The 576,716-nt window shown below is 40.4% G+C and overlaps 1 protein-coding gene across 4 annotated transcripts; it reads left to right on the top strand.

Annotated features, from left to right (window-relative positions):
• The first annotated feature begins 202,011 nt into the window (after positions 1-202,011).
• daam1a (dishevelled associated activator of morphogenesis 1a) lies at positions 202,012-556,313 on the top strand. Of its 4 annotated transcripts, none has more exons than XM_051919792.1 (26): positions 202,012-202,141; positions 372,149-372,350; positions 407,435-407,524; positions 444,484-444,555; positions 459,719-459,813; positions 461,352-461,685; positions 462,307-462,417; positions 462,515-462,618; positions 462,710-462,776; positions 462,875-462,992; positions 464,789-464,927; positions 470,409-470,467; positions 470,622-470,809; positions 472,555-472,848; positions 477,093-477,200; positions 478,396-478,425; positions 481,465-481,565; positions 511,468-511,552; positions 522,331-522,437; positions 523,022-523,110; positions 524,427-524,595; positions 527,800-527,907; positions 532,018-532,078; positions 537,035-537,166; positions 546,428-546,598; positions 555,094-556,313. In XM_051919792.1, exons 2-26 carry the CDS (start codon positions 372,168-372,170, stop codon positions 555,301-555,303), a joined length of 3,225 nt encoding a protein of 1,074 aa, XP_051775752.1. In that variant the 5' UTR covers positions 202,012-202,141; positions 372,149-372,167; the 3' UTR covers positions 555,304-556,313. The 4 variants fall into 4 exon arrangements, with proteins under 4 accessions (XP_051775752.1, XP_028677795.1, XP_028677794.1 ...); XM_028821962.2 differs by having other exon boundaries at positions 202,016-202,120; positions 372,129-372,350; XM_028821961.2 differs by lacking the exon at positions 202,012-202,141 and adding an exon at positions 286,555-286,780 and having other exon boundaries at positions 372,129-372,350.
• Positions 556,314-576,716: the final 20,403 nt, after the last annotated feature.

Below are 576,716 nucleotides of genomic sequence, written 5' to 3'. Positions count from 1 at the left end.
AAAGGAGACATGGCCACAGAGTAACTAGAAGAGAGTGTGCCTGCAGCCAGTGGCAGGATGCTGTGATGAGGCAAGCGGAGTAACAGCAGGCTACACGTAGGCGAGGCACATTGGCCTTATATCAGCCGCAGCCTTTCACTCATTTTTCAAAGCACTGTTGTTCTTTTAACTTTATTTAGGATGTATTCCAACTCTTCCTAAGTCATCTGACTTTTTTGGTTACTATTATTAGTTAGCTATATGAATACTGAATGAACTAGCTGTCAGGATGGCTTTTAGCTCTACTTAACTTTATTACCCTTCTCTCAGTTTACTTCTCTGTCAAGATTCTAATGTAACCTGTGTGTGTGTGTGTGTGTGTGTGTGTGTGTGTGTGTGTGTGTGTGTGTGTGTGAGACCATCAATTAAGTGTCTGTTAGGCTTTCTTTCTCTAAATTCACTGTCGTAATCTTCTTTATTTATTTATCTGGTTTGTACAACGCTATATACTCTATACCCTTTCGTTCTTTCTTATATTCTGTAATGTCTTGAGCATGGGAAAGGCGCTATATAAATAAAATGAATTATTATTATTAGTACCCTGTGGCTTTGCCCACATAGTAATGAAACAGGACAAACTTTAAAAAGCAATGGACATTGGCACTATATCTGATCGTGTTCAGCTTTGACGGGAAAGTGTTCCCCATGTGGGGAGAAAAGCACATGGCCATGGCAATCAGCAGCTACCCTCTAAAACACATGGAGCTCTGATCTCTCTCTCAAAAACGTCAAACGTTACTCCTTAACAATCTGTAGATGATAATGTCTGTTGAACAAACTGGTATCACTAGCTAAGCGGAGGTAAGGTACGCTCCAACATGTGGCGAGACGTAGACCAACTCGAACAGAGACTGGCGAGTGAATGAGGAAGGCCCCACCCCCCTGCTCTCGGCCCACAGCCACTCTGTTGGATTTTCTTAATTACATCGGTACCGCAAGCGAACTATGGTACTTAGTGTGATGAGAGAAGTCACAAAATCAACCGGAAAGTTCAAGCAAACTATAGAAAACAACCAGATCTAAATCCGTTAAGTAATTCTCTTGTGAAAAGCGGACAGACATAAAGTGGACAGACATACAGACAGAACGCACTTGGACCACAAAATTTTTAAAACCATTTCTTAGTGAGCACCTATGAGCCAAGGGTAACCTGCATTCCAAATTTCAAGTCCCAAGTCCTCATGGTTCGTGAGATTTCGTGATGAATGAGTCAGTGGTATTTGGCTTTTATATATACAGTGCATCCAGAAAGTATTCACAGCGCATCACTTTTTCCACATTTTGTTATGTTACAGCCTTATTCCAAAATGGATTAAATTCATTTTTTTCTTCAGAATTCTACACACAACACCCCATAATGACAACGTGAAAAAAGTTTACTTGAGGTTTTTGCAAATTTATTAAAAATAAAAAAATAGAAAGCACATGTACATAAGTATTCACAGCCTTTGCCGTGAAGCTCAAAATTGAGCTCAAGTGCATCCTGTTTCCCCTGATCATCCTTGAGATGTTTCTGCAGCTTCATTGGAGTCCACCTGTGGTAAATTCAGTTGACTGGACATGATTTGGAAAGGCACACACCTGTCTATATAAGGTCCCACAGTTGACAGTTCATGTCAGAGCACAAACCAGGCATGAAGTCAAATGAATTGTCTGTAGACCTCCGAGACAGGATTGTCTCGAGGCACAAATCTGGGGAAGGTTACAGAAAAATTTCTGCTGCTTTGAAGGTCCCAATGAGCACAGTGGCCTCCATCATCCATACGTGGAAGAAGTTCGAAACCACCAGGACTCTTCCTAGAGCTGGCCGGCCATCTAAACTGAGCGATCGGGGGAGAAGGGCCTTAGCCAGGGAGGTGACCAAGAACCTGATGGTCACTCTGTCAGAGCTCCAGAGGTCCTCTGTGGAGAGAGGAGAACCTTCCAGAAGGACAACCATCTCTGCAGCAATCCACCAATCAGGCCTGTATGGTAGAGTGGCCAGACGGAAGTCACTCCTTAGTAAAAGGCACATGGCAGCCCACCTGGAGTTTGCCAAAAGTCACCTGAAGGACTCTCAGACCATGAGAAAGAAAATTCTCTGGTCTGATGAGACAAAGATTGAACTCTTTGGTGTGAATGCCAGGTGTCACGTTTGGAGGAAACCAGGCATCGCTCATCACCAGGCCAATACCATCCCTACAGTGAAGCATAGTGGTGGCAGCATCATGCTGTAGGGATGTTTTTCAGCGGTAGGGACTGGGAGACTAGTCAGGATAAAGGGAAAGATGACTGCAGCAATGTACAGAGACATCCTGGATGAGAACCTGCTCCAGAGCACTCTTGACCTCAGACTGGGGCGACGGTTCATCTTTCAGCAGGACAACGACCCCAAGCACACAGCCAAGATATCAAAGGAGTGGCTTCAGGACAACTCTGTGAATGTCCTTGAGTGGCCCGGCCAGAGCCCAGACTTGAATCCGATTGAACATCTCTGGAGAGATCTTAAAATGGCTGTGCACCGACGCTTCCCATCCAACCTGATGGAGCTTGAGAGGTGCTGCAAAGAGGAATGGGCGAAACTGGCCAAGGATAGGTGTGCCAAGCTTGTGGCATCATATTCAAAAAGACTTGAGGCTGTAATTGCTGCCAAAGGTGCATCGACAAAGTATTGAGCAAAGGCTGTGAATACTTATGGACATGGGATTACTCAGTTTTTTTATGTTTAATAAATTTGCAAAAACGTCAAACTTTTTTCACGTTGTCATTATGGGGTGTTGTGTGTAGAATCTGAGGAAAAAAATGAATTTATTCCGTTTTGGAATAAGGCTGTAACATAACAAAATGTGGAAAAAGTGATGCGCTGTGAATGCTTTCTGGATGCACTGTATAGATCAGGGGTAGGCAACGTCGGTCCTGGAGAGCCACAGTATGTGCAGGTTTTTGTTCCAACCCAGTTCCTTAACGAGAACTCAATTATTGCTGATGAAGCACATATTGCTTAAGTGACATTTTGATGCTTCATTTTAGTGGTCTCGCTTGTTATGGTTCTCCAACCTTAATTGCTTATTTCAATCTTAAACTGCTGCATTCAGTGTTTTAATTGCTCCTTATTAGCAATAAGATGTAAAACAGGGGTAGGCAATGTCGGTCCTGGTGAGCCACAGTGGCTACAGATTTTCATTCCAACCCAATTGCTTAATTAGAAACCAATCATTGCCAATCTCAGACCTTATTTAATTTTATGGCTTGTTAGTCTGTGCAATGTAAGGCTTTTATATCGTAGATTTTTTTCCTTTCCAAGAATATCATCCAAATGATTTGAAGCCTAAAACAGATCATTTTCAGTCTGTCACAGTTTTTCTATTAAGTGTTTTATTAAATCAAACCGTGCATGATGAACACACACAGATGTAATGGAAAAAAGCTAGCTGGAGAACTGCTGGCTGCTTTGTCTTTTACATCTTATTGCTAATAAGGAGCAATTAAAACACTGAATGCAGCAGTTTAAGATTGAAATAAGCAATTAAGGTTGGAGAACCTTAACAAGCGAGACCACTAAAATGAAGCATTAAAATGTCACTTAAGCAATATGTGCTTCATCAGCAATAATTGAGTTCTCATTAAGGAACTGGGTTGGAACAAAAACCTGCACATACTGTGGCACTCCAGGACCGACGTTGCCTACCCCTGGTATAGATTATTTATTTAGGTGTTGTGAGGTGATATTTATATAAGGATGGGATGGGGTGTGTTAATAATTTGTATTTTTCCTTTGTGCTTTTTAATTTATAATATATGTATTGTCACACATGTGCACTTGGAGGTCACTTTTAGGGCTTAACTAATGTAAGCGATTCCACCCCAGTCCAAAAGGAGGTGCTGTTGCTAACAATTCTCTCTCTTCCATCTGCAGAAACCGAGAAGACGGCAGTTCTTTTTGTTTGAAATGCTGGACTGGCTGACTTTTCTTTCTTCTCTGGCAAGCCACAATACCTTTGTTTTCCTTTCATTAAATAGTGTTGGCCCGGCTGGCACTCCAACTTTTACTGTGGGCTCCTCTAGCATTCTTTGCTATGCCAGTATTTTTGTTTATTTTATAAATGTCTTCTTCTTCTTCTTTCGGCTGCTCCTGCATTAATTTAACTTTGAATTAGACATGACTGTTCTTCCAAAGCAAAATGTGGCAAGCTATGGGAGCTGTTAGAAGGGACCAGGTCATGAAATCAAAAGTCAGACGAGAACACAAGCTTATAATGTTGAGAGATCAAAATATTCAGAGGCACCAAATCCTAATCAATGGATTGAAACAAAGTAGCTAAAACTTGTAGGTAATCAGAAGAAATGCGAGGCAGTCTCTGTTAAAAATATCCACAGTCTTGGATGGCAATGAACATTTGATGCTGATGTATAAAGTGTCATACAGATGACGTCACCACATGCAAATTCTGGAGCCATGCCACTAGGCCGACATCCACACTACTACACTCTCATTTAAAAACAGCATTTTTATGTGCCTCCATTCTTAGGGTACCCATCTACAAGTGAACGAAGCAAAGTGAGGGAAGTTCTGGAACTGCTATAGAGACATATTCACTAAACCCTAATTCCGTCAAGCATATATTAGGAATAAGACGGAAAGAGCCAATTTATTACAACTGTAGGAAACTAAGTATTCAGCATGGCACATTTTTTAAAGAATAAGTTTCGTAATTTTCAAGTCAAATTTATTTCTTCACAAACATGGTACACATGCATTTGTCATGCAAAATTGTGTTCAAAAGTTAAACACTTTCTATAAATTTAAAGAAATAAAAAAAGATCTTTCCAGCACTGATGCTTTACAATGGAGGGTATGGAGGAGTCAATTTTTCAACAATGCTGGAGTGGCTTTGGGACAAAGTCTCTGACTATCCTTTTGTGGACCAGCCAAAGCCCAAACTTAAACTACACTGAACATCTGTGGAGAGACCTGAAAATGACAGTTTACACACTCTGCCATCCATCCATCCATCCATTTTCCAACCCGCTGAATCCGAACACAGGCTCACGGGGGTCTGCTGGAGCCAATCCCAGCCAACACAGGGCACACGGCAGGAACCAATCCCGGGCAGGGTGCCAACCCACTGCAGCACACTCTGCCCATTCAGTCTAAAGGAGCTTGAGAGGATTTGCTGGTAAGAATGGGATAAGATGCCCAAATCCAGATGTACAAAGCTTGTAGAGTCTTACGCAAGGATAGATAGATAGATAGATAGATAGATAGATAGATAGATAGATAGATAGATAGATAGATAGATAGATAGATAGGCCTAACCTTATGGACACATTGACTTTTATAGGGGTGTCCAACATACATTCAAATTTTGTAAGCTAAATTCAGCGGGTTGGTAAATGGATGGATGGATGGATGAAAAGGTGTCCAACTTTGTTTTATGACGCCCCTATCAAATAAACATGACAGAGGTTTAAAAATCAAAAAAGAAAAGCACACTAGAGTGGAATGGGAGAACTTTTGCAAAGATTCCTAAATCAGACACTTTCATAATGAAAGGGGCTACATGAAACAAAGCGTTTGGTTTTGCTACATGTAATATTTAATCAGTCACATTTCAGTACAGTCTTCCCCTTCTCTAAAGCAGGGGTGTCAAACTCACATTGTAGAAGGCAGCAGACTTATTTATAGTTGACTTGCTTAATTATTTCTGAACCGGCATCCAAACAAAGAGATGCAACATGAGCCAACAGATAACCAGGGGTCTCGGACATTCCTGGAGGGCCATCACTTTCAGACAAACCAGTGGCTATTTAGATGTTAAGGAAACCCTTTGTTTAATTCTGTGGCTTATTAGAAGTGTAAAAATAAAATTGAAACAAAATTCAAGTCAATAAAAATCAAGGCAACATATTATGTTCATTAGTATTAGTTAGTACTGGAGAAATTGGCTTGAACAAAAAACCTGCAGTCCCTGCAGCCCTCCAGGAGCCAAGCTTGACATCCCTGCTCTGAAGGATACTGCCATCTTTCACATGCATTCTGCAAACCACCCTGCAGAGGGAGCTCTTGCAACATTGAAATCCTGATGAGAACAGTCACATTTTCTAACATGAACCATCTTTAGCAAGAGTCATTTGCCTGAGAATTCCTTTAGCTGGCCACAGGTTCAGACAGTTCTGATGTAGGAAGGTCAAAGCCCAGTGAGTCACCATGTGAAGAAGAGCCAAGCCAAAGTGAGTCATATTGGACGGGGCTGAAAGGCTATTATTAGTAGCAACTGGAATATATCAGCGGATGTTACAAAGCTCTGGTGTATTTTTTGAAGACTAAGATTTATCAATATTGGACATCCATATTTAACATTTCTTTCCAATTAAGATCATAAGCTTAACATGCTATTTGTGTACATAGGCATTTAACAACTAAATCTCTTACAATAAAAGCATTAATACATCATAATGATAAACGGTTGCATTTGCTAATTGATACAGGAGGCCACCTGTAGTCAAAGCGAACTCCTGTTTGTATTTCCGTAACCTCACAGAAGACACACAAGTATCTGAATCTGGACCTCCAGCTCTGTCTGTGTCACACTGTCTCCCTGGTTTAATTATCTGTGTGGGTGTTGTCTCCGTCCATAGCACTGAAGCACTTCTTCTCCTCCTTTGATTAGCTCAGACCAGTGTATGCTGTCATACCAGCTGTTTGTCCTTCTGACTTTTCAGCAGGTCATCTTCATCGGTGTGACTCTGGTGTGTGACTTAAGAGCAAGCTGACTCCAGCAGTCAGGATTCAGTTCCTGGTCAGTATCTGAGTGGTGTTGTACCTTTTAAATGCTTTGATTTGAGTTGGGCCTCCTAATGACAGTGATCAACCTACTGATCTGCAATTTACGTAGCTCATCACTAGAGGGTGCTATAGTGACATAAGAAAAGACATTAGCTCTGCTGCTTGAGAATGGCAGTGGAGGGCAGTGTTTCAAAACTCTAGTTGTTCTCTTAGTTTAATGTAATAAAAGCAAGAAGCTACACATTGGACTGGGGTTATACATTCTCTGTTAAATCCACACAAATTTATATAAAAGAAACATAGCTTAAGGTCACAGTCCGAATGAACTTACTAGCACAGAGAGATACTCACTCAGAGTGTTATATGGTATAATTTTTAAGTAAAGTAAACCGTAGCTGATTTTATATGAGATTATATATATACAATATATGGTATATATTCATTGCATTCGTAGTCTGAGTCCTGACCTGAATTGTGTGGGTTGTTACCTACCAGGTAACGCTTGTGGTTGGTCTGCCATTCGGCAAACATCCTCCACAGTGTCCTCTTCAGTTGCGAGAAGCAGATCATGGAATGTGGCAGATCAACCACAATATATATAGTGGAAGATAGGTGGCGCTATAATGCACTAACCCAACACTTACAGACACTAGAGGCACAAGTCCACAAAGCACACATGAATTTATTTATATACAGTGCCCCCAACAGCCCAATCACACACTTTCCTTTCTTTTCTTTACTTTCTTATTCTCTTTCTTTATCTCTCAGTCCTTTTCTTTTCTCCTCCACTCCTCCTCAGCAAGCTTCATCCTCCTCCTCCCGACTCTGACTCCTGAATAGCGTTTGCTGGCCCCTTTTATAACACCCCCAGAAGTGCTCCAGGTGTTTGATGGTGTATTTCCGGCAGCACTTCCGGGTGTGGAGGAAGAACCATTCTCCAGGGCTCAGCTGCTGTTGTAGCACCCCCTGGCAGTACCACTGGATCCCAACAGGGCTGCACCAAACTCCAACTCCCATGAAGTCCTGTGGGAGTCTGAAGCACCACTGCAACCCAGGGGGGCTGCCATCTAGCGTTCCAGGGGAGGTAACGTTCCGGCCACACTTGCTCCCCGGTTTTCCCAGCGTGGTTGAAATAGTTTACTGTCAAAGAAATGCAAAGAGTACACGACACGTGTTTCGCCCTCATTCTGGGCTCATCAGGTGTACACACTCCACTGCACTCCCTCTCGGGAATCGGGCATCAGCGGCGATGCCCCTAACGTTGCGCCACGGCGTGTGGTTCGTTTAGTTGACAGCATGTAGATCGGGGTAATTACATTCACGGCATTCGTAGTCTGTGTCACTGGAGTGTGTACACCTGATGAGCCCAGAATGAGGGCGAAACACGTGTCGTGTACTCTTTGCATTTATTTGACAGTAAACTATTTCAACCGTTCTATGATCTGCTCCTCACAAACTGAGGGCACCGTGGCGGATGTTAGCAGATTGCTGGCCAACCACAAGCGTTACCTGGTAGGTAACCACCCATACAATCAGATTGTGACACAGACTATGAATGCCGTGAATATATATATATATATATATATATATATATATATGTGTGTATGTACATACGTACCAGTAAAGGAACTTGTGGATGGATGGGTGACCTGGCCAGGATGGTTGGTAGTATTTTTCATGGATGGGAGGCCCATACAATGGATAAGCAGCGGAAGACTGTGTACATACGTAATATGCCAGGTGGCAACATTCCTCTGGATTCCACAGGGCTGCATGACAAATGAATTTGGAGCTTGCTGCCCCATCAAGGACCTCTGGGGCTACTGGAGGGAGCTCTTGGGGGCCAGCTTACCTGCCTTCATCTGTCTGACACAGAAGTGCTTCCATAGTACACTGGTGATATACCGAAAGTACTTCTGGGTCCCATGTTTAAAAACCTGCTGTGTTAGAGTAGGGAGCGGAGTGAGATGAAGCTCACCAGGAGAGGAGGCAAAGGAACAAAAGAAAAAAGAAAAGAACAGAAAAGGTAGTGAATTGTATCTTATTATATTGCAGCAAAGAAGCTAGTTTAAAACAAAGAAAAAAGAAGAAGACCTGTGGTTTGGGAGACTGAGACGTCACCTGCAGGCCACAATAATTATATTGTGGCGGGTGAGTCTCTCTCTTGCACCCCAAAGACGAGGCTGAGTCTCAGTACTTTAGCAAAACCAGCTTTATTAATCTCAAAACAGGAACAGCAAAGTAATTTATTGTAGTGGAAGTGCTTTTCCTTTGCACCACACTACACAGCTCAGTACAAGCACTGACAAGCAACAAAGCCCAGTCCTTTTCTTCTCTCTTTCTCCACCTCCTCTCCTCTCCCGACAAGCTTTTTCCACCACCTCCCAACTCTGGCTCCTCAAGTAGTGGTGGCTGGCTCCTTCTATAGGACACCCAGAAACACCCCAGATGTCCAATGGGCTTCTTCCGGCAGCACTTCTGGGTGTGGGGGAAGTGCTGCCAAACAGGGCTTTGCAAATGTCCAGGTGCCCCCTGGCAGTGGCCATGGGCCCCAGAAGGTTGAGTTTCTATGCTCCAAAACTGTGACCCCGCTGCAAGCCAGGGGGGCTGCCCTCTAGCATTTCGGGGTAGATAGTGTCCAATATAAGCTCTCTACCCCAGTCATATGTGTTTTACTCAAGAGTAGCTTCCATCTAAACACTATTAACACTCAGTGCTGCTGAGATGGTTGTCTTTCTGACAGGTTCTCCCAAGTCAGCAGAGGACTGAAGCTCTGCTAGAGTGACCATTTCATTCTTGGTCATCTCCATGACCAAGGCCCTTTATAATAATAATACATTTTATTTATATAGCATCTTTCAAAGCACTTTCTTTCCATTTTACTCAGTTTGGCCAGATGGCCAACTCTAGGAAGAGTCCTGGGGCTTCATGTATAAACAGTGCGTTTGCACAAAAATGTTGCATACACCCGTTTCCACGCTCACATCGCGATGTATAAAAATGAAACTTGGTGTAAAGCCATGCACATTCTCGCCAGCTCAAACCATTGCATATGCAAGTTTTCCTCCCAATTTTGCAAACTGGCAGTACCCAGCATCAAAGCAGTGCTATGGTTCCTGTGTGGTTTCCCTTTATTTTTTTAGATTCACATCCCTGACACGGCTTTATCAAATACACTGAAATTAACTGCATATCATTAATTAGTTTAAGGCATCTCATGCAATCAACCTGTAACCATATAATGGTGCATGGAATGGTCAAACTATTCCAAATACCATAGCTGCTTTTGCGTTGTTACTCTCAGTGCACCACTCAGAGTATTTTAATCCAGTGTGTCTGAGTGTGGAATCACAGCTGTACAGCAGCTGATCGGAAAAAGAGGATTATCAGGATACAGCATCAAGCACATGCTGCCTCAGCCATGCGCAGAGTCTATTTGAACTGCTCCCATATGGCAAACACTTCAGAGCCTTTCCTATAGGGACCTTGTGGTTCAGAAACAGTTTCATCCCAAGAGCTCTAAATGCACTCAATCAGTCCATCAAGTGCTCCTGGTAGAATTGTTTGTATTTATAAGTACAGTCACCTCACTGTAAACCTGCACTACAGTTATAATATTGCACAACCTGAGTCACTTTATAAAGCGCTAATTTTCATATGATGACGACTGGCTTCTAAGTCAATTTGGATTTCCAGGCGCTATCTTCTTGAAGCTCTTGATATCATTTTTCAGATGAAATGCAGTAAAGTATGTATATTACATTATACAGATAGGTTTTTAACTTAATTAAAATAATGTATATTGTTAATAGTTAAACATGTCATCACGGTGGCACAGTGGTAGCAATGAGCTGGTGCCCCATTCACTAATTGTTCCTGCCTCGCGCTGTATGCTTACTGGGACTGGTGTGACCCTGGATGGATAGATCAATGGAATAATTAAACATGTGCTACTGATATTTCAATGTTCCATAAAAGTTTTGAAGAATCGGTATTCTAAGCTTAGAGATGGTTTTGCATCTATTACAGAGGTGATTGTGTGATGATTGGATACTTAGAGAAAGAAAAGGAAGGACAGGAATTGAGGGTTAGTACGTTTGAAAGAGACAGTACTGCTGCAATAAACTATTTCATCAAAGGTCACACACGGAGCAGCAAGCATCTTGCGTGAGGCAGGAACAATCTCTGGACAAGGCGCCAGCTCGTCACTATCACTGTGCCACCATGCCCCCTTGTTTAACACATGCTTTTATTCCTATCATCATGAAAATGATATCAAGTATACATTTTAGTATTTAAATTGTTCAGAGAGCTGTAATATCATGAATGTAATGGATTCTGTTTCCTGTTGGAGGAAGAGAAAGCCCGTTTAAGAAGCACATAGTGATTCACACACATAGAGCACATAGAAGAACACATACAATACAAAGCATTTAATTTGATACTTTAGTTACGATGGGATCTGAGAAAGTAGTAAATTAAAAGATTTTGAGATGAATTTCTGATATTCTACTTTAATGACAAAATAAACAATGTGATTAAAGTGGAAATTTTGAGATTAAAGTTGACATTTCAAGCTTTTTTCCACTATACCCTATTTTTTTTTTCTTTTCTCTGTACCCTAATAAGCTATCATATGACACTCAGATGGTGGGCAAGACTCACCTTTTCACGGCGACTTTGATGTCTGACAACTTCTTTTTTTATTTTGGGCACTGTGCGACTTCGTGAACTTGAGCTTTCGAGTTTCTCCGATTCTATGTCACTCGATCAACTTCCTTTTGTTGTTTATACCACTGTTTAAACCAACAAATAGTACGTTTTTTCTTGCCTCCACTTGGTATTCTCTGAAATTCTTCTATTTTTCCCATGCTTTTGCCATTGTCTTTTCACAGAAAGCTGAACTTAAGGGCTATTTATATTGATGTGCATATTCAAAGAAGTGTAATTTTGCAAGGAGTCGGGGTGGAGTGGCAGGTGTGTGCATGTGCGTTACTTTTCACATTGACTGGGGTTTATGTAGTGGAAGAACATGGAAGTTGTCGTATGGAGAAATTTATGCATCTGGATTTTTTGTGCATATGCACATTTCCAGTTTTGTCCGTATGCCATGTTTTAGTGTGAATTCTACGCCCAGTGTTATACATGAGGCCCCTGGTGATTCCAACTTTCTTTCATTTCACAATAATTGAGGCCACTGTGTTCCTGGGAACACACAAAGCTTTAGAAATGGCGTTATGCCCTTGGTGTGATGTATGCATCACCACAGTTTGATCGAGAAGGACTACAGAGAGTTCCTTGGACTTCATGGCTTGTCTTGAGATGCAATGTGAACTGTTGGACCTTCTATACACAGATGTGTGTCTTTCTAAGTGATGTTTATTTTGCCACAAGTGGACTCCAGTCAAGTTCTGGACACATCTCAAGAAGAATTGAAGCAAATGGGATGTATCTGCCCACAATTTGGGGTGCCAACTCAAAGGGTCTGAATACATACATGAATGATAGATTTTGGTTTTTGATTTTTAATAAATTTGCAAACCTTTCTCTAAACATGTTTTCACTTTGTTATTAATGGGTTATTGAATATAGATTGAAAATGGCAAATGTATCCATTTCCAATTACATTTCCAATACAACAGAGTGTGCAGAACATAAGGAGGTCTGAATACTTTCTGAATCCACTGTACAGCATGTGATATGTTATAAGTGACAATCAGATCTGCCCAGTGTGGGTGTGTGAGTGTCCTTGCCCAGCTATGAACTGGCACTCTGACCGGGTTGGTTTCTACTTTGCACCTGACATGGTAGACTCCACCCAACTGCAAACCTTTATTGGAATAAACAAAGAATAAAGAATTAACGAAGCTTGTGTGGAACAGTGGCCAAAGACGTGAGATCTAAAACCACAAGACTGAAAGTTTACAGGTCTCACTGCTAGAAACAAGCCACTTGAGTTGTCTTGTAATTCTGTGAGTTGTGTGATTATACTCTGCAAGTAATGAGCTGTGTAGTGAGGTTCATTGCAGAATGAATGCCTGATTAACATCTTGGGGAAGGACACTTCAAAAGACATTATCATTTCTATTTTTAGGCAGACAGAGATAATAATTCAAAATGTCATTATGAATTTCTCAACAGTGTAAAATACGAGAGCATAATAGGCTGGTATTAAAAATTAATGCATGTAATTAGTTGAATTTAAATATGTCTTTAAATACCCATCTTATCCTGAAAAAAACATTAGAGGGAGACAGCCATTACCAGTAGCACTGGGTACAATGGATAAACCAACCTGGATAAGTAAACCTGTGTTTGGACTGAGGAAGACAACCACAGGCCTTCAAGAATATACACTAAAAAACATGAGGAGGGTGATAAAGTTCATAATGCAAAATGCCAAAACCTGTGTAAACCAATTTAGGGTTTGCATCTATCCAAGTGGCACAGGGCACAGGGAATATCAGAACCAAACCGGATAGCATGCCAGTTTATTAAGTTTAATACATGGAAAGCCCATTGTTAACCATAATGGTCAAAGCCATCTCTTCTGGGGATCAATTTCAAGGGTACATCAAGTGGGGATGAGTTGGGAATGAAGCCGACATGTACTCGTCGTCCTTTTCACAGTTAGCCTGGAGGGAAGAGTTAGACTGTAGCACTCTGCGATACAGGAAAACACAGCAAAAATTCAGAGATGGGCCTAGCTGCAGTCCGCCGCTGTCATGATCTGGGGAGTCCCAAAAGCACAGTTGCAAAATACTTTCAAAAGGTTTGCACTAGTGGGGGAGAAAACACAGTCAAAAACCCCAACTAGAAACCAAATAGTTCTTTATAAAATAAAGGTTAATTGTGCAAGCACAAAGATCTGAAGGGCACAAAGGAGATGCTTAAAGAGGCAAGACAGACACCGCAGTCCTAATACAGTATCCAAACACAGTTGTCGAAACAGAGTAGAGGTTCAAAAATATAACACAATATAACAATATACAGTATATGATATAACAATATAACACAAAATATGAAATCCACAGGTAAGGTCAAAAACAGAGAATATGGCTTCTAAAATCCAGAAAATCGAAGCAATAACAAAAGCACAGATACTCACAAAAAACTCTCCACTTCCTAGAACATTCAATGAACCACAAGGAATTATGGGAGGCCCTCCCTTAAATAGCATGGAGGGATGTTCCTGACGGTGATTGACAGGTAACTCCACCCTTTGTGGAGCCAGCCACAAAACACAGGGGACATAATGAAGGCAATTCCCCTTTACCAACCCACACATAGAAAAATAGATATAATAAATAAACATTACTATGAATAAATGGTATAAAATGAAATAGATCAAACAAGGGACACAACTTTAGACACCAGCCAGGAGGAAATTGCTGGCTGAACCATAACAGCCGTGCTACACCACTCTCCTATTTCATGACACCCCTACTACAACACTCGCCTACTTGATGTTGATCATTACTCCTGAGTAAAATAACTCTCCTAACAGCCCTAATCCTAACTGTTGTGCGGTGATGTTTTATGAGAAGGACTCATGAGCTACACCTTGAAATTGATGTGTTAGGAAGGATCCAAATTACTGGTGTGGCATGTGACATGTCTGATGCCTAATGCAAAGGCAGCTAAATGTTATCAGATCTGTGCAATTTGATTGGCTCATCAATGGAGTAGAGTGCTGGAGGTCTGCAGTTTGACTCTAATGAGCAAAGAAGATCACAAAAGAATAGTGACCCCTGCCTTTATCTCCTCATCTTCTGGTATATTAAGCACAAAAATCCATAAGAACAGGAAGTGATCATCATTTACAAGACATCAGTCAGAGAGGAAGGATCTCTCTATACTAGATCACATTTGAACCACCCAACTTTATTTTATTTTGTTTATTTATTTATTAAATGGGGTCATCATCCTAAAACTAAGCTCCTTTGTCATCTGATCTTGTGTTTTATCTTATTAATACCATATAGACGATGTTGTGAATAAGTACACACAAAGTAACAAAAGGGTGATAGGTCTCCAAAAAGACCCACAGACCAGGCCAGGACCATCACTAGCCTGTCGAGAAATTTGCAGTCAGCATGAACCCAAACTCCATAGATAGGCTTCGGCCTGCAAGGGCCCAAAATGGGGAACTAGCTTCTAAAGTTCAACTAATACCTTAAATGTACAAAAATACACAAGATTGCCCTCTTCATGTGAGAGGGAACTGTAAAACCTCTGGCTTGAGAGACCAAAAATGAACAAAAATGGCAAAAGGCAATTTGATGCCATGGGTACCAACCTCTTTTAGGACATCTAGTAGTTCATGAACCACGATGGACTAGAGCAAGTGAGGAGGCAACAACAAGTTTCTAGTAAAAGTGCAAAAGGATAAGTTTATTAACATCACAAATCTCCAAATTCAGTCATAATTAAATACTTTCAATAATATCAGAATATCAGAATATCTTTATTGTCATTGTAACAAATACAACGAAATTAGGTGCAGTCCCTGTGGTGTCAAAATATAATAAATAAAATATAATTAAAAAAAGGATAAGAAGAAATAAGGTAGAACACAAACATTCAACATAAGACCTTTATTGCACATGAACACTATTGCACATGATGTCATTGCTGCATTGGAGGAGATTAGGTGCCATTCAGTGCCCTGATAGCAACAGGGTAGAAACTGCTATTCAGTCTATTAGTCTTTGTTTTGATGCTCCTATATCATGAGCGGGGTGTGAGGAGTCCTTTAAGATGTTTTCTGCTTTCCTGAGGCAGCGAGAGCTGTGCAGTTCATCCAGAGAGGGTAAAGAGCAGCTGGGCAGTCTTTATGATCCACCAAAGTGTTTTTTCTCGGCGCTGTTGTGCAGCTGGAAAACCACACGCAGAGGCAGTAGCACAGGATACACTCAATAGAGCAGCGATAGAAGGACACCAGCAGTTTTGGGGGGATGTTATTTTTCCTGAGGATTCTCGGGAAATAAAGTCTCTGCTGAGCCTTCTTCACCAGCTCAGTTGTGTTCACATCCCAGGACAGGTCTTCCATGATGTGGACTCCCAGGAAGCGGAAGTCTGACACCCTCTCCACACAGTCCCATCCGATGTAGAGTGGTTTGATGTCCGTTTTCTTTTTCCTGAAGTCCACAACGAGCTCTTTGGTCTTACTTGTGTTCAGGAGCAGGTTGTTGTCAGTGCACCATGCTGTCAGCTGCTCCACCTCGTCCCTGTAGGAGGATTCATCCTCCCCAGAGATGAGCCCCACCACAGTGGTGTCGTCTGCAAATGTGATGATGGTGTTGCTGTGGTGGGCGGGGGTGCAATCATGTGTGTACAGCTTGAAGAGCAGAGGGCTCAGCACACACCACTGAGGAGAGCCAGTGCTGATGGCTGAGGAGATGTGAGGGCCCACCCTAACCCTTTGTGTGCGGCCTGTCAGGAAGTCTTTAATCTTTAAATACTTTCAATAAAAGTAATGCATTGGCTGTTCTATAAATAGTTAAAACAGAATTAAAAATTAGTTCATCATCATACAGATTCTCACCAATGTACGTCCGTTTTTCATGATGCTCAGCAGATTTGGTACTCCCCAGAATGTCTATCTCTCTTCATGCCACTTCCATTTGGTACCCACAATAAGTAATGTCGAGCCTGGCTCACCTTCTCTGCCACCCCCATCGGTACCCCCAGATTCAACTCTAGGTCTCGATCTCCTCTGCTCTTTCTATTACTCAGCAGGCTTGACCCTTCTTCTTAACAGCACTCCCTGCCCCCTGGAGACTCATACACGGCCACTCCACACATTTGGGAGCTCTTCCACCCTCTCTGGTTCTTTCTACAGATCTCTCTGTTTTGTGCTCTTTTTAGAATCAATTTTCTCAAAACATACTTTAATTCTGACTCCGTTTACTCAGTCTGTAGTGTGGGCACTGCTCTACCTGCCATATGGAGCTGTTCATGCAGGGTGGCTGTGCTGATCTCTCAATTTCCCCATTAAGAATTCTGTGACCGCACGCCTTAGTCATTGCCTAACCTTCACTACCACCATGAGTCACACCTAGCACCAAAAAACAAATACACTGGCCATGTTGTCTGCGGCTGTGTGACATGGAGTGTCATGGGAAAAAACGAGGAGTTTGTCTTATCAAGCAACCCACATCTAGCAAGTCCTAAACTATTATTCTAAAATATAAAAGCTGGTGGCCCTGCCTCCTGGGGTTCCAACCACAAAACACAAGGAATTAACACATCAAATGTAACACAAATGATAATAAAACAAAAAATTATTAAAGAATGTCATGATTTTACATTTCAGCCCAACAGCCCGGTTTATTTCTGCTGCTTGTACTTGTGATCTCATTCTTTCAATCATTACCCACAGCTCATGACCAAAGGTGAGGACAGGGCTGGTAAACCAAAATCTTTACCTTTAGGCCCAGCTCCTTTTCACCACTATGGACATTTACAACACCTGCAGAACAGCGGCAGCCCCTCCAATCCTCTTGTTAATCTCACATTCCCTTCTTCCATCTTGTGAATAAGATCCCAAGGTACTTGCACTCCTGCCTTAAGGCCAGTTGTTTTCCCCTTAAACTCAAGATAGCAATCTATTCTGTTCCAAAGGAGAGTGAACCATAACCTCAAACTTGAAGGTGCCAAAACTCATTTCTGCGAATTCACACTCAGCAGTGAATCACTCAGGTGTGTGCTGAAGGACACAGTCAGATAAGCAGAAGAGCACAACATCACTTGTATAAAGCAACAAAGCTACACCCAGCATCCCCAACCAGACACCCTCACACCCTATGCCTTGATATCCTGTCCAGGAAAACCACAAGTAGGAGTGGGTGACAAGACACGGCCATGACTGAATGTGACACCCACAGTGAAGAACAATTAACTTAACATCAAGTATTCGGATACATCTATCATTGCATTCATGTAGGGAATGAATGGCACGTGATGGCTGCCCTGTTGCCCCATATTCCTGCAGTGCATCTCCAACAATACACCCTGTTCTCACCTATGGTCATGAACTGTGGGTACTGACCCAAAGAATGAGATTGTGAGTCTAAGCAGCAAACATTAGGTTCTCAGGGCTGTTGGGGTGACACTCCTTTGTGAATTTCCCCTTGGGATTAATAAAGTATCTATCTATCTATCTATCTATCTATCTATCTATCTATCTATCTATCTATCTATCTATCTATCTATCTATCTATCTATCTATCTCCATGATATGGTGAGAGGTTCAGCAACTAGGGTAACCTCACAGTAGAGTTACTGCTCCTCCAGAAGTCTCCCGGGTGCGTCCAACTGTGCTGAGACCCTGTAGTAGACCCAGTAAATACTTGAGGGATTGCATTCCTTGGTTGGCTTGGGAGTGCCTGGAAAATCCCCAGACAATGCAGGGAACAGGCAGTGCGGCATAGTGGTTAATTCTTTGGACTGCAAACCCTGAGGTTGTGGTTTCAGATCGTGCTATTAACACCGTGTGATCAGCAAGTCACTTCACCTGCCTGTGGACAAATTGGAACACAAAAGAAATGTATCCAAATCCATCTCAATAATATCATAAGTCTCCATGAATAAAGGAATCAGCCAAATAACAATATAGGGAAGTCTCCGCTTGGTCTGCTGCTGCCAAAGCCCTCACCAGGAAAATTGGTGTGAGAAGATCAGATGATTTTTCATAAAGGCAATCCAAAAACAAACTTTAAAACAGCAAGAATATCAAGCAAATGAAATGAAGAGAACTGAAGTATAACAGACGGAGAAGAATGTGCAAACTTCACTGTGCCCTGAGCCGCCGTTCTGTGTTAGAAGCCTCCACTTGCCGTCTATTTCAGTCTCTAGCATCTTTCAAAACATTTTTGAGATTGTTTTACGCCGCAGAGCTGTAGGAGTCATCTGTACTCATAATCCTGTTCATTCACTGAAGTATGTGAACGTCTCACAGGTCTGTTGTAGAGCAGCTCGGAACGTTTTCTTTTATTTAAAGAGCATTAGAGCTTAAGCCCAGCTGCACCATTACACCTAAGCTCTAGATTACATTTCAAATTCTCATTTCTACTTCTGACTTGTTTTTGATTTAAAGTTAATTTAAATTTAGAGCCTGAAATATTTTTAATGTTTGCTGCCTTGTACAAATATGGTACCAAGCACCCTTAGGGAAACCAAATAGACACAAAAGAGGAAGCAGCCAGGCACATGGAGGTTTTAAAAAAAGATTGCTCATTGAGTGCCCGCAGTGTTTTAAAGGAGGCGCATAGTAGAAGCCGCACATGTGGAGAGTGTGCACTAGCTGTTACAAAAATATTAAAAAATTAAAATATTGTGTGATTCTTCAGACAGGAGGAGTTTACATTGAAGTCCAACAATCTCTGTAATTGACTTAAAGCTACATGCCAACAGAAAGTAACTGGCATTTTAAGTACAATGGTGGCTCTGCCAACAGTCTTCTCCAGCATCCCATGCCAAGGAGCAGATTGCTGATGCCCACATTATTAACAAGAGGGGTCATTTACATCTTGATGCACCATTATGATGAGCAGATAATCCTTGGGAATGCACCTTTAGACAAGCTACCTGAAGTGATACCTTTCATGACGTTAAGAAGAAAGCAGCGGGCAGATGTGCACCAAATCTACAGCAACCCTCAGCCTTTATGGGCTGCCTGTGTTTATTGTGTTCTTTTTAAGGCAGGCATAGACGTTCATCCTTTGTCGATTTTACACTACTTTAATTACATTTTTTTATTTTATTGTTTTTCCTTGCTTTATTTTTTCAGTCTGAAGAACCACTGATGGCACAGAGTTGTTTCAGAATCTCATCTGAGAAAAGAGCAAATCTCTCACAAAATGTAGACTAGACAACTGGCCTTCACAGGATAATGCTGACAACTGCCTCTGACTATACAGAATTTATGTAAATGAAGGATTTAAATCTTAAACCACCAGAACCAGCTATAGTTGGTTCCCAATGCAATTTGCCAGCATGCTGGAGCCGAGTATATTCTGTGACGTACATTCATTGAACACCGCAACCGGCTATATAGTCGGTTCCCAGGGGTGCATTAACCCCCCCCCCCCAAAACTATGTGGCAGTTTAAGGGTTAAGTGAAAATCACTGGAAAACTGTGACAGGACCTTACATCACAATAATAAACACAATGTGGCTGATCGATGTAAGTATTATAATTATTTCATATGAAAAAATTTGGGAACCCCTCTCAGCCTGAATAATAATGTACTCTCCTTTCAACAAAAAAGATAACAGTGGTATGTCTTTCATTTTCTAGGTACATCTGAGTACTGCGATGTTTTACAAACAAAGACTTTTAGTGAAGCAGTATTTAGCTGTATGAAATTAAATCAAATGTGAAAAACTGGCTGTGGAAAAATTTGTGTCCCCTTGTAATTGTGCTGATTTGAATGCCTGTCGCTGCTCAATGCTGATTACTTGCAACACCAAATTGGTGTGATGAGCTCGTTAAGCCTTGAACTTCATAGACAGGTGTGTCCAATCATGAGATATAAAGGTATTTAAGGTGGTCAATTGCAAGTTGTTCTTCCCTTTGACTCTCCTCTGAAGAGTGACAGCATGGGATCCTCAAAGCAACTCTCAAAAGATCTGAAAACAAAGATTGTTGAGTCTCCAGGTTTAGGGGAAGGCTACAAAAAGGAATCTCAGAGGTTTAAACTGTCAGTTTCAACTGTAAGGAATGGAATCAGGAAATGGAAGGCCACAGGCACAGTTGCTGTTAAACCCAGCAGGTCTGGCAGGCCAAGAAAAATACAGGAATGGCATATGAGCAGGATTGTGAAAATGGTTACAGACAACCCACAGATCACCTCCAAAGACCTGCAAGAACATCTTGCTGCAGATGGTGTATCTGTACATCGTTATACAATTCAGCACAATTTGCACAAAGAACATCTGTATGGCAGGGTGATGAGAAAGAAGCCCTTTCTGCACTCACTCCACAAACAGAGTCACTTGTTGTATGCAAATACTCATTTAGACAAGCCAGATTCATTTTGGAACAAAGTGCTTTGGACTGATGAGACAAAAATTGAGTTATTTGGTCAGAACAAAAAGTGATTTGCATGGTGGAAGAAGAACACCGCATTCCAAGAAAAACACCTGCTACCTACTGTCAAATTTGGTGGAGGTTCCATCATGCTGTGGGGCTGTGGGGCTAGTTCAGGGACTGGGGCCCTTGTTAAAGTCGAGGGTCAGATGAATTCAACCCAATATCAACAAATTCTTCAGGATAATGTTCAAGCATCAGTCACAAAGTTGAAGTTACACAGGGGTTGGATATTCCAACAAGACAATGACCCAAAACACAGTTCGAAATCTACAAAGGCATTCATGCAGAGGGAGAAGTACAATGTTCTGGAATGGCCGTCACAGTCCCCTGACTTGAATATCATTGAAACTCTGTAGGATGATTTGAAGCAGGCTGTCCATGCTCGGTAGCCATCAAATTGAACTGAACTGGAGAGATTTTGTATGGAAGAATGGTCAACAATACCTCCATCCAGAATCCAGACACTCATCAAAGGCTATAGGAGGACAGCGTCTAGAGGCTGTTAGATTTACAAAAGGAGGCTCAACTAAGTATTGATGTCATATCTCTGTTGGGGTGCCAAAATGTATGCACCTGTCTAATTTTGTTATGATGCGTATTGCATATTTTCTGTTAATCCAATAAACTTAATGTCACTGCTGAAATCCTACTGTTTCCATAAGGCATGTCAGATATTAAAAGGAAGTTGCTGCTTTGAAAGCTCAGCCAATGAGAAACAAAAGTGGTGATAAACAGAGTGGTGGCTCTGAGGTTAGGGATCTGCATTGGCAATCGGAAGGTTGCCGGTTCGAATCCTGTAAAATGCCAAAAGGGACTCTGCTCTGTTGGGCCCTTAACCTGCAATTGCTAAGTGCTTTGAGTAGTGAGAAAAGTGCTATATAAATGCAAAAAAAAAAAAAATTAAAAATCCAAAGAATTAAGAGGGGTTCCCAAACTTTTTCATATGACTGTATTTTATAAAGAAATAAAGTAAATGATTTCCAGTGAAAGAACGTCTCTGTAGATGCAAGTCTGAGACTAGACTACCCAGGATGGTGACACTTCTGGTAAATACAGGCCAGGCAGAAAGATACAGGTCCAGGGGGACAGACATCAGAAGTGACCAGAAGTGGTAAGGACAGAACTGGTAAGGTTGTGAATAATCCATTCTGCAGAGGGAGGAAGAGCAACATTCTGAGGATCTGTGAGAAATTACCACCACCAGAGCCTTTAAGCTGTCCCTAAAGTGCACATGTGTGACACTGGATAGATGAGCAGTTCCAAACACGCATGAGTAGGAGACATCTTGTAGGCTCTGGATAGGTAAGCAATACCACCCCGGAGACGAGAGGAAATGCCGTTGCTAACGCATCCTTCTTATCCATTGGAAGTTCAGAGGAAGATCGGCCAATAGAAGAGTGACTGGTCAGCTGTGTCCAAGCCCCGCCCCTTCCAGGAATCAACGCCAGTAGGAGGCAGTCAGTGGAATGACTCACAGTGACTAATTAGAACTCTTAGGAGAACTACTTTTTTTATTATTATTTTAGCTCCTTCGTGTTCTTGTTATTTTCCAACTTTTTCCTCAAGCTAAATGGGTTCCCCACCCCTTTCTGTTGCATCCTGTGGCTTCTTAATTCAAATCAGTGACTCAGATATTTTCTTGTCTCCATCTCCTGACTTGACCTTCTCAATCCCTTTATCACGGAGTTGCTTGGAGTTGTTCCTGTCTTCTCTTTGTGTAGATACTGACTCACCACAAGCCGGACCCTCCAGATACAGGAACTTTTACATGACAATCAATTGGAATAGACAGGTGATCCCCATTAAACAAAGCTGTTGACTTCTAAAACCAGCTGGCTGCACTGGTGTCTTTGTCAAAAAAGCCTAAATTAAATCCACTGTGATATAATCCTGGTAGGGCCACCCAAGGCAAACTGGTCCTAGGTGAGGGATGAGACAAAGAGCGGTTAAACAAACCTCCTATGAAGAAAAACCATTTTGGACGGCGTTTTCCCTTGCCCGGATGCGGGTCACCGGGGCCCCACTCTGGAGCCAGGCCTGGAGGTGGGGCTCGATGGCGAGCGCCTGGTGGCCGGGCCTGCACCCATGAGGCTCGGCCGGGCACAGCCCGAAGAGGCAACGTGGGTCCCCCTTCCCATGGGTTCACCACCTATGGGAGGGGCCAAGGAGGTCAGGTGCAGTGTGAGTTGGGTGGTGGCCGAAGGCGGGGACCTTGGCGGTCCGATCCTCGGCTACAGAAACTGGCTCTTGGGACGTGGAATGTCACCTCTCTGAAAGGGAAGGAGCCTGAGCTAGTGCGCGAAGTTGAGAGGTTCCGGCTAGATATAGTCGGGCTCACCTCGACGCACAGCTTGGACTCTGGAACCAATCTCCTTGAAAGGGGCTGGACTCTCTACCACTCTGGAGTTGCCCCCGGTGAGAGGCGCCGAGCAGGTGTGGGTATACTTATTGCCCCCCAACTTGGAGCCTGTACATTGGGGTTTACCCCGGTGGACGAGAGGGTAGCCTCCCTTCGCCTTCGGGTGGGGGGACGGGTCCTAACTGTTGTTTGTGCGTATGCACCGAACAGCAGTTCGGAGTACCCACCCTTTTTGGAGTCCCTGGAGGGGGTGCTAGAGGGCATACCTTCTGGGGACTCCCTCGTTCTGCTGGGAGACTTCAATGCTCACGTGGGCAATGACAGTGAGACCTGGAAGGGCGTGATTGGGAGGAATGGCCCCCCTGATCTGAACCCGAGCGGTGTTTTGTTATTGGACTTCTGTGCTCGTCACGGATTGTCCATAATGAACACCATGTTCAAGCATAGGGGTGTTCATATGTGCACTTGGCACCAGGACACCCTAGGCCTCAGTTCGATGATCGACTTTGTGGTCGTGTCGTCGGACTTGCGGCCACATGTCTTGGACACTCGGGTGAAGAGAGGGGCGGAGCTGTCAACTGATCACCACCTGGTGGTGAGTTGGCTTCGATGGTGGGGGAGGATGCCGGACAGGCGTGGTAGGCCCAAACGTGTTGTGAGGGTCTGCTGGGAACGTCTGGTAGAGCCCCCTGTCAGAAGTAGCTTCAACTCCCACCTCCGGCAGAACTTCGACCACATCCCGAGGGAGGTGGGGGACATTGAGTCCGAATGGGCCATGTTCCGTGCCTCTATTGTTGAGGCAGCTGACCGGAGCTGTGGCCGTAAGGTGGTCGGTGCCTGTCGTGGCGGCAATCCCCGAACCCGCTGGTGGACACCGGCGGTGAAGGATGCCGTCAAGCTGAAGAAGGAGTCCTACAGGACCCTTTTGTCCTGTGGGACCCCGGAGGCAGCTGATAGGTACCGGCAGGCCAAGCGGAATGCGGCTTTGGTGGTTGCTGAGGCAAAAACTCGGGCGTGGGAGGAGTTTGGGGAGGCCATAGAGAATGACTTTCGGACGGCTTCGAGGAGATTCTGGTCCACCATCCGGCGTCTCAGGAAGGGGAAGCAGTGCAGTGTCAACACTGTATATGGTGGGGATGGTGCGCTGCTGACCTCGACTCGGGACGTTGTGGGTCGGTGGGGGGAATACTTCGAAGACCTCCTCAATCCCATTAACATGCCTTCCAATGAGGAAGCAGAGCCTGGGGACTCAGAGGTGGGCTCCCCCATCTCTGGGACTGAGGTCACCGAGGTGGTCAAAAAACTCCTTGGTGGCAGGGCCCCGGGGGTGGATGAGATACGCCCGGAGTTCCTCAAGGCTCTGGATGTTGTAGGACTGTCTTGGCTGACACGCCTCTGCAACATCGCATGGACATCAGGGACAGTGCCTCTGGATTGGCAGACCGGGGTGGTGGTCCCCCTCTTTAAGAAGGGGGATCGGAGGGTGTGTTCCAAGTACAGAGGGATCACACTCCTCAGCCTCCCTGGAAAAGTCTATTCAGGGGTCCTGGAGAGGAGGGTCCGTCGGATAGTCGAGCCTCGGATTCAGGAGGAACAGTGTGGTTTTCGTCCTGGTCGCGGAACAGTGGACCAGCTCTATACCCTTAGCAGGGTCCTGGAGGGTGCATGGGAGTTTGCCCAACCAGTCTACATGTGTTTTGTGGACTTAGAAAAGGCATTCGACCATGTCCCTCGGGGAATCCTGTGGGGGGTACTCCGAGAGTATGGGGTACCGGCCCCCCTGATAAGGGCTGTTCAGTCCCTGTACGATCAGTGCCAGAGCTTGGTCCGCATTGCCGGCAGTAAGTCGAACCCGTTTCCAGTGAGAGTTGGACTCCGCCAGGGCTGCCCTTTGTCACCGATTCTGTTCATAACTTTTATGGACAGAATTTCTAGGCGCAGCCAGGGCGTTGAGGGGGTCCGGTTTGGTGGGCTCAGGATTGGGTCACTGCTTTTTGCAGATGATGTTGTCCTGTTTGCTTCATCAGGCCGTAATCTTCAGCTCTCTCTGGATCGGTTCGCAGCCGAGTGTGAAGCGGCTGGGATGAGAATCAGCACCTCCAAATCCGAGACCATGGTCCTCAACCGGAAAAGGGTGGAGTGCCCTCTCAGGGTTGGTAGCGAGATTCTGCCCCAAGTGGAGGAGTTCAAGTATCTCGGGGTCTTGTTCACGAGTGAGGGAAGAATGGAGCGTGAGATCAACAGGCGGATCGGTGCGGCATCCGCAGTAATGCGGGCGTTGCATCGGTCTGTCGTGGTGAAAAAGGAGCTGAGCCGCAAGGCAAAGCTCTCAATTTACCAGTCGATCTATGTTCCTACCCTCACCTATGGTCATGAGCTATGGGTAGTGACCGAAAGAACGAGATCGCGAATACAAGCGGCTGAAATGAGTTTCCTCCGCAGGGTGTCTGGGCTTTCCCTTAAAGATAGGGTGAGAAGCTCAGTCATCCGGGAGGGGCTCAGAGTAGAGCCGCTGCTCCTCCGCATCGAGAGGAATCAGATGAGGTGGCTCGGGCATCTGATCAGGATGCCTCCTGGACGCCTCCCTGGTGAGGTGTTCCAGGCACGTCCAACCGGGAGGAGGCCCCGGGGAAGACCCAGGACACGCTGGAGGGACTATGTCTCTCGACTGGCCTGGGAACGCCTTGGGATTCTCCCGGAAGAGCTAGAAGAAGTGGCCGGGGAGAGGGAAGTCTGGTCATCTCTGCTCAAGCTGCTGCCCCCGCGACCCGACCTCGGATAAGCGGGAGACAATGGATGGATGGATGGATATAATGCTACATAACAATAAAATCTGAAAACTTCCAAGGCGGTGCATACTTTTTATAGGCAGTGAGTCTATCCCAGCTCCGACCACCCGTGTCATTCGGCAGGCTAAATGATCAAGTAAACTGAGCAAGCAGACACTGAATCCTTTACAAAAATGAAGTCATACTGATGACGTGCGTACACCTGTGAACCCCAGCTGCCGTCATTAATAACCATGATGTACATTTCACACAGAGGATGGAAAATGGGGACTTTCCAAAGAGACATCAAAGAGAGTATAACATGACACAGTGGCTGTTTAGACTTCACTAAACCAGAAGGCCCATTTTGTCTGTCCCCAGAGATGGAGAAAAGGCTCTCCGGCCCCTTCAGGATGAGATTGATAAATGTAGCACTTTTTGCACCACGCTGATCAATAGAGCCAGGAGGCCCATCTGCTCTCTGCAACAGAAGCTTGGCATTTAGGTCCCTCTGGGGCTCATTTCACTCTCTTTTTTTGACAGCTGCTCATCCAGCATTATCAAGTAAGTGCAGCCGACTTTGATTCAACTGTCATCCTGCTTCCCGATTCACTTATCAGATTGGGATTGCACATTCTCCCCAGGCAGCTGGAGACATTAGAAAGACATTTAAAGAAGGAGCAGCCAAAGTTAGGCAGGGGCTTATTATAAAATGTGGTCTTTGTTCTAATTATAGAGCAGACCCCAGAGGCATCAACCTTTTCATATAGCGCTTTGCAGTATCCACAAACTACACAAGATCAGCAGCTCACAACAAATTAAAGTAAGCATTTTAAAACACATGCGCCACTTTATCCAAAAGTCAAACTCAGTGAGGGGACAACAGAGCAAGGAAAAATGTGAGTCTGTATTAAAATTATTGAGAAAGAAGTGATCAGGGGACCAGAAAGTCTGAATTAGTGTAAACCCCCATAAATCAGGGTGTTCATAGGAAATGTAATGATTTACTTCAAGAGGCAGAAGTACATGATAATCAAGAACAGTTGCATCAAATGTTTGAAATGCTGAAATGCGTGCTTCAGTTTAAATGTTTGAAGTGTAAATATTCTCTGTTTTAATAGAAATTTGTCATCTTGACCCTGTGATTGAGGTCAAGAGAGGGTTGCATTCCTACAAAAAGATTAAAAATCAAAACATCAGATTCGTAATTACTGTACTTACCTTGAAACAGTCTAAAATGATACCTCACGTTCTCATGTTTGAAATATGCAATTTTTAACCTTTTGTGAGTGGCTTTTAGAGGTCTAGGCCTAGAATCAAATCTCAAAAATATGATATTTGTGATCATCAACCCTGAAATAGCATAAATTGACACTCCACGTGCTTATTTTACTGATCCCCATTATTTGAAAGTTTTGTGAAAAGGAGTAACTTTGACCCCTCGTATCCCATTACGATTAGCAGGTAAGCCTGTAGGTGTTGGTTGATGTGGAAAGCACAAAGTCACGTCCTTCTGAACATTTTTGCTGAAGACACCTGCTGGTTTACTCTTTATCATGAGGACATCATTTCCAGCACAAAATGTGGTCCAAAAATTGCCTAAAAAAGCGGATGTGGCGCAGTGGTAGTGCTGCTGCTTTGCAGTAAGGAGACTGTGGAAGATTGTGGGTTCGCCTCCCAGTTCCTCCCTGTGTGGATAGCGCTTTGAGTACTGAGAAAAGCGCTATATAAATGTAATGAATTATTATTATTATTTAGAAGGACAAAAATTGGGGGGTCGATGACACAAAAAGGTTGATAACTAAACATCAAGTGGAGTCGAGCGGTACATCATATGTTGGGGGGGTTTTCTCATACTAATAACTCAGGAGGTGCCGAACAACAAACTGAAGTGATTTCAAAGAATTCATACTGTAAGTAATTCTTATGAACATAAAAATGGCTTTCAGAAGTAGTAGCAAGCTTACAGTCATTAACAGGCAGAAGTCAAAACCAGAAAGACTAACAAGATCAAAGCACTACATTATTTAGAGGCAAAGAATGGATCATAGTCAAAAGATCAGAGCAAAATTCAGCAATCAGACTAATCAAAAATAATTCACTAATTAATGAAAACTCGAGCACACCACAAAGATTTGATTAGAAAATCTCAAAGCCAGGAGACAGTGCATCCTGTTATGTTACTCACCTTAGCTGCTACGTAGTGACGTCACTCAGAATGGAGTTTAATGTTGTATAAAGCCTTAAATAATCTTGCTCCTTCTTATATTTTGGAATGCTTGTCCCCTTACACTCCAAGTCATAACCTAAGGTCTTCTAATGGTGGTCTGCTTAGAATTCCAAGAGCCAAGATTAAAAGAAGTGCTAAGATGGCCTTTTGCTGTTATGCACGTAAAAACTGGAATATTTTACCAATATACATTTGCTGGGCTAATACTGTGAAACATTTTTAAAACTGCTAAAAAACTTTGTAGTGTTTTGGCTTTTTCGTAGCTACATGTGAATTTCCCCTTGGGATTAATAATCTATCTATCTATCTATCTATCTATCTATCTATCTATCTATCTATCTATCTATCTATCTATCTATCTATCTATCTATCTATCTATCTATCTATCTATCTACATTTCAGTTGTACTCCTAATGGACTGTATGAGCATAGAATTATCAATCTTTACTAATCTCTATGTTTCTCTGCTGTGTTTTCCGTTTCTTCTGTGGTGCCGATCTGCGCCCCACCGGCTGATCAAGTCACCGTGCAGTCACCTGTGATGATGACATGAAGGCGGGTGCCTCAGCTGTCCACGAGACCACAATCATTGTATTCTGTGATATGAAGCCTGAAAACATATAGGAATGAATTAAAAACATTTATGTTAGGTAGAATGCCCAGTGGGGATTGGGTGGTCTTTTGGCCTTGGAACCCCTGCAGATTTTGTTTTTTTGTTTGTTTGTTTTTTCCGTCTTCCTGACCTTATCACCAGACTCATCCTTAGAGACTTCATCATGACACATTATATAAGGATGCTACTCTTCTACTTGATATTTATCTGTTTTTAAGATTGTTTAGATTCATTTTCTTTCTTTCTTTTTTACTTATTCTTTAATATTATTGCCTTATCTTATCAAGACGGTCTCTGGCAAAGACGGTTTTTGTTGGTGCTTAGGGAACTTCTTTTTGGTGAGCCATAAAAAGTTGGTTAGGTTATCTAGAAAACTATGTGCATTTGGGTGATGAAGGGCTGAGAGAGGACAAGAAGACCTGTTCAACCTGAGGTCACTTGGCACTATACTACACTAGTAGTGAGCACTGGCGAGAGGGCCTACATAAATAATAAAACACTGCCTAGTAAATCCCAATTAAGGTTGATGATTGTCTTCCCTGAATCTTTCTTGGCATTTTTCAAATAAGTCCTAAATTTAAACATTTGTCATCTGGTTCTCCAGGGGGACGTGCTGATCCAGTGCAGTTATTGTAAATAAATCATTACCTTACAGGATGAATAATTACTGTACTAATAGCTTGAACTGCCCTGGTCATTGCCATTACAACGAAAAGACAAAGAGAGAGAGAGAGATTTAGCGTTTTGGTAATTCTGTAATACTCTGCCTTTATAGAGTTAACATTTGTTACATGTGGGGATTTCCTGATGATGCATGCTGTTACAAAATTTTGCTTTGTGTGTTACTCCAGGAAAGTGGAAAAACTTCATAAGCTTCAAAAGAGATTCAGAGTGATATTTTTAATTAGATGGAGACGCGGAGGTGTGGATTAAATTAGAGCCTCATGGTTAGTCATCCTGGCAGGGAGTTGACAAGCAAGAAAAAGTGACATTGGACAGAGAGACCTGGCCGAGAAAGAATGAGAAGTGCATGATGGCAATAGCAAAGCACATCTGTATTCCAGTGAGAGAGAACAGGCACTGGTAATGGGCAAGATGCCCTTCCAGTGTTCTGGAATTCCCGATAAGGCAATTGGCATGGGCAGTTGGGGCTGGCAGATGGTTAAAAACATCTTGGGAGACCTAGGGCAGCACATGGCCAAGACCGTTCAGGGGCAACTGGACGACAGACAACTCAGCGAAAAGACAACTTGGCAAAAAGACAACTCAGCGACATCCTTTACCAGTTAGGTAATGGTTAGGTTCAAAGAGATTTTTTAATGATATTTAAATGACAACGTAGAGCGCTGGAAAATCCACAGAATCACCTGCTTTATGAGAGTTCCAATACGTTGAGAGTAAAGATATTCCTTAAACCGTAATCTCAGGTCACCTTTCGTATTCTAAATAACGTTATCATACGATTACAATCAATACAATTTACTGTACAGTGCATACTGTTATGTTACTCACCTTAGCTGCTACGTAGTGACGTCACTCAGAATGGAGTTTAATGTTGTATAAAGCCTTAAATAATCTTGCTCCTTCTTATATTTTGGAATGCTTGTCCCCTTACACTCCAAGTCATAACCTAAGGTCTTCTAATGGTGTTCTGCTTAGAATTCCAAGAGCCAAGATTAAAACAAGTGCTCAGATGGCCTTTTGCTGTTATGCACGTAAAAACTGGAATATTTTACCAATATACATTTGCTGGGCTAATACTGTGAAACATTTTTAAAACTGCTAAAAAACTTTGTAGTGTTTTGGCTTTTTCGTAGCTATATGTGAATTTCCCCTTGGGATTAATAATCTATCTATCTATCTATCTATCTATCTATCTATCTATCTATCTATCTATCTATCTATCTATCTATCTATCTATCTATCTATCTATCTAGAGTTCCAATACATTGAGAGTAAAGATATTCCTTAAACCGTAATCTCAGGTCACCTTTCGTATTCTAAATAACGTTATCATACGATTACAATCAATACAATTTACTGTATATAAAGGATTAGAAATTTTGGTTGCAGAAGATAATGTAAGATAGAGTTTGTTCCATCTGCAGAATAAATATATAAATTTATTTTCAACATTTTAAATCACGTTGTCATTTAAATATAATTAAAAAATCTCTTTGAACCTAACTATTACCTAACTGGTAAAGGATGTCACCGAGCTGCATTTTGCCAAGTTGTTTCTTCACCGGGTTGTCTTTTCGCCGAGTTGACTGTCGCCCAATTGCCACCGAACCGGCCAAGACTTGAGAGTTGGGACTATGTTCCCCTTTAAAAGGAAGGGCCGGAGATGGGATGGTGAGCTTGCTAAAGGCAGGCTTGTGGAAGGTCAGAGTAAGGTGCACACTCTGGATGAGATACTTGTTAGTGAGACTAATTCTTAGTCAGATTCTTCATTGAAAATTCTACTTGCAGATGTAGGTAGATAGAAACATGATCAAAATGTTAGTGGCGATTTGTGTGCTGACTGCAAGCAGGTCCTCCAACTTGTAGGGAAAACTCAGGGGTTGGTGGCACTCCAGCCGCTGTAAAAAAACCTCACACTGTTCCAATCCATTCCAACTAGTGTGGTGTTGATGTGTCACCAATGCACAGCTTCACTCGGGGCCTAATTGGGAATCCTGAGATGGTTTGTCATGTGGTGGGTGCAGCAACGTGTTGTATCAGTGCATGCTCCCAAGTTTTGTGCAGACTGCATCCAAAATGTGCACAGTTCCTCTTCATTGAACTCAGCCTTCATCACATTGCTGTTCTGTCACTGAATCATCAGTACTAGGCAACACCATCTTAGATATGATTAGGTATGTGCAAGAAAAGGGCTTCAGACAAAAGGCATCAAACCGTATCTTCAGATTCTCAATAAGACTTATAAGCGATGCCTCCACCGTAGAAAGGGACATCTTATTCATAGAATCAGCTCAAACACACATAGTAGAGAAGTGCTATCTTCCGTCTTTTAGATCAGTCAAAAATATGTCCATGTGTGTGCAAAATGTAGTCACTTTTTCAAGTAGTTTTCTAATATCCCAGCAGTTCCTGGAATAGCAAACATGGTTATCTGAATCTTTAGTTCGGTAGAAATCTAGAACATTTTGAAAAACCTTTAGCCATTCAGGCCAAGAAGGCTCGCCAATCCTATCCACTTAATTCCTTCAAAACAAGTAGGGGCAGATCTACCATCAGGATGTTGTGGCTGTGCACCCAAGGGCTTGTGATGGCAAAGGGCCTTTTCACCAATTCCCACCACTTCTCAAAGGAACAATGTAGTATCAAGGAAGCAATCAAGCCTCATTCCAAAATCAAGAGTGAGAAATATCGCATTACAATAAATGACCTGGTGCCCTTTTGCTTTATTGTTAAAAGTATGATCATCTCTCTGTTACGTGATGGAGCGTTCGATCAGAAGAAAATATGAAGCTGGTTTTAAATTAAACGTTGTTGAAGTAGCAAAAGAAATTGGTAACTGTACTGCTGCAACAAAATTCAACGTGTCTGAGAAACTGGTGCGAGATTGAAGGAAGCAAGAAGACGTAAAAAAAAAAAATTAAGTGTCGCATTTTTGAATGGACGTATAAGTCAGCTTTCATTTTATGATAGATTTTTCGGGTTTCAAGATCTTACTTATAGGTGAGTATATATGGTAAATTAATGATACTCACGGAGTATTTCACTTTGCACATTCGCTTCACTCTCTCACCTGACATCAATGCCATTGTAGACATTGTTTACGCTACTCAGGTACATGCAGGGATTTGATGTCAACCCAACAAGTCTAACAATCCTCCTAGCAAACAGGGTGTACCTATAACATAACAGTGAGTTTTATCAACATTCACAGTTTTTATTGCCCTCTGCCCCTCAACCCCTTGTGTCAACAGACATTGATATCCCCCTAAAAGAGTTAAAACTGAGAAAATGAACAGGCTGTGCCTGTTGGAACTAACTCTGATTATTGTAAAAGTCTGAAGAAGGGAGAAAACAGAAATAAACATTGTTCTACCAAAACTGAAGTGAACTGGGGCGGAGTGGTGGCTCTGAGGCTCAGGATCTGTGCTGGTATCCAGAAGGTTGCCGGTTCAAATCCCCGTTACTGCCAAAAGAGATCCTACTCTGCTGGGCCCTTGAGCAAGACCCTTAACCTGTAATTGCTCCAGGGGAGCTGTACAATGGCTGACCCTGCGCTCTGACCCCAAGGGGTATGCGAAAACTAACAAATTCCTAATACAAGAAATTGTATAAGGTGAAATAAAGACCAAAAAACTGAACTGGAAAGCTATTACCAATCCTCCTCTTATGAGTTGGATATGAAGCATTTGAAAAATACACAAATTGCCTAAAGGCACAGTTGCAATTTCATTCTTCATTTAACCAAATACACAGGTTGAAGTACTGAAATAATTTGGTTTAGCAGATCCGCTATCAGAAAAACTTTCTCCTCCTAAACACCTTCTGTGTAAGTGGTGCTCTTAATATGGATTAGTGCACAGACCCGGCATCACACCCACACTTCCGCCTGCAGGGGTGCTACTGGCAACCAAGTCACTTATAAAAATCACCACAAGCAGATTCATGTTTGTACTGACTCAAGGAGAGAATGTTTGAATGAAAAGGACTGAGAGCGGAGGCGGAGTAGAAAATCAAGCAGAGTTCATTAACTGGAGAGTAAATCAACTTGCCATCGGTCTCAATACTAAAAAATTGTTTTAACGCAAGAAACAATTTAAAGAAGTAATTTGTACACTAACACACAGTTAGTGCCGGCCACCTCCATTTGAACTGCTGACTAGTTTAAGAAGAGTGTGAAGACTTGGTGCTGTGTTGTCCTTACTTTTTTTCTAAACTGTATATTTTCATTAGAATCATTGAAGGATGTATTGGGCACAAAGTATAAATCAACCCTAGGTAAGACAAGATAAGATCAGACAGAATAAGATAAGGCAAGATAAGATACAACAAGTTAAGACAAGACGAGGCAAGGCACAATAGGCTAAGGAAAGGGGAAAGACAAGACAAGACAAGGCAAGGCAAGATAAGGAAAGATAAGATAAGATAAGATAAGATGTGCTGTGATGTGATGTGATAAGACACGATAAGACAATACAGGATAAAAGATACAATATGACAAGGTAAGCTAAGATCAGATAAGATGCAACACTTTTTTCAACCCAAGAAGGAATTCAGATGCATACAGCAGCAGAGACATAAAAAACAAGGATGCAGACTCACAGGATGGATAATACAGTCAATCAATCAATCAATCGCTAAACAAATAAATAAATAAATGAATAAATAAGAATAAACTTAACGAGTACATCGGGAGGAAGCATTGAATTACTTAATAGCAGTGGGCAGAATAGGCCCCCAGAGGCGCTTCTTAGCACATCATTGGTGGCATAATGTTTGGCTAAACATACTCCCAGAGAGTGCCTCCTGGAGAGAATTTTTCATGATGGTGTCCAGTTTTGCCAAAATCCTCTGTTCCACAACAGTTTCCAGTGTGTCCAGGGCCCACCCTGTGGTGAACCAGGTTTTCCTGATAAGGTTGTTCAGGTATTGTGCATCTTCTGAGCTCAGGTTGCTTTCCAAGGAGACCACAGCCTAGAACACCACACTGGCTACAATGGACTGATAGAACACTTCCAGCAGCTTGCTGCACACATCATAAGATCTGAGTCTCCTCAGCAGGTTTAGTCTACTCTGGCCCTTCTTGTACAGTGCCATCGAGTTGTCAGACCAGTCCAGTTTGTTGTTATATGTGCACCCCTAGGTACCTGTAGCTTTGCATCACTTCTACATCCTCCCTCTGAATGGTGACTGGTCTCAGAGACTCCATGTCATGCTAGAGTCACCAGTCTTTGTCTTGTTGATGTTGAGTTGCAGGTTATTGTCCCTGCACCACAAGATGAAGCCTCCCACAACCTTCCTGTACTCTGATTTGTCTCCATTATTAATGTAGCCTATGATGGACAAGTCATCTGAAGATTTCTGTAGTTGGCAAGCACTGGTATTGTGCTGGAAGTCTATTGTGTAGAAGAGAGACAGCACAGTTCCCTGAGGTGCTCCAATATTATACACCACCATTTCTAACACACAGTCCCTCAGCCTCACAAACTGCAGTCTTTTGCTTAGGTAGTCCATGATTCTGGAGATTATGAGGGCCTCAAGATTCAAAGCCTTGAGCTTTTTCCACAGTTGATTAGACAGAATGGTGTTAAAATAACTGGAAAAATCAAAGAACATTATCCTGAGTGTCCAAGTGGGCTTTGTGGAGAATGTAGATCAGAGCATCCTCCACTCTTATATGTATCTGAAAGGCAAACTGCAGAGGATCTAAATGTCCTGAAACAAGGGGCCGTAGCTGTTTTAGGACCAGCCTCTCAAAGGTCTTCATTATGTATGAAGCAAGAGCAACTGGTCTGAAGTCTTTGTGATCACTGGAATGCCCTTTCTTTGATACTGTCACCACACAGAATGTTTTCCACAGCTGATGATCCTTCTGCTAATTCAGGGAAAGGGAGAACAAGTGCTAAAGGACCCTACAGAGTTGGCTGGCACATGTTTTCAGCACCCTGAGACTGATTCCATCCAGCCCTGAAGCCTTGTTCATTTCCGAGTTTTGTGCAACCTTTCTGTCTAAGTGCCCACTGGAATTGCACTGACTTAAAGTTTCATTCTGTTTTATCTGCTCATCCTTTGCAAAGGAAAAGAAACCAGAATTTCCACTGACGATCCATCCACAAACAGTGAGTGCATACAAACTATCCACCAATAACCCCTGGGCTGGGATTTCAACTGAGGCCCTTGACATCCCTGTGCACTCTCCTCGCCATGTTGTGGACTCCCCCACCACCAAATTATAACATTTCAGATGCAACCTGCTTGGGTCATAAATTACGTTTTTCTGTTAAAGAATGTCCAATTGCTGAGAAAACTAAAACCTTACTTTTCACACCACGGCTTCTTCCATACATTTCATTCCTGCTTCTGGCAAACGTTCAGTAAAAATAACTTATTTGGCTTTCCCTTTGAGCTGATCTGTATTTGAGCTATGAAATTAGTGTATTCAGCCAGCATCCCATCATAAGTGACTCTGATGGGTCCCTATATATACAAGATACGGCTGTTAATGATGAATGGGCTACAAATAGTCATGCCGTCTAGAAGCATCAGAATGAAAATAATAATCAGCTGTATTTTGTAACCTTTTCCCAAATTTAGCTATCAGAGGAATTAATCAGGCAGTTAACGTGACACTCATTTGTTTTCTATGGAGCATTTAAGTCATTGCTTCCTTTTTCAGGGACAATTTAGCTCAAGGGCAAGATTAGCTACAGGCACAGCACAGATATCAGGTTAGCTGAGACTTATGGGAGCGGTGGGCCCTGTTAATGATGTCTATTAGATGATGTCTTCTTTGTAATGATGTGATGAGTGCACACATGGGGCACCAGACTGTCGCTCTACCAGTTACAGTGGGGTTAGCACTGAGTGGCCGCCTGGGATCTAAGCAATTACCAGTTCAGTTTCGCCTGAGTGGGCCAGTGCCACTCATTTACAAAGGATTCATGCTTGCATGCATGTGGTCCAGACTCAGCTAATTTATAAGGTTCCGGTGCTTCATTCTGCTGTTTTGCAAAAGAAAATGAGGACTTTGAGCTGGAAGCAAATTAACAAAAAGAAAGGCTGACGCTGGCGGCCTCGTGTAGCTGATGCACACTCACTTAATTAAACATTTCTTAGCTGAATAAAGACACTGCTCTGATTTTTTTAATCTGATTTTTTCCTACAGGAAGTGTTTTCAAGATGAAACATTGGCAGCGCCCTTATTTTGCCAGCCTTCACACGGGTATTTTTGTTTCTGGCTAATTTGTAAAATCGCTGTCTGAAGTAAACCAGAAATTGCTTTGCTCTCTTTGAATACAAAGTGTATGTCTTTAGAAGGTTTGGATTATGGATTGGACAGTCTAGAAATAAATCATTTATTTTTTTCTTTTATCAATAATGCTATAGTAGCCATTTTTAATTTCATTCCATTTCTGTCATTTTTTTTTTTATCTTCAGCTATAAAGTCTGATGTCATCATATTTCAAGAGCCAAGTAAAGCTGGACTTGGCCTGCACTGGGATTGCAAATGTCATGGAAAACAAAAGTCTGCCAAAGGGGAAGTCGAGGGCAGACAAGAAGACAGAAGACATCATCAGGTGCATGGTGGGTTACCGTGAGAAGAAAAATTTTAAAAAGCCAAAATATGGGCATCTTTGTAGGCACATCAAATCTCAAGTAAATAACTATAACTCTTCTAATCGTCCAGAAGTGGACCACCACGTAATGTGTATGGTGGAATGGGCTTGAAGCACCATGGGAGACATGCATTCTAGGAGTGACAGAGATTGTGAAGGTCTTTCATTTTGGAGTCACCATGTGAACGGCCTTTTTCTTCTTCTTTTGGCTACTCCCGTTAGTGGTTGCCACAGCGGATCATATTGTACGCATATTAATTTGGCAAAATTTTACACCGGATGCCCTTCCTGACGTAACCCTCCCCATTTACCCGGGCTTGGAACCGACATGAAGAAACACACTGACAGTATCATCAACAAATTCACTTAGCGGAATTTCTCATAGATCTTCATTCACATTATTAGGAGTGAACCAAAATCAAAGGCGCAAAACAGAGTCAAAAAAGACATTTTTATTTTCCTAAAAGATCTTTCTCTTTGGTGGTTGCTGGAGGTGCTGTTGCTTGAGTCTTTAAAATGTCTTTGTTTTCATTAATTCAACTTTGCATGCTTTGCTGTTTGTGCTGCCTTCTTTTATTGTGTCGGTACAGCGGCACTGGCAGTGCATCGTGTCTGTGGTCACAAAAGGGCAAAACTCATAGAATTTTATAAAAAAAAACAATAAAAACAAGAAATAAAAAGCAATAATACATGGAGTCTGCAAGTTTTCCTGTTGTCTGCATGGGTGTCCTCTGGCAGCTCCAGTTTCCTTCCACAGTCCAAAGACATGCAGGTTAGATGGACTGGTGAGACTAAACTGGCCATAGTGTATGGTTTATGTATGGGATGTTCACCCTGTGATGAATTGGCACCCTGTCCAGGTTTTGCTGGCATAGGCTCCGGCGTCTCCCATAACCCTGTTCAGGACTATGCGGGTTAGAAAATGACTGACTTGACTGTTCTTCTGTAACATGTTATGTCATGGCTCACTGCTCTCAGTGCCCATATTTTAGATTAAAATACAAACTGTGGAGATGAAGAATTGAGATTATAATAGTAAGTGAAGGGCATCTTAATTCTGGTTAGACTTTGGCTATACTTCCTGTCTCTCATTTTGGTTTTTCTTTGACAATCTTTTAATTTCAGTCCTTACTTGTTCCTTATGCTCTCCTCCAGGAGTTAACCAAATGATGCCCTGATTACAGCACAGTCTACCTTAGTCCCAAATGGTACAGCGTCTGAAACTGCACTGGAGGAATCCAGCACCACTCTTCTGCAAGAAATTCCATAATTTTCTTGTTTTGTTAAAGGGATAGAAAAAAAATTAACACCAGGCCGAGATCAGCTGACTGAGGTGACCATTCCATATTGATGTACATGGATACACTGACCACTCATGTCCTGTGGATGACAGCATTATCCAAGTCCATCTAGAAAGGTATGCTCCAAAATTCCCATGAATATGACGACTGTGAATTAATGCAACATTCTCAAAGGCACTCACAGTCCAACTCAGGATCGTGGAGCCCAACCTCAGACCAGAAACCAAACCCCGAGCAGGCCAGCAGCCTATCATGGGATATCTCATGCATACATCCAGTGTCACACTCTGACTGCGTCAATTTAGAGTCACCAATTTACCAAATGTGAGACGTGAAAGGGAAAGTCATGTTACTCATAATGAGCCCCTAAGCAACTACCAGGTAGAAGAGTTCCACCCAAGATGCTGAGTCAGTGAGACGCCAGCACTAACCACCATGCCACCGTGGAACCCATTAATGGGAAATGATTTATATTCATTTTCGTTTACTTTGGGATTCAGTACAATTAAAATAAAAAGTGGAACTAAACCAGCCTACAGGCCCAAATGTTTGCTGCTCACACTTAATAAATATTTAATTTGTGTAACATGGCCGAGAATGTGGACTATTGTAGATAGGCAAAAGGCTGGAGCATCAGCCGGGCTGCCCCATTTATTTATGACAATAACACAATATTCTCTGTATGACTATGGTTGGATATGGAGTTGGAACTCTGTTCTCCTCTTAACCGAGTCAAAAAGTGACACCATGTTCTGTGGTCGGCAGCCTTTTATACAGTAATCCCTCCTCCATCGCGGGGGTTGCGTTCCAGAGCCACCCGCGAAATAAGAAAATCCGCAAAGTAGAAACCATATGTTTATATGGTTATTTTTATATTGTCATGCTTGGGTCACAGATTTGTGCAGAAACACAGGAGGTTGTAGAGAGTGGAACGTTATTCAAACACTGCAAACAAACATTTGTCTCTTTTTCAAAAGTTTAAACTGTGCTCCATGACAAGACAGAGATGACAGTTCTGTCTCACAATTAAAAGAATGCAAACATATCTTCCTCTTCAAAGGAGTGCGCGTCAGGAGCAGAGAATGTTAGAGAGATAGAGAGAAAAGCAAACAAATCAATAGGGCTGTTTCGCTTTTAAGTATGCAAAGCACCACGGCACAAAGCTGTTGAAGGCGGCAGCTCACACCCCCTCCGTCAGGAGCAGGGAGAGAGAGAGAGAGAAAGAGAGAGAGAGAGACAGAGAAAAACAAACAGTGAAAAATCAATACGTGCCCTTCGAGCTTTTAAGTATGCGAAGCACCGTGCAGCATGTCGCTTCACGAAGCAGCTGCACACAGAAGGTAGCAACGTGAAGATAATCTTTCAGCATTTTTAGACGAGCGTCCGTATCGTCTAGGTGTGCAAACAGCCCCCCTGCTCAATCCTCCTACGTCAGGATCAGAGAAAGTCAGCGCAAGAGAGAGAGAAAAGTAAGTTGGGTAGCTTCTCAGCCATCTGCCAATAGCGTCCCTTGTATGAAATCAACTGGGCAAACCAACTGAGGAAGTATGTACCAGAAATTAAAAGACCCATTGTCCGCAGAAATCCGCGAACCAGCAAAAAATCCGCGATATATATTTAAATATGCTTACATATAAAATCCGCGATGGAGTGAAGCCGCGAAAGGCGAAGCGCGATATAGCGAGGGATTACTGTATATTGTTGGTGGAAGAAGGGGTGGAGTCTTCTCAGAGCTCCATGGGCGGAGCTAGGCATTGTTCTTGGGCAGGGGTAAAGACAAGATACTGTTAGCAACAGCACCCCCTCTCGGCCCGGGGTGGAACTGCTTACCTCACCAGGGCCAGGAAGGTGGTCCCCAGGAACACATGCATGACATTTTACAATTGATTATTTAAGTTTGGGTCGGTCCTTTAAAGAATGGGCATTGACTATAAAGACAGGCTATGAAAATTCACCATCTTATTGAACATTCTTTGCCATTATTTTTATATCGTTTTTATAGCTGCTTGTTTTTCTTCCTTTCTATGTGACCCCATCATTTTTTTAATCCACCTGCTGATTACTTTGCAGAGATCCTTGGGAAATCTGACCTCCTATAAAAACTGCCTGCCAGCTGTAATGAGTCACCCAATTCTCCCAGTGCTTCAGCCATCAACATTTTAATAGAAATATTTACACACAACAAAAATAAACTGAGACCTGAGAATTTGTCTGTCGATACAAGACATCAAATTCTAGTGAAATGCCTAGGAGCAAAGGTTTTGGATCATAAAACAGGAATTAGAAAAATAAAACAGGCACTTTTATTATATAAAAAGCAACTAGCAGTGCTATAAAATGGAGTAAACTGATTCTAGGATTGAGAAGTGTAAGTCATAACGAAAGACTGGAGGAGCTGAACATTCACAGTTTAAGTAAATGTGGAGTGAGAGGTGATGTAACTGAAGTGTTTGAAATTATGAAGGGAATTAGTGCAGTGGATCATAGCTGTCACTTAAAAATAAAAATACCTACAAGAACACAGGAGGACACATGAGAAGGACTGTTCTTCACAAACAATATACAGGTACAGTGAATCACAGACACATGGCAGGCATAAGTAGTGTGGTGGATGACGTGGCGAAAAATTGTCACCAGATGGCTTTTCACCTGAAATGAAGGCTATTAGGAGTCTCGGGATAGGCAAACAGAGTCTATAGTTTTATTGCAATAAAATAACCATAATAATAACACGGACTCAACCCAATATGGCCAAACTGAGCTGAGCCCCGAACAGTTCAGGACTCCAAACTTATATAGTCATTTCTTATCACTCCGACCTCACTCAGATTAGCTCATTTGCTGTTTGCTCGGACTCCCCTCTGCACCTGTCCGGCCAATACCTTGAGTTCTCATGGGAGCCATTATTATCTCCTGACTTCCCTGCAGTTGGCCCCTGGTATTTCTACTGTCTATTATTCATCTCTAGTTTCTGTATTTGCTTATTTCTTTCACTTTCTTCCATATATGGATTTCCTCTCATCATTTTCCCTTCCTAGTCTATTTGGTGGTCAGAGCTAAGCTTTAATTTAAAAAGAAATATGGCATGTGCTTTTATTTAATTATTTACTTGGCAATCCTGACTTGCATTAGTATCTACACTAAGGTTAATGTTTATATATTTGTCTATATTTATTTATGATAAAACATGAATACACTAATTTTACTTTCCATACATTACATCATCTTCCTTTTTCTGTTTCTGCTGACTCACGGTTCCAGATGGCTTCTTACGTGCCTACCAGAACCATTTTTTCTATATTAAGTCAGTGGTATCGTTCCTCAGCTTCCTAACCTTCGAACACAGGTGTCCTGGTCCCCCCTTCTTCTGTCCTCGGATAGTTTCTGTGCATCATTCTTGTCCTGTTCTATTCTTCCTCTCTTAATACTGGTAATTTTCCTTTTTTACTAGAAAATGCAATATGACTGATTTTTTAGTTAGCCATTTGCTTGACCTATCTTATTTTCTTAACATTCTAATTTATGCTTAATCTAATATTTCAGAAGCTTTTAATTACTTTTATGGCTATTTATGCTAATATGCTATTCATGCCTAATGTATACATTTTTTACCTTCCATATGGACAGCAGGACTTTGGGACCTTCAAGAACTCCACTTGATGTTATTTTGGACTAATTAGGTGAATAATTATTAATAATAATTATATAATAATAAATAAATAATTATAATAATAATTGTGAATTTCCCCCTTGGGATTAATAAAGTATCTATCTATCTATCTATCTATCTATCTATCTATCTATCTATCTATCTATCTATTGTGATATGTGGCCGGCCTTTCATCCCGGCTAATACCCCCAGGCCGCCAGGGGGAACCCTCCCTACAGCATGGAGGTGCCCCGAATGCCAGCAGGGAATTATGGACATTGGAGTTTTCCTTTACAGCCCTGCTGGATACCACGGGGGCCGCTAGAAGGCGCTGCAGGGAGGAGCAGCAACTATTTGCCTTACGCCCCGGAAGTTCGTCCAAGTCACATGGACAAGAGGAATGACGTGCTTCCGGGGTGAAGAAGAAGAGTTTTCATATGACCCGGAAGTGTTCCTAGTCACGTGGACAGAGAGGGCGAAACACTTCCGGGTCAAGGACTGTAAAAGGACTATGGGAAATCCCAGACGTGGAGCTGAGCTGGGTGGAAGGGTGGCAACGCGTCTGGGAGTGTGGAGGATTAAATTAATTGATTATTGGTAATTTATGATTATTGTGGAGTGGAGGGTGCTTTGTGCACTTTATTGTCTAAATAAAATTAATATTTGGACTTTTACCTGGTGTTTGGCGTATTGTCCAAGAGTTCAAGAGGACGACAGCGACTTCTATCTGTCACACTATCTATATGAATGGCAAGCTTTGGTGGGCTGAATAGCCTGCTCCCTTCAACGGCTTTCTAATGTTCTGAACGTCAAATAATCAGGGATCTAACATAAATCTTAAAGTTGAGGACAAACCGGAAATTCTTAACTCTGCAATTTTAATTTTTGATTTGCTATTCTGCTGTCTTACAAAAGTGCCATGATAAGAAAGCAATAGCAAAGAGCCCCTGGAAAGAAACATGACACTCAAAGAAAAAAATGTCATTAAAATCCGATTTTCATGGATGAATGTCTTTCCTGACAATAAGACAATAAGAATATAAATCCCTGTTTAAAACAAATTAAACAGAAAAAAATACAAAAAAACAGACCAAAACAATATTAAAGCACAGCAGAACCTGACATAAATGACTCAATACACTTGACCCCAATTGTCTGATTTTAATGCTTTCTGACTGTATCAATGAAATGCCTACCATCCATCACAATATATATATAAATGCACATACATACTTGTATATGTGTACTTTTACCGCATCCATTTATTAACTATTCTCACACACGTGCACATGGGAGGCAACTAAAGGGCTTGAATGAAAGTCATACCGTGCCAGACCGGGTGGAGGCAATGTGCACTGACCGTTTCTCTCACTTCTCTGCAGACCAGTTACGGAAAATTCTGCCGGGCCCTGATGACGTCACTTCCTGTTCCGACTCCAATTATGTCATTTCCTCTGGTCTGCCTTAAAACCGCCATCTTTTCCACAGCTAATCAGTTCTATTTTGGACTCGACCCTGTACACATCAATGTGATTACCAATCCATTTGCAGCCAGGAATAAAATACGGGTGGCTGCCCAAAACCTTTTTTTTTGTGACTCCTTGTCTTGTCTTTGACACTATATATACTTGTAGCTGCGTTTAACCAAAATTACCAAAGTTCTGCAGCTTGAGTTTGTTTCATGGGATTCTGGTAGTAGTGTGACACGTTGAAATGATTCCATGGACAAATATCTTTGTTTTTAAAAGCTTTGGTAAAAATTCAAAGTATAATGGTTCACACAAAATTAGAGAAAAAGTTGGAATTGCAAAGTAGGGAAAAGTCCTTGGTTAAAGAAGATTTAGTTTAAGGCTTTTATCTTGTTTGTTTCTTTAAATTTGCTCATACAGTCGAACCATGTGCGAATGTTCAGAATACTGTATGCCTATCCCATTTACAAACAGGTCTATCAGTCCCTGCTAGAGAAAGAGAGGGGTTGGGAGCGTGCGCTGATTACACCCACTACATGATAAACCACCGGGTGACACCTCAGCACCACACTGGAACAGTATGAGGTTTTTTTTACAGTGGCTGGAGTGCCCATCATGCCACCAACCCCCAAATTTTCCCTGTAAGTTGGAGGACCTGCCTGCAGGGTTGGATGCAGATTAACGTCATACTCAGGATGCAGTAATTGCAGGTTTAGGGCTTTGCTCAGGGGCCCAATGGAGTAGAGTCACTTCTGGTGTTTAGGGGCAACCTTCTGATTGCCAGCACAGATCCCTAACCTCAGAGCCACCACTCCCTGCTAGCAGTGGGACTTATTCCAAACTGACTCAATTGACACTCTGTATTACAAATATTGCCAGGAAGGTTTTATCTCAGGGGGTAGAGGCCATACCATAATCTATAGCTATGAAAGAAAATTATTCTATTCAAATTAAGAAAATGCTAATATGACTTTAACTTAAAGCATTAACTTTCTAAGACTGGCTCGTACAATAGTGGATTCAGAAAGTTTTCAGATTCCTTCATGTTCTACACACTTCACTGTGTTGAAGATTTCATTATAAATGAATAAATTTGCCATTTTTGCTCATCAATCTATATTAATTAACTCATAATGACAGACCTATTCAGAAAGGTTTAAAAATGTATTAAAAATCAAAAATTGACTCTCTCTTTCATAGAAGTATTCAGACCCTTATCTCAGTACTTTGTAGAAGCCTCTTTGGCATCAGTTATAACTTCAGGTCTCAAGGACTGTCAGAGACTTGTCTCGAAATCACTCCGGATTGTCCTAGCTGTGTGCTTTGGGTCATCGTTGTGCTGAAAGATGAAGCGTCACCTTAGTCTGAGGCCACATGCACTCTGGAGCAGGTTTTCATCATGACCACTCTGTATTTGGCTGCAGTCATCCTTCCTCTAGTTCAGACTAGTCTCCCTGTCTTGCCTTTACAAAGATTTCTTCCATTTGTTTTCTTTGCCTACAAAGATTTTTTTGGGAGTTTTGTTCTTGTCTTCTTAGGGAGTCAAAGCTTGGGGGGGATGTCAAAGTCCATTGAGACATTCCTTGTGTCATTTTGGGTTACACAAGAAGTAAATTGGCGTTATTGTTGTTGAACTGTCACCCCCAGTATGTGAGGTTGTGTGCACGCTGCAGTGGGGCTTCATCAAGGACCTCTCTGTATTTGGCTACAGTCATCCTTCCTTCAATTCTGGCCAGTCTCCCTGTCCCTGTCATTGACAAACATCCCCAGAGCGTGATGCCACCACCATCATACTTCCTCCATAGGGTGGAATTCTGCATAAAGAGTTCAATTGATGTCTCATCAGACCAGACAATCCTTTCCTCATGCACCATTTGGTAAACTCCATGACCAAAGATCTTCTTGCCCTGTTAATCAGTTTGGAATGTTGACCAACTTTAAGATTAGCCCTAGAGTCCTTCTAGTTTCAATTATTGAGGGAGCATTCAAACCTTTAGAAATGGTTATATCCCCTTGCCCTAATCTCTACCTCCCCATTATTTCATCACGGAGGTCTCCAGAGAGTTCCTTGGACTTCACGGCTTGGTTTTTGTCCTGACATGCAGTGTGACTTGTGAGACCTATCTAACAGATGTCCGGTCAGTTAATTTTGCCACAAACGGACTCCAATCAAGTTCTACTTACATCTCAAGGGTATGTCAACGCAAACTGAATGTACCTCAGCTCAATTCAGAGTGCCACAGCAAAGGGTCTGAATACTTACATGAACGAGACATTTCAGTTTTAGATTTTTAATAAATTTGCAAACTGCTCAGAAAACAGGTTTTTCATTATGGGTTGTTAATTGCAGATTGATGGGAAAGAAGGTCAATTGGTTCATTAAAAATTAATTCTGCAACACAATAAAGTGTGAAGAAAGTGAAGGGTTCTGAATACTTTGTGAATCCACCATATATCTATACATTCTGTCACATTGTGATCAGTGGGGGTACCACTGAAACCAAAACTACATGGCACCATCCAGGGTTCAACCAGAAGATGTTTTTATTTTAGAATACCTTCACAAACCTCCAAATCCTTTTCCACAACAGTATACAGTATACATGTTCTCTTGTCTCCTTCCATGCCTCCCATGTACTCTCATCCCCCCAACTCTGACTACTCATGCAGGAAGCTCAGCTTCTTTTATGCCAGACTCAGGAGTACTTGAGGTGCCACAGCATTGCACCCTGGAATCATTTCCAGGTCAGGCAGAAGCCCTTCAAAGAGGGTATAACAATCCCCTGCAGCTACCCCTGGTGGCACCCAAGATCCCCGACAGGGCCGTTCCATAGGCCTGCAATCCCAGCCTGCCCTGCGGCTATCCATATTGGAGTACCACCGGGGCGATGCTGCCATGTGCACAGTGGCTTTGGAGACATAACTTCCGAGAGCAGCCACCTTCTGTCCTACCAAGGAGGTATCCCATCCTGACAAGTAACTGGCACCCATCCTGGCAAGAAGCCTGCCTCCATCTAGGTTGGGATGCCAATCATCTAACATAACACTCACAATATTCTTGTCTTGTTCATACATTAGAACAGAGTCACTCCTAAATTCCTGTTCTTCTAGTCCTCTGCGATTGTCTTGAGGATTTCCATCAGCTTAACCCACTTTGTTCCATCAAAAACATTTTCATAATCAGAAACAAAACATCTGAACAATGTACTGTCGTCCAGCTGCTTCTCTGCTACCCTTCATAAAGATGAACTGTGTTTTTCCAATGAACTGTTTTCTTTACCTTGTAACCCTTTTCTCAGAAATAAAGGACTCTTACCTAAATATACAATACGTCTGCTGCTTGTACAGGTGCAAATATTTTAACAAGCCTGGTGAAATCCCACCATGCACATCCAAGTTTCAAACCCAAAGAGCAGAAAAAGTGAACTTCAGACAGCATCTCATCTCAAATTTATAAAAAAATGTATTTTGAAATTTACATTTTTATTTTTCATTGAACTGATGAAGTCAACCATTAGCAGATACAAAGTATTTTAATTATAGGATTACACGAGATGCTGTGTTTAAATAGGACACAAAATGGGACTTTCAGCAATACGTCATTTTTCATTTTTTTGCTAGGACGCAGTATACAGTATACCCATTACTGATTTGTTCCATTTTGCACTTTATGACCAGAGATGTCTTTGTTTTAGGGGGCATTGCTTTGTTTTGGCCATTTTAACGATGTTTTTGGAATGCAGTTTTTAATCACTGTGTGCATCTGACTTCGTGTCATTAGCGTGAATCATGCCTGCATTAAGCCACATATGGAGGCAATGTGTTTCAGGGTTCTGCCCTGTAATTAGCATCGAAATTTGAAGCTCTGCTTGTTATTGGAAAACATGGAAAATATACAGTAGTTATGGCTTAAAAAAATAAATAGAATCTGCCATCTAACGTGGGTGCCTCGTCTTTAAGATCTCTAATCAATAAAAAGTCACAGCACTTTAGGATGCAGTTGTCTTATTTTGGCATACATTTAAATCTCAAGTTTCGAGCCATTTATAGAGTAGGTTATTGTTTAAGGATATGATTTTTTTTTTAGTTTCAACACTTAAAGTAATGTGTTAACAACATTCAAGCATATCCAGCTTTTCCCCACAAAGGTCAAAGAATTTTGTGTTAATGTACTGTAAATGAGAATTCTAAATTGGGCATGGGCACAAAAACAGTACAGTGCCAAATCCAGTGAGGAGCATGCACTGATACAGCGTATTGCCGCACCCACCACACAATGAACCACCTCAGGATCCCAAATTAGGACCTGAGCACAGCCATATGCAGTGACAAAATTACCAGAGCACAGTATTGAAAAGAGTGCAGGTGTGAGGTAACTTATAGAGAACACTGATTAATGACCACTACCTCTCTTGGGAAACATTGTTTTTGTGCCTTGTTGTCCGGGATTTTATTATTTGAAGGCGCTTACCCTCAGGGCCGTCTTAACAGCATTATGGGCTCCCAGGAAAAACAGTGTACTGAGGTCCCTACCTACACAACTACTCACAGGAATAAAAATGTAAATGGTTGATAAATTTAAACATGTTTATTGTATTGGTACTTCCAACAAAATCAGTGTTTAAACGTTAAAAAACATGCTCTACAGCAAAGATTAATCAATAAGTCACAATATACGTAGATTAGCATGGGGCCCCTATGCTTGTGGCAACTGGCCAGCATGCCCATGTGTTAAGACGGTCCTGCTTACCATGAAGAAGGCGAAGGGCAAGATGTGAGGGATCCATGATGATCTCATCTGCCTAATGATTAGCCTGGCTTGAGAACAAGTCTTGAAAAGGAGGGAAGATGCAGCCAACGATCTTCTCTGCTGATCTGACAATACGCCGGAGATGTTCCCAGATATTGTCAGAAACTTCACCAGACCACACCGTCATGCATGACAATAAAATGGATTGGATGATAGCGGTGTAGAATTGCACCAACATGTCCTGAGGAAGTCTGAGTTTCCTCAGCTGCCACAGGAAGTGATGTTAATCTCCCACTTCAGATCCTCAGACAGGAAGGTACCCAGATACTTGAATGACACAGAAGTACAAACAACTGAGCCATCAATGTACAGTGAGGAATGAGATGGTCTTTGCTTTCTGAAGTCAATGATTATCTCTTGCGTTATTTGATGGATGAGGACCAAATTATTTTGATCACACCAATGAGCCAAATGCCGCACTTCCTGGTGGTAAAAGACCTCATTGTTGAATATGCGGCTCAATGATACGAGAGCAGCTGCACGCTTGGGTAAAATGTGTCCGCTTCTGAAGTTCTCGTCTCGTCTTAATAGGGACTCCAAAGTTGGGCAAAAAATAGATAGATAGATTTTTATTTGCAGTGACTACCCTAGGATATATGGGATGTCTAGTAACCTCTATCAAAGTACAAAAAAAGTATATAGAGGGGACACAGGGGTAAAATATGGAAAAATAACAAAAAACAACAAAGACAAAAATAAAATCTAAACCTTTTTTTTAGTTGTCTTGTGTCACACATCAAGTAAGTTTAGAAACTTGGCAGCAAAAGGAAGACATCATTTCAAAAAGGGCTGTTCATTTGAAACATCATGTTAGCAAAGTGCATCACTTTACCCGGTCTCTGTGAATTTTCACATCTTTCTGAAAAGCTGCTAAAAATTATTTCAAAACTATCCAAACATTTTTCTAGCAGATGTTTAAGTTATCCGTCATTCTTTTGAGTCTGACTGTAAGCAGCATACTTTTGAAATTCACAAGGCAGCACTTGTTCAAGATCATTTCATTCTGATGTGTTTTACGCGCCAATAGCAACAATCTATCAATCTTTATTTTATTGTGTTATCAATGGAATGTGCAAAGCAAAGATGATAACAATGAATTACCAAACCGAAAAGACTTCGACTGTTTATATTTTTTAAATTCATTTTTACATTCCATTCTTTCAAACATGAATCAAACCTCCTCTTTCTTTGAGGTTGTTTTTATATTACTTGTAACATTTTAAAATGTTTTGTAAAAAGCAAACAATTATCTTATGGATGCGTTAGAACTAGTATAAGGCCCACAAGTGCCTTCATTTTAGGTCCAAGTTTCCGGATTTTATAAGCAGTACGTGCAGTCAGTGTGTTTTTTTGTTCAGGAGAACTACTGTCAGTCTTTTGCCTGTTATTCTGACTTGGAGTTTTGGTTTTGATTTGATTTTGATTTCTGGCTTTGGGCCCCAACATGTTATTAACACTTTGATTTTTTGCTTAATTTCCTGGTTTTTGTCTCCTCCGTCTCCTGCCCTGTATTCTGTGTCTATTTTGCCACAGGCCACCTAGATTTTTTTATGTTGTGACAAATGCTGCATGGTTGCCACTTGGCTTGGCTAAGCCATCTGTTAGGATTCCATGCTACTTGGTGACACATTATACAATGCCACCATGGCATGACATAAACAGCCTCTGGTACGATTAGACATGTCTGCTCATATAAACCCCAATTCATTTACTGTACTTGACTCAGTTTAGTTCTTGTTCTGTAATTCACACTAGCCGTTATCCTCACGTTGCACTTAAACAAAGTAAGTAATCTTCTCCTGATTTGATAGAAAGCAAAGGCTAGGAGCGTGCAAATGTTTTAACTCTCCAGTTAGTCTGGTTGGTTTTCACACCGCAAACTTTCAAGCAAACCAGAAGTAACAATAGACACCCCAAGAGTAATCATCATTAAGTGTTGACACATACTGTGCTTTCCACCACCGTATTTGCAATAACTGTGTGATTTCTTTTCCAAACATGACATCTGTAAGCAGAAAGTATTCAACGAAAGTGATGCGCTACTTTGCCTGCTGCAGAAAGAACATGTTTCAACTTGGCGAATGTATAGAAGAAGGCATACAGGGATGTGCTTCAATTTATGAAATTGCATGAAATTTCACTGCATGATGCCTGAAATTATATGTTAATAATGTTCACTTTGGAACGTCTGATTAACGTTTACTACATAGGATCAAAGTTAATGAGTCTTCGGTGTCCACATCATGCCTGATATGCGATTGCATTGAGAGGATGCCCACCCGCACTCATCACTGTTGCAATGTAGATTAGGGGGTTTAATCGTAGGTCACACAGGGTATTCATTTCTCACCAACTCTGTATGTGAGTTGTTCTATCCAATCACAAATGAATTTAACCCTTTTGTTATTTTTTTTAAATGGTCAACCGCTAGCCAATCATGAGAGACTCTGAGGCTGAATCAGATTGATCTGATTGACGAGTACTTGTATGATATGTTCTATGTGAACTTTTATGCATGCATGGATTCATTTTTACACTGAGATTTCCTAATTACTAGCTGAAATGCATCCCATAATGCATGGTACTTCCTGTAGTTAGATCAGTCCTTTCTTAGATCATATTCATAATTCATGTAAACTGCTCCATGGTTCGCTTTATACCAATCTGAGGCCACTTTTTCCCAAAGGGTCTTAGTCCAGTTGTTTTGTTCAGACTTAAATTCCGATTGTTGTGTTCACATCTACATGAAAGCACCGGTCTGTGGGGGCAATCATTTCAGATTTAAGTAAAAATACTCCAAATGAACTACATAGGTGTGAAAGCATCTTTAGAATTGTTCAGATGCTTTTAGTTCAGAGCTGAGCAGAAGAGAATAAGCTTCATTTGAAAGTTACAATTCGAAAGTATCGTCAGGAAACAGGAATAGGTCAAGACATTAATCAAGAGTCACTAATGAACCAAAACCAAGATATTGACCAAATCCTGGGATCAGAAAGCTAATAGGCAGCTATTCTTAGATTTTTGAAATGCCAAATCAGTACACTTAAAGAGGTCCTTTTTTATGTTTTATCCAAAGTTTGGTCAAATTCCTAAATACACTTCCAAATTTCTGAATACACTGCCATCTTCTATAGGTGCAGTACAATGGCATCAAAAGTTAGAAACCACATGACTAGCAACAGGGTTGTTCTAATAATTAATCTAGAAGCACTTGTGCAACCAACACACAAAATGGTAGCTCCCACAGAAAAACAACAAACAATATGACGATGTGAGGATGTCACAGTACTATGAGTTAGAACAATTAATATCAGAGGCATTTTGTGAATTTTATATGTACAAATATTAGATTTGTTTCTCATAGAACAATTCTAGCCAACTATATATAGTGGAAAGATATATTTATATTTTATTATTTCCCTTACGTTCCATGACTATGTGTGCCTTTGTCATTTCATGAGCTCCATTGCTAGGAAACTCCTCCTGTTTGCCATTAGGGGGCGCAACTTCATCAGCTGCAATATCTGACATCACATACAGACATGACACTTCATTCACCATCCATGATTTAGATAAACACAACCTCATTACTCTTAGCTTTGCTGGTTTCTAGCAATCCTTTAGTCTACGATTCTGATTAGTGTTTTGATCTTTGGTGTAAGAGTTCTTTGTCTTTTTGGTATTGACCCTTTCTTGGCCTTGACCTTAATTCATTTTCCAGTTCTGTGCATTCATACTTTTTGTGCTTCTTGTCTTATGGAAACAGTAGTATTTCAGCAGTGACATTAAGTTTATTGGATTAAAAGAAAATATGCAATATGCATCATAACAAACTTAGACATGTTCTTAAATTTTGGCACCCCAACAGAGATATGACATCAATACTTAGTTGAGCCTCCTTTTGCAAATATAACAGCCTCTAGACGCTGTCCTCCTGTAGCCTTTGATGAGTGTCTGGATTCTGGATGGAGGTACTTTTGACCATTCTTCCATACAAAAGATGGCTGCCGAGCATGGACATCCTGCTTCAAATCATCCCATAGATTTTCGATGATATTCAAGTCAGGGGACTGTGATGGCCATTCCAGAACATTGTACTTCTCCCTCTGCATGAACGCCTTTGTAAATTTTGAGCTGTGTTTTGGGTCATTGTCTTGTTGGAATATCCAAACCCTGCATAACTTTAACTTTGTGACTGATGCTTGAACATTATCCTGAAGAATTTAACAAGAGCCCCAGTCCCTGAACTAGTCACACAGCCCCACAGCATGATGGAACCTCCACCACATTTGACAGTAGGTAGCAGGTGTTTTTCTTGGATCTTCTTCCGCCATGCAAAGCGCTTTTTGTTATGACCAAATAACTCCATTTTTGTCTCATCAGTCCAAAGCATGTTGTTCCAAAATGAATCTGGCTTGTCTAAATGAGCATTTGCATACAACAAGTGACTCTGTTTGTGGCGTGAGTGCAGAAAGGGCTTCTTTCTCATCACCCTGCCATACAGATGTTCTTTGTGCAAATTGTGCTGAATTGTAGAACGATGTACAGATACACCATCTGCAGCAAGACGTTCTTGCGGGTCTTTGGAGGTGATCTGTGGATTGTCTGTCACCATTCTCACAATCCTGCACATATGCCGCTCCTGTATTTTTCTTGGCCTGCCCGACCTGCTGGGTTTAACAGCGACTGTGCCTGTGGCCTTCCATTTCCTGATTCCATTCCTTACAGCTGAAACTGACAGTTTAAACCTCTGAGATGGCTTTTTGTAGCCTTCCCCTAAACCATGAGACTGAACAATCTTTGTTCTCAGATCTTTTGAGAGTTACTTTGAGGATCCCATGCTGTTACTCTTCAGAGGAGAGTCAAAGGGAAGCACAACTTGCAATTGACCACCTTAAATACCTTTATATCTCATGATTGGACACACCTGTCTATGAAGTTCAAGGCTTAACGAGCTCATCCAACCAATTTGATGTTGCAAGTAATCAGTATTGAGCAGTTACATACATTGCATGCAAGGGGACCCAAATTTTTGCACAGTCAGTTTTTCACATTTAATTTAATTTCATACAACTAAATACTGCTTCACTAAAAATCTTTGTTTGGAAAACACTGCAGTACTCAGATGTTCTTAGGAAATGAATGACATACCACTGTTATCTTTTTTGTTGAAAGTAGAGTTAATTATTATGCAGGCTGAGAGGGGTTCCCAAACTTTTTCATATGAAATAATAATATCCTCACAGGTGGTGCAGTGGTAGTGCTGCTGCTTTGCAGTAAGGAGACTGTGGATGATTGTGGGTTCGCTTCCCGGTTCCTCCCTGTGTGGATAGCGCTTTGAGTACTGAGAAAAGCGCTATATAAATGTAATGAATTATTATTTATTATTATTAATACTTACATCAATCAGCCACAACATTTAAATCACCTGCCTAATATTGTGTAGGTCCTGCTTTAGCAGCCAAAACAGTTCTGACCTGTCTAGGATGGACTTCACAAGACCTCTGAAGGTGTTCTGTGGTATCTGGCAAGTTGAGGAGTGGGGCCTCCATGTATCAGACTTGTTTTCCCAGTACATCCCACTGATGCTCGGTCAGATTGAAATCTGTGAAATTTGTAGGCCAAGTCAACACCTTGAACTCTTTGTCATGTTCCTGAAACCATCCCTGAACATATTTTTCAGTATGGAAGGATTCATTACCCTGCTGAAAGAGGCCTCCACTATGAAGGAATACTGTTGCCATGAAGGGGTGTATGTGTTCTGCAACAGTCTTCAGGAAGATGATACATGTCAGACTAACATCCACATGAATGCCAGGACCAAAGATTTCACAGTAGAACATTGCCCAGAGCATCACAAACCCTCCACCAGTTTGCGTTCTTCCCATAATGCATCCTGCTGCCATGTCTTCCCCTGGTAAGCAATGTACACACATCCAGTTGTACATATATCAAACAGAAAATGTAATTCATCAGACCAGGCCACCTTCTTCCATAGCTCCAAGGTCCAATTCTAACACTCACGTACCAATTTTAGGCACTTTCAGTAGTGGACAGGGTTCAGAATTGGGCACTTTGACCAGTCTGCAGCTACGCAGCCCAATACGCAGCAAGCTATGACGTATTGTGTGTTTTGACATGTGTTTCTCTCATGGCCAGAATCAAGTTTTTCAGAAATTTGTTCTACAGTAGCTCTTCTGGGTATCAGACCAGATGGGCTAGCCTTTACTGCTCACACGCATCAATGAGCCTTGGTTGTCCATGACCCTATCACTCGTTGCCCTTCCTTGGACAACTTTTGGTAGATACTAAACACAAGATCCCACAAGACCTGCTGTTCTGGAAATTCTCTGACCAATATGACCTTTGTCAAAGTTGCTCAGGTCCTTATGCTTGGCCATGTCTCCTTCTTTCAACACATCACCTTCAGGAACTGACTGTTCACTTGCTGCCTAATGTATCCCACCTCTTGGCAGGTTGCATTGTAATGACCTAATCGATGTTATTCATTTCACCTCTATGTGGTTTTAATGCTGTGGCTGATTAGTGTATAAACAACATGAATGACAATAAATGTTCATATTCAAAATGTTAAAGAAAAAAGCAATACAGTAATTACCTGATTCCTGACATCAACTATGACGTACAATCAGTTATTAAACATGATCATTCAGATTCTAATTTGCTTCTGCAAGGCTTGTAGGCCTGACTGCCTTTAGCTGCAAGTTAAAGTTGACTAAAGTTATGTCACTAATAGTTACATTAAGGATGCAATGCCTTATGGGATTGCTTACTGCTAAGAAGTGCCTGCACCAGCATTCCAGCAAAATCAGATAGGTCAATAGTGGATGAGAATGTTCCAGCTAAATCAGATAGGTCAGTGCTGGGTTAGAAGATAAACAAATGGTTCCTTATTTTATTTGAACCATGGGTGAGGTAATGTCTGGTAAATTCCAGTTTGATTTGGGGAAGTTAAGCTTTTTAAATCTTGCTTTTGATTTTTTCATGCATGAAAAGCTTGCCCTTTGATTGATCGAGTAATTAGAAATGCTCTCTGACTGTCATGGTGTCTGAGAGATTTTCTCCAATAAAGCTGATGTATTAATCTACCTTATATTGACATTGGTTCTTTTCCTGCACAATTATATGCATTCCTTATGGACAGCATATAGACCTCCATACATGAGAGCTCCCAGGAGTGGGGAGTTTGGAGTTTGCATGTTCACCCTGTAACTGTATGGGTTTTCTCCAGGTACCCCAATTTCCCTCTCCCACCTAAAACATACATGTTAGGCTAATTAGCGATTCTAAATTTGGCCTGTGTGTCCGTGAGAAGGCCCTACTATTGACACACACCACATCCAGAGTTAATTAGTTCCTGCCTTGTACCCGATGTCACTATGGGTGTTCTCAGAACCCATAAGACAATCCATTGAAATAAGGGGTTTGGAGCCGTGGTGTTCTACTATGAGACAAATGAAGCTTAAGCTTCAGGGCCCCAGAAGTGACTTTATTCCGCATTGCTTAAAAATTTTGGGTGTCTACTGTATAAGAAGAGTTTTTTAATAAAATATTCAAATTAAGGATGTTTCAATCTAAATATATTTAATACAAAATACTTTGAAATAATTTAAAATACTATTAACATTTATGACAGAAATTAATTTTTTATTGAAACTAGCTTGTGGTGATTGTTAAGGACAACATTTTGGTAACTTTTTATTTATTTCTCATAGGTGTCTAAAATAAAAGAGTATATTGACTGTGGTCTTTTCTGTTTTATATCATCATTCCATGATGCATCATGCATTTATATACTGTATTTCCATAATTTCCATCCGCCCATAATTCAAGAACTATAAGACAGAGGAAATCTTTATTCACACCGGTGACTTTGGCAAGTGAGATAATCCAGTTACAGCAATTATAATCAAAATTTGAGATGTAATGGTGTGATAAGAAGTCACAAGAACAAATATAAAGAGTTGGGGATTGGCCCTGTGTATTGCTGTGATTGCTAGCAATTTGGTCAAAATGTAGAAAAAATTCAAACAGTTGACAAATTACAGAGGATTGAGGTTTTGCTTTTATACAAGAACATGGCTGCTACTAATGATCAAGAGGGAAGTGAGATCATCAATGGAGGACTGGATATAACGTCATCATCGGAAGCCAGAAGTGACGTCATCAGAGGGGAACCGGAAGTGACGTCATCATCGGGAGCCGGAAGTGGTGTCATCAATGGGTGACCGGAAGTGATGTCATCAAGAAAAGCCAGATGTGATGGGGAAAATGAAGTAGTAGATGGATAGCCATTTTCTGGAATGTGAACTGTTGTTTGGTGAGTGATTATTTGTCTTCTTTGTTTCTGGAAATTCAGAGAGAGAGGCATCAATACCATCAACCAACCCTTCACCTGTTATAATTTCACTCACCTCTGGGCTTGTTGGCAGTCTCCTAAGCGCACGTGTGTGACAATGGTTACATTAAAAAAATTGTGGTGATCTGTCATGGAGCAAGCTCATTGAAGAAGATAACACTGGTTACCTACACCTCACTGCTGGTTTTGAAGGGGTCACATAATAGTTCAAGCTTCAGAGCCCCAAAAATGTAGTTCTACCAATGGTTTGGTGAATGTTATGTTATGTAAAATTCTTTACAGTCATCAAACATTCATTTAAACAGTCTCACTTACTTTATATTTGTCTTCAGTAATGAACTACTTGAACTAATTGTCTAATGTCAAAAAATTGTCAGCAGCCATACCACTTGCGCTTCAGAACAGGTAACCCACCCATGTTCAGGCCCACCCAGTATTTGAGTGGGAGTCCAATCAGGAAAAAGCTTGCGTTGCTGCTGGAAGAGGTGCTGGCGAGACCAGAAGGGGGCACTAACCTTGTGTCTGAATGTGGATCCCACTGTCCCAGTTCAGAGATGGGAACACTGTGCTGTTAACATGGTGCCATCCTTCAGATGTGACGTAAAGCCAAGGTCCTGACTCTCTGTGGTCCTGAAAGACCTCTGGGCATCCTTCGTAAAGAGTAGGGTGTATATCATTGTCCAGGCTATACTGCCTTTCATGATCTTGTCCATTCTGCCCCCTAGTCATCCCCTGTCTCTTTCACCCCTTTACCACCTAATAGCTAATGTGTGGTGAGCCTACTGGCCCAATAATGGCTGCATTTGTATCATCCAGGTAGTTGCTACACATTGGTGGTGGTTAAAGTGGTTCCCCTCTGTCTATGTAAATCGCTTTAAGTAGCAAGAAAAAAGTGCTATAATGTAAATAATAATGATAATAATAATAAATAAAAAAGAAATCAGCAAGACATGTCCAATACCATTTTGAACAGCATTGGCCCCCCTTAAAGCCTAGTATGCCGAAAACATTTTTTGACCAATAATAATGTGAGATAAATATTACAACAAGGGATAGGTAACATAATAATTTTTAGTTGTAGTATTCCTCTAAAAGATGGACTTGAGCCCTAAAAAATTAATTGGTTTATTAACAAACAGGTAAGGTACTAGAAAGAATTAACAAATTAATATCCTTTTAATATGATAAAATCATTTAGCAAATTGTCCAAAATATAATTAAGGCAGGCGGCACGGTGGCGCAGTGGTAGCACTGCTGCCTCGCAGTAAGGAGACCTGGGTTCGCTTCCTGGGTCCTCCCTGCGTGGAGTTTGCATGTTCTCCTCGTGTCTGTGTGGGTTTCCTCCGGGTGCTCCGGTTTCCTCCCACAGTCCAAAGACATGCAAGTTAGGTGGATTGGCGATTCTAAATTGGCCCTAGTATGTGCTTGGTGTGTGGGTGTGTTTGTGTGTGTCCTGCGGTGGGTTGGCACCCTACCCAGGATTGGTTCCTGCCTTGTGCCCTGTGTTGGCTGGGATTGGCTCCAGCAGACCCCCGTGACCCTGTGTTTGGATTCAGCGGGTTGGAAAATGGATGGATGGATAATTAAGGCAGAAAATCAAGCAACCCTTAGGGTAAAGATAAAACAAAATTACTATAATGAGGAAAAGACCAACCAATGCAGCAGGTTAAGACCCAAAATAGGCCAAGTAATACAAGAACAAAGCACCTCAAAAGTAACCTTAGCCGATTCAATCCAAATTTTTTGATAAGCAAGCAAAGCAGAGTTGGTCAAACTAAGAGCAACAGTCTTAACCTTGGGGCTTGCAAAACTCTTAAATAGGAGGCCCCAGGCAACTATTCTGTTAGTAGCCCACCTGCATAATTGAGAGTTCCCACCCCCTTAGGCTCAACATTGAAAGGGAATGGCAATTAGCAAAATACAGTGCATCAAAGGAAACTAGGAAACCAAAGAAAGAAAAGTAAAAAGCGTTTTACAAAAACAATAAAATAACAGGAGAAAGTAATGATTGCAAATAATATCGTTTATAGAAATAGCAGAAGTATTTACAAAGAAACGCATAAAAAACAGACAAAAACAGACAAATCTTAAAACCAGGGTGGAGCACTGGCAAAACCACGACAGCTCGAGTATATCTTGGTGTTTTGTCGTGAACTCACACACACCAAGAAGATTTGCACTGTGGTAACTGCTGGTGGCCAGCCGTAAACACACAATGTCTGGATTACAATGGCCCTCAGAAGAAGTTTCTTATTAGCCTGAGCTGAAGGAGGCTCCTCGACCTTGGCTGAGAAGATACCGCTTCTGAACACAGTGAGAGGAGTGCTTCCTGGTGACGTCAGCTGAGCCTCCTCTCTCTATCTCACTCACTCACCCCACACGTGGTGTGCCTTGAGGTTTCATTGCAGCTATCTGAGTCTGACGTGGCTTGTTCAGCATGTCTGCTGCATCCTCTTGATACCAGTGAGCATCAGTTCAAATCTGGCGTTCTCTTAGTTTGTTACAATCATCATACCACAGCTCCACAGGGCCTGATTCATGCTGCTAGATAATTCCCCTTGTACCACTTAATTTAATTGTTTGGTAGGTGTTTGAATTCTTTTACAATACTTTGCATGAAGGTGATATGTAACAGCAGACATGGGTGTGAGTAACACTGAAGCCATCAGTGACATTTAAACCTGTGTGCCATTTAGCAAGTAAACACCAACCAAATACTCTAAGAAGTGATCCTTTGGTGTGAATTATATATATATATATATATATATATATATATATATATATATATATATATATATATTTATATATATAAATATTCCAAAGAAAACAACAGCAATGTTGTCAAATATTTCTAAACTGACGCAGTACATAATGAAAGTGAGAATTAGAGGAGTAAGTCTTTAATTAAGAAATTGGTTAAAACCAGAACACCCACAATGGTCCTCTGGGAACAAATGCATATTTCGAAAAAAGAAATAGCTAGACAATTATCATAAAATGTTCTCCAAAACATTTGTGACTTATTTTGCTCAGAACAATTGCCTTAATAGCAACCAAAAATTTCCACAGCTAAGATGTCATTCAGCTTCGCCTGTCCAAGAGCATATTAATTTAGCAGAGGTGTCCAGCTTGAGACCCCCTTGGATCACCCTTCCTTATCTTTCCAAAGTAATTTTTTTTTGGCCAACATACAATGGACATGGTGTTTGAGCCAGAGTAGGATTCTGGATTCTAGACAGAAGAATATCCACCAGGGCAAGGTAAGGAACCACCAGCAATCTGGCCATGTTTGTTGAAATACAACTTGACAGTTGTAGCTTCACTATACTTTATGTAGCAGGAGATGTAACTTCATGATGTGCTTATATCGATAAATGATATATGACCTCATATGTTTATATTCCAGAAATCTCAGATTTTAATTCCATTCAATTTATTATTATATAGAGACTTTCCTATAATAATGCTGGACTGGATTAAGTGTGTTAGAAAATGACAAGGTGGGTAGTGTGTGCATTTTAAATGAATAAGCAATTAGTAGGCTCAAGATTTTGGGTGGGATGTAAGTAGCGTGGCGGAACTGCTGCAGAGGCGAATGTGAGAGTGGGTGATCCCAAATTCATGTGTCCCACGGGGTATTAAAATGAAGTCAAAGCATGAGAAAGAGGAGGAACAAGAATGATGAGAACAACGGCAGGAAGATACAAGAGATCGAAGGTTTAAAACAACAGTAAAGAAGGGCTGGATCGTGGAGGTTAGGGATCTGCACTGGCAATCGGAAGGTTGCCGGTTCAAATCCTGTAAATGCTAATAGGGACTCTACTCTATTCGGCCCTTGAGCAAGGCCCTTAACCTGAAATTGCTGAGTGCCTTAAGTAGTGAGAAAAGCACTATGTAAATGTAAAGAATTATTATTATTAGATAGATAGATAGATAGATAGATAGATAGATAGATAGATAGATAGATAGATAGATAGATAGATAGATAGATAGATACTTTATTAATCCCAAGGGGAAATTCACATACTCCAGCAGCAGCATACTGATACAAAAAAGAATATTAAATTAAAGAGTAATAATAATGCAGGTAAAAACAGACAATAACTTTGAATAATGTTAACGTTTACCCCCCCGGGTGGAATTGAAGAGTTGCATAGTTTGGGGGAGGAACGATCTTCTCAGATCGTTATTGGATATTCCACAATCCCAAGTGCCAATTGAAGAGATTGGTGATCAGCTTTGAAGGCTCAATACTGTTAAATGCTGAGCTGTTGTCTATAAATAAGACTCTGGCATAGCAGTTATTATTATCCAGATATGCTGGTATGGTACGAAGTGCAATGGATATGGCATCCTATTTGGACCAGTTGTGATGATATGCAAAGAAGAAGTGTCCCAAATTATCTGGAATATCCTGTGTAATGTGTCCCAACACTTGTGTTTCAAAGCTTTTCATCACAGGTGGGGTGGATGCCATTGAGAAAATCCACCTTTGTTTTATAAGGCACAGAGTTAATTGCTGTCTTTTTGAAGCATACATGGGCCACAAATTCTCACGGCAAAACTTCAAAGACATCACTGAAGGCATCAGCTAATTAGTCTCCGTAGATTTTTAAAAACACCCTGATATTCGATCTGCAATGGATACCCTATGGACATCGACTCATTTAAAAGATCTCGTTACACCATGCACCCAAATGAACAAGGATGAATCAGGTGGTGCTGCAGGCAATCGAGTGGCAAACTAATTGTTATTGTGATCAAAGCAGGCGTAGAAGCAATTAAGTACATCGGAGACAGAAAATTTGGATGGTGCTGGATTACTTTTTAATTTCTAAGCATCTTTAAACCCTTCAAAAGTTTACATCAGTCACTACTGCTACAATACTTGGTGTCCAGCTTCTCCATGAATTGAGATTTGGCCCTTTTCACTTTTTTCAGGGCATAGACCAGCATTTCTTGTATGCCTCCATATCATTATTCCTGAAGTGCCTTGCTGCAGGCTCTCAGTACATTTCTGATGTCACAATTGATCCACAGTTCCTTAAGAAATGATATGTGCAGTCCCGTACAGTATATTTTTTGACGAATCTCGTTAACATTTTTGCATAGTAGTCTAGAACTGTATAGGGTCTTCAAAGTATGTCCTAATTTATGCAATCAAAGCAGTCCTGCAGCTTTTTCACTCCCTCTTGGGTTTAGTACTGATGGCTGATCAGATGTCTGAGGTTAGTACGAGGTATTGGGGTGTATAAGTGATCTGGAATATTTGCTCCCCTCACAGTACAGGCAACATGATGGTGATATTTAGAGAAAACACTGCTTGAACATGCATCATTGAAGTCCTCAACAACAATAAATAATCCCGCAGGACGTATATGTTCATATTGTTTATTAATGTTGTCCATTTTTGTGGTAATATTCTATTAGATTATTTTTTTTTCGCTAGCTTAACTGGACTTTTATTTTTATTTTCCTGTCCACCCTGGCCATCTGACCTTATCATCGGAGCCACATTTAGAGACTTAAACAATTCCATATTCCCTTAATTATTTACCTATCTTGTATAAGTATGCATGATTTGTTTTGCTGTAGTATTCATTCATTCTTATTCTTATCTTTGACATCGTGTAAAGCCTTTGTATGAGAATGTGCTATAGAAATAAATGCAGTTCTTCTGTACTGTTATTGTGTATCATGTTGCTGGTGACCTTCAGTGGTGCGGAATCCTGGACAGGATGCCAGTCCATCACAGAGAGCACTTACACACACATCCTGTCACGTTTCAGCCAGGGTTCTGCCACCTGCCGGGGTTTTCGAGAATCTCATTTATGTCTATTGTGTTATTTTTTTTATATGTTAACATCGTTAGTTTCTGTGTGTACAAGGATCGTCTGTTATGTTCCTTGTGTTTTTGCCAGTCACTACATGGGACTGCCCTCAGCCCTATGAAGGCTGAGGAAAACCCACAGTCCCTTGCAGTTCATTGTAAATGCACTTGTGGTGGTGGTGAGTTCTTCTGTGTCTATCACTCTTTTTGATTATTCTGAATTACAGATTTTTCTTATCTTTCACTCTGTCTTTTGACCATTCATTGGATTTCATATTGGGACTTTGATTGTTTTTGCGATTGACTATTTTGAAGACATTGCCTACTGTATTTTATGTGCTCTTCGGAGCCTCACTGTTTCAAGCTTTTTTGTAATACATCTTTTATTTATAAAGATACCACATTTGCCTTTTATCTGACTAGCCTGGGTTTGATTGTTTTCTCCTGTCAAGTGGGCATTTTAATTTTGGGGCTCTATGTGATTAGGAACACTTGAGTTCATAACATATCCCTATACTCTCATATTAGGCCAATCTAGATGTGGGAGGAACATCCAAGCTGCCCTGTGAGAAATATGTAAATTCTACACAGACAGCATTCAGACATGGGGTTCAAACTCAGGTTACTGTATTTGTGAGGTGGCAGTGCTACCTACGTAATGTCATGCAATCCTGGAAAAATAAAAATGCTTAATAGATTTAAATGATTTTAGTGGCCCATCAGGCTTTCAATACTGCCAAAATTAACAGTCTGAGATTAAATGTTGTACCTTTGGACTAGCAGACTGCTGCAAGTTTCAAGCAAACTCTTTTGGTGAAAGAATAATTTGCATGAGCAGCCATGAAAATAATTTCTATCACATACATAATTTATCTTCTATTTTCTTTCATACAAAGCTAATATTCAGTTCAGTTCCACTTGATTTATCGCCCTTATACCTTACAGTACTGTAATATGTATTGATTGCTGGTCCTGCTGGTGCCCAAACATTGAATATGTAGTGACACTTCCGTATGCAGGACAAAGACACACTGCAACAAACAAGTCAATAAGCATAATGATGACAAAAAACAATCTCAGGAAATATTGTATTGTGAATAAATATACAACAGTCTCAGATTAAAACTATAAACATACAACATGACCTAAATAAAACAGGTGACACCTACATCAAGCAAGTAACCACCAGTAATGCTGAATCATCCGTGTAAACCAATTGGAAGTTTTGGTGATACCATAATCTGTAAGTTTAACATTTGCAATATTGTGGTCTCTACATGGTAATGACAAGCTCTTCTGGAGGTCAAAGTGAGATGCAGCACCCCAAACCCCAGACGCAACCTCACCAACACTAGTCCTGGTTTAGAAAAAAGGTTTATTAGGACAAATACCTTACAAAAAAGGCAAAAATGACATAAACACAAGCATAATTCTTTTTCCACTCCTCCAGGCAAGCTTTGTCCTCATCCACCAAACTCTGACTCACCTGGTTATCACAGAGCCGGCAGTACTTCGGCTTCTAGGTAATAGCCTATTGGAGGCACATCCACGTGAAACGGAAGCCACACAAAGTAGCAATTACTAATTACGGTAGCTCCCACTGGTGGCCCCCACAGAACTCAATGGGGCTGCTCCAAAGGACTACAGATGCTCCTACTATGCTCTTTAGGGACAAGCTGACAGAGATGGGAGTAGATTCATACCTAGTGGCATGGATCGTGGACTATCTTAAGGACAGACCTCAGTATGTGCGTCTCAGGAACTGCAGGTCTGACATTGTGGTCAGCAACACAGGAGCGCCACAGGGGACTGTACTTTCTCCAGTCCTGTTCAGCCTATATACATCAGACTTGCAATACAACTCGGAGTCCTGCCACGTGCAAAAGTTCGCTGACGACACTGCTATCGTGGACTGCATCAGGAGTGGGCAGGAGAAGGAGCATAGGAACCTAATCAAGGACTTTGTTAAATGGTGCGACTCAAACCACCTACACCTGAACACCAGCAAAACCAAGGAGCTGGTGGTGGATTTTAGGAGGACCAGGCCCCTCATGGACCCCGTGATCATCAGAGGTGACTGTGTGCAGAGGGTGCAGACCTATAAATACCTGGGAGTGCAGCTGGATGATAAATTGGACTGGACTGCCAATACTGATGCTCTGTGCAAGAGAAGATAGAGCCGACTATACTTCCTTAGAAGGCTGGCGTCCTTCAACATCTGCAATAAGATGCTGCAGATGTTCTATCAGACGGTTGTGGCGAGCGCCCTCTTCTACACGGTGGTGTGCTAGGGAAGCAGCATAAAGAAGAGGGACACCTCACGCCTGGACAAACTGGTGAGGAAGGCAGGCTCTATTGTAGGCACAGAGCTGGACAGTTTTACATCCGTGATGGAGCGACGGGCACTGAGCAGGCTCGTGTCAATGATGGAGAATCTACTGCATCCACTGAACAGGATCATCTCCAGACAGAGGAGCAGCTTCAGTGACAGACTGCTGTCACCGTCCTGCTCCACTGACAGACTGAGGAGATCGTTCCTCCCCCACACTTTGCAACTCTTCAATTCCACCCAGGGGAGTAAACGTTAACATTATAAAAAGTTATTGTCTGTTATACCTGCATTGTTATCACTCTTTAATTTAATATTGTTCTTTATCAGCATGCGCCTGGAATATGTGAATTTCCCATTGGGATTAATAAAGAATCTATCTATCTATCTATCTATCTATCTATCTATCTATCTATCTATCTATCTATCTATCTACAGGTCCCTCCATGTCCTCCGGGTGTCCTTGTGGAAATCCTACCCTGGGGATGCTCCCATCTCATGTATCAGGGGGAGCACGTAGTCCTGAAGGTTGTCTCCCCCTGTCCTTGCATCACACTGGCCTCCCAGTCGAGTATTGTTCCTTGTTCCATCCCAGCCAGGATGCCCACCCATGTGCACCATCCATCAAAAGGGGTTGTTTTTGCCTGTGTTGTTAGCTTTTTTCATCCATGGAAGGTTAAAAGAGGGGTTCAGTTGGAGTGTTGTCCATGCTCAGATTCTAATTAAACTTCGAAAATATCAGTTCCAGATCTACTACATAACCTAAATACAGTGGGCTGCTTTACAACAGCACTAAAAGGCCATTTGGAGCCCAGATGAACTATAACAATCTGCCCGCATGTCATAATAATTACAGTAATCCCTCGCTACTTCGCGGTTCACTTTTCGCGGATTCACGAGTTCGCGGATTTTATATGTAAGCATATCTAAATACATAACGCAGATTTTTCGCTGCTTCGCGGGTTTCTGCGGACAATGAGTCTTTTTACTTGCTTCCTCAGTTGGTTTGCCCAGTTGATTTCATACAAGAGATGCTATTGGCGGATGGCTGAGAAGCTACCCAATCAGAGCACGCAGTTAAGTTCCTGTGTGCTGCTGATTGGCTCAGCGACGGAGTGTTGCATTAACCAGGAAGTCTCATCTCACTCATTCATCATTAACGTGCTAATGCTTCAGGTGCCGTGTCCAAGCACCAACAGAAGATGCAAATGATTGCAGAAAAGGTAAAAGTTTTGGATATGTTGAAGGAAGGGAACAGCTACACCGCTGCAGGACATCGATTCTTTTTATTTAAAAAGGAGGAAAAGCATATAAGATCTACGGCCGCAGTGTCCTTTAACCAGGGTGCAAAATGAGTTGCAAGTGGACGTGATAAGGCAGTAGTCTGGATGGAATCTGCTTTAGGAATCTTTGCAACAAGGTCGACGACGTCATGACCGCCTACAAGCTGCTACGTGTACTTCGCTATACAGTAAGTGTAAACTTATCTACCGATTTCATATTGCTTAGCAGTTGTCCCTGTTTTTAATAGAGTAAATGGTGGGTTGTAAACAATACAGGGAGGGTTTAAAAACGTCCAAATACACGTGAAATAATTAAATAAATATGGTGTCCCTACTTCGCGGAAATTCAGTTATCGCGGTCGGCCTTGGAACCTATCTCCCGCGATAAGTGAGGGATTACTGTATACTGTATTATCAGGAAGAGGAAAAGTTTTTTTCCATTTTTGTAAAAGAACAAAATAATAACAAGAAAAGCTTTGCAAATGAAAGAATATATTAAAGCAGTGACAGATGATCCAGCAGGGATAATAACAGAGCTTCATTTTATAAGTAACTGACAAAGAACACATAACAAAATGAGTGACACAATGTGATCAGTTAATTAACCATTTAACAGCCCATCATGCTTCAGGTCATGTCTAGAAATACTGGGAGGACAAAGTTGCTCTGTATTTTGGTAATCATAAGTAACAAAACAGATCTCATGGAGCTGAGATGAGGCGGAGTAGTGGCTCTGAGGCTAGGGATCTGCACTGGCAATCAGAAGGTTGTTGGTTCGAATCCCGTAAATGGCAATAGGGACTCTGCTCTCTTGGACCCTTGAGCCAGGCCCTTAACCTGCAATTGCTGAGCGCTTTGAGTAGTGAGAAAAGCGATATATAAATGCACAGAATTATGATTATTAAGCCGTGTTCAGAAGCAGCTTCAGTGAAGAAGCCATCCAGTTGTGTCATTGGTGTCAGAGAAACAGACATCATCAGCTGGGATGATAGGAGATTTAAGTGCAAACGCCTTGACTGTGATGTCCATGCACTGATTTGAGATGTAAAGAGAAAAAGACAAGCAATTTTTAATATATTTAAATGATTTAGATAGGAATATAAGTAACAAGCTGGTTGAGTTAGCAGATGACACCAAGATAGATGGATTGGCAGATAACCTGGAATCTGTTAAATCATCACAGAAGGACTTGGACAGCATACAGACTTGGGCAGATTTATGGCAGATGAAATTTAATGTCAGTAAATGTAAAATATTACATGTAGGAAGTAAACATGTTAGGTTTCAATATGCAATTGGAGGTCTGAAAATGAAGACTACACCTATGAGAAGGATTTAGGAGTCTTAGTGGAATCTATGCTATCAACCACCAGACAGTGTTCAGAAGTCATTAAGAAGGTGTGACAGATAGGGGGCGCTGTCGTCACCTTGAACCCTCAGACCACTCGTCAGACACCAGATAAAAGTCCAAATATTGACTTTATTATAATAAATAAGTGCACAAAGCACCCTCCACTCCACAATACTCAATAATTAATCAATACAATAAATCAAACCACAATTCCTCCACTCCACCCAGCAGCTCAGTCACCCTTCCTTCCAACTCGGCTCGCTGCTGGGATTTTTCAGAGTCCTTTTAAAGTCCTTGACCCGGAAGTATTTCTGTCCCTTAGTCCATGTGACTTTATAACACTTCCGGGTCGGGTAAAAACTCCTTTTCTTCAGCCCGGAAGTACGTCATTTCCTCTGTCCCTGTGACTAGGACGTACTTCCGGGTTAAAGTGAAAACGCAAGTCCTTGAGCCTCCCTGCAGCATCCCCTGGTGGCCCCCACAGAATCCAGCAGGGCTGAGATGAAAGACTCCAAGTTCCATGATGCCCTGCTGGAATTGGGGGCCTCTCCATGTTGCAGGGATGGCTCCATCTGGTGGCTTGGGGGTAATGGCCGGGATAAACTGCCAGCCATATATCACAAAGGCTAACACAATGTCAGGTTATATAGCACCTTGATGTGTGGAGTACAAGTCCAAGGAGGTTCTGCTCAAGCTTTATAACACACTGGTGAGGCCTCATCTGGAGTACTGGGTGTAGTTTTGGTCTCCAGGACATAGCAGCGCTAGAAAAGGTCCAGAGAAGAGTGACGAGGCTTATTCAGGGCTACAGGGGATGAGTTATGAGGAAAGATTAAAAGAGCTGAGACTTTACAGTTTAAGAAAAAGAAGATTAAGAGGAGACCTGACTGAAGTGTTTAAAATTATGAAGGGAATTACTCCTGTGGATCAAGACTGTTACTTTAAAATGAATTCATCAAGAACAAGGGGACACCATTGGAAACTTGTTAAAGATAAATTTTGCCCAAAAATCTGGAAGTTTTTCTTTACACTGAGAACAACAGACACATGGAATAAGCTACCAAAAAGCATGGTAGACAGTAAGACTTTAGGGACTTTCAAAACTCGACTTGATGTTTTTTTACAAGAATTAAGTGGATAGGACTGGCGAGTTTGTTGGGCTGTTCTTGTCCAGATTGTTCTAACATTCTAATATCACTGACAGCTGGCACTTATCTCCACAGCACTTGGTACAAAGTGAGAACCAATCCAGAGGTTAGAGCCATGAGGCACTACTGTGCCAACCAATCCATTCCACTACAAATGCCAATCTAAGGTTGAGGTAGGAAGTTTAATCAAGAACAACAGTCATCGGTGTAAAAAGTGAAAAAGTCATATTTATTCCAAAGAAACACAATAGTGTCAATTGTCCTGTGCAGTTAAGTTTCATCCGTAAATAAATGTCCATAAAAACAGTGCTGGAGAGTGCTCCATAAATAATTAAAATCCATAAAAGCAATAGAAACTCCTATATCCTTTTCACAGTGCAACAGTCTTTAAATCGTTCCTCCTGTACTCCGTTACATCCCTCGCCTTTGTATAAATGTGGAAGCTCAGTGACTCCACGCTTGCTGTGTAAACTTCGCCTTCACACCAACGCTTGAATTTCATCTGTCTGCAGTTCCCCTGCAGACGAGCACCATGTCGATTCTGCCTCCTGTCAGCAGATACCCCCTTCGTCGTGGAACTAAGCCAATTCCAGTCGTTATTCGCAGATTACAACGTCCCTCCTAGTGGCATGGAAGGGTTGATAATACTATCCATGAAGTTATGTTTCTATTACAAGGAGACACCCTTAGTACTCCCAGGTTGAACTCTTCTAGCCTTTGCTTTGCTTGCATTCACCTCTCCCTCCTCGGCTTTTACTCAGTCTTTTATTATCTTGTAGTGTAGGTGCTCTGCTGAATGACTGAACTGCTAATGAGGGATGGCTGCACAAATCACTCACCCGCACCAGCATAATTGATTAATCTCTTTTTCCCATTAGCGCTCCGTGTTCATACAGCTCTCCTATGCACCTACACTCCTGCTGTTGAGTATCACTGTCTGCAAAATCAAAAAAATAATACCCTGCCTTTCTGCAACACACCTAAGACAACAACATCTATTTCCATGGCACATTTTCATACACAGGATGTAAGTCAAAGTACTTTACAAGATGTCACAGAAATAGAACAAATTAAAATTAGATAAGAATAAAATGAGTACTGCGGTGGGCTGGTGCCCTTGCCCGGGGTTTGTTTCCTACCTTGCACCCTGTGTTGGCTGGGTTTGGCTCCAGCAGTCCCCCGTGACCCTGTAGTTAGGATATAGCGGGTTGCATAATGGATGGATGGATAAAATGAGTAAACAGCATGCAAAAAATCAATACACAGACACACACATGAAATTGATCTACACTGCTCAAAAAAATGAAGGGAACATTTAACTCTTTGAGGGCTGAATATTTTTTCCCAAAGACAGTTTCTGAAAAGCAATGTTTTCACATGGAAATCAGCATAAAACATCTGTTGCTGCATGCTGTGGCTGCCAGTTTGCCAAGAATGTGCAGCAGGCGTGCTGTCTTCGCGTGGCTGGAGCAGCAGCAGCAGCAGCGGTCACGGTCGCAGTGCATTGCAATCTGGCTTCTACCTCTTATCGTTGTTAAGTGGCAGTCCTACCAGGCGAACGTTGTCAGTACCACGATTAGCTGGGGACCAGTCAGCTGAAGCTGGAACCTCCCATTCGTTTTCAATCACTTGTATCAAAAATCAGAATCTGACAAGTCATAGTCCAGTTCAGAGATAATAATAGGCAAAAACCTCATCCGCGGAATATTTTGCTTTATGCATTCACTTTGATCTCTCGCCAGATGTCAGTCCCATTTTGGCTGTTGTTTGCGCCTTGCTATTCACGCGAGCACAGGAAATCTCTGTCAAACCAATGAATCTAACTTCTTCCTTCTAGCAACGAGAGTCCAACTAAAACATAACAGTTGGTTTTGTCACCGTTTACAGTCGATTACCATCGTCAACTCCTCTTTTTGACAAAAGTCGACATCAGCCCTGACAGAGTTAATCACCACAGTGTAACACCAGGTCACTTGAGCTTCAGGGATATCAGTCTGTCCAGTTAGGAAGTACAAGCGAAGGTGAATCAACTTCACCTGCTTTGGTGCAAATGAAAGTGACAACAAGTGCACTGGAGAGGCAACAGCAAGACGCCCTCTAAAAAGAGAACGGCTACAGACAGTTGTTCTCTCCTTGTCCTTCTTGACTGATTCTTCTCAAGTTACAAAATATACACATTGCATTACAGTAAGGGGCGTTCAAGGATTTAAACATGTTTTTAAGTTTTTTCCGTTTTTGTCAGTTTCAATAAAAAGAGAGAGACATTACATTTTTGTGTCTTAAATATTTTAAAACAATGAGACATATTGAAAATGGCAGTAATGATGGAATACATAACAAATGACATCTTTGTGGCATCCTATTAAATGATGTAATTCAAAGCTGAGCACAAATAGAATCTGATAGTTTTAAATTTTTAATTTTGAAGATACATGATTTGTATTCTGTATGTTCTTTTTCAACCCAAGCAGGATAAAAAGCTCAGATAAGAAATGTACAACATGCAAGTAGTGACACTTTTCTTGACCCCTTGCAAGGTCCCAACTGAATCTGTTATTTTAAATATCTGCATGTATGCCAAGTTTGTGTGTATGTATTTTTATGAATATGATTATAATAACCATCCATTGTCCAACCCACTGAATCCGAACACAGGGTCACAGGGGTCTGCTGGAGCCAATCCCAGCCAACACAGGGCACGAACCAATCCTGGGCAGGGTGCCAACCCACCGCAGGACACACACAAACACACCAAGCACACACTGAGGCCAATTTAGAATCGCCAATCCACATAACCTGCATGTCTTTGGACTGTGGGAGGAAACTGGAGCGCCCGGAGGAAACCCACGCAGACACGGGGAGAACATGCAAACTCCACACAGGAGGACCCGGGAAGCGAACCTGGGTCCCCAGGTCTCCCAACTGCGAGGCAGCAGCGCTACCACTGCGCCACCATGCCGCCCGATTATAATAACCTTTTGCATTTATGCCTTTACTTATGCCTTTCCAGTGTATGCCCTTTTTACATTATAAATCATTTGAAAATGTGGATGCCATTTTTGTGGTCATGCCTTTTGTGAATGTGATTTAATGAAAAATTTGGATGTACTCCTTTTTTTTCTTATAAAAAGATGCTCTTCATATTATTTGATTATTTGTTGGTACAGTTATTTAATTACTTACTTGAGACCGACTGCCCGGTCAGGAACCAATGCTATCCAGTAATCAAAGTTTTATGGGGAAACACTGAGTTTGGTAAGGTAAAGGGTGGCTAAGACTGCTGACGTAACAGCAGAATATTGTCATTGCTGTTTTTGTTTCCCTGGCTGGTATTTATGTACTTAATGTTTGATTGTTTTTGTTTGAGTTATTATTTTTCACATTTTTAGGTTATTTCCATCAGTTTCATTTTTCATTTGTGTTATTTCTGTTCTGTCTCCTTAAATGAGCTGAAATTCCTTGCACTGTGTGGGTGGAGCCCTAGGAGGCGGGGCCACCCTGACGACACTCCCTCTGGCTATTTAAGTCTCCCAGCGAAACAACTCAGCAGCAGTTCACTGAGTTTCTGTTTGTAATTACTGCTTTTTCTTTGGATTTCCTAGTTTATTGTGGAGTTTTTGCACTGTTTTCTGGATCTCAAATATTAGATTGTGTATTGGGAATTTTCTTTTGCCCGTGTTCTTCTATTTTGTGCTTCCTTTTGCTTTTCTTTAAACAAATTCTCAGTTGTGTAATTATTCCAGTTTTGAGTTGTCCAAACAATTTAGAGATTCATGGTTTCCTTTTGCCTTGTAAGGCATTTTTGTACATTATATCTTTTTGAGTTTTCAAAGTCACTTTAATAATAATAATAATAATACATTTTATTTATATAGCGCCTTTCCCATGCTCAAGGCACTTACAGAATATAATAAAGAACGGCAGCGTATACAGTATATAGCATTGTACAAACCAGATACATAAATAAAGAAGATTAAGACAGTGAATTCTGAAAAAATAACAGACAACATAATTGATGGTCTCGCACACACATACAGGTTACATTAGCATCTTGACAGAGAAGTAAACTGAGAGAAGGGTAATAAAGTCAAGTAGAGCTAAAAGCCTTCCTGAACAGATGAGTTTTGAGTTGTTTATTAAAACAATTCATGGAGTCAGCTGACCTGATTAATTTCGGTAGGTCATTCCAGAGTCGGGGCGCTATACAGCTGAAGGCCCTGTCACCCATGGAGTGTAGATTAGTGTGGGGTACAACAAGATTGGCAGAATCAGAGAGGACCTTAGTGGGCAGACAGGCACATAGTGATGGAAGAAGGTCACTGATGTAGTTTGGCGTGAGGTTATTTAAGGCTTTATAGGTTATTAGTAGGATTTTATATTCGATTCTGTAAGACACAGGGAGCAGGATGGGTGTAATGTGCTCCTGCTGTTCTTCTTTTTGGGCCTGCTTATGATGAAGCCTGCAGGTAGCAATTGAAGGGCTGGCTGACTTGATGTGACCCTATTCTGGGCTAGCTAGTGAATGTCCTGACCTGCTTTTATAGGTCTTTTAGGAGGCTTCATACAATATTTACCATGTTCAAAACTCCTTTTCACAGCAGTCATAAAGATTCTTGGTTTGAGTTGTCTGAATAAGCCAGAGATTTATGTCTTCTCTCTCTTTTCTAAGACTTTTTTTTTGTAAATTGTGGGACCTTTACAGTTTTTTAAACTGCCCAAGCCAGCTTCCCATTTGGGGGCCTGTTTAGGCTGAAGCCTGCAGGTAGCAGTAGGAGAACTGGCTGATTTTTGGCCAGCTTATTCTTGGCTGGCCAGTGAATGTCCCATCCCTCTTTAAATATGCCTTTTAGGAGGCCTTCACACAATTTTTGCCATGTTTGAGACTTCTTTTCACAGCAGTCATAAAGATTCTTGCGTTGATTTCTCTAAGCATGCCTGAGATTCATGGTTCCCCTCTTCCTTCTTAACCATTTTTGCATTTTTTGGGAATTTCCAAAACCAGCTTCCCATTTTGAGGGCCTGCTAAAGCATTATCCATCTGGTAGCAGTAGTAGAACTGGCTGAATATTTGCATCTTCTTCTTCTTGGTTGGTCATTGAAGGTTCTGGCCTGCTTTTATGGGTCTTGTAGAAGGCCTCACACTATTATGTTTAAGTCTCATTTTCACAACAGTCATAAAGACAATCCACAGCTCATAAGTAGTACTCTCATTCACAGAACAGGTCACCCTCAGAGAGATCAAAATTTCAACTCTCATTCTTCAAAAATGTTTAAAATGAAAGGAACAAACAGATAAACATAACATTTCCATTCATTTTGTGAGTTAGTGAGACTTACAGAACTCCAGGGTTACCTTAGATTCCATTCATGTGGTGCTGACTAGAAATCAGAAGTTATTTTGTTTTATGGTTTTCTAACACAGTGAGTCCATTCATCCTGTTTAAACATTGTGCTCAATGGGAACTCGGAGGCACCTGGAATCTATTCCAACAACAAAGGGTTATTTTGCTGTTAAGAGGAAAACAATGAGACAAGTGTCAAATTATGTGAGCTAACGTCAACAGGATATGTTTGTGGCTTAAAAGAACACAAAGCAGACTTCTTCACAGTAATGGAATTCGTTTGCTAGGATACTGTGCAGTCTGTACGCTTTTAGCTCTCGACAGGCAGATGCCATTTTTGACTTTGATGCCAGGCTTTTTATACATTCTTTTTATTTAGAGGGCCATGCTTTGAGTACATTAGTGTTTTTTCTTCTGCCAGTTATCTTAATGAACTCCACCCAAGTCTTTTGAGCTACTTTCTTGAAGTTTACCAGTTTTTTTTAAAGCATTGGACAAATTATTAACAATACACCATGATCAGAAGAATAGTTCTCTCAGTGTAGATGGTTTAAGTTGTTATGGTAGCTTACATGGTGTCTCTGTGTATGTGTATCCATCTGACAGCTGGATTTGCTCTATTGACGTTCAGCGTGTGTAAAATGATTATGGAATTTAATTTTGGATTCACGGTGGCACAGTGGTAGCACTGCTGCCTTGCAGTTCGGAGACCCGGGTTCGCTTCTCGGGTCCTCCCTGCGTTGAGTCTGCATGTTCTCCCCGTGTCTGCATGGGTTTCCTCCCACAGTCCAAAGACATGCAGGTGAGGTGGATTGGCGATTCTAAATTGGCCCTAGTGTGTGCTTGGTGTGTGGGTGTGTGTCTTGCGGTGGGTTGGCACCCTGCCCGGGATTGGTTCCTGCCTTGTGCCCTGTGCTGGCTGGGATTGGCTCCAACAGACCCCCATGACCCTGTGTTCGGATTCAGCGGGTTGGAAAATGGATGGATGGATGGAATTTTGGATTCTTTAGTCTCTTTCAGCTATGCCCAGTGTGACCTGCAGAGGGTGCCACAGAGACCCCCAACACTTCAATACACCAGTACCTGCAGATGGTGCAGACCTATAAATACCTGGGAGTGCAGCTGGATAATAAATTGGACTGGACTGCCAATACTGATGCTCTGTGTAAGAAAGGACAGACCTGACTATACTTCCTTAGAAGGCTGGCGTCCTTCAACATCTGCAATAAGATACTGCAGATGTTCTATCAGACGGTTGTGGCGAGTGCCCTCTTCTACGCGGTGGTGTGCTGGGGAGGCAGCATAAAGAAGAAGGATGCCTCACGCCTGGACAAACTGGTGAGGAAGGCAGGCTCTATTGTGGGCACAGAGCTGGACAGTATGACATCCGTGGCAGAGTGATGGGCGCTGAGCAGACTCCTGTCAATCATGGAGAATCCACTGCATCCACTGAACAGGATCATCTCCAGACAGAGGAGCAGCTTCAGTGACACACTGCTGTCACCGTCCTGCTCCACTGACAGACTGAGGAGATCGTTCCTCCACCACACTATGCGACTCTTCAATTCCACCCGGGGAGGTAAACGTTAACATTATATAAAGTTATTGTCTGACTGTATACCTGCATTGTTATTACTCTTTAATTTAATATTGCTTTTTATTAGTACGCTGCTGCTGGAGTATGTGAATTTCCCCTTGGGATTAATAAAGTATCTATCTATCTATCTATCTATCTATCTATCTATCTATCTATCTATCTATCTATCTATCTATCTATCTATCTATCTATCTATGTAATTAACGAAAAAGAAACAACTAAGGGGCCTGAGTCAAGTTAATTAAAAGAAATAATTAGCAGCAAAAACTGGTCACTAATTAAGATGATTGTTAGAATGAAAACCTGCAGCCACTGCGGCCCTCCAGGACTGGAGTTCGACACCCCTGCATTAGGCCATAAGGAATCCTCTTCCACCCTGGACCCATCTGCCCTTTGGGTCACCTACACTCTCTAATAAATGATTTCTGGTAGTTGGCTTGCTCAGACTTTCTTTATTATTAATTTTTCAGATGCAGTGTGGTGTCAGAGACACTGTACACGTGATGCGGATCGAAGGTTTACTTACCGTATAATAATCGTCTGTAGTTGCCATCAGTTAAATACTTTTTCTTTATTTCTTTTGTTGCATTCAGCATCTTTAAATCTTGAGAGCTGAAATATTATACAATTGTTGAAATGAAATTGTCTGCATCTTTCTCACATTATTTTTTTGGATTATCACCAGCAAATGTCAATTGTAGCACTTGGTAACAAAGTACATGAGGCAACCTGAAGTGTAAATAATAAGATGTTACATATTCTTATGATTAGCAACCAAAGATATTATCTACTGAAATAACAGGCCCTAGCTTGAAGGGGGGAATACATTTTAGTTTCCCACAACTTGAAATGGGTGGGTTTTGAAAAAGGAGAGATGGATGGATCGATGCTTTTATTGAAAAATGTTGAAGCAATGCTATTAAAGGAATAATTACCATGTTGACCTAGTTGGGAAGCTGTTTGTTATTACCAGGAATCATGGAATACTTACATCTAGAGAGCAATGGTAGATGAGGCGATGCTAAAGCTTTAATTAATATAATGCAAAGCATATGTTTTCTTAAAGTATATTCATTCATTCAGTTTTAGACCTGCACATTCCTGCTCAGGGTTGTGAGAAATGTCTGTGAGGTAGGAGCTCAGTCTGGAACAGACGCACTCATTCACAACTGGATAAATTTAGAGATGTCAATCAGCCTAATGGCACATCTTTGAATTGTGGGAAAAAAAGCAGAGTCTCAGACTGAAACACACGAGATCACCCGGAGTAAAAGCAGAATCTCCCCAGAGTTCCCCCCTGGCATCCAAGCACTGTGTATGCGGGTCGGTCCTATGCTACCGGATCCTTCCGGGGAGCCTCTTGAACCCGCCTCCACTGATAACGTACCCGAGAGATGAGCTAGCAGATGAGGACACAACACAAAAAGAATGGGGTTGGTGTAAATGTGCTCCAGTGCTTTTATTAAAAACAATCAAAAATTCGAAACAGTATTCAATAAGTGCAGTGCTCTAAACTCTTCGTTAAATAATTAATCCAATAAAAAGATGGTGTTTGGTGGAGGTTAAAATCAATCAAATAAATAATCCTTTAAAATCAAGGTTAGAAACCTGGCAGGAATCTAGCTTTTAAAAATGAAGTCTCCAGTGCATCCCCTTGAAAGCGTACATCTCCTCAGCTAACCCTAAGCGGGTCATTGCAGCAGAGGAGATGCCTAACTGGCAGTTCAGCCCACCTTCTCCATCTGCTCCTAGGCTCGGACCCCTGTAGCCTTCTGTGGCTCCAGCAGGGCACTGAGCCGAGCCTCCGACTCCTGCTGCCAGGTTTGTGTCCCTGCGACCCATGGCTCCACCTGCAGGATGCCTCACTGAGCCTTCCAATGCAGCCACACTGCCTCTCTCCAGTCTTATGAGGCGAGTGGCTCCAATTCCCAGATTGCTCCGCCACAATGATCTCCTTCAGCCCCTGAGCGCCGGCCGCATGCTCCACAAGGGACTTCCACCCGGCTGCCTGTCTTATGTCTCTCTCGTTCGCCTATACCGGTTTCCTCCACCTCCTTTCTTCCGATCTTTCTTTCTTTCTTTTTTCCTCTGTTCGGTCTTCCTTTTTTTATAATTCTCTTCTCATTCCTCATGCCAGCTGTCTCTTATATGCCTTTATGGGTACACTGCAGAAAGCCGATGAAGCAATTTAGACAGAGCGCACCCTCACATGCAGGTGCATCCTGCCTCAACTACCTCCCCGGCCTTCTGCAGCTACATGAGCACGCACTCCCACAGAGCTCAAGCCGGCCGTTAAGTTATTTATTTATTTAAAAATCGGCCACCTTTTTCTGAGCCGTGGACCTGCTGTACCACACAGAGAAATCCCCTAGCCAGTGCACAGTCATGCTGCCATTGAATAAACCCACTAAGAAAAATCATCGACATTGTTATAATTGCCATTTAGTTTTATAATGTTTGATATAAAAGATGTACTTATTTTGCGCTTCTTAATAAGGATTTTGGGCTTAAGGAATTCATATCTAACGTTTGGTTTTGTAATTATGTATGGATACACTTTTGCAACTTATTTTAGGCCCTTTTTGACCATATTTTATGTGTTATGATCATCGCCTGTTGTTAGGATGCTTTGCCTGGCAATTGTCTTCAGAGGTCTTTTTCACAATATTGCGATGAAGCATTTTTAAATGTTGGCCATTTCAATGTCAAGACATTTTTAATTACCTCAGTATTTTATTTTAGTCTTTGGCCACTGGTGCCAGGGGAGAGAGGGGCTTTAGAGGTGTAAGTCCCTTATCTATTGTGCCAAGCTCATTATCTTTTCGTTCTTTTATTATTTACTCCCCCTACCCTCCATGTCATATATGTATTATAATGTGCTCCAAACCCCATGGAAGGACCACCTTCCCTACAGTTCATTTATACCTAGACACCCATATAGAGGACTAAAACCCCTGATCCAATCAAAACCCAAAAATGCCATTGCTTTTAACTCAGACATTGATCTCTTGACTTAGATTTTTGGTTGCCACCATTCTGAGCTTGCTACTTGTTTCAGTCCACATCTTCTCTCCCCGTCTATCTGGTCCTTACTGCTACCTCTGCAGCAAAACAGACATCTTATTGCACTCTGAAGCTGAATGATCATTTGGCTATGGAGAGATGGACTCTGTGTGGACTGTGTCAGGCCTGTGCCAGCTCTCTGCACACACACAGTGGTGGAGCCATTTGCAGCACACCTCCCAGCCTCAGATCTCTGGCAGGAAAGAGTCGGCCTTTGTGTACCATGCTGTCCAACGAAGGAAAGCTTGCCATTCACACTGTTAACACTGGTTTGCCTTTTAAATGTTTCCACTATTTATTATGTGTCATTGTCAGACTTTTTTCATGTCTAATGGTGTTTTGAGATACACAGAATTCATTTCTGCAATGCCATTTTGGTTTTTCTACTTTTGGAGTAAGTGTCTTGCGGTCGTTACAATTACTAACCGAGAATATGCGAGATGTGGTGTTACTGAGCCAGTGTGCTTTAAAAGGAAAGTGCTGTGTATTCCCAGGTCACCCGAGATTGGAATAAAACCCTTTTAACAAGTGTGTGTGCTTTGTGTTATGTATTAACATTTGGTAAAAAGACTTCTCGCTAAAATTAACTATAATAAATATTTGGTTTCTGATTTGGCTAAGGATATTACAGATTTTTCGGGTTACCACATCTAAACTTAATAACATCAAAGCATTTGTGGAAAGAAAAATACATAAAATAAATGTGATTTATTTAAACAAGTCTGTAATGGAAAATATAATTTAAAAAATAAAAAGGCAGGAGTTCAAAAATGATAGAAAGCCTAGGAACACAGCAAACATATCCAAAATGCAAAATGCAAAATGTCAAAGAAATTGGAAATACAAAGAGAGCGAGAGAGAGAGAGAGAGAGATTACAGCCCATAGCTGCACCCCACCATATGACGGACCACCCGGATTGGGACCCGAGTATGGCCGTACAACAGATGACGCCTGAGCACCACACTGGAACAGTGACAGTAGAGAAATTCGAAACAGCAATTAGAACTCAAAAATCAAAAGGCTAAAAACACTAAACCCCTGAAAAAACAGCAGAAATTTGATTCAATTCAATGAGAGCTCAAGGCGGACTGTATGATGTATTAACTTGTGATGACGTGTTTTACTTTTATTTTTGATGTTTGTGAATGATTGCTTTTCATATTTTTTAGGTATTTTCTGTAATGTTTGTAATTTCATACCATTCCTTTAAATATCCTAATATTCCTATGTGAGTGGAGCCCCAGGAGGCACTCCCGAGTCCTCCTTCTAGCCATTTAAGTAAGGCAGAGCAGGCTCAGCAGTGGGAGAACATTGTTTGGAATTTTACTTTCCTTTTGTCGTGTATGAAAATAAAGTTATGTGTATTTTATATTTCATTATTATTTTGGTTTATTTGGAGTTATTATTTTTCATGTCTTTATGTTATTTTTATTGCTTTCACATGTGGTTATGTATTGGTGTTCTGTCTTTTTAAATGTGTGCATGTCCCATGTTCTTTGTACATGGAACCCCAAGAGGCGGGACCACCTGTCAGTCTCTGTTTGGGAACCACCCCCCTGCCCTATTAACACTAGAATTACCAAAGCCTACGAAAAAACTTGTAAACCTGGCCCACCTTAAATCCGTTCTCACCTTTCTGTTAGCGTCTTTTGTGTTGTAAATGTGTCGATAAGCGCAAGCAGCAAGCAGTCTGCTATCCAATCCCACCACCAACAAAGACAGGGCAGATAGTTCTCTCAGCTCAAGTCTCTTTACCTGCGTGTGAGTTACCTAGAGTTGTATAGGGTAAATAATATATCACTATTTGGAATACATGCATTTCAAGTGTGTTCCATGTCTTCAACAACCTATGTCTATCTAATCGCTCCCAGCTCAAGCCTTGTTTACCTGGGAGTGAGCTGTAAAGTGTAAATAATATATTGTTATTTGGAACACATGCATTTCATGTGTTTTCCGTGTCTACACATGTAGTTTGTCAGCATGGCTGTGTCGATCAAACACAGGAAGCTCTGCAGGCTACTTGTAACTTTACGCTGTAGGAAGATACGTAAATAAATCAAGGTTTGGAGAGGTGTGAACGGATTTAAGGTGGACCAGGTTTACGAGTTTTTTCGTAGGCTTTGGTAATTCTAGTGTTAAGGTGATGGACACCTGCAGCTCAGTGAGAATCAGTTGTGGTTGTGAGTTGAAATTGTAAGTACTTTAGTTCTTGGTTTGATTTCCTGGTTTTCTGGTTAAATTTTGTTTTGTTTAAGGATTCTGATTTCTAGATTATGTTTTTTGTGACTTGTTCACTGAGGATTGTCTGTTAGGCAAATCCTTTAAGGCACCTTTGTGGAGGTTTTTCTGCATTTTTTTTGGTATTTTAAAAATAAATGTAATTTTTTATAAAGATTTGATTCACAGTCTGTCTTTCCAAGCCAAGGTTTTATGGTTTCTCCTTCTCTTAGAATACACTTAGATATTCTGAAATATTTAGGTTATTAAGAGGCTAAAATCTTTTTTGGGTCTGCAAGGCCAGATGTAGGCCTGTGGGGTAATGAGTTCAACCCCTTTGGAGTGATGCCTAACCCAGGCAGGCATAGGAGGCCTGGCCTGGCTTGTGAAGGCTTTTGGAGGCCTCACACCATTTGGATTTCATGGAGGTTCAAATTCATGATACCTTTTATTATTGACATCCAATTTTCATTTTATTATCAATAGATAGGCGCATTAAGAATCTGATTCGTTTAAAGTTTATAGATATATTCTGCGTTAAAGTTTTTTGTATTTTTCTACAAAATGTCCACTACTTTATATTGTGTTTTAGGCTGCCATAATAACTGCAGGCAATTTTGAATAACTTCACCCAAGACTATAATTAAACCTTTTCGATGCCCCACACCCCTAGAAAATGTTGGATTTATGTTTGCACCCCCAACAATAGTAAAATCACATCTGAAGAGCAAGGAGTCAAACTTCTCATTTCTGAACCACAAATTGTAACACATACATTGTTGTGGGTGAACAAACTGAACTCAGAAAAATAAGCTTTTAACTTATAAATACTAATATACTAATATAAATTGAGCAATTTACCTTTATAAATCTCAATAATCTTGTAAAATGTGTCATCTGTGAAGCTTAGACGCTCGATAGATAGTCAGAGTCAGAGATAATCAAGCGCTGCAAGGAAATGACATGCAATTAACAATTGAGAGGTTTGGGGGACTGGAGACTCCTGTGAAGCAATGCCGCCTTTTTTAATCAGCCTGGTTCATATGTCAGAGCACTATTTTTGGATTTTTCTTCAGCGTTCAATACTATACAGCCTCATACAGTGCATCTGGAAAGCATTCGCAGCGCATCACTTTTTCCACATTTTGTTATGTTACAGCCTTATTCCAAAATGGATTAAATTCATTTTTTTCCTCAGAATTCTACACACAACACCCCATAATGGCAACGTGAAAAAAGTTTACTTGAGATTTTTGCAAATTTATTAAAAATAAAAAAATTGAGAAAGCACATGTACATAAGTATTCACAGCCTTTGCCGTGAAGCTCGAAATTGAGCTCAGGTGCATCCTGTTTCCCCTGATCATCCTTGAGATGTTTCTGCAGCTTAATTGGAGTCCACCTGTGGTAAATTCAGTTGGTTGGACATGATTTGGAAAGGCACACACCTGTCTATATAAGGTCCCACAGTTGACAGTTCATGTCAGAGCACAAACCAAGCATGAAGTCAAAGGAATCGTCTGTAGACCTCCAAGACAGGATTGTCTCGAGGCACAAATCTGGGGAAGGTTATAGAAAAATTTCTGCTGCTTTGAAGGTCTCAATGAGCACAGTGGCCTCCATCATCCGTAAGTGGAAGAAGTTCGAAACCACCAGGACTCTTCCTAGAGCTGGCCGGCCATCTAAACTGAGCGATCGGGGGAGAAGGGCCTTAGTCAGGGAGGTGACCAAGAACCCGATGGTCACTCTGTCAGAGCTCCAGACGTCCTCTGTGGAGAGAGAAGAACCTTCAAGAAGGACAACCGTTTCTGCAGCAATCCACCAATCAGGCCTGTATGGTAGAGTGCCCAGATGGAGGCCACTCCTTAGTAAAAGGCACATGGCAGCCCGCCTGGAGTTTGCCAAAAGGCACCTGAAGGACTCTCAGACCATGAGAAAGAAAATGCTCTGGTCTGATGAGACAAAGATTGAACTCTTTGTTGTGAATGCCAGGCATCATGTTTGGAGGAAACCTGGCACCACTCATCACCAGGCCAATACCATCCCTACAGTGAAGCATGGTGGTGGCAGCATCATGCTGTGGGGATGTTTTTCAGTGGCAGGAACTGGGAGACTAGTCAGGATAAAGGGAAAGATGACTGCAGCAATGTACAGAGACATCCTGGATGAAAACCTGCTCCAGAGCACTCTTGACCTCAGACTGGGGCAACGGTTCATCTGTCAGCAGGACAACGACCCTAAGCACACAGCCAAGATATCAAAGGAGTGGCTTCAGGACAACTCTGTGAATGTCCTTGAGTGGCCCAGCCAGAGCCCAGACTTGAATCTGATTGAACATCTCTGGAGAGATCTTAAAATGGCTGTGCACCGAAGCTTCCCATCCAACCTGATGGAGCTTGAGAGGTGCTGCAAAGAGGAATGGGCGAAACTGGCCAAGGATAGGTGTGCCAAGCTTGTGGCATCATATTCAACAAGACTTGAGGCTGTAATTGCTGCCAAAGGGGCATCGACAAAGTATTGAGCAAAGGCTGTGAATACTTATGTACATGGGATTTCTCAGTTTTTTTATTTTTAATAAATTTGCAAAAACCTCGAGTAAACTTTTTTCACGTTGTCATTATGGGGTGTTGTGTGTAGAATTCTGAGGAAAAAAATGAATTTAATCCATTTTGGAATAAGGCTGAAACATAACAAAATGTGGAAAAAGTGATGCGCTGTGAATACTTTCCGGATGCACTGTATACTGATTGGGAAATTGAACAGTATGAATGTAAACCCATTTATTACACTATGGATTCAGAACTTTCTTTTAAACCGTTCACAGACAGTTAAAGTTCAGGACACTTTTTTAATAGTCATTAATTCAAACACAGGAAGTCCACAGGAGTGTGTCTTATCACCATTGTTTACTCTGTACACAAGTGACCTGAGACAGAACAATGACCACTGCTCTATTATCAAGTATGCGGATGACACCATGATCATAGGATGCATATCTGGGGAGGATGAAAGCCACTATCTAAATCAAGTGGACTGGATGGTAAACTGGTGCAATAAAAACTCTCTCACTCTGAATGTAAAAAAGACCAAAGAAATATTTGATTTTAAGAGACAGAAATCTGTATGTTCACCTATTGTAGTTCTAGGAGAGGAGGTAGAAATAATGACTGAATATAAATACTTAGGAACTTACCTAGATAACAATCTTAACTGGAATACAGATACAAAAAAATTATTTTCTAAATGCAACCAGCTCTTATTTCTCCTCCGTAAACTCAAACTATTTAAAGTAGACAAGGACCTCATGTTGTCCTTCTATCGTAGTATGATCCAGTCCGTGATCACTTTCAGTTTCATTGCCTGGTTTAATAGTCTGACAAACCAAAACTCAAAAAAGCTCCAGCAGATTACAAAGTATGCAGCTAAAGTTATTGGGGCTGATGTAGATGATTTGACTAGAGTGTGTTAAAGAAACTGGAAATCATCTCAACAGATGACAGTAGAGATGTAGAACTAAAGTTCAGTAAATCAGGAAGGATAGTTGCTTTGAAAACCCACACAAATTGCTCCAGAAACTCTTTTCTTCCTAGTGCCATACGACTTTTTAATAAGAAATATCGGAGATAATGATTAAGGTTTTGATATATATCCTGTAACCTTTTTTTTTTTTTTTTTGGTGTAAATATGTATTATCTAACTGCCTTACCTTAACCTTTCTTGTTTCTATTTGTCTGTTTTATTTCATTCTGTCTGTTATTAGATGCAACTGAGAAGGCAAATTTCATGTTTTCTTGTGTAAACATGACTAAATAAAGAAACCTTAAACCTTAAACCTAGCAATGAAACACAGTCGACAAGCTTTCTCCCCAGATATCAGATCAAAAACAGATGAGACACACAGTTAAAATTGATGCACTACTGCCAAGACCACCAGCAGAAGAGATGGGCTGAGTGTAAGCAGCAGGTGTTGCATCCAATTCAGTTCCCCCGTCCCCCTCTGGCAAACCTCACAATCGGGGATGTTTCACCATCAGGGCTTGTCGAGAAATCAATGCTACACCTCTCCCTTCTCTGTGGATTATTGTAAGGCACAAATTCCAATACTCTGAAAGAAAGTTATTTGCTTTTCCGAGTGCTCTACCCACAGCAAAGAACCTTCAAGAATGCACATTTCAGCCTTCCTCTTTGTTACACCCCCTGAAATGCCATCTCACACAACCAGGGGGTCCCGGGCACTCCATGTTGGGAACCCCTGCTTTAATGACAGGATATGGCTGCAGAACACTTTTTGATCATCACCAACTTTGGAAAAATAAGAAGGGCTATCAAATGTTGGGTCATTATACTTTTCAAGACTGAAAAGCATGTTGTTCTAAACTGGTGAGGGTGAGTTCAGGTGTATGGATGTCCAGAGTTGTCCAGTGCTGCCAGAACAGACATCTACTCCCCGTGACCCTAATGTGGATTAGCAGGTTGGAAGGTTTAGAGATGGAGGAGACCTCTCAGACATGTAGTAAGCTGCTGTTTTGAATTCAAATCTAGTGAGCCAGGCACGAGCAGCCACCACTAAGGTTTACCATTTCATTAGTCACAACTGCAAATTTGTTTTAATCATTTGGTCTAAAGTGACGTGATGATCTTCTAAAAATCCTTGTCCAAACATATTTTAATTATTGAATTTAATTTCATTAAATAAAATCATGAGTTTAAGTAAATGAATATCCCAAAATATGGAAATTATCATTTCAAATTCTCCACACACGTCTGCATGGGAGGCAGCTAAAGGGCTCGAAGGAAGGTAACGGAGTGGTTGTGGAAATTGTGGAGTGGTGGCTCTAAGGCTAAGGATCTACGCGGGTATCCCAAAGGTTGCCAGTTCGAATCCCCGTCACTGCCAAAAGAGATCCTACTCTGCTGGGCCCTTGAGCAAGACCCTTAACCTGTAATTGATCCAGGGGTGCTATACAATGGCTGACCCTACGCTCTGACCCCAAGGGGTATGCAAAAACGAACAAATTCCTAATACAAGAAATTGTATAAGGCGAAATAAAGAAAAAAAAAATTCCACACCAGACCAGGGGGTGGCGAGGCGCACTGACACTTTCTCTTTTTCCACTGCAGACCCATTATGGGAAATTCCGCCTGGCCTCCATGACACCACTTCCAGTCAGGAGCTCGATGATGTCACTTCTGGGTCTTGTCATAATGACCTCACTTCCTCTGCCGCACTTTAAAAGCCCACCATCTCAACCTCACCATTTAGTTCTGTTTTGGACTTCAAGCTGTACATACTTGTACACAAAATTCAATCATTTTGCACCCAGGATCAATTATACGGTAGCAGGGCTGTCTTAACAGCATTATAGGCCCCCCGGCAAATAGTACACTGGGGCTCCTATCTACACAACCATTCACAGGAATAAAAATGTAAATGGTCGATAAAATTAGACATATATTTATTGCATTGGTGCTACCAACAAAATCAGTGTTTAAATATTAAAAAACATGCTGTACAATAAGATTAATCAACACAAACGTTTGAACAATGTAACATGAGCCTTGAAAAACACCAAAATTTCAACATATAAATGATACTCAATTGGTAAACCATACAGACGGAGATGACACAGTATGAAATTATCCATCCATCCATTTTCCAACCCGCTGAATCCGAACACAGGGTCACGGGGGTCTGCTGGAGCCAATCCCTGCCAACACAGGGCACAAGGCAGGAACCAATCCCGGGCAGGGTGCCGACCCACCGTACAGTATGAAATTACTATGAATTATTTATTATTAATCAAGTGTTCAACACAAACATTTGCGAAATTTCTTTGCAGAGAATTGAGTTGAAGTGACGTTAACAGTTACGCTTTTCCGTTATGTAGTGTGTGAGATCCGTACACATTCATACATGTGAGGTTGCAGAGGTGACCATGATACTAAATCAGAGGTGAATGCCAATGTCCACTTGTAACACAATAATAAATATTTATAGTTTAGTATAGTATAGGATTTATTTATTGACAGCAAGTCACAACATGCATAGATTAGCATGGGGCCCCAATTCTCGTGGGGTTCTCCGGGCCACTGGCCAGTGTGCCCATGCGTTAAGAAAGCCTCGTACGGGAGGCTGCCCCAGACCTTTTTGGCCTCTCTTGTCTCATCTTTGACAACTTCCAAACAGCAATTAAATAATTATTCCACAAAATGGTCCATAAAATTCAAAATCCTGTTCAAAGACTGCATGTTATGTCAACACAGAAAACCATTGCTTGACATGAGGAAAAGGATCAAGAGACAGGCAAAGATCATAGCCGGGAGATTACAAAATACGAGTGTCAAAACCGTTTTCACGAGTATCAAAAATCAAAGCTGAAAGTAGAGACAAAATTTGTGACCAAAGTAAAAAAGCAAAATGTGTGGCAAACCTCAATGGTTGTTATCTGTAATCTTGGACGAGAGATGTGAGATAAAAGGTTACCTTTTATTGTAATGATGTCACGGGCCACGCATCTCTGCGTCGTTAGAAAGGAAACCCATAAAGAGCAATCAGTACCCGATTCTAATTGGTACGCCAGGTAATCAAGGGGCAGGGGGGCACACACATTGATTGAGCCAATTCTGAGTCACCAGTCAACTTAACCTGCACATCTGTGAGGCGTCGTAAGAGCCCAGAGCACTAGGAGAGCGTGGACATGTCGTATGGACAGCAACTGCACTGGGATTTCAACCCAGGACTCTACAGCTTTGACGCAGCTGCACGGTCCACTGTTTCCCAAATAAAACATTCAGTGAAACCTTTTTATATCTTCTAAGAACTGGCATTATATGATATTTCTTTATTCCAGCAAGCAGTTTTTCATCAGTATGTGAATCAAGAAAAATATTTTATTTGTGATGACTTGAGTTAAACTGTTTACATTCTCTATTCTTTATTTTCTCTTGCCACTTTCATATTGGGTTTTATAATAAATTGCCTTCCAAAGCCTACAGTGTAAAGGCTGACATTTACTTTAGCACGTTTTATAAACAGGTAATTAATCTTAAAGTTAAATAGCGCTGTTCACGTAACAAATCACTTAAAAATAGTTTCTGGTTTAGCATTTGAAAATGTTGCCAGCCACTGCGTTTTATTTGCCAGACTGATATTCTGTATGCATGCTTTTCAGCTTGTTGATTAGTATTTAGGTGTATTAAGAGCTTTTTTTTATTATAATGTCTATAAGGACTGTAAGTGTACATTTGATTATTTTTACTGTATGTGCATACTGCCTGGTATTCTTTAGCTATGTCTTGTGTGGTTTGTGCCATGTTGTGGGTTTTGTTTTTAACTAAGTGGCACAAGTAAATGAGTGCAGCATTTTTGTTAGGCATGTCATTGTCTAGCCCGCATAATCCAGGGTCGCATGGGGGGGGCGCGGTGGGTGATCTATCCCAGCTAGTATAGGGCACAAGGCAGGAACAAACCCCTGGACATGGCGCCAGTCCATCGCAGGACAAACAAACACAGCCCCACACACTGACCACGCAGTTGGGCCAATGAAGCATCGCCAATCTAGCTAACCTGCATGTCTTTGGATTGTGGTAAGAATCCCACACGGACACGGGCAGAATACACAAATTACACCCAAGGAGGACCCGGGACACAAACGCTGGTCTCTTTACTGCAAGGCAGCAGTGCTACCACTGCACCTCCCACTCTTGTTAGTGAAAGTATAAATAAGACTGCAAGACTAAATTCAGTCAAAATGTGCAGTTTAGGATAATGACTTTCATATTGAACCTAAATGTCAAAGTATCGGCCATATCACCATGTAGGGACTACCAAGAGAGAGAGAGAAAAAAAAGAGAAAGACTACAGGGACATGACACTATAAAATGAGGATCATCTGATCTTTGTGATCGAAAAATTGAAACCAACTTAATGAAGTGTATTTATTTTTTTAAACATTTGATCAATTTGTTTAAAACTAGGGTGCAGCGGTCCGGTGCTGCTAAGATTCACACTGTCAAGAAGACGGTGATTTATTTATTTTTATGGAGGAGATCCCAGGGATGCTCCCAGCCTTGGCTCGACCCGTACACACTCACACAGACAAAATAATGCACACTGGAATGAAACAACAAATAAAGAATATAATGAAATTAAATGAAATCAATACCACCCCTATACCCCTACGGCGATATTACACTAAACACACAAACACAAACAACCCCCCACAGCAAAGTCCATAGAAAACAGCACCGGATGTAATGAAATGATGAAGATAATAAGTTCAGAGATCTGTACGTTGAAAGGGAATGAAAAAACAGTCCTACCGGTAGACACTGTAAAGGTGAAGATGGGTGGATGGTTCAAGAGCGCTCCTTTTCTTGCTGGAAGGCCATGACCCCACTATCAGTCCTCAGCACACAGGTAGACAGAAGACAATCCTGACCCCAACAACGAAACAATCCAGGACACAACGACTAGGTTAATCCGACAGAGGGCAGACAGTTAGGTACACGGAACACAGAATACAACAAAAAACATTCCTCCTCTTTGGACACCGGCCCTCCTTTTAAGAGCCACTCTAACCACCTTTGACCCCAACAGCCCCTGCACCCCAGACAGAAGACCAATCAGAACCTCTGCAGGGACTGCTGGGAGATGTGGCTTTAATTAATAGTAGCACTGCTACAAGGGGGCTTTGCCCCCTGCTTGCTTTGCTCGCCAACCTCCCGTCCTGCACTACACGCCAGCCACTTCACGTCTCTGCCGCTCGTGTTTGTGGATTTCACTTTCACCAAACAACAAATCTTTTAAATTCTCACGGATACGTCTCTTCATTGGGAGGAAACACTACTTTTCCCTGATAGCAACACGAAGTAGACGATCTACAGGTCTCCGACTTAAAGTTTAAATCTGAACAATAATTACGATCTCTTTTCGCTGTTCCGTTATTTCATTGAGGTATAATTTCCTTTTGTTTGCGCTAATGCAATCTTTACTGTCATTTTTTGAGACTTTCGAATTTTTTTTAATTTTTTAAAATTTTTTTATTGATTTTATTGAAATCACACAACATTCCATACAAATACATCAGTTTTACAAGAATAGGATTGAAAACAAATCAACCCCCACCCCTGAGAAAGAGAGCATGGGGCGCAGAATAAAACTTAAACCTAGTAAAAATAAGCAAATAGATAAAGTAATAAGTGAATATAGATAAATGGAGAAGACAAAAAAAAAGAGAATAGGGAGAGAATCTGCTTCCTCAGTGCTTTAAGAGCTTATTCTAAAATGTTATTGCCAAGTTTGGAAAAAGTTCTGCACAGATCCTTTATGTGAGAATTTAATTTTTTCCAATTTCAAATAATATATAACATCAGTAGCGCTGCTGCCTCGCAGTTAGGAGACCCAGGTTCGCTTCCCAGGTCCTCCCTGTGTGAAGTCTGCACGTTCTCCCCATGTCTGTGTGGATTTCCTCCGGGTGCTCCGGTTCCCTCCTACAGTCCAAAGATATGCAGGTTAGGTGGACTGGCGATTCTAAATTGTCCCTAGTATGTACTTGGTGTATGTGTGTGTGTGTGCGCCCTGCGGAGGGCTGGCGCCCTGCCCGAGGGTTTGCTCCTGCCTTGCACCCTGTGTTGGTCTGGAATTGGCTCCAGCAGACCCCCGTGACCCTGTAGTTAGGATATAGCGGGTTGGATAATGGATGGATAGATGGATGGATATAACATCAGTTACCCATTGACTTAAAAGGGGAGAGTTAGGATTCTTCCAGTTGAGCAAGATAAGTCTACGTGCCAATAGTGTAGTAAAGGCAATCACAGTTTGTTTGCCCTTCTCCACTTTAAGCCCATCTGGAACAACACCAAACACAGCTGTTAGTGGATTAGGAGGGATTATGACACCAAGGCTATCTGAAAGGCATTTAAAAATCTTGGTCCAAAATGATGTTAGTTTGGTGCAGGCCCAAAACATGTGACACAGTGAGGCTGGAACTTGATTGCAGCGTTCGCAGGTTGGATCTTGTCCTGGAAAAATTTTGGACAATTTTAAGTGAGACAGATGTGCTCGATATATAATTTTGAGTTGAATAATTGTATGCTTTGCACATATGGAGCTCGAGTGAAATCTGTGCATTGCTACCTTCCACTCCTTTTCTGATATATTGAGGGAGAGATCCTTTTCCCATTGTCCTCTTGGATCTTTGAAAGGGAGGGACTGTAAAATGGTTTTATATATTGCAGAGGTACTGTTTAAGTCCTTGAAACTGATGATATTTTCCAGCATAGAGGGAGGTGGGAGATGAGGGAAATTGGGCAGGTTCTGTTTATCAAAGTTTCTAATTTGAAGATAGTGAAAGAAATGTGTTGCTGGAAAGTTAAATTTAGAATGTAACTGTTCATAGGATGCAAAGACGTTGTCTATGTACAGATTTCTAAGTGATGTTTTCCAGACATTAAAAACTTATGTTTGCGATGGTTCTCGTGCAGTGGTGCCACCGATAAAAGATTCTCTATCTTAAAATGTTTCCTACAATGGTTCCATATTCTGAGAGAGAGAAGCACTATTGGGTTATTAGTATATTGCCGATAATTTGCCTTTATTGGGGCGCAAAGCAAGGAATATAAAGATGAACTGCAGGATTCTATTTCTATTGCAGACCAAGTCTGCATATGTTCATCTATTTGTGTCAATGTCCAGATTTTTATATGTTGTATGTTTGCTGCCCAGTAATAAAATTGAAAGTTAGGTAGAGCCATGCCACCTTCTGCCTTAGGTCTTTGTAGGTTCGCTTTTTGGATACGTGGATGTTTTGAATTCCAAACAAATGTGTGTTATGGTTGAATCTAATTTCTTAAAGAACGATTTATTGATGTATATTGGAATATTTTGAAATAAAAAGAGAAGCTTAGGGAGGATATTCATCTTAACAATGTTAATTCTTCCAGCTAAAGTGAGATGAAGGGTTGACCATCTATGCAAGTCTTGCTTGATTTTTTCCATACAGACAGCAAAATTTTGTTGATAAAGAGCTTTATGTTTACTTGTGATTTTTACCCCTAGATATTTGAACTGATCTGCGATGATAGAAGGGAAGGTGTCCAATCTAATATTGTGTGCTTGAGAATTCACTGGGAAGAGCACACTCTTAGACAAATAAATTCTGAGACCAGAAATCTTTTGGAATTCTGTTAGTGCTGTTAGGACTGTAGGCACAGTATTTTGTGAGTCTGATATATACAGTACCATATCATCTGCATATAAAGAAATGTTCTGTTCAAGTCCTTCTCTGATAATCCCCTTTATCTCATAAGCATTTTGAAAGTGAACTGCTAGTGGCTCAATGGCGATTGCAAAAAGTAGTGGTGACAAGGGGCATCCTTGTCTGGTACCACGTTCTAGTTTAAAGTAGTCTGAATTAATGTTGTTAATACAAACTGAAGCTTCTGGATTGGTATAAAGTAGTTTAATCCATGCACAAATGTTCGGGCCAAACCCAAATTTCTCCAATGTAGTGAAAAGGTAGTTCCATTCAGTCATATCAAATGCTTTTTCTGCATCCAAGGATAATAAAATCTCTGGGATGTTTGACTTTGTGGGTGAGTATATTACATTAAAAAGGCATCTAAAATTGGACGCTAAATGTCGGCCTTTAATAAATTCAGTTTGATTTTGTGATATTACTGAAGGCAGCACTTTCTCCATCCTTCTAGCTAGGACTTTGGCGAGTATTTTAACATCATTATTCAGAAGTGAAATTGGTCTGTATGATGCACATTGTAATACGTCCTTATTTTGTTTAGGAAAGATGGTGATTGATACTTGACGAAAAGTTTGAGGTAGAATTTTATTGTCACTAGCTTCTGTAAATGTTGCTAATAGGAGGGGAGCTAGCTGAGTGGAGAACTTCTTATAAAATTTGGCAGGGTAGCCATCGGGAACTGCTGTTTTCCCACTCTGAAGTGACTTTATAGCATCTAGTAATTCTGGTAGCGCTAGAGGTTTATCCAATTCCTCTGCACTAAGAGTATCTATTTGTGGTATCTGTAATGCATCCAGAAATGCATTAGATTGTGTGTTGTCTTCTTTAAACTCAGTAGAATATAAGGATTTATAATAGTCTCTAAATGTGTGCATTATATTTTTATGGTCAATGATTATGTCTCTGTTTGTGTTGGTAATTGCTGGGATTGCACCGCAAACTTCTTGTTTGTGGAATTGTTGAGGTAAAAACTTATTAGCTTTCCCTCCATGTTCATAGTAATGATGTCTTGATTTAAAAATGTGTTGTTCAGTTTTTTTAGTTGTTAAGAGGTTGAGCTCTGAATGCAGAGCCTGCCTTTTCCTATGAAGAGCCTCACTTGGACACCTGGCGTGTTCTTCATCTATTCTAGTAATTTCATTGGTTAGCTTTGATACCTGCTTACTTTCCAGTTTATTTCTGTGGGAAGATATGAGATAATCTGTCCTCTTAAGAAGGCCTTCAGGGTTTCTCAGAGTGTCTCTAGAAAAAAACTGATTTGTTTTGATATAAATTCTGTAAAGTTCTCGTCTGCTAATAAAAGTGGGTTAAGATGCCATCTGCGAGGTGTGTATGTGGGGCATAATGATTGTATCTCCAGGATCAGAGGGGCATAGTCGGAAAAAACAATAGCGTCGTACTTGCAGGATTTAATCGTAGGCAAGAAATGATTATCTACAAAAAATAATCAATTATTGAGTATCAATGAGCTGCACTGATGAGTAGAAGGAATATGTTCTTGAATTTGTGTTTAGAAATCTCCAGGGGTCTGATAAGTTGTGGTCAGTTACAAACTGTGTAATTGTCTTTGCAGTGTTAGATGTCATCGTCCCTGTGGCAGGAGACCTATCTAGGTCTGGATTTAAAACACAATTAAAATCCCCAGCCATTATAATTTTATGAGTGTTCACATTGGAAATGGATGCAAATAAATTTTGGATGAATTCCTTATCGTCCGCATTGGGTGCATAAACATTTATCAAAATCACTTTATAATTAAATAAATTACCCATAACAATGATGTATCTCCCTTCAGGATTTAGTACAACATCTGATACTACAAATGAGACTGTTCTATGTATGAGAATTCCAACACCTCTAGTTTTTTTTGTAAAGCTGGAATGGACTTTCGAATTTTAGTACTTTCATTATCTCTAACCTGCTATCGTGCCAACGTTTTTGAATTCTTTACGACGTTCTACTTTGTCATCTACTCTTTGTCTTTTATTTCCGGCCCTGGGCATGGTTAAATCTCTTGGCACAAAGTCTCGTCTCGCGGGACATGAATGTATCTCTCTGAAAAAGTCACGTCTCATCCCAGAATTTTTTAATATAATAGAGAGATGTCCAGAATGTGTGGTCTTAAAACTACCACGCGTACATATGAATTTTTTGTTTATGTTGGCCTTATTTTTTCAAATTGTATTTTTAATTATTGTTTAGAGTGGATAACTCCTTAGTGAAAATACATAGTAAGAATAAATTGAATTTAATTAAACATCTGAAAATTACATACACTTAATTTTTGACACCTTCTAACTCCAGATCCTGAATTCTTTCTTCTTATTTCTTTCAGCTATTCAGCAAATTTCAGGATGTTGCCTAATAGAAAAATAGATTGTGCTTTCCACGGTGAAATCAAAATGAGCCCATTCATTCTATACCGATAGAAATCCACCAGGCTAATGCAGTGGAGCACTTTAAAACACTGCTGAAAACACATTACTTTAACATGGCTTTCTCATAGCTTCATCTTAATTAAATCCTGATGCTCTGTATATTCAATTAATTATCATTATTATTCATGGTGGCTCCAAAATCCGTACTAATCCCTACTTTATCTTCTATTCTTTCTCTGGTTTTCTGTGGTGGCGATCTGCACCACCACCACCACCTAATCAAAGCACTGTGATGTTCCTACATTGATGGATTTAAGGCCCGAAGTCCACATGACCGTCATCATCAAGTTCTTCCATGTGAACCCTGAATACAATGAGGACTGATTGAGGTCATTTATGTTAGGTACAATACCTAGAGGGGGCTGGGTGGTCTTATGGCCTGGGACCTCCTGGAAAAATTTTATTTGTTTTCTCCAGGCATCTGGAGTTTTTTTTTTGTTTTTTCTGTCTTCCCTGGCCATCGTACCTTACTTTTATTCTATGTTAATTAGTGTTCCCTAATTTTAATTATTTATTTTGTCTTTTTCTCTTTTCTTCATCATGTAAAGCACATTGAGCTACATCATTTGCATGAAAATGTGCTATTTATATAAATGTTGTTGTTGTTGTTATAATAGATAGATAGATAGATAGGAAAGGTGCTATATAATAGATAGATAGATAGAATGATGTCAAGCTCACATAGATAGACATTCTTATTATTTGGATAAAGAAGTGCTACAAAGGCCCCTGAAACCAGCTTCAGATCTCCAGCAGCTATCTTTGAATGGGTTTTGCCCAGGAGATGTCTGTTCCTTCTGATGCATAAAAATCAGAATTCGGAGCACTTGCTATTCTGCACATGTACGCGCTGTCTGTGAGAAGCATGTGAAATTTGGGCAGAGCAGAATTTGAAACGCACTGTAGATGTCAGAATCTCTGCTTTTTACGATAAGATTGCAACCACATGACACACAGGACATGAAGTGAATGTCAATGTAGCAAATTGTTTAGCTAAAGATGATAGAGGTGGGTTTTGTTTATGCTTGTTTTAATTTGCTATACACAGTCTTATAAAAGCTTGATTAAATCCATCCATTTTCTAACCCGCTGAATCCGAACACAGGGGTCACGGGGGTCTGCTGGAACCAATCCCAGCCAACACAGGGCACAAGGCAGGAACCAATCCCGGGCAGGGTGCCAACCCACCGCAGTTGATTAAATTCAAATGATTATTATTTTTGACTATTTCTTTCATTTCGAGAGGCACACATAGCAAAATCACCAGTGTTCCACTCAGGCTAATAGATTTAAACAAACTCTTAAAAGTGTATATGTGGTATCATAGACAGCTGGATAGATGACGGGTCCTTAGCTGGCCAGGACGCCATCATAATGGATTGACTGTGGGAGACATGTGTTTCTCCTTTACCCTAAGTGGCAGTATCCCAGTGGTGGAGCTCCCACTTGTGCACCCACTGAGCACCATGAGGGCTGTTGTCCTCATGGATGGCCCTGTTGAGATATTTTGTTGCTGCCAGGGTGAACTTCCACAAGGAAGTCCCCTTGTCCAAGAGAAGTTTTGCCTGACCCAGACGGGCATCTTGGAGGTAATGTTGTTGCATTAGATGTTTTTCCATGTCCAGGTTGAAAAGGAGCTGCTCAGAGGTTAGTCAGAGTTGGAAGAGGAGGAGGATAAAGCTCACCTGGGAGGAGTGGAGAAGAAAGAAAGAAAGAAAGAAAGAAAGAAAGAAAGAAAGAAAGAAAGAAAGAAAGAAAGAAAGAAAGAAAGAAAAAGAAGAAGCCTTGTGTTTATTGTGGAGAAATCTGTATGAAGATATTTCTTAAAATAAAAGGGATTTGTGCATCTGAAGTTGTGTCAAGGGTGTGGGGTTTTGAGATGCCCCCTAGTGGCCACAATGAAAAGAGTGTTTTCATACATTCATTTTGTTAATTTCATACCAGCACTTTTGCTTGAGTTGAGTAGTCTTAGTACTATTGCCTCACAGATTTGGTATGCTAGGTTTGAATCCCTACCTGTCTGTAGTTTGCATGTTCTTCCCGTGTCAGTGTAGATTTTTCTCAGATGTCTGCAGTTGTCCTCCTACATCCCCAAAGACATGTCACTTACTCTGATGGTGATTTTAAATTGTCTCTGTGCGAGTGTGGAGGCAAGATAGTGGGCCCTACCATGGACTTCCAGCTTGTCCAGAGTTGGTCTTTGCCAGTGCTGCCAGGGTATGATCCCAGTCCACCACAATCCTGATTTGGGTGTAATGGAATTGACCAAGTGTGTATGGAAGGAAATGCATCGGTCCTGCTAAGGACTGGCACTTTGCTATTGGCTGTTTCCTGCCGAGTGCAGCCATGATGGGATCCAGCCCAGTGGGACCCCCAATTGTATAAAGTGGACCTGAGAATGTAATGTTATTATATTTTTGTAAAATGTGATTTTTTTTCTTATTATTGTTGGCCCAGTCACCTGTTCTTAAGGTTCCACCCCTCTACTTTATCTCTTTACTGTTTGTGTAGGCATTTTTTTGTTGATATTGTCACAGGTGGCAGACCACGTGGGGGCGACCACCCTGGTGGCTATGGGGACCACGGGTACAGAGCTTTGAAGCCCAACCCTGCAGGGGCCCGTGGTCACCGCCAGGTAACGAGACTTGGACTGCAGCACTTCCGCCACACCCGGAAGTGCTGGGGGGAGGAGGATCGGGGACACCCAGTGTAGCGTAAGTGCCGGCAGAAGATTGTCAGGAGGCACCTGGAGCACATCCGGGTGATTATAAAAGGGGCCGCCTTCCCTCTATTCGAGGGCTGGAGTCGGGAGAGAAGGAAGGACAAGGTCTTGGAGGAGGCAAGGAAGCAGCCTGAAGGAAAAGGCATTTGAAGAGTTGGCCTGGACTTTGGGGTTTGTGGTGCACTTATGTAAATAGTAGGATGTATAATAAACATGTTGTGGGTGATTTGAACGTGTCAGCCTGTCTGTGTCCGGGTCAGCTTCCACAATATCTACACAAACTGTACATATATAGTGCATAGGACAAGTCCTCAGTCACAAGTGTGCTGTCAGCCAATCAAAACATAGGATACTGATTCGATGCAGTGGGCGGGCTTCTGATAACCAAGGCTTTGTGACATTGGCTGCTCTGTCAGCGCCATCATTTGCCTACTGCACGGACATAAGGTTTGTTTTTCCTGCATTCAAAGATCTTATGTGTTGTCATGCACCTCAAACATTTTAAAACATGTACTTTGGAACGTAATAGGGAACTTCTTGCTGTTTGTCACCTGCTGGGTTATCAACTTTATGGCTTCATTTCATTTTGCTTGCATATTTTATCACATCTATCCTAGCAGACTGCCTGCCTTTTTGGCAGCCATCTGCTACATAATAAGATGCTACTGTCCGTCTGAGCAATTTGATTGGTAAGTTTGGCTTTGATGGCTTAGAGGTAGATATGATGATGCGATATATTAGGGGGGTGAAGTTCAGTTCCTGATTTGTGATTATTTTTTTTTTCGACTAGGGGGCTTGGCTCGCCAGTTCCTTCCAAAAGTGCTACACACTGTTGTGAAGAGGGGGGCTGAACGCACCCCAAGGAGATGTGGCCGCTCCTCCGAAACCACTCTTAAATGGTTATACAATGGGAAACAAATACATTTTTTTACCTCCTCTTTGCTTGATCAGCTGCTGGCTTGCTGCTGCTGTCGTGCCGTGTGATCTGCTCTTCACTCAGCCTACCCCTCCCCCAAGCGCTACGCGCCATTGTGAAGAAAGAGGCTGAACGCACCCCAAGGAGACGCAGTCGCTCCTCCAAAACCCCTCCTAAATGGTGATACAATGGGAAACTAATACAGTATTTTTTTAACCTCCTCTTTGCTCGATCAGCTGCTGGCTTGCTGCTGCTCCTGTGCAGCGTGATTTGCATTTCGTGCGCCGCTTCGAAATTTTTAAGTCACTGCCTTGTCTCTCTTCTCCACCAGACATCCTCAAACACTATTCAATCTCTTTTCGCTGTTCCGTTATTTCACCGAGTAATATTTTCCATTTGTTTGCACTAATGTGAGCTTTACTTTCATTTTCTTGATACTTTCAAATTTTCCTACTTCCATTATTATTCCATTACCTGCTCTGCATGTGTATCACGGGACTTGCTTCCAAAGATTGTAAGTATGATGTGACTTGCCCGTCTCGCAGGACGTGAAAGTGTCTCTGTCTCTCAAAAATCTCTCTTCAAAAGATCACGTCTCGTCGCAGTCTCGTCCCAAGTTTTTTTTTTTATAATAGAGAGATTTTCACAAAAAAGGAGTTAAAAATGGAGCATTTCAATAATAACAAATCAAATAACTGTATAACAGCCGACCCTTTACCCAGCCGGCAGCTACACTACCAAGACCTGTGGCCTGGATAAACTGAGGCTAACCTACATATACCAAGCCGTACCTCTAACAAATAATATTTTCCCCTCAATCCACGGTGAATCACGAGCACACAAAAGCAGGTATGTCAAATAAGTGAATAAATATATTAAATGAAACACAATAACAAAACAATACTGCACATTCTCCACTTAAAAAATATATATATAGATATGTATATCCCTCCACCAAAGCAACAACGTGAAAACACCATATATACACCATATATACAATAACAAACCCTCCTGTGCCCTTGTAACGTATAACACACACAACACAAATAACAATAATGGATGAATACGGAAATGACAATGATCGTGAACTTAAGTCCGGGTATATTACTGTCCCGAATACGGATGACTGGTCAACAAAGAATGGATGTGTTTGAATCTCCCGGAAAAATGGAACAATCTCACCGTGTTTCCTCGGTGTGTGGTGGATAATGAAGTCCAACCCCGGGGTCTCTGCCGATGATTGAACTGAAGTAAATCCAGCGGAATGAAAAACAAACTGGATACAAAGCGCGATGTGAAAAATAGCAGGTAATGGTGGTTCGTTGTCGTTAATTGAAATCTCTGTCTTTTTCCTTCCTCCTCTCTTTTCCTACTGATCATTTAAATAGTAAAGAGCTGGATGTAATTGATTGTGAACAGGTGCTTTCCATCTTGGGGCTGCGGTCTCTGTCCCTCATCTATCCACTCTGTATTTACGGGGACAACATTCACTGACGCACACATTATAAACAGCAAACGGGACAATGGAAACAAAATGCACTCAGCACATACATTGAAAACACTATTACTATGTAGCCTCACTACAACTGCAACCAGAGTCACCTTCAACAATGGGGAGTATTCATGAGAATACAAGTGATGCTTTCACAGTGGGGAATGGTGGCCTGACTACCTTTGGAGGAAGTCAGACAGCAGCACCATACAAGAGAGGCAGAGATGCACAAGTAAACAGAGGAAAGGCATATTGTTATGAACTCGAGAGTTCCCAAGCATGTAAGTCTCTACATATATTCAAAATGACCACTAGAGGTTAAATTACTGTGAAACCCTGGCTATAAACAAAAAGTCAACAAAGAATCTTTATAAATAAAAATATTTATTCTAATGAAAGTTCTTTAGGACAGAAATAAGCTCTGAGGAATACAAAGGCACAAATGACAATTCCTTCAAAAGCAAACAAAGTTACAAAAATCCAAGAGGTGAAATAAAAAAGGCAGAAGTTCAAAAACTCTCTTAAGTCACAAAAAGCTCACGAATAATAACCACAAGAGAAAATCATCACCCAACACCAATATGGGCGCATTCAGAATGAACCGCAAGGGACTCTGGGTTATCATCAGCTTTTATGGGGCAGAGGGCAGTGGCTTGATGGTGATGTATTGTATTGTATGGTATTGTATTATTGATGGGCACCTCTTAGGGGACTCCCCCTAAAACAAGAAAGATGCTTGAACTTAAAGAAAGTAAATAACCAACAATGTTAACATAAACAAAGGAATTAATAATGAACAAGAAAGATATAAAAATGCCATTTGAACCCCAGCCAGTAGAGGAATCCTGGCAGAAATATAACACTTAGGAGGAATGCTGAGGGTACACTAAGGTAAGAGATATCAAACATTTTAAAATTTATTCTGCAAAGCTGGTTTATAATAATTTGTTAACTGCTTAATATCACGTTATAGAATGTGTGTAAGTCTACATTGTTCAAGAGTTTTATAAAACATTTTTGCAAATTATTGATGTTTTTATGTAAGTAAAGGTATTTCGAAGGTACACTCAAAACTGACATGATCAGTCCTTCCATGGGTAACAAGCTACCAAAAAGAGCAATGAAATGAACAAACATCCATTGGGGTGCTCAGAACTATATTAGTACTAGAAGTGGGATAAGTAGACGACTACGATGTGACTGTAAAAGCACTGATTACTGCAGAGACCCAAGAGTGGACCCTTCCACTGGGCACTTACTGGGTTCTTCTGAGTTGTTGATGTAGAGTCTCAAAGCTGAAATGCCACTTCAGGATGGAAGACAGCCAAGGCATCACTTTCTCTGCAGCTCCCAACCAGGCTGTTCGTCTGCCTACTTATAATGATCTGTAGTGATCCACTCACGTGAAATGACCAAAGTGGTATGAGACCTCAAAAAATTCAGCAAAGAGAGCAGGCCAAAATCTCCACCGGTGTGTCCAGAGGGCTTGCACACAAAAGCAGCCTGAGATTCATCAAGAACGACTGGCTCCAGCCTACACCAGGGGAAAAATATATATTCTTAAATGTCTACATATTTTTAAAATGCCCAACTAGAAAGCAGATGACCATAAACCCTTGACTAGGAGATGAAAAGGTCAAACTAAGAATCCAGTAGCAGAATCCCAAAACACAGTACGAATAGAAGGGTCAAAAACAGAGCAATGAAGGTCATAATCCGGTAAATCAAAATAAGTAATATTAATGACAAAAAGAGACCTCACCAACACCCTCTACATACAATTTACTGCATTTAACTGGGGGAGGTCCCTAGAGGGAGATGAATAGGTGGCCCTACCTCTTGGGGAACAACCCACAAATACAAGGAACTTGGTAGAACATATTTTCACATGTAGACACTAAAAAATAAACCAAATTGACAAAAATATATAATTATATTGTAAGGATTCTAAACTCTTTTGGGACTCCCCCCAACAGGATGACATGCCGAAGAACGTCCCGAATCACGATTGCCACATCTGTGAAAGATAGCTTATCCATTGCCGGGGCAACCGCAGTCTCCCAGAGCTGCAGCATCTCTCCCGGAAAACAAATCTGAAAAGATTGCAGTCTCACGATAAGCGCCATTGTTGATGGGTGATGCAAGGAACATTATAAATGCAGGGAACAGTATTACTTGGCTGTGTCTGTGTATAGGAGAGTGGTAGGTCCCACTACAGTAAATAACCGTGCTTTCCTGTTTCAAGCTGAATAAAACTATAATAGATAGATAGATAGATAGATAGATAGATAGATAGATAGATAGATAGATAGATAGATAGATAGATAGATAGATAGATAGATAGATAGATAGATAGATAGATAGATAGATACTTTATTAATCTCAAAGGGAAATTCACATACTCCAGCAGCAGCATACTGATAAAGAACAATATTAAATTAAAGAGTGATAACAATGCAGGTATACAAACAGACAATAACCTTGAATAATGTTAACGTTTACCCCTCCGGATGGAATTGAAGAGTCACATAGTGTGGGGGAGGAACAATCTCCTCAGTCTGTCAGTGGAGCAGGACGGTGACAGCAGTCTGTCGCTGAAGCTGCTCCTCTGTCTGGAGATGATCCTGTTCAGTGGATGCAGTGGATTCTCCATGATTGACAGGAGTCTGCTCAGCGCCCGTCGCTCTGCCACAGATGTCAGACTGTCCAGCTCCCTGCCTACAATAGAGCCTGCCTTCCTCACCAGTTTGTCCAGGCGTGAGGTGTCCCTCTTCTTTATGCTGCCTCCCCACACCACCGCGTAGAAGAGGGCACTCGCCTCAACCGTCTGATAGAACATCTGCAGCATCTTATTGCAGATGTTGAAGGATGCCAGTCTTCTAAGGAAGTATAGCCAGCTCTGTCCTTTCTTACACAGAGCATCAGTATTGGCAGTCCAGTCTAATTTATCATCCAGCTGCAATCCCAGGTGTTTAGAGGTCTGCACCCTCTGCACACAGTCACCTCTGATGATCACGGGGTCCATGAGGGGCCTGGTCCTCCTAAAATCCACCACCAGCTCCTTGGTTTTGCTGGTGTTCAGGTGTAGGTGGTTCGAGTCGCACCATTTAACAAAGTCCTTGATTAGGTTCCTATACTCATCCTCCTGCCCACACCTGATGCAGCCCACGATAGCAGTGTCGTCAGCGAACTTTTGCACGTAGCAGGACTCCGAGTTGTATTGCAAGTCTGATGTATATAGGCTGAACAGGACCGGAGAAAGTACAGTCCCCTGTGGCGCTCCTGTGTTGCTGACCACAATGTTAGACCTGCAGTTCCCGAGACGCACATACTGAGGTCTGTCTGTAAGATAGTCCACAATCCATGCCACCAGGTATGAATCTACGCCCATCTCTGTCAGCTTGTTCCTAAGGAGCAAAGGTTAGATGCTAAAGTACTGAGGCTCAGCCTTGTGTTTTGGGGTGTAAGACAGGGACTCACACGTCACAATATAAAGAATAAATATAAATAAATGCTAAACAATAATAAAGAATTCTGATTTAAAATAAATGCAAAAGACATAAAAAAAGGAATTTAAACATAATCTTAGGGGGACCCTGGCTTAAACATAACATGGTCAGATTACTGCCCACTACCTGACTGCACAGTGTCCCTGATGTTTGCCTATACCACTGGCCAAACAACTGAAGACCACCCCACCATTTCAAAGAGTTTGTGCGGAGTTGCAAGAAGTGCTCACTGGAACAGCCGACATCTCAAAGGGAGGGCTCTGTAATGGGATGACTTCAGTGCTGACTGAGCAGCCGTATGAGCTGGCATTCCATATTGAAATGAGCAGCTTGGGAAGCCCGCCACTGTCACATGATCACTACGCTAGTGTGGCTAAAACGAGTGGTCCATCTAAAGACACATATTTACTTTCCTCTTTACTGTGTTGGGAGTTGTTTTTGAGGGGTTATACAAGGAGGCTGAGGCCACATTCACACTTGCATCACAGCTCAGATTGTATTTCTGTGTTGTATGACACTGACTACCCACTTTGGGCTCACACAGGGCACAGGGGTCAGCCCTGTGGGTGCAGCTCTGGGATTATTTAAAACAGAAAGCAGCACTACATGGAAGTGTCACTTCCCTAAGAATATACATATTTCTTTATGCAATAGTTATTTGCATCTCCTGAGGGTGATGACAACTGGTAAATGCACTGACAACAAGTGGCAAATGTTCACTTAAAATCCCATGACATTTCTTGATGAGTCGTGTGCTTACACATGTTTCGGGAACCTGTTGTGTGCTCCTCTTACTTAATGTAAAGAAACAGTAAAATAAGCGACCCACCCAATATGTATACAGCTGTCATAGAGAAGTCTGCCTTTCGTTCTTTTTGTTTTTCATTCATATAGAAGCACATGAGAGCTCACCTTTGCCGGACGTTACTGAAGTGGTGGAGAAAAGCAGGCCAAATAAGAAGTTAAAGTTGTTGGAATCCGCAGCTAACTGCCACAATTGAAGGGAGCCTAATGTAACAAAGATGATCTGATCATCGACTGCTGCAAGATTTAGGCATCTAGCCAGTTCCAACATTGAGTATAAGCAAGTGATACGGACTATCCTTAAGTGCATTTAGTAGCTTGGAACAGGGAGACACACAGTTTAAGAAAACATGAAACCAATACAAAATAAATTTCATGTGTAAAAACATTTAATTTGAAATCAAATATGTCTGAAGAAATATTGTTTACCACATTTTTCAAACCAGAGTGGCATGTAGTTGCAGGGTTTAATGCTGTATTTTCACTCTTTCAGGGATCACAATGCAAATTCCAGTCCGGTCAATGACTATGCAGAGTCTGAATGTCCTTCCTAGGTGGGTTTAGGTGTCTAGGTGGGTTTCCTCCATGTATTTCACTTTTCTATTACATCCTAAAGGTGTGCAGGTCAACTGGTGACTTTAAATATGTTTGAAAAGAATGAACTGAGTGAGTGAGTGGCACCTCATCCAGAGCTGATTCCTGCCTGGCACCACATTTGATCAGGAAAGGCCCTTCCTTCTCCCATAAGCAAGTTTGGCAAATGGTGAAGAACATATCTTGTGGTCTATGGCCTAGGGAGTGGGATAGATAGATAGATAGATAGATAGATAGATAGATAGATAGATAGATAGATAGATAGATAGATAGATAGATAGATAGATAGATAGATAGATAGATAGATAGATAGATAGATAGATACTTTATTAATCCCAAGGGGAAATTCACATTCTCCAGCAGCAGCATACTGATAAAAAAAAAAATATATTAAATTAAAGATTGATAATAATGCAGGAAAAAACAGACAATAACTTTGTATAATGTTAACGTTTACCCCCCAGGTGGAATTGAAGAGTCGCATAGTTTGGGGGAGGAACGATCTCCTCAATCTGTCAGTGGAGCAGGACGGTGACAGCAGTGTGTCGCTGAAGCTGCTCCTCTGTCTGGAGATGACACTGTTTAGTGGATGCAGTGGATTCTCCATAATTGACAGGAGCCTGCTTAGTGCCCGTCGCTCTGCCACAGATGTTAAACTGTCCAGCTCCATGCCAACAATAGAGCCTGCCTTCCTCACCAGTTTGTCCAGGCATGAGGCGTCTTTCTTCTTAATGCTGCCTCCCCAGCACACCACCGCATAGAAGAGGGCGCTTGCCACAACCGTCTGATAGAACATCTGCAGCATCTTATTGCAGATGTTGAAGGATGTCAGCCTTCTAAGGTAGTATAACCGGCTCTGTCCTCTCTTGCACAGAGCATCAGTATTGGCAGTCCAGTCTAATTTATCATCCAGCTGCACTCCCAGGTATTTATAGGTCTGCACCCTCTGCACACAGTCACCTCTGATGATCACGGGGGTCCATGAGGGGTCTGGGCCTCCTAAAATCCACCACCAGCTCCTTGGTTTTGCTGGTGTTCAGTTGTAGGTGGTTTGAGTCGCACCATTTAACAAAGTCCTTGATTAGGTCCCTATACTCCTCCTCCTGCCCACTCCTGATGCAGCCCATGATAGCAGTGTCATCAGCGAACTTTTGCACGTGGCAGGACTCTTGAGTTGTATTGCATTGGAACTATACGACTCTTCAATTCCACCCGGGGGGGTAAACGTTAACATTATACAAAGTTATTGTCTGTTTTTACCTACATTTTTATTACTCTTTAATATTGTTATTATCAGTATGCTGCTGCTGGAGTATGTGAATTTCCCCTTTGGATTAATAAAGTATCTATCTATCTGTCTATCTACTACGAAAATTGCTGTTGGTTTGAGGGACGTGACAAAGAGTTCAAGGTATTGACTTGGCCTCCAAATTCCAAAGATCTTGATCTGATGGAGCATCTGTGGGATGTGCTGGAAAAACAAATTCAAATTGTGGAAGACCCACCTCACAACTTACAGAACTTACAAAGTATCTGCTGCTAATGTCTTGGTGTCACATACCACAGGGCATCTCTTGGGGGTGCTGCTGAGTTCATGTCTCAATGGGTCAAAGCTGTTTTGGTGTCATAAGGTAACCCATACAACATGAGGCAGATGGTTTTAATGTTGTGGCTGATTGGTGCCTGTTACACACATAATATCACGGGTGATGTCATGCATGTTTCCCATTGCCTTCCAGTAGCCTGGACTTACATTGGTGCCCCGGAGTCACTTTGTTCTATACACAATATTAGGATATATTGCCCCCTATTAGTTGTTGTCCTATTGCCATTACTGATGACAAAATTGAAAGTATACTTACCACTTTGGCATCTTACAGCCTATTTCCTGTGGTGCACTACAGCAGCACCATTGCTGGACCCCTTTCACAATGTATACATGGTGTATGTTTATGTTACAGTAGATACAATATTCAGATCCCTTCACATTCTGTACACTTTTTTGTGTTGTAAATATCTCTCTATTATAAAAATAATCTTGGAAGGAAACGAGATGTGATTTTCTTGGAGAGACACTTATACATCCCGCAAGATGAGTCCACACCTGGGGACGGAAATAAAGGACAAAGAGTAGATGACAAAGTAGAATGTCGTAAAGAATTCAAAAATGTTGGCACAGTACACATGCAGAGCAGGTTAGAGATAATGGAAGTACGAAAATTCGAAAATCTCAAAAAAAGGATAGTAAAGATCGCATTAGCGCAAACAAATGGAAATTATTACTCAGTGAAATAACGGAACAGCGAAAAGAGATCAAATATATTGTTTGGATTTAAACTTTAAGTCGGAGACTTGTAGATCATCTAATTCGTGTTGCCAGCGAGAATTAAAAGATTCCAAAAACGTTGGCGTGGTATGGAGTCCCATGAGACGGAGACTTTTAACATGAGACTCTTTCAAGTCACGCCTTACTTACAACTATTTTCAAACAAAACCACGGTCATCTAACCTCAGTCGTGTGAATGCTTTAGGCAGACACACTTCCTGCACTTTCAGCTCTTATAAATTTTATCATGACAATAATTTAATACGTTCTAGATGAAGAAGAACAAACATTTGAAAAAGTTGTTTTATTTAGAGAGAAAGAAACGATATTCACTCACGGGCAGTTATACGTTGCATTGTTACGATGTAAGTCCAAACATGTAATCAAAAGTCAATGCGATCTTGAAGAAAAGTTAATTCCAAATATTGTTTCTACTAAAGTTTTAAAGTAATAGTGAAAATAATGCTTACGTAACAATTCCCATGAAAATAACAATCTCTTAAAGTTCTATATCCGGTTAACCAAACCTGGGGGTGGGTGAGCAAAGTAAGCAGGGGGCGTAGCCCCCTAGTAATTTTAAATGGATAAGTTTGCCATTTTTGCCGTCCAATCAGATGTTATTCTCATGGAGATGTGTACAGAATTGAATCGGAGTGCATATGTGGCAAATTAAATTGATTAGACATCATTTAGAAAGGCATACACACCTGTATATATAAGACCCCACAATTCACACTGCATGTCAGGACAAAAACTGAGCCATGAACTCTCTGTAGACCTCCATGATCAAATTCTGAGATAAAGCCATTTCTGAAGCTTTGAGCACTCCCAGGAGCAAAGTAATTTCAATAATTGGAAATAGAAGACGCTAGAAACCACACAGCACTCCATCAATCAGGTGTTTATGGTAGAGTGGCTAACTCCCACTTAGAGTTTGCCAAGTGGACTCTGGGAGCATGAGGATAAGGATCCTCTGGTCTGATGAGACAAAAATTGCATTCTTTGGGCAGAACTCTAAGCACTATGTCTAGCAAAGACCAGGCACTGCTTATCACCTGCCTAATGCCATCCCTACAGCAAAGCGAGGTGGTGACAGCAACATGCTATGTGTTGCTTCTTAATGGCAGGGACAAGGAGGCTGGTCAGAATTGAAGCAAGGAAGAGTGCACCCAAATGCAGAAAGGTCCTTGAAGAAAACCTGCTCCTGTGTTTATATGGTGATGGTTCACCTCTCAGCACAACAATGACCTGGAGTATACAGGCAAGACAGTGCTGAAGTGGCTTCAGGACAAGTCTCTGATTGTCCTTGAGTGGCCCAGACGTGATACTGGTTGATACTGTTCACTCTCAGACTGCATCAGGCTAAGGGGAAGCCAACACTTTTACAATATGCTGTATAGTGGTCAGTCACCAGAAATCAACTGCTTAAGATTACAGTTGGCCGTTACGCTTTGTGGGTTTGCGACTCACAGATCCGTATATTTGCGGGTTTGTCATCAATATTTAAATTAAATTCATTTTACAAGTAGTAAACTGGAAAGATATTATTCCCACAATGTTGTGCATGTGAATTAAAGACAGGACTCTCAACCAATGAATGACAGGGAGGGGCAGATGTTCAAGTGAAATGCATAGCATTGTGGGAATAATATCTTTCCTGTTTATTATGGACCACACCTTTCCAGGAAGTAACTGTTAATAATATTTAAGCAAAAAATGTACACATTTTGTATGTTTTGCCCGTACAATCGGATGTAGATTATGCAACATGAGTTATGTAAATATTTTTTTTCTTTTTTCCATTGATCTTTTTCACATCATTTAATGTTGTCCAGAATTAGTCACCCTTTTATTTTTTTCAGCCACCACTACAAACTATACCGGGTAAGCAATATTTAAAAAAATATCATTTTTGTGTGGAGTAAGTTATATGATTATGTACAGTGCATCCGGAAAGTATGCATTTTGTTATGTTACAGCCTTATTCCAAAATGGAGCCTGAACAACGTTTAGCCTATTATCAGTGCCGAGAGAGCGATTTTTTTGTGTTACATTTTACTAAAAAAATTAAAATCACGGAACAATGCTGCTCCATGACCAGTGAAATCCCCAATTTTTGACAAATTTACTATTTCTTGATGCGCCCTGTGCTGGATGGGATTGGCTCCAGAAGACCCCCATGACCCTGTGTTAGGATATAGAGGGTGGGAAAATGACTGACTGACTGACTGACTATTTCTTGACATTTACTTTAGTCCATTTTATAGTTAGGTACTTATAATTTTAAGCTTTGATGTGAATACATTATTTTGATTTGTAGCAAAAACAAGAAGAAAAAAGAATGCAGCATTGTGATTTGTAGCAATTTTCAATCATTTCAGCTTTTAATCATTTTCAGTATTATCGAATACCACTACTGGTGCTGTCCCCTGAAAAAATACAGAGACCTGTAGCAATGTTTGTGAACCCCCTATACTATACTGTTGACGCGTTTCATGGTCATCAGTTCAGTTTGGAAAACGTTTTCAAAGCAATTTGTTCTTTAATGTCATTATAGTGGGGATGGAAGGCCAAAACGCAAAAGAAAAGATGCACCCACAAATGTCTTCATGATAATGTGGATTAGATCTATGATAAGCAAATGTAAAAGGCATTATATAATAGATACATGCTGTACATAGTGTCACACGCTAGACTGGTCTGTCCCTTCTGGAGTTCGATGTTAAAGATACACGGGGAAGGAGTTGAGGGTTCCACAGTTTAAATGTTCTTTACTTTCACCATTTGTCAGGAAGAACTCAACCAATCCTGAAAGATTTTTTTGTGGTCTCATAAATTATGATGCCATCCATGCCCTTCTTTGATGGCCTTGTGGTCCTGCCAACATGTAAATGACATGTGTTCAGACCTGCAGTGTCAGTAGACCAGCACTGGAGCAAAACATCGTAGTGTCACATCAGCATTCACTTTATTCTTAACAAATGAACAAAAGAAGAGTGCCCACATTAAATAGCGTAGCCTGTGGCACTGCAGACCTTTGTGTCATCTTTATGTCTTTTATTTTCCAGGCCTTTACAATCGATAGAAAAATGTGAAAACCACTGTATGATAGACAGATAGAAAACATACTAAGGGAAAGACTGAAGTGTACATAATACAATGATACACAAATAGATGAACGTAAAGGATATGTTACATAGATAGATAGATAGATAGATAGATAGATAGATAGATAGATAGATAGATAGATAGATAGATAGATAGATAGATAGATAGATAGATAGATAGATAGATAGATAGATAGATAAGGCACTATATAATAGATAGATAGATAGATAGATAGATAGATAGATAGATAGATAGATAGATAGATAGATAGATAGATAGATAGATAGATAGATAGATAGATAGATAGATAGATAAGGCACTATATAATAGATAGATAGATAGATAGATAGATAGATAGATAGATAGATAGATAGATAGATAGATAGATAGATAGATAGATAGATAGATAGATAGATAGATAAGGAACTATATAATAGATAGATAGATAGATAGATAGATAGATAGATAGATAGATAGATAGATAGATAGATAGATAGATAGATAGATATGAAAGGCACTATATAATAGATAGATAGATAGATAGATAGATAGATAGATAGATAGATAGATAGATAGATAGATAGATAGATAGATAGATAGATAGATAGATAAGGCACTATATAATAGATAGATAGATAGATAGATAGATAGATAGATAGATAGATAGATAGATAGATAGATAGATAGATAGATAGATAGATAGATAGATAGATAGATAAGGCACTATATAATAGATAGATAGATAGATAGATAGATAGATAGATAGATAGATAGATAGATAGATAGATAGATAGATAGATAGATAGATAGATAAGGCACTATATAATAGATAGATAGATAGATAGATAGATAGATAGATAGATAGATAGATAGATAGATAGATAGATAGATAGATAGATAGATAGATAGATAGATAGATAAGGCACTATATAATAGATAGATAGATAGATAGATAGATAGATAGATAGATAGATAGATAGATAGATAGATAGATAGATAGATAGATAGATAGATAAGGCACTATATAATAGATAGATAGATAGATAGATAGATAGATAGATAGATAGATAGATAGATAGATAGATAGATAGATAGATAAGGCACTATATAATAGATAGATAGATAGATAGATAGATAGATAGATAGATAGATAGATAGATAGATAGATAGATAGATAGATAGATATGAAAGGCACTATATAATAGATAGATAGATAGATAGATAGATAGATAGATAGATAGATAGATAGATAGATAGATAGATAGATAGATAGATAGATAAGGCACTATATAATAGATAGATAGATAGATAGATAGATAGATAGATAGATAGATAGATAGATAGATAGATAGATAGATAGATAGATAGATAAGGCACTATATATAATAGATAGATAGATAGATAGATAGATAGATAGATAGATAGATAGATAGATAGATAGATAGATAGATAGATAGATAAGGCACTATATAATAGATAGATAGATAGATAGATAGATAGATAGATAGATAGATAGATAGATAGATAGATAGATAGATAGATAGATAGATATGAAAGGCACTATATAATAGATAAATAGATATATTCTTTTAAGTGCCATTTTGCCAACTTCAAGTGGACTTTCAAGTGTCGTCTGTCCACTTTGCCATTAAACCCCAGCCAGATGGAGAGTTGCAGTGGTGGTTATTCTTCTGGACATTGTCCCATCTCCACATAGGTTCTTTGGAGCTCAGTCAGAGTGACTATCAGGTTCTTGTTCACCCCTCTTATCAAAGCCTTTATCCTCTGATTGCTCAGTTTGTCCAGGGAAACCAGCTCTGGTTGCTCCAAATGTATCCCATTTGAGAATAATGGAGGCCACCGTGCTCATGTGCTCATTTTTTGTAGCCCACACCAGATCTGTGCCTCGACACATTCCTGTCTTTAAGCTCCACAAACAATTCCTTTAACCTCATGATTTGGCTTTTGCTGATATGTGGGACTTTCTAAAGAAAGGTGTGTGCCTTTCCTAATGATGTCCAATCAACTGTATTTATTACTATAAGCAAGGGCAAGAAACATCTCAATGAAGATCAATACAATGGGATGTTCCTGGGCCAAATTACAAGTGGCATAACAAAGCGTCTGAACACCTGTGTTCTATTTTTAATGTTTAATAAATTTTCAAAAATCCCTAAAACCCTGGTTTTTTTTGGTATGTTATTCTGGGATTTTAAGCAGATGTGAGAGATAAATAATTTAAACAGTTTTAGCACAAGGCTGCAACATAACAAAATGTGAAAAAGTACACACTTTCTGAAAGCACAGCATGAGAGATCGATTGGGAGAGAGAGAGAGAGAGATAAGGCACTATATAATAGATAAGCAGATAGACATAAAAATGTAGGGCTAAACAAAAGAAATTGCAGACTATTATGCAAGTTCCATACCCAGTGATATACACACAACATACTTAAAAAGATGGATGAGAAATTCAACAGCCTGATGGCCCTAACAGTCCACCTTAGAATGCCCTGATGAAATGAGGCAGTGGCTAAAGGTCCTCCCAGGCAACATGTTATGGTGATGGTCGGCCATATTAATTGGACTTCATTGTCTTCTCTTCTGCTCTGCCTCCAGTGACTCCAGGGTCAGTCCTGGGATGCCACTCGCTTTTCTACGCAGTAACCATAATGCCAAAATCCAAAATTTTCTGGAAAAGCTTTTCTATGTTATACAATATAATTGGCACGCCCTCTTAACTTGATTTCACTTTTTGTTGACCCCTTTGTGAATCCCATTAGCCCCAGGAAACCAAAAAAGTTGGAGTTGGGCCTGTGTATATATTTTCAAAGATTCATTTTCTTTCATCCACAGAAAAGCTGCTTTTGGCAAACAGCGTTTCCTCTGATGAATCGTTAATGTTTATTTATTAGAGACTGACTTCTTCAAGTGCCTTTTTCATAATGGAGGTATCAGATGGTGTGTTTTGTTACATGGTAATTCTAAAAAAAGGACTTGCTCTGAACTTACGACCATCAGCACGCTGTAAGGTTTTCACTAATTTAATTATAAGAAGGCCTGTGGTGCATGTTACTTAATCACTGGGGGCATCACTGTGGGTAGACCACAATGAGGGGCCGCATAGAGCCTATATGCTGTACTGATAGCTCACTGCTAATCTAACTAAAATGCTCTCACTGAGGAGATCCCCAGGTCAGGCAATGCAGTAATTTTAGTATCAGTGAGAAAGAAGTGAGCTTGAGGGTCAGCTCTGTGGACCTGGAGAAGAAAGTGGCCCTGCCTGGACGTTCATTGGATTTTTCATAACTTTACAGATTACTTGGTTTTCAAACTTCCAACTGCAAATTGATAAAAACCTTTCAATGTGTAAAAAAACGGAACTCCTGTTGTGATAATTTTTCAGAATTTGCCTCATTTATATGATCCACTTTCAGATTTCAAAGTTAAAAGCAGACAACGTGTGTCTTTTTGTTAAACACTTTGGGCCACAATGATCACGTCACATGAGGTGATGCTGAATATTTACTTCCTTTGTTGCAAACTCCCAAGAAAATGAAGACAATTCATTTCCAAGCCAGAAAAAATGGTGGATCTATATTGCAGAATTTTCAATGAGTGTGTTTGCATGCGCTTTAATAACCTGGTAATTTCTAAAATGCCATGTAGAGAAAAGCCAAGTAAAATGACACCTTTTATTGGCTAACTAAAAAGATTACAATATGCAAGGTTTCAAGGCAACTCAGGCCCCTTCTTCAAGCAAGATGTAATCTTGTAATCATGTAAATCCTTATTCCAATTAGACAAATCTCGATATTGGTCTCTGGAAGATTGGCTTACCACACGTATATTTCTTCACGATTAACTTGATTATGTGGCCATGTAAACCCTTAACCGGGTTACCCAACACCAACCACATCATCAAGTTTGCGGATGATACAACGGTGCTGGGACTGATAAGCAGGGATGATGAAACAGCATACAGAGATGAGGTGGAACGGCTGCCTGCATGGTGTGAAGACAACAATCTATCTCTCAATGTCGACAAGACAAAAGAGATAATCGTGGACTTCAGAAAATCACGTCCTGCCCACATCCCACTCAGCATCAATGGTTTAGCTGTGGAGACTGTTAGGAGTACCAAGTTCCTTGGTGTGCACATAACTGAGGAACTTACGTGGACGCATAACACCTCATCACTAATCAAGAAAGCCCAGCAGAGACTACACTTTCTGAAGTGGCTGAAGCGAGCAAGTCTTCCCCCTTCCATCCTCACCATGTTCTCCAGAGGCACCATTGAGAGTGTTCTGACCAGCTGCATCACTGTCTGGTATGGCAACTGCAACATATCCGATCACAAGCGCCTGCAAAGGATAGTGAAGACAGCAGAGAACATTATTGGGGTGCCTCTCCCTTCACTACAGGACATATTTTACAAACGCAGCATCCGCAAGGCCTGCAGCATTGTGCAGGACCCCTTACACCCCTCACATGGACTTTTCACACTTCTGCCATCCAAGAGAAGATACTGCAGCATCAGAGCCAGATCTGCCAGGCGGCAGGAGAGTTTTTACCCCCAAGCTGTTAGAGTCCTTAACACCAGGCTGCCCCCTGGGACCTTCCACACGTCCTCAACCACCTCTAAAAACAGAACTTTTATACATGTGAGCCACTGTCCTGTAAAGACGAGTGTGCATGGAGAAAGAACTGAAAATCTCCTACTGACCTTTAAGGATTTTGACACTCTTGATATCCTTCTGCTGTGAAACATTCTGACCTGTCATTGTTTACATATGTCTTAAACAACTATTAGCATACACTGATCATTTCTGTATTATCAATACAGTGGAACCTCGGTTAGCGAGTAACTTGGTTTACGAGTGTTTTACAAGACGAGCAAAAATTTTTAATAAATTTTGACTTGAAAAATGAGCGAGGTCTTGCAGTACGCGTAGTACATATACTCTTTGTCTGCTGAGCGTCATGTGATCACAACTGAGCTGATGGTTCTTCTCTCTCTCGCTGTGGGATTGTGGGAAATCGTCTCCTATTCTCTGTCTGAATCGGCACGCCTCACTCATAGTAAACATCTGTACAAGCATATACTGTTTACTACAGCATTAGCATTGTGACTGTTGCTTGTGTGTGCATATGTGTGTGCTCGCGCGCGCACGTGTGTGTGTGTGTGCTGTGACGTGCGAGTCCCCATCTTGCACACTAAAACACAAAGCTGAGACTCAGTACTTTAGCAACACCAGCTTTATTCAGCTTGAAACAGACACAGCAGTCAGGCAGGGCCCTGCTTATTTATAATGTTCCTTGTTCCTTGTATCAACCATCGACGGCAGGCGCTTATAGCATGTCCGTGATCTTTTCGGGTTCGCTTTTATGGCGAACTGCTACAACGCTGGGAGACTGCGATTGCTTTGGGACGCTCTTCCGCGTGTCGTCCTGTTGGGTGCAATCCCACAAGAGTTTAGAAACTCCCTCACACCAGCCATGATTCTTTTTAAAGGTAAAGTGCAGGTTAATTTGTTTTATGTATTTTTACTTTATATTTTGTATTAATCATTTTTATATGAATAGTTTTGGGTTGTGGAACAAATCATCTGAGTTTCCATTATTTCTTATGGGGAAATTCACTTTGATATACGAGTGCTTTGGACTACGAGCACGTTTCCGGAACGAATTATGCTCGCAAACCGAGGTTCCACTGTATCTATTATTTATTATTTATTTATTATATTACATATTTTACACATCAATATTGCTGCTACTTCTTTGTCTTGTCTTTGCACAATGTCTTGTCTTGTTTGTGTTTTAATTATTAATTTATTATTTGCACTTCATGTTGTTACACTGTGGACCCTGAGCTTTGCAATTTCATCTATCTGTATACTTGTATATGGTTGAGATGACAATAAAGTTCACTTTGACTTTGACTTTGATTTTATTGTCAATGAGTATGTCTGTTGCATTTCGTTAGCCTGTGCATGTGTGTAACCAGCAACCACAGGCAGAGGCAGCCTTAGGGGTGTGTGGGGCCGAGGGATAACCACCCCTACACGGGGCCAATTACGTCAAACACTGTTACTGGTATGTGTGGACTGTATAAACTTGCACGCGAATTTAATAAAAATAAAACGGGTGTGTTTGTGTGTGTCCTGCGGTGGGTTGGCACCCTGCCCAGGATTGGTTCCCTGCCTTGTGCCCTGTGTTGGCTGGGATTGGCTCCAGCAGATCCCCGTGACCCTGTGTTCAGATTCAGCGGGTTGGAAAATGGATGGATGGATGGATGTCAACATACACTGGATTTTCTCATTACAGTATTCGGCTAAATTTTTGCAAGATAACACACGGACTTTATCAAAATATAACAATACAGTGATCCCTCGCTATATCGCGCTTCGTCTTTCGCGGCTTCACTCCATCGCGGATTTTAAATGTAAGCATATGTGAATATATATCGCGGATTTTTCACTGCTTCACGGATGTCTGCAGTCTACAGTATGTGTGCCTCCTCAGTTGATTTGCCCATTTGAATTGAAACAAGGGACGCATTTGAATTGAAACAAGGGACGCTATTGGCGGATGGCTGAGAAGCTACCCAATCAGAGCATGCGGTTAAGTTCCTGTGTGCTGCTGATTGGCTCAGCGACGTAGTGCTGCATTAACCAGGAAGTCTAATCTAACTCATTCAACATTAACGTGCACAAGCGCCAACAGAAGATGCAAATGATTGCAGAAAAGGTAAAAGTTTTGGATATGTTGAAGGAAGGAAACAGCTACACCGCTGCAGGACACCATTACAGCATAAATGAGTCCACGATTCTTTTTATTTAAAAAGGAGGAAAAGCATATAAGATCTACGGCCGCAGTGTCTTTTAACTAGGGTGCAAAATGAGTTGCAAGTGGACGTTGTAAGGCAGTAGCCTGGATGGAATCTGCTTTAGGGATTTGGATTGAAGAGTGATGGAAGAAGAACAACGGCGGTGCTAAACAGTCGCCTGAAGAGGCTCCTTTAGAAGAGCTGTAACGCTCTCCTTTGTTGTGCAGTAAAATTAAACTCATTGTTATCAGACAAGTCGTCGTGTCATTGTTGGTGAGTAACCATAATTAATTATTTACGTACAGTACTTATTACATGTACATAGTTTAGTGTCACTGTACACACATTTTACTGTATACAATTTTTCTTGCATTATACGTATTTATTGATGGTGGCCTGTCTGTCGTAATGGCTGTAACATATGTGATATCGGAGACGCTCGATATCTTTAAAATAATATTTAGGTTTTACTGTATGTAAACTGTGTTTACATACATAATTTCAACGAATCTTACCTAATATCTAAGAGAATACAAAGGGTTTATGCTGTATAATTGTGCGTGAAATGTTTATAATAGTGTGGAAAAATTTATAAGGGCTTAAAATATATAAAAATAACCATATAAACATATGGTTTCTACTTCACGGTGGCTCTGGAACGCAACCCCCGCGATGGAGGAGGGATTACTGTATAATCTATTAAAAAAGTGCGTCACGATCTCTTCCACTCATTGTGTCGAACGGCTAAACCAGTAATCAAAAGTTGGTGCGTGCTCCACTACCAAACACTTCCCGCCCTGTTTCAACTAGGCCTACTGTAGCAAACTGAACCAAAGACTTGACTAAGAAATGATGGGAGGCTCTCTGGACACGAAGGAGTCATAAGCAACAAGCCATCAGTTGTTCCCAAGTCAAAACAGAAGCCAACCCAGCAACTAATGGGCTATACCTTTTTAGGAAGGAATTATACTGGCGACCCTTTTCGAGCGATGAAGGTGGACTATGGAATGTTTTCAAAGATTTACATGTATGGAACTTGACCATGAAGAGGGATTTTAAAAGGGTTCCTCTTAGAAGCATCTCAGATATACTGGAGAATATAACTTGACAAATGCACTCGAACAGGACACGCAAACCTGAAAAGCAGGACCCCCGTAGGCGCGGGGCCTGGGGCAGTCATCACACTTGCCACCCCCAAACGCTGCTCTTGACCACAGCTACAGAACGGTGGAAACATCCACAAAGATACCTTTCCTGAGGCAGAAGCTCGGGCGATCACATTATTCTTTCTCCTGGTGGAAATAATCTGTCTTAATATTTCAGAAAACAATACATTTTTGTTAATGAGATGAATGTACAGTGCTAAGATTAGAACCAGTCTTAGGAGCAATAGTGGGATACGTAGTCTGATTACTTTGTAAAGTAACCTAACACAAAACTAATTTTATTGAAGTAAAAATTCCTGTGTTATTATTATCCCAGAAGCACTGGGTGTAAGGCAAGAAGCACACGCAGAAAATAATAATAATTCTTTACGTTAATACAGTAAAGTGCTTTTTTCACTATTCAAGGTGTTTTACATAGAGAGAGAGAGGAGTCACTTCAATGACCACCAATGTGCTGCATTCAACTAGAAGATGCAATGGCGGCCATTTATCACTAGTACCCTTACCACACATTTACTATTAGGTGGTTAAGGGGTGAGAGAAATAGTCAGAAAATTAATGACAGGGGATGATGCATAGACTCCAGTAACAGAAACCTATTATTAAAGTGTTGGCTTAGTTTGCATCCAGCTAATAGCTATAGATATGTTAAAGCTGTGTGATCAGCTGTCCATACTTTGAATTTTCAGGGGCCCAGGATGAATATTATTACTTATATGTGTAAAAAGCAAGAACATGACCACAGACTCCATGCTTGTTTTTGGATTCTCAATATCCGATAAGGGTTGTGTACTGGGTCCTCTGCTTTACTCCCTCTTCACAAACAACTGCAAATCTACCCATGATACTAACATCATAATAAAGTTTGCAGATGACACTGCAGTGATAGGCCCAATCTCCAATAATGACGAAGCAGTCTATAGAGAAGAGGTCCAGAATCTGGAGATTTGGAGCCACAACAACAATAACTTTGCACTCAATTCCAAGAAAACAGTCGAACTGAGTCTTGACTTCAGGAGACTGAACTGCACAGGTCACCATCCCATAAGCATTAATGATGAAGGGGAGGAGACAGTCTAGAGTTTCAGATTCTTGGGAGACCACATCAGCCGAGACCCATCCTGGACAACAAACACGACTGCAATGGCCAATAAAGGTCTTCACTTTCTGAGGAGCCTGAAGAAAGCACAACTCCCACAACAACTGCAGGTTAACTTCTACAGGTTCATCATATAGTCTGTCTTCATGTACTGCATTACAGAGTGGTACAGTAATCCCTCCTCAATCGCGGGGGTTGCGTTCCAGAACCCCCCGCGAAAGGTGAAAATCCGCGAAGTAAAAACCATATGTTCATATGGTTATTTTTATATATTTTAAGCCCTTATAAACTCTCCCACACTCTTATAAACATTTCCACACAATTATACAGCATAAACCCTTTGTATTCTCTTAGATATTAGGTAAGATTTAATTAAATTATGTATGTAAACACACTGTTTATATACAGTAAAACCTAAATATTATTTTAAAGATATTGAGCGTCTCCAATATCACATATGTTACAGCCATTACAACAGCAATAAATATGTACAATGCAAGAAAAATTGTATACAGTAAAATGTGTGTACAGTGATACTAAACTATGTACATATAATAAGTACTGTACGTAGAAAATTAATTATGGTTACTCACCAACAATGACATGACGACTTGTCTGATAACGCTGAGTTTAATTTTACTGCACAACAAAAGAGAGCGTTAGAGCTCTTCTAAAGGAGCCTCTTCAAGCGACTGTGTAGCACCGCCGTTGTTCTTCTTCCATCAGTCTTCAATCCAAATCCCTACAGCAGATTCCATCCAGACTACCGCCTTATTACATCCACTTACAACTCGTTTTGCGCCCTGGTTAAAGGACATTGTGGCCTTATAGCTTATATTCTTTTCCTTCTTTTTAAATAAAAAAGAATTGTGGACTCATTGATGCCGTAATTGCGTCCTGCAGTGGTGTAGCTGTTCCCTGCCGTCAACATATCCAAAACTTTTACCTTTTCGGAAATCGTTAGCATCTTCCGTTGGCGCTTGGGCACGGCCCCTAAAGCAGTAGCAGGAGCACGTTGATGCTGAATGAACGAGACGAGACTTCCTGGTTAACGCAGCAGAATCGAATTCTGTGCTCCGTCGCTGAGCCAATCAGCACACAGGAACTTAACTGTGTGCTCTGATTGGGTAGTTTCTCAGCCATCCACCAATAGCGTCCCTTGTATGAAATCAACTGGGCAAACCAATTGATGAAGCATGTATCAGAAGTAAAAAGACCCATTGTCCACAGAATCCCGCGAAGCAGTGAAAAATCTGCGTTATATATTTAGATATGCTTACATATAAAATCCGCGATAGAGTGAAGCCGCGAAAGTCGAAGCGCAATATAGCGAGGGATTACTGTACTCTGGTTGCACTTCTGAGAACAAGAAGATCCTCCAGCGTATCATCAAAATGGCTTAGAGAATTACTGGTTCTCAGCTACCATCACTGGAAGAAATCGTTACTACCTTCTGCAGCAGAAAAGCAAAGAACATTTGTAAAGATCCAACCCATGCCGGCCATAGCTTTGTTACTCCTCTGCCCTCTGGCAGGCACTTCAGAGCCCTGCATGCCCGCACTACCAGGGTGATAAACAGCTTTTACCCCAAAGCAATCTGCCTATTAAATGCACGGCAATCACTGTCCCTTTCTTTAATAGAAACGACCACTGATTGAACTGAACATCCGCATCAACCACACACAGTCATACACTTCTACATGACCCATGTGGAACTCATGACCATTACATTGACTGTAATATTCACTGTGACTTCATTTATTATTTATGTATACCTTTACTTTTACTCTGTGCATATCTGGAACTGTTAACAGTAAGCTGTGCTTGTCATAGTTTAATGTTTACTTAGTTTATTATCTACTCATATATTTTTACCTAAAAAAATAAGCAAAAATCATTTCATAGAAAGAACTGAAGCTTCACAAAATATAAAGTTAGGTGAGCGTTAATGCCTAAAATCCACACGCAAGTGGTATAAAACTGCATTATTTGGACATTTCACTGCATCAGTTCATGGTCTGAATGTTTGTGATAGTCAGCTATGTATGCTGGTTTGTACAATGCTATATACTGTATATGCTGCCGTTCTTTATTATATTTTGTAAGTGCCTTGAGCATGGGAAAGGCGCTATATAAATAAAATGTATAATTATTATTATTATTATTAAATACACTGGTGCTGTATATGTAGAGTATATTTATATTTTGCAGCCCTTCACTGCAAGTTAGTTTCACTTGTCCAGTCTCTATAACTAATATTCAGCATACCAGACAAAACAAAATTGACTTTTATCGTCAAACGTGTAGACTTTGTATGACTTTTATGGGAACTGATATCAAGGAAACACTGGAGAAAGAATCTGATTGGTGAGTAACTACTTTAATACTCTATACTCTATAATCTCTATATATTTTTGCAAGGTATCTTCCACTAAGGGCGGCACGGTGGCGCAGTGGTAGTACTGCTGCCTCAGATTAAGGAGACCTGGGTTCGCTTCCCGGGTCCTCCCTGTGTGGAGTTTACATGTTATCCCCGTGTCGGCGTGGGTTTCCTTCGGGTGCTCCGGTTTCCTCCCACAGTCCAAAGACTTGCAGGATAGTTGGACTGGTGATCCTATATTGTGCTTGGTGTGGCTTTGGCTGGCACCCTGCCTGGGATTTGTTCCTGCCTTGCACCCTGTGCTGGCTGGGATTGGCTCCAGCAGACCCCTGTGTTAGGATATAGCGGGTTTGAAAATGACTGACTGATCTTCCACTAAGACACTAAAAAATGAAGACAGAATCGCAGAAGAAGAGTCAAACCTCACATCTCTTCCAATTGATCCTCTTGGATTGCCTTTGTCCTTTCAGGCATCCCCTACTGTGCCTTTTGTGGTCTTTGGAGCTTCACTGCTTTAAGAACATTTTTTGTTAATTAATCTTTTAGCAAAACAAACTCCTAATTCCTGAGTCTGCGGGCCCTGTAGCTAAGGCTCTGCCACCTACTGTAGTTTCGTGAATTCCTGGAATTTTAAACAGGCCTGCTTTTCATGATTACTGAGTGTGCCCTGGAAAATATGAGATAAGTACCGTACGGTGGTAGTGGGAAAACCCATTTATGATTTACATGTCCAAAGGAGAATTTTAAACTGACTAGTTAATAGGAAGCCAGTGCAGTGAACTTATATGGATAAAAGTATTAACCTTGCTGCACTGTTTTGAATTAACTATGGGTAGTAACTATCGAAAAGCAAATAAACCTGCTTTTTAAGGTCCTACAGCTTAAAGGATTGTGCCATCCGAAAATAATAACTTTTAATTTTTTACTTCATGTTGTTTGTAGTGATGGCTGAGTAAAAAACTTAATCGCATGATTTCATGCAGAACAGAAATAATACAAGTTATAATACAAGCCAATGGTGACCAATACTATAAAATGACAAACAATGTGAAAAAATCTCCATAGGAAAAAGAAAAAAAATCTCATATTTTCGAATCTCGCAATCTGAACGTCCGTTATCCAGGTGAATGCTCACAGCATGCAAAACACATGCATTTTATTTGCTAAAATGTTGTTAAATGGACACTTCTGGGAAAATCAGCACACTTCATAAACAGGAAACTCAAGTCGCATGGGACGGAGTTTTTGAGCTGAAGATCCGCCTCTTCCCGTCACTCATTGGTCAGAAGTCCTTTCTGTCTGTCAATTCTAAAACTCAGAAGGTTTCCTCTTTTCAAACTTTTCAAAAGTAAATCCTTTTTTGATTACTTTGTTAAAACTGCATTATCTCTGTTTATTAAATTCTCAGTGCTTCTCCTTGTTATTGACATGAATTAATTATTGTTCACTCTTTTTTGTTAATTTACTTCTTCAACTTATCTATTTTGTTTTAAGTTTCCTGTGAATTGTTTTAAATAATTCGCCTTTCCTGCTTCTTGTTAATTCCTCCCCATGATGATAGTTCAACTAATTTAATTATTACTTAGCAAATAAATTTCCTTGTAAATATTCTTTGATAGCTCTTGTCTTGGGGGGGCTTATTCTGCATGGGTCTTCCCTTTGTCCAGAAATCAGAACAAGCCCCGGAGCCTGAGAGAGCCCGGGTTTAGCTGTAGACTGGACTGGTAGAGGCCTGTGTTCAAAGATGGATAAGTATGAACTGAACTGGCCGAGGGCCGCACCTGATAAGATGGCTAAATCGTCAAGCCTGTGTAGTGAAATGTAAAGTGTTAAAAGTAACACTTCATTCTAAAAGCTTAATAATGACAGCATTTCCCGTACAGAGGGACGTTATCATTTAGCAGTTGCCACTTGAGCTAAAGCAGGTTCTACTGTATAAGCAGGGTAAACGCCACACTGTAATATCTCACGAAGACTGTAGTTTTTAAGATAAAATTTAAATTCCGAGATTACAATTTGAAAAAGAAAAGATACACTTGAAGCTGCTCCGGAAACACTTGGATCTCTACAAAGTCCTAGATATAATTGCAAATCAGTAATCCATACATCAACACCGAATTGTGCTTTGAACTGCTTTGCAGAAAAAATGTTTTCATTTTTAAATGTAAATATAGCTTTCATTTATATACTAATATAAAAGTATTTTGCTTGTACTACAGGAAGCACTTGATTACAAATGAAATATGAGAATGATTTTAAACAACCATGTGGCGAAAATGCATGAGAAATTCAAGGTCCCTTTCAAGTGCTGACACCCAAACAAAGACAGTGCAGTAAGAAAGGTAAGCATTAAAGTCATGATAAGATTGTTCAGTATACATTTACAGCATACATACAGTCGATTCAGAACGTGTTCAAGCCCATTCATTTTTTTCTCATTTCTGTATTGCAGTCTTGTGCTAAAATCAGTTAAAATTCATTTTTCCCTCATCAACAACAACAACAACAACAACATTTATTTATATAGCACATTTTCCTACAAAAAGTAGCTCAAAGTGCTTTACATAATGAAGAAAAGAAGAATAAAAGACAAAATAAGAAATTAAAATAAGGCAACATTAGTTAACATAGAAAAGGAGTAAGGTCCGATGGCCAGGGTGGACAGAAAAAAACAAAAAAAAAAACCTCCAGAAAGCTGGAGAAAAAAATTAAATCTGTAGGGGTTCCAGGCCACGAGACCGCCCAGTCCCCTCTGGGCATCCTACCTAACATAAATAAAATAGTCCTCTTTGTAATTAGGGTTCTCACGGAAGGACTTGATGATGATGGTCATACAGACTTCTGGCTTTTAATCCATCAATCATTTTTGGAACATCACGGTACTTTGAGTAGATGGTGGTGGCACAAGCCACCACCAAAAGGACACCGGAAAAGGAAACAGAAGAGAGAGTAGGAGTTAGTACAGATTTTAGAGCCACCATGAATGGTTATTATAATGACTTGGATATACAGAGTATCAGGATTAAATTACAGTGAAGTTATGAGAAGGCCATATTAAAGTAATGTGTTTTCAGCAGTTTTTTAAAGTGTTCCACTGTATTAGCCTGGCGAATTCCTACTGGTAAGCTATTCCAGATTTTAGGTGCATAACAGCAGAAGGCCGCCTCACCACTTCTTTTAAGTTATGCTCTTGGAATTCTAAGGAGACACTCAGTTGAGGATCTGAGGTTACGATTTGGAATATAAGGTGTCAGACATTCCAATATATAGTGGGCAGGAGGAGGAGTATAGAAACCTCATCAAGGACTTTGTTAAATGGTGCGACTTAAACCACCTACAACTGAACACCAGCAAAACCAAGGAACTGGTTGTGGATTTTAGGAGACCCAGGCCCCTCATGGACCCCGTGATCATCAGAGGTGACTGTGTGCAGAGAGTGCAGACCTATAAATACCTGGGAGTGCAGCTGGGCGATAAATTGGACTGGACTGCCAATACTGATTCTCTGTACAAGAAAGGACAGAGCCGCCTGTACTTCCTTAGAAGACTGGCATCCTTCAACATCTGCAGTAAGATGCTGCAGATGTTCTATCAGATGGTTGTGGCGAGTGCCCTCTTCTACGCAGTGGTGTGCTGGGGAGGCAGCATTAAGAAGAAGGATGCCTCACGCCTGGACAAACTGGTGAGGAAGGCAGGCTATATTGTTGGCATAGAGCTGGACGGTTTGACATCCGTAGCAGAGCAATGAGCACTCAGCAGGCTCCTATCAATTATGGAGAATCCACTACATCCATTAAACAGTGTCATCTCCAGACAGAGGAGCTGTTTCAGCAACAGACTGCTGTCACTGTCCTGCTCCACTGACAGACTGAGAAGATCATTCCTCCCCCAAACTATGCGACTCTTCAATTCCACCAGAGGGGGTAAACGTTGAACATTATTCAAGTTATTGTCTGTTTTTTACCTGCATTTTTTTATTACTCTTTAATTTAATATTTTTTGCTGCTGGAGTATGTGAATTTCCCCCTGGGATTAATAAAGTATCTATCTATCTATCTATCTATCTATCTATCTATCTATCTATCTATCTATCTATCTATCTATCTATCTATCTATCTATCTATCTATAAGATGGGGCGAGATTATTTAAGGCTTTATAAACCATAAGCAGAATTTTAAAGTCAATCCTGAATGGCACAGGTAACCAGTGTAGTGATATCAAAACTGGAGAAATGTGCTCGGATTTTCTTTTCCTGGTTAGGATTCTAGCAGCTGCATTCTGCACTAGTTGCAAACGATTTATGTCTTTTTTGGGTAGTCCTGAGAGGAGTGCGTTACAGTAATCTAGTCCAGTGCTCCGCAACCTTTTCTCACCTACGACACACCAAAGTTCTTCCTAGAATTCCGCGGCACGTCAAAAGCTAAAATATATAGCTGTGGCGTCGCTATAGCTGGGGGGGGGGGGGGGGGTCCGCTCCAAGCGTCAGCTATTTAGGGGCGTCCAAACTACGGTACTTTCTTTTTTTTTTTGTTCCTTAAGGAGGCGCAAAAAAAAAAATTTCTTTCAGCTTTGGGGCGTCAAATTTTTCACCGCCCCGGGCAACATGATCTCCAGCTACGCCACTGATATATAGATATGAATTTAATACACAAATTTTACAATAAATTTTCATTTTTTATTATAAGTATACATTTATTATAAGTATACATACATAAAAACTATACTATATTAACTTTTATGCAATCTTAATAATTATTATAACATAATGACTGATTAATGTGATACCTGCGCTTGTTTCAATGAACACAAAAGTTTTATATTCGGCTCAATATTTGACAGCGCAACCCGAAGTTCTTGGTCAAGATCTTTTAAGCATGACCGCTTATCATTTTTAATTAACACAAGAGTTGTTTGTCTTTTTTGGCGTAACTGGGATGGTTTGAATTTAGATGGCGATTTAGTTTACTGGGTGCCATTGCCTCGTTTGATAGCTGATCGCCGCAAATGATGCATTGTGGCTTTGGAGCCGTTTCGTCACCACATCACGAGAATCCGTATCGAATGTAGTCCTCGTTGTACTTCCTTTTCACAATCTTCTTTGGTTTTTTTTTGCAACACTTGTGCTGGGTTCTTCATCATCTGTACGTGAAGACGAATCTTTTCCACGTAAAAATTTATCCATATTTAAAGGGGTATAAAACTAAATATGAATCACACGAAGAACGTTAACCATACACAATTCAGCAACACAACTAATAGTAATGAATGATAACTACTGTCGCAAGACGAGTGAATGCGACGTAGCACGACTAATACGTCGGCTTGAATTGAATCTAGGTGAGGGCACGGAGCGATCTGCCTATCAAAGCATACTACGGAGTTGTCTGGCGACTACGTAGGGCCTACGTCGTAGGCTACAGGCGCCAGGCGATGGGATTTATTATTTCAGAGAAATCACACATAAAATTATGAAACCTTTAAAAGGCTATTTACGCGAATATTTCATTGCACGTATTCTCGTTATTGTGTTTCTAAGGAGGACCGTTGAAATATTATTTAGTTAGAAAATTGTCTTATTTGACCGCGTCACACCTGAATCGGCTCAAGGCACACCAGTGTGCCGCGGCACACCGGTTGCGGAGCACTGATCTAGTCGACTGAAAACAAATGCATGAACTAATTTCTCAGCATCTTTCAATGATATAAGAGGTCTAAGTTTTGCTATGTTTCTTAAGTGAAAAAATGCTGTCCTAATGGTCTGATTAATATGCGATTTAAAATTCAGATTACAGTCAACAGTTACCCCTAAGTTTTTTACCTCCATTTTGACTTTTAATCCTAATGCTTCCAGTTTATTTCTAATAGCCTCATTGTATCCATTATTGCCAATTACCAAGATTTCAGTTTTCTCTTTATTTAACTTGAGAAAGTTACTATTCATCCATTCTGAATACAAGTCAGACATTGTGATAGTGAATCAAGAGTTTCGGGGTCATCAGGCGCTATTGATAAATACAGCTGTGTGTCATCAGCATAGTTGTGGTAGCTTACGTTGTGCCCTGAGATAATCTGACATAATGGAGGCATGTAGATTGAGAAGAGCAGCGGACCCAGGATAGAGCCTTGTGGAACACCATATAGAATATCATGTGTCTTTGAGTTGTAATTACCACAACTAACAAGTAATTTTCTCCCTGCCAGGTAGGATTCAAACCAATTTAAGACACTGCCAGAGAGGCCCACCCACTGACTAAGGCGATTCTTAAGAATATTATGATCAATGGTGTCAAATGCGGCACTCAGATCTAAGAGGATGAAAACAGATAAATGGCCTCTGTCTGCATTTACCCGCAAGTCATTTACTACTTTAACGAGTGTAGTTTCTGTGCTGTGATTTGTTCTAAAACCTGACTGAAATTTATCAAGAATAGCATGTTTATTAAGGTGCTCATTTAACTGCATAATGACTGCCTTCTCTAGAATTTTACTTAAGAAAGGCAGGTTAGAGATGGGTCTAAAATTTTCAAGAGCAGAGGGGTCAAGGTTATTTTTCTTATGTAGGGGTTTCAGACAACACTTACTGTAGTGGGTTGGCACCCTGCCCGGGATTGGTTCCTGCCTTGTGCCCTGTGTTGGCTGGGATTGGCTCCAGCAGACCCTCGTGACCCTGTGTTCGGATTCAGCGGGTTGGAAAATGGATGGATGGACAACACTTAATACCCCAAAATGACATAGCAAAATCAGAACTTTAATCAATGCTGCAAATGTATTAAACTAAAAACTGAAATATCTCATTGACACATGTTTTCAGAACCTTTACTGAGTTCTTCATTGAAGCCCCTTTGGCAGAGATTCCAGCCTGGAGTCTTCTTGAGTTTGACATGACATGTTTCACACACCCAGATTTGGAGATTTTCTGCAAATTCTTCTCTGTAGATCCTCTCAAGCTCTGTTAGGTTGGATGGAAACCATCAGTGGGCAGCTCTTTTCAGGCGTCTCCAAGTCTGCGCTGTTAAGAGGATTCCCAAAGCCACTCCTGTCTTGTTTTTACTTTGTGCTTACAGTCATTGTCCTGTTGGAAGATGAACCTTTGGCCCAGTCTGAGGTCCATAGCACTCAGAAGCAAGTCTTCATTGAGGATATTTCTGTATTTTGCCCTGTTCAGGTTTTCCACAAGCCTGTCTAGTCTCCCAATTCCTTTCACTAATAGACAAACTCACAGCACGATTCTGCCACCACCAGGCTTCACCATTGTAATGATGAACAGTGCCTGGTGACCTCCAGACATGACACTAATCTTGATTCCATCTGACCAGACAATCTTGTTTATCACAATCCAAAAGGTGTTTAGGTGCCATTTTTTACAAACTCCAAGGGGATTTCTATGTGTCTTTTAACTGAGGTGAGGCTTCTGTTTCGCCACTCTGTCATAAAGGCCAAAATCAGTGGAGTGTTGCAGTTATGGCTGTCTTCCTGGAAGCTTCTTCCTTCTCTACCCAGGTTCTCTAGAGCTCAGGAAGCATTACCATCAGGTTCTTGGTCAGCAGCTTGGCCAGAAGGGTAACTCAATGAAGAGTCAGGGCTTGTAGATTAATTACAACATTAATTGGACATTTTGTAAATAGTTGTGATGATTTTTTATCATTTCCCATGTTCAGCTTTGCTGTTTGTGGACATGCTTTTTAGTTATTCAGTTGTTTGATATGGCCAATTCCATTTGGTGTTAGATTTGCTCAGCCACTTCCATATTGGTTATATTGTAAGTATGATGCTCATTGCTGGCCATGTGATCATTGGCGTCACTGCATGTGACATCATCACATGAGTCTTTCCAAAAACACTGGCCTGGTAATTCAAGTATCTGAGTATTAGATCTCTTTCAAAATCGCTTTGTCTTTCCATAGTGTATTTGAAGCTTCCAAGAAGCTCTTACTGTTAGGGCCCATTGCATTGTTTCTTTTGATTTTATTTCTCACTATTTGTGCATTGGTTTTATTTATTTATTTTTTGCATTTTATTGATTTTACTAAAATCAAATAACATTACATACAAACAAGTCAAGTTTTATAAAACTAGGTTTGAAACAAATCAACCCCCACCCATGAGAAAGAGAGCTAGGCCAGCAGAGTAAAAGTTTAAACTAGTAAAAATAATAGATAAATTAATAAATTAATAAAAATACATAAAAAAGAGGAGAGAGAATCTGCTTCCTCAATTAAAATGCTTATTCTAAAATGTTATTTATTAGATCCTGCCAGGTTCTGAAAAAGTTTTGTACAGATGCTCTAAGTGCAAATTTGATTTTTTCCAATTTCAAATAGTATATAACATCAGTTACAACCCAGCCACAGGGGATCCACAAACCAGTGTGTTTCTTTGTGCCGGTCCCAAGCCCGGATAAATGGGGAGGGTTACATCAGAAAGGGCATCCGGTATAAAATTTTGCCAAATCAATATGCGGACAACAATACAAATTTCCATACCGGATCGGTCGAGCCCCGGGTTAACAACGACCGCCACCAGTACTGTTAGCCAACAGGGTGCTGGCAGAAATTGGGCTACTGTTGGCCGTAGAAGAAGAAGAAAGAGAAGAAGAGTGGGGAGACGTGTCCAGAGGCAGGAGGAGAGGAGGACAGTAAAGTGAGTGGAACTGAGGCTAGGAACTTTGAATGTTGGCAGTATGACTGGTAAGGGGAGAGAGTTAGCAGATATGATGGAGAGAAGGAAGGTTGATATATGGTGCGTGCAAGAGACTAAATGGAAGGGGAGTAAGGCCAGGTGGATTGGAGGTGGATTCAAATTGTTCTATCATGGTGTGGATAGGAGGAGAAATGGAGTAGGAGTTATTCTGAAGGAACAGTATGTCAAGAGTGTTCTGGAGGTGAAAAGAGTGTCAGACAGAGTAATCATTATGAAGCTGGAAATTGGAGGTGTGATGATGAATGTTGTTAATGCATATGCACCGCAAGTTGGGTGTGTGATGGAGGAGAAAGAAGATTTTTGGAGTGAGTTGGATGAAGTGATGAACAGTGTATCCAAGGGACAGAAAGTGGTGATTGGAGCGGATTTCAATGGACATGTTGGTGAAGGGAACAGAAGAGACGAGGAGGTGATGGGTAGGTATGGTGTAAAGGAGAAGAATGAAGAAGTTCAGATGATAGTGGATTTTGCCAAAAGGATGGACATGGCTGTGGTGAATACATATTTTAAGAAGAGGGAGGGACATAGGGTTACGTACAAGAGTGGAGGAAGATGCACACAGGTAGATTACATCCTATGCAGAAGAGTCAATCTAAAGGAGATTGAAGACTGCAAAGTGGTGGCAGGGGAAGGTGTAGTTAAGCAGCATAGGATGGTAGTCTGTAGGATGACTTTGGAGATCAAGAAGAGGAAGAGAGTGAGGGCAGAGCCAAGGATCAAATGGTGGAAGCTGAAAAAGGAAGACTGCAAAGGTTAAGTTTAGAGAGAAGGTGAGACAGGCACTGGGTGATAGTGAAGAGTTACCAGACAGTTGGGAAACTACAGCAGATGTAGTAAGGATGACAGCAAGAAGGGTGCTTGGCGTGACAACTGGACAGAGGAAGGAGGAAAAGGAAACCTGGTGGTGGAATGAGGAAATACAGGAGAGTATAAAGAGGAAGAGGATGGCAAAGAAGAAGTGGGATAGTCAGAGAGATGCAGAAAGTAGACAAGAGTACAAGGAGATAAGACGCAAGGTGAAGAGCGAGGTGGCGAAGGCTAAAGAAAAGGCGTATGATGAGTTGTATGAGGGGTTGGACACTAAGGAGGGAGAAAAGGACCTGTAACGATTGGCTAGACAGAGGGACTGAGCTGGGAAAGATGTGCAGCAGGTTAGGGTGATAAAGGATAAAGATGGAATGTACTCACAAGCGAGAAGAGTGTGTTGAACAGATGGAAAGAGTACTTTGAGAGGCTGATGAATGAAGAGAACGAGAGAGAGAAGAGGTTGGATGATGTGGAGATAGTGAAACAGGAAGTGCAATGGATTAGGAAGGAGGAAGTAAGGACAGCTATGAAGAGGATGAAGAATTGAATAGCCGTTGGTCCAGATGACATACCTATGGAAGCATGGAGGTGTTTAGGAGAGATGGAAGTGGAGTTCTTAACCAGATTGTTTAATGGAATCTTGGAAAGTGAGAGGATGCCTGAGGAGTGAAGAAGAAGTGTATTGGTGCCAATATTTAAGAATAAGGGGGATGTGCAGGACTGTAGTAACTACAGGGGGATAAAATTGATGAGCCACAGCATGAAGTTATGGGAAAGAGTAGTGGAAGCTCAGTTAAAAAGTGAGGTGATGATTAGTGAGCAGCAGTATGGTTTCATACCAAGAAAGAGCACCACAGATGTGATGTTTTCTCTGAGTATGTTGATGCAGAAGTTTAGAGAAGGCCAGAAGGAGTTGCATTGCGTGTTTGTGAACCTGGAGAAAGCACATGACAGGGTGCCACAAGAGGAGCTGTGGTATTGTATGAGGAAGTCGGGAGTGGCAGAGAAGTATGTAAGGATATGTATGAGGGAAGTGAGACCGTGGTGAGGTCTGCGGTAGGAGTGACGAATGCATTCAAGGTGGAGATGGGATTACTTATTTGCAATGGTGATGGACAGGTTGACAGACGAGATTAGACAGGAGTCCCTGTGGACTATGATGTTTCCTGATGACATTGTGATCTGTAGCGATAGTAGGGAGCAGGTTGAGGAGACCCTGGAGAGGTAGATATATGCTCTAGAGTGGAGAGGAATGAAAGTCAGTAGGAACAAGACAGAATACATGTATGTAAAAGAGAGGGAGGTCAGTGGAATGGTGAGGATGTAAGGAGTAGAGTTGACGAAGGTGGATGAGTTTAAATACTTGGGATCAACAGTACAGAGTAATGGGGATTGTGGCAGAGAGGTGAAAAAGAGAGTGCAGGCAGAGTGGAATGGGTGGAGAAGAGTGTCAGGAGTAATTTGTGACAGATGGATATCAGCAAGAATGAAAGGGAAGGTCTACAGGACGGTAGTGAGACCAGCTATGTTATATGGGTTGGAGACGGTAGTACTGACCAGAAAGCAGGAGACAGAGCTGGAGGTGGCAGAGTTAAAGATGCTAAGATTTGCATTGGGTGTGACGAGGATGGATAGGATTAGAAATGAGGACATTAGAGGGTCAGCACAAGTTGAACAGTTGGGAGACAAAGTCAGAGAGGAGAGATTGCATTGGTTTGGACATGTGCAGAGGAGAGATGCTGAGCATATTGGTAAAAGGATGCTAAGGATAGAGCTGCCAGGGAAGAGGAAAAGAGGAAGGCCTAAGAGAAGGTGTATGGATGTGGTGAGAGAGGACATGCAGGTGATGGGTGTAACACAACAAGATGCAGAGGACAGAAAGATATGAAAGAAGATGATCCGCTGTGGCGACCCCTTACAGGAGTAGCTGGAAGAGGAAGATATAACATCAGTTACCCACTGACTTAAAAGAGGTGGGTTAGGATTCTTCCAGTTGATCAAGATAAGTCTATGCGCTAATAGTGTAGTAAAGGCAATTACAGTTTGTTTGTCCTTCTCCACTTTAAGCCCCTCTGTGAGCCCACCAAACACAGCTGTTAGTGGATTATGAGGGATTGTGATGCCCAGGCTGTCTGATAAGCATGTAAAGATTTTGGTCCAGAATGATGTTAATTTGGTGCACACCCAAAACATGTGGCCCAGTGAAGTTGGAGCTTGATTGCAATGTTCGCAGGTTGGATTTTGCCCTGAAAACATTTTGGACAATTTTAAAGGGGACAGATGTGCTCGATATATGATTTTAAGTTGAATAACTGTATGCTTTGCACATATAATTCTGTGCATTGCTACTTTCCACTCCTTTTCTGAGTTGTTGACAAAACATCTTCTTTTCCCACTGTACTCTGGGATCTTTGAAAGGGAGAGACTTTAAAATGTTTTTATATATTATGGTGGAGATGGTGTCTGAGTGCATTGGTTTTAGATGATCATTTTTCTGACTAGCTCTTTGAGTTTTAATTTCCATTTACAGTTCTGACTATTTTCCCAAAACTAGCACAAGACTTTCTAACTTTCATAAACATAGTATTAGAATAAGAGGAGAGACAGAGAAGCAACCATAGCAAACCATACCTGGTGTTGTCTGTCTGTCACTGTGGTTCAGCATCTGGTTGCCATCTTGCTGAAATTCACAGAGCCATCCAGGCTTTGGCCCTTTCTGTTCCCAAAACAAGACATCTGGCAGTAGTTGGGATGTCTGAAAGTGGGCCTTAGTGCTCCTGGAAATTAATACAGTGCATTGAAGTGCTGCCTTCCTGTGCCTTAACAACTATTTTGTCAGACTAAGTTTTATTTTTCTTTGATGTTCAAGTGTTTTGTCCTTGGCTGCGTTAAAAGAAAAAAGGATAATGTTGTTCCTTGGTAATGAGGTCATAATGAACAACGTGGGCTGTGCAGTTACTGTGAGCTCTTCTACGAGCTGTTTGGAATTGGGTGTAAAAGATATTTCACAGATTTCATTTTAGTAAGCAGAAAGGGAACACCTTTCACGTCTTTATGTGTCAAAAAGAGAATTTTAAGATGAAGTTAAAAGGAGCCATGGTAGTGGACTTGATTTATGCAGTTCTACTTCTTACTCCTGGTTACGATCCTTGCTGTCATGTTGTGAATTAGTTGTAGTGTCCACATCAACAATTTGTATGGCAATCAACTGATCTCTGCCCATGAGATGGCTTTAAAACCCCATCACCTGTCACTTGCAGCCTTCCATAGTTAATGGCAGCTTTCCATTTCCTCCGTCAATACTCATAGTACACATGGGTACCAAAAAATAAATTCAAAATAGCAAATTGTGATGTGAGAGTAGGTGTCTTACACCCCAAAGATGAGGCTGAGTCTCAGTACTTTAGCAAAACCAGCTTTAGTCAACTTGAAACAGGAACAGCAAGTTTATTTATTGTAGCGGGTGTGAAACACAGACAGAGGTGGACTCAGAATGTCCCAAAACACACACGTTTATTTTGACAGTTCTTCCTGCACACAGAACAGTGCACCAAACAGCCCAAACTCACAGTCCTTTCTTTTCCTTCTCTTTTCTTCTGCCGCCTCCACTCCTCTCCTCACAAGCTCTCTCCTCTGCCACCCGACTCCGGCTTGCCGAATGGAGTGAGGCGGCCTCCTTTATACTGCACCTGGAAGTACTCCAGGTGCTCTACGATCACCTTCTGGCAGCACTACCGGGTGTGGTGGAAGTGCTGCATGCAAATCCAGCTGCTTTTCTGGCAGCACTTCCTTGTGTGGAGGAACTGCTGCAGATCATGTTTCCAGAGCTGTCCAGGTACCCCCTGGGGGGCTTCCCTCTCAGGTTCCTGACACTGACACAGAGCAGGGACGTTCAACCCTGCTGTGGTTCACGAACACCATCGGGGGCGTATGGGGAACGGCTGAGCCCTCCTGTGCAGGACTGCTGTCTCACCCAGCTGTTCCCTGATTAGCTTCTGGCTGCACTTCTGGGCCCTCTACTGTATAAAAGGAGACAGTTGTCACAACTCAGAAGTGGAGTCGGGTGGCAGTTGACTGAGCTAGGAGGAGAGCACAGGAGTGGAGCTTGTTGGAGCAAAGGAAGAAAGGACTGAGTACTGTAAGGGTATTGTCAGTACTGTGTGCTGTGCCAGTACGTCGAATAAAGTATGTTGTGTGACAACAGTGTGGTGTCTGTCTGTGGTCCGGGCTATCTGTTACACCTTCAAATGACTTATTTTCTTCTATAATACATTACCGTGGCTGTTTGTTTGTCTGTCCAGGATTTTAAATCACCTGTAGCTCGCAAACCGTTTCACCTATTGACTTGAAATTTGGTACACATATACTACGTGACGTCTACTATCCGCTTTTGGGGTGATGATTTTATTATTCTTTTTATTTTTATTTTATTTTATTGTAGAATCAACTCGGCAGTGCGCAGCAGGGTGGCCGTGTGGCGCATGCGTACGGGCGCCGTTCTCATTCCCTACCACCTTGAGGCAGATTGAAGACTTAAATGGCAGCTTAAGTGAAAGATTAAAGAAAACGTACTAAGTAATTGCAACACAAAAACTAACTTAATCAGTTTTAACGCGAAAAAATGCAGACGAAAGAAGAGAAGCAGTGGGCCGCTAGGGTGGAGTAAAGAAGAGCTGCTCAGGAAGCAGCAAGCACATCAACCTCTGAGCAAACGAACGATAAACGTACAGTGAAAGAGGATGAAAACTAGAAATGCTCAAGTCAAGGGTATTCACTTCACGTTATCGTGCAGTGCGCTGTTACTGGTATGAAATGAAAGTCTTCTTATATGATACTCTACCATGGCTGTCCCTTTGTCTGGCCAGGATTTTAAATCTCCTGTAGCTCATAAACCATTTGAATTATTAACCTGAAATTTGGTACACATGTACATCTACTATCCCCTTTCGGGTTGATGATTGACCTCCAAGGTTATTCCTGATTTAATTTTTATTTTATTTTATAGTAGAATCAACTCTCGGCAGCGGCCAGCAGGGTGGCGCATGTGTACGGGTGCCGTTCTCATCCCTACCACTTTCGCCGTCACTTCCCCTACCTCTTCATATCTTAAATCATTCTTGAGGCAGATTGAAGACTTAAGTGCCAGCTTAAGTGAAAAATTAAGGAAAACATACTAAGTAACTGCAACACAAAAACTGACTTAATCAGTTTTAATGCGAAAAGATGCAGACGAAAGAAGAGAAGAAGCGGGCCGCTAGGGTGGAGAAAAGAAGAGCTGCTCAGGAAGCAGCAAGCGCATCAACCTCTGAGCTAACGAATGCTAAATGTACAGAGAAAGAGGATGAAAACTAGGAATGCTCAAGTCAAGTGTATTCACTACACATGATCGTACAGTGCGCCGTTACTGGTTATATTATATTCTGGTTCTTCTTTATATTCTTTAGTTGAGCCACCAGGAAATTTCTGTGCATATAACAACCATCCATTCTGGTAGTTTACAGGACGTCTGCTGACTTCTTAGTCATCTATTAGTCATCTTTCAGTTCATTTTGTTGTTCACTTTACCTTTATCTGATTTCCTGGTGTGCCTGAACAGGATGCTGACATTCATTAACCCCTTATGCTATTTCTATAAGATATAAGCTATGCTACCCTAAGATTATTCTTCCACAGTTTCCACCTTGATTAACATTTTGGAAGACTGACAACTGAAAATATATTTCAAATAATATTCTGCACATGAAAAATACTTATGCCATAAAACAAACATAACTTATTCCTACAAATGAACAGTTTCTTTTTTATCACCCAATCCAATATCTTGCAGAAGCTGTTTGTGGTAGAGAAACTACAATTTCAGAAATGGATTCAGCACACCTAGATCTGGTGCAATTCTTGATGTGCTGGTGCAGATCCGTGTTATTAAAGTCACTCCCTGACAACAGAGCAGACCGCTAGGTAGGAAAAGTGGTCAGAACTGAGAGTGAAAGTGGAAGGTGTGATGTTGGAGGAATAGAGTTGGCCACCCTATAGATGTTAGGGTGATGCTGTGTGCAACGTGAGCTGAGCGTGGCAACCAGCTATGTTTTGTACTCTAAATATGTTTGAAAGATACAAATAATGTGAAATAACTAATGTTGTGGAGGATGTCCCAGACAGGTCCAGAACTGCAAGCCATTTCAGCTGGTGCAGAATAGAAATCAAGCTGTAAGAGATACCAAAGGCACTCTGTATACAATGGAAGGATTGTCAAGGTGTTTCAGCTCTCTAAGTCTAGAATTGCAGGCACACCAAAGAGCCAATAGGGGGAGCTCATTTCTGGTCCAAATGGAGGTCAGCTCCAGACCCAGATGTAGGACACCAGAAATGATCCCAAACTGGCCACATCTGGACACATGAAAAGTGCTTTAGACATTCCACTTGATATACAGAGGTGTAGATTGTACCTGTGAGTAAGAACTAAAAAGATCAGTATGTTTATTTATTTTTTGATTTGTTATTATTTGTTGCAGACATTGGACTAGTTTTTGTCTTTTATCTACTTGACCTTAGTCTTTTTAACCCACACAAACAGACTTTTGAAAACTCTCTTCAGAGCCGTATATTTCTGAAAACACTGGCTCAGCACTGGAGCATGGCTGAGTGAAAACATGAAGATTTGAAAATGCAGACTCTGATTGGTTCATGCTTATTACAGAGCCCTTCCCTTATTGGATCCTCCTCATTACAACGTCTCATTCTCTGATTGGTCACCCTTCATGGAAGAAAGCCATATTCCAACATAGCAGACACAGAGGAGTTGCTTTTCAATTTAAATTGTGTTTTGTGCAATTTGAGTGTTGCACACATACACAAAAGACAAAATAATTTAACAGTCGCTACCGTTTTGTAATAAATCCTACAGCCCGTGGTATAACCACCCCTCCAAGAAGGACACTACCTGTTCCTGTTTCCGCCAATGAGCTTGTGCAGGCAAATATCTACGTCATATGCATTTTTGGTCATTTCAGTGTCAGTGGTGATACTTTCATATATCTTGGCAGCTTTAACTTATTTATAGGCCTTTAGAAAGTTCTTCCAAGGTGGCCTGGAAACACTTGCTAGGCTCTGGTTATCTGTGCAATCCACTCGCATCTCATTTTTCTCCTTCACACTCCAATAAGTGATGCCATAGCAGCCACACATGACTGCTACATGGCCTTAGAAATATGAAGGTTTGCGTTTTGATTAGTTGCTGAATAAGTGAGTTTAAAATCTGGCCCTGCTCACTCTCTCTGTGACGAGTTGTTCACTTGAGTATTTACTCACCAAATTCCAAAAAAGCATTTGTCTTAGGTGAATTAGTGACTCTAAATATTCTACTTGCAGTAATTACGCCTTATTTTTGCTTTGCGCCCTCCCCCACCAGAACCTATTGTCTATGAGGGAGGAGTGAAAGCTTTAGATTCGTCAAAAATTTTGATCTCTGGTTTTCAACGGATCTCGACATTTTAGGTTCCCCTGATACCAAATACATTGATATGTTGATGATGGGTGTGTGTATGTCTCTGTGTGTCACAGTTTCTTGAGGAAGGTCTAGAGCACAGGTGTCGAACTCCTGGGGCCTCATGTATAAACGGTGCATACGCACAGAAATGTTGCGTACAAACGTTTCCATGCTCAAATTGCGATGTATAAAACCTAAACTTGGCGTAAAGCCATGCACATTTCCATGGTACCTCATACCTTGGCGTACACAATTTCTCCGCTCGGTTTTGCAGACTGGCGGCACCCAGCGTCAAAGCAGTGCTACTGTTCCTGTGTGGTCACCCTTTCTTTCTTAGACCCACATTCCTGATGCGGCTTCATAAATACATTGAAATTAACTGCATATTGTTTATTAGTGTAATGCATCTGATTGTAATTAACCTGTAGCAATTTAATGGTCCAGGGAATAGCCATAGTATTCCAAATACCATAACTGCTTTAGCATTGTTACACTCACTGCATCTTCTTCTTCTTTCAGCTGCTCCCGTTAAGGGTTGCCACAGCGGATCATCTTTTTCCATATTACTCTCACTGCACCACTCAGAGTATTTATATCACTGTATCTGAGTGGGGAATCACAGCAGCAGCTGATCGGAAAGAGAATTATCGGTATACAGTTTCAAGTACACACTACCTCAACCACAATGCGTCAAAGCCTTTCCTGTACGGACCTCGCATTTCAGAAACAGTTTCATCCCAAGAACTATAAACGCACTCAATCAGTCCATCAAGTGCTCCTTGTAGAACTGTTTGTACTTATAAGTACAATTACCCCACTGTAAACTTGCACTACAGTTATAATATTGCACAACCTGCGCCACTTTATAAAGCGCGTATGATGACAATATCATTTTTAAGATGAAATGCAGCAAAGTATGTTGCTTATAGTATACAGATAAAACTTTAACTTCATTTAAATAATCTGTATTGTTAATAAATTAAACATGTGAGGACACGGTGCCGCAGCGCTAGCTAGTTCACGAATAGCTCCTGCCTTGCGCTGTATTACTGCTGGTGCTGATGCAACACTACGAAGATATTTCAATGTTCCTTAAAAGTTTTGAAGAATCGGCGTTCTAAGCTTACAGATGGCTTAACGTCTATTACAGAGCTGATTGTGTGGCGATTGAGTATCTGGAGAAAGAAAAGTAAGGACAGGAATTGGAGGTTAGTATGTTTGAAAGAGACAGTACTTCTGTAATAAATTATTTCATCAAAGGTCGCACATGGCTCAGCAAGCCTCTTGCGTGAGATATGAACAATCACTGCGCCACCGTGTTCCCATGTTTAATAACATGCTTTCATTCCTGTCATCATGAAAAAGATATCACGTATATATCTCAGTATTTTAATTATTCAGAGAGCTGTAATATCACGAATGTAATGGATTCTGTGTCCTGTCGGAGAAAGAGAAAGAACGGAAGCACGTAGTGATGCACACACATAGAGCACATAGAAGATCAAACACAGAACAAAGCATTTAACATGCTACTTGAGAAACTAGTAAAATAAAAGATTTTAAGATGAAGTTTATGATGTTCTACTTTAATGACAAAATAAACTATGTGATTAAAGTGGAAATTTCGAGATTAAAGTTGACATTTCGTGCTTTTTTCCCCACTGTGTGCCTATTTTTTTTCTCTGTACCCTAATAAGCTTTCATATGACACTCAGACGGTGGGCTACGACTCGCCTTTGCACGGTGACTTTGATATGTGATTTCTTTTTTATTTCGGGCACTGTGCGACTTTGTGAACTTGAGCTTTCGAGTTTCTCTGACACTCTGTCACTCGATCAACTTCCTTTTGTTGATTATACCACTGTTTAAACCAACAAATAGTACGTTTTTCCTTTGCCTCCACTTGGTATTCACTGAAATTCTTATATTTTCCCCTGTGCTTTTCCCATTGTCTTTTCACAGAAGGCTATTTATATCGATTTGCATATTCAAAGAGGCATAATTCTGGGAGGAGTTGGGGCGGGACAGAAGGCGCGTGCACGTGCGTTACTTTTCACGCTGATCGGGATTTATGTAGTGGAAGAATGTGAAAGTTTGCGTACGCACAGATTCCTGCATCTGGATTTTTCTGTGCGTACGCACATTCCCGCTTTTGTGCTTACGCTATGCTATAGTGTGAGTTCTACGTACGGCGTTATACATGAGGCCCCAGGCCTGGAGGATCGCAGTGGCTGCAGGTTTTCTTTCTAACCCTTTTCCTAATCAGTGTCCAGTTTTCACTGCTAATTAACTTCTTTTCCCTCTATTTTAATAGCCCTGTTTTTAATGATTAAGTCTTCTGAATTGATTCTTTTCTCCATTAAATGACAGCTAAACAGAAATGAGATGTGAAACAAGCCAACAAATGACCAGCTAAATTGGGGCTTCAAACTCCAATTAATTTCACTCCAACCAATTCCTTAATGAGTAGCTGGTTGTTGCTGTTAATTAAACCCGTTATTCAATCCCATGGCTTGTTGCTGCTCTCATTCTGTCACAGTAGACATTTCCAAAACTGTTGCTAGTCTACTATTTTCTTGGTGACCTGAGAGATCAGCCTTACTGAGACCTTCACCTTTCTTTATTTTCACATTTTGTTTGATGGGTACAGGTGAACTGGTCATGTGGAGGCTTGTTTTGTGTCTCATTACTGTCCGGCTGCTAATTATGGAAAAACAAAACAACTAAGGGGGCTAAGTCAAGCTAATTAAAACTAAGGCTAGCATCAAAAACTGGTTACTAATTAAGAAGATGGTTAGACTGAAAACCTGCAGCCACTGTGGCCCTCCAGGATCGCAGTTCGACACCCCTGGTCTAGAGCTAAAATGACTGGATGGAAAACTTCCAAACTCAAAACTTAAGCCTGTTATGAGATGACGATGTGCTGATTAGTTTTTGAGCCAAATCGTGCAAGAGAAAGAGGCTCTCTAGAGGAACCATCAAATGCCGTAACTCTGCAATTAATTATGATTTCTTCTTGTCAATTACTTTCGTAGTGACCTATTTTATGATCAGAAAGATCAGCATCAGAGTGATAAATAATTATTGAAATGTTAGAGAATAGTCAGGTAACTTGACTCCTAGGGTGCAAAGATTACTGACACTTACTTCTGAATTTTTTTGATCCATGTGGCAGATTATAGCTTTTTACCACAGGGAATCTACTTTTACGGCTTTTTATTTATTTTTTGCAAAGTTTACTATTTTTTCATTTTGTTTGTCTTTTTCCACTTAAACAAGGACCACAAGCATAAAGCCAAAGCTACACTGGAATGGCTTACAAACATCACTGATAATATCCTCGAGTCTCTTTCTCAAAACTCTGTCTGGATTCGAGTGTGCAAATATGCACACAACAAAAAAAAAAACCAGGAGAATACATACCCTCAAAAAATTCAGTTTTATAAAACCTGGCATGCACCCATTTCTACATAATTTACTGTTTATAAATCACAATCACCTTGTAAATATGCTTATGGGAATGTGCGTCAAGCAGCATCCTGGAACCTCCATATTTGGAACATGCTAATCAACATCATGCCCATGCAGTCATGATGCTGGACAACTTCATTGGCTGGTAGAGCAGCCTCCTTCCTGGCATGTCGAGACCCTGACACCTGCATTCATGAGTATCAGGCTGTGCTCCGCAACTGAGAGTGCAAGATCATGTGCGTCAGCACTATAGCGCCTTTGCACTCTGAGGGTGAGGGAAAAGCGTAAGGCACCAGCATCTGAGCGGGTGGCCACTATCACCTGACACAGGTAATGACATGGTTGCTGTTACAATGTATGGCACAAGCCATATGAAAAACTGAGGGTCCAACCAGTTACTTTACCAACACTTCAGCAATCATGTATAGCACCATCATGTCTGCTAAAGCTACCGTATTTTTCGCACCATAAGACGCACTTTTTTTTCCCCAAAAGAAGGTTGGAAATGTCTGTGCGTCTTATGGAGTGAATATTGCGTCACAGACCATGATGTGTTTTACCTGACAAAAGTTGACATCCGGGGTAGAGGGCGACAAAACTCACTGTTACGTTACAGGCATTCCTTCTGTGCTTGGAGGAATGTTAGACTCATTGACTCGGTATCTAATCCTTGCATGTGCGTGAGTTGCGAAATGTAAACAAATGTAAACAAAGGCAAGATGGCATCGACATCTCACGAGGGAGCGAAGCGAGTGCAGAAAACAAATGTTTTGTGCATTATCACTGAGTCGGACTTTTGTTGAGAGTGATCAGGAGATCGAACAAGAGAGTGAGGAACTGGCATTAGCTGATCGGGACACCAGCCGATGCCGTCCCAGCTGAGCGCATTCGTGCACCTATGGCAAGGTTCGTGTGGGAGGAATACCTAGACATTGATCCGTGGGAGCCAAACTGGCTACTGGACTTCACAAGACAGTATGGCTTGCTGTTGGACTTGACAGATTACCAGCCGCTGGACTACTTCAGGCTGTTCTTTCCTGAAGCTGCCTTTCAGCTACTGTCAGACGAGACAAACAGGTATGCAGAGCAATTTTTTGAATCGAGGGCTGTGCTTGCACCGCATTCTCGTTTTTCAAACTGGAAACCCACAACAAAACACGAGATGAAGGGCTTTGTGGCATTACAGATATAGATGGGACTAGACTGGCGATATAACTGGCGATATGTGAATTTCCCCTTGGGATTAATAAAGTATCTATCTATCTATCTATCTATCTATCTATCTATCTATCTATCTATCTATCTATCTATCTATCTATCTATCTATCTATCTATCTATCTATCTATCTATCTATCTATCTATCTATCTATCTACTTACCTACGGGAGCATTGGTCCAAACGTGCGTGATGATAGGTACGTGCTCCTGCAAAGTGATTGTGAGCAACTGAGCTTCATAATTTCAAACACTAGCGATGAGGAGTTCTTGGGGTTTCCATAAAACTAGAAGAGTGCTTGAACCTTAAAGTCTCTCCTTATTTGTTAATGACAGTGATGATGTTTCTTAATACCGCTGTTGAATTTACATGGTTGAAATATTATTCTGCTATATTTTATTAAACATATTAGTACACCATTTGGTTCAGAATATTTTTTTTCTTGTTTTCCTCCTCTAAACCTAGGTGCGTCTAATGGTCAGGTGCGTCTTATGGTGCAAAAAATATGGTACTTTTTGTTAAAATAAATGAATCACAGGCTGACTCAAGCCATGGAGACTCAGCATTTCTCAGGCACATCACAGATGACTTGTACATTAATGAAATGTCACTGCTTACAGTTTGTAAAAGCAGCTTCATTCTCACTAGGTGCCCTTATTGTATTATAAGTGCATTAAAGCACTTTGATTACATTACGAAAATAAAGCACTGCTGCAAATTGCCTTTTTATGTTGGCAAAAACTTGTTAAGGTTTATGTATTGTGAGGGACGGCTGGCAGCTCAACCTGGCCGGGATGCCCAAAGGAGGGATGGATGGGGGAAGGCAGATATTTTTGGACACTGTCTCCCCCAAAACATTAGATGGCAGCTCCCCTGGTGTGCAGCAGTGCCTCTGATTCCCGCAAGGCATTCTGGGATTTGGAGTTCGTAGTCACAGCCTTGTTGGGTGTCATTTGTATCGCCAGGGGGATCTGTCAAAGGACCTGGGGACTCATCCTTTCCCTATAGCCTAGAAGTATAAGGTAGTCACGAGGACAGAAGCCCCAAAGTACTTCTGGGCTGAAGAAAAAAGCCATTTTTTCATTAGACCTGGAAGGGCTAGCCCGTCACAGTGTAGGAAGGACAGAAGCACTTCCGGGTTGAAGACTATATAAAGGACTGATGGGAACCCAGCAAGCAAGCCACAGTTGGGAGGTAGAAGACAGAGCTTGCTGGGAGGTGTGGAGGAGAGAATAGTATTCATTTATCATCTATTTGTATTCTTCTTATTATTGTATTGCCTGTATAGTGGTGGCTGTGGTGCTTAAGGCACTATTCCGAGAAGAAAATTATTAAAAGTCTTCTGGTTGCTTTCACTTTGTGTCCTAAGCGTCTGTCTGTTGGGGTTAAAGGGGTAACAGCGGCCCCTGGCGTTCACAGTATGTACAGCCACACCATACGAAAACTGAATGCAGTCAGTTAATGGCTTCCAGCACAGCACGCACGACGAAGTGAAGCTTGGCAGAGATATTCCTGACCTTTCAGTCAGTTCCCTGAGAAGTGACAACTGGTAGTCGATATAAATTGATGAATAACCAAAAAAGTTCTTCAGTATAAACATGCAGCATTGGCCTCTTAAAAGAGGAACTTAAATGCAGTCTGTGTATCATAGTGAACACTTTTGAAATGTAATTTGTTTGTCAAGTTAACACACATTATAATAATGGCTTGGTGATATGAATTATGCGTGCAAGTCATCATTTAGCTGGTTTGGCTGCATCTCACTACTTTATCGAGGGTGTTGTCATTTCCCAGCTTCTCCAAAATGTTGCGTATGTATGGGTCAGAGTTGCTGTAAATATGCGCGTGTGGAAAGTTGCGTATGCATTGTAATAATCAGACAAAGAGAGATTATAAATCTTTGGGACACCACAAGTGCCAACCCCGTAGATTCAAAATAAAAATCATGGTATAGTCCAATTAGGAAAGAAAAAACATCAAAACAACACAAGTCTTCATAAGACTAATCAAGATGGTGTTGTTTCTGGTGATAAAGGTCCTGGACAGGAAGAGGCGGGTCAAGATGAGTGGAAACCGGAAGTGACATTAGAAGTGTCATGGCTGTCAATCTTCCAGTCTGTAGCGAGAGGAAGAGAAAAGACATTAGTCGACAGAGCCCTCTGGCTTTCCGGAAGAATATTACAATTATCCGAGCCCTATTCGCACACGTGTGACACAGTATGTGTCGAGCCTCTTTTTGTGCATATGCAAGCTTTATAAATGAGACCCCAGGAGTGGCCGAGTCAGAGTCCAGATCTCAATCCAGTTGAGAGTTTGTGGCTGGTTCACTCTCATGATCACCATGACACCTGACAGTGTTCTGGAAAGTAAATGGGGGAAAATGGCAGGTGTCCAGATGTGCAAAACTGAGCGAGAGACCTGTGCATGCGGACTGAAGGCTGTCAAAGATGCATCTACTAAATATTGACGTGAAGTATTCATTCTCTTCAAAATTGTGAAGAGGGTGAATACTTAGGCATTCAATTATTTTGTGTTTTTGTATTTGTGATTAATTTAGACCACTACACAGACATATGTTTTCACTGTCACATTAAAGAGTCTTTGACCAGAGTCAAGTTAAGCCAAATTAGATCCCCTGGGATTCCATGTTGCACAACAATTAAATGTGAAAACGTTCAAGGGAATGAATACTTTATACAGGCAGTATATTTGTGTACACGTCACATCCGTTTATAATAAAACAAAAGAACTTTGGTGTTTGCAGTTATTGTCTGCGAGTTGTACTGACTTGTTTGGTGGGCAACAGTCCAGAACAGAGAACTTTGGCTTTTCAAGAGAATCGAACAGGTTGTCGTCACGTGAGAGAACACCATAAGCTTCATGGCTTAATTGCAACCACTTCCATTTTATACGTAGAGAAGCACTTCCTTTTTCAAAAATCTGTTTAATTTACAAAATTCCTTGAGAATTGAAAACCAATGACCATCCATTTTTGTTTGTAGGAGAAGCATACAAAACTGTGCACAGTCTTTGACCATTCAATCCATCCATTTTGAACCCTTCTTAATTCAGTAATAGGGGGATAGAGCCTATCCTATCCGCACTGTCAGCAAGACAGCCATCTACCTTTGAATGGGACCCTAATCCGTCATAGGACACGCTCAGTCACACAGGGCCGGTTCAATTCAATGAGCTCCCAAAACTTTGGGAGGAAAACCCGCACAAGGTGTGCAAAGAGCTTGTCCACCACAGACTAGACGCCTCCTAAAACTGAAAGGATTCTAGTGTGTTTATGAGAAAAGCTTATTTGAGTTTGGAAGCAAAAGCAGACCAAGAACGTGCCTAATTGGGCATTTCCAAGCATGAATGAGCCCCTGTACACAAATCCGTCTGTAGTGAAAACCTGCAGTCACGTCAGGCATCCAGGCATAAAGCTGCCCATCCCTGGTTTAAAATGGTATCCTTCAGACAGTTGCTGTAAGCCGTCAAGAAAGAAACAGGCATCAAGAGGCGGCTGTTTGAAATTAGAGCCCAAGAGTATCCAAGCCGCAAATGTTTGTGTCGCGGCTAACAATTTTATATTCAGAGACTGACTGCACTTGAGGCGCATTGTAGTTACAAAGACACATGACTAGAAGCAGTGTCTCTGTGGTTTCATTGCATTAATTCGTAATTCAGCTAAATGCTTTAAGTACTAAGAAAATGATATTCACATGAAAAGATTTTTCTTTGCGCTTAATTTAGATTCTTTTATTCTAAATTCTGGCTCAAGTATAACCACACAAACAAGGCTGCAGCAATTCCCCCTTTGGTAATATTCACTTATGAGCCTACTTAGAATTTAAAAACACTGCAAGAATTCAAAGTAGAGCCCATTTCAATATGGCAACCAACACCAAACACTGCAAACACAAGAACAGCAGTGCCATAAATAGGATAATATGTGCTCATTTCCTGTAATTTGTTATATACGTACAGTGCCTATAAAAAGTATTCACCCCTTTCACATTTGTTATACAACATGGAATTCGCAATCTGGCTTTTTTGGCAGTCATTAACAGAAAAAGACTCTTTAATGTCAAAGTGAAAACAGATCTCTGCAAAATGGTCTAAATTAATTAAAAATATCCATCCGTCCACATTCTAAACCTGCTTCATTCTGTATTGTATGGATGTGGGAGCCAATCCCAGGAAGCAAAGGGCATAAGGCAGGGGCAGTCCTTAGACAGTGTGCCAGTCCTTCACAGGGTGAACACACAACAACAACAACAACAACATTTATTTCTATAGCACGTTTTCATACAAATGATGTAGCTCAAAGTGCTTTACAAGGTGAAAAAAGAAGAAAAGAAAAAATATATAAAAATAACATTACTATAAATATAATATTTAACATAGAATAAAAGTAAGGTCCGATGGCCAGGGAGGACAGAAAAAACAAACAAAAAATCCAGAGGGCTGGAGAAAAAAACAATATCTGCAGGGGTTCTGAGGCCACGAGACCACCCAGTCCCTACAAGGCATTCTACCTAACATTAACCTCATGGTTTTCAGACGTCACATGGAAGAATTAGACGTTGATGGTCATGTGGACCTCTGGACTTTAATCCATCAATGTAGGGACATCACGGTGCTTTGATCAGGTGGTGGTGGCGCAGATCACCACCACAGAAAACTGGAAAAAGAACAGAAGAGAAAGTAGGGGTTAGTACAGATTGTGGAGACATGATAAAAACGATAATTACCCTAGGTTCTTGTCTATAAGCTGGACTCATGTATAAGCCGGAGACCAAAAATCATACGAATTTTTAAAATAAAATCGTATCATAGATAAGCCGGACTCATGGATAAGCCGAACGTACTATAACCTATAACTAATAGAAGGGAGGGAGGTCAGTGGTCTCACTCACACCCATTTAATTTCTTTAAGGGGGGAGAGAGTGTGAGATATTGGCGTCTCTCTCACTCCCCGCATGGCGCGGTTGGAGCGTCCGGAGCGCGTTCTTTCTGCTCTGGGCGTTGCCGAGACAACACGCGCGTGTAGTGGTCATTTAAATTGTGATTTTATATGTAAGCATATTTAAATATATATCGCGGATTTTTTGCTGGTTCGCAGATTTCTGCGGACAATGGGTCTTTTAATTTCTGGTACATGCTTCCTCAGTTGGTTTGCCCAGTTGATTTCATACAAGGGACGCTATTGGCAGATGGCTGAGAAGCTAGATGGCTTACTTTTCTCTCACTCTTGCGCTGACTATCTGTGATCCTGACGTATGGGGATTGAGCAGGGGGGCTGTTCGCACACCTAGACGATACGGACGCTCGTCTAAACATGCTGAAAGATTATCTTCACGTTGCTATCTTTTGTAAAGCTGATTCCTGAAACGACATGCTGCACGGTGCTTCGCATACTTAAAAGCTCAAAGGGCACGTATTGATTTTTGACTGAAAAACAAACTCTGTCTCTCTCTCTCTCTCTCTCTCTTCCTTCTCCTGACGGAGGGGGTGTGAGCTGCCGCCTTCAACAGCTTTGTGCCGCGGTGCTTCGCATACTTAAAAGCCAAACAGCACCATTGATTTGTTTGCTAGAGATTGTTTTCTCTATCTATGTGACATTCTGTGCTCCTGACACACACACCTTTGAAGAGGAAGATATGTTTGCATTCTTTTAATTGTGAGACTGAACTGTCATCTCTGTCTTGTCATGGAGCACAGTTTAAACTTTTGAAAAAGAGACAAATGTTTGTTTGCAGTGTTTGAATAACGTTCCTGTCTCTCTACAACCTCCTGTGTTTCTGCGCAAATCTGTGACCCAAGCATGACAATATAAAAATAACCATATAAACATATGGTTTCTACTTCGCGGATTTTCTTATTTCACGGGTGGCTCTGGAACGCAACCCCCGCGATGGAGGAGGGATTACTGTATAAACCGGATTTATGTATAAGCCGATATTCTATTTTTTCATTTTCACAACTTTTTTCCTTAGATAAGCCGCGGCTTATAGACAAGAACTTAGGGTAAATGCATATACAGAATATCAGGGTTAAACTAAATGAAGCTATGAGAAAGCCATGTTAAACCAATTAGTTTTTAGCAGCTTTTTTAAATGCTCCACCGTATCAGCCTGGCGAATTTCTCTCAGTCAGCTATTCCAGATTTTAGGTGCATAACAGCAGAAGGCCGCCTCACCACTTCTTTTAAGTTTAGCTCTTGGAATTCTAAGTAGACACTCATTTGAAGATCTAAGGTTACGATTTGGAGTGTAAGGTGAAAGACATTTTGAAATATAGGATGGAGCAGATTATTTAAGGCTTTGTAAACCATAAGCACTATTTTAAAGTCAATTCTAAATGACAGAGGTAACCAGTGTAGTGACATCAGAACTGGAGAGATGTGCTTGGATTTTATTTTCCTAGTTAAGATTCTAGCAGCTGCATTCTGCACACACACAGACCGACAGACAGACAGACAATAGGATCACTTTAAGCACCACCACTCCACCTAACCATCATGTCTTTGGATTATGGAAGGAACTTGGAGTACCGGGAGGAAACCCAGATGGAAATGGCAGGAACAAGCAAAGACCACACATGGAGGACCCAGGATGTGAATATATAACACAAAATAATTGATTGCATGATATCGCGGATCGCCAGGGGCCCTGCCTGACCAGGACTCCAGTATTGAGGAAAGACCAGGGGAGAGACCATGGTTAGGGCATTATCTCCACCAGGGTACTAGAGGGCAGACCCCCTGGGTTGCTGTGGCACCACAGATACCCGCAAGGCGCACTGGGAGGTGGAGTTCACTGCAGCCCTGTTGGGTTCCATGGGTTCGGGAGCTCACCACACCTGCGAGTGATTCCAGTCCTCGTTAACAAGCCACATGGAGCACTTCCAGGTGCAACTTAAAAGGAGCCGCCTGCCTTCATTCTGGGAGCCAGAGGTGGGAGGAGTGGAGGCGAAAGGAAGGAAGGAAGGAAGGAAGGAAGGAAGGAAGGAAGGAAGGAAGGAAGGAAGGAAAAAGAAAGAAAGAAAGAAAGAAAGTGTGCTTTGGTGCTGTTTATTGTGCCTACTGTAGTGTGCTGAAAAAGTGGGAAATGAGGGAAAGCGTTTCCCACATGAAAAAATAAAAAACATGTTGTGCCCTGTGTCCATCTGTGTTGTGTTTAGGGAGCTGTGTGCCCCCTGCAGGCCACAGTTACTTTTCAACCCCTGATGCTCCTAATGCATCAGTGGTGCAGCCAATTTACAGAATTAGTTTTCTGGAGATCACCTGTTAATTGTCTTCTCCCCTGTATTTCTTCCATCTTAAACCATGTTACTGGGTGGGTCATCTGTACCAAATTAGATTTAAAAAGTGAATACAATCTTGGCCTGTACAAAAGAAGGCAATGAATAGGAAACTGCTTTCAACACCACCAGCAGGCCTTATAAATGTTGGGTGTGGATGCCATAATGGATGGACAGGCATCTCATCTGGGATGAGAAACAATACTATACCCAGCCAGGAGGCCATAATGGATGGTCTGAATAAGTGGAGGTGCAACCCTACTGGAATGGTAGGTTCTGTTCCAGTCGAAGTGGTCATATAATGGATAGACTAAGGCAGACTGGTTGACAGGGATAGTTTATCCCCCAGGGTGAAAGGTGGCAGTGCAGCTGTGGCATGGTCCCAGTTTGGACTTCCTCAAGGTTCCAAGAGATGTGTAGTTTGGAAGAGCAACCCTGTTGGGGTTCCTGGTGTTGCCGGAAAAAGGTCACCCCTCTTTAGGGAGCTTCCACATGACCCAGAAGTGCTTCCACCTTGCTATACCATGACATTGGAAGTTCTCCTGGGTCCAACATAAAAGGAGCCAATCTGCCTCACTTAGGTGAGTCAAAGTCGGGAGGAAGAGGACGACACTCAGAAAGGCGTGTGAGTTACTGGTTTATACAGTGAGGACTGACCTGTAAAAGCCTGTCAAGGTATTCTTCTGCAAATCAATAACTTTGTTTTAACTTGGGACTGTGTCTGTGGTAGTTGTGTCTGGTGTTCAAGCTCAATGGCACCCCCTGGAGTCCACAAGGTTTATGCCATATGGGTTAGCAAATGTACCCACGTGATTTCATTCATCTGTGAATGATATCTTCCGAGACTTTCGGGGTGTTAATGTTATTCTATACAGATGATATTCCTGTTTTTTTCCCAAAGACCTTCAAACTCACATCAATCATTTTAAAGAAGTATCACATCACCTTCAACTGAATAATTTCATTTGTCAAATTTTATGGGAAAAAAGTATTATTCTTGAGTTATTAGATCTCCAGTAATGGCTTGGCTATGGATGATTCAAACTTTTCAGCAATTGTAAATTGGTTTCCACCTGAGAGTCGAAAATAAGTTCAAAGATTTGCCAATTATTATTCTCTCTGTTGTCTTGCATAACATAACAGCTAACATTTCTGGGAGGGAATCCAGAGTACTCAAATTAAAAAACAAAATGCCTGAAAGACAAAGGAAGAACGTACAGACTTCACCAGGACAACGGCTGGCCAGAGGATTTGAACCCGAGACACAACTGCAGCACCTTGCTGCCCATATGCTATAATTACAGTGCACTGCACAATTAGCCTAAAGGTCTCTCACATTTTTTATTAAAATGCTTATTTTTGAAGCAGATGGCATAGAAATGTCATTGCACAGAAAAGAAGCACAATAAGTGCCTTTGAATTCTCTCCTAACACCACAGATAACCATTTGTTCCCATTTTTTTTGGCAGCTAGGTACCCATTCATATTCATATTTGAACAGTGTACTGTTCTTGTGATCGCAGGTTGTGAAGTTTTCTTTCTGCCCAGTTTCACTCTTGGACAGCTGTGATGGTCCTACGGGATTCCCACTGACTGCAGCCATTGCTAATTCGCTAGAAAAAACGCATGCTGCAGTCAGACAGCTGTTATGTGTCCGCCTGGGCCGAAGTGCATTTTCTCTTTTATTGCTTAGTTTGAATATATACAGTATATTTTTCATATATTTATGTAGCTTCTGTTATGTTACCTTGGCTTACAATTTAATATTTTAGTACTGTGTCTTTAAATGTTCTGCTGTTTCTTTTGTTTTGAGAGTGGAACCCCAAGAAGAGGGGCCAACCCAGACGTCTCTGCTGCTTGGACTTCCCTCTGGCTACATATTCAGTTAGACGAAGGATCTTGATAAACGTTCATTGAATGGACGTTTAGAGTTTACTGTCAACATCGCTTTACTTTTAAGTTTTTGGGTGTTTTTGTTGATTTTTGCTTTTCCTTTAGAATTATGGTATCTGGATTTAGAAGAGCTTTCAGATGTTATCAGTAGCTATATTGCTTTTTGGGAAGATATGCTTATCTCAACTAAAACCATAAAGGACAATCCTAACAACAGACCTCAGGTCAAAATATTGATAATATTATATTTTTAAAAAATTCTTTTAAAGCGTTAGACTCAGTTGATCGAGCTGGCCTGTGGGACATCCTGAGGGTTCGTGGGATATCATGGCCGGCCTGTCCACTGGTACTGTGAGTGCTGTGCAGAGTTGAGGCAGGACCTCTGTGTTTTTCCCAGTTGATTCTGGGGTTCGTCAGGGGTGTGTTCTGCTCCTACTCTGTTCAATGCTTGCATAGACTGGATGATGGGCAAGGTCGTGGGGTCCAGCAGGTATAGGGAATCTGCTGGTGATGAACAATTCACTGATCTTGACTTTGCTGTCAATGCTGTGATGTTCGTGGAGTCAATGGAGGCTCTGATTGGGGCTCTCGAGAGACTAAGTGTCTGGGCTTGCGAGTGTCCTGGATAAAAACCAAGATCCAGGCCTTTAATGAACTCTTGGGCACTGCCATCAGCAGTGTGTCTGTCTGTGGAGAGAGTGTCGACCTTGTCGAGAGGTTTACTTACCTTGGCATTGACATTCATGTCTCTGGTGACTCTTCCTATGAAGTCAGTAGACAGATTGGGAGAGCATAGGGGGCCATGAGGTCACTGGAAAGGGGTGTGTGGTGCTCCCGATATCTATGCAAAAGGACAAAGGTCCAAGTCTTTAGAGACCTGGTGCTTCCTGTTTTGCTATATGATTGTGATACATGGACACTATCCATTGACCTGAGATGAAGACTGGACTCCTTCAGTATTGTGTCTCTTCGGATAATCCTTGGGTACCACTGGTTTGACTTTGTGTTGTTCACGGAGTCCCAAATGAGGCACATTACCTGCATTGTGAGGGATTGTCAGTTACGGCACTACGGCCATGTGGTGCGATTCCCCGAGGGTGATCTGGCTCACAGGGTACTCATTGTTGTGGACCTGAGGGGCTGGACCAGGCCAAGGGGATGCCCATGTAACACATGGCTGTGGCAGATAGAGGGTCATTTCCGAAGGGTGAGACTGGACTGGGAACAGTTAAATCACACATTGGATGTTGATGAATAAAATATTCAAGTGGAAAATATTTACTGAGTGATACTGAGAAATTCATTGAGAACAAAATGATGAAACAACGGTCAATGGAAATCAAAATCATTGAGGGCTGGATTCAACATCACACCAAAAATCAAAGTCAAAAATTGAAATCACAGGCTGATCCAACTTGCGTGAATTTCATCACAATGTAGTGTGTATGGCCTCCATATACCTGAAAGCACTCCTGACAGTCTGGGTATGCTCCTGATGAGATGGTGGATGGTGTCCCTGGAGATCTCCTCCCAGGGCGGGATCAGGGCGTCAGTGAGCTCGGGGACAGTCTGTGGCTCTACTTGGTGGCATCAAAAGCACAGATATATCAATTCCCAAAGGTTCTCAGCTGGAATCAGGTCTGGGGAGTGTGCGGGCCAGTCAATGGTATCAATGCATGAGGCTGGGCATTGTCCTGCACCGGGAGGAACCCAGGGTTCACTGCACCAGTGTAAGTTCTAACAACGTCTCTGAGGATTTCATCCTGATAGCTAATAGGAGTCAGGGTACCATAGCCTAGCACATGAAGGTCCATGCAACCCTCCAAGGATATGCCTCCCCAGACCATCACTGACCCACTACCAAACCTGTCATGCTGGATGATGTTGCAGGCTACATAATGTTCACCACGGTGTCTCCAGACTCTTTCAGGTCTGTCACATGTGCTCAGTTTCAACCTGCAAAGAGGGAAGCCAATGAGTGAGCTGCCAATTGTGTATTATCTGGTGAATGCCAGTTGAACTGTACAGTGATGGGCTATGAGCACAGGTCCCACTAGAGGACATTGGGCACACATGCCACCTTCATGGAGTCTATTTTTGACTGTTTCGTTAGAAACATGCACACCAGTAGGCAGGTAGAGGTCAATTTGTAGGACTCTGGCAGTGCTCCTCCTTGAACAAAGGAACAGATAGCGGCCCTGCTGCTGGGTTGACACCCTTCTATGGTCCTGTCTAACTCTCCATGTATAATGGCCCGTCTCCTAGTTTCTCCTCCATGCTCTTCAGACTGTGTTGGGAGATGCAGCAATCCTTCTTGGGACGGTATTTATGGATGTGCCATCCTGGAGGAGGTGGACTACATGTGCAATCCAAATCAGCTGCTCATGCTACCAGTAGTGACAAGGAAAAATACAAAACAATGCAGCAAAAAAAATGCAAAACTAGAGAAGAATCAGTCAGGAAGGATAAGGAGAGAGCAATTGTTTATGGCCAACGCCTGCAGAACCATTCCCTTTTGGGGGGCGTCTTGCTGTTTCTCCAGTGCATCCATTGTCACTTTCATTTGCACCAAAGCAGGTGAAGTTGATTCACAATCGCTTGTGCTTCCTAACTGGACAGATTGATATCCCTGAAGCTTCACTGACTTGGTGTTAGACTGGGATGATTAAGTGCCCCCTTAAGTGTTTTGAGAAGTGTATATTATATGTATTTGTACCAAGTTTACATTTGTTAGCTGTCTTCTTTGTGATGTGTTTTTAATGTTATGTTGTGGTCGCTCAATAAAACCTGTTGACAAACTCAATTTCCCTCTCGAGATTAAAATGAGTTGAGTTGAACTCGATTGGATTGTATATTGGGACTTGTTTGCAACTGAATTTTTTGTTGTAAATACCTTTTTGTCATCCGACCATTGTTTTATATTGATATTTGTTAATTAAATCTACTAGCCAACCCGCGGTATACCATACGCCGCATAATCAGGCCTCTTTTTTTTTAATGATTTTTAAGCACAGGGAGAAAATTAACATTTGAAAAATGGGTAATGTAATAAATCACCAAGAAAAGTAACATTGTAACAATGCACGGAACGAACCAACACACAATTGTCTGTGACTGAAAACTGGCCGACCGCTATCGCGCCTTCTCCTCCCAGATTGAGGGATGGGGGTGGACGGCGCTCGGGCAGAGTCCACATGCACCTCGCTTTTCTATATATAATCCATCAAGTTACCCGACCACGGTAGTAGCGTGGGGAGGGGGGTATGTACAAAGGGCAGGGACTTACTGGTAATTCCCCGGTTTGCAGCACGAATGGGGTTCAATGGCTTACACACGCCTTTCTGCGCCGGATAGACGCACGTTGATCCATTCAGTGTAGCGCGCGTGCAGTTACCTGATGCAGGAATCTGTATAACATTGAAAGAAGTGTTGTTTCAATGAAATACATTTGAAGCGGTGGCCATGGAAGGCAAATGACCTTCCATAGACAGGCGTGTTCCTCCCTAATCATGTCTAATCCATTGAATTGACGTCAGGTAGACTCTAAACAAGGTGCAGAAACATCTCAGTGATGATCAATAGAGTAGTCATTCAGTGCACGTGATTCTAATTTCAGGTGACACAGCAAAGAATACTTGTGCCAGTGTGACATTTCAGGTTTTTATTTTTTATTAAATTTACAATAAATCCTAAAATGTTGTTTTCACTTTGTCATTCTGAGGTATTAAGTATTGCTTAATGAGGGGAAAAAATGAATTGAAATGATTTTAGCACGAGGCTACAACATAACAAAACACAAAGAAAGTGAAGGGATCGGAATACTTTCCTCCTTAAATGCCTATAAAAAGTATTCAACGCTTGGAAGTTTTCATACTTTATTATTATAAACTTGTGAAACGTGTGGATCCACAGTCCTAAAATTAAAAGCAAATAAAAACCAAGTTAAAGATAGTTGATACTGTTAATACTCCTAATGCTTTCAAAACAGTTACATCTTTCAATTCCTATAATGGATTTCATTACTACAGTGTGCTTATCTTGAGTAAGTGGAACCTTTCTATTTTGGCAACACTTTTTTTGTTTCCAACACAAAAATGATAGCTTGTCATTGATCACATTGCTGATGTTACTTTGCTAAGTAGTGGTCTTCCAACAGACACTGACGTAAAGAAGTAAAAGCAGAGCTTTCACATGGTGTAAAGTTTCGACTAGTTGATGGTCTTCTTGATTGTCGCTAAGCATTGCTGTATTCTGGGGCATTTTTGTATTCTGCATCCTGACCTTTGCCTTGCTTGCCTATGGGCCATTGTGTTTATCTGCTGTTCAATCACTCCACCTTATGGATTACTTCTTGTTTGTCTATTATGTTTCAGCATCTTGTCTTCTTATTCTTTCTACTGTCCTTCATGCACTGTGGCCATCAGGGGGGCGCACCAGCTCCTCAAACCCGACACAGACAGACACAGACACAAGTTCTTTCACACACACGCTCTCCAAGTTTCCCACACAGTAAGCACAGTAAAAGGCTCACAGGCTTTGTCTTTGTCTCTCTAATTCTGCCTCCACTCCTCCTCCAGTGAGCTTTGTCCTCCATCTCCCGACTCTGGCTCCCCTAGTAGCGGCAAGCAGTTCATTTTAAGTAATCTTCTTGTGTCCTGAAGGCTTGGCCCCATAAAGTAGGGCTCCCCAGTCCTCAAAGCACCCTATGGTGACACCTATAAACTCAACAAGGCTGAGTGACAGAACTCCAATTCCCATGATGCCCTGTGGGAAACCATAGCGCTGCTGCAACCGAGGGGGGCAGCCGTCTAGAACTCCAGGGGCGATACTGCCCAGCACTCTCCCCCTAGTCCTTCCAATACGGAGGTGTCCAGGCTGGGTATGGGCCCCGACCGTCTGTCATTGCATGCTTAGTAAAGTTCAGTATTTGCTGATCAATAAATACAATAAATTCAAAAACATTATGTTGTTTTTATAAGCACAGTGTTTCTAGAAGGTAAAGTACGGAGCTTTTTGAGATACCGAGGGTGTTCTGTGACACAACAAAAGACTAGATATAAGCAACTGTAAACTCTCTGCCACTTGTTTATACACATGTGAACTCATGCTTGATGATCTTCTCATTCATTGACACGCATTGCATCGTCTTTGTCATTCCTGTATTCATTATCACACACTTGACACGCAGCAGATGGTATTGCTTTTGGCACTGCCAAGCAACAGTTGTTATCTGCGCAGTCTTTCCAATCACTTCTACTGTAGCTTGTCACTCCATTAGAGTTCTCATAGGTCTCTCAGTTGCCTTTCTCACTAGTCTTGTTTTTGCACTCGCACAGTTTTTACGGATGGCCTGCTCCAGATAAGATTTACAGCTTTTTCATACTCTTTCCATTTCTTAATGACTGATTCAGCTGGACTCCAGGAGATAGTCAGTTCCTTAGATATTTTCTTGTCTCCATCCCCTGACTTGTGCTTTTCATGGAGTTGCTTGGAGTGTAGCTTTGTCTTTCTTGTGCAGGTCAGGCCTCCGTACTGACTCACCACAAGATTCAGGTGCATTGACGCTACAACAGGTGACAGGTGATCTCCATTGAATGAATTCTGAGACTTCTAAAACCAACTGGCTGCACCAGGCATGATTTAGGTATGTCATGTTAAAGAAGTGTGAATTCTTAGGAGATCAATTATTTTGTGTTTCATATTTGTAATCAACTGTGCTCGGATTCAGCATTTGGAAAATGAATGGATGGATATTTGTAATCAATTTAGACCACTTTACAGCGATATGTTTTCACTTTGACATTAAAAAGTGTTTTCCCATTGATCATTTTCAAAAAAGATAAATCCACAGGGATTCATTGTTGTATAACAATGAAATATGAAAATGTCAAGGGGTGAACAGGGTCTGCATGTCTCAGCCAAAGCAAAAACTGTCATCACTTATTGAGAGCTAACAACAAGTAACATGCAACTGAGGTGTTAAACTGGAGAAGCCTGCTGTCTCCTACAGAAATACAAATGTAGTCAATAATTAGAGCAACCTAAATTTACAAACAAGGCTCGGTATGTTCAACATCGTAAGATCACAGCCGGCACTATGTAACATCATACACCTTGTTGTAGAAACACCAACACACAACATGAAAATAAACTCCTTTCAGTAAATTATGCCAAACAGTAAGCATTAAAGTTTGAAACGTTAAGTACTGAATGTTTTGTCGGGTATTCAGCGTTAAGCATCTTAAGCTGATCAGTATTCAACCAAAAAAGGTAAGCAATGAAGTAGGATAACATCTTGTGAAAGTCAGAAAGCAGTCAAAGCATCATGTAATATTTATAAATATAATGAAATGGGAGGTAACATGCAGAAGAGAAAATTACAGTCTATGAAGCAAAGTAATTAAAATGCAGGAGGCCCAGAGAATTTACTCACTTGTTTTGATAACACTTGTCTTTTCTTTAGGACTTTAACGATTCCCCAAAACACCCATGAAACATAAACATTCATTTAACACCAGCCATAACAGCAAACACGCATAAATGGAAAATTACCAAAAAGCTTAATTGTCCGTTTCGAGAAACTACGACAGGCCAAACAAAATCTCATGTCCCTTCTCAGACAGAAAGACGAGAATACTTTGAAAATACCCACATTCATATTTTCACAGATTTCTCACCTACTACAGCTGCTAAATGCGCTGCATTCTACAGCATTAAACAGCGCCTACATAGAGCTCAAATCAAATACAGCTTTCTTGTACCCTGCCAAATTGAAAGTGGTTATTGAAGATCAGTTTTACATTTTTAGTTCTCCGGACGAAGTAGAGCTGAGAAGACTGATCCCGACTTTCTTTTGAAACACACAATCATGAGTCACACCGTGTTCTGGCAAGGCAAAGAAGATTCAACTTAAAGCTTACATTTTGGACCGTTTGTAAAGCGGAATTTCCCCTAACTGTATATTGTTTTTTACTTTATTTTATATTTTACTTTTTTTTGGCCATCCCTTTCCCCATTTTCATTTTTTATTTTTTTTTAATTAAGTTGTATTTATTATATTGATATTTATCTTTAATTAATTATATGTACATTTGGGCCAGTTGTGGCTACATCTTGGCTAATTGGTTAATAAAAAGTAAATAGCATCACAAGAATAGACAGGAGCCATAAAAAGGTTTGGGGCAGCCACCCTTATATTGTTTCCTGGCTGCAGAATTAGTTTCAATGGTGTACAGTTGTGTACAGGCTTAAATCCAGAACAGAACTGATTTGCTGGCACAAAGATGGTGGCTTTAAAGGAGAGTGGAGGAAGTGACATCATCAGTAGGGCCAAAACGGGAAGTGGCATCATTGGGCCCGGAACCGGAAGTAACATCATCGAGGCCAGGTGCAATTTCTCATAACTGGTCTGTAGAGAAGTGAGAAGAAGACATAGTGCACTCTGCCACCCCCTGCTCTGGCATGGAATTACTCTTATTCAGGCCCTTTAGCTGCATCCCATGTGCATGTGTGTGACAACAGTTATTGTTTAAGCTTCAGTTATTATGTTGAAATTTTCTTTCATTTATTATATGCTCACTTTGGGTACCACAAAGTAACAAGCTATTGTCATTTTTGTTAAACTTTATTTAAGTAACCAGCCTTTCACAGTGTTTTTTTACAGTTTTCTTTTCTTTAGCATCATACGATTAGTCTAATATATTTGGACTGTTTACGATTATATCGTTAGCCTATTATATATGGACTGTATCTTCACAAGATATCTCAGTTTTAACCTTCTTCACACTACTGCTTGAGGGTTCATTTTGCTCTAGACGTGCCCCTTCTCTTGGCATGTCAGAGGACTGGGACTCACTTACAGAGGCACAATGGTGGGGGGAAACGACGCGGGGAGGAGAGAAAGCGGGCAATGCTCTTTCTATTTTATCCCTTATACCCCAATAACCCGTTAGTGACAACATAATACGCTTCATAGCTGTATCACTTGACAATAATATGAAATCTACATCAGAGCTATTGTATGTACAATGTAATACCTTAACCTGAGACTACAAAATGTCAACTAAAGTTCAGAAGAAATATTTCCATGACCAAATAGTGAACTTTGTGTCAAAAGTCTCAATTATGAATTAAAGAGAAAGAAAGCACTCTCACACTTAACAAGTCACACTTAACTTATTAAGCCAGGACCAATTTGTGGACTGGCCAAATTTTTCACTCTAGCTATAAAAAGAAAATCAGGGGTATGGGAATCTTAATACACAAAACTATCCCATGTGTAGTGTTAAATGCAATATCTGATTCTGAAGAGCGATATGTCATGGTGACGGGAAATTTATCTAATACTAAAATGATTTTGATTATTATCTATGCACCTAACATGGATGATAGAGCTTTCTTCCAAAATGTTTTTGCGTCTGTCCCTAATGTGAACACTCACAAAATTATAATGGCCAGAGACTTTAATTGTGTTTTAAATCCAGACCTGGATAGATCCTCAGATACAATGGCAATAATATCTAATACTACAGTTTGTATCGGATCATAACTTATCTGACCCATGGAGGTCCTTAAATCCTACCCTAAGAGCATACTTCTTCTTCTCACCCATACATTATTGTAAATCAAGAATTGATAATTTCCTCACAGACAGTAATTTTTTGCCCACTATCAAATCTTGTAAGTACAACGATATCGTTATCTCTGACCATGCTTCTCTGATCATGGAGCTTAAATTACTGCATCCTACACACTTATCCCGTAGCTGACATCTTAAGCCCCTGTCATTAGCTGACAAGAACTGTACAGAATTCACATCTAAGCAAATTGATTATTTTCTTGAGATAAATTTATTCTCAAAGGTCTCAGCAGGTACACTCTGGGAAACTCTGAAAGCATTTGTAAGAGGACAGATTATTTCATATCTTTCTCACAAAAATTAACTGGAAACCAATAAGGTATATGAGTTAATCAGCGAAATTGTCAGAATAGATCTACAATACACCAGGTCTCCACTCTATAGGAAAAGACAGGTTTTACAATCACAAATTAACATCTTGACTACTAAAGAAATGGAACAGCTTATCTTTAAATTGCTGCATCACTATTATAAACAGGGAAAAAAGGCCAATAGATAGATAGATAGATAGATAGATCCACAAGTAAGAAGTCCGTAATACAATAACAGCAATTAACAACACACACAGAAATGAAATTATTGACCATAAAAATATAATTCACACATTTAGAGAGTACTATTATTATATTCTACTCAGTTTAACGAATATCAGACACAATCTAATGAGTTTCTTCATTCATTAGAGATACCGCAGCTAGATTCTCTTAGTACTGCGGAACTAAATAAACCTCTGACATTTTCAGGATTACTAGACACTATAAACTCACTTCAAAGTGGGAAAGCAGATAAATAAATTAGCTCCACTATTATTAGCAACATTTATAGAGGGTAAAGACAAAAATATTTTATCTCAAACTTTTTTCACTAAGCATTAATTACCATCTTTCCTAAGAAGAACAAGGTCTACTACAATGTGCATCATACAGACCAATCTCTCTTCTCAATAACAATGTTAAGATACTGTCCAAAGGTCTAGCCAGAAGGACTGAGAAAGTATTTCCTTCTGTAATATCACAAAACAAAACAGGATTTAGTAAAGGCAGATATTTAACTTCTAACCTTCAACATTTGTTTAATTTAATATATTCACCCATTACATCCAACACCCCAGAGATCCTATTATCCTTAGATGCAGAAAAAGCATTTGACATGGTTGAATGGGATTATCAGTTCACCACATTGCACAAATTTGAGTTTGGCTCAAACATATGTGCATGGATCAAACTACAGTGCATCCAGAAAGTATTCACTTTTTCCACATTTTGTTATGTTACAGCGTTATTCCATAATGGATTAAATTCATTTTTTTCCTCAGAATTCTACACACAACACCCCATAATGACAACGTGAAAAAAGTTTACTTGAGGTTTTTGCAAATTTATTAAAAATAAAAAAACTGAGAAAGCACATGTACATAAGTATTCACAGCCTTTGCCATGAAGCCCAAAACTGAGCTTAGGTGCATCCTGTTTCCCCTGATCATTCTTGAGATGTTTCTGCAGCTTCATTGGAGTCCACTTGTGGTAAATTCAGTTGGTTGGACATGATTTGGAAAGGCACACACCTGTCTATATAAGGTCCCACAGTTGACAGTTCATGTCAGAGCACAAACCAAGCATGAAGTAAAAAGGAATTGTCTGTAAACCTCCGAGACAGGATTGTCTCGAGGCACAAATCTGGGGAAGGTTACAGAAAAATTTCTGCTGCTTTGAAGGTCCCAATGAGCACAGTGGAAGAAGTTCGAAACCACCAGGACTCTTCCTAGAGCTGGCCGGCCATCTAAACTGAGCGATCGGGGGAGAAGGGCCTTAGTCAGGGAGGTGACCAAGAACCCGATGGTAACTCTGTCAGAGCTCCAGAGGTCCTCTGTGGAGAAAGGAGAACCTTTCAGAAGGACAACCATCTCTGCAGCAATCCACCAATCAGGCCTGTATGGTAGAGTGGCCAGACGGAAGCCACTCCTTAGTAAAAGGCACATGGCAGCCTGCCTGGAGTTTTCCAAAAGGCACCTGAAGGACTCCCAGACCATGAGAAAGAAAATTCTCTGGTCTGATGAGACAAAGATTGAACTCTTTGGTGTGAATGCCAGGCGTCACATTTGGAGGAAACCATGCACCGCTCATCACCAGGCCAATACCATCCCTACAGTGAAGCATGGTGGTGGCAGCATCATGCTGTGGGGATGTTTTTCAGCGGCAGGGACTGGGAGACTAGTCAGGATAAAAGGAAAGATGACTGCAGCAATGTACAGAGACATCCTGGATGAAAACCTGCTCCAGAGCGCTCTTGACCTCAGACTGGGGCGACGGTTCATCTTTCAGCAGGACAACGACCCTAAGCACACAGCCAAGATATCAAAGGAGTGGCTTCAGGACAACTCTGTGAATGTCCTTGAGTGGCCCAGCCAGAGCCCAGACTTGAATCCGATTGAACATCTCTGGAGAGATCTTAAAATGGCTGTGCACCGACGCTTCCCATCCAACCTGATGGAGCTTGAGAGGTGCTGCAAAGAGGAATGGGTGAAACTGGCCAAGGACAGGTGTGCCAAGCTTGTGGCATCATATTCAACAAGACTTGAGGCTGTAATTGCTGCCAAAGGTGCATCGACAAAGTATTGAGCAAAGGCTGTGAATACTTATGTACATGGGATTTCTCAGTTTTTTTATTTTTAATAAATTTACAAAAACCACAAGTAAACTTTTTTCACGTTGTCATTGTGGGGTGTTGTGTGTTGAATTCTGAGGAAAAAAATGAATTTAATCCATTTTGGAATAAGGCTGTAACATAACAGAATATGGAAAAAGTGATGTGCTGTGAATACGTTCCGGATGCACTGTACTTTATACTAGTCCAGAAGCCTCAGTTCGTATTAACAACATTATTTCAGATAACTTCAAACTAGAACATGGTACTCGACAAGAATGCCCCTTATCACCTTTGTTCTTTGCAATTTCCATTAAACCAGAGAAAGACTTGAACAGAAAATATCACTATATACAGGTGATATGGTACTATATATATTGGACCCACAAAATTCTGTGCCAGCACTCCAAAAAGCATTAGCAGATTTTCAAAAGATATCTGAAATGAAAATCAACTTGAATAAAAGCATGCTGTGTCCAGTGAATTCTCTAGCATTTAATATCTGACTGGACACCTTTCAATTTATCTTAACAGATCAGTTTAAATAACTAGGGGTAAATATTTCAAGTAAATATAAAGCTCTTTTCAACAAAATTTTGCTGTCTGCATTGAAAAATTAAACAGGACATGTCTAGATGGTCTACACTCCACCTTACATTAGCAGGGAGAATCAATAATGTTAAGATGTCCGTCCTTCCCAGGCTGCTCTTCCTATTTAAAAGCATCCCCATTTACATTAACAAATCATTTTTTAAGAAATTACACTCAATCATAACTTTACTTATTTGGAATTCAAAACATCCACACATCCTAAGGGTGACTCTACAACGACCTAAAACAGAAGGGGGCATGGCACTACCCAACCTCCAATTTTATTACTGGGCAGCAAATATACAAGGTATAAAGACTTGGACATCAACAGAAATTGATGAATACCCACAAGCCTGGTCTTCAATATAAATAACATTTTGCAGTACTTCTTTTTATTTCCTGCTCTGTGCTCCATTTAATAAAAACTTTCGTCATTACACTAAAATCCAATTACCCTTCATTATCTCAGAATATGGGACCAATGTAGGAAGCACTCTAAGACAGAAAAGCTTTTATCTGTTGCACCTCAACATAACAACCACCTTTTACCAACCTCTCAAACATATACACTATTCAATGTCTGGACAATGTCTGGGATTAAAACACTTAGAGACTTGTACATAGATAATGTCTTTGCATCCTACAAACAATTATGTTTCAAACACAACTTCTCATCAACACAATTCTTCCACTGCTTTCTAGCTAGAAATTTTGCTAAACAGAACCTGCTTTATTTTCCTCACCTTCCACCTCGTTCTATTCCAGAAGAATATTGATCAGTCTTGAAGACTCAGACAACATCTCTACGGTTTATAAAAATATTTTAAAGTGTTCTTCTTTTCAAAGACCCCAGAGTACAGTAGGAAAAGGATCTGTCACTCAATATTTCAGAAAAGGAGTGGAAGGCAGCCATGCACAGAATACACTTGAGCTCCTTGTGTGAAAAGCAGTCAGTCACTTAACTTAAAATCCTTTATCTCATTTAAAATTGTTCAAAATATCTCCAGAGCAGGATTCAACCCGTGAACATTACAATCGAGCTCTAGCCTCACTGGGCCACATGTTCTGGGCTTGCACCAAATGAACATTTTGGACAAAAGTTTGCATGCCTACCAAACAGCCTTGGTGTCACAATCACTCCTAACACATTAACAGCTCTGTTTGGTGGACTCCCAGATGGCTTTAAAGTGGAGAAGCACAAACAAACCATAATTTCCTTTACTACACTACTAGCACGTAGACATATCACGTTTAACTGGAAGAGTCCCACCCCACCACTCTTAAGTCAGCGGGTAACCTATGTCCTATACTACTTAAAATTGTAAAAAATCGAATTCTCACCTAGAAGATCTGTTCAAAACATTTTTTAAATATGGTAGGATCTAGTCAATAACATTTTAGAATAAGCTTCCATTTTGGGGAAAAGGATACCCTTTTTTTCTTGCTCCTTTTATAGAGCAGCTTTGGTTCTGGCTCCTCTGTCTTTCTTTTGGGTGGGGGTCGAATTTTGATTTGATTTGTTAAATTTGACTTGACTGATTGGAATGTCATCTATTTCTAAGTAAAATCAATAAAAATATTAAAAAAAAGGAAAATGATCAAAAGTAAAAGTGACTAGTGTACAAGGAGATACTCACATGTAACAAAACTCCATTGTGTAAATTTGACTATAGACATTAAACTTACAATATACTGTGGATGTTATCTCAGAATGTCTAAGTGCCCCCTTGAACAAATGTTCACATATACATTTATTTGCTTGGCAGACGCTTTTTTCCATAGCAACTTACAAAAGAGGTTAAACAATCGGAGTGGTGGCTCTGAGGCTAAGGATCTGCTCTGGTATCCAGAAGGTTGCCGGTTCGAATCCCCGTCACTGCCAAAAGAGATCCTACTCTGCTGGGCCCTTGAGCAAGGCCCTTAACCTGTAATTGATCCAGAGGCGCTGTACAATGGCTGATCTTGCGCTCTGACCCCAAGGGGGATGTGAAAACTAACAAATTCCTAATACAAGAAATTGTATAAGGCGAAATAAAGAACAAAAAAAAGACATTAGGCCTGGTCCTGTTTGTTCAGCAAGTGTAAAAGGACTGTTAACAAAAGTTGAGTGCCATAAGTGAAAAGATGTAATAACTCATACAATTACAATCACTAAAGCAATTAAACAAATTAACTAAGAGTTTGAAAGATCACAGAGCAAAGTTTGTTTTCTTCTTTTCAATTAGACAGATATTCACAGAACAGATGGGTTTTTCAAATACTTTTTAAATACATTGACAGAGTCAGCAGTTCAGATGGAGGTGGGCAGCTCGTTCCACCAACTGGGAGCTACACATACACAGGAAATGAGTCTGGATTGAGGCTTGATACCATGCAGAGGTGGCATCACCAGACGCTGTTCCCTGGCAGACCTGAGTGGGCGAGAAGGAGTATAGGACTTCATTTACGCAGCTGCTGACCCATTGACTACTCTGTAGGCAATCATCGGGAATTTGAACTTAATGCATGCTGCATTAAAGGGGGCCAATGTAGCAACGTCAAGAGAGGAGTGACATGTGCCCGTCTCGGCTGGTTAAACACAAAATGGGCTGCTGCATTCTCGATCATCTGCAGCGGCTTGTTTGCACATGCGGTACTCCTGCCAGAAGTGAGTTGCAGTACTCCAGACATGACAAGACCACAGTCTGGACCAGGAGTTGTGCTGCATGATCATTAAATATTAAGGTCAGGCGCAGTGATGCTGGAATACTCTGGAAGATTTCAAAATCAAAGGAAGTTAAACAGAATTATGCATATGCATTCATATTGCTGCTTAGTGACAAAAACACCCAAAAATAAAAGAAGGAAAAGGAGCAAGTGACCTCTCCTGAACTCAAATGCAAATATCTGGCTTACTAACGCATCACGACAAAATGATGTTAAACCATTACAGCAGGAGGCTCCTACAACAAGCAACACAGGTCATTCAACTCATTCAACCCACCTAACAACACACCTCAATGGTGTCTCCATCTCTAGGATGTGACATGTCCAAACCACAGAGGCAAAACAGAAATTTAGTAAAAGGCAAAAAGAGATTCAAAACCGCAAAATAACCCTACCACTTGTTTAACTTAAGACGAATCTAACTGTTGCTAAGAGATTTATTTGTTTTTGTTATCCAGCCAAACAATGTTTATAGCTGGAATCACTGTCCATGTTTCTATGGGATGTCTAATGAGGTCAGAAGCATGATGATCGTGATCATTGGACGCACAACTCCCAATAATGAGATGAAGCATTCACAGTCACGTGATGTGCTGATCATGTCACCAAAATAAATAAATACATAAAACCAAAACTCCAAAAGGTAAAAATAAAATTCCAAACAACACTTACAACTCTTAGTCATGAGACGCATCACTCACAGTCACACGATGTACTGATAATGTCACCAAAAAAATAAATAAATGAATAAATACATAAAACCAAAACTTCAAAAGGGAAAAATAAAATTCCAAATGACACATACAACTCCAGCAGACCCCCGTGACCCTGTGTTAGGATATATCGGGTTGGATAATGGATGGATGGATGGACATACAACTCCCAATAACGAGATGAAGCACTCACAGTTACGTGATGTGCTGATCATGTCACCAAAATAAATAAATAAATACATAAAGCCAAAACTTCAAAAGGTAAAAATAAAATTTCAAACATGTACAACTGCCAGTCACGAGACGCATCACTCACAGTCACGTGATGTGCTGATCATGTCACCACAATAAATAAATAAATAAAACCAAAACTCCAAAAGGGAAAAATAAAATTCCAAACGACCCGTACAACTCCCAGTCATGAGAAGTATCACTCACAGTCATGTGATGTGCTGATAATGTCACCAAAAAAAAAAAAAAAATATATAAAACCAAAACTTCAAAAAGGAAAAGTAAAATTCCAAACACGTACAGCTCCCATTCATGGGACGCAGCGCTCACAGTCACGTGACACACTGATCACGATGCACAAAAAAAAACAAAAACTTTCAAACACAGAAATAAATCTTAACTCCAAAAGTGTGCAGCTATGACAGCCTGCCTCAGCAGTATTGGGTGTAAGGTATGGAAGGTAAAAAAAAAATTATATATTAGCATAAATAGCCATTAAAAGTAATTAACAGCTTCTGAGGCATTAGATTAAACATAAATTAGAATGTTAAGCAAATAAGATAGGTCAAGCAAATGGTTAACTAAAAAATCAGTCATATTGCATTATTTTTTAAGCTTGAAGCAGAATTGCTAGTGTGGGAAAGGAAGAACAGAACAGGACAAGAATGACGTACAGAAACTACCCAAGGATAGGATAAGGAGAAATCAGAACACCTGTTCCTTGAAGGCCAGAAAACAAGGAATGATACTAGTAACAAAATATAGGGAAAATGGTCAGGGTAGGCACGTAAGAAGCCAGCTGGAACAGTGAGTCAGCAGAAACAGCAAAAGGAAGATGATGTAATGTATGGAAAGAAAAATTAGTGTATTCATGTATTAGCATAAATATAAATATAGACAAATATATAAGCATTAACCTTAGTGTAGATACTAATGCAAGTCAGGACTGCCAAGTAAATGATTAAATAAAAGCACATGCCATATTTCTTTTTAATTGAAGCTCAGCTTTAAATCATCATTATAAAATAGCTTGAAGGCCAAGGGAAGGGAAGTGATAAGGGAGTGACCAAATATGGAAGAAGGAACATCTGCCCAGCCTTAGACCAATCAAAAATAAGCAAAACAGTAACTAGAGATGAACAATGGACAGTAAAAACAGGTGCAGAATGAGCTAATTGAAAGAGGTCAGAGTGATAAGAAATAATAATAATAATACATTTTATTTATATAGCGCCTTTCCCATGCTCAAGGCACTTACAGAATATAATAAAGAACGGCAGAATATACAGTATATAGCATTGTACAAACCAGATAAATAAATAAAGAAGATTAAGACAGTAAATTCTGAAAAAAAAAACAGACAACATAATTGATGGTCTCGCACACACATACAGGTTACGTTGGCATCTTGACAGAGAAGTAAACTGAGAGAAAGGTAATAAAGTCAAGTAGAGCTAAAAGCCTTCCTGAACAGATGAGTTTTGAGTTGTTTTTTAAAAGAATTCATGGAGTCAGCTGACCTGATTAATTTCGGTAGGTCATTCCAGAGTCTGGGCGCTATACAGCTGAAGGCCCTGCTGTCACCCATGGAGTGTAGATTAGTGAGGGGCACAACAAGATTACCAGAATCAGAGGACCTTAGTGGGCGGGCAGGCACATAGTGATGGAGAAGGTCGCTGATGTAGTTTGGTGTGAGGTTATTTAAAGCTTTGTAGGTTATTAGTAGGATTTTATATATTCGATTCTGTAAGACACAGGGAGCCAGTGAAGACGGAGCAGGATGGGTGTGATGTGCTCGCTGCTGCTGGTTCGAGTAAGGACTCTTGCAGCTGAGTTTTGAATAAGCTGGAGCTGTGATATAAGATTAGAAGGGGCACCTGCCAGTAGGGAATTACAATAATCGATGCAGGATGTGATAAAAGCATGGACAAGTTTCTCAGCATTAGAGAAGGAGAGGAAGGAGCGAACACGGGATATGTTACGGAGGTAAAAGTAAGAAAGTTTCTTAATGTGATTTATGTGGGCGGAATAAGTGAGGGAGGAATCAAAAATGACACCAAGATTTTTTACAGTAGAGACAGGTCTGATGAGATCACTGCCAAGATGGACTGGGAAGGAGCTCATTTTATTAAGTTGCATTTTAGTCCCAATTTGCAGGAGTTCAGTTTTATTGCAATTTAATTTTAAAGAGTTCTGCTCCATCTAGGTTTTAATTTCACTAAGGCAGGTTGTGAGCTGAGAAAGCTCTGATGAAGTTCCACTTTTAACACTGAAGTAGAGCTGAGTATCATCTGCATAAAAATGATAACCCAATCCATAACTACGGATGATATGGCCAAGGGGAAGCATGTAAATACAGAAAAGTAGAGGGCCAAGGACAGAGCCCTGAGGGACTCCTTGTGTGACTGGCACGGAGTTGGATCTGCTGTTGCCAAGACTAACAAACTCTTGCCTATCAGTCAGATAGGACTTGAACCACTGGAGGGCAGTGCCAGAGATACCCAGCATGTTCTCCATTCTGGACAGTAGGATGTCATGTCTAACAGTGTCAAATGCTGCACTGAGGTCTAACAGAATTAATATGAAGTGTTCAGGGCTCAGCTCAATTTGGCCGTATTGGGTTGAGTCCGTGTTATTCTTATTGTTATTTTATTGCAATAAAACATATAGATTCTGTTTGCCTATCCCGAGACTCCTAATAGCCTTCATTTCAGGTAAAAAAGCCTTCTGGTGACAATTTTTCGCCACGACAAAGACAACATTCAGACGTGGGCAGGAGGCCAGTTCACTTGTCATGCATGATTTTGGGATGAGCGAGTCAGGAAATTGAAGAACACGGATGCAGAGAGCATGAAAAGAGGGCACAGTCCCAGGATGGAACTCACATTTCTGAGGCTATGAGATGAGGTAGCACTCCCCTGGAAACTACCATAAGCCAAAAATACTTTCACAAATGTTTATGTCCTTTAATATTGTTATCTTTATTGAGATTAATAACTATTTAACACCGAGATCTAGTGGAGTGTTGTGCCTCCTTTGGCACTGATTCTACAAAATGTTGGAGCTCTTTCATTGTCTGAATACCAGTCTTCAATTTGCACGCAGTGAACAAAAAGAAAGAGTGAAAAAATTAATTTTACATTAAAAATGGAAATCGCTTTTTCTGGGCCAGTGCCTATGGCTGCCATTATCAATTATTCCTATTGCATAAATTATCCCTTTCTGCTTGTGGGTAAAATAGCCAATAGGAAAACAAAAAAATGCAAAATAGACAAATGTGACAAGGGTATTTTAAATGGATAGCATTGTAAGCTGGGGTGAAGGTATGCTGCCCTGAAACTACATTCCATTCTATTCATCTTCATCAGTCCTGCTTTCAATATCTGTCAGGATCGAAACAAGGGGCAGGAATCTATGGCTGCTGGTCTTATTTCATGAACTGTTTCCATCATTCATGGCGTTATCAGTGAGGTCACTAAAAGGTAAAAATGGAAGAGAAAAAAAAAACAGGTCAATTGATTCCATCACTGGAGAATGATTATTGTATTGACATTGTAGATAGAGCTGGCAAACAAAATTATTCTGTAATGTGCTATTGGGGGCAAGGTTACCTGAACCAGGACCCTTAGACAAAAACAGCTCATGGTGTAGTCATGGAGGGCCATAGTCACATTCTAATTTTGATGTAAATCTCTTTTATAATTATACTTATCTTTTAATTTGCTGCCCCACCCCATCCTTCTATCTAAAGTTTCAGAAATTAATAAAAATATGACTTCTCTTTATTATTCAGAAAGAGGCTCTTTTGCTGCCATGGTCAGTTTCTTGATTTTTTTGTTTCTTTTTCATTATTTTTAAATTTTGGCAAAGTTTTTAGCAACTCGGCTTAGGTGCTGTCTGTCTGATGTCTGTGTGTTGTCATTATTTCTCTCGGTACTCTGGTATTCCTTTTACATTCCAAAGTATGCAACTTGCCAATAGTAAATTGGCCTGGCCTGGCATATGTGTGAATGTGTTCCTTCTGTAGACTGGCAATCCATCCAATATGGGGTCCTGCCTTGTGGCATGTGCTGCTGGGATGGACTCCACCTGTCTTTAATCCTGAATTCGATTGAGTGTGTTTGGGAAATAGTAAGCCAAGAAAAAACCAACCAACACATATTTAATAAGACCATCCATCCATTTTCAGCATGGACTCTGTACATTTAAGAGTGATGGAGGGCTCAATTTCATTCATATGGCATTAGGTGCAAGTCAGGAATCAACCTTGGAAAGGGCGCCAATACATTTTAAGGCTCATCCATCCATCCATCCATTTTCTAACCCGCTGAATCCGAACACAGGGTCACGGGGGTCTGCTTGAGCCAATCCCAGCCAATCCTGGGCAGGGTGCCAACCCACCACAGATTTTAAGGCTCATTCACACACAAATGCACAAACATGTACCCACACTCACAGATATGGGCACAGTTTGTAGTCATCAGTTAGTCAAAATGGGAAAGATGTGCATCAGGTTAGGGTGATAAATGATAAAGATGGAAACGTACTCACAAGCAAGGAGAGTGTGTTGAGCAGATGCAAAGAGTACTTTGAGAGGCTGATGAATGAAGAGAACGAGAGAGAGAAGAGGTTGGATGGTGTGGAGATAGTGAATCAGGAAGAGCAATGGATTAGCAAGGAGGAAATAAGGAGAGCTATGAAGAGGATGAAGAATGGAAAGACCGTTGGTCCAGATGACATACCTATGGAAGCATGGAGGTGTTTAGGAGAGATGGCAGTGGAGTTTTTAACCAGATTGTTTAATGGAATCTTGGAAAGTGAGAGGATGCCCGAGGAGTGAAGAAGAAGTGTACTGGTGCCGATATTTAAGAATAAGGGGAATGTGCAGGACTGCAGTAACTACAGGGGGATAAAATTGATGAGCCACAGCATGAAGTTATGGGAAAGAGTAGTGGAAGCTCGGTTAAGAAGTGAGGTGATGATTAGTGAGCATCAGTATGGTTTCATGCCAAGAATGAGCACCACAGATGCGATGTTTGCTCTGAGGATGTTGATGGAGAAGTTTAGAGAAGGCCAGAAGGAGTTGCATTACGTCTTTGTGGACCTGGAGAAAGCATATGACAGGGGGCCTCAAGAGGAGTTGTGGTATTGTATGAGGAAGTCGGGAGTGGCAGAGAAGTACGTTAGAGTTGTACAGGATATACACGAGGGAAGTGTGACAGTGGTGAGGTCTGCAGTAGGAATGACGGAGGTGGGATTACATCAGGGATCGGCTCTGAGCCCTTTCTTATTTGCAATGGTGATGGACAGGTTGACAGATGAGATTAGACAGAAGTCCCCGTGGACTGTGATGTTTGCTGATGACATTGTGATCTGTAGTGATAGGAGGGAGCAGGGTGAGGAGACCCTAGAGAGGTGGAGATCTGCTTGAGAGAGGAGAGGAATGAAGGTCAGTAGGAACAAGACAGAATACATGTGTGTAAATGAGAGGGAGGTCAGTGGAATGGTGAGGATGCAGGGAGTAGAGCTGGCGAAGGTGGATGAGTTTAAATACTTGGGATCAACAGTACAGAGTAATGGGGATTGTGGAAGAGAGGTGAAAAAGAGAGTGCAGGCAGGGTGGAATGAGTGGAGAAGAGTGTCAGGAGTGATTTGTGACAGACGGATATCAGCAAGAGTGAAAGGGAAGTTCTACAGGACGGTAGTGAGACCAGCTATGTTAAATGGGTTGGAGATGGTGGCACTGACCAGAAAGCAGAAGACAGAGCTGGAGTGGCAGAGTTAAAGATGCTAAGATTTGCACTGGGTGTGACGAGGATGGACAGGATTAGAAATGAGGACATTAGAGGGTCAGCTCAAGTTGGATGGTTGGGAGACAAAGTCAGAGAGGTGAGATTGCGTTGGTTTGGACATGTGCAGAGGAGAGATGCTGGGTATATTGGAAGAAGGATGCTAAGGATAGAGCTGCTAGGGTGGAAGAAAAGAGGAAGGCCTAAGCGAAGGTTTATGGATGTGGTGAGAGAGGACATGAAGGTGATGGGTGTAACAGAGCAAGATGCAGAGGACAGAAAGATATGGAAGAAGATGATCCGCTGTGGCAAACCCTAACGGGAGCAGCCGAAAGAAGAAGAAGAAGTTAATCAAATGCACAGGGTTTTTGGGTGGTGGAAGAAAACCAGAATACCTTAAGGTAAACAAGTGAGGAATGGCGTAACATTCTGGCGTGCTCAGCAACTAAGGTAACTGATATGAATGTCGGAGCATTTCACATTATCATTTACTTCATCTAAGAGTTAGTTGTTATATTTTTGTTTATTAAACAGTTTTGTAACAATGAATCATATTCAAATAATAATAACGAAAATAGAATGCAATGACATGTGACAGCAGACAACATTCAATGCATGTTTTTCAAAAGCACTTTACAATGGAATTAGAAATGAAGCACAAATAGGCTTGGGGAGGCTCAGTACATTTCATACCCAGCAGATCCTAAGTCAACTGATGTGCGTTAGTGGTAGAGGGTCTGCAGATTATAAAATTGCTTTTCTCCATTACATCATTTATATCATCATATTTCTCATTGTCATATTTATTTAAGTGCCATAGTTTGATTTTTAAGAATTACATAATAAAATTTTGCATGTACAGTAAATGTATTGCTGCCATGCTGTCACTTCTCTGAGAACAGCTGCACCTGGCCTGCAGATTATTGGAGCCTGGATTGTCCTCTGTTTAAACACCATTTCTAGCCATATCCAGTATAAAGACCATGAGATTCCGCTTATAATTCAAAAAGAGACATTTTAAATATACTCAGACAAACTAAACATACAATAATTAAACTCTTCACTGTAATGTAAAATAACTGAAAACATGCATTTATAAAACATATAAGTAATACTGTATATGTTATTATATACAGTACTGGTTAATATTTCTTTATGTTCTTATGTAATGTTTCAAGGCACATTTCTGTAAATTAAGTAGTAATATTTAAAAGCATGAGATATATAACACATTACAAAATGTATTAGTGGTGAGCCAGCAGTTCACTCAAAATTGAGTTTTACTTCACAGAAAAATTAGCAAAGCTATGGCGTTTCGAAATATGTGTCATTGACACATGAAGCAGGTCTTTAGTTTCTCTCACATATGCACAATGTTCCTCCCAGTATTTCTGTTCTCACCCTTTGTAATAGCTAGTAATTACTGATAATCAGGGTCATCCCCCATCAGTCCTTATCTCACCCACTGTGTTCCTGTATTGGTGCTCAGTTGATCAATTCTGTAAAGCTTTTGTCACTTATTAGAGTTACAGCCATCAGCAGTGTGTCTGTCTGCGGAGAGAGAGTTGACCTTGTGGAGAGGTTTACTTACCATGGCAGTGACATTCATGTCTCTGAAGTTTATGAAGTCAGTAGGATTGAGAGAGCATGAGGGGCGGTCATGAGGTCTCCGGAAAGGGACGAAGGTCCAAGTGTTTAGAGTCCTGGTGCGTCCTGTCTTGCTATATGGTCGCGAGACATGGACGCTATTCACTGACCTGAGATGAAGACTGGACTCCTTTGGTACTGTGTCTCTTCAGAGAATCCTTGGGTACTTTAGTTTGACTTTGTGTCGAACGAGTGGTTGCTCATGAAGATTCGAAGGAGGCACATTATACCTGCATTGTGAGGAAGCGTCAGTTACATGTGGCGCGATTCCCCGACGGTGATCCTGTTCACAGGATCCTCATTGTTGAGGACCAGGCTAAAGGGATGGATGCCTACATAACACCTGGCTGCAGCAGGCAGATGGTGGGACTGGATTGCGTGTCTGCCTGGGGGGTTGCCAACCATCATGTGGTGATGGGAAATGCGCTGTAGCAGTGCATGCTCCCCAACCTGACCTGACCTGAGAGTTATTGAATGGTATCACAGGCCAAGCAGTGTATGTGACGCTAACTGCAAGCGACCTGCCAGAGGACATTCTGCCCAGAGTAGAGAGGGAGATGCTGAGAAGGTGGTTAGCATCAGCAAGAGTGGGTGGATGGTTGCATGCATCAGCAGCTATATTCATTGACTTCCAGCGCTTAAAACAATTAATGATCAAAAAACAACTCGTTATTGAGTGTCCCAATTTCAGTATTGCATACAATATGAATTTTAGCCTCAGTTTCACAAAATTGTATGCAAAACAAAACTCAGCTGGTTTGTTTATGTTCGTACATCTTTCAAACTTACCATAAAACAATGCTAGGTGTCAACATATTTCAAGAGTCTTGGTATTTTTAATAATAATTTGGTGCATTCGCATATAATTTGAAAACACTTACTGCAGTTGCCATGTCTGTATGCCTGCCACGAAACAACTCCGCTTTGTGACAGTGCAGGTCTGCCCCATGCTACCGGGTCCTTCTGGGGAGCCTCTTGAACCCAATACCGCCGATAACGCACCTCAGGGATGAGCCAGCGGATAAGGACACAACACATAAAAGTGCATAAAAGTGCTCCAGTGATTTTATTAAAAACTACCAAAAACAAACAGTGTTCAAAAGTGTAGTGTATCAAAAAGTTCAATAAATAAATAATCCATAAAACAAAGTGATGGTCGAGGTTAAACACAAACAAAAATAATACTTTTAAAAATTGAGGTTAAAAAACATAAGCAGAAAACTGTCTTTTATAATCTGGTCCCTGGTGCCTCCTTTTGATACTGATGGTGCCTGCTGACAGACATAGTCAACCTTCCATGGGTCCGGGTCCTGACCATTAATAGGGCTCCTAATCCAAATTCAAGGCTTGGGTCCCCATGGTGCTAACTATGGGGTTCACAATCTGAGCCGACCCCTGCCACCTTCATGGACTTAGGTGGCGAGTGACCCCTTTCAGCACAGCATCACACTGAAGGGGCTCTGTTTCCCGGCTGCCTGCCTCCTCTCTCTCCTTCTTACGCACACTGGCACTCTCCCATCTTCCTGCCTGCTTCTCTTTCTCCCTCTTCCCCTCCCTCCCTCTCTTCTCTTCTCTTTAATGTCTGTGCTACTGATCAGTCTTCCTTTCATCTTCTCTCAATCCCCCTTTTCTCATGCCAGATCATCCCTATATGCCTCCGTTGGGAACACTGTGTACCAATTGCGAACCATAGGAAGCCAAAGATACATTTGAGACAGACTGCACCCTCACATGCAGGTGTCTCGCCTCAATTACTCCACCAACCCCCGTACAGCTGCGTGACCACGCATACCCATGGAGATCCAGCCGGCCATTCAATTATTTATTTATTAAAATAAGTCATGGGCCTGCTATACCACACACTTCCAATGGATCTATCTTAGAAAAAGCTGAAACACTTATTCTTTGAGGGACGGCACGGTGGCGCAGTGGGTAGCGTTGCTGCCTCGCAGTTAGCAGACCCGGGTTCGCTTCCTGGGTCCTCCCTGCGTGGAGTTTGCATGTTCTCCCCGTGTTTGCATGGGTTTCCTCCCACAGTCCAAAGACGTGCAGGTTGGGTACATTGGCGATTCTAAATTGTGCCTAGTGTGTGCTTGGTGTGTGTGTGTGTGCCCTGTGGTGGGCTGGCGCCCTGCCCAGGGTTTGTTGACTGCCTTGCGCCCTGTGTTGGTTGGGATTGGCTCCAGCAGACCCCCGTGACTCTGTAGTTAGGATATAGCGGGTTGGACAATGGATGGATTGACTTATTCTTTGAGGAAATTTGTCAGAAAAATGACATTTTCATAGGGATATCTTAATTGCAGCATGCAAGACAATGTTTTGAAATTTCAAAACCTCCTGTTGAAAAGCATTCACGATTTGCAGTCTCATCTGCCCAATCACAGAGAAACAGTCGGTGTGGCTTCAATTACAGATTAATTTACTGTTTTAAAACTGAGTGCCCTTTTGTACAATGCTGCACGTCCCTTCTCAGACACACTAACACTGTCCAGTCAGCCAATGAATTTTTAAGCAGAAGTGTGTCAAGAAACGCTATGGGGACTCATTATTACCAAAAGCAATATGCCTGCATAATGCCTCACTAGGACTTTCTTTTTAATCATTCTGATGCGTCTCCAGACAAAAGTGTATTTATTTATTTACCAGTTGGTGTATTTATTTACTTAAAGAGCTTCTGCAAAAAGCTGCACTTCTCCTTGGGGACAAATAATGTTTTATCTATCACATTTACCATGAGAGGGGTCACGTTAGTTTATATATTTTATACATTTAGCTCTTTTGCACATTCCTCATACAGGAGAATCAAACACCAAGACAAGCACTTGTGCACAATAATTTATTGGCAAAGCTTCAGACCTGCACTTCATCATGATTCAGTGCAGCCTTTAAATTTTACCTTGAGACTTCAATTCAGATTTTAACTCTCCTTTGCACATTTCATTCAAAAATGTTATGCTTAAGAAATTTAAAACTACAGCTATTCACAGACCCTCCACAAAAAGCAACAAACAATAGCACATCAATCGACACCATTTTTACAAAATTTGCAATTGCAATCTGTCATCAGTGAAAGTCATCGAGCCACCACAAGGCTATTTAGGCTTTGCTTTTAATAACTTGACATTGTAAAGTACGGTTAAAAAGCATGTATTTAATATAGTCTGCCAACTCATTTAATAGCAATCAATTATTGCTATTACTTGTGTATGTGACTCACTGTTGCAAAAATATTTAATAAAGAAAAATGTAATGACCCCTTTGTTGAAGTGGCTATAATAATGTACAATGCTGCAACGCTGAAACCAGTTAGCTAAGCCCACAAAATCACCTGACTGGTACACCATGTGCAAAGTTCATAACTGGCTTATCATTGCTAATAGCATAACAATCACAATGTTTACAGGTGTTAATAGAGGTTTATATTGGATACCTAAAGTGTTACCATGATACTAAGCATTGGTTATTTCCAACAATTCTTCTGTTTTTCATAATCTCACCCATCTATATATATAAAATTCTTTTCGCGTTTGAAACGGAAATCACGTATGACCACGCGATATGGAAATTACGTATGAAACGGAAATTACGTATGACCACAGAACATATTATAATACAGGAACTAATAACTTCGTTTGTGGACGCCATTTTTATTTCGTCTTTACAAATTGTTATTATTTGTGTGAGAGTTACTTTACTGATATTGAAAAGAAGTAAACACAAACACGCCGATCTATCCCATAGAAGTGCGCCCCGCATCGCCATCTCCCAGCCCTCATCTCTGGACTGCAGTGCTAAGCCGTCCGCCGCGAGGCGCGTTCTGACAGAGAAGTTTTATTTATTCGTCCACGTGACTGTTGCAGAAACTTCCAAATTGTAACTTTTTTTTAGTTGGCAGTACTTGATAGTAGAAGAGATGAGGAAAACAGCTTTGCGTCTTTCTACTTTTTAACTGCGCCGAGTTGTAAACAATGTGAAGACGAGACCGCTTTCAGCGGTGAGGGTTCGTGAGAACAAAGTGGACGCTGGGTGGCGTGGAATGTTGGGCTGCTCCGCCAGGCCGAGAGCTTTGCAGTTTTGGGCAGTGTCCTCTCTTCTCACACTGTTTGTGACACTTCAAGTCCCCTGGGAGAGTGGAAATCTTTGTGAATGAGTGTAATCGGTGCCATCGAAGCAGGACTCTGTTTGTAAATTGCCCAGCATGACTACTTACTGTCCCTTAAGCTAAGTTTGGGTCACTAAAACCCCGCAACATTCAAGGTTGCTTTTATGATGAATTATTTTAAGAAGTAAATCACAGGCACGTAGTGCAAGGTTGTCAGGCAGAAATTTGGACGATCACATAGAAAATGTAATTTCTATACCACAGAGGTGGTGTAGCGCCTTTCACAAGGGAGCTACTACCGAGAGATGATCCAAATACATTTTAGCTGCTGTTAGTACTACTTACCTGTTGTGTTATAGCACCTTTAAAATGTAGTTTACCCGAAACCACTCCAGTACTGCTCAATGTATCTTTAATTCTTAAATGTTAATGTTTTACTGTTTAATAACTTATAGACTACATTTTATTTTTTTTCCCTTGTATTCAGTGAGCGAAGCCACTGGGTAATCAGCTAGCAGTTTATAAAACATCACTGTGTTGTTTTTTCTCCGCATTTCCAATGTTTGAATTCAAATGTTAAGGTGCTCGAATAATCAGAACACATAAAGCTGGTGCCATATATTTTTTTAAGAAAGCATTTTATTATCAGTAATTCTTAAACACATCTCTCCCCAGTGATTTTGAAGCTGCCCTTTTTTAGTAGACTTGAAACTTGGTTAGAAGGAACTGGAAAGCCCTGCTTGACTTCTCTTCTCTTTCTTCTCTACTTGTACACCCTAAAGAAGACTATCGCTTATATAGCTCCTTTCAATCACGTGACTCTGCAAATAAAGCTGTTGAGATACATGTCTCTTCTGTCAATGAATGCTATGTGCCAATTAAGTCTGTAGCTACACCCATCCCTGAACTTATACTCTGTGCGACCCCACCATAGATCCACAAGCTAACATGGCTAGGGGTTGAGGTTCAGAGGAAGAAATAAATCATCCATTAAATACTATGGTGTCTCCAACCAGCTGTGAATACACCAAAAACAATTAGAAAAATATGTTGAAAATGTGCTATTTTAATGTTCGTCACACAAAGAACAAGCAAGCTTTCTGTTTACAGCATTTTTCCTGCGTGTGTGCTGGGGTGGTTCTATGTTCACACTCTAATTAGTAATATGTTAGCCATTGTGTAATAGACGGACATATTTTGAAAATGTGTTGGGCAACTGTGTGTGGGTGTTTAGCAATAAGCACTAAATCTTTTCTTTATTTCTCAATAGTTGTTAACTAGAAGAACCTCATTCAGTGGATTCACATTTGTATTTTGAATTGGTAACTCAGCTTTTATTTCATACACTCATTTCTTCCTAATAAGCAGAATTACATATTTGCTTCCATCATCTAAACCACAGGTGTCAAACTCCAGTCCTGGAGGGCCGCAGTGGCTGCACATTTTCATTCTAACCATCTTCTTCATTAGTGAGCCGTTTTTACTGCTAATTAACTTCTTTTGCTTTAGTTTTAATTAACTTGACTCAGGCCCCTTAATTGTCTCTTTTTCCTTAATTAGTAGCCAAACAATAATGAGACATCAAACAAGCCACCATATGACCAGCTCACCTGTGCCCATCACACAATATCTGAAAATAAATAAAGGTGAAGGTCTCAGTAAGGTTGATCTCTCAGGTCACCAAAACATTTTGAAAATGTTCTTAGAAAAAATAGAAAAATCAACAGATTTGGAAATGTCTGCTGTGGCAGAATGAGAGCAGCAACAAGCCACTGAATTCAATAACGGGCTTAATTAACAGCAAGAATCAGCTTCTCATTAAGAGACTGTTTGGAGTGAAATTGGTTGGAGTTTGAAATCCCAGTTTAACTGGTCATCTGTTGGTTTGTTTCACGTCTCATTTCTGTTTGGCTGTCATTTAATGAAGAAAGAAATCAATTCAGAGGACTGAATCCTTAAAAACAGGGCTATTGAAATGAAGGGAAAAGTAGTTAATTAGCAGTGAAAACTGCTCACTGATTAGGAAAAGGGTTAGAATGAAACCCTGTAGCCACTGCGGCCCTCCAGGCCCAGAGTTCAACACCCCTGATCTAAACCCACTTGATCCAAGCTTATGGTTACAGGAGACTGGAGCTTATGGAAGATGCAGCTTGGATCGGACATTAATCCACTGCAGGACACACACAGGCCCACATCTCACTCCCTCACAACGGACCTGTTTAGAGTCACCAGTTAACCTGACCTGCACGTTAGACCCATTGTCACACTTGGGTCACAAAGTTGCATAGGTTCATTCAGGGTTTTCAAGAGACAGGAACTTTATTCGAATACAGTATAATAAAGCACAAAAAATAAAGCAGAGGTTGTCGGGGGGAAGAGAGACAAGGCAGTGAGATGCTAGGACAACAGCGGTGCGATCTTTTAAATGTTCGAAGCCACGTAGAAAATGCGGCACGGCAGGAAGCAGCAGGCTAGCAGCTGATCCACAAAGAGGAGATGAAAAGCTGTGTTTGTTTCCCATTGTATCACTGTTTAAGAGGGGGTTTCGGAGGAACAGCCACGTCCTCTTGGGGCCGTGTTCACAATATATAAATGAAAGACCTGTGAGTGTGTGTGTATGGAGCAGTCAACTCTGCTCACGTTCAGCCACAGCAACTGGATGGCGCATGCATGCACTTCACTTCTCACTACAAAATACCTGTGTGCAGCAAACGCCAATGTGTTAATGACACAGATGAAGAGACACAATGTTGAAATGAAGCAAATGCCACGGCTCAATAACGTGCAAGTGCAAACACCTCAGCAATGCAGGGCAAGACTTGAAATTTTCACTAAAATTTGTCATTGTCTATCTGGAGGTATTTTCTCGAGTCAAAGATTAATAGGACTCATTCATATGCCAGCAATACGGCTAAGATATGGTATCACCAGTGTCTTCTTAAGAAAGCCAGTGGGGCAGCAAGCACAGGTAGGTCCATGTCCTCTGCACTGGGTAATTCTGAAGAGTTAGTTGACGCCTCTACAAGTTCACGAATATCGTAAAACTGCTAGGAAGACTTCGGGTTGTTTTTTGTCCAGAAGACCACACGCAGCTAGTGTTTATATAAGAGGAAAACTGGAGCACCTGAACTACAAATTAGATGCAAATGGACAGCACACTGGGAGGCAGGACTTTAATTTAGATCTTGTCTTCTGGAGTTAGGAGACATCAGTGCTACACATATGTGATCGTGCCATCACAACATACAGCAAAACATACAGCATACATTAAGGGTGTGTAATGAAACCTAAAGGTGCACTATGAGGTCATCCAAAACTGAGAACACACAGATCTGTCTCTGTTATTAAAGCTCATTTTATTTTGTGATAATTTTTTACTTAAGTTCAATAACAAAAAATAAACACTAGCCCAGCAAAAGAATCATAAACATATTAACATGTCAGACTTAAAATCAAGCAGCAATAATCCACTGTGGTTCCCACTACCCCACCAACTCTACCCAGAATACTGTAGCTCTGTAAAAGGAGGCCCAAAAGAATTCAAAGTTCAAAATGTTTGTGCATACTGAGAAGAGGTGCACAACAGACATAGAGAGAACAAAGCCAGGATATGAAAAAGGCTGAAAATTAGGATTAAGATTAGGAACACAACTTGGACCACTGGTGACCACTCAATGGCTTGGAAATTGTAGAGCAGTGGTGTCAAACTCAGATCTCGGAGAGCCATAGTGGCTGCAGGTTTTCATTCCAGCCACTTCATTAATTACTAGCCAGAACTTTTTAGCTTAATTTTAATTGGCTTGCTTTTTTTAAGACTCAGAATTTTTGTTTTTTTTTAATCAACAATCAAACAATAATGAAAAGCAAAGCAAACCAACTCGACAAGCTAACCTGATCAATTTACACCTGTCTGTCCTTCAGATGAAAGTCTGAGAAATGTTGATCTGTTTTGGTCGACAAAACATTTTGATGGTGCATTTAGAAAAAAATAATATTTATATAAAAAAATACTTTTTAAAAACCATGCTTATATTAAGTAAAAAAGTGTACTAAAAAGTAAAAAACAAGTCTCTCATACATCACTCGTAAAAAAAAAATAAAAGCGTGGGCGCTTTTTGGATGTTGATTGATGAAAAGCGCCCACACTTTTATTTTATGAGTGATGTATGAGAGACTTGTTTTTTACTTTTTAGTACACTTTTTAACTTAATATAAGCGTGTTTTTTAAAAAGTATTTTTTATATATATATTATTTTCAAATTTTTAGTCTTGGGTTTGTTTTAGAATAATTTTGTAATCAATATTTTAATATTTCTATCCGTTACTAGCGCCAACTATTGGTGAAATCTTGAACTATTCTTTATATAAGAATTTCATTTCTTAATTAACATGGATTGATTGATCAATTAGTGAAACTGATTATTGATTCGTGTATTGTCATCAGAAGTGAGTAAGTGTGCAAAATTTTAAGTCATTTGGACAATAGGAAGTGGGTTAAATATCGATTACAAGATTTGTACCAAATAACAAACAGGTGAAGTTAATTTAAGTGTGGTAATAATAATAATAAAAAAGAACAATTTTGAAAATGTCTGCTGTGCCAGAATAGAAGCACCAACAAGCCACACCAGACATTTAAATTGCTGATTTCACTAACAACAAAAATGGGCTTCTAATTAAGAAATTGGTTGAATCTGGAGATCCCCATCTTAGCTGGCTGTGTGTTCATTCACTTTGCATCTCAATTTTGTTGAGCTGCTAGTTAATAAGAAAGAAACAATTAAGAGGTCTGAGTCTTCACAAACAAGTCAATTAAAATTAATCAAAAGAAGTCTGTTCAATTAGCCGTAGTCTCTGGTTAGTAATGGAGAGAGTAGCTGGAAAAAAAGCTGAAGGCACAGCAACCCTCCAGGATCTGAGTTTGAAATCACTGTTGTAGAGAGAGAAGTGCTGCATAGATTAAATAGGCTGAAATCTAATGAATTACCAGGTCCATCCTCAAGTGCTTTAAAAGGTGAGTGAGTACATATATAAACCAGTGATGTATATTTTTCAAGTTTGTCTGGAAACTAAGGAAATTCCTAAAGACTGGAGGCTATGAAATATTGTCCTGTTGTATAAAAAAGGGGATAAAGCTGATCCAAGTAACTATAGGCCAGTAAGGTTAATGTGCACCAAGGTAAAATTAATGGAAGGAATTATTAAAGAAGACTGAGCAACACATGTCATAAGCAGGAGATAGATAGATACTTTATTAATCCCAAGGGGAAATTCACATACTCCAGCAGCAGCATACTGATACAAAAAAAAATTAAAGAGTAATAAAAATGTAGGTAAAAACAGACAATAACTTTGAATAATGTTAATGTTTACTCCCCCGGGTAGAATTGAAGAGTCGCATAGTTTGGGAGAGGAACGATCTCCTCAGTGTGTCAGTGGAGAAGGACGGTAACAGCAGTCTGTCGCTGAAGCTGCTCCTCTGTCTGGAGATGATCCTGTTTAGTGGATGCAGTGGATTCTCCATGATTGACAGGAGCCTGCTCAGCGCCCGTCGCTCTGCCACGGATGTCAAACTGTCCAGCTCCATGCCTACAATAGAGCCTGCCTTCCTCACCAGTTTGTCCAGGTGTGAGGCGTCCTTCTTCTTAATGCTGCCTCCCCAGCACACCACTGTGTAGAAGAGGGCACTCGCCTCAACCGTCTGATAGAACATCTGCAGCATCTTATTGCAGATGTTGAAGGAAGCCAGTCTTCTAAGGAAGTATAGTCGGCTCTGTCCTCTCTTGCACAGAGAATCAGTATTGGCAGTCCAGTCCAATTTATCATTCAGCTGCACTCCCAGGTATTTATAGGTCTGTACCCTCTGCACGCAGTCACCTCTGATGATCACGGGGTCCAGGAGGGGCCTGGGCCTCCTAAAATCCACCACCAGCTCCTTGGTTTTGCTGGTGTTCATCAAATATTACAAAAAAAAGTATCAGCAAATACTCAACATGGGTTCAGACAGAGGAGGTTGTGCTTCACTAATATGCTGGAATTCTTTAAGAAAGTACCTAAAGGATATGATCACTAAGATGCATACGATATTATTTATTTTGATTTTCAGAAAGTTTTCAACAAGGCACCACATGAACGTTTAGTGATCAAGCTGAAACAAGTGGAAATTCAGAGTACAGTCTGTAGGTGTAGGTGGCGTCAAACACGTGTGTAAGGGGGACGATTTCCAGGCTCAGTTGTGTTTCTCTGCTGAACCAGGGGTTGGCACTGTCCTCTGATGCTTTTCCCTTTTCTCCCTCTTCAAAGCATCAGAGGAACCCACCTCTTAATGATGTACTGTCCACTGCACAGAAAGTCACAGCCTGATGACATCATTTTCTTTTCTGGCCCCAAGATCCTGCCTCTTCCTGCTCCTCGACTATAAGTATGCCATTTTTGCTAATATATTCAGTTATGTTTTAGAATCCAATTTGTAAAGACCATCATTACTCCTTCGTATTCTCAAGTATACGAGGATAGTTTCCCCAAACCTTTATGCTTGCTGTTGTCACTCATTACAGTGGGTATACAATTGGCTCAGACACACAAAGCAAAGGGTTATGGGAGGAGTGGGACACTTTTCACTAGAGCATAAGACCATAAAAAATATTGCAAATGAGAGGAGATCATACAATCCATCAAGCTTGTTTGTTTAGCTAATAGCTAAGCTGTCCCAATACCTTTTCCAGATATCTCTTAAACGTTGTTCAAACAGCAAAAACCACATACTTGAGGATACAACTGAATCAAGATGAAGTGCATTAAACACTGAAGCACTTCTTCAAACAAAGAGTTATGGGAGTCTGGAACAAATTACTAAGTCAAGTAGCTGAGTAAAAAGAATCCAAATAAGATGTTGGGACAATTTTAGCTATTAAGCTAACCAAGTGAGTTTGATGGACTGGATGGCTTTGTCTCATTTGTCAAACTTTTCATGCGTTAATGTTCTTAATGGTTACACTGGCCACTAGGAACCTGAAAATCCATTTGCTGTTCCTCAGTGCGAGCAGATAGGCTACCTTGAAGATTTAGCCTTTAAAGCCAAATGAAAACTGAAGGATGTAAGGATAGCAGGAGACAATAGAGAAGTTATTAGTCTTGTGTCCCTCAAGCAAATGAATTGTTGACCCTGACCATGAAGTCATGCCAAGAGGGAGTTTAAAGGCATCGAATGAACAGGGGCTTTTGGAGTGCAGAATTAGGAGGACAATGGGTGAACACTTGGGTAAGAGGAAGTGAGACCAGGCCCTAGAGAGAAGGATAAAGACAAGTGGTAAAGTGAAGGCTTTGTGCTCGTGTTTTGTTGGGCATGTGGGAAAACCACCCTACTGAATATGCAGTTGTTCAAACCTGTTAAGATTTTGCTATATCATATTTTGAGTCTTCATTTTTATTTTGGTTCATAAAAGTATCACATTATTAGATCTTGTAGCCAAGTTGACCCACTATAGACATTTTCAAATTATTTTTTTTTAGGCAGGAACATATTTTGCAGGACTGTGCAGTGCTTGTTAATGTTCATCCAATAAATGTTTGCTCATTTCATTGCTCTTCTAGGTAGCTCACTATCCCTTGATGGACCACTTGCTATTGCCACACTAAAATGCAGATCATGTAACCGTGACAGGCATGTCATTTTTATTGGCTCTCCCACATCTGGCATTGAAGTTGCTTATTCAGCTGTGACACAGCATCAGTGCCATCCCAATTCTGAGGCACAAGTCTGTGCCATTATATAAATCTCACTTCGTGGGATCAGCTGTACAAGTGACCACTTCTGACTTCTTGCAACAGCATACAATCTTCTAGAAAAGGCGGGATGGTCTTCTCTTCCACCACAGTCATGCAGCTGGTGATGAGGGAATAGCAGCAGGGATATTGAGCACTGTGCTTTCAGGTGGTGTTGAATGCTGCGATGCTAGGTTGAGCAGCAAGGGTGTTTGACCTGCACTTGTAGATGGTGATCAGACCATTTTACATAAGCAGATAAACCTCCTTATGTATAGCTGAAGAGCCCCTGACTAGCTTCCTTCTTGAACTGACACTGCAAACAGGATTCCAAGTGCAAGATCTTAGCCTGGAGACACTCCATCAACAACTGAGAAGAGCCCAGCAAGTCTATATGTTGGTGTTCACAGGACTCGGCACTTGACTTGGACCATCACTTGTTGTAATGGTACAGGTTAGCTCCATGTTACTGGCTGCATCCCAGGAGCCTCTTGAACCCATCACCATTTGTAACGTAACCAAGGAATGAGCCAAACAAATGAGGACACACACAGCAAGGGGTAGGTGCATAAAGAGATTAAGAGCTTTCATTAAAAATCAATCAAAAATTGTTCAACAGTGCAGTGCTCAAAAATCTTCATCAATAAATAAATAATACATAAAAACAGTGATGGCCCATGAATTTAAAATCCAGATTAAAGTGAGATTATAACCAACAGCCATCGCGTCCTTCATATTCTGTCAGAAAAGCCCAGCACCTCTCCAGTTCCATCTTCCTGTCTCACCCATTGCTTGCTCAGCCGACAGAGACAAAAGCAGCTGCTGTCCTCACCACCCAACCTGCATCTTAGCTGCCTCCAAGCAACGCCAGCCAGACCGCTCAGGGTCAGTTGTCCTCCCAACCTTGCTTCTCACTCCCCTGGTGTACCTCGGATCCCTGGGGTAGGATCCCACCTCGATAGTTCCAACTCCTCAACAATTCATCAGTGGGGACTATCCACCCCTCGAGTGCCAATCCTTCACTCCCTCATGGGCTAACGACCACACTGCATCTCCTCTCATGGCTCTGCTCTTTCCTTCTCTCCCATTTTTTATGTCTCCTACTGTCTCATTTTTCTTTTCTCCCCATCTGTAGTGCTGGCTCCCTTTAATCTTCCTCCACCGGTATAGTGTCTTGATCGTGAACCATGGAAAGCCAATGAAGCAATTAAGACAGGATACCCTTCACGTGCAGACATGCTCCATCTCAATCACCCCACCAACCTCCTGCAGCTATGTGAGCACACACACCCACTGAGATCAATTCAGCAATTTATTTATTTATTTAAAATTGGCCACTAAATGCTGAACCACGGACCCACTGTTTCACACTTGTCCCATTCCTGACACCAATGTAGCAATGACCCAATGGATTTTTGATCTCATCTATTTAAAAGGACGATATATTTTAGCCACATATGAATGGTGATCATGAGGCTATGGCAGGCACAAGCAAGCACCAGTCATTACAATATTATATTCTCATTGTCTCAAATTAAATAACTGGATAGTTGTACTGTGTATAGTACATCAGTTTTTGCACCTATTTCATATGGCTTTGATTTCAATGAATGGACTGAAGGTGATGGAAGTGATAACCATGAAAAGACACAAGATGTGCCACTGTTTTGTTTGGCTTGAGTCTCGTTTACCTTCACTTGTTCCTAATCAATAAGTTTGTTCATCAATGCCACACATGAACTCTGCTTGGGATGCAACAATAAACTTTTGTGCCCACAGAATGCCAGCATTAATACAGAGAGGGCATGCCAGACTTGACCTCAAAATTCTGCAGCTGGGAGGCAGCATTGCTAACCAGTACTCAATATTTGTCAGAAACTAAAGATTAAAAGTAAGCTTACATGCCAAAAACTGTTTTAAGCAATATGTTGCTTAAGCACAAGGACAAAAAGTCTGGCATCACAGATACATTTTTTAATAAATATCTGTCCTAAATTGCTTGATTCCTAAAAGATGACTGCAGATGTCATGAAGTTATGTGCCAGCCCTGATGAAAATTTAGGCAACAAGTAGGATTAAGGTTATGAGGCTATAAAGATTTCCCTTTTTTTCTTTTTTGTAATTTTAAGCAAATCTGCACTGATGTGACTTCCTAAAAGGCAGACATTTTCCATTGTTTTCTTGTGTGGTTAAATAGGAAGTCATGCTGGCCTCGGGTGACCCAATTAAAACTGCAACAATGCGGTGATTTAGTTGTTCAAAACCTCATTTATAACTGAGTAACAATTTAAAACCTGCCATTCTGAAAAAGGATCAAGGACAAGCCAGCCTTTGGGCTTTGTGATATCCATTTGCTGGACAAGACGCAATGAGCCTCACCAAAAACAAAAAAAAAAAGCTAAAACACAATCTTAAACACTACATCGACAGCAGTTTATAAATTCAATAGCTTTAGAAACAGAGTGGGTCTTACCTCAAAAAAGCGTCACAAATGTATTTGTGATGGATATCTAGATATAATTCTTTACACAAAGGGCTGTGGGAATTTGGAGCAAGTATCTGAGTCAAACAGTTAAAGGAAAGACCTTAACTGTTTTTAAAAATGGATGAGATAACGGGCCATCTTAGTTACGAAGGGGATCCAGAAGTTTTAAGTCTGACGTATTAAGACAAATACCAATAAAACCCAACAGATTTTATTGTTGAAAATAATCCCATTGAACACTAAGGCCGGGTTTATACTTAACGCGACACGACGCATGCTGCAGCGGACGCTCCTGCTACACAAGCGTTGTACTGTTTATACTTGCGCGCGTACTTTGCGTACATCTGGAGGAATCCAACAGGTGGCAGTGCGAGATATTATCACAGTGAGAACAGGTTCGGCTTCGCTGTGTTGTGAATTGCCTTGAACACCCATTAAATTCCGATGACACCTTACCGGAATATCTCTGAAAAGGATGTTTATTGATTAAATCCAGGGATGTATCCATTCCAGCAAGCATTTGGCACGAGTGAGAAACAATCCCTCGACGAGGCCTAGGCTCATCGCAAGGTGAATACAAGCACACACATACACTTGTGTCATTTTAGCGGCACCAAATCCCCAAATCTGCATATCTTTGTAAGGAAACTGGAGCACACTGAGGAAAACCAGCAGGAAAACGTGTAAACTCCAGGTGGGGAATATCAGCGACGTGACTCCCTGCGAGACAGAAGCGCTAACGCTCCGCCACTGTGTCACCCCCATGTGTGTAATTATTAACAGTATTCATTATTTAAACGAAATTACCGATTTATTTGTAAAATGTAATATACATACTTTAATGCTTTTCATCATTTAAGTGATATCAAGTATAAATCTAAGGATTCTAAATGTGCAGAGAGTTGGAATATCATACATTTAATGTGCTCACTGTGACGATCCGCTGCTGTCAGGAGCAGAGAAATCCCTAGAAAAAAAGACGGCACAGAAGAGGGTACTATATATGAGACTTTTAAAACGTATCGTGTCATTACGATCGGGAATTTGCGACGCTTCAATATAAAAGCACCACGAATCTGTATGTCGGCATTTTGCTTCACCACATCGAACCATTTATCAAATATCGAAGCGCGCACACTGATCTCATAGGATCCACAAAGCGGCTTTCTGTCACATGTAGATAGTAAGCAGACTCTGACGTCACATTCCAACTTTTAGCTTACTGCGCCCCCCCCTGACTTTTTGCTGGTACTGCAACTTGCGCACGCTTTCGCGTTAATTTCTGAGGACCTGCTAAGAGGACGCAGCAAATGAACCCTCAGAACATGTGGCAGCCATGATGCGGGCGCGTATGCGTTCTGAGCGTGAAGTATAAACGGGCCCTAAAACATCAGCGGTTTTTCCTTTGCAGCTCAAAAAGAATATTTTTATTTTGCTTGCACCTTCTCTTAGATAGCCAATCTGGCGTCTTCACTGTTGGCATAGCACAGTCCAGCGTTTCTCAACCTTTAAGTATTTGCGACCCGAGTTTTCATAACAGATATAATCGTGCACCCCTATGGTTTTTTGAAAGGAGCCCACTAATACCAATTTGTTCTTTTTTAATTAATGATATATCATAGATGCATATTTTATTATACCTACTTAACCTTTATCGACATTTATCTAACTCTAGATTTATTTTTCTAGTATCAGAATGTAGTATAAGCAGACTTCCTTGACATTGACCATTTAGGGGCCTTCTTAGATGTGTAATCAATATGAACTAAGGTATAGAGTTTGAATCTCTTTAGTGTTGGAGAATCACCATGCTTCCACAGGTTCGATTGTTGTTTGGACCATGGGTCACACTAATGTATCTACCTTTCATCTCCAGTTATGAAAATGTTTTCAAATTTCTCCCAGTATGAATTCATTTAATATGAGATTCTCCTTGGAACATTGGGTGTGATGATGTTTGATTTCAAAGGTCAACACTCTGGGTACACAACATGCACAGACCTTATTCACATTTCATTGTTCCAAAAGTGAAGATTCCAGTGATGCATAACTAATCCCTGAAGTGCCTACTGTCACTCTTCTAGTCTACATTATAATTTGTTTTCAGGTGGAAGTGTTTTTTTCTATGGCTGATGTAGAAAGCCAGTCATAACTTGGGCTGTCCTCAAGAGATACCCTGCCATCCTGTGGCATATGAAAAGAATGGTCTGTGTTGATTTGGCATGTACTGAATCCTTGAAGGCATTTTGTTCTCTAGCATTACAAAGTTAACAACAGCATAGTATCTGATTTTACAATTTCCAGCATCCATGTAAACTACAAATAGTAAAACTTGTAATTGATGTATTGTAGCTCACCGCAGCTAATCTTTGGCCATAGTAGAACAGGCCTTTCAGGTTCAGGCTCACAAAGTTTTGATGGCTCCTAACATTAGCTCACCAAATGAGCTTAAGAAACTGAATGGCTTGCTCCTGTGTGCAAATATTTTAAGTTTTTACAAAAATGCCCAGCTTTACAGCTGAAGGATTATTTTTTTTTATCTATAGTATGTAGGTTTGCTGTAGAGTGGGAATTGGGAAAACAAAAGCTTACTACATGCATACCCCTGCTGCATTATATTTGTTCTGTATATTGGTTTATATCTTTACAGTAAATGGGGGGGGGGGGGGGGAACACTAATAAGTATGAGTCAAATATTTAATTGGAAACCAATGTGTATGTTTGATTGCAATGGCAGTAGTTTCTTTGGCAAGAAAAGTCTGACATTGTGGTCAGCAACACAGGAGCGCCACAAGGGACTGCACTTTCTCTGGTCCTGTTCAGCCTATATACATCGGACTTCCAATACAACTCGGAGTCCTGCCATGTGCAAAAGTTCACTGACGACACTGCTATCGTGGGCTGCATCAGGAGTGGGCAGGAGGAGGAGTATAGGGACCTAATCAATGAGTTTGTTAAATGGAGCAACTCAAACCACCTACACCTGAACACCAGCAAAACCAAGGAGCTGGTGGTGGATTTTAGGAGGCCCAGACCCCTTATGGACCCTGTGATCATCAAAGGTGACTGTGCAGATGGTACAGACCTATAAATACCTGGGAGTGCAGCTGGATGATAAATTAGACTGGACTGCCAATACTGATGCTCTGTGCAAGAAAGGACAGAGCCGGCTATACTTCCTTAGAAGGCTGGCGTCCTTCTAAATCTGCAATAAGATGCTGCAGATGTTCTATCAGACAGTTGTGGCGAGCGCCCTCTTCTACGAGGTGGTGTGCTGGGGAGGCAGCATTAAGAAGAAAGATGCCTCACGCCTGGACAAACTGGTGAGGAAGGCAGGCTCTATTGTTGGCATGGAGCTGGACAGTTTAACATCTGTGGCAGAGCGGCGGGCACTCAGCAGGCTCCTATCAATTATGGAGAATCCACTGCATCCACTAAACAGTATCATCTCCAGACAGAAGAGCAGCTTCAGCGACAAACTGCTGTCACTGTCCTGCTCCACTGACAGACTGAGGAGATCGTTCCTCCCCACACTATGCGACTCTTCAATTCCACCCGGGGGGGTAAACGTTAACATTTAACATTATACAAAGTTATTGTCTGTTTTTCACCTGCATTATTATTATTATCAATCTTTAATTTAATATTATTTATTGTATCAGTATACTGCTGCTGGATAATGTGAATTTCCCATTGGGATTAATAAAGTATCTATCTATCTATCTATCTATCTATCTATCTATCTATCTATCTATCTATCTATCTATCTATCTATCTATCTATCTGTTATATAGTGCATTTCACATTATCTATCTATCTATCTATCTATCTATCTATCTATCTATCTATCTATCTATCTATCTATCTATCTATCTATCTATCTATCTATCTATCTATCTATCTATCTATCTGTTATATAGTGCATTTCACATTATCTATCTATCTATCTATCTATCTATCTATCTATCTATCTATCTATCTATCTATCTATCTATCTATCTATCTATCTATCTATCTATCTATCTATCTATCTATCTGTTATATAGTGCATTTCACATTATCTATCTATCTATCTATCTATCTATCTATCTATCTATCTATCTATCTATCTATCTATCTATCTATCTATCTATCTATCTATCTATCTATCTGGTTTATGTAGTGCCTTATCTATCTATCTAAAATTCTGAAGGGGCCATACCAGACTTTTTTATAAGTGTACAGTAAACGTTACCTCCACAAACTTGTCATATCTGTCTTTCTTCCATTAATGAATACAAAGCTGATGAAACATGTTTTTCCATCTTACAAATGATGGAAATTGTAGACATTTTCTAAATAGGCAGGATACAGAGAAATTCATTCATGTATTTATTTCTAGCAGGATTGACTATCAAATTGTGTTATTCACTGGCTGTTCAAATTGTTCTTCACGCAGATGTCAATTAATTCAAAACTAGCCAATCCGCGGCGTAGCATACGCCGCATAATTATGTATTGATGGGTGAACACTTCCTGAAAGACGCAGTTGTCCAAATGGGGTGGGTTTGAGGGTACGACTGTAAGTGAATGCAAAGATGGAACTCTGGAGAGAGGGCAGGGAAGCGGCCCCGAGAGGTTTCGGGTCCTAACCGTCCAACAACGGGTCGGCACAACCGGTAACGATCCTTCTGCAGGTTCACCTACGGAACCCGTGTTAGGACACTTACATCCTCTAGATAGGCAAGTTCGATCGTCTGATGCCCATTCCGCCCCCGCCATTCTAGTCTGCCGATTTCTTAAGTCATCTCTTAGTCATCGTTCAGTACGCACTGCCTGCTCATGTGTCCGCCCCCAACTCCTCACCTGAATTGCTTTCGTCTGTGTACAGTCCACATGCACTTGTGAGTCACGTTGACTGTTCATTTTCCACACACCGCCTCAGTCGCATGCACCTGTGAGCCACGTTCGGGCCGGGTGAGGTTTCCCGTGTTGAGTCCAATTAAGCCACAGGCTCCACACCTGGTGGTGCCCTTCTGTCAATTCCTTTCAGTTTCAGCTTTGCAACCATACTCCCCCCGGAACCCAAAGACTTTGGTTACCTGGTTGGCTGCCCGGCGGGTCATGGGAATAATGCCGCCGGATCGCCAGTCGGCATCGTGTATGGTCAGAACTACGATGGTATGTGATCTTCTTTGAACCTCCAACTTTCGCTCTTGATTAATGAACACATTCTTGGCAAATGCTTTTGCTCTCGCGCCATGGCCGGCTGTTTAGTGAATTGTTGGTGGGCGGGGCTCTATGAGTTGGCAGGCGTGGCTGTCTTGCGTGTGTCTTGCTTGCCATGGACTTAGTGAATTACAGTGCATCTGGAAAGTATTCACAGCGCATCACTTTTTCCACATTTTGTTATGTTACAGCCTTATTCCAAAATGGATTCAATTAATTTTTTTCCTCAGAATTCTACGCACAACACCCCATAATGACAACGTGAAAAAAGTTTACTTGAGATTTTTGCAAATTTATTAAAAATAAAAAAATTGAGAAAGCACATGTACATAAGTATTCACAGCCTTTGCCATGAAGCTCAAAATTGAGCTCAGGTCCATCCTGTTTCCCCTGATCATCCTTGAGATGTTTCTGCAGCTTCATTGGAGTCCACCTGTGGTAAATTCAGTTGACTGGACATGATTTGGAAAGGCACACACCTGTCTATATAAGGTCCCACAGGTGACAGTTCATGTCAGAGCACAAACCAAGCATGAAGTCAAAGGAATTGTCTGTAGACCTCTGAGACAGGATTGTCTCGTGGCACAAATCTGGGGAAGGTTACAGAAAAATGTTTGCTGCTTTGAAGGTCCCAATGAGCACAGTGGCCTCCATCATCCATAAGTGGAAGAAGTTCGAAATCACCAGGGGCCTCATGTATAACGCCGTGCGTAGAACTCACACTATAACATGGCGTAAGCACAAAAGCGGGATTGTGCGTACGCACAGAAAAATCCAGATGCAGGAATCTGTGCGCACGCATACTTTCACGTTCTTCTACTACATAAATCCCGATTTGCGTGAAAAGTAACGCACGTGCACGCGCCTTCTGTCCCGCCCCAACTCCTCCCAGAATTACGCCTCTTTGAATATGCAAATCAATATAAATAGCCTTCTGTGAAAAGACAATGGGAAAAGCACGGGAGAAAATATAAGAATTTCAGCGAATACCAAGTGGAGGCAAATGAAAAACGTACTATTTGTTAGTTTAAACAGTGGTATAATCAACAAAAGGAAGCTGATCGAGTGACAGTGTGTCGGAGAAACTCGAAGGCTCAACTTCACAAAGTCGCACAGTGCCCGAAATAAAAAAGAAATCACATATCAAAGTCGCCGTGAAAAAGCGAGTCGTAGCCCACCGTCTGAGTGTCATATGAAAGCTTATTAGGGTACAGACAAAAAAAAGGCACACAGTGGGGAAAAAAGCACGAAATGTCAACTTTAATCTCGAAATTTCCACTTTAATCACGTAGTTTATTTTGCCATTAAAGTAGAACATCATAAACTTCATCTTAAAATCGTTTAATTTACTAGTTTCTCAAATCCTATTGTAACTAAAGTGGCATGTTAAATGCTTTGTTCTGTATTTGATCTTCTATGTGCTCTATGTGTATGAATCACTACCTGCTTTTTAAACGGGCTTTCTCTTTCTCCGACGGGACACATACTCCATTACATTCTTGATATTACAGCTCTCTGAATAATTAAAATACTGAGATGTATACGTGATATCATTTTCATGATGATAGGAATGAAAGCATGTTATTAAACATGGGAACACGGTGGCGCAGTGCTTGTTCATGTCTCACGCAAGAGGCTTGCTGCGCCATGCGCAACCTTCAGTTAAATAATTTATCACAGCAGTACTGTCTCTTTCAAACGTACTAACCTCCAATTCCTGTCCTTACTTTTCTTTCTCCAAAAACTCAATCGCCACACAATAAGCTATGTAATAGACGTGAAGCCATCTGTAAGCTTAGAACTTCGATTCTTCAAAACTTTTAAGGAACATTGAAATATCTTAGTAGTACGTGTTTAATTATTATATCCGTCTATCTTTCCAGTGTCGCGTCAGCACCAGCAAGAATACAGCGCAAGGCAGGAACAATTACTGAACTAGCTAGCGCTGCGGCACCGTGTCCTCACATGTTTAATTATTAACAATACAGATTATTTAAATGAAGTTAAAGTTTTATCTGTATAATATAATCAACATGTTTTGCTGCATTTCGTCTTAGAAATGAATACCGTCATCACATGTAAATACGCGCTTTATAAAGTGGCGCAGGTTGTGCAATATTATAACTGTAGTGCAAGTTTACAGTGGGGGTAATTGTACTTATAAGTCCAAATATTTCTACAAGGAGCACTTGATGGACTGATTTAGTGTGTTTAGAGTTCTTGGGATGAAACTGTTTCTAAACCGCGAAGTCCGTACAGGGACTAAAGCGTTTGCTGTGGCTCAGGCAGCATCTGCTTCATGCTGTGTACCGATAATTCTCTTTCCAATCAGCTGCTGTTGTGATTTCCCACTCAGATACAGTAATATAAATACTCCGAGTGGTGCAGTGAGAGTAATGTGGAAAAAGATGATCTGCTGTGGCAGCCCTTAACGGGATCAGCTGAAAGAACATGCAGTGAGAGTTACAACGCTAAAGCAGTTATGGTATTTGGAATACAATGGCTATTCCCTGGACCATTATTTTGCTACAGGTTAATTACAATCAGATGCATTACACTAATAAACAATATGCAGTTAATTTCAGTGTATTTATAAAGCCGCGCCAGGAATGTGGATTTAAGAAAGAAAAAGTGATCACACAGGAACAGTAGCACTGCTTTGACACTGGGTGCCGCCAGTCTGCAAAACCGGGCGGATAAATTGCGTACGCCAAGGAATGAGTTACCGTGGAAATGTGCGTGGCTTTACGCCAAGTTTAGGTTTTATACATCGCGATTTGAGCGTGGAAAGGTTTGTACGCAACATTTCTGTGCGTACGCACCGTTTATACATGAGGCCCCAGGACTCTTCCTAGAGCTGGCCGCCATCTAAACTGAGCGATCGGGGGAGAAGGGCCTTAGTCAGGGAGGTGACCAAGAACCCGATGGTCACTCTGTCAGAGCTCCAGAGGTCCTCTATGGAGAGAGGAGAACCTTCTAGAAGGACAACCATATCTGCAGCAATCCACCAATCAGTCCTGTATGGTAGAGTGGCCAGACGGAAGCCACTCCTTAGTAAAAGGCACATGGCAGCCCGCCTGGAGTTTGCCAAAAGGCCCCTGAAGGACTCTCAGACCATGAGAAAGAAAATTCTCTGGTCTGATGAGACAAAGATTGAACTCTTTGGTGTGAATGCCAGGCGTCACGTTTGGAGGAAACCAGGCACCGCTCATCACCAGGCTAATACCATCCCTACAGTGAAGCATGGTGGTGGCAGCATCATGCTATGGGGATGTTTTTCAGCAGCAGGGACTGGGAGACTAGTCAGGATAAAGGGAAAGGTGACTGCAGCAATGTACAGAGACATCCTGGATGAAAACCTGCTCCAGAGCGCTCTTGACCTCAGACTGGGGTGACGGTTCATCTTTCAGCAGATAGATAGATAGATAGATAGATAGATAGATTGATACTTTATTAATCCCAATGGGAAATTCACATTCTCCAGCAGCAGCATAATGATACAATAAATAATATTAAATTAAAGAATGATAATAATGCAGGTGAAAAACAGACAATAACTTTGTATAATGTTAAATGTTAACGTTTACACCCCCGGGTGGAATTGAAGAGTCGCATAGTTTGGGGGAGGAACGATCTCCTCAGTCTGTCAGTGGAGCAGGACAGTGACAGCAGTCTGTCGCTGAAGCTGCTCTTCTGTCTGGAGATGATACTATTTAGTGGATGCAGTGGATTCTCCATAATTGATAATAATAATAATAATAATTCATTACATTTATATAGCGCTTTTCTCAGTACTCAAAGCGCTATCCACACAGGGAGGAACCGGGAAGCGAACCCACAATCTTCCACAGTCTCCTTACTGTAAAGCAGCAGCACTACCACTGCGCCACCTGTGAGGATAGGAGCCTGCTGAGCGCCCTTCGCTCTGCCACAGATGTTAAAACTTAAAGCAGGACAACAACCCTAAACACACAGCCAAGATATCAAAGGAGTGGCTTCAGGACAACTCTGTGAATGCCCTTGAGTGGCCCAGCCAGAGCCCAGACTTGAATCCGATTGAACATCTCTGGAGAGATCTTAAAATGGCCGTGCACCGACGCTTCCCATCCAACCTGATAGAGCTTGAGAGGTGCTGCAAAGAGGAATGGGCGAAACTGGCCAAGGATAGGTGTGCCAAGCTTGTGGCATCATATTCAACAAGACTTGAGGCTGTAATTGCTGCCAAAGGTGCATCGACAAAGTATTGAGCAAAGGCTGTGAATACTTATGGACATGTGCTTTCTCAAATTTTTTATTTTTAATAAATTTGTAAAAATCTCAAGTAAACTTTTTTCACGTTGTCATGATGGGGTGTTGTGTGTAGAATTCTGAGGAAAAAAATGAATTTAATCCATTTTGGAATAAGGCTGTAACATAACAAAATGTGGAAAAAGTGATGCGCTGTGAATAATTTCCGGATGCACTGTATATATATATATAGATGCTGCTTCAATTATTACTTGAACCAAAAAATATGAGCACATAACTCCAGTGCTCAAGTCCTTATACTGGCTCTCAGTTAACGTTAGACCTGATTTTTTAAAAAAAATCCTCTTTTAAACATTGTAACCACAAGGGGGAGCCACTAAGCTCCAAACTTCAGTGACAATATCAATCAACACAACTCTGGATTTAAAATAATAGATTTTTATTTTTGCCAACCTCCTTTTCAAGAGCACACAGCCACAAATACCACAATATCACTATATAAATGTCTTCCGCTCCTTCCACTCCTCCAGGTAAGTTTCACCCACTGCCTCCTGAGTCTGACTCCCAGATGTGAGGCAGCAGGCTCCTTTTCCAGTGTCACCGCACTGCATGTCAAGAGTACTTCTGGGTCACGTGCAAACGAGTGTTGTAATCCCCCAGCAGCACCCTTTGGCACAAGCCAAGGTCTCTGACAGCTCTGCTCTTCCACATTTCAGTTTCCTATGTAACGCTGTGGTTCTCCTAATTGGAATCAGCGTAGAGGAACACTGCTATCTTCTATGTGTTCTCCCAGTCAATTCATTACAGAGTGATCCCAGCTGGGACAAAGATTATAGGACGTTTCGGCCAGGTTGTGTCTCCAGTCCAGTAGTCCTTCTGTCATGGCAAACAATTGACAAATCGATTTTCTGTGTACATAACTGTTGTTTATGCACCAGAGTTCAGTGCTTTTTTCAGACAGGCGCAACATATTGCTGGCTTCTTTTCCATACACAAAAAGCAGAGGTGGGTGAAAATCAAGATGTAGCAAAATGTCTTGTGAAGGATGCATTACTAATATTGATCGCCTTTCTTTCTTTTTGTTCAGAATACTGTGGCTACCTTTAATGGAGCAAATTTTTAAACCGGACAGCTCAGGTTGCACAAGTGCGTGCGCACGCACACCCCAAAGGATATCAACAACATGGCAGGGCCAATAGCTCCAGAGCCTCAGCAGGAAAAAGACATGCAGCACCTGTCACAAAGACAATTTCACATACCACAAGAATCAAGATTTTTTCTTCATAAGTAATTATATTGTGCATATGTTATAAAATTAGAAAAAAAATGTTGCTGAAAAGGTAAACCTTATGGTTGTAATAAAAAATGTAATAATAAGGTAAATTATTGAGTAAAAATATTACTTATTTTGCATGACATCAGGTGGAACTGCACTCCATTGGCCTTACTACAGAAACACCACAGTGTAACAATGCTGGCTTTTGCATTAGCCCAAAAGTAAGGAACAAAAATGACAGCAGTATGAGCTGGCCCTTTCCTATTCAAATGAGCAACTTCAGTGCCAGCTGCAGGACAGCCTATAAAAAGAGGAAGCCTGCCACCCTCACATGATCACCATACAAGTGTGGCAAATACAAGCAGTCTTTCTAAGCAGGGTGAGTGCCTAAAAGCCCAATGAATTAAGCAAACATCCATTGGGGTCTGCGCCTTCAAGCACTACTCTTCACTATAATATGTATAGCCATCCATCAAATTTTTAATTTGTCTATTTTCTTTGTACAAAACATGGAGGTGTGAGCAAGGATTGTATGCATAGCAAGATCTATGCGAAAGGGTGATTGTGCGTGAGAACAAATCTGAGAATGAATGGCCGGCTGTATAGCGGCCCCTCATAATAAGTTCTTACTCAACTGTAAACGAACCGTTTTCTACATTCTTTTTTTCCACTTTTTAAAATATGAAATGCAACCTCTAAATATCGTGGAACAGCCGTTAGGTGACGACGTATAATGCAGATCATCATACACCTTCGGGAGGGTCTCAGGCGAACTATAGGACTTACTGCTGCAGCGGCAACCACTCGGGGGGCAGTCGGGCGTGGACCCCTGGAACACCGTAGGTGTGTCTATGATGATTTACTTGTTTACTATGTTAGGAAAATCATATTCGATTCCTACGGCAGGCAGTGTTTTTCTTTCTTTCAAAAAAGAAGTATTTGACCGGCCAGTTTAATTTGTATGAACACACACTTTCTGACTAGCACCACTGAAGAATGTCGAAACAGGAGCTCCTTCTGCCGTCTCACCACTTGACATTTACTGGTATGCCATATCTAACTCGAGAATGGATTATCTGTGATTTGGCTCACGTTAAAACAAATTTGCTTTTCACTATCTGGGTTATAAAGAGTGAATATTACCCTTGCCGCAGCGGCGTATTACCAATCAGCGCTAAACGGGTAAAAGTCGAAGACCGTGTTTCACTGATAAAGGTAACATACAATTTGTTTGAATAATGTTTAGCCGACTGGCTTACCTTTCCGGCTCTGTTAGTGTCACAGAGTGCAGACGCAACAGCTTTAAACGATCCAAACAAAATTATTCAACCCAGTTAAAATCCTAGCAATCTTTTCCACAGTGAAATAAAGGGTAGTGCCAAAAAATACATTTTATCTTAAAATGAGGTATTTTTGCAGTGACCGAACAAAAGACACGACGACCCGTCTATAGTACTACATTTCCCAGAATCTCTAGCGCTGCAGTCGATGATCTGCCATGCGCAGTGACATCGGGCCAAAAAGATGATGTCACCTGCAAGAGCAGGATGATAATATGTTGTGTTGGGAAGGAGCTGAATTGCAACCAGAATAGACAGTGCTCGCTGTAAGGATGGACGCGGTACCGAGGTAGGATGCCGTTTTATTGGCGTATTCGTTTTATTTTTGGGCAATGTTGGATGTGAAAATGCGGGTAAGAAAAGTTCTACCGATAGTATTAAGAAAACGCTCACAGCAGCCCGGCGATTCTATTGTGCGGTCAGACGATTTCTCTGTTTTAAGGTGGATGGAATCAGGTTGGAAATGGGTGGGACAACAGTAGAAGACACCGCAAATGTAAAGAAAAAGAAACGAGTGGCATGTCAGGTCGTTTTGCTGCTTTTAGTAAAACCCTTACGTGAATTGCATTTTTCGCAGTAGTTTTATTCAATGCTTCGTTAATGATATCATTACAAATTCGAGGAATTTCATTTTTCCCCGCAAGCGGTCGCCGACACAGGGCGTACAAATTTCTGCAGTAAACGGTAGTCGCGTTTTTAATCATTTAAATGAAACAAAAACAAAGGTAGATGTAGCACATCGGATTACACCAGTAATGTTTGGATAGCCAGTGCTGGGCATCCATCATCTGCCATGGAGAAAACCGAGCCGGCGGCAAGGGGGGTAAGATTCTCCAGGCAAGAAGAAACCTCTGCTCGTGGCGAGCACGTTTCAGTCACTTGCACAAGGGGCTGCCTAATTCATTCTACGTGACATTCAGTATGAGAAAGTTTCTAGGAGAAAATGACAGCAAGGGCCGAATGTTTTGTCATTAGACTGGAGATCAATCAGTCGGTGGTCATTCTTTATAGGGGGGGGGAGAAAAGAGTGTTTTGTATTGAAACAAAACATGTCCAGTAAGGTCACGTTGAAGATCAGTGTTAGTATGGAGCACATTTGTTTTGAATTAAAGCATTTTAAGCATTACATTGTTGCCGATCCCGCGAGCTACTGTAGTCGCCTGCTGCGCTGCACGCTGTGGTTATACTAGCGTACGCTGCCCCTCTCCCGTAGTAATGATGAACGCCGCTGCTCCGCTGTACTCGTTGCTTTGCTTTTGACAGCAGATGTTTTAAACGGCTCATTTTTTTAAAAAAAATGTTTCATCGATCCTGCCTATGCAGTTTATTTAAAATTTGTTAAATGTATTTGTGCTGATCGCTTGCAGTTTTTAAATTCAATGTTAATTTCAAAGAAATTATTTTTCAAATTGAGAAAAATGCATTTTGGATCATGTGTGACGCTCTTTGGTCTAGCGTTGGCACTGTGTAATTCCCCTTCTGAGATGATGTATCGAAAATACCGTTTTTAAGTGAAATTTTCAGGCACCCGAACACTTGTCAATATAACGTTTGAAGATTGTTTGTTTCTGAATTAAGATTAACTATAAACACGGACTTTTGTTTTCTAATGTTGAATAAGTGGAAGTAGGCAGTGGGTTGAGGTGAGCTTTGCAGCAGAAACTTTTCAGTTGAGTTTCCACCCTAGTCACCCATTGTGACCCGGAGCAAGTCACTTAACTCATCCTTGATCAAATTCTAAATAATATATGTAATCAGTTGTACTAAATACTAAGTCTGTCTGGAATAAGGTGTCAGCCAGTTGTAAAATTATAATAATTATGAAGCAAGGGCTGGTGCCTAACCAAAGGACTAAGTGACACACATGTTCAGTTTCAGAATGGGAAATTGTGTTGGTTAGTTTCCAGCATGAGCAGTCTGCCCCGTTGTATCATACCAGTATGGAAAACAGATTGCTTGTAAACTTCAGACGGCAAGTGAATGTTGTATTGACAGTTTCTGTAGCACAGTGAGGTAAATGTAGTCTTTAAAAAAAATAGCAGAATGGGAATTTGAGTTGTAAAGGTAGAATGCAATGTGACACATTTAAAAGTGTGAATGCTCGCACATAATGCTTTTGTATGAGTTTAACCCCATAAAAAAAAAGTGCTGATCAGGTATTTTGAAACTTAATTGGCATGTGTAAGTTGGAATGATGCTCAAGTATTGAGAATGTAAACACAGTCCTGTGCACATATAAAACCTGACGGTGTCAGCATCATTGTGCTACATCCTAGTTAAAAAGAGCTTGTCCGGACCGGTGCTAAAAAGTCTAATAATAATCAGGCCAGCTGCTTTAGTTTTAAGTAAGTGGTGTTATTCCTCGGTATAAGTGGCAGTTTGGCATGCAAGTTTTGATTTATCATAGTTCCTCCTGCAGTTTGACTTGCTCCTTCATTCAAAATTAGGGGTTTGGGGGAGGCAATGGGATATAAAAGCAATAGTGATTCATTTGTGATCCAAAACCTGTGTGTGGATGATAAATGTTGTGAGTACGGGTTCTGAACACCATCAGACTAACACCAGCACTTTATCAAAACACATGTTCAGTAGCACAATAAAGTCCGCCCAACACACGGTGCTCCCAGCACCAATCACCCTGCACACGGGCCTTTCTCTCACTGGCCGTGGGCTGCCTTTCCTCTCCTCACGGGAGCTTTGTCCTGCTCCCACTCCCGACTGTAGGAAGGCGGCCCCTTTTCTTTCCACCCGGATGTGCTCCAGGTGCCTGATGACACTCTTCCGGCAGCACTTCCTGGTGTGGCGGAAGTGCTGCCCTTGCACCCGGAAGCACCCCGGGTGTTCCTGGAAGGTTCTTCCTCCACCTTCCCAGGTGTGGCGGAAGTGTCGATCTCCCGGCGGTGTCCACAGGCCCCAGTGAGTTTGAACCTCCTTGCTCCTTCCCTGTGGTCCCCTCAACATCCAGGGCGGTTGCTCCCTCGTGGCCCGGGGGGACGTATAAACCACCAACCCGGTCCTTCCAGGCATCCCAGCTGGCCGCCAGCCTCCCGTGACAGTGTTTACTGTACCAGAATTGTTTCTGATTTCAGATTTTTTTTTTTTTTTTTTTGGGGAATACGAGGGTTGTCTGGGTTCCGTGTGGAATCGATCGAAATAAGTAGCCAAAGATTTTTTTTTCTATTTTTCTCATGAACTTCGATCCTTTTTAAACTTTTTCCAAGTATTCACCGCCAACATCAATGCACTTTTGGGCTCTTCTGACCCACGCCGCAAAACACTCGCGAAAGTCCTCGATTGGCCATTGTTGAACTTGTCAAGGAAAAACTTGCACCATTCCACGTTCCACAGTCAGCAGCCTTGGAACCCATCGGGCACATTTCTTTGTAAAGGCAAGATCTCGTCGAATGATGGTGTCGACAGCATACCGGGTCATCCCAAGTTCCAGGGCAATTTTCCTGATGGTCACACGACCATCTTCTTCCAGGAACTCCTTCACACGATCAGCATTTCTGCCATCAGTCGAACTTCGCGGTTTCGGTTCACGTTCTTCATCGTCAAAGTTGATGTGGCCTGTGCTGAAGCACTGGAACCACTTAAAAACCATCGTCTTCTTTGGAGCATTCTTCTTGAAGATGCGAGAAAGTTTTTGGCAGCACTCTTTAGCTGTTAAACAATCAGAAAAGTCGTAAAAAATCATCACTCGAAAGTCACGCACGCACGGAGTCGGGAGCTTTGCCGCTAGCGCCGGCTGCGCACTCTCAGTTTGTTTGCTTCTCGTGTTCATTCTGAAGGAAAAGAGGGAGCAAAACATCTGAACAAAAACATGAAACCACTTGAATAAGCCCTCTACACAGCAGAATAGGTTTCGACAGGCTAACACTCGACAAACGATAAAATTCTGTGCGGAACCCAGACAACCCTCGTATGTAAACCCCTGAAAATTTCTGTTACACATATTCTATTGACATATTCGTTTTTCCTTACTTGGGATGAGTAATAAAATGTGCACCCTATGTCCTGTTTTCTAGTCTAGTCCCATGTGTCTCATTACATAATTTGTTGCATCTCTGAAGCTCTAAAGGGTGTTTGTAGCTTTAGTGTAAGAGCAACGCTTATTGGAAAATCTACTATAAAGTAAACTAAAACATTTCTGACTTGAATATTGGGCTATTTGTCTTTAAACAGTACCATTAGATATGCAAAATCACTGCAGCAGGTTAATGCTTTGGATGCTCTTTGGTAGTATTTTATGTTTGCTGACAACACACTTTCATGCCGTGGAGTGCTTCTTGGCTTTTCTCCTGTCCAGAATAGGCAGAATGTGAATAGTAGAGAGGGCTGATTGATGTTAAAATGCTAGAGCCTTGCGAGTGGATGGCAATGCACTTGGTAGACCTCCAGGAGGTGTTTTAAATGTTTATGTCGACAGTGCCAAAGTGCTTCTTATTCTTCTGTACAGCACGTTTTTCAATTTGTTTTCCATAAATATTGATATGTTTTATATTTTTTTATATATTGTGAATTTCCCATTGGGATTAATAAAGTATCTATCTATCTATCTATCTATCTATCTATCTATCTATCTATCTATCTATCTATCTATCTATCTATCTATCTATCTATCTATCTATCTATCTATCTATCTATCTATCTATCTATCTATTTTCCTTGTGATTATCCCCAAACAGTATGGTGAGTATTTGTATGTGATATACAGCTAAGACCGACAGAAAAGCCAGGGTTGCATGTGCGCACTTTTTGTTTTATAATTAAGAACCCTTTCCTTTTTTTTTTTTTTGGTAAGGAAAGCTAAAAGTTAATAATGTGTTTGGCAACTGTGATTTCAAGAGACATTCATGACACTTCAGGCAAACACAGAAGACATTCAGCTGCTCCCTGGAAGTACAGAGAGCTGCTGGTTTCAACACTGAGGGTCTTGCAAAGTTCTGTACGTTATGAAGGTTAACATAAACACAGCTGCTAATTTGTAAGGCACCCAGATATGCGAATCATACTGCATGCTTTATTTAGAAAATTCTTATGTTTGGATTGCGCACTTTTTTCTGTCAAAAGAAAGAGTTGTGAACTATAAGCCTGTAATTGTTGAAGAGGATTTCTAATCTGGAGGAGGTCCTTATTCATCATCTATGTGTTTTAGGGAATTGAGGAATTCCAGATTGCCTATCAGTGCAAAAAAACAACTGCATCTTCTCAGAAGTAATAGATAAAATAGACTGTAATGACAAATCCATTCTGTATATAGTATGGTGGAACACAAAATAGAATCTCAATTGGAATAGCATTAAGAGTTATATTAGTCATAAGGTAATACAAATGTTACATTACACTTAGTAATTTTATTTTTAGACAATGTTATTGAAGGCTATTACTAATCATCCATCCATCCATCCATTATCCAACCCGCTGAATCCGAACACAGGGTCACGGGGGTCTGCTGGAGCCAACACAGGGCACAAGGTAGGAACCAATCCCAGGCAGGGTGCCAACCCACCGCAGGACACACACAAACACACCAAGCACACACTAGGGCCAATTTAGAATCGCCAATACATCTAACCTGCATGTCTTTGGACTGTGGGAGGAAACCCACGCAGACACGGGGAGAACATGCAAACTCCACGCAGGGAGGACCCGGGAAGCGAACCCAGGTCTCCCAACTGCGAGACAGCAGCGCTACCCACTGCGCCATCGTGTCGCCCCATTACTAATCATGTAAAAGGCTATGCTGAAAATGGTGAGCGCGAGTAGCGATGCAATTTTATGTATGCTTTAATAACTTATGAGGATGCCTTTCCATATGATCTGCAATACTGGGGACAGCAGCTTTCCTTGGTACATCACCCACAGAGACAACAAGTATGCCTCTTTTTACCAATTGCTAAATTGTGCTTTTTGCAGGAGCATTTGCATTAGGATCTTTTATCCATATGAAGGCGCCTGTACAAGCATGTAATTCCTCATTTGAAATACACTTTTGCAATAAATACAACATGTTGTCCTCTCAGCAAGTATATACATACTGTAAGAGCATTAATGAAGTGAAATATTGGTGGGAGACATACTAACCTCACCTAACAACATTTGCTACTGCTAAATCCATTCTGCGTGCAGGGCTACTTTTCCATTTGCTTCTCTGTATAATATAGGAAGAGTCTACCTTTTTCAAGGCAGATTCTTAAACACTGTGGTATTTTTAAAAATAACTCTTTCTTCTTGCCGTTCACCTACATTTTTTAAGCTTTGCCTTACTTATTTCCAGCTTTAGGCTCATTAAATAGATAGATACTTTTATTAATCCTAAGGGAAAATTCCCATACTCCAGCAGCAGCATACTGATAAAAACAATATTAAATTAAAGAGTGATAATAATGCAGGTATAACAGACAATAACTTTGTATAATTTTAACGTTTACCCCCCGGGTGGAATTGAAGAGTCGCATATTGTGGGGGAGGAACGATCTCCTCAGTCTGTCAGTGGAGCAGGACAGTGACAGCAGTCTGTCGCTGAAGCTGCTCCTCTGTCTGGAGATGATCCTGTTTAGTGGATGCAGTGGATTCTCCATAATTGACAGGAGTCTGCTCAGCGCCTGTCGCTCTGCCACAGATGTCAAACTGTCCAGCTCTGTGCCTACAATAGAGCCTGCCTTCCTCACCAGTTTGTCCAGGCGTGAGGCGTCCTTCTTCTTTATGCTGCCTCCCCAGCACACCACTATGTAGAAGAGGGCGCTCGCCACAACCGTCTGATAGAACATCTGCAGCATCTTATTGCAGATGTTGAAGGACGCCAGCATTCTAAGGAATTATAGCCGGCTCTGTCCTCTCTTGCACAGAGCATCAGTATTGGCAGTCTAGTCCAATTTATCATCCAGCTGTACTCCCAGGTATTTATAGGTCTGCACCCTCTGCACACAGTCACCTCTGATGATCACGCGGTCCATGAGGGGCCTGGTCCTCCTAAAATTCCCCACCAGCTTCTTGGTTTTGCTGGTGTTCAGGTGTAGGTGGTTCGAGTCGCACCATTTAACAAAGTCCTTGATTAGGTTCCTATTAACTCATCCTCCTGCCCACACCTGATGCAGCCCACGATAGCAGTGTCATCAGCGAACATTTGCACGTGGCAGGACTCCGAGTTGTATTGGAAGTCCGATGTATATAGGCTGAACAGGACCAGAGAAAGTACAGTCCCCTGCGGCGCTCCTGTGTTGCTGACCACAATGTCAGACCTGCAGTTCCCGAGACGCACATACTGAGGTCTGTCTTTAAGATAGTCCACGATCCATGCCACCAGGTGTGAATCTCCTCCCATGTCTGCCAGCTTGTCCCTAAGGAGCAGAGGTTGGATGTTGTTGAAGGCACTAGAAAAGTCCAGAAACATAATTCTTACAGCACCACTGCCTCTGTCCAAGTGGGAGAGGGATCGGTGTAGCATGTAGATGATGGCATCCTTCACTCCCACCTTCTCCTGGTATGCGAACTACAGAGGGTTGAGGGTGTGGCGGACCTGTGGCCTAAGGTGGTGAAGCAGCAGCCGCTCCATGCATTATCACATGCTTTTATGATCTTTATACTTATTTTGTGACCACTATAATTTTTTCCTCTTTGATTAGTAATTTTTGTGTTGTATGCTACAACATGGTGACATCTGTACACAAATACAAAACTTAATGTTTAACCACAAATAAACATCTTGCCTTATGTACACAAAAATCCACTTTGTGGTGCTTAGCCACATTCCTAAAGGGATCACTTTGTAGGGGAACAGCGATTGAACACATCCATCATATGTGATGAAGGCATCCACTTCAGGAAAATGGAACTTAGTCATGGTGAATTACTCCTACAATTTATTCAAACGAAAGAGCGATATGAAAAAGGCACTAACAATCTAACAGTAGCAGCTCTTACAAGAGTATTTATCATAAATGAAAAGCAGGTAAAATTCCACTTGCTCAGTTAAGAGAACAGCCCACAAAACTGTCATGATTTGGAGTACCTTGTTAAAATAGTATGTGTGCATGATTAACATTGCAGGAAGTTCAACATCCGTCAGCTGGTGTTGCAGTATTCCTTGGCTTTAAAGGGGTAAGGTTACAACCCAGACATCCTGAAATAAAAGGTTCCAAACAAGCACAGTTCTTAAAGCTCTAGCATACTTCCCTTTTTAAAAATACTCTGAAGGGTAATATCGCTGTTAGTAATGGCACAAGGAGTTGCAATTTATTGTTTTCCCCAAGATAAAAGATGTCCATCATTCTGTTCATCTGTATCCTGCAGTAATCATTACAGATGTGAGATGTAAGATTTTATCCCAGCAGCTCCGCGGTCAAGGCAGATGCCCATTGTGGATGATGTGTCAGTCCATCACAATGTGCAGTCTTTCAAGGGCTCACCCTCATTCATTTAGTCACCAGTTAAGCAAACAGCATGTCTTTGGACTGTGATTGGACTTCTCCAAAGGAAACCAAAGTAAACATGAGTGGGATGTGTATATTTTACATAGGAAGCACCTTAACTTGGGAATGCAATCCAAATGCTGTAAGGTGGCAGTGTCTTATCATACTAGAACAGGGGTGGGCAAAGTAATTCCTGGAGGGCCACAGTGGCTACAGGTTTTTGTTCAAACCCAGTTGCTTAATCAGAAAACAATCCTTGTCAATTATTCAATTTCATGGCTTGTTAGTGCTTTAACTCTGCCATGTCAGGTCATTCTCATAGCCTACATTTTTTTTCCTTTCTAAGGATATCATCCAAATGATCTGAAGTCTAAAACAGATGAGTAATTTTCAGTGTTTCACTTTTGTTTCTTCACTTTCCTTTCCAAGTATTTAATTAAACCAAATAGTGCACAATAAATGCACACAGGTGTAAATGAAAGCAAGTTAAATGGAGAAATGCTGGTTTCTTTTGTCATTAGCATCTTATTGCTAATAAGGAGCAATTAAAAACCAAGAATACAGCTGTTTAAGACTAAAATAAGCAATAAGAGTTCAAAATCTTAACAAGCGAGACAACTAAAGTGAAGCAATAGTGTTACTGGAGCAATAAGGGCTTCTTATTAAGCAATTGGGTTGGAACAAAAACCTGCAGCCACTGCGGCCCTCCAGGACTGACTTTGCCCACCCTGTACTAGAAGATAAAGAATTAAGACTGTAGACTGACTAAAACTATTGTCGGGCGGCGCAGTGGGTAGCGCTGCTGCCTTGCAGTTAGGAGACCTGGGTTTGCTTCCCGGGTCCTCCCTGCGTGGAGTTTGCATGTTTTCCCCATGTCTGCGTAGGTTTCCTCCGGGTGCTCCGGTTTCCTTCCACAGTGCAAAGACATGCAGGTTAAGTGCATTGGCGATCCAAAATTCTCCCTAGTGTGTGCCCTGTGGTGGGCTGGCACCCTGCCTGGGGTTTGTTTCCTGCCTTGCGTCCTGTGTTGGCTGGGACTGGCTCCAGTAGACCCCCAGTGACCATGTAGTTAGGATATAGCGGGTTGGACAATGGATGGATGGAAAACTATTGTCCAGTTGCAATTAAGTTGTTGAGTTTGTGCCTGGAAAAGTCAACTGAAAAATTAAAGTACGAGTTGGTTGAAACTTAGAAGCAAGAAAGCAGATCTAAAGTTGACTTGCTGTACCAGATTACAAAAGAATGTAAAATGGTGCCCTCAGATGCCAGGGCTTTCAGATGTGTGTACATGTTCTCTCTGTGTGTGTACATGTTCTCTCTAAAGGCGGACAGAAAGCCCTGACAGCAGCAATGATTGTAGCTACAGTAACTTAATGCCCTCCAAGCACACTGGTAGGAATCAGGGGCCAAACAAAACTTGATTGGAATCCTCAAATTAATTAGTTCCAGTGATCCCCAAGAAAATGATTATATCTGATGGTACCCCCATAACAATAGAAGACTAAATTAAAAAAAAATGTATATGTGCTGCTCATTTCTTAACGTCTTTTATGGAGACCACTAGACTAATCTAAAATCACAACTACTCTTTAATTGTTTTAAAAGTTTAATTGTTGCAGTTTTGAAAGCGTATGTATTATTGATATGCTTCATAAAGTATGAAATCAAAATATGATAATGCATAATGTCTTGGTATGAGCTATTTTGATTGCAACGTGAATAATAAATGGGGTCTATTGATCTCTTTCTTAAGCGCTTTTAGTAATTCAATGATTCTTTTTTTTTTGCTTCCCTGTTGTAAATTGATTTTAGTGGATCAGAGTCTGTGTGGACAGCCCCTTTTTTAACGCTGATATAATTATATTGGCATGACCTGAATATTTGTGTAAATGTATGCCCAAGGAAAGAGAGTTGGGTCAAACCTTTTTGGCAGTTTAAGTGATGAATGGAGAAAAATGGGTCGTCTCTTATCTGTTCCACGATGGTCATTCTGGAGATCTGTTTATAGGTCGTGTCAGGTTGGGGTCACAGTTCTTTTTCTGAGTTGCCAGTTTCTAGACCGGGCATGAAACAGACACACATTTTAAATGCCTGGCACTGTTTATAATGTCCTTGTTTCCCTGATTTAATCTTTAAATAGACCTGAATGATCTGATCGCACTCGTGACAGCAATAAGATGCTGCAGATGTTCTATCAGACGGTTGTGGTGAGCGCCCTCTTCTACGTGGTGGTGTGCTGGGGAGGCAGCATAAAGAAGAAGGACGCCTCACGCCTGGACAAACTGGTGAGGAAGGCAGGCTCTATTGTAGGCATGGAGCTGGACAGTTTGACATCCATGGCAGAGCGACGGGCACTGAGCAGACTCCTGTCAATCATGGAGAATCTCCTGAATCCACTAAACAGGATCATCTCTAGATAGAGGAGCAGCTTCAGCGACAGACTGCTGTCACCGTCCTGCTCCACTGACAGACTGAGGAGATCGCGTTCCTCCCCCACACTATGCGACTCTTCAATTCCATTGGGGGGGGGGGGGGGGGGCGGTGTTAAACATTAACATTATTCAAAGTTACTGTCTGTATACCTGCCTTGTTATCACTCTTTAATATTTTCTTTATCAGTATGCTGCTGCTGGAGTATGTTAAAGACATTGAGTATGTGTTGAAGACCTGGAACACACATGAAATGCATGCATTCCAAATAGTGATATATTATTTATCCTATACAACTGTAGGCAACTAGAGTTTGTGAATTTCCCCTTGGGATTAATAAAGTATCTATCTATCTATCTATCTATCTATCTATCTATCTATCTATCTATCTATCTATCTATCTATCTATCTATCTATCTATCTATCAATCATATAGTGCCTTTCATATCTATCTATCTATCTATCTATCTATCTATCTCTCTCTCTCTCTCTCTCTCTCTCTCTCTCTCTCTCTCTCTCTCTCTCTCTCTCTCTCTCTCTCTCTCTCTCTCTCTCTCTCTCCCCGCTTATTCAGTATTCAGGGAGATTTCCTTAAGAGCTGCCATACTTTCATTGTTTTCCACCTTTAAGTCAAACTTTTAAAGTGACAGTTTCACTTGCTGTTTCCTTTTATTATTGTTTTATTGTGTGGCTTTGGCAATTCTTTGTTTTGTATGTGGTTCTTTAAAGTGTTTTTTAGTTTTAAAGAAGGTGCTAATAATTCATATTTATTATTAGTTGGCTGGAAAGGATATTTGCAGTAGAATAAGATGAACCGTAAATGTGAGGTGAAGGTCTTCTTTTTGTATTCTGCCTCACTTAGTCTTACACATCAACCTTTTTTTTTTTGAGTTAAATGTCTCTGTGTACAATGTCTTTCAAATTAATATTCACTTCAGTTAATAAGAAATATTTAGATTTAAGAATTTCAGCTATTGACATTGTTTATTATATACAGGCAGTCCCCAGGTTACGTACGAGATAGGGACTGTAGGTTTGTACTTAAGTTGAATTTGTATGTAAGTCAGAACAGGTCCATTATTTTAATAAATGCTATTGTTGACCGACTGTAACCAAGTGCTCTGCCAATGAATGATGGAGTTTCACCTCTCTCTGACCTTTTTATTATTTCTACTTTATTTTCAATGGTGATGGTTTTTCTCTTCTTTACTGTAGCACCAGCTCTTGTATCAGATTTGTGTTTCAGAGACATTCTTGAAGGGTGAAGACAAAAGGTTAAGATGAGCTCTTCTGCACAGAACTGTACACGTTATCACAGCAGATTAGGCACCAGTCGTCAACACATATAATGTACTGACAAGAGACCATTTCCTGCTATGTGCGTAACAGTACAAGCGGGCTTTATTGAGAATGAATGGGGGCAGCAAGGGGGGGTTCATCATCAGCCCACCTCACAGTCACCTCCACTACAGTATGCTGTAGAATGAAGACGGTGTGGCCAAAGGCGAGTAGTGAATCGCCCAACCCCAATTCAACAGGCAGCCATCTGAGGCATACTACAATGCTACCCCCGCCGCCCCGTTCAGCCACAACCGGGTCACCACTTGCAGCATTACCAGCTGTGTGTGCTGGGCGGGCAGTGAAACGCCCCCCTTCGCTCCATCTAGCCTGCATCCAGTCAGGAGCAGCAGCTGCGGTGGCGTAGTGGGCGGACAGCGAACCATTGTCCTGCACATGAGCGATAGCTGTGGCCCCAGTGACTATGGACCATGGGTCACCGCTTGCCGGCGGGAGCCGCCCGAGGGAAACTACACTACATGAGCAGCGAAATCGCCCCCCTCCAGCCACCGCTTGCAGCATCCCCAGGCCGAAGATGACAGAGCAGCAGTTACTGAGGAGCATAAGTCGCAGCTGCGTCCTCGTTCGTAAGTCGTAGGTCGGGTGTCCATAACCTGGGGTCTACCTGTACACTAGTTCCATGGAGAAATACTCTGAGCCAAAAATAATGAAGAAAAATAAAATGTAAAAGTTCTTGAATGTATTAAAAAGCAACAAAGTATATGTAAGAAGGCAGAAAAAAAAACTGCTAACCAATCTGTTGAGTTAGGGAAAAAGGATTGTAGAATGCACTAAAATGGGAAACATTAGCATCTTGAATTAAGGATCTCAAAAGAGTATTTTAGAATAATTGCATCTCTAGTTTGGTTTTGAGTGTTTAGCTTGAAATAACCAGTGGATATGAATGTAGACAGAGATTCAAACGTTATGTGAGACTGGTATGACAGAGCTGAAAATCGGGGATTTTGGGATAGACATTCATGTCAACGTTGGACACAATAGGTACTAAAATCGGCTCTTCTGATGATTTGTTTTTTCTTCTCTCAATATGTACAAGACCTTTAGAGAATATTCTGAAATGCGGAGAAAACTAGGGCTGCTAACTACTGGCTAGTGTTGGTTACACTATTTGGTGCTTTTCAGGAACCGCATTGGTAATGCATAAAATCCATTGAGAATAGAACTGGAATGGCAAAGAAAATCAAAAAGTATTTTTGACTTCTACAAATTGACCACCATTCAACCCCCAACAGAACAACTCATCAGAGCTCTCCTGAATTTAAGATGAAAATTTTAAAGTAGATTTAATGAAATGTCTTTGTCAATGGAAGTTTAGTTATTACCGGCCCATGGTGTTGAGGAGAATCTACCAACTGATACCTTGCTGCAAAATATTCCCTTTAATTAGTATCTTTAATGTATTTCTTGTGTCATGTCAAGAATAATAATACACCAAGCCCAACACTGAGGAAAGCTGTTTGAAAAAAATGTAAATATGAAAAATCGATAATTTTGTTTTTACTTTTTAAGTACTAAATTAAAATGTATACATGCAAGTTCAAATTGCTCTCAGTGCCTGTCCAAGTGATGTATTGAATTTCATAAATTTATGCAATGAATTGTTAGTAAAAAAAGAAAAAACTTAGTAATGTAATCAGGAACATATATGTTTGTTTATGAATATTACCGTATTTACTCGTGTACCACGCCCCCTCGTGTAAGACGCGCAGCCTAATTTTTACAAAGAAAATCATGAAAAAAATTTTCCCCGTGTACGACGCGCATTGTGATGGTATAGGAAGAGTTTAGGGCACATTTTCCGCAAAATGCCCTTCTGTTTTTGTTGCAAGACGAAAGAGCGAGCGAGCGAGTGAGAGAGGTAGAGAGCGGGCACGCGAGCGAGGTAGAGAGCGAGTGAGAGAGGTAGAGAGCGCGTGCAAGCGAGTGAGAGAGGTAGAGAGCGTGTGCGAGCGAGCGAGTGAGCGAATGAGAAAGGTAGAGAGCGTGCGCGAGCGAGTGAGAGAGGTAGAGATTGCGCGCGCGTGCGCACGAGCGACTGACAGAGGGAGAGAGCGCTTGCGCGCACGAGCGAGTGAGTGAGAGAGGGAGCGAACGAACAAACAAACGAGGGAGAGAGCGAGTGAGAGAGCCCAAGCAGAAGAAGTAAACATTACAGAAAAAAATTTCCTCGTGTATGACGCGCACCTGATTTTCTAATGCTAATTTTCGGGAAAAAATGTGCGCGTGGTACATGGGTAAATATGGTATTATGTTGTTCACAACAATAGGGTGTAGTTGTTTGAGAGTGTGTAAGCCTGTGTATGTAGTTAAATGTGTAATATTTATTTACGTATATAAAGTAAGAATTGGGTGATGTGGCTTCTTTTCCGATTTCAATTTCGACAAGTTACCAAAATCCTATTTTAATTAATACTGCTGCAATCGGTTGTTTTCACTCTCACCAAAGTTGTCTGTGGCATGAAGCTAGTATACATGGGGGTAACCCTAGATGGTAATGCCGGTCTGTGGTCAATTATGGTGGCTAACCACAAGAAAGCTACATCACCTTTAGTTGTGCTTTGCATATCTCAAGATGAATCTAATGAAAGTAGAGAATGGACAAGAGAGTGTGTTGTCCCAACTCAGTTTGTTAGAAGCTGGTCCTGTCTTGGAATGGTGAGGTTGCTAGCTTAGATCTCATTTCTTGGCTCCCCGTGCTTAGCTAGCCTACTGATGAAGCCGAGTTGTTTTGTCCACTTCATAATACTTTGGGATGGATAGCACAATAAATGGCACCATCATTTTTTTGGAAAAACCAGTGCCAGTTGTTCTATACTGTGGTGCTATCGTTGACAATATGCTTGCTTGGCCAAACTGGTTCTTCCTCCTGAAATAGCCGGGTGATAATTGAATATTTTTCCTCAACCTGCATCACAACACTGCACCATTTCCCGAAATGCCTCACTCTTGCCAACAAAGGGATTCTTCAATATTTGCCACAGTGGACAGCTGCAGCCACTATGCTGCTGTGAGGGGTCCTAATTATTTCCTTTAAGAAGAAAACTTTACTATTTTCAATATTGCGGTTTCAAGACTACAAGAAGTGCTGACAGCTGCTGGAACTCGCCTATCTAAATAAATCTGCCAAGCAGCGAGCTGAGGATGAAACAAGCCTGTCAAAGTTCATGTTGTCATGCAGCTCACTCAGAATTTGACTTCATGTTGAAATTCTCCACGTCTTGTTTCTTTATGCTTCACAAAGATACAAAGAGAAACTTTAATCAGAACTGTTTTCTGTTTAGTTAACTGAAAAAGAAGACCTTATCTTTGACTACAAAATCTTTTGTCCCTTTTAATAGAAAAGGTATTGGCTTTCTGTTTTGCCATTTTTTTCTGTTATAAGAAATTTTATACTTTAATAGCCTAAAACTTGTTGGATTATAAAAAGATGCAAGTGTATAAAGCTGTTAATGTTTTTTAAAATGTTACTTTTGCTCTGTTCTCTCTCCATTTATTAAAAAAAGTCTGTTTCTGCTGATGTCGTGTGCCATTGACCATGCACTTTAGAAATGATTTCGTGGTTACTGGCAAACACTCACCTGCATGGCTGGAAAAACAAAAACCATCAACATTCAGTCCTATACAAACAGATAAATAAGGTTTACTTGCGTAGTTCATTTAAAGTTTAAAAATAGGTTAAACAATTGTTCCCTGGTATTACAGGGAGTAAACCGTTATAAGAATGTTAAATAAGATTAGTGCCACAATTAGACTAGTCCCAACTAGATTAGCACTGGCTAACCTTGGAAAAAGCTGTGCAGCTTAATTTAATCTATACTGTAGAATATTTACGATATACTTAGCTCCACACAAGGCCAGTAAGCCGGTAAACACTTTGAACTTGTGCAGTATTGGTCAACTGAATTTGCTTTCTTATTTAAAAGTATCAACACTAAGTTGGGTTTATAGAGAAAAGGAATGGGCAGTTAAAAGGAGACTTGGCAACAGAATACAGTTTCTGTCCTTGAGAGTTTTCAGTAACTATATCACTCATTATTGGTTGTTAGGGTTTTTAATATTTTCAGGGTTGCACAGTGGTTATCAATGATGCCACCCAGATGCAGTCCATTACTCAATTGTTGTCTGTGGAGTTAGCTGTTTCTCTTGCTATCTCTAGTGAGATTTTCCTCTCACTTTCCCAAGACATACAGGTTAACTTAATTAGCCACTTGCGAGTATGGATGTGGGCCCTGTAATACTACCATAATTTAAACAACAAATGACTTGGGTACTATTGATAATTGAATATTTCCTTTCAAACAGCCATGTTAACTTGTGCTTGTGTGGGTCAAATGCAAAAGTGACAGGACATGTTTCTCCAAACAGTGATACTTGTAAATCTGCTTGGCTCATAGTTTTCTGTGGTCATTCTGCCCCATAGTCTATTGCAGATATTTCCCAGGTAATACCTTTTCTAATTTGTGAAGATGTATCTTCATTATTTATTACACTTGAATGGATTAACTAGGCTACAAATAAGTGAACTGATGAATATGTTGTTTTAATGTTATTAAATGCCTGCCAGATATAAAAACAGGCATAATGGTGAGCATTTGAAGATTATGTGGAGATAGCTGAGCTACCTTTTGTAAGACGGGTTGAAGTCTAATTAATCAATGTAGACCTCAGCGTTAACATTTGCAGTGTGCCGTCTATTGGAATTTATTATGTAATGCATATAGTAGTAAAATGCATTGCTATAAATTTTTGTGATGCGCCATCTGTTGGAGTGTCAAATGCAATGCATTGTATTACTACTAATATTTATGATGTGCCATCTGTTGCAATGATAAATGCAATGCATAAGTCTCTGTTATATGCCATTTAGTATGGGATTTTTTAAAGCAGCGGTAAAGTTGGTTATGAACCATTTGTTGGAATTACAAAAACAATGCATTTTATTACTGCAAATGTTTGTGATTCACCATCTGTTAGAACGAGAGGAATAGTAACTGGATGGATGCACAGATACTTCATCTTTTATTAAGGTGGATAATGTCATGGGCAGCATGGTGGCGCAGTGGGTAGCACTGCTGCCTCGCAGTTGGGAGACCTGGGGACCCGGGTTCGCTTCCCGGGTCCTCCCTGCGTGGAGTTTGCATGTTCTCCCCGTGTCTGCGTGGGTTTCCTCCGGGCGCTCCGGTTTCCTCCCACAGTCCAAAGACATGCAGGTTAGGTGGATTGGCGATTCTAAGTTGGCCCTAGTGTGTGCTTGGTGTGTGGGTGTGTTTGTGTGTGTCCTGCGGTGGGTTGGCACCCTGCCCAGGATTGTTTCCTGCCTTGTGCCCTGTGTTGGCTGGGATTGGCTCCAGCTGACCCCCGTGACCCTGTGTTCGGATTCAGTGGGTTGGAAAATGGATGGATGGATGGATGGATGGATAATGTCATTGCTGTATGAAAATGGATTTGAAATTTAATTAGCCTCGTAGTTAGGAGACCCGGGTTCGCTTCCCAGGTCCTCCCTGCGTAGAGTTTGCATGTTCTCCCCGTGTCTGCGTGGGTTTCCTCCGGGTGCTCCGGTTTCCTCCCACAGTCCAAAGACATGCAGGTTAGGTGCATTGGCGATTCTAGTGTGTGCTTGGTGTCTGTGTGTGTGCCCTGCGGTGGGCTGGCGCCCTGCCCGGGGTTTATTTCCTGCCTTGCGCCCTGTGTTGGCTGGGATTGGCTCCAGCAGACCCCCGTGACCCTGTAGTTAGGATATAGCGGGTTGGATAATGGGTGGATGGATGTAGTGTATGATGGTCCTCCAGATCAATTTCATCAGCCAGCATCATAGAACATTTCGCAAAACAAGCAATTTTGTAATACATGATAGTATTGATAAACTTTTCAGATACTTTCAAATGTTGTAGCACCTGAGCTTTTACCCAGGCCCTTTTTCAGTAACCTGACAGCATGTTTGTAATGTCCTGATCCAGCAGTGTTGTCAGACATCATTCATTAGTGAGTTAAGAGTTAGTTGAATCTTTGTCTCTTGCTTGTAACCAATGGCTGTGGATGTCCATGATTCTGTGATTTTTTTTTTTTTTAATCTGCCTTCATTGTTAACTACAAATTATAAAGTGATCCCTATCAGTTTAAACCTTTTCAATCGGTATCTTTTTCTTAGGGTGAGTATATTAGTTTAAGTGTAATTGTTTAATTTCAGTAAGACTGGTCACATTTACACTACAAGGTTTTGATGTCCAAAATAGAATTAGTGAAGAAATCCAATCCAAAGTCTGGTGTTTACATTAAATGTAGCCTTCGCATTTATATACTCATTCAGTGTATGAGGATTAGATGTGTTATTTGCCCATAGAGCATTGTGATGTAAGTCATCCACGTGGATCCCTGCATTTTCTTTCTGCCATTGTTGTTTTTTTTAAATAGAATGCAGTTTCTGTAAGAATCTTCCAGTTTAGCATTAGTAGCTTTATCATGCCTTTAAGTGTTTTCTTTTGTTTTCTTGCTGCACCTTGTTATTTCCTTTGTCTGCCACAATGCACAAAATAACATAATCAAGCCACATCTTTGAGAAAATCCAATCCGAGTTTAAACAGATGGGCCATCGTAATTGAAAGGCATATACAAAGCAGCCTGTATCCAATCTCAAAAAAATCAGATACCATATGGTTCTGGGTGTTTACATCAAAATCTTATTTGTGTCAGATGTATGAAAACAATGGGAATTGGGTCATAGCAGCATAGTCGTGTAAACGTGGCCATAGTTGTCACTGTTTTCTCTATCTTAACCTGAGAAGCAGTGTTTTAAAGTACCTTGGGGTAGTATCTATACTCTGGCATACTTTTAGTAACCCTAGCATATTGTTCTACCAGTCTATCCATTGACTTTTTCTTTGGTACACTGTATTCATCCCTAAGGGGAAATTGTCTTTTTGCATGACCTTTTCATGTGATTGACAGAGTTTTCTCTTATTTCACCTCTTATTGGCACTATTGTTATTAATAGCATAGTGTATTATACCTGTGCTTATTAGTACAGTGGAATCTCGGGTCACGACCATAATTCGTTCCAAAACTCTGGTCGTAAACCGATTTGGTCGTGACCCAAAGTAATTTCCCCCATAGGATTGTATGTAAATACAATTAATCTGTTCCAGACCGTACGAACTGTATGTAAATATATTTTTTTAAAGATTTTTTTTATTTATTTATATTATTATATTATTATTTTATAGCACAAATATAGTTAATTATACCATAGAATGCACAGCATAATAGTAAACTAAATGTAAAAACATTGAATAACACTGAGAAAACCTTGAACAACAGAGAAAACTAACATTGCAAGAGTTCACGCTCTAGCGCTACGAACCGCTCGCTAAAAACACTTTTTTTTTAATGAGTTTTAAGCAGAGGGAAAAAAATGAACATTTGAAAAATCCGTAATAAACAACCAAGAAAAGTAACATTGCAACAGTGCATGCTACAAACCGATCGCTGTAAACAGAAGTGAAGTAGAGGTTAAAATCCAATAGAAAAAAGTCTTCATTAAATACAACGAGGTTAAAACAATGCTTGAATCAGTCTCTTTAAAAACAAGGCCGGTGCATTCTTTAACTGCCTTCTCGGCCATATCCCAGTCCTCTCTCTAGCGCGCGTGCCTCTCTCTCTCGCATGTGTGTGTGCGTGTGTGTGTGTGTGTGTGTGTGTGTGTGTGTGTGTATGTGTTTGTATTTGTCTGTCTGTCTTTCTTTCTCGCGCACGCGTGTGTCTCTGTCTCTCTCTCTCGCGCGCGCGCGCGCGTCTCTCTCTCTCTGTCTCTCGCTCGCGGGTGTGTGTCTCTCTCTCTCTCTGTCTCTTGCTCGCGGGTGTGTGTCTCTCTCTCTCTCTCTCTGTCTCTCGCTCGCGGGTGTGTGTCTCTCTCTCTCTCTCTCTCTCTGTCTCTCGCTCGCGGGTGTGTGTCTCTCTCTCTCTCTCTCTGTCTCTCGCTCGCGGGTGTGTGTCTCTCTCTTTCTCTCTCTCTGTCTCTCGCTCGCGGGTGTGTGTGTCTCTCTCTCTCTCTCTGTCTCTCGCTCGCGGGTGTGTGTCTCTCTCTTTCTCTCTCTCTGTCTCTCGCTCGCGGGTGTGTGTGTCTCTCTCTCTGTCTCTTGCTTGCGCGTGCATGTCTCTCTCTCTGTGTCTCTCTCTCGCGCGTGCGTGTCTCTCTGTCTCTCTCTCGCGCGTGTCTCTCTGTCTCTCTCTCGCGCGTGTCTCTCTTGTGCATGTGTGTGTTTCTCTCTCTCTCGCGCATGTGTTTCTCTCTCTCGCTCTCTCTCGCGTGCACAAACTGAAAGGGAAACTGGCTTGTTCATATACCGAGTGTATTGGTCGTGAACAGATGCAAAAGTTGGGCAAACTTTTTGGTCGTAGCCCTATTTGTACGTGTACAGAGACGTTTGTGAACTGAGGTTCCACTGTATATGCTCCTAATTTTGTAGGTGGGCATTGATGTTGACTTTTTTGCTTATGGTGAGTGAGGTGCATGACGCCGAATTAGTCAGCATTTTTTGCAGGCAGTAACAATTAACAAATGTTCCCACTATGTTCTGTCTATCTTAAGATGTTGGAGGTCTGGGGTTCTTCAGAAACTGCCTAATATGACTGGTGATGCGTGAGCTTCTCTTTACTTATTCAGTTTGATATTGTGGTTTTCATAGTGTCCCTGCACAAAGCAGTTTAAATTGGAGAAGAAATCAGTTCATAAATGCATACAACTGAGCAAATTCAGAAATATTGGGAGGCCATTTCATTGACTAAGCAAAGAGAAGAAAATGTAATGACACAGATCGAGGACTGTGTGGGAATGCACATATTCCACTCAGCATTTGGTGCCCTCAATTATTTTGTGCTAATCTCGCATATCTTAGCACCTTCTGTGCCCGTCTGAATGACTCCTTCCTGCTGAAGCAGCACTTCAGATTTCCTTTTTTGTTGCTGGTGCTTCCTTGTCACCAAGCACTTTATATGTGTGGATCAACCTTTGAACAAGGAAGGTCCTGCAGACCTAGCAGCTTTGCATGCTCCGCCATTTGCTTATTACTTTTTTAGCCATATTTGTATTATTCATGGTGCAGTGACTAAAACGTACTTGTCATGTACAATGAATATTATTTCCTTGACTTTGAAAGTTTTTTTTTTGCTGGTAACATTAACTCCATTGTGTTTGCATATTCAGGCTATGCTTATCTCATGGCTTCAGAGGCGTGTGGCAAAACAAGGGCATCTTTTCAAATCTGGTGGACAGAAACAGCATTCATTTACTTTGTGGTGGTTTTTGTCTGTACACAAACATGAAAACAGTTTTTCTGGCTTATTAATCCGTTCCCTTAACCTTTTATGTAGTATTTCTGTATGCGGGTTCAATGAAATCTACTTCCAATTGGAAGGCTGTCTGGTTTTTGTGAAGATTTATATCAAAATGACAAACAATAAATAAAATAATCGGCTGTATTTCATTCTGTCATAAATGCTAGTTTATGAAATATTATAATGACATTTTATGCCCAGTGGCGGCTTGGAGATCTCGTGGCCTCAGAACCCCTGCAGGCCTCTGGAGTTTTATGTTTTTGTTTTGTTGTTTTTCTGTCCTCCCTGGCCATCGGGCCTTACTTTATTCATTATTACTTAGTATTGTCTAATCTTATTTTTATATTTTTCTTTTTTCATCTTGTAAAGCACTTTGAGCTACATCATTTGTATGAAAACGTGCTATAGAAATAAATGTTGTTGTATTGTCTTCATTGTAAGCACAATAGTCAGGAGTCCTTAATCGTGCAGTTCTGTACCCAGGCCATCCATTTTTTCTGAATCCATTTATACCACTGTATGCTCGTGGGCCCCTTAAATATAACTGGAAAAAAGACAGGATCCAAAGTGGAGTGCGGGCATGTGGCATTGTGCCCTGCAATAGACTGTGTGTGGAATCTAAGACCAAATCCAGCCTTACACTTGATGCTGCTGGGATTGACTCTGCCCCCACAACCTTAAACCGGATTAAGTGTATTTGAGAATATTCTGTTACATTGCTTTTTTTGTGAAAACTGTGTGACCATTTGTCATTGTAATTTTATGTAGACTTCTTCCTCGTTCCTAAGAAACAAAATTAAATTGTTTGTACCCTTTTGGCTATGTCTAACTGGCCTCGGGTTTTGTAGATAATCTTTTCTTGCTGGGACTTTGTGTTATTGCTTGGAAGTCCAGCTGGAATATGAGAGTGTGAAATTGAGAGAGATTACGGAAGGGGAAATGAAGGTCTTCTTCAAATCTTGCTTTTCTATTGCTCTGTCATCATTTGAAGCAATGGCCTGTAAATAAAGAGCTTTCACGAGAAAGGAATTTTCTTTTCCTTTTGTTATAATCGCTATCACAAAACACTTGCTTAGGGAATCTGACTGTATGTTTCTTGGGCATTTCTGTAGTTTAATATTATAAGAAATACCAGGATTTATTTTATGCTTTTCATAGTCCTTGCTGTTATGCTTATTGTACAGCAGCACATTACGGTATTTTTATCTTTTAGCAGACAGCCAGCAAGCTTGTAAGATCCTGGCACAATCCTGTCGCTGCTTAAATTAAAGTCCACCTTAGCTGCAGGGCTGCATTACTGCCAGGGTCTGTCGGTTTTGATGTCATTCAGTTTTCCCAAATAGTCATTTGGGCAGCACATTAGAAAAATCAGGCTCTGTGAATCCACTGCATGTTTCTGTAGCAGTGTCGCACAAAACTGAAAGAACAAAGAAGCTCTTTGGGCTTTTGTACACCGTTGTGTAAAGTGCTTGAGTGGGACAGAACAATTGCCACCAATGTCCTTTGGCTGCTGCTGAGGCATTAATGTTAGGCGTGAGTGCTTGACAATTATGTGCACAGCCAAGTGTGAAAGTGCTGCTGATTCCACCCTCCTGTTTCCCATCTCTTTCCATTTATTTATTCAATTTAAGTTTGCATTAATGCAAGGATTTTTTTTTTTTTTTGTACTTGAAAAATATTTTCCTTTGTCCAAACTTGGAGTGGTTCATTTATCAGCAATGCAAGCGAGCCCATCTTTCATCTTTCTTCAAGCCTTTGGCCTAGCAGCTCTTAACTGCTCAGCTTGATCCACCTGGCCTGTTTAAACAAACTTATCAGGGCTGCTGATTCCAGACTAAGGAGGGAGCAGTGCAGAAGGCTCTGCCAGGCGTCTGTTTCCTCTGCATATCGGGCTGATTTTCACACGGGGATGGTCATTGGGTTACATTTTCATCTAGGTATTGATGTGTCATTGCAGAAGAGTAATGTTATTTATGAAGGGTAGTTATCAGGGTTAAGAGGGCACACAAAAATAGACTTTATGTAGAAAAAGAGAGCGCTGAGCCCCATCCTTAGACTGAGATAGATAGATAGATACTTTATATTAATCCCAAGGGGAAATTCCCATACTCCAGCAGCAGCATACTGATAAAGAAAATATTAAATTAAAGAGTGATAACAATGCAGGTATACAGACAGACAATAACTTTGTATAATGTTAACGTTTACCCCCCCAGATAGAATTGAATAGCCGCATAGTGTGGGGGAGGAACGATCTCCTCAGTCTTGTCAGTGGAGCAGGACGGTGACAGCAGTCTGTCGCTGAAGCTGCTCCTCTGTCTGGAGATGATCCTGTTCACTGGATTCTCCATGATTGACAGGAGCCTGCTCAGCGCCCATCGCTCTGCCACAGATGTCAAGCTGTCCAGCTCCGTACCTACAATAGAGCCTGCCTTCCTCACCAGTCTGTCCAGGCGTGAGGCGTCCCTCTTCTTTATGCTGCCTCCCCAGCACACCACCGCGTAGAAGAGGGCGCTCGCCACAACCGTCTGATAGAACATCTGCAGCATCTTATTGCAGATGCTGAAGGACGCCAGCCTTCTAAGGAAGTATAGTTTGGATTGCAGACTTATACTTTATCTGAGACTATTTTCTTCCTACAAATATAATAGTGCAGAGGTCTCCAACTCCAGTCCTGGAGAGCTACTGTAGCTGCAAGTTTTCATTCTAAACTCTTTTCTAAATTAGGGACCAGTTTTTGCTGCTAATTAACTTTTTCCCTTTATTTTAATTGTCTTTTCTTGAGACACTGACTGCTGAATTGATTCTTTTTTCCTTAAACATAAATTTGAAGTGAAGTGAGCCAACAGATGACCAACTAAAGTTGGGGCCTCAAACCCGACCTTCATTCAGTTTCTTAACTTGAAGCCAATTCTCATTGCTAATTAAACCCGCTATTTATTTCCATGGTGCTCATTCTGCCATGGCAGACATTTCCAAAACTGTTGACTCTCTTTTTTAAGAGCGCTGTCAAAATGTTTTGTGGACCTGAGCAGATCAACATTACTGAGGCCTTCACCTTTCTTTATTTTGAGTTATTGTGTGATGGACGCAGGTTGTTGTTTTCGTGTTGGTTCATTTTGTGTCTTAATATTGTTTGGTTGCTAATTTAGGAAAAAAGAAATTAGTTATGGGGCCTGAGTGTTAAGTTGTGTATCAATTAAAATTAAGGCAAAGAGTTAATTAGCAGCAAAATCTGGTCACTAATTAAGAAAAGGGTTAGAATGAAAACCTATAGCCACAGTAGCTCTCCAGGACTGGAATTGGAGACCCCTGATATAGTGCCTGTAAAAAGTATTCACCTCCTTGGAAGTTTTCACATGTTATTGCTCATAACGGGGGTGTCCTGGAGGGCCTTGGTGGCTGTCGGTTTTCCTTCCTGCCACTTTCTGAATCCGTGACCAATTCCTGTTGTTAATGGCCTTCGTTTCCATTCATTTTAATTGTTTTTTTAAGTCTTGGTTCTCTGAATTGTTTCTCTTTTCCTTAATGGCATGCCAAATAAAAATGAGATGTGAAGTGAGCCAATAGATGACCAGCTGAGTCGGAGCCTCAAATTCCAACTAATTCCAGTCCAACCAGTTTCTTAATTAGAAGCCAATTCCTGTTGTTAATTAAACCCATTATTTAACTCCATGGCTTCTTGTTTCTCTCATTCTGCCACAGCAGACGTTTCCAAAACTATTGATTTTCTTTTTTCTAAGAGCACCGTCAACATGCTTTGTGGACCTGAGCAGATCGACATTACTGAGACTTTCACTTTTCTTTATTTTCAAATATTGTATGACGGACACAAGTTAGTTGGTCATATGTTGGCTTGTTTTGTATCTCATTACTAGCTGATTACCCAGTGGCTTCGCTCACTGAGTGCGAGGGACAAAAATAAAATGTAGTCTGTAAGTTATTAAACAGCAAAACATTAACATTTAAGAAGTAAAGATACATTGAGCACTACTGGAGTGGTTTCGGGTAAACTACATTTTAAAGGCGCTATAACACAACAGGTAAGTAGTACTAACAGCAGGCAAAATGTATTTGGATCATCTATCGGTAGTAGATCCCTTGTGAAAGGCGGCTACACGATCGCTGTGGTATAGAAATTACATTTTCTATGTGAACGTCCAAATTGCTGCCTGACAACCTTGCATTACGTGCCTGTGATTTAAGAGAAAAATAATTCTGATAAATGTGGACGCTGCCCTTCCGTGCTTAACGGGCAGAAGGTCCAAACAATTCCCAAGTCCAACACTTTACATGAAGAGATCTGTACATCTTATTAGATGTAAACTCTCCATCTTCTTAAAATAATTGATCACAAAAGCAACCTTGAATGTTGTGGGGTTTTAGTGACCCGAACTCCCCTTAAGGGACAGTAAGTAGTCGTGTAGGGCAATTTACAAACAGAGTCCTGCTTCGATGGCGCAGATTACACTCATTCGCAAAGATTTCCACTCTCCCAGGAGCCGATGGGGCACTTGAAGTGTCACAAACAGTGCGAGAAGAGAGGACGCTGCCCGAAACTGCAAAGCTCTCGACTCGGCGGAGCAGCCCGACATTCCACGCCTCCCAGCGTCCACTTTGTTGTCACGACCCCTCGCAGCTGAAGGCGGTCTCATCTTAACATTGTTTACAGCTCGGCGCAGTTAAAAAGTAGAAAGACGCAAAGCTGTTTTCCTCATCTCTTCTACTATCAAGTACTGCCAACTAAAAAAAAGTTACAATGTGGCAGTTTCAGGGACAGTCACGTGGACGAATAAATAAAACTTCTCTGTCAGACCGTGCCTGGCGGCGGACAGCTCAGTGCTGTAGTCCAGAGAAGAGGGCGACGCGGGGCGCACTTCTATGGGATAGATCGGCGTGTTTGTATTTATCTCTTTTCAATATCAGTAAAACAACTCTCACACAAATAATAACAATTCGTAAAGACGATATAAACATGGCATCCACAAACGAAGTGATTAGTTCCTGTATTATAATATGTTCTGTGGTCATACGTAATTTCCGTTTCGCGTGGTCATACGTAATTTCCGTTTCAAACGCAAAAAGAATTTTATATATAAAGATTAATTTAGACCTTTTTGCAGAAATCTGTTTTCACTTTGATATTCAAGTGTCTTTTTCTGTTTATCAGTGTCTTTTATATATATATATATATATATATATATATATATATATATATATATATATATATATATAATATAAAACAAAAAAACACACACACAACTCAAATCCACTGTGATTCAGTTTTGTATGACAATACAATATGAAGACTTCCACGGTGGTGAGTATTTTTGTATAGGCACTGTAAAGTGGTTTGAAACGAATGGCCTGGTTTCACTGGTAATCAGCTGAATTCCTACCCTTAGCTCTTTCTGTAACCCTGAGCACGTGACCTCAATCGACAGTTGCCTAAATGTGCAAATTATTCATCTATTTCAAAGAAAAGTAATGTATGATGGTTATAAAGTGCTTTGGAGTGTCCTCTCTTAAAGGTTACTGTATAAAATAAATACAGCTTGAAGGTTGTAATCCATCTGAGAAAATCACTTTACTTCTATATTGAGAACAAAATGAAAATAATGCAAAAATAGAAATGGTTTTTGCTGTCTGTACAGTTAGAGAGAAAAATGAAGTGCAGACTTGAGTGAGGCCGTTATTGGCTAAATACCAGCCTCTCTCATTTTCATTTTGCTGCAGTTTGCTTTTTTTCAGTATATGGGGCAGATGGGACTGCGCTGTTTTGTTTCAAGAGAATGAGCTTTGCTAGTAATAACCAACTTGCTGACAAAATGCATCAATGAAAATGCGTCCCAGTTACAGGAAAGCAGTGCCAATATTTTTAACACATTAAAGAGCTTAAAGTTTAAAGATGACACAACTGTTACGCCTGTAGCCCTTGTTTGATTAGCTGGTTATGCTGTAGCTACTTTATGCAGGTCTTTCTTCTAAAAGACTGCAGTTTACATATGTCTGGTGCAGATTATTTTGCATTCCCACCAACAAATCTATGATGAAGTACTTCACCTTATGCTATGCTGCTGCATCTTCAGCAGGTTCATATAGAAATTTTAAATTGGGATTTGAACCTTGGCCCCAGTCAGGGATAGATAGATAGATAGATAGATAGATAGATAGATAGATACTTTATTAATCCCAAGGGGAAATTCACATACTCCAGCAGCAGCATACTAATAAAAACAATATTAATTAAAGAGTGATAACAATGCAGATACACAGACAGACAGGATCTTTGTATAATGTTAACGTTTACCCCCCTGGGTGGAATTGAAGAGATACTAGATAGATAGATAGACAACTTTATTAATCCCAAGGGGAAATTCACATACTCCAGCAGCAGCATACTGATAAAGAAAATATTAAATTAAAGAGTGATAACAAGGCAGGTAAAACCGACAATAACTTTGTATAATGTTAACGTTTACCCCCCCCCCCGGGTGAAACTGAAGAGTCGCCTAGTGTGGGGGAGGAACGATCTCCTCAGTCTGTCAGTGGAGCAGGACGGTGACAGCAGTCTGTCGCTGAAGCTGCTCTTCTGTCTGGAGATGATCCTGTTCAGTGGATGCAGTGGATTCTCTATTATTGACAGGAGTCTGCTCAGCGCCCGTCGCTCTGCCACACAAGCCAAACTGTCCAGCTCCGTGCCTACAACAGAGCCTACCTTCCTCACTAGTTTGACCAGGCGTCATGCATCCTTCTTTATGCTGCCTCCCCAGCACACCACCGTGTAGAAGAGGGCACTCGCCACAACCGTCTGATAGAACATGTGTAGCATCTTGTTGAAGGACGCCAGCCTTCTAAGGAAGTATAGCCAGCTCTGTCCTTTCTTACACAGAGCATCAGTATTGGCAGTCCAGTCCAGTTTATCATCCAGTTGCATGAGATGAGGTTGGAGTTCCAGAGCATTTGGTGAGGAGAGTACAAGTGTGAGCATTGAAAAGGTAATTGTGCGGATGCATCATGGGATTCTAAATTGACCCAGTGAGCGTGTACTCTGCGATAGGCTCATGCCCAGACCATGACTATTTCTTGCTTTGCGTATGATGCTTGCTGGGATAGGGCTCTCCACAAGAAGACGCAGGTGCGTGTGGAAGAGATGGAAGGCAGCTGGACAGAACAAATGGAAATGGGGCAGCAGCCTCAGGTTGAGACTCGACCAATTCACAGAAGAAACAAGAATTAAGGACTGCAGTTGTACACACACAGGACTTGGCTGTCCAGTTGTGAAGGTGCTCGACAATATGAGCAGCAGTAGCTTCACCTTTTTCCATTACATAAATTTAAACCCATGATTGTCATGACCTCACACACTACTGTACTGTAGGTGCGACACCGATTGCCATGCCTTCCAATTGGTGTCACCAACACAAAATTATGAAGCAAACTGGTGTGGAACAGACACTACTTGCTGTCTACTTCTCTTATCTTTCTTTCCCAGTTAGCACCATTGTGGTAGCAATGATCTCTTGACATCTTCACTAGAAATTATAGTTGGTGTTTTCATCGGTGTGTGTGCTTGTTGCCAGCAGCATTATTTATCCTGCTTTAAGTTGGAAAGATTGGGGGAACAGTTTGGAAGACAGAATTGTGTACAACTTTGTATATACAGATTCCATGCACCTTTTTTGTTTAATTTTTAAAAGTCATTTTAAATTAACGGAGATGAACAACAGAACATGGAAGCTTTAAATACATTACCGCTAATATGTTAGGAAAAGAAGCCTTAAAAAAAAAAAAGTTTGGAAAAAGTGTTCGAAAAGTAAAGTTAAATGTCTGTATGTGCTTTGCTGTAAGTAAAGTTTTTGAATTGTAACTTTTAATTAAACTGTTAACAAGCCTGGCAAGAAAAATACATAATGGATAGTCAGTCTGTGATTCTGTACACTTTGGGAGCTGAAGGATAATAAATCTAATAAAAATTCCTGCTGTCTTTCCATTACACAAACTAAGCCGGGAAGTCCAGCACTGGAAGCTGAGTAGCGAACATTATGATAGCTTTATGTGTGACAAAAGACACGGTACATCTTGTCATACCACTCTTAAGAGCTTCAATATATTGTAGCACACTTTTGCATACATTTTTTATGCACATTTGACTGAGAAATACTTCCATGTCATTGTTATATTTCTAGAAGTTGCATAACTAATTTGATTATTCTTTTCATGGACTACTTTTGCATGCACTTATTTTGTATTTTAAAACAAAACAAATGAGTAAGGTTTCCAAGAAATTCAGAGAATTAATACAATAATACAGAACCAGGAAAGTAACGACTGGTTTGGTTTAACTGCTGCACTGGTTGTTCTGTGTTGGGTGATAGAAAGTGACTATTGTTAAATTAATTTATTTAATTAGTGACAGTTGAAATCCAGTGAATGACCTGAAATGGTACAAAGGTACATGGTAAACAGCCAGAGGTTTATATAAAAAAAAAAACGAAAATCAAAGTTCTACAAAAAAAAGGCCTTTTTCAGGTGAGCAAGTTAATAGGTTAACAACTTATGGCTTTTCTGTAGCAGTGCAAGTTAAGTTTTGAAAGTTGGCACAAACAATTCCTATAGTTGTCTTAACTTTTGTTGATTACCCATAACCCAGTGCCTGTATAGAAATGGTGTTGGTGCAAACTGTGTTTCTACACCCTGTGAGGCAGCATTTGGACAATATTGCACTGGATATTGCCATCATATACATTTAAGACATAATATCGTGGAAAATTATGCAGTACATGTTGCCATGAAAAGAGGTCGCCTGTCTGCATCCAAAGAAATACAATTACAATTACTAAAAATACGTCTCACTCTTATAATTTACTCGACACACTTGCACTGACTAATAGATGTGGGAGCAAAGCTGAAGAACCCAAAGAGAAATCCCATGCAGACATCCAGTGAAGAGGTAGCTTCCATTCAGACAATGATGAGACTAGGGCTTGAACCCACATTGCTGGAGCAAACAACGTGCCACGTTTTTGTCTGGCTCATTTGAATGTTTAGTTTTGGTTGTGCCTAACATCGGCAGCAGCCTATATTTGAATCATGTGCCTAGCCATTGTCTCTGTGGAGTTTTCACATTTTCCTCGCCTTATTCCAAAGACATGTTTGTCTGGTTCAATGGCCTGTGTGAGTGTGGGTGGACTCTCCAATGGACTTATGTGTGGTCCAGAATGAGTGCTGCTGGGGTAGGCACAACTCCTCTGCAACACAGAATTTGGAAATAATACATTTTTGTGTTACTAAGTCTTTCTCTTTGTTTGCTATTCTCAATTTTACTGTGCTCATTTATTATTCTATATATGATGCATGTTGTGGATAGAAAAATGTAAAGTGCTTTTAAAGACAAAGCACAGTATCCATCCATTATCCAACCCGCTATATCCAAACTACAGGGTCACAGGGGTCTGCTGGAGCCAATCCCAGCCAACACAGGGTACAAGGCAGGAAACAAAACCCAGGCAGGGCGCCAGCCCACCGCAGGGCACACACACCCACTGTGGCTGCAGGTTTTTGTTCCAACCAGCTTCCATTTTTCATTGGACGCTTATCCTAATTAAGTGAGTCGTTTATTTCCACGTTTCTGTGTTTTGGAGTCAATGTAGAAATTACAAACTAAGTTTGGTAGATTTTTATTAAAATGTAATAAGCAGTTATATGGGGAATATGTAGTTTTTTTTTTTTTTTTTTTTTAACTCGTAAGCAGTATTTTCAACCTGATTTTCATTCTGCTTTTCTGGGTGTTCTGGTTATTTAATTATTTTCGAACTAGACAAAGAGCCCGTTTCGACAACGTAAGATGAAACGGGCACGAGTGCAACAGTAATAAGTATAAGCACCACAAACCTGATATAGGTGTATTGAATGAATGCGTAATTAGGCCTCGAGCTGTAGTCGAAATCGCCTTTCAGGCCTCTAGAGCTTTAATCGAAGTCGCCTTTCTCTTTGAATTTTTGCAGCCGTAAATCCGCCACCTCCCGCGATGTTGGGGTTGGATGTCGGTCGAAGTCGCCTTTCACTTTGAATTTTTGCGGCCGTAGTCGCCTTTCTGTTTGAATTTTTGCGGCTGTATATCCGCCGCCTGCTGCGATGTCGGTCTCGTAAGGTTTTTCAGGCAGCTGTGCAGAATGCGACTGCGCATTCGGCTTCGGACATGCGCAGAAGGCGACGTGCGCAGAAGGCGACTACGCATTCGGCTTCGGACGGACGTGAGTGAGGAGACTGGCGAATTATGTATTAAGATTAGCGGGTGTTGCACTGAAGTCGTTGCTGCTTTTATCCTCCTGGTTGTCTGCAATGCTGGTTGTTAATTGTCACTATTAAGGTTAAATGAAGGAAGCAAACTACACAGGAAAAGGGGAAACAATAGGAAAACAACAAAAAGAGAGTTAAGCATGTCTAGCTTTACGAAAAAAAACAAATATTTCTAAATGTCTTATAAATATAAAAAAATACTGTTATGTTTTTCTGAATGCTGAAAAGAGTAAAAAAAAAAAAAAAAAAAAAGACCAGCTAATTGAACGAGATTAGTTGTTATTGATTATTATCACCGATTTTGAATCTGGTTGGAACAAAAACCTGCAGCCACAGTGGGGCCCCAGGCCGGAATTTGGTAACCACTGTGGTAGATCGTTCTGTAAAATAAAGCCCATTTGTTTGTTTTAAAGTCAGACAGTGTAGAATATATATATATATATTTTTTTTTAAACACTGACTTCCGGTACTATTATTTTGCAGGTGTGCACGAGGTGACTGCTGTGCGGTGCTGATACTTTGAAATACTTGGCAAGCTTGTCTTCCATTTCCTTTGGCCAGCATTGCAGTTTTTAGCTTTAAAGTAGGCCTTTGGACATGATGCAAGTGATTTTTGCATAGACTTTTTTTAGTCATGCACAGATTACATGAACCAGTGTGCTGAAGTGCGACCTTTGGTAAGCATGTTTCATAATCCTGTGAAGATCCACGCTGGTTTAAGGGCAAATTTTCTTTTGTTCATGTGTTGCCACACCCTGGTGAACAGATGACTCAATAGTCTGACTTTTTGTTTTTTGGTTGTGGCTGTAATGTTCCAAGAAGCCTGTCTGAAAATTGCGTTTAAATTGTCCTCTTTTGAGGCCAGGAAGGTTATCTCTCTGTTATTAAACAAACAAAAAAAAACTTGCCACGAGATGAGACTTTTTCACCGGAGACGAGAGGTGATCTTTTGAAGAGAGACAGAGAGAATGAGACACTTTCACTTCCCGTGAGACGGACAAGTCACGTCATACTTACAACCTTGAGATGCAAGTCCCGTGATACACATGCAGAGCAGGTTGGAGATAATGGAAGTAGGAAAATTCGAAAGTCTCAAAAAATGAGAGTAAAGATCGCATTAGCGCAAACAATCTGAAAATATTACTCGGGGGGGGGGGGGGGGGGGGTAGGAGATAACGGAACAGCGTAAAGAGATTGAATATTCAGGTGCTGTACAGGCTTTTACACGTTCGAAGCTCTGCACGAAATGCAGATCACACAGCAGCAGCAAACCAAAAACACCTGTTACTTGTTTCCTAATGTATCATCATTTAAGAGGGGTTTCGGAGGAGCGTCCGCGTCTCCTTGGGGTGCGCTCAACCCCACTCTTCACAAAGGTGCCTACCGCTGTCGTAGGGGGCGGTGGCTAAAGGGGTAGGCGAGCAAATTGCAGATCACGTGTGAGGGCAGCAGCAGCTGCTCGAGCAAGGAGGAGTTAAAAAAAAAAAAAAAAAAAAAAAAAACTTGTTTCCCATTGTCTCATTGTTTAAGAGGGGTTTCGGGGAAGCGGCCGCTGGAAGGGGGGAAAGGGGTTGGCGAGCAAAGTGCCCTAGTATTAAAAAAAAAAATTCTAATCTCATATTGGGTGGTGCAGTGGTAGCACTGCTGCCTCACAGTAAGGAGACCCGGGTTCGCTTCCCGGGTCATCCCTACGTGGAGTTTGCGTGTTCTCCCCGTGTCTGCGTCGGTTTCCTCCCACAGTCCAAAGAAATGCAGGTTAAGTGGATTTGGCTGATCCTAAATTGTCCCTAGTGTGTGTGCTTGGTGTGTGTGTCCTGAGGTGGGTTGGCGCCCTGCCCGGGATTGGTTCCTGCCTTGCGTCCTGTGCTAGCTGGGATTGGCTCCAGCAGACCCCCGTGACCCTGTGTTCAGATTCAGCAGGTTGGAAAATGGATGGATGGATAATCTCATATTTGTTGAAATGTGAGTCTGTCGTGATGTCATGGATAAAACAAATAGAAGGCAGCCCAATATACTTGTATTACGGAGTAGAGAATAATTTGTGTTGGATTCTATATCTGAAGATTTGAATGACAGACGGTGTTAATTGATTTGGTTGGGTTCACACAGTGCAAGGTCAGGACCCTTAAAATCCCTTTGGACAGTTGCACTGTAAATATTGTCATTCCCCTTTACCAGCTCCACACAGCAGCAGCTGCAGACAGCTAATGGAGCCAACTGATGATGCAGCCAGTGAAAGATCAACATGTCTTAACACAATAAAAGGGGTTTGTTACTCTGTAAAAGACAATCGTGCAAAGACAGAAAGATTTCCTTCTTGTCCTGATGTCCATGCTGTGCCAGTGTGTCCAGTGACCAGACAAGCAGTGGAACCTGCGTCTGAGCAAGATTTACGGTTCAACGTGTAATGCTGGAATGGAAGAAGCATCCCCGCCATTCTGTGAATAGTCCATTACGAGTCTGAAGTGCTTCTCTTGTGTGATTTCTGCCAGCAAGGGAATAATGTTTTAGATTTTGTCTTTTGGACTCCAAAATGCGTACACTGGTCGCTAGGTTCAACTAGCATTGCAGTTCTTTTTTTTTTTTCTTTCACAGTAGCCCGACATTTACTTTTTATTGTGCTTACTTTGATTCAGAAGCTCTTGGTGCTATTCTGCAGTAAGCACTTTGTGATTACTCTCATTTTGATTGTAAAGATGTGAACCTTGTGGCATGATTTCAGACATTCACTTTAAAGTTGCAAGATTGCTAGTACAGAAAACTTCAGCCGCATGTCCTACAGATGTTAGTTAATCTTTGGCTGCCACGCTTCTCAGTGCTTTGGTTCAAAGAGCTCTCCATTTGGCAGTAGGAACTTTTTTTTTTTTTTCCTGTGCTGCAGGATTTGTACATCTGTTTTCCTTGTTCTGTGCTTGAAAGTCTGTCCAAAGGCCCATGCAGGACTAATGAAAATCGCTTATTAGCAGCTGGTGGTTTGGCCCCAGACCCAAAGAGAAAGCTGAGCTGGCTGAAGCTACCAACCTAGTTGGATTTTTGGCCAGCCGTATAACTGAGGTACAATAAATAAAATGACTAGCCAGAAACAGGAAAAGAAGGGAAAGGAAATCACCTGTCAGGATAGCTAAGCCTTTGATGGGAATTTTGAGGATGTCAGTAAATTAAAAGATAAAAAAAAAAAATAAAAAATAATAAAAATGGCCTGCTGAGATAGGTCTCACTTACTGTCACCTGAATTTTGGTCGTGCCAGCACCTGCAGTTTTTAGGTTTTTTTTTGTGTTACTCACTGAAAATCTGTGTTAGAATTAGGAAATAAAAAAGTTGTTTTACACACTGTTTCTGTCTTCCATTTTAACTGCAGGCTACTCCTGATGCAGCCATTGATGAGCTGAAAGCGCCTGCAGTCCATATGGAGAGTAAACCAACACCACTGAATTTCCATTTCGTTCAATGCTTTTCTAAGATTAGTCGACCATAGCTCTTTGTAATCCAGTAAACGGCAAAAGACTAAATTAGAAATGCATTAGTGTATTCATCTTATTCGTGCCATATTTATTAGTGATTATCGTCATTCTGTACTTGTATTGCACTTTTTCAAGGAAATATTGACACAAAGTACAGGGTGAGGCAGAAAGGACAGACGTCACAAAATTGTTAATTTTTTCTTACAAAGAAATTTGAGTTCATATTGAAATAGCATTTGACAAAATCAAGTGTGGAAAACAACATCTCCCATGTGGTGTCCGTTATCACTGATGCATTTCTGAAGGCGTTCATGGAAGTTGGCCTCCACTCTTTTCAACATCGCTCTGTCAATTTGGGCGACTTCCACGCGAATGGCTTCGTTCAGTTCCTCCAATGTATGGGGCTTATGCTCGCATACATGTGCCTTGAGGTGACCCCACAAGAAATAATCGCACATGGATAAGTCAGGGGACCGAGGAGGCCAATGAATGTCACCAAACCTGGAAATGAGGTGACCAGGGAAGAGAGGGCCAATAACATCCATTGATGCCCTAGCTGTGTGGCTTCTATTCAATAAGGGCGCGCACAAAAAGGCGAGCTTTAAAAGGGCGACCTCAATTGGGCGCAGCAAATAAAGGCGCGCGTAAATAAAGGCGAGCTTCGAAAGGGAGATCTCAGTTGGGCGCAGCGAATAAAGCCAAACACAACAAAATTATTACAGAAAATTTATTAGATAAAGGCAATGATTGAACGTATAAAAAGGCGCAAGCAAGAATATTAAAACATCCAATTAATTAATGCATGAACTTCTAACGACCTATTTCTAAAGCTGTCTATATTTTGTTGTTTTCTGCTCTTACTCATTGTTGTGTTACACTTGAAGCTGTAGATTATCTACTATTATCTACTATTATTATCTATCTATTATTCTCTAAATTATCTACGAACGCCTTTATTCGCCCTGCCCAATTGAGGTCGCCCTTTTGAAGCTCGCCTTTTTGTGCGCGCCCTTATTGAAGGATACCAGCTGTGTGGGCTGTCGCCCCATCCTGTTGAAACCACACAACTGTTGCACAACGGCCAATTTGTAGGGATGGAAATGCAAGTCTAAATGCAAAATACGACTTACCGAACGATTACTGAGGCCAAGTTCAGAAGAATGCTTCTGAGCCAATCGACTTGGACTGCGCAGCAGGGCTAGTCATACACTTTCCACATTTTCAGGGGTATGTGCCGTTCGTGTAGCCTCTGGTGGTCTTTTGTTCATTAGTGTACCTCGTGTACGAAGTGCTTTAACCCAACGTAGGATAGTGTTACGAGCGGGAACAGCTTTATTTCTGTGGATATTGAAATGGCAACGAAACTCACGCTGAACTGCGATAATAGATTGGTTGTTCTTGACAAAACAGTCGTACGCAAAAACGCGGTGTTCTATCATCCACGGCTCCATGGCTTCAACTAAAAAGACAATAAAACAAAATGCTAAGACTTCGCGAACCTAACGCCACCTACCGCACATCTGTCACTCCACCTAGTGGTGAGTTCTAGCCATTTCAAAGACGTCCGTCCTTTCTGCCTCACCCTGTATTTTACAACTCCAGCAGAAGCCATCGCTTGCTTACTGTGTTTCACACCGATCATAGGGCTGTTTTTTATGGATTGACCAAATTAAATGGTGAAATTAGCAAGTCCGATACATCAAGAGCCCAAACTGAAAGGTGAAGTGTAAGTGTAAGAATGCACTTGAGTTGTATTTGGCCAGCAAAGCACTGCTGATCATGGAGTAGCATGATAAGATCAGCTACACTGGGAAGCAGCATACTGTAGATGGAGAGTATGTGCTGTCTGATACTTGGGCTGATTCTAAAAAAAAAACAAAAAAAAAATAATGCCCCACACAATAGTACCATACAGCCTGCTGAGAGTTTATGTCAGTATGGAGTTTGGCATATCAGAACTGGAGCAGTGGCATTTTAAACCAGTTGCGTGTGAAACGTCATTTATCAGTTTTTTAGATGTATATTGCTCAGTTGTTCTGTCCACTTCCTGAGTCCTCTTAAGGTGTCCTGTCGATTTAATTCTGACAGTAGTTATGTGCCCAGAGTAATTTATTTATGCACCAGTCCTTGCAGGGAACAATATGATTGTAAGCATGTATTGTTTGGTCTTTTTACCAGCTTGTAGTCCAGAATAATCCATACCATTTTACTCTAGAAATTTGTGTTCAACTAGATGTAAGCAACTGTTACGTTTGTGCTTGCTTGGTAACATTTTTAGAAAACTGTCTCTCCTTGCATTTTTAAGAAACCGAAAGCCCCAATTCACATAACGGTCTCAAAACCACATAATCCCATTCAGCAGTATTGGGGTACAAGGCAAGAAACAGCCATGATCTGGTGTGCCAGTCTGTCACATAGTCCTCTCATCCTTGCACAGGGGCCAGTTTAGAACTGCCATTTAATTAACCTGCATGTCTTTGGAAGTACCTGAAGGAAATTCCACCTTGAAATTAGAAAAATTATAAACTCTATATGAGGAATGTCTGGGCACGGGATTCAAACACTATGGTACCTTCTCCGTGAGGTAGCAGAGCTACCGACTGTGCCACTGTGCTACTACAGTTCACATTTTAATACCACTAGTGAGGCCGAATCTCATGGAAGGCCTGTGCATGCTGTTCCTTCAACCATAGTTATTTGTTGTTTTTCTCTGGTTTGTGCCTTGTTTATTTTGTTATACACTGAAAATCATACCCTCGATTCCTAGCACTTCATATTTAATTTTTAACTGGATCTTGTCGCTTTATTTCATGTTGCAGATGATGAATTTCCTACTAAGGTTTAACGGGCACTTTTATATGGCAATTAACTATTTTTTATTATGTACACTGTTTATTTAAGAGAAGTTGGTATTTATCAGCAGTAATTTTGCTGGCAAATATGTGCACAATGCCAAATATAGTGTAATAAATCAGGCTTTTACTATTTTTGTGGTATGCTAATATGCACTGATTTAAGAACATAAACCTGACAGACTTACATGTGTCAAATGTTTTGCCTTTTTTTTTTCTTCGAATACTTGTATAACTGATTATTACTAATAAAACTGTCTGTGCAGGTGTAAGTTCTAATCATTCATTTTATATCCTTCACTGTCCATTTCAGGGTCATCATTGCCTAGATGTCATTAATTTTCTGAACCCCTTTGTTTCATTTTGCTGTTTCAGTGTTGTGTGACGCCAAAGTCTCGTTTACGTAGAAACCTGCCCTGAAAGTAAACCTAACCCATTGTAGGGTACATTCATACAGACAGCCACCCTCGGATATGCTATGCCAGGTTAGATTGTCCGTTAATCCCCCTTTAACCTACAGTAGCACCAAAGATAAAGTCCAAATGGATACCAGAATCCACTAAACAAAGGGACCAGATTAGGGAATAGGGATTAGGTACTGACATTTACCACTTCACCACCATAATGCCCTGCATTTATTGCATTCATTAAAAACTGAATGTCATGCTCTGTGCAAAAACCTTTGATAATGATGTGCTTTTCCCTCTGATTCAAGCAATATAATTAACAGGTATTTATTTATTGCTACCTGGAGTGATAGTACTTCCATTTCAAGGCTGTTCACTTTCAAATCTTTGCCTTCCTAATGGATTCTGTCAAGGTTTAAATGATTTCTGGGCCCATTAATGTCTGTATGATTATTGCCACAAACTGCAGCCTTGGCTTACATTGCTTCTTGCCTTCCAATCCGATGAAGTAAGCGTGCATAAGGGAAAATGTATCCTATGGGTTTAGTACCATCAGTTTTTGATAAGAATGTAATAAGTTAGTGAACCAAACAACAACCTTTTTTTTTTTTTAATAGAAAAGAAATAAAGAGAGGCATTAGCAAATTTTCTTGGAAATGTTTAGTCCTGTAGCTGCCTACTTCATTCATCCATGTCTTTGCTTATATTTTTGACTTTGAAATTGTTCATTTTTCACTAAGTATACTTCAAATCACTAGTAGGTACCACTGCATGTGACTGCGATTTCACTGTCCTTGCCTTTGTTTGTTGCCTTATGTCTAGATTTTGCTCCGCTGCCTGATATTTAAGTGACTTTTGCCTGGGGACCCCAATCTCCTCTAACAGTAAGAGCAGATTAAAAAAAAATTAATAAAAATGCCAAGAAAATAAGTGAATAGATGGATAATCTACAGATGGGCCGACCTGAATGGCATACCTGCATTAAAAGTTAGAGATTATGTGAACTATGTACACGTCTTTTGTTTATTGAATCTAAGCTGTCTGTGTGATGAATTGGAAGACAAACGCTGTAGGATATATCGGTACAAGGACTGCATTTATTTTGTGTGTGTGTGTGTGTGTGTGTGTGTGTGTCGTACTTTAAAGTAAAACAATCTTTATATTTTATTGATTCATATTGCTGAAATATAAAGATAAAGCTTGTAAGGATGTTTCCTATTATAGAAATAAGTAAATGACAAAATAAGAAAAATTAACACTCCTGGGCGAGCTGGTTTCTTCCCATAGTCCAAAGACATGCAGGTTTAGTTGAACTGGCATTGCTCAATTGGCCCGCCTGTGTGTGTTTTCTCTGCAGTGGACTGGCACACTGTCCAGCTATCGTTCCAGCCTTGCATCCGATGATTGCTAGGATAGGCTTTAGCCGCCCTCCCCTGGATAAGCAGGTTAAGAAGTTGGATGGATGGAAAGTAATCAAATTATCTTGGCCAACATATGTTGTTAACTTGGTCTTTATATAGAATCTTCCTTGGTCAACATATTCTTTAAAGGTGTTACAGAGTAAAACCGTTTTATAGTGTGACGGTTACTCAAGAAACCAAGACACCCAAACTAAGGTTCCATTCTCTAACTCACTTAATCCAGTTTGGACTTGCGATGAGGGTGAAACCTGACCTGGCAGTACTGGGTTTAAGGCAGACAAACAGCCTTGGACGGAGAGCCATTCCATCACAGGGGCCAAGTCTAGCTTGTGCACACAGATCCATTTTAAAGTTGCCAATTAACCTAAAGCATGTCTTTGAGATGAGAGAGGAAACTGAACCAGACAGTGGTAAACTCGAGCAGAAAATGGGGGGTGGGAAGTGGGGTTAGATGTGCAGACTCCATACAAATGACAATTTATTATAGGATTTGTATCCACATTCATCTTTGTTTTTACCCTCTGGTGAACTTGGAGGTGGACTCTCTGGCAGTGTTTCTGGTCTGTTTTTGTGGTCAAGGCATCTCGCATCCACGTTGGACTCTCTGGGATTACAGTTTCCTGTCTTGGGAGGGTCCTGGCACGTGCACTTCTAGTAACTTACTGTAGTCCCTGAGGCACATGGATTTCTTAGTCACCCTTTGTATGGTTTGCCCACTACACCCAGTGTAGCCATTACTAGGAGATAGAGCCAATTGTGTGTTAAGTGTAACAATTTAAATGAGTTTAGTTTAATTGAGGTTGGTGGCAGTTTCAGGTGCAAAGCAGGAACCAAGCCCTGATGAAACACCAGAGGGCCACTCACCCACACTCTTAATGGGACCAGTTTAAAATCCTCCAATTAAACTAACATGCATGTCTTAACAATATAAATACAAATCCCACACAGATCCCTAACTTGCATGTATTTAGCAAATTATTACCCACTCATTAATGACAAAAACTACTTTAACAAACTTTTCACGCCTTGTCCAGTTTTATTATAACAAGGGGGGCTCCGCCCCCTGCTCGCTTCGCTCGCCTACCCCCGGCGTTGGGTATCCTGAAACACATTAGTTGAGCTTGTTCGTCTTGGAGCCGTGCCCGCTTTGCTTGCGGCATTTCAGACGCGTGTTGTAGGCGCCTGCGTACGTTGATTTTATCCAGCCGGGCTCGTGTTTGTATATCCGTCAGTCGAGCTCGTTCGTTTTGAACCCGTGTCTGCTGTGCTTCCGCAGTTTCAGACGCGCATTGTAGGCGCCTGCGTTCATTGATCTTATCCAGGTGAGGTCGTGTTTGTATCGTTGAGCTGTATTGTGTTTGAATTCGGTGTAAAGTGTTCAGCGGTTTGCACAATCCCAGGCAGCACATTATTCCTAACTTCACTCCGCAGTAGCGCCACGCACAAAATGGCGGTGACGCCTGCGCCTTCCGTAGTAGTGCCACTCACAATATGGCGGTGACGCCTGCGCCCTTCGCACTATCTTTGTGGACCTGTGGGGCCTCCATAGCCTCTTCCGTTTGAATCCGGGCTGCATCGCAGAATCCTCTTTTTGGCGTGGCTGTGTCGTTAGCTATGGGCGCCTTGTTGCTTCATTTCTCATTCACGTCAGTTGAGCTGTTTCGTTTTTGGGCGGTGAGTCGTTCGTTCGCAGTGGATACGACGTCGATTGCGGTTTATGAGACGTGCGCAGTACGCGCCTGCGCAGTACGTCTCATGGTCCCATCGCCGTGTACCTGCGTCCATGCCATCCGGTTTACCATTCTCGGTTAGCAATATGGATACTGTCTTAGTTGTTGAAAGGTTTTAATAAGTTGAAAGAATATTTTTGAATAACCATTTTGAATAACCATTTTTCCTGTTGTACACTTATCTTGTGTACACAGAACAATTAAGTTACATATACTTGCATATTTATATACCTAGACGGATAGGATAGGAAACAACATCCATGGAGTAAATGGATTCAGAGTATGGCTAAGCACAACTGTACCAAGATGTGTATTCATTCAATTTAAATATTTTTCGATCATCAACTTGGCTCTTCCTCAGGGCTACACAGCCTACACGTACTCCCTCACCTCTGGTCTTTGCAATCCACCCAGGCGGCTTTCTTGTTAAAAGAAAAAGAAAAAACACTTTGATGCAGAATAGAACACCACAGAAATTATTTTTCTGTATAACGAAATCCATCTGGACTGAGTGCAGCGAGTACCTGCCTATAATTAACCTGCCTGGAGATTTGTCAGTTTGATGAATTGAAATAATTAAGTCATTTAGTATGCAGGGGCCAATTCATTTCATCTTGTTGTATTTCAATCAAGTTCATTTTTATTTAAGTAGTGCTTTTACCTCAAGGGAGAAGATGTCATCTTTTTTGTGTAATAAATAACCGAGCCTGAAAAACCTTTAAAGCAGGGGCCCTCTTAGTGAACAGTGTTACTGCAAGGCAAACCTGAAGCCCCTGGAAGTTGGTAAAGAGTGCAGCTAACTTAAATGAGTGCTGTGTATTTCAGACAAAGTGCACAATTAAAAAGACATTGGGATTGTAAAATTTAGGGCAAGAAAGTAATGGCAAATAACTGCAATGGCTTTTCAGATCAGAGTAGAGATGCAAGTGGGGGCAAATGGTGTCATGCATGGTTGCTGCTGTTTTCCTTATTAAAAAGATAGCAGTGAGATCATGTTTTTACTTTTGGTTTGGGATTTAGGAAATGTGTTTATTGTCTTTTTTGATTAGTGATCTGTGTTTCTCTGTTGTGAACAACTTGTAAAACACACACATAAATGCAGTGGTCCTATTTACAAGGCCACTTAATTGACAGATGACCTGGTGAGATATGCACTGATTAGGGTGGAATGGTCGATTGTGCCCATAAGCGCCTCCAGAGGGGAGTGCATTGGGCTTATCAAGTTAAGTCTGTAGCCACAGAGGGCTGGAGGGTCCTCAGAAAGCATAACCTGGACTCCAACCTACTACTGACCTTCTACCGCTCGTCCATCGAGAGCCTGCTGATGTACTGTATCACAGTATGGTACGGCAGCTGCACCATGGCAGACAGGGAGAGGCTTCAGCGAGTAGTAAAGGCAGCACAGAAGATCATCGGCTGCCCTCTCTCCTCCCTGATGGACATTTACACCTCCTGCTGCCTCAGCAGAGCAAAAAACATCAAGGAATAGCTGCCACCCTGGCTCTGATCTGTTTGACCTGCTGCCCTCAGGGAGGCGCTACAGGTGCATCACAACAAGGACAAACGGACTCAAGAACTGTTTTTTCCCAAAAGCCATAACCATTCTAAACTCACACATGCACTGACTACACAGTCTAACCCCCCAACCCCTGGACTTCCTTCTATCCATCAACTGTGCAATATCCAATATCTAAATGGTACTGATAACTGTGTAATATCTGTATACTGTATAATATCATTACTCTCAGGGTCTAACATCTACTACTTACTGCACATGATCATCATTATTGTGCAATATTTAAATTATGTGCAATAACCCAATAGTGCAATAGTTATTACTAGCCGACACCCGCCGTAGCATACGGCGGTGTAAGAATAGGAACGGAAAACGGTGAGAAAGGAATTCAGAAATCAAGAAGAAATAAATACTTCTTGAAAGACGCAGTGTGCATATAGAATTTCCGGCCAAGCAGGATTACATGTGAAAGTGATAAATAAATCAGGCTTTCCGAGTTTACGTAGTATGGCCATGGCATCCTGATGGTTTTGTTGCATGTATCTTGGACTTCCTGGAAATGTGGACGGTAATATGATCATTTTGCCTTAACGTATGTTGTTATTTTCAGCGTTTGCTTGCAGTGCGTCTGATAGGTCGACGCGCAGATCTTGTTGATGTAATCTGAGATAGTTGAGAAGCGCGCCCTCTGTTTTAACATACGCATCTACGACGTACTGTTGGAATAGTTTGCCGCTGGAGTGCAAAATACTAAATGTATTCCTCATTGCTAATCTGTACGCGTAAAACTGGCATTGAGTAAGCCTTATTCGCTTGGCGGTTCTTTTTATCGGGAACATGGTGTAAATCTTAGTGCCAGCCAATGTCTCTGTAAGGGAATAAAAGTGGGTAAACCATAGGAGCGCAATTCATATTGAGCGTGGAAATCTGTTTACAGGAGTTGCCTATGGGATAGATGCAAATGTCCCTTTCGACAGGTGTTTTGCCATCTTCTCTGACGAAAATTGCTGCAACATCGGTGTGACATGTCGGGGCATTGTATCGTCGTAAATTCTGCCTAGGGGTTTCCTTGAAAACCATTCGTACAGATGCTGTTGGATTGGACTGAGCGATTTCATGCATGTGTTTGTATGATTTAGCGAAGGGGTTGATGGTTCTGAGCATGGAGTCTAGCTGGAGAAGTAAATTTTCGCTGCATGCAGAGTTTGCTTTATTTTGTAAGCATACTTCAGTAGCTTGCGCTGTGTCAAAAACATACAACTGTCCATATCCTGGAGAGGTAGAAGTGTTAGCATATAGTGGAGAGATTTGGTGATAAATTTGTACGTGTATTTTAAAACAGTATGGTCCGTGGCCAGGAGGTTATCTGTGCACCCTTGGAAGCAAACGCTAGAGAAGAGTTGTATTCTCGAATGTGTTCACAATAATTTTTAGCTTCTGATATTTGCTGTGTAAGAAGCTGTTGTAAAGACACAGGTGGCTCCCGCAAAGGTGGTAAAGCTACTTTACCGTTGTGGCAGCACCTCAAGTACTTGTTGGATGTATTACGCTCAGCAGGCCAGTATAGTGCATGACATGGAAGAGGACGAATAGGAATCGAGAAATGCTGTGTCGGCGGGACCGGTTTTGAAGTGGAAGCTTGACGAACCAGAAGAGAAATGTATATAAGAGATTCTTTCCATATGTATGTAGCGTCACAGAACTTTTTTTTCAACTTCTTTGCAACTTTTCGCAATTTTTTGCACCATTTGTTTATTTACTTGTTGTGCTCTCAATTTACCAGTCGATCTATGTTCCTACCCTCACCTATGTCATGAACTATGGGTAGTGACCGAAAGAACGAGATCGTGAATACAAGCGGCTGAAATGAGTTTCCTCCGCAGGGTGTCTGGGCTTTCCCTTAAAGATAGGGTGAGAAGCTCAGTCATCCGGGAGGGGCTCAGAGTAGAGCCGCTGCTCCTCCGCATCGAGAGGAGTCAGATGAGGTGGCTCGGGCATCTGATCAGGATGCCTCCTGGACGCCTCCCTGGTGAGGTGTTCCGGGCACGTCTAACCAGGAGGAGGCCCCGGGGAAGACCCAGGACACGTTGGAGGGACTATGTCTCTCGACTGGCCTGGGAACGCCTTGGGATTCTCCCGGAAGAGCTAGAAGAAGTGGCTAGGGAGAGGGAAGTCTGGGCATCTCTGCTCAAGCTGCTGCCCCCGCGACCCGATCTCGGATAAGCGGGAGACAATGGATGGATGGATGGATGTTCTACATATATGTCTGCACTGAAGCAGCTGTTTTTAATGTTATTGTACATGTGTATAGTGACAATAAAAGGCATTCTATTCTATTCTATTCTATCTACTGCTGCTACGGCATATTGGGTGTGCCTCAATCTTGCTTTTGAGTTTCATAAGGGTTAAATGGCGGGTCTTCATGTGCCAACAGAATGATCCAAATGTTTCTTGGAACATTTTGGCCATGCAGATGTAACTCTAGGATGATGGAGTTGATAAAAGTAGCAGAGCAGATCCCAAACCTGTCTGAAAGGAGCTGGGAGGCCCAGGAGGAATTTTCTAATAAATCAAATCAGTGTTTAGTGTGCCTGACCATCACAGCATACATAGGCATTTTTTTTTTTTTTTAAACATCTACATGGATCGTGGATAGCAGCACCCTGGCCTGATAGTCACAAAGGAGGAAGTCCATTCATTGTCACCTGTCTGGCACTGGCTTCAGTGAACCTGGATTAGTTTTGGCCAAATAGAGCCAATGTCACCTAAATGTGACTTATTACAGCAGTGAAGTCTGCTTCTCATTTAAGGCTCGTCTCATTGAACATACCTTTAAACATGAGGATACGCAGTGTAGCAGCTTCTACATTCTTTACTGGAATACTGACAGAACAGCAGATGTCATAGTAAGGTACCCGATCACCTATGATAATCCACATGACAGTCTGTTCAGGTGATTGTGTCAGTCCTCCTACACCCATGCATGTCTTTTACATTTGCCAATGGCACAACACCTGACCACATCCACCTGCCATTACCAGAGAACAGGTAGTGAATGGAATTTTCTAGAACACTTAACAACAGTTTGCTTCACACATTTTATAAACCACTATCTCCCTGGTGAATTAGCTGTACAATTCTTGACTTAATGTACTGTAAAGCGTGGTCTGCACTTGTATGACCTCTTGCCACAATGCCCAGCTGCTTGTATTACTAACCATGGGGGCTTCACACATACTGAGAACACTCATGCAGCCCTCTTGTTTCTTGCTGTGTTTTTTTTTTTCCAGTCATTTCCTAACTGCATAATATCTGTTATGGATACGGTTTTTATTCACATGTGCGGTCATATTCATAATGTCCAGGAACTGCAGGTATCATGATTTTCCTGTCCAGTTTTGGCGATTATTATGAGCCAGGAATTAAATAGGCATTAAGTGAATGGCTGTCTGTTATCTTGCACAGTGGTACAGATATATGTGTAAATGTAAGTGTATATTTCCAGATTAGTACTTGCTGTCACTTCAAATAGGTGGAAGCATTTGGCAAAATCTTGTGAAGGACCAGTACAAACAAAATGCTTTTTGCATTAACAGCCTAAAATGTGTGGGTGGCAATTTTTCTTTTTGGAAGCTAATGATATATTGTTTCTTTGTTTGTTTTTTTTGTCACTAATCACCAGTTTCAGTCCAGTAAGCCTTTTGTGCCAGCATAGCCGGAGTAGATCCCGCAGTGGTGGGCTTGTTATGATGAGTGATGAACTGACTGCTTTATCACAGGGTGTCTCCCTCCTCCGTCCCCCTCCATCAAATCATGTCACTCACTGCCAGCCTACAGTGCCTCAGTCCTGCAGTGCTAGCCTCATGAGTAACGGTGTACTACAATATCTGCTTTTGTTTTCTGCTTTATTTGTTTTGGCACAAAGAGCCATATCACTGTATCTTTAGCATCATTGTTTTATTAATTTGGGTCTGTGTGGGCATTTTCAGCAGAGTCTGTCTGACTGTACGTTTTCTGCCACTACTGGGGAATAAAGTCTAATCCTGCTGCTGTTGTCATACTTACCATCGTGGAAAATGGCGAGTGATGGGTTTATGCAAGTCTCTTAATCTGGAAGTTCACCATTTATGTGAGCATCTGTCATTTATTACTGCAATGGGTATTTAAAGGGCGTGCAGAAGGTGCTATACCATTGACCAAATGGTACAACCGACCGGAAATGCAAGTCAGGGATCTGCAAGTCAGTCCTGGAGGGCAGTAATGGCTGCAGGTTTGTGATCCATCTCAATTTCTTAGTGAGAAGTCAATTACTGTTGAAGCACATATTGCTCAAGCAACATTTTTATGCTTCATTTTACATGTCTGAGTTGTTAAGATTCCCCACCCTGAATTCCTTCTTTTAGTCTTAAACCACTGCATTCACAGTTTTTAACTATTCCATATTAACAGTAAGATGTGTGGTACCCAGCCGGGACGCCCGAGAGGACCGGAGGAGCGCCAGACCACGAGGGAGTGACCGCACTGGTTGCTTTGGGGACCACGGGTACAAAGCTGTGAAGCTCAACGCTGTAGGGGCCCGTGGTCACCACCAGGGGGCACCCCAATGCCTGGAGAGACCTGGACTCCTAACTTCCGCCACACCAGGAAGTTCGCGGGGGGGGGATGGGGGCTAGGGGGGAGAGGATCGGTGACACCCGGAGTGCTTCCGGGTACACAGCTGATACTTGCGTCACACAGGGGAGTGCCGACGGAAGATTACTGGAGGACACCTGGAGCACATCCGGGTGGATATAAAAGGGGCCGCCTCCCTCCATTCGATGGCTGGAGTCGGATGGAAGAGGACGGAAGTCGAAGGAGAGGAGTGGAGTTGGTCCAGAGAGAGAAGGCATTGTGAAAGGGCCTGGACTTGTGGGGTGATTGGTGCTGCGGAACTGGGTTGTCCTTGATCATTATTTGTAAATACTTGTAAATAAATGTGTGTTGGGTGAGAAAACGATGTCTGCCTGTCTGTGTCTGGGCCAGGTTCCACAGATGCCAATGACAAAGGATCCAGCAGTTCTTCATCTTAACCCGTTTCTATTTACACCTGTGTGTATTTATCATGAACTATCCAGTTTAATAAAATATTTAGAGATATAGGCTACAAATCATTTGGCTGATGTCCTTGCAATAGGAAAAAAATCTGCAATGTAAGAGTGACCTGACATAGAGGAATGAAAACACTGACTCGCCATAAAATTAAATAAGACACATTCTTGTCAAGGATTTTTTTTTAATTAACTATTAGGGTTGGAACAAAAACCTGCAGCCAATACGGCCCTCCAGGACTGATTTTGAAGTGACGGAAACCCTATATGACAAGGAAGAAATAAGTTAACGGTACACTTCTTTTGGTGTTCAGAGGTGCAGAGAAACATTTCAGATAGTGTGATGTGGCTAACCAAAGTCTTACGGGTGGACTGTTCAGTCTATGAGAGCTAGTAACCTATGAGTGTACACTTTGAAATACAATGCATTCAGTTCAACCACAAGGAAAGAAGGAAAGCAGGTGGTTTGAACTGTGCAAACAGAAGAGTGGATTCTCTGTCTAATGCAGGGGTCCTCAATCACAGTCCTGGAGGGCCGCAGTGGCTGCAGGTTTTTGTTCGAACCCGGTTGCTTAATTAGAAAGCAATTCTTGCCAATAATTTAATTTCATGGCTTGTTAGTGCTTTAACTCTGCCATGTCAGGGTATTCTCATATCCTGGATTTTCTTCCCCTTTCTAAGGATATCATCCAAATGATTTGAAGGCTAAAATGGAGGAGTAGTTCTCAGTCCTTCACTTTTTTCTCTTCACTTTCCTTCCAAGTACAGTGGAACCTCGGTTTGCGAGTAACTTGGTTTACGAGTGTTTTGCAAGACGAGCAAAAATTTTTAATAAATTTTCACTTGATAAACGAGCGAGGTCTTGCAGTACGAGTAGTATGTACTGTATACGCTTTGTCTGCTGAGCGTCATGTGATCACAACTGAGCTGATGGTTCTTCTGTCTCTGTCACTGCGGGATTGTGGGCAATCGTCTCCTATTTTCCGTCTGAGTCGGCGTGCCTCACTCATATAGTCAACATCCGTACGAGCGTATAGTGTTTACTACAGCATTAGCATTGTGATTGTGTGCTCGCTCGCGTGCACGTGTGTGTGCTGTGACGTGCGAGTCCCTGTCCCCGTCTTGCACCCTAAAACACGAAGCTGAGCCTCAGTACTTTAGCAACACAAGCTTTATTCAGCTTGAAACAGCAACAGTGCGGTTATTTATACACAGACACAGCAGTCAGGCAGGGCCCTGCACATTTATAATGTCCCTTGTTCCTTGTATCACCCATTGACGGCAGGCGCTTATAGCATGTCCGCGATCTTTTCGGATTCGCTTTTACAGAGAACTGCTACAGCGCTGGGAGACTGCGATTGCTTTGGGACGCTCTTCCGGTCGTCCCGTTGGGTGCAATCCCACAAGAGTTTAGAAACTCACTCACACCAGTCATGATTCTTTTCAAAGGTAAAGTGCAAGTTAATTTGTTTTATGTATTTTTACTTTATATTTTGTATTAATCATTTTAATATGAATAGTTTTGGGTTGTGGAACAAATCATCTGAGTTTCCATTATTTCTTATGGGGAAATTCACTTTGATATACGAGTGCTTTGGACTGCAAGCATGTTTCCGGAACAAAATATGCTCGCAAACCGAGGTTCCACTGTATTTAATTAAACCCAATAGTGCATGATAAATACACACAGAGGTGTAAATGGTAACAAGCTAAGTGGATAAATGCTGGTTTCTTTTGTCATTGCATGTTATTGCCAATTAGGAGCAATTTAAAAACCAAGACCACAGCTGTTTAAGACTAAAATAAGCAATAAGGGTTCAAAATCTTAACGAGCGAGACAACTAAAGTGAAGCAGAAGTGTTACGTGAGCAATAAGGGCGTCTTATTAAGCAATTGGGTTGGAGCAAAAACCTGCAGCCACTGCGGCCCTCCAGGACTGTGATTGAGGACCCCTGGTCTAATATCTCCTGTTTGGCGTTCAATGACAGAATTAAAAAAGTAGAGTTAAAGGGAAGAGAGAGATTGCCCCTGAACTTGCAATTCCCGGAACTGCGCCTTTGTACAGGAACCAGCACAGTCATCCAGCATATTTTTTTCCATGAGAATGCGGGAAGCCCCAAATACTTTAGAACTGTGAAACTGTGCCGAAAATTCAACATGGAGCTGTGTAATCTGTCATCTCCTGTTATTGAGTTTGACATCCCCTCTGACTAGAAGTCGTGAAATGTACCCCTTACTTTAGAAGGAGGTTTCGGTTTAATATGATTTTTACATTTCACATACTTCCTTCCTTAACAGCAATAATAACTTTTTTACTATTTTATTTGCCATATTTCAGTTTTTCATGAAATTACTTATTTTTGTTTTCTAAATCGTATTTTAAAGCTTTTTTGCTCAAGTGCTATTTTATAATGTGAAGCTGCCAATGCAAAATATGAAAGTTATCCTGATGGTTTAAATGATCTCAAATTCTCCTAAAGATCATTTTGATATTGCGGGGAGGATTTGTGTTGGACTCCGTCAAGGGCATAATTTACACTCTGACAGAAAATAAGTTTCAATTTTAAAACATACATTGGATTTCAACATGATATCGAGCAGTCTGTGATCCTAATGTGTCTGTCCAACACATTCCTCACAGCTCCATCTCCCTGTGCTGCAGTATGCTCCGGACAGGTGAGTGAGTAGGAAAACAAACTAGCTGAAAGACGGCTAGTAAGTATCAATGAAAAGATATATTTTATTTTAATAATACAGTAATCCCTCCTCCATCGCGGGGGTTGCGTTCCAGAGCCACCCGCGACATAAGAAAATCCGCGAAGTAGAACCCATATGTTTATATGGTTATTTTTATATTGTCATGCTTGGGTCACAGATTTGCGCAGAAACACAGGAGGTTGTAGAGAGACAGGAACGTTATTCAAACACTGCAAACAAACATTTGTCTCTTTTTCAAAAGTTTAAACTGTGCTCCATGACAAGACAGAGATGACAGTTCAGTCTCACAATTAAAAGAATGCAAACATATCTTCCTCTTCAAAGGAGTGCGTGTCAGGAGCACAGAATGTCACATAGATAGAGAAAACAATCTCTAGCAAACAAATCAATAGGGCTGTTTGCTTTTAAGTATGCGAAGCACCGCGGCACAAAGCTGTTGAAGGCGGCAGCTCACACCCCCTCAGTCAGGAGCAGAGAGATAGAGAGAGAGAGTTTGTTTTTCAGTCAAAAATCAATACGCGCCCTTCGAGCTTTTAAGTATGCGAAGCACTGTGCAGCATGTCGTTTCAGGAAGCAGCTGCACAAAAGATAGCAACGTGAAGATAATCTTTCAGCATTTTTAGACGAGCGTCCGTATCGTCTAGGTGTGCGAACAGCCCCCCTGCTCAATCCCCATACGTCAGGATCACAGATAGTCAGCGCAAGAGAGGGAGAAAAGTAAGAAATCTAGCTTCTCAGCCATCTGCCAATAGCGTCCCTTGTATGAAATCAACTGGGCAAACCAACTGAGGAAGCATGTACCAGAAATTAAAAGACCCATTGTCCACAGAAATCCGCGAACCAGCAAAAAATCCGCGATATATATTTAAATATGCTTACATATAAAATCCGCGATGGAGTGAAGCCGCGAAAGGCGAAGCGCGATATAGCGAGGGATCACTGTAGTGCAAAGTGAAAGACAGATAATGCTACAGGCAGTGATGGAGGCAAAACATCTCAGATATTTTAATGCATTCAGAGTGAAAGACAGTTAATCTAATGGGTTATGACCTTTGGCAGTGAGTCCACTATATCAGGGTGGTGCTGATAGCATGCACAGCGACCTATTACATTAAGTGGAAAAGCAAAGGCATCTCAGCTTGCATTATGTGCTTATAATCTGTAGTGGAATAGGTTTTGACAACTAGCACTTCAGTCCGGGTAAGAGCCAGTTTCTTTATAGGCATTGACTTGTGTTTTAAATGTCAACAAATGTTGGGTATCTTTCAGACAACCATTTTTAAGAAGGGAACTGCAAACGAGGCTTTTGTAAGCTCCTGCAGGGACAGCTGTGGCGACAATTTCATTTGCTGCACTTTATCTGATAAACGCTTGGCGTACACGTGCAGAGAGTGACTAAGTCCTGCATTTGGATTGACAAAAGCCTTGCTGTTCAGTCTTGAGGGTAAGCCGGGTTATGTGATCATAAATAGTATGTCATGCAGAGAAAAACAGTCATGTTTTGTATCTTCACAGCCAATATACTGTTAGAGCATATGATGTCACTCAGTAGGGTGAGGGATGCCATCTACAACCTTAACTTTCAGTGCAGGGTTCCTAGAGCCTGGAGGACTGAGCTTTGTGTATTTAGTGCATGTCTTTAGTATGTAGCTCAATCCCATATTAAAATAAACTGATTACACTATGCTAGGCAGTAGGCCTAATGGCTAAGCTGCTGGATTCAGAACCCCAATGTGGAAGGTTCAGATCTTACCCCTAGCTCAGTCAGTTCCTTTGAGCAAGTTGCTTAGCTGACGTGTGTTTGCTTTAAGTTTGTGCCATTAAAAAAAAAAAAAGGGTTTTTGGCAAAGTATTTGATATGATCTCAGTGTTTATGTATATATAATTACGCCATGTTTTATTTTATTCATATCCAAAAAATGTGCATTCAGGCTAAAAAGATGTGTCTGAATTTGCTAAGTGCATGTGACATTTTATTCTTGTTCCTGCCTTGCAGCTAAAGCTGTTGGGTTTGGATCCAGCTCCATATAAAACCTATGGCCTAAGTAAGTTAAGTGTTAAGTGAGTTTTATAATGGATCGATTATTTGTCTGTTACCCTCTGCACCTGTGTAAAACTTACTTTTACTCTCAAAATATAAAAGTGCTGTGAGGAAGATATCAGTACACTAGACACTCTAAATAAAATCTGAACTGTTAGGAAATGTGAGTTCCAGTATCACAGCAATCTACATCATGCAGATCAGCACTGTTTGTAGTTCAGTGAACGCGTTCTTGATGAATATACTGTATTAACATTACTTCAAGCTTTAGCTAGAGAGACTTTCATTAATAATATAACCGCCATGTCACATTAGACCAGTGACTTCCAGTTCTAGCCAAGACTAGGTTTGCACAAAACATATTTGAATGTATGGAGCACTAAGCGCTTTTAACTCTGTATGAATAAATGTATTTTCACTATGACTGTAGTTTAGATTGAAGTCCTTTTATTTACTTTACTGAACAATAAAGTAAACCTTTATGTACAGTGGTGTGAAAAACTATTTGCTCCCTTCCTGATTTCTTATTCTTTTGCATGTTTGTCACACAAAATGTTTCTGATCATCAAACACATTTAACCATTAGTCAAATATAACACAAGTAAACACAAAATGCAGTTTGTAAATAGTGGTTTTTATTATTTAGGGAGAAAAAAAAATCCAAACCTACATGGCCCTGTGTGAAAAAGTAATTGCCCCCTGAACCTAATAACTGGTTGGGCCACCCTTAGCAGCAATAACTGCAATCAAGCGTTTGCGATAACTTGCAATGAGTCTTTTACAGCGCTCTGGAGGAATTTTGGCCCACTCATCTTTGCAAAATTGTTGTAATTCAGCTTTATTTGAGGGTTTTCTAGCATGAACCGCCTTTTTAAGGTCATGCCATAGCATCTCAATTGGATTCAGGTCAGGACTTTGACTAGGCCACTCCAAAGTCTTCATTTTGTTTTTCTTCAGCCATTCAGAGGTGGATTTGCTGGTGTGTTTTGGGTCATTGTCCTGTTGCAGCACCCAAGATCGCTTCAGCTTCAGTTGACGAACAGATGGCCGGACATTCTCCTTCAGGATTTTTTGGTAGACAGTAGAATTCATGGTTCCATCTATCACAGCAAGCCTTCCAGGTCCTGAAGCAGCAAAACAACCCCAGACCATCACACTACCACCACCATATTTTACTGTTGGTATGATGTTCTTTTTCTGAAATGCTGTGTTCCTTTTACGCCAGATGTAACGGGACATTTGCCTTCCAAAAAGTTCAACTTTTGACTCATCAGTCCACAAGGTATTTTCCCAAAAGTCTTGGCAATCATTGAGATGTTTCTTAGCAAAATTGAGACGAGCCCTAATGTTCTTTTTGCTTAACAGTGGTTTGCATCTTGGAAATCTGCCATGCAGGCCGTTTTTGCCCAGTCTCTTTCTTATGGTGGAGTCGTGAACACTGACCTTAATTGAGGCAAGTGAGGCCTGCAGTTCTTTAGACGTTGTCCTGGGGTCTTTTGTGACCTCTCGGATGAGTCGTGTCTGCGCTCTTGGGGTAATTTTGGTCGGCCGGCCACTCCTGGGAAGGTTCACCACTGTTCCATGTTTTTGCCATTTGTGGATAATGGCTCTCACTGTGGTTCGCTGGAGTCCCAAAGCTTTAGAAATGGCTTTATAACCTTTACCAGACTGATAGATCTCAATTACTTCTGTTCTCATTTGTTCCTGAATTTCTTTGGATCTTGGCATGATGTCTAGCTTTTGAGGTGCTTTTGGTCTACTTCTCTGTGTCAGGCAGCTCCTATTTAAGTGATTTCTTGATTGAAACAGGTGTGGCAGTAATCAGGCCTGGGGGTGGCTACGGAAATTGAACTCAGGTGTGATACACCACAGTTAGGTTATTTTTTAACAAGGGGGCAATTACTTTTTCACACAGGGCCATGTAGGTTTGGATTTTTTTTCTCCCTAAATAATAAACACCATCATTTAAAAACTGCATTTTGTGTTTACTTGTGTTATATTTGACTAATGGTTAAATGTGTTTGATGATCAGAAACATTTTGTGTGACAAACATGCAAAAGAATAAGAAATCAGGAAGGGGGCAAATAGTTTTTCACACCACTGTAATTAAGTACAGAGAAAGCTGTTGTTTCAGGAGTAAAGCAACACTCCTGTTATAAACCTGTCAGCAATATTGAAAGCAGTGATACGATTGGTTATTTGGCAGTTCCCATTTTGACTTTGTCTTATGGATTATCAGTTATCATTTATGACAGCTGGCATTGTACCAGGAAATCCCGTCTGCTTTTGAACAAAAAAAAAAAAGGTGAGCTCATGTAGATAGGAAATGGATTATGGCATAGCATGGGCAGGAAAGTGTTTTGTCTTTTATTTATTTATTCAAATTGTGTTACCCATGTATAGTGAGGTTTGACTATTAAAACGTAAAAACCTTAAATAAATATTTGTATTATCAACCGTTGTTGCATAAATATTGTCTTTTGTACCTCTTTCCCATTCCTTGTCCAGGCTTGGGTTTGGCTTTTTGGCAGCCTCTTATGTATTGATGCCAGCAGAGTACAAATGCTTAGAGGGAAGAATAGGGCTGCTAGACGCACTGATTAGCATGACAAAGCTGGCGGGGTGTGCTAATTGACACATTAGAGGTTCCTGCTGATGGAGAAGAAAGGAAGCAGTCTGCCTTGCACAAACTCTCCTATGACCGCAAACAAAAGTTGGGTCCTCCGATTATCGTCTTAGCCGAGCTTGCAACTTTTTACTAATATTCTCTGAATGGTGCCAGACTATGTTTGTTTGCAGCCCCTTGCTTGCCTCTGACAAGCTCTTGGGCCTGCAGGGCCTTCTAAAAGCTTCAGTGTAAATGTCGTAAGGCACATGGATGATGTTGGCCTACTTTCAAGCAGAGGAACTTTGTCCTTTTGTGAGTGCCTTTCCTCCCTGACCGCATTCCCCTCTTTTTAATCAATCTCGAACTTTATCAGATAGTTGCCAAAACACACAATAACAGCAGCGTCTCGTAGGTATTTGTTTATCTAAAGCTTCGGCATGGAGGTTTTTTTTTTTTTTTTGTAACAAGTTGTGTGTGAAAATAGCAGGCAGGGTGTTGAGAACACTGTTGTGTGTTTAAAAATAAAATAAAAGAACAGCTAAGGCCAATCTCCTTACACTTGCTAGTATGGGATCTAAAGGACTGATGCCTTTGTGTTACATGAGCTGTTGCACTTTAACACCGCCACTAGCAAAACAGAAACCATTTTTTCTCTTGCACTCCTTATGACATTGCACTAGGAATCTCCCCCTCAGACTGGTGTATTTGTTCAGTGTAACTGATAATAAAAGCAGAATATCCAAGACAGGAATAGCCTGCCGTGTGCAGAGTTACCTTCATCTGCTAAAAAGGTGGTGAATTCTGAGCAACTCCAGTGTGCCAGGCATAGCCATACACCACGCATTTCAAGACTGTTAGATTGGTGGCCTTGACTTGTTTTGTATATAAAAGCACATGCAAAATAGAGCATCCCATCCCTTTTTAGTAACATTTCTGATCTGCACAGGTTTCTGCAGGTAGTCAAAGAGGAGCAATTGTGTTCTTAAATTGTATTTATTGGGACATACAACATTATAACAAAACACATCTCACTCAGACAAATGAGACTAAGACATGCTTCACAAGCAATCCAAAAGAAATAAATATACTAGTATGGTGTAGAGAAAAGCCAAGCAAAATGACACCTTTTATTGGCTAACTAAAAAGATTACAATATGCAAGCTTTCGAGGCAACTCAGGCCCCTTCTTCAGGCAAGATGGAAGTGGTGGCTCTGAGGCTAGGGATCTGCACTGGCAATCAGAAGGTTGCCGGTTCGAATCATGTAAAATGCCAATAGGGACTCTGCTCTGTTGGGCCCTTCAGCAAGGTCCTTAACCTGCAATTGCTGAGCACTTTGAGTAGTGAGAAAAGCGCTATATAAATGCAAAGAATTATTATTATTATTAAGAAGGGGCCTGAGTTGCCTCAAAAGCTTGCATATTGTAATGTTTTTAGTTAGCCAATAAAAGGTGTAATTTTGCTTGGCTTTTCTCTACATTCATAATGGTTAACACGGTACAACACCCTATTACTAGTATGGTGTAAAAAAGCTAGTTAACAGGAACAATTGTTAATTGTTAAGCTTGGGTGCGCCTTCTAAATGCGACAATAAGTGAAATGCCCTCCCTTTGTGAAAAACAGTATGCATGCCCCCCTGGGCAAAATCCATGATCCTTTGGAATACCTGGTTCAAGATGGAATACCTGCAGTTTGGAGGCATTAACAAGCCATACCCTTCCGTATAGTTTGCCTTTTTTTCCCCCTAAAGGTTTTATTCAGCATCATTGCTTAGTTTAGATCTTCACTTGTAAAGGGTGCATATCCCACTCAACTTGAGGGATTTGGACGGTTGACGCCTGCTTTTTAATAGACCAGCATCCTATATTATCATCATTCATCCTGACGTTTTTCTGTTCTTGAAGTCTGATGCTTCTGCCAAGTCTGACTAGATGGCAGCATGGAATTCCAGCCCAACATTTCCTGTCTGTATCTGGAAGCTGGTACACTAATCCAGTTCAGCTGTAGGGAGTGGAGTTTGTGGGGGAAGGTGATAAATCTAATCACGCCTTGTTTGCTTTGCTCAAGGCGTGTAAAAGTCGATTGTGTCACTTTGACTGTGCTGAATGAGGGGAGTCAATGAGCGGAAGATCCTCTATCGGCTTTCTTGAAAACTTTCCAAATAAGCCTGTCTGCCGAGTCTTCTCCTCCTCTGTGCTCCTAGAATGGGATTGATTATTTTAGCCTTTCAGTAATAAGCCAGAGGGCAGAACTTGCTAAGAGCAAGTTATGAAAAATCTGTAGGCCTGAACTTTGATATTAACTGTTCTATTTATGTAATGGCTAGGGCTGTGTTGTTCAAAATTGCCCCATAAAGTTCATTATAGTCCCTTGAAATGGCAATTTGATTTTTGTTTTTTTATTTATTTGTGTTAGGTTATAGTATTAGCTCTTTTAGGGCTTTCCAAAATGGGTTCCTACATTTAGAAAAATACCTCTAATTTTTTTCTGATTAAAATAATAATACTTGTAGATGCTTTTTTTTTATATTGGGTTGTCTGTGAAAGGCACTACAAAGAAAGGAGTTATTTTCTTGTAAACGCCATGTCACATTAGACCAGTGACTTCCAGTTGTAGCCTTCCGTTAAATAATGTTAGTGAATCTGAGGCGTTTGGCTGCATGCTCTCGTTAAAACCAGTCTGAAAGTGTGATATACCCAGCTTGACCGGGTCCTAGGAGTGGGCTCTGTGTGCATGAGAGCGGACAACCATTGAATGCTCATTCAGAAGTACAATGCATATAATGCAGCAATGGGAAATAAGAAATGTCAGTTTTTGGACCTCACAAACAGAAGAGAACATTGTCTGTCCGTCTGTCTGATTCATTGTATTTTACATACGACGACAGAATGGAAAAAAGAAAAACCCACAATACTGTAATACCTCTTAATCCTTTGTACAGCACCAACTCTGTCAGGCAGCATGCTGCTGGCTCTCACAAAAAGGGATAAGCATGGCTGTGCTGGATAGTCGTCATGTAGTCGCTAAATTAGACATGCCCAGCAACTTTTAAGTTGTTTAAATTGACATGGTCCGACAACAAGGTCAGCAACTGCTGTCAACAAGTTTGACATACTTTACATGGGAAGTCATGTAATGTGACATTGGCTTAACTGTGTTAGAATAGACAATGTTGAAAATTTGATTAATACATGAATAAAAAAAATTGCACCCTAGTTTCTGTATGACCTAATGATTAAAACTGAGCCAGATTAGGTTAATGATGTAAACATTTCATTATTATATCTATGTATATATTTCTCTTCTGGTTTGTCCTGCTTCCACTTCAAAACCGGTCCTGCCCACACGCAGTCGACGTGGCATTTCTCAATTCCAATTCGTCCTCTTCCATGTCATGCAGAATACTGGCCTGCTGAGCGTAATACATCCAACAAGTACTCGAGGTGCTGCCACAACGGTAAAGTAGCTTTATCGCCTTTGCGGGAGCCACCTGTGTCTTTACAACAGCTTCTTACACAGCAAACATCAGAAGCTAAAAATTATTGTGAACACATTTGAGAATACAACTCTTCTCTAGCGTTTGCTTCCATGGATGCACAGATAACTCGGCCTCCTGGCCACGGACCATACTGTTTTAAAATACACGGGCACATTGATCACCAAATCTCTCCACTATACGCTAACACTTCTACCTCTCCAGAATATGGACAGTTATATGTTTTTGACACAGTGCAAGCTACTGAAGTATGATTACAAAATAAAGCAAACTCTGTATGCAATGAAAATATACTTCTCCAGCTAGATTCCATGCTCAGAACCATCAACCCCTTCGCTAAATCATACAAACACATGCATGAAATCACTCAGTGCAATCCAACAGCATCTATACGAATGGTTTTCAAGGAAACCCCTAAGCATGATTTACGAAGATACAATGCCCTGACATGTCACATCGATGTTGCAGTGATTTTCATTGGAGAAGATGGTGAACAGCCTTCCGAAAGGGACATTTGCATCTATCCCATAGGCAACTCCTGTAAACAGATTTCCACGCTCAATATGAATTGAGATCCTATAGTTTACCCACTTTTATTCCCTTACGGAGACATTGGCTGGCACAAAGATTTACAACATGTTTCCGATAAAAGAACCGGCAAGCGAATAAGGCTTACTCAATGCCAATTTTATGCGTACAGATTAGCAATGAGGAGTACATTTAGTATTCTGCACTCCAAAATGGAGTAAAGAAGAGCTGCTCAGGAAGCAGCAAGCACACCAACCTCTGAGCAAACGAATGCTAAATAGAGACAGAGAGAGAGTATGAATACTATGAATGCTCAAGTCACGTTATCGTGCAGTGCGCCATTACTGGTGTTTTTATATTTGTAGTATGGGGATAAATGTCTACAGAGCTTTGTCTGATAGCTTTAAATCTGAGATAATACAGATTATCTAAAATGATGGAAATGCTATTTTATATACAGTACCAGTCAAAAGTCTACACACACCCCCAAATTTTAATGTTTTGATAGGACTGTTTGATTGACTGAAAATTTTGATTGACTGTTATACCTGCCTTGCACTCTCCACCTTGCATTTTGTAACTTGCACTGTGCTTTTATTGCTCTTTAATTAATATTGTTTTTATCAGTATGCTGCTGCTAGAGCATGTGAATTTTCCCTTGGGGATTAATAAAGTATCTATTCATCTATCCATCCATCTATAGTTGCCTTTTCCTAAAATACACGCCAAATACCAGTGTCTTGTGCAACAAAGAAAAGATGGATTCAGGGTGCAAGCCTTAGAGGCAGAGTTTCAAAGAACAGGTCATATCTGAACCTGGCAAATAAAATGAAACAGTTAACATGGGCAAAACAGCACAAATATTGGACAGAAGATGACTAGAAAGGCCCATTGTGGTCAGCATCTTGGAGTCCTCATTTCTGTGTTGCAGACAACACTGGTATTTTGTATCTAAGCTAGAACCAGCTAAGTGTCTGTAAGGTGTTTGTTTCTGAAACTACAGGCACTGATATACTTATTGTACTTATTGTCATGTACAATTTTTTGTCTGGGCCTTGCCGTTTTTTTGTTTTTTTTTTTTGTATCCAGGTTAGATCCTGTTTGCAATTTTCTTTTAAGACAGTAATAACGATGATGACTCAGGCACCACCGAGAGTGGCAGCCTTTTCAGCAGCTCCGTGTACGACTTTATTTTTCTACTTTTATTTTTCTCTTTTTTATTGATCACTCCTATCAGTTTATTTTATGTGGATTCGTTCCCTGGACACACTTACTTTTACAACGTGGGCATGGATTTTTACACGCCGAGAGTCGTCTATTCAAGTACTCAACTTAGAGTGCTGAGAACAAATGCCAGTGCCGGTGTGGTTCCCTATTTACCCGACGAGGTAAGAAGGCGGTATCGTGGCAGCAGAGCCGGCACTAAGCTAAAAATGAAGCGGCTTGCGAGAAAGTGGCGTTTTAAGCCCTCGGTGCCTTCTGTGATTCTGGGAAATTTAATTTTTGTGAATTTCCCCTTGGGACTATCTATCTATCTATCTATCTATCTATCTATCTATCTATCTATCTATCTATCTATCTATCTATCTATCTATCTATCTATCTATCTATCTATCTATCTATCTATCTATCTATCTATCTATCTATCTATCTATCTGTCTATCTGTCTATCTCTCTATCCATTTATCCATCCATCTATCCATCTATCCCTAACCTAACCTAACCTCCTTCACTCTGCAAAAAACAATAAACTGAAATGTTTCTTGACAAACTCTCATTTTGGCTATTTCTGTACCTAGAACTGAACTTTAGGAATGCCAGTACCTTCCAACCCAAGTGAACACAATAACATGTTTCGGTGGTGCAAATTCAGGTTACAAAGGTTTCTCCAATTACCAGCTGGCATGTAAAATGACTGCTTGGGGATAAGGTAAAGGGGTCTGTTGACCGTTAGGACACTGAAGGGAGTGGCTGCTGAAAATGGGGCAGTAAAATGGGGTAGTGCAGTCATATGTGAGTAATAAATTTAACATTAGGCATTTCAATCAGAAATATCTATTAGAAACACTGATGATGTGGCTGTGTTTTTAAATCAATTTGATTGTATCTTGATTTAAAAAAGTCAGTCAGTTTCTGTCAAAAACACAACTTCTGGATGTGTCCAGACTTTTGAGTGGTGCTGTAAATGTGCAAAGTGTACGTCCTCAAAATTTGATTTTAACGGAGAAGAAACTTCACTGTTTGCATCAATATCCTTTTAAGTACATCTTTTTATTTATTTATAGTCAGCATTTACCTGTTTATTTATTGATGTGTAGTAGTGGTCTGGTGCATGCCTTGTGGCCATTGCTGGAGAGACTAGACTCTTTCAGTGTAACAAGTGAAAAATGCAGTTACGGAAAAATGAGTGACTGTATAATAAATAAATAATGCACTTCTTGTGTTATTAGATGTCCTTTTGTTCACCAAGTAAATTATGCCAGAAAGTGGATAACTGCTGTTAGCCCTGAGGGGAAACATTTTGTAAAGCTGCTGTTTTTCATCTTAGATTTTTAATTTCTCTCTTTTGTGGGTTGGCCGGGCACATCAGGACATCGGTAAAGGCCTTTAACTGGTGTTTTTTGACCTCTCCCATGTTTAGCTCAAAACTGGTTTTGTTTCTGTTTGGCAGCCTGTTGCCCTTCCCTGCCCATGGGGGATGTCGTCCATTTACTGTAGTAAAAAGGCTCGGCAGTTCTGTCTGCCTTGCAGTTTTGGGACTTCTGCTTGCAAATCCCCTAGAGGCATGGATGTGAGAGAAGGCAAATAAATATAAACATCTACGTAGTGTGCTATGGGATGTGTATAGTCCAGTAATTTTGCTGTTGAGCATTTTTGTTACAGTTGAGCACTGTTATTTATTTGTAATTGACAAGGTTGGAACTACAAGTGGTGTATTCTTGAAATCACATTTGTTGGATGGTTAATGGAAAGCACATTGGACTACACATTACTAAGTAAGGTGATTAATATCAGTTTCTTTATTTTAGAAATTAAAGCTTAAAAAAAAGCATTTTTTAAGGAACACATGCATATCTTTGCGTGTTTATGTGTAAAAATTATATTTGGAGTGGCCACTTTATTAGGTTCACCTATTTAGTACTTGATAGGACCCAATTTGGTCTTTAATACACTGCAGAATGAATTATTTGACACCATGGATTCAACAAGGCGCTGGGAACATTGTTGCATGCTGACAGCTCTGGTCACACATTCACTCAAAGGACTAGTGGACCAAGATCTGGTCATTGGAACAAAATAAAAAGTCACTTGTCTATCTTGTGCTGATGTGTGCTTTGTGATGTTATCATATTCAATTTATCAGTCTGAAAGAGTTGTGTGTTATCAGAAACAATGTTTTGCAAGGCAGTTTCATTAAAATGAAGCTCCCTTGGTAGATTGAGGCCTATCTTGTGTGACGAAATCATTCCACACACTGTTGCACCACTACAGTCTGTCTGAATCTTTGACAAAAGGCAGGATAGACATATTCTAAATTCTGACCCTACAGTTTACATAATACAGCAGATTTTGCAGACCAGTTGACATTGATCCAGTTTTCATTCCTCTAGGTTTAACGATCACATGTCCACTGTAACCTCTCCTTTTTATGGTCTTAGCTAATGGGAGTAGAAGCTGGCATGATTTCCTGCTGCTGGAGCCGATTTGCGTTAAGGTCATGTTGTCTGTTTAGAGATTTCCTTCTGGACGTCACTGTTGCAAAGTGCTGTAATTTAACATTTTTGTTAGCTTGAACAAATCTGGCCATTCTCAAAACAAACTGTTTGTTTATAGCACCATTCTCTATCAAGCCTAGAGTCTGTAATGTGAGGAGGGGGGAACGGTTTATGAGATGCTGGAACCAACACATCTGGCACCAACCTCAGTCAAAGTTGCTTAGATCTGGCCTATTAAGATGTTTGGTTGAACAACAACTACTAAAACACTTGACCATGTTTGTGTTGCATATAAAATATATATAGTGGCCAAATGTGGTGCTTATTCCTAAGCTGGGGCTGGTTCAGCTACTAAGAAAGCACACTTTCAAACCACTTTCAAATGTGAAAGAACGACAATCTCCACGAACCAAGGTTTACCAGAGTGAGATCAGCCGTCAATGGTAGCGAGTAAGGCACTTATCACACATTGTTTGGAGGCTTTTAAGCCACATCACATACGTTCCGGAACGTTCCCTCTCTCTGTCCTGTCCAGACTGTATCCAGCTCTGCTCCAATCAATGCTTATCTCTGCTGAACACTCCTGAATTCTTTTAATCTAAAGGGTGATCGCTGGAGTAAGGCAGACAGCTAGGAAGTTGTAAAGTTTGCTGCGTGTTTTAAAGCCCAAGTACTGTTGCTATAAATGTCAGAATAAAGTTGTCTTTGCCCAGTTCTGTCTTGACTGCTTTTTTTGTGTGCAGCCTAGAAGCCCAAATGTGACAATGTGCTAAGTGGCTGTGATCTCTTTACATTTCTGAGAGATGATAGTAGGGTCAACGCGCACACAACAAAACCTTACTCACTTGTCTAAAAACTTAGATTTCACATTAAGCAACACTGGTATAACTCGTGTGAGGATACACTCTTGACACTGGCAGTTGGCTCAGGCTAGAGCTCATGTGGACTGCTGAATTAACAGTCCACACATCGCTGAAGAGATGATGTGCTGTGGGACTCTTGCCATCTTAAGTCAAAACAGCATTTCAACCTCAACAATGTATGTGACCTGTTTCATCTTTGATTACCACCAGGTTATAATCTTTCCATCATACAACTCCTTTCACATTTTGAATGGTTCTCCCAACATCCATTGCAAACAGTTAGAGGGTTACACATATACATTATAACAGTGAGAGTGCGTTTTCTCTCAGTAAAAATAAATGTAAAACATTTTCATTTATTACAAGACAAGCCAGGACCCAGTCTGAGCCTAAAGTTAGACATGAAAAACCTACAAAATCCCAAGCAGAAATAAAAACCTTGCTGTGCCTGCGTTGGGTAAGAGATCACTGGTCTTTATTTATATATTTATAATATGCCCCCTGCTCGCTTCGCTCGCCAACCCCTTAGTCGGTGCTACGCGCAAGCCACTTTGCAGTTTTGCCGCTCACATATGGAGATGCGGATGTACAATTTGAACAGATTATTTTCATGGGAATTGTTAGTTATGCATAATAGAACTTACTATTTTACATTACAGCAAGTAATTAACCATATTAAAAAATAGTAAAACGTAATAATTTTAAAGTAAATTATGTTTCATGTTGCGTTCAAGTTTTTCGTTGCGTTATACGAGTTCATTCAGTTTGGCCTTGAAATTAACACACAAATATTTTTTAAACTTTTACTGTAAAACTTAAGTAAAAACAATTTTTTTAATTAATTTTTCATCAATATCGCAATGATTTTTGATTCTGTGTTTTGACTTCCATCGTGACAATGCAACGTATAACTGCCTATGAGAGAATTTCGTTTCTTTCTCTCTAATAAATCACAACTTTTTTTCGAATGTTTGTCTCTGTGATTTGTTAATTGTCTTTGCAAAATCTAGTCTAACAGGAAACGGTTAACGTTTTAATAGGAATGGCATAACTAGATCTCTTTTGGTGTCTAATGTTATCCGGCGAAGATGTACTACATTACCTTTCTTGGATACATCCTTCTTTCAACAGTAATTCGGGTGGTGGAAGACCGGATGGTGTTGACGGTTGTAGTTATTCTTTGCGGTATTGTAAGCTGATGTTTTCATCTTCCACACGATCACCACCAACTGTTTCAGCATAGTCTATTGATATGCATTTAACGAATTTGCTGTGTAACTGATCAACAATTTTCACGTTAATTTGTTTGAATTCATCGTTTCTCGGTGCTAGGATTGCCCGTGTACTCATTTCTTCTGTTGATATCCCTTCGGGATCAAATTCTTCAATAACATTTGGGCATAATACGAGCTTAAAGTGAGGAAAACGTAAACATTTATAAGAGCTGAGAGAGCAGAAAATGTGTCTGTCAAAAGTATTCACAGGAATGAGGTGTGAGTGGACCATGTGTGTGTTTGAATATGGTTGAGAGGAGGGCGTGTCTTGAAACAATCTCGTGTTAAAAGTCTCATCTCGCGGAACTCAAAAAAATCTCTCAAAAAAGTCTTGTCTCATCACAGGATTTTAAAAAAATGCATTTTGTGTAAAATATATACCCGTATATCCTCATTTTTAAAACGGACCCTCTAATATTCTAGCACATAACTTACCCAGAGTTGATAAGTACAACAGTGTAGTTAGAGCACTCTGTGTCATTAGTAATGGCAGCAGTGTTTAGTTTTATGATGCCACATGTGTATGTGTACTGGGGATTTCCTTAGCAGGATTGCAGCTCACACTTTACAACTTACTCAGCAGGCATATAATTAAAGGTTTTAAATGTTTCACTGCATTTGTTTTCAGTTTGTTTGTTACATTTACCTTTTAATCAAGCTGTGGGTTTAAAATGCATTTCTACCTTGCTTCAAGCAATGAGAGCAAACTCATTCACAGTCAAACTCTGAGAAGGAGGTAAACGTTTCCTACAGAATATTCAATTAGATAGATAGATAGATAGATAGATAGATAGATACTTGACCACCAACCAAAAAAAAAAACACACACATATAGGTAACAATAAACAAAATATGCTAATTTCAAGTCACATCTCAAAACCTGTATCATACAAATGTAAGATTATCAGATTTACCATAGCATTATAAGAACAGCCTTTAAAATGTGCTTTGTGCATTGGGATTAATAAAGTATCTATCTATCTATCTATCTATCTATCTATCTATCTATCTATCTATCTATCTATCTATCTATCTATCTATCTATCTATCTATCTATCTATCTATCTATCTATCTATCTATCGATCGATCGATTCCCGGACATTTTTCATTCCCGGGAATGAAACTGCTGTAATTCCCGGGAAAACGGGAATGGGCAAAGCTTGCAGAAATAGCGTGTAAAAGTGTAATAATAGATCAAGAAATAACAGAGTTATAGTTGAAAATAATTAAGGTGGCGCCATTGCTGCAGTTCTTGCACTTCATCAGGCAACAGCTTTGAAATTGCAATGCGTCAGTCTGTTACATCCGCATTGTCTGTGCCAAGAAACTTGCCATCACAGAATGATGACAAGAAACTGGATGCATCAGTAAAAGCTGAAATGGCGGTGTTTCAGAGCAACGGCAAGCGCGTGCGTTGTTTAGAACAAGTCTATCAGTATCTGATGACTGTGACACCTACTTCAATGGAGGCAGAGCGTGCTTTCTCAGCGGCTGTAGCACTCTGCACAAAGGTGTGGTCTCGCCTGGACAACCGCACGCTGGACACGTTGTGCTTTCTACGCTCTTATTACCGCAACTAAAGATACATGTACTTATATGACAGCATGAACTGCTTGTAGATAAGGTTAGTCTTATTTGTGTCAACATATTGCAGTAGTTTTATTAAAAATAAGTGTCAGTCGTTCTAAAACTGTTCATATGTGAGATACCCGTGCACTGTGTCATCCCCGGGAGCCCGGGATTCCCGAATTCCCGGGAATGGATAAACCCGTCCAGGAATGGATTCCCTACTCCAATGTTGCATTTTTAAGGAATACTCGGAGAAAAGTTTTGATCTCATGTTTTCCTCAAGAATTAAGATAAACATTCTGATAGAATAGACCTCTTTGGAGACCAACACTGAACAACAGAAAATCATATCAAAACATCCATGAAAAAAATCACTTTAGTTATGCCCATGTTTAAAATCATCCAGTTGTATTCTCACGACATCCCAAATACATGAATGTTTACTAGAATATTGTTAAATAATCTACTTTCAGAAAACACTCTCATATACGAAAATGAATGCAGTCAGACAGAAACAAGTATTTGAATTGTCTATCAAAGCGAAAAGTCTTTAAATTCACACTCTACAGTGATAACATTTTATCACAGTTTATTTTGACAAAAATCATTGCGCATTGTTAAACTCAGTTGTGGTAACAGACATTACAAGAGATGAGACAGCACTATACGTGGTTTAATGATATTTTTGTTGTAAATTTATATTTGTAAATATAATATAATGACACTACATTTAAGTAAATGCTGGCCTGTCTTTAGACATCAGAAATGTCAGATACAGTTTATACATTTACAAGTACCATTTTTTTTTTTCTATTTTCTAAAATGAGACTTTTGCGCAAGCATTAATGTAGCGGAATTTGATACTTTACAACATATGATCATTAATCTGTAGCATTGTGGAATCAAAGTGTACTTCTATGATTAGTCTTCTGGGCAGTTGTAAATTTGAGAACTGTTTAAAAAGGTGGTGGTTGTGTGAACAGAGTACAAAGCAGCATCTAAATCCCTGTTCTACTGTTTTGACTTGAAGGGGTTATAGCACTTGAGTGTGCCCCTCTTAAACCCTTCCATATTGTATGCTGCAGGAACAGGATACTTTTAAAGTGAGCTTGTGATAACAAAGCCGCTCGTATCTCTTAAGGTCACTGTTGTTTGACACATGACGCCGCTAGAGTTGCATAAATGTTCAGCTGTGCTTTCCTAAAGCTACCATACCAAAACAGGATTCCTTGGAATCCATTTAAGCAATGCTCTCCTCCCTCTTTGACTTTCTCTTATACCATTTCTCATCAGGAAATATTATCAGCTGTCTGCTCTGTTTAACTCCTTCCTTCCACACTCCGGCAAAACACAACTCAACCCCCACATCTCACTAATCGTGCTGATTTAAAAGCCAGCCAGCCAGCAAGCCTTGATCTTCAAGCATCCATAAAATATTTCATATGGTAGTAGCCCAGAGAATTAAAGATGTCATTTTGTGAACAGCTGCATGCGTGCTCATCGATATTGGAAATGAAGGGAAACCCCCAGGCTGTTTAAATTGAAGGTGTGGCATCTGTGTGATGGTTTGGAGACGGTTCAGGTCTATAGTCATCTGAACTTTTCTCCTTCAGGTATAGAGTAAACCTTTGGTTCAGCCATCTTGTGGCAGTGTACGTGCCCCGAAATCAGTATTCTGACGGTAAATTATGCCCATGCACATATTCTTCTGATTTTATTTAGAATGTGCTCCTCCTTAATACCTGATTTGCATGTATCTGGTAAAGCTGGTGATACTTCTTTAAGTTGTAGCAAATTAATTCAACAAGTTAATCTGCCCATGACTGTGTGTTGGTGCTTATTCTTAAAGTGGCATGCATTCTTGTGAGTGTTGTTTTAGTGCCAGTATCACTTGCCATATTGTAGCTGAAGAAACCTGGCCCGCACTAAGGCGTATGATTGTTAATAATGATTCACATAAATAAGAGACACATGGTGGCACAGAGGTTAGCATTACTGCATCATAAATCCACCATCCTGGATTCTAATCCTGACCCCAGTGGCCATCTGTGTGGTTTGCATTACTCCTCACATCTGCATTTTGTTTCCTACCACATGCCAAAGCCAAGGATGCTGGTGTCATTGTTGACTCTAAATTGGCCATCTGAGTGTGTGGGTGTGTGTGTGTGTGAGTGTGATTGGGCCCTCAGATGGATGCACTGGTACCATGTCTAGGGCTAGTTCATGTCCTGCCATGGTCCTAAACTGCTTAAGCCTATTTGAGAATGTTATATAAGTAAAAGATGTCTGAAATTTAAGTTATAACCACAGATTTACCATATACTGTACCTTACAAATGAACCAAATATACAAGTGATACCCAATTGAAACTACAATGTTACTTCCTGGATAGCAGAGTGGCAAACCGTTTTCTTCTGAGGTACAGGGTGAGGCAGAAAGGACAGACGTCTTTGAAATGGCTAGAACTCACCACTAGGTGGAGTGACAGATGTGCGGTAGGTTACGTTAGGTTCGTGAAATCTTAGCATTTTTTTATTTTCTTTTTAGTTGAAGCCATGGAGCCGTGGACAATTGAACACTGCGTTTTTGCGTACGACTGTTTTGTCAAGAACAACCAATCTATTACCGCAGTTCAGCATGAGTTTCGTTGCCATTTCAATATCCGCAGAAATAAAGCTGTTGCTGCTTGTAACACTATCCTATGTTGGGTTAAAGCACTTTATACACGAGATACACTAATGAACAAAAGACCGCCGGGGGCTACACGAACGGCACGTACCCCTGAAAATGTGGAAAGCGTATGACTAGCCCTGCTGCACAGTCCAAGTCGATCTGCTCGGAAGCATTCTTCTGAACTTGGCCTCAGTAATTGTTCAGTAAGGCGTATTTTGCATTTAGACCTGCATTTCCATCTCTACAAATTGGCCGTTGTGCAACAGTTGTGTGGTTTCAACAGGATGGTACGACAGCCCACACAGCTAGAGCATTAATAGATGTTATTTGCCCTGTCTTCCCTGGTCACCTCATTTCCAGGTTTGGTGACATTCATTGGCCGCCTCGGTCCCCTGACTTATCCATGTGCGATTATTTCTTGTGGAGTCACCTCAAGGCACATGTATATGAGCATATGTCCCGTACATTGGAGGAACTGAACGAAGCCATTCGCGTGGAAGTCGCCCAAATCGACAAAGCGATGTTGAAAAGAGTGGAGGCCAACTTCCATGAACGCCTTCAGAAATGCATCAGTGATAACGGACACCACATAGGAGATGTTGTTTTCCACACTTGATTTTGTCAAATGTTATTTCAATATGAACTCAAATTTCTTTGTAAGAAAAAATTAACAATTTTGTGACGTCTGTCCTTTCTGCCTCACCCTGTACTTTGTGTCAATATTTTCTTGAAAAAGTGCAATACAAGTACAGAATGACGATAATCACTAATAAATATGGCACGAACTCAAATCTTTCAATAAATTTCTTTGTAAGAAAAAATTAACAATTTTGTGATTTTGTAAAAAACATCCGTCCTTTCTGCCTCATCCTGTATAAGTAAAAGAAATCTGAAATTAAGTTATAACCACAGATTTACCATATACCTTACAAATGAACCAAATATACAAGTGATACCCAGTTGAAGCTACAATGTTACTTCCTGGATAGCAGAGTGGCAAACCTTTTTCTTCTGAGGTATATGGATTTTGTTATGATGGAAAGTGCTTTTTCAAACAACTCTTGTCATAGGTGTCCTGTATAGATGGGAATTGGTTTATTTAAGTCACCTACAGTCCAGAAGGACCTTGCATCCTGCTGCTATGCAGTTGTCATGATAGACTGTAATGCAGCAAGTCAATAAATTCTCCCAGTTTTTCAGTTTCCGTCACGTCCATGTGCTGTATTCGCTTTCTCTACATGCTTTAGCATAGCCGTGCTTGTGGGAGCACTGATGCTTAAATCACCAAAGACTTGGTTTGAATTTCGGTCCCACAGCACATCTTTCACATTTCCTTATCAAGTGAGACTGGTCCTGCCTTGTTTGCAACGCAGCGTCAGTTCAATTTATTTAGCCTAATATACAACAGGGGCTCCCATCTATATTTTCAGTTTGCGTTTTGCTTTTAGTAAAGTTGTGCCCTCTGAATTCTGTGGGACAGAACTGTACTGTTTGTATTTGTTAGTCAGGTATGCAGGTCCAATAACATAAAAAATACATCAGTCACTGTTAATTTGGCTTGAATCTCTAGCTTTTAAATGTATCTGTTACTGTACCATCCTAATAATACAAGGGGGGAATATGTGCCACAGTAAGAATATATTATTATGGTTATTCCAGCTTAATTCTTAATTTAGAATCTCTCGATCAGGAAGTGAGTGATACGGTTGTGCAATGGGTAGTGCTGCTGCATCACAGATGTTACATTCAGAGGTGATATCCGAAGTGTAGCCGTCATCTGTTTGAAGTGTGCAAATTCTTTCCATGCCTGTCTGGGTGTTCCTCCCACATACCCAAAGACACATGTGTTAGGTTAATTGACAATTATAAATTAGAACTCTGTTTGTGTATGTGGGTCCTGCAATGGCCAAGCACACCACCCATGGATTTCTTCCTGTCTTGCACTCAATACAACCAGGATAGGCTCTGGAAGAAGCCGTCCTGAATTGGGTTAATAAGTATGCATGAGATTGTAGGTACATGCTATATGTATTTAAGCATTCTTGTCATGTTTTTGTTATAATGAGAAAGTCGTGCAGTTTAGAGGTGAGCGCTGCCATGTGGAAGCTCAACAATCCTGATTTTGAATTCTGGTCTGAGTACTGCCTGGGTAGATATTTCACATTTTCTTCATGGGTTTTGTCAGAGCATTCTAGTATTCTTTTTGAAGACATTCATGTAAGATTGATTGACACTTCATTATTCAGGACTGGTTTCTACCTAGTGCACAGTGCTGCCCGAGATAAGGACTAGCTACCCTGTACTATCAAGTGGATTAAGTGGGTTAGCAAATAAATGGGTTATAAGAAAATCAAAAAGAAAATCTATTCCACATTTTTGGTATATTTGTAAATTATCCTTACATTATGGAAGTGGTTGTGATGAAAATATTCAACTACTGTAGCCTCTGAGTTGAGAAGAACTAGCTTTTGGTTTTCTTATTTCCTCATGCTGATTTTAAATTGCAAACTGTGTAACCAAGTTTTAGATAACTAGTCCGCTTATCACCTTTATGACCAAAAGCATGTGGACACCTCCCCAAACCGAGTTCAGGTGTCTTACCCACACCTCTTGTTAACGGGTGCACAAAGTCGGCACAGAGCTATGCAACCTTCATTGACAAACATTGGCAGTAGAATAGAATGGGATTTCCTGAAGTCTTCAGTGACTTTAAACATGGCACTGCCTTTGCCACATGTTAGCATGTGAAATTTCTCCTTTGCTACATCTGCCCCAGTCATCTGCAAGTGCTACTTTTGTGACGTGGAAGCATCTAGGTGCAACAACATCTCAGCCACAAAGTGGTAGACCATGCAGACTCACAGAGTGGGGCTGCCAAGTGCTAAAACTCATCAGCACAAGTTCCATGGCTGAGCAGCTGCACCCATGCCTATGATCTCTGTGCATAGTGCCATTTATGTATTCCAATGGAATCAAGATCTCAGAGTGAAATGAATCATGTTTCAGTATCTAGCAGTCAGATGAATGAATGTGGGTTGGGCAGATGCTAGGAGAACACCACTTTCCAGACTGCATAGTGCCTACTGTAAAGTTTGATGGAGGAGGGATAATGTTCTGGGCTAGGCTCTATGGTTCCAGTGAAGGGTACTGTTAAGGCTACAGAATTAAAAATCGCATTAGACAGTTGTGTACTTCCAACTTTGTGGCAACAGTTTATGGAAACTCCTTGTCTATTCCAGCATGACTGTAACCCTGTGTGCAAATCCAGGTTCCTGAAGACATGGTGGAACACGAGAGACCTACATAGAGCTCTGTCGAACATGTTTGAAATGAACTGGAACACAGACTTTGAGCCAGGACATCTCGTCCAGATCACCCGATCTTGTTTTCGCTGAATGGGCGCAAATTTCCACAGACACACTCCAGCCTTTTGTAAAGCCATCCTAGGGCAACGAAGGTTGGTATGGCCACAACTTTGTGACAACTCTGTATTAATGCCCATGGCCATATAGTGTATATTAAATATTAGTGTAAGTTTGTTGTGGGCCCGGCCGTTGTCATAGCTGACACAGATTAACCTAGATAAAAATCAAACTATTATGTAGTGATAAAAAGTATTTATTTATTTTTTTTCTCTGGTAGTAGGGATATCTGGACCATGTGTTCCACAGAAGAAGGTATGCAGAAAACGATGGCCATGTATTCTTTTATTGTCAGCACCTGAAATAAATGCAAGTGAGGGTAAACCCAGCAGAGTAAGCTAACAGCCCCTTAATGCTAGTGTGAGGTGAATGTTGCTCATTTCACTTAATGAAGGTTAACTTGATAGCTTTTCCAATTATATGCCCAACATGTTGGTGTCCTTGGAGCAAACATCCCATCTTCCACTCTAACGTTATCACAAAAATTAAAACAAGGATATCTTACTGCATTATATTTGATCGAAATAATGATAATTTGTCCCAGGTCTGCAAATTTGATAAGTCTTTTCCACTGTTACGAAATCAGATCGTCTCTTGAGACAGTCTGTGGTTGGTAGATTGTTTGTAATGAATTGTTTCAGTCATAAGGTCAGTTGAAAAAGAGCCAGAAAGCAACACAATACACAGATAGAATACAAAGAGAATTGCAATGTGCTGTTTGTTTTCCTCTTGCCTATCTATTTTGTCTCTGTTGCTTGTGGTTCACCCTGGTGACAGTCATCTTGGAATTGGCAAAAGAACTTACACCGTTACACTTCTACCATCAGCCTGCATTGCAAGCCACCTGGCATAATGGATTTGTTCTCTTATCCCCCATATATCCTAATACTCTGATCTGCAGTAAACGCACAGAAGTCATTTGTTAGACAAAAGAGTGTTTTTTGATTCCTTCAGAAACTGCTTCAGAGTCCGCAGCAGTTGCACCTTGCCTTTTACCCCTTTAGCTCTATTCTGGTTGTGCTGTGACACATTGATACGCCTTGTTCATGCCAGTGTTTCTGTCACCTGTTTGTTGTCCTGTGTGTTCCTCTGCAAGAGTCATGCTAGCCCTTGCCTTATCTTTGAGTATGTGTTCTGATCATAATTGGAAGTTTATTTTTTTGTAATAGGGAGTAATTCATGATGCATTTATGACAGTACCTTGTGTGAAAACCGTGCTAGCATATCTGTGGCCTACCACCTTGCCACTTTCCAGGTGACCTAAATTTCTGAATTTTTAATCTTCTCTGTTCTCCCACTGAATTTCATGCATACCTTCTTTACACTTTGTTGCCTGCACATTTAATGCTGGCATTCATTAAGCAGTTGTTTGTGTGGGAAATGCAAAGTGGACCTGTGTGTTACTATTAGCTCTTTATTCTACTCCTTGCTGAATATTTTTTTAGTACACAAGGCATTTGCATCCTTTTTGCAGGTGATGATGTCCTGTTTGCTTCATCAGGCCGTGATCTTCAGCTCTCTCTGGATCGGTTCGGAGCTGAGTGTAAAGCGGCTGGGATGGGAATCAGCACCTCCAAATCCGAGACCATGGTCCTCAGCTGGAAAAGGGTGGACTGCCCTCTCAGGGTTGGGAGCGAGATCCTGCCTCAAGTGGAGGAGTTCAAGTATCTCGGGGTCTTGTTCATGAGTGAGGGAAGAATGGAGCGTGAGATCGACAGGCGGATCGGTGCGGCATCCGCAGTAATGCGGGCGTTGCATCGGTCTGTCGTGGTGAAAAAGGAGCTGAGCCGTAAGGCAAAGCTCTCAATTTACCAGTCGATCTATGTTCCTACCCTCACCTATGGTCATGAGCTATGGATAGTGACCGACAGAACGAAATCACGAATACAAGCGGCCGAAATGAGTTTCCTCCACAGGGTGTCTGGGCTCTCCCTTAAAGATAGGGTGAGAAGCTCAGTCATCCGGGAGGGGCTCAGTGTAGAGCCGCTGCTCCTCTGCATCGAGACGAGTCAGATGAGGTGGCTCGGGCATCTGATGAGGATGCCTCTTGGATGCCTCCCTGGTGAGGTGTTCTGGGCACGTCCAACCAGGAGGAGGCCCCGGGGAAGACCCAGGACACGCTGGAGGGACTATGTCTCCCGGCTGGCCTGGGAACGCCTTGGGATTCTCCCAGAAGAGCTAGAATAAGTGGCTGGGGAGAGGGAAGTCTGGGCATCTCTGCTCAAGCTTCTGCCCCCGCAACCCGACCTCAGATAAACGGAAGAGGATGGATGGATGGCATTTGCATCCTCTTTTTTCTGTTCTTATTCTAAGATGTTAATAAGTAAAAATACATTAATACATACTAGAGTGCTCCGCCCCCTGCTCGCTTCGCTTGCCAACCCCTGTGTTTGTTTAATCGGATATACATTTTTAAAAGCTTTTTTTCTTCTTCTTTGGAATCGTTGCTTTAACTGTTGCGGGACCACAGAATCTCATAGCGTATGGTCCATAATTGTGTAAGTGCTGTATTCCGCCCTCCATCAATCGGACCTAACAGTGACTTAAAACAAAAAAGGCTTCAACTTGGCTGGGACGCTACAATACTTTCGAATTTTACTGCTTTCATATTCTGTACCTTTCTCTGCATGTTTATCGCGCCATCGTTTGTTTGAGCCTTTATAATTCCACTGCTTTCATAATCTTTTATCTGCCTTTTTTCTCTCCCAAAGGTCTCTTTTCTCCGCACTGCTCTTTCTTCTTTGCTGAGAGCACAGGATCTGTGTGTGCTACCGCTGGCTGTGCTCTTATTTGATAAGAAGGGCGTGTCTTTCAAGAATCTCATGTTCCATGTCCCTGCGAGACGTGCTCTGGGACAATCTCTTGGCACCAAGTGTCATGTTTACGGTCCCCGCGAGACGCTCCGTGGCCAGTCTTTTTTTGTCTCACATGTCTTTTAAATGTCTTCTGAGAACTTCCGAGAAGATCACGTATTGTTGCCCTGGAAATTTCCTTTCCAGGATTTTTTTTTATACTGTATATAGAGAGAAATAGTTTTTTGGTTTCAAAACAGTCCCCGTGCTGATATTACTAGATAATGGTTGACCTCTTTTGTAAGTTGCTTTGGATAAAAGAGCCTGCTATGTGAATAAATGTTTGAAATGTTAGTAAATGTAACTGTATAGAAAATGGACATTAAAGTTCTTTTTTTCAGAATCATAAAAAGTAGTGCTTAAACTGAAACTCGAAAGTATTAGTTGTATTTTAAAAAATCCAGCTTTTGTGCACAGTGTATACTGTATATGTTGCTGTGTCAGTAATTAAAACGTATTTCTTTGCTTTTTGAACATTTTGTGCATGAAGGGCTGCAGAGTGATTGCCTGACTCATCACAAAAAGAATAAACATTCGAATGATGCATGTTAACACAATGGTTAGCTAGAATAAATAAAGAGCAAAATGTTTATTTTCACCTCATACATTGTATAAATTACCATATTTTTCATAAAGTTTTTAAAAATAGAGCCTACACATTTAGTATAAACGTTTGCTACGGATGTCAAACACGCTGATGGAAAGCTATAAGCATGTCCTTTTAAAGTTATGTCTCTGTGCCTGTGGAAAAGAATCTTCATCTGTTTGGAGTTCATGCTGTACAGCTACTTGCAGGGCTGCATGCTTTATCATTTATTCTTTAATTTTTTTTATCACATGTTTAATAAAATTAAAATATCATATACAAAAATGGATGAATAACACCATTTTTGAGAAAAATGAAAACCAACAAAATGAACCCAGCCCTCTAAAGAAATCGATCGGGTAAGACTGAGGCGGCCATTATTTATTCTTTTATAGCTGTATATTAGAATCAAGAATTTTCTGTTTCTTTTTGTTGCTAATTGAAATGTATATTAATATTATTGAAATGCAATACATATGCAAGTGGGACTTTTCATTTTGGCATGGCTTTGTTGTGTCACAATTTTTGTATTACATGTTCTTAGATTGCATGTCATGACTTAAAGCAAAGCAGACATACTGCATTTTGCTTAGAGGAGGAGGAGGAGGAGGAGGAGGTTAGGAGCATGCGCTGATACAGGCAACTCTATATGCATATTGCACCTTGATTTGTGACCACACTTTAATTGTGTCAAAACTAAAAGTAATTAAATGACCAATCAGCATCAGAAAGTGTGGATATGGGGCGTCAGCAGTGGGGAAAGGCGTTCCACTTACAAACGTTTCTGGATTCTGGTGGCAAGCATAAGTTTAGTCATTATGGACTATGGAGCTGTTAACTGAAATGGCGAGAAGTGTGTTTTAGATCTCGCTGAGAAAAAGTTTACTCTTACATAAAGTTGTTTTCTCTTTATGCATGTGAAACAAAGCAGTGTGGTTAAATTTTTGAGGTGCGAGGTTTTAACGATTTTAACTAAATACTGAATACAGTGAAACATTTGTTAATATCACAGAGCTTGGTTTCTTCGTAGCTTTTTATCCATGTCCTCTGCGATAAACCCACTATATAGTTTTTTTTTCCTCTTTTTGACATGCAAAAGAATGAACTCGTCATTTAGATTGCCAGCATTCACCCATTCAATGAGACGGTGAATCTCCTGCCTTATCACCTCCATGTTCACCTACTTTCCAAGTACAACACACTTGTAACTGGAACACCTCCTTCTCCAACTGTTGATGCCCCTTGCCTGACATTTTGACACTGATTGGCTATTTGATTACATTTAGTGTTGGCACGATTTAAAGCATGGTCTCGAATCAAAATGCAATACGCACAGAACTGCCTCTAAGTGAAATACCAAATGTTGGCTTAGCTTTTAGTTATGACACGTGATCTGTAGACATAAATTAAAATCTGGTACTGTTTTGTATTGCATTTTAAACTGACACCAAAATTGTGTGCTGGAGTGAAAAGCAATTGATTATGACACAATAAAACTGTTCCAAAAATAAATGCACCACTTTCATATGTACTGCATTTCAACATAGTTAACAAATTGGATTGCATTTAATAGATAGATAGATACTTTATTAATCCCCAGGGGAAATTCACATACTCCAGCAGCAGCATATTGATAAGGAAACAATATTAAATTAAAAAGTAATAACAATGCAGGTATACAGACAGACAATATCTTTGTATAATGTTAACGTTTACCCCCCCGGGTGGAATTGAAGAGTCGCGTAGTGTGGGGGAGGAACGATCGCCTCAGTCTGTCAGTGGAGCAGGACGGTGACAGCAGTCTGTCGCTGAAGCTGCTCCTCTGTCTGGAGATGATCCTGTTCAGTGCATGCAGTGGATTCTCTATGATTGACAGAAGCCTGCTCAGTGCCCATCGCTCTGCCACGGATGTCAAACTGTCCAGCTCCATGCCTACAATAGATGTTGGCATAATAATAATGTTAAAATAAAAATAATGTTGGCACGAATAATCTTCTGTAGTATATAGCAGCTCTCTTTTTGGTTTAATGTTTTCACAGAAACTGAAGCTTGGTTAAGGTTATCAAGACATGCCATGCATGTGCACAATTGCTTTTTGGTAAAGTAATTGTTTTAATATGTTTTACATAGCAGAACATCATTTTATGTAGTGAATGCAGTGTGTCTAAAAAGCCACCTGCATTTCTTTAACAGTACAGAGAGCTTGGTTTTATGCATACCCATTAATGTGTACAGTAAGTATACAGTATATCACAGTGTTGTCCGCAATAAGCAGTAATGCCAGTTTGTTCGCAGCACAGGCCCTGAGGGTATGGCAAGAGGCAGCTATTGGAGATTGTATTGCTTGTCATACCACCAGAGTTAGAGCAGAACACGGTTTCAAAAACATGTTAGCCAGATGAAATCTAAGCATGGGAGGATACAAGTGATGAGTAGGGGAGGTGTGCATTTCATTCTTTCTTGTCTAATTGCACACAGAAATGAGTGTTGAAGGTTGAAAATACAGGAGGAGCTTGTCTTGTGCGCTCTCTCTCATGCCACCATATGCAGCCATGAATATGAGAGATAGAGAGAGAGAGATAAAAAGAAGCAGAAGCATACCATTGTTATTTGAATGACAGAGTACTTTGTCGAGTGTGGCAGAATTAAGAGCATTTGGAAGAATGTTGATTCTTCTTGTGATACTGAGGATGAGGCAGAGTGTCTCCTGCTTTTCTTATACCGCTGCGCCCCTTAGTAGGTGTTTGGAAGAGAGAGAGTACAGGAGGTGCATGCGTCACTCTCTCAGCTTGTGTGGCGATATAAAAAAAAAAAATGCATATAACAGTGATTTTTAATAGTTTTTTTTTATTTATAAATGTAGCACCTTGAGCATGGGAATAATAATTATTATTATTAATAATAAATAATAATAATAATTTTTTGCATTTATATAGTGCTTTTCTCACTACTCAAAGTGCTTAGCAATTGTAGGTTAAGGGCCTTGCTCAAGGGCCCAACAGAACAGAGTCCCTTCTGGCATTTTACGGGATTCAAACTGGCAACCGTCTGATTGCCAGTGCAGATCCCTAGCCTCAGAGCCACCACTCCGCCTATTATTACCTTCACAAGTTGAATCTCTGTACGTTTTGGTTGCACATAAGCAGGGGTTCTTTTGTGTATATTTTTATATGCCAATTTCGTTAACTCCATCAGAAATTTTCATCAGTGCTCACTAATCTTGCTAGTTAAAACCCTAACCCTAACCCTAATCATATATTTACATTTTAGCACAGAGCTATTTAAAACTTGATAAGAGTTGTCATCTAAATGTATGAATGTGAATGTCAATTATAGAAGAAATGTATGTTGGTTTGAATATTTTGTATTGTGGGTTAAAAACCTTAGTGGCTGCATGTGTGTTACTCAGGTACATGAGACTAGCAAGAAGGCCAATACTGCAGTGTTTTCATCATGAATCATTAATAATTTCATAGTGAGTTATTGATTAAACTTTTAGTCAGACTTTTGATTAAAATGTGTGAAAGATAGAGCACTTCTCAATGTTGATAAAACGCCTGTGGTGATTAACCAAACATACCATTTTTTTTCTTTTGTGATCACAGCCTCATTAGAAAGACACACAGCTCCAGGTCTCCATTAGGATGGAGTCGAGATGCAATGGAGTGTTTCACAGAGGCCAGTGTTTCAAAAAAGGCCATTACCTAACCTTGCCTTCCAGACTGTCTCTGCCAGCTCACAGGGCCATAATGCAGAAGAGTATCCCATATTTTTAAAAAAGCCATGTGCCATGTGTGCCAGGCAGAGTGGTGGCTCTGAGGCTAGGGATCTGCACTAACAATCGGAAGGTTGCTGGTTCGAATCCCGTAAATGCCAATAGGGACTCTGCTCTGTTGGACCCTTGAGCAAGGCCCTTAACCTGCAATTGCTGAGCGCTTTGAGTAGTGAGAAAAGCGCTATATAAATACAAAGAATTATTATTATTATTATTATTAAGTTGTCTTCTCCAGTTCACAGTTTAAGTGGCAGCATGGTTTGGTGGAGCTCAGTAGGTTATTTAAAATTTAAAAGGGCAGCTCTTTCTCACTGGACAGAACCCCAGTTTATTTAATTGATGACATGATAAATTCCTAGTTAGCTGGCAAACTGTGGAATCTAGAATAATGCAAAGTTGAGTAGACATCCAGTTGAGCTTGACATATTCTTACTATATTCAAAATACTGATATTAATGTGACAGTCTTAACTCTTGCCTCTTGTTTCTATTGGATGTCAGGTTCAATGGAAGCTGCCATACTGTGATGTATCTAATTCAGTGTAATCAGCTAAATGTTCTAAAAACTTGCCTGTTGACTCAAAACATCAAATGTTCTTAAACGTAAACTTGTCTGACGCAATTGAAATTTTACAGTACAAGCGAGTGGAAGTTCCCATATGGTATCAACGTTTTATTTAAAGCAATGTAATCACAACATGCCTAGCTATAGGATCCCTGCTACTCGTAATGTTAATGTTTCACTGGTTCTTACTATTAATTTGCCCAGCCTGGAGACACTAGCACATGCATATTGTATACTAGTGTGTATACACAAATATATTCTTTGTGTGTGTGTGTGTATATTATAAGGAATCATCACATGGGTGTGGCTATCCATTGCTGGTTGCTGTCTTGACACTTCTTTTTATCGGGGTGATAGATATGAAGTATGGTAAGTAAGGAAATTCACATGCAAATTGTTTTGACTGCTAATTTTGTTAAGGTCATCAGCACTGTCATAATTGCTCTCTTTTTGGTTGCACATGTAGATTGAGGCATCCTGTTTAACTTCTAATTGGAGCTTTGATTGCTGGCATTTTCACGTAATTATAGTTCTTCAGTGTGTTGTTAGTAGCTGCAGTTATTTGGCCCACATGCATTTCTTCACACATTTTGTTTGATCAATCATTTTGTCTTGTATTTAACTGTAGTAGATATTGAGCTGAACCACTGTAAGTGGATATTTTCATAATAGTTTTACAGTCATCTGAATGTTTACAACTTGTTTATTTGATTTCCAAAATCGAGGAAGTATTGTCTGTTGTATTCCTAATGACAAAAGTAAGAGGAAGGATGATAACGCTATCTTTGAAGAGTGGTTTATGTAATTAAACCACATGACTATCAAAGCATGCCATTCTAAATCGGACTTCCTTCACGTACAGTCACATACAAATTTTCTCTCAATCTCCAGGGAAAAAGTGTTTTGCAATGCTTGGCAGAATTTAACTCATTATAGAGAAACCCCTGTTGCCTTGTGTCTGGCAGCTAGTCGGTTTACCCCAGGAAAACCACCATTGATGATAGAAACACTCCTTACCTATGTATGTAGAAGCACTGGCCCACTTCTGCTGAATTGCTGCCACCCCTTAATGCCACAAAGAGTATTTTATCATTATATGGATTTTCTCTTGATCCTCCAGTTTCATCAAATGTTCCAAAATTACGTGTGATGACTTCTATATCTATCTGTACATACATAAATACTTTCTTGAACCTCTTAATCCATTAGGAACATAACTGAACAGGGTGTTAGTCCTTTGCAGGGCACCCACACTCATTTACACTAAAATCTGTTCAGAGTTGTCAGTTAACCAAATTATAGATCATCAAATTTGAAGAAAATACTCTGAGCTGATTGTGCACGCATCATTTAAACCAGCAGTTGACTACCAAGTACGTTTTGGAATTGGAATGCTGCCATAGTGTTTGGCTTGATGGATCTGTTATCTATTCTACTGTATATACTACACTCTGCAGTAGCAAGAGCTCCTTCACCTGTGGAACTTTCTTTGGCTTTAGTTTTTAAAGGAATTCTCCACCAAAGAATTAAATATTTGTAGATGTTACTTACCCCATATACTTTGTAGTCATGGCTGAGAAAAAATTTGAATCTCATGTTTTTCATGCAGAATGGAGAGAAAGAAGTTTATGACATACCAGAAGAGCGAACTGACCAGTGGTGTACAACGGCTAACAAAGTAAAAAATGTCCATGGAAAAATCTCATGTTACCCGTGTTGCACAATCCATATGTCTGTTAATAATAATTCTTTGCATTTATATAGCGCTTTTCTCAAAGCGCTCAGCAATTGCAGGTCAAGGGCCCAACAGAGCAGAGTCACTATTGGCATTTACGGGATTCGAACCAGCAACCTTCCGATTGCCAGTGCAGATCCCTAGCCTCAGAGCCACCACTCCGCCTTGTTATCCAGTCACTTGCCCAAAACATACAAAACAAATGCTTTTTTTGCTAAAATATTGTTAAATGGTTTCTTCCGGAAGTACACATAAACAGAAAAGACATATGAGAAAGACTTTTTGAATTGCAGACAGGACTACAGATCAACAAATGATGGGGAGTGGTAGGGCTTAAAGTTAAAAGGTCAAACTCTGGCATCTTTAGTTTATGTATGTGCTGAGAATCGCAGAAATAACATTTTATCAATACTTTACCAACTAAAGCATTCATTTTGAGGAGGTGAATGGATAACAGACATGTCAATTATGCGACATGCGTAACATGACATTACAGTAATCCCTCGCTACTTCGCGGTTCACTTTTTCGCGGATTCACGACTTCGCGGATTTTATATGTAAGCATATCTAAATACATAACGCGGATTTTCCGCTGCTTCGCGGGTTTCTGCGGACAATGGGTCTTTTTACTTGCTTCCTCAGTTGGTTTGCCCAGTTGATTTCATACAAGAGATGCTATTGGCGGATGGCTGAGAAGCTACCCAATCAGAGCACGCAGTTAAGTTCCTGTGTGCTGCTGATTGGCTCAGCAACGGAGTGTTGCATTAAACAGGAAGTCTCATCTCACTCATTCATCATTAACGTGCTAATGCTTCAGGGGCCGTGTCCAAGCACCAACAGAAGATGCAAATGATTGCAGAAAAGGTAAAAGTTTTGGATATGTTGAAGGAAAGGAACAGCTACACTGCTGCAGGACATCGATTCTTTTTATTTAAAAAGGAGGAAAAGCATATAAGATCTACGGCCGCAGTGTCCTTTAACCAGGGTGCAAAACGAGTTGCAATTGGATGTGATAAGGCAGTAGTCTGGATGGAATCTGCTTTAGGAATCATTGCAACAAGGTCGACGACGTCATGACCGCCTACAAGCTGCTACGTGTACTTCGCTATACAGTAAGTGTAAACTTATCTACCGATTTCATATTGCTTAGCAGTTGTCCCTGTTTTTAATAGAGTAAAGGTTGGGTTGTAAACAATACAGAGAGGGTTTAAAAACGTCCAAATACACGTGAAATAATTAAATAAATATGGTGTCCCTACTTCGCGGAAATTCAGTTATCGCGGTCGGCCTTGGAACCTATCTCCCGCGATAAGTGAGGGATTACTGTATTTTTCCTTTTTCCAATGGACTATTTTTCATATTATTTGCTTTTGTACAGCGCTGATCACTGTTGACTTCTGTTACGTCATAAACTGGTTTCCCTCCATTCTGCATTTAGACATCCAATTTAAAAGTATTTCTTGGCCATCACAACAGAGTACATGGGGTAGGAAACGTATGCAATTTTTGGGTGGAATTTTCCTGTAAAGACTAGCATTTTCTGTTTATGTGAAAAGTCACTTCAAAATTATGGGTAATGTTTTCTTTTAAAGATGTACGCACTGTTTTATCTCATTTTCTTTACATAGCCTTGTCTTTTTCTTGTCTTGTGCACTGTGACTGACCTGCTGTCCTTTTTCATTTTTGTTTACAGTCTTAATAAATGTGGTGCTCATTGTTGGATCTTCATGTTGCACAGAAAATGTGCCTTCCATACATTCACTCTGACAGGTTTTTTCTTTTTCTTATGTGGGCAATTCTAACTTGACAACAAAAAGGAGAGAGCGAGAGAGCGAGCGAGCGAATGAGAGAGCACAAGCATAAGCATTCATTTTGGGTGGGGAAAACTAGAGGGCGACGGCAAAGGTTTGACAACATCCTATCAGAGTCAGGGTGTTGAAAATGGGTGTAGCCGCGAGGTAGTGACAGGCGTCTGCAAAAACATCTGTGGCATTGCTTTTGACTTTCCAGTCAGGGAAGGAGATGGCTTTTTGGGTTTAATGTAAACTAGGAAATGGCCGCGGACTAACTGTATGCTCCAGGCACAAGGGGATTTGTTTGTGTTTCATGCTGCCTTGACAAACTTGCATGAAAGGATATGGGAGACCTGGAAAAGCCGGTCTGCGATAATGCGCTGCAGCTGACTTTTGCCTTGAATTCCTCAGCACTCTTGGGCTCAGGTAACAGAAACAAACACAAGCAGTTGCCTTTTTTTAATTTTCAGAATGTAGTTCATTTTCTGGACAGTATAAAGGAAGCTTAAATGGGAGGGTATTGAACCATTTTGTATATGTGTAATTAGATATCCGTGTACAGTGACGGTTATACACAAGTACAATTACTGTATATATTTTTATAAAATGAATTGAACCATGCATGTTTAAGTACCTCAAGGTTTCAGCTTAATATAAACACTAATTCATTTATTTGTATTTAAACATGCTGTACATGTTCGAATGTATGCATCTCATATAGGACAAAAACTGGTTCATTACAAAACAAAAGGCACCCAGGGTTTTTTTTTTTTTTTTTTTTTTTTAATTAATTAGTTTGGAAAGAGAGCTTGGATTTATTAATTTATTTTTCTTACTTCAAGATCTATTTTGATACCAAAATACAGTTTATTTCTTTTTAAATCCGCATTTACTTTATTCCTTTTCCTGTAAAAGTGATTTTTTTTCCTGCTTGCTAATTTAACATATTTAAAGTTACACCACCACTGCTTAAAAGGTGTACTGTTTGATGGCTAGTCCCATATATATTACAAGCTCAGTGTAATAAGGGATGCTTTTAATTAGGTAAAGTTATTGTGCTCAAAATAGAGGAAAATGCTCTCATGCTTTACGGATGCAGTTTAGTAGTTTGTGATTCAAGTAACAACTAACTTTTAAGGGTTTTCTGGTGAATGTAAGTCTTATTATTCGTCTGTTGTCTGCATGACTGTAATGCTAAAAGGTAGCAGTGTCCCGTCTTGGAATATTTTGGCCTGGACTTCTTTGCCTAAGAGTTACGATGCATATTTAGAACAGTTTTCAGATTACATTAGTGCACTGTAAGAAGCAGCTGTCCAGTTCACATAGTTGAATATGCTTTTGAACAGTCATAGTCTTTAAAACCAAATTTAAGGCAGCATATGAATTAGAGTTTCAAGTCCATTAGACACTAAAGTCAACGCAACTGCTTATTAGCTATATATGTCAGAACAATCACTTACGGCAACCTGTCTCTTTACATAAAAGGCTGGGCATTTCTGCTTTGCTAAACGTACAGTCATTCTGCACCGATCATGTTTTTTCAAGCATAGTAGGAGTCATCACAAGCTAGGTAAAGAAAACTACCGGCAAGAAAAACATAACTGAGTCAGTCTGTAGCAATTTGAAGTGGGAGCCTGAGTTCTAGGACCACTTAACAGCAAGAGTCCTCCCCAGCCATGTGCCTGAGAGACTGTTTTTGACGTCATGAACAGATAAGTCTGTGGCACATCTCGAAAGGAATAAACAGTTCAGGCAAACAAAAACACTACTGTCAGGGTCTGAGGGAGTTGTTTTGTCTTAATGATCTAAGCAGAGACCATGCGATGAGCTGCAAGTGAACATCATGTGCTCCCTTTCGAGTGAAATTAATTAGACAAAGTGCGTTCTTGTACTTTTTTGGGTTTCTTTCCTGTGGTGTGCTTGACCTTTGTGAATGATTTGTATTTATATCTTTAAACCTGGTGGCGTGTGCTTAAAAACAGAGTAGTGGTATCATTCTGGTTAGATAATTTCATTTGCTGATAGATAGATAGATAGATAGATAGATAGATAGATAGATAGATAGATAGATAGATAGATAGATAGATAGATACTTTATTAATCCCAAGGGGAAATTCACAAAATAATAACGTTATAAAAGTAAAAGTGTCCAGGGAACGAATCCACATAAAAGAAAGTGATAGGAGTGATCAATAAAAAATAAATAAAAAATAATAAAAAAAGCAGAAAAAAGGTAGAAATATAAAGTCGTACACGGAGCTGCTGAAAAGGCTGCCACTCTTATCGGCGGCGCCTGAGTCATATGATAGGGCTGGTGAATACATTATTTTCCCCATGTAGTACTAGAAATGGCAATTTGGTTTTTATTGTCTTAACATTGTGTGTGTTTGTTTATATATGTAAGAGAGTGGGTTCTGAATTTAGAATTTGTTTTGTTTTATTCCCCATGCTCCTGGGTTAGGCTGCAGGCCTCTAGTGAACTGGATTAAGTAGTCTTGAGAATGTTTGAATCTGTCTGTCTGTGTATATTATACACAAGTGTGTGTGTTATATATAAAATATGGTGTGTCTGTATGTACTGTATATTTTATGTGTATACATTTGCCTAATGTGCTACTGGAAGAAATAGGATATTTGAAATGGTTTCTTACAAAGTAAGCAGTTAAAAGCAAATGAGTTGCAAATAAGTGCAGTAAGATAACATTGACTAATATGCCAGTTGTTGTTCTTCATACTTTTTCAGTAAAAAAAATATTTGCCAGCTGAGTTTTCAATTAGGAGATGCAAGTTAAAAGGTCTTAAAATAAAAAAAATCTCGAGTGCTACATTCTGGTTGGGTGACAAACATGCTTTTTTGACTTGCATAGGATTACCAGCCGTTAAAGGACACAGTGACTAAAGATTGGTGGATGCTGCACTTTAACAACTGAAAATGTGTCCAGTCTACAACCTTTGAAGATTACAATGAAAGTGTTACGATGTAAGCAGTGATAGAAAAAGTGGCCATTTGAACCATGGGAGAGATTTAAATGAACTTATTGATAGTTATGGCTTCTACACTGTATAGCATATCGTTTTTTTTTCTGTTAGTGTTATTTCAGAAAGGAACATCAATTTCTTCTATTTGAAGCCTGAAAGCTATGAGGATTGATTTAGAACATCTGTGTTGGGTAGAATGCCCGGTCCTCCTGGCCATCCGACCGTACCCTTTTCTTTGTTGCATACTGTGCAATATTGTCACCTAATCTTGTTTGTTTATGTTTTATATTCCTTTTTATTCATTTTATAAAGCACTTTGAGCTACGTTGTTTGTTTGAAAACATGCTATATAAATAAAGATTGTTGCTGTTGATCAGGGAAGTAAAAAATGTCTAGTGTTAGAACTCCAGTTGTGCAGTGTGCACATACTATAGCTGCCAGCCACCTACAGTTGTGCTTGAAAGTTTGTGAACCCTTTAGAATTTTCTATATTTCTGCATAAATAGGACCTAAAACATCATCAGATTTTCACTCAAGTCCTAAAAGTAGATAAAGAGAAACCAGTTAAACAAATGAGACAAAAATATTATACTTGGTCATTTATTTATTAAGGAAAATGATCGAATATTACATATTTGTGAGTGGCAAAAGTATGTGAACCTCTAGGATTAGCAGTTAGTTTGAAGGTGAAATTCGAGTCTGGTGTTTTCAATCAATGGGATGGCAATCAGGTGTGAGTGGTCACCCTGTGTTATTTAAAGAACAGGGATCTATCAAAGTCTGCTCTTCACAACACGTGTTTGTGGAAGTGTATCATGGCACGAACAAAGGAGATTTCTGAGGACCTCAGAAAAAGAGTTGTTGATGCTCATCAGGCTGGGAAAGGTTACAAAACCATCTCTAAAGAGTTTGGACTCCACCAATCCACAGTCAGACAGATTGTGTACAAATGGAGGAAATACAAGACCATTGTTACCCTCCCCAGGAGTGGCTGACCAACAAAGATCACTCCAAGAGCAAGGCGTGTAATAGTCAGCGAGGTCACAAAGGACCCCAGGGTAACTTCTAAGCAACTGAAGGCCTCTCTGACATTGGCTAATGTTGATGTTCATGAGTCCACCATCAGGAGAACACTGAACAACAATGGTGTGCATGGCAGGGTTGCAAGGAGAAAGCCACTGCTCTCCAAAAAAAACATTGCTGCCCGTCTGCAGTTTGCTAAAGATCACGTGGACAAACCAGAAGGCTATTGGAAGAATGTTTTGTGGACGGATGAGACCAAAATAGAACTTTTTGGTTTAAATGAAAAGCGTTATGTTTGGAGAAAGGAAAACACTGCATTCCAGCATAAGAACCTTATCCCATTTGTGAAACGTGGTGGTAGTATCATGGTTTGGGGCCTGTTTTGCTGCATCTGGGCCAGGACGGTTGCCTTCATTGATGGAACAATGAATTCTGAATTATATCAGAGAATTCTAAAGGAAAATGTCAGGACATCTGTCTATGAACTGAATCTCAAGAGAAGGTGGGTCATGCAGCAAGACGACCCTAAGCACACAAGTCGTTCTACCAAAGAATGGTTAAAGAAGAATAAAGTTAATTATTTGGAATGGCCAAGTCAAAGTCCTGACCTTAATCCAATCGAAATGTTGTGGAAGGACCTGATGCGAGCAGTTAATGTGAGGAAACCCACCAACATCCCAGAGTTGAAGCTGTTCTGTATGGAGGAATGAGCTAAAATTCCTCCAAGTCGGTGTGCAGGACTGATCAACAGTTACCGGAAACGTTTAGTTGCAGTTATTGCTGCAGAGGGGGGTCACACCAGATACTGAAAGCAATGGTTCACATACATTTGCCACTCACAAATATGTAATATTCGATCGTTTTCTTCAATAAAATGACCAAGTATAATATTTTTGTCTCATTTGTTTAACTGGTTTCTCTTTATCTACTTTTAGGACTTGAGTGAAAATCTGATGATGTTTTAGGTCATATTTATGCAGAAATATAGAAAATTCTATTTTTCTTCCAGTGCAGTATACAGTGGTCAATACTGCCATTATAGGCTCCAGTTCATCTTGACCCTGTAATAGAAAAAGTGGGTTCAGAAAAATAAACAAAAGCAGGTAATATCTTAGTTGGATTTGTTGGAATTTTTGTTTGTACACGAGTAGGATAGAGCCGAGTTTGACACAAGTATAAAGAGCAACATTGTGGAAGATGTTTATGATTGTGTCAAGCTGGAGAAGAGCGGAGATGTTCCTAAACTTTTTGACAAATTTGGAGAGCATAAATTTGGGATTATGGAACTTTATTTTCAGGAAAATAAAGAGAAGAGCAAAGAGGATACTGGTAGGGACCATGTCAAATTAAAAAGGTATTCAGGATTTTAGCCTAATGGGTGTATTTATCCAGGTCCACATCCACAGTATTGTTAAGGCTTAATGATACGATTCTGAATCAGGCCAAGCGCCCCCTCCCCACTGTAATCAATCACGAATCTGAATAGAGTGCTTGATGAAAGGTCTGTTAACATTCCAAAGAAAATCAGTGAGAAGAACTTTAAAGATGCAAATAAATATAATTACTTATTTGTATCATGACAACTTCATGTCTCACTCAAACCTGCAGTCTTCTGGAGATCAGCTGACTAATGAGCAGACAGACAAGCAGTCTGGCCAGCTGTGCTAAAGGAACCTGCATGGTGACTTCACCAGCAAGACTCCAAGTCAAAGGCATGTTTCCAGCACACCTTCTCTGCTCTGAAATAAGATGAGCCTCTAAGAATTACAAATGTTGTTGGCGTTCTGCTGGGGAGGGAGTCATCTTGGACTTCTGGGAAAAAGAGTCCTTATACTTTATTCCCTTGGTACAAGCTAATGGAACACCAGTATTAAAGGATGCAGGAACTTTTATTATGTTAGGCCTCTGATCCTCTCCTTCTTCCTTACTAGATTTGGCACAAATGTCCAGACTGGAAGGTCTAAGAATTGCTGTTCATATTTGGAAGATCCCCATAGCCATGCAGAAATCCATCCATCCATCCATGTTCCAACCCGCTGAATCCGAACACAGGGTTACGGGGGTCTGCTGGAGCCAATCCCAGCCAACACAGGGCACAAGGCAGGGACCCATCCCGGGCAGGGTGCCAACCCACCGCAGGACACCATGCAGAAATGATTTTGTAAAAAATACCTCTTCGTGTTCACCTGAATAACCTCTAACAGTATATTTGTAATACTGAAAAACACTAGGCTCTAATATTAATTAAAGCAATGCAAGTGTAGCATGTTTAAAAGGTTATGTTTCAGGCATACATAAAGGGCATGCTTCAGGTATACATAAAGAGGAACAGACTAAATTATTAAACCATACCATTTTCTAAAATACACATTTAGAAAAGATTTGTCTGTTCTCATTCAACTGAGCATGTGCAGAAAGCAGCAGTTGCTATGCCAACAGTCAGCAGTTGAACCTCTCTATTGATTTATTGCACATAAATATTGAGAATGACTTGACACTGCAGCACTCTTATTGGCAGCGGGAAATTCATTAGAGGCTTAGTTGGAAAAACTCATTACTCATAGCAGCCTCTTGTCCTTGGGGATTAGCGATGGAATGGGCACAAGTGAAATGGAAAAAGCCTAGCAACCAAAAACTGTACGCTCCGTGTAACAAGGTCACAGAATGGATCCTTGCACGAAGCGCCATGGGTTTATGTAGAGAAGGCTGACAATTTGGAACACTGAAGGGACTTTCATTTGGCTGATTATCTGTCAGCACCTCTCTTCTGTGGGCTGCCTAATGGAGCATGGAAACCACAAAAATGGAAGATAGAATTCTCAGGTGGAGTCACTGTTGTGTCTTTCTTTAGTCTGTTAATAGGAAAACTATTCTTTCAACAGTTTATGTATATTAAAAGAGATTAGATATTATATGTTTATATATATTACCTACAACTGGGAGACTGCAGGTGATTAAGCAGGTGCAAAAAATATGGATAGGAAGGTAAATCAGCTTCTTCATCCATCCATAAACTATTTTTGTCCATGTTAGGGCTGGCGCAATGCTAAAACGGTGATATTAAATGTGAAGGAAATATTCTGTACCCTACATTCAGGCTATTGAAGCATGAAGTTTACTGTATTTAGCAATGTGGTTTAGGGACTGAGCCAGTGAACAGATTATAAAAGTTCCAACCCATTCTTCTATTCACTACTAGGGAGCTTCGCTTGCCATCCCCCGGGTTTGGTTAACCAGATATACAATTTAAAAAGATTATTTTCATGGGAATTGTTAGATATGCATTATTTTCAATTTTACTTTAAAACTTCAGTTCAAACAATATTTGGAATTAACTTTTCTTCACGATTGCATTGAATTTTGATTCCGTGTTTGGATTTACATTGTGACATCGCAACGTATAACTGCCCATGAGTGAATATCATTTCTTTCTCTCTAATAGATAAACCGGCTTTTTTGAATGTTTGTCCCTGTGATTTGTTAATTGTCTTTGCAAATCTATTCTAATGGGAAACTGTAAACGTTTTAATATGAATGGCATATCAAGATCTCCTTTTGTGTCTAATGTTATTCGCGGAAGATGTACTACATTACCTTTCTTGTAGCCTGTTAAAATTTTACATGTTAGAATTGTTCGACCAATTTTGAATACAACTAATCTTTTTCCATTGCATAGTCCATCACTCAGACATAAATGACGCAATAACATTACGATACATCCTTCTTTCCACAGTAATTCGGCCGGTGGAAGACTGGACGGTGTTAACGCTTATAGATATTCTTCGGGATATTGTAAATTGATGTTTTCATCTTCCACATGATCACCACCAACTACTCCAGCATAGTCTACTGATATGCATTTAATCAATTTGCCGTGTAACCGATTCACAAATTTCGAGTTAATTTGTTTGACGTCATCATTTCTCTCTGCCATATTTAGATGAATGGGTGATTCTAAACTGGATCTTCGTAAGTGTGTGTGTGTGTGTGTGTGTGTGTGTGTGTGTGTGTGTTCATACGTAAGCCCTTTAATGGATTGGTGTCTGTCCAGGTTAAGTGCTGGAAAGCACCTGATGACTGTGGTCTTATTTGAAAATAGTTGTAAGTAGGTCTTGACTTGAAAGAATCTTATGGTAAAAGTCTCCGTCTCGCGGGACTTCTTTCCAAAAAGTCTCTTCAAAAAGTCATGTCTCATCTCAGGATTAGTCTCCTCTCGTCCCAAGATTTTTTTATTATAATAGAGTTGTGTGCTTCTGACCAAGCGTTTTAGATAGGTAACCTATTATGTAGCACTTGTATAGGACCTTGGGTGGAGTTCACAGTGAAAATGTTTTGTTTTGTACTTGTAATTTTATTGATAAAATCCTTAATCTAAAAGCAGTCCAGTAGTGAAGTGAGGACAGTTTCAACTATCAAAAACAAAACCCAAATAGTATCCAATATATGACAACTCTCTATTTCAGAATGCTACAGGTGTTGATGTTACAAATCCACAAAAGAGTGGCAGATATCTTAACTCTCTCTTTGTCCTTCTCTCTTCAGTCTTCACTGATTGTATTTTGTATGTGGAATGCTTGTCTCCTCTCTGTATGGCAATCTGTTGCACCATGTGGTAACGTTCACACTAAAAAGGACCTTATAAAATTAACAAGATATATTAAAAGCATTTTGGTGTCCTGTTAATACCAAAGGGCTTTGTTTCTTTCATCCATCCCCTAACCTAACTGTTAGACAAGTATATAAATCACAGTTGTTTGCCAAAGCCAATTGCTGGTTTATGAACCCTGAGAGTCTGGTATGCTGGGTTGGTCAGAAATAAATCTTGTTGTTGTTTGAAGGCATCTTGGTTTTACACCCACAGTTCAATCTGCTTTTGTGACTGTGACATGTCAAAAAGACCCATGAGAGCTAAGAAACTCCCAAGTATTTACACAGGGCGCACACACAAATGGGGGTATTGAAGTACATATAAACCAGAAGAAGAAAAATTAGTATGTCTCTAACAAAACACGTCAATGAATTTTTTGGCTTTTTGTCACTGTTATTGATGAGCCCAGTCCAAAAGCACTTTCTTCTAGTTTACATTCACAAAATTGCCACTTGTACTTTTAAATTGGTACTTTAATTAATGTGTGCCTTGCAGAAGCTTCTAAAAGATCAAGTTTTTCTTTCTGTGTGTAGAAGAAGATGGTGTGTCTTCGTGTTTAGTGTAAATTGTAAGAGGAGTCTTATCAAAACAAAATTCATTATTTCGCAAAATAGTAATGATGAAGATTGCCTTTTATCAATAGAAGTAAGGTGAATATTTGCTATTTAATTAATTGCAATGGTAATAATTTATTTGGCGTGTATGCAACATTTCCAAAGTAGTAAACAACATACAGTAACAAAATAGTATTGGTTAAATTAAATTCAGTAGTACAACATTTTATTTCTGAAGAATTTTACCCACATGTCAAACTGTTTTAACAACTTCAGAAGGGAGCAGTAGAGGCAAAAGTGCAAAATCCAGAAAAGAAAGCCAGTAAGTAACTCTGAACGGAAGTCCTCAATAAAAAGCTAATATCAAAAGTGTCAGAAACTAAATAAAACCTAAATTCTAAGGTCACACATAAAAATATTAAATAAGAAAACAATCAATGCTACAAAATAGTGAACAAGTAAATACAATATAATGGACACTTTTTTTAGGTAAACCTGTTTGTTAAATAAAGAAATAGCCTGCTCTTCCAAATAGCCAATCATGAATCTCCAAAAAGAAAAGCAAACTGTTACCTGCGTTTGGCAGGAAGTGTCAACCTCAGAATGACTATGCTGGCATCCCAGCAGGGATGGGGTGAGGTTCCTTTCTTGGTGTAATGGAGGGATTGGGGGAGACTATCTCTTTGGACTAGTAGCTCCCCAAAATGTTAGAGGGCAACATCCCTTGGCTAGGATTCCCACATAGACACCCACAGGTCCTGCTGGGACCTATAGTTCTTTGGGGGTGGCCTTGTTGGGTTCTTTGCGGACCACCTGGGGGAGCTGCTGGGATTAGTAGTCCCTACTTTGTGGCGCTACTGGTTGATCCAGAAGTGCTTCCAACTGACTATGTCCTAGCACCAGAAGTAGATAGATAGATAGATACTTTATTAATCCCAAAGGGAAATTCACATACTCCAGCAGCAGCATATTGATAAAAAACAATATTAAATTAAAGAGTAATAAAAATGCAGGTATACAGACAGACAATAACTTTGAATAATGTTAACGTTTACCCCCCTGAGTGGAATTGAAGAGTTGCATAGTGTGGGGGAAGAACGATCTCCTCAGTCTATCAGTGGAGCAGGACGGTGACAGCAGTCTGTCGCTGAAGCTGCTCCTCTGTCTGGAGATGATACTGTTTAGTGGATTCTCTGTGATTGACAGGAGCCTGCTCAGCGCCCGTCGCTCTGTCACGGATGTCAAACTGTCCAGCTCCGTGCCTACAATAGAGCCTGCCTTCCTCACACGTTTGTCCAGACGTGAGGCGTCTCTCTCCTTTATGCTGCCTCCCCAGCACACCACCGCATAGAAGAGGGCGCTCGCCACAACCGTCTGATAGAACATCTGCAGCATCTTATTGCAGATGTTGAAGGATGCCAGCTTTCTAAGGAAGTATAGTCAGCTCTGTCCTTTCTTGCACAGAGCATCAGTATTGGCAGTCCAGTCCAATTTATCATCCAGCTGCAGTCCCAGGTATTTATAGGTCTGCACACAGTCACGTCTGATGATCATGGGGTCCATGAGGGGCCTGTTCCTCCTAAAATCCACCACCAGCTCCTTGGTTTTGCTGGTGTTCAGTTATAGGTGGTTTGAGTCGCACCATTTAACAAAGTCCTTGATTAGGTCCCTATACTCCTCCTCCTGTCCACTCCTGATGCAGCCCACGATAGCAGTGTCGTCAGCGAACTTTTGCACGTGGCAGGACTCCCGAGTTGTATTGGATGTCCGATATATATAGGCTGAAAAGGACCGGAGAACGTACAGTCCCCTGCGGCACTCCTGTGTTGCTGACCGCAATGTCAGACCTGCAGTTCCAAAGACGCACATACTGAGGTCTGTTTGTAAGGTAGTCGATGATCCATGCTACCAGGTATGAATCTACTCCCATCTCTGTCAGCTTGATGCTAAGGAGCAGAGGCTGGATGGTGTTGAAGGCGCTAGAGAAGTCCAGAAACATAATTCTTATAGCACCACTGCCTCTGTCCAAGTGGGAGAGGGATCGGTGTAGCATATAGATGATGGCATCCTCCGCTCCCACCTTCTCCTGGTATGCGAACTGCAGAGGGTCGAGGGTGTGGTGGACCTGTGGTCTCAGGTGGTGAAGCAGCAGCCTCTCCATGGTCTTCATCACATGTGATGTTAGACCGACAGGCCTGAAGTCATTTAGCTCACTAGGACGTGATATCTTTGGGACTGGGGTGATGCATGATGTTTTCCCAAAGTGCTGGGACTGTCCCCTGTTCCAGGCTCAGGTTGAAGATGCACTGTAGAGGACTCCCCAGCTCCAACGCACAGGCCTTCAGCAGTCGTGGCGATACTCCATCTGGACCCACTGCTTTGCTGGCACGGTCTCCGCAGCTCTCTGCTTACCTGGGCTGCTGTAATTGTGGGTGGGGGGAAACTCTCTCCTATGGTGGCATCAGCAGAAGGATGGGTGGAGGGTGCAGTACTCAGAGGTGGGAGTGGGTTAGGGTGGTCAAACCTGTTAAAGAAGTTGTTCATCTGGTTTGCTCTCTCCTCGTCTCTCTCGATGGTGGCACCCCACTTCGAGCTGCAGCCAGTGATGATCTTCATTCCATCCCACCCTTTCTTCATGCTGTTATTTTGCAACCTTCCAGCTTTCTCCTGTACTGCTCCTTCGCTGCCCTGAGCTGGACTCGGAGTACCTTCTGCACGTGCTTGAGCTCATGCTGATCACCGCCTTTAAAAGCCCTTTTCTTCTGGTTCAAAAGGCCCTTGATGTCACTTTTAATCCATGGCTTGTTGTTAGCATAGCAGCGTACTGTTCTTACTGGAACTACAATGTCCATACAGAAGTTGATGTAGTCAGTAGTGCAGTCAACAACCTCCTCAATGTTCTCACTATGTGATCCCTGCAGGATATCCCAGTCCATAGTTTCAAAGCAGTCTCTCAGAGCCTGCTCTGCCTCAGGGGACCACTTCCTGAATGAGCATGTGGTTGTAGGTAGCTCCCTCACTCTTGGTTTCTAGTGAGGCTGAAGCAGAACCAGGTTATGATCTGCTTTCCCAAGCGCAGGCAGTGGGGTGGCACTGTATGCATCTTTAACGTTTGCATACAGTAGGTCAATAGTCCTATTTCCCTGGGTGTTACAATCTACATACTGGGAAAAGGCAGGTAATGTTTTGTCCAGCGTTACATGGTTAAAGTCTCCAGCGATTAGCACAAGCGCCTCGGGGTGCTTTGTTTGTAGTTTAGCAACAGCGGAATGGATGATGTCACTCGCTATCTTCACATCCTCCCGAGGAGGGATGTAAACAATAACAACAATGACGTGTCCAAACTCTCTGGGCAAGTAATAGGGACGCAAACTTACGGCCAATAGTTCGATGTCCCTACGGCAAGTGGAGATTTTAACGTTAACATGTCCAGAGTTGCACCACCTTGTATTCACAGTCTTCCTCCTTTGTGCTTCCCGCAGGTATTTGCGTCTCTGTCCGCTCTAACTGTGCTAAACCTGGGCAGCTCCACGTTAGCATCTGGGATGTTCGTTATTAGCCACGTTTCACAAAAACGCAACAAACTGCATTCTATGTAGGTCCTGACATTTTTCACCAGCGCAGCCAGTTCGTCGATCTCATTTGGTAGTGAGTTCACATTTCCCAGGATCGCAGAAGGCACTGAATCCTTGTAGCGCCACTTTCTCGCTAAACGCTTGGCTTTTATCTTAGCACTGGTTCTGCTGCCACGATACGACCTTCTTACCTTGTCGGGTAAATAGGGAACCACACTGGCACGGGCCTTTGTTCTCAGAGCTTGATGTTGACTACCTGAATAGACGAGTCTCGGCATGTCCAAGTAGTAAGAAGTACTAAAAAGTGTCCAGGGAATGAGTCAACATAAAAGAAAGTGGTAGGAGTGATCAGTGAAATAGAGAAAAATGTAGAAAGACAAAGTCATACACGGAGCTGCTGGAAAGGCTGCCACTTGCGGCGGCGCCTGAGTCAGAAGTACTCTCCTTTGTGGTGGTAGTATAATGGTGTTTTATTACCAATAATACCAATTGAGCACCATCTGAAGGTCACTTATCTAAGTATTTTTGCTGAACATCACCTCAAGCTGATTCCACAAATATGATAGTGTATTTGTTAATTTACTTCAGTGGTCTTCAGAATCCCTACATCTCCATCCAGTAGTGCTGCTACTTTTAAATTATGAGAAATGTTCTTAGCAGGAATCTGTGGCCAAGGAATCTGTGGGATGCTATCAAGTAGGTATGGGACATCATCTGAATATTTCCATCATCATTCTGCCAGTAGAAGGTCCTGTGCAGTTCTAGATGATAGAACTAAAGACCCAAGTGGACACTGGGTGGAGGGTGACCTTGTCAGACTTAGTAATACCAAAATAGAGGGTAAGATAGCACAAGTGAAATGCCTTCACATGTAGGCTGTTTTAAGTTGTTTAATGGAGTGAATGTAATTAGCAGTCAATGGAATGAATCTAGTCAATAAATCTAAAACTTTAAAGATGCTGTTAGGAAGACTGAGAACGATAGAACTGAAGGCTTTTAAAAACCCAATGAAAAATAGATTAGGTTCAGGGTGTGACAAGGTTGTGATTGTCATTGGGGCAGCTTAGGCAGACTAAAGTTTAGTAAGGTTGCTGATGTAGCCCAGTGTCAAGGCCAGATAAAGTTTTACATGACAGATTTTGCATTTAATTGCTGAGGTCACAGGCCGCCACTGAAGAATTAACAGAACCAAAGCTGTGTGGCCACTGCTGTGAGTCTAATGGAGGATTCTAGTTGGAGAGCTTTGAATCTACAAAAAAATTTAATAACTAATTTTGGAAATGTCTGCCAGTAGAGACTTACAGAATCATTTGAGAATTTGTTGAAAGCATGGGTAGGTCCGGTCAGGACAGGGCAGGGCAGGGCAGGATAGCCGTGAGACGATACAGAACAAGTTAGGGATGCAAAAAAATTGAACCTTTGATTTATGTATGGTGAATAAAAAGACATTTACTGTATTATCTCCTTGAGTGAAGGAAAAAGGAGTTAGTATTTTAAGCTGGGCTCTGTGTTTTAAAGTTTAGCTTTGGTAAGGTACACTTCATTTCTCATTTAATTTATTCAAGGCAGCTTACAGTATGTCCCAGAATATTTCTGAACACCTACTTTTACACAGATTGAACTTTAGTTATAATTTCACATGAAAGTATGGCCAAGTACAAAGACCTAAATACAAATAAAGCAGCATGCCAAGGGACAGATCCTGGTGTGACTGGAGCTAGGGTGGACTTGCTATTGCCAAAAGCTGTACGACAGTTTAAGGAAATCCATCCTTCCATTATCCAACCCGCTATATCCTAACTACAGGGTCACGGGGATGTGCTGGAGCCAGTCCCAGCCAACACAGGGCGCAAGGCAGGAAACGAACCCTGGGCAGGGCACCAGCCCTCCGCAGGGCGCGCGCACGCACACACACACACACACCAAGTACACACTAGGGACAATTTAGAATCGCCAATGCACCTAACCTACATGTCTTTGGACTGTGGGAGGAAACTGGAGTACCTGGAGGAAACCCACAAACATGCAAACTCCACGCAGGGAGGACCCGGGAAGTGAACCCGGGTCTCCTAACTGCAAGGTAGCAGTGCTACCCACTGTGCCACCATGCCGCCCTGTTTAAGGAAATAACAGGAAAAATTGACCTAAGGGATAAACGACTGAAATATATAATCACTGGTAGAGCTGAGCTATTAAGTTATTACAGACATCTGTGGAGTAATTACACACGCTATGGTCTCCTCATCTGCCTTTAAACATGCAGCTTAGCAAGCAAAACAAAAGTACCTGCATAATAAGTGTGTACTGTGGGGTTGTGCTATGCACAGTTTTAATGTAAACGTGAAATTCTTTCATCTTTTTGTTTCTTCTGTTGACATTGACTTTTACTAATGGCTGCATATTTTACATTTTGCAAAACTGGATTCAGTGTACTTATTTTACTCTTTTTAAGAATAAGTGATTCCTCCTCTGGGAAAATCCAAAAATACAATGTACAGTAAGAGGATCTTGTAGAGATGGAACGTATTTTAGAGTGTTTCTTATTTGCACATACAGTATTTATCCCTAGGTGCCCAAGTGGTTTTACAGCACCTTTTATAGTCCATCTATAACTAGGAGCATAGGAGTGCTGTAGGAATGGCTTGTTGTTTATGTGTATCTGGTTAGGGTACATGACAGCTGTTATCTGTGTGCAATCCTCATGATGAGTAAATAATTTGGTATGGAGACATGACATAAAGACTACCATTGTTGCTTCTCCTAAGTCAATTCTGCAGGAAACACCTTGAGCTGCCTGCTTTGAATGATTTCAGAAGAGCTCAACTGTGTGCTGCTAGAGTTTCATTGTTATCCATGGTAATAGCAAATGGGGTGGTGGGCCTGTAGACTTAGGACCAGTTCACAGCTATGTCACTTCTGAGGTTTATTTGTGTCCACACTTTGGTGTAGTGAGTGTAATCTGGACTTTAAAGCTAGAATTTGTTGGTTCAATTACCACTTCTGACTCACTGTGTGGAGCCCAGTAAGAGCTGCAGTTGTGAAAAATGTGTATAAACAATTGTATTGAATCCTAAATGCACAAAGTTCTTTGAGTAAAGGTGTCAATGAAGTATACTGTAATAATGACATTACCTGGGACAGCCCGATCATCTCTCGATACTCCTCCTATTATTTATAAGCAGAAACTGAAACTTGAGAGCTCTGTAAGCGGCATATGTTTTTTTTTTAAATCTTTAGATTAGAACATGTTCAGAGATGTATATTCATTCAGATCAGATGCAACATTAATGAAAAATTAATCAAATTAATGAAAAAATTGTGTATATGACTGAGTACCTATTCAAATAATCTGATCATTGCCCAATATGAAACCATGAATATCCAGTGATACCTGTAATTTAGTGAAGGCTTGCAGTCACACATTTCAGGATTGTAATATGGAAACATGGACAGAAGGCAAGTAAGAGCTAGGAAATTAAATTAAATTGCTCAAAGTCAATACCAGGACATCCTGGGAGTTGAATATGGTAGACTATGTGATGTACATAAAATGTGGCAAGGCATACTGATGTTTATGGATTACAAACTAATGGTTAATTTAATTGCATTTGCTTTTTCCTTTCAGAATTAGATTACTTCTTTCTTTAAGACTGCTTTGACGGGAAGCATGATTTGCCCTTCTTTGTTTGCGAGGATGATGTAAGGGAGGAACTTAGCATCCATAAGGCATCAAGTCTGGATGAAATTCTGTAGTAACCAATTACTTGAATTTTTCACTGCCATTATTTGAATATGTAACTGACGAAAAAAAAACAAAAAAAAAAAGTTGATTGTTGTAATGAATGCAGACTGGTGGCACGGCACTCAGTCCCATTATGATAAAATGCTTCAAAACACTGATGCTGGATACATTAAATGCAATATTCCATACTAGCCAACCCGCGGCGTAGCATACGCCGCATAATTATGTATTGATGGGTGAACACTTCCTGAAAGACACAGTTGTCCAAATGGGGTGGGTTTGAGAATACGACTGTAGGTGAATGAAAAGATGGAACTCTGGAGAGGGCAACATACAATTGTCAGTGACTGAAAACTGGAGGATCGCTGTCGCACGCTTATTCAGCGATTCACATCCGCGACAAACATGATTTTTTTTAGATGGTCCTGTCACGTCCACCCTCGCACTCGAAGCATACACACTGCCTGGTCATGTGCCCGCTCGCAAGAGCAACTCACAGAGACCCGCCCACCAACTATAAGACCATGGGATACCCCTTGCAAACTGTTTTACACGCTGCATACAGCGATTCACATCTGCGACAAACATGCCTCTTCTTAGATGGTCCTGCCACGTCCACCCTCATTCTCGAAGCATACACACCACCTGGTCATGTGCCCACTCGCAAGAGCAACTCACGGAGACCCGCCCACCAACTCTAAGACCATGGCGTGTAAAACAGTTTGCGATAGTGGACACGGGCGTGCGTCGTAACCGAAAAGAATAATGAAAAGTCAACGTGGCTCAGAGGTGCATGTGGAGTATAGCAGAGACGAATGCAAATGACGCCCTGTTTTGTGAGTTGCTGCGTCCGACTTGGTGGGCGTGGCTCTGCCAGTTGTCGTCCTATCCAGTGTTCTTAGAGTTGGTGGGCGTGGCTCCGTCCTGCATGCTCCATGGGTGTCTTGCTTGCTGGTGGCTTAGTGAATTATATATATAGATAATATGCTAACAGGAGATGGTCCAAACTAACAAAATAACTTCTTTATGTAGGATAGCCTCTATGTCCAGTCAGTATTCAGGGAATGGGTGTGGAGGTGGTGCACTTCTGTAAATACCTGGGGGTCGACATCAATAACAGGTTGAATTGGTCTTGTAACACAGAGGAACTATACATTCACCGGCCCCTTTATTAGGTACACCTGTTCAACTATTGTTAACGCAAATATCTAATCAGCCAATCACATGGCCACTCAAATGTATTTAGGCATGTAGACATTGTCAAGATGACCTGCTGATGTTCAAATCGAACATCAGAATGGGGAAGAAGGTGATTTAAGTGACTTTGAGAGTGGCATGGCTGTTGGTGCCAGACGGGCTGGTCTGGCCACTTCAGAAACTGCTGATCTGCTGAGATTTTTACATACAACCATCTCTAGGGTTTACAGAGATGGTCAGAAAAGGGAAAAATATCCTGTGAGCGGCACTTCTCTGGGGAAAAAGGCCTTGTTGATGCCAGAGGTCAGAGGAGAATGGCCAGACTGGTTTGAGCTGATAGAAAGGCAACAGTAACCCTCAAATAGATAGATAGATAGATAGATAGATAGATACTTTATTAATCCCAATGGGAAATTCACAAATAACCAATTGTTACAACTGAGGTATGCAGAAGAGCATCTCTGAACGAAGAACATTTTATATTATGATGAACCTTGAAGCAAATGGGCTACAACAGCAGGAGACCACACTGGATGCCACTCCTGTCAGCTAAGAAGAGGCAACTAAGGCTACAGTTTGCACAGCGTCACCAAAATTGGACAATAGAAGATTGGAGTAACATTACCTGGTCTGATGAGTCTCGATTTCTGCTGCAACATTTGAATAGTAGTGTTAGAATTTGGCATCAACAACATGAAAGTATGGACCGATCCTGCCTTGTATCAATGGTTCAGGCTGATGATAGTGGTTTAATGTTGTTGGGGATATTTTCTTGGCACATTTTGGGCTCCTTAGTACCATTTAAATGCTTCTGCCTACTCGAGTATTGTTGCTGACCATGTCCATCCCTTTATGATCACAGTGTACCCATCTCCAGCAAGATAACGTGCCGAGTCACAAAGCTTACATCTCAAACTGGTTTCATGAACATGACAATGAGTTCACTGTACTTAAATGGCTTCAATGGTCACCAGATCTCAATCCAATCGAGCACTTTTGGGTTGTGATGGAAAGGAACTGCATGGTGCTGTCTATCTACTGAGCTTCTGTAAAAATCCAAATTTCTCCCTGGGGACAAGTATCGTTTTGTTTTGTTCCATTCTATCCTGTCCTGCCCCTTGTGCATCATATAATTCCAGTATATCTGGATAATAAAAACTATGATGCTATAGATTCACAACTGTTGTACCATCAACGTTAACTGGCAGACACCAGCATATTCAGAATGGCAGCATCACTTTCTCTGCAATGGTCTCCAAAACAGCATCTCAAAAGGTAATGTGCTGAGCTTCATGATGAGCTCCTTATTCACCATTAACTGTTTGGCCAGGCGTAACTCTCATCTCCGTCATGTCAAGGAAAAACTTGAAACTAATTCTGTACTTTAGAAAACAGGAGGCAGACCATACACTCCTGTCTTCTTTGGTGAAGATGCAGTGTAAATTGGTCACTATCTTTAATTTTTTTTGGAATCCATTTGAGTGGGCCCAACACATCTTGACTATTGTCAACAAGTCCTATTCTTTCTCAGATGTCTGAGGTAGGGTGTGATGTGTCCTTTATGCTCGCCAACATGTACAGGTCTATGGAGGAGTCCAACTTCACTGGCTGCATTACATCGTAATGTAGACCTGCTCAGCACAGGGCTAAAGACACTGTGGAGGGTGGTGAAAGTGGCACCCGAATCTAACTACCTTCTATTAAGAACATTATTACATATGCTGCCTTAGAAATAAATGCAAACTATTATTTTAGTCCTTGGCCATCCTGCACGGTCACTTTCCTCCCTCCTCTGACATTAACACCAGAATTGTACTGACAACTGCATGTGTCTACCTGGTGTGTGTGTGTGTTTTTTAATGTCTATCATCAATTGTACTAAAGTCATGTTGTAGTCTTCTTTGTCTGGTTTTGGTATTATACTGCTGTTAGTAGTCTGTGGGAGACATGCAAATAGGATTGCTTTGTCCGTTGTACACATGCAAAAATAAATTTAACTGACAACTTAACTGATGTAATTCTCCTTTACATAAAAGCTATCGTAGCTGGCTTTGCCATTATGCCATTATACATTTCTCTACAGACTTTTTCCACATTGTTGCTTTATTTACATGTAAGTCCATTCATCTCCCAAACCTGTTTATCCAGAGTAGTGTTTTGGGGAAGCTGGAGCCTATCCCAGTGTGCACCTGGTTCAGGCTGGTGGTGGTGGTGTAATGTCCAGTTTTAGGAACAGATATACTTTTATTAAATGATTCAATGTATGACAATAATATTTGCAAACTTAAAGCAAATGTGTTCTGAGTCGCATGCGCTGTAGTTTATGTTAGTTTTCTACTTTCATTTACGAACGTAGAAACTGCAGCTTTTAAGGACGGATAAAACTGGATTTGTGCCTGTTATCTGATGTCATGAGCTAGTTGACAGCAATCTGTGAGGTGCTGTGGTATGAGGGTTTATGAGTGGGCAGACCTAAAGCTGCCATTGATTCAAGTTTGCCCACATTTTTTTGTTGAACAGCAATCTCCTGTTTAAATGTTTTGACATCTTAACCTATCCAGTGCTGATCACATCTGGTAGAGAATGTGATTATTATCTCCTACAGACTGCTTTAATTTCTGACCTCATTTTGTTATGTGATTTAGTACTGTTCTTTGTGTCTATAAACCAATACCTTACAAGACTATGATAAGCACTTTTTTTCTCTATGAACATTTCCTCATTGAAGTAAGTATTTTACGTAAAGGCAGTATAGTAGTTGTCAATGTTGCCTTATTGCTCCAGAAACAGAGTGCCATTTTTGACCCTGGCACTAGCTGTGTAAAGTTTGTTTTCAGCCTCTGTTCATATGAGTTTCTGTGGGTAGTCCCAATTTACATAGATGTGAATGTTACGTTAAATAAAATCCCAAAATTTATCAAGTATTTCAGGGTGTTTGTGGCTGCTAGAGCATACACTTAACAGCATGGACTTTTTACGCAGGATTGACTGCTGCTTTATACCCAGTGGTGACAGGATAGGCTCAGGCTGTTGCAACCATGTAATGGATTAGGTATGATCCGAAAGTATATAGTGGATGAATTACCCTCCAGATACGTAAGGAACATTAGAGTAAATAAATAACTTTAGTTTTACTTTCACTTGTGCCATATATCTTGTCTCACTTCCTGTATTGCCAAAATCATTTTTCATTGGTCGTTTCAAAAGTAAACAGTAATTTGGCCCATCCCAACCACATACTTACGCATTGTCCATCCATCCATCCTCTTCCGCTTATCCGAGATCGGGTCGCGGGGGCAGCAGCTTGAGCAGAGATATCCAGACTTCCCTCTCCCCGGCCACTTCTTCTAGCTCTTCTGGGAGAATCCCGAGGCGTTCCCAGGCCAGCTGAGAGACATAGTCCCTCCATCGTGTCCTGGGTCTTCCCCGGGGCCTCCTCCCAGTTAGACGTGCCCAGAACACCTCACCAGGGAGGCGTCCAGGAGGCATCCTAATCAGATGCCCGAGCCACCTCATCTGACTCCTCTCGATGCGGCGGAGCAGCGGCTCTACTCTGAGCCCCTCCCGGATGACTGAGCTTCTCACCCTATCTTTAAGGGAGAGCCCAGACACCCTGCGGAGGAAACTCATTTCAGCCGCTTGCATTCGCGATCTCGTTCTTTCGGTTGCTACCCATAGTTCAGGACCATAGGTGAGGGTAGGAACATAAATCGACTGGTAAATTGAGAGCTTTGCCTTACGGCTCAGCTCCTTTTTCACCACGACAGACCGATGCAGAGCCCACATCACTGCGAATGCCGCACTGATCCGTCTGCCGATCTCCCGCTCCATTCTTCCCTCACTCGTGAACAAGATCCCGAGATACTTGAACTCCTCCACTTGGGGCAGGATCTCACTCCCAACCTTGAGAGGACACTCCACCCTTTTTCGGTTGAGGACCATGGTCTTGGATTTGGAGGTGCTGATTCCCATCCCAGCCGCTTCGCACTCAGCTACGAACCGATCCAGAGAGAGCTGAAGATCACAGCCTAATGAAGCAAACAGGACAACATCATCTGCAAAAAATAGATCATACATTTTGTCCCGTCCATTAAATTCCATTTATGGTTAATGCATAAAATTCACTCTCCATCATTTCTGTGACAGCAGGATAGCAGGGTGGCTTTATCATGCTTCAGTGAAGATATAGTATTAATACGGTACTAATTTATTTTTATTTGTATCCTGTTAAAGGGTTCACTGACAACAAATATGCTGAGCTGGGGAGACCAAGCCAGCCTATCTTCGACAACTTCTTGCAACTCCTCCTGGGGACTTCTTCCTTCGTGGCTTATGTAGGTCTGTGTCAGGTTCCCTACCACTGGGCTGTGTCTGATTAACCCCCAGACTATGTGAGGTGCCCATGAAGTCACCTCAGATATATGCCAAAACCATGTCACCTGGTTCCTCTTAAACCAGAGAAGCACTGGTTCTGCTATAGAGTCCTTGTCTATGTACTTAGTCTGTCACAGTTGGCGAGCCCAGCAACATGCGTATTAACTTCAGTCTGATTGTTTTAGGATAGTGTAGTAGACTGGCCAGTAACTCGAAACCTTTGTCCAAGGAGTTGACTTCCTCTTGTCTACCACAATCTAGTACAAAGTCTGCAAAATTGTTGATAATACAGATACTACACAGACTCATTGGTCAGTCTAACGATCACCTCTCACTTGTCAGTCATATCATGAGGTATTTGGGGCCAATGCTCATGGATTATTTGTTGGGAATAAGCCACTCTTTTCTGGGAAAGCACCACAACTTCACATTTGGAGGTGCTAATTCTCATCCAAACTGCATCACATTCAGCTCCAGACTAATATGGAGATTAGTATGATGAGGCCAAGAGGACAAAGTAATCTGCAAAAAGCAGAGATGCAATCCTTAGGTGTCCAACCTAGATGTTCTCCAAAGATATCCCATCCATGAAGGTCTAAGAAAGGAGACAAAATGCACCCATAGCAGACTCCAGCATCCATACTTTACTAACTTAACAACAAATTTGCAGACAAAGCTCTCACTACTCACATAAAATGACTGAATGACATGTCGCAAGCATCCCATGCACTTAGCACATACCCTTGTAGTACATTCTACAGTTTAAAAGAAGCACTCTGTCATAAGCTTTTTCCAGATCCACAAAAATTCTCATAAACCTGATTGGAAATCTACCACAACTCCTCAAATATCCATGCAAAGAAGTGGTCCACTGTTGCATACCCAGGAAAGAAATCCACATTGCTCTTTTTTAATACGCCAGTACCACCAGCATAGGCTTTGCACAAGGGCTGTGAAGTGTGATCCCTTGGTAGTTGGGCGCACACTCTCTTGGTGCCCTTTTTAGAAGAAAAAAAAAAGAGACCACCAACCCCACCTAAAGGCACAGGGTATTTAAACCCTAGGGTCAGGAATTATTTTTAAGTATGCCCCAGAACTGGGGTTCCAATTGCTATGTAGAAACCATGAGCCCTACACCTAGTGCTTCTACTGGCCCAAGGTGCTCCTGCACTTCAGTGCTCTGTCCATCATAAGTATAGTTCGGTGGAGCCCGATCATGCTGTGTCTTCCTGTCGCTCAGAAGAGTCAACAGACACAGGAACTCCATGCTACATACGCTCTTACAATATTGAGGACTCCCAGGTTTGTTGGGTAGCTTCTTCTGGTGGTTCTAAAATGGTTTTGAGAAATGAATCCCTTTCACATTGGGAACGGTGCTATATAAATAAAATGCATTATTATTGTATAAAACATGGATTAGGAATACTGTAACTGCATCAGGTTTGCAACCCACTGACTTCAACAAAGTGTTTTACTATTCTCGGGTCGTGTGTTAAGCCTCAGCTTTGGCACGGTCAAATTTTCAGTGGTGTAGCTTGTTTCTGACTTAAGTCTCATTTTCACTTTAATGGGTTTATATTTACAACACGCATGTACACTTTAGCATGAAGGTGTGTATTTGTTCATTTAAAGAGCCATAGTGTCAGTGTTACTAAGGGTTCATAGTGTTTATTGGTCGAGGGTGATTGTACCTTTACCATCTGAGAGCGAAACCTTTTGCATTTTCTAACAGAAGTCCTGTCCAGATACACTTCATAGTCTTTCATTGACCTCATTAAATTAGGCGATCAAAATTAGTCTTTGAGTTAAATTCAAAACACTTGCTCACTGATTTGAGGGATTACCTGCTGTTTTGTGTTTCATTGAGTGTTGGAGATTATAGAGAGAGTTAAGACAGATAAGGATGACATTGAAAAATTCTAGCATAAAACCAGCTTATGTGCACAAATGACTTTTCCAGTGATTTTTCAGTCGTAGCCTTCCTTTACATACTTTTAAGGGAGTGTGTGACAGTCGGCAGCATGCTCCCATGAAGCCAGTTGCGTTATGTGACATGCCTGGCAATTCAGTCCAGGTAGTCTGTGACTCACCCCAACAATTATTTAGTCATAGAAGCGGGCTTGTGTGCTCATCTTGGATATACAATAAATATAATGAAGTCATGAGGAGTAAGGAACATGGGGGTTTTGGACCTCCCAAACAGAAGAGAAGCTTGTCTTTCTAATGTCTCATGTTTTATGTACCATGACAGAAGGGAAAAAAGAAAAACAAGGGAAGAGATTGTGGATGAATGCACCATAGCTGTTAACCCTTTGTACGGTGCTGGCTTCATCAAGTAGCATACCATTTTCTGTTACAACTGCGTGCCGGAAGGTTGGCCCACAGTTGGGAAATTTACACGTGCCCAGTGATTTTCAGTCATTTAAACTGACATGGTCCAGTAGCAACTGCAGTTGTCAAGCCTGACACGCTGTATATCTAAAAGTTGAATAATGTGACATTGGCTTTAGAAGTAATAGGACTTACTTTTTTATTTATTTATCACTGCTTGAGTTTAATTAATTGCCAGGGAGGCAGTATGGACTTCTGGAAAAGACATCTAAATTCCACCCTCTGGCCATAACTAAATTAACATGTATCAGGCTTTTACTGTACCTTGTACATGCAGTGTGTTTTTAGCTAAGATTAGTCATAAAGTTGCTCAGGACTGGTTGGTTCACTGTATTCAATTATTACTGGTTCTTGTCAGTTTTATGTAACTCACTTTGCCTTCTCCATCTTGTTAGCAGCAGACGGGCACCTCCCTTCCTGGAAGCTATCTGTTGTTGTTTGTTTGGCTCTTCACACCTGGTCGGTCTGAGGTGAGATAATGGGCAGGACAGTTAGAACTGACTGGTGAGCTTGCTCAGTTACAGTCATGCGATTAATGTGTAAACATGAGTCTAGGACTGAAGAAGAAATGTTTAAAAACAGATGGCTCACTTCTGACTTTTTACCTCTGCAGTTTCCCAGTGTATCAGTTTCAATGAGTGGCGTCAGAACTGAAGTTTGTAATAAAACCTATATCAGAACTTGAGGGAAAATTAAGTATGTATGTTATGTGAGTATGTAAGACTAAGCTTAAATAATAAATAAAAAAAAAACACAATCTGAGAGAGATGTTTGATTTTTTTTTTTAATTCTTAAAAGCATTGGTATATATTATCTTGCATTTTTGCCCTTGATGCACATGGTGTTGCCCATCTGAACTCACTGATGAAAAACATGAGTAGTATTACAAAATTAGGAAAAAAAGTGTGGTTGCTCCGTCCTTGATATGATGTTAATCTGCACGTAGGCCCTCCAACTTGCTGGGAAAACCTGAGGTTTGGTGACAGAAATGGCACTCCAGCCACCATAAAAAAATCTCATATTGGTTTCATTCCATCTGAGCTAGTGTGGTGCTGAGGTGTAACCCGTTGCATGGCAGCTGCACTCGGGTCCTAATCTGGGATGCTGAGTTGGTTTGTTATGTGGTGGGTGCAGCAATGCACTGTATCAGCGCGTATTCCTAACCTCTCTCTGTCTCTGTTTCTTTCTGTCTGTCTGTCTCTCTCTGTCTGTCTCTCTGTCTCTGTCTCTCTCTCTCTCTGTTTCTCTCTCTCTGTCTGTTTCTCTCTCTCTGTCTGTCTCTCTGTCTGTCTCTTTCTCTCTGTCTCTCTCTGTCTCTGTCTCTGTTTTTCTTTCTTTCTCTCTCTCTCTGTGTCTCTCTCTCTCTCTCTGTCTGTTTCTCTCTCTCTCTGTGTTTCTCTCTCTCTGTCTCTATCTCTGTCTCTGTTTCTGTCTGTCTCTCTCTGTCTTTGTCTCTATCTCTCTGTCTCTCTATCTCTCTGTCTGTCTATCTGTCTCTGTGTCTCTCTCTGTCTCTCTCTCTCTGTCTCTCTCTCTCTGTCTGTCTGTCTCTGTGTCTCTCTCTGTCTTTGTCTCTATCTCTCTGTCTCTCTCTCTCTCTCAGTCCTTAAACATTTTTTCTGTGGTGTTCCCTGACAACTATTGGACTGCCAATGAAACATCTTCTCTTGCTCCAGTACATAGTCGTCCTGTTTGTATGGAAACCATTATGGGATATCACCATGGCCAGACTTGCAGATTATTAGGTTTGTGTGTCCGTTATGCCCATAGCTATCATACAGTGCTTTTACGTGCAACTCGGTTTCTAAAAAGCTATGTAAAAACCCTTATTCCGGTTAGGAGAAACAGGTTAATGTGGCTGTGTAAACCCATAACTGGGTTACAATTAAGGAATTTGATGTCTGCAGATATCCGTTTCACTCTGTTTACCCACGCCTGAATCAGCTTTGCAAACGCTTTTAGTAGTCACACACAGACGTGTCCACGAGGTAAATTTCCTTAGCAGACCTCTGACAATCATATTATTCCTACTGGTTGCAATAACCTGTCTCAGTATGAGCTGAATGTACAGTAGCTCTGTCTCAGTGGTCGGGAGTAGTGTATTGAAAGTAATGTGGGTTACATAGTCAGATTACTTTTTAAGGCAAACTAACGCAATAATTATTTTACTGTAGTAAAAATACTATTGTTGTTGTTATCATACCATTGTTGTTGTTATCCCAGCAGAACTGGGTATAAGACAGGAAACACACATACCCATTTGCTATCCAGTTGCAGGGCTCAGTTGCAGAGGCAAGCAGAACACAGTATGCTGCATGCCACATGGTGATATTATATTATGCTGCAAATTACTTGAAGATGTAGTTGTCAGTCATTCGGACAATTTTGTGACTTCGTTTAGGAAAGAACTTTATGAGGCCAAGTGGACATGCCACCTTAGTATGGAGCGTGTTAATACAGGTAATGGTAATTTACAGCATACTTGCATTGCCTCTTAAGAAGGATCTGGCACACCTAAAAAAGCAATACTATTTAAGAACCAGCAGCTATGTTATATGGGTTGGAGACGGTGGCACTGACCAGAAAGCAGGAGACAGAGCTGGAGGTGGCAGAGTTAAAGATGCTAAGATTTGTAGTGGGTGTGATGAGGATGGACAGGATTAGAAATGAGGACATTAGAGGGTCAGCTCAAGTTGGACGGTTGGGAGACAAAAGTCCGAGAGGCGAGATTGCATTGGTTTGGACATGTGCAGAGGAGAAATGCTGGGTATATTGGGAGAAGGATGCTAAGGATAGAGTTGACAGGAAAAGAAGAAGGCCTAAGCGAAGGTTTATGGATGTGGTGAGACAGGACATACAGGTGATGGGTGTAACAGAACAAGATACAGAGGACAGAAAGATATGGAAGAAGATGATCTGCTGTGGCAACCCTTAATGGGAGCAGCTGAAAGAAGAAGAAGAAGATAGGAGATCATGCAACAGTCTGACAGGTCTCTCCAACATCCATGTAAAAGTAGAATCTAGCAGAGTAATATTTTGGTTATGAGTTGAACATTTACAGAGATGGGACTCCACTTCTCTGTTAATTATGATTGCTTCCTTTGAATGCACACCATTACCGTTTGTTTCTGCATTGTACTCTGAGTTTTAAAGCTCTAGGCACTTGGACAGGCATTGGCTTATCTTTTCTTTTGGCTGATGGCCACTCAATTTGAGTTGCTGCACATAGGCTTACGTGAGAGTCGCTGATAATAAGACCTGTAGACTAATTTCTGTTTTGTGATTAAACATAATAAAACAATATAACTCGGAGTCCTGCCACGTGCAAAAGTTTGCTGACGACACTGCTATCGTGGGCTGCATCAGGAGTGGGCAGGAGGAGGAGTATAGAAACCTCATCAAGGACTTTGTTAAATGGTGCGACTTAAACCACCTACAACTGAACACCAGCAAAACCAAGGAACTGGTAGTGGATTTTAGGAGACCCAGGCCCCTCATGGACCCCGTGATCATCAGAGGTGACTGTGTGCAGAGGGTGCAGACCTATAAATACCTAGGAGTGCAGCTGGACGATAAATTAGACTGGACTGCCAATACTGATTCTCTGTGCAAGAAAGGACAGAGCCGCCTGTACTTCCTTAGAAGACTGGCATCCTTCAACATCTGCAGTAAGATGCTGCAGATGTTCTATCAGATGGTTGTGGCGAGTGCCCTCTTCTACGCAGTGGTGTGCTGGGGAGGCAGCATTAAGAAGAAGGATGCCTCACGCCTGGACAAACTGGTGAGGAAGGCAGGCTCTATTGTTGGCATAGAGCTGGACGGTTTGACATCCGTAGCAGAGCAACGGGCACTCAGCAGGCTCCTATCAATTATGGAGAATCCACTACATCCATTAAACAGTGTCATCTCCAGACAGAGGAGCAGTTTCAGCGACAGACTGCTGTCACTGTCCTGCTCCACTGACAGACTGAGAAGATCATTCCTCCCCCAAACTATGCGACTCTTCAATTCCACCAGAGGGGGTAAACGTTGAACATTATTCAAGTTATTGTCTGTTTTTTTACCTGCATTTTTTATTACTCTTTAATTTAATATTTTTTGCTGCTGGAATATGTGAATTTCCCCCTGGGATTAATAAAGTATCTATCTATCTATCCATCTATCCATCTATCCATCTATCTATCTAAACAGACAGCAGACAGTCTTTATTATGTTCAAGTCAAATGAACACGTCACAGTGCAGTGATGATTGCGTTAGTTTTAGTCACCCAGATACTCTCCCATCTCCTTTTCAGACAACATCCTTAGTCACTCATTTAGACACAGTAGCTTCACACACTCCCATGGATTTGTATGCACCTTTTCATCCAGTTAGTCTTGAGTAGTGGGACATGGAGCAGTAGGAGAAATGCCTTCAATTTTAATTTTAACACCCAGGTATTGCTTCATGAATGTTATATTGAAAAAGCAAACATAATTACACGTGCTTAAATCTAATTATTGAAGAAGGTAAGGGATGACAGTGATTGTGTGCTTTTTCAGGAAACTTTCGAACTGTGCAGGGGCGAGTCCTGGTGCAAATTAGTTTACTAGTACAAATCTGTATGGATTTTGCTAGTGTTTCTATGTGCCTTGTGTTTAATGGGGTGCTGCGCCTGATACTGTACACATCACTGAGTGGTTCAGTCCAGGTGAGTCACTTGAACACGCTATAGCATGTTGTATTTTGCTACTACAGTACATTTTAAACATCATCCCACTAAACTTTGAGACCACATTTAACATTCTTTGCGGGACAGATGTTGAAATCAAAAAACCCATGCATTCTTTAAACCCTACATTTTCTCATGTTTGTTTGTGTTGCATCTTTAGTTTGAACTATGTATGATCAAGTTGAAAAAGGAAATGTGTTCTCTATCCTGTCCTGGGTGTTCTGACTTGTTCATTTACAGAAATTATTTATATGAACGTGGCATCGGTAATTTATGTGGCTTGGCAGATCCACTGAACATAGTTAATTTGCTAGATGGAAGTGTACACAGTGGAGGGTTTGAGGTTAAGACCTAGTAAATAAAAAAGACTTGAGAGTCCTACTGTAGTCAAAACTGTCTAGAAGAAGGCAGTTTACAGGAGAAGTTAAAACACGCAGTGTGTGGAGTGCAAATGTCTGCTCAAAATGCATACAGTAGCTGTTGTGACCATACTACAAAACACAGAGCTAATATCATTATTCCAGAACTTGTGACACTGGGTTGTGGAAGGAACAAAATGATTTCAGTGTAAGCAAACAGAAACAAAGAATGGGCATCTTAAACCATTTAAAATTGTTAAGTGAAATCAATTAAGCTTGTTAGCTGTTACATAGAAGACTTCTTAATCTCAATATTATTTTGAAAACAGTTGATATATGAGAGGTGTTTTGCAGCATTAGACTGAGGTACATGTATTTTTTTTTTAAACTTCATTGTTATTACTGAATTTTTAAGTTCACCTTTGGGAATTAGATAGAGTATGTTGTTTGGATGCAAGGTTGACAATCTTAGATAGAGTATAAGATTCAGTACCTTGTCAATTATTCCACATTAACATCCTTTAGCTGTGGCTGAACTTTGAAAGGTTTTGGTATCAAAAAATACTACGACAGTGGAGTATGGTTGTGTTAAAACCTTACGTTTCATTGTATGTTAAACAAAAAAACTCCATAATGTTGCCATATTTGACAACTTTTCATTACAAAGTACAACTTTGCAGCAGTTATGAAACTGTCCTTAGTCAAACTAAAGAATGGATACCTTTTCTCAATAGATTGATTCATCATCAGCTTTTAATAATTCAGTTATGAAGCATTATATTTTAGTAAATATATCATAAGTTGAATTTTTAATATTAGTTGCAAGATTAGCTGATTTCATCATGTGTTCCTTTTATTGGGCAGCAATTATTTCCATCATTCATGCAGTGTGAACAGCTGGCTCACCAAAGAGAGGCAGTGTAACCTGCTGGATGAAGGATGTGCCTTGAGTTTAAAGATTCAGAAGTCCTCCGTCTTTTACTGGATCATGGTGTTTTCCTGAGCAAACCAAGCATAGCTGTGTAAGATTAACACGTGAGAAGATACCATTCAGTCTATCAAGCTTATCTGGTCAGCTAAGACCTGAATTGTCCAGGATCTCTTAGAGAAACTTTTCTAACCTCTTTAATGTGTTTGTGTCAGCTTACAAGATTTGGTGATTTGGTTCCAGTTACCCAGAATCTGTGGTGTGAAAAAAATGTCCTGGATTTTGTGTTCAGTGCACTTCCCTGTAGTTTCCAACGATGTCCTTGTGAATGTCTACTGTATTGACTTTATCAAGGCCTTTTGAGTTCAGAATAAAGAATAATCTGTTCATTGTAGTGTTTTATTTGTGTGTGTGTGTGTGTGTGTGTGTGTGTGTGTGTATATATATGTGTATAGATGTGTATGTATATATATATATATATATATATATATATATATATATATATATATATATATATATATATGTGTATACTTTGTATAATATATCAGTAAAGGTTAGGCACAGTGTTAATGGAATAATGATTAAAAACTTATTCCAAGTTATCAAGCAGCATGTTTCAGTAGTAGATTGTTGCTGCTGTTCCACTAACACCAGGAACTAGAACAAGGCTGGCCGACTGGCTCCAGGTGCTTTCCATTACAAATAAAAAACACATTAAAGGAGGAAAATATGACACTGAATGTCAAATGCAAACAATGAATATAGTGTATTAATAAGATATGGAGGAAGTTGTTTCAGTGCTGATTGTTGTTTCTCCTGCTTTTATACAGGTGCTGGTCATAAAATTAGAATATCATGACAAAGTTTATTTATTTCAGTAATTCCATTCAAAAAGTGAAACTTGTATATTAGATTCATTCATTACACACAGACTGATGTATTTCAAATGTTTATTTCTTTTAATGTTGATGATTATAACTGACAACTAATGAAAGTCCCAAATTCAGTATTTCGGAAAATTAGAATATCAATTAAGTCCAATGCAAAAAAAGGATTTTTAGAAATGTTGGCCAACTGAAAGGTATGAACATGAAAAATATGAGCGTGTACAGCACTCAATATTTAGTTGGGGCTCCTTTGGCCTGGATTACTGCAGCAATGCGGCGTGGCATGGAGTCGATCAGTCTGTGGCACTGCTCAGGTGTTATGAGAGCCCATGTTGCTCTGATAGTGGCCTTCAGCTCTTCTGAATTGTTGGGTCTGGCGTATTGCATCTTCCTCTTCACAATACCCCATAGATTTTCTATGGGGTTAAGGTCAGGCGAGTTTGCTGGCCAATCAAGAACAAGGATACCATGGTCCTTAAACTAGGTACTGGTAGCTTTGTCACTGTGTGCAGGTGCCAGGTCCTGTTGGAAAATGAAATCTGCATCTCCATAAAGTTCGTCAGCAGCAGGAAGCATGAAGTGCTCTAAAACTTCCTGGTAGACGGCTGCATTGACCTTGGACCTCAGAAAACACAATGGACCAACACCAGCAGATGACATGGCACCCCAAACCATCACTGACTATGGAAACTTTACACTGGACCTCACGCAACATGGATTCTGTGCCTCTCCTCTCTCCCTCCAGACTCTGGGACCTTGATTTCCAAAGGAAATGCAAAATTTACTTTCATCAGAGAACATAACTTTGGACCACTCAGCAGCAGTCCAAAGGCGAGACGCTTCTGACGCTGTCTCTTGTTCAAGAGTGGCTTGACACAAGGAATGCGACAGCTGAAACCCATGTCTTGCATACGTCTGTGTGTGGTGGTTCTTGAAGCACTGACTCCGGCTGCAGTCCACTCTTTGTGAATCTCCCCCACATTTTTGAATGGGTTTTGTTTCACAATCCTCTCCAGGGTGCAGTTATCCCTATTGCTTGTCCACTTTTTTCTACCACATCTTGTCCTTCCCTTCACCTCTCTATTAATGTGCTTGGACACAGAGCTCTGTGAACAGCCAGCCTCTTTAGCAATGACCTTTTGTGTCTTGCCCTCCTTGTGCAAGGTGTCAATGGTCGTCTTTTGGACAACTGTCAAGTCAGCAGTCTTCCCCATGATTGTGTAGCCTACAGAACTCGACTGAGAGACCATTTAAAGGCTTTTGCAGGTGTTTTGAGTTAATTAGCTGATGAGAGTGTGGCACCAGGTGTCTTCAATATTGAACCTTTTCACAATATTCTAATTTTCTGAGATACTGAATTTGGGACTTTCATTAGTTGTCAGTTATAATCATCAACATTAAAAGAAATAAACATTTGAAATACATCAGTCTGTGTGTAATGAATGAATCTAATATACAAGTTTCACGTTTTGAATGGAATTACTGAAATAAATCAACTTTGTCATGATATTCTAATTTTATGACCAGCACCTGTGTATATATATATATATATATATATATATATATATATATATATATATATATATATATATATATATATATATATATATATATATATTATTATTTGAGATTTCCCCCAGCACTCCTCCCGTTTTGGGACTGATGTACACTGTACAGAACACCCATCTGATTCACTTTCTTTGCTGTTCATCTAAATGCCACACTTCTTATTTAAATTGAAGTTTCCAATTGAAGCTGAACGCTGTCAGTAATATTTGTACTCTTTCAGTCTAGTAGGCTTACTACTGCAGATTGCTTAAAAGCAAGTATTGCACAAAACAAAAGAAATCGAGAGAATTAAAGCCGGTGTCTTGAAGTAATTTGTAGAGTTTATGGCTTTAAGTAAAGCTTTGCTGTCTGCTTGTCGATGTGATAGTGCTGTAAAGATGTTTTCAGGTTGGCACAATTTCTACATAATGAGGAGGAACCATCAGACCCATAAAATTTCTTGGTGACTTCGAGGAACCGTTGGGGGAAAACAAAAATCAAATTCAGAATGGCAGCAAAACAGGAACCAGCCTTCTTCCCTATGAGTTTTGTGTGAGGTATAAAATCAAGATTTCACTTTACTTGTGTGCCTACTTTTAACATTTTTCAATTAGTGAAGGAGACCAGGGCTCCTGTCCTGGGAATGAGTTTGCATATTCTTTCTGTGTACACATGGGTTTTCTCCGGGTGTTCTCGTGTCCTCCCACAGTCCAGTATCTTACAGGTTAGGTGAGTTGGTGATGCTAAATTGGCCTCTGTGTGTGCTTAGTCTTGTTTGTCATGTGTTGAACTGGCGCCCTGTCCAAAGTGTCGTTCCTGACTTGCACATTATGCTTGTTGGCATAGGATTCAGCTTCCCTGCACCCATGATCTGGATAAGTGGATTTTGAAAATCGATTGGTGGATGGATGAACCTTGCTTGTTTTATGCCATTTAATGAAGTAAGGCTGCACTGACTGGATTTTTGTTTCCCCTTGTTAAAGTGATTTGTCTCTGTCATAATCAGTACATGTGGACACACCCAGCTTTATTTAGACTGCTACCTTATTCTTCAAAAATCTTCCTATCGTCATCCTTCATCTTTTGATCATCTTGTGCCTTCTTCCTTTTAACTTACATATATACGGGATGGCAGGGTAAAAGGGCATTTCTGTGAATTATGCAGATTCCTGTTTTCTGATTATGAATGGAATGTCTCCAGTCACAACAGGTCTGTGGTGACCTCAAGAAAAATGTACAGCAACTCACAAGACCGTTTTTAGATGTTTGTTTTACTCTCCTGCTTAGACAGAGACTACAGGATATCTCAGGATTGTAGTGTTCACCGAGCCTCTTACTTTTTTGAGCATTTTCAAATAGGCTAACAAGAAGAGGTGCAAGAGAAGAGGAAACCTAACTTGCCAAAAGCATGCTTCCCATGGAAACAGGAATGTCGTAGGATTCGTGTCACTCAAGGACAAATGGCCTGCAGAGGGCTTTTCCATCAGGATTTCCGACACTAAATCACGTGCTTTGGCTGTTGTGACGGTACCATATTCTTGCATTTAAATTAAAGCAGCTTACGGGAGTGTGTGTGTGGTTGTCTTTTTTTTATAAAGCTTGTGCTGATCCTTTTATAATTTGAACTTCCTAGCTTTCCTTGTCAGCTTTCAGAAGAGAGACAGACTACAGAAATAGATTCAACCTCAACAGGGAGTTGTCCGTGTGAAGCAGCAGCACTAACTTCACCACTCCTCTGCTTCCCATTATTGGAAGCAGTTCTTCTAAAACAATAGTCTCCTCTAAAGCATTTTACTTTATTCCCAGAATTCTCTCAATAAGCAGCAGAGATGCCTTTTATACAGTGTGATGCAGAGATGAGTTTTGATGGCACTTGTTGCAACAATTTATCAGGTATACCTCAGAACTCTTCCTGGTATCTGGTAGTGTAGCACAAGTAACCCCGCAATTCGCCAGCGAATCGGAAATCCTAGAATGGCAATCAGTTTCTGTTCTGTCCAATATGTGGATGGATGACATATCATGGAGGGCGGGTGCCTCTGGGGAAATGTCATTTAATCCAATAAGCATATATGTACTAAAGCGGTTTCATTTTGTGGAGACGTGAGTCTGTTGCCTTCGCTGACACCGACTGCTTGAACAGGTTGTGTTGTTTGGGGGCCACCTACTGACTCTGGGAAGCCACTGTGTCTGACTGTGGGGCGAGCGCCACAGCGCAATATGCGCCTCGGTGGGAAGCTGCTACATGAAGACATATCGTGGAAGGTATATGCGGTGGTGTGGGCGGTCGTGTCCGGGCGACTGTACAACCTGGCGTGCACGCTTTACCCCATGTGCAGTCCACAGGTCGTAGTCTCGTCTCTGTGTTTTCTTTGGTTTGAGCCGCGACTCCTTTCGCAAGCACGTTGTAGGCGCTCGCGTTGTCACAGTTGGTTTGAGCCGTGACTCTTTTCACAAGGGCGTTGTCACAGCTTCGGTTAGTAAACCTCTGGGGTTTCGGTACTGTAATACAACCTTTGAATCCTCTCGTTTCTTTTTTTGCTCTGTGGTGGGCGGCAGTGCGTGTGCGCCTCGATGCGCCCAGCGCCCTGCGTCCATATCCGGTTTACAACCTTCGATTAGTAAGATGGATGGCTTACTGCAACTCTAAGGGTGTAACTCACACTAGGCACGTTTGTTTCATACCATGCCCAAGCGCGACTGTCCCCTCTCCCTACTCCCGAGCTGGCCTGCAATCACAATGTGCTTAACACTCTGGGCTCGGGCAGGCTTTAATCATCAGCATGCGACTTTGTGTAAAGTAAAAACAAGATCCAAACACAGAGTAAAAGCATAACGCTCTACCCTCTTACAGATTTATTGAGTGTGCTGCACAGCGTTTTGCAGTTAATCATGCTGCGCATACAAGAAGATTTTTACAGTGACAAATGATGTTAAGGGAGGAATATTTCTTGCCATCTACAATTCATGTTTATGTGTAAGGTGAGAATAAAAACCTTTTTTTAACTCATATGGTACTGCACTATCTGACTTGTCACATAATTGATGTCATTTCTGTTTTCCGTGCTCGGGCACATTTAACGATCACTCTGTACCCAAACGCTACTGAACCATGCTCAAAAGTCAAACAAACTAGTCTTTGTGGGGTTACGTGAGTAGTAATGTGCTCGTTCATGGAACCAATTGCCAGTGTGAGCACACCCTAAGTTACTATATGCCTTGGAGAGTAGGAATTGTGTACCCTTCAGAAGGTGATTACAATTTATTTACTTTATCAGGGTCGGAATGCCATGATAAGCCTCAAGCTACCATCCAGATGCTGTTAGCAGCCAGACGTCAGTCTTTTCCAAAATGTTTCCGTCAGTTAATAGTATAAGGGTGAATAACTGTATGCAAAAAAAAAGAAACAGAAAAAAAATTTTTTTTACTTGTACTGACACCTCATAGCGATACAATCAAGCTCACTAACAGATAATATGATCACTGACAGAAAACTGATAATATTTGGATTATTTACTGTCCGAGCATGAACCAGATGGATGTTAAATACAGGAAGGAGTTGTTTATCCGGTGAGATACAGAAATTGTCCCAACAACACTTCCACTGTTAAAATGAATTTTGTACTCCTAACTGGTTGGATCTCAAGACTGTAAATAAATTAGGAAAATGGCTTCTAATGAGCATCTTACACTGGCAAGATCAGTGGTTCCTGTCCACTGACACAGCTGGATCCAATGGCAGGATTTTACTTTCCCAGGTGACTTTGACGTAATTGCAGTTCTTCACAGCATGCCAGTTTTTCACTTGCAACATAGATGGGATTTCATAAAGAAATACACAACCTCTCCCCCTGCCAGCTCCCGCTTTCCATTCAAACATCTACACTGCAGCCAAGAGTTAGAGGAGATCTGGACCGCACTCCAGGAAGACGTCCTAAATTAGGAAAAACGCATAATTAAAGGGACACCTGCACATCTGTTTAACAAAACAAATTTGTACAGCTCATTCCCACCAATAAAACTTAACATTGCAAAACAGTTAAACAGCTTTATTCTTATTTTCTGTATTATTTTTTTAACCAGATTAGACTTCATAGTTGCTTCTGTTCTTTACCTCCTACTCTCTCTGTAACATGGTGAGACATATTGTTTAATGGTGCTTCTTATTATGCACACTTTTACTTATTGACTAGGCAATTTTATTTATATAGATATAGAATATATATGTGTGTGTATGTATGTATGTACGTGTGTGTGTGTGTGTGTATGTGTGTATATATATATATATATATATATATATATATAGTATATAATTAAATTAATATATTAAAATGAAAACAAAATGCAACATAATCACAGAAACAATGTAACATTTTCAAAATACAACATATGTAACATAAAAATTTAGAATTGTACATGATGGAGTAAATCCATTCATCCATCCATTCTCCAACCCGCTGAATCCGAACACAGGGTCACGGGGGTCTGCTGGAGCCAATCCCAGCCAACACAGGGCACAAGGCAGGGAACCAATCCTGGGCAGGGTGCCAATCCACCGCAGGACGCACACAAACACACCCACACACCAAGCACACACCAGGGCCAATTTAGAATCGCCAATCCACCTAACCTGCATGTCTTTGGAATGTGGGAGGAAACCGGAGCGCCCGGAGGAAACCCACACAGACACGGGGAGAACATGCAAACTCCATGCAGGGAGGACCCGGGAATCGAACCCAGGTCCCCAGATCTCCCAACTGCGAGGCAGCAGCGCTACCCACTGCGCCACCGTGCCGCCGTGATGGAGTAAATGTTAGGTCATATTTCAGGGTGACTTAACCATGTTATCATGACAATTATGCAAACATTTTGTGACAATAAAGTCAATAACCTGAGAGCTCACGAACTTTGGCACCATTGCATAAACGTGGTTTATTATTCCTGTAGTTTACCATGACAACATCTAGAAAGGAAAGTTGCTGAGTGGCACTTACTGTTACACAGTGCCAACTATAAGTAGGTGGATATGAAGTTAAAATTGCTGTTTGAATTATAAGATCAAGCAGTTTTGATTTAAGATGACAAGAGGCACAAGTGAATGCTTTAATCCTTGATTTTTTTTTTTTGTCTTTAACTATAAGTTTTTTTTTTTTTTATATACCTGGTTGTTGGCGCTGTTTTTATTTTTAAACATATGTCAGATCATTGATTTTTCCATAACAGGGTTCTGTTCCGTAAGAGCTAAGTCTAACACCATATATCTTTGCAGCCCTTTTATGTGTGCCCAATTAATGTAACAGAAAACACCTGAACCCAGGATTTATGGGACAAGGAAAACAAAATTGGATGATTCGGTATTATTCTAAAAACCATTAGCTGAGTTACTTGCTTTCCAGGACCATTCGCACTTGCACTGCTAGATTCAGGGACAGTTTAAATCCTAGAATTAAAATACCATTGAACACCCAATTACATGCTCTTGGGTGGGTGTATGCATATATCTGTACCTCTGATCCTCAAAGAAAGGCGGTACATGTGCTTCTTACAAAAACACCGCACCCCAGGTCACTCCATCAAGGTTGCTGCAATCTCCTTCAAGGATATCCAATGTCATTGCAGTTCTTTTCCTGACAGACATGGTGCTTGCTTGAGTTGCTCAGCGCTGTAAGGACCAGAGATCCAATAATATGGCAGAAGAAGCCTTCGCCTCTAATTCTTTGGTCATGTGTGACTTTCTGTTGTCCTTAGAATGTTCAGCTGGCGCTTGAGATGAGAACTATCACTCGGCCTGTGCAGTTTGCTTCACTGTCGTCGGAGTTTGCCCCTGTTCTTTTCTTGTCGGCAAATCTGTGTGCCTGTGCTACTGTGCTTTTCCTGTCAGCTATGGTGCATGCCCATATCTGTGCTTGCTGTGAAAACGACCTGAAGTCCAATTTCATGGCCAAGGTAGCCTGCATATCCAGTTCATGGGTCACGTTATATGTGTCATGGTGTAAACTCTCAGTTGAAGTCAAGATTCCAGACCCAGGGGATTGTATGTGTATGTATGTGTGTGTATATATATAATATATATATATATATATTAATTCTCATGGATACGCCTGTTCATTGGGAAGAAACACTACTTCTCCCTGATGGCAACACGAATTAGATGATCTACCAGTCTGTGACTTAAAGTTTAAATCTGAACATTATATTCGATCTCTTTTCGCTGTTCTGTTATTTCACCAAGTAATAATTTACATTTGTTTGCACTAATGTGATCTTTACTATCATTTTTTTTGAGACTTTTGCATTTTAGTACTTAAAATAAATAAAAGACAGAGTAGAAAACAAAGTAAAACGTCATAAAGAAGTTAAAAAACGAATGGGTAGAACACATGCAGAGCAGGTTAGCGATAATGAAAACAGTGGAATTCAAAAGACACAAAAAAACATAGGCGCGATATACATGCAGAGCAAGTTATAGAATATACTGTAAAAGCAGAAAAATTCAAAAGTATCAAAAAAAGATAAAGATCGCATTAGCGCTAAAAAAGAGAAATAACGGAAAGGCGACTAGAGATTGAATATGTGGACATAGGTGATATGTGAGAAGTATGGAAATATTATAAGGCTGTGAAGTTTAAGTCAGAGACTTGTAGATCGTCTATTTCATTTTGCCATTAGGGAAAAGTAGTGTTTCTACACAATGAGGAGGCGTATCCAAGAGAATTAAAAGATTTGATGTTTGGGGAACGTGAAATCCACAAACAGTCAGTCAGTCAGTCAGTCATTGTCCAACTCGCTATATCCAAAAACAGGGTCACGGGGGGTCTGCTGGAGCCACTCCCAGCCAGCACAGGGCACAAGTCAGGAACAAACCCCGGGCAGGTCTCCAGCCCACCGCAGAATCCACAAACACAACAGGCAAAATATAGGAGTCTACTATAATCTTTTCACCTTCGCATCATTCAATGCTCAAAACATAGATTTACACAATAATGGACCATACGCTATGAAAATCTGTGGTCCCGCAACAGTTAAAGCAATGACAAGTTTAATTTCAAAGAAAACACAATTCGGTCAGGAGTATATTTATATTTAGGAGAAGCGATGCAAATTTTAACACGTGACAAGAAAGGTAATGTAGTATATATTCTGCGAATAACATTAGACACCAAAGGAGATCTTGATATGCCATTCATATTAAAATGTTTATAGTTTCCCGTGAGAATAGCTTTTGCTATGACAATTAACAAATCACAGGGACAAACATTAGAAAAAGTTGGGTTATTTATTAGAGAAAAAGAAACAATATTCACTCATGGGCAGTTATACGTTGCATTGTCACAATGTATCTCCAAAAACAGAATCAAAATTCAATGCGATTGGGAAGAAAAGGTAATTCCAAATATTGTTTTTACTGAAGCTTTAAAGTAAAAGTGCAAATAATGAAATTGAAACAATTCCAAAGAAAAAAAAAACTTTTAAAATTGTTTATCTGATTAACCAAACACGGGGGTTGGTGAACAAAGTGAGCAGGGGGCAGAGCCCCCTGGTATACATAGAAATAAAGATGACATTTTATATTTGTTCTTTTTCCTTAAATATAAAAGTAAAACAGCAATTTTGACTTTTACTTTTTAACCACTCATTTATAATATTGGGCAGCATGGTTGTGCAGTAGTTGGTACTGTTACTTCACATATCTAACATCTTAGGTTCAAATGTCTAGCCCAGCCATTTTTGCCCCATCTATTTACGTGAGTTCCTCATCCTACATACCACAGACTTGTATATTAAATTAATTGATCAATTGGCGTACTTATGACTGAATGTAGACACTTGCATGCCATGGACCTTTACCATCCAGAGCCTTCTCCTCGTGCTGGGATTGGCACCAGCAGCCCCCTAAACTCTGAATAGGTTTGGGAATGTTAGATTATTTTATCTGATAAAGAGATAAACCAAGTTAGCTCTGAACTCATTCATCCTTTTTCAATCATGCTTAACCCACTATGGCACTGCAGGAGCTTGTGTCTTCCTGGCAGCATCAGAAAACAACAACATATACCAGACAGAATGCCAGTCAGGTGCAGAGCACCATCATGCATGCACCAAAGCTCACATATACAGGTGTCAGTTAAAAGTCACCAATTAACACCCACGTCCTCTCGAGGTAATGCTTAAACTCAATAGCACTTTACACAAGGTGGGAATTATCAGTGAATGAAGCATCAAACCATCACTTTAGAATATATTTAACATTTCTACCAGCTTTTTGCAGTTGTTGTTTTTGTTCTATGTTTTCATTTACTATAAATTGATCTTTGTGATTGTCATCATTTTATTGAACTGAAATGTCCAAATCTTAGACAAATGGTGCTACTCTATTGTTTCCTGAATTGGTTTCTTGCATATCACACCCATATTGGATTGTGACCTTAACTAAGGAGAAGAGATCTTGCTTCTGCTTAATATAGTATGTCTCCACTATGGGTTCAGTGCACACATACACCGAGACTCCATTTATGCTATTGTTATTGTATATTTATCAGACACCGTTGCTCAAGGCAGTTTACAAGATCAGAATACATTATAAAGACGCAGTGTAAGGTGGGGGTTTATGCTGATGTCTGGGTTGGCCGGAATAATTCGATTCAATTCAATTCTTTATTGTCATGTGTACAAGTACAAGTTCCATGTACAATGAAAGGCTTGCTTTCATGTGACCACACAGACAGTGAACATAGACAAAAAAAAACACACACAATAAATAAAAGAATAGAAGTAAATAAATAAAACCAGAATCCTAGGAATTAATAGAGACAGTGGCAGAATTATACAGTATGTGCAGATAGCAGTGGAGGTGACACAAGGTTACTGATTGTTCACGAGTCTGATTGCAGTTGGGTAGAAACTGTTCCTGAACCTGGAGATGTGTTGCTGAATGGACTTTAGTCGCTTCCCAGATGGGAGGAGGGTGAAAAGTGACAGTGCAGGGTGGCTGGGTCCCGCCTGATACGGTTCACTTTCCTGAGACAGTGTGTAGTGTGGATGTTATGGATCGCAGGGATCTGTGTGCCCGTGATCTGCTGTGCCGTATTCACCACACGCTGTAGAGCTCTGCAGTCCTGAACTGAGCAGTTGCTGTACCAGGATATGATGCATCCTGTCAGGATGGATTCCACAGTAAACCTGTCGAATCTGCACAGGGTTGTGGGGGACATCCGGTCTTTACTCAGTCTCCTGAGGAAGTAGAGGTGTTGTTGGGCTTTCTTGACTACTGCCGCAGTGTGGCTTGACCATTTAAGGTCATCAGTGAGGGTGACTCCGAGGAACCTAAAGCTGCTGACCTGCTCCACAGCCTCACCTCCGATGCAGATGGAGCTGTGCTCTCCTTAGTTTTGCTAACGTTGAGGGTGAGGTTGTTGTCCTCACACGATTCTACCAGGAGTCTGACCACCTCCCTGTTGGCCGTCTCATTGTCCTCGCTGATCAGACCTATTACAGTGGTATTGTCAGCAAACTTGAGGATGATGTTAGAGCTGTACTTAGCTACGCAGTCATGGGTGTGGAGAGAGTAAAGCAGGGGGCTCAGCACACTGCCCTGCTGGGTGCCAGTGTTGATGGTGATGATGGAGGAGGTTTTTCCACCAATACGCACTTGCTGAGGTCTGCCGGTGAGGAAGTCCAGTACCCAGTTGCACAGTGAAGAGCTAAGCCCCAGATCCAGGAGTTTAGCAATGAGCTGGGATGGAATGACGATGTTAAATGCAGAGCTGTAGTCCACAAACAGCAGCCTGGCATAACAATTCTTGTTCTCCAGATGAGACAGGGTGGTGTGAAGTATTATGGAGATGGTATCCTAAGTGGACCTGTTGCAACGGTAGGCAAACTGGAGGGGTTGAGACTGTCAGGGATGATGTCCTTGATGTGTTCTAACACCAGCCTCTTAAAGCACTTCATGGCTATGGGAGTAAGTGCTACTGGGCGGTAATCATTAGAGCAGTCTACTTTATAACTGACAATTGATGCATCTTAAAATAATTAATCATGGCTATCCCAAAGTTGGTTGGTTTGCTGCTGTATAACACTAAAAGAAATTGCAGTCAAGCAAACTTGCCCATCCTTTAATCCCTTAATCCGAGTGATGAGTGGAGATTGAGGTTTTAAGAGCATATTGCTTATTCCTGTTTTCTTACTGTTTCATACTAAAGTAGTAATAAGTATTATTAATGCTAAATAATGTAAGGGTAGTTGGAAATTTCTTTTTGAGATACAGTGCAAAGAAATGTTCCCTGTTTGTACCACACGCTATCTGTCATTCTCCTGGCATCGTATCATAAATGTAGTGTGCCATTAGGCAGAGAGCCAGACTGAGATTTCTATTCCTTTTAGATGTAAAATTTATTCTAAGTCAACATGAGAAGTTGCAGGTTAGTGTCTGAAATAAAACCTCAGTGAATATTTCTCCTGAAACAAGATAATTCATCACGTGAAATATCCAGAACATGCATTTTCCTCCCAAGACAAAACACAAGACCTCTTTGTCTTCGGTAGCATCCTGGCAGTCAGTGTTTTTGGCAAGCTTTGGTATCAGTTTGGCAACTTTCGCAGAGTAAATCTGCTTTTCAGCCTGATTTCTAAATATTTATATTCTGAGGGCATTACTGTGAATGTGTGAAAGTGTGATGGTATGATCTGGCAACTAAAGACTTGTTTTCTTGTATTATCAGATGCACCTAACACGAAAGGAACCAGCTAACCCCTTTTAAAAGTTATTTACATAGTGAGGGATAGGAAGAAAAGTCTAAAATCAGTTTCTCTTGCCTCACACCTGTGTCACTTTCTGTAGTGTACCCCGTGTATTCAGCCCTACAGATCTCCATCAGCAGGCTTCCTTGCTAATTGGGACTGGCTTTTCTTTCACTCCAGTTTTACCACCATTTGAAGATGTTCCCTTGAGCCCTGAAGGAAGTGCAGCTAGTCGAGGAATGCTCTAATCTAGCTCTCGGCTCGCTAGTAGCAATCAGACAAAAGTTTTCATTAAATTATTTTTATTTACATCAAAAGCAATAGCAGCAAACGTACTGTAAGCAATACAAAGAATTACAACCTGGGTTAGGGTTAGGGTTAGGGTTAGGTGAGGTTCATGCAGCCTTCATTTAGTCCCAGATGACAAATCCTAGATGGTGTAGGCACTTAGTTACAGATTTTATATCCTTAATTGAAAACAAAAAGAAAACAGTCTTGCCAGAGATAGTTACGTTCTAGGTGTCCAGCAGCTAACAGATACAGTGCTCTATGAAAGTGTCAGTTTCAGCTCAATTGAGAGAACTCTTTGAAAAAAAGTGTAATAAACGCAACCACTCTCCGCTCTTCTCACCCAAAACGAGCACTAAGCATACTTCAGTGCACCATGTTGCTTTTCAGTTTTTCCAAAATGCAGGAATATTACAAGCTCAAGGTTATTTTCCCGTGGGAATCAAAAGCTGCACTTTCTGACTAAGCAAAAACATGAAATCCTGCTTTGCCTTTCAGTTTTCTTAGAGTTCAGTGCACTTCTGTTCAGTTTGCCAAGACTTTCTATTTTAGGCTCACTACCTGAAGTTTGCCAGTTGAAAAGGCCAAAGTGCCTTCCATTCACGTTCAGATCTTATTAACACTCTAAGATCCCCTGAGTCAGTCACTTAAACTACCACTATCCTCTTGGGCTCATTTATAATTCGGTGTCAATATGTTTTTTTAATATTCTAAATTCTTCAGTAATCATCAACAAAGTTATATAGATTATTGTTATATTTTTATCCAATTTCTGTCCTAGCTCCACAGGTTCCAACATTATTTCTGACTACTTTTGCTGAGAACAAATTATGTTTACACCAATGTTATATACTGCACTTCAGAATATTTATTTGGCTTTCATGGGATCCCCACAGTAACACGTTACCATAAGTGTCAGTCATGTGATACGTAAATTCAGTAGCACCTCTACTAAAAGAAAAAAACACAAAAAAACAATGTTCACATGGTCATTTATCCTGACAAACAACATGCACACAGCTTTTAAGATTTTTAGGTCACTTTTCTGCCAAGTTTGTCCTTTGACAGCAGTGCACGAGTGATGCCTAAGGCCAGAGTAATGCTACACGGCTTTATGTCGGAGAGTAAGGTCACGTATGATGACGCCTGGTGCTAGATCTGGTTACACTGAAGATGTTGGATTACTCATCTGGGAATCACAGAGGGTGGGGGGGCTACACAACTCTCTAGCAGCTTTTCAGCACAGTTTCAAATTTCCTATTGTGCCGCAAAAGTGTTTATTGTGAGCTTGCTACATTTTCAATTTACCAGTTGACTAAATGTTTTGCTGTCACAGTCTTAAGCTCAACGTTTTCTTTTTTCCACCTACTATGTGATGACAAACACAAAGCAATGGACACACGTCTGTTTTTCTGTTTGTGTAGCCTAAAACACCTTCTTTCCTGTAGACTGTATTGTATGCATTGTACTTCCAGATGAGTATTGATTGGTTTTTTCAGCTCTTGCAAACACAGCAGCCTGTCCTTACAATTAACAAGAAATTCAAACCTGTTTGAGTTTGAGTCATAGAGCACTATTACTGTCACCACAAATGTCAGTCTGCACAACTGGCGATTTTAGGTGAGTGCTTCAGCTGTTAAAAGCTAGCTAAGATTATTATATAAATGGAGGCTAAAATTGCAAGAAAAGTCATATAGTGTAATGGGGACTTCATTTTTAGCTTATTGTACAGCACAGTAAAACTAACTGATATTACAGAAAGCCAGCTGTAAAAGTGTTAAAGTGCTTACAATTTGTGAATTTCCCCTTGGGGATTAATAAAGTATCTATCTATCTATCTATCTATCTATCTATCTATCTATCTATCTATCTATCTATCTATCTATCTATCTATCTATCTATCTATCTATCTATCTATCTATCTATCATATATAGTGCCTTTCATATCTCTCTCTCTCATATTTTGCAGTTCTTTTTTTTTAAAGCTGCCTCTTGGTATGCTCACTGTATTTTAAAGGACTTCAGGTTGTTCCACTTATTAAGGAGATGCTCATTGCTCAATTGCTAGACTGGTTTCTGTACTACAGAAACTGGACTTTGATAAATCATAAACTTCTTACTGTTGGATGATGCTAAATATTGATGAATAATTGGATATATTTAATATAACTTACCAGTAACGGCGCACTGCACAATAATGTGCAGTGAATACACTTGACTTGAGCATTCCTAGTTTTCCTCCTCTTTCTCTGTATGTTTAGCATTCGTTTACTCAGAGGTTGATGCGCTTGCTGCTTCCTGAGCAACTCTTCTTTTCTCCACCCTAGAGGTCCGCTTCTTCTCTTCTTTCGTCTGCATCTTTTCGTGTTAAAACTAATTAAGTCAGTATTTGTGTTGACATTACTTAGTACGTTTTCCTTAATTTTTCATTTAAGCTGACACTTAAGTCTTCAGTCTGCTTCAAGAATGATTTAAGATATGAAGAGGTAGGGGAAGTGACTGTGAAGGTGGTAGGGATCAGAACGGCCGCCCTGCTGCCAAGAGTTGATTCTATAATAAAATAAAATAAAAATAAAGAAGAATAACCTTGGAGGTCAATCATCGTCCCGAAAGTGGATAGTAGACGTCGCGTAGTATATGTGTACTAAATTTCAGTTCAGTAGTTCAAACAGTTTGCGAGTGACAGGTGATTTAAAATCCTGGCCCGACAAACGGAGAGGAGCTTAAACTGTATTATTTTCACTTTCTAGCATGCACGTGACTGTAGACACTTTTGTTATGATAAACTTACAGTGGCTCATTTCTCCTTCCCTTTCAGTTGCCACTTGAAGGTACTTTTTTATCTTTTGAAGTGCTAATGTACTCAAAGTCTTCAGATCTCAGGCTTGCTATGGCCTCTGCCCCAGTACCTGTGTGACACTGGGTAAAAGTTATCTGTGTAGACGTTTAGTCACTGACTCTCCATCTGCACTCTAACGCTGTGAATATTAACTGACCAGGCTGCTCTCTTTTTTGTTAAGATTTTAATGTCAAGTTCTAGCCATATATGGTGCAGTCAATCGATATAGAGAATGGAGAGCACAATTACATCTTTTGGAAAGTAAAAGACTGCATCTCAGGTTTGACTTAAATGGAGTAGCAGTGACTTGGATGTTCCTCCCTTAATGTCTGTAATGGTTGCTTTTTATCCTGTTTAGCCTTTGTTTGAGTCTACATGCATACTAAGCAAGTGACACTGATTTCCCTTAAGGTCTCTTCCAGTCCATCCTGGCTAATTGTTATGCAAATGGGGCTGTCATGTTAGAAATTGTAGCAAATTTGGTTTTTGTATAGGGCTGGATAGAAGCAATGCAGAAACAAAACTAAGAGCAAGATGCCTGATACCCCATAATTAAAAACAACAAGAAACAACTTGCACACTGTGTTTTGACATGACTTGTGATTATTGAGCTTCAAGTTTTAAGGAAAAGTTCCAGTTACTCGGTGGTGAGTGTGAAAACTCCAGTAGAGTTTAAAATGTTTGCTTAGAGCCACAGCTAACCTTGAACACATCCTTGTCAGAGCTGTTTTTCGTACTGTCGGGCATGGCTGTCCACTTGTAGACTGCACATTTTATTATTATGTTGTTGATTAATGCTGTGTGACTTCCCAGTAGAGAGGCCCCTGAATACCAAAGTGTACTTGCTTGATTCTTATGCACCTGTCTGTTGTATATATTTGTAATGTATATATTAAATTAAAGGCTATTCTTTTAACCTTATAATTAATTTATGAGACTTCAGTGTTCAATGGTACATATAGAAACTTTTCTTTGACATCTCACCTTAGTATTTTTGTACATGCATACATAGATTTTGTATGTTAAGCTTTATATGTGTGTTCAGAGGTGCCCATTGTGGTTGGGAAGACAAGAAAAATGTTGTTGCATTCATTTTTTGAGCCAGTGTCCAAAGTCTAAATGGGCTACATCGTATAAGTTGAAAGGCTTCCTGTGTGAAGGTCCTGTGTTACAAAATGAAACCATACTCTAAAAATAATAAACCAATATGCGTAGACAGTTAATTCTACATGGACAATGTTAAAAGGTTTGCATCTCATAACAATTGCCACAACTTTTAGCTAACTTGGTGCACACAATTTTCTATTAGTCGGAAACAACTTTGCAGATGAAATTCTGCCTTACATGCCATTGAGTTTTCCATTCCTGGACTGAAAATCGCTCATTTTTAACCCTTTTTTTGAAAAAATGTATATGATCATATGGACAAAGGGAAAAATGATTATGTATGTGTAACTGTATGTGGCAGAACTTTATTGCAACACGATATCCTATGACATTCTTAAAACAAGGCCCATCCCTGGTTTGAGTGACAGACCATAGAAGGGCACACACACACACACACACACACACACACACACACACACACACACACTCTCTCTCTCTCATTCTCTCCTCCCCCCTTAACCAGAACAGTTTAAAATTGCCAGTTACTCTGACCTGCATTTATTTAGAGTACATGGAGAAAGACCCATGTTGACAATGGGAAACAGTAACTTATCCTCGGATTAGCACTTTTTGTAATAGACATTGTGTAGCAGCAGTAGCAGACCCTTCTCTGACTGCGTATTTTCAATTGTTAAGTTATTAACACAGTGCTAAGTATTTGCTTCCTTCCTGATATCCTCTGTTTTTGCATATATGGCTTTAGATCCATGGACGAATTATAATCTATATATATAAAATTCTTTTCGTGTTTGAAACGGAAATTACGTATGACCACGCGATATGGAAAATACATATGACCACAGAACATATTATAATACAGGAACTAATCACTTCGTTTGTGGACGCCATTTTTTTATCGTCTTTAAAAGTTGTTATTATTTGTGTGAGAGTTATTTTACTGATATTGAAAAGAAGTAAACACAAACACACCGATCTATCTCATAGAAGTGCGCCCCACGTCGGCCTCTCCCAGCCCTCCTCTCTGGACTACAGCGCAGAGCCGTCCGCCGCCAGGCGCGTTCTGACAGAGGAGTTTTATTTATTTGTCCACGTGACTGTCGCAGAAACTGCCACATTGTAACTTTTTTTTAGTTGGCAGTACTTGATAGTAGAAGAGATGAGGAAAACAGCTTTGTGTCTTTCTACTTTTTAACTGCTCCAAGCTGTAAAATGTGAAGACGAGACCGTCTTCATCAGCGAGGGGTCGTGAGAACAAAGTGAATGCTGGGAGGCGCGGAATGTCGGGCTGCTCCGCCAGGTCGAGAGCTTCGCAGTTTCAGGCAGCGTCCTCCCTTCTCGCACTGTTTGTGACACTTCAAGTCCCCCGTCGGCTCCTGGGAGACTGGAAATCTTTGTGAATGAGTGTAATCGGTGCCATTGAAGCAGGATTCTGTTAATGAATTGCCCTGCACGACTACTTACTCTCCCTTAAGGTGAGTTCGGGTCACTAAAACCCCACAACATTGAAGGTTGCTTTTGTGATGAATTATTTTAAGAAGTAAATCACAGGCACATAGTGCAAGGTTGTCAGGCAGAAATTTTGACGATCACATAGAAAATGTAATTTCTATACCACAGCGGTCGTGTAGCGCCTTTCAAAAGGGATCTACTACCGAGAGATGATCCAAATACATTTTAGCTGCCGTTAGTACTACTTACCTGTTGTGTTATAGCACCTTTAAAATGTAGTTTAGCCGAAACCACTCCAGTAGTACTCAATGTATCTTTAATTCTTAAATGTTAATGTTTTACTGTTTAATAACTTACAGCCTACATTTTATTTTTTTCCCTTGCACTCATTGAGCGAAGCCACTGGGTAATCAGCTAGTACTAGATAAAAGTAAAGAGAATGAATGTAACATAATTTCTAAATTGCTCCTTAATATACTTAAGTATGTTAAGTAATCCAACATCTTTATTGTCTGTGTGAAACGGTAATTACCCCCTTTGTTACTCACTCAAACAGCTGACCACAGTCAATAGGTAATTAGACTCAGCTGACTGAACATAGCCAGCCCTGTTGAATCTAAATCTCACTGTATATTGACCCTCACCAAGAAAGTGGAGTAGTCACCCATGAGGATTCTAAAAGAACACTAGGTCTTGATCAAAGGAAATTCCAAAACAAATGATGAAAAATATTTTTGGTACTTACTAATCGAGAAAGGGTTAAAAAGCCATTTTATGGGGCTCTGGGACTCTAAAAGGAGAGCAGCTGTAACAGTGGTGAATCTTCTTTGGAAATGCTGACCTACCGGAATTACATTCATTCAAGAATTCACAGAGGATCCCAGAAGAACATCCAGAGAACTACAGGCCTCCCTAATCTCTGCTATTGTCGGTGGTCTTGAGTCCACGAAAAGAAAATGAGTATCATGGGAGAGTAGCAAGGCAGAACCTCTGCTATCCAAGAATAATATCATTATTTTTTTTTGCAAATGTGAGATGAGCAAACATCTGGATGTTCCCCAAGCCTTTTGGAATGTTGTTACATTGACAGATTTGTCAAAGTAGAATTCTTTGGATGACATGGGTCCCACATGGTCTTGAATTTGACAGTAAGAACATCATACCAACAGTAAAACATGGGGGTTGTAGCGTGATGGTATGGGGATGTTTGGCTGCCCCAAGGTCTAGAAGACTTACCATTATTGAAGGAACCATGAATGCTATACATTAACAGAATATTCTTATTTGTCCGTCATGTGAAGCTAAAGTTTAAATAGGTTATACAGCAGGAGTGTGGCGCAAAGCACAAAAGCAAGTCTAAAGATGAACAACTTAGACTAAAGAAAATTAAAGATCTGGAGTTTCCTAATCAAAGTTCTGACCTGAACCCATTAGAGATACTGCAGCTGGACCTGAAATGAATAGTTCATGCCCACAAATCTACCAGTGTGTCTGAATTAAAGCAGCTGTGCAAGGAAGAGTAGGTTAAAATTCTTCAAAGGTTATGTGAAAGACTGATATCAAATAATAAGGAGCATTTAGTTGTGATTATTGTTGCTAAAGGTGCTGCCACCAAGTCCTGAAGTTGGGTGTGCAATTACTTTTTCACATGTGTTGCTGGATACCTTTGCTAATGATATAAAAATTGTATTGTTGGTTCAATGAGGCTTCCTTTGTCTAATATTGCATTTTGTCTATAGTTTTGAGGCTATTCTCTGTGCTCTTTGGAAGTGGGATCCTGGTTGAATGGTGACTTCCAGTCTTCTTCTTCTTCTTTCAGCTGCTCCTGTTAGGGGTCGCCACAGTGGATCATCTTCTTCCATGTCTTTCTGTCTTCTGCATCTTGTTCTGTTACACCCATCACCTGCATGTCCTCTCTCACCACATCCATAAACCTTCTGTTAGGCCTTCCTCTTTTCCTCTTCCCCAGCAGCTCTATCCTTAGCATCCTTCTTCCAATATACCCAGCATCTCTCCATTGCACATGTCCAAACCAACGCAATCTCGCCTCTCTGACTTTGTCTCCCAACTGTTCAACTTGAGCTGACCCTTTAATGTCCTCATTTCTAATCCTATCCATCCTCGTCACACCCAATGCAAATCTTAGCATCTTTAACTCTGCCACCTCCAGCTCTGTCTCTTGCTTTCTGGTCAGTGCCACCGTCTCTAACCCATATAACATAGCTGGTCTAACTACCGTCCTGTAGACCTTCCCTTTCAATATTGCTGATACCCGTCTGTCACAAATAACTCCTGACACTCTTCTCCACCCATTCCACCCTGGCTGCACTCTCTTTTTCACCTCTCTTCCACAATCCCCATTACTCTGTACTGTTGATCCCAAGTATTTAAACTCATCCACCTTCGCCAACTCTACTCTCTTCATCCTTACCATTCCACTGACCTCCCTCTCATTTACACACATGTATTCTGTCTTGTTCCTACTGACCTTCATTCCTCTCCTCTCTAGAGCATATCTCCACCTCTCCAGGGTCTCCTCAACCTGCTCCCTACTATCACTACAGATCACAATGTCATCAGCAAACATCATAGTCCACGGGGACTCCTGTGTAATCTCGTCTGTCAACCTGTCCATCACCATTACAATTAAGAAAGGGCTCAGAGCCAATCCCTGATGTAATCCCACCTCCAACTTGAATGCATCCATCACTTCTACTGCAGACCTCACCACTGTCACACTTCCCTCGTACATATCCTGTACAACTCTTGCGTACTTCTCTGCCACTCCCGACTTCCTTATACAATACCACAACTCCTCTCGAGGCACCCTGTCATATGCTTTCTCCAGGTCCACAAAGACGCAATACAGTGAACCCTCGTTTATCACGGTTAATCCGTTCCAGACTCTACCGCGATAAATTAATTTTCGTGAAGTAGAATTCTTTATTTATAAATCAAATATTTTCGCAGTTAGAGTATAGAAAACCTGTTTACGACCTTCTAAATACGTTTTTTAACATTATTAGAGCCCTCTAGACATGAAATAACACCCTTTAGTCACCATTAAACTCGTATTACCCAATATATTAGTCAAAATAAGAAAAAAAAAGACATATTAAACGTTACAAATATCATATTATTATTATTATTGTACTGTACATTTAATTACACACACACACAGTTCTTACACACAACCACTAACCTATGAAGGCACGAGCTCAGTAGGAGAGTTGTCAGGTGGTGCCGTATCTTCAGCAGGTGCGTCGTTGTCTTCTTCTGCTGAAGGAGTACTAGGTGTAGGCAGTAGGTGTCTGGGTGCGCGACTGAAGAACATCTTGATAGGCAGTTGCTGGCGTTGTCTTTTCAAATGCGTGAGGAGGCTTTTGTAGGGTATTGCCATCTTTGATCATATCCAAGAGTTTCACCTTCTCCTGGATGGTAAGCATCTTCCTCCTGGCGCTTATTTTCATTGTCAGAAGGCTTAGAAAAAGCAGCACGTTTAGGAGCCATCGTGGGGCTTAGATAAAAGTTCTCAGAAAGTGCATGCATAGTGACGTAAGCGTGTATGAAAAAAAATCGCGATAGAGTGAAGCCGCGAAAGTCGAAGCGTGATATAGCGAGGGATCACTGTAGTGCCATTGCTATTTAAATAACTCCAGGGGTGAGAGAGAAGGCGGCAGTGAAAAATGTGATCCCTCAGGCATTTGAGTCGGCGGTTCAACCTCTGAGATCCTTGTAGATGTTCCCTATGTGCATGTGTACAACAATATTAGGAATAGGGTAAATACTTTTTTTTCTAACTGAGAGGTTTGTATATGCGCAGTAGTTTAGTGTGTGTGATGGACGTGTACTATATGTAGAGTTGGTTCTTGCCTGGCATCCAATGCTGCTGAAACAAGCTATGACCTCCCCTGACCATGAATTTGAGCAAAGGGGTTTAATGATATTATGTTAGATACAGAGAGTGAATGACCTCACCAAATTGACTGCAAGTTTCATATTAAATCCTTTTAAGTAGCTGTCTAAGTCAGTTGCCTGTTCTGTATATTCTGCATTGTGTGCCTCCTTAGTTTGCTACACTGCACAGTGTGTTCAGTTGTTGAAGCAATATTAAGCCATAAGTGGTTGTGTGGGGGTTGAAGTCTCACTCATGTCGAAATATCAAAGGGAGTAGGGTTTTGTGTGCCCCTGTGTAGTCAACAGTCCATAGTGTCTCGATTACATTGCAGCCTGTGGTCTCATTTTGTTAAGCCTACAGATTGGATGTTTTTCTACGTTCACAGTAGTATTGGGGTTGTTGCAAGATTGAAAGGGCAGGTGAAGTAGACAAAAAATCCTGAAATGCTCGTATTGTACCATTTTAAAAGTTGGCTTTTTTGGTACTTTTCCAGTACTGGCATATCATGCAACCTTAGTCTTTATAAGAGCAGTGTTGGAACAAAGTGTATTGCTACACCCTCTGAAGCATTATTTGTATTTTAATAAAAAAACCTGAAAAACAGAATTGTTCTAACACTTTTGACTGGAAGGGTATATACACAGTATGCACTGCCTTGAAAAAGTGTTCATCCCAAACCCCATTTTTCACATAAGCGATTGTCGCAACCTGAGATTTGACTAGGAATTCTTATTTATAACAAGGTGAGACATAAAAATAACCGGATTGGTAAAAAAAATATATATTTATTGATGAATTATAGAATTCTAAACATTGTCACCTTCTATATACCCCTCCCCCCTCCCGATCTCTACACCACTCCATTCGTATCTTCCATCGATTGAAACAGTGCTGGAAGTCTTCTTGCTTTGAGGCTCTTCAACAGGCTTGCTGTTTCTGTCTTCACTTTATCCATTGAAGAAAAATGTGTTCCCTTCAGGTCACTTTTGATTTTCGGGAACAAGTAAAAATCACAGGTTGCTAAATCGGGTGGAATAGGGAAGATGATCGAGGACAGGAATGTTTTTGTCATTTAAAACTGCTTTATGGAAAAAGCATTGTGCGCGGGAGCGTTGTCTTGTCTCGCTGTTCGCTTTGTTCACCCGACATTGTCGCAACAACTTGTGTAGCGATTGTGCAAATACTGACTGGGCTATTCACAGGATCTACCTAGCTGGTCGGCGGTTTGAGAGGGGATATAGTTCTATGATTCACGTCCAGCCGACCTCCAGACGGTTTTCCAGGAAAGCCTCAAGCCCAGTCTGGTTATTTTTGTGTCTCGCCTCGTATATCAAATCACTCTGCCTAAATAAAGAAGAAAATGATAAATAATTGAAAATTAAATTCCAAAAGTGAAATGTCAACAGTTTAGCAGTTTAGTACTTGGTTGAGCCACCTTTCAGTGTTTGAAGCAAGTGGTCTTTTTGGTTAAGTCAAAGTTAATTTTGCATAATGTGATAGAGCACGATTTGCTCATTCCTCAGTTGCTCAAGTTGTGCCAGGTTATTTTGGGAGCTGCAGGTTATCGGATATTTTTAGGATGGTTCAATGGGGTTAAGGTCTCTGACTGGGCCATTCAAAGACATCACTTTTCTTCATTTTGAGCAACTGCATTGTTGCTTTGGCGGTTTTCTTTTGGCTCATTGTCCTGTTGGAAAAACAAACATCCTCCCCCTGTTGAACTTTTCTGGCAGAGGGAAGCAGGTTTTCCTACAGGACCAGTCTCTATTGTGCAGCATTCATTTTCCCATCAGTCTTGACCAGATTGCCAGTCCCAGCTACTGACAAACCTTACCACATCATGATATTACCACCATTGCCATAAGGAATGTTGCTACCTGGCTGATGTTCAGCATTTGATTTGTGCCTCATGTACCTGCTTAGCATTCAAGTCAAAGTGTTCCACTTTAGTTTCATTAGACCGTAAGATTTATTGCCATACTTTCGTAGTATCTTACTAGTGACACTTTGCAACTTCTTTATGGATAGGTATATGTAAATATATTTTCCCCCAACCACAGCTTCTTCCTTGCTATTCTTCCTAAAGGTCTTTTTTGTGCTGTGCTGTGCTTTGGAGAATGTCGAACTGTGAACATCCTCTCCATTCACAGTCACTGAATTCTGCAACCCTTTGGGAGAGTCTTGTTCTCTTTTCCAGATCTGTGCTTCCCGGACTTGTTTTCAGTGCTATTTCGATTTACTTTGTGGAAAATCTCATCCAAACTTTTTGATCTTAAAGAGAGAAAGAAGCTTTATTCTCAAAATTGAATTTATCTAGCTGTTTCCTACACAGGTGGAGACCATCAACCTACTGGGTGAACTGGTCAGGTAATACTCTGCTCCTGAGCAAGGTTATCCTTACATTTACACAGAGCATGAAGGCTTTTAAATCTCACAATTTAAATTATTCATTTTTAGCAAATTGTTGAAAGATTTTCAATTCACTTTGTTTTATTTGGCGTGATGTACACTGTTGTGTGGGTTAGCTGGAAAAAATCCTACTTTATTATATTGTAAGTTTTCAGTCTGAGACAACAGTAGTTTTGGGGGCTAATATACAGTATACCAGTAAACCCCCGATTCTCGACAGAATCACATATTCAAGAATGGCAATCACTTTCTGTTCCCTCCGATCTTTGGAGGGATGAAAAATCATGGGGGCTGGGTGCGTCCGGGGAAAGTTTTCATGTAATTAAATAAATATATTTGTACTAAAGTTGTTTCTTTTTAGAGCAGTGACTCCTTTGGTTCTGGTGTTTCAGAAGCGCGTTGTAGGCGCCTTTGTTCATTGTTTTTATCCATGCAGTCTCGTTTTTGTTTTTCTATGGCTGTGTCGTTAGCTAGAAGTCGTTTGCTGACAGCGGCAGATTCGCGTGCTGAAGTGACCATGGCGGCGGATCCGAGCTTGGAGATCTACATTACTAAACGAAGGTTGGATATGCCGTGGTGTGCGCATTCGCGTTCGGGTGGCGGTTTTATTGTGTACGGCTTGCTTCTGGCATCCGTGCATATATACAACCTGGCGTGTGCACGCTTTACCTCAAGTTTAGTTTACAGGTTGTGTTGTGTTGTTTGAGCGCCACCTACTAAACGAAAGTTGTATATGCCATGGTGTGCATGTTCGCGTTCAGTCCGCGGTTGCATTGTGCACGGCTTGCTTCTGGCCTCTGGCATCAGTGGATACATACAACCTGGCGTGCACGCTTTACCTCAAGTTTAGTTTACAGGTTGTGTTGTGTTGTTTGGGCACCACGTGCTAAACGAAGGTTGTATATGCGGTGGTGTGCGCGTTCGTGTTTGGGTGGCGGTTGTATTGTGTACGGCTTGCTTCTGGCTTCTGGCATCCGTGCATATATACAACCTGGCATGTGCACGCTTTACCTCAAGTTTAGTTTACAGGTTGTGTTGTGTTGTTTGAGCGGCACCTACTAAACGAAAGTTGTATATGCCATGGTGTGCACGTTCGCGTTCAGTCCGCGGTTGCATTGTGTACGGCTTGCTTCTGGCCTCTGGCATCCGTGCATAAATACAACCTGGCGTGCACGCTTTACCTCAAGTTTAGTTTACAGGTTGTGTTGTGTTGTTTGGGCGCCACCTACTGACTCTCGGAAGCCGCTGGGTTTGACTCTGGGGTGCTGAGGCGCTGTGCGCATGCGCTTTCGGCACGGCTTGCTGGGACGCTGAGGCACTGTGCGCATGCGCTTTCGGCACGGCTTGCTTCTGGCGTCTGGCATCCGTGCATTTATACAACCTTTGTTTAGTAATATAGATACATAATAATGTAATTATGCTTATATATTACACCTAGTTTGTTTGTTAAGTCCAAATTCCATTTTAGGTCAGGAGCATCCTGGAGAGGATAATCCTGAAGGGAACAAACAACATTTTCATAGCAAATGGCTGAAAGCGGTCCATCGTTTCTAACAGAACTTCCATTCCAAGACAGTCTGAATAGCACTATGAATGGCAAAGAGAAAGAGAATAACAATCAATGAATAGAGTTACAATGATTGGTTAAAAAGCAGCATATGAAAGCAATTGCACCAGCAGCTCAAACAAGGTTGTGTAAATCTATCTATCTAAAAAGAGGACAAGCTAACTTTACCTTACAGATGCAAAAATGTGTGTTATCAGTTTTTCCTTTGCCACAGTGGTCTCAAACACAAATCACTAGGAGAATTTTCCACTGCAAATATTTGCTAAACAAATTTAGTGAATTTGCTTTCAAGTCATTATGCTTCCTGCTAGGGAGGATGACGATAAATTGTGCATCCATTTGTTGTCTTTGAACTTTCTACTGAAGTAAAGGACTTGTCCTACATAAACTTCATTTTACATCAGGGATGTATGAGAAGATCATTCTTGAATGTTCTAGTTCTGTCCAAAGAGAGTCATTGTTGTGGCAGCACGGCGGCTCTCATTAAATTAGTGCCTGTCCTTTTTTGTGCGTTTCCTTTTTGGGCAGCCGTGCGAAACATGAACCAGCCTTGCATCATGTCATTTTTTTAATTATACACTTGGCAAAGTTGTGTCCCACTTACGCCAGGCATAATGCACTAGCCATTGGGGGTAAAAGAAAAGCTGCATTTTACTTTATAGTCTGCAGCTCTTTATACAACACTGGGTCAGTTTTCCTTAAAAGCTTTTTACATCCTCTTAATAGATGGCTGTGAGAGTATGCCAAGAATGGAATTTATTTGATTTATTGCTTGTTTTTATAGATGAAGTAACACAAGCCATTATTCTTCATTTGGCAGCGTAGTCTATTGCAGGCTATTGGCCTGTGTGGCAGACATTGCACGTGTGAGTGTTCTCTGGTTGCTCTGTGCAAGTCCGTCCCTTAAGTTCATAAGCATGTCCTTTGGTACTTACAAGAACATTTGAATACTGTGGTTTTGAATACCCAAATCATGTAGTCGGACAATTCCTGTGATGGCCTTCTCTTTTTGGTGTGGTCTGTGTTTTATGCCAGTGACCTTCTTATGTTTAGTGACTTTTTCAGTGTTTCTTTGTTTGAGGTGTACAGTTAAAGTTGAAGGATGTGAAAGTAATTGTTTCCCAAAGGTCACATTCTGTTACAGTTTCGGTTAAAACTTCTGTATGTGTTCTGCATGTAATTTTGCTTTTGAGTTGTATATTTAGTCGATCTATCACTTGTACTGAATTCTCTTATTCTCACTGTTCTCTTTCTAGACACTAGAACGGTTGATTTAGGCCTCCAGTATTTCAAGTCACACGCTGCTCTTGCCTAGATCCTTATAAAACCACTCACCACAAGGATGCAAGTTCTTGGTATGGAGTCTAATACAAATCATGTGTTTAGTAATTTTTCTTTTATTTAAATTCCTTCTGCGTATTAAGTTAGATACTGGCAATGTTTCAGCAAGTAGATTACCATTCATCTTGTAGAGACAACCATTTCCAATAGTTTTAGCATTTGGTATGACGATAAATAAATCTCAAGGCCCGAGTTTTAACCGTGTTGAAATATACCCGTGGGCGAATATTGAGCAAAGTGAGCTATTGAGGGGTTGGGTTGCCATTGGTGACCCCTTGATTTTGTGTGTGTGTGTGTGTGTGTGTATATATAATATAGTAGTGCCTTATACTCCGAATCATTTTAACTTCGAACGTTCTAGAGTTTGAACGCTAAATTCAAGAGAAATATGATCCGAAGTTCGAACAATGCTTCTACATTCAAACTGTGCGTGTAGTGAAAAAAACCCAGCAACAGATGGTGTTTATACAGCGAGCGTAAATGGCATCTGTTGTACACCCAGGTTGTCTCTCGCCCTTGCAGCGAAAGTATCTCTTGAGTTACGCTCATGTGTTTTCAGTGCTTATTTCGCTTTATTTTTGGTGTGTTTGGTTATGTTTATTACCCCTATCTATTAAGCATGGCATCCAAGAGAAGTGTGAAAGCAATGCCGGTTAAGAGGAACGTTGTAGTATTGGTGCAAAACAAAACATATCACGAAACATGAAAACAATACACGTGTGATGGAGCTGGCAGCCATGTTTAAGATGCTGGAGTATAGTAAATGCAAATTTCATTTGATTATTCAGTGTTTACATATTTATTTTTTCATGTTTTAACTTATTATTTAGGGCATTTAATTGTTATTTTGTTTACCTTAAATTACGTGTATTTGCTGTTTAAGATTATTGAAATGGGCATTGTTCAACAGATTAATTCACTTTCCATTATTTCTAATGGAGAAAATTGATTCAGACTTCGCACAACTTAGAGTGCAAATGGCCTGCTAAAACAAGGCACCACTCTATGTATGTGTGTGTATATCTCTCTCTGTGTATATATATAATAATAATAATAATTCATAACATATATCGCTTTTCTTAGTACTCAAAGCGCTATCCACACAGGGAGGAACCAGGAAGCGAACCCACAATCTTCCACAGTCTCCTTACTGCAAAGCAACAGCACTACTACTGCGCCCCTCACATTTTTATAAATATTTTCTTATATCTTTTCATGGGACAACACTGAAGATATGACACTGTGAAACAATATCAAGTAGTCCGTGTACAGCTTATATAACAGTGTAAATTTGCTGTCCCCTCAAAATAACTCAACACACAGCCATTAATGTCTAAACAGCTGGCAACAAAAGTGAGTACACCCCTAAGTGAAAAATGTCCAAATTGTGCCCAATTAGCCATTTTCCCTTCCCAGTGTCATGTGACTCGTTAGTGTTACAAGGTCTCAGGTGTGAATGGGGAGCAGGTGTGTTAAATTTGGTGTTATTGCTCCCACACACTCTCAAACTGGTCACTGGAAGTTCAACATGGCACCTCATGGCAAAGAACTCTCTGAGGATCTGAAAAAAAGAACTGTTGCTCTATATAAAGATGGCGTAGGCTATAAGAAGATTGGCAACACCCTGAAACTGAGCTGCAGCACAGTGGCCAAGACCATACAGCGGTTTAACAGGACAGGTTCCACTCAGAACAGGCCTCGCCATGGTCGACCAAAGACGTTAAGTGCCTGTGCTCAGCGTTATATCCAGAGGTTGTCTTTTGAAAATAGACGTATGAGTGGTGCCAGCATTGCTGCAGAGGTTGAAGGGGTGGGGGGTCAGCCTGTCAGTGCTTAGATCATACGCCTGCTGCACACTGCATCAAATTGGTCTGCGTGGCTATCGTCCCAGAAGGAAGCCTCTTCTAAAGATGATGTACAAGAAAGCCCGCAAACAGTTTGCTGAAGACAAGCAGACTAAGGACATGGATTACTGGAACCGTGTCCTGTGGTCTGATGAGACCAAGCTAAACTTATTTGGTTCAGATGGTGTCAAGTGTGTGTGGCGGCAACCAGGTGAGGATTACAAAGACCAGTGTGTCTTGCCTACAGTCAAGCATGGTGATGGGAGTGTCATAGTGTGGGGCTTCATGAGTGCTGCCGGCACTGGGGAGCTACAGTTCATTGTGGGAACCATGAATGCCTACATGTACTGTGACATACTGAAGCAGAGCATGATCCCATCCCTTCAGAATCTGGGCCGCAGGGCAGTATTCCAATATAACGGCCCCAAACACACCTCCAAGATGACCACTGCCTTGCTAAAGAAACTGAGGGTAAAGGTGCTGGACTGGCCAAGCATGTCTCCAGACCTAAACCCTATTGAGCATCTGTGGGAAGGTGGAGGAGCGCAAGGTTTCTAACATCCACCAGCGTGATGTCGTCATGGAGGAGTGGAAGAGGATTCCAGTGGCAACCTGTGAAGCTCTAGTGAACTCCATGGCCAAGAGAGTTAAGGCAATGTTGGAAAATAATGGTGGCCACACCACAAAATATTAACACTTTGGACACAATTTGGACATTTTTCACTTAGGGGTGTACTCACTTTTGTTGCCAGCAGTTTAGACATTAATGGCTGTGTGTTGAGTTATTTTGAGGGGACAGCAAATTTACACGGTTATACAAGCTGTACACGGACTACTTTACATTGTATCAAAGTGTCATATCTTCAGTGTTGTCCCATGAAAAGATATAATAAAATATTTACAAAAATGTGAGGGGTGTACTCACTTTTGTGAGATACTGTAGATATATATATATATATATATATATATATATATATATATATATATATATATATGAAAATAGTTTATAAGAGTTTATTACAAGACATTTGAATCATCTGATCTATGTCAGGAATCTGTAAAGAGCTTCCAAGTTTAAAAAACAAAATGGCCTTACTGTAAAATTTGTAAAATTTAATTTATCTTGTGGAAAATCTAAAGCACACCCAGGGATGCATTCATGGCAGAGCTGTGAGTCTGAGGTGGAATCAGTCACAGTGTATAAGATACATCTTCTAGATGCCCTGGGACACATCTTCAGTGATGTTCCTGGGGTTGCCTTGGTGGATTATCCGTTTCCAGATCACATCCTCCACCTGCATGCCCTCTCTCATCACAGCCATAAATCTCCTCTTAGGACTTCCTTTTTTCTTCTTGCCTGGTGACTCTATCCTTAACATCCTTCTCCCAATATACACAACATCTCTCCTCTGCACATGTCCAAACCAACACCATCTCGCCTCTCTGACTTTGTCTACAAACCCGTCCAGCCTGAGTTGACAATCTACTGTCCTCAATCCTAATCCTGTCCATCCTTGTTCCACCCAGTGCAAATCTTAACATCTTTAATTCTGCCACCGTCTCCAACCCATATAAGATAGCTGGTATCACTACCGTCTTGTAGACCTTCCCTTTCACTCTTGCTGGTAACTATCTGTTACATATCACTCCTGACACTCTTTTCCACCTATTTCACCCTGCCTGCACTCTTTTTCACCTCTCTTCCAAAATCCCCATTACTCTGTACTATTGATCCCAAATATTTAAACTCATCCACCTTCTCCAACTCTACTATACTGCATCTTCACCATTCCTCTGACCTCCCTCTCATTCACACACGTGTATTCTCTCTTGGTCCTACTGACCTTCGTTTCTCTCCTCTTGAAAGCATATCTCCACCTCTCCAGGATCTCCTCAAACTGCTCCCTACTTTTGTTATCACATCATCTACAAACATCATAGTTCATGGGGACTCCTGTCTAATCTTCTCTGTCAACCTGTCCTTCACCATTGCAAATTAGGAGGGCTCAGTGCCAATCCCTGATATAATCCTACGTCCATCTTAAATGCATTTGTCACTCCTACTGCTGACCTCACCACGGTCACACTTCTCTTGTACATATCCCATACCACTCTTATGTACTCTAGGCACCCAGTCATATGCTTTCTCTAGGTCCAAAAAGACAATGCAATTCCTTCTGGCTTTCTCTGTGCTTCTCAATCAACACCGCCAGATCTACATCTGTAGTGCCTTTTCCCAACATGAAATCATACTGCTGCTCGCTAATGATCACCTCCCTTCTTAACCTAGTTTCCACTACTGTTTCCTATAACTTTATATGCTGTGGCTCATCAGTTTTATCCCTATATAGTTACTACAGCTCTGCACATCCACCTTATTTTTAAAAATCAGTACCAGTACACTTCCTCTCCACTCTTTAGGCATCCTCTCACTTTCCAAGATTGCTTTAAACAGTCTGGTTAAGAATTTCACTGCCATCTCTCCTAAACTCCTCCATGCTTCCAAAGGTGTGTCATCTGGACCAAAAGCCTTCCCATTCCTCATCCTCTTCATAGCTGTCCTTACTTCCTCCTTGCTAATCTGTTGCACTTCCTGGTTCACTATCTCCACATCATCCAACCTTCTCTCTGTCATTCTCTTCATTTGTTAACCTCTCAAAGTACTCTTTCCATCTGCTCAACACACTCTCCTCGCTTGTAAGTATGTTTCCATCACTATCTTTTATCACCCTAATCTGCAGCTCATCTTTCCCAGCTCCTTCCTTAGTGTCCAGCCTCTCGTACAACTCATCATTTGCCTTTTCTTTAGCCTTCTCTACCTCACTCTTCATCTTACACCTTCTGTCTACTTTCTGCATCTGTCTGACCATCCCACTTCTTCTTTGCCAACCTGTTCCTCTGTATACTCTCCTCTACTTCCTCATTCCACCACCAGGTTTCTTTGGCCTCCTACCTCTGTCCAGATGTCATACCAAGCACCCTTCTAGCAGTCTCCCTTACCATTTTTGCTGTAATTGCCCAGCTATCTGGTAACTCTTCACTGCCACCCAGTGTCTGTCTTACCTCCTTCATGAATTCCACTTTACAGTCTTCATTTTTCAACTTCCACCATTTGATCCTCGGCTCTGCTCTCTCTCTCTTCCTCCTCCTCTTGATCTCCAACGTCATCCTACAGACCACCATCCTATGCTGCCTAACTACGCTTTCCCCTGTCACCACTTTGCAGTCTCCTTCAGACAGATCAACCTGCATAGGATATAATTTGCCTGTGTGCATCTTCCTTCACTCTTGTACCTCACTCTGTGTTCTGCCCTCTTCTTAAAATACATTTTCATCACAGCCATGTCTATCCTGTTGCAAAATCCACTACCATCTGACCTTCATCATTCCTCTCTTTGACACCCCTCTGTTCCCTTCACCAACATGTCCACTGAAATCCTCTCCAATCACCACTCTTTCTCCCTTTGGTACACTGTCCACCACTTCGTTCAGTTCACTCCAGAAACCTTCTTTCTCATCCATCATACACGCAAACTTGTAGGGCATATGCATTAATAACATTCATCATCTCAACTTCATTTTCCACTTCATAATCAGCACCCTGTCTGACACTCTTGACATACTGTTCCTTCAAATTAACCCCTACTCCATTTCTCCTCCCACCCACACCATGGTAGAACAATTTGAACACATCTCCGATACACCTGGCCTTACTTCCCTTCCATCTGGTGTCTTGCATGTACAATATATCAACCTTCTTTCTCTTTATCATATTGGCCTACTCTATTCCTTTACCAGTCATACTGCCAACATTCAAAGTTTATACCCTCAGTTTCTAACCATCCTCCTGCCTCCTGTCTTTGCAGAATTTGACACAATTTAGTAATCAACCCTTAATAGGAAAAGAAAACAAACAGCATACTAAATTAATGTGCTGATTCTAAGCAAATTCTATATTCATTTATCGGATGATGAGTGTAAGTGGTTTGGTTATTACTTTAGCTGTGACTTTGAAGGTGGCCTTCAGTAAAGATATTGAAGACCAGGTATGGAGATAGTACATGAATGCTAATTTTACAATTTTTGCTTTTAAGCAAAACAGATCTGGCAACAGATTACTTGGAGGAATCCAGTGTGATTCCCGTTCCCAACTTATGGCAGCTGGACATCAGACGTGTGTTTTCTGCACGGTCTTATCCAGTTCCTGGTTATGTATACAGTACGTGATAGACCATTTTGTTTATTTTATGTTGAGTAGATATTTTTTTCAAATTTGAATAACTGTCAAAACATCTGTCTGATTCTGAGAATATTATTTGCACAAAAGAATGACAGTTGTCTGATTTTAGTCATTGATTTTTGTAGGATAGAGGAGAGAGGCATGACTTAGCATTTTTGTGACAGAGAGAAAGAGAAAAAAAATAAGAACAGTCCACCTGAGTAGTCGGTTTCACATTCGGCACAAGATTTTTGGATCTATCAAAAAATGTGGATACACTTCATTGTCTGAGGAGTAGTTGGGCTGCCTGTTGGCCTAACATTGTATTGAATGCCACAGAAAAATGCTAAGATCCTCCGATTGCTATGTGACCATCTGCACCCTACTGACTGCACACAATTGTAAACTGCTGTGTGTCAAATCAGGTGAATACGATCCTCAAATTTTAGTGCTGCTCTTAGTGACAGCATTTTACAGAAGCTAACATGCATAAAACATTGTCATTTTAAAGAACTACCTTTGAGTTTCCTTGCTTTAAAATACAAATATCACATGGACAACATTTCAGTGTAGAAAGTGGTGTTCACTAAAATTAGAGAAAAGGTTTAAGGGACTGAATACTTTTTCAAGACGGTATACAGTATATATGTATTCAAACTTGAGCAGTGCTACCTTTATTTGTGGTAATTTGCTTAACAGATTGTCTAATTTAATCATATAAGGTAGAGTAAATGTGTTAAAAGTAAGAAGAAATGGAAACTGTTAGAATCTTTAAATGGGGAGAACTTGAGAAAATATACAGTAATTAAAGTTCTTTCAGAGATGCTGGAGATGTGCTCTGTAAAACCATTTGGCAGACGTTATGAACTGGTTTAGTGCTTTTTAATAAATTTTCCAAAATAAGCCTAAAACTCTGTGTCTCTGATATGATTACACAATTTGATATAATGCTAGGAGCAAAGAAATTAATTTGAAAACTTAATTTAAAGTTGTTTTCTGGTGAGTAAAGATTAAAGCCTTGGTGGTCTGTTAGCGATTACTTTAGATTGGAAATGTAAGTATGATGTGTTTCATTCTGTGATGTCTATCTGATTGCTGAGGCATGTTGTTGCATGCACATACCTCTCTTCAGAATTTGTTTTAGTGCATTTTATTATTTTAGAACATTTAAACCACAGACAAAGCTGCAGTATCTCACAAAAGTGAGTACACCCCTCACATTTTTGTAAATATTTTATTATATTTTTTCATGGGACAACACTGAAGATATGACACTTTGTTTCAATGTAAAGTAGTCCGTGTACAGCTTGTATCACAGTGTAAATTTGCTGTCCCCTCAAAATAACACACAGCCATTAATGTCTAAACCGCTGGCAACAAAAGTGAGTACACCCCTAAGTGAAAAATGTCCAAATTGTGCCCAATTAGCCATTTTCCCTCCCTGGTATCATGTGACTCGTTAGTGTTACAAGGTCTCAGGTGTGTTAAATTTGCTGTTATCGCTCTCACACTCTCTCATACTGGTCACTGGAAGTTCAACATGGCACCTCATGGCAAAGAACTCTCTTGAGGATCTGAAAAAAAGAATTGTTGCTCTACATAAAGATGGCCTCGGCTGTAAGAAGATTGGCAACTCCCTGAAACTGAGCTGCAGCATGGTGGTCAAGACCATACAGGACAAGTTCCATTCAGAACAGGCCTCGCCAAGGTTGACCAAAGAAGTTGAGTGCCTGTGCACAGCATCATATCCAGAGGTTGTCTTTTGGAAATAGAGTATGAGTGTTGCCAGCATTGCTGCAGAGGTTGAAGGGGTGGGAGGTCAGCCTGTCAGTGCTCACATCATACGCCTGCCGCACTCTGCATCAAATTGGTCTGCGTGGCTGTCGTCCCAGAAGGAAGCCTCTTCTAGAGATGATGCACAAGAAAGCCCGCAAACAGTCTGCTGAAGACAAGCAGACTAAAGACATGGATTACTGGAACCACGTCCTGTGGTCTGATGAGACCAAGATAAACTTATTTGGTTCAGATGGTGTCAAGCGTGTGTGGTGGCAACCAGGTGAGGAGTACAAAGACAAGTGTATCTTGCCTACAGTCAAGCATGGTGGTGGGAGTGTCATGGTGTGGGGCTTCATGAGTGCTGCCGGCACTGGGGAGCTACAGTTCATTGAGGGAACCATGAATGCCTACATGTACTGTGACATACTGAAGCAGAGCAGGATCCTCTCCCTTTGGAAACTGAGCCGCAGGGCAGTATTCCAACACAACGGCCCCAAACACACCTCCAAGACGACCACTGCCTTGCTAAAGAAGAGGGTAAAGGTGCTGGACTGGCCAAGCATGTCTCCAGACCTAAACCCTATTGAGCACCTCTGGGGCATCCTCAAACAGAAGGTGGAGGAGTGCAAGGTATCTAACATCCACCAGCGTGATGTCGTCATGGAGGAGTGGAAGAGGATTCCAGTGGCAACCTGTGAAACTCTAGTGAACTCCATGCCCAAGAGAGTTAAGGCAGTGCTGGAAAATAATTGTGGCCACACAAAATATTGACACTTTGGGCACAATTTGGACATTTTTCACTTAGGGGTGTACTCACTTTTGTTGCTAGCTGTTTAGACATTAATGGCTGTGTGTTGAGTTATTTTGAGGGGACAGCAAATTTACACTGTTATACAAGCTGTACACGGACTACTTGACATTGTTTCACAGTGTCATATCTTCAGTGTTGTCCCATGAAAAGATATAAGAAAATATTTACAAAAATGTGAGGGGTGTACTCACTTTTGTGAGATACTGTATGCAGTGAGTGCTACACATAATTTATTAACCTGGCATGTCCCTTTATGGTGGTTATAGCATTCATAGTAGTAGTGTTGTCACTTGTACAGACTACAGTGAAATTGTAATCAGGGTGTCTTCCTTAGAAAAGTCTCCTGACCTGCTACAGTAATAAATAAAGCAAACAGTCTTTGGAGGTAAATGTAAAGGCTTATTGTATTTGGCACAATTGTATCAGTAGAAATTTAGCAGCAGTGCACCTTAAGCATTGGGCAGATCTCATGCATGACATATTTATTATAGGTGAGAAATGGCCAACATTTGAGTGGTGCCAGTTTAAAAAAAGAAAAAAGAGGGTGGCACAGTGGGTATTGCTGCCAGTTCAAAGACTCAGTATCCTAGGCTTTAATCTACACTATATGGCTATCAGGCCTTATTAATTATTTTTCCCCTTTCTTTGGGGTGGAGTGGCTTTCTAACTTCCCTCCTTGTGCAGTTTTGCTGTTCTTCATCAGTGACACACAAGACTATTCCTTTTTAAAGCTAATTTTCCGTTTTCCTTTATTTTTTAATCTCCTTCAGATAAGGCACGTAGTGTTTGTCGTGGTCACTTTAAAGTTCTTTGGATAATACAACCACAGTAATTGAAAACAACTGAAATCTGTGCTATTTCTGTATTTTATTTTATTTGATCATTTTGGGATGGTAGTGTGGTGCTTCTTGGCAGCACGTGGACCCTGATTCTATTCTTGGACTGCCTTCTATTTGAAGTTAGCATGATTTCCCAGTGTTGTTGTGTTCCTGGTTGGTTGATTAGTTGTTCAGATAAAGTTATAATTTGCCCTGTGGTTAGTTAACATCCCCTATATGAGTGGTTATTGTTTCTCTGATATAGGCTTTGAAAAATAAATGGAAAGATTTTGTTTTACTATCCTCCAAACTGGGTTTTGTTTCAAACAATTGTAGTAAATTCTCTCAAACTGTTTTTGAAAGTGGTACCAATAAGCCAGTAGAATTAATGATAAAGGGTCCGTGGATTTTTTTTTTTCTTCCTCCAGTGGAAATATGGGATGAAAGAAGAGAAAATTGTGTAAGATGCGGCAGTCCTTTGTTTAAAAAGAAAGCTCCAGTTTGAGTAATGACTGAATGATGGAGCATGGACTGGTGTTCGACAGCTAATCCCAAGAAGCTTCATGTTCTCCCTGTGGTGTGAATGTCAGTCATTGCACTACACACCTGCAGTCGTATGATTTAATGTCCTTATTAATATGGAACAGGTCACCTTTTTGTTTTCTCTTGTTCTTTGCTCTTCCAACCTAGAGAGGAAATGACGGAAAGTGCATGAATTATACATGGATGAAGCAAGTCTTCCTGGAACATAACTATCTAAAAGCTTTTCTTATTCACTATAAACGTGCATTTCTCACTTTCACAGGTCACCACCCCCTTTATTGTTGTATTTCGGTAAAACACCGCATCAGTGTGTACAAAGGTCATCTAATATTATGGTGATATTTTTTATTGTCTTGTTTGTATTTTTTTTTTTTTTAAGGAAACAGCTGTCTACCTTTCATTTCTACCATGTGTGACTCCAGATGAAAGAGAGACGTACCGCAGCAGTGATACGGGAGGCTTGCCAGGAAGCACTTTCAAGTGATAATAAAAAATCTGTTACAGGAATGTTGTCTAAGGCTTCCATGAAGGTGTGGGGTACTGAGAAGTAATAGAGTAGGCTGATCAAAAAATAAAAAAAGGAATGCAGAGGGAAGTATTTTGGGGGCTGCAGACGTTAAACCTGATAAAGAAATAGATTATACTGTAGGTCTGTCAGTGGAATGCTGGGATTGAATAGAAGAAAAACAGAATTTGTTTACCATGACGGTGATCGCCATAGCTGTACAGTTCATTTCTGTTGCTGCTGTCTGTTTTTAATATTGCTTCAGTATTTTCTGTTGAAATGAAATCTGTATTTCATACTTGTAATCTACACTCATCCACATTCTAGGTGCTGAAAACATTCCTTACAGATTTTGAGTTGTGCTGACACAGTAGCTGGGCGGCACGGTGGCGCAGTGGGTAGCGCTGCTGCCTCGCAGTTGGGAGACCTGGGGACCTGGGTTCGCTTCCCAGGTCCTCCCTGCGTGGAGTTTGCATGTTCTCCCCATGTCTGCGTGGGTTTCCTTCGGGCGCTCCGGTTTCCTCCCACAGTCCAAAGACATGCAGGTTAGGTGGATTGGCGATTCTAAATTGGCCCTAGTGTGTGTGCTTGGTGTGTTTGTGTGTGTCCTGCAGTGGGTTGGCACCCTGCCCGGGATTGGTTCCTGCCTTGTGCCCTGTGTTGGCTGGGATTGGCTCCAGCAGACCCCCGTGACCCTGTGTTCGGATTCAGCGGGTTGGAAAATGGATGGATGGATGACACAGTAGCATGGTGTATTTCCTTGTAGGCATTTTGGCCTTGCATCTTCTATCCTGCTTCATCCCAAAGGGTTTCTGGTTGCTTTAGATCTGGTAACATCGGAGGAAAGTGAAGCCATTGTTATTTAATGAAACCGGCTTGAGATGACGTGTGCTTTAGGACATGGCGTATTATCCAGCTTGCAGCATTCATTAGTTAAAGGGTTAGACTGTGACCATAAGGGAATACACATGGTCAGCCATTGGTGAGCCATTGCTGACAATAGTTGAACTGTGTGGTTTTCTGCTGCTGTAAGCCATCTGATTCAAGGTTTGAGGAGTCGGGAATTCAGTGATACTCTTCTCCACACCACAGATGTGAGGAGCGGATATTTGAGTTGTTTGTGGCCTCCTTGTTAGCCTGAGTGGGTTTGGCCATTCTTGCCTGGACTCTGCTCGTTAACAACATGTTTTCTCCCACACAACCCTGACTTGCTTTTTTATTTTGTTTGTCGTGGTATGATTTGTAAACACTGGAGACTGTGTACATGAATATCCGAGAAGACAAGCTGTTGCCGAGATGCTTGAACCACTGTATATAACCCCAGGAGTCCTGCTATGTCATTTTAATGTTTGGTTAACCAAGTACACCTTTGACCATGACTATATACTGACTTTGTCACATGATTTGCACTTTGGAGGAATAGGCTATTTGCATTGATGAACATTACAGCATGTTTGTCATGCAACAGGTAAGGATGGAGAAACTGGCCATGTGTAGAACAGGTCATGTTCGCTGCCTACAGCATTGAATCAATGCTGAATATGTTTTTATTAAAATACACAAATTGCATCTGTTGTGTTGAGCAACATAAAAATTCACTGTTCCAAGCAGCAAAGTGTTTGTTCACTCCAAGGATTGCTTTGAATTGGCAACAGAATGCTGGATATGTTTTATTACCATTGCCCACAAGTAGATTCCTATTACAGGGCAGCTCTCCAAAGACCTTATTAGTTTAAGGTGATCGGCCACAACATTTTCAAGTTTTGTTAGGTAATTAGAGCCAGTCATTTGCTCACCTAGCTTCTGATTCTCTGCTAATTTTACTGGGTGTTGTCTTTTTCTTTTTGCTTACCTTCTGTTGGAATGAAGGAAGTATGTTTCAGTAACAAGTGTAAAAACCTTTTCTGGCACACTCCTCATGTTCAGTGCATGGCTGAAGTTAATATTTTTTCTGTGTCACCCTGATCTTGTTTTGAATTACAGCAAGGCATGATTTCCTAGACACAGCGTATTAAACTCGGTTTAAATTCTCTCCATTTGGTATGCTGCGTCTGCCTCAGTCCGTATCCTTGTGAACATTATATCAAGTGAATTAGTGTTCACGGGGATTATGCAGAAAAATAAAACTTGTCTGGTTTCCTGGTATTTTAATACATCCTTGTTGATAATTGCACCGGGGAGTAGTGATGTGTTGCATGTTGGTCAGAGGTGCAAACAAGAATTCCACTGCATTCACACTGATTCAGACTAGACAAGAGTTAAAGATGAAACTGTCCAAATGCAAGAAGTCTTTGTTGATTATTTTTCCTGCTTGTACTTTGTACATTTGCAGTGACAACAATCATATCATCGGTCCCTTACTGCTCTAGATTTGCACATGTATTTTAAGTTCCACTTTTGTGGGCTGCATGTTTTTGTGATATTATTAGTGTGGATGAAAGGTGAAAATGGATACTAATGTCTTATAGCTAAATAGATAAATACTTTAAATTCACATACTCCAGCAGCAGCATACTGATAAAACAATATTAAATTAAAGAGTGATAACAATGCAGGTATACAGACAGACAATAACTTTGAATAATGTTAACGTTTACCCCCCCCGGGTGGAATTAAAGAGTCGCATAGTGTGTTGGAGGAACGATCTCCTCAGTCTGTCAAGTGGAGCAGGACGGTGACAGCAGTCTGTCGCTGAAGCTGCTCCTCTGTCTGGAGATGATCCTGTTCAGTGGATGCAGTGGAATCTCCATTATTGACAGGAGTCTGCTCAGCGCCCGTCGCTCTGCCACGGATGTCAAACTGTCCAGCTCCGTTCCTACAGTAGAGCCTGCCTTCCTCACCAGTTTATCCAGGCGTGAGGCGTCCTTCTTCTTTATGCTGCCTCCCCAGCACACCACCGCATAGAAGAGGGCGCTCGCCACAACCGTCTGATAGAACATCTGCAGCATCTTATTGCAGATGTTGAAGGACGCCAGCCTTCTAAGGAAGTATAACCGGCTCTGTCCTTTCTTACACAGAGCTTCAGTATTGGCAGTCCAGTCTAATTTATCATCCAGCTGCACTCCCAGGTATTTATAGGTCTGCACCATCTGCACACAGTCACCTCTGATGATCACGGGGTCCATGAGGGGTCTGGGCCTCCTAAAATCCACCACCAGCTCCTTGGTTTTGCTGGTGTTCAGTAGTAGGTGGTTTGAGTCGCACCATTTAACAAAATCCTTGGTTGGGTTCCTATACTCCTCCTTCTGCCCACTCCTGATGCAGCCCACAATAGCAGTGTCGTCAGCAAACTTTTGCACATGGCAGGACTCCGAGTTATATTGGAAGTCCGATGTATATAGGCTGAACAGGACCGGAAAAAGTACAGTCCCCTGTGGCGCTCCTGTGCTGCTGACCACAATGTCAAACCAGCAGTTCCCAAGACGCACATATACTGTATTTAAAAACAAAAATCAAATAGTGTGGAAGTAGCCTTAGTGTGAACTCTCCTTGTCCACCCTATGTTGCTGGCCACTGTGATTCTCATTGATGTTATGGCAATAAAGTATGTGTTACATGCAACATCAGTAGCATGGAATATAATTTAGTGAATCTCATGTAAAACTCAGGAGTGGTCTCCCCTAGACTTTCTTGTATACTCAGATATGGGGATGGATATTTGAGGAGTTAACCGCAAGACTATGATTATATTTTTATATTATGTATATTAACGAACCATCAACAACAAATAAAATCAAATAAATAATATATTGAACAATTATTATAAAAGTAAAGTTGAATAAATTGTACTGTGCAGCTGCATGAATAAAAAAGTACCACTTCTGGTTAGCAGAAATAGCTCAAAAATTGACAGAAATCTACGTTTTGTACCTAATACTTGTATGCAAAATTTGGTTGACCTAAGTGAAAGCGTACTCAAGTTATCGTGTTTACACACCCACACACACAGACAGATGGACATAATTCCAAAAATGGTACTTTTGGACTCCGGGAGGTCTAAAACGTTTGAGATTCATTAAAATCTCGAAATCTAAGTTTTGGACGATTACAATACTTTCCTTATGAGAAAGTAAATCGGACTAGGGGAGGTCTAAAACCTCGAAATTTATCAAAATCTCGAGGTCAAATTTTTGGACGATTGCAATACTTCCCCTATACTTTTTATATGAGAAAGTAAAAAGAAAAAGGAAAAAAAAAGCATCCTTCATTATCATTCCACAACAGTCTCAAAACAAACAATTTAATGCACTTATTCATCAGATTAGTGTGGAAGGCTCCTAAGTTCAAGCAGTTACATTCATGCGACTCTCAACTTGTGAGTAAGTAATTTTATGATTTCTGGTAGTTCTGCATTAACTGTTGTCCTCATCAGAAATATTGCTATTGTAAATCGTAACTAGGGTCAAAACACTTCAGTAACGGACACGTTTAAAAAATGAAATTCTCTTTTCCTGGGACACTTGAACTTTGCTTTCGATTAGATGCCAATGTGATTGTTGCAGCCTGAGATACACATTCTGATAAAGACCACCCCCAGCCTCTAGAGCACCCTGCCTGCTTAATTCTGTCTATCTGTCTTCCAAGAGCATTCTTTGATAATTGAATGTTTTGAGGGTTTTTTTCCACAGCTTCAGTTGTACAGTAATAATAGCAGAACAGCAGGGTTCACCCTAGATTGGGATATTTACTTTGATAAGCATAGTCTGCCCTACATTTGTCTCTTCAAATCATGCATATCATTTGATAGATGTTTGTTACATGTCTGCATTTTTATATTTTTGCACATTAAAATTTGTGGCTTGGAACATCGTTCTTCATGGTTTCATTTAGATATGTACACACTGTAGCAGATTGTTTTAAAATTAATGTGAAGTCTGAATAATTATTAATAACCTAGCTGTTTTCTTATAAATCGCTTTTTGGATGCTCCTTTGGTACTTGGGCTACCCTGTAATGCGTATGTATATATGTGTGTGTGTGTGTATATATATATATATATATATATATATATATATATTATAATATATTATAATATATATATATATATATATACAGTATATACAGTGGAACCTCGGTTCACGAACGTCTCGGCACACGTACAACTCGATTTACGACCAAAAAGTTCGCCAAACTTTTGCCTCGGTTCACGACCAAACACTCGGTATACGAACAAGCCAGGTTCCCTTTCGGTTCATTCTCTCCCTGTGCATTTCCTGTGCAGCAAGAGAGCGCACACACACACACACACACACACACAGAGAGAGGCAGCGCAAGAGACAGAGGGCTGTACACACACACACACACACAGGAGCACGCGCTAGAGAGGCGTGTGCGCACACACACACAGGAGCGCTCTACACAGACACACTGTGAGCTGCAAAGCTGATCGCACCCCCAGAGAATACAGACGCCCCTGGGAAAACCCCTAAGAAACATGGACAGACTACCTTCACATTCCTCCTTTCCCTTCTTGCCGGCTCTGTCGCGTAATATGCCTCTCGTGCGGTGCTCCGCCTTCTTAAAAAGCCTGCACAGGCTTCTTTCAGTTTGTTAAATTGGTTGCTTGCTTCTCCTTCTTTCTCTCTCAGACAATCTGTGCTCCTGGCGGAGGTGTCATCTCTGACTTGTCATGGAGCACGTTTAAACTGTTGAAAAGAGACAAATGTTTGTTTGCAGTGCTTTGAATAAAGTTCCTTTTTTTCTACAACCTCCTGTGTCTCTGTGCAAATCTGTGACCCAAGCGTGACAACACACACAGGCGCTCCAGGCTTGCAAAAGAGAGACGCACGCACACACAGGCGGGGGAGACAGAGGCGCGCGCACACACACAGGAGCGCGCTAGAGAGACACACACAGGTGCTCCAGGCTCGCAAAAGAGAGACGCACGCACACACACACACACACACACACACACACACACACACAGGCGGGGAGGGGAGAGAGAGGCGCGCGCACACACACAGGAGCGCGCTAGAGAGATACACACAGGCGCTCCAGGCTCGCAAAAGAGAGACGCACGCACACACACACAGAGCGATTGAGGGACACATAAGGTAGAGAAGGCTTGTTTTTGTTTTCACTTCTGTTTCCACTGATCGGTTCGTAGCCTGCATTGTTGCAATGTTACTTTTCTTGGTGGTTTATTAAATTACGGATTTTTCAAATGTTCCTTTTTCCCCTGTGCTTAAAACTCATTAAAAAAAGTGTTTTTAGCGAGAGCGGTTCCTAGCACTATAACGCGAACTATTGCAGTGTTAGTTTTCTCTGTTCTTAAAGGTTTTCTCAGTGTTATTCAATGTTTTTACATTTAGTTTACCATTACGCTGTGCATTCTATGGTATAATTAACTATATTTGAGCTTAAAAACTAAAAAAATGTATATATTTACATACAGTTTCTACGGTCTGGAACGGATTAATTGTATTTACATACAATCCTATGGGAGAAATTGCTTCGGTTCACGACCAACTCGGTTTACGACCAGAGTTTTGGAACGAATTATGGTCGTGAACCGAGGTTCCGCTGTACTGGGAAGAACTCCGTGTTTCACACAAAACAACCAGACTTCTTGAAAGCGTGGATTCAGCAAGGTACTTGAAACATTCCTTAAGGACATGAATATCTGTGTATATTTATAGCAATATATATATATATATACTAGCAAAATACCCGCGCTTCGCAGCGGAGAAGTAGTGTGTTAAAGAGGTTATGAAAAAGTAAAGGAAACATTTTAAAAATAACGTAACATGATTGTCAATGTAATTGTGTTGTCATTGTTATGAGTGTTGCTGTCATATATATATATACATATACACATATACACACACATATACAGATATATTGTATATACATATACACATATATTTTTTATATATATATTTGTTTTATATATATATATATATATATATATATACACACATACATACATACATACATATACACACATAGATGCACTTACAATAACATAGAAATCAATATAAACAACATTAACATCATTATCATATGAGAATATGAAGTAATATATAAGAAGCACATTTCATATAAATATAAATTATTAAACAGTAAAATCTTCTTCTATAATTTGCTACCGTGGCTTTTCATTGGTCTGTCCAGGATTTTAAATCACCTGTAGCTTGCAAACCGTTTCACCTATTGACTTGAAATCTGGTACACATATAATACGTCACGTCTGCTATCCGCTTTATGGGTGATGATTGTATTACTCTTTTTATGTTTATTTTATTTTAGAATCAACTCCTATCTGCGCACACCAGGGCGGCCGTGGGCAGATGCGTATGGTGTATTCACTCCATGTTATCGTGCATTGCGCTGTCACTGGTATTTTGATAAAAGAATTTGAACAATATATAAGAAGTGAATAAATTATTAAACAGTAAAACATTAACATTTAAGAAGTAAAGTTACATTGAGTACTACTGCAGTGCCTTCGGGTATACCTCATTTTTTGTTTGCCCATTACATGCTTAAATGTATACATTTTTTGGTGTACCTACCCGAGAACACGCGACATATAACCGAGCGTGGGAGAAGCATGGATTTTAAACACGCGTTGAGTTCATCTGCTGGTCTCCCTCGTGGAATAACTGGTAATGTTTGACTAAAATGTACAGCGAGTAAAACGACATTACCTCCTTTTTTTTTTTACGATCTCTGAGATCTTGCTTTTTTCGGTTCAAGGCTTCATAAGCTCTTTTATGTGCCATGGTGTACTTAATAAGTACTAATTATCCCAAACCATCATCTTTGAATGTTGCAAGACTTTCGCCTTGTATGTAGATCGGGGTAATTACATTCATTGCATTCCTAGTCTGAATCACAATCTGATTGTATGGGTGGTTACCTGGCACTGTAGGGTTGCCACCCGTCCTTTAAAATATGGAATCGTGCCACGTTTGAGAATGAAATTGCGCGTCCCGTTTTGAATCAATACTGGACGGGATTTATCCCGTATTTTTTTTATCATTTTTTTTTTAAAGCAGCGTGTCATGCAAATCATCCCACACGCATTTTATGAAGATGCCTCCTTTCCTACTTTTGATTGGGTAATACTTGATGTCATCGTTAGTTTGATTGGTCTTTTTAACTGTCCAGTGAGGAGGGCGTGTCTTTTAAGTAGAGTCTGCAAAGTGTTGGCACTGAGATGTGGCGTCAGCGCCATAGTTGAAGCCCCTAACGTTGCGGTCAGCAAGTCGGCTAACATCCGCCATGTGCCGTCTTTCAGTTGCGAGAAGCAGATCATAGAATGGTTGAAATTGTTGCCCCTAACGTTGCGCCACGGCGTGTGGTTCGTTTATACCTCGTGTCTTCTCATTAAACTTTTATCTCGCGAATATGTTATTGCAATCCACAGCGGGAGCGTTTCTATAAACTTAATTTAAACTTACGTTTTACACCGTGCTTTGTTTCCCTTATGAACATGCTTATATGCTTCACTCGCTCCGTTCTCAATTGTTTAATTAATTTTTTGCTCTTCGCTGTTTCCGGCTCTTCCTCCATTTCCCCCTACTTCGTTCTTTTATCTCGCGAATATGTTATTGCAATCCTTAACGGGAGCGTTTCAATAAACTGATTGAAAATAGTTTTGCATTTACCTTTTTAGTAAAAGGCGAGCTTTTAAGCCTGAGAAATCACCCTGTAAATGCACACGTTTAATTGCACATGTGTTAATATGTATGCTTACACAGTATTAAAAGACAGTCAAAAATTAACGTCATTTACCTTCGTTCCCGCGTGTGACTCGTGCTGTAAATCTCTTCCTTGTTTTTAGTTCACGTGATTACGTAGGAGGCGTGATGACGCGATACGTGACTCCGCCTCCTCCATTACAGTGTATGGACAAAAAATATGTTCCAGTTATGACCATTACGCTTTGAATTTCGAAATGAAACCTGCCTAACTTTTGTAAGTAAGCTATAAGGAATGAGCCTGCCAAATTTCAGCCTTCCACCTACACGGGAAGTTGGAGAATTAGTGATGAGTCAGTCAGTCAGTCAGTCAGTGAGTGAGTCAGTCAGTGAGGGCTTTGTCTTTTATTATTATATATATATATATATATATTATATATATATATATATATATATATATATTATATATATATATATATATATTATATGTATGTGTATTAATGTGTATAGATCTAGATATAAATATGAATTTCAAATATAGAAAAACAGGTACCATCTTTTTATTTAATATGTAGCAGGTAAATGTGCACTCTTGTTGTATGTGTTTTTGCTTTATTGTGAAAACACCTATAAGACTTTTTTTAGGGTTGGGGGAGAGATGTACAAACAGGCACAGATTTGCTGATGAGTATGATGGATTATTATGGGATTTAACGATGAGATCACTGATCTCTACAGCTATATTTAAATCCCTTGTAATTTGTACTGGCGTCCTTCCCTGGTTTTCCAGGTGATTATCAGCTGCACGGCTTTCTTTGAAACCTCTCTGTAATCTCATTTTGACTGTGATCTGTGACTTTTGAGAGATGTCTTCAATGTTAAAGGAAAGCAGCTGCAGTGTTCTGCGGTTTTTGGTTTGTTTCTTTACTGCTTGAGCTAAAGAAAATGTGATTGAGATCTTTTGAAATGACTAGAAAGGAGACTTACACCTATGCACTCAGGCAGAGAAAGCTGACAGGATGGCAGTATAATCAGCCGCCGTGACGAGATTTCAAGATGACCCAAGTCCTCATAGTGGCTTTCTGTAGTTAAGAATGTGCTTTCATGTGCTGTGAACGTGTTCGGTAAGAAGCACCCAGCTGGATTTTGTAACTCGAGGTATGTCTGTGACTCATTCACAGCTCCATATAACAGAGGCAGCTGTATTTTATTTCTTTTGGATTTTGATCTGTAATCTGTTTTGGCAGTGGACCATTTTTGGGTGCTTTTTTTATTGTGTTCTCCATGGATGGAAGCAAGTGCCCTGGTTTATAGAACTCCTTTCATAATAATTGTTGTGTCAGTGTTTTTCTTTTTATATTTTTTAATACAAAATATTTTCTGTGATATTTTGCAAATCAGTTAGTAGTATAGTGTTTTAAAAATGGTATAACCAATTGATAGAAGATATAGTCTCCAAGAAATGGACTAGGTAAAAAATATGTGAATGACTGATTTTTGTATTCTTCTACTGGTTACAGTATAAAATGCTTTTCACATTGAGTATAATTTCAAAGCAATTTGCAATATATACAATATAACAATGCATTCAAACCATTATACAAAGATTTAAGGATCTGTAATTCATAGCTGTGATTTTTTGTATATCCCTATGCAGATTTGTAACAAAATTATATCCATCATACATTATCTGTACCTTCTTTTTTAATTCATTTTATGAAAATTACAAAACGTATCCATCTGTCCATTGTGAGTGGTACTTTATCACCCTTTTTTTTAACAAGTTTAAAGGATGTAGCAGTTTACCCTTTAAGTCTATATTTAGGGGGTGCCATGTGAAAGTAATTTACAAAATAAATCCATCTAACCTGGCACACATTTTTCTTGAATTCTATCTGAAATGCTTATGTTGGAATTAATCGGCTCTCTTATTTTAAGGAGTTGTGCCATTTTTTATTTATAAGTGTTGCATGTAAAGGGAAATGATGGTTAGTTGTTCATATTATTGTTCTATGCTTGTGTTTTTAGAAATATATCCCCAGTTTGCTAAGAAAACTTCATATTTAAAACATCCTAACAACTTCTAACTAGTTGTGGTGAGTTTACTGGAATTGGTTTATGTTCAATTGTTCTATTAGTGACACGTGAAAATGGGACAGCTACTTGAAAAGGTCCCTTTGCTTACAGGATGTTTTAAAGATATTTAAATGTGAAACTTTGTGTTGTTTAGAGTTAAAAGCATGTTTATAGTGTAGTACTCTTCACATTTGAATATATTACTGTTGTACTTTGTATTGAGGAAGATAAAGACCTCACAGACCATCTTCATTTTATGATGAGATTGTTTTTTATTAAAATGATAGGCTACTTGTCACTAATTTCTCATCACATAAATACTTTTCAATTGTTGTTTTCTGCTTTTCTATTTAAGAAATTGCACTTCATTTTAAAATAAATTGAAAATAGAATATTAGAAGCAATTCTGATTGCAAGCCACACACTTTACCTGAAGTGTAACAAAGCATTTACTGAATAGCATCTTGAGGATTCACAAGTTGTGTGAAGTAAAATGCTGTAAATTAATGTGCTGAAAATTGACTTTTTGTTCCCTCAAAGTAAATATTTCAGTACTGTAACCTCTGGGCTAATCATCGACGTCTAAATCCTTTTGTTCTTACTAATGGCCCATCAGCACTGATAACACGTCCCTAGTGCCCTACCCTCAAAAAAATAACACGTTCATAGCCCAGTACAGCTTTGGTGAATATAAAAATAAATATTTTCTTGGCACACAGTGTATTGTATACATTTTTATTTTCACTTTATATGTTAATGTTCACGTCAGCTAAAAAAAAAAAAAACTTGTTAGGGTTGCACTGCTGCTTGTCAGAAAACTTTCAGTATTTAGTAGTATTTATTAGTGAAACGGAAAGTAACACATTTCAATCCGCTTGGGTACATGAAATTAAAATGAAGTCAATTTTTTTTTTTTTTTTGTGTAGAAATAGTTTAAAAATACACAACCCTACTCACATACTTGTGTGAATACATGACTATTTCTAAATAGCAAGCAGCCATTGTGTTACTGCGTGTGCATTTTTCCCACCTGGCTGTGTTTCATTATACACAAAGCAAATTGCTTTGACACCAGTAACTTTCCAAAAGAGATGTAACTGAATCTTTAAAAGCAAAAGAACTTTTCAGTTAGCTGGAAACTTAAAATAATAAATTAAATAAAAACTTCTATTTTATTATATTTAAAAAATTGTACAAATTACAGCCTTATAAATTTCTTGGAATACTTCTTTAAACCAGGAGCAGCATGATTATAAAACTGTTCACATCAGCAGTCCGCTCACATTTTTGGAGTCTGTGAGTGGCTCCCACACATAATGTGGTGGCACGTTGTTCACTTTTATTTTGTCTCTGCACTTTTCTGTGTCTGCCTCCTTGACTATCTCTTATGTTACCATTCTCATTGGGGTAGCTGCTTCTCTCTCATTTTATTTACAAGTTTCTACAGAGCAAGCTTCTGTTTTTGACAAGTAGATTATTAAACTGATGTGAAAACATTGACAGCAATGACTTTTCTGCCATTGCCCGTGAAAGGGTCAACAAGTCGTGTTACCACAGTCACACACTGTCTTTCCCTGGTGGGATTTTTTTCCAAACAGGGAATTGCTTAAGTGTGTATTTATTATATATGTCAGCAACTATCCTTTATTTGATGCCAGAGTTGGGTTTGCTAGACCTTGCACTGTGTGAAAAAGGCATCAACGGGAATAATTGTTCATCAATGGTTATGTTCTGCCCTTATTTAAAATGCATGATGCAATTCTGCACAAAGTGTATCATATATGTCTGATATAGCAGCAGAGATGTCATTATACTAAGTGCACTGCCAGCCTCAATTTATTGTGGGGAAAGGAGAACATGTGAAATGGCACATTTTGGATATGAAGCAAGACTTAGTGTGTGCAGGAGTTACAGCCTTCAGCCAAAGAACAAGTACTTGGTATAAATGTAATTTCTGGAGGGTTACAAAGATTTAAGGAATTTATATCTTGTTGAAGGTTTGGGGCATTCTAGAAGCAGATGGCCTGCTGCCACAGGAGGCATTACTGTCCTCCAGGCATTCTATGCAAAACAAGTCTGTAGGATCTCCAGGGTTTTCTAGGTGATGTTTTCATAGACATTGTGGACCTGAAAATGTGTACAAATATGAAAATAAACCCTCTGCTTTATTTGCTTGAGGTGCATGAAGATGCTGACACACATTTGAAATGGAACTTTGCGTGAGTGAAACACTGTTCAGGAAAATAAAAAATCATATCAATTGAGTACTCTTTATGTGTTCATGTGATAGATAGATAGATAGATAGATAGATAGATAGATAGATAGATAGATAGATAGATAGATAGATAGATACATACATACATACATACATACATACATACATACATACATACTTTATTAATCCCAATGGGAAATTCACATTCTTCAGCAGCAGCATACTGATACAATAAATAATATTAAATTAAAGAATGATAATAATGCAGGTGAAAAACAGACAATAACTATGTATAATGTTAAATGTTAACGTTTACCCCCCCCGGATGGAATTAAAGAGTCGCATAGTTTGGGGGAGGAATGATCTCCTCAATCTGTCAGTGGAGCAGGACAATGACAGCAGTCTGTCGCTGAAGCTGCTCTTCTGTCTGGAGATGATACTGTTTAGTGGATGCAGTGGATTCTCCATAATTGGTAGGAGCCTGCTGAGCGCCCTTCGCTCTGCCACAGATGTTAAACTGTCCAGCTCCATGCCAACAATAGAGCTTGCCTTCCTCACCAGTTTGTCCAGGCGTGAGGCGTCTTTCCTCTTAATGCTGCCTCCCCAGCACACCACTGCGTAGAAGAGGGCGCTCGCCACAACTGTCTGATAGAACATCTGCAGCATCTTATTGCAGATGTTGAAGGACGTCAGCCTTCTAAGGTAGTATAACCGGCTCTGTCCTTTCTTGCACAGCGCATCAGTATTGGCAGTCCAGTCTAATTTATCATCCAGCTGCACTCTCAGATATTTATAGGTCTGCACCATCTGCACACAGTCACCTTTGATGATCACTGGGTCTATGAGTTGTCTGGGCCTCCTAAAATCCACCACCAGCTGTTTGGTTTTGCTGGTGTTCAGGTGTAGGTGGTTTGAGTCGGACCATTTAACAAAGTCCTTGATGACGTTCCTATACTCCTCCTCCAGCCCATTCCTGATGCAGCCCACGATAGCAGTGTCATCAGCGAACTTTTGCACATGGCAGGACTCCGAGTTGTATTGGAAGTCCGATGTATATAGGCTGAACAGGACCGGAGAAAGTACAGTCCCCTGTGGCGCTCCTGTGTTGCTGACCACAATGTCAGACGTGCAGTTCCCAAGATGCACATACTGAGGTCTGTCTTTAAGATAGTCCACGATCCATGCCACTAGGTATGAATCTAATCCCATCTCTGTCAGCTTGTCCCTAAGGAGCAGAGGTTGGATTGTGTTGAAGGCGCTAGAGAAGTCTAGAAACATAATTCTTACAGCACCACTGCCTCTGTCCAAGTGAGAGAGGGATCGGTGTAGCATATAGATGATGGCATCCTCTGCTCCCACCTTCTCCTGATATTCAAACTGCAGAGGGTCAAGGGCGTGTTGAACCTGTGGCCTAAGTGGTGAAGCAGCAGCCTCTCCATGGTCTTCATCACATGTGATGTCAGAGCAACAGGCCGAAAGTCATTCAGCTCACTAGGACGTGATACCTTTGGGACTGGGGTGATACAAGATGTTTTCCAAAGCCTCGGGACTCTCCCCTGTTCCAGGCTCAGGTTGAAGATGCGCTGTAGAGGACCCCCCAGCTCCGATGCACAGACCTTCAGCAGTCGTGGCGATACTCCATCTGGACCCGCTGCTTTGCTGGCACGAAGTCTCCTCAGCTCTCTGCTCACTTGCGCTGTTGTAATTATGGGTGGGGATGTCTTTCCTATGCTGGTATCAGAAGAAGGATGTGTGGAGGGTGCAATACTCCGAGGTGAGTGTGAGAGTGGGTTATGGTGGTCAAACCTGTTAAAGAAGTTGTTCATTTGGTTTGCTCTCTTCACGTCTCTCTCGATGGTGGTACCCCGCTTCGAGCTGCAGCCAGTGATGATTTTCATCCCATCCCACACTTCCTTCATGCTGTTATTCTGCAACTTCTGCTCCAGCTTTCTCCTGTACTGCTCCTTCGCCGCCCTGAGCTGGACTCGGAGTTCCTTCTGCACGCGCTTGAGCTCATGCTGATCACCGTCTTTAAAAGCCCTTTTTTTCTGGTTCAAAAGGCCCTTGATGTCACTTGTAATCCATGGCTTGTTGTTAGCATAGCAGCGTACTGTTCTTACTGGAACTACAATGTCCCCCCTTAATGGTGCCTCATGCATGACCCAAGAGTCATATTCCAGTTGCTTTCCAGCTTCAGCATCATGCAGATTTGTCTATTATTTTCTTCATCACACAGTGTTAAACAATGAGAGCGAATATAAGTTTGAAATTTTTCCAGTTGTGTTTCTAGTGTTAGCTGTGCTGGTTGAAGTATCAAAGATTTGAACATCTTTTTCTACAGCAAGAAAGACTAGAGTGATTGGCCATGAATACTGAATCTTAAAATTTAGCTTTACAACGCAAAGTTAGACAATGAAAATGTTGGTTAACACTGTTATAAAATTGAAGGGTCCAAATAGGCAGCAACTTTATAAAGAACGTACTTAAAGTAAAAAAAAAATAATTTTATATTTTGGAGTCGCAAGTTAAAATCAGAAACCTTATAAAAGTTGTGGAAAGTAAATGAGTCTGTCTGTCTTGGCACCTGAGAGGTGTGATGTGTTGCGTGTTCTTTAGACATGCAGTAAGAATTTCACTCTACATTGTACATGTGTCAGTACTTTTACACAAGAATTCTTTTGTGTGTGTGACAGTGTCAAAATGACATGTGTTGGTGAATGAAAGATGCACGAGGCTGATCAGCAGTTGCAGAAAATCCTTACTTCACAGTTGATGCCAATCAAGTAACAGTCACCAGGAACTTAATGAAGAACTTGCATACTTTTTTTGCTTCATATTTTTTAATTAGGTTATTTAATAAAATGTACTATAAAATATTATCATGCGGAGTGACTAAGGTTTAGGATTTGTTAAATTCTAGATCAATATATGGAATTGAGACTTTTTCTCAGAATAACATGCAGAATTTTTCCTCATGTTTCCCTGTCTTGAGTCACAACCTTTGCTTTATTTCTTTTCCACTCCTTTCATTTTGTGTTTCTTTCAAAACACTCTCTAGGTCAGTGTCAGAGTATTTGTTCAGTTTTCAGTTTCACGACAGATGTGTGGAGTATTTAGTATCTGGAATTGGAGCTGCTTCTGCTTGGTAGAGCAAAAGTCTTAAAACTTCTGCTGTGCTTTATGGAGTAGTTCATTATACAGATGCTGCCATAGAAGTCTTTATATTTTGTTCACCATAAGGATTTTCTGATGTGTGAATAATTGTACAGCTTTCTATACATGCAATGTATTTTGGAGTGCAGCTGATGTTCTGATTATTTTAATCAAGATGTGGTTTTCTGATTTTTGTTGCTGTATCATTCTAGATCCCATCTTTGCTTTATAGCATTTGTCTCAGAGCTACTAATATGTGCTTTTGTCAATGTATATTCCTAATCAGTATGGAATAGGAATTGGTTTGTATTATATAAGTGACAACACTCTGACCTTACAAACTGTACACTTCTTGAAAAAGCCAATACCTTGAAAAGCCACCTAATTGTGTGTTCTGGGCCTACTCAAGGATTTTGATCATTTCAGAAAATCTTTTTCCACATTTGCTGCACAAATTGTGGCTAAGATATTCTTTAGATGTGTGGTTACTTGGCCTCATTTGTATTTTTGTTATCTAAACAAATAAATCAGCCCATAATTTATAAGACGTTTCCACTGCTAACCTATTGCATTTTTCTTTTTTCCTTTCCAGGTATCAGTAAATGAACTGAGGTCCAAAAGATTTGGCATCATGGCCCCTCGAAAGCGAGCTGCGAGGGGGGTCTCCTTCATTTTCTGTTGCTTCAGAGGGAGTGACCACCCCGAAATTACCTATCGCTTGCGAAATGACAGCAACTTCGCTTTGCATACCATGGAGCCAGCACTACCCATGCCTGCCCAGGATGAACTGGATGCCATGTTCCTGGAGCTTGTGGTAAGTTTGTGTTTTATTCTTATGGTGCTTACAAATGTCAGTACTAGATGATGATTGGATTTCCGGATACAGTGGAACCTCGGTTGTCGAACGACTCTCATCTCGAACAAATCAGTTTCTGAACACATTTTCTGAACAAAAGACTGGTTTCTGAGCAGAATCTCAGTTCCCAAACAGACAAACCAGCATCCATATTCTCTGCGGGCTCAGATGTGCGTGGGAAGAGTGGCAGTTACATTGCACTCCCCACTCAGTGCAGACTCTTCCTTTTCTGAAAAACTCAGTTTTCTAAAAGCACACAAAGCAATAGTTTCTCACATAAACCAACGTAAAATATCTGTTGCTGTATGCAGTGCGCTGTTGCTGTGTGTTCACCGTCTCCAGCTGCAGGGGGGATTAGCAGCACGCACAAAACAATGATTTCACACATAAATCGACATAAACGTCTTGCTCATTCTGTGGCCGCTCTTACTTCATGCTCATCATTTCTGGCTACAGCAGTTGTGGTTGCCTTGGATGGGAGGCAGTGGTGGAGGTCGCAGCGCAGTCATCCCAGGCAGTCGTCGTTGTAGGCGCATCGGCTAATCTAACATATTCAGCACTACGATCATCTGGGGACCGATCAGCTGTTGCTGGTACCTCAATTTCGTTTTCATTCTTGATCTCCAGATCACTTGAACCAAAATCTTAATCTGACCATTAAGAGTCCAATTCAAAACAGTAAAATATATGCAGAAAGTAATCCACTAAGTATTTCATGTCGCTCTCTCACCAGTTGTCAGTGCCATTCTTGCCATTGTTTTCTCTTCACTACCCACGCAGATGCAGAGAATTAGATATCAAGTCAATGAGTCTAACATTCCTCCAAGCAAAGAGAAACTACATTTACTATAATTGCATGAGTTTTTGATGTTTATAGGTGATTTTCGCCTTTATCCCCCATGTCAACAAAAATTGACATCAGCCCAATGAGCCACCATGGGGCCAAAGAACTTCTCTGTACAGGTAATGTGAACTTAAATTTTCATTTAGATTTTATCTATTTATTGTGTTTATTCTTTTGTGTAAGATATTATGCATTTACATTGGTTTTTCTGTATGATTTTATGCATGAAGTACTGTTACAAAGGTTTAAATAAGCAATCATCTGCGGATCAGGAATGGAATAATCGATTTTACATTAATTCTTATGGGAAAATGGCTTCAGTTTTCAAACAAATCAGTTCCTGAACAGCCTTTATGAATGAACTAGACATTAAGCCCATTACAATAATGGGCGCTAGAATAGTAGTGCATAAACATTAGTAGGAACAGTCCATATGGCAAAGGACCGTTTATTTTCTGTTACAGTAATACTGGCTTGTATGTGGCAGTAATATGCGTCACTGTATTGTGTGCCTTTAATTTTCTCTCACAGTAATACGTCTCTCCAGCAAGTATTTTAATCTGTGCTGGCGTGCAGCTGATTATTGTATGTATGGCGTCTCCCCAGCAACGGATTTTATGTGCGTGAAAATAAATCTACTTTTAAAAGTCATCCTATTGTAATATCATGAAAATTCATATATTTAGGAAAACACTTTACCGGGCCAGGTTTGTTAATCGCAAATTTGACATCCTCAGAGTGAACACTTTCACAACAACAAACACTAATCCCACCTCTTTGGGGAAGCTGGTCTCCGCGTCTCAGTACCCGATTGGATTTTTCGTGTGTTATGTTTTAGGTCTTACCTCATTTACCGAAATTCGATTGGATCATCCGCGCGATATTTTATAGGTCCTGCCCTCTCTGTCTTGTGTGACGCGTCAGTCGGCCTTTGAAGTGTCGCAGCGTGCCCCGCACATGCACACTTCACCAGAAGACACACACACACGGACACATAGACGCACACAGGGATTTTATTAAAGAGAATTGTGCACTGCAACCAAGGTTCGACTGTATTCTATACTTTTAAGTAGTTATGTTGATAAAGAGCAGTTAAGAATTTTGACGCTCGTATGGGCTTGTTTAATAATGGCACAATTTAATAATTTTATGTTACATATACAGTGCTTTTAGAAATTATTCAGACCCATTCACTTTTTTCACATTTTATTATTTTGTAACCCTCTGCTAAAATAGTTTAAACAATTTTTTTCCCTCATGAGACAGCACTAAATACCTCAGAATGACAAAGTGAAAACAAGATTTTAGACATTCTTGCAAGTTTGTTAAAAATAAAAACTGAAATATCCCAGTGACACAAGCATTTAGTAAGGTCTTTTAATGGGGATTTTGTGCCACTCTTCCCTGTAAGTCTTCTCAATATCTGATGGAGACCTTCAGTGGACAGCTTTTTTCCAGGTTCTTTAGAGATGTTCGATTGGGCTCAACATTCATAAAGTTGACCAAAAGTCATTCATGTGCCATCTTTGTGCTTGCGTTCATTGTTCTATTGGAAGGTGTACCTTCATCCCCGTCTAAGGTCCAGAGCAATCTCGAACGATTTTCATTAAGGATATCTCTGTTCTTTGCTCTGTTAAGTTTTCCCTCAACCCTGTCTAGCATCCCAGTCTGTACCGCAAAAAAAGAACCCTCGCAAATTCATTGCTGGAATGGTGTTGCACAGGTGAGGAGTTGTGCCTAGTTTTCTCCAGACACTTGAAATTAACGCCAAACAGTTCAATCCTGTTTTTTTCAGACCAGAGAATCTTGTTTCTCATAATCTGAGAGTCTTCAGGTGCCCTTTTACAAACCCCAAGCGGGCTTCCGTGTGCCTGTTACTAAGAAAAGGCTTCTGTCTGGCCACTCTCCCATAAATCTCAAATTAGTGTTGTGTTGCAGTGGTGGGTTGCTCTTCTGGAAATTTCTCCTGTCTCCACACAGGTTCTTCTGTGCTCCGGCAGCGTGACCATCAAGTTCTTGGTCACCTCTCTCCCACGATTGCTTGGTCAGTCATCTAGCTGTATGAAGAGTCACCATTGTTCCAGACTTATTTAAGAACTGTGTACTTTTGGGAAACTTCAGTTCTGCCGAATTTTCGTTGCCTTTCCCAGATCCATGAATTGACCAGAATCCTCTCTCTGAGCTGTTCAGGCATAAACTCCTTCGACCTCATGGCTTGGTTTTTGCTCTGATAGACATTGTGAACTAGTGATGAGTGTGTGCCTTTCCTAATCAGGTGTGTTCAGTTGAATTGGGCACAGGTGGACTCCATGGAAGGTGTGGAAACATCTCAATGACGATCAATAAAATGGGATGCACCTGAAACAGATTACAAGTGTTATAGTGAAGGGTCTGAATGCTTGTATCAATGTGAGATTTCAGTTTTTATTTTAATTAAATTTACAAAAATTTCTAAAACCCTGTTTTCACAATGTCATTCTGGAGGAATTGAGTGCTACTTGATGAGGGAAAAATGAAACAATTTTAGCGTAAGGTTGTAACATAACAAAATGTGAAAAAAGTGAAGGGGTCTGAATAATTTCTGAAGACAATTTATAAGCACATTGAATGTTTGTGTAACTGCAATTATTGAAGCTATGCAAGTTTTTGATTTCACATATACTATTTTCTTTTTTTTTATAGTATTACAAAAACATAAACACTTAACTGATTAAATCTTGCCTGCTTCAGTTTTATCGAGTTTGCATCCACTGTGCTGCCTGTGTCCAGTGATGTTGACATCTTATGATATTATCTTAGAAGTTTCCAATATTAGAAACATTTTACATCATACATACTCCTTTCCAACAACCAATGCCATCTTTACAAATAGGATTTTTTTTTTGCTTGCACAAATCAAATATTTGCAGTAGGATTCATCCTTAATGTTTCTTATCCTGGTGTTTTCCTGTTCTGTTGCCAGGATTTTACTGGCATACAAAAATAAAGTAATGCTGCTGAGTCTTATTTGATCAAAGTCACTGGCAGAGCCAAGCAGAACTTGTCCATCTGTAATGGTCCTTCTGAGTATAGGAATTCTGCCACATTGCTGAGCTAACGTAACCTTCTTGTCATGACATTTTTATTTAATAATTTATATGAAATTTTTAACAGACTTAATGTGGGAAAGGCTCTAGGCATCATAATCTGTGCTCAAATTAATTTTATAGTCTTATGCTCACTGCATCTTGAAGTCCCCCTTTCTAATAGCTTGTTCATTGTATCTTGCTGGGGTGCAGACCTGCACTAGGACTTGCACTTCTGCAGTGTGTTCAGTCATTTGCAGCTGGAGCTCATGCTATGTGTGCTCAGCTGCTGAACAAAATAAGACAGGCAGTCTTTATTTTAGGGATTGTCTTTTCTATCATTATAACAAAGGCACTGTGGAAAGTGTTAACAACACTGTGCTTGTAATACTAGGTCTGTTTGTCATCCTCAAGTTTGGCAGTTTCAAAAACTCGATTCCCTTGAGACCTAAAAAGGATATACAAGTCCAGCAAAGGCTTTATGTTTTGGGAATGGGATCAAAGTAGGGAGAAACAAAACAAAACATTCATCACAAATGAGAACAAGACTTGAGCTTCCCTGCGTGGATCTAATTAAATGTCAAGAGGCTTCCTAATATCGCACGTTATAACAGTTTCTCATTCTCTTATTATAACAATGATAACATAACATCCCTCCAATTAAGTGATAAATGTGCATAGAGGAAAAAAAATTAACAAGTGATTTAATGAAGTAGAAAATTAGTACACAAATAAAATCAAGAATTGTGTGATCATGTAAGTTTGTATCCCACAGTTCCCATTACACCAATACTATTTGTAGTATATTTGTACAGTATACTGCCATGCATTTTTTTGCCATACATGACATTCCTTACAGTTCCTTACACATATTCATGAAGAAAATAAAGTGAATGAAAGGGGGAGTGGTGGCTCTGAGGCTAGGGATCTGCACTGGCAATCGAAAGGTTGCTGGTTCGAATTCCGTAAATGCCAAAAGAGACTCTGCTCTGTTGGGCCCTTGAGCAAGGCCCTTAGCCTGCAATTGCTGAGCGCTTTGAGTAGTGAGAAAAGTGCTATATAAATGTAAATAATCTCTCTCTCTCTATATATATATATATATATATATATATATATATATATGTATGTAAAAGACTAAGTCGCCCGACCATGGGGTACGCACGCACGCAAGACAGAGCCCTACGCACGCACGCAAGACACAGCCCCACCCGCCAACTCTAACCCTCCTCCCGCGTCATGGGAAAAAGCCCTTTCACCACGAACTTTAAAACGTGCCTTGCAGTCCAAAGCATTCGTATATCAAAGTGAATTTCCCCATAAGAAATAATGGAAACTGAGATGATTCGCTCCACAACCCAAAACTATTCATATAAAAATGATTAATACAAAATATAAAGTAAAAATACATAAAACAAATTAACCTGCACTTTACCTTTGAAAAGAATCATGGCTGGTGTGAGTGAGTTTCTCAACTCTTGTGGGATTCCACCCAACGGGACGACACGTGGAAGAGCGTCCCAAAGCAATCACAGTCTCCCAGCGCTGTAGCAGTTTGCCGTAAAAGCGAATCCGAAAAGAACGCGGACATGCTATAAGCGCCTGCCATCGATGGGTGATACAAGAACAAGGAACATTATAAATGCGCAGGGCACAGTACTACTTGGCCGCGACCCTGCCTGACTGCTGTGTCTGTGTATAGGAGAGTGGCAGATCCCGCTACAATAAATAACCGCGCTGTTGCTGTTTCAAGCTGAATAAAGCTGGTGTTGCTAAAGTACTGAGACTCAGCTTCGTGTTTTGGGGTGCAAGACGGGACTCGCGCGTCACGTCACAGCATACACACACAGTCACAATGCTGTAGTAAACAGTATACGCTCGTACGGATGACTATATGAGTGAGGCACGCTGACTCAGACGGAGAATAGGAGACGTTTGCCCACAATCCCGCAGCGAGAGAGAGAAGAACCATCAGCTCAGTTGTGATCACATGATGCTCAGCAGACAAAGCGTATACGTACTACTCGTATTGCAAGACCTCGCTCGTTTATCAAGTCAAAATTTATTAAAAATTTTAGCTCGTCTTGCAAAACACTCGCAAACCAAGGTTCCACTGTGTGTGCATTTTAGTTTAATAGAGAAGCAAGAAGCTTACTTTAGTGGTTGTGGTGGTGTGGGGGTGTCAGCATTTAACTGGTCTACACATTATAGTTCACACACACACATTTTTTTATGACATATTATTCATGAAAAGCTAACACTACTCTGTAGGCACTGTTTGACTCCACTGACTAGTGCCAGTAAAAACCAGAACATGTCAATATCTCAACCATGATGAAAACAGAAGCAGTGTCTCTGAAATAAAACCAGAGTTTCCAAGAAGCAAAATTCACAAAATTTTGGAAAAAGCCACTTCATTTCCAAAACTTTTATCATCACACATCACTTTTAGGATTGGTGTCCGCTTGTGTCCCAAATTAATTAAATTAAGAATCTGTGCTCTTCTGAAAAGTCTATGGCAGTTGATAAGAGATGATATGCCAGATTGTTACTGTGGATAGACACACCCTATCCACAATGCTCACACACCTGCTCGCTTTATTTCTTCATCTATCTCTATGATTCTGTCACTTGTTCCCTCCTTTTTTTTTCTTCACTCCTTTTTCTTGTTTAAAAAGATGGTATGGAGTGGGTTATTGTGAAAGATTCGTTCAATATGTGGCTTCACATCAAAAGGACATCTTCAAATGTGGTTGTGTTTACTATTGGTCTCTTTGATTCTGGACCCTGATTTCTGTGTGTTGATGCGTTAATTCAGTGTGTGGGTGTGTGATGTGCTTTACATAGCAGATGTTCCTTGTTAGATGTGCCACCACATAAAATGCCCAGTATTCTGGCTTAATTTTAAAAATTGAGCATTGTGTTCTCAAAGTTAAAAACAGGAAGGCCTAATCAGATTTGTCTACATCACACTTACTGTATAAACAGGGTTTGTCCTAAAACTGACAAGCAGAATCAGATCACAATACCCATGCACACTATACAGCATAGTGCTTATACAGTTCCCTTGTGTTTGTAATTATTTTTACTTGTTTGAATAGTTTTCTAAGCCTTCACGTCCTTGCAAGCAATGCTTATGTGATGTCTTCTACAGTAGGAGAATCTAAGAAATCATTTTGAAATCATTCCAAAGTTTTACAGTTTCAGATTTTGCCTACTCCTGACAACATAGTTGAACATTACTAATTATCTCTTTAGCAAAGGTGTATGCTTTTTCGCTAGCATCCCATATTGTTCATGTTTGTGCAGCAATTCTGAAATGGCTAAAGAGTTAGCACGTTCTCACTCTTGGTCAACGACCTCTATAGTTCGTTTAAAGTGATCTTGGACCTCATATTAATCACTGTATGTATATTCAGCAACCTACTTGTCAGTCTTGATGTTACCATTGATACACCTTAGGAGGTTTTATGATGCATTATAATACACTAGCTTTCCCCTACGTGTCATTTTCAGACTTTATCGCAGACCTATTTCAGAATTTCTGCATTTGGGATGTTTTGACCTTCCTTTCTGATTCACTGCATGAGTTTTCATCCTGGTGTTTTAAGGTCATTTGAAATACCGAGAATTTTCACATGTGGTTTATTTTCTTGTATATCCACTCTGGTAATGCAATTTGTTTTACTTTAAAAAATTGTATTGTGCTATGACTTAACCTATTCAGAACTTTTTGGACCTTAAAGAAAGACGAAACAGGAGAAAGGCCCATACGGGAATGGGAAAGTTTTTCCAGTTGCTAGTGTGGGTAGACTGCCTCATAAGTATGCCCTGGCAGGAGTGTAAATGGGTTAGGTTTTTGTGAGATACAACTCTGTTCCCAAAGTCCCTTTGGAATGCACAGACCTGGGTGCAAGTGTGCAGTCCTCTCCTAGGACTTGAGAAGGCAGATAGCCCCCTGTAGACATATGAGATGCCGAGCTCTCTGGATAATGGAGGTTATGTGGGATAGGTAGAAGCCTGGGTAAACCGCCTTAAACTGGCAATTGACATTGCAGTAATGATCAGGTATTGCTTTGTTCCCTGCGGTCATTACTCAAGTATACATGCACTTTTTAAAAATTTTTTTTATTACTCTCAACATCTACTTTTTTTTTTTTTTTTTTATAATTTTATTGATTTTATTGTAATCATTCCATACAAATAAAGATCAATTTTTACAAAAAAAAAATAGGATTGAAAACAAGTCAACCCCCACCCCTGAAAAAGAGAGCATGGCCAATGGAGTAAAACGTAAAAATAAAAAAATTGATGAGTTTAATAGACGTATATAGATAATTGGAGAGAATCTACTTCTTCAGTGCTTTAAGAGCTTATTCTAAAATATTATTGATTAGATCCTGCCAGGTTTTGAAAAAGTTCTGCACAGATCCTCTAAGTGAGAATTAGATTTTTTCCAATTTCAAATTAATATAAAACATCAGTTACCCACTGATTTAAAAGAGGAGAGTTAGGATTCTTCCAGTTTAGCAAAATAAAAGTCTGCGTGCCAATAGTGTAGTAAAGGCAATCACAGTTTGTTTGTCCTTCTTCACTTTAAGCCCATCTGGAAGAACACCAAACACAGCTGTTAGTGGATTAGGAGGGATTGTGACACCAAGGCTATCTGAAAGGCACTTAAAAATGTTTTTCCAGAATGATGTTAATTTGGTGCAATGTCTACTTCTATCTATCTTAATACATAATTCGCCAGTCTCCTCACTCACTCACTCACGTCCGTCCGAAGCCGAATGTGCAGTCGCCTTCTGCGCACGTCGCCTTCTGCACATGTCCGAAGCCGAATGCGCAGTCGCCTTCTGCGCAGCTGCCCGAAAAACCTTACGAGACCGACATCGTGGCAGGCTTCGGATTTATGGCCGCGAAAATTCAAAGAGAAAGGCGACTACGGCCGCGAAAATTCAAAGAGAAAAGCGATTTCGATTAAAGCTCTAGAGGCCTGAAAGGCGATTTCGACTACAGCTCAAGGCCTAATTACGCATTCATTCAATACACCTATATCAGGTTTGTGGTGCGGAATGCGCAGTCGCATTCTGCGCATGTCCGAAGCCGAATGCGCAGTCGCCTTCTGCGCAGCTGCCCGAAAAACCTTACGAGACCGACATCGCGGCAGGCGGCGGATTTACGGCCGCGAAAATTCAAAGAGAAAGGCGACTTCGATTAAAGCTCTAGAGGCCTGAAAGGCGATTTTGACTACAGCTCGAGGCCTAATTACGCATTCATTCAATACACCGATATCAGGTTTGTGGTGCTTATACTTACTATATATTGTACTATTCCACTCGTGCCCGTTTCATCTTACGTTGTCGAAACGAGCTCTTTGTCTAGTTATATAATAAGACAATAAGGTCTCTGTGTCCGCCTGGTCCCTCAGAGTGATCCGATTGGTTGGTTTTGCTTTGGTTATGCAATTGAAAGGGGAATTTTGAATGTGGAGGAGTAAAGTTGTAGGTGGCATGGTGAGAGTCATGCTAAAACTTGGAAGTTCAAAGACAGGAATTATAAATGTGTACAGGAGGCAAGCAAGGTGCCTTGAAATGACAGCACCAGAGAGCAGGCCTTACGGGAACACACTTCATAAGAGCGAGTGCCATACAAGTAAGGTGCAATAAAGATGCATCAAGTATGTCTAATCTTGTCTGTGTAGCTACTACAACTGAGTTCTCCAGTGCTTCTAGGTGTGGAAACCAATATTTAATCTGTAATCTTTTATTATCTAGTTTATTCTCAAAGAAATGTATAAAGTCACTTCAGTCAGTTTTAAATGGAATTGTGTCAGACAATTCAAATTTCTTATGTGCTGGATTGGCACTTGTTTTAAATTTTGAGGATTGTTAACATTTTTGTTTACCAGAGCATGTCCTTAAGTGGAGAGTTTTATTTTCATTCCCTACAAGCTAGTAAACAAGCTTTTATTCATCAGTTTTTATATAATTTAAGAAACTAATTTGCAAAAGATTCCAGTATAATTAAACAGCGATTTAATGTCTTGTTCACTTGGTTTAAATATGAATGCATAAATTGTGTATCTGAGGCATTAATATGTAACAAAATGAATTATAGTCTCAGTATGTTGGATACAAGTTTTATCTTTTGAATTGATGAGAGAAAAGTACTTTTTAGATGTCCCTGGCATGGTGACTCCATTCGTAGGTTGCTGCATTCACAATATTATTGCTGGAGCTTGGGTGGAGTTTTAAATATTCACCAAGGCAGCCTCTTTTCCACATATTTTGGCATTAATTAGAAGGTCTTTCTTTCCCATTTTGAGGAGAGTTGTACTGTCACATTCTTACTTGTATGTCCAAACAAAATGCAACACCGTAGCTGAATGTATTGAAAGACATACAGTACATGTTCATAGAGCTTTTTATTTTTTTCAATTAGATCTTACGTGTTTGTTTTGTTTGTTTTTTTTCTATTTGATCTAACTTTTTATATAAGGTTTCTTTTCTATGGCATCAATAATTTTGAATTATTCTTAAGAAATAAAAATATTTAAGACAAATTAAGCAATTTTAGCTTCTTTTTGGAGTGCACACTAAACAGATGCTATGTAAGGTAATGTCTGGGGTCATTGTATTATGTCTGGGGTTAACTATTTTGAAAGACATGTAGGTGATATGACTTACAGTTGTGCTTGAAAGTTTGTGAACCCTTTAGAATTTTCTATATTTCTGCATAAATAGGACCTAAAACATCATCAGATTTTCACTCAGGTCCTAAAAGTAGATTAAGAGAAACCAGTTAAACAAATGAGACAAACATATTATACTTGGTCATTTATTTATTGAGGAAAATGATCGAATATTACATATTTGTCAGTGGCAAAAGTATGTGAACCTCTAGGATTAGCAGTTAGTTTGAAGGTGAAATTCGAGTCCGGTGTTTTCAATCAATGGGATGACAATCAGGTGTGTGTGGTCACCCTGTGTTATTTAAAGAACAGGGATCTATCAAGTCTGCTCTTCACAACACGTGTTTGTGGAAGTGTATCATGGCACGAACAAAGGAGATTTCTGAGGACCTCAGAAAAAGAGTTGTTGATACTCAACAGGCTGGAAAAGGTTACAAAACCATCTCTAAAGAGTTTGGACTCCACCAATCCACAGTCAGACAGATTGTGTACAAATGGAGGAAATTCAAGACCATTGTTACTCTCCCCAGGAGTGGTCGACCAACAAAGATCACTCCAAGAGCAAGGCGTGTAATAGTCAGCGAGGTCACAAAGGACCCCAGGGTAACTTCTAAGCAACTGAAGGCCTCTCTCATATTGGCTAATGTTGATGTTCATGAGTCCACCATCAGGAGAACACTGAACAACAATGGTGTGCATGGCAGGTTTCAAGGAGAAAGCCGCTGCTCTCCAAAAAAAACATTGCTGCTCGTCTGCAGTTTGCTAAAGATCACATGGACAAACCAGAAGGCTATTGGAAGAATGTTTTGTGGACGGATGAGACCAAAATAGAACTTTTTGGTTTAAATGAAAAGCATTTTGTTTGGAGAAAGGAAAACACTGCATTCCAGCATAAGAACCTTATCCCATCTGTGAAACATGGTGGTGGTAGTATCATGGTTTGGGCCTGTTTTGCTGCATCTGGGCCAGGATGGAACAATGAATTCTGAATTATATCAGAGAATTCTAAAGGAGAATGTCGGGACATCTGTCAATGAACTGAATCTCAAGAGAAGGTGGGTCATGCAGCAAGACAACAACCCTGAGCACACAAGTCCTTCTACCAAAGAATGGTTAAAGAAGAATAAAGTTAATGTTTTGGAATGGCCAAGTCAAAGTCTTGACCTTAATCCAATCGAAATGTTGTAGAAGGACCTGAAGCGAGCAGTTAATGTGAGGAAACCCACCAACATCCCTGAGTTGAAGCTGTTCTGTACGGAGGAATGGGCTAAAATTCCTCCAAGCCGGTGTGCAGGACTGATCGACAGGTACTGGAAACGTTTAGTTGCAGTTATTGCTGCAAACGGGTGGTCACACCAGATACTGAAAGCAAAGGTTCACATACTTTTGCCACTCAAAAATATGTAATATTCGATCATTTTCCTTAATAAACAAATGACCAAGTATAATATTTTTGTCTCGTTTGTTTAACTGGTTTCTCTTTATCTACTTATAGGACTTGAGTGAAAATCTGATGATGTTTTAGGTCATATTTATGCAGAAATATAGAAAATTCTAAAGGGTTCACAAACTTTCAAGCTCAATTGTACCTAGTGGGGTCTGAAACTGACGTCATAAATGTACTCACGGTTTTCCAGACTTGATGTAGGTCATTGACACAAGTACGGAAAGCAGCAGGAAGATAACGATATGTGGATTCTGATTGTTCTTGCAGTAAAGCTTTGTTTTACAATGCTTAAACCCATAGATAATGGAAAAGGTGACATTTAGGGGTCTTGCTGAAATGGTTCTGATCCCTAGCACACTTGAGGTACAAATGCCATTTATGAATGCTTTGAAATCACTTCAGTTTGTATATTAGTTTGGCACCTTCTGACTCACTATTGGTAGAGAACCCCCACATTGTGTTTTTTGGGGTACCACTATTTTAGACCAGAAAACCCCTCAATTTTAGGCAGTTTTTGGACCATATTTTGTGCATGCAACATGGCAAATTTCCAGGAAAATATTTGGCAAACAAGGTGACCTGCAAACGCAGCGATTCGCTGAGAACAATGAATTGTCAAATTTGTGCCGATCTGTTGATTAGCTAGAAAAGGTCCCATGAAATGTTAATGAGCATCTGTGGAGACTTCTACCTCTACGTGTGCCAGTATGAAAATGAATGAAGTGCAGTCTTCATTGTGAATTAACCTTTATACCATGTTCAAACAATAGCTCTCAGCTCATGGTTTTCATCAGTCCTTTTCAAATTTTTTTTCAGTGCAATGAAAAATTTTTGATGGACGAAGAGCATGTAAAACATGTAGGCTGAAGACTGTCCGGTCCTTGTAGTGGACTGGACACTTGTGGTTTTCATGGGTACTCTGGCCGTCTTGAATTTGTTTACATGTTGGCTTGAAATCTGCCCTATTGCAAACGGATAAAAAGTATAGGCATGTTATACGCTGCTAGATAGCTGATCATCTTCAGTTTTATGGACTGAATTAAATAACGAAAAAGAAAAAAAGAAACGTACAGTATGGTGGTTTAAGTAGAAGCATTTATATATTGGCCAGTTTTTAAGATTACAAGAATTGAGACAGTGTAAAATGGCTTAGCAGAATTCTTAGGAGTATTTGATAATTTGCATATTTTACAGAGAAAAGCCAAGCAAAATGACACCTTTTATTGGCTAACTAAAAAGATTACAATATGCAAGCTTTTGAGGCAACTTGCCTGAAGAAGGGTCCTGAGTTGCCTCGAAAGCTTGCATATTGTAATCTTTTTAGTTAGCCAATAAAAGGTGTCATTTTGCTTGGCTTTTCTCTACATTCATAATGGCTAACATGGTACAACACCCTAGTACTACATATTTTACAGTAGATTTTATTTCCCAGTATCATTTATATATTTGTTGTAGAAATAAACACATTTTATTTAAATCTTTTATTCATTTTATATTACTGTATGTTGTTTATTAAAATACAGGAATTCTTCCAATGCATGCTTTCAAGCTTCTGACAAAAAAAGGTGAAGAAAAATATCCTGCCATTAATTGCAGTGTCACACACTCTTTTATAGAAGCTATTGCTTAGTTGCTATAGGGCTAGGTTTGAAATTACAAGGCCACTGGCTCTATTATATGGAGTTGAGGCATGCATTGATCAAATTCTGAGAATATGCTCTATAGGCTTTAAGTAAATGAATGAATAGATAAGTAAAATTCATATTTTTGTTTGACAGCATATACTGTTGTAAATGGTCATGATCGAATGTATTAAAAAAAAAAAAAATCTGTTTTGCATATTGTCAGTATAGAGGTCACAGTTTTCACATGCTGAAGTGCTTTTTGTCACCCATTAAAGAAGTGATTAATGTCAATGTTTTCCTTGGGTCTGGGGGTTAAATAAGAAGGTGGCCACTGGGGATTAAATGACAACTTCATATTATCACCATGTTTATAATTCGTAACAGTCTAACAATTCACAGCGTAGGGGCTTGTGTTGAAAAGCCTTTCAGATGAGGTCACCATATCAAAGCAATCAACCTTCTCTCTTCTGCTTGTTTTATTAGAAACAGTGAGCTATGTTTTGCTAACCCTATGGAGCCTTGATTTCTTACACACTTATAGTCAATAATTATCTAAAACTCTTTACAATACTTTACTCATACTAATTAGGTCATGCTTACAGTCCTAAAACATTTATTTATATATTTATTTTTGATAAAAGTGCACTTTGAAAACCCACTCACCCTTCTTTTTGACTGCTCAGTGCAATGATGAAATGCTTATTGTTCCTGTTATCTGAAATTTTCAGGTCCAACTCGGGGAGCAGCAAACCTTTGTTCAGCCTGGGTTTTATTAAGTTGAAAATTTCCTGCTCGATTTAGAAAAGTGCTAATCCATGCTTAAGCCTTGCAAGTTAACACATACTTTAGTAAATCAGACAGTATGTGAAATGGGAAAGTCATGTATTTGAGTGTACCAAGTAAAAGTCTTCTGATATTATCTATATATATAATTCACTAAGCAGCCACCAGCGCAAGCAAGACACCCATGGAGCACGCAGGATGGAGCCACGTCCACCAAGTCTAAGACCATTGGATACGACGACAACTCGCAGAGCCACGCCCACCAAATCGGATGCAGCAACTCACAAAACACGGCGTCATTGGATATGACAACAACTCACAGAGCCATGCCTAGCAGCTCACAAAACAGGGCGTCATTCACGTTCGTCTCTGCTACACTCCACATGCACCTCTGAGCCACATTGACTTTTCATTATTCTTTTCGGTTATGACACACGACTGCGTCCACCATCGCAAACTGTTTTACACGCCATGGTCTTAGAGTTGGTGGGCGGGTCTCTGTGAGTTGCTCTTGCGAGCGGGCACATGACCAGGCGGTGTGTATGTCTTCGAGAACAAGGGTGGACGCGGCAGGACCATCTAAGAAGAGGCATGTTTGTCGCGGATGTGAATCGCTGTATGCGGCGTGTAAAACAGTTTGTTTGTTGCGGATGTGCATCACTGTATGCAGCGTGTAAAATAGTTTGCGAAAAGTATCCCATGGTCTTAGAGTTGGTGGGCGGGTGTCTTGCGAGCGGGCACATGACCAGGCAGTGTGTATGCTTTGAGAACGAGGGTGGATGCGGCAGGACCATCTAAGAAGAATCATGTTTGTCGCGGATGTGAATCGCTGTATGCAGCGTGTAAAACTGTTTGTCGCGGATGTGACTCGCTGAATGAGCGTGCGACGGCGGTCCTCCAGTTGTCAGTCATGGACAATTGTATGTTGCCCTCTCCAGAGTTCCATCTTTTCATTCACCTACAGTCGTATCCTCAAACATTTGGACAACTGTGTCTTTCAGGAAGTGTTCACTCATCAATACATAATTATGCGGCTTATGCTACGCCGCGGGTTGGCTAGTTATTATTATTATTATTATTGCTTAGCTTCCACTGAGTAACACAAATAGGAGAGACTGTAGCAGACTCCTTCACTATTGCCATATTGTTGTTGTATTATACTCAATGACCCCAAACAAGTCATCTTTCATGTTGGTGCTCCATTGTAATAAAAAGAAAAATCTAGCACACTCTCTTAAGCAAATCATTACTGTTAGTTGGTCCAGATTGAAACAATCCTGTCTCCTTTCCTCATTACTCTGTACACCCCCGACTATAAATATAACACCATATCATGCCCCTTGCAGAAATTCTCGGGCGATTCTGAGCTTATGGTTTGTACTGATTAAACAAAGTAGTTGCTTGGTACAGAAATAATTGTCTGCAACTTAACATCAGCAAAACCAAGAAACTGATTATCAATGTTCACCGCACCAAAGAGCCTCTTTGTTTGGTCACTATTGAGGAAGTAGATGTTGAGGTGGTGCACTCCTGCAAGGACTTGGAGGTCCACATCAATGACAGGTTGGACTGGTCTTGTGTGTAAGAAAGGGCAGAGCAGGCTCTTTTTTTCTTAGGAGACTGTACTGTTTTCATATGAATAGTGACTTCCTTTGCATCTTCTACAACTCTGTGATGGCCAGTGGAATTTTCTACACTGTGGTATGCTGGGCTGGTAACAAATTAATTAAAAGGGCAGACTCAGTTACGAGGTGCACATCCTCTTTCTGACACACCAATGACATTCAGTCAACAAAGTCTTCAACAGAAGTGTGTGAAGAAACACAACAGAGGCTCCTTTACACCAACAGCAATGCCTCACTGTGACTGGGTCTGTCAAGTCAGATGTTTTTTTACTTCTTTCCAATTTGTGTTCAGACCTAATTGTGTGCGCGGATATATATTTATTTATTTATTGAGCTTCTGTAAAAAGTCATGTTTCCCCTGGAGAAAAAGTTCTATTTATTTCTAAATCACTTATATATATTTCTCTTCTGGTTCGTCCTGCTTCCACTTCAAAACCGGTCCCACCCAGACGTAGCCGACACTGCATTTCTCAATTCCTATTCGTCCTCTTCCATGTCATGCAGAATACTGGCCTGCTGAGCGTAATACATCCAACAAGCACTCGAGGTGCTGCCACAACAGTAAAGTAGCTTTACCACCCTTGCGGGAGCCACCTGTGTCTTTACAACAGCTTCTTACACAGCAAACATCAGAAGCTAAAAATGATCGTGAACACATTCGAGAATACAACTCTTCTCTAGTGTTTGCTTCCATGGGTGCACAGATAACTCAACCTCCTGGCCACGGGCCATACTGTTTTAAAATACATGGGCAAATTTATCACCAAACCTCTCCACTATACGCTAACACTTCTACCTCTCCAGGATATGGACAGTTGTATGTTTTTGACACAGCGCAAGCTACTAAAGTACGCTTACAAAATAAAGCAAATTCTGCATGCAGCGAAAATGTACTTCTCCAGCTAGATTTCATGCTCAGAACCATCAACCCCTTTGCTAAAACATACAAACACATGCATGAATCGCTCAGTCCAATCCAACAGCATCTGTGCGAATGGTTTTCAAGGAAATCCCTAGGCAGGATTTACGATGATACAATGCCCCCACATGTCACACCGATGTTGCAGCGATTTTCGTCAGAGAAGATGGCGAACCGCCTGCCGAAAGGGACATTTGCATCTATCCCATAGGCAACTCCTGTAAACAGATTTCCTCTGATTCGCTCATTATGAATTGCGATCCTATGGTTTACCCACTTTTATTCCCTTACGGAGACATTGGCTGGCACATAGATTTACAACATGTTCCCGATAAAAGAACCGCCAAGCGAATAAGGCTTACTCAATGCCAATTTTACGTGTACAGATTAGCAATGAGGAATACATTTAGTATTTTGCACTCCAGCGGCAAACTAATCCAACAGTACATCATAGATGCGAATGTTAAAACAGAGGGCGCGCGTCTCAACTATCTCCGATTACATCAACAAGATCTGCGCATCGAACTATCAGACACACTGCAAGGAAACGCTGAAAATAGCAACGTTCGTGTAGGCAAAATGATCATATTACCGTCCACATTTCCAGGAAGTCCAAGATACATGCAACAAAACTATCAGGATGCCGTGGCCATAGTACGTAAATTCGGAAAGCCTGATTTATTTATACACTTACACTTTCACATGTAATCCTGCTTGGCCAGAAATTCTATATGCACACTGCGTCTTTCAAGAACTATTTATTTCTTCTTGATTTCTGAATTCCTTTCTCACCGTTTTCCGTTCCTATTCTTAAACTGCCGTATGCTACGGCGGGTGTCGGCTAGTTTCTATATAATTAATCCAACATGAATGTTACTATGATTGAACTATACCTTAAAGTGCCGGAGACTGAACACAGATGTATTGCGGATTGAATTTATCACATTTACGTGCTGGTGATTTTTTTAATCAATATTTAAAGGTTATGAATGCTTAGGTTTTTAATTCTAGTATACATTTAATGTGAAGCATTTTTACAAAACAGAATTAAAATGGCACTGATGGCAGAACTTTTTCAATTTAAAATGAAGAGGCAGGCAATGTTTGAAGCAAAAATGGATCTCATACTCATTTATTCTTATGTAATAAGACCTTAGGAAAGGCTTCTTTTGGTTTTTGTGACACTTCTAAAATATCAGTAGATAGGTTTATTCATTTCTGTGCAGTGTGTCATAATGACATGATGGTAAAATGACTTAAAATGAAAGATTCACATACAAAATATACAGTATAATATCAAGTCAAATGTGTCTCTGTTAAGCCCCTCTCAGACCACTCCAAAGTGATTTTGTGTTAGCAGGCTACATTGCAGAGATGAATAAACACCTTACTGATGTTTTGTAAGTGTTATGAAGAACCAAAAGAATGTTTGTTAAGGTCTTATTGCATAATAGTACAGTATATGTGTAATAGATACATTTGAAGTGTTCTTCAAATTTCACTTTTTTGATTTCGATTCAATGACATGGACATTCCAGTGAACTGATTTTGTCCTGAATCATTACTGTGGTTATATTTCAAAACTAACTCTAATCACAGTATTGGGTTTGATCAGTGTCATTCGATCCGATGTTATGCATGGTACAGACACATCTCATTGAAAATGATTATATTTTTGTTTACAGGTGCGTAAAATACATTATGTAAACCCAACAAAAACATAAATCTGACAGTTTGACTCTATTCCATCTTGTTTTATACTCTTATGTATGGAGAAAGTAACAAAGAATGTACTGTACATTGTACATTAGAAATTAATCCCTCTGAAAACTACTTAATCCAGTTTGATTGGCTTTTTTTAAACCTATCCCAGCACTGGCACATGGCAAGAACCAATGGGGTGGGTAGTCAGTCCATTGCAGCCCATACTTCTGGTTGACCTGATAATAATGTCACTGTGGATGAACCTGTAGAAAAATCAACACCGAAATGGGGAGAATATACAAACGCCATAAAGAGAATGGTGGGGCACATGCTGAATCTTACAGTGCAGTGTATTTAATAGTAGATATTGGTAAGCAAATACATGCTTTATACCACCTTTCAAATCTACCAGGGTGCTGAATCCATTGAGGATAATCAGATGTCGGTGTCACTACTGTCAACTAATTGGTCACTTATTCTAATATTTGTATGAAATTTACTCTTAACAAGTTTCCAGCTGTTTCCCAGTGTTCATAATGAACTCATTTTAAAGTCAACGTCTCGATCCATTGGACTAATTTCCTTCATAATTTTAAACACTTCAATCATGTCACCTCTTAATCTTCTTTTGCTTAAACCGAAAAGACTCAGCTCTGTTAATTTTTCTTTTTAATTCAACCCCTGTAGTTCCCCTGGAATCAGCCTAGTTGCTCCTCTCTTGGACCTTTTCCAGTGCTGCTATGTCCTTTTTGTAGCCTGGAGACCAAAACTGTACACAGGACTGCAGATGTGGCCTCACCAGTGTGTTATAAAGCTTGAGCAGAACCTCCTTGGACTTGTACTCCACACATCAGGGCGCTGTATAACCTCAGGGTTTTATATCTGTGTGTGTTTTATTTATTTATTTATATATACAGTTGCACTTGAAAGTTTGTGAACCCTTTAGAATTTTCTATATTTCTGCATAAATATGACCTAAAACATCATCAGATTTTCACTCAAGTCCTAAAAGCAGACAATGAGACATGAGACAAAAATATTATACTTTATTTATTAAGGAAAATGATGGAATATTACATATTTGTGAGTGCAAAAGTATGTGAACCTTTGCTTTCAGTATCTGGTGTGACCCTCCTTTGCAGAAATAACTACAACTAAACGTTTCCAGTAACTGTTGATCAGTCCTGCACACCGGCTTGGAGAAATTTTAGCCGATTCCTCCGTACAGAACAGCTTCAACTCTGGGATGTTGGTGGGTTTCCTTACATTAACTGCTCGCTTCAGGTCCTTCCACAACATTTCGATTGGATTAAGGTCAGGACTTTGACTTGGCCATTCCAAAACATTAACTTTATTCTTCTTTAACCATTCTTTGGTAGAATGACTTGTGTGCTTATGGTCATCTCTTGAGATTCAGTTCATGGACAGATGTCCTGACATTTTCCTTTAGAATTCTCTGATATAATTCAGAATTCATTGTTCCATCAAAGAAGGCAAGCCGTCCTGGCCCAGATGCAGCAAAACAGGCCCAAACCATGATACTACCCCCACCATGTTTCACAGATGGGATAAGGTTCTTATGCTGGAATGCAGTTTTCTTTTCTCCAAACAAAATGCCTTTGATTTAAACCAAAAAGTTCTATTTTGGTCTCATCCGTCCACAAAACATTCTTCCAATAGCCTTCTGGTTTGTCCATGTGATCTTTAGCAAACTGCAGAAGAGCAGCAATATTTTTTTTTGGAGAGCAGTGGCTTTCTCCTTGCAACCCTGCCATGCACACCATTGTTGTTCAGTGTTCTCCTGATGGTGGACTCATGGACATGAACATTAGCCAATGTGAGAGAGGCCTTCAGTTGCTTAGAAGTTACCCTGGGGTCCTTTGTGACCTCGCCGACTTTTACACGCCTTGCTCTTGGAGTGATCTTTGTTGGTCGACCACTCCTGGGGAGGGTAACAATGGTCTTGTATTTCCTCCATTTGTACACAATCTGTCTGACTGTGGATTGGTGGAGTCCAAACTCTTTAGAGATGGTTTTGTAACCTTTCCCAGCCTGATGAGCATCAACAACTCTTTTTCTGAGGTCCTCAGAAATCTCCTTTGTTCGTGCCATGATACGCTTCCACAAACGTGTGTTGTGAAGAGCAGACTTTGATAGATCCCTGTTCTTTAAATAACACAGGGTGACCACTCACACCTGATTGTCATCCCATTGATTGAAAACACCTGACTCGAATTTCACCTTCAAACTAACTGCTAATCCTAGAGGTTCGCATACTTCTGCCACTCACAAATATGTAATATTCGATCATTTTCATGAATAAATGACCAAGTATAATATTTTTGTCTCATTTGTTTAACTGGTTTCTCTTTGTCTACTTTTAGGACTTCAGTGAAAATCTGATGATATTTTAGGTCATATTTATGCAGAAATATAGAAAATTCTAAAGGGTTCACAAACTTTCAAGCACAACTGTATATATATATTATATATATATATATATATATATATATATATATATAAATAAATGTAACCCTAACCCCAATAAACTCAGTCCTTTCTTCAGCCGCCTCCACTCCTCACTTGCAAGCTCCGTCTTACTCTTCCCGACTCCAGCTCCCCAAGTGGAGTGCGGCTGCCTTTTTTATACCCCACCCGGAAGTGCTCCAGGTGTTCCTTCGATCAATTTCAGGCAGCACTTCGGGGTGTGGTGGAAGCTCTGCAGACCCAGGCTCCGGAACTGTCTAGGTGCCCCCTGGCAGTGGTCACGGGCCCCAGTAGGGTTGCGCTTCTAAGCCCCATACCTGTGGCCCTGATACAAACTAGGGGGCTACCCTCTCATGTAATTTTTTAATATATATATATATATCGATCTACACGCTGTCAAATAAACGAACCACACGCCGTGGCGCAACGTTAGGGGCTTCGCCTCTAGCATTGACGTCCGAGGTTCGATTCCCGAGAGGGAGTGCAGTGAGTGTGTACGCCTGATGAGCTCAGAATTAGGGCGACACACGTGTCGTGTACTCTTTGCATTATTTGACAGTAAACTGTTTCAACCATTCTATGATCTGCTTCTCACAACTGAGGGCACCGTGGCAGATGTTAGCTGACTTGCTGACCAACCACAAGTGTTACCTGGTAGGTAACCACCCATACAATCAGATTGTGATTCAGACTACAGATGCCGTGAATATATATATATATATATATATATATATATATATATATATATATATATATATATATATATATAATATAAAATATATAAAAAAATATTATGTCTGTGTGTATGATTGGTGGGCTTTAATAGGATGCTTGTGTTAAAGGGGTTTAATATTTTGGAAATAGCCAAGTGCTTTTCTTATTTTAAGAAAAAAGGAAGAAAAATAAGAAAACAAACTGTTGTTTACTTCTGGAGACATTGTTTAACCCTTAAACATCTTTTACACCTAAAATTTGCAATAGAATGTAGTGTGCCATAAATGAGGACATTTTAAAACAAAAGTAATGGATAATTATGTAATTTGTCTCACCTTGAGAAGGTGAAGAGTCTTGCTTATTGTAGCTGGAGGGTTTAAGGTGGGTATGTTTGAATCAGAGGAAGAATGGTGATCTGGATAATCAGGATTTTCATGATGCTTCTTGAGGAGCCTTGTCAACAGCCAACTGGAGCAGTGCCGAATGCATGTTGGAAGCTGCACGCAAAACCAGATGTTTGTGATTCTTTCAGTTTGTCTTAGTTAACTTTGTTTATTTTACTTTACATACTGTATAATTCTATTCACATCTTTCCTTTTTTATGTTTACCATGAAATTTTCATGTGTGGTTTTTTAAAAATTTTATTTTCATAAAAAAATCTGCTCTGCAATGAGGTGTTTCTAGTGTCAGTGACATATTTCAGGGAGATGTATAGCCAGACATTACTGCAGATAATTCATCTTTATATATGAAACAGCTTATAGTAGTACATCTTATAGTACAGGCCCCTGTATAATATTTATTAAGCTGTATCATATGAGCAAAAGTAGATATGAGGTAACTTTGTAAGGATCATCCACTGTTGACAGAGTTCTGTGGACTGAGTTGGAGATCTCACAGCTGCTGTACCACAAGTCCTATTGATTTGACCAGCAACACAGTTGGTTATTGTCTTGCATGTAAATAAACAAAACCATTTATATTTTTATGAAAGCACTGTGACTAGGCCCAATCACTATTCTTTCAGTTTCTTTGTGAATTAAAGACTTTGTTTAGAAGGCTCAGCTTGAAGGCTCAGCTTGAAACATGAATTGTCTTTTATTCTTGAAGGTGCTTGGCAGATTCCACTCCATGCCAATAGCTTGTTTCTTTGACATATCATTTGAAAGCTTTCTTCCCAGAGGTGAAATCTTTTTTTATGTAAATCTTAGCCATTTTAATTTTATCTTTTCCTTTCTCTAAAGCGGGATGGTACAGGATGGAGGGCTTTCTGTAATTCTTTACACATGGAGCTATTAAATTTGCACCCAGGCATCTGGTCCTGATTTTATTCAACAAAGCACCAAGGAATGTAATGTTGCTTATGCAACAATGCAGGTAATAATTTAAGAAATCCAGGGGAGGCTTCTTGGCTGCCCCGTCTAGGACATACCTCAAGCTGACGAGACTGTTTTTAATGAAATGTGGCACACAGTTCTTTTATGTGCTATCATTCTTTTTCCTTTGGTTTTCCTTGTTATTGATTAGGTCTCCTCAATGGTTGAACAATTTAGTCATTTTGACCTTTTTAAACTTCAGCAGAGGCCTTAGTTAGTTACAATTATATTTTACTTTATCTTAGGAAAGGTTTTAAATAATTACAGAAATTAAAATTACAGTTCATCAGCTAAGATGGCTTTATTTAGTGACTTTTCCAGTAAAGTCTTTTCAGAGACAGACATCAAGCTTGCATTGTGAATTGAGAGAATCCAAATAATATAATTCTGCAATATATAAAAGTTATTTTCAAAATAGTTTTTATGGCTAATTTTTGTGTACATTTTGGTAGCAAAATAGATAACAGACAAAATTAGCATGGGATATCTTAAATAATAAACTTTGAAGCTACAGGACTTGCAGGTTTACTCTCTGCCCTAACACTGACTGGACAATAAGCAGTAAATGACATGGTGACCTCCATAAATATTAGGACAGCAATATCAACAGCTGCATACACAGTCAGCTCATTTTTGAGATGGAAAGATGCCCAAGTGTGAAAAGAACAGGATGTCATCTGTTTTGCACTGATATGCTTTGATTTTTTTGGAGTAGTAAAACTTTTCTGTTCCATCTTTCCATAAATAATGGATATTCAGCCATAGGGATTTTGACTTTTTTCTTGTGTAGCTGTATAAATGTTGTAATATATCGTGGTTGATATGGTGTTTTCTCTTCCCTTTGGAGTTGGTCAGCCAAAACCAAAATGAGGACCAAAGAGTTGTTCCAGGAAAGTAAAATAAAGCAGTATGGTTACTAAAACAATAAAAGAACTGGATAAGAAATATAAAAGGAAAAGGCACTGTTAAGCTTAGTAATCAGAGAAACGGGTTGGGTGATGATTTTTCTATCATCAGTTGCAGCTGTTAAGAGAGCGGTGAAGAAAAGTGTTAAACAACCGTTGCTGGAATTATCAGCAAGCTCAAGAGTTCATCATGGCAGACCATTAGCTGAAGATTTTAACAGCGTAATAAAGACCACACTTCAAGATGCTAACCTCTCATCAGTGTCGACAGTAGAAAGGCCAGACTAGAATTGCTTAAAACCATATGCATCTGGACCTTTAGAGTTCTGGAACAATGAATGTTGTGTTTTCTTGCATACACAAAACCAAGGTAAGTAACCCAGTTAAAATAGAACCCTGGTTTCTTAAAAACACCAGTTTACATGCACAAGTCCACTTCTGGAGTTCTCCCTTGATAAAATACTTCAGTGTCATTCAAGTGCACAAAAAAAGAGTTAAACATCATTATTGACCACTGTGAATCCAAAAACAAGCATGGAGCCTGTGTCTGTTGAGATTGTGCTGTTGATCTTAGCACCACCATACATTCAGCTCACCCACACAAATTTAGCAATTTCTAAGTTATTGAGACAGACGTTTATGCTTGTGGACGCTTCCACTGCCTGCACGTGGACTATGGTAATCAACCTCATACATCTAAATAATGTCATCTCCAGACAGAAGAGCAGCTTCAGCGACAGACTGCTGTCACTGTCCTGCTCCACAGACAGATTGAGGAGATCGTTCCTCCCCCAAACTATGCGACTCTTTAATTCCACCAGGGGGGGTAAACGTTAATATTTAACATTATACATAGTTATTGTCTGTTTTTTTTCACCTGTATTATTATCATTCTTTAATTTAATATTATTTATTGTATCAGTATGCTGCTGCTGAAGAATGTGAATTTCCCATTGGGATTAATAAAGTATCTATCTATCTATCTACAATCACAATACTGTAGTACTTCATTTTCTGGTAGTACAGCCTCCCTCCTGACGCATTGAGACCAATGCTGCCCTTCACAGCTGAGCACAGAAAAGCATGCTTGGCATTGTGGCTGCGTTCTTATTGTAAGGCGTCAGCGTCTGAGTGGGTACCGACCATAACCTGACACGTGTAATGACATGATTTTTGTTACAATATGTAGTACAGGCCATATGAAAAAATGAGGGTTTATCCATTCACCTTACCAAAAAGTACAGTACCATCACGAGTGCCAAGGCCACTTTGCCTCAAAATAAATGAATCATGCATTGACCCAGGGGCCTGAGCCATGACAATTGTTAGTCGCAACATAGCATCACAGATTACTTATGCACTAATAGAACGTAACTGCATACAGTTAACAAAAGCAGTGTCATTCTCGCTAGTGCCCCTATTGCAATACGAGTGTAACCAGTTGCCAAGATTATATTAGGAAAACAAGACACACTGCCCAGATTGTTTTTTTATATTAGCAAAAATATTTTATGTTTTATGTATGTGCACCCACACCATATAAAAACTGAATGTAGAGCCTTGTTGGTTGGTTTAATGGCTTTCAGCACAGTGGACATGATGGAGTGAAACTTGGCAGAGATATTCCTAACCTGTCATACAGTTCCAATTCACAACAAGGAGCCGATATAAACTGACAAATAACCAAAAAAGATTTTCAGTGTAAATACGCAGCATTGGCCCTCTAAAAAGGGAACTAAAATGCAGTCTGTATATCATCTTCATCACTTTTAAGGAGTAATATGTTTGTCACGTCAATGCACATTTTAATAACGACTTGGTGATATGAATAATTATTATACGTGTGAGATGTTTTTTTTTTTTTTTGTTTTTTTTTTAATTCTTTAAACCCGGTTTGGCTGCATTTCCCTCCTTGATCAAGGGTGCCATCATTTCCAACTTTCTCCGAAATGTTGCATACTCATAGGTCAGTGTTGCTATAAATATACACAGATATTCATGTCCTTAAGGAATGTTTCAAGTACCTTGCTGAATCCACGCTTTCAAGAAGTCTGGTTGTTTTGTGTGAAACACGGAGTTCTTCCCAGTACAGCGGAACCTCGGTTCACGACCATAATTCGTTCCAAACCTCTGGTCGTAAACCGATTTGGTCGTGAACCAAAGCAATTTCCTCCATAGGATTGTATGTAAATACAATTAATCCGTTCCAGACTGTACGAACTGTATGTAAATATATTTTTTTTAAAGATTTTTAAGCACAAATGTAGTTAATTACACCATAGAATGTACAGTGTAATAGTAAACTAAATGTAAAAACATTGAATAACACTGACACAAACACCCAGGCTCCCTGCTCAGCTGCATACGCAGGCTTGCTCTCTCTCAGCTGCACGTGCCCTCTCTCTCTCTGTCTCAGCAGCACGCAAGCCCCCTCTCTCTCTGTAACATTGCAGCAGTTCGCGCTATAGTCTTGCAACCCGATCACTGTATAAACACTTCTTTTAATGAGTTTTAACCACAGGGGGGGAAAAAAAGGAACATTTGAACAAATCCGAACTTTATTTAAAAACCAACCACAAGCAACCAAGAAAGTAACATTGCAGCAGTTCGCGCTATAGCCTTGCATCCCGATCGCTGTATAAACACTTTTTTTAATGAGTTTTAAGCACAGGGGAAAAAAAAGGAACATTTGAAAAATCTGTAATTTAATAAACCACCAAGAAAAGTAACATTGCAACAAATCACGCTACGAACCGATCGCTGGAAATAGAAGTGAAAAAAAAATCAAGCCCAGTGCATTGTTTAATTGCCTTCCTACCTTAATGCGTCCAGCTCTCTCTCTCGCGCTGCCTCTGCGTGTGTGTGTGTCGCGCTCTCTCTCTCTTGCTCGCTCGCTGCACAGGGAGAGACTGAACATGTACAAACCGAAAGGGAAACTGGCTTGTTTGTATACCGAGTATGTGGTCGTGAACCGAGGCAAAAGTTTGGCGAACTTTTTGGGCGTAAACCGAGTTGTACGTGTACTGAGGCGTTCGTGAACCGAGGTTCCACTGTACTAGATAGGTGTCGGTAATAAAGTTGCCATTGAGCGTTTGTATGGACTACATTTTTATTACTCACTGATAGAGACACTTAATTAAAAGGAATAGAACACTTTTTATGTTGCGGTCCATGAAATAATGTAAACAACCTAAAATGAGTTCTGTATGACAAAATGACTCTTCCACTTTATCGTTTAATTTATATAGTAGCCACTTGTTCTATGACTTTAATAATTACAAAAAACTTTTTTGTAACCTTTTATTATATTCACTCTTGATTTGAGATGTGTTCTGTATGCTCCTATGTCCTTCTTCCTTAATGAATCCTAACTCAACTTATGTGTTCTTGCCCTGGCTTTACTGTTGCTGCTGTTTTATCTGATTTCTTTTGTATGCCTCTGTAGTGTCTGATGCCACTTAATTATTAATGTTGTGTCTTCCCTGAAGGTTTATGGTGAAATGGAATATAAAAAGAGTAGTGGTCTGTTTTCTTGGGTGGCAGATAAAAAAAAAATAATATTGAATAGATGATTATTCCAATATCCACAATTAAAAACAAATAATATTTCAGAGTTTTGTACTGTAGATCAAAATGCAAGCCTTAAACAGCTGCAAAGGGTGTCATTTTAAAAATTCTTAATGATGACAGAATCATTTCAAATTTTTCTTCCAGAAGAGACAACCAAAGTAAGAAGGTATTGTGCCATAGATTACAGCTTGCTAAGATGAAAGTTGGGAGTTTGGGGCCTCAAATGCCCAGACAAGCACAGACACACAGTCTCAGGTGTGCTAGATGAACAAGTCTGTTCAGAAAAAAATATCTTCTCTGGGTGTGGACAATTTATAAGGTTTTGCTTTTCATGCATTTGTAAAGTCAAGCAGGGTGTTGCTTTCTTATAAGTACTTTATGACAAAAAGAACTAAGAAGGGTCTGCAAATTTAAGGATTTTGACATGAGCAATCATAAATCATGCAGCTTCACTTCAAATGAGCATTTTTGTACTAGACATGTCCCCACTTGTGCCTTATAGAAAATCTCTCAATTTTTCAGTTAAAAATAAAAATGTTAGTATTTTGATCCAATATGAAGGTTTTGAACACAATAGTTATATTTATATATATATATATATATATATATATATATATATATATATATATATATATATATATATATAATTTTTATTTTCCTGTATCTGTCTTGACTTAACCCTTTTTAACTTGTTAATACTATAAATGTGAATTATCTTGGATCTGCTGTATGTGGTAAGCTAGTGAAAGTGCCTATTTCAAATGAAAAGCAGATAAATGTCCATTTACTTCTTTATTTGCATTCTATCCAGCATAAATTTATTCCTTTCATTCAAAGCATATATTGCATCTTTCACACACTATGACTCTCACAGTACAGTGTATTTTATAGTACGTAGTTATCGTTAAGCAAATAAACACTTTATAGCACCTTTCATCTTTACTATTGTCCCAAAGAAAGTAATATGGATATTTTCAAATGTTACACTTGGAGCATCAGTTATATTGTAAGGATGGGATTTTTTTGTATTATGTAATTCTTAATAAACGCATACATGGATAATGACCTCTTTGTATGTGGCCTTCTGCCACGGTAGCTCAACATTTACTGTGAGTTATATGGCAACAGTTAGAACGGTTTACAGCTACTGAATGTCAGCGTGTTATTCCCAGTCTGTGTCAAACAATCACAGACCAAGGGCAAGTGTGAACCTGGCAATAAAATCCATCCTTAGACTTGATATTGTCAAGGTGCTCTTGATAACCTCATTTATTTTATTTTTAGCAAAGACTATGCTGGACTTTGCCACTCAAAGGAATACTTTTTTTTTCACTTTGAAATTGTTCAACTTGCCTTTGTAATTTTCACCCTTAATAAAACCAAAATATCTCTTTGCCAACCTGCCAATTATAAGGTGAGACAATTTTAAAGCTTTCCAGAGCAGCTTTTAGTACAAATATTTGATATGTTGATGGCTTCTGTTGAGGACTTGAGGAAAGATTTAGATAAGACTTTGAGTTCTCAATAGGGTCTCACAGTTTTGACCGGCGGCCTTGTTACTGTTTCCTAAAATGGTGGGTGCAGAGTAAGAACTATAGCCCTGTCACGTACACTTGAATTGAAGCATTTTCCAATTTTGTATCACTACTCAGCTAATCAGGATGCCTTAGGTAATGGGGTAATTGAGAGGAGTTGATGGACTTAGACAGCTCATTTGAAAAGCACCATGTAGACTGCTACCCAGCTAAAGAGTTTGGATTTAAAACAAAGCACCAGTATAGCATTTAACTTACCTTTTACTAAGTACCTTTCTTGGTTAGAGTAGACAAAATTCATTAACCTCAAGGGGAAACTTAGAAGCATACGGAAGCAGAAACATAAAAAAAAAACAAGGATACAGAGTCGCAGTGACAAATAATACAGCCAGTCAATAGATGAATAAATAAATTGATACATACACTGCCTGGCCAAAGAAAAAGTCACCACCTGGATTTAACTAAGCAAATAGGTATGAGCATCCTATTGGATATTTACTGCATGGGCGATTATCTTTCAGCTGGCTACAAGTTATTTAACCCCAACTGGTGCAATGAGTTGTTTCTCATTTCTTAAACAACCATGTCGAAAGACACATCTCGTGGTCGTGGAAAAGATGTTAGTCTGTTTGAGAAGGGTCAAATCATTGGCATGCATCAAGCAGAGAAAACATCTAAGAAGATTGCAGAAACTACTAAAATTGGGTTAAGAACTGTCCAACGCATTATTAAAAACTGGAAGGATAGTGGGGACCCATCGTCTTCGAGGAAGAAATGTGGCCGGAAAAAAATCCTGAATGATCGTGATGGGCGATCACTTAAACGTGTGGTGAAATCAAATCGAAGAAAAACAACAGTAGAACTCAGGTCTATGTTTAATAGTGAAAGTAAGAGCATTTCCACCTGAATATATTGAATGACCAGGTTATTCCATCAATGGATTTTTTCTTCCCTGATGGCATGGGCATATTCCAAGATGACAATGCCAGGATTCATCGGGCTCAAATTGTGAAAGAGTGGTTCAGGGAGCATGAGACATCATTTTCACACATGGATTGGCCACCACAGAGTCCAGATCTTAACCCCATTGAGAATCTTTGGGATGTGCTGGAGAAGAAGGCTTTGCGCAGCAGTCAGACTCTACCATCATCAATGTAAGATCTTGGTGAAAAATTAATGCAACACTGGATGGAACTAAATCTTGTGACATTGCAGAAGCTTATCGAAACAATGCCACAGCAAATGCGTGCCGTAATCAAAGCTAAAGGCGGTTCAACGAAATATTAGAGTGTGTGACCTTTTTTTGGTGGCGACTTTTTTTTTTGGCCAGGCAGTGTATATAGATGACTAGATAGATAGATAGATACTTTATTAATTCCTAGGGGAAATTCACATACTCCAGCAGCAGCATACTGATAAAGAAACAATATTAAATTAAAGAGTGATAACAATGCAGGTATAACAGACAATAACTTTGTATAATGTTAACGTTTACCCCCCCGGGTGGAATTGAAGAGTCGCATAGTGTGTTGGAGGAACGATCTCCTCAGTCTGTCAGTGGAGCAGGACGGTGACAGCAGTCTGTCGCTGAAGCTGCTCCTCTGTCTGGAGGTGATCCTGTTCAGTGGATACAGTGGATTCTCCATTATTGACGGGAGTCTACTCAGCGCCCGTCGCTCCGCCACAGATGTCAGACTGTCCAGCTCCGTGCCTACAATAGAGCCTGCCTTTCTCACCAGTTTGTCCAGGCGTGAGGTGTCCTTCTTCTTTATGCTACCTCCCCAGCACACCACGGCGTAGAAGAGGGAATTTTGAAATTGCAAAATGAACTTGACGAGTACATTGGGGGTTTAGAGCATTGCATTTCCTAAAAGCAGTGGGCAGAAAAGACCCCCAGAGGTAGTTCTTAGCATACCGTGGTGGAATGAGCCTGCGACTAAAACATTATGGAGGGAATCTTTCATGATGCCATCCAGTTTTGCCACCATCCTCTTTTCTACAACAGCATCCCGTGTGTCCAGGGTTAGCCTTGTGATGGAGCAGACTTTGCTGTTAAGTTTGTTCAGGCATTGTGTGTCTATTAAACTCAAATGTGTACATGTTTGTACAGTACGTATACTTGTACAGTATATAGTCATGTCAGAAGGTAAGTATACAGTCTTTCATTTTTGGGGTTCATTTCTACATGTAGGTGTTTTCACATATCAACAATTAACAATGAATTTTCATTCAACATGAAATACGCCGAGATGAAACCTATTCGCTTCAGCATCTAAAGCATTGAGCATTCAGAAATGCTCTTGTACATACCACTGTCGTAAAGAGCCGTTTTTGACTATTTTTGGCCTGAACGAGTCTGTCCTCCAAAATTCAAAGCAAAACAGTCCACACAAAAATAGAGAAAAAGTTAAACCCACAGGATTATAGGCAAAAAAGAAAAAAAATGTTAGCTTTTACACGTTAAACTTCAGTTACTTTCTGCACTTAAGGACTGTGTTATTTCTCTGTAGCAAACTTATATATGTTTTACTTAATACATTCAGTATGTTCTATACATATATCACATTCTATGTGGTCAACATGTTCAGTACGATACAGTTTGAAAAGTGTTTGCCTTCCATGCCTTACCGAATGCAAGGCAGATCATTAAAACTGGAACTAATCTGTAGTCAGAGGGACAAGAAATAGTATTTTGTTGAGGTTATGTTAGTGCATAGTCTATGGGAGATTCTAATATATAGGCAGCAATTTAACATAACTAAGAAAACACTTCTATCGACCATCCATCCATCCATCCATCCATCCATTATCCTACCCGCTATATCCTAACTACAGGGTCACGGGGGTCTGCTGGAGCCAATCCCAGCCAACACAGGGCGCAAGGCAGGGCACACAGGCACACGCACACACACACACCCACACACCAAGCACACACTAGGGACAATTTAGAATCGCCAATGCACCTAACCTGCACGTCTTTGGACTGTGGGAGGAAACCATAGTACCCGGAGGAAACCCACCCAGACATGGGGAGCACATGCAAACTCCATGCAGGGAGGATCTGGGAAGCGAACCCGGGTCTCCTAACTGCAAGACAGCACTACCCACTGCGCCACCGTGCCGCCCTCTATCGACTTTACATAACCTAAATAACTAACAAATGGCTCTTACACATGCCATACCATTTTCTAAACCTGGCTAATCCAAACAAGGGATGTAAATTAGGAACAATCCCTGGGCAGGGCACCAGTCCATCTCAGGGAAACTAACACACACACACACTCTCTCTAAGGATTTGGTGTCGCCAGTCTGCCTAACCTGCATGTCTTTGAACTGTTGAAGGAGACCAGAGCACACAAATGAACTCCATGAAGACACAGAGCGAACATGCAGACTTCACACAGAGAGAACCTAGGACATGAACCCTGGTCTCCTTACTGTGATGCAGCAGCGTTACCTCTATGCTACTGTGCCACCTGAGGCATTTTGTCTAGTGCGTAATGGCTATAACACATCATCTAGCTGAGACTGTGATGACATCTAAATGTAGGAGAGCCATAGTGGTGCTTATGTGATTAAGAGCTGATGAAGAGAAGGCTGCAAGGAGCCTAATCCAGGTTTTCAAAAATCACAAAGGCATAAATTGGTCTGATCCTTTATTATTCTTTAAATTAAATGGAGTACTGCATAGATGAGAACATTAAAAGGAGCTTTACGGGGTGTCTGAAACACCCTGCTGTGTCAAAACAAGCTTGCCGGACTCCTGTTTGCCTTCCACACTGAAATGGTGTTAAAAGAAGAAATCCAATAATGGCATGTGAAAATTCAATGGAACATTTACAGTTTGACTTCAAGTTAATTTTTGCAACTATATCAAGAAGTGTGGTGAGACATGACATCCACAACACATCCATTCCCAAGAGCAGTACAAATAGATAGATAGATACTTTATTAATCCCAAGGGGAAATTCACAAATGCAAAATGCAAATGTCTTCAGCATAGCATCCTAAGCAAAACGGCTATGTCTAATCATCTTGGATTTTTGTTTAAGCATGTACAAGTAACTATCTTGAATTTTGCCAGCTGACCCTACCTCAAGTTTGCACTCCGTGATGAAAGCCTTATCAGGTCTTCTTGATTTGTGCGTTGGTGCTGCTCTTCAAGAGTGACTATCTGTGTGTGGGCGTGTTATATTTGGAGCCAATATTTTAAATGAGCAAGCTTCATAACAGCTTGAATACTGCAATGAGAACATCCAGTAGGTACTCCGAATGGTGTGCTGTCAATAAAGAGTGTTTTTGTCTATTTCCCTACAATATTTCAGTTTTTTAAAACTACTTCTGTTTTGTTCCTGGATCATTTTGGCGTTGTCTACTTGTACAAAAGAAATTACTATTCATTTGTATCCTTTGTGTCACTGCCCTATTTAGCAAGTTTAATAAAATTACCAGTTAATTGAAAATAATTGTTTATTGATCGAAATTAAAACAAATTCAGATGTTTTACTACACTGTTGACAAAGTAGATAGATAGATAGATACTTTATTAATCCCAATGGGAAATTCACATTCTTCAGCAGCAGCATACTGATACAATAAATAATATTAAATTAAAGAATGATAATAATACAGGTGAAAAACAGACAATAACTTTGTATAATGTTAAATGTTAACGTTTACACCCCCGGGTGGAATTGAAGAGTCGCATAGTTTGGTGGAGGAACAATCTCCTCAGTCTGTCAGTGGAGCAGGACAGTGACAGCAGTCTGTCGCTGAAGCTGCTCTTCTGTCTGGAGATGATACTATTTAGTGGATGCAGTGGATTCTCCATAATTGATAGGAGCCTGCTGAGCGCCCTTCGCTCTGCCACAGATGTTAAACTGTCCAGCTCCATGCCAACAATAGAGCCTGCCTTCCTCACCAGTTTGTCCAGGCGTGAGGCATCTTTCCTCTTAATGCTACCTCCCCAGCACACCACCGCATAGAAGAGGGCGCTTGCCACAACTGTCTGATAAAACATCTGCAGCATCTTATTGCAGATGTTGAAGGACGCCAGCCTTCTAAGGAAGTATAGCCGGCTCTGTCCTTTCTTGCACAGCGCATCAGTATTGGCAGTCCGGTCTAATTTATCATCCAGCTACACTCCCAGATATTTATAGGTATTTATAGATATTTATAGCTTAGTACTTAAACAAAATTCTTACTTTTTATTAAAACGTCCACTGAGGGATTTTCTGTACCTTATAAAATCTGTAGTTATATACATTATTATCTGCTGGACTTGTGCTCCTGTTGAGAGGGGAAAAATGAATTACTGTTTATCCTTCCATCCATTTTCCAAATCTATTTATCCAGAGCAGGGTCACAGGAAAGCTGGAGCCTATCCCAGCCGTCTTTGAGCACTAAGAAGGAACAATGGGTGGGTAGGGTGCCTGTCCATTGCAGAATGAACACACACACACACACACACACATTAGGGGGCAATTTAAGCATCACCAACACCCCCTAACCTGCTTGTTTTTGGGCTATGGTACTAAACTCATGCAGATACAGGGAGAACATGCAAACTCTTTGCAGGAAGCGCCCGGGACGTTAACCATGATGTGACAGTAACACTACCACTGTATTTTAATATAAATCTAGATTTACTTTGTTTATATTTTTTTCCGTTTTATTTTTTTTTCTATTGTTTATTTCAGTAATGTTTTTGTCTTCAACTTTATCCCTAATGTTTTACTGTTTGTCTTTCAGGATGAGCTGGACCTTACAGATAAACACAGGGAGGCCATGTTTGCACTCCCAGCAGAGAAAAAATGGCAGATCTACTGCAGCAAAAAGAAGGTAGGACATTTTAACTTGTGACTTTAAATGCATTTAAGGTTATATGAGATGCACCATTAAAAGTGCCATTACCTGCATGATGTATGTCTGATGTAAGTTTTAGACAGAGAGGCTGCTATCGGTTTTTCCAGTATGATAGCGAGTTTGTGCTGTGATAAACTAGAATTCTGTTTAGTGTTTGTAGTCACTGTTAGTCTACATTCCGACTGTCTTTTGGCCTGTAATGGTAAAAATGGATGGCAAAAGATGCATTAATGGACAAAAGCTGCCAATGTAATTTTTGGTCATTTAGACTGTTATATAAATAACTAAAGAAATTAGCGTAGTGCCAGTGAGTTGAGCACTAAAACAAGCCCAGCCCAAGTCGGCTGTTTTCTTCTAGAGAGGCCTTTGCTGGAGAGACCTAGACAAAGAAAGCCATAAGGCACAAATATTGATTCCTTCTCCTTTTAGAGCAAGTAAAATTTATGATCCTTATAATACATTTCACTACAGAGATTTAGTATTAGTAAGCAGTATTTTGTTATTTTTGGAAATACTTAAGTTTCTGATCGTACAGCTAAGTCACCCGTCTCCAAACCACAATGTCTCCTCTTTAGAAAAAGTGTTGCTGCTCACGGGAAGTAACATTTGCTAGTAATCCAATCTGGATTTTGGTTTTCTTTGGCTATATTAAACATTTGGCCTTTAGGTATTGGCTAGCATTATTTGGGTAGATTGTGTATTGAGATTTGATGAAGAGGTGCTTCTGAAAGTAGCTACTACTTCACATCCAGTGCTCTTGTTATGAATGCTTGTGCAGGGCCGCAAGCCGTGACCGATGTGATTGGTTTTGCTTTGGGCTTGTTCCCTTGTATTTACCCATTTAGAGAAGTGCCATAATCCAAAGCACATTTAAAATTGCAAAGGCAATCGAGCGGATTTCAGTTAATACTTGAAGCACAAGGCTGTTACCTTTCAAATTGTATTATTTCTCTTTCACATCCATATTTGCAGTTGCTAGCTTTAATCTCTTCCTGAGTTTATAGACCAGAATCCTGTTATGGTGAACAGATAAACGAGGCAATGAAAAATATAAATTGTCTCATTTCTGTATGTATAAAGTTCAACAAGACAATAACATTTTGTCCATTATTAGCAAGAGTCAAGACCAAAGCATCTAACATTATTTTAAGAGGATGACGTCTTCAAGAATAGGAGTGGGAAATGTTGATTTGAAAATGCCAGACTCCATGTGTGTCCCAGGTTATCTCTTAGATAAAACTGATGGGCAGGCGCAGTGGTCTTTGTTGTGGTGTACATTAAAGATAGAGATATGATATGGCTCCGTTTATCTGTTTATAAAGCAGGGATGCAGTTTGTTCTTTCTGTGAGTTTCTGCAGTCTAATGTTTCTACACTATTTTTCTTTTCTGGCTAGCATAGCCACATCTGGAACGAGAAAAACGGTGATGCCCCAGTTTGAAAAATGTATAAGTATGTGAGAAATAAATAAAATGGATGCCAGCTGTTTGTTAGAGCGGACATAAATGAGGATTTGGACGCTCATCTGAAAGATGGGTAAAACTAGACTGTGCAGAAATTATTACAGCATGCTTTTGCATTCAGATTAAGGTCATGGCCCAGCTGTGTGGACATTCTGTGGAGCGCAGTAATCTGAGCAACAAACTCAAAGTTTGAGAAGGCTATCTTGTCCAAGATGTCCTGCACACGTTTTTCTCCAGTCTGTGTTATGCGTGAGCAAGCCATAAGTGACAACTCGGTTTTGTTTAAGAAACAAGATAAGGAAAACTATAAGACAAACAAGCAGGCAGCAGATGTGGTATTACTGTTTATTCTGCTTCAGATAATATTACAAAAGGTGACCCCACGTGGTGATGGTGCTGCTGTTCTGAGCACAATTTTGGGTGTTGGCTACGCACGCACCTCTGCCTCAGAAACCTCCAGACGACCATCTGGCTGTGTGCTGACGGGAGTCACAAAATACAATAGTGGATGCTGTAAGAGATATGGCCAATGAACAAAGGAATATACATGCTTTTCTTTATTATATTGACCACAAACTAAATACACTGGTTAAAGAATAAATGCTGAATCTGATTACCTGTTTTTACATTCTGCTAGATAAATTCAAACAAAGTTGTTTTGCTATTCAATTTGGCTGATCATTTGATGGGTCAGGGTCATCATTACCACATCTCTTCATGTGCCCCATTATGCAGCACGCTACATGCTTGCACAATGTGAATCACTTTCTGTGGAGCAGCACATTAGCCCATTTATGCCGAAGCTTGAAATTTTTGTTTGTGCATGAAATTCACATATGTTGCATAGAAAAATATAAGGAACAAGAATTTGAAGAGAAACATTTTTTATTACATTCCATTGTTGAGTTATGTGGTGTTCCAAAATTGGAACACTAGGCAAATCCACTTCTTACATTATACATAACATATGTTACTCCAACGTGACTGTCGTTGCAATAATGGAACACGAGGCATAAATGGGTTAATAGAGTGGAAATGCTTTCTATTTACATAAGCAAATTCATTCTCTGATGGCACCTTCATAGCAATGTGCATGCATTTGAATGCTGCGCCCATACAACTGTCATGGTGTGACTCAGTGATGACTGAGAAATACCCGATCAGTCAGCCAGTTCACGTTGAAAAGCTCCTGTGGCTAACAACCCGAGGGTGGACAGAACTTACAAAAGAACAGGCAAAGGATCAGCCTTTGTAAAGCTGTATAAAATTATAGCGCTTGGAAATCTAAATCAATTTAAAAGCCAGCCATCATCATTGGACAGGAAATCAGTATGATCTCTAAATATGTGCTCTCTTCTAATTCTTTCATTTGTGATGCCTTTTAACAATACTTAAGCCGCCAAGGTAGTTGGAATAGTTTGGCCAGTCTATGCACCATTATATTTTTACAGATTGGTTACAATCAAGTACCCTAAATTTGTAAATGGTATGCAATTAATTTGGTGTATTTGATAAAGCCCGCACCATGGGGGGAAAAAAGGAATGGGAAACCATGCAGAAACAGTAGCACTGCTTTGAAGCTGGGTGCCGACCATTTACAAAACCGAGCAGAAATGTGCATACACATGGTAGCTTTATGGCAAGTTTAGTTTTCATACATCTCGATGTGAGTGTGGAAACAGGTGTTTGTGAGTACACACTGTTTATACATACAGTAGAGAGTAAGGTAAATATCAGTAGAGAGAGTCAAAAAATCCAGTGTTTCCCCGAAAATAAGCCCTAGCATGATTTTCATGCTGCTCTGTAATATAAGCCCTAACCCAAAAATAAGCCCTAGTCAAGATCGTCATCTGAAAATTAAGGAGCCTAAAGCCAGGTTTATACTTCACACGATAATAATAATTCTCTTTAATAAAACCCCTGTGTGCGTGCAGTGTCCGTGTGTGTGTGTCTTCTGGTGAAGTGCGCATGCGCAGGGCACGGTGCGATTCTTCAAAGCAGATGCTTCAAAGGCCGACTGACGCGTCACACAAGACAGAGAGGGAGGGACCTATAAATATCGCGCGGCAGATCCAGTCAGATTTCGGTAAATGAGGTAAGACCTAAAACGTAAAACACGAAAAATCCAATCGGGTACTGAGTTGCGGAGACCAGCTTCCCCATTGTTGTGCAAGTGTTCGATCTGAGGGTGTCAGATTTGCAATTAAGAAGCTTGGCCCGGTAAAGTGTAAAGTGTCAGTCATTGAAGGGGTTTTCCTAAATATACGAATTTTCATGATATTACAATACGATGACTTTTAAAAGTAGATTTATTTTCGCGCACATTACATCAGTTGTTGGGGAGAATCTGCTGATTGCCCACTGTTGTGACAGAAAATTAAACGCATATTACGGACAGCAAAGCCAGTATTGCTGTCTGAGAAAATTACAGGCATTTTACGGAATGAGGTAAAAGGTCCCTTGCCATTTAATATAGACTGTTCCTACTAATGTTTATGGACTACTGTTCTAGCGCCAGTTATTGTAACGGGCTTAATGTCTAGTAATAATAATAATTCATTACATTTATATAGCGTGTTTCTCAGTACTCAAAGCGCTATCCACATAGGGAGGAACCGGGAAGCGAACCCACAATCTTCCACAGTCTCCTTACTGCAAAGCAGCAGCACTACCACTGCGCCACCTGTGAGGACGTGACACGTGTGCCCAAAACATCCATTAAATTCTGAGGACACCTGAAACATGCAAACTCCAGGCAGGGAATGCAGCGCTACTGCTCTGCCACGGTGCCACCCCATATGTGTAACTATTAGCAGTATTCATTATTTAAACAAAGTTAATGATTTATCTGTAAAATGTAACATACATATTTTAATGCATTTCATCATGAAAGTGATATAAAGTATAAATCTAAGAATTCTAAATGTGCGAGAGAGCTGGAATATCATAAATGTGTTCTGTGGGGCGATTGCTGCTGTCAGGTCAGGAGGAAGCCCCAGAAGCGCGTAGCGATTTAACAACTGGGTCGGTTTGAAGATGACGTTTACGGCAGTCTGCTTTAATGATAAAGTAAACTACGAGGATAAAGTGGACATTTCGAGGTTAAAGCTGAAATTTTTACTTTAATCACAAAATAAACATTTTCATTATGTCCTTATGTATTTTTCTCTGTGGCTCAAATATGCTGGCGTACATTCTGATGGTATTGTAAAGGTGCAAAAAAAAAAAAAGATGGCACAGAAGATGGTATGTGAGACTTTTAAAATGTATTGTGTCGTTACTTTGGGGAATATGCAGAGCTTGAATATAAAAGCACCACCTAATGCATTTGTATGTCGGCACTTTGCTTCACCACATCGAACCGTTCATCAAACGCACAACGATCCTGGAGGATCCTAAAAGCGGCGGGAGTAGCAAGAAATTCAGGCTGGAATTCAGAGTTTGAATGTGGAGAGTTTTGACCATATTCCAGAAGAAGATGACATGACTGTATTTGGATAAATGTATATGGTTGTACATGAATAAATATAAGATATCCCCTGAAAATAAGCCCTAGTGCATCTTTTGGAGCAAAAATTTATATTTTTTCGGGGAAACATGGTATTATAGGGAGGGCTTGAGAAACTGAGAGATCTGACTTGGGACTATGCTTACAGAGTGAAAATAAAATGAATAAATATGGAGAAGATGCTGCAACCCTGAATGTAATTAAGAGTGTTATGTTATATGAAAAGATAAAGATAGCATGTCCACTTTAGCCAAGTAGCATACCACCTAATGCCGAGTTGTTATACTTTCTGTGTGCATTCAATGTTATATCCTCCCTTGATTTGTCACTCAGACTCTCTAATATGTTATGTTGTCCTTCATACACCTTCACTTGTAAAATTTGCTTGTTTAAAATATCCAATAATTTCTTCCACATTTGTGATTTTGAAGGTTCTGACTCGTTTATCAGTTTTCTGCCATCTTGGCAAAAATAATCCAGACAGCTTGTTAGTCTTATTGCTTATCAAAGGAAGATAAAGTGAAAAACTGTGCTCAGTGTTTTAATATACCCTGCCGGGCACAAGCTAATGTTAAAATAAATCTAATATTAATAATCAAGGAAATTTTAAACTGAGGTGCTCAAAGTTTTCTTTTTGCTCCTTGGAAGTCTGTTTTGGTCTACCGTGTGCAGAGCACATCTGGAAACCACAGTTGCATTGTTTTTTGTTTGTAGGGAAATTGTTACCTAGTAATTACACTAAAGTATAAATAGTGCCCATTGTTAAACTAGGATTGCAACTAATCCACTTACAAATTAGATGTTAGCTGATGGCTATGCTTTTCACTTGTCTAAGCTTGTGATGCGATATAATTTGGTGCCGAGTTTTACTTCAGGAATCTTCACCAGTTTTTTGTTATGTGCAGCCGGTTTGTTTTTTTTTTGGGCATTTTTTTTTTTGTATTGCATTGGGATGCCAAGGAGGAAGAGGTGGTACAGCACAGAAATAGGACCTATAAAGACACTAGGAGAGAAATGAAAATCTGCACAGGCAATGCAAATAATAATAATGCATTTTATTTATATAGCACCTTTCCCATGCTGAAGGCACTTGGAATGCATATGTCGATGCCATAGCAGAGATAAGAGTGTTAGCAGAGCGCTTAAATGTGATTTAACCAGGTGAGAGAGTGTGGCAGGAATCTGGGGTTATTCCCTAAAGGTACCAGAAGGCCTTTCATCTTCAGTGGATGCCATGGATTTTTTATTAATAAATGGAGGCTATGAAGAGTTGGAATGTTGCAATTTCAGTACTGAGCAAGACACGTTCTCAGGTGGGAGATTTGAGAGCATACTGCTCTTAAGAAAATTAAGTTGGGGAGAACTGACAAAAAGCCAGCCACAACACTGTAGTTTGTTAGGCAGTGAGATAATGTTGCCCTTTTTGATTTTTTTTTTCCTTAAATTTTACACTTTGTTAATCCCTGAGGGGAAATGATTTTTTCACATGACCATGGCGGTTAGAGCACAGGATCAGCATTATACAGCACCCCTGGAGTAATTTTCAGGTTAAGGGCCTTGCGCAAGGGCCCAGCGGAGTAAGATCCCTTCTGACAGTAATGGGATTTGAACCGACAGCCTTCTAGATTCCAGCACAGATCCTTAGCTTATTTGAAGTCAGTCAGTCCAGGCACTTCCTTGCATACCTGGTCCCGTGGACCCCAGGAGACCTTAGTAGGAGTTCTAGTCCTTGTAGCAATGGCAGGCATACCAGTGACACAGGAATATCTTGGAGAGATGAATTAAAACTTGGAGAAGAAGAAGCTACTTCTTGTAATTGACACAGTTAAGCAGATACATTTCACTTTTGAGAGGAGGCCAGGGTTATGAATGTGTATGTATGTATACCAAGACACTAACCTTAGTTTCATCAGACCAGAGAATCTTGTTTGTCATCTAAGAGCGCTTTAGGTGTTTTTTCTTTTGCAAACTCCAAGTGATGCCTGACCACTGTGCCATGAAGCCCAGATTAGTGAAATGTTGCAGTGATGGTTTTCTTACAGAAGTTAGTTTAACTATCAGATTCTTGTTCACCTGTCTTACCAAGGCCTTCTCCCACGATTTCTCAATTTGGCATGGTTGTCCCAAGATCCTTTATGGAGGCCACTATGCTCTTGGGAACCTTCAGTGCTGCAGGAATGGTTTATGTAGCTTTTGCCCAGATCAGCACAATCCTGTCTCTAAGATCTGCAGGCAGTTCCTTCACCTTCATGGCTTAATTTTTGCTGTGATAGACATTGTTCATTGTATGACTTTCTAATGACAAGAGTGTACATTTCCTAATCAAGTGCATTGCATTGAATTGAATTGAATTGACCAAGATGTACCGTAGATACTCACGTATTAGTCAATCTCGCAGATAAGTCGAGTGTATTTTTAAGCCGAAAAATACGAAATTTGTTATGACCCGCGTATAAGTCGAGGGTAAACAGCTATCAGAGATAGAGGGCGACAATCAGCTGTTAATGGCGACAAAACTCACTGTCACATCACAGGCATTCCCTCTGTGTTTGGAGAAATGCTAGACTCATTGACTCGGCAACTAATCCTTGCGTGTGCGTGAGTTGCGAAATGTAAACAAATGTAAACAAAGGCAAGATGGCATCGATATGTCACAAGGGAGCGAAGCGAGTGGAGAAAAGAAAACACTCGTCAGACGATGTTTTGCACATTATCGCTGAGTCGGACTCTGATTTTTCAGAATCAGATTTTATTGACAGTGATCAGGAATCGAGCAAGAGAGTGAGAAGCCGGCATCAGCTGATCGGACACCAGCCAATGCCACGCCAGCTGATCGGCTGCCAGCTGAACGCATTCGCGCAGCCGATGCACCTATGGCAAGTTTCGCGTGGGAGGAATACCCAGACATTGATCCGTGGGAGCCGAACTGGCTACCGGACTTCACAAGACAGCATGGCTTGCTGTTGGACACGACAGATCACCCGTTGCTGGACTACTTCAGGCTGCTCTCTCCTGATGCTGCTTTTCAGCTACTGTCAGACGAGACAAGCAGGTAGGCAGAGAAATTTTTTGAATCGCGGGCTGTGCGTGCATCGCATTGATAGCGTGCGTTGCCTTGGTTCTTTTGATTCCAAACCTGGTTGCACGTGGCAGCTAATGGTATGTTTGTTATCCAAAACCTGCAAAAGCTAATGCTCATATTCAAGTATTTCACAGTTTAAAGAATTTTTTAATGAAATTAGAAAAAAACTAGCTAATTAGCAATAGTATTGCTGGCTTATAATTATTTCAAAGACCATGGGAAACGGCAGATGACCTAACATCGTGAAGTGCTGAGTGTACAATGTCATTACCCAAATTCTATGGACAATTTTGTTGCCCCGCGGATAAGTCAACCCTGTTTTTTTGAATGAATTTTAAGGCATAAATTTTTCGACTTATACGCGAGTATCTACGGTATGTATCTATGGAAACATCTCAATAATGATCAAGAGAATGGGATGCCCCAGTGTCATAAGCAAAGTGTCTGAATACTTGCATCAATCAGATATTTCAGCTTTTAATTTTTAGTAAATCGTTCAAAATGTTAATATCCTGTTTTTGCTTCGTCATTTGATGAAAGAAAACATTAACCTAAATGGTGACAAGGTTGCGATATAGTCTGTAAAAAGGTGAAGGGGTCTGAATACTTTCTGAAGGTGCTGTGTATGAATGATTATATAAATACTGACAGGATACACGGAGGTCAGTGACAATCAACCAGACTCTTCATGGCCCAGTTACTCCACTCCAGTTTATGTGCTAAAACTTTTCCTTTGGTTGCATCTCTAAACTTTGGTGAACTTTGACTGATGCAAGTTGCATAGCATTTTTTACAAGTGTATTTGAAAACAAAAAATATGTGGCTAGAGAATATGCAAAAAGTTTCTACCTACAGTAGATAATTCAGGAAAATGCATGCAGAAGCAGGAAGGGATTTTCTAAATGTAAGGCAAAACATCCAGATTGGGTTAAAAAAATGAGCAAATAAAAATACAAATCTGAAAAATCACAAGGGTAATAAATATAAGGTGTGGCTCAGTAAATCATTTGCTAAATCAGCACAAGGACCCCACTTACTTATATTTAAAATTAAGCCTACACAAGCCTCAGCCAAAAGCAGAGTCACTTGTGATCAACAGCAGGACACATGGAAGGGATTGTGGTCAGGCAAGAGGAATGTCAGTGTGCTCCGTTTATAACTTGGCCTCTGGACACAATCAAATCTCGGTTGGTGACCAGCAAAAAGAAGGGTATAAATTAGGGCTAAAAATGAAGAAATTAAAATGTCCATTATTAAAGCCAGCCACAATATTTTCAAAAATGGGACTTGGAAAAAAAATCACAGTTGCAATAAGTAATCATTTCTGTTTCGAAGAACCTCAAAAAGCATTATTTTGAAAAAGTCTGGTCATTAAAAGCAGAGATTAGTCAAGAATAAGCTCATCTCTTTCCACTGGAAAACTCTTGCCTTTCTTTACATTTATGGATGCCCTGTTTTTATAACCAGGTGTTCTTGGACTGTAGTGTAGATTAGTGGGCCATCTAGATGCTGGGTGTCTGTTGGTTGGTGTTATGAAGATCCTCTAACCCTGTGGCCTTTCCTCATAGCCTTTTAGTCACTGTTTCTGCTGATGGGCTGCTGTCCTTTATTTTTTCTTTCCTGCATTTGTTTGATTCATCAAAAAAATGTCACAAACAAGACTCTTCTCTAGGTGTTGTTGATGCTGTGTTGCTTGTTTTTTTTTAACGTACTCTTTTCGGAGATATAGGGGATAAAACCCACTGAGATAAAGGAATGTGAAGACTCCAGAATGACAGTTGACTGCTTGTGCAGTTTGAACCACTGCCCTACTGCACCGCCCTACTTCACAGTCTGTGAATCACAAATTGTTTGATAGTCATTGCAACTGAAAACCAGTGGTCCTTGGATGGGAAATCTTTTATCTAAGGGTTTTTATTGGAGCCCTCTTTCAAGGAGTGCAGTGGAATCACCGTTTTTTTTTTTTTTAGCTTGTTGTTTTATTTTTTCACTATACATATATATTTAATATGAAAGAGTCCAAAGAGTTACAGGGTATGCAATGTCTTTGTTTTATATCAATCGGAAGGGTCTAGATGTGGGAAAAATATGGTTTCTATTTGTCTTGCTCAGATTGTTATATTTTTCATTCTGAAGTTCTGGTGCATGTGTGCTGCCATTGTGAGAGTACTGGAAGAAGTCGAAAGTAGGCTCTTTCTCATGACTTGTATTTTACATTATTCAGAGTTATTGTCTATCTGTTACACCTGCATTGTTATCACTCTTTAATGTAATATTGTTTTTATTAGTATGCTGCTGCTGGAGTATGTGAATTTCCCCTTGGGATTAATAAAGTTTCTATCTATCTATCTATCTATCTATCTATCTATCTATCTATCTATCTATCTATCTATCTATCTATCTATCTATCTATCTATCTATCTATAACAATATGCCAAATTTACAGTTTGTCAGTATAAAATCTGTGGAGGGGTTATGAAGTGAGTTTTAAAGAATTCACCCAAGTGTATGTAAACTTCTGACTTCAGCTGTAGTTCAACAGTAATTTATTTGTCTAATCTCTCTCTCTCTCTCTCTCTCTCTCTCTCTCTCTCTCTCTCTCTCTCTCTCTCTCTCTCAACAGTGCATCATTAATGGATTGAGCAGGTTCAGGTGCTGATTACAGAAGTATCGTGGCATAACCATAATATTGATGTTTATGCTTTAGCTTTTGCCCAATTATAGCTCTTGTAATTTTGATATTGAGAGTTCATTTAGAGAAGAGATGGCATTGAAGCTACAGAAGTGTAGTTCCAGATCCCACTACTTGTTCATTCTTTATTAACATATAGGTATTTCCACTGTCCCTGGGAAATGTTTAGTTGGATTGTGTATATATACAGCGTGTGTATATGAAATATGTTTTAGGCTGGAGTTAGATAGATAGATAGATAGATAGATAGATAGATAGATAGATAGATAGATAGATAGATAGATAGATACATACATACATACATACATACATACATACATACATACATACATACATACATACTTTATTAATCCCAAGGGGAAATTCACATCCTCCAGCAGCAGCATACTGATAAAGAACAATATTAAATTAAAGAGTGATAACAATGCAGGTATACAGACAGACAATAACTTTGTATAATTTTAACGTTTACCCCCCCAGGTGGAATTGAAGAGTCACATAGTGTGGGGGAGGAACGATCTCCTCAGTCTGTCAGTGGAGCAGGACGGTGACAGCAGTCTGTCGCTGAAGCTGCTCCTCTGTCTGGAGATGATCCTGTTCAGTGGATGCAGTGGATTCTCCATTATTGACAGGAGCCTGCTCAGCGCCCGTCGCTCAGTCACGGATGTCAAACTGTCCAGCTCCGTGCCTACAATAGAGCCTGCCTTCCTCACCAGTTTGTCCAGGCGTGAGGTGTCCTTCTTCTTTATGCTGCTTCCCCAGCACACCACTGCGTAGAAGAGGGCGCTCGCCACAACTGTCTGATAGAACATCTGCAGCATCTTATTGCAGATGTTGAAGGACGCCAGCCTTCTAAGGAAGTATAGTCGACTCTGTCCTTTCTTACACAGAGCATCAGTATTGGCAGTCTAGTCCAATTTATCATACAACTGCACTCCAAGGTATTTATAGGTTTGCACCCTCTGCACACAGTCACCTCTGATGATCACGGGGTCCATGAGGGGCCTGGGCCTCCTAAAATCCACCACCAGCTCCTTGGTTTTGCTGGTGTTCAGTTGTAGGTGGTTTGAGTAGCACCATTTAACAAAGTACTTGATGAGGTTCCTATACTCCTCTTCCTGCCCACTCCTGATGCAGCCCACGATAGCAGTGTCGTCAGTGAACTTTTGCACATGGCAGGACTCCGAGTTGTATTGGAAGTCCGATGTATATAGGCTGAACAGGACCGGAGAAAGTACAGTCCCCTGCGGCGCTCCCGTGTTGCTGACCACAATGTCATTATAATTATAGAAGACTGATTACTCAGAATTTAGTGAGAATTGTTTAATTTATGGAGTAGCTAAGCTGTCAAATTATACAAAAATGAGGGTTCAGATACTCCATATAAAACATTCCTTTGTATGCTTCATAATTATTATTTCAGTTTTTTTGCTTATAGTGTGAATATGTAGTGCTTACAATTCGTACACTGGCACACCTTTACAAAAACAGTAGTTTTTTAAAGTGCTCCACTGTATTAGCCTGGCGAATTCCTACTGGCAGGCTATTCCAGATTTTAGGTGCATAACAGCAGAAGGCCGCCTCACCACTTCACCACATGAAGGAGGTATGAATTAATTCAGTAATGCAGTTAATATTCATAGCACAAATGTAAAAAGGGAAAAACTGCTCTGTCAAGCATATTGAGTATTTAGGTTTGCCCCTAACAAACTTGGGAGTAGTCTGTCTACTTGTTCACTCCAGATACCTAGTAAACACTCCTCTAATACAACAGGCCCATTACATACGCCTGCTACTGAACCTTTGTCTCCTGATTCTTACACTCAATCAGCTTTGACACCTATTATTACATAGTAAGTAATATACTGCCCCCTAGAGATACTTGCCTCTCCACAATGACCTTGATGATCTCGTCTTACTGATGTGGGTCCTTCATTAGCACAACCCTGATAACTCTTTTCCTTATCTCATTTAATACCCACTCTATGCCTGGTACCTTTCAGCCAGTGGAATAGGCCTTCTGTCTATATATGGCTGCTTTACGTCAGTGGAAAAACACTAAAAGATAAAGAAGATTTTTCATCAAGTGCACAGGAGGGCTGTAAATTCCATTCAGCACCTCCTTAAACATTTGATTTTTAATTAGTTGGCAGCAGGATGAAAATGATCTTGTTTAGTAGCCAAATGATAAAGGAGCTCTGCTGAATTACTGCTTACAGTCTAACTCCTCTCTCTCTGCCAGCCCTTTAACAACCCAAACACGTCTCTCTTGAGAAAGCTCTTATAATTTGTTCTAATTGTGCACTTTTTATGTTTAGGAATAAAACCACATGAAAAAGGTTCCATGCTCTCTCGTGGCTCAAGTGTCATGTGGTTGAGCCACCCATTTAATTTATGTGGTGGTGATACCAGAAATGGAGGGACTTGGAGAACATGTAATTTGAGGTTACCTAAACATGCCAGCCTTGACTCACACCCAACTTTTCCAAATTTTACTGCATATACTTTACCACACACTGGCCTCGATTGAGATGTTCTTGCCAGATTAGAAATAAAACTTGGGTTTTTACTATTTGTGTGTCTGGAGTTCAGCTTCTCTTTGGGGCGTGAATCAGAATTTACTGTGTGTATTATTGTGTGTGTGTGTGTGTGTGTGTATATATATATATATATATATATATATATATATAATATATTTAATGTGTATATTGTAAGATGATGCTATATATCGTCTGACCCGACACAGATTGGACACGGGAGGCACGTGTAAAATAAAACAAATACTTTTTATTTTCTTCCCCTGTGGGCGCATGTCTACCCTGTGACCCACAGGCAGTACACAGTCACTAGTACACAGTACTTTCTCTTTCTCCTTGGCACCACCACTCCTCCCAAGTACCTTGTCCTCCTCCACCCGACTCTGGCCGCTGAGTGGTGGTCGCTGGCTCCTTTTATAGTTCACCCGGAAGTGCTCCAGGTGCTTGATCACTGAGTTCTGGCTGCACTTCCGGGTGTGACACATAGGCTGCCCACACAGGCTCAGGAGTCCCAAATACAGCACCCCCAGCACCCAACTCCAATATATCTATATATCCAATATAGATAGATATATATATATATATATATATATATATATATAGATATACATAGATATATATATATATATATATATATAGATATACATAGATATACTGTATATTTAGATATACATAGATATAGATGGATAGATAGATATGTGTTTGTGGGTTTATGCAGTTTTATAAATTATAAATTAATATTATGGATGATATGGTAAGTGTTGCGTTTCCAGGTGGGTAAACCTCGTATATTTCCAACAGGCAGTTGGGTTTTGAAGATATGAGGCTGTGCCAGCATCGTACTGTTGATCACTATTGCATTTGCTCTTACAGACAAATAAGATATTGCCATTTGGTCAGAAATGATGAATGTCTGGATCCTTTATATTTGAAGACAGCAAGTGGGCTAGTAGGTGTTCTCGCTAGGGTCACCGTTTGTTAGTCTCAAGGGGGTCAGATGTGATACTTGAAAGGAGAAGGCACTTATGGGAATAACTTGCTCTTAGAAGTGAAAAGAGACAAAATCCACTGGCCCAAAAGGCTATACACAGGGATGCTTTCTAAACACTTACCCCCAATATCCTTCTGTTCATACACCGTAAACTTTAAGGGTACAGCCAAATACAAAATCAAAGCAACATCTTGATGGCTAGGAAAAGGTATGGGATTTTTTTTTGAGTCAAATTAATGTTAACATTTCAAAATGGATGTGTTTGTTAGTTAGATGCAGTTGAAGTCAGAGGTTTACATACATTTAGGGTGAATTCTTTAAAACTTGCTTTATTACCCAATCCCCCCCCCCCCCCCCCCCCACATTTTATACTAACAAACTGTACATTGGGCAAGCAAAACGTATGGCTCAAGTTAATTTAAAGGCAATGCTACCATAGTAAAGTTTATGTAAGTTATGACCCACTGGAATTGTGATGTAGTCAGAAAAAAGTGAAATAATCTGTGAACATTGCTGGAAAAAATTACTTTTGCCCAGAACATAGGCGATATTGTGAATTTCCCCTTGGGATTAATTAATAAAGCTATCTATCTATCTATCTATCTATCTATCTATCTATCTATCTATCTATCTATCTATCTATCTATCTATCTATCTATCTATCTATCTATCTATCTAAAACAATATGCCAAATTTACAGTTTGTCAGTATAAAATCTGTGGAGGGGTTATAAAGTGAGTTTTAAAGAATTCACCCAAGTGTATGTAAACTTCTGACTTCAGCTGTAGTTCAACAGTAATTTATTTGTCCCAGTTCTTAAGAATAATGTTCATTCAGTATTGTCATGTCATTTTGTAATCTACTTAACCCAGGATCCTCAGGGTCAAAGGGTGATGGGAGGGTGAGGCGGATGTAGGCTGGATGCCTACCCCAGCTAGCATAGGGTGTCGGACAGGGTGCCAGTCCATCGTAGGGCAAACACACACCAGGACCAGTTTAGTGTTTCCAGTTAACCCAATCTGCATGTCTTTCGACAGTGGGAGTAAACTGAAGCACCTGGAGGAATCCCACACAGACATGGTGGGGAACATGTAAACTCCATGCAGTCAGGAACCTGGGTGTCAACCCTGGTCTCCTTGCTGTGATGCAGCAAGACTACCACTGTGGCACCTATTCAGTATTTGTGGTCTGTTTATATTCTGGGATGGGATGTTTGACATTTAAAAACAGGCAGTAATATTAACTTACTTTAGCTATTCGTTTACAGGGACAGTCAAAACTTGAATGCTGCGCAGCCTTACCTGTGGTATTATTATGTGTTATTCCTCTGGTATCATTGTTGTTAGGTAAATTTACTGTTTTGGATGTTGACTACAGAAATCGGCATCTTTTGTGGCTCTTCATTGTCAACAGCAAGTAGACCTCACCAATTTTACATCTTTTCACCTTCTTTTAACTGGGTGTGATGGCACACCATTTAGCTTGAATCCATATCCTCAAATTCATCTTTTTGTGGACATAGCCTCCAGTTTTTCAGCCTCACCTTTACTCCTACTGTATCATTGAAACTTTGAGCTGCCGTGACAATACAAGGCCAACAGCAGAACATACTCCAGTGATTTTTTGAATGCCAAATGATAATGTGGTTTTGCACAATGTTTTCCCTTTCAGTAGGTTATCTTTGTTTTTAATATATGCAATGTGAGTCCTGCATAGCTGAGACACATTTAGATGTTTAAGAGCCATCTACCCATCATAACTACAGGCTCGCTATCCAGTCAGACAACACTGACAAGAACAGCATGGCTTTTTCTGTTAAATCACCATCCCTGCTTTGAGATCCACATTCATGAGGCCTTGGATTGGTTTAGAAATGTGACACTCGGTGAATTGTCTTAAAATGTATTCATGATTAACTCCAGACGTAGAATATTAGTCTGTAGCCAAGTCTTTAGCCCTGTGAGACTAAGGTCAGTAAGACTATGAAGGAAAGAACAGGTTATATCTTTGGCAAATGTAGTAGCACCTTCCTGTGTCTCACTTAATTTGGTCACATGCCAAATGATCACGTGACCAAGCATGTATTATGTATTTTATATTCAGTATATACCCTCACACACACATACATACTTCTTATAAGCACTTTTATGGCTGTTTTTCATTGCCAGTTCCAAGTCTGTAATATGCTTCTGTTTTGTAAGATGGTGGAGGAACGAGATTCAAAGTCTGAACATTCTCAACATTGGCTCAGACTGGCATGAGATAATAGAGTTGTCTGTATTCATTTTCACAATAATTAAGAAATAATGTACTAAACTAACACGTATTTCACTCACACAAAAATTTAAGGCTTTTTCGGTCCAGAAAGGTTTTTGAGACGCATAGAATAATTGTCTACCAGACTATTAAAAATGCGACTTTGTGTCAGTAGGTGAGTGAGATATTATGTGCTCTATGTCTATTTTTTTTTTTTTTTTAGTACTGGTAATATTCATATATTATAAAATTTCCAGTGAAGTGTGGCATGATTCATCTGTGTTCTGTCAGCGGTAAATTAAGTTACTACTTGACGAGACATTATTATTAATTGTGCCTACCTTGTGCAGATATTTTACACTCACAAGAATTACATACGGCTGCTTGAGTTACGGGAACTATTTGAAGCATGTCTGGTAATTACCCACAAAACTGATGGTTAGAGTTCACCTGTCTTGAGAGACAATGGAGTTCAGTACACAGATCAATCTGTTGTTTTGCAGCTCCTGTTGTGTGATTGTGCAGTCTAATTATAGAGTGACGTATGGTTGTTGCAAGCAAAGATGGCTTTGCCAGTTGTTGGTCTTTAATTTTGCTATCTGAACTCTCTGGCCTTTTCTTTACCACATTGTGCTTCCCTTCTGTTTACTCTTTTTGATGCCTGTCATTTGCTGCCGTTGTTTCCCTGGTTTTTGGGTTAATGTAACATAGCTTAGTGTCACATTTTCAGAATTATTTGTAGTGCAGAATTGTTCCTCAGCAAATCCTGACACTGGTGGCAATCATTCTGTACAGTAATGTCCAGATTGTGGTCTATTGACTTGAGGAAGCCACTGCAGGCATCACAGTAATAACATAAACATGACTGGAGTGCTTGCTTTCCTGTGGATATCTTGGTTGGGTGCACAATCCTGCCTTATGATCCTATGAGTTTTTTTGAGAAAGCAAAGGAAGAAGGAGTCTTATTTTCTATAAGATGTCCATGTTTCACTTCCATATAGGACCATACTTCGTCTTAGGGATGCACCGATGCCACTTTTTTGGAAAACGAGTACGAGTACTTGCATTTCAGTACTCGCCGATACCGAGTACTTAATAAAAACATGATTAGGTATACCCCATGTCTGGAGCATTTCCTCAAACACATGCGCTATAGCCTGGCTGGTGTGCAAGCCGCGGAATTGTTTTGCATGTAATATGGCTCGTTGCGGCGTGAAACTCTCGTCTATCCACTGGGAGGTTAGGCTAATTAGCGACACGGGGCTAACACTGCTTGTCCAAATATCCGTGGTGAAACTAAACGCAGAGGAGGCTTGCAGTAGGCTGTGGATATGTTTTTTCACGGAGTCGTGTAGTTTAGGCAGCTCCGTGTCAGTCATGTAGCGGCGGCTTGGGACATCATATCTGGGCTCCAGAACATGGAGGAGACGCAGGAATCCCACATTTTCTACCTCCGAGAGTGGCTGGTCACTCAATGCAATGTACTCGATAATTGCCTGTGTTATTTTCACAGCACGTGGATTGTCTCTGGACATTTTCTCTCGTTTTGCAAGAGTTTGCTGCAGCGTGGGTTGTGTTGGTTTAGAAGCGTGGGTAAACTCTTTGTACTCGTTGTCGTGTTGGGATTTTAGGTGCTTGATTAAATTACTTGTGTTAAATGCGCTACCTTTTGAGCCTCCTCTGGACAATTTCGCTGAGCACAATTTGCAGTCCGCCTTTGTTTTGTCGTCTTCATTCACTTTGAAATAGTTCCACACGGCTGACATGTCTCGCCTCGCATTCTCCCCGCTCTGAGCTGCAGCCGGGGCCTGGGGGCGGGCACTCGGCGCCTGTGATTAACCCCTTACACGCCGCTCAAACATAGACATTTCCCAGACCGTGGTATTGGTCCTCGGTATCGGGGGACTTTTAACGAGTACGAGTACTTTAGAAAATGTGGTATCGAGGCGGTATCGGTGCATCCCTACTTCTTCTAGATAATTGTAGAGTGGACTGGCCATCATTCTTGCTCCTTTGTCAAAATGAGCATTCAAGTTTATCGTTGAGGGAGCAAGCCACACAAGATGGTGGAGTCCAGTCAAGTTAATCTCTCCACCAGTTCTAGGCTGTGTTCACCAATGGAGATGCTAGGGGTGTTGCTGTCTGTCTTGTTCGTAATGTTGAATGACGTCTTCAGGCTGATGGTGAGACCAAATTGCGTGTATTCAGATAGTGTTTGATGAAACTCTTCAGGGTTTCCTTAAAAGGGGCACTCAGTTTTATGCACATTTGAAGCTGTCATTTTAAAAATTTGGATCCTGTTTCTTTACTCTGCAACATGCAAGCTAATATGTTGTTAGATGAGCAGATAGAGTATAATAACAATGGGAGAAAGAAAATGTCACACTTCCTCGGAATGAACAGGCCTCTTTTAGTCTACTAGTGATTGGAATGGATTGTAAGCATTAGCTGTTGTTTTGGACAGTGCCTTAAATGTTTTCATAGAAGAAACTCATTATTCAGAGATGTCTTGCAGAACATTGGATACTCTGGTACAGTATGAAAAGGCCTCTCTCAGATTAATGAAGGTAATTTAAAGAGGTTGTCTCGGCACCTACAGTGTTTCCCCAAAAATAAGACAGGGTCTTATATTAATTTTTCCTTCAAAAGATGCGCTAGGGCTTATTTTCAGGGGATGTCTTGTTTTTCCATGAACAAAAATCTACATTTCTCTCTATTATAAAAAAAAAAAAATCTTGGAAGGCTTGGAAGGAGACGATACGTGATTTTCTCGGAGACACTTTAATGACCCGCAAGACATGACATTTGAGACAAAAGGACAGCTGCTGCACGGGCTTTTAAATGATTGACACGCAGCACAACAGCAATAAGACAGCGGCTGATCCGACCGCGTCTCCTTAGCGTGCCCTCCTTCACAACGCAAGCGGCAGAGACGCGAAGTGGCTGGCGCACAGCGTGCCCCGGGGGGGTGGGCGCGTGAAGCGAACCTGGGGCACAACCCCCTTGTATTCTGGAACAGAAATCTACATTTATTCAAATACAGTCATGCCATCATCTTCTGGAACATCATCATAACTCTTCAAACCCCGAATTCCATTATGAATTTCTTGTGACTCCATTTCCTTTAGAACAACTGGCCCCAATCTCTCATGTCTAGCAATAGAGCTTTCCTTAAATGAGCACCTATTGTCCATGTAGCCTGCTCGTGGCGCATTCGGATATCCAACTTCTTCTCTTTTCAGAAAGCAGTAAGATTTTTTTACCAGAGACTCCTCTACAATTCCTTTCTTGTACTCGACAAAATAGCTCTTTCCTTTTGCACTCATCTTGTCGTGTCAAAATACCGGTATTATTTCCTGTTCATCTGTGTACATATGGTAACGGTAGGCGTTTATCACTCATCCAAAGTCGCCTGCACGGGATCGTAACTAGGGCTTATTTTTGGAGTAGGGCTTATAGAGAGGGTGTCCCAAAATTCACGCAAGATTTGAATTTGGCGCCATTTGTGTGGTAAAGTGTTGGCAACGAAAAAAAAAAGACAGCGTGACAGCTCACAGTTCAGGGTTATTAAAACTGGAGTGTTACATGAAAGAACAACGCGTTTTCATTGTTGAGCAATATTTTAAAAATAATGAAGGTTTTGCAGCTACAGTTCGCAATTTTCATACAAAATATGGTCGGAATAGTGACTTACCTTCATCAACTGTGAACAGATTAATTAAAAAATTCAGGGAGACTGGATCAATTAGTTATCTTAGACACTCTGGCCGTCCTTCAATAACAAGTCGTTCAACACAAAACATCGAAGCAGTTCGTGAGAGTGTTGCTAAGAGTCCAGGAACATCAATTCGGCACCGTGGTCAAGAATTGAACATTTCCAGAAGCTCTCTACAGCGAATTCTCACGAAAGATTTGTATCTTCATGCTTACAATGTTCAATTGAGTCAAGAACTGAAGCCTACTGAACCATGCACAGCGAAGAGAGTTCATTGAATGGATTTTGGAACAACAAAAAGTGAATGCCGATTTTTCAAACAAAATCATCTTCAGCGATGAGGCTCATTTTCATCTTGATGGCTTTGTTAATCGTAAAAATTGTTGCATTTGGCTTTCAGAAGTGCATCCGTAACGTGTCACTGTTTGGTGCGGATTCTGGGCTGGAGGCATCATCGGACCATTCTTCTTTGAAAATGCGGCTGGTCAGGCAATAACAGTTAATGGTTCTCGCTGTCGCGACATGGTAATCCAGCTTTTTGTGCATAAATTGCAAGGTATGGATGTGGACAACCCTTCCCATGGGCTCACCACCTATGAGAGGGGCCAAGGAGGTCGGGTGCAGTGTGAGTTGGGTGGTGGCCAAAGGCAGGGACCTTTCTCTGCTCAAGCTGCTGCCCCCACGACCCGAAGAGGATGGAAGAGGATGGATGGATGGATGTGGACAACATGTGGTTTCAATAAGACGGTGCCACATGCCATACAGCCCGAGAAACAATTCAATTACTGCATGAGTCATTTCCTGGTTGTGTAATTTCCCATTTTGGTGATCAGATTTGGCCGCCCAGATCATGCGATTTAACGCTGTTGGACTTTTTTCTTTGGGGTTTTTTGAAGTCTAAGGTTTATGCCATCAAGCCCATGACCACCCACACCTTGAAGGAGGAAATTGAGCGCCGTATCAACGAAATTCAGCCACATTTATGCAAAACGGTCATGGAAAATTTCGACAAACGAGCGCGCATGTGCCAGCAAAGCCGTGGAGGCCATTTACCTGATATGCTATTCCATACATAACCCTATACTGTATACTTTATGAATCAAAAATTTTTAATTAAAAACCTGTGTTCTCTATCAAAATTACTTCTTGTGTGAATTTTGGGACACCCTTTTTATTACGAGCATCCTGAAAAAATCATGCTAAGGCTTATTTTCGGGAAACACGGCAGCACTTGACATTGTGATAAGATTATGTCAGTGGTTGATCTTTCAGTCTGAAACTCTGATTCTGTGATTGGCACATAATTATAGCCTATTAAGGATTCTACAGGCTTAAACCTTCCCAACAAGAAGGAATTTAAGAAGTGAAATTCTTTTATATCTGTTGTGCTGACTTTGGTCTCCTCGGCTTTTATACAGGGTGACTCCATTGGTCTTGCACATATGTTGTCACGGTCTCCCTTCTTCCCAGCTGTAGCTCAAGAAATGAAGAATGTGGTGAGGAAGTGATGTGTGCTTGCCAGACTTGACGACTTCAGATGGGATGCTGTCACCTCCTGGATCTGTGTTCCGTGCTAACGAGGTGGTGGTGGTGTTTCTGAGCTCCTTCACATTGGATAGTCTGTCATGTTACAATGATAGGTAGCTTCTTGATGGCTGAAATTACAGCTTCTATAATGTTATTTTTCTGCGAGTAGTGTTTCTGATGGTACTAGGCCTATCTTTTTATTTGTTTTCTTTGGTCCCTGATCACACTGCCTACAGACAACTTCAGTGGTTCAGTCTTGGTTTTGGTCAGTTCTAATTAATACTTTTTGCTTCCATCCCACATGCTATGTAAGTCACCACAATCGGTTGACAACTGATTGCTCTCAGAAAGCTTTAGCCAGTGGCCTCATTGGCACAGAGCCTTGCAGTGTATTGACTATCTCTCCAAACTCTTCTGAGTGCTCCAAGAATCTTCCCTCAAGGATCATGTAGACGACAAGGTTTTTCCACTTGGCTTCAAAAGCAATTTCCAACTCAGCAGTTCTAGCCACAAACCAGTCTGGAGGCTGCTTCTCTCTCCTCACTTGCCAAAAGTATCCATGGCTATATTATAGATGTACTGCACATGTAATTCATTCTCTCCCGGGCGTTGCCTAAAAGGCTTGCTCTTTCTAGCCTGCACATTTCTTGCATTGATTGGGGACTGCCAGAACATCAGCAGTTAACCTACTTTGAGCAGTGCCTCAGCTTGCTTTACATTGGGAGTTTATGGAAATTGCATTTGGCTTTGCGGTAACACCAGCTCAATAATGGTCTCATTGTGATAATGACATTTAGGGGATGCCAGGCCTTGGGTGATTTCAGGGTGTTTTTGTTGGTATGGTTCAGTCAAGTATATGTTTAGTTACAAGCAGGTTTCTCCCACTTTTATTCAGTTTGCCAATGCTAAAACATCAAATACAGATTGGCCAGGAGTAAAGGTTGAACCCCTTCTCTGTACTGAAGTAACAGAATAGCTGTTTCGTGGCAGATACACCTCTGATATCCTCCTTTCTAGAATCAGTCCTTGACCTTTGTAGAGGAGTTGAACTTTGGAGCATACACATTAAGTAGTGTAGATAGAGGGTTCTCTCAGAACTGTTCCTTAGTGGTTGTAATATTTAAAACCGTACATTCTTCACTTCAAAAGCAACTTTTATCCACTCGTGATTCCTTTGGCTCCTTCCAAGTCCAGAAGTTGCTGTTTTCCTGCTGTCTGATGCTCCCCTTTGCCTCATAATCAGCAATGCCCATGTGCCTGATGTTGTTGATCAGATAAAGAGAGGCCAGTTCAGATTCATCTCGACAATCTAAATTGCTTAAAAGCAAGGTCGTAGATCTCTTCTGGTCCTTTTGATGTTTTTCTTTTGCACTGATGGTTAAGTCTATCCTGAGAACTCCAAATTACGCAATTGTACAGACTCGTAAAGTAAGTGGTAGCCTACCAGCAAAATGTAATCTTCCATCTACCATCAGCGATTCCCCCGTAGCACCCATTTCTTATGCTGATGGGTGTTGGCTTATCACTCGTATTTGCTGTCTGTCATGTTGTTTTAACACTGTCTACCAGCCCTGGAGTAATCTCTTCAGGACAGAAACCATGCTGTTTTTGTATGGAAATTTTGGGTTTCCCAAACCTCATCTCATTTCACCTTCAGCAGTGCAGTGCTGTGATAAATATCTATCTTTCAATACGCATTAGTTCTGAATTTTTGAATCTTTGTTTTTGGTGTATCAGCTGTGTCCATATCAGATGCTCATTCCTACTCGCTATTTCTTTTGACAGTGATTTGACACCCACAGGCTACCATACACACACTGCTCTCCACATGGACCAGCCACTCTGATGGAGCTCTAGCAGACCCTGAGCCTTCCCGTCCAATGTTGGTCAATAAGTTCAGCAGAAGGAGTGCTGTATAAAAAATAGTTTGACTTTGGGGCAAATGAGCATGGCCAACCTAAGGACACTAACAAACCAATGTGTGAAAGGTGCTTCAGAGCAGTGCCAACGAAAGGTGCTAACACCGGACGTTCAGCAAAGCATCTAAAAAGACTGACATGCAGACATCTACAAAGAATTTTAAAAGGCCGGTGTTGGTTCCCATAAAAATGTTGTTTGCATTTGTTTGCTTCAACAACTGAACTCACCTAAGTGTTAATTAAGTTGACGCCTTAGGCTGTAAAGCCTGTTGATTCAATAGTTACAGTGGGGCAAAAAAGTATTTAGTCGGCCACCTATTGTGCAAGTTCTCCCACTTAAAAAGATGAGAGAGGCCTGTAATTTTCATCATAGGTATACCTCAACTATGAGAGACAAAATAAGAAAAAAAATCCAGAAAATCACATTGCCTGATTTTTAAAGAATTTATTTGCAAATTATGGTGGAAAATAAGTATTTGGTCACCTACAAACAAGCAAGATTTCTGGCTCTCACAGACCTGTGACTTCTTCTGTAAGAGGCTCCTCTGTCCTCCACTCGTTACCTGTATTAATGGCACCTGTTTGAACTCGTTATCAATATAAAAGACACCTGTCCACAACCTCAAACAGTCACACTCCAAACTCCACTATGGCTAAGACCAAAGAGCTGTCAAAGGACACCAGAAACAAAATTGTAGACCTGCACCAGGCTGGGAAGACTGAATCTGCAATAGGTAAGCAGCTTGGTGTGAAGAAATCAACTGTGGGAACAATTATTAGAAAATGGAAGACATACAAGACCACTGATGATCTTCCTCGATCTGGGGCTCCACGCAAGATCTCACCCCGTGGGGTCAAAATGATCACAAGAACGGTGAGCAAAAATCCCGGAACCACACGGGGGAACCTAGTGAATAACCTGCAGAGAGCTGGGACCAAAGTAACAAAGGCTACCATCAGTAACACACTATGCCGCCAGGGACTCAAATCCTGCAGTGTCAGACGTGTCCCCCTGCTTAAGCCAGTACATGTTCAGGCCCGTCTGAAGTTTGCTAGAGAGCATTTGGATGATGCAGAAGAGGACTGGGAGAATGTCATATGATCAGATGAAACCAAAATAGAACTTTTTGGTAAAAACTCTACTCGTCGTGTTTGGAGGAGAAAGAATGCTGAGTTGCATCCAAAGAACACCATACCTACTGTAAAGCATGGGGGTGGAAACATCATGCTTTGGGGCTGTTTTTCTGCAAAGGGACCAGGATGACTGATCCGTGTAAAGGAAAGAATGAATGGGGCCATGTATCGTCAGATTTTGAGTGAAAACCTCCTTCCACCAGCAAGGGCATTGAAGATGAAACGTGGCTGGGTCTTTCAGCATGACAATGATCCCAAGCACACCGCCTGGGTAACGAAGGAGTGGCTTCGTAAGAAGCATTTCAAGGTCCTGGAGTGGCCTAGCCAGTCTCCAGATCTCAACCCCATAGAAAATCTTTGGAGGGAGTTGAAAGTCTGTGTTGCCCAGCGACAGCCCCAAAACATCACTGCTCTAGAGGAGATCTGCATGGAGGAATGGGCCAAAATACCAGCAACAGTGTGTGAAAACCTTGTGAAGACTTACAGAAAACGTTTGACCTCTGTCATTGCCAACAAAGGGTATATAACAAAGTATTGAGATGAACTTTTGTTATTGACCAAATACTTATTTTCCACCATAATTTGCAAATAAATTCTTTAAAAATCAGACAATGTGATTTTCTGAATTTTTTTTCTCATTTTGTCTCTCATAGTTGAGGTATACCTATGATGAAAATTACAGGCCTCTCTCATCTTTTTAAGTGGGAGAACTTGCACAATAGGTGGCTGACTGAATACTTTTTTGCCCCACTGTATCTTGATGATTCTTTTTGTTTGCATTTGAATCTGCCTGTACAAAAATGAGCATTGCTTTAGTTAAGCCTTAAAAGATACACACGCACACACATACACACACAGCATTCAGTGAGTTAAGGAGGAAATGTATGCCAGCAGGTCTCATCACTTTTCAACTCTTGCTGCATTTTGTGCAGGTAGTCATTATTAATATAAAAACTAAGTTGTTTTTTTTGACCTTGCCATATTCCGAAGTTTTACTTAAAAACTATCATTCTGGAAAATCTCATATACTTGAGGTTCAGTTTTACAAGTTAAAAAATGTCACTGTAGTCATTAGAAAATTAAATTTGAGTGAGGTGGTGTTATGCTTGACAAAACCCAGTACACCTCTATAATAAAACAATTCTAATGTGGTACATTTATCATACCAAATGTTTTGTTAATGTCAAATTTTTTAATTACCGGTATTAGTAATGTCTACAGACGCATTTTAGATAGATAGATAGATAGATAGATAGATAGATAGATAGATAGATAGATAGATAGATAGATACTTTATTAATCCCAAGGGGAAATTCACAAATTTTATAGTGTGACAATATCGTTGGATTTTAATCAGGTGCACTGTCCCTAATGTAGAATCTAGTTATCATTATATAGTTATGCTTATCTTTCAAGAAGTAAAATGAACCCTTAATTTGATGTGCTTCCCCACCTGTAGTTTTGAAAACTCTATTGAATATCAGTACTTCAAAGTAATATATTGACGTTTGGAATTTCACTATCATGATTAACCCCCTTTCTAATGAGTGCAGACAACATTTGGCACTTCTTGGTTGTGGGAGCTGCTGGGACCATGACGTATAAATTTCACTCAAGGTCTTCTCTTTTGGTTTACTTCTCTAGCTTTTGCTTTTCCCAAGGTTCTGACAAGGCAGTGAGGCTGCTGTAAGAGCAGGAGTACAAAGTCCCACACAAATCCCTGTGACTTGCCCATTATTTCCACGCACAGGACTAATAAAGATGTCATTATGTGTCAGTTGCGTTTGTTTTCAAAATATGTATTTCCTTCTATTTGTTTGACCTTTAATCGCTTCATTATCATGTTACAGTTTTAGCAGTAAATGCTGTTGTGAATCATTTGCACTCGTCGGTAGTAAACTGACTTGCTCCTTAACCAGGCCATTTTAGTAATTGTGTGTCACTCTTCCTGCTACACCAGATTGTTTGCACTAATTATTTTTTCCAGACTGATGTTAGCAGATAATTAATAAAAACTGTCAGGAATTTAACAATTGTAAAATTTCAGTGCCCTAGTCTTGTAAAACTATTGGACAAAGCATGCGTTTTTCATTGTGTGGGCCTAATTACGAGGAAATGAGAAGGCTGTGGGGGCAGTAATGACATAAACATTAATTTTCCATTTAAGCCTTAACGTCTAGAGACTAAAAAATTTGTTTGGACTGCCATTTTGTCTCAAATTAGGCTAACTCTTCTGTTTTTCAGACAACTTATTACTAATTCCCCTGTTTTGTGACTCCTTACATGCTGCTGTTCCAATCTTAAAATTAAGCTCATTTGGGTGCACTTACATGAGATTCCCCTGTAAAACAGTGCTTGCCGGCGGCTTTTTAGTTTTATTGCATTTCCAGACTAAGTCATAATTCGGTGTGGATTTTAGTCGTGTTGGTATTTGTTCAATGTGTCAGTGCCTGCTGGTTAGACCTACAGTTAGGTCCATAAATATTTGGACAGAGACAACTTTTTTCTAATTTTGGTTCTGTACATTACCACAATGAATTTTAAATGAAACAACTCAGATGCAGTTGAAGTGCAGACTTTCAGCTTTAATTCAGTGGGGTGAACAAAACGATTGCATAAAAATGTCAGGCAACTAAAGCATTTTTTTAATACAATCCCTTCGTTTCAGGAGCTCAAAAGTAATTGGACAATTGACTCAAAGGCTATTTCATGGGCAGGTGTGTGCAAGTCCGTCGTTATGTCATTATCAATTAAGCAGATGAAAGGCCTGGAGTTGATTTGAGGTGTGGTGCTTGCATGTGGAAGATTTTGCTGTGAACAGACAACATGCGGTCAAAGGAGCTCTTCATGCAGGTGAAAGAAACCATCCTTATGCTGCGAAAACTGAAAAACCCATCCGAGAAATTGCTACAATATTACGAGTAGCAAAATCTACAGTTTGGTACATCCTGAGAAAGAAAGCAAGCACTGGTGAACTCAGCAACGCAAAAAGACCTGGACGTCCACGGAAGACAACAGTGGTGGATGATTGCAGAATCATTTCCATGGTGAAGAGAAACCCCTTCACAACAGCCAACCAAGTGAACAACACTCTCCAGGGGGTAGGCGTATTGATATCCAAGTCTACCATAAAGAGAAGACTGCATGAAAGTAAATACAGAGGGTGCACTGCAAGGTGCAAGCCACTCATAAGCCTCAAGAATAGAAAGGCTAGATTGGACTTTGCTAAAGAACATCTAAAAAAGCCAGCACAGTTCTGGAAAAACATTCTTTGGACAGATGAAACCAAGATCAACCTCTACCAGAATGATGGCAAGAAAAAAGTATGGAGAAAGCGTGGAACAGCTCATTATCCAAAGCATACCACATCATCTGTAAAACACGGTGGAGGCAGTGTGATGGCTTGGGCGTGCATGGCTGCCAGTGGCACTGGGACACTAGTGTTTATTGATGATGTGACACAGGACAGAAGCAGCCGAATGAATTCTGAGGTGTTCAGAGACATACTGTCTGCTCAAATCCAGCAGTCAAATTGATTCATGATACAGATGGACAATGACCCAAAACATACAGCCAAAGCAACCCAGGAGTTTATTAAAGCAAAGAAGTGGAAAATTCTTGAATGGCCAAGTCAGTCACCTGATCTTAACCCAATTGAGCAGACATTTCACTTGTTGAAGACTAAACTTCAGACAGAAAGGCCCACAAACAAACAGCAACTGAAAGCCGCTGCAGTAAAGGCCTGGCAGAGCATTAAAAAGGAGGAAACCCAACATCTGGTGATGTCCAGGAGTTCAAGACTTCAGGCTGTCATTGCCAGCAAAGGGTTTTCAACCAAGTATTAGAAATGAACATTTTATTTCCAGTTATTTAATTTGTCCAATTACTTTTGAGCCCCTGAAATGAAGGGATTGTGTTAAAAATGCTTTAGTTGCCTCACATTTTTATGCAATCGTTTTGTTCACCCAACTGAATTAAAGCTGAAAGTCTGCACTTCAACTTCATCTGAGTTGTTTCATTTAAAATTCATTGTGGTAATGTACAGAAACAAAATTAGAAAAAAGTTGTCTCTGTCCAAATATTTATGGACCTAACTGTATTTTTCCTATTGGATATTTGATGGAACTCCCATAATGGCTACTAAGAGAGTATATCATCAACACTCGAACACAATTTAGCTATGATTACAAATCGTGCTGTTTTGGTTATTTTCATTTCTTCTATCATTTGTACCTGTTTCTCGCTACATCAGTCAAGTTATTTCAAAACAATTCTCAGCTTGCCTGAAGATTATCAGTTGTTTGTGACATAAAGGAATACTCCACACAAAAATTCTATTTTTTTATGTTACCTACCAGATGTAGTTTGTAGTAGTGGCTGAGAAAAAAATAACAAATAAGTTTGATATAATACAAGCCAAGAGTGACTAATGCTGTACAATGGCAAATGATGTGAAAACATCAATGGAAAAAAGAAAAATCTTGTTTTGCTGAAAAATTGTTAACATATACTTTCAGAATAACCAGCACACTTCATTTAAGCAAAAATGGAAACCTAACGCTCATGGGAATGACTTTTTGGATTGAAGATATGCTTCTCCCGTTGGTCAGTAATCTGTCTTCAATTCAAAATGGCATATGGATAATTTAAAACGAGTTGTCTAGAACAGGCATCTAAAAAGTTGAAGGGCCTCAGCTTTTTGTTCCAATCCATTTTTTTTATATATAGAAAGTCAATTATTGCTGTTGAAGCACTTATTGCTCAAGCAGCATTTTTATGCTTCATTTTAGTTGTCTTACTTGTTAAGATTTCTCACCCATAATTTTTTTTTTTAGTCTTAAACAGCAGCATTCATAGTTTTTGATTGCTTTTTATTACAACATGGTGCAAATGACAAAGTGACCGGCACTTTCAGTCGATATGAACTGTCTGGTTTAATAAAATATTTGGAAGGAAACTGAAAAGAAGAAAGTGAAGGACTGAGAATTACTAATCTGCTTCAGGCTGGAAATCATTTGGATGATATGCTTGGAAAGGAAGACATCTAGGATATGTGAACGACAATACGACGGAATGAAAATACTAAGAAGCAATAAAATAAATTAGTGGCAAGGACTGGTTTCAAATTGAGAATAAACCTGTAGCCAGTACAGCTCTCCAGGACCAACTTCGTAGAGTCCTGATGTTGAAGGTCACTTTCACAGATGCCAGAAGGATCATCAGAGAACATCACTTTAATGTATTTCCTACCGATGTATGAAAATTCAAATCCTTCCTTTAGGCACAGACTTTCTAATTTGAGTGCAACATTGGTCTTTGCACATTTTAAACGATTTATACCAACTGTGATGAAATAGAAATCCATGTCACCTCGACCATCTGTTAATCTGGTTTCTGAAAGAAGCAGCAAGCTTAAAGAGCCTACATAAACTGTGGTGATCAGTGTCAATACAACTTCTTGTAATACAACCCTCAGTATCTAACTTTCAAAAAATTCAGAACTTCTCAGCCCACCCTTAAGTGTCTGTGGTACAAACCTTTTTTTGTGTGACATGTATTAATTGATTTTAGAATAATGATTGAGGTATTGTGGTCTACTAGAATGGCCAAAGGGAGTCTTTATGAAAGAGGGCACAGAAGCTTGGGAATAAGAGTGTTATATCAGGAAGAACAGAGCTGATCCCTCTGGAATCATGTGCATGCAAGGCAGCATTAGCCTTGTGCTGTGTGCTCTGACGTGGGCTCAGAGGAAATCCTTGGGTTAAGTGTAATGAGCTAAGTTCAAGATGGCTGTGCACCACTGTCACACGAGATCCATTCTCATGACTTAAAAATCTCAAGACGCAGCGCTGGTTTATTCAGTGCTTTGGAAACGGTACAATATTATCTGAAATGTTGATGAAACATACTGAGCAGCTTTCAGTTAATGATTAATGTTCTGTGCAGACACATATAACTATAAAGAGTACATTAAAAAAAAAAAGTGTGTCGCTGGTGTTATTTTTATTTTATGGTCATTGGAAGAAGTCAGAGTGCAAACGGTGAATCTGTAATTGTAAGACAAACTAAGGGTTAATCACGCAAACCTTTCTATATTAAGTTGGGTTCTAAACAATTTAATTTGTATTTCTTTTTTTCCTTTTGCTTTATTTTATCTCTTTTTCTTTAAATAAGGTGGTGTCTAGTATGTTATAAGTTGACTCCTGCACAGCAGCCACCCTGCAATGGGAAAGCTGTCAGCCTAGTAATAAAGAGACAGAAAGCATTTGATTAATTAAGTTAATTAATCAAAATGAATGTTTAAGTAAACAAAATGTGGAAAAATCAACAAATAAATAAATGAGGGTTTTTTAGAAAGCTTTGCAATAGTTTTTTTTATTGGTAGATTTTTTTATTAGAACCTAGTGAAACTCATGGGCCTCCACTGGTATGCATTTCTCCACTTTTGTCGTTCTTGTGTTTTGTATCCTTGCTTGCCCTTGATGTTAGTGGTGGCAGTTTGGGCAAAAATTTATATCACAGTATAATGAAAAGTCATCAAGTTTATGGTGTCTATCATGATATAATTTGTGTATATATTTTTCTGACTGCATCCAATTTAGTGTTGGCCTAATTTCACAGGTTAATAGTGGGTAGTTGTTCTGTGTTGTTTCTTTTCATAAGGACCATTTTAATCAACTGAAGTAATTTCAAAATATATCTACTGTGTAAAATAATTAAATAAGAACAAATGAACAAGAAAAAAAAACACGTTGCCTATGTCTTTTAAGACACAATCTTGGAAGACACATGTACTGTATATATTAGAGTATTCAAAGGTGGATTCTTCCCAATTCTTCTGGTTTTCCATTAAACAAAAACAAGCAAGCCTGACTAGACTAATACATACTTACAAAACATCTTTGTGAAAATGACAAAAAAATATATAAAGACAAACCAAAGAAAATTAACATCTACAATGACTGCCTCAGCAGAGGCTATCAAAACAAGCCCAACAATTCAGACTACTAATGAAAGGTTTCACACTTGTCCCACCACTGAAATTAACTCATCTTGAGAGCATTCTTTTCAATTTTAAAGTCTTCTTTCTTCAGAAATCGATGTTGGTGGACAATTTTTAAAAGATAATTCTAATAAAGAAAATTAACAATAAGCACTTTTTCTTCTACTAGTGTAAAAACTTTCTGGTGCTCAATTGCCCTTAGTGCCCTAAGTATTTGCTTCTTTTGCTTTAATAGTTAATATAGGACTACCCTATTAACGTTATTATCTTAGACTGTGGAAAGTATCTACAATACTTGCAAAAATTAAATAAAATCACAAATTTATTTTCTTTTGGCAGAACAGGGTGCCTGTAATTGGATGTGTAGTATTTTATTTTCCTAATTTTTCGCACTTCCACTTTGATTTTAGCTGCTCTGTCTTTTGTTTGTGTTATGCATATGTGAGCATTCTGCAAAATGCATGATAACTGCACATGAATTTGAACTGAGCCCTACAAAAAAACTGATAAAGTTTTGACAAGAAAAAATGAATGTTTTGTCGTCATGTCATACAGCATACAAAGTATAATTTAACTGACTTTGCCCTGCGGAGTCTCACGTGCCCCTTCTCTGATAAGTCAAGTTTTTACAATAGCAATGTAAAATGCAAATTTTAAAATTGATGAAAGGAAAGTAACAAAAGCCCTATTGCCATCTGATTTTGCTGTGCACAATTATTATTTACTGCAATATACAGTGATCCCTCGCTATATCGTGCTTCGCCTTTCGCGGCTTCACTCTATCGCGGATTTTATATGTAAGCATATTTAAATATATATCGCAGATTTTTTGCTGGTTCGCGGATTTCTGAGGACAATGGGTCTTTTAATTTCTGGTACATGCTTCCTCAGTTGGTTTGCCCAGTTGATTTCATACAAGGGACGCTATTGGCAGATGGCTGAGAAGCTACCCAGCTTACTTTCTCTCTCTCTTGCGCTGACTTTCTCTGATCCTGACGTAGGGGGATTGAGCAGGGGGGCTGTTCGCACACCTAGACGATACGGACGCTCGTCTAAAAATGCTGAAAGATTATCTTCACGTTGCTACCTTCTGTGTGCAGCTGCTTCGTGAAGCGACATGCTGCACAGTGCTTCGCATACTTAAAAGCTCAAAGGGGACGTATTGATTTTTGACTTTGTTTCTCTCTCTCTCTCCCTGCTCCTGACAGAGGGGGTGTGAGCTGCCGCCTTCAACAGCTTTGTACCGGCGGTGCTTCGCATACTTAAAAGCCAAACAGCCCTATTGATTTGTTTGCTTTCCTCTCTGTTTCCTTTGAAGAGGAAGATATGTTTGCATTCTTTTAATTGTGAGACAGAACAGCCATCTCTGTCTTGTCATGGAGCACAGTTTAAACTTTTGAAAAAGAGACAAATGTTTGTTTGCAGTGTTTGAATAACGTTCCTGTCTCTCTACAACCTCCTGTGTTTCTGTGCAAATCTGTGACCCAAGCATGACAATATAAAAATAACCATATAAACATATGGTTTCTACTTCGCGGATTTTCTTACTTCGCGGGTGGCTCTGGAATGCAACCCCCGCGATGGAGGAGGGATTACTCTACATACGTTTATGTAAATTCAGTCACTGAAACAAGCACACTATCAGTTTTGGGACATGTGGGCTATACACTACTTAATTGCATGTGAACACCGAATTCAGGCTTTATCAAGTTGAAGCCTGTGTGGACTTTCATTTCCACAGTTGTACGACATAAGCCGCGCTGTGTCAGAAGTCAAGTAACAAAGACGGGTTTCTGATGTGCTTAACCATATTAAAAATGATGCACAAAAACTTCTAAAGGGATAACAAATTTCTGCTAGTATACTTCACACCTCTTCTTAACACTCATCAGTCTTGTCCACAGTAGATAAACACAGACTCCTGGTTGCATGCATTTCTCCGCCATTGTTCTGTATCCCACACTTGACACTCAGCATATAGAGCAGCTCTTCTTCATTTTCTTCTTCCTATTATCGTGTTCTTCATCCACTAAATAGTATCATCTCCAGACAGAAGAGCAGCTTCAGCGACAGACTGTTGTCACCGTCCTGCTCCACTGACAGATTGAGGAGATCGTTCCTCCACCAAACTATGCGACTCTTCAATTCCACCCGAGGGGGGGGGGGGGTAAACGTTAACATTTAACATTATACAAAGTTATTGTCTTTTTTTCACCTGCATTATTATCATTCTTTAATTTAATATTATTTATTGTATCAGTATGCTGCTGCTGGTTTTCACCTGCATTATTATCATTCTTTAATTTAATATTATTTATTGTATCAGTATGCTGCTGCTGGAAAATGTGAATTTCCCATTGGGATTAATAAAGTATCTATCTATCTATCTATCTATCTATCTATCTATCTATCTATCTATCTATCTATCTATCTATCTATCTATCTATCTATTAATTACACAATCAGCCTTTGCGATTTGCTTGGTACTTAGTAGATGCCTCTGGTCTTCCTTTTCTTTCCGCCATGTGACTTTGCTTTCCTATCACTTTTCAGTATGAAACCAACTGGGGCAGGTCAGCTTGCTGAGGTCACCTCCTTCTTCAATTACCAGAACCTATTAGGTCGTAAGCTATTGATCAAGACCAAGATCAGGGTCTAACGCCGGTAGTTTGTGAGTAATTGCACTACATAACAGACTAACAGACCTTTGCATTATACAGTGTGTATGTGTATGTATATGTGTATATATTGTGAATTAGGATGCTGTATAGCGCCTGACCTGGCACAGACTCGCACAGAGGCACGTGTGAAATGACAACAAGACTTTTATTTTCTTCAGCTGGAGGGCACGTCTTCCCTGTGATCCCCTCAGCCACTAAACAGTCCCAAAAGCACTTTTAATAGATAACAACACTCCTGTTTGGCACCACCACTCCTCCTTGGCAACCTCGTCCTCTTTCCCCCTCCGATTCTGGCTCCTGAGTGGTGGTTGCTGGCCCTTTTTTATAGCCCACCCGCTCCAGGTTCTTGATCACCTGTTTCTGATTGCACTTCCGGGCGGGGCTGTATAGTTGTCCAGGCCGGCTCAGAGACCCATGCAGCACCCCCTGGCAGCCACCCCAGATCCCAACAGGGCTGTGGAGAACTCCATCTCCCATGGAGCCCTGCGGGAAACTGAGGCACCATCCTAAGCCAGGGAGGCTGCCACCAAGCGTCCCGGGGGGAGATACTGAGACGCCCATGGTTGCTCCCTCAGGATATATGTAGAAAGGGTGCCCCGGCCGGGCATGAGACCCAGCCACCTGCCACAATATATATACTAGGGCGCTTACCGCCTGCTCACTTTGCTCACCAACCCCCCTTGCCCGCGCTATTCGAAGAATAATAAGCTTGATGTGTCTTTCATCTGCTGCACTAAGTTTCCTTGGCTGACCACTGCGTCTATGATCCTCAACGTTGCCCGTTTCTTTGTGCTTCTTCAAAAGAGCTTGAACAGCACATCTTGAAACCCCAGTCTGCTTTGAAATCTTTGTCTGGGAGAGACCTTGCTGATGCAGTAGAACTACCTTGGGTCTTGTTGCTGTGCTCAATCTTGCCATGACATGAAACGGTCTTCCACAACCTCACCTTGGTAGCAGAGTTTGGCTGTTCCTCACCCAGTTTGAAGCCTCCTACACAGCCGTTTCTGTTTCAATTAACGACTGTGTTTCAACCTACGTGTGACATTGATGATCATTAGCACCTGTTTGGTAGAATTGGTTGATCAGACACCTGACTTGAATCCTACAAAATCCCTGACTTTGTGCAAGTGGACCGATAAGAATTGATGCTGGTTTGAAGGCAAAAGGTAGTAACACCAAATATTGATTTGATTTAGATTTTTCTTTTGTTTGCTCACTTTTCATTTTGTAAATTGCTAACAATAAACAATCATTATTTATATTTCTGAAAGTATTCTTTGTTTACAACATTTTTTCACACCTGCCTAAAACTTTTACACAGTACTGTACATCTTGATACACACACTTTGTGATATAAGGAAGCTAACGAAAACAGAGATTCAGGTTGGCCCTGGAGCCCAGCTTATTACCGATATCTATACAGATTGACAAGAAAAGAAGGCAGCGCTTACAATGTTTGCAAAATGTCTTGCAGTCAAATGAGAGTAAAATATTTTTTTTGGTTAAAATGCCAGGCATATTGCTGGCCGGTGTATTATTAAAACAGTTTGCAGGTGTTAAATCGGGCAATAGGGATGCATACCATCAGTCAGGTCTAAATATAAGCAGATGCTATGGCTTTGTTCCATCTTATCACACAGTCCTTACAACCGATTGTGGAAGAAGTCTGCTTATAGAATGTGCTGTCTTGGGCTAGACGCTGGCCAACATTCCTTAAGGAGGACAGATTGCATAAGAAGAAACCTTTTTTGTGGTAATTGGAGGCTTCTAGTCACCTGATTTAAGTGCAGACAACTAGTAGATTTAACACTGAGCTAACCAGAGAGCCTCACTTTTGGCAACAATAGAGGCGTCACCTGCAGTAATCCTCTTGGACCAAGCCAACTGTAGGGGTGAAGTGTTGGGAGATGCACAGTCAACAATTGTGGAAATCCTGTCAGTTCACTGAGCAGTAAAGAGCCTTGTTAGCATCTTAAATCTGAGATCTCCAGCAGCTGGTCGAATTTATAGGAGCTATTTCATATGGCAATGTTTAGAAACACGCAATTGTGATCATTACTCACGAGTAGTCGTCTTTGATGTTTATTTCTGTATGTTGTGTAATGAAAATCCATTTTACATTAGTACTGCTGTGTTTGTTAACCAAAGGATTGATTAGATTTATGAATTCCATTATATTTGTTCTTGTGTGACCTTGCATACTTATTTTTGCCTATGAAAATGATACAGAGTGAGTATCTTGGCGAATATCCTGCTATGTAGGATCTTCGCACTTAATAAATAAGGAGTGAGTTGGGAGCTTGCAGGAGAGACTCCTGTCAGATTGTTCTGTTACATTTCTTCACAGGCTACCGAATAATTACTTTAAGAAGCATTGACTTACAAGCATTCATCTTGATAATGGGATTTAACATTTTTGTTTTTATAGGAGCAAGAAGAGAACAAGGGTGCTACAAGCTGGCCGGAGTTCTACATTGACCAGCTGAACTCGATGGCTGCTGTGAGTATCATAGCTCATTGAAGTACTAAATAGAAGCAGATGAGGTGATGGCTTCACAGAGCCACATGAAAACAGTAACAGCTCTGCTGTTCTTCTTAAATACCTGTGGGCCTTGCTATGTGAGAAAGTGTCACTAAGGTTACTTATCACCATTTTCAGATTTTGATTACAGCAATAGACCACGTGGGAATTAGAAGGCAGTAAGCGCAGTTTCTTTCAGCATCTTATCGTAAAGCCAAATCTATTTCTTTCCAACATAATTTGTGTCTTGGACCAAGCTTTACTTAAATGCTGATCATATCAGTTCTGAAAATTTTACAGTTAATTAAATAGCAGCTGTTGCATAAAATAAGCATAGAGCTGACTTATTCATTACTATTTTTATAAGTAAAACCCATATAATAAAGTAATAGCAAATAATGCTTTACATCTGGGTAATAAAACACTTAAGGACGAGTAAGCATGATAAGCTTAGCTAATTTAAAAGTAAAATCTTTGGGGGAAAAACAATGAATTATTATGAGGAAGAACTTTATGATAGCAAAGCATTTTTGTCCAATGGCATATTGCATTTGGAGTTTGTTGAATATTAACACTTATTTCAAGGTGTTTCCTTCCTTTCCTCTTTGTTCATATTCTTGCTCCTTCTGTTATTTCCTGCCCATTTGACTTGATCAGGTTTAAAGTTTGTACTCTAAATGTCAACAACACATTGTATGTCCATCAGTGGATGATTTGTGGTGGTACTACAGTACCTATCAAGACTTTTTCTGAGATAAAAGTTAGGTTAGTTTAATGATTTACTATAGAACTAATTATAAAAGAGACTCCGAAAAATGATGTGTTTGATCTGTGAAGCACTTCCATGTAGTGCTCACCATGAAAGACCCTAAGTAAAATAAAGACCAATTCCTTATTGCATTAGAATCTTGACTCATCAGCTGTTTTATCTTGGTAGAGTAATATACAGTGGACCCTTGGCTTACAAACTCAATTCGTTTGCGAGGGCTGGTTGTAACTCAAGTTGGTTGTAAGTCGAGACTATTTTTCCCATAAGAAATAATAGAAATGCCCTTAATGTGTTCCGAACCTCACACAGCTAACTAAAAAGTTATAAAAAGTGCCTAGCCTACCAGAAACAACAATTTCATACTGTACTCACCATTTAAGTTGACATCTTTGGCTTGCAGGAAGGAAGGAGAAGGAGAATGAAATGGAAGGTGGTTATTGTTTGGAAGGAGCTTCCTTATACAAATCTTTTCTTTGTAAAATTGTCGAGATGGTGGATTTCGACATGCTGTACATATTAACGAGATCGGTCACACGAACGCCACTCTCATATTTCCACACAATTTCCTTCTTCGTTTCGATTGTGATCGCTTTCTTTACATTCGTTACCTTCTCTTCCTTCCTTAGCAATTATCGAAATAAATTATATAAATCACTGCACTGACCGAAATTATGTCCACAAACACATGTATCTGGGCTCCGACTGACGCTTACAAATGCTCTCGGCTGTTTGTTTACAATCGCACAAGCGGATACACGTGACGCCGTTCGGGTCGTAGTCCACAAACACATGTATCTGGGCTCCGACTGACGCTTACAAACGCTTTCGGCTGTTTGTTTACAATCGCACAAGCGGATACACGTGACGGCGTTCGGGTCGTAATGCAAGACGTTGGTCGTAATTCAAAACAAAAATTTTGGTTGTAAACCAATTTGTTCACATGTCAGGCCGGTCGTATATCAAGGGTCAACTGTATTTCTCTACTTTCCCCTATTATATTATTAATAAGTAGCCTTTGTCAGAATGCCAAATCTCACAGATTTACCAGTGTTTATAAGGTATTATAGTATATAACTTATCCCCACCTTCCCTTCTATATCTATAGGCAATTAGGTGTAGTAAAAAAAACAAGCAGGAGTTAAGTTACACATAAAATGATGTATTATTGATAATATTCATAAATAATAATATGCAAAGTACATCTGAATATTGGCAACCATACAACCTGATTAAATGGTGATGTGTACTTTCAGGCGGCACACAGACTTGTAGTTATTTAAAATGTCTCTAGTTAAGGCATCATTGGTGCTCAGCTTTCTTCAAAACAGGCCGCATGCCTGTTCAATATGGCTGCCGAGCTGTGCTTTTCATTGTGTTGTCTTCTTCATCAGATGTTAGTAAGAGAGATGCTTCTTCATCATCAGAGGTTAGTAAGAGAGAGAGAATGTGGTTGAGCAAGCAGATTTATAGATGTTCTGTCAAACCCCTAGAGCCAATAGGACATCATGGTACTTAAAGGCTTCTGATACAAGCCAATTCCAAACAGCCATACTTCAGACCAATGGGGGAATATAACATCTTAAAACCTGCCACCCCCCAAGACCATATGTTAGGCATCCTGGCTTTCTTCCGGGGGTTGAAAGACTTTAGCAGAGAAATACTCGCCAAACTGGTTTAAGGCACATCCTCCCCCAACTCTGTCGTAAAATTCAAAGAGACCCATTCCTGGTGGGGGTAAACATGAATGCCTCTCACCAAAGTAACACTAAATTACATTGCTTTGCCTAAATTACAAACAAAGACATACAAATATTTATCATGTTATATGCAAAATCTTACATCACAACATCAGCATTATGTAATGGTGATACCTTCGCTACAGAATATAAAGCACTCTCCTGGTCACATCTTAATCACCAGGGTGCTTTTCAAAAATAATATGGCATTTTTACAATCCACTTAATTCAGTTTAGTGTTGTGTGGCAACATCGGATGTAATGCAGGAGCTGGTACTGGATGGCGCCCCAGCCTAGCACAGGGCCTACTCAAGCACATATCCATAGTTGCAATCATATGAGCCCAGTTTGAAGTTGTCAGTTAACTTCATACACTCATCTTTGGGGTTAGAGAGAGGAAAACACGTGCAGACACAGGGCAGACTCTATACCAGCAGTTTTCAACCTTTTTTGACTTGTGGACTAGCAAATGACTGAAGAAATCTTCATGAACTGGTGAGGTGGAAAATATAATAAAACTTGTTTTATTTACACACTCTATTAATAATCTGACTAACCAGTTGCTGAAGTGGAAATGCAAACGTGGCAGTACTCTCTTTTTAAGTCAGATTTCTTGCCTGAAGAAGGGGCCTGAGCTGCCTCAGAAGCCTGCATGTTGTAATCTTTTTAGTTAGACAATTAAAATGTGTCATTTTGCTTAATTTCTCATTAAGTAAGATTTCTTAATAGAGGGGAGACTCTACCATCCAGATTTACGAACATTAGATCAGAGAGCAGGGTCCTACTGGGAGTTTCCAGTGTCTAGATTTAGTAATATTAGCTCAGTGACTGCATTTGGAGGGTTGGGGCTTTGCTTTGCGCAGAGTTTGGTTAGCATTGGAGCTTTGAGCATCCACCTTTACTAACTTTCAATCAAGGGGGAAAAGTGTCCCCAACCCAAACTATCTGGATTTGTGAATGTCCAAACAGAACATGATGTAATTTTTTTTGCTGAAAATCTAAAAAAGTGTTCACATTAGGTAAAAATATATGACAGGGGAATTTACTGATATTCACAGCCCGGCAAAAATATTCAATGGGCCGGTACTGGTTTGCGGGTGGGTGGTTAGGAAACGGTGCTCTACACGATCAGTTGCCAGATTTTGGAATCGATCTATGAAGCAAGAGGGGCAACCACTGAAATATAAAATATAGACATTATACAAAGTACAGACAAGAGTATGCAACAGTTTTGAGAACTGAGAGAAGAGAGCCAAGCAAAAGAGACTGAATCTTTTTAGTTTAAGTGCGTCTACACTAAGAGAAGATTCAAGTGTTTAAAGTGAGAAAGTATTGGTTGTTACATTAAAAGATGCTCCTCTGTGAGCATTATTTAGGAATACAGAGGCATAAGAGAATGCAGATTTTACTGTAGTGTTGGAAACCATGATGCCCAGTTTTAAAGTGTAAAATTAGCCAGCGCCCTCGGGAGCTCTAAGTCTTGAGCGAATATATTGGCAATTCAGAAAATTAGGTCAGGCATTTACAGGAAAAAGAGTTGTGTTAATGTAGGCCCTGGAAATAAATGTCCATAAATATTTGTATTTAATAAGTGTTTAAAGTGTTTTATTTTATAATATAGTACCTGTTAGTGTGAAATAAGTAAATGTAAGCCCCCCCAGCAAGTAAAGAGTAATAGTAACTATTGCAGTGTGAACTAGAAATGAAATTTTAAGTCCATCTTCTTAGCCTCTGGCCTTTTCTTATGAAATCTTTTTCATTTGTGTTTATGAGAGAGATTCGTTGTCATAAAGTCAGTGAAGAGTCCACAATCACTACCTTCCACCTTTCCTTTCACAATTAAAGATTTATTTCCTAGCAAAGTAGTTATTGAGTTTGTTGAACTAATGCCAGTCACATCAAAAGAAATGTTTTCAATTACTGGCTAAGGTAATTTAACCATCTGGATCCATTATTTTTGGACACAGTCGTAACAGTTAATCTATACAAAATGCAAAGGAGCGGAGAGCTGCTGTTGGGTATATAGGGATTACTTTAGCTTGACAGGACTTTGATTGTCACATTTTATTGCTTATCATAAATGCCTGTGAAGCACACATTTCTTAATTTCATATCTCGTTATGTTTTCATTTCATGTTATATGCAGGCAGTATGTCCCAAACTGTGTGGATTTCAATCTGTTGCTGGAAGAGCATGTAATTCTGACAGATATCAAGTCTGTCAGCATTTCTTTTTTCTTTAATTCCTGGCACCCAAACAATTCTAACGGAAACCACTCTGAGCGAAGCTGCTGACAGTTTGTGTTAGCTACCATTGACAAGGTCAGATGTCAAGGGCATGTCTGTTTATATGTGTGTGCCATATTCTTTAATATTCCCCTTACTTTGCTTCAAAGCTTTTGCAAATTAAACACAATCCTTTCTGTGAAATAAAAGGAGACAAAATGAATGGTATGCTTAATCATTAACACAGCCACCTTCAATAATTCATAAGGTTGCAAAGGCAAGCTGAGTATGAAAAGGATTATATTAACTTAACAAAGGGCAAGGCTGTCAAGGGTGTAGCTGTTTCAGATTTTACAAAAGTGACTCCAGTCCATGCTGTTTTTTATGAAACATTATCTATTGTAAAATGCGTCAAATGCTTTATAAAAATGTTCACCTTGAAAAGTACCATATACATTAGATTTGATTATGACAGGTTTCCTTTTATTCTTTTTTTCACATTTCTAAATATGCCTTTGTAGAAATTTGTCGGCATATATACAGTATATGTAAATCACAAAGAAAAAAAATCATTTAACGTTTGACGGTTCTTTTATTTGTTTGGGGTGTAACTTAATGAAGTCAGACATGCAGTCTTGCTCCCCTAGAAAACTTAGTGATTGGAGTGACTATGTGTTGTGGAACCACATCATGATGGGATTTAAAGGTACTCCTCTAGCAAAATGTTGCTTTGTCAGTCTGGAGTTTAATAAAAAAGCTATTTTTAAGACTCTAGGCTACTAAAAAGTCCCATCAGAGGCTTGTTGTTCTGAAGAGATACTAGTTGATCTTCCTACGAGTGTTGTCATTTTTTCCACAATGTGGCTAGGAGCCTATAGGCCTTTCTCACCTCCGCTTGGCTAAATTCATTACATCAGAGAGACAGTGGGCAAAAAGGGATCTGTGGAAAACAACGCCATAGTAGAACTTGGGTGCTTACAATATGGTCTGTCCTATAGACAGGAGAGTCACAGGTGGATCACAAGTTGATATGTCTGGAAGAAGGCCCCCAATGTAGTCTCATAGTAAGACCCTCCAGATTATGCTAGTGGCAGTCTTGTAGTTTGGGGAAGATTTTCTCCATCCAGGACCTGGACAACTTGGCATCATCAACTGATGCCCGAGTTCTCATCTGTGTCAGAGGATTCTCTAAGAGAATATTAGATTAACCATTCATGAGCTAAACCTACAAGTTACATTATCATAAAGCCTTGCAATAATCCAAAAACACACAATCAAGTCTGCAAGCAAATGCTAGCTTAGAGTTTGGCAAAACTCCAATCCAACTCCGCAGGCCAACCTCTAAGAGTTGTTGTGCCAGAGTCTAAAATGAACAAATGTCACAGAGCTAATACTAAAGAAAAACTAATCAATAATTACATGAAACATCAAAGCTCAGTTATTCTTAACAATAGTGACATCATTACTTATGTTGTCTTATAAAGAAAATTATATTTTTTTAATGGGGAACTACTGTGTTTAATTAAAAATAAAAATTTTCGGAATTGGCTGATTTTGCTTTATTTATTGTCTTGTTTTTGTCATAAAATTTTTGGGTGGATAATTTCCTTATAGTCAACTAGCTAACATAGCTGAAATACCCATTGCCCAGAAGGAAAATAGATTTTTATTTTTTTTTATAAATTGTTTGAGAAAAATATAATTAAAAAAAAAAACACAACTTAAAAACAAAAATAAATTAACAAACAATGAAAACTCACTAATGTGCTTGTCTTGTGGTCTTGTATGTATGTTATCATCCAGTTGACGCGAAGAACCGGCCAACTCTATTTAATTTCAAAAGCAACAGGGGCATGGTGGTGCTCAAACATAAAGAATGCTGGCAGTCACCTCCAGTTCACCCACTGGTGGTCGTTCCAAATGTCAACTGGATGATAACATGCATACAAGAACGCAAGATCACCCCCACCCTACCCAGAAGGGGGTGGGTTAGGGTTGATTTCAGTCTACCGTATTTTTAGTCAACCAATGAGAAACATGTGTACCAAGTTTCATGAAAATCTCTCTAGCCATTCAGAAGAGATGCGGGAACATAAATACATACATACACACATACATTGATGAAGTCCCTTTACGCTGCGCCACGGCATGTAGTTTGTTTATTTGACAGCCTGTTGATTGGAGTAATTACATTCATTGCATTCATAGTCTGAGTCCCGAACTGATTGTATGGGTGGTTACCTACCAGATAACGCATGTGGTTGGTCTGCCATTCGGCAAACATCCGCCACGGGGCCCTCTTCAGTTGCGAGAAGCAGATCATGGAATGTTGCATAAATAAAAAAAAAAAATATATATATATATATATATATACAGTACTGTGCAAAAGTTTTAGACAGGTGTGAAAAATACTGTAAACAAAGAATGCTTTCAGGAATATAAATAATGATTGTTTATTGTTATCAATTTACAAAAAGCAAAGTGAGCGAACAAAAGAAAAATCTAAATCAAATCAATATTTGGTGTTACTACTTTTTGCCTTCAAACCAGCATCAATTCTTATAGATACACTTGCACAAAGTCAGGGATTTTGTAGGATTCTAGTCAGGTGTCTGATCAACCAATTCTACCAAACAGGTGCTAATGATCATCAATGTCACACGTAGGTTGAAACACAGTCATTAACTGAAACAGAAACAGCTGTGTAGGAGGCTTAAAACTGGGTGAGGAACAGCCAAACTCTGCTACCAAGGTGAGGTTGTGGAAGACCGTTTCATGTCATGGCAAGATTGAGCACAGCAACAAGACACGAGGTAGTTCTACTGCATCAGCAAGGTCTCTCCCAGACAAAGATTTCAAAGCAGACTGGGGTTTCAAGATGTGCTGCTCAAGCTCTTTTGAAGAAGCACAAAGAAACGGGCAACATTGAGGATCGTAGACACAGTGGTCGGCCAAGGAAACTTAGTGCAGCAGATGAAAGACACATCAAGCTTATTACCCTTCGAAAAGTGTACCTAGAAGAATTGATGCTGTTTTTGAAGGCAAAGGGTGGTCACACGAAATATTGATTTGATTTAGATTTCTCTTTTGTTCATTCACTGCATTTTATTGATTGATGAAAATAAATGATTAACACTTCCATTTTTGAAAGCATTCTTTGTTTACAGCATTTTTTCACACCTGCCTAAAACTTTTGCACAGTACTATATATATATATATATATATATATATATATATATATATATATATATATATATATATATATATATATATTTTTTTTTTTTTTTTTATTTATGCAACAGTCCATGATCTGCTTCTTGCAACTGAAGAGGGCCCCGTGGCATAGTTTATTGCATAGTTTTACTGTCAAATAAAGCAAAGAGTACGTGACACGTGTTTCGCCCTCATTTGGGCTCATCAGGCGTACACACTCCACTGCTCCCTTCTCGGGATCAAACCTTGGACGTCAGCGTCAGAGATGAAGCCCCTTTACACTGCGCCACGGCATGTGGTTCGTTTATTTGACAGCCTGTAGGTCCGGAGTAATTACATTCATTGCATTTGTAGACTGAGTCTCGACGACCTGAATTGTGTGGGTGGTTACCTACCAGGTAACACTTGTGGTTGGTCTGCCATTAATACTATGCAACATTCCATGATCTGCTTCTCACAACTGAAAGAGGGCACCATGGCGGATGTTTGCCGAATGACAGACCAACCACAAGCGTTACCTAGTAGGTAACCACCCACACAATTCAGGTCATCGAGACTCAGTCTACGAATGCAATGAATATATATATATGAATATGTATCTATACTAATAAAAGGCAAAGCCCTCACTGACTGACTCACTGACTGACTGACTGACTGACTCACTCACTCATCACTAATTCTCCAACTTCCCGTGTAGGTTGAAGGCTGAAATTTGGCAGGCTCATTCCTTACAGCTTACTTACAAAAGTTAGGCAGGTTTCATTTCGAAATTCTACGCGTAATGGTCATAACTGGAGCCTGTTTTTTGTCCATATACTCTAATGGAGGAGGCGGAGTCACGTATCACGTCATCACGCCTCCTACGTAATCACGTGAACTATCTATCTATCTATCTATCTAGTTCAACTTTATCGTCTGCTACAGCTTCAGTTTCGGAATGTTCTCTGTCCATTTTCACCGCGCAATACCACCACTAACACATGTACTCCATTGCATGCTTGTTTAGCGGTGTAGCAATGAAAAAGGTCCTCCCTTAAACAGTTTCCCGCTGCGCCACGTTCCGAACATTGTTTAGGATATTTAAACCGGTATTGTGGTATAAGAAAAATCCATATCATAACAAAAATAAGAAACGGTTTTCGGTATGAACCAGTATACCTCCCAGCACTAGTTAAAGGTAAAATTTTTCAGCATCTTGGAATAATCTGCGTATCCTAATTGTTAGAAAGAAATCACCCAAATTATTTTCTTTTAAGTACTTTGTATCAAAGTACTACCACACAAAGATCCATTATTTATAATATTTTTTATTGTCTTAATGTTTTCATTACAGAATCTGTCTTTGCACATTCCAGCCTATGAAACTGATGTGGGCGAGGAGTTGAATGAAAGCCATGGCTCGGCATAGTTAGTGTTACAGCAAACCTGCCCAATGCCGATACAAGACTGTGAGCAGAATCACAACACTCCTTGTCCCATTATTACCACCTTGCAAACACCTGGCCTGTGTTCAGTACCCTGGATATGCCATGACTAATCTGTTCACATTCCTGCATTACACACCATCTGCCTTAAATTAATTTACTTTTGTTTTCTTTGAAAAGGTGTGTGCTTTTAAAGTCACCTTGTATAAACAAAGTACTATATTATTAAGTACTGTATAAAATTGGATGCCATCATTAAAAATCCCCTCCAGGAGACGCTGTCTTGGAGCACTTTTGGCCACTGGCTCATACTTCCATGGTGTGCTAAGAAGCACCACTGGGGGTCTTTCCTGCCTGCTGCTATCTGGCAATTCAATGCTTCCTCCCCACGTCGCAAACTAAATGTTTATTCTCTTTAAGATTGTTTTGCAATTTTTGCACAACATACATTTATTTTTTTTTATTGTTTTATCTATCTGATGATTGATTGTATTATTTGTTCTTTGAGTCTATATCCTTGTTTTTTTTATTTCTGCTACTTTATGCATCTAAATTTTACCTTGAGATTAATTAAGTTTATCTGATCTATATAAGAATTTTGATTGAAGAATATTCCTGTTTCACTTTACTCATATTGCTAATTTCAAGTGAAACACTGCTAAAAATATCGCCGAGTGGAAAGTAAGTTTCCTTTTTCATGTATATTCTGGCCCAGTGTATGATAATGTGATATAAAGTCACCTTTTTAACCATATTTAACAATTACACAATTAAAAAGCAAAAATTGCCTTTTGGTGACCTGTATTTTAAAGTACACAAGCTAGAAGTTTTAAGGGACAAGGTAATTGAAATGTTCCAGCTCAGTGTAAACTGTCTGTGGTGGCCTACTAAAACAAGAAAATGAAGACAACGTGTCCTCGAACATGACAGGAGAACAGAATGAGGCTGGGTTAAAAATGAAGCCTGTACTCAGGTTTTTTTTTTTTGGTCCCCCTCTCGTTTCCCTCTGTGAGGTTGCTGTCTTTTTTTTCTTTCGTCACTTGATGTGCAGTGCTGGTACTTTAGGCCCTCAGTGGCTACATGAACTTCAGTCAGGCATTTAGTTAAATCTTGTTAATATTCCAAATGGCAATCTTTAAGAGCCTGTTTCTTCTCTATTTGTCACACTTCATTTTCTGTCAGTTTTCTTTTCCTCTTGACTTTTAGTTCATATTTATATAAAACTCTATTCAGTCCAGTGATTTCTGAAAGATTCTGTGGTAATTATTGAAACTTTGGTCCTTCTTTGATTTTGCCCGACTTCATCTAGAACATGAAGCATTTTCATTTTTGGAAGCTTGTGAGTGAACGCTTACATTTGATTTTTCTTTTTTGGTCTTTTTAAAAATTGTTTAACCTGTGTGACAGATAAGAGCGCTGTCGTCCCCTTGAACCCTCAGACACCACGTCAGACACCAGATAAAAGTCCAAAGATGAATATTTATTATAATAAATAAAGTGCACAAAGCACCTCCACTCCACAATACTCCAATAATCAATAAACACAATTCTCAATAATAACAATCCTCCACTCCCAGTAGCTCAGTCACCCTTCCTCCCAACTCGGCTCAATCTGCTGGGGTTACCCATAGTCCTTTTATACTTCTTGATCCGGAAGTGTTTCTGTCCCTCAGTCCATGTGACTCTTAACACTTCCGGGTCAGGTGAAAACTCCTTTTCTTCATCCCGGAAGTACGTCATTTCTTCTGTCCCTGTGACTACGATGTACTTCCGGGTTATAGTGCAAATAGAAGTCCCTGGGCCTCCCTACAGCGGCCCCCATGGTATCCAGCAGGGCTGGGCATTAAAACTCCAATGTCCATGAGACCCTGCTGGAATTCGGGGCACCTCCACGTTGCAGGGAGGGCTCCATCTGGTGGTCTGGGGGTGTTGGCCGGGATGAACGGCCGGCCATATCCCACACCTGCTAATGTTGAAGAAGTTCCTGTACTATTTTGCTGCAGCTGAAATGCACATTTGACCTTGCAGAAACCCATCAAATTGTACATTCTGTCATGTTTAAGCCTAAAGATGGAAAAAAAAAAATTGGTAGCTCAAAAAGTGTTGCATATTAACTGCCATTATCAATTTGTAAAATAACCTTCAGCATTTTGCTATATTAATAGTAACACAAATAAATATTCAGGGTGTCATTTTTAACCCCTAGATGGGGTTCATCTTCTGTTAAAAGTAAACAGGTTGACTGATAGAGTATTTTTGTCCTTTCATGATGAAATTCAGAATTCTATTGAGGAAATTAATTGCCACACAGCATGTAGTATTTTGATGGATTGGTCTTGACAGGCTTGAGCTGACTGACTAGGACTTGGTGTCAAATGTGCACTCGTGTATTACTGCTTGTAGGAACATCTAAAGCATTAGCAGTTTGTCAAAACCAATAGTACAGTACATAAAGATGATAATAACTTAAGAAATGGCCCACTTCTTAGGACCGTTCTTGGTGCAGATGAGGAATTCATCCATTTTTGTTTTCCTTGGTCTCAGTTTCATAGGCAAATTGAAGCTTATTCTTCTACTAATAAGCAGAAATTTTGTGTTCTGACCTCCAAGACTTCCCCTTGGATGTAGAAGCATGTGTATATTGGTAAATGATATTGAAGGGGGGTTCCCACTGAAGCTTGGGGGGCTGCTGGTACCAGCATTGCCCCGTAAGACCAAACAAGCACCACCATGCCATTGCTTTCCTTGGCTGGCACCTGAATCTCACTCCACCAGCAAGCCTGCAATTCTCGAAAGAATTGCAAATCCAAGAATGGCAATCAGTTTCTGTTCCCTCTGACACTTGGAGGGATGAAATATCATGGAGGGTGGGTGCATCCTGGGAAAGTTCATTTAATTAAATAAACATCCATATTACTAACCAAGAATGGTAAACCGGATGGCATGGACGCAGGAGACGTACTGCGCAGGCGCCGACAGCGCGCGTCTCATAAACCACCAGCGAAGTGTGATCCACCGCGCACGAAGGAGTCACCGCTCAAAAACGAAAGAGCTCTTGACGTGAATGAGAAATGAAGCAACAACGCGCCCATAGCTAACGATTACCGACATGGACACACAAAAAACAGGATTCTGCGCTGCAGCCCAAATTCAAACGGAAGAGGCTACGGAGGCCCCACAGGTCCACAAAGATGGTACGGAAGGTGCGGGAAAGTACGAAAGGCAAAGGTGCCTACACAGCATAGTGAAACCCGACATAGTACGGACGGCGCAGGCATCACCGCCATATTGTGAGTAGCACTACTGCAGAGTGAAGTTAGGAATAATGTGCTGCTTGGGATTGTACAAACCAGCTCGACTAACGGAGCTACAAACACGAGCCCGCATGGATAAAGAAAATAAACGTGGGCGCCTACTACGCGCGTCTGAAACCGCGGAAGCAAAACTGTCTCGGCTCCAGAACCAAACAGCTCGACTAACAGAGCTACAAAAACGCGCCAGCATGGACAAATACAATGAACATAGGCGCCTACAACGCGCATCTGAAACTGCGGAAGCAAAGCAGGCACAGGGGGTTGGCGAGCGAAGCCCCCTAGTAATTGTACTAAAGCGGTTTCTTTTTGGAGCTTTGACTTCGTTTATTGTTTTTATCCATGTAGTCTCTTTTTTGTTTTTCTATGGCTGACGTGGTATATGTAGTGGTGTGGGCGGTCGCGTTCGGGCGGCTGTACAACCTGGCGTGCATGCTTTACCCGAGATTTAGTTCATAGGTCGTAGCCATGGTAAAGTTTTCATTTAATTAAATAAACATATTTGTACTAAAGCGGTTTCTTTGTGTGGGCGCCTTCGTTCATTGTGTTTATCCATACGGGCTCGTTTACAGGTCGTAGCCATACGGGTTCGTGTTTATATTACTAATCGTTGAGCTCCTTCCATTTGGAGCCGTGACTCCTTTGCCTGTGCTGTGTCAGAAGCGCGTTGTGGGCGCGTTCTCCGTGTATTGTTTTTATCCATGCGGTCTCGTCTTTGTTGTTCTGTGGCTGTGTCATTAGGTAGAAGTCGTTTACTGTTAGGAAGCATACTCCAACTTACACACACTGACTGCTGGCACAGTGGATTAGAGCATGTGTAGTTTTGGGCGCCATGCACTGACTCTGGGAACTACGGGCTCGGTTTTGTATTACAAATCGTCGAGCTCTTTCAATTTGGAGCCGTGACTCCTCTGCCTCTGCTGACACCGACTGCTGGCACAGTGGATTAGAGCAGGTTTAGTTCACAGGTTGTGTTGTTTGGGCGCCACCTACCAACTCTGGGAAGCCGCTGGGTTTGACTCTGAGGCGCAGTGTGCATGCGGTGCATCCGCCGTCCGTGCATAAATTAAACTGCCGTTTAGTAATATAGATATGTAAAATATAACACCACAAGGATTGGATCCAGCTGCCCCACAAACCTTCCCAGGATGCACGGGTTAGGAAAACAGACGGTGAATAAAAAAATATTGTAACGTGGATGACAAGCTGTACTACCCTTAGGATCAGTCAACTGCAGTATGAGCAGTTCCAGCTGTAGTGCTACAAGTCCACCTGTGCTCTTCCCATTCAAACTTTGTGCATCAGGCTGAATTCCCTGATGGCGACAGTTCAGCACTTTGAGGAAATTTCTGCAAATGTCTGAAGCCAATTGACGAGGTTTGTTTACATCGGCAATGTTTCCAGCTGGAGATGGACGATCGTCAACCATCAGCTTGGCCCTATTAGCCTGTCAATGTAAGGATAAGCCCTTTCTCTGGAATGCTCCGAGACTGCATATTCCCTTCATTTTAGACTTTTGAACTGTATACAAGGATAATATCACTAGAACCAGGCATGGTTTAGTTCAAGCCGTCTTGTTTTCTACAAGTTCACTTCTTATCAAATCAATTGATGGTCTTTGTTCTGTTGATTGAATCTTTTCTTTAATTTGGCTGTATGCTGAAGGTTTAGGGGCCCTTTTCATTTCTTTTTTTTTAACCTTCAACATTGTAGTAAAATTGTTATAGTGGACCTCTTTGAACTGTGCAATCTGCAATAAGTATGTTTATAGATAGTGATGCTTTCTGTTGATTTAACAATTTTCACTAACTGACTGTCACATTTTGGAAAAAGAAAAAAAAATTCATTTACATGATGGTCATACTTTTGATTGGATGGCAAGATCTGCCTTGGTTAGTCCTTTCCATAATCCTTTGTTTCCTTCACTCCTGAACTTAATTTTTTACTGTACTCTCACTTTGAACTTAAAATGATAAACTGAATGCAGGCACATTATACACCAAGCATTAGTCAGTCAGTCATTTGCTAACCCGCTTAGTTCCGAACAGGGGGGTCAGTTGGAGCCTAAACCCTGAACGGGGCACCAGTTCATCGCAGGCCGAACACACAAATCCCCCCAATGTTGCATCACCAGTTCATCTAACCTGCATGTCTTTGGACTGTCTGGAGCGCCTGGAGGGGAGACACAGACATGGGGAGAACATGCAAACTCCATGCAGGGAGGACCCGGAACGCAAAACCTGGTCTCCTTACTGTGAGGCAGCAGCGCTACCCCTGTGCCACCATGCCACCCACACTGAGCTTTAAGTTTTTTTTTTTTAAATATGTATTTATCATTTAAAAGCTGCAAACATGTTTTAAAGATAATTTTAATTTTGTATATAAAGGGAAAACTTTTATAAGCTATTGTCCAAGTATGATTTTTATGTACATGCAATTTATCTGTTTCTGTCCCTTTGAACAGAGGAAAACTCTTCTTGCTTTGGAGAAAGAAGATGAGGAAGAGAGGAATAAAACCATTGAAAGTCTAAAGACTGCACTTAGGACGCAGCCGATGAGGTGAGTTATTTGCACCTGTGACATTTTTCAGGTTTTTTGTTTTTTTGTATGTTAAACTTCTTACTAAATGAATTATATTTAACTTGATATGTAAAAGACTTAGATTTTGGTGGCAGTTGAGCTACCCAGCTTTCCAAGTCTGTATTTTTTGATCTGCATAAGCTCTTTAGATGTAGCATGATGATGGTTAGCATCTGAATAGCATGGTTGATGTCTTCTTCCTCTGAATAAAGTTCCAGAAGCTTCTGAGCAGGAGAGCCAGTCCTGTGTGCTTTGATAAAGAAACCAAATGCGTCCAAGAAAGTGGAGCAGTAAAGGGCAACATCTCTCTTGTTGGTTTTTATAATATTTTGGTTATTGCAGTAAATAGCACAAACACATTTGTGCTTAAGAAGTCTTGACATGACGTACTTTCCTTCCCAGGCAGGATACCCATGGTTTTTACAGTAGAGAGTTTACATGTAGGAGTTATTTTCTTGAGAGAATTTGGACATCCTGGCTTAAATTGCCCTCTTATGTGAGTTATAAAAGCACCTCATCACCTGTTGCGGTCCCCTGCCAAATGTTTTCTCCAAATCTGCAAATGCATAATGCAGCTTCTTTCCCTTCACCTAATGATTTATCTGCACACGCTTGACAGCAAAGATGGCACCTTCTGCTCCCTTCTTTTGTGTCCTGAAATGAGCAAGCACATTCATTCACACACAACCCTACTGCATAGCTCTATTAACTATTCAGCTTCAGTTACATGTTGGTCCTTGTATTTTCACACAATGAACTTCATTATTCCATTCATACATCTCATTCAGCATCTTCTCCATTTATTTCCTGCAAGTTTCCTTTACCTTGTTACTATTAATTGCAATGTTAGCATTTTTCAGCCACTTCACACAAACTTTATCCTTTCTTTCTTGATACAGAGCACATTTGTTTTTTGTTTCCTAGTTGTGCAACTTACTTTCAAGCTCCTGTCTCTTGGCTTCTTTTCTGGCATTTCACTCTGCCTCCTTATTGATCACACTATCGCCTTCTACCTCTGTTTTCTGCCTCCCATTATAGCATCTCTACCTTTCCTCAATTGCCATCTCTACCTCTTCATTCACCGCCATGTTTATTTGTGTTTCATTGGTCCCTTTGTCCATCCTCACGTTTTTATTGTTTTCAGCCATGTACGGTATTCTTTATCACTTCTCATTTGCTATTCACACCTAATGCTTCTAAAATCTGGTTCATGAGTTTGAATGTAACCCTTAATTATCTGCGGAAGGTCAAAATAAGTTGCCAGTTTCCTATTCTATAAAGAGATTTGGTTTTGTAATGTACTATAGACTGGAACCATCAAAACATAGCATGGCATGATTGACACAAGCTTATTTGAGTACTTGTTTAGCCCTTTATTTAAAAGGCTATTCGGTAGTAATGTCCCTTGAGCTTGGAGCTGGTATAAAGCACAGTATCTTAGGAGCAGATGAATGTAAAAAGAATATAAGAAAAAGCAATTATTTTTTAGGTAACCTTTTGGTTTGTTTTCATTTTAGGTTTGTTACAAGGTTCATCGATATGGATGGCTTGACATGTATCCTGAACTTCCTCAAGAGCATGGACTATGAGACTGCAGAGTCTCAGATACATACCTCTCTGATTGGATGCATCAAGGCACTCATGAACAATTCTCAGGGCCGAGCTCATGTACTTTCACATGTGGAGAGCATCAATATTATTGCTCAGAGTTTAGCCACTGAGAATATAAAGACGAAAGTGGCAGTGTTGGAAATCATGGGAGCTGTGTGTCTGGTCCCTGGAGGGCATAAAAAAATCCTGGAGGCCATGCTACACTACCAGAAGTTTGCTTGTGAGCGTACACGTTTCCAGGTAACACATGTTGTACATGCATACACCCGGTGTAATGTATCAGAATTTTCAGTAACAAGGTTAATATTCAATGGGCACGCCTATTTCATTACTATTGACGCCATACCTGTAAATGGCAATTAAATTTGTGTGTTTGTAGTTTTTCACTTTTTTATTATTACATCAACACAACACTACAAGTTATTTTTTCTCTTCATTATGTTCTGATTCTAATCTTATTACTCATTATAATAATAATAATAATAATTCTTTACATTTATGTAGTGCTTTTGTCACTACTCAAAGCATTATGTTAAGAAAGTAGAAATCATAATGTTTCTTGCTTTTGTGATATTGTACCTGGGTTATAATAGCTGTCATCAGAGATTTCACTCTTATTATACAATTGATATCTGGGTGCAAACTTGGAATGAAGTCAGCTGTGAAATTCTCTGAGAATAACAGAATCTCGACAGTCTACCAACAGTACCCCAATGGAGGCCAACATTTAAATATAATATGGTCATCAATATGACTACACTAGAAAACTTCAACCGTGAAGTAAGGATTTATACTGCACATATTTGAAAGAGATCCTGTAACAATATTTATGTGACTGTTAACGTTTTGTTTTGCTTTCAGACGTTAATGAATGACCTTGATAGAAGCACTGGGCGATACAGAGATGAAGTAAGCCTGAAAACAGCCATCATGTCATTTATCAATGCAGTTTTAAGTCAAGGTGCTGGAGCGGTAAGTGTTATGCCCTTAGAGCACAAAACTGCTAAGAGACTATTCATTGTATCAAATGGCCATTTCCCAAATCTGCTGTGCAAATCATTTTTTCCAGGAAAGCTTAGAATTCCGAATTCATCTTCGATACGAGTTCCTCATGCTAGGAATTCAGCCAGTCATTGACAAATTGCGGTCCCATGAAAATTCCACATTAGATAGGTATATGCTATTTAACGGAATTCATTTTTTCTCTATAATTTATTTTTGCTACTTGCGTATTTAAAACGTTGTTTTGCTTTATGATGTGCAGGCATTTAGATTTTTTTGAAATGCTACGAAATGAAGATGAACTGGAACTCTCAAAACGATTTGACATAGTAAGTGTCCTTGATATGCATTTTTTTTTCTATGTATTCAAAGGGCTCTTTTGTGCAACATTCTTGTTTTAAACGACTGTCTCTATATGCTGTTGTAGGTTCACATTGATAGTAAAAGTGCCACCCAGATGTTTGATCTCATTAAAAAGAAAATGAATCACACAGAAGCATATCCGCACTTTATGTCTATTTTGTACCACTGTCTACAGATGCCTTGTAAGTGTGCTATTTCTGCATTTATTTCAATAATTAGTTTAGGTTGGTTTTATAATAAGTCTTAAGCATACAAGTGATAGAATTCATTGTATTTCTCAGAATCATGCATTCGAAAAACTGTCCAAACATTGTGCCATTCATTGGAATTAACTTGGTTGAATAGAACGAGCACCCTGTTAATATTTCCTGTGGCTGACTAGAGTTTCTATTCTTGTTTTTATACAATTATGTTTTCTGATGCCTAGTATAACAAACAGAACCATATGGTCTTCTCCTGCCTTGTGCTGATGTTTCTAGATGTGGGCATATTATTAATACATTTCCTTAAAAGCCAGTTTATTGATGAGAATGACAGAGGTAATGTTGACGTGTACTATGTCATGAGAGAGAGAGGCTAGGAGCACACACTGATACAGCGCATTGCAGCACCCACCACATGACAAGCCAACTCAGGATCCAGTTTAAGACCTGAGTGAAGCCATGCAACGGGTGACACCTCAGCACCACAGTGTAAAGGCACTTTTAATTTGTACTGAAAATATAATATAAATATATTATAAATATATTTATATTATATATAATATATAATTATTATATTATATTTGTACTGAAATATTTGTACTGAACTTATGGAGTTTGGATGAATTCTCTTGGGTGAGAATTGTCATATTACAGTGTATAGATTCAGATAGAATCTGAACACACATACTGCATATGTAGAAGATCGTGTCATTCAGCAAGACACTGGGGAATAGAAAGAATCCAGCACTCTGTCTGAAAGTGATATGTGGAGACATTTGAGTTGTTGGCATAACTACCTCTTTTCTCTCATCTCATTCAATATTCTCATCAATGAGCTTTGTTGATTTGGATGGATAGGATTGATATACAGTTCCTTATACTTGATATGTTGTCCTAGCCCCAACCCTGCAACTTACTGTTTGTATACTTTGGATTTTAGATTGTTATTTATTGGCATTTTGACCATTTTGTACCATATCATCATCAAGTTTATTCCTTATATCAGGGGTGGGCAAAGTCATTCCTGGAGGGCCGCAGTGGCTGCAGGTTTTTATTCCAACCCAATTGCTTAATAAAAAGCACTTATTGCTCAAGTAACACTCCTGCTTCATTTTATTTGTCTCGCTCATTAAGATTTCAAACCCTTATTGCTTATTTTAGTCTTAAACAGCTGTATTCTTGGTTTTTAATTGCTCCTTATCAGCAATAAGATGCAAATGACAAAAGAGACCGGCATTTCTCCATTTAGCTTGTTTCCATTTGTATGTATTTATCGTGCACTATTTGGTTTAATTAAATACTTGGAAGGAAAGTGAAGAGAAAAAAGTGAAGCACTGAGAATTACTCATTAGTTTTAGACTTCAAATCATTTGGATGATATCCTTAGAAAGGAAAAATAAGTGTAGGATATGAGAATTACTTGACATGGCAGAGTTAAAACACTAACAAGCTATGAAATTAAACGATTGACAAGGATTGTTTTTTAATTAAGCAACTGGGTTGGAACAAAAACATGTAGCCACTGTGGCCCTCCAGGACTGACTTCGCCCACCCCTGCCTTATATACATCTTACAACTTCAATTATTCTCTTAATGCGACCATTTTGTTGTTGTTGTAATAATTTAGCATTTCTTTGAATCAAGTAACCATTCCTTTCAGGTTTGTTCGGTATGACAATGCTATCTTAACATTATTTGTGAAGAATATTGTGCCGCCCCATTCTCTTAATAATGTACCGTAGTCCTCACATGGTCAAACTATGTTGTTTTCCCAGATAAAAGGAATGGAAACACAGTGCACTACTGGTTACTTTTGGATCGCATTGTGCAGCAGATTGTCTTGCAGAATGACAAAGGCCATGACCCTGATGTTGCACCTTTAGAAAACTTTAATGTCAAGAATGTTGTTCGAATGTGAGTAAAGCTTTTACCTTTGTTTTTGTGTTTTATTATTAATTATTGTGGTTAACTTTAACTGAAGTGTAGCAGAACTGTATCATACTTTACCATAATCTGAAAAGCTTTTTTGTCATGAAAGAAAGAATAAAGATTATCGGTTTAGGCGATTATGAAACCTATAATTAGCATATGGAAGCAAGCATCATCACTATGGCTATGTTTATGCTTTTATATCATTTTTTCCAATACTATAATGGCCTTAATGGCTTCATTTTATAATAATACCAGTAATGGCGCACTGCACGATAACGTGCAGTAAATACACTTGACTTGAGCATTCCTAGTATTCATCCTCTTTCTCTGTATATTTAGCATTCGTTTGCTCAGAGGTTGATGCGCTTGTTGCTTCCTGAGCAGCTTTTCTTTTCCTTACCCTAGCGGCCTGCTTCTTCTCCTCTTTCAACGGCATCTTTTCGCGTTAAACGTTTTCTTTAATTTTTCACTTAATCTGGCACTTAAGTCTTCAATCTGCCTCAAGAATGATTAGCGAAGGTGGTAGGGAATGAAAATGGCGACCCGTACGCATGCGCCACACGGCCGCCCTGCTGCGCGCTGCTGAGAGTTGACTCTACAATAAAATAAAAAGAGTAATAAAATTATCACCCCGAAAGCGAATAGTAGACGTCACGTAGTATATGTGTACCAAATTTCAAGTCAATAGGTGAAACGGTTTGCGAGCTACAGCTGATTTAAAATCCTGGACAGACAAATGAACAGCCACGGTAGCATATTATAGAAGAAGATTAGTTTGAAAATGTTAGTAAGTTTGGTTTTTATTATTTTCTGTATGTATGTCATTGTAGTAAATTTTAAATTCATTTGGCACTTTTTAAATTATTCCACATACTTTATATAATTGTTTTAAATAGTCAAATTAATTTATAATATTTTAATTTGTGGCAGAATCTGTTAAATTATTCAGCATTATTGGCCTTTATCTTTGATTTGATTTTCATACTTGTTTAGGATTTTGTCGTTATGACATGTACACCTTCCCCAAAAATGATCTTGAAAGTTTCAAAACAACACCATTTAAAATGAATTTTATCAATACAGTGCTTCTTCTGAAAATCCTCTTTTTATGTCATTGTACATTTAAAGCTGATAATCCATTTAAAGGGTTTTATAAATTGGTGTTCATTAAGCGCTCTGTGCCTGTACTCAGTGAAGAGTGCTACACCAAAATAAGTTGTAATAATTCTGATAATAATTTACTGAATTTTGATTGCGAGTTCTTACTATTAAAGAAACCTCAGCTGTTTATCTGCAGTCTTAGAAACTACAACTTGTGTAACAGTTACTTATTTATCAGATTCTAAGAGATGCTTTTTTTTCCATCCCAACATGTAATTCAAGTCATTTCCTTGATTCCTGTTTGGTTCATTTTTGTTTGTTTATATGATAAGATGGTTTGTTTTCTTTCAAGACAATAGGCATCATTCATCCGCTAATCTGATAAGTTTACACCAGAGTGTGCTGTATATGCATGCAATTTGTACAACACAATGACAGAAAAAAAGTTGAGGACTGAGTGGTTCCACTCCACTGCTTTTCAAATTGGGTTTTGTTCATTTTCTTAGAAAAGTAAAATATGCACTGGCTGAAATTTTTAACAGGCCACAACAGTAGCAGAATAAGCCTGATTAGATGACGAGCCTATTAGCAGCGTGAATGGTTTTCTAATTTTAGAAGCGATCTTAGCAAAATCTCCAAGAACCGAATTTGAGATCCCGTTACTAACATCGACAATAGAGGTGTCCAGTGACATTTCTGATGCACTACAGATGTTAATGACTTAGGAAGTCCCAATCCAGGTGGCTCGTCGTGTAGTGGGTGCGGCAAATCGCTACCAGCGCATACTCCCAACCTCTGCTTAGCCTCTAAATAAAGCTATGTGTGAATTTGATTGAATTGTGTATTAATTACATTTCATGTTTTTGCTGTTTTTTGTTTTAGTAACTTTTAGTCCAGCTCAGTTTTGACTGTTGATGAATCAACTGTCCCTTTGATTTACACACTGGTCTGTTCTGCAGAGCCAATTCACTTTTTAGAATCTGTCTTGACTGAAAAGTGCTCTTAGGAAGCTCTTCTTAGTCAAGGTGTTTTCAAGAAAATGTCTTAAACATAACCCTATTACATTTGTTTCTGAGACAGACAAAACAGACACTCGTGGGAGCTTTTAAATTTCCCTGGAAAGTGCCAAAAGTGACAACCGTGAAGCCATTATTACAGTGTAACACATGAATCAGCTTCTGAGGTTGATTGCAGCGAAACCCTGTAACCATGCAGCCAGCCAAGTTTAGGATGGCATAACCCTACAAGGGGCTCATGGCATCATATGCTTAACATAGCCATGTTAAGACCTAATTAAGACTCGGGTACAGGCAGCTGCAAATGGTCACACACACAGAGGATGCCCACCCAGCTCTATTTATAATTGAAGCATTTAGTGCATGGTTGTGGATTCCTCCAGCTGTTTTTGTCTTATATTTCTAGTTCTGCCTGCACAAACTTTCATTTTTCCCCGTAGTCTGGGTGATTTCCCTCCATGAATTTATGCATATTGACTATTTCTGTGTTCCTTTGGTGTTGTATTGTATAGGAGCAGGTAGCAACAAATCATTTCACACAACTGCTCCTTCAGTGAGCCCAGGTTTTCTGTCTAGTGCATACACCATCGACGTGCACGGGACCTCACGGTCAGAAAATTTCAGAGGCATGCCATCACCGACACAAGGATCAATGCACCATGATTGCTATCCAAATTAATATCACGTGAACCCTAGCGCAAGTTCCCTTTGCTGTATTGTTAAACATGGGGCCTGATTAAACATGGCTTGAGTTAAACATTTAATTCCACCCCTAGTGACAGTTGTCAGACTACTGTGACTGTAGGTGCTTTACGTCCAGTTACACTATGGTTAAGATCAGGGTTAAAAGAGCTGTCTAACTCAAATAATGGATGCGTGATGTCTATAAATTAGAGGCAGAGTTATATGTTTAACTCAACCCATGTTTAATTAACCATGACCGATTCTGCTGGCTATAGCAAGGACCTTGCCCCTAGCAGACCCTTACAACGCTGTGGATTCATCAAGAATAAATGGGCCTTCAGGTCTGTCACAGTGGAAATTCATTGACATACTAGAACTATACTTTTGTATTAAATACAATATTAAAACAAAAGACTCAAACCAATAATAAATTACTTTATAATGCTCTTCTTTCTTCATTTACACAGATGTTACTAGCTTGCCTATTAAAGCACCACTAGTCTTTGTCAATGGCACATTAATCCTCTCAAGTCCCATCGTTTTCCATTTGAAAAGCTGAATGCCCTTAAATTGGAAATGGCAGCATGTCATAATGATATATTAAAGAATTAGAGACCTACACGCTCATTATCATTAGTTTTCCACAGTTGTTATAAGCATTTGGTAATACTTCCATGCTTAAACCTTAGCCGGCAGGAAAAGTGCTTCATTTGCAAATTCTTAGCTGTTTCTTTTCCACAAATTTAACATACTTTCTTAAAGATAGATAGATATTCCCTAAATTCCAAAAAGTTATTTCTCATGATGGATTGTTGACAAGTTTCTACTGTGGTTCACCTATTAGTTAGTGCACATAAAAAATAAAATGGATAGTCAAACAAAGAAAAAAAAGTCTGATTCTGCACTGCCAGTTGAGTAAGCAAAATGGAGGAGGGATCCTTGAATGTTCTGGCTAACTCAATATATAAGCTAGTGATGCTAGATTTTTTGATGCCTCCATGGTGCAAATGGTCGTGCACGTTAAACTTGTTTTGTAAATGAGTGACAGTTTATTTAAAATTGCTGCTATCACCTAATGAGAAAGATTGTTGAAAGTTACATAAATTCTTACTCCTATATGTATTCCACCACGACAGTATATAGTTTGAAAACTTGATTTGTTGTTTTTCATTGACGAATAAATTGTTTTCAACATAGCTAAAAAATAAAAAATAAAATCTGAGAGCACTGTTTAGAGTTAACTGCTAATACTATCTGAAATGTGCAGAAGCTCTGTGTGGTCCTGAGTGTAACGTATCCCTTCCAGTCCATTACTTACTGAAGACGTATATTTATGAAGCTCACATCTACATTATCAGTGAGCTCTGTTCTATTTAAACAAACCTGCTTGTGAAGATCACATTACATTATACAACGTTATGGGCCTGTGTACAGTTAAGGGGTATTTAACTTTTAAATGAAAGGGTAATAAAAATGTAAAGTTTGATTGATCTGTACATTTTCATTTATTTAACTCTTTGAGGGCTGAATATTCTTTCCAAAAAGCAATGGTTTCACACAGAAATCAATATAAAATGTCTGTTGCTGCATGCTGCGGCTGCCACTGCTAAGAACGTGCGGCAGGCTTGCTGCCAGGCATCTTCATGTGGCTGGGGCAGCATCATCAGCGGTCATGGTCTCAGTGCATTGCCATCTGGTTTCTACCTCTTATAATTGTTAAGTGGCAGTCCTCCTGGCTAACATTGCTGTAGGCATGTCAGCTACATGAACCTGTTCAGCACCGTGATTAGCTGGGGACCAGTCAGCTGAAGCTGGAACCTCACATTCGTTTCCGATCACTAGTAACAAAATCGGAGTCTGACAAGTCATAGTCCAGTTCAGAGATAACAGGCAGAACTTTGTCCATGGGGTATTTTGCTTTACGCATTCGCTTTGATCTCTCGCCAGATATCAGTGCCATTTTTGCTCTTGTTTGTGCCTTACTACTTACACAAGTGCTGGAAATCTTGGTCAAACCAATGAAGCTAACTTTCCTTCTAGCAACGAGAGTCCTACTAAAACATAATGGTTGGTTCTGTCACAGTTTACACTTGATTACCATCGTCAACTCCTCCTTTTGACAAAAGTCAACATCAGCCCTGAAAGAGTTAATGTACCTGTTTATTTTAAGTAAGTGGAATCTCTGAAATGCACAGGTATGGATAAGAGTAGTAGTGTGTGAATTATTTGGACACAAAAGGATAATAAATCCTTGTAGTTAGAAGTTCACATATCCCATAAAATACTTGAGCATCCATCTGTGTACTTTGACTAATTCAGTAGCACCAGACTTTTTCTCAACAACAACAAGCAGAATTCATAACGATACGTCGAACAGGCACATTACTCCATTATTGAGTGCATTACCAAACATTGTACACTGCGAAAGATGGAAATTATCACCTAATCTGTTACTTTTCTTTGCCAGACATGGGAAGACAGGACTGACATGTGGTGTTCCAGCTTGGTTTTGAATCTGAGATCTAATTGCTGCATTTGCTACCCTGTACACATTTATTCAAAATCACTGTTAATGTAAAATATTGTTTTGCTCTTATTTGTGGTTTAATGGTTAAGCCTTTGCCATGTTTGCTATTTTTTCCCCTTTTTTATTACATTTCAGGCTTGTCAATGAAAATGAAGTAAAACAGTGGAAAGAACAAGCTGAAAAAATGCGAAAAGGTAATTTATTATATACATTTAAAAAATTACTTAATCCTCATCAAATGATTTAGCCTGCAGTTTCCCATCTGAGGTTTACTAGGTACAGTCTAGTTATGGCAAAACCAAAGAGAACTAACTGGCTTGTAACATCTCTGTCTTTCTTCCAAAACAGAACACAATGAACTGCAGCAGAAGCTTGAAAAGAAGGAGCGAGAGTGTGAAGCCAAATCCCAGGAGAAGGATGAAATGATGCAGACGCTCAACAAGATGAAAGAAAAACTGGAAAAAGAATCTGTTGAGCTGAAGCAGACAAAACAGCAAGTGGCTGATCTCTCCACACAGCTTCATGATCTCAGCAGCGTATGTCATTTACCATCCTAATTTCCCTTCTTTGTTCAAAGTGGTCCCGGGTAGCCATAGGTGTTTACCTTAGAATAGATAAAGCCTTACTTTTGAAGGCAACTTCTAGCTGCGTGCCATGTTTCATACATTATTCTCAGAAGCTTTAGTGCTGAGTCTCTTAAGTTGGATATAGGCTAGTCGGATCTTTCAGTGTGGGTATGCGTTTTTAACCAGCCTAAACATTATTGTGGAGATGGCTGTGCCAAAAGTGTAATGCTTAGCTTTTACACTCGGCTGTTTCTTGTAGAAAAAAAAGAAAAATCTGTATTATCAGAATTTTTAAGGGATCAAAGGTCCTTATATTTATCTTTTAAAAACATTAACAGATTAGTTGGTAGTGTAAATGAATATTCTGTCTTACAAGTATACACCATGTCCTGTTTACACTTATTTTTGTTGTGGTAGCTAGCTGGTTGCAGTCTGCCAGAATAATAACAGAGTCAATGATGTTTCCTTCATTTAGCGGACATTCTAAGTAAATCATAAATACATACATATCTCCAGACATAGCTGTGTATCTGATTTTAAACTTTTCTTTCCTGCGCATAACATGTCATGAGATGTTTCCACATTTATGAGGTGGGTTTATTGTATGGTAATATTTCCATATTTTACAGTTTGTTATGCTACTGTTTGTAAAAACCATAATGAAAACATAAGAGTGAACCTAGGTCACTGCTTATTAGTGCGGCCTAATGTGACTTATCAAGACAATCTTTAAATAAAACTTCCTTACCCCTTTAGGTTAAAATATTTAACTACACTGGAAATTATTTTTGCTCATCTCAGATAACTAGTGAATGTGGGATAAAAATCATTTACACATTAAATGGACTGACAGGTTATTTTTTTGGATTTTATTGCATCCTTTTTTAGCTCAGTAAGAGTTGCTTTTATTTAAATACATTGGTTTCTATGAATTGGTTTCTGAACAATGGATGGCCGGATAAGGTGGGTTGATGTTACATTTGCCATCTATTCCATTCCGTTCTAAAACCAGACAGATTGTAAAAGCAGCAGACATGAAATTAAAAAACAACCTTTTTAGCGTCCACATCTCTCCTTTATTACTTATTAACCTTTCCTGTTTCTTAGTATCCTACTGCCTCACACTGACCCTGTTGTGCAGTTTCAGTCAGCTAATGGTTGGTCTTCAGAAAGCTAAGAGTTGTCTTTCTCTGAATCCTGAGCAGTGCACTACTGTACCTTTTCAGAGCTGCAGTAGCTGAGACAGTGGGCTTTACAATATAAGGTTGTCCCATGATTACCTTGTTATGTGACCTTCTGTGCTTCAAATATAGCAATCTACAAATAGTGTGTTATAAATGTGTAGGTGAGATTGTGTACTCAGTAAAAGATGCTCTTTGAAATAAAGTGTGTTTGTGTTGGCTTATTTTAGAAATTTGACTTTTTGATCTCCAGCTCAGTGTTTCAGTGTTGATTTTTTTTTCCCCTTGCTTTCCACTCAATAATTCACTGAAAAGGCCAAAGCCATGAAAGAAACCAACTCATTGAAAATGCGGCAACAGTCTGTTCATGATTTTGCTCCTTAAAGAAAGTTTAATTTTGCTCTGATTATACTATTTCTTCACACTTACAGTTGAAATTCTAGAAGTTGTTTTTTATTATTATTATTTTACTTCTGGTTCTGCAGACTTAATTTCATCCATCATTAATTCTTCTCTTTTTTTCTCTCCATACAGAGACCAAGTTTTGCCTCTATCCCAGGTGGCCCTCCTCCACCACCAGGAGCGCCTGGTGGTCCCTTGCCTCCACCACCTCCTCCTGGGGGCATACCTCCTCCACCACCCCCTCCTGGTGGAATGCCACCACCACCTCCCCCACCCCCTGGTGGTCCTCCTCCTCCTCCAGGGCCACCCTTCCTTGGAGGGGCACCTCCCCCGCCAGGGGCACCTCTTGGTCCTTCTTTAAAAAAGAAGAACATTCCACAGCCATCCAATCCTCTCAAGTCTTTTAACTGGGCCAAGCTGCCAGAGGTAAGTGTTACAGAATCGCTAGAGATTTTGATCGTTTAAGGACTATGTCTTAAATTGTGTGTACTACATTGTACAGAGAAGCAAGTTTTTCAAGAAAAGCTGAAAAATGTGCTCTTGAGTGAATTAGTCTCAACTGTTTTTTTTGTAACCTGGCACTATGTGTATTTTTATCAAATTAGCGTATCATATAGTCAGCCCGCTAAATTCAAGGTGATCCATTAAAAGCTGCTATTTTCCCACTATATGCTGTGACTTGCAAATCTATTAGGACTCTAAGTTTTCAAATGTTACTGGAAATGTTTGTTCATCTTTTTCAAATCTATATTCCATCCATCCATTTTCCAACCCGCTGAATCCAAACAGGGTCACGGGGGTCTGCTGGAGCCAATCCCAGCCAACACAGGGCACAAGGCAGGGAACCAATCCCAGGCAGGGTGCCAACCCACCGCAGGACACACACAAACACACCCACACACCAAGCACACACTAGGGCCAATTTAGAATCGCCAATCCACCTAACCTGCATGTCTTTGGATTGTGGGAGGAAACCGGAGCGCCCGGAGGAAACCCACGCAGACACGGGGAGAACATGCAAACTCCACGCAGGGAGGACCCGGGAATCGAACCCAGGTCCCCAGGTCTCCCAACTGCGAGGCAGCAGCGCTACCCACTGCGCCACCGTGCCGCCCCAAATCTATATTTTTATTGTAAACTCACCTACTCAAGAATAAAAAATTTAAAAGAAGTAATAATTCTTACATTTTAAAGTCAAAACATCCAAATATGTATACTGTGTAGTCTGGATAGGTCTGAGGTTTCACATGTGATAGAAATTTCCCAAATGAGATGTATCCACCTTACCGCTGCCTTTACCAGTGCACCACTCAAGTCACTCTCACAATTTGTAGATAAAAACACAGTTGCATAAAATTATATGGAGGTGTTTGGATCTCCCTCCTTCTCGCCATCTAAAGAAAAAGTGCGTTTGTCAAAATTCATCATCTCGGCAACAAGGAGATTTGAGAAGAATGATGATCGTAGGGTAACACTTCCCATGCCCTGAGAAACAACACCTCTGGTGAAGGCAGCATCATACTAAGCTTCTCATTAGAAGGGAATAGGCTACTTTTTCAAATTAAGGAAAATGGGTTGGGTGTTATACTGGAAAATATGATGACCGGAAAGAAGCGCACAGTCATATAAGTGCACAGGAACCAACCATACACGGAAAAATGTGCACACGGGGAAAAAACGCATGTGGATGAATATGCACATGGGAAAAATGCATGAATGGCAAAGGCGTATATGCAAAGAAGAAAAAAACTTTATATTATACATCGCAATAAACGAAATTGTATAATTGTTCACTAAATGTATTGCGAAGGGTTCCACAATGCCTTTAACTCCCTATTTCATTGCAGTCATCCGAGCATATGGATGCTTTTCGACGGATTGCGGTGGGATTTAGCATGCCATAAACTCACTTTAGTGAACGCCCAAGCTAACAGACTTGAGCCTACCAAAAGGAAATACAGACAACTTTACGTGCTTGTTGCCAGCTCTGTAGAATAATATAACGAAACTGAGGACAAATTGTCTTACTTGAGGAGAATAGCTAATTTACAATAATACTGTTAATGAGGGTGTGTTAATCATTTATATTTTATTATAATAAAAAATGTCCAGCAGTATAGGTGGTGTATATTTTATGTTTGTAATAGTTATATGTCGCCGCCGTGTGCTTTTTTCCGCATGCGCACTTTACCGTATGCATTTTTTTCTGTGCGCGCATTTTACTATGTGCGGTTATTTCCCATGCGCTTATATGACTGTGCACTTTTTTCTGTGCGGATATTTCCTGTGCGCTTTTTTCCTGTGCGCTTCCTTCCGAGATTCAGAAAATATTACGGAGTGCTTGTGTGAATTTGCTAGAAAACCAGGGCTTGAGTGAAGATTCACATTTCATTTGAGACAGTAATCCAAGATGGAAAGTCAAAGCAACATTGGACTGGCTCAAGAGTAAAAAGGTGAATGTCTGTGCATGGTCCACTCAAAGTTCAGACTGTAACTCCATTAAGTACCTAAGGCAATCCCAGGTTTCCAGGAATGACATTGTGCATGGGCATCTCACATGTGAACGTTTTTAGAACGAGCGACATTTATTTTTAATAAAACTACTGCAATATGTTGACACCAATAAAAGACTAACCTTAACTACAAGCAATTCATGCTGTCATATAAGTACACGTATCTAGTTAGTTGCGGTAATAAGAGCGTAGAAAGCACAACGTGTCGAGCGTGCGGTTGTCCAGGCGAGAGCGCACATTTGTGCAGAATATGCCAGCCGCTGAGAAAGCACGCTTTGCCTCCACTGAAGTAGGCAGCACAGTCATCAGATACTGATACACTTGTTCTAAACAACGCCCGCGCTTGCCGTTGCTCTGAAACACTGCCGTTTCAGCTTTTACTGATGCATCCAGTTTCTTGTCATCATTCTGTGATGGCAAGTTTCTTGGCACAGATAATGCGGATGCAACGGACTAACGCATTGCGATTTCAAGTTGCTGTTCAAAGCTGTCAACAGCACAGACGTCCGTGAACTCTGCCCCGTTCCGGCATTCGTGCGCTGCAGAGTCCAGACTCCTCCCAGTCCACTGTGCTCAGTCAGCCGGGAGACTGACTGCTGCTGGTCTGTTGTTGACTGAATTAATCGGCAACACACTACACCGTGGGCCATAAAACCGTGCCACTTAATTATTTTCAACTATAACTCTTGTATTTCTTGATTGATTTTTTACACTTTTACACACTATATATGCGAGCTTGCCATTCCTGTTTTCCCGGGAATTACAGCAGTTTCACGGTTTTAATACAGGATATCACACAGGACACACACAGTCAGCAAGAGATTGGTGCAAATGTGTGCAGTGCTTTTATTAAAACCAGAGCAAAATGTTCAAAAACAAGTGCAGTGCTTCAAAACTAGTCCATAAATAAATAATCCATAAAATCTAAATGTGTTGAGTGGAGGTTAAAATATTCCATAAATTATTTCCATAAAAGCAAGTTTAAAATCAAGGGTAAACATCCTGTATTAAAACCATGAGCCTTGAGTCTTCTCTCTAAAAGCCGACAGCTTGCCATTTATTAATTTTTCCTCTGCACGAGGGGACGTCCACCAGCAGATGCAGACAACTCTTAATCCAACTTGGGTCCCTGTTGCCCATCCATTGACGTTCGCATGGCGCTGTGCCAAGGTTTGCTCTTTGCTCCCTCCACATCACAGTGTGTTTGGCTTTCGTGGGAGCCTCTTGGAGCTCTTGGTCGCTCCTGCTTCAAAGAGTGCTCAGCAGTAACTGCTCCTCTGCCCCTTTCTTGAACATTTGGCCCACCTGCTTCCCTTCACATATCGTAGCAGCTGCCATCCTGTTCCTGCCCTTCTCTCCATTCCTTAAACGTCGATTCATCATTATTCTTTTCTTGTTCTCTCTCCCTCTCTCTGACGTGCAGTCTCCCTATATAGGCCTGATTGGGTGCAGGTAATATTCCTCACCCACTGTGTGTTGTGAATGAGCCACCTGACTGACCCACTCACATTTGTATGTGAATTCGTGATCACCCAAGCACCCTGATCAACCCCGGAGCGGCGTCTGCATACACACGCCTGAACCTGTTTAGAGTCTGCACACTTGGGGACCCAATTATTTTTTTAAAAATCGTGCTTCACCATGAACCTTCTATCTCAGGGATGGGTATGGATTGCGTGGTGGGAGAGGACAGGGATCCTCATCAAAGTCAGAAAATGCGATCATGAATATATCTATCTATCCATAAGCAGTTGTGGAGGACATCAGTGAATGGTGTAGATGGGCGCTACGAGATGTGCCATCTGTGTCAGAATGTTAATGAAATGTCCACTCTCCAACATGTGTGTTCTCTTTTGTGACAAGTAACAAAGGCTGTTTCTTAATGTCTTCATTCTGATAAAAATGATACAGCAAAATTCCTTCCAGTTCACAAATTTCTACCATTGTCTCTTTTGCGTTGGGATTCCATGCACCACAATAGACTGTACACCATAACTAGATGAATTTACACATAGATAATGTGAAAATGGTGTATAATCCCTTTCATTCGCCCTTTAACCAGTTTGCTGCTGACATTTTAGTGCCAGGTGTACTTGTATCATAGCCAAGACATAAAACCGTTAACTGACCACTGTACTCATTTTCTTTTATCTGCAGGTCAAACTTGATGGAACAGTGTGGACAGATATTGATGATGTTAAAGTATTTAAAGTGCTTGACCTTGAAGACATTGAGAAGACATTCTCTGCTTATCAGAGGCAGCAGGTACCCAATATGGTTAGCTAAAAGTTCACGGTTGTGAAAAGATTGTGCTACAGTGTTTTTCACTTAAAAGCTGGCTTTGTTTTTTTGAAATGCTTTGAAAGGCTGTTTAGCATTCTTCTTTTTATTAATCTCTCAGATGCTTAAATGCAAATATGAACTTTCTCAGCTTGTTATGTGGACATGCATGATTAACCATAGTTTTTATTAAAAATCATTACTGATCTGTAGAGCATGACACAGATGTACAGTATATAATATTAATTTTTTTGCAACTCACACAATATTCAGAGTGAACGCAAATAGGTTATCCTTGGTTTATTATTAGGATTGTTTATCATTAGATATAGGCAGAAAAAGAATCATTTAATCCCCTAGAAAAAGTGTCATGTGTTTGAAAACTTTAATTCAGTTTACTGTGAAATATCATGACCAATATAAACTTTAATTTCTTCACTGCTATGTTCAAAATCAGATATAGCATGGGTCCTATGTTTCAAGCTATTGCTTAGCTGTGTATATAAGAATATCTGCCCTGTCAAAAGTATTTAGAAGATTTATCCCATGTTCACTGGGTCTTTGCAACATTATTTTAGTGTATTGTTGCATTTTATTTCAAACATTTAATTTTAATGTTGGATGCTAATTTTGTTTGTGTGTTTCTGTTGAAAGAGCAATATTTTACTCAAATGAGGCTTGTTTGAGGCCTGACATCCTTGTGTATTTCATGATTCGCCTTAGTTCAGCTGGCAGAAAGCTCAATCCAAGTCTGCAATAGAGGAGCTTGTTTCTCTAAGGTCCAGTCTGCATTCTTCCCCTGCAGGTTCTAGTTAATCTTTTTGTTATTAGCTAATGCAGAAAGCCAGAAAATGTATAATGTTAAAAGGTTCACTCAAGCCAGAATTTATTTCTTCTAAGGGCTGGTCATGCTGCAATAAATCTACTTATGGTTCTTAGTTGATTAAGCCTTTTTTTTTTTTAATAATAAATCGTAATTCAATGCTTAATGATTTGCATGGCTCCACTCTTCATCACTCAATGATCATGTCTTGGTCAATGCATTTCATAATAATACCACCACATTATGTTTGTATATTTTTTATTGATTTGCTATGAATGGCTATTCATTTGCTTGATTTGCCAAACTACCCTATTTTAATGAATGCTGCTTCTTCCCTGCTTCTTGCCTGCATTTTAGGACTTCTTTGTGAACAATAACAGTAAACAGGTGAGTGATACCTAACTCCTGAACAAATTTTTGGGATATTTAGTTGTAAAATATGTTTTGGAAGTGGAGGTTGGGTTGTAATGACCAAATGCCTTTAACCTTGTAAAATGACTAAATGAATCTGTAAAAATATAGTTCTGTGTCATAGGATAACAATTCCGGGAGTGTAACATACTGGTAATGGTAGTGGTGCTATGTAATGGTGTTGCGATGCAGTCACTGTCTGGGATCACTGGATATTTGAATGATCAGTTTTTCATATTTCAAGATGGTTTGTGGCAAGTGTCAGAAGAGGCATGACACCCTTCCTAACCTCCTTTACTAAACTCTTACAAAACCGGGCCTATGACTCCTACAATCTTAAGATTCTTAATCATACCTGCCTTCTCATCTTCTCTTTTGTAAAGAGCTGGATAGATTTAGATTAATTATTGCTGAAAATATATTTCTCTTCAAACACCATGCACTTTAAATTACAAAGCGAGAAGCAATGTAGATGCTGGATTATTTCTAAGAATTGCAGATAACATGTGAAGTTTTATAAATAATGAAGTAGTTGTGCATCAAAGGTAGAAAGAACACTAAGAATAGTTATGACATCTTTTAGCTGAACTAGGTCATCAGAATCTTTTTGTGGCTATTGTAGCTTAGTCAGTAAAAGTGTAACTTGGTAACCTGGGGCCTCATGTATAAACAGTGTGTACGAAAGTTTCCACACTCAAATTGCGATGTATAAAACCTAAACTTGGCGTAAAGCCACGCACATTTTCACGGTATCTCATACTCTGGTGTACGCAAGTTTTGAAGACTGGCGGCACCCAGCATCAAAGCAGAGCTACTGTTCCTGTGTGGTTTCCCTTTCTTTTTCAGATCCACATCCCTGAATACACTGAAATTAACCACATATTGTTTATTAGTTTAATGCACCTGATTGTAATTAACCATTAACAATATAATGGTCCACGGAATGGTCAAACTATTCCAAATACCATAACTGCTTTAGCGTTGTTACTCTCACTGCACCTTCTTTTTCTTCTTTCAGCTGCTCCCGTTAGGGGTTGCCACAACGGATCATCTTTTTCCATATTACTCTCACTGCACCACTCGGAGCAGCTGATCGGAAAGAGAATTATCGGTATACAGCATCAAGCACACGCTGCCTCAGCCATGCTTCCTATTTGAACTGCTTCTCACACGGCAAACGCTTCAAAACCTTTCCTGTACGGACCTTGCTGTTCAGAAAGAGTTTCATCCCAAGAGCTCTAAACGCAATGAATCAGTTCATGAAGTGCTCCTTGTAGAACTGTTTGGACTTTTAAGTACAATCACCTCGCAGCTGATCGGAAAGAGAATTATCGGTATACAGCATCAAGCACACGCTGCCTCAGCCATGCTTCCTATTTGAACTGCTTCTCACACGGCAAACGCTTCAAAACCTTTCCTGTACGGACCTTGCTGTTCAGAAAGAGTTTCATCCCAAGAGCTCTAAACGCAATGAATCAGTTCATGAAGTGCTCCTTGTAGAACTGTTTGGACTTTTAAGTACAATCACCTCACTGAAAACTTGCACTACAGTTATAATATTGCACAACCTGAGCCACTTTATAAAGCACGTATTTACATATGATGATGATATCATTTTTAAGATGAAATGCAGCAAAATATGTTTATTATATTATACAGATAAAACTTTAACTTCATTTAAATAATCTATATTGTTAATAATTAAAGAACACGGTGTTGCTACGCTAGCAAGGATCTGGCGGTTGTTCCTGCCTCGCACTGTATGCTTCACTGGGACTGGCGTGAAGGATAGAATAATTAAACATACACTACGAAGATATTTCAGTGTTCCTTAAAAGTTTTGAAGAATCTGTGTTACAAACTTACAGATGGCTTAATGTCTATTACAGAGCCGATTGTGTGGCGATTGGGTATTTGGAGAAAGAAAGGTAAGGACAGGAATTGGGGGTTAGTATGTTTGAAAGAGACAGCACTGCTGCAATAAATTCATCGAAGGTCGTGCACAGTCACTGCGCCACCGTGTTCCCATGTTTAATAACATGCTTTAACTCCTATCATCATGAAAATTATATCAAATATACATCTCAGTATTTTAATTATTCAGAGAGCTGTAATATTACGAATGTAATGGATTCTGTGTCCTTTCGGAGGAAGGCAAAACCCAGAAGCACGTAGTGATTCACACACATAGAGCACATAGAAGATCAAATACAAAACAAAGCATTTAACGTGCTACTTTAGTTACGATGGATTTGAGAAACTAGTAAATTAAACGATTTTAAGATGAAGTTTATGATATTCTACTTTAATGACAAAATAAACTACGTGATTAAAGTGGAAATTTCGAGATTGAAGTTGACATTTCGTGCTTTTTTCCCCACTGTGTGCCTATTTTTTTTTCTCTGTACCCTAATAAGCTTTCATATGACACTCAGACGGTGGGCTATGACTCCCCTTTTCATGGCGACTTTGATATCTGACAACTTCTTTTTTTATTTCAGCATTGTGCAACTTTGTGAACTTCAGCTTTCGAGTTTCTCCAACACTTTCTGTCACTCGATCAACTTCCTTTCGTTGTTTATACCACTGTTTAAACCAACAAATTGTACGTTTTTCCTTGCCTCCACTTGGTATTCGCTGAAATTCTTATATTTTCCCCCATGCTTTTTCCATTGTCTTTTCACAGAAGGCTGAGCTTAAGGGCTATTTATATTGCTTTGCATATTCAAAGAGGCGTAATTCTGGGAGGAGTTGGGGCGGGACAGAAGGCGCATGCACGTGCGTTACTTTTCATGCTGATCGGGATTTATGTAGCGGAAGAACGTGGAAGTTTGCATACGTGCAGATTCCTGCATCTGGATTTTTCTGTGCATACGCACATTCCCGCTTTTGTGCTTATGCCATATTATAGTGTGAGTTCTACACACGGCATTATACATGAGGCCCCTGCTGATCTTACAACCAAATCAGAAATTTGTAGGATGTGAGTTTACTTATTTATTTCTTCCACTACAGAAAGAAACTGAAAATGATGATACGTTGGGTTCCAGAAAAGTCAAGGAGCTGTCAGTAATTGACGGTAGAAGAGCACAGAACTGCAACATCCTTCTGTCAAGGTCAGATTTGTTTTGTATTCAGGTATTTGGAATTCATGTTCTCCAGGAAAGCCTGCCCTGACTCAAAGCTAAGTACCTAAGTAGCCCACTTACCAGCTGCAGTGAGGTCTATGATTAAGAGGCAGTGGTATTGTTGATTGAGGCAGGACCCAGAGAACTACTAAATGTTACGTATTATTATTTAACAGCTGGACAAGAGCACTGTAAGCTGGTGACAAGTCATGATACTGCCTCTGTTCTAAGAGACTCTGTATTTTGGCTGCATCTTTATATTCAGAAGATGTACTTCCTTCTGTCTGCCTCCTGCTTTCATTATTTTGAAGGCATGAGAACAGTTGTGCCAAATGAGCCATATTTGGTTGACCACGCTATCCAGGGAAGGTTTTTTATTTTTTTTGTTCCCTCCTGCAAATGAGGCAACCTTAGATATGTAGTGCAGAAGGTACTCCATTGGTTCTGGGTGTAACATTTTGGGAAATGCTGTTTCTTTCTTGTGAATGCAGTGACAATCACTAAACTGTCATAAGCATATGTGCAGAATGACAAGTGTCATTTCTTGGCTTACATACCTGTGCAAAGGCTGTATCAGATTTAGTATCGGGTAAAGGCTTCAGGTTTCTTTTAGGTTTTACTACACAGCACAATTGATCTTTTATGTCACTTTTGTTAAAGTTCTAGCCATTGTAAACATCTTCCCAAAGTAAAACTATTCAAATTCTAAAGGATCAATAATGAAAAAGGTAATTTCTGCAAACAAGCAGTGTTCTTTTTGTGGACACACAGTTTTCATATCACTTAAGAATGACTGTTTTGTGCTTAGGATTTTATGTCTAATACATAGTGCAATGTTCATTTAAAAACTTAGCGATATTGGTAAAAAAAAATGAATGTGGGAAAACAGTTTTGGGCTTTTGAAAACAAATAACAGAAAAATAAAACTTCTCTCTGTGGAATTTGTAAAATCACTCCTGGGGGCTGTAGACAAGTGGTGCCAGGGCCCAGATTATACAGTATTAATTTAATTATAATATAATATTAAAAAATGACAACAGAAATTCTGAGATGTTTCATTTAAGTTCTTTGTAGCGGTGTATTCCATTCCCCCTGGACAACTCTTCTGCCTATTGTTGGTACACTAGTGCTGGCTAGGGCTACCAACATCTCATCCTTCCTCATCCTTATTGATTCTCCTCCACCTTTGACACAGTTAGCCATCAGATTCTCTTTGTGAGCCTCTCTGGCCACTGCATTAGTGGGACTGCTCTCGGATGGTTTGAATCCTACCTCTTGGGCAGATCCAATCCTGTGTCTTAGAAGGTAGAGATGTTAACATTGCATCAGGCACATACAGGAGTGTCTCAGAAATCAGTGCTAGTCCCTCCTTTCTTCTCTCTGTCCACCAATTCACCAAGCCATATCACCCAGTCCCATGGATTCTCATATCATTGTGTGTCTGATTCTTGGCTGCTCCTGTCATTACCTCAGCACTGGAGTCTCAGCTTGACTCACTGGTATCTGAACTTGGATGAAGGAACACCATCTCCAGTTCAACTTGGCAAAGATAGAACTCCTTGTTATCCCAGCTAGTTTGTCAATTCAACACCCTGTCTCTGTAAAGCCTGACATGTTATCACTATCGAATATGAAGTCAGTAGCCATCCTAGCTATTCTTCAATAACACCATCCACAACATCAGGCCATATCTGACAGAGTGTGCAGCACAGCATCTGGTCTAGTCATTGGCCTTGTCATGTCTGGCCCACAACATCCCATTACTGGCATGATTACCTATGTGCAGTACCAAGCCACTATAGATGATTCAAAATGAAGTGGCATGTCTTATGTTCAACCAGGCAAGGCAGAAACGTGTCACTTGCCTTTATTGCAGAACACATTAAGTTAAAATCCTTCAAGCTTGCCTGCAGTTAGTGAAACAGCACCTATTTATATGGAGGCACTCATGAGGTCCTTTGCTTCTTCTCGCTCTCAAATCTCAATCCAGACATTTTTATGTGTAGTTGCTATGTGGTGGAACAAGCTGCCCACCTACATCCAAACTGCTGACTTTCTCAGTGTTTTTAAAAAGCTTTCGAAGACTCTGTCTCTGTCTGTCTAATTGATAATGGTTTTAATGTTCTTTGCCACAAGACCAGTTAATCTTAGTTACTTTCTGTTTGGTTTACAGTTCTTCATTTGTGATGGTAATTTTTGTAACCTTGTCCTGTACCCAGACTTATGTTTACTCGATTATGTTGACCTCTTTTGCAATGTCTGCTGAGTAAATATGTGTAACTGTATTAACTGATTCTAAAAACTGGCCGGTTTCCCTAGTCATTGGATCAACTGATGGTTTAGCAGCATTTTTAATCAGATACAGTCATGCAGTACTTTCTGTTTTTGCTCTTTTAGAAGATTCCTGCTGTAAACAAGTCAAAAGATGAAAACATCATGGCAGGGTATTTTCATAGATAACAGAATGACAATTTAGTCCCTGTGATAAGAATGAGACTTCAGACATCATAAAGGTTTGGGGGAGCCACCCGTATATTATTTATTATTTCCCAGCTGAAAAAGTTTTGTAATATTTGAACAGAGATGTTCACCAGACAGAGTACAAAATAGAACTGAATATTTGGAGGTAAGATGGCAGTTTTAAGGGCTGGGGAAGGAAATGTCATCTAGTCCGGAATTGGAAGTGACGTCATCAGAGGCGCCGGAAGTGATGTCATCAGAGGTGCCGGAACCTGGTGAGATTTCCCAGGAATGGTCTGCAAGAAACTGAGAGAGACACAGTCAGCACACTCTGCCACCCCCTGGTCTGGTGTAGTATTGCAGTTCCCCAGGCCCTTTAGCTGTCTCCTAAACGCACGTGTGTGACACCCCTTATTTAGTTCCAAACATCATCCTCCCGTCAAGGATGACTACAAGTTAGAGCTGGAATAGTTAGCAGGCTCAACATCACTGCGCCTTTTTGTTTTTTTCCTACTTAACTCTGTAACCTCCTTATTATAGTGTTTTATGCTTATGTTGAATGAATGCAGTTTGTTTTCTTAGATTATTGTTAACAGTACTAGGGATTTTTTTTAATTTGCTGTTGAAAAATGCAAGAATGTAGAAAATATTTTATTTTTTGAGGTGTAATAGGAAATGGTGGCTAATTGTACATTAAGAAAATTAAATTCAGAATCATCAGGCTTAAATGCGACAACATCAGGCTGCAATTAAAATTTGAGAATAGTGAAATAAGGCTGTCCTGCAGTGTTAACCTGTTGCATACTTAGTAAAGTAATGCTGTATATTTTGTTATTCTCTAATTGATTAATTAATGAGGTTTGTCTCTATTAAATGTATCTAAATGTGGTATGTGCTTTATAGCATTGAAATGTGTTCTTTCCCACATTTTAGTCATATTATGGATAAAACAAAGTAAATTTTCCTTTTAGTAGCTTTGGTCATGAGCCCAGCCACAGGGAAGAAACAACTGTATTGCCTGATTCTTGGATTTGGTATTTGACTTGACATGTCTCGTCCAAACAGACCTTCAAATGTTACTTTGTGATTACACGCATTGGTTGCCAGTCTCTGCATGTTATGCTTGTGAATTTAAATATCCTTTGGACAGAAATTCCTCACTTTATTGGTTCTTAGTCATAATTACCAGCTACATTTTTATGCAACTTATTTTGCATCATCACCTAAGCCATATGTGCTCTCAGTCTTGCCAGCTTTTTTTTAAGAAACCCAGAGGATTCTGGGTCTCCACAGAGCCTCTCCCATGATGTAAAGTTCCTGGGGCCGGATGAATACTTCTGTGCATTTGTTTGATTCAAGTTTAGTCCCCTTTTTGGAAAGTAAAAAAGGTTCCCCGTATGAGAATGTATTTGCAAGACAGCTACTACCTCCACACCGTGCACCTCACTAACTCCCATTGTTCAGCTCTATTGCTGGCGTGGAGTTTGTATTATTAAATTGTGCTTATTTAAGCACATTCTTTCCCGCAAAGGCATTCCAAGGCCATTTCTTTGCTGCTTAAATTAGATGTGCAGTACTCTACCAAGTATGGACAATTTGACTTCAGAATTAAGGAATTCACTATTTATGTAAGTTCTTGAAACCCCAGAAATCATTTTTCAAACCTGATGATGTGTTTAAATGTGTGCCTGGGCCAAAAATCCTCTTGTTAACCTTTTTCTTATGGGGATATTGTTTGCCTAGTCTCCTCCTCTGTACAGTTTTTCCCTCATTTGTTTCCATAGTAGCTAACACAAACAGTCCTCGATATTATTATTTTTTTTTTATAGCTTCCCAGATTTCATGTACATTTATTTTATATTGCTCTGGTTGAAGCTAGCAATTGTCTTTTGTTAATTTTCTGTCTTCAGTGTCAGATATTCCTGAAAAGTCAGTAATGTTGGATCCTGCCAAGTCTTGAATTATGTAAACCTGTTAGCTGAGTAAGGTTTGAGATTACTGGTTGGGCCAAGTATTGCCTAGGAAAGCATACCTAGAAGATAGAAATAGGTTAAGGGTTGATTGGGGAAAGAGTGAAAAAGGCCCACTGCTTGGTAAGAGAGGAAACATTGCCAGTAACCATCTATATATATATAATTCAATAAGCCGACAGGGCACGCCAGACAACCATGGGATACGCACGACATAGCCACGCCCGCCAACTCACAAAGACCCGGCCACCAACGCTAAGACCATGGGATACGACGACAACTCACAGAGCCAAGCCCACCAACTTTAAGAATTCACTAAGTCCATGGCAAGCAAGATGCACGCAAGACAGAACCATGCCCACCAACAATTCGAGTGAAAGCATTTGCCAAGAATGTTTTCATTAATCAAGAGCGAAAGTCGTAGGTTCGAAAACAATCACATACCGTCGTAGTACCGACCATAAGCGATGACGACTGGCGATCCGACGGCATTACTCCCATGACCCGCCGGGCAGCCAACCGGGTAACCAAAGTCTTTGGGTTCCGGGGGGAGTATGTTTGCAAAGCTGAAACTTAAAGGAATCGACGGAAGGGCACCACCAGGTGTGGAGCCTTTTGCTTCATTTGACTCAACACGGGAAAACTCACCCGGCCTGGACATGGAGAGGACTGACAGATTGATAGCTCTTTCTCCATTCTGTGGGTGGTGATGCATGGCCATTCTTAGCTGGTGGAACGATTTGTCTGGTTAATTCCAATAATGAACAAAACTCCCTCCTGCTAAATAGTTACGCAACCCCTGAGCGGTCAGCGTCCAACTTCTTAGAGGGACAAGTGGCGAGGAATTCCCAGTAAGTGCGGGTCATACGCTCGCACTGATTAAGTCCCTGCCCTTTGTACACACCCCCCATCGCTACTACCATGGTCGGATGACTTGGTGGATTATATATAGAAAAGCAGCTGGAACCGCAAAGAACAACGAAACGTCAGCATGGCTCAGAGGTGCATGTGGACTGTAGCAGAGATGAAAGCGACTGAGGTGGTGTTTGGAAAATGAAACGTCAACGTGACTCACAGGTGCATGTGGACTGTAGCAGAGACGAAAGCGACTGAGGTGGTGTTTGGAAAATGAAACGTCAACGTGACTCACAGGTGCATGTGGACTGTAGCAGAGACGAAACCGACTCAGGTGAGGAGTTGGGGGCGGGCACATGAGCAGGCAGTGCGTACTGAACGATGACTAAGAAATCAGCAGACTAGAATAGTGGGGGGGGCGGGGCGGAGGGAGTGGAATGGGCGTCCTTACCCTCTCCCCCCCCCCGTTCCGCCCGAGCGCCGTCCAGCCCCATCCATCACTCTGGGAGGTGGAGGCGTGACGGTGGTCCTCCAGTTTTCAGTCACGGACAATGTTGCCCTCTCCAGAGTTCCATCTTTTCATTCTCCTACAGTCGTATCCTCAAACCCACCCCATTTGGACAACTGTGTCTTTCAGGAAGTGTTCACCCATCAATACATAATTATGCGGCGTATGCTACACCGCGGGTTGGCTAGTTGTAGCTATAAGACTTGAGATGTGTGGTATAGTGGTTTGAGTGCTGGACTTTAAAACTGGAGTTTAATGATTTACCCACCTCTGATTACTGTGAAAATCAGTTTTCTGTGTCCCAAGTATGAAATATTTACAGTGAATCACTGTTATTTATCCTTAACATGTAGTGTGTAAGAAAAGTATTCAGTCCCTTGGATGTTTAGTATTTATGAAAAGTATTCACCCCTGGGTAGTTTTCACATTTAACTGTTGCAAAACTCTGAGTCACAATGAATTTAATTGGCCTTTGTTTGATAGTGATCAACAGAAAAAGTCTATTTAATGTCAACGTAAAAACATCTCTTCAAAGTGATCTAAATTAATTTCAAATATAAAACACAAAATAACTGATCACATAAGTAGTGTAGCAGCCAGCAGATTGCCCTGAAGGTGGGTGAGGCTGGGTGCATGATTGACCGTGACCTGTCACATAGGAACGCTAAACTGCATTTGATATACCTGAGAGTATTCAGAGTACACCTTGGGAAGGTTCAAGAAGGCAAGCAGAGGCTCTCGGAGCACCAGATAAATAGAAGCTTTCACAGAAGATGGCAGTCTTTAGTGGATTGCAGACAAAGACCGTGTATGACAGTGGAAGACAATCAAGGCGCTGTAGTTTAAGGAACAGGGCACGAACAGCTGTGGCTAGTTGCCATTTGGTGTCTGCTGTTGTACAAGTTGTTTCCCGTAGGAAAGGTAGAACTTCTCAGAGTGCGATCTGTCAGTGTTAAATAAGCGTGCCTATTCTTGAGTTTAACTGTCATTTGGTGTGTGTCTCAATCTTCCCATGTCAGCACTCATTACAACATTTACCCCCCCTTTAATAGGACACTACCAAATCCTCACTGATTCAGCCAGTTGGATTATGAAGCTATGGTCTAATCATTTTTGGACTCTAATGAGACCAAATTAAGCTTTTTGGCCGTCAAAACCAAACACTGCACATTATCAGACACTCATAGTCTCCACCGTAAAGCTTGGTGATGGCAGCATCATGCTGTTAAGGTTGTTTGTCTGCAGCAGCGTCTCTTCATTCATATAAAATGAATGCAGCAAAATTTAGGGAAATCCTGGAGGAAAATCTGATGAAGTTAGCAAGAAACCAGCTCCTTGGGAGATTTCTTTTTCAGCATGATGACAATCCCAAGAATAAAGCCAAAGCTCTACTTGAATGGCTTAAAAACAACAATGTTAATGGTCTGGAGTGGCTGAGTCAGAGTCCAGATCTCAGTCCAACTGAGAATTTGTGGCTGGACTTGATACAGACTGTTCACTCACGATCACCGTGCAGCCTGACAGAGCTTGATCAGTTTTGCCAAGAAAAAGGTGAAAAATGGCAGGGCCCAGAGGTGCAAAGCTGATAGAGATAGACCTGTGCACACAGACTCAACATTGTCATGGCTGTCAAAGGTGCATCTACTATATACTGACAAGAAGGAGGTGAATATTTTTTTTGTGTTTTACATTTATTTAGACTCTTTGCAGAGATCTGTTTTTACTTTGCACTGACGAGTCTTCTGTTGAACAGTGTCAAAAAAGACCAATGAAATCCATTCTGATTCAGTGTTGTATAACAGTAAAATGTGAGAACTTCTAAAGGGATGAATACTTGTTATAGGCACTATATAAGTCATTTTTGGTAAAGGCATCTTTCAAACATACAACAGTACAAATAATTCTGTATGCTATATTTTCCTCCATGTAGCAGAGACAGTACAATTGGGACTTGGCTGTTGCTGTCATGGTCTAATTTGTCATTTCGGCTAGAATGTCTTGGAGGTGCTAAATAAGACCGCCTTAGTGCATAGTTAGGGTTGGCAATTCCTACAGTCAGGAATGCAACAGTTAAAAACACACACACATACAGTACATACACTATAGCACACCAGTGTAGCTTTTATATGGCCACAAAAGAAAGAAATGTCAGTGCATGAAATTGAATTGGTGAAGCTGGAGTAATATAGAAATAAGAAGAGAAGTTGACTAGGACGGTGCAAGTATTATCTAATTAAGCCTGCTGCAACTGCAAATCTTTTTTTTTCTCATTAAAATAAGTAAAAGACACTTCAGTCAAGAGTATAATCAGTACAACATTTCAGACAGTAAAGTTTAGAATTAGGATGCATGATATTCACACATTGCCCTTTTCTCTCTTTTTGTGTGAACTGTTTTACACTGAATTTTTACTAAACGAAGATACGTTGTCTGTGAAATCATTTTGACGCATCGTTTTTTGCCAGAATCCCTTGAAGCATACTGAAGCTGCAGAACTTTGGTAATTTTGGGTAAATGCGGCTGCAATTTTTCATCAGAAAACTGTATGCTTATCCCATTTTCATACTATAAATGGGTCTTTCAGTCCCTGCTAGAAATGGAACCTATTCTAAACACCTAGAACCCCCTCTGTTCACCATATCACTCCCGTTTTGCAGCAGCTTCATTGGCTTCCAGTTCAGTTCCGCATTCAATTCAAAATTCTCCTGTTAACTTTTAAGGCTCTCCACAACCTCGCCCCTCCATATCTGTCTGACCTCCTCCATGTTGCCATTCCCTCCCGTACCCTTAGATCCTCTTCCTCCATCCACTTGACTGTCCCCTTCGTCCGTCTTGCCACTAGCTCTGGAACTCGCTACCACCTGAGCTTAGAAATATTGAATCATTTTCACTTTTCAAATCTAAACTTAAAACTCATTTGTTTAAGACTGCTTTTTCTCTTTGATTATAATTGCTCTGTCTGATTTTAATTTTTGTATTTTAGTTTTGTTTATAATCTGTGTTTTATCAATTGTTTGGTGTCCTTGAGTGTTTAGAAAGATGCCTACAAATAAATAAAATGTATTATTATTATTATTAACTACTGACTTAGTTTACACACCGCACCTCAGATATAGCAAGAAACTTCTGTCTCATATTAACTTACGGGGGGTAAAAGACTATACCATTGTCTATGGCAATGAAAGAAAATTCATTCAAATTAAGCAAACACTAATATGAGTTCAGTTTAAAGCATTTACTTTCTAAGGTTGGCTCTTACATTTCCGACCCTTAATTGTTTATGCAAGAGCAGAGACAATTTCTATATTTTACTTCAATAAGAGACACAAACTATACTTTACAATAACTATGGCTTTCAAATCACTAGCAAAAACAACTGCAAACAAACATTTAAGAATTTCTTATTTCAAACATTAGCTGTTTCTTGAAGCAGGCACAGTTTATTCACAGGTCTGTCCAGAGTGCTGGTTTGGGTCTGCACACAAACTCTTCTCACTGCACCTTTGGCATCTGGCATTGCCTTGATGATTCAACCCATTACTCAGGAATTGTGGGATGCAGCATCATCTACAATTAAAACACTGTCTCCTGGTTCAAAATTTCTTCTTCTTGTTGGCCGTTTTGGACGTTCTTGAAGTATTGGCAGATACACTTTAGACCATCTTTTCCAAAATAAGCTACAGTTGTGCTTGAAAGTTTGTGAACCCTTTAGAATTTTCTATATTTCTGCATAAATATAATAATAATAATAATAATTCATTACGACCTAAAACATCATCAGATTTTTCACTCTAGTCCTAAAAGTAGATAACGAGAAACCAGTTAAACAAGTGAGACAAAAATATTATACTTGGTCATTTATTTATTAAGGAAAATGATCGAATATTACATATTTGTGAGTGGCAAAAGTATGTGAATCTCTAGGATTAGCAGTTAGTTTGAAGGTGAAATTCGAGTCAAGTGTTTTCAATCAATGGGATGACAATCAGGTGTGAGTGGGCACCCTGTGTTATTTAAAGAACAGCGATCTATCAAAGTCTGCTCTTCACAACACATGTTTGTGGAAGTGTATCATGGCACGGACAAAGGAGATTTCTGAGGACCTAAGAAAAAGAGTTGTTGATGCTCATCAGGCTGGAAAAGGTTACAAAACCATCTCTAAAGAGTTCGGACTCCACCAATCCACAGTCAGACAGATTGTGTACAAATGGAGGAAATTCAAGACCATTGTTACCCTCCCCAGGAGTGGTCGACCAACAAAGATCACTCCAAGAGCAAGGCGTGTAATAGTCGGCGAGGTCACAAAGGACACCAGGGTAACTTCTAAGCACCTGAAGGCCTCTCTCACATTGGCTAATGTTGATGTTCATGAGTCCACCATCAGGAGAACACTGAACAACAATGGTGTGCATGGCAGGGTTGCAAGGAGAAAGCCACTGCTCTCCAAAAAAACATTGCTGCTCGTCTGCAGTTTGCTAAAGATCACATGGACAAACCAGAAGGCTATTTGAAGAATGTTTTGTGGACGGATGAGACCAAAATAGAACTTTTTGGTTTAAATGAAAAGCATTATGTTTGGAGAAAGGAAAACACTGCATTCCAGCATAAGAACCTTATCCCATCTGTGAAACATGGTGGTGGTAGTATCATGGTTTGGGCCTGTTTTGCTGCATCTGGGCCAGGATGGTTTGCCTTCATTGGTGGAACAATGAATTCTGAATTATATCAGAGAATTCTAAAGGAAAATGTCAGGACATCTCTACATGAACTGAATCTCAAAACAACCCTAAGCACACAAGTTGTTCTACCAAAGAATGGTTAAAGAAGAATAAAGTTAATTATTTGGAATGGCCAAGTCAAAGTCCTGACCTTAATCCAATTGAAGTGTTGTGGAAGGACCTGAAGCGAGCAGTTAATGTGAGGAAATCCAACAACATCCCCGAGTTGAAGCTGTTCTGTACGGAGGAATGGGCTCAAATTCCTCCAAGCCAGAGTGCAGGACTGCTCGACAGTTACTGGAAATGTTTCCTCAATAAATAAATGACCAACTATAATATTTTTGTCTCATTTGTTTAACTGGTTTCTCTTTATCTACTTTTAGGACTTGAGTGAAAATCTGATGTTTTTAGGTCATATTTATGGAGAAATATAGAAAATTCTAAAGGGTTCACAAACTTTCAAGCACAACTGTACATCTCTGATCACTGATATTCTGTTGGCAACAAAGGTCTTGAATCGAGTGTTTTCATTGAGTAGAAGATCTTTGTTGCCAGCAGAATCTCCGTGATCAGAGATCATTCACGACCTTCGCAGTGGAAGTAACGTAACATCTGGCTTAACAGGGCTCCAGTACACAACAATGCTTTCTCTTACCCCATATACATAAGCTTTGCCCCATACAGGTGTAAACCAAATACACAGACGCAGACAGCACTGTTTATCATCCTGTAAACAAAGCATGGACTTATTTTTGAGCACACGGAGAAGTTAGGAATGGTCTCCATTTTCATGTTTTTTTCTACCCACAGTTAAAGACTTTTACAGACAATACAGAAATGCAAACAGCCTTGTGAGTGAAAGAACACATGCACTGTAATGAAAAGTCTCATCAGAGGTATGTGCTGGAGCAGGTTTAGGCATGAAAGAAAGAGGAATGGTCAATTACTGTGGTATGTTTAATCGCCAGTAATCAGCAGCCCTCAAGTTCAGGCTTCGTCTCGGGATAGCAGTAGGTTGTTCTGAACCTGTTAGCCGTGGGGGTCTCATTAGAGTTTTGTAATACTTCAGGTGGCTAAACATATTGTCAGTCTTGTATTCACTGAGTTTAATGATACATACACTGAACAGTGAAGGAAAGGGCACAGCCACCATTGTCTGAGCAATAACTGATTACAGGGAGGCCTTATAAAGTGTCTCATGTTATTAAAGAATGTGTTCATTTGAGTTGCTTTAAAATTACTGTGAATTATTTTAGGAAATTTTGTATTTGGAAGCAAGCAACTTTGAAGAGAGCAACAGTACTTGAAAATGTCAATGGTTTCTTTCAGGAACATAGTAGAACATATATATAGGACTGTGCAGGTAAACGATTAACTGGCTCACCAGGGGCACATCCCAATTATTTTTGTAAAATCCTGATTCGTTTGTGTTTTGCGTTTTTTTTTTTTGTGTTAGTTTGTTTGGACAGCAAAATTGGAATAATAAATCTGATAACTTAAAGATAGGGTGAGAAGCTCAATCATCCAGGAGGGGCTCAGAGTAGAGGTGCTGCTCCTCCGCATCGAGAGGAGTCAGATGAGGTGGCTCGGGCATCTGATCAGGATGCCTCCTGGACGCCTCCCTGGTGAGGTGTTCCGGGCACATCTAACCGGGAGGAGGCCCCGGGGAAGACCCAGGACACGCTGGAGGGACTATGTCTCCCGGCTGGCCTGGGAACGCCTTGGGATTCCCCCGGAAGAGCTAGAAGAAGTGGCCGGGGAGAGGGAAGTCTGGGCATCTCTGCTCAAGCTGCTGCCCCCGCGACCCGACCTCGGATAAGCGGAAGAGGATGGATGGATAAATCTGATAATCCTGTAATGCTAAATATAATCAAGCACTAGCAGTTAAAATGCTAATTTCAAAAATGAGAAAGGTGTAAGTATTACACAAGTAATGAATACTATAGCCAATAGACATAATCAGCAATCCGCCTCAGCAAAGCTGTGCACACGCTCTCCAAAGCTCCAGAAAGCAATATCATTGGTTCACATTTTTCTGAGTGATGATTGGACAGTTTCATTAGTTAGGGTCAGAAGGAGGGAACATGCTGTCCCATTAGTGGCCTTAAGTAAGAATTAAAAAAAGAAATGATTTTGAAGATGGATATTATTTCAAATAAAACAAAAATAAAGAATGATGGCTGAGGAAGGCCAGACACCCGTATCTGCTCTAACAATGCACACTCTGCCAGGGAAGAACTCGCTCAGTGTCGTTCTGACTTCTGCACTGCTCTTGGTAGTGCGTATAAGTGCCAAATCTATGAAGCAGGCATGGGGGGGACACAAAAGGGAAAGCAAAAGTAGACCTGCCAAGCTGTCAAGACCAGAAAAAAAAAAAACATACGTGTACCAGCGCTGCCTTTGAACACATGCCCAGTATGGCCAGAAACATCGCCACTCCAGAGAGATTAGCATTAAAGCCAGACAAAGTGAATATGCTGCTGTTCTTGGCATGGAATGTGTCATTACACACTGGTGATGTGTTTTTCTTTTTTTTTTTTTTTTTAATATATATAATTGCACTTATGATTCATTTTTAAAAGCTGTTACATATTGTAGCCTCTTATTCATTTGTTAATTATATGCTAATGGTTCATTTTTATTAAAAAATCTTCCCCTGTGACAACATCTATATAACTGTCTACCTTTTTTCTTTGTTTTTTGTCAGTTATGCACGCTCCTATTTACTTACTATGTATACATACATACTAATTTAGTTCCTGTTCCAAAATGAATACAGAATCTCTAGTCCATGGAGAAGAGTGCATTGTCCATTCCCCTCTTATTTATACAGTTGATCCTGCTCACCCAGCTTTTTGCGTTCTTATGTTGTCAACGCATTGCTGAAATGTGTGCTCTAAGCCATTTTGACATTCTTAAAATTGGCAATTGTTGTCACTCCACACTAATGTTATCACCCAGGGCTCCACAGAAACAAGTGTCTTTATCCAGCCTGTTATCCTATTTTAATCCTGAAACCCGCCCATAGCTCAGCACTTCTTTTTAGGACTTGATTTCAGCTGACCCTTAACACCTGTGGGTGTTTAGTTCCTTCCAAATGTAACGTAACTTTTAAATACTTTCATATTCACATTATTATTGGTTTTTTTTTTCTTGTGTGTTCAGGAGTTGTTTGTTATATCTTAGTACTGTATTTGTTGAGTTTCTGTAAAACCTAGATTTCTATTTGGGACAAACAAAGCACTATCTGCCTATGTGTCTGCCTGCCACTCTGTCCAAATAGAGCCGACCTTTCCCCTTGAGAGGAGCAAATAATCAAAAAACAAACAACCTTGTGCCATCTGTCCTTCATCTGGATTATATAAATCCCAGATGATGAGACTCCAACAAACCAGAAGAATGTGCTGTCACACATCAATTTATAAACTAAAACGAAAAATAAATTTCAAGATGGAATAGAAAATCTTAAAATTCATGTTAAAATTGCACAACGCAAGCATATCTACACACAAGTAAACATTAATAGTATAAATTGACAATACAGTGTTAACAGGATGAGTGCAATTGTTATAAGAACATAAAATATTTGGCAAACGAGAGGAAATCATTCAGTCCATCGAGCTTGATTGTTCAGATGATAGCAAAGCACTCCTGATATCTCATCAGATTCTTCTTAAAGTTTTTCAAGGTTGCTGCTTCAACCACATTTCTCAGTAGTTTGTTCCAGAGGTCCCACAACTATTTATGCAAAGAAGTGCTTCTTGGCTTCATTCTAAATACACTTCTCGTTATTTTCCACGGATGTCCTCGAGTACATGATTCACCCTTAAGCTTAAAGAATGTTGCCGGATCTACTTTATCAATGCCTTTGAGGATTTTAAACACAAGTATCAGGTCCCCATGTAGTTTCCTCTGCTTAAGACTAAACAGGTTTAATTCATGAGTCTGTCAAAGTAAGACATGTCTTTAAGTCCTGAGATGTGCATGTGTTTGCTCTCTTCTGCACATGTCTTTCTTGTAGCACAGTGACCAGAACTGCAAAAACAATACTACAGATGTGGTCTCACTGGTGTATTATATAGTCTGTGAGCATAACATCCTTTGATCTAAATTCAGCAGTTTTTATAATCGAGCCTAACATTTTATTTGACTTTTTAATCGCGTATGCACATTGCTTAGATGATGAAAATGTATCAACATAAACCCCTAAATCCTTTTCAAAGATGGCTTTCGTCAGGACGGTGTCTCCCTAATATTGGATTTATAATTGACATTCATTTGGCCCACATGTAGCACTTTGTGCTTTTCTACATCAAACCGTGGTCTGCCATTCCTCCTGTTTTAGTATTTGTTATTATAGAGATTGAAATTAGAAAATACAGTTAAAACCAGATTGATTAAAATTCTACAGGAATGAGGCACTGGGGGTTTTAAGCTTGATCTGAATACAGTCGTATGAAAAAGTTTGGGAACCCCTCTCAGCCTGCATAATAATTGACTTTACTTTCAACAATAAAGATAACACTGGTATGTCTTTCATTTCCTAGGGACATCTGAGTACTGCGGTGTTTTCCGAACAAAGACTTTTAGTGAAGCAGTATTTAGTTGTATGAAATTAAATCAAATGTGAAAACTGGCTGTGCAAAAATTTGGGTACCCTTGTAATTTTGCTGATTTGAATGCCTGTCACTGCTCAATGCTGATTACTTGTAACACCAAATTGGTTGGATGAGCTCGTTAAACACTGAACTTCATAGACAGGTGTGTCCAATCATGAGATATAAAGGTATTTAAGGTGGTCAATTGCAAGTTGTGCTTCCCTTTGACTCTCCTCTGAAGAGTGACAGCATGGGATCCTCAAAGCAACTCTCAAACAATCTGAAAACAAAGATTGTTCAGTCTCCTGGTTTAGGAGAAGGCTACAAAAAGCTATCTCAGAGGTTTAAACTGTCAGTTTCAACTGTAAGGAATGGAACTAGGAAATGGAAGGCCACGGGCACAGTTGCTGTTAAACCCAGCAGGTCTGGCAGGCCAAGAAACATATAGGAGCGGCATATTAGCAGGATTGTGAGAATGATGACAGACAACCCACAGATCACCTCCAAAGACCTGCAAGAACATCTTGCTGCAGATGGTGTATCTGTACATCGTTTTACTATTCAGCGTAATTTGCACAACGAACATCTGTATGGGGCGGCATGGTGGCACAGTGGTAGCGCTGCTGCTTCGCAATAAGGAGACCTGGGTTCGCTTCCCAGGTCCTCCCTGCGTGGAGTTTGCGTGTTCTTCCCGTGTCTGCAGGTTAGGTGCATTGGTGATCCTAAATTGATACCTAATGTGTGCTTGGTGTGTGTGTGTGCCCTGCGGTGGGCTGGCGCCCTGCCCAGAGTTTGTTCCTGCCTTGCGCCCTGTGCTGGCTGGGATTGGCTCTAGCAGACCCCTGTGACCCTGTGTTAGGATATAGCGGGTTGGAAAATGACTGACTGACATCTGTATGGCAGGGTGAAGAGAAAGAAGCCCTTTCTGCACTCACGCCACAAACTTGTTGTATGCAAATGCCAGATTAATTTTGGAACAAAGTGCTTTGGACTGATGAGACACATTGAGTTATTTGGTCATAACAAAAAGCGCTTTGCATGGCGGACGAAGAACACGGCATTCCAAGAAAAACACCTGCTACCTACTGTCAAATTTGGTGGAGGTTCCATCATGCTGTGGGGCTGTGTGGCTAGTTCAGGGACTGGGGCCCTTGTTAAAGTCGAGGGTCGGATGAATTCAACCCAATATCAACATATTCTTCAGGATAATGTTCAAGCATCAGTCACAAAGTTGAAGTTACTTATTCAGGGGTTGGATATTCCAACAAGACAATGACCCAAAGCACAGTTTGAAATCTACAAAGGCATTCATGCAGAGGGAGAAGTACAATGTTCTGGAATGTCCGTCACAGTCCCCTGACTTGAATATCATCGAAAATCTATGGGATGATTTGAAGCAAGCTGTCCATGCTCGGCAGCCATCAAATTTAACTGAACTGGAGAGATTTTGTATGGAAGAATGGTCAACAATACCTCCATCCAGAATCCAGACACTCATCAAAGGCTATAGGAGGACAGCGTCTAGAGGCTGTTATATTTGCAAAAGGAGGCTCAACTAAGTGTTGATGTCATATCTCTGTTGAGGTGCCCAAATTTATGCACCTGTCTAATTTTGTTATGATGCATATTGCATATTTTCTGTTAATCCAATAAACTTAATGTCACTGCTGAAATACTACTGTTTCCATAAGGCATGTCAGATATTAAAAGGAAGTTGCTACTTTGAAAGCTCAGCCAATGAGAAACAAAAATCCAAAGAATTAAGAGGGGTTCCCAAACATTTTCATATGACTGTATATTTCCCCAGTCAAACCTAGGCTGTGAGTTCCAAAGAACTGGAGCTACAAGGATAAATAAGAACGTTTTGAAAACAAGTCTCTATAAAAGTGAGAAGGGTGGCTGACCATCTGGTGGAAATTACCAGGTTTATAAGTCAATATCAGGGTTTTGAACATAATTAAATATTACCCTGGATGTCAGAGTAGTCATGATAGTTGTTGGGTGATGTGTTGTAGTAGCACTTATGACATTTTCTAATCAAGTGATGCTACAAGCAGGGAAACCGTTGAAAAGGGAATCGCAGTGTCAGTCGAAATATGAAGAAAGCATCATAAGAAGAACAGAAGTATGGGATTCTGGCAGTATTTTGCAAGTACTATAAATTTGCTTTAAGTGCAGAGTGATACATTTCTTTGTTTTATTTATTTAATTAACACCTAGCTGTGGTTCCAGTTTTGCTGTTAACTGTATTAGTAAAAACATCAGCCAATCCAGGCAGCTACCTTTCTCCCTTCTCTGTTCAAGTCAATGTTACACGGCCATTGGCATTTATACCACTTGATCTGAGGACATTTTTTATCTACAGGACTTAAGGCCACTCATACTGACGATTGCATTAGTGTTTTATCCATATGTAGCCAGATGTTGCATTTAATGTGGATTTGTATTCATTGTCTGTTGCTGGCCTTGGGCTGGGAGAGACATACAAGCAGGAGTTTCATTGTGTTATATACACATGACAATAAACTTGAACAGTAACAGCAGCGGTAGTTGAATGTTCATATTTATATTTGTAGTTAAAATGCAATCTTCAGATTTCTCTTTTCAGCTTTGTTTGAATAGACATTGGTACGTTTTTGGGTTACCAACATGGAACTTGTTATTGGCGGTGTGTACTCAACTGTTCACCATTTTCTGCTTGTTAAACAATTATACCACGTCTTTGGAATTTACTGAAAGCTTAATAACAATAACACATCAAAGTTCCGCTTTCAAGTGTCACATGCCACACATGGAAATATTCATGCAGCTAGCAGAATTCTGAAGCCCTGGTGAAATATCTTTTAATGAGTTCAAATTTTAATATGAACCGTTCTTATCTCAGTTACTGGTTCAGGTGACAGCCGCTACATACACCACAGCCCCTCGTACTCCAAACTAAACATGTGGCTCAAATGATGACAGAAGGATTCCTGGAATTCATCACTGCCTTTAGAAAACCACCCAAATGTGCATATTTCTTCAAAAATATGGAAATGAGTCAAAAGCTGGTGCCCATCTAAACAACTCCAACCACAGTACCACCTGCTTCAGTTGAGTTTATGAGTAGATTAAGAACAGAAAAAAACTTCAAAGCAACTATAAAAATCGTAAGTTTAAAATACAACACTGAAAGAAAACATTCCACTGTGTTACATTAAGAAAGACTAAAGTACATAGGCTTAAGTAACGAGATGAGAGGAGCAGGCCTCATGCTGCTGAAAAATCTATTGGTAAAATAAGTGTGTGAAGTGCACACCTAACTCGTAATGTCTGTTGGTTTAATATCAGCCCTTCTACCCACCAAGACCATTTTTCGTTGTAATATGTAGCTTCAGTCTTAACACTTGACAAAGCTCTGAATGATCTTTCCAGCTTCATTTGTAAGTATGAAGACATTCTCACAGAGGCTGCCTAAATTGTTTCTTGGTACTTCAAGCATTGCTCTCCCAAAGTACTGTTAGCGTGCTTCTTTCTTTACCGGAGAAAATAACACCCTGAATCCCTGCTATAGTATCATTAAAAGAGAGCTTTGATCCATAGCACATCCGAGCTTTATTTAATGTGACAACGCTTCTGCTTCCTGTTTATAAACGAATGCCGAAGAGCTTCCCATCTGATTAAAATTGTGATGTGTTGGAAAAGATCTGAATGGGGTAAATTTACCGACTCCTGCACAGATCTTTGGGACCACTCGGGTTCCGTTGCGACTTGTTTTGTATACTGTGTACAAAACAGCGTGCCTGTCAAGAAGATTCAGTTATTTTTCAGATCAAAGACCCTAAATGCTTGACCTAAAATCATTAGCGTTGCGTTTCATTTTACAGAAAAAACAGACCTGACCTTGAGGTGGTTGTCTCACAATTAAAATGCAACATAAGGCCGCTGTTTCATGACACGTGTCACACAGTCTGCAGGCTATCACTCGCTAGCTGGAAGGGGAATGTCAGTGAAATCAGTAACACAGAGAGCTCATTTCCAAGTGCGCTGAATACATTTAACTGCCAGTCTGAAACACGAAACAGAGAATCTTTCTGCAAGACACTCATTCAGAGTGCTTTGTTCAACCACACTTTGTTTTCAGTCTCTCCCGTTTCAGACCCTTTTCATTTTCTACACACTTTATTGTGTTGTGGATTTGGTTTTAAATGGATTAATTTGCTATTTTTGCCCATCACTAATAATGTTATGTGTTATTGATTGTAGATTAATGGCAGAGTTCAAATATATTAAATATATAAACAGAGTTCCAGTGTATGAACTGTACGTATATAAACAGTGTGACAGATAGGGGGCGCTATCACTCCCTTGAACCCTCGGATCAAACACCAGGTAAAAGTCCAAATATAATTTTTATTCGGACAATAACATGCACAAAGCACCCTCCTCTCCACAATACTATATTTTGTAATATAATAATATTAAAATAATATTTTGTGAATTTCCCCTTGGGATTAATAAAGTATCTATCTATCTATCTATCTCTATCTACTCATAAACAACTAACAATCTTAAATATAATTCGCCAGCCTACTCACTCACTCTTGTCCGTCCGTCCGAAGCCGAATGCACAGTCGCCTTCTGCGCAGCTGCCCGAAAAACCTTACGAGACCGACATCGCGGCAGGCGGCAGATTTACGGCCGCGAAAATTCAAAGAGAAAGGCGACTTCGACCGACATCCAACCCCAACATCGCGGCAGGCAGCGGATTTACGGCCGCAAAAATTCAAAGAGAAAGGCGACTTCGATTAAAGCTCTAGAGGCCTGAAAGGCGATTTCGACTACAGCTCGATGCCTAATTACACATTCATTCAATACACCTATATCAGGTCTGTGGTGCTTATACTTATTACTATTCCACTCGTGCCCGTTTCATCTTACGTTGTCGAAACGGGCTCTTTGTCTAGTATTCAATAAATAATCAGTCCTCCACTCACCCAGACGTGTTGCCACCCTTCCACCAAGCTCAGCTCAGCATCTGGGATCTCCCACAGTTCTTTTATAGTCCTTGACTCAGAAGTGTTTCGCTCTCTGTCCATGTGACTAGGAACACTTCCGGGTCAGATAAAAACTCTTCTTCTTCATCCCGGAAGTACATCATTCCTCCTGTCGCTGTGACTAAGACGTACTTCCGGGTTATAGGGCACGTAAGAGTCTCTGGGCCTCCCTGCAGCGTCCTCTGTTGGCCCCCCAAGGTATCCAGCAGGGCTGTAAAGGAAAACTCCACTGTCCATGATTCCCTACTGGTATTCAGGGCACCTCCATGCTGCAGGGAAAGCTCCACCTGGCGGCCTGAGAGTATTGACCGGGAATGAACGGCCGGCCATATATCACAACAGTCATTATCCAACCCGCAGGGTCACGGGGGTCTGCTGGAGCCAGTACCAGCCAGCACAGGGCGCAAGGCAGGAACAAATCCCACCGCAGGGCGCACACACACACCAAGCACACACTAGGGACAATTTAGGATCGCCAATGTACCTAACCTGCATGTCTTTGGACTGTGGGAGAAAAACGGAGCACCCGGAGGAAACCCACGCAGACACGGGGAGAGCATGCAAACTCCACGCAGGGGAAGCAAACCCAGGTCTCCTTACTGTGAGGCAGCAGCGCTACCACTGCGCCACCGTGCCGCCCTGTATATAAACAGTTTATATAAATTAAATAGAACCACACCCTTTTGGATTATACCCATCAATGTGTCAACAGTAAGGAGTGTTTGTCATTTTCACTATAAATATTGTCATATCATTTATTGCCATGTTGCACCTTTTCAGGCCATCACATTCTTATTTTACTGTAGTATTGCTTCCTCAGCACATAGAATTGACAAAGGGGCTTCTCTAGTGTATCCCAGTATAACTGTTAAATATCACATTTTTGCATTATCCGTTTTATCATCGTGGTGAAAGCTTATTTCTTACAGTATAGACAACACCTTTGACGGCAAACCTCTCTGCGTCATATTACCAGGCTGATAAGTCGGTACAGAGTCTGACTTTTTTTAATAAAACAACCTACCCTCAGAAACTTCTACAAAAATTAGGCAATACATTTTCAGTGAAATCTAAGAATAAAGTCTGTTCAGGCTAGAATTCAGGAAATAATTCAAAAATATAACAAAAACATGTAAACTTAGATTCCTTTATGTTGAGAAGTGTAGATAAGAATTAAATGTTCTGATTTCACACAGTTACTCATTTTTGATGGGATAATATGGGTGCATGGCAGGCAATTTTCAGACTTCGTTATGGGGCCCCTTTGTCTGTACAGTCCAGCATAGACTTGATATTATAATGTTGAGGGGAGCCACATTTTCTAGCAGTCCAAATTCTGAAAGCCTCTGGGTTTAGCCTATGTGGTGGTCTAACTGTTTCTCCTCCCAGGCCCCTTTGTATCTCGCCATATCTCTGAGACAACAATATGTCCTTTATAACAAGAAGAAATGTTAGAACCTGGGTGTGTCTGATTCCAGCTTCACAGGAACAACTGGGTGTGAACTCGAAAGGATTTGTCTGTGGGCTGTCTGTCTCACCCTTGGTGTTTGCAGATGCATGAACACATTTGTCATCTAGATGCTTGAGGTGATAAGTAACTTGGATATTTGTGTCTGTCCAGAAATGTTTGGGATGTAGTTGCTACATAGTTGGTGCAGTTGTTTCCCAACCTACTTTTCAAGTATTGCCAGGTTTGTGACAGAAAATGCATTAAGGTTATTTTCAGTCAACAGTTTTGGGTGTGTTGCATTTCTAACTATATTATTAGGTTTCTAAATGTCTTTGCAAGACCTTTAAAGATACAGTATTTCAATTGTTTCCACATTATTAACGGCTTAAGCTAAGTGAGTAAGGCTTTCCAAATTATGCTGAATATTTTAATACTAAGGCAATCAATTTTTAGTCCATTCTTTTGCTTTCTTAGAATTTCCAAAGCAATTTTGGATCGCAGGCAGATGGAGATAACTGCTCCTGTCAACAGTGCTTTAAGAACTGGAACTATTCTTGGATTATATTGTACAGGGTAGTGTTCAAAAGTAATGAGCCTCATTTTGTTCTGACGCGAACGTACCTCGCCGCGCGCCCCACTTGCCAGCGACGGTGGGTGTTGGCTTCACAACGCAACGGAGCTCCTACCGCTCCGAGCTTTCGGAGCGGTAGGATCGGCCTTGACGGGAACCCCTGTGCGGTAATGCGTTACATGGCGGAATGGAAAGTTCGTTAGAGCAACGGTACGCGTTGAAGACGAAGACCATGCTCATTGCCTTCTTTGGAGTGAAGGGGATCATCCACTACGAGTTTGTCCCGCAAGGACAGACCGTGAATGCTGCTTACTACTTGGAAGTCCTGAAAAGGCTGAAAAGAAGCGTTGCGCGCAAGCGAAGGGACATCAAGGACAGCTGGAAGTTTCACCACGATAACGCACCCAGCCACACCGCCTTCCATCGTGAGCGCCTACCTGGCCCGGGTGAACGTTCCGGTGGTCCCCCAGCCTCCCTACAGTCCGGACGTGTCGCCTTCTGACTTCTTCTTGTTTCCGCACTTAAAATCAGCGCTGAAAGGAAAACGCTTCGACTCGATCAAGGACATCCAAGCAAATGTCAAGGCAGCCCTTGCAGCCATCCCGGAACAGGCCTATGTGGACGCCTTCGAGTCATGGAAAAGCCGCCTACAAAAGTGTATTGATGCAGGAGGTGCCTATTTTGAAGACTATTAATTAGTTGTACCGATTTGCTCAATAAATTTGTCTTTTTGAACAAAGGCTCATTACTTTTGAATCCTACCCTGTATGCCAGGCCTTGGTAGTGTGCACACGAGCACAGCAATTGTGAGATTTCAGATATTCTCCATTCCTCCATCATCATTTATTGTTGTCTCCATCTACACTTTTGCAAACATATACATTCATAAAAATCCTCAAACTTGATTAATCCAATTTAGGTTTATGGAGGGTTTCTGCAGCACTTCACCCTAGTCAGGAAACAGGCCTGCACAGTCAAGGCACACCAGACCATCCCTAAACACACACTTGTTCACCTCCATTCACTCAACCTGGAGCCAGTTTAGAATAGCCAGTTAACCTAATTTGAAAAAATAAACACTTGAATGTTACCAATAAAGTCAAGTCAATGTTGAAATGCAAAAGTCTATTATCTTTTAGCAGGCTTGCCAGCTGTGTCAACTTCTGTTTCCCCCTAACATTCAAATAGGCATTTCCATAAATATTTAGAGGCTTAAATATCTGATTTGCTATTCCTTTTTTGTTGCGTGGCAGTATAGGCCTTTGTTGTTCTACATTTTTGAAATATCATATTAATGTGGAAGTCTGAGACAAGTTGGAACATTTCAGTATCTTCGAGTTAATATAACTCAGTATTCTGAAACACACTTAATCCAACTCAGGGTTGTGGTGGGGTCAGAGCCTGTTCCAGCAGCATTTATAACAAGGTAGGAAACAGCTCTGAACAGGATATCTATTGCAAACCCCAGTCACACTCACACCCACACAGGACCAATTTGGATGCACCGGTCATCCTAAGCAATATGATTTTAGGGATGTGAGTACCTAGAGGAGATGTCGTAAAGAGATGGAGAGAACCTGCTGCCTGCAGATTGACCATAACCAAGAACAGGAATAGAACCCTGTTGCCTCTTTTAATGAATACACAAAGGTAATTGTTAGTAGAGCAGGGTTTTTGGTGGCTGATTATCCAAAAGGAGATTAATTTGACAGAGGTTTAGGAAAAAAAACATCATTTAAAGAAGTCAGAAAGCTGATAAAGGTGCAAAAAAGAACTCGGAGTACAAAAGTGGGGGGCAAAAAATCTTGAAGACCTGTAAATTAGGCATATGATCCAAAACAGAAAAATCAGTAGTGTCCAGTACATAAGTATTCTCTACATTAAAGCTGGAATTCTGGCAATAAGATGTTATAGGCCATTGTGAAATGAAGTGGAAAATCATATCTTGTTGAAAAAATGTCATCCTTTCTCAGATATGATGCAATTAGAACAGAAATGTGAACAATAAAATGCGAAATCATTATCCCTCTAGCATTTTTCAGTGCTAACAGCAGAACTTAAGTTTCACTCACACTATTTTCTCTTTAATAATAATTCATTACATTTATATAGCGCTTTTCTCAGTACTCAAAGCACTATCCACACAAGGAGGAACTGGGAAGCGAACCCACAATCTTCCACAGTCTCCTTACTGCAAAGCAGCAGCGCTACCACTGCGCCACCTGTGAAGACTTGAGATATCATGCCCACCGACTGACACACAGAGGCCAGCATCACTGCAGAAATTGTCAGATGGTGCTAACAGATGCATAATACATCAAAATCCATTGAAGGCTTAATGTTGAAAATTTGACTGCATCTCAGTACATTTCTTGTGACGGGATGCATCAGTATGCACCTGCAAACGGAATAAGAACAAGGTTATTCCCATGCTAAAATAAAATTGGAAACGAAGGTTATAGACACAATGTTTTGACTATGTAGCCTTCATGAGGTATGTGGTTACACACTTTGGATATATACTACATGTAGCTATCTTAGGGCACAAAATCTACTGCTGCTATCTTGCTCAAAGTTTCTAGCATTTTACACGGCTAATAACACTGGCCATTTAGATTGAGTAATTATTTTTCTAAATTATCATGTCTAGATTGATAGACTGAACTTTATTTTCCCCTTGAAGGAAATTTGGCTTTTAACAACATATATATATTTCTTTTCTTACAAATACATGGGTGTACATATATTATAAATATATATAATCTGTGATGGGTTGGCGCCCTGCCCGGGATTGTTTCCTGCCTTGCGCCCTGTGTTGGCTGGGATTGGCTCCAGCAGACCCCCGTGACCCTGTAGGTAGGATATAGTGGGTTGGATAATGGATGGATGGATATATATATATTTATATAATTATAATATATATATATATATATATATATATATATATATATATATATATATATATATATATATATATATATATATATATATATATATATATATATATATACAGGTGCTGGCCATAAAATTAGAATATCATGACAAAATTGATTTATTTCAGTAATTCCATTCAAAAAGTGAAACTTGTATATTAGATTCATTCATTACACACAGACTGATGTATTTCAAATGTTTATTTCTTTTAATGTTGATGATTATAACTGACAACTAATGAAAGTCCCAAATTCAGTATCTCGGAAAATTAGAATATCAATTAAGACCAATGCAAAAAAAGGATTTTTAGAAATGTTGGCCAACTGAAAGGTATGAACATGAAAAGTATGAGCATGTACAGCACTCAATATTTAGTTGGGGCTCCTTTGGCCTGGATTACTGCAGCAATGCGGCGTGGCATGGAGTCGATCAGTCTGTGGCACTGCTCATGTGTTATGAGAATCCATGTTGCTCTGATAGTGGCCTTCAGCTCTTCTGAATTGTTGGCTCTGGCGTATTGCATCTTCCTCTTCACAATACCCCATAGATTTTCTATGGGGTTAAGGTCAGGAGAGTTTGCTGGCCAATCAAGAACAGGGATACCATGGTCCTTAAACCAGGTACTGAGTCTGTGGCACTGCTCAGGTGTTATGAGAATCCATGTTGCTCTGATAGTGGCCTTCAGCTCTTCTGAATTGTTGGCTCTGGCGTATTGCATCTTCCTCTTCACAATACCCCATAGATTTTCTATGGGGTTAAGGTCAGGAGAGTTTGCTGGCCAATCAAGAACAGGGATACCATGGTCCTTAAACCAGGTACTGGTAGCTTTGGCACTGTGTGCAGGTGCCAGGTCCTGTTGGAAAATGAAATCTGCATCTCCATAAAGTTCGTCAGCAGCAGGAAGCATGAAGTGCTCTAAAACCTCCTGGTAGATGGCTGCGTTGACCTTGGACCTCAGAAAACACAATGGACCTACACTAGCAGATGACATGGCACCCCAAACCATCACTGACCGTGGAAACTTTACACTGGACCTCAAGCAACGTGGATTCTGTGTCTCTCCTCTCTTCCTCCAGACTCTGGGACCTTCATTTCCAAAGGAAATGCAAAATTTACTTTCACCAGAGAACATAAATTTGGACCACTCAGCAGCAGTCCAAAGGCGAGACGCTTCTGACGCTGTCTCTTGTTCAAGAGTGGCTTGACACAAGGAATGCGACAGCTGAAACCCATGTCTTTCATACGTCTGTGCGTGGTGGTTCTTGAAGCACTGACTCCAGCTGCAGTCCACTCTTTGTGAATCTCCCCCACATTTTTGAATGGGTTTTGTTTCACAATCCTCTCCAGGGTGCGGTTATCCCTATTGCTTGTACACTTTTTTCTACCACATCTTGTCCTTCCCTTCGCCTCTCTATTAATGTGCTTGGACACAGAGCTCTGTGAACAGCCAGCCTCTTTAGCAATGACCTTTTGTGTCTTGCCCTCCTTGCGCAAGGTGTCAATGGTCGTCTTTTGGACAACTGTCAAGTCAGCAGTCTTCCCCATGATTGTGTAGCCTACAGAACTCGACTGAGAGACCATTTAAAGGCTTTTGCAGGTGTTTGGAGTTAATTAGTTGATTAGAGTGAGGCACCAGGTGTCTTCAATATTCAACCTTTTCACAATATTCTAATTTTCTGAGATACTGAATTTGGGACTTTCATTAGTTGTCAGTTATAATCATCAACATTAAAAGAAATAAACATTTGAAATACATTAGTCTGTGTGTAATGAATGAATCTAATATATGAGTTTCACTTTTTGAATGGAATTACTGAAATAAATCAACTTTGTCATGATATTCTAACTTTTTGACCAGCACCTGTATTATATATATATTATAAATAAAATGTGTATATATACAGTAGACCCCCGCGAAGTCGCGGTTCAGGGTTCGCAGATTTTTTCTTAGAACCTAACTATTAATTGTTAGCAGAAAGCGCAAATATCCTCCGCAATTTTTTATGGCTTTTTTCGGAGCAATACTGTGCTGTAGAGAGAACAGGAAGCAACTGCTGAGGGAAACACGGTTTGGGATGGTGAAAGTAGCCAATCTGAGAGCGTTATTCATTTCTCCTTGCTGATGATTGACTGCTTCTTTGTGACGCGTCTTCAGCTGAGTGTCCTCGTGTTTTCCATTTTGTTATTGTTTTGTTATTTTTAAACGCACACGATGTCGTTAAATCACTCTGCACCTTCTAAGGCTTCTGGAACTGAACCTAAGCACCAGAAAAAGTTTAAAACACTCCAGGAGAAGGTTGATTTGCTCCGGGAACTAAAAAGTTATGCTGCAGTAGCGCGCCACTATGGCATTAATGAAAGCACCGTATACTACATAAAGAAGAACGAAGCAGCGATCTGGAGTACCATATCTGTAAGTTTCTGTGATAGTGCCAAAAAGGAAAAGACCATATGGAATAAAAATATCGTCAGGGTAGAACCTGCCTTGGCACTGTGGATCACCGACTGCAGGAAGACGGTAACATCATCCGTGAGAAAGCACGGAAATTGTATCAGCAGTTCGCTACAGGAGACAATGTAGCAACTTCCCATCACAATGTTCCTGAAACCTATAAAGAAAAGCCAGCACGAAACCCCACCAGAAGAAGACCCGTACAAAGATACGACTCCTCCTGAAGCGACTGAAGAAGAGACGCCACCCGAGGAGTTTTAAATCTGCTAAAGTTTTAAAGCTACTTCATCAATATCATTCATCATTGGTGAGTACCCGTACATTTTATTGCATTCTGAAGTTATTATTGTATTTATACTCATAAAAAAGAAAATGACAGCGCATGCCAAAGAAAACGCGCTTGCATGAATTGCAGTACGTGTAGCGGTAACATCGGTATTTTACATTCTAGTACCACGGGAGACATAGCAGTACAGCAGACGGGTTTACCTTTACATTCTGTTTTTAGGTAATGTATTAATGTAATTTTTTAGGTAATAATGTATTAAGCTGAGTTTGCAACGAAATTAAAGTGCTTTGGGGGCATACTGTATTTAGGGTTGAAACTATAAAAATAGGCATTTAAAAGGCATTTTTTTAACCACATCCAAAAGTCGCGGTTTTTCACAATTCGCTGATGCTCTAGGAACTTAACCCCCACGAATTTTGGGGGTGTACTGTATACACCCATGTATTTGTAAGAAAAGAAATAAAAGGGTTTGATTTTAATCAATTCAAAAAATGGGATATCTTGGTAAGTTCCATAAAAATCAGCATGCTCATTTCAAAATGTATTATGGAATGCGACACACAAGAAAGTTGACCATTTCTTCAGCATATTAGCAAGCCTTGCGTAAGATGGAGGACTCCATTTAAAGTGGTTTGCCCAGAAAGGTGAACTTACAAACAAACAGAAGGAAGGGAAGACAGTGCAAGCAACTCTCCTACTGTACATCACAGGACTTAAACACTAACTGAAATAAATGTTATTGTGCGTAATACATTAATGCAATATGTTTTGGGCTGTTTTAAAATGAACAAATAATACAAATAAGGTGGTGGGTAAAACAGTCTTACTTCACAAGAACTGAAAGACACAACTAATGTATTGTTTTAAAGTCAGTTTATTTGTAGTATGTGTGTGAACAAGTGGGGAAAAAGAAAATGTGTGTATTAATATTTTGTGTTTTATCCCTCAAACCGGAAGCTTGTTAAAATTATTTAAAAGTACAGTATAAATTTAAAATGGCACCTTCAACGCAGGCATTGTAATAAAATGTTTTTGGCAGCAACCCTAACATCATAAATCACCAAACAGCTCCCTCAGATTGAGTTAGTCATTTCTAATTAAAAGAAAATCTGTCAAGCAGGTGCTCAAGCCTGGTTTTCAAATTCATTTCCATTTAGCTCCTTTAGTACTGCAACTCTTAAAACAGCCAGTGTCATTCAGAGGGGGTTAATTCGGGTGCCCACCCGCATCTGTAATTGACAATTAAATTTTAGGCCCAAAGTGAGTAATGGGGAGAGACTTGTAGTTAGGTAATTCCAGATGGCATTCATGCACACAAGTTCTGGTGCAGGTTTTGCTTGTTTGATCGCCCTGCACCCACCCCAGATGTTTTATGATGTTGTTATGCTCCATCATATTAAAACAAACGTTATTTTATAATATCCTGCTGTACAATATAAAAATGGAACAAGGGCAATTTTGTTTAAGTCTAGTCTGTTGATCATTAAAAGAAAATGTCTAAATAGCAAAGCATGCCAATAAAAAAAAAAAAACAACACTATAGCCAAACCATCAAATATAATTTAATATAAACAGCATTATGACATTTCAAAAGAGTGAGCAGACACCGTAAGCAAGTATTTTTGATTGACCTTTCATAATTAGTTTTTGATTTAATTTAGAGCCTTCGCTCAGGGTGGCTGCCTCTCTTGTCTGCTTGTCTTTTGTTCCCAGTGCTCTCCAACATCCCAAGCCATCTGTAGACCTGCTCACATCATGCATTACCTTGGGGTGACCGGTGCATTCTGACAGTGAAATGTCTGAATAGAAATGCTACACTACACTAAAGGAGCAGCTTGGATTGTGTTTGTGTTATATAAAGCTCGTATCAAGCCTTACATGTCTGGCACCAAGACATGGGTCAAAATGAAACGTTTTTAAAGTGTGTTTGTTTTAAATGTTGCTTTTTTGAGAGATTTAAATGCAGCATCTCATAAGCTAAATTTCCATTTTATGATTTGAAATTTTGAAATTTAAAATGTCCTGGATGCATTTTGCTTTGTATTACAGGTTAAAGCTGACCAATGAGGAAATAAAGAGAGCAATTTTAACAATGGATGAGCAGGAGGATCTTCCCAAAGATATGCTTGAGCAGGTTTGTACACTAATAAATAATACCTAATATTTGCAAGTTTGTGCATATTTTTAAAAGTTAAAATGTAATGAGGAAGCCATTCTGTAAATAAGACTTAGAGCACACCAGATTTACAAGAAAATAAAACATCTGAATACTCCTACTATATAGCAAATCAAAAATGTCTGACTTCTGAATCTTTCTTAAGGATGAAACAAACAAAAGCATGATTGTGTCTCCATGGATTACACTGTTTTGATTCTCTGGCTTCCTGTGTAAATAAGGTATATTGGGAATGGCAATGGGTAGTTTTTCCCAAGAGTTATTTTCCATTTTTAAAGAAAACATGGCTTAGATTAGCAGCAAGTTGGGACAGTGGTCGGCCCTTCTGCATCAAAGTTTTCTGGAACAAAGTTCAATTCTCGGCCTGGTTGAGGTCTACGCAGAATTTCCATATTCCCCTTGTTTTCTTCTGCATCTCAAAAATGTGAATTGTTTGTCATGCCATTTGACTGAGAGTGAGCATGTGTGAGATAGAGATGGGCTGGTGTGTGATCTGGGTTTAGTTTACCTTTCATTTCCAATACTATAAGGCTGGTCTTCAGGTGCCTTTGACTCAGAGTGACTGATGGATATTGGGATACTGTTATACTGTACTTGCATTGTGCGAAACAGCCCAAATCTTTACATGTTACATTAATTATGCAGGGCTCTTTTTGTTGGTTTTTTTTTCTCCTTCCCAGGTAGTTCTGGATGTCACATTTCCTAATTGAACATTTTAAAAAAAATTCTCTATTAATACTCCCATAGCCATTTTGTTTGTTAGTTATGTTTGTTGCCGCATTGATGCGCTCAATTAATGTTTGAAACTGCAAGTCATCATTGTTTTAGGGGTCACTATTTCGAGTATCACATCTAAATTTGTGCTGAACAAGTGAATTCTTCCTCAGTAAAATGCTCTTACGTTTGTAGGAATTCTTAGCTATTCTTAGCTTGGACTCTGACGTTAGTTTAATACAGGGGTCCTCAGTCATGGTCCTGGAGGGCTGCAGGTTTTTGCTTCAACCCAATTGCTTAATAAGAAGCCTTTATTGCTCAAGTAACACTCCTGCTTCACTTTAGTGGTCTCGCTCGTTAAGATTTTGAACCCTTATTGCTTATTTTAGTCTTAAACAGCTGTAGTCTTGGTTTTTAAATTGCTCCTAATTAGCAATAACATGCAGTGACAAAAGAGAGCAGCTTTTCTCCACTTAGCTTGTTACCATTTCCACCTCTGTGTGTATTTATCATGCACTATTGGGTTTAATTAAATACTTGGAAGGAAAGTGAAGAGAAAAAAGTAAAGGACTGAGAACTACTCGTCCATTTTAGCCTTCAAATCCTTTGGATGATATCCTTAGAAAGGGGAAGAAAATCGAGAATATGAGAATGACCTGACATGGCAGAGTTAAAGTACTAACAAGCCATAAAATTAAATTATTGGCAAGAATTGCTTTTTAATTAAGCAACCGGGTTCGAACAAAAACCTGCAGCCACTGCGGCCCTCCAGGTCTGTGACTGATGACCCCTGGTTTAATAAGTCTGTCCACTTTCAAGTAAGCTTTCTTTAATGGTGTCTTCCCACTTAACCTTTACTCTGCCTCTGCTATGAAATTTATAGACACCTTCATTTAAAGGATTGATTTAAAAACCGTTAGTTTGCTCATTTACAGAAATCCCAATTATTTTGTTTCAGTCTCGTATATACCTGGTGATTAGTACTGAGCAATACGATTCAAATAAATTGAATTTTTAACGAAGCCCAGTGCTTTGATTTACAAAAAAAATAGTAAAATTGTTTGAGTTTTGCTTTCAGTGAAATGCGTGCCATTCACAACAAGAAGAACAGTGTTTAGCTCCTGTCTGAAAGCAGTTTCGTTCATTAATTCTGCATATATGAAGGGGGGTAACAATAGGCAGGGGTTTGGATGCAGTGGCTTTTTGTTTGAAGAAAACACAGTAAGGTTCACAGTGGTGTATTTTGGTGTGTTTTCATTTGGAAAATATGCAGCAATATTGTGAACACATGGCATAAATAGAATTGATGTTACTGATGTGGTACAAATGGCCTGTGTTACACAGCTGCAGAAAGAAAACACGGGTAAACATGGCTTTGGGAAGCAGTGTTCGTTGTTTTCCACCACAAAAAAACTTTAAAACCCCAAGGAACTCTTTAATAATAATAATAATGCATTTTCTTTATATAGCGCCTTTCCCATGTTCAACTCGCTTAATGTAAGCTTTGCAATTACAAAATCGGCTGAGAAATAACCTTTCCTGAAACTGTGCGAATTGAATCTTTTTTGTTTCCGGAATTTCGGACGACTTTGTGCAGCAATACACTGTTATAACCACCATTCCTAAACAAAAACCCATATCAGAAAACTGAAATGTTGAAAGAGATTACCTATTACTGCGTATCTTTCATGTCTCACTGTACCTAAGTGACTTGGGGTTTCTGTCATACAGGCTGAAAGAGCAATAATCTATATATATAAAATCCCTATGTGCGTCCAGGTGTCCGTGTGTGGGTGTCTTCTGATGAAGTGCGCATGCGCGGGGCACGGTGCGACTCGCGATATTACTGTCAGAGAAAGTTAGAGGCGTTTTACGGAAATACAAACCAGTATTACTGCGAGAGGAAATTAAAGGTTCACAATACAGTGACGCATATTACAGCCACATACAAGCCAGTATTACTGTCAGAAGAGGATATTAAAGGCATATTACCGACGCGCACGCCTGTATTACCGCCAGAGAAAATTAAACGTATATTATGGACGTACAAGACGGTATCCTTTAATAAGGGTGCGCACAGGCATCCTTCAATAAGGGCGCACACAAAAAGGCGAGCCTCAAAAGGCCGACCTCAATTGGGCGTAGCGAATAAAGGCGCGCGTAAATAAAGATCTGCACCTTTGTTGCTCTTCACATATTCCAGAGCCATCTGAACTAAATTATTTACGAACGCCTTTATTCGCCACGCTCAATTGAGGTCGCACTTTTGAAGCTCACCTTTTTGTGTGCGCCCTTATTGAATAGAGCCGTACAAGACAGTATTACTGTCACAGAAAATTAGACACACAATACACGGCGGCAGCCCACGAAGAACGGTCAGCTCAGCAAGTAAACATCAACAAAAGAAAGGCTGAAAGAAAGAAAAATACGACCAACAAAAAGAATGAGGTCAAAGTCCCTTGCCATTTAATATAGACTGCTCCTACTAATGTTTATGCACTACTGTTCTAGCACCCGTTATTGTAACGGGCTAAATGACTAGTAATAATAATAATTCATTACATTTATATAGCGCTTTTCTCAATACTCAAAGCGCTATCCACACAGGGAGGAACCGGGAAGCAAACCCACAATCTTCCACAGTCTCCATACTGCAAAGCAGCAGCACTACCACTGCGCCACCTGTGAGGCAACAAGAAAGAAAGTTAGAATTCATTCACAAATGACAGCTACAGTGTTAGTAACAAGGCCCTAACTTAGCATCATTTTTGTTGTTGTGATATTAAATATAAGAACCAATTAATGCAGTTTATATTTGTTCTTTTTTGTGAGCAATGCAGGCACCAGGCTGTAAAGTATGCAGTATGAAAATGTAAATTACTATTCACTTGATGAAGTCTTTCTTGTGTGGGTGCCACTTTGAACACTGTATTTCTTTGCTGAAATTGAGTGGAAATTCCCTTTTGCTGCCATAACGTGTATTTTTCATCCCCTATCATTAGCTTGAGATCTAAAAAGGTTTTTCCTGCATGCCAGCTTCTGTAAAGTACCCCATACCAAGAGCAATTTAAAACCAAGTTAATCACTTACTTACAATATTCTTCATAAATTCACCTCATGCTGCTTGTTTATCAGTGTAGTCAGCAGGACAAGAAATCCAGATGACTCCTGCCCCAGTGCTACTGTACAGTGTTAATCTGCTAGCCCTGCACATCTGCATTTTGTTAGGGGCTCTCGAGCGCCTCATTAAGACTTTGAGCAATATTGTAACGCGGCAGGTGACCTTTCATGTCTGTCTTTGAGGATTTCCAAAATAAAGCTTGTATACTTGCAACATTCCAAATCTTGTTTACCAGTATATAAAAATGTCCTACACACTACAATTTGCAAGTCTTTAAATGCTCTTTTCTTCTTTATATTTCTTCATGCTATGGAGTTTGCCTAATTTGCTTGTCGGTATTTTGCCTGATTGCAGGCCATGTAAATGAGGTATGCATGGTTTTGAAAAGTGGGACATTTTCTTTTTCACTCAACACAAAACATCTTTTTTTTTCTTAAATTAGTCTACCTAAACCTAAAAAGTGTTTGGAGTGGGGAGGAAGTGTTAAAAGCTTTGGCATTCACAGACAGGGTCTTGGAGCCATTCATCTGATGAAGTGGGTTTAACTGATGACTTCTTGGATAACAAAGCCTTATCTAATTGGAAAAAATTCAGTTTGATCAGCCCAGTTATACCATTTGGATGCTCTGCATGACATTCCCTGGGTGTGGTACATTCCAAACCAGAACACAGCTTAAGAGCGTTGTTCAGGGGTGTGCTCTGCTACAACATTAGGTGTAATCACAGAGAAGGCATTGAGGGTGGAGTGAATTAGTAATAAACTTGGTGAAGGTAAGGAGAGCTCCTAAGTAGCGTTACAGATGAGTAGTGAAATTGATGGGTTTTTTTTTTTTCTTCTTCTCAATTCTAGGAAATCCATGGTATTGTAGTGACTGAGAAAATGATTACGATAGTTTTTGGTTTTTACTTGTCAGACAGTGATATTGGTAAATAATTGGGCTTCAAAAGGTGGAAATCAGCATTATCAGTTACTTGCAGGCTGTTGATTCACCCACGGGAGCTGCCAAATGTAGAGTTTGCCCATTTTCCCCTTGTGCCATGAATGTTTTGGTTTCCTCCCACATTACAAAGATACTCTGTATGAGTTGAGCGTAAGTGTGTGGATAACGTGCCCTGTAGTGGACTGGCACATTGTCCAGCATTGATTACTGCCTTGGAGTGGAGTGATCGATGTTAGGAAGAGAATGGATGAATTCAACTGTCTAAATGTAATATTAAAGACATACAGTACTGTGCAAACGTTTTAGGCAGGTGTGAAAAAATGCTGTAAATAAAGAATGCTTTCAGAAATATAAACAATGATTGTTTATTGTTATCAATTTAAAAAATGCAAAGTGAGCGAGCAAAAGAAAAATCTAAATCAAATCAATATTTGGTGTTACTACCTTTTGCCTTCAAACCAGCATCAATTCTTATAGGTCCACTTGCACAAAGTCAGGGATTTTGTAGGATTCAAGTCAGGTGTCTGATCAACCAATTCTACCAAACAGGTGCTGATGATCATCAATGTCACATGTAGGATGAAACACAGTCGTTAATTGAAACAGAAACAGCTGTGTAGGAGGCTTAAAACTGGGTGACGAACAGCCAAACTCTGCTACCAAGGTGAGGTTGTAGAAGACAGTTTCATGTCATGGCAAGATTGAGCACAGCAACAAGACACAAGGTAGTTCTACTGCATCAGCAAGGTCTCTCCCAGACAAAGATTTCAAAGCAGACTGGGGTTTCAAGATGTGCTGTTCAAGCTCTTTTGAAAAAGCACAAAGAAATGGGCAACGTTGAGGATCGTAGGCACAGTGGTCGGCCAAGGAAACTTAGTGCAGCAGATGAAAGACACATCAAGTTTATTACCCTTCGAAATCGGAAGATGTCCAGCAGTGTCATCAGCTCAGAACTGGCAGAAACCAGCGGGACCCAGGTACACCCATCTACTGTCCGCAGAAGTCTGGCCAGAAGTGGTCTTCATGGAAGAGTTGCAGCCAAAAAGCCATACCTCCAAAGTAGAAACAAGGCTAAGCGACTCAAGTATGCATGAAAACATAGGAACTGGGGTGCAGGTGCTCTGGACTGATGAGTCAAAATTTGAAATATCTGGCTGTAGCAGAAGGCAGTTTGTACGTTGAAGGGCTGGAGAGCAGTACAATAATGAGTGTCTGCAGGCAACAGTGAAGCATGGTGCAGGTTCCTTGAACGTTTGGGGCTGCATTTCTGCAAATGGAGATGGAGATTTGGTCAGGATTAATGGTGTTCTCAATGCTGAGAAATACAGGCAGATACTTATCCATCATGCAATACCATCAGGGAGGCGTATGATTGGCCCCAAATTTATTCTGCAGCAGGACAACGACCCCAAACATACAGCCAAAGTCATTAAGAACTATCTTCAGTGTAAAGAAGAACAAGAAGTCCTGGAAGTGATGGTATGGCCCCCACAGAGCCCTGATCTCAAAATCATCGAGTGTGTCTGGGATTACATGAAGAGACAGAAGGATGTGAGGAAGCCTACATCCACAGAAGATCTGTGGTTAGTTCTCCAAGATGTTTGGAACAACCTACCAGCCGAGTTCCTTCAAAAACTGTGTGCAAGTGTACCTAGAAGAATTGATGCTGTTTTGAAGGCAAAGGGTGGTCACACCAAATATTGATTTGATTTATATTTCTCTTTTGTTCATTCACTGCATTTTGTTGATTGATGAAAATAAATGATTAACACTTCCATTTTTGAAAGCATTCTTTGTTTACGCCATTTTTTCACACCTGCCTAAAATTTTTGCACAGTACTGTACTTCTGATTTTTAATGTTAAAAGTGATGCATGTGTGTATGAGGAGCAAAGTCATATATAGTAAACCTGCCTCTTTAAGTGTGCTCTTTTCAAATGTATTTTCTTAAGCATTGAATAACATTTGTCATTTCACATACTTTTTTTTCTCCAACATGTCTGCGCTTTTTCCCATTTCTGCTTCGTTCAGGAGCAGATTTTTGAAATAATTAAGAAAGTTAGTCTACCTAGGGAGGTAGTCGCGGTGGTTTCCCTGTTCATATCTACTTGATGTGTTTTTGTTTTACTTATGTTAATAACTCATGTATAAATCTTTAAATATCTGTCTGCTTGTCTGTCTGCCTGCAGTTAGAAGCACAAATACTGGGACGATGAGGTAATATGGCTCATTTGTAATATATGTTTCTAAAATATGCGTTCTCTCTGAAAAGATGAATATGCGACTAAAGTACAGAATGTCAGCTTTTATTGCTAGACAATGTTTGGCACTTAACATAAACAATACTGATAAAAATATATTTGTTGTGTTTAGTCTCCCGGAAGTTTTGGGACAAATGACTGATAGGTGTCCCCTTAATTATCAGCACATAAGAGAGCTTGGAATGTGGAGGGCTGATTGTAGCCATTGCAGTTTTCATTTAGGGGTCTGGTGTTGCATCAAAAATACATCCATCCATCCATCCATTTTCCAACCCGCTGAATCCGAACACAGGGTCACGGGGGTCTGCTGGAGCCAATCCCAGCCAACACAGGGCACAAGGCAGGAAACAATCCAGGGCAGGGTGCCAACCCACCGCAGGACACACACAAACACACCCACACACCAAGCACACACTAGGGCCAATTTAGAATCGCCAATCCACCTAACCAGCATGTCTTTAGACTGTGGGAGGAAACCGGAGCGCCCGGAGGAAACCCACGCAGACACGGGGAGAACATGCAAACTCCACGCAGGGAGGACCCGGGAATCGAACCCAGGTCCCCAGATCTCCCAACTGCGAGGCAGCAGCGCTACCCACTGCGCCACCGTGCCGCCCATCAAAAATACAAGAGAAGAAAAAATCTGGAAAATTGCTTATGACAGAAAAGAAAGCAATCTTGAAAAAGATACTAAAGCAAATACTGATCAGAACTACTGGTAAACAACTGTGGGTCACCCCGGGAAGACCACAGCAGCTAATGGTAGAGCTATGAAGAAAAACTCAAATAACACCCAGAGAAATAAATCATAGTCTACAGGATGCAGTGTTTGAAAGTGTCCGTATTCACCATTCAAAGCACAATTAAAGAGAAGAAATACAGAAGGTGCAAACTTCTAATAAGCACCAAGAGGAGAAAGGCCAAGACTGGAATTCACAAAGAAGTATAAAGATGAGCCGGTAGGATTCTGGAGCAGACTTTCATGGGCAGATGAGGCAAAGACTAACCTTTACCAGGATGATGGGAAGGGAAAAGTGGGACAAAAGAGAGGGACTGCAAATGATCCTGCGCCTACCAGTTAATCTGTGATTCATGGAGGAGACAGCTTCATGACCTGGGTTTGTATGGCAGCTTTCCTAACTGGCCTGCTGCTCTTTATTGCTGATGTAAATGATGATGATGTATTCAAACAATATAATATAACAAGACAATGACCCAAAACATACTGCTCTTCTAACCAAAGAGTTCCTCAGAATGAAAAGTGGAAAGTTGCAAACTGACCCAAGCAACCTCAAACCCCAAAAGCACCAACTGAAAGCATGTTATCAAGAGCCTGGTTACATCAATGGGTCACAGACTTACTGTGTGTAGGAGACATGTGACCAAATACTAACTTTAACCAACTTCAGATTTATTTGTCCCAATATTTCTTCTTTGCAGGAACTGGGGGACTAAACACAACAAATGACATTTTTTCAAATATTGTTTATTATATGCAAGACATTGTCCAAACATAAAAGTTGACATTCTGTACTTTTGTCTCATACTCCTCTTCTTACCTAGAATACATATTTAGTGAATCATTTAAGGAAAATAACCCATATTACCCCATTGTCCCAGTATTTTTGGTTCTCACTTTGCCTGTTTCTGTTTGTCAATAAAACAATCATAGTGTAGTGGATGTTAAAGCAGTACTTGAATTTCCATTTAAAAAGTGCATTTCAAAATCTGCTAGCCGTCTAGTACAGCATTTACATTTAGGTCCATAAATACTTTTTTCTCATTTTGGTTCTGTACATTACCACAATGAATTTTAAATGAAACAACTCAGATACAGTTGAAGTGCAGACTTTCAGCTTTAATTCAGTGGGGTGAACAAAACGATCGCATTAAAATGTGAGGCAACTAAAGCATTTTTTTAACACAATCCCTTCATTTCAGAGGCTCAAAAGTCATTGGACAATTGACTCATGGGCAGGTGTGGGCAAGTCCGTCGTTATGTCATATCAATTAAGCAGATAAAAGGTTGATTTGAGGTGTGGTGCTTGCATGTGGAAGATTTTGCTGTGAACAGACAACATGCGGTCAAAGGAGCTCTCCATGCAGGTGAAAGAAGCCATCCTTAAGCTGTGAAAACAGAAAAAACTCATTTGAGAAATTGCTACAATATTACGAGTGGCAAAATCTCCAGTTTGGTACATCCTGAGAAAGAAAGCAAGCACTGGTGAACTCAGCAACGCAAAAAGACCTGGATGTCCACTGAAGACAACAGTGGTGGATGATCGCAGAATCATTTCCATGGTGAAGAGAAACCCCTTCACAACAGCCAACCAAGTGAACAACACTAACCAGAGGGTAGGGGTATCGATATCCAAGTCTACCATAAAGAGAAGACTGCATGAAAGTAAATACAGAGGGTGCACTGCAAGGTGCAAGCCACTCATAGGCCTCAAGAATAGAAAGGCTAGATTGGACTTTGCTAAAGAACATCTAAAAAAGCCAGCACAGTTCTGGAAAAACATTCTTTGGACAGATGAAACCAAGATCAACCTCTACCAGAATGATGGCAAGAAAAAAGTATGGAGAAGGCGTGGAACAGCTCATTATCCAAAGCATACCATTTCATCTGTAAAACACGGTGGAGGCAGTGTGATGGCTTGGGCGTGCATGGCTGCCAGTGGCACTGGGACACTAGTGTTTATTGATGATGCGACACAGGACAGAAGCAGCCGAATGAATTCTGAGGTGTTCAGAGACATACTGTCTGCTCAAATCCAGCTAAATACAGTCAAATTGATTGGGCGGCGTTTCATGATACAGATGGACAATGACCCAAAAAATCTAGCCAAAGCAACCCAGGAGTTTATTAAAGCAAAGAAGTGGAAAATTCTTGAATGGCCAAGTCAGTCACCTGATCTTAACCCAACTGAGCAGGCATTTCACTTGTTGAAGACTAAACTTCAGACAGAGAGGCCCACAAACAAACAGCAACTGAAAGCCGCTGCAGTAAAGGCCTGGCAGAGCATTAAAAAGGAGGAAACCCAGCATCTGGTGATGTCCACGAGTTCAAGACTTCAGGCTGTCACTGCCAGCAAAGGGTTTTCAACCAAGTATTAGAAATGAACATTTGATTTCCACTTATTTAATTTGTCCAATTACTTTTGAGCCCCTGAAATGAAGGGATTGTGTTCAAAAAATGCTTTAGTTGCCTCACATTTTTATGCAGTCGTTTTGTTCACCCAACTGAATTAAAGCTGAAAGTCTGCACTTCAACTGCATCTGAGTTGTTTCATTTCAAATTCATTGTGGTAATGTACAGAACCAAAATTAGAACAAAGTTGTCTCTGTCCAAATATTTATGGACCTAACTCTATATGGATGTAATCATACAATTGGTAAAATTAATAACTTCAAGTTAAGCAGTGGCTCAGTAGTGTGACTTGAATCAAGTAGCCTTGTGTTTTCTATCTCATCATTCTTTCTGATGAATGAGTTAGTACTCGGGTGTTGTACCATGTTAGCCATTATGAATGTAGTGGGAAGTCAAGCAAAATGACGCCTTTTTTTGAAATTAATCTTTGTGGTTCAATTTTGCACGTTTTTATGAGATATCCCTTTTTACTGTACTATAAACTTGTGTAGAATAATAGACACCAGTTTTAGTTTGCACCATGCTAAATATTTTGTTCCTTCTGTTTAGCTTTTGAAGTTTATTCCAGAAAAAAGTGATATTGATCTTCTGGAGGAACATAAACATGAACTGGAACGCATGGCCAAAGCAGACAGGTTCCTTTACGAAATGAGCAGGTACTGTTAAAAATGACAGTGGGGTTCTGTTTCTCACTCCTTCTCCCTGTGTGTATCTTTACTATATATGTGTGTATATATATGAGTCCCAGGTGAATCCTTTGGCGACTACCGAAACGTAGGATGCCACACCCGAATATACAATGTAAAAAATGAATCAGCCGGTAAAAGGAAATGCACTGCTGTGTGGGAATATCACGCCACTTCCGAACACATTCCTGCATCTGACAATATGCGGCACATATAGCAAGATAAACAAACAGCCAGTTATAATTGTATGTTGCACAGACTCTTATTGAAGGCTCTGCAGCTTGCTGCTGTCTGTTAGCTGGGGAGAGCCTGTTGTAGTCTATGAAATCTAATATTTAGTTGATTCTTCTGGTGAAGAGACAATTTGGAAAGTAATGATGATGATTTATATCTTACCCCGGGCTCCTGCTGTAATGAAGACAAATAACTTAATTATACACTGTACTAAATCAGGGTTTGTTTGTTAACTCAATGGTTTATGTTATACCTCGTTCATTTTTAGTTTACCCGGATATATTTGTGTTTCAAGGTTCTTTTTTTCTTTTTTTTTATAGAATAAATCACTACCAGCAACGATTACAGTCACTTTATTTCAAGAAAAAATTTGCAGAGAGAATAGCTGAAGTTAAGCCTAAAGTTGAAGGTATTGCTGTCATTGTTTTTTTTTTTTGGTTTTATTTCATTTGTTTTTAGTTTTTTTTTTGCTTTAGACCAACATATTACATAGTAGTTTGATGTTCTGTGGTGCCCCACATGTACCACCCCCTTCATTTATTAAGTTTAACTCTTTTAATCCATCCTTAGAGTCATGAGGAATCAAAGCCTTTTGTGTTAGTTCCAGTTACAAAGAAGGAACCAACCCAAGACATGATGCCAGTCCATTCACTCAAAGCTTCAAGGGACACCAAAAAACTGTTTGACCTTAAAAATCACACTTTTCATAGAGGCGTAATTTACAAAGCTACATGGCACAAGATTTTCAAACCTGCTTCATTGAGTTCATTTATTGGTGGGTTAGAGCCCATCCTAGAACATTTAATACCAGACAGTGTGATAAAGGTGCTATATATGCACCCGACCCGACACGGACTGACAACGGAGGCACGTTAAAATCAAAAAAAATTATTTGTTTTTCTTCACCTGTTGGGCACATCTTCCCCATGTCCCACAGGCAGTACACTGCCCCAAAGTACACCAACAAAACAAATTAAAGCACACTCTTCACCACCACTCCTCCCGACTCAGCCTCTCGGAGTTGTGGCTGTTGGCCCCTTTTATAGCTCACCTGGAAGTGCTTCAGGTGCTTGACCACCTGCCTCCGTTTGCATCTTCCGGATGTGGCTGAACTACGGCCCAGACGGGCCCAGGAACCCCTGCAGCGCCTCCTGGTGGCCATCCTGGATCTCCCATGGAGCCCTGCGGGTATCTGAGGCACCACAGTCACCCAGGGGGACTGCCACCAAGTGGTCAGGGGGAGGTACTGTGCCGCCCATGCTTGCTCCCCTGGAACACACACAGAAAGGGCGTCCCGGCCGGCCGTCACAACAGGTACCAGTTCTGGGCAGGGTACCAATCTTTTACAGGGCCCATTGACACACACACACACACACAAACATGTTCATCCTCGCCCACATTCACAGTGGGACCATTTAGTATTGTTCATTAAGCTTTGGAGAGGTGGTAGGAGAAACTCACAAAAACAATGAGAGAATGTGCAAACGGAGACAGCCAGCCACCAGACATCAGATTCAAACCTGAGGCACTGACTTCATGAGACAGCACTGCTTACCATTGCACCACAATATTACTTTGTGAGAATATTTGTTTTCTTTTCCCCATCATTTTGCCATCTTTTTAAAAATATTTTTCCATGTTTTAATTGTTTCATTCTTAATTTTTTGAAACCAAGATATATTTTTTAATAAACTTCTTTTCCCCTTTTTTAATTTTTGGTTTAAGCCATGCGTAATGCATCCAAAGAAGTGCTACACAGCAAGAACTTGAGGCAACTTCTTGAAGTGGTTTTGGCTTTTGGTAACTACATGAATAAAGGCCAGAGAGGAAATGCATTCGGTTTTAAAGTCTCCAGCCTCAACAAGATTGCCGACACAAAGTCAAGTATTGACAAGTAAGCAAAGATTAATTTTCTTTAATATGAGATAAGTAGTTTGTAAATACTACACAAAGATACATTTTTACCCTGAAGATATGATGGAGACAAAGAGTTCAATTGCAGTATATATATATAATATATACAGTTGTGCTTGAAAGTTTGTGAATCCTTTACAATTTTCTATATTTCTGCAAAAATATGACTTAAAACATCATCAGATTTTCACTGAAGTCCTAAAAGTAGATGAAGAGAAACCAGTTGAACAAATAAGACAAAAATATTATACTTGGTCATTTATTTATTAAGGAAAATGATCAAATGTTACATTTTTTGTCAGTGGCAAAAGTATGTGAACCTTTGCTTTCAGTATCTGGTGTGATCCCTCCTTTGCAGCAATAACTGCAACTAAACGTTTCCGGTAACTGTTGATCAATCCTGCACACCGGCTTGGAGGAATTTGAGCCCATTCCTCCGTACAGAACAGCTTCAACCTGGGGATGTTGGTGGGTTTCCTCACATTAACTGCTCACTTCAGGTCCTTCCACAACATTTCGATTGGATTAAGGTCAGGACTTTGACTTAGCCATTACAAAACATTAACTTTATTCTTCTTTAACCATTCTTTGGTAGAACGACTTGTGTGCTTATGGTTGTCTCTTGAGATTCAGTTCATGGACAGATGTCCTGACATTTTCCTTTAGAATTCTCTGATATGATTCAGAATTCATTGTTCCATCAATGAAGGCAAGCTGTCCTGGCCCAGATGCAGCAAAACTGGCCCAAACCATGATACTACCCCCACCATGTTTCACAGATGGGATAAGGTTCTTATGCTGGAATGCAGTGTTTTCTCCAAACAAAATGCTTTTCATTTAAACCAAAAAGTTCTATTTTGGTCTCATCCGTCCACAAAACCTTCTTCCAATAGCCTTCTGGTTTGTCCACGTGATCTTTAGCAAACTGCAGAAGAGCAGCAATGTTTTTTTTTGGAGAGCAGTGGCTTTCTCCTTGCAACCCTTCCATGCACACCATTGTTGTTCAGTGTTTTCCTGATGGTAGACTCATGAACATGAACATTAGCCAATGTGAGAGAGGCCTTCAGTTGCTTAGAAGTTACCCTGGGGTCCTTTGTGACCTCGCCGACTTTTACACGCCTTGCTCTTGGAGTGATCTTTCTTGGTCGACCACTCCTGGGGAGGGTAACAATGGTCTTGAATTTTCTCCATTTGCACACAATCTGTCTGACTGTGGATTGGTGGAGTCCAAACTCTTTAGAGATGGTTTTGTAACCTTTTCCAGCCTGATGAGCATCAACTACTCTTTTTCTGAGGTCCTCAGAAATCTTCTTTGTTCTTGCCATGATACACTTCCACAAACGTGTGTTGTGAAGAGCAGACTTTGATAGATCCCTGTTCCTTAAATAACACAGGGTGACCACTCACACCTGATTGTCATCCCATTGATTGAAAACACCTGACTCGAATTTCACCTTCAATCTAACTGCTAATCCTAGAGGTTCACATACTTTTGCCACTCAAAAATATGTAATATTCGATCATTTTCCGTAATAAATAAATGACCAAGTATAATATTTTTGTCTCATTTGTTTAACTGGCTTCTCCTTATCTACTTTTAGGACTTGAGTGAAAATCTGATGATGTTTTAGGTCATATTTATGCATCCCCCATCCCCACGCCTCCCACGTAGTTGGCTGCCTGCCTATATAAGGCCGTCCGTTGCTCTGGTCTCTTCATTCCCTTCCTTGCTTCGCCATGGTATTCACATCTCCCTGCTGAAAACTGCAGCCTTTTTATTTAATCCACGGCTTCTCCGCTGTTTTATTGTTTGTTTATTATGATTAGATAGATAGATAGATTAGATAGATAGATAGATAGATAGATAGATAGATAGATAGATAGATAGATAGATAGATAGATAGATAGATAGATAGATAGATAGATAGATAGATAGATAGATAGATAGATAGATACTTTATTAAGGGGAAATTCATTTTTTTGATTATGGTTATTGTGTAGGTATTTTAGACTTAGTTTACATTGTTCAGGTACCCATTTCCTTTATCGTTCCAACCGTACCCCCATTAACATGTCTATCGAGGTGATCACCATCGATCAAAGAACTGTCACTTGCCGAGTGGTTTCCATGCCCGGAGATGGCGCCTGCCTTTTCCATGCTCTGTGTTACATATTGCACGGCCATATTAGGCTCACTCTTGATATCTGGAGGAACATTGTGTCTTATGTATTGAATGACTGGGACAGGTTCAAGGTGTGGACTGATGACAGTACAGGAGATAATTATACTACACAGCAGCACTAGAAGAGTGAAATGCGTAAGCCCTTCACCTATGGTTCTGCATGTGAGTTGATGGCTGCCGCTAAATTGTTCAGTTGTCGCTTTCAAGTGTACCGAAATGGGCAAATATTTTACACCTTTGTACGTGCCAATGCCTCTTAAACATCTTAGATTCACAGGTGACGATTTGAGTAGTGGACATTTTGATGTTTATGAATGTTTAAACTCTCAAAAGCTGGATGCGAAGTTATCGATGAAACCAATTTCAATTCAAACGCCTCCAATTTCCAGTAAGGCTCTGCTTCGCAATGACAATTAATAAGTCTCAGGGACAGACCCTACAAAAGGTTGGCATTGATTTGAGGCAAGATTGCTTTTCACATGGCCAACTGTACGTTGCATGCTCAAGAGTAAGCTCAGCGCACAGCTTGGTCATATTACAACCGGAGGGCCGAACTGACAATGTGGTATTCAAAGAGATCCTTAACAAATAATTATTGGTATATCTTCCCTCTGTTTAAAAAGGTTTACTTTTCTTCTTAATAAAAATTTTAAAGCAGTACTTCGCCACTGCGAAGCGTGGGTATTTTGCTAGTTATTAATATATTGTTTTAGAACTATATTATAGACTTAGTGAATATCTCTTGAGTCTGTTCAGTTACATCCAATCAAACAAATTCTTGCTGTGTTGAGGTAGAATTTTATATACTATACAGTTTTTGGTTTTTAACGTCAGTTTCTTTCCAAAATGCAAGCCTTTAATATTCATTTGTCATAAAATACAGTGTACTTACATTAATGTCTCTCTTTCTTTAAGATATTTCACAAGTAGTCATGAATTCATGCATCATAATTATGATGAATTAAAGCCTGTTGCTTTTTGGTTGGACCGTTCTTTTTTAGAAATATAACTCTCCTGCACTACTTGATTACCATTCTTGAGAAGAAGTACCCTAAAGTGGCAGCTTTTCAAGAGGACCTCCAGCATGTACCTGAAGCTGCAAAAGTAAAGTAAGTGGCTTTGTTACTAAGAAAGGGGAACACGCTGTTTCCTTTGTCACAATATCCAACTGCCTGAGTTGATATTTCATAATTGATGTGACTGGCCTAGTTTGTATATTTAGAAGTCACTAACCAATGATGATTATATGGAAACAAAATAACAGAGTGATAAAGAATCAAGGTCTCACTTGGTATCTTTGGGGGGTGTGTAGCCATTCGTCATCAGATAGTGACGGATGCATTCTTAGTGTGCTGCTGTCTCTGTCTCCCTTTTCCCTTCCTCCCCAGATGTGGAATGAACGTCTTGTAGTTGGTTGTAACTCTTTTATGATCAGTTTCATATATCTTGCTGACCCCGTCTACTTTTATGTTCACATACCTAACATATGCATCTGTATGCTGTAACTCTTTCAAAACTCTGTGAGATACATGTATATGTAGTACATAAAAGGCTGGAATGCTCACTTAATGATGTCCTGGATGCTTTGGGTGCTCAGATATTTTGTAAATGTTCGGATTGCTCTCTGTTCTGAAGTAGCGCCATTCAGTGATCAGTATCATTATTATTAGTTCATTTTCTGCATTGCGTCTACTGATTGATTCTAGAGAAACGCTTTAATTCTTTTTCATTGATTGCCTGATCTAAGTAAACAGTTCAGTGTTACACATAGTCAAGATAAAAAAAATGTGAGAAAAGGAAGTACCCCCCCTTGGAAATTTTTGACTTTTTCAACATATTTGAACATGCATGTGGTAGATCTTTTTGCAAACAGTGCATACGGATAAAGGATGTTATACATAAATAAAAATGCAAAGAAAATTGTCTTTTCAGTCTTATCTAATCATGTATTCAGCCAAAATATCAATGAATATAATGGCCTACTGGGGAAGATGTAAGTGCCTCATTGACCTCCGAAGCTGGTATTGTCCCCTTTAGCACAAATGATTTATTTTGTTGGTGTTTTGCATAACTGCCCACCAGTCTCTGGTTTTTGGTATTTGGTGCACTTTATTAATCCGTGAGGTTTGGCTTTTCAGATGACTTTGGTAGGTCAGAGTGCAGGGTCAGCCATTGTACAGCACTCCTGAGGCAATTTTAAGGTTAAGGGCCTTGCTCAAGGGCCCAATGGACTAGAATCCCTTCTGGCAGTAACAGGATTTGAACCAGCAAGTTTCTAGATTCCAGCGCAGATCCTTAGCCTCAGAGCCACCACTCCTCCTCATGATATCGACTCTGTGAAATTTTTGACCATTCTTCCATACAAAAAGAAGTTTGTGGGATTTCTTGCGTGTACTACCTGTTTGGGGCTCAAATAAGGGCTTTGACTAGGCCAGTCCAAAACTTTCCCTTTCTTCCTTTTGAGCCATTGCTGGCCGGATTTGCTTGTGTGCTTTGGAATCTTTATCCTGTTGAAAGGTCCGTTTCCAGTTACACAGATGCATTCTCTTCAAGCACACTTTGATATAATGTAGAATTCGTAGCTGACACGTTGACTGCAAGGTGTCAGAGCCCAGAGGCAGCAAAGAAATCCCAAACCATAGCACTTCAACCTCCAAGCTTCACTGTTGGTATGAGGTTCTTCTTCTGAAATGTTATCTTTAATTTGTACAAATACATATCAACTGTTACTGTAGCCAGTCAACTCTATCTTTGATTCATCTGTCCAGAGCACATTGTTCCAGAATGCTTCGTTTTTAACGAGATGTTCAATGACAAAATGTTCTAATGTTCTGCTTGGACAGCATAGGTTTTTATCCTGGCACACCTCACATGGAGGTCAACTTTGTAAACTCTTTTTCTGATTGTAGATGCGTGCATTTTGACACCACCTTTTGCAAGAGTTACCTGCAGACCCTGGAATTAAATTTTGGGGTTCTTTCAGTATCAAAAAGGTCAGCTCGTGGGCTGATGTTTCTGGGATGGTCAGTACTGGATGTAGTTGTTTGAAATCTGTCACTTGTAGGTGATACTTCAAATAATTTGGCAATCTCTTTATATCCCTTGCTAGACTCCTAGGCATCCACATACATCATTTGGAGGGTCTTAGAGAGCCCTTTTGATCTTGGCATGATAACACACCACACGTTAATAGTGAGGAGAACACTAGACCCTCGATATCTGTGCTTCAAATAAGACAGGGTTCACCTACATACTCCCTGAGGAGCTTCTATTCAATGGCACCTCATCTGGAACATCTGATACTAATGTAATAGATGTGAAGTAGCAATAAATGTAGAGGTGGACGTGCTTTTTTCAGGTGACAAATCTGCATTTTTGTTAGTTTATACATTCCCATAATTAAAAAAAATATATTTGTTCAAATATATATCTTTTATCTGTAGGCACTGTTTGCATTAATGTTTATCTGTTCAGATACGTTGAAAAAGTCATCAGTTTTCATGAGGTGTATTTACTTTTTCACATAACTGTATATCAGAGGCGTACACCTGCAATTTCCATTTCTTAGCCATGATTTAGAAAAGTCTACCTTTAATTAGGCATTTAATTAAAAATGGTTCCAAGTATTCAGTCTCTCATGCATTTTTACATGGCATCTCTTTTTAGTGAAGAGCAGCAAAATGGCTTGGTGATTACAGTTACTGCCTCACTCATCTAGGCTTCTGGATTCATTCACAGGTCTAGGGTCTTGGAGTCTGCACCATCTCCTCTCCATGTCTGCAGGGGTTTTTCTCTGCATAGTTAGGTTTTCCTCCCATTTCCCAAAGCTGTGTCTGAATTAGCAGTGCTAATTTGGTCCCGTGCAAGTGTGTGTTATTGAGCTCTTAGATGGGTTGGTCTCCCGTGTATGGCTGGTTTTTTCTTCCCCTGCGCCTGATACTAAACCTGAAATTAAAATGTTTCTTACCGAATGCTTTACCAATAACTGCCATAGGATTCAGTTCTAGATTTGGCTGACTACCAGGAACCACCACGCTGAATTCTCGAGCAGCATAACACGGATGGTTTTTGGAACTCTGTAATCATCAAATACAGCAGAGATTTGAAAATCCATGACCCTTTCTGATCACAATGTCCGTTATATAACATTGAAAATAGACTCGGTCATTCAGTCTGTTTCATATGATGCTTCTTATAGCAGATAGTTTGATTTTCTTGGGATCACAAACATCCATGTAGTACCGAAAGCATGTGGGTAATAGCATAAAGAAGAGGGATGTCTCACGCCTGGACAAACTGGTGAGGAAGGCAGGCTCTATTGTAGGCACAGAGCTGGACAGCTTGACATCTGTGGCAGAGCGACGGGCGCTGAGCAGACTCCTGTCAATCATGGAGAATCCACTGAACAAGATCATCTCCAGACAGAGGAGCAGCTTCAGCGACAGACTGCTGTCACCGTCCTGCTCCACTGACAGACTAAGAAGATTATTCCTCCCTCACACTATGGGACTCTTCAATTCCACCCCGGGGGGTAAACGTTAACATTATCAAAGTTATTGTCTGTCTGTATAATCCCCTTGGGATTAATAAAGTATCTATCTATCTATCTATCTATCTATCTATCTATCTATCTATCTATCTATCTATCTATCTATCTATCTATCTATCTATCTATCTGTCTGTCTGTCTGTCTGTCTGTCTGTCTGTCTGTCTGTCTGTCTTTTTCATATGTATATATTATATAGTGTCTTTCCTATCTATCTATCTATCATCTAATTTATGGGCTTTGAAAATTGGCAATTGTGTTAAATATTTAACTCTTAGTTACTTGAGCAGTATGAGGCTACACATTTCACCACAAGCTTTGTAGTACTAGGGTGTGGCACCTATTTGCCATTATGAATGTAGTGAAAAGTTAAGCAAAATGGCACCTTTTATTGGCTAACTAAAAAGATTACAATATGCAAACTTTCGAGGCAACATCTTGCCTGAAGAAGGGGCCTGAGTGGCCTTGAAAGCTTCCATATTGTATAATCTTTTTAGTTAGCCAATAAAAGGTGTCATTTTGCTTGACTTTTCACCACAAGCTTTGGAAATTTTGGTTCAAATAAAAAAAAAAAATTGATGGCATATAGCTGTTTCTCAGGCTGCTGTATAGTACATTGTTGTGCTTTTGTAATAAATCCCAAACCTAATGATTTCATTATTTTATCTTTCAGCATTATTGAACTGGAAAAGGAAATTAACAACCTGCGCAGCGGCCTGAAAAATGTGGAAACTGTAAGAAAGATCATTGTTTCTAGACTTTCAACCTTCTGTCAGCCACCCTCATACTGTTTCTGTTCATTTCATTGTATAAAGTAAAAAAAAAAAAAAAAAAAAAAAGACAAAGTGTTTGATGGGAAGGAAGTCAGGGCGTCAAACCCCAAGCTGGTGCCACTTTTGTCTGATTTCCTTGAAAGTGGAGGTTGAGGGAGTGTTGGGGGAGTTGCTTTTCAGATCTCTTTCCTTCTTCCTTCCTGATGTGTACTTAAGGCCGTTATCCATACTGGGCCTCAAAGTGCATTATCGGTTTAAGGAATTCCACAAACTATTCCTGCGCACATATATCTAGCAATGAAAGCTGCATACAGAAGAGTGGCAGACTCTTCTGTGCTGCTGTTTTTTGAAAAGATTGATGTGCGTTATGTCTTTTTAAGGTATCACATAGGTTCGTTCCAAGCCTGAGTGTTAAGATAATGGACTGCAGCCTCTGTTTCAGCACTGTGGTTAACATATGTGAATTTAACAGCCTGATTTGTGTTTTTTGTATGCTTTCTACTGTGGGGTGTTGTGAAATCTGATTTGTCAAGAATTTTCCTTAAAAGGATTTTTAAATTAGCATCTGGCTGAAAAACACAACACAGTACATAGGCACCCCATCTTCCATAAGGTCAATTTAGTACTCATTCTTTTATTTTTTTGTGTGTGTTTTATTCTCAGCTTGTGTAAATAAAAAAATAAATGTCTGTCATGCCGGTTAGTACTACATTGTCAAATCGGGAAAACTACAGTGTTTATAAAACTACTCCCTGAGTGACACAGTTACTCAGCCTGTCGCACTTTCATCTACTGAGACGGATAATCTGGTGTGCCACCCTGTAAAGTAATGCTGGTTGGTGTGCAGATCAGGGCAAGCAAAGGACAGCTTCAAAGCTGTAAGAGTTTAGTTAGAAAATATATTATGGGTTAGTAAGGTTAGAGGTCGAAAGACACAAAACAGCAACATACAACGTAGAACAGAACACTAGATGGAAGCAGAATAATAAAAAAGAACAGACTAAAACACTAAACATCAAAGACCTTGTCACATTATACAACATTTTCACTTATGCTATCTTAAGGGGTCGGAGGCAGTTGCAGCGCTCTTCCCGTGGCCTTTAGTCATGTATTGTGCCATCCTCGGTAACTCAGTTCAGTCAGCCCAATAGTCATTTACACAAAATCAGACAAGTTTCTTGAATCCTATGGGCGGGCTTTGTGCATGTGAGAGCCCACAACCAATGAGCACTCACGCTGTAGTACAATGCATATAATGAAACTACAAGAAATATGGAAAACTGGTGACTTGAACCTGGGATACAGAAGAGAGGCTCATCTGTCTGATATCTTGTGTTTTCCATATCAAGATAGAGTGCAAAAATAATTAAAAAAAAAAAAAAAAAAAGGCTGAGATTGCAACCGGACTTGCCATGCCTGGAAAGTATTTATACTGCACCGGCTATGAACGGCAACACGTCATTGGCTGTCAGGAAAAAGGGTGAGCTTGCATACTTTGGAAATGTCATTGAGTCATTTAATTTGTCATCCCTTGTGATAACTAGTCATGTAACAAGATCAACAATGCAGTTGTGAAGTTCCAACTACACGTCATGTCACGTGATGCTGGATTAAGTAATAAAAAAGAAAGTGCTTGTCTGGAGGCCTTCATGAGGCCCAAAGCCTCAGCAAAATGCTCAGGGCAGGCTCCCACCTTAATTTCTTCGGCCACCCACACATCATATGACTGCAGCATGAATAGCTTCACTAGGCAACAGATACTGATAGGAGGTGCTGAGGGCAAAATGCTGGCCTAGCCAGTTCCTTAGAAGTTTGAAGAAAGTAAACCCAAAGATGCAGTAGCTTTGCAGCTCTCTAGCAGCTCATAGAAAAACCAAATAAGAAAAACCAGGAATACAGTCATATGAAAAAGTTTGGGAAGCCCTCTTAATTCTTTGGATTTTTGTTTATCATTGGCTGAACTTTCAAAGTAGCAACTTTAATATATAACATGCCTTATGGAAACAGTAGTATTTCAGCAGTGACATTAAGTTTATTGGATTAACAGAAAATATGCAATATGCATCATAACGAAATTAGACAGGTGTATAAATTTGGGAAACCCCAACAGAGATATGACATCAATACTTAGTTGAGCCTCCTTTTGCAAATATAACAGCCTCTGGACGTTGTCCTCCTATAGCTTTTGATGAGTGTCTGGATTCTGGATGGAGGTATTGTTGACCATTCTTCCATGCAAAATCTCTCCAGTTAAATTTGATGGCTGCCGAGCATGGACAGCCTGCTTCAAATCATCCCACAGATTTTCGATGATATTCAAGTCAGGGGACTGTGACGGCCATTCCAGAACATTGTACTTCTCCCTCCGCATGAATGCCTTTGTAGATTTCGAACTTTGTTTTGGGTCATTGTCTTGTTGGAAAATCCAACCCCTGCGTAACTTCAACTTTGTGACTGATGCTTGAACATTATCATGAAGAATTTGTTGATATTGGGTTGAATTCATACGACCCTCGAATTTAACAAGGGCCCCAGTCCCTGAACTAGCCAAACAGCTCCACAGCATGATGGAACCTCCACCAAATTTGACAGTAGGTAGCAGGTGTTTTTCTTGGAATGCGGTATTCTTCTTCTGCCATGCAAAGTGCTTTTTGTTATGACCAAATAACTCAATTTTTTTCTCATCGGTCCAAAGCACTTTGTTCCAAAATGAATCTGGCTTGTCTAAATGAGCATTTGCATACAACAAGCGACTCTGTTTGTGGCGTGAGTGCAGAAAGGGCTTCTTTCTCATCACCCTGCCATACAGATGTTCTTTGTGCAAATTGCGCTGAATTGTAGAACGATGTACAGATACACCATCTGCAGCAAGATGTTCTTGCAGGTCTTTGGAGGTGATCTGTGGGTTGTCTGTCACCATTCTCACAATCCTGTGCATATGCCGCTCATGTATTTTTCTTGGCCTGCCAGACCTGCTGGGTTTAACAGCAACTGTGCCTGTGGCCTTCCATTTCCTGATGACATTCCTTACAGTTGAAACTGACAGTTTAAACCTCTGAGATAGCTTTTTGTAGCCTTTCCCTAAACCATGAGACTCAACAATCTTTGTTTTCAGATCTTTTGAGAGTTGCTTTGAGGATCCCATGCTGTCACTCTTCAGAGGAGAGTCAAAGGGAAGCACAACTTGTAATTGACCACCTTAAATACCTTTATATCTCATGATTGGACACACCTGTCTATGAAGTTCAAGGCTTAACGAGCTCATCCAACCAATTTGGTGTTGCAAGTAATCAGCATTGAGCAGTGACAGGCACTCAAATCAGCACAATTACAAGGGGACCCAAATTTTTGCACAGCCAGTTTTTCACATTCGATTTAATTTCATACATCTAAATACTGCTTCACTAAAAGTCTTTGTTCGGAAAACACCGCAGTACTCAGATGTTCCTAGGAAATGAAAGACATACAGTACCACTGTTATCTTTCTGGTTGAAAGTCAATTATTATGCAGGCTAAGAGGGGTTCCCAAAAGTTTTCATATGATTGTATGTTGAGTTCTTTCTTAGGAGGCCATTCTGAATGTCACAGTCAATGCTCATGATAATCATTTATTTCAATATGAAAAGGCAACATAGGGCTTTGTATTAATATCTTTAAGGTGCAGAGGTTTTTAATGGTCTTTATTTTTCTTCAGGGTACTGTGTTCTAAGCAGACAGGTATGCATGTTATACAGTGCCTAGTTAAAATGCACCTTTTTAAAAGGATGCATTCTCTAAAACTGGGCAGTTTTCTTCTTATAGCCTTATAGTCAGTTTTAGCAGTGAATGTCTTTGAGTGTTTCTCTCCAAACACTGTGTTTTCCTGCCCACCTCACAAACGGGTGAATGGAAGTTCCATTGGTGAGTACATTTTGGTCTAGCATGAGCAAGTGGGTGCCCTGGTTTGATTTTCACTTTTATTTCAGTGCTGCCAGAATAGGCATAGGCTGTCCACAACCTTAAACTTAACAAAGAGCTTAAAAAAATAATTCATATTTAGCTTGCTGTGGTCAATAATAAAAATGATTTAATTAAAAGATCACTTGCCAAAAACACTGTAAGTACAACAATGTATGAAAATGAATGTGGTAATGTAAGTAATACGTATTTCTCACTAAATTTAAGAACATTTGCAACTTTATATTAGCCTGGTATTCCTTCAGTCTAGCAATCTGCCTTTATACTTTTCACAATGAAGCCTGAGCACACAAGGTTTGGCATGCCGGCTTGTATCTCTGCCTCGTGGCTCTTGGATGTCCTGGGGTGGTTCAGTGTGGACTTGCAGCAGGAATGCTGTTCTCCTTTTTCATGTTCTTTGTGTTGATTTCTTTTGGATTCCTCCTGTTGTTCAAAGATCTGCTGTGAAGTCAGTCAGAGATACAAAAATCACCCAGTGTGTCCGTTTTGTGTTAAACCGTTCTGTACTTGTGTCTGTTACTAAAAACATCAACTCCACTTCAAAGCCAGCATTTAACAAGGGCAGTTGTATTGTTTTTTGATGTAGTAATACATATACTGTATTTTTAAATCTTTTTACCTGCTCACTGCAATGCTAACCTGGCAAAAGCAATGTGGGTAACAGATTGATCATGTACCTTGGCCTTATTTTTTGCTTGTTTTTGTAAATTCTTTTTCTGCACATGGGGTTAACAGATTAGTATTAAGGTAAAGATCATGTAGGACTAGACTGTTTGGGATGGCGGCAAATATATCCACTTTCTAGTCTACAGTCAGCATTGGCTGGATGGCCTTAACCCAGCTGTATACTTTGCTAAGACTTTGCTGATCTTCATGTCCTGCTTTCTTATTAACAGCTCACCTGGAGTGTAATTTTGCTGCCTTTTCCTTAGCCATTTTCTTTTCATACGTGTCTTACAGGAGCTGGAATACCAGAAGGGTCAAACCCAGCAATCTGGAGACAAGTTTGTGTCCGTGGTTAGCCAGTTCATCACCGTGGCAAGTTTTAGCTTTTCGGATGTGGAAGACTCCCTGTCCGAAGCCAAGGAGCTGGTACGTTCTGTTTTCATTATTTATTGGATGATTGCCCACTCATCCCTTAAAAGAGATGCTACCCCCTAAAATGAACAAAATAAAAACAACAAAATAACTTTTACAGTGAGGTTCAATGGGGACAGTCCATTAAAACATGTTATGTTTCTCATGTTGCATAACTGAAATGTCATGTATCCCAGTCATATGTTCACAGCGTCCCAAACACTTGTAATTTTTTGATGAAATATTGTTAAATAAATTATCATTTACTTATTTGGCTAGTGCCTTTATCCAAGGAGACTTGCAACATATGAGATAAAATAGATAATTTCTTTTGTTGTTTTACTCATTAGGGCGTACAGGCAAGTGAAGTGACTTGCTCATGGTCACACAGTGTCAGTTGCAGGGTTTGAACCCACAACATCAGGATTGGAAGTCAAAGCCTTAAGCTTACTGTGTCGCACTTCAGGCCCCTCACAACATGTATAATAAATACTTAATAAATAAATAATTAGCTTCCAGAAAAATGAGTTCCTTGGGTCCTCAATGAAGCCCAGTATTTCTGAAATCCATAAAAATCTAATCACTGAGAACAGTGTGAGGTAACAAATCCAATAATTTTCTTTTTTGGATGGATTGTACTTTTAGTATGCAGAACTGTGGGTCATCTTTTTTTTTTTTTTTTGAGTGTTCTGGATTTTTATGCAACTCTTTCAGCTGATGCTAAAATCTCAAAGCTTGGTAATTCCCAGTGTCTAAAACCGGCCCCACCATTTACAGAGACTTGCAATAAAAATGCTGTCCTTTAAATCGCCAATACAGTGCATCCGGAAAGTATTCACAGTGCATCACTTTTTCCACATTTTGTTATGTTACAGCCTTATTCCAAAATGGATTAAATTCATTTTTTTCCTCAGAATTCTACACACAACACCCCGTAATGACAACGTGAAAAAAGTTTACTTGAGATTCTTGCAAATTTATAAAAAATTAAAAAATTGAGAAAGCACATGTAATTAAGTATTCACAGCCTTTGCCGTGAAGCTCAAAATTGAGCTCAGGTGCATCCTGTTTCCCCTGATCATCCTTGAGATGTTTCTGCAGCTTCATTGAAGTCCACTTGTGGTAAACTCAGTTGACTGGACATGATTTGGAAAGGCACACACCTGTCTATATAAGGTCCCACTCAGAGCACAAACCAAGCATGAAGTCAAAGGAATTGTCTGTAGACCTCCGAGACAGGATTGTCTCGAGGCACAAATCTGGGGAAGGTTACAGAAAAATTTCTGCTCCTTTGAAGGTCCCAATGAGCACAGTGGCCTCCATCATCCAAAAGTAGTAGAAGTTCGAAACCACCAGGACTCTTCCTAGAGCTGGCCAGCCATCTAAACTGAGCGATCGGGGGAGAAGGGCCTTAGTCAGGGTGGTGACCAAGAACCCGATGGTCACTCTGTCAGAGCTCCAGAGGTCCTCTGTGGAGAGAGGAGAACCTTCCAGGAGGACAACCATCTCTGCAGCAATCCACCAATCAGGCCTGTATGGTAGAGTGGCCAGACGGAAGCCACTCCTTAGTAAAAGGCACATGGCAGCCCGCCTGGAGTTTGCCAAAAGGCACCTGAAGGACTCTCAGGCCATGAGAAAGAAAATTCTCTGGTCTGATGAGACAAAGATTGAACTCTTTGGTGTGAATGCCAGGCGTCATGTTTGGAGGAAACCAGGCACCGCTCATCACCAGGCCAATACCATCCCTACAGTGAAGCATGGTGGTGGCAGCATCATGCTGTGGGGATGTTTTTCAGCTGCAGCAACTGGGAGACTAGTCAGGATAAAGGGAAAGATGACTGCAGCAATGTACAGAGACATCCTGGATGAAAACCTGCTCCAGAGCGCTCTTGACCTCAGACTGGGGCGACGGTTCATCTTTCAGCAGGACAACGACCCTAAGCACACAGCCAAGATATCAAAGGAGTGGCTTCAGGACAACTCTGTGAATGTCCTTGAGTGGCCCAGCCAGAGCCCAGACTGGAATCTGATTGAACATCTCTGGAGAGATCTTAAAATGGCCGTGCACCGACGCTTCCCATCCAACCTGATGGAGCTTGAGATGTGCTGCAAAGAGGAATGGGCGAAACTGGCCAAGGATAGGTGTGCCAAGCTTGTGGCATCATATTCAACAAGACTTGAGGCTGTAATTGCTGCCAAAGGTGCATCAACAAAGTATTGAGCAAAGGCTGTGAATACTTATGTACATGAGATTGCTCAGTTTTTTTATTTTTAATAAATTTGCAAAAACCTCAAGTAAACTTTTTTCTTGTTGTCATTATGGGGTGTTGTGTGTAGAATTCTGAGGAAAAAAATTAATTTAATCCATTATGGAATAAGGCTGTAACATAACAAAAGGTGGAAAAAGTGATGCGCTGTGAATACTTTCCGGATGCACTGTATGTTGAAGAACGTCTAGCTGGATATTATTAATGCAGTTAGTTCCATTCCACATGTTCAAATTACCAATATGAGTAAAATCACTATACCCTCTGTCAGTGATTAAAACAATCACAGTATTTTCCCACTCGCTGAAACTATTGTTTGTTTATAAGGCCAGTAATGTCACGTGTACAGAGTACAGTGAAATTCTTGTTTGCACTTACTGATCAACAGGCAGCACGTCGCCATGATTACTGAGTATAGCTGCCTTACCTTGAAACCCCATCTTTCTTCCCTGTAAAATGTCTGAACCGATTGTTCTCCTACAATGGAATAAACCTTTCCACCCTGATCTCAACACCAGTAATCCTTTCATTAGCTTGAAAACTAAGATTGTCAGGGAAAAAAAATTAAAATATGCAAGTACTGTTTATCTCTATTGATAATTACTCATTGCAGCAAAGCAAAATCTAACTCTTTCACCGAGTGAGGAAAAATGATGCTGTTAAATAATTCTTTGAATACCATACCCATATATAAAATATGCTAGAGTCTAGCTTTGCTATAATAAATATTTTATAATAATAATAATAATACATTTTATTTATATAGTGCCTTTACCATGCGCAAGGCACTTCACAGAGTTTAAAATAGAACGGCAGCGTATACAGTATATAGCATTGTACAAACCAGATAAATAAATAAAGAAGATTACGACAGTAAATTCAGAGAAAAAAGCCTAACAGACAACATCATTGACGGTCTCGCACACACATACAGGTTACGTTGGCATCTTGACAGAGAAGTAAACTGAGAGAAAGGTAATAAAGTCAAGTAGAACTAAAAGCCTTCCTGAACAGATGAGTTTTGAGTTGTTTTTTAAAAGAATTCATGGAGTCGGCTGACCTGATTAATTTCGGTAGGTCATTCCAGAGTCTGGGCGCTATACAGCTGAAGGCCCTGCTGTCACCCATGGAGTGTAGATTAGTGTGGGGCACAACAAGATTGGCAGAATCAGAGGACCTTAATGGGCGGACAGGCACATAGTGATGGAGAAGGTCACTGATGTAAGGTCGTTTAAGGCTTTGTAGGTTATTAGTAGGATTTTATATTCGATTCTGTAAGACACAGGGAGCCAGTGAAGGCAAAGCATGATGGGTGTGATGTGCTCGCTGCTGCTGGTCTGTGTAAGGACTCTTGCACCCAACTTTTGAATAAGCTGGAGCTGTGATATAAGATTAGATGGGCACCTGCCAGCAGCAAGTTACAATAATCGATGCGGGATGTGATAAAAGCATGGACAAGTTTCTCAGCATTAGAAAAGGAGAGGAAGGAGCGAACACGGGATATGTTAAGGAGGTGAAAGTAAGAAAGTTTCTTAATGTGATTTATGTGGGCGGAATAAGAAAGGGAGGAATCAAAAATGACACCAAGATTCTTTACAGTAGAGGCAGGTCTGATGAGATCACCGCCAAGATGGACTGGGAAGGAGCTCATTTTATTAAGTTGCACTTTTGTCCCAGTTTTCAGGAGTTCAGTTTTGTTGCAATTTAATTTTAAATAGTTCTGCTCCATCCAGGTATTAATTTCACTGAGGCAGGTTGTGAGCTGAGAGAGCTCTGATGAAGTTCCAACTTTTAACATTGAAATAGAGTTGAGTGTCATCTGCATAAAAATGATAACCCAGTCCATATCACAGATTGGCAATTTTTTGTTTTTTTTTTTTGCTAAGAGGGGGTTTATATGTCTGTGAGCGTATTAAGAAAGAATTTGGGATGTGCTCTCCGAATTTACTTTATGGTTTTACTTTGTACTCGTGGTAATAAATTTGAACAAGCAAGCACGCACTGCTATAGGAAACAAGTCTGTTGTTTCAGCCATCCTTCCAAAAAAGGATGTCAAGTGTACGGCTGAAGCGAATGCCATTCAGTGTACTCCTCCTGATAAGTCCTCACTTTAAAGAACACTTTGTACTCGATGTTGCTACTCTGATTTTAATTAATTTGGTCAGATGATGGACGGACGTTTTAAAGAGTTTATTTGGTCACTGTGAAGGCTGTTTCTCAGCTTCAGGAAGCAATAACATGCTGGGAAAAAAGAAGTCTGGTTTTCCTCACTGTGGTTACAAGCTCTTGGTAACAAGTTTCATTTTAGTGTTAAGTATGGTTTATCCAGTCTTGCATATTTTTAAACATTAACTTAAGTAATTCAGTAAATACGTTACCTTCTGAAAATATTGAGACTCCTTCACTTTTTTCACATTTTGTTTTGTTGCAGCCTTGTGCTTAAATCAATTTTTGCCCCCCTCATCAAGTAACACTCAATACCCCAGAATGACAAAGCAAGAGCAGGATTTTAGGACTTTTTGCAAATGTAAGTTAAAAAAAAAAAAAAACTCAAGATCACATTACCGTAAGCATTCAGACCCTTTTATATGGCACTTGAAATCTTACTCAGGTGCATCCTATTCTGTCGATTGTCAATGATATGTTTCTACACCTGGTTTGGTGTCATTTGATTGGACATGATTAGGAAGGAAACATACCTGTCTGTAGAAGGTCTTGCAGATGACAGTGTGTATCACAGCAAAAACCAAAGCATGAGGTCAAAGGAATTGCCTGCAGAGTTTAGGGACAGGATTTTGTCAGGGCACTGATCTGGGGAAGGCCACAAAAATTCTGCAGCGCTGAAGGTTCCCAAGAGAACAGTGGCCTTCATAAGTCTTAAATGGTATACAGTTAGGTCCATAAATATTTGGACAGAGACAACTTTTTTCTAATTTTGGTTCTGTACATTACCACAATGAATTTTAAATGAAACAACTCAGATGCAGTTGAAGTGCAGACTTTCAGCTTTAATCCAGTGGGGTGAACAAAATGATTGCATAAAAATGTGAGGCAACTAAAGCATTTTTTGAACACAATCCCTTCATTTCAGGGGCTCAAAAGTAATTGGACAAATTAAATAACTGGAAATAAAATGTTCATTTCTAATACTTGGTTGAAAACCCTTTGCTGGCAATGACAGCCTGAAGTCTTGAACTCATGAACATCACCAGATGTTGGGTTTCCTCCTTTTTAAAGCTCTGCCAGGCCTTTACTGCAGCGGCTTTCAGTTGCTGTTTGTTTTCAGATTCGAAAACTGAAACTTCTTCATGTGTTGAAGAAATAAGCATTGGACGTTTAAAAGGAACTGTCTTTATCTGAAGCACAAACACATTCTCTAGGCCATGAAGGAAGTGTGTACATTTATGCATTTCCAGGGTGCTCTAGGCTCCATGAAACCAGCCACTTCAAATGGCCTGAGTGCAAGTAGAAGTAAATGGTGGGCCAGTGGTACGAATTGAATCCCTAACCCCCCTGTCTCCTTACCAATCTGGTTCTTTTTCTCAAGGTTCTGAAAAAGAACTGATTCCATGGCCTGATTCAGATTGTGGAATAGTAGTGAAGTAGGTTCAGAATGTTGTCACAGTTCACTGGATGGCACTATAGAAATGAACAGAAAGTGGAAAACATCTCGCGTGACTTTGATTCAATCACAACTTCAATCCAAGATTAGTCTGCAGTTTCAGGATCTACATTTTCTTGTTTATATCACTGACCTTTGTGACGCATGTGCTTCCCTCTGCCTGGATCAAACTACAGGCTGTTAGATTGAACTATGGAAACTAAGCTTGGGGAATGAAAACAGCACTTGTTAAATTATGCGCCATTTAAGAGTTCAGCTAAGTAAAATCCCTACGCTTCCTATGGGAGTTGCAAAAAAAAAAAAAAAAAACATTTGGTTTTAATATTGCCTCCATATGGCAATGATAAATTTACATGACATCAAAGAGACATTGAAAGTAAGAGTTCCTCCTCCCCAGTCAAGGTTTACTGCACGTCTTTTGCTTGTGGTGCCTCTAAACTACAGTATGTAGCTTCCTTGTGTTTGATCCTGTTCATTTGTCTTCTATTTATGGTATAAACAATCCATGTGAATATCATCATGTTCACACAGGCGAGCTCTTTTAGCTCAAATGTAACAGCACTTCTTTTCCAGTTCTGCCCGCACACCCCCCTTCGTCCCTCACAACAGACAGATTAGGTAATTGCAGAGGTTTTGCCTGACGTGTGAAGAGGGCTTTAACATCCATGTTGGTCTTAATTAAGTGGACAGTGTTAGTGAAATGTTAGTGTGCGTCTGAATGGAATCCTGTAATTTCCATCAGTCATCCTGTGCTCAGCCTTGGTCAATGTGACATAATTTAGGAGGCTCACAAAGCCTGGCTCACTTTGAACTTTTATTTGAATTAAAAACATTTGGCAGTCTCCTTCTAACAGCTAAATATAGAATTTGTGCCACTGGGCCTTTTTTCCATAACTTTTTTTTTTTTACTTCTCTTATAGTCAAAATTATATCTTTATTAGTTTCACAATATTCAGTTGTAGGATCTTGATTTCTCACCTGTCTGATCTAAAATAAGAAAGCTTATAAAAGTTGAAAATTAACCTTAGATCTTGTAATTATCCATCCATTTTCTAATTGTCTTTTTTTTTTTTAATAAAATCACACTGGTAGACACAGATGTAGGCCTTTTTAAGGCCTTCCCCCTTACATGTGCTAAAATACACTAGAAAGTAGCAAAAAAATACAGTGGTACTTCTGATCACGACCGTAACTCGTTCCAAAACTCTGGACGCAACCCAATTTGGTCGCGACCCAAACGTAATTTCCCCATAAAATTGTATATAAATACAATTAATCCGTTCCAGACCGTACAAACTGTATGTAAATATATATATTTTTTAAACACAAAAAATAGTTATACCATAGAATGCACAGTCTAATAGTAAACTAAATGTAAAAACATTGAATAACACTGAGAAAACCTTGAACAACAGAGAAAACTAACATTGTAAGAGTTCACAAACTGCTCGCTGTAAACACTTTTTTTATGAGTTTTAAGCACAGAGAAAAAAATTAAATGCCACTTCTCTTGTAAAACGTCTCACACCATCCTCTACTGGCTTTAAATTCCTCACCTTCGACACTCAAAGAAGGGTTGTTTTTTTTTTTCAGCAAATCACCATGAATCTTCCTGGCTTTCTCACATATGATCGGCTCGCTTACGCTATCTCCTGCACGTTGCTTCTCGTTCAACCACACTAGCAACAGTTTTTCCACCTCTTCCAGCACTTGAGGCCTCTGCTTGGTTAACATTGTAACTCCTTTTCCAACATCAGCTGTTTTGTTATGCCCTGTATACGCAAACAAAAGAAAATGGGAAACGGAGAATGGGAAATCATTAGCGTGTACGAATGCACGTAGGGAAACTGGCCGCCAGTGTTTTTGTTTGCCACCAGAGCGTCTGGGCGTGAACAGATGCAAAATTTTGGCAAACTTTTTGATCGTAGCCCGATTTGTACGTGTTCTGAAATGTTCCTGCCCAGAGGTTCTACTGTATAAGGAAAGAGATTCCATATTTAAGTATATGTATGTATACAGTATATAATATTTTTTAGTGCTAGCTACCTGACTGATGTATGCCATACAATAATATCCATAGTCTGTACTCCTCAGCATTCAGAATATTTTTATTGTCAACCAAATAAATATTGTTTTGCATTCACTTTCTATGAATTCTTTATATTCCTGCCAAAATCGCTGCCAGTCCAAAAATTAGCCCCTCACTTTTTACATCTCTTCAGGTAATTTCTGCCACTAGTTTTGTTACTTTCTTCAGCCTAAGGGAGGGAAAAAGAAAACGAAAATACTGCGTAGTCAAGTCTGTAAAAGGGAATGGGTCCCAACACAGATAAACTTGTCTGCTGTAAGTTTGTAGATGTTACTGTTTATCCCACTGAGCTTGAAACATGACAGCACATTCAATCTGCAGCAGAACCAAAGAGACACGATCGCCAATGTAAATGTCAGGAGGGGCTGAGATGGCCACTTAGCCTAAATCTACCATATCGTGACCTTTTCCAACAACCAATGAGAGACAGAAAGAAGACTTCCTTTATCCATGCAGATATGTGTCTGGGGTGCAGAGTGGGTATGTCCCCCTTTTACACCCAAAAAAGGCATAACGAGTTGTGATCACTAGCAGCAGTAGGTTTACAACTACGGGCCTACCTTGTGTATCCTTATTTGGTGGTGTTGCAGTGGATAGCATCAACACCTCGAACCATTAGGATCATAGTTGCCATACAGCGATTCATTTGTGGAATGTTAGTGTTCACTGCTTGTTTATTACGATCATTTTATAGTTTTACGTTGGTATGATAGAAGATCCAGTGTTGAAATGTTCTTACATACTGCATAGTGTTGTATATTGTGTGTGTGTGTGTGTGTGTGTGTGTGTGCACGTGTGCATGTGTGTGCGTGCGTGCGTGTGTGAATTACTAGTGGAAAGTAAGAAAGGAGCACCCAGTATGGCTGTGATTTGGATAAGAGCATCATCTGACTGTGTTTAGAACATGATTATAAACACAACATGGGACATGGTTTATTTGGTATATACAGGGCCACATGTTACAGCTTACTCCCATTAATTCTGCCTGTAACCTGTCTGTGCTACAGTACAGAGCTGCACATGCAGATGATGAGTGTCCTCCTATGGAGTGTCAGTCCATGCCTTTTTCACCTGAATCCACAACAGTCAAGGTTAATCACAGGTGGCTGAACATGGGAGACACACCGTCCAACTCCACCTGCCAGTATAGAGTTCTTTTACAGTATTGGCCATCCGTAACCCTGTCTGGGCCCTTTCGCCTTTTGTCAGTGACTTATTTAGGTAACCCTCCCAACTTTTCATGTTTATTTTATGGGGTCATTTGTTATATATTAATGGCTTATTTTGATTTGTTTCAGTTCCAAAAAGCTGTAAAATACTTTGGAGAGGATGCAATGAAAATGCAGCCAGATGAGTTTTTTGGCATCTTCGATCAATTCCTGCAGTCATTCAGCGACGCTAAGAGGGAAAATGAAAATATGCGGAGGAAGAAAGAAGAAGAAGAACGTAGAGCACGCATGGAAGCTCAGGTTGGTCATGATAATTTTGTGGTCCAAAAATTAATCCTATATGCAGTGGGTGTAAGCACCACTTTTTTATGTTCTACAGGTATCAACCATTGAATCAGTCACACATAATGAAGATAACTCCCATTACAGTTTCAGATTCCAGTAATATAATATCCTTATATGCTTGTGATGTTCTTCTCTGTTGAGGCAGTGCTCTGTCTGGTATCCCTTGCTTGCTGGAACTATTCAGGTCTTCTGAAGCCTGTTCTAGTTACAAAATCATTTGGTGTAAATCTTCTCCCTTGTCTCTTAATGAAATGTGCCATCAAGTCTCACTATCTTTGCAGATTTGAGAGGCTCCTTTAACAACTGGTTCAAACTTTTTTCTCACTTTTCCAATCTCATTTTGCCATAATCAAAAATGATCATTGTACCCCATTTTAATTTTATTAACTGTATGCTGCCAATTCCCCACCCTACTAAACAGCGGTCTGGCTAAGTCCCTGAAGGTTGCTGTGGAATGGCAGGAAAATAAACCTTACGTATTCAATTGATTCAGAGACAGATTGAGTGCGGGTGCATTGCCGCCTGACCTTGGGGCCTATCTTGTCATATGCCATCAACATCTGGCACCCTGTGGAAAAGCTGCTGTATGTATGTATGTATGTATGTATGTACGTACAGGTGCTGGTCATAAAATTAGAATATCATGACAAAGTTGATTTATTTCAGTAATTCTATTCAAAAAGTGAAACTTGTATATTACTGTAGATTCATTCATTACACACAGACTGATGTATTTCAAATTTAAATTTCTTTTAATTTTGATGATTAATACTGACAACTAATGAAAGTCCTAAATTCAGTATCTCAGAAAATTAGAATATTGTGAAAAGGTTCAATATTGAAGACACCTGGTGCCACACTCTAATCAGCTAATTAACTCAAAAGCCTTTAAATGGTCTCTCAGTCGAGTTCTGTAGGCTACACAATCATGGGGAAGACTGCTGACTTGACAGTTGTCCAAAAGACGACCATTGACACCTTGCACAAGGAGGGCAAGACACAAAAGGTCATTGCTAAAGAGGCTGGCTGTTCACAGAGCTCTGTGTCCAAGCACATTAATAGAGAGGCGAAGGGAAGGACAAGATGTGGTAGAAAAAAGTGTACAAGCAATAGGGATAACCGCACCCTGGAGAGGATTGGGAAACAAAACCCATTCAAAAATGTGGGGGAGATTCACAAAGAGTGGACTGCAGCTGGAGTCAGTGCTTCAAGAACCACCACGCACAGACGTATGCAAGACATGGGTTTCAGCTGTCGCATTCCTTGTGTCAAGCCACTCTTGAACAAGAGACAGCGTCAGAAGCGTCTCGCCTTTGGACTGCTGCTGAGTGGTCCAAAGTTATGTTCTCTGATGAAAGTGAATTTTGCATTTCCTTTGTAAATCAAGGTCCCAGAGTTTGGAGGAAGAGAGGAGAGGCACAGAATCCATGTTGCGTGAGGTCCAGTGTAAATGTTCCACAGTCAGTGATGGTTTGGGGTGCCATGTCATCTGCTGGTGTTGGTCCATTGTGTTTTCTGAGGTCCAAGGTCAACGCAGCTGTCTGCCAGGAAGTTTTAGCGCACTTCATGCTTCCTGCTGCTGACGAACTTTATGGAGATGCAGATTTCATTTTCCAACAGGACCTGGCACCTGCACACAGTGCCAAAGCTACCAGTACCTGGTTTAAGGACCGTGGTATCCCTGTTCTTGATTAGCCAGCAAACTCGCCTGACCTTAACCCCATAGAAAATCTATGGGGTATTGTGAAGAGGAAGATGCAATACGCCAGACCCAACAATTCAGAAGAGCTGAAGGCCACTATCAGAGCAACATGGGCTCTCATAACACCTGAGCAGTGCCACAGACTGATCGACTCCATGCCACGCCACATTGCTGCAGTAATCCAGGCCAAAGAAGCCCCAACTAAATATTGAGTGCTGTACATGCTCATACTTTTCATGTTCATACCTTTCAGTTGGCCAACATTTCTAAAAATCCTTTTTTTGCATTGGTCTTAATTGATATTCTAATTTTCCAAGATACTGAATTTGGGACTTTCATTAGTTGTCAGTTATAATCATCAAAATTAAAAGAAATAAACATTTGAAATACATCAGTCTGTGTGTAATGAATGAATCTAATATACAAGTTTCACTTTTTGAATGGAATTACTGAAATAAATCAACTTTGTCATGATATTCTAATTTTATGACCAGCACCTGTATACTATTTACTCCCTTATTTCGCAATGTTTCTTGACAGAGTATAGGAATCAGTGTGCTGGGGACTTGTTAAATAATTTTGTGTCCTTTGACGTTTCAGCCTTCACAAGCTCATTTCAATTTCCCTTGTTCTGCTTTCTTTTTCTTTCCGACAACTGCTAACAGTGCTCAGAACATGGTGAATTTCTCTAATCACCTCTCTACCAAACCACTCAATTTACTCTCCATTTTGTCCTTTCTTTCTCAAGAAAAAAACACACATCTCTACCCTGCACTCTTTACTTTGTAAAGCATCTTACAAATCTCTGCTCTTGATTTCTTCTCTGCTCCTCTTTTCATCCCTCTCATGGGACCCCATTTTCTTCGGTGTAAGGTTTTGCTCCAGAAATCCAAGCTTATCAGCACACCTGATTCAGAACTCTGCATAGAATTCATCCTGTTTTCCATAAAGTACCACCTGATGGGCCTCACTACCGATCCTCTGTATCAATTATGTCCCCTTGGTTTACCTGACAGTTTTCCAAACGTCTTTTCCCCTTTGGAACCACATAAGTGTGTCACCTACTATTTTCTTTTCTTTCTTTAAATATTTGGCTGTTGTCTCAAATCGTTCTTCTTTTAAAGCTCTCTGTGCTTTTGCTTAAATCTTCTGAACATAAATTATTCTGTCTTATTACCCTAGCGGCCAAATCAGTTCATGCCTCTCTGTGGAAGGCACCTGAGCTTGTTACTGTAGTCAGGTGGTAGTCCTCATTCTAAAAGTTAATACATCTTGAATTCTCTGCAGCACAGATTAACGATGCCTTCCAACAAAGCAGCTGCCTACTGCTCATTTCTGTAAATCTTAGTTTGCTGTAAAGCTTTGACTTTGTTTTTCTGTCAACTATTGCTTGCTTTTTTCTTTTTTTTAATCTTTGCTTATTCGTGATTCCATAACTCTTCTCTCGTCTTCTCTGGTGACTGAATTTTGCCAGAATGTTTATCCCTTGGCTCTGTTTTACAGTTGTTTGTTGCTAATCACCCGTCATTTTGTCTTTATTTACTAAAAAGTTGATTACAAAAAAAAACAATTACATTATAAAGTTCTGAAGAAAATTCTAAATGGGCCATTGTCCAGAAAATTTGATTATTTCCAATTTGAGATAATACAGAACATCACTTTCCCACTGAATTACAGTTAAGCAAAGTTAGTCTTTAAGTAATGTGGTTTAGGATAATTCGAGCCAGTCTGTTAACGCATTAGGAGTTATTTTAAATCCAAGGCTAGACTTGAGAAATACAAGTGTTTTTCCCCAATATAATATTAGTAGCCATGTGTGCCCAACTACGTTGCGCGTGTTAAAGTTGTCTGTGAAGGGCTCCCTGTTTAAACGCGGCTGCCAGTCGTGAACTGGGCCCTTCATCGCACAGCATTATGTTTTTTTATAAGGGAAACAAAATTACAAAAGAAAACCCTTGGACATTGATTCGATAGGAACGGCCTACTCAGAATCACTGTCCGAATAGTAATTATGTGGTGGTGTAGGAGCATTTCTGCTTCTCTCCGTTCACAGTCCGTCTCGTTTTCACGATGCTGTCGTTTCCTCTCACGATCTCTTCTCAACCTTTCTCCAATCTTTCAGGTTGCTTTGTGGCAATCCAAAGAGTAAGGCAATATACACGTAGCAATGGTTAAAAAAGGGGGACACATAGGTATCCAGGCTCTTTAAAGCATAAATAGGGATCACTTCACTGACATGTGAGCAAGCCACGGTACAACTGTGAGACGCGCAGCACTCGCCGGCTACAATGTAACAATAATAATTTCCGGAACGTGCTGTTATGTTGTCCTTTATTTTACCCACTGTCTTTCTTTCATTCATATGTTACATAGGCACGTACCTTTTATGTTCGGCAATCTCATTCTCTAACCAGCATAACACTGTCCACCACCCCTTTCGTTATTCCGGCACATTGTTGACATCTTTGAGTAACAACAACGTACTAAACTGGAAGGTGGTCTACGCATGTGTGGAATTCTCGGACAAACAAAGATCAAGATCCAAATGAAGATTATATATAAAGATTAGTTAATTTAAAACAACAATTTGTTTAGTTTGAATGTCTGTGCTTTGAGGTGTGACTGGAGTACTACAGTTTTCAGTAGTATAAGCCTGGAGGAGATCCTTAATGCAATGCCTATGTTTTAGCTGTCTCTCTACTGCCATCTAGTGCTTCTTCTTCTAATTCATTCGTGGACAAACAAAGATCAAGATCCAAATGAAGATTATATATATAGAGAGAGATTGTAGGACATTGAAAGAACATGTTAAGCAGGTCCTTGATGCCATTGGTCAGTTGAGACTGGGACCCTGGTACATCTTAGACAGTATTTGTCTAAGTTGTGTTTGATTCTGATTTTCTCTTCATATTTGTTTACTAACTTGTACAGTACTAGTAAAGTTACAGTGTGTACCATGAAAATGTGTTCACCCCCCTTCCTGATCTATTCTATTATAGCACACTTTAAAACTGAATGATTTCAACCCTACCAACAAAATCTCATATTAGATCAGTGAACAATAAATAATTATGTATATATTAAGGAATATATGTATCCAAATGGAAACAAATAACAATTGACACTTTACAAGAGATAAATTTGAGTATTTGAACCAGCTGAACAGCATGATGCCAGCCAGCCCTGCTCAATATAAGCTTTTCTTATTTTGATTTGCCATCAGAGTTGATTTGCCAGCACAAAGATTTGACAAGCCTATAATGCCATAATCAGGAAAAAAAGTTCTTGATATCTGACCATCTGGAAAGAGCTGTAAAGTTATCTCTAAGGCTCTGTGACTCCACCAAACCAAAGGTCGAGACATAATCTCCAGATCGAGATTACTTGAAACAGTGCTGAGTCTTCCCAGAAGTGGGAAACATTATGCCAAGCATGCAACATAAAATTGTGCTGGACATTGCAAAGAATTCTAAAAAAATGTCAAAAGAACTCTTATCTTAGAAAAGGTCAGTGTTCATGACCTCACAGTCACTGGGAAAAAAAGGGCTTCATTAAATAATAACAGGGCAGAAAACACTGCTAACCTAAACGAACATAAATGCTTGTCTATCATTTGCTATGATAGTCCCCAGTCCTTTTTCAAGAATGCTTTATGGACAGATGACACAAAAATGTACCTTTCTGGAAGACATTGATTCCAATATGTCTGGTTTAAATTCATGTTTAGAGTGGCCAGCTCAAAATGCCAAGCCAGTAACAATGCTTTGGCGGGCCCTGAAATGAGCAGTTCAAGCTTAAAAACAGTGTGCTGTTTCTGAATAAAAGCAGATAGGAAGAGTGGGCTAAAATTCCTCTACATGTAATGTGAAAAAGTAATTATGAAATATATAAGGGAGTAGCAAAGCATTTAAATGCGATGGGGGCTCTTACCTTTTCACAAAGTTATTTGATCACTCGGGAGCTCCTCATGCAATATTTAATTTGGGGTGATGACCTGGAGGCATTCAAGGTAAAAAATAGTAATACTAGAGGAAATCAGAAAAGAGTAAATATGTACATCATGTGGATGTGAACCTTTGCTTTCAGTATCTGGTGTAACCCCTCTTTTGCAGCAATAACTGCAACTAAACGTTTCCGGTAACTGTTGATCAGTCCTGCACACCGGCTTGGAGGAATTTTCGCCAATTCCTCCGTACAGAACAGCTTCAACTCTGGGATGTTGGTGGGTTTCTTCACATTAACTGCTCGCTTCAGGTCCCTCCACAACATTTCAATTGGAATTAAGGTCAGGACTTTGACTTGGCCATTCCAAAACATTAACTTTATTCTTCTTTAACCATTCTTTGGTAGAATGACTTGTGTGCTTATGGTCGTTGTCTTGCTCCATGACCCACCTTCTCTTGAGATTCAGTTCATGGACAGTTAGAATTCTCTGATATAATTCAGAATTCATTGTTCCATCAATGAAGGCAATCCATCCTGGCCCAGATGCAGCAAAACAGGCCCAAACCATGATACTACCACCACCATGTTTCACAGATGGGATAAGGTTCTTATGCTGGAATGCTGTGTTTTCCTTTCTCCAAACAAAACACTTTTCATTTCAACCAAAAAGTTCTATTTTGGTCTCATCCATGCACAAAACATTCTTCCAATAGCCTTCTGGTTTGTCCACATGATCTTTAGCAAACTGCAGACGAGCAGCAATGTTTTTTTTGGAGAGCAGTGACTTTCTCCTTGCAACCCTGCCATGCACACCATTGTTGTTCAGTGTTCTCCTGATGGTGGACTCATGAACATCAACATTAGCCAATGTGAGAGAGGCCTTCAGTTGCTTAGAAGTTCCCCTGGGGTCCTTTGTGACCTCGCCGACTATTACACGCCTTGCTCTTGGAGTGATCTTTGTTGGTCGACCACTCCTGGGGAGGGTAACAATGGCCTTGAATTTCCTCCATTTGTACACAACCTGTCTGACTGTGGATTGGTGGAGTCCAAACTCTTTAGAGATGGTTTTGTAATCTTTTCCAGCCTGATGAGCATCAACAACTCTTTTTCTGAGGTCCTCAGAAATCTCCTTTGTACGTGCCATGATACATTTCCACAAACATGTGTTGTGAAGAGCAGACTTTGATAGATCCCTGTTCTTTAAATAACACAGGTTGCCCACTCACACCTGATTGTCATCCCATTGACTGAAAACACCGGACTCGAATTTCACCTTCAAACTAACTGCTGATCCTAGAGGTTCACATACTTTTGCCACTCACAAATATGTAATATTCGATCATTTTCCTCAATAAATAAATGACCAAGTATAATATTTTTGTCTCATTTGTTTAACTGGTTTCTCTTTATCTACTTTTAGGACTTGAGTGAAAATCTGATGATGTTTTAGGTCATATTTATGCAGAAATATAGAAAATTCTAAAGGGTTCACAAACTTTCAAGCACAACTGTATATTCCGTCTCATTTCTACTAATCTTAAATCTTCATTCCTCCATAGCTTCTGTCCTAAAATCAAATTTTTGTTGATTGTTGAACACACAAACACACACATATAGGTTTATTTATTATTATAAGTACACTGAAAGATGCAGTAGTTGTTTTTTTTAATACCAGTTAAATGCAATTATATAATTTATTGTAGTCCCTTTAAATACACCATTTAGCTGGAGCAATTTTTCTCATTGCTTATGTTTGTGTGCAGATCTTTGATAAATTTCCCATACAGTAAACCATCAATGTGTGTCATATGTGGGCTTCGCTATTTCCAATTGTAGACTGGGCAATTTAAGTCTTTAAATATTTTAATAGGACATACAAGAATGTGGGATGTTGAGCTAAATTAGTGAGCTTGGGAATAAGATTTTTTTGCTTTTGTAATGACCAGCCATGGAGCACAGGCTAATAACTGCATTGCTTTATTAGATAGATAGATAGATAGATAGATAGATAGATAGATAGATAGATAGATAGATAGATAGATAGATAGATAGATAGATAGATAGATAGATAGATAGATAGATAGATAGATAGATACTTTATTAATCCCAAGGGGAAATTCACATACTCCAGCAGCAGCATACTGATAAAAACAATATTAAATTAAAGAGTAATAAAACTGCAGGAATAACAAGGCAATATATATTAAATTAGAGTTCAACCGTTTGTATCTCTTCCATGTTACAGTACATAATGTATTTCATTACTCTAGTATTCTGCCTTCTCTAGCTCTTTCACAATCGGTACCGCACTGAGATTCCATATTTTAAAAAATAAAATATGCCCACCATGACTAAGAGCAGTCCGTTGTTGGTTAACATTAGCAGAGGTCAGGTCTTTTGGTCGAGCAGTCAGGTGTTCCTGTTGTCGTGTCCCGGAGAGCACTGTTGTCAAGCTGCTTCTTAACTTCTAGGCCCCTTCAGTGTTGACACTGTATACTCTGTGATACCTGACCTCCCTCTCATTTACACACATGTATTCTGTCTCGTTTCTACTGACCTTCATTCCTGTCCTCTCTAGATCATATCTCCACCTCTCCAGGGTCTCCTCAACTCTGCCACCTCCAGCTCTGTCTCCTGCTTTCTGCTCAGTGCCCCCCGTCTCTAACTCCTATAACATAGCTGGTGTCACTACCATCCTGTAGATCTTCCCTTTCACTCTTGCTGATAACCCGTCTGTCACAAATCACTCCTGAGTGCTGTATTAAAATTAATAAAGAGTATCATTCTGTTTCTATCTTCACAGCTGAGAGAGCAAAGAGAAAAGGAACGCAAAGCCAGGAAAGCCAAGGAAAATGGAGAGGAAGGTGGAGAATTTGACGACCTGGTGTCTGCCTTGAGATCAGGAGAAGTTTTCGACAAGGACCTCTCCAAACTAAAACGCAACCGGAAGCGTATAAACAGTCAAGTGACGGAAAGCAGCAGAGAACGACCAGTCACAAAACTCAACTATTAAGATCTGTAGCATTCCAAAATAGAAAATGAGATAAAAACAAAAACAGTCCTGCAGTATAAAAGTAATAATGTAGCGTTGCATTACTATTGCTAGGAACCTCAGTTTCTGTCTTGCTAGTCACACTGCCAAGTGGCTGCTTCCTTTTACCACTGAGTTTCTATTTTATATCTTCCATCTCTAGCAGCTGACAGTAATAATAATATTAAAAAATGATAGCTGGTTTGCTGTGGTGCTTAAGCACAACTTTGTGTCTGTCTGGAAACAGACTACAAAACAATTAACAATCCTTTCAATGAAGAAAGTGGACAAAGTGTTCAGTCTTCTATAATGGAGTAAATGGCTGAATTCCAGTTTTGCAGTCCCATGGCTTCCATGAGGAGTTTCTCGTTTTTTTTGCTTTCTTTAAGTAACGGAGTGAACCGATGAAATGTGGCGCTGGCGCGTCATATTTGGATGCTATATGGATCTTTATAGCTAACCAAATTTCAGACTTGACAACACTTTAACTCTCTGCATGGGAGGAGAGGATACCCAACCATGCACATCCAGCAAGTAGTCCTTTCTGTTGGACGGCACGTTTCTTATTCATTGGATGACGTACGCTTTTGTGTTCTGAGAAACTATCTAACTTCCCTTGACACAATTTCTCTCTCTTTTGTTTTTTCTGTGGAAAAGCTTTAATTTTTGTCACTGAACGTATTAGGGCCGAAGGACATTATAAAAAGCGGCATGCTTTATAATACTTGTTTGCAAAGAGCCCTCCTGCGCCTGAAGAAGACATTCCATGAAGCATTGCTGGGTCAGTTGAGTGGGTGGGGTGGGGGGGTTGTGGGGGAGTTTTATGGTGTAGGGAATGAATGTTTGATTTTAATGTGTAAATTGAACCTGCATTTGTTACTTTTAAGAGTTATGTCATTAAATGAGAACCCCAAAGGAGAACTGCTGTATAAATACTTGAAGTACAAAAAAATATTTTCACCTTGGCAAGAAATATAAATGTGTGACAAATATGTTGTGTTTTTATGTATTTATTTATTTTATTTTAAGCATTTCTAGAGTTGGGGTCCAAGGTTTTTACTTGACACCGGCAATTAAGGAAGCCTCCGAGGAAGAGTTGCTTTGAATTGAGCAGCAAACCCCTAAGAGGTACAATCTGAATTGGGAGATCAGTTTGAGTCTTAGAAAACTTTATTGACAGTTTCATTCATTATACTCCGTTTAATTTAAATAAGGAGCGCAGACTAAAAAGATAAAGGCTTTTTTTGAGGAGAAAGGTACTTGATTAGAAATGTATGTACCCCACTGAATTTCGTTTTTTTAAACATTATGTATATCTGTGTATTATTTATGAATTGTGCTCCTATATCTGATGGTACAGTGCATCCGGAAAGTATTCACAGCGCATCACTTTTTAACATTTTGTTATGTTACAGCCTTATTCCAAAATGGATTAAATTCATTTTTTTCCTCAGAATTCTACACACAACACCCCATAATGACAACGTGAAAAAAGTTTACTTGAGGTTTTTGCAAATTTATTAAAAATAAATAAAGCACATGTACATAAGTATTCACAGCCTTTGCCATGAAGCTCAAAATTGAGCTCAGGTGCATCCTGTTTCCCCTGATCATCCTTGAGATGTTTCTGCAGCTTCATTGTAGTCCACCTGTGGTAAATTCAGTTGACTGGACATGATTTGGAAAGGCACACACCTGTCTATAGAAGGTCCCACAGTTGACAGTTCATGTCAGAGCACAAACCAAGCATGAAGTCAAAGGAATTGTCTGTAGACCTCCGAGACAGGATTGTCTTGAGGCACAAATCTGGAGAAGGTTACAGAAAAATTTCTGCTGCTTTGAAGGTCCCAATGAGCACAGTGGCCTCCATCATCCATAAGTGGAAGAAGATCGAAACTACCAGGACTCTTCCTAGAGCTGGCCGGCCATCTAAACTGAGCGATTGGGGGAGAAGGGCCTTAGTCAGAGAGGTGACCAAGAACCCGATGATCACTCTGTCAGAGCTCCAGAGGTCCTCTGTGGACAGACGAGAACCTTCCAGAAGGACAACCATCTCTGCAGCAATCCACCAATCAGGCCTGTATTGTAGAGTGGCCAGACGGAAGCCACTCCTTAGTAAAAGGCACATGGCAGCCCGCCTGGAGTTTGCCAAAAGGCACCTGAAGGACTCTCGGACCATGAGAAAGAAAATGATGAGACAAAGATTGAACTCTTTGGAGTGAATGCCAGGCGTCACGTTTGGAGGAAACCAGGCACCTCTCATCACCAGGCCAATACCATCCCTACAGTGAAGCATGGTGGTGGCAGCATCATGCTGTGGGGATGTTTTTCAGAGGCAGGGACTGGGAGACTAGTCAGGATAAAGGGAAAGATGACTGCAGCAATGTACAGAGACATCCTGGATGAAAACCTGCTCCAGAGCGCTCTTGACCTCAGACTGGGGCGACGGTTCATCTTTCAGCAGGACAACGACCCTAAGCACACAGCCAAGATATCAAAGGAGTGGCTTCAGGACAACTCTGTGAATGTCCTTGAGTGGCCCAGCCAGAGCCCAGACTTGAATCCGATTGAACATCTCTGGAGAGATCTTAAAATGGCTGTGCACCGACGCTTCCCATCCAACCTGATGGAGCTTGAGAGGTGCTGCAAAGAGGAATGGGCGAAACTGACGAAGGATAGGTGTGCCAAGCTTGTGGCATCATATTCAAAAAGAATTGAGGCTGGAATTGCTGCCAAAGGTGCATCGACAAAGTATTGAGCAAAGGCTGTGAATACTTATGTACATGGGATTTCTCAGTTTTTTTATTTTTAATAAATTTGCAAAAACCTCAAGTAAACTTTTTTCACGTTGTCATTATGGGGTGTTGTGTGTAGAATTCTGAGGGAAAAAATAAATTTATTTAATCCATTTTGGAATAAGGCTGTAACATAACAAAATGTGGTAAAAGTGAGGCGCTGTGAATACTTTCCAGATGCACTGTATGTTCCACAGTAATAGACGACTTATATGAAGCTTTTGTACTTTGTCAATAAATCACTACCATGAATAACGAGGTGCTGAGAGGTCAGGACCCATTTTATAAGTGCAAAACTTATAATAAACATCCCCAGTACCCAGAAATATATAAATAAAACAATTTAGGACAAAACTTCTCAAATAAGGTAGTCAATGAGATATAAAAAAAAACAGTAACTTTTACCATAAGGCTCATAATTTTTCTGCAATTAATTGACGCTATACAAGTGTCTGTTTATGGGATTACCAGATCAGGAGAGCTTAGAAAAAAAATGGGAAACAAAGTGTAGCAAATGGCTACTCCAGAGTTCAGGGCCTCATTCTGCTGCAATGTGCATCGGTCGCAACACAACATTCTCACCAGAAGAGTTATGGGATGTTTCTACTAAACCTTAGCAAACTGCCTTTTGTATTCAATGCACTTTCTTATCCATTGTCTTTTTCACAACTTAAATATCTCTTTTATATGTAGTTTGTAGCATTAGCTAAAAAACAAAATGTAATCTCGTTTTCACTTAAAATGGAGAGAAACAAGTTTATGATATAATAGAGAAAATAAGTCAATGTTGTATAATGGCAAATGATGTGAAAACATCCATAGAAAAACAATTGCATTACTTGTGTCGCATAATCCACATGTCTGTTATCCTGTTGTAAGCATAAAACATGCAAAACAAATGTTTTGCTAAAATATTGTTAGATATTTCCAGAACAATCCGCACATCATAAATGGCAAACCCAAAGCGTCATGGTAATGACTTTGTGAATTGAAGGTTTGCTCCTCCCCCTCAGTCATTGGTCACAAGTCCTGTCTTCAGTTTACTTCAGTGCCTGTTTATGATGCGCACTGATAATTCCAGAAGTAACTTTAACAATATTTTAGCAAAAATGCATGTGTTTTGCATGTTTTGACCAAGCAAATAGATAACTGACATGTTTATATTGCAACTCAAGTAACGTGAGATATTTTTTTTTCCCTTCTTCCTATGAACATTTTTCATATTGTACAGCATTTATCATTTTAGGCTTTAAATTGATCGTAAACTATCTATCCATCCATTATCTAACCCGCTATATCCTAACTACAGGGTCACGGGGGGTCAGGGCACAAGGCAGGAAACAAACCTCGGGCAGGGCGCCAGCCCACCGCAGGATCATAAACTACTTTTCTCCCAATTCTACATGAAAATATGAAGGTAATCTTTCTCAGTCATCACTGCAAACTACGTGGCATAAGTAACGTATGAACAAATGACTTTTTGGGTGGTGTATTCCTTTAATCTGCTGTTCGTGTTCTGTATGTTTCTGCCCACGTATAGTCAGTCTGTAAAGGGGTCCCTGTTGTCTCGACTCTGTCTCTAGGTGTAAATGCCTGTTTAAAGTGTTCTACTATGACAGTCGTCACCTCAGTTACACTTGCTAGTGGTTACAGTTAGCGACTTAGTATTTTATTATGCAGGACAAGTGATTAATCAAATAGTGGTAAATGAGAATTTTCTCAGCAGATGCCTTTTGTGAAGCCAGTGCCTAATATCACCTGTGACATGCAGAGCTGATTCACTGGCGTCTGTTTACGCCATCTGACCTTCAATGGGGGTCCCGTTGTGAGGCCTGAGCTAAAAGAGCAGCACACAAAGTAAGATGGAGGAGCTGCTGTTAGGCTGTGCTTACTGTAGATTCCGGAATATAACCCGAAAATTTCATCCTAGATTTTTGTCTTGGAGTTTGGGGGTCGGCTTATACAACGAGTATCGTTTCATATTCATGATTTTCAGAGCAATGCCGGTTTTGCCGATGAATACGGAAGTAATTAATGATGAAATCACAGCGCCATCTTTCAGATGAAGAAGTAACTTTGCATGCCGGTACTTTAAATTAAATAAAGAATTTATTCAAAAAAGTGTTTTAGTTGTTGATTTTATTAATAAAATTTATAATAAATTATCGAGAAGTTTAAAATAAAATACCGGCTGTAAATGTCACTATAAAAAATCCTTGAATGAAGAAATCGCCAATCCTCTTACCGCTGCCGTACAGCTTAATGACGAAGCTTTGGAAGGCAGTAATTTTATCATCTAAATCTCGAGGAAGCCGTTGAGCCATCTTCGTTTTTGTTCATAGGACTAGACTGTGGCGATTCATGAAATGAGTGCACCAGGATCTCGACGCCTTACATATTGCGTATTTAAGTTAATCAAATTTATAACGAGTCTCTGGGAATCCACCTGCCGATGTACCGTATTTGCGTATATAGTTTCAACACAAAGTTTTAATTTTACCAAACTTCTCCGCAATCACTTCCTGATTTCTATCAAAAATGCCGGCAGTCTCAAATTCTCGCCAATAAACATGATAAATATACCTGAAAGACACTTTTAAGGAAATTTAGAAAATTTTGCTTGGAGAAGGGGGTCGGCTTATATACCGGGATCCACGGTACCCCTCTGTATAAAAAAAATGAAAATAACTCTTAATATACCCAAATATCAAACTCTACATGGAAATGTATATCAGATTGCTTAATAAATCTTATATTTCCTCGTCTGCTTATTCTTTTTCCTATCTCATCTACAAATTTCTGTTTTCTCAAACCTGTAGACTAAAAGGATTAACATTTTTATGGTCATGCGAGACTCCTCATGAGAAAGAACATCGTGGTGAAGTTGATTTAGAGCTGATTTAGATGTACCTGACGAGTTGCTCCCAAAATCTAACGTAGAATTTATTTGCTGCAGGCCTACACAAGCAAAATCAAACCATCCAGAGTATGCATTGTGTTTTTAACTGGTGTAATATAAAGGAATACTTAATGCCGTCTAATAAAACAGTATAATAGAGACATTGCCTCTTTAGGACAAGAATATTAGGTGTATTAAGAATGTTTTTTTATTGTTTTCATGCATTTTTTTGTGTTGTTTTTACATTCTCCTTTATTTGTGTCGGGTTTTGTCAATGAAACTGACGCGATCTCACCTCTCTGACTTTGTCTCCAAACCATCCAACCTCAGCTGACCCTCTAATGTCCTCATTTCTAATCCTATCCATACTCGTCACACATAATGCTAACCTTAGCAACTTTAACTCTGCCACCTCCAGCTCTGTCTTCTGCTTTCTGGTCAGTGCCACCATCTCCAACCCATATAACATAGCTGGTCTCACTACTGTCCTGTAGATCTTCCCTTTCACTCTTGCTGATACCCGTCTGTCACAAATTACTCCTGACACTCTTCTCCACCCATTCCACCCTGCCTGCACTCTCTTTTTCACCTCTCTTCCACAATCCCCATTACTCTGTACTGTTGATCACAAGTATTTAAACTCATCCACCTTCATCAACTGTACTCCCTGCATCCTCACCATTCCACTGACCTCCCTCTCATTCACACACATGTATTCTGTCTTGTTCCTACTGACCTTCATTCCTCTCCTCTCTAGAGCAGATCTCCACCTCTCCAGGGTCTCCTCAACCTATCGCTACAGATCACAGTGTCATCAGCAAACATCATAGTCCACGGGGACTCCTGTCTAATCTCGTCTGTCAACCTGTCCATCACCATTGCAAATAAGAAAGGGCTCAGAGCCGATCCCTGATGTAATCCCACCACCACCTTGAATGTATCCGTCACTCCTACCGCAAACCTCACCATGGTCACAGTTCCCTCGTACATATCCTGTACAACTCTTACATACTTCTCTGCCACTCCCAACTTCCTCATACAATACCACAGCTCCTCTCGAGGCACCCTGTCATATGATTTCTCCAGGTCCACAAAAACGCAATGCAACTCCTTCTGGCCTTCTCTAAACCTCTCCATCAACATCCTCAAAGCAAACATGGCATATGTGGTGCTCTTTGTTGGCATGAAACCATCCTGCTGCTCACTAATCATCACCTCACTTAACCGAGCTTCCACTACTCTTTCCCATAACTTCATGTTCCCCATGGAAGTTTACTTTAGATGCAATAAAGTCAATGTTTATTGACATATTGCACTTTCCTGCAGGATGTATCCATTTGGAAAAAGGCAGACAGCGGCCACTGGAGATGCAGATGGTCTGCATTAGTGCTTAGGTACATTGTGGCATTAAAATGGCATGGTATGAAGAGACCTAATGTGTATCACCGAAACATTCTTAACATCATTAGACCACTAGCTGCCTATATCTTGACCAAAAACTATCATGGATCCATGGATTCGCACTTTTTTTTCACATTCTAACCCAACCATACTCATATCAGGGCAAACACAGAGGTTTGCCAAAGTGGCTGACATTTTTCCAATCTTCAGTCATTCATTTTCTGTGATTACATGCCCGCTGTAGCCTCTTCTTCCTGTTTTTACTGACAGGTGTGGCACCTGCGATGCCAGTCTCTAACATAGCACATCCACTTCAATGTCTGTGTGTTGATCCTGCACACCACTATTGTAAAGAGCTGCTGTCTGAGTATTTCTGGCCATTCTCTACAAGTCTCTCTCAGTAGCCTCCTTAGTATTTTGTTTACCCCGGAAAAACGAGCCAAAACTGTTTAATTACGTGTAACAAAAACATGTAAATACCAAAATATCAACATACATATACCATGAAGGTTTAGTACATGTCCTTTGTGTGATACGTTTTGAAACAATTGCCAACACACAGCCCGATGTTGCAGTTGGGACAGTAGAAAACAGGTATCTTTGTATACAGTCATATGAAAAAGTTTGGGAACCCCTCCTAATTCTTTGGATTTTTGTTTCTCATTGGCTGAGCTTTCAAAGTAGCAACTTCCTTTTAATATACGACATGCCTTATGGAAACAGTAGGATTTCAGCAGTGACATTAAGTTTATTAGATTAACAGAAAATATGCAATATGCATCATAATAAAATTAGACAGGTGCATAAATTTGGGCACCCCAACAAAGATATGTCATCAATACTTAGTTGAGCCTCCTTTTGTAAATCTAACAGCCTCTAGACGCTGTCCTCCTATAGCCTTTGATGAGTGTCTGGATTCTGGATGGAGGTATTTCTGACCATTCTTCATACAAAATCTCTCCAGTTCAGTTAAATTTGATGGCTGCCGAGCATGGACAGCCTGCTTCAAATCGTCCCATAGATTTTTGATGATATTCAAGTCAGGGCACTGTGATGGCCATTCCAGAACATTGTACTTCTCCCTCTGCATGAATGCCTTTGTAGATTTCCAACTGTGTTTTGGGTCATTGTCTTGTTGGAATATCCAACCCCTGCATAACTTCAACTTTGTGACTGATGCTTGAACATTATCCTGAAGACTTTGTTGACATTGGGTTGAATTCATCTGACCCTCGACTTTAACAAGGGCCCCAGTCCCTGAACTAGCCACACAGCCCCACAGCATGATGGAACTTCCACCAAATTTGACAGTAGGTAGCAGGTGTTTTTCTTGGTATGCGGTGTTCTTCTTCCGCCATGCAAAGCACTTTTTGTTATGACCAAAGAACTCCATTTGTGTCTCATCAGTCCAAAGCACTTTGTTCCAAAATTAATCTGGCTTGTCTAAATGAGCATTTGCATACAACAAGTGACTCTGTTTGTGGCGTGAGTGCAGAAAGGGCTTCTTTCTCATCACCCTGCCATACAGATGTTCTTTGTACAAATTGCGCTGAATTGTAGAACGATGTACAGATACACCATCTGCAGCAAGACGTTCTTGCAGGTTTTGGAGGTGATCTGTGGGTTGTCTGTCACCATTCCCACAATCCTGCTCATATGCTGCTCCTGTGTTTTTCTTGACCTGCCAGTCCTGCTGGGTTTAACAGCAACTGTGCCCGTGGCCTTCCATTTCCTGATTCCATTCCTTACAGTTGAAACTGACAGTTTAAACCTCTGAGATAACTTTGTGTAGCCTTCCACTAAACCAGGAGACCCAACAATCTTTGTTTTTAGATCTTTGGAGAGTTGCTTTGAGGATCCCATGCTGTCACTCTTCAGAGGAGACTCAAAGGGAACCACAGCTAGCAATTGACCACCTTAAATACCTTTATATCTCATGATTGGACACACCTGTCTATGAAGTTCAAGGCTTAACGAGCTCATCCAACCAATTTGGTGTTGCAAGTAATCAGCATTGAGCAGTGACAGGCATTCAAATCAGCAAAATTACAAGGGGACCCACATTTTTGCACAGCCAGTTTTTCACATTTGATTTAATTTCACACAACTAAATACTGCGTCACTAAAAATCTTTGTTCGGAAAACACCCCAGTGGTCAGATGTTCCTAGGAAATGAAAGACATACCACTGTTATCTTTTGTGTTGAAAGGAGAGTACATTAATATGCAGGCTGAGAGGAGTTCCTAAACTTTTTCATATGACTACTGTACATACTGTATCTTGCAATGTTTTTTTCTGTTGCTCACACATGAGATGGTAGAATGTCGGGGTCTGACCTGCATAATCGACATGCTACTCATGTTATTGTAGGCTACCACAGCACTTAGCATAGTGACCTCCAGTTTTCCTAGATACGAACATTGATAGTTGCTGCAATGTGAACAGTGCTAACTAGCGGCTAATGTTTTCTTGTCCTTCTACTTGATCACGATGATTTTGCCTCAAAACCACTTGCACCATGGTGTACCTTCCGCCGACCAAATTCGCCAGCCATGTCACAGCAGTTTGATCGTACAATGCCCTATGCATCAGTTTCACTATCACATGATTCAATTAATGGTTCAGTTTGTTTGTTCTAAAACTGGCTTTACAGTTTTCTGTTTGAACGCCATTTGTGTTTTGGTTGAAGGCTCCACTCATAAATGTTGATGAAAAGACCTTAGGGTGGTACAGTGTAACTGTAAATTCCTGCTTTTTTTGCAGCATGATGTCATTTTATCCACGAGATGGCAGCAGAGTATTGTCCCGAGCATTACTTGAGCTTTTTACTGTAAAGTGAATCACTGAATGTCTCCCCCGAGTCTGACTCAGGCATAACAGTAGTTACAATAAATTCCAAGCCCGAGTCATACTCCGGGTTAATGCCGTGGTGCTTAACAGGGTGTTTTTACACTTTTTTTTTTTTACTTTCTTGTATGAAGTAAAGGGAAAATATTGCAATCGTCCGAAAATTTGATTTTGATGTGAATTTCAACGTTTTAGACCTCCCTGAATCCAAAAATATCATTTTTGGAAATATGTCTGTGTGTGTAAACACCATAACCTGAGTACGCTTTCAGTTAGGTCAACCAAATTTTGCATACAAGTGTTAGGTACAAAATGTAGATTTCTATCAACTTTGAGCTATTTCCGCTAACCGTAAGTGGTACTTCTTTATTCACGCAGCTGCAGAGTCCGATTTATTCAACTTTACTTTTATAATAATTGTTCAATATATTATTAATTTGATTTGTTGTTGATGGTTCTTTAATGTACATAATATAAAAATCGTTGTCTTTCTGTTTACTCCTCAGATATCCATCTCCATATCCGAGTATACGAGATAGTCTAGGGGAGACCACTCCTGCGTTTTTTTTTGTTATTTTATTTATCCCACCATTCCCTTTAAACCTTGTAATACATGAATATCTCCAGAGGGCAGCTGTTTGAAACTGACCAACTGACACCCACAATCATACCGTGCAGTCAAGCTCACTTGGGGTCTTCCCTGTTGTAATGTCTGGTTGAGACCATATCTGCATACTAAATACCATTTATGAGTGGCTATCTGGAGTAGCAGAATATCTGGGACAGTGACAAACGCATGAGCCTGATAAAGTGGTCACTATAAAAAGACCACCACCCTATAATGGAAAAGAGTTGACTGAATGTGCCATGGTATAATATGGCAGGGATCGAGGAATGCGGGCAGGGTAGGGTGTGCCTAGCACCAGCAGCCATACCAGCTGCACCTCACAACAGGTAATCGACCTGAAACTGAGTATGTTTAGGCCTGGCCAGTGTTTGAATAGTGCTTCACCCTATTGGAGCGATTTTTAGGAAATTTAACATTTCTTTTCACTGCTATGCTGATGATACTCAGGTTTGTATTCCTGTCTGCAACTCTACAACAAATCAACTCCACAACTGTCTGTCTGAACTAAGATCATGGATGGCTAATAATTTTCTTGATCTGAATCTAGATAATATGGAGGTGCTTATAGTGGGTCCATCAGCTAAAGCCCAAACTGGTCTTGGACTTCTCGGCTCTTTCTCTGTCTTTTCCAAACCTCAAGTCTGCAATCTTGGTGTTACCTTTGATAGTAACCTCTCTTTTGAGAAACAAGTTAATTCTGTAGCCAAGAGTTTCTTTTTCCAGCTTTCGTCTATTAGGTAAGATCAAGCCTTTTATATCTTTTAGGGATCTTGTGATAGCTACTCATGCTTTTATTTTTTTCTTGCCTCGATTACTGCAACTCGCTGTATTCTGGGATTAACAAATCTCTGATACGCAGGTTACAGTTGGTCCAGAATGCTGCCGCTCGCTTTCTGGTTGGGGCAAGAAAGTCCGATTCTGTTTCTGCAATATTAGCGTCTTTACACTGGCTGCCTGTCAGTTTTCGAATTGATTTTAAAATCCTGCTGCTAGTTTTTAAATCCTTGCTCCTGCCTGTTTATCTGAACTGTGTGTTTTACACCAGCCATCCAGAGTGCTTAGATCTTCTGGTCAGTTGTCTCTTGTTGTCCCTCGTACCAAGTGTAAAACTAAGGGGGACAGAGCGTTTGCAGCTGCTGCTCCTCACCTGTGGAACTCTTTACTTCATCATATAAAGGAGTCGTCAACAACTGAACTGTTCAAACAAGATTAAAAATTCATTTCTATTCACTTGCATTCCGTGACCTTCAGTAATACTGATGGTTTCTTCATTGTGATTAATTAAACATACTTCTATTTATTATGTATTTTATTTTATGTTCATATATTTTATTTCTATTTGTTTTTATGTTAATTGTTTTGTTTTTCTTTTATTCTATTATTGTAAAGCACTTTGGCCAAAGCATTCCTATGTTGTTTTAAATGTGCTATATAAATAAATTGACATTGACATTGAGACCATCTAGGAAAATCTGGGGTTGGTGAGACCATCAGGGGGTATTTACCCTGTGGTTTGTCTGTGGTTCCCAATGCTCCAGTGGAGTAACAGGGATACTGTGTTAAAAAATGGTGCTGTCATTTAGATGAGATGTAAAACTAATGCCCAGACTCTCTGTAGTCATTAAAGATGAGTTGACATGCTTCAAAAAGAGTAGGGTATTTCCTGATGCCCTGGCTAAATTGGCCCACCACGGCCTGGTCGAGATGCCCCGTATTGGCTAACTGTCTCTTTCTAACTCCTTCACCACCTAATAGCTATTGGGTTGTGAGCTCTCTAGCATAAGAATGGCTGCCATAACATCATCAAGGTAGATGCTACACATTGGTGGTAGGGAGTCAGTTCAAGCATCATCTACTGAAAAGTGCTATATAAAGGTAATTACTTCTAGTTATAAACCGTGTGTTTAAATATAATTAGTAAAGATGTCCTGGTGAAGCTCGGCTTTTAAACCCATGTTCAAGTTCAGAAACCTAGTAAAGGGTTTCACCCCATAAAACTGGACTCGTCCAGCTCGGGTGGGACATGACACAGCCCTCCTAGGCCGAAGTTGGATGTCTGCCTGTGAAGCTCTCCAGATTACCGTCCATATTTTGAGGAGTGAAACAAACCCTCACTTGTCCAAGTGGGTCTCCCAGTGGCACATCGAAAGCTCCGTGTTTGTGTGCATATACCATTATTGCTGAAACTTCCTACTTTGATAGAGCGCCATTAACAGCATGCACCTCAGGATGACTGGCGAGCTGTGCTTTGTAGACAGGAGGAAGACTGTCAGATGGTTCAATGGAGGGCTCTGTTGGAAGTTGTTTCCTCTTCTTCAGCCTGGATGTCTTCAGCATTGCTAATCCTCATTTCTGTTCGTCTCCTTTAATCCTGCTTTGGTTCTTACTGTGGCTTGACAGTGTGTTTGTTCATTTTAGTTTGTTACTCTGACTTGTATGCTGGCTGAATGCTCTTGTGATGTGTGCTTTATTATAAAAGAAAGATTTGGCTGACTGGGAGACATTGAGGTGGGACTGAATGCTGAACTGCAAGTGGGGACTGTGTGACTTGAGCACCATCTGTTGGTCAGCTATATGAAGCACACCAGATGATCTCCAGCCAAGTTCCTTGTGATCTTCTCTCAGATTGTCTTAAAGGGCTCAATTAGGTAGACTTTGTAGTAGTAATCTGGTGAAATAAGGGGCTCCACTTTACACCAGAGATGATATCTGTGGGTAGAGTTTGCATATTCTCTTTGTATCGTGCCTTTAGGTGACAGACATCCAATAACTGTTGAAAGATGAGGAGTCATCAGGTCGACTGATATCACTAAGCTGACCGTCATGGACTGCCATTCCTGCTGTGTTTCCTCCAGGCCCCACAGTCCAGACCTGCTGTCAAGCTGATCAATGTTTCTAACTTGTTGGCCTTATTTGCACGCTGGCCAGGATCACCCTAGATGGACACACTAGAGATGACCCATCTTTTGTGGTCAATGCTGGCCATCTGGAGAGACTCCACCCTGGCAAAGCTGTCTATTCTCGTGGTACTGGCCCTCAGGTGTTCAGGTCCTCCAGTTATGGAGTGTTCTTTCTGTTCAAGAAAGGGAACGTCAGTGAACAGAATTGCTCACTTGTAGCCCTAGAAAGGCCTGTCCTCGGCCACTTGAGAACCTAGGTGAAAACAGCACAGGACCCCTGCAGTTTGTTAGTCAGGCACAGGATGCAATCATCTAACTGCCACATAAAGCCTTCTCACATCTGGACAGGCCCAGCCGATCTGTGAGGCTTATGGGAGGAAGCGGAGGACAATGAAGATGGACACTCTTTTGTGTTCTCAATTTACTCAGGACTGGTCAGGCACACCACAGAGCTGTGGATCAGATCAGAAGGAGCAGTTGGTCATCCTTCTCCACGTGGTAAACGTCAGATCATAAATCCATCATCTTCTCAAGTTTTTAGAGGACTCAGCAGTTGTGCGGTGGATGGAAGGAGAAACACAGAGGACTGTGGATGACTTCATTGAGAAATGTGGACCAGCCCATCTGCAACTTAACATTCGCAAAAGCAAGCGGATTGTGAGGGACTTCAGAAAATAGCAAGGCTCTCCAAACTCCGGTCTTCATCCTGGCCTGAAGTCTCGACCAATAAAGCCATCTACAAGAGGGCCAGAGTCGAGTGTACTTCAGGTCCTTTAGTATGGATGAACATTTCTGCATATGCACCTTCAGTCTGGAGCTTTAAGTGTGTTCTTTTACACACTGGGATGTTGGGACAGTGAAATTTGTGAAAAGGAGATGCCACAGACTTGTTAAAGGAGGCCATCTCTAGTCTCGCATTAGCCCGATCCCTCTGGAGGCCAAGTACTGGCTGCCGGCAGTCAATAGAAATATGATGTCCTGGTCAACCTGCAAAGCACCTCTAGCAACGAGGCCATGCTGCTGCAGCTACTATTAGATGTTACAACACAAAGCCTCCTTTATGTGCTGTGGGGGCGCTCAGATTTCCCACGTGTGACATCCCAACTTTCCACTTTAGTGCGTTCACTGGAGGATCGTGAGGTACCTGTGGAATTGCTACTTGGTCCACACACCAAAAACAATTGAACAAATGGATTAAGTGTGTTGTGTCACTCCAAATACAATTCAACATGGAAAATGCCTTGTCTGGCAGAGCAGGTTATGAACAGGTTTTATTTTACATTACTGAAATGGTGACAGGACAGCATCACATCCCCCTGTCCTGAATTTGGGTGGCATTGCCTTCCCTGAAGCGTCCGACTCAAAGCTCCCATCCAAGATATTCATGTGAAGTCTCCAAGTAGGCATCTCAGATTTCCTTTCCTGTTATTTTTAAAAGTTCAATGCAACTTGTGTAGTTTTTATGTGTCCCTTTCAGATCAATAAGGTATCCATGTATAGCACCTTTTATATCTGTCAGTAATACTACATTTTATATTATAAAGTGCTGTTCACATCACACTATCCATGATAGAGTACCTTTACTATCTACAGTGCATCCGGAAAGTATTCACAGCGCATCACTTTTTCCACATTTTGTTATGTTACAGCCTTATTCCAAAATGGATTAAATTCATTTTTTCCCCTCAGAATTCTACACACAACACCCCATAATGACAACGTGAAAAAAGTTTACTTGAGGTTTTTGCAAATTTATTAAAAATAAAAAAATTGAGAAAGCACATGTACATAAGTATTCACAGCCTTTGCCATGAAGCTCAAAATTGAGCTCAGGTGTATCCTGTTTCCCCTGATCATCCTTGAGATGTTTCTGCAGCTTCATTGGAGTCCACCTGTGGTAAATTCAGTTGACTGGACATGATTTGGAAAGGCACACACCTGTCTATATAAGGTCCCACAGTTGACAGTTCATGTCAGAGCACAAACCAAGCATGAAGTCAAAGGAATTGTCTGTAGACCTCCGAGACAGGATTGTCTCGAGGCACAAATCTGGGGAAGGTTACAGAAAAATTTCTGCTGCTTTGAAGGATCCCAATGAGCACAGTGGCCTCCATCATCCGTAAGTGGAAGAAGTTCGAAACCACCAGGGGCCTCATGTATAAACGGTGCGTACGCACAGAAATGTTGCGTACGAACCTTTCCACGCTCAAATCGCGATGTATAAAACCTAAACTTGGCGTAAAGCCACGCACATTTCCACGGTAACTCATACCTTGGCGTACGCAATTTCTCCCCTCGGTTTTGCAGACTGGCGGCACCCAGTGTCAAAGCAGTGCTACTGTTCCTGTGTGACCACCCTTTCTTTCTTAGATCCACATCCACGGCGCCGGCTTTATCAAATACACTGAAATTAACCGCATATCGTTCATAAATTTAATGCATCTGATTGTAATTAACCTGTAACAATATAATGGTCCACAGAATGGTCAAACTACTGTTCCCGTGTGCTCATCCTTTCTTTCTTAGACCCACGTTCCTGACGCTGCTTTATAAATACACTGAAATTAACTGCATATTGTTTATTAGTGTAATGCATCTGATTGTAATTAACCTGTAGCAATATAATGGGCCAGGGAATAGCCATAGTATTCCAAATACCAGAACTGCTTTAGCGTTGTTACGCTCACTGCATCTTGTTCTTCTTTTTGCTGTTCCCGTTAAGGGTTGCCACTGCGGATCATTTTTTTCCATATTACTCTCACTGCACCACTCGGAGTATTTATATCACTGTATCTGAGTGTGAATCACAGCAGCAGATGATCGGAAAGAGAATTATCGGTATACAGTTTCAAGTACAAACTGTACCTCAACCACGGCAAAAAGCGTCAAAGCCTTTCCTGTACGGACCTCGCGTTTCAGAAACAGTTTCATCCCAATAACTCTAAACGCACTCAATCAGTCCATCAAGTGATCCTTGTAGAACTGTTTGTACTTATAAGTACAATCACCTCACTGTAAACTTGCACTACAGTTACAATATTGCACAACCTGCGCTACTTTATAAAGCACGTATTATGACGATATCATTTTTAAGATGAAATGCAGCAAAATATGTTGCTTATAGTATACAGGTAAACTTTAACTTCATTTAAATAATCTGTATTGTTAATAATTAAACATGTCAGGACACGGTGCCGCAGCGTATAGTTCAAGGATAGCTCCTGCCTTGCGCTGTATTCTTGCTGGTGCTGACGCGACACTGGAAGGATAGACGAATAGAATAATTAAACATGTACTACGAAGATATTTCAATGTTCCTTAAAAGTTTTGAAGAATCGGCGTTCTAAGCTTACAGATGGCTTAACGTCTATTACAGAGCTGATTGTGTGGCGATTGGAGAAAGAAAAGTATGGACAAGAATTGGAGGTTAGTACGTTTGAAAGAGACAGTACTTCTGTAATAAATTATTTCATCGAAGGTCGCACATGGCACCGCAAGCCTCTTGCGTGAGATATGAACAATCACTGCGCCACCGTGTTCCCATGTTTAATAACACGCTTTCATTCCTATCATCATGAAAATGATATCACGTATACATCTCAGTATTTTAATTATTCAGAGAGCTGTAATATCTCGAATGTAATGCATTCTGTGTCCTGTCGGAGAAAGAGAAAGAACGGAAGCACGTAGTGATTCACACACATAGAGCACATAGAAGATCAAACACAGAACAAAGCATTTAACATGCTACTTGAGAAACTAGTAAAATAAACGATTTTAAGATGAAGTTTATGATGCTCTACTTTAATGGCAAAATAAACTACGTGATTAAAGTGGAAATTTCGAGATTAAAGTTGACTTTTCGTGCTTTTTCCCCACTGTGTGCCTATTTTTTTTTGTCTGTACCCTAATAAGCTTTCATATGACACTCAGACGGTGGGCTACGACTCGCCTTTGCACGGTGACTTTGATATGTGATTTCTTTTTTATTTCGGGCACTGTGCGACTTTGTGAATTTGATCTTTCGAGTTTTTCCGACACTCTGTCACTCGATCAACTTTCTTTTGTTGATTATACCACTGTTTAAACCAACAAATAGTACGTTTTTCCTTTGCCTCCACTTGGTATTCGCTGAAATTCTTATATTTCCCCCTGTGCTTTTCCCATTGTCTTTTCACAGAAGGCTATTTATATTGATTTGCATATTCAAAGAGGCGTAATTCTGGGAGGAGTTGGGGCGGGACAGAAGGCGCGTGCACGTGCGTTACTTTTCACGCAAATCGGGATTTATGTAGTGGAAGAACGTGAAAGTATGCGTGCGCACAGATTCTTGCATCTGGATTTTTCTGTGCGTACGCACAATCCCGCTTTTGTGCTTACGCCATGTTATAGTGTGAGTTCTACGCACGGCGCTATACATGAGGCCCCAGGACTCTTCTTAGAGCTGGCCGGCCATCTAAACTGAGCGATCGGGGGAGAAGGGCCTTAGTCAGGAAGGTGACCAAGAACCCGATGGTTACTCTGTCAGAGCTCCAGAGGTCCTCTGTGGAGAGAGGAGAACCTTCCAGAAGGACAACCGTCTCTGCAGCAATCCACCAATCAGGCCTGTATGGTAGAGTGGCCAGGCGGAAGCCACTCCTTAGTAAAAGGCACATGGCAGCCCGCCTGGAGTTTGCCAAAAGGCACCTGAAGGACTCTCAGACCATGAGAAAGAAAATTCTCTGGTCTGATGAGACAAACATTGAACTCTTTGGTGTGAATGCCAGGCGTCACGTTTGGAGGAAACCTGGCACCATCCCTACAGTGAAGCATGGTGGTGGCAGCATCATGCTGTGGGGATGTTTTTCAGCGGCAGGAACTGGGAGACTAGTCAGGATAAAGGGAAAGATGACTGCAGCAATGTACAGAGACATCCTGGATGAAAACCTGCTTCAGAGCGCTCTTGACCTCAGACTGGGGCGACGGTTCATCTTTCAGCAGGACAACGACCCTAAGCACACAGCCAAGATATCAAAGGAGTGGCTTCAGGACAACTCTGTGAATGTCCTTGAGTGGCCCAGCCAGAGCCCAGACTTGAATCCGATTGAACATCTCTGGAGAGATCTTAAAATGGCTGTGCACCGACGCTTCCCATCCAACCTGATGGAGCTTGAGAGGTGCTGCAAAGAGGAATGGGCGAAACTGGCCAAGGACAGGTGTGCCAAGCTTGTGGCATCATATTCAAAAAGACTTGAGGCTGTAATTGCTGCCAAAGGTGCATCGACAAAGTATTGAGCAAAGGCTGTGAATACTTATGGACATGGGATTTCTCAGTTTTTTTATTTTTAATAAATTTGCAAAAACCTCAAGTAAACTTTTTTCATGTTGTCATTATGGGGTGTTGTGTGTAGAATTCTGAGGAAAAAAATGAATTTAATCCATTTTGGAATAAGGCTGTAACATAAAATGTGGAAAAAGTGATGTGCTGTGAATACTTTCTGGATGCACTGTATCTACCTATTTTATAGTGCCTTTTTATATCTGTCAGTTATACATTTTATATTCTATAGTACCTTTGAAATTTATCTATCCATGTTATAGTGACTTTCCTTTTGATCTACATATTATAATGCCTTTATATCGATCAGCTATAGTACATTTTATCTTATGTAGTACTTTTCACATCTGGCTATCTATTTATTTGTATTATATTTCTACTTGCCTTGCTCTCAATTGTATAGTGGCTTTCATGTCTATCACTTATAGTACATTTGATGTTATATAATGCCATTCACAACCATCTATTGTGACACACGTGCTCATGGGAGGTAGTCGATGGGCTTAACTGTATGCTGGACCAGGGGCTGACGGTGCACACTACCACCTCCACTGCTTTCTCTGCAGACCTTCAGACCACCTGACCTCACTCCCGACTCCACTTTTGACCTCACTTCTGACTCCGCCTCTCAAAACACGCCCCCCCCTCTCCTGATTACCCTGTATAAAGCCGTCATGTTTTGTTTCGCCAGTTCAGTTGTGGGCTCAGTCTGTTGTCTACTCTGTATATTTGTTCAAGTATACAGGGTGGCTACCCCAAACCTTTTTTGGGTTGTGGTGTATGGCCGGGGCCTTTGCCCAGCCAGGATGTCTCCATGCTGGAAGGACCCGGGAAGGGAGCATATCCAGAGCGTTACCTCCCCGGAGCTCTAGGTGGCAGTCCTCCTGGGTTGCAGTGGTGTCTCGGACTCCCGCAGGTTTCCCTGGGAGTTGGAGTGCAATATAGCCCTGTTGGGGTCCAAGGCACCACTGCAACCCAGGGGAGCTGCCATCTAGCACTCCGGGGAAGGTAACGATCTGGATATGCTCATTCTCCCGGTCCTTCCAGCGTGAAGGTGCCCTGGCCGTATGCCACAGGGTCTATTCATGATATAGTGCCTTTACTTATGTTGCTATCTATTATATAGTGTCTTTCATGTCTATCAGTTATTCTACACTGTTTTATAGTGCCTTTCACATATATCTGTGCATGATATAGTGGTTTTACTACCGATTACCAATTATATATTGCCTTTTCTGTCTATCAGATATAGTATTTTATGTTATATAGTGCCTTTCATATAGCTCTGTTAGTCCCTTTATTATCTGTTACACAGCGCCTATACTATCTGTCTGTTCCTAATGATATTCCATGTCACCTGTCATAGAGCTGTGCCTGAGAGGTGGCAGCCTTGGACACAGTGACTTTCAAAGTGTCGGCTGTTTGCGTTGATCAGTTAGGTCCTCTGCCAGGCGTAAATGCTTTTGGGACGTCCTGTGTTTTTATTGTCCTGCTCAGCTTGTCAATTCTTTTTTTTTTTTTTTTTTTTAAATCTAATCTTTGTTTTCTATTTAAATTGTTTTTAACAGAGCAATTGAAGTAAAATTTATTGGGTCAAGAAATGTAAAGGTGGTAGAAGAATCAACAATAAAAAGTGAGAAGAAGAAGAAGATGGAAGCTGATGAAGGGGAGCAGACGGTGGGTAACGTATGAGTCCAGGAATGGAGATGGCACAGTGCAGGTCAGTTAGGAGCCCCTGACTTGTACTTTTTTTTTCGGCCAAAATGCCACATTTCAAGTTTTCTTTGGATTTTCTTCTTAGGTGTGGTTCATGTTCACCTTCCTTTTACAGAAGCCCTCCTCTAATTCCTCCATTTTTTTAGATTGTGTGCTCATTCTGTACGGCGATTCAAGAATTTTAAGATTGCCTGAGTCGCTGGTGGTGCCATACATATTTATTTAAGTTTCATTAAAAAGAGAGGCGCCACAGTTGGTGTGGTGGCATGGGTGCCAAGAGCAAAAATACAGGCAACATTAGGCCTTGACTGATAAATATCATTAAAGAATTAAATATTTAAAGTGTAAACTGTGGTGACATGGAGACCTCTATGATTCAAATCCTGTTTGAACCTGTTTTGGGAGTGTGGTGTGTCCATTTGTCTGTGGGAGTGCCCCGTAAATCTGTGGAAGCAACTTTGAGAAGAAACTGACTTGTAGAATCCACAAAGGATAAGTTGAACGTTTGTTTTACTCGGCCTTAAGACGTAAACGTTGATGGGCGATAAGAACAAACAAAATCTCGTGTCGTAGCAATGATCTCCTTATCAGTGAAGAGCACATTGTATAAAGCAGGTTAATTTGGGAATCAGTAAACATTTATTTTATTATCCATCTAACATTTTATGAGCTTGCAAAGCCCATATTGTATTTGCTTTTCCAAAGTTAATTATAATGTTCATTACTATCTGCTCTGCTTACAAGAAAATAAGCATTTTATGAATCTGATGGGAGATTAGATTACTGTACGACATGCAGGAGCCATCATTGCCCATAAAGGTTCAACAGCCAAGCAGTCCTTAGACCTACAGCTCATCGTGGTCCTCATTTTGAGCCATTTTAAGCTGCTGTA

Source organism: Erpetoichthys calabaricus, chromosome 16, assembly GCF_900747795.2.
Source record: "Erpetoichthys calabaricus chromosome 16, fErpCal1.3, whole genome shotgun sequence".
Classification (NCBI taxonomy): domain Eukaryota; kingdom Metazoa; phylum Chordata; class Cladistia; order Polypteriformes; family Polypteridae; genus Erpetoichthys; species Erpetoichthys calabaricus.
The sequence above is the reverse complement of the archived record's forward strand: the minus strand, read 5'-3'. Positions and strand labels throughout refer to the sequence as shown.

Bases quoted from the DNA above. Each gene is read 5' to 3' on its own strand.
- daam1a (XM_051919792.1), top strand. From the start codon at position 372,168: ATGGCCCCTCGAAAGCGAGCTGCGAGGGGGGTCTCCTTCATTTTCTGT. The intron at 532,079-537,034 runs GTAAGAAAGATC...CGTGTCTTACAG, and splicing joins GCCTGAAAAATGTGGAAACT to GAGCTGGAATACCAGAAGGG. The intron at 537,167-546,427 runs GTACGTTCTGTT...GATTTGTTTCAG, and splicing joins TGTCCGAAGCCAAGGAGCTG to TTCCAAAAAGCTGTAAAATA.